This window comes from Pseudorca crassidens, chromosome 3, assembly GCF_039906515.1.
Source record: "Pseudorca crassidens isolate mPseCra1 chromosome 3, mPseCra1.hap1, whole genome shotgun sequence".
Classification (NCBI taxonomy): domain Eukaryota; kingdom Metazoa; phylum Chordata; class Mammalia; order Artiodactyla; family Delphinidae; genus Pseudorca; species Pseudorca crassidens.
In genome coordinates, this window is record NC_090298.1 from 153458412 (window position 1) to 154035127 (window position 576716).

Below are 576716 nucleotides of genomic sequence, written 5' to 3' on the forward strand. Positions count from 1 at the left end.
AAAAAGGAAGGAGGGGGCCACAAGCCAAGGAATGTGGTGGCCTCTAGAAGTTGGGAACAGCCTTCAGTTTATAACTAGCAACAAAATGGGGACTTCATTCCCTCAAATGCAAGAAACTGAATTCTATCAACAACCCTAATGAGCAGGAAATTATTCTTCTCTAAAGCCTCTGCAAAGGAATGCAGCCTGGAGACACTTTGATTTTAGCCCATTGAGATCTGTGTCAGACTTCTGACCTACAGGACTGTGAGATAATACATTTGAGTTGTTTAAGCCACTATGTTGGTGGTTATTTGTAAAAGGTACCCAGAAAACCAATATGCTATCTAAAGTATAATATCCTATTGTGGTACCCAGATCATCTTCCTAATGCCCAAATATAAGAGATTTAATATGACTTGTATTATCATTTAGTTAGTACCACCCTGTGCAATGGAAATTCAAATGCTGCTTGCTAAAATCAAATTAAATTATATCTCACAAATGGAAAATATAAAGACTCTAATGTCCTTTTAGGAAGCTGACATTATTAACTTAAGAACACTGACTGGGACATTGGGTAAAGGAAGAAAATTATTAGCTTTGTTTTAGATCAACAGTGTTAATATGCCATGCTGACCCTTAATCATCTCCCAAGAATTGCTCTTGGCAGGAATTGGAAAATTGATTGTTCTCAATTTTAAAGCTTAGCCTTGGCAGTCTTGAAGTCCATGGGAGTTCAAGGAATATTAAGATCTTTTCAACTAAAAGATACTCCAAAATGATAGGAATCATAACTAATAACAGAATCACTTCTTCCAGGTAATGCAGGCAACATTAATAGCCAAAAATAAAATGGTTAGTTTGGTGCTTCACTTGTATTAAACGATGGATGACCTTATCCTAGGTATCATGTTCCAGTTGTAGTTAATTAACTTTCCCAAAGACACAATAGCAAAGAATAGCAATTCAAGTGAGGCAGGAGATCACAAAAACTGCTATGGAAGGCACCAAACTAAAGAAAACTGGGAGCATTCAGCTCACAAAGCAGGTCAGGAGGAGATCCATGATCTAACTTTATAAATCAATAAAAGTATGGCGTCCTATTTTAAGATGGTGGATGGAATACATGTATCAAATTTTGTTTCCTCCCAAAACCCCAGTGAAAAATACTTAAAAAAAAAAAGACATAAAATAACAAGGACAGGAAGAAGAGGAAAGGAGACAACAGTAACAAAATTTTGGAAGCTGGAAAGCAAAGGGAACTATGGTAAAGGATTTAACCAACCCCCAAAAGCTGAGTTGTAGCCAGTGGTTGTGAGAGCTGAGAACCAAAGTAATTTACTCTGAAAATCCTTAAAAGACTCAGGACCAGATACCTCCAAATCTTGGGTGAAAGGGAAGGAAGAGCATAAAGAGAAATGAGTGAAATCAGATTCCCAGATCCTCTCCCCAACACCTCCAGATTTCTGAACATCTATCCTCTGGAGAGTCTTTTAACACAGATGATTTCTGGAGTGGAGTACAGGAGGTGAGATGGGCAGGTTGAGGATGGAGGTACTACACTGAAGACAGGAGGAATAAGTGAATGTATGAAAGCTGAATGCTAACTTCAGGACTTTGAACTGTGTGGGGGCACTAACAGAATCTAGCAAGGAGTTCAGTATCTTGGGTCAAGGTCTCCACTGGATGAACTGCACACCTTAAGAAAGTCTATTATGTAGGCTGCCTGTGTGGACCCTCGGAGCTGCGCGAGCAGGTCTAGGACAGGCAAGCGGTGCGTCTCCGCCGCACCCAGGGGCCGTGATGCCTACAGAGTAGAGTGAAAGCAGCTGGGCTGAATGTTTCACCGCTGAACTGGTTCCTCAGGTATCCTGGCTCTGGCGATTGCTATGGGAGATTGGATGACTGTTACAGATCGAGGTCTGTCTTCAGAAAGCAAAAATATCTCTCAATATACCTCAGAAACAAAGATGTCTCCATCAAATTTATACTCACAGCAAGTGCTATGTTCTTCAATACCTTTATCAAAAAATGTGCACTTTTTTTTAGTGCCTTCTGCACATAACAGAATATTGAACAAAGTATTTCATATCTTGATCAGGAATTGACTACTTTCCGTTTTCCTTCATTATATGAAGAATCCAAAGGTAAAGAGACAAAGAGAGAATTAAATATACTTGCTGTTTTAAATTGTATGAATGAGCTACTTGTACTCAGCAGAAGAAACTTCCAGCCCAGAAAAATGTGGAAACACAGAATCTGAAACTGGGAAGCGATATGGACCATCTGCAGAACTGCTATGCAAAACTTAAGGAACAACTGGAAACCTCCAGGACAGAAATGATTGGTCTTCAGGAGACAGACAGACAGTTACAATGCAAGAACAGGAATTTGCATCAGCTACTGAAAAAGGAGAAAGATGAGGTGCAGAAATTACAAAATATCATTGTAAGTCAAGCTACTCAATATAATCATGATATGAAGAGAAAAGAGCGTGAATATAATAAACTAAAGGAACGTCTACACCAACTTGTTATGAACAAGAAGGATAAAAAAATAGCTATGGAAGTTTTAAATTAAGTGGGGAGAGCTGATGGAAAAAGAGGCTCCTGGAGGATGGGTAAAACTGAAGCCAGGAATGAAGATGAAATGTAAAAAATTCTCTTGAATATTGTCAGAAACAAATCCTAATGGAAAATGCTGAGCTTAAGAAGGTTTTTCAGCAAATGAAAAAGGAAATAATTTCTCTTCTTTCTCCCCAAAAGCAGAAACCTAGAGAAAGAGCAGATGATAGTACAGGAACTGTTATCCCTGATACTGAAGATGCTGGGGAACTGAATAGAGAGAGTACGTTTCACCTTTCCTGTGCAACTGTGAGAGAGCAGCTTACCAACAGCATCAGAAAACAGTAGAGAATTTTGAAAAGTCACGTAGAAAAAACTTGATAACCAAGTTTCAAAGGTACACCTAGAAGGTTTTAATGATGAAGATGTAATCTCACGACAAGACCACGAACAAGAAACTGAAAAAACTTGAGTTACAAATTCAACAGTGTAAAGAAATTATTAAAACTCGGCAGCAACTTTTACAGCAGCAGCTCGCTACTGCATGTGATGATGACACCACTTCACTGCTACAAGACTGTTACTTGTTGGAAGAAAAGGAACGCCTCAAAGAAGAACGGTCCCTATTTAAAGAGCAAAAGAAGAATTTCGAGAAAGAAAGACTAAGCTTTACAGAAGCAGCTATTCGCCTAGGATTGGAGAGAAAGGCATTTGAAGAAGAAAGAGCCAGTTGGGTAAATCAACAGTTTTTAAATATGACTACCTAGGACCACCAGAGCTCAGAAAATGTGAAACTTTTCAGTGCGTTCTCAGGAAGTTCGGATCGGGACAACCCTACAGTACACTCGAGGCCACGGCAAAAGAAACCTCACGGTGTGCCTACTGGGTCTCCAGTTTGCAAGTCTAAACTTATTAAATCTCTTCCTGCTTCTCCTTCCACTTCCGACTTTTGCCAGACACGTGCCTGTGTATCTGAACATAATTCAATCAATGTACTAAATATAACCCCTGAAGAATCTAAGCCATGTCAAGTTGGAAGAGAATGTACAAATCAGAAGTGGAGCGTGGTATCAAGGTCTGGATCACCGGAAGTTTGCTGTAATGGATGCTCCTCGACCCACGCAAATGCTCACGTAGAGAAGGATGACTTACCTTAGACATGTGAACTGGGATTTTTCTTTTTTATCATTAACATGTTCATCGAATTTCCCATCTGAGTTGAAACAGGGTGTTTTATCATTAACATGTTCATCGAATTTCCCATCTGAGTTGAAACATCTCTAATAATTTAAGATGGTCTGTGTTGTCTGGACTTCCCTGTTCCTCCCCCAAAGAGCTAAAATGTTAAATCTATTTAGAAGGATATAAAAGCTTTGGATATGTATTTTTAGTAACAGAAGCACCTGGTTCTGTGAATAAAGGAATGTATAGACGTTTCGATGGAAACAAAGCACTAGAATGAGTTTCCTCTTATAGGTATTAAAAATACCACTTTTAGGAAACTGATTATTGTAAATATTTAATTTTGTCTCATATATAGTTGGCATTGGAAGTTTAGCCTTTCCTTGAAGGTATACTGCAGATTTTTAACAAAGCAAGTTATATATTTATTATGTTTAGTGTGATCTGAAATACCCTCGTTCATATGTTTTAAATAAAGTGAAATTTATGTAAAAAAAAGAAAAAGCCTATTATGTAAAAGATAAACTTGGCTCTCTAACAGTGGCCCTCTACATTACTAATTATGGACTCTCTAAACCATATTAATCTCAGTAGGAAAAGGATGGTATGAGAGTCCCTGGAGGCTATGAGTACTGCCTGCGGGTCACCCTTCTGTCCCTTCTATCTCCAGCATCTCAAGGGAGCTTAAAGGCAGTGATGTGCTGATGTACTTAGTGCTCTGCTCCCTCTGGCAACACTTCTTTTGTGATAAAACTTTCTGATTCACTCTCCCTGAAACGGCTTAATAGTACAGATCTCAGGCTTCTTCTCCAACTAGCCACCAGACCACTGGCAGTCAAACCTCTGCCCTCCAAGCAGGGGACTGGAAGACCCTTTTCTGAGGAATCTGACCTGCCCAGAAGGAAAAACCTGAAAATAATGACATTGGGAGCTCCCCCAACTAACGGGAAGCACTCACATTGTCCTAGAATAGTTGTTCTCCTTTGGGATGACTTTGCTCCCAGGGAATATCTGGCGATGTCTGGAAACATTTTTGATTGTCAAGACTGGAGGGGTGTGGCTGGTGTCTAGTAAAGAGAGGCCAAGGGTGCTGTTAATCATCCTACGATACACAGGACAATCTTCCTACACAGATACTCAGCAGTTCCAATTAGCCTTTCAGTGTCTCGCTCTCAATCATGATCAGACAGCCAAAGATTACCAGACAGCTTAGCAAAGCCTCTAACAGAGAAGAAAACAGACTAAGCACAATCAATCAAATAAAAGCAGTTTGGAGGAAACATACCTTGCAGCCAAAAAAAAAAAAAAAAAAAAAAACTAGAACAAAACTATCATTAATAAAAAAAGAGATAACACAGTCCATACATCCATGAAACATAACAATGATGTTCTTTTTTAAAAAGGAAACATTGAGAGAATGTAGGTTCTTAGAAACTAAGATGATAAAAGAATAATTTAGCAGAAGTGGGGAACATTTTTTTAAAGTTAACGCAGTCTCCCAGAATGAGAATACTAAAAAGACAAAGAATTAAAAAACAGAGATGAAAATCAGAGGATCAGTTATTGGTTTCCTATTGCTGCTGTAACGTATTACCACAAACTTGGTGGCTTAAACAACACTAACTTATTATCTTTCAGTTCTGGAGGTCAGTAGTCTGAAATGAGTTTCACTAGGCCAAAACCAAGGTGTTGGCAGGGTCATGCTTCTTCCTGAGGTGCTAGAGGCAAATGTGTTTCCATACTGCTTTTTCTGGCTTCTGGAGGCTGCCTACATTCCTTGGCCTGTGACCTCCTCCTTGCATCACTCTTGCTTCCATTATCACATCTACTACTTAATTTCCTGCTTCCTTCTTAACAGGACCCTGTGATTACATTGAACCCACCAGGATAATTCAGGATAATCTCATCTCGTTATTCTTAATCACATTTGCAAAGTTCCTTTTGCCACATAAAGTACCATTCACAGATTCTGGGGATTAGGACATGGGCAAGTTGCGCTGGGGGCATTTTTTGGCCTACCACAATCAGATTATGAGGCGTGATATCCATAAAGTACAATGAAAAAGAAGATGGAGAGGAGGAGATAGTAATGAAATACTGAAGGCTTTAAGTTTAAAGACTGAATGGGGGCTTCCCTGTTGGCGCAGTGGTTGAGAGTCCGCCTGCCGATGCAGGGGACACGGGTTCATGCCCCGGTCCGGGAGGATCCCACATGCCGCGGAGCGGCTGGGCCCGTGAGCCATGGCCGCTGAGCCTGCGCGTCCGGAGCCTGTGCTCCGCAATGGGAGAGGCCACAACAGTGAGAGGCCTGAGTGCCGCAAAAAAAAAAAAAAAAAAAAAGACTGAATGGGCTAAGGGCTAAGCAAAATGAATGAAAATAGACCTACAACAAGGGGCACCACTGTAAAATTTCAGAACAGCAAAGATAAAAAGAAGATTCAATAAGCTTCTAGCGAGGGGGAAAAGAAACATACGAAGGACAAAAAAATCACTGTCTCTGGACTTTCAAATACCAACATTGGAAGTACAAACAATGGAACAATGTCTCCAAAATCCTGGGGGGAAATGTTTCCCCTGTTAACATTTTATGCCCAAGAGGTCAAGTTTCAACATTTTTATCCCTTATAGACCCTTTCTCAGGAAGCCACTGAAGGATGTGCGACCACAACTAGAAAGCACAATAAAGTGACAGAAATGAAATGCAGGAAACAGGAGACTCAACACAGGTGAGACAAAGGAAATTCCAGGACAACAGAGAAGGGAGATCAGAAAATACAGGGCAGCAAGTCCAGACTGGAGCAACATGACTAAAGAGAGTAGGCTGAGACCTATCTCCAAGATGGTGTTTGCAATCCTATCATGTTTGTTTTAAACCTGAGAATGTCAGATGAGTCTGGCCCAGTTTGTTCTGTTTCTGCTCTGCCCTGCATGCTGTGAAGCCTGGAATTGGCTTAACCCCAAAGAATAAGTGCTACCTACCTCTGACAGCTAGATGGTAGGCCACAACAAGCTGAGAAGCAGAAAACACAGAGCAAGCCAAGCCAGTCCCTGTTACCACATTCTTACTGGCCTTCCAGACCTACACAACAGTAGTTGGTCCAATTTTCCCAAGACTCATTGACGCCCTTGCCCACTGTAAACTTGCAGGAAAGCCGAAGTCAGAGACATTCAGTAAATCATCTCCTGGGAGCTGTCACCTTACAGTAGCAATATTATCCTTTTCTTCCCTGGCTGTGTGCTTATTATCCGTTTTTCAGAACTAAATAATATATAGTTGGGGGCTTCCGGGAAGATGGTGGAAGAGTAAGACGCGGAGATCATCTTCCTTCCCACAGATACACCAGAAATACATCTACAACTGGAACAACTCCTACAGAACACCTACTGAACGCTGGCAGAAGACCTCAGACCTCCCAAAAGGCAAGAAACCCCCCACGTACCTGGGTAGGGCAAAAGAAAAAAGAATAAACAGAGACAAAAGGATAGGGACGGGACCTGCACCAGTGGGAGGGAGCCGTGAAGGAGGAAAGGTTACCACACACTAGGAAGCCCCCTCGCCGGCGGAGACTGCGGGTGGCGGAGGGGGGACGCTTCGGAGCCACGGAGGAGAGCACAACAACAGGGATGTGGAGGGCAAAGCGGGGAGATTCCCGCACAGAGGATCAGGGCCGACCGGCACTCACCAGGCCGAGAGGCTTGTCTGCTCACCCGCCGGGTCAGGCGGGGCTGGGAGTTGAGGCTCGGGCTTCGGTCGGAGCGCAGGGAGAGGACTGGGGTTGGCGGCGTGAACACAGCCTGCAGGGGGTTAGTGCGCCACGGCTGGCCAGGAAAAGTCTGGACCTGCCGAAGAGGCAGGAGGCTTTATCTTCCCTCTTTGTTTCCTGGTGCGCGAGGAGAGGGGATTAAGAGCGCTGCTTAAAGGAGCTCCAGAGACGGGCGCGAGCCGCCGTTAACAGCGCGGACCCCAGAGACAGGCATGAGACGCTAAGGCTGCTGCTGCCGCCACCAAGAAGCTTGTGTGCGAGCACAGGTCACTCTCCACACCCCCCTTCCGGGGAGCCTGTGCAGCCCGCCACTGCCAGGGTCCCAGGAGAACGCACGGCGCGCCTCAGGCTGGTGCAACGTCACGCAGGCCTCTGCCGCCGCAGGCCCACCCCGCACTCCTTACCCATCCCTCCCCGCGGCCTGTGTGAGCCAGAGCCCCTGAATCAGCAGCTCCTTTAGTCCCGTCCTGTCTGAGCGAAGAACAGAGGCCCTCTGGCGACCTACATGCAGAGGCGGGGCCAAATCCAAAGCTGAGCCCCTGGGAGCTGTGGGAACAAAGAAGAGAAAGGGAAATCTCTCCCAGCAGCCTCAGGAGCAGCGGATTAAAGCTGCACAATCAACGTGATGTACCCTGCATCTGTGGAATACCTGAATAGACAACGAATCATCCCAAATTAAGGAAGTGGTCTTTGAGAGCAAGATTTATGATTTTTTTTCCCCCTTTTCCTCTTTTTGTGAGTGTGTATGTGTATGCTTCTGTGTGAGATTTTGTATAACTTTGCTTCCACCATTTATCGTAGGGTTCTATCCATCCGGGGTTTTTTTGTTTTTTGTATTTTTTATTTTTAATAATTATTTTTTAATAACTTATTTTACTTTATCTTCTTTCTTTCTTTCCTTCCCTCCCGCCTTTAGACGATGAATCATCCCAAATTGAGGAGGTGCACTTTGAGAGCAAGACTTATGATTTTTTCCCCTTTTCCTCTTCTTGTGAGTGTGTATGTGTATGCTTCTGTGTGAGATTTTGTCTGTATAGCTTTACTTCCACTATTGGTCCTAGGGTTCTATCCGTCCGTTTTTTGTCTTTAATTTTTTTTCTTAATAATTTTTTATTTTCATAACTTTATTATATTTTATCTCACTTTATTATATTTTACTTTTTCTTTTTTTCCTTCCTTCCCTCCTTCCTTCCTTCCTTCGTCCCTCCTTTCTTTCTTTCCTTCTTTCTTTCTTTCCTTCTTCCTACTTCTACTAATTCTTTCTTTCCACTTTTTCTCCCTTTTATTCTGAGCCATGTGGATGAAAGGCTCTTGGTGCTGCAGCCAGGAGTCAGTGCTGTGCCTCTGAGGTGGGAGAGCCAACTTCAGGACACTGGTCCACAAGAGACCTCCCAGCTCCACATAATATCAAACGGCGAAAATCTCCCAGAGATCTCCATCTCAACACCAGCACCCAGCTTCACTAAACGACCAGCAAGCTACAGTGCTGGATACCCAATGCCAAACAACTAGCAAGAAAGGAACACAACCCCACCCATTAGCAGAGAGGCTGCCTAAAATCATAATAAGTCCACAGACACCCCAAGACACACCACCAGACGTGGACCTGCCCACCAGAAGGACAAGATCCAGCCTCATCCACCAGAACACAGGCACTAGTCCCCTCCACCAGGAGGCCTACACAACCCACTGAAGCAACTTTAGCCACTGGGGACAGACACCAAAAACAACGGGAACTACGAACCTGCAGCCTGCAAAAAGGAGACCCCAAACACAGTAAGATAAGCAAAATGAGAAGACAGAAAAACACACAGTAGATGAAGGAGCAAGATAAAAACCCACAGACCTAACAAATGAAGAGGAAATAGGCAGTCTACCTGAAAAAGAATTCAGAATAATGATAGTAAAGAAGGCCCAAAACCTTGGAAATAGAATAGACAAAATGCAAGAAACATTTAACAAGGACCTAGAAGAACTAAAGATGAAACAAACAACGATGAACAACACAGTAAATGAAATTAAAAATACTCTAGAAGGGATCAATAGCAGAATAACTGAGGCAGAAGAACAGATAAGTGACCTGGAAGATAAAATAGTGGAACTAACTACTGAAGAGCACAATAAAGAAAAAAGACTGAAAAGAACTGAGTACAGTCTCAGAGACCTCTGGGACAACATTAAACACACCAACATTCGAATTATAGGGGTTCCAGAAGAAGAAGAGAAAAAGAAAGGGACTGAGAAAATATTTGAAGAGATTATAGTTGAAAACTTCCCTAATATGGGAAAGGAATAGTTAATCAAGTCCAGGAAGCACAGAGAGTCCCATACAGGATAAATCCAAGGAGAAACACGCCAAGACACATATTAATCAAACTGTCAAAAATTAAATACAAAGAAAACATATTAAAAGCAGCAAGGGAAAAACAACAAATAACACACAAGGGAATCCCCATAAGGTTAACAGCTGATCTTTCAGCAGAAACTCTGCAAGCCAGAAGGGACTGGCAGGACATATTTAAAGTGATGAAGGAGAAAAACCTGCAACCAAGATTACTCTACCCAGCAAGGATCTCACTCAGATTTGATGGAGAAATTAAAACCCTTACAGACAAGCAAAAGCTGAGAGAGTTCAGCACCACCAAACCAGCTTTAAACAACTGCTAAAGGAACGTCTCTAGACAGGAAACACAAGAGAAGGAAAATACCTACAATGACAAACCCTAAACAATTAAGAAAATGGGAATAGGAACATACATATCAATAATTACCTTAAATGTAACCGGACTAAATGCCCCAACCAAAAGACACAGATTGGCTGAATGGATACAAAAACAAGACCCATATATATGCTGTCTACAAGAGACCCACTTCAGACCTAGAGACACATACAGACTGAACGTAAGGGGATGGAAAAAGATATCCCATGCAAATGGAAACCAGAAGAAAGCTGGAGTAGCAATTCTCATATCAGACAAAATAGACTTTAAAATAAAGACTATTACAAGAGACAAAGAAAGACACTACATAATGATCAAGGGATTGATCCAAGAAGAAGATATAACAATTGTAAATATTTATGCACCCAACATAGGAACACCTCAATACATAAGGCAAATACTAACAGCCATAAGAGGGGAAATCGACAGTAACACATTCATAGTAGGGGACTTTAACACCCCACTTTCACCAATGGACAGATCATCCAAAATGAAAATAAATAAGTAAACACAAGCTTTAAATGACACATTAAACAAGATGGACTTAATTGATATTTATAGGACATTCCACCCCAAAAACAACAGAATACACACTTTTCTAAAGTGCTCATGGAACATTCTCCAGGATAGATCATATCTTGGGTCACAAACCAAGCCTTGGTAAATTTAAGAAAACTGAAATTGTATCAAGTACCTTTTCCGACCACAACGCTATGAGACTAGATATCAGTTACAGGAAAAGATCTGTAAAAAATACAAACACATGGAGGCTAAACAATACACTACTCAATAACGAAGTGATCACTGAAGAAATCAAAGAGGAAATCAAAAAATACCTAGAAACAAATGTCAATGGAGACCTGACGACCCTAAATCTATGGGATGCAGCAAAAGCAGTTCTAAGAGGGAAGTTTATAGCAATACAATCCTACCTTAAGAAACAGGAAACATCTTGAATAAACAACCTAAACTTGCACCTAAAGCAATTAGAGAAAGAACAAAAACCCCCAAAGTTAGCAGAAGGAAAGAAATCCTAAAAATCAAATCAGAAATAAATGAAAAAGAAATGAAGGAAACAATAGAAAGATCAATAAAACTAACAGCTGGTTCTTTGAGAAGATAAACAAAATTGATAAACCATTAGCCAGATTCATCAAGAAAAAAAGGGAGAACACTCAAATCAATAGAATTAGAAATGAAAAAGGAGAAGTAACAACTGACACTGCAGACATACAAAAGATCATGAGAGATTACTACAAGCAACTCTATGCCAATAAAATGGACAACCTGGAAGAAATGGACAAATTCTTAGAAATGCACAACCTGCCAAGACTGAATCAGGAAGAAATAGAAAATATGAAGAGACCAATCACAACCACTGAAATTGAAACTGTGATTAAAAATCTTCCAACAAACAAAAGCCCAGGAACACATGGCTTCACAGGCGAATTCTATCAAACAGTTAGAGAAGAGCTAACACCTATCCTCTCAAACTCTTCCAAAATGTAGCAGAGGGAGGAACACACCCAAACTCATTCTAGGAGACCACCATCACCCTGATACCAAAACCAGACAAGGATGTCACAAAGAAAGAAAACTACAGGCCAATATCACTGATGAATATAGATGCAAACATCCTCAACAAAATACTAGCAAACAGAATCCAACAGCACATTAAAAGGATCATGCACCATGATCAAGTGGGTTTATTCCAGGAATGCAAGGATTCTTCAATATATGCAAATCAATCAATGTGATACACCGTATTAACAAATTGAAGGAGAAAACCCATATGATCATCTCAATAGATAAAGAGAAAGCTTTCAACAAAATTCAACACCCATTTATGATAAAAACCCTGCAGAAAGTAGGCATAGAGGGAACTTTCCTCAACATAATAAAGGCCATATATGACAAACCCACAGCCAACATTGTCCTCAATGGTGAAACACTGAAAGCATTTCCACTAAGATCAGGAACAAGACAAGGTTGCCCACTCTCAACACTCTTAGTCAACATAGTTTTGGAAGTTTTAGCCACAGCAATCAGAGAAGAAAAGGAATCCAAATCGGAAAAAAAGTAAAGCTGTCACTGTTTGCAGATGACATGATACTATACAAAGAGAATCCTAAAGATGCTACCAGAAAACTACTATAGCTAATCAATGAATTTGGTTAAGTAGCAGGATACAAAATTAATGCACAGAAATCTCTGGCATTCCTGTACACTAATGATGAAAAATCTGAAAGTGAAATCAAGAAAACACTCCCATTTACCACTGCAACTAAAAGAATAAAATATCTAGCAATAAACCTACCTAAGGAGACAAAAGACCTGTATGCAGAAAATTATAAGACACGGATGAAAGAAATTAAAGATGATACAAATAGATGGAGAGATATACCATGTTCTTGGATTGGAAGAATCAACATTGTGAAAATGACTCTACTACCCAAAGCAATCTACAGATTCAATGCAATCCCTATCAAACTACCACTGGCATTTTTCACAGAACTAGAACAAAAAATTTCACAATTTGTAAGAAAACACAAAAGACCCCGAATACCCAAAGCAATCTTGAGAATGAAAAACGGAGCTGGAGGAATCAGGCTCCCTGACTTCAGACTATACTACAAAGCTAGAGTAATCAAGACAGTATGGTACTGGCACAAAAACAGAAAGATAGATTAATGGAACAGGATAGAAAGCCCAGAGATAAACCCACACACATATGGTCACCTGATCTTTGATAAAGGAGGCAGGAATGTACAGTGGAGAATGGACAGCCTCTTCAATAAGTGGTGCTGGGAAAACTGGACAGGTACATGTAAAAGTATGAGATTAGATCACTCCCTAACACCATACAAAAAAATAAGCTCAAATGGATTAAAGACCTAAATGTAAGGCCATAAACTATCAAACTCTTAGAGGAAAACATAGGCAGAACACTCTATGACATAAATCACAGCAAGATCCTTTTTGACCCACCTCCTAGAGAAATGGAAATAAAAACAAAAATAAACAAAAGGGACCTAATGAAACTTCAAAGCTTTTGCACAGCAAAGGAAACCATAAACAAGACCAAAAGACAACCCTCAGAATGGGAGAAAATATTTGCAAATGAAGCAACTGACAAAGGATTAATCTCCAAAATTTATAAGCAGCTCATGCAGCTCAATAACTAAAAAACAAACAACCCAATCCAAAAATGGGCAGAAGACCTAAATAGACATTTCTCCAAAGAAGATATGCAGACTGCCAGGAAACACATGAAAGAATGCTCAACATCATTAATCATTAGAGAAATGCAAATCAAAACTACAATGAGATATCATCTCACACCAGTCAGAATGGCCATCATCAAAAAATCTAGAAACAGTAAATGCTGGAGAGGGTGTGGAGAAAAGGGAACCCTCTTGCACTGTTGGTGGGAATGTAAATTGATACAGCCACTGTGGAGAACAGTATGGAGGTTCCTTAAAAAACTACAAAAAGAACTTCCATATGACCCAGCAATCCCACTACTGGGCATATACCCTGAGAAAACCATAATTCAAAAAGAGTCATGTACCAAAATGTTCATTGCAGCTCTATTTACAATAGCCTGGAGATGGAAACAACCTAAGTGTCCATCATCGGATGAATGGATAAAGAAGATGTGTCACATATATACAATGGAATATTACTCAGCCACAAAAAGAAACGAAATTGAGCTATTTGTAATGAGGTGGATAGACTTAGAGTCTGTCTTACATAGTGAAGTAAGTCTGAAAGAGAAAGACAAATACCGTATGCTAACACATATATATGGAATTTAAGGGGAAAAAAATGTCATGAAGAACTTAGGGGTAAGACAGGAATAAAGACACAGACCTACTAGAGAATGGACTTGAGGATATGGGGAGGGGGAAGGGTAAGCTGTGACAAAGCGAGAGAGAGGCATGGACATATATACACTACCAAACGTAAGGTAGATAGCTAGTGGGAAGCAGCCGCATAGCACAGGGAGATCAGCTCGGTGCTTTGTGACCGCCTGGAGTGGTGGGATATGGAGGATGGGAGGGAGGGAGACGCAAGAGGGAAGAGATATGGGAACATATTTATATGTATAACTGATTCACATTGTTATAAAGCAGAAACTAACACACCATTGTAAAGCAATTATACTCCAATATAGGTGTTAAAAAAATATATATATATAGTTGGAGATGCATACATAAATTATAAAGACAATCAAGACAGTGACTAAGACAAGAGTCACAATACTACCGCACACCCATTAGTATCACTACTATCAGAAAAACAGAAAATATCAAGTGTTGGCAAGGCTATGGAGAAACAGGAACCCTTGCCCTGTTGGTGGGAATGTAAAATGGTGCAGCCACTATGGAAAATAATATGGTGACTCCTCAAAAAATTGAAAAATTGAACGACTGTATGATTCAGCAATTCCAGTTCTGAGTATGCACCTCAAAGAATTGAAAGCAGGGAGTTCAAGCGCTATTTGACACCCATATTCACTGCAGCATTGCTCACAATAGCCAGGAAATGGAAGCAACCCAAGTATCCATGAGTGGATGAACAGATAAACAAAATGTGTACATACAAACATGGAATATTATTTAGCCTGAAAAATGAAAGAAACTCTATCACGTGTTTCAGCGTGGATGAATCTTGAGAATATCACACTAAGTAAAATAAGCCAGTCACAAAAAGACAAATACTGTACAGTTACATTTATATTACGTACCTAGAATAGTCCAATTCATAGAGAAAGTAGAATGGTGGCTGCCCGGGGCTGGGGGAGGAGGGGATGAGTTGTTGTTTAATATGTATAGTTTGTTGTGCAAGATGAAAAGTTCTGGAAATTTCTTGATGAATGTACTTAATACTACTGAACTGTACACTTTATGTGTATTTTATCACAATATAAAAAAAAATTTTTAAGGGAAGATAATGGTTACCTCTGGAGGGAGAACCGGCACTGTGTATAATTTTGTAATTTGGTGTGTCAATTTGGCTAGGCCAGAGGGTACCCAGATATTTGGGCAAACATTGCTCTAGGTATTTCTGTGAGGCCGTTTGGATGCGATTAACATTTAAATCAGTGGACACTGAGTAAAGCCCTCCATAATGTGGGTGGGCCTTATTTAACCAGTTGAAGGCCTGAATAGAACAAAACGACCAGCCTCCCCTGAGCAAGAGAGGGACTGCCTTCACACTTCATGTGCAACATCAGCTCTTCCCGATTCTACCACAGACCTCCTATGGACTCAAACTGCAACACCGGTTCTCCTGAGTCTCCGACCTACAGGCCTACCACGCAGATTTTGAATTTGCCAGCCTTCACCAACACATAAGCCAATTCCTTATAAAAATCTCTCTCTACATATATATATATCATATTGGTTCTGTGTCCCTGGAGAGCCCTAATTAATACAGGTACAATAGGGGAAAGGCATACAGAGAGCTTTTAAGATACCTGCAATGTTCAATTTCTTAACCTGGGTGGTATTACTGTTTATCACTATTCTTTAAACTGTACATACATTTTATGCACCCTCTGCATGTAAGATTTTTTTTCACCATTAAAAATACTTTTTTAAAAAAAAATCTAAGATTGGGATGGAACCCAATCTATTCACCAAAGTTCACATCTAGATCTCTTAACCCTTCAAGATTTTAAATAAATAACCTGGGCCTGCTAAACCTCTCTGTAGCTGAAGATGATTAAATTGGCTTGGCAGAGTTAAGTGGATCATGAATGATGGATCTGAAATGAGTCATTAAAAACTTAAGAATGTTTAGAGGTTGACATTATGAAAGATGACTATCCCTCAGGCTGCTGAGAGACATGTTATCAAACCAGATAGAAAGTGGTGCCATCTCATACGGTCTTAGCTCATATAGCACATATTTTTTTTCCGTCATCCATCGTCGTCCTTTAGTTTCAGTGTGAATTCTAACTACAGAAGAACATTGGTTCTGAATGCAAGAACCCTCATCACTCTTTCAACTATCCAGTGACTTATGTACCAAGCACATAAAGTCTGGGGTAAGACAGTATAAGGAGAAAAAGAGATTATTCCCCACCCTTCAACATACCCAAGTGTTTGTCCTCTCCTGAATAAGTTTAGCATCTCATATTAAGATGTTTTGAAGCCTCTAAGTCAAGTTCACATTTTAAAGGTAACTTTTTTTTTTTTTTTTTTTTTTTTAGGTAAGAAGTGGATTTATTTAGAGAGAAACACATTCCACAGAGTGTAGGCCATCTCAGAAGGCGAGAACGGCCTCAAAGGTAACATTTTTTGAGTTCTGTAACAAAGTACGGAAACATTGGAATTGCCCAGTAACATATAGTATGTTTTTCAAAAATTAGATTGGAGATGGAGACCATGGAAAGCAAACAGTCGTGTGAGCTGAGCAATTTCATGGCCATCTTTTGATATAGATCATCTGCAAATAAATATATGAATTTTAATTTATCCAATTTCCAGATATACAAGTACATGCATATAAATTCACGTATCTTGTCATCTGTGTGGCAAAATACAGAAAAGAAATTTCAGAAGTTGTTAGGCTAAACAGGTTATAAAAATAATTTACATTATTTTCAATTTTTCAAAATTTTATTTCTAAATATAAAAGTATGTTCATTGTAGCAAAGTACTACTAATGATACGGTTTTCAAAGAGATAGGATTTAATTTAGACTCCAACAGTAATTTATTCCAAAGGTTTTGCAATATTGGCAAGTTGGATGTTTCCTTCCTTCCTTCTGAAAGTAGCTAAAATGATTATTTCGTATTAAAACCCATGCAAAATAAGCAAATACTCTGAGGTAGGACAGTGTTAGTTTAAGCCTGTAACATAAAAATTGTCTGATTAGGATGCATTCTTTTCCTCACACATTCAGGTCCATATCTCAAGGAGTACTCCTATTTTGGTAATGAATTTTTTTCTGAATTCATTCCTACTTCACAGACTGATACACATTCAGGACCTGTAGCATATATTTGTCATCTTATAGGTATAATCTGTGGACATACAACAGAGTAGAAAATCCCACAAACTTGAAAGTTTTAGACAATGAGCTCACAAAAAGCATGCTCTAAAGATTCCACACAAATAACCGACTCACTTCGCTGTACAGCAAAGACTGGCACGACACGGCAAATCAACTATACTTCAATTAAAAAAAAAAAAGGCACAAGACTAAAGATTCCATACAATCAAAAGCACATCAGTAAGGGGGCTTCCTTGGTGGCGCAGTGGTTAAAAATCTGCCTGCCAATGCAGGAGTCATGGGTTTGAGCCCTGGTCCGGGAAGATCCCACATGCCGCGGAGCAACTAAGCCATGAGCCACAACTGCTGAAGCCCAAGTGCCTAGAGCCCGTGCTCCACAAGAGAAGCCACTGCAATGGGAAGCCCACGCACCACAACGAAGAGTAGCCCCCGCTCGCCACAACTAGAGAAAGCCCACATGCAGCAACGAAGACCCAACGCAGCCAAAAATAAATAAATATTTAAAAAAAGCACATCAGTAAGAAACTGATTAAAGAAACTGTGATTCATTCACTTGATACAAGGGAATAAATGCAGCCATTAAAGATACCTAGATGCTTCTCTTTGGTGCTCTCCTGGTTCATGGTGGACTGCAGGGCTGCTGATGCACTGCCTTGTGGGCTGCGAGAAGGTCCTCAACCAGGAGCAGTGGCCCACATGGTAACTAGCATCAGGGCCATGGCCCAGGGGTCAGGAATGCTCAACTGGCTCACAGAAGCCTGTGGGGTAAGGGGGGGAGCAGAGGGAACTTGGTGTGATCAGAAGAATGGCTCTTATAGTTGATTTGAATGTTGAAAATAATGGGAGCTAGGTTTCTCATTGTCAGAGAAAGGAACTACAAATACGAGAAGAGGGAAGCTAAAATAAACCCTGTGGAGCAACATTAGAATTGGAGGCATTGATGTGAATCCATGATGTCAGAAATGTCAAGTCAAGAAAGAGAAAGAAAGACTAAGGAACTATTCTAGACTGAAGCTGAAGCAAGATGGTAACAAATGCCATGAGTAATCCTGGATTGGACAGACTTACAATGGACATCACTAGGACAACTGATGAAATGTGAACAGGGTCTATGAATTAGAGGATAATATTGTATCCATGTTAACTTCTTGACTTTGATGGTTACATTATGGGATATGTGGACATGTATTCTTACTTTTAAAAAACATACCTTAAGTTTATATACTAAGTAGGTGATTAGGCATCATGACTCCAACTTACTCTTAAATGGTTCAGGGAGGGACTTCCCTGGTGGCACAGTGGATAAGACTCTGTGCTCCCAAGGCAGGAGGCCCGGGTATGATCCCTGGTCAAGGAACTAGATCCCACATGCACACCGCAACTAAGAGTTCACTTGCTGCAACTAAGGAGCCAGCGAGCTGCAACTAAGGAGCCCACCTGCTGCAACTAAGACTCAGCACAACCGAATAAATTTTTTTAACATAAAATATAATAAAATAAATGGTTCAGGGGAAAATACATGTATCCTGTGTGTATATGTAAAAGAAAGAAAGAGGGCTTCCCTGGTGGCGCAGTGGTTGAGAGTCCGCCTGCCAATGCAGGGGACACGGGTTCGTGCCCCGGTCTGGGAAGATCCCACATCCCACATGCCGTGGAGCGGCTGGGCCCGTGAGCCATGGCCACTGAGCCTGTGCATCCGGAGCCTGTGCTCCGCAATGGAATAGGCCACAACAGTGAGAGGCCCGTGTACCGCAAAAAAAAAAAAAAAAAAAAAAAAAAGAGAAAGAGAAAATGATAGGAAAAATACAGCTAAATGCTGACAATTGGGGAATCTGGAAAAAGGGATTACAGGCATTCTGTATGGTATTATGGCAACTTTTCTGAGACTGAAATTTCAAAATGAATAGAAAAAAAAAGACATTCTTTATAACTATATAAATTCTAAGGCATAGTAAATGAAAAAAACACTAAGTGCAGAAAAATGTATGTTACACTATGTAAATAAAGAAAGTATGGTGAGCGTATGAACACAAATATGTATGTCATGAGACTATATTCTGATACAGGTAGAATGCCTCTGAAAACGTGCCAGAATCTTATCTACACTGGTTTCTTCCACAGATGAAAGGTAAGTGGGTAGAGAAGGATGAGAAAGAAGTTTTTTTACTCTGAAAATTTGAATTCTGTACTATGTGAAATGAAGTAACTTAAAAAGACAAGCCAGAATGCGTCAGTGGTTGCCAAATACAGGTGCCAGGCTGGCTACCTTAGAAGAACCTGGGGAACATTTAAAACTACATTAGCAGGCATCAATTCCAGAAATTCTATTTCAGTGGGTCCAGGAAGCGGTAAAATTTCCCTAGTTAATAATAAAACATAGCATGGTTTGGGAACTGCTGCTTTAATCAAATCACCCAGACCTGATGCTCTCTAAATCCCAAATTCTAAGTAAATTAGGAAATCAGAAACAAATACTTTTTGTCTAATGAGAAAATAAGATCATAATATCTAGGGAAAGAATACTCCACAAGTGAAACTGGAAATTCTGAAACCAGGATTTACACTGAATTCCAAATAGAAGCCAAGTCTCACTAGTTACTCTACCTTTCTGCTCCCTTATTAAGGACCAAAAATATTGTGGAGGCTAAGGCAACCTGAATATCACTTGGTATAGAAAACACATTCAAATACTCTGCATTCTTCAAAAGGAACATTCTATGTAAATCTATTACAAGAGTATATAGTTATTTACTTTCCATTAAAAAAAAGTCAGTGTGGGCTTCCCTGGTGGCACAGTGGATGGGAGTCCGCCTGCCGATGCAGTGGACGTGGGTTCATGCCCCAGTCTGGGAAGATCCCACATGCCGCGGAGCAGCTGGGCCAGTGAGCCATGGCCGCTGAGCCTGCGCGTCCGGAGCCTGTGTTCTGCAACGGGAGAGGCCACAACAGTGAGAGGCCCGCGTATAGCAAAAAAAAAAGAAAAAAAAAAAAAGTCAGTGGACACAACAAGTAAACACAATATCTGTAACATTCGAGATTTCAAGTGGTATGTTCACCAGGGTTCATTTTATTATTGTGTTTTATATCTTAATGTATATTAACTATATTCTCTTATATGCATCAGATGTTACATGATAAGAAGGTAATTGTAAAAAATTAGAGCAACAAAACAACAGTTCAGATATCTGGTCCTTACATTTAAAAAAGAGAAGTAAATACAAGAAAACTAAGCATTACCATGCCAGCAGTACATATTTATTATTATTCATGAATGGTCAAAAGACTTACAAGGCCCATTACTATTAGTATAACCACACATAAGAAATACCACTTAGTGACATGGAGTGAAAAGGACAGTTTCATATATATTAAAAAAATACATACACATACACACATTCTCTCTCTCAAAGGCTCACCATTCACTGCTACAAAAGCAGGAGGCATCAAGCGGCAGGAGTTCCGATATACATAACAAGTTGAAACATCTCAAGCATAAAAACTACACTTAAGTTGCAAAAATAAAGTTTCTTTCTTCAAACATTTTGATCTGAGCTCAAGCAAAGCAAATGATGAACACCAATGATTTTTATACTATTTAACATACTTTAAAACATAAAAGGATCAACAGATACAAAAGTCCTGAAAATGTAGGGGTTATTTATAGGAATGAACAATGCATTTCATCCAAAAAAAAGTCTACAGCAGATGTGTTTCATCCTGGCTCTCAAATATTTGAGAATCATAATTTACTATATTCAAACAGCAAGTTAAGCCAGAACAAAATGATAAACAGAAAACTCATTACTCCAAACAAGGCATTACTGCCCTTGGTTTCCTCAGACAGTTTCACTAGTGCAAGAGCATCATTTACCTGAAAGATCATGAGTCACAATTGAAGAGCACTCATACAAAACTATTTCCTTTTTTCTTTAAAAAGTGCCACATACTTGACTTCTCCTTTAAAAAAAACAACAACAACACACATACACTAATGAAAGACCGTTTGTCTCCATCTCTTGTCAATGAGGAAAGGCCAGAGTGATTCTTTGATTCCAATTCGAAATGGTGTTCGCTGGCCAATGCCTAAGGTCTCCAATTTGGAGCAGTCAAGCTGAGCGTTTCTTGGACGTTGTGCTCCTAAGACAGGACTGTCAGTTATCTTTAAAACAAAAACAAAAAAATCAAAAATAAGAAGCCTCAGGCTGAAGTTTTATATTCGCTACTTCCCTTTGCCCTCTTGCCCTCGGTGCAAGAAATCAGATTTGATCCCTGGAAAAATAAATAAAATGTCCACCACAATCAAGACAATACTTTTTCTATAAACTTCACCAATACTCATGGGCTTCTTTATACATGGTAATTTAGAGAAAATTAACAATAGAAACTGCCAAAATACAAGCAAAGTTCACTTTGATTAGTGCCAGAAAATAAAGTTATCCAAAACTTCCAAACAACAAGAAAAATGTTATCCATAGTACATACTGTAGTGATAGACCTGGACTTCCAAACAGTAAGGTTAGCTTGGTTTTTTTTTCTTGCCCACGCCTCAAGGCTTGCAGGATCTTAGTTCCCCTACCAGGGATTGAACCTGTGCGCCCTGCAGTGGAAGGGCCAAGTCCTAACCACTGGACTGCCAGGGAATTCCCAGCAAGAAGGTTTTAAATGCCATGTACTTACCGGTCTTAAGTGGCTGCTGGGGAGGTTGAAGGTGTCTGCAATTGCACACGCCATTTCATACTTAGTCATCTGTTCATTGCCAGACCAGTGAAAGGTTCCCTTAATTGACGGATCCTGACAAGGACACAAAAAATTCAAAACGGTTTCAAACTTTTTGAGTTGAGTGGAATGGCAAGTTTGACAAGAAAACTAACTTAAACAGGTTCAGGAAATAAAATGCATCGCTCCTTTCTGGAATGCTATACACAAGATATCTAAAATCAAATTCCTATAAATATCCCCAGCTAAACCAGAAAAGCAATTTCTAGAATTTAGCCTTAAGAATTTTTTTAAATAAAAGTATAAGTAGTTCCAATTTTATTTAGTGGGAATCCTAAAATGATTACAGATTTTTATGAAACACAGGCCAATTTAACAAGTATTTCCAACTATCCTAAGAAGCTAAAACCAAAACTTAACAGAACCATTTTTCAAGATGAGCTAATTGGTCATAACATCCTTAAAAATTGTCATGGTACATATTTTTTTTAAAAAATATATAAATTTTGATGTATTAGAAAAAGTCATGCTACTATTAATATTCTAAAATAAATCACTCTCTAATCTTTCTTTCTGTGGATATTCTATTTTTTCAAATGCTTAAAATGAACTACTATTCAAATATCCAAAAACAATTACAAATTATTCTTACACTGGCTGAAATGATAAATCCCTATGTAGCTTCTTCTCTGCCACTACCTAAATCTTAAAATAGACATTATTTAAGACAGTCTTCTTAAAAGACATTAGGAGATTATTTTGTTACCCGAAGAAAAATACCAGTTTTCAGTTATCTTGCAATAAGAGAGTGACAGATGGGGTCTACAGTATTTGAGAAATAAAATCAAACGTTAACAGCAGAATACTTTTATTATTCATAAATACAGCCTACTATCTGAACTACTTTTGTTTGGTGTCCTTGTTAAGTTTTTAAAAAGCATTTAGAGGGCTTCCCTGGTGGCGCAGTGGTTAGGAATCCGCCTGCCAATGCAGGGGACACGGGTTTGAGCCCTGGTCCGGGAAGATCCCACATGCTGCAGACCAACTAAGCCCATGAGCCACAACTTATCGAAACTGCGCTCTAGAGCCTGCGAGCCACAACTACTGAAGCCCGCGTGCCTAGAGCCCATGCTCTGCAACAAGAGAAGCCATTGCAATGAGAAGCCTGCGCACCGCAACAAAGAGTAGCCCCCGCTCACCGCAACTAGAGAAAGCCCGCTCGCAGCAACGAAGACAAAACACAGCCAAAAATAAAAATAAATTAATAATAATAATTTAAAAAAAGCACTTAGATTCTCACCAGCATCCTCTTCTCTGCTAACTGACGACACACAGTGGCCACATCTTTGACGTGTGTGGGGAACCGCTGCTGCCAGTGGTCCATGTTCGCAGACTTGTTGCTGAACTGCACTTTATCAAACATAACAGTCACGGCACTTTCCTCAAGCTTTTCAACTTCTCCATACAGAACAGGAATTCTCAAAACAGCAGCTCCTACAGAGTAATAAAAGCAGGTAATACTTCAAAGCTGACTGGTTCTTAAGTCTTGCTATAAGATCAAAGTGTGCAGATTTAAACGACATCATCGCAGAAAACTTGCAATATACCAAAATGACACAGCTCACCTATTTAACAAATGTGATCCTGAATATTTTTAAGTGTCTCTGTCATGTGGGTTATTTTTTATAATTATATTAATTAAATAATTTCTTCATTATTGTGGCCATTAAAAATAAAACTGATCATGACAACTAAATGCAACAGGTGATCCTTGATTGTGCCTAAAAAATAAATGCGATAAAGGACATTACTGGGACAAAATTCCTACACAGACTGTATTGTATTAATGTTAAATTTTCTAAGTGTGATAACTGCATCGTAATTATGTGAAGAACATCCTTCTTGAAGATACACAGTGAAGTATTTCAGAGTGAAATTCAACTAATTCTCTATGAGTTCAGGAAGAAAAGAGTGTACATATAAAACACGTGGCAAAACATTAACAACTGGTGAATCTATATAAAGGGTATATGAGTGTTCACCATAGTCCTTGAAAACAGACTAAGGAATTATGAAGTATTTCGATTTTATGTTGGTCAATACTGAGGGGTTACAACAGTTTAAATAATTAACGCTTTAACTGAAATTTTAAAAAAACTATTTAAAATTAAATTAACTTATTGTGCAGCTGCAGACGACCTTTGAACAACACAGGTTTGAACTGTGGCATCCATTTATATGTGGATTTTTTTCATGTAGCACATCATGTACAAGACTTGAAGTGGACAGCCTATCCTTACATAGGCATAAGGTGAGTGACCTTTAATATAAAATTAATAACGTGTTAGTTTTCTTACTGTTTTATAACTTTGTTTTCCAAGAGTTACATTACTATACAGCATGCCTCTCTTCTCTCTCATAATTGGAGAAATTCTATATCAGTCTACCACACAGGTAAGTGGTTTTAGAAAAAAATATACCAGTATTTCTAACACTATTATGAATATGACTGTAATACTGTATATGTCATTTAAATTTTACAAAGATTCATTCATTAGTGTATAGGCTAGGCTACCATTAAACAATCATATCGATTACACTAGGCTACCATAAAGCAATCATATTACTGCTTCTTCCTTATCAACGCCTGAATCATACCTGTAAATAATTACAAATTTCTTCTCACACTGTCTTTTCATTTTTGATGTGTAGTGTTAGTAACACGTGTAACACCTATAGTGTTTTGTATCATATAAGACAACAATGGGAGTACCCTGGTGGCGCAGTTGTTAAGAATCCGCCTGCCAGTGCAGGGGACACAGGTTGGATTCCTGGTCCAGGAAGATCCCACATGCCATGGAGCAACTAAACCCACGCACCATAACTACTGAGCCTGCACTCCAGAGCCCGCAAGCCACAACTACTGAGCCCATGTGCCACAACTACTGAAGCCCACACGCCTAGAGCCTGTGCTCCGCAACAAGAGAAGCCACCGCAATAAGCCTGCGCACCGCAACGAAAAGTAGCCCCTGCTCACCGCAACTAGAGACAGCCCGCATGCAGCAACGAAGACCCAACACAGCCAAGAAAGAGAGAGAGAGAGAAGAAAGGAAAGGTTAAAGACGTGACTGTCCTGGGAATTATATTTAAAAAAAATACATATAACACACAAAATATGTGTAAATCGATTGTTTATGTTTTAGTAAGGCTTCAGTCAATAGTAGGCTGTGAGTAAGTCTTTGAGGAGTAAATGGATTTCCCACTATGCAGGGATTGGCAACCCTAATCCCTGCACTGTCCAAGGGTCAGCTATATATTGATAATATATTCAAGGATGATTTCCAAAGGATAATTTATAACACACAAAAAAACCCCCAAATGTGTTAGTATGTATATATACTAGGGGATGCTTCTCAGGGATGTAGTACAGTCTGAGGCAGGAGTTTTAGTGCAGGGGATCATTAAGTCAAATATTATGCAGCTACTGATATGAAAAAGATATTCCAGAGATGGCTCCTTAAGAACTGAAATGCATGTACATGGGGGGGAGAAAAACCAGGTTACAAAACAACGTGCACACAGGTTTAAAAATTCAAAAAAATACTTCCATACATAAGCACAGTTGGTGCTTCTCTCTCTGAGGGAGTATTGAGAGAACTCTTTACAATTTTAAATGTTTTTAAAAACTTTTTCAAGGAGGGTATACTTTTTATAATCAGTACATTTATGTTTGCATATATATACACAAACACACAGGAAAAAAGAAAAACCATACAAATAACAGAATACCGCAATCCAAGAAAAATGATATTGACCCGTTTTTTGAAAGATTACAAAAATTTGTAGTGTATGATTTGTTTTCTTTAACGACATTCCTGTACCCACTGATACTGGAAAAAGTCTGGAAGGATTCATAAATTCTTCAGGATTTCGAGAATTCTTATTTTTCTTTTTTATTAACTGCATTCCCTAGTTTTTCTCCAGTGATTTATGTTCCTCGACTAATTTTTTTTAATTAGAAACATATATATACATCATAAACAAAAAGGAATCCTCAAAAGCAGTCACGTACAGGGCTAAAGAGATGTGTCTTACCTAAATTGTTCTCCAGGACAGCCCTTTCTCCTTCTAATTTTGTTTTGCCATATAGATTTAGGGGACTTGGTATGTCTTCCTCTCTATAAGGTGGGTTTGTTCCATCAAAAACATAATCGGAGCTAATGTAGATTAGAAATGCTCCAACTGCAGCTACAAAAAAAAAAAAAGACAGAAAGAAAAGAATCTATTAAATTACTACATGACATTACTGTTCACTGGAATTTGTAACAGCTTATTCATCATATATATAACAAATCTTTTATAAACCATCTAAAAAGTTTAATCTTTACAAACTCAGCGATCACTCAATATCTTATGCAGATTTTATAAAGACATCATTACCTGCTTCCTTTGCTAAGTTCCCAGAAGCATCCACATTAAGTTGAGAAGCAGCATCCGGCTGATTTTCGACAACATCTGGCCTTCTCTCTGCTGCACAATGTACTATGACATGGGGCTGGGAGTTCAGCATTGATGTGTTTTTAACCCAAAAAGGAATAAAACAAAAGAACTGTAGCCTTCCAACAGTAAATTAATTCATAGAAAATGTTTATTAAATCGACATTCCTTCAACTAAAGAATCATTGTAATTTTTAATGTAGTTTTGTCACACTTCCCTGTTTCAACGTTCAAACTTCCTGAAAGGCAAAGAGCAATTTAGCAATCCCCAGGCAAAATCAGACACAACTCTTGTTGACAACCATGCTTTTAAATCAAAAGAAGCTTCATCCCCCTAATCTGGGTGGGAGAAAAGAGCGATCATTTATGGAATTAACATGATCTAAATACTTAATAAGTCTATGGTAAAGGGAGAGGAATATCAATTGCAAATTAAATTCATAAATTCCAATCTCTTAAACCAGTCATTTAAAGATTAACCATCCATAAAACTTGTATTCCCAGTTGAGCATTTAAGTATGCCACCTATACGCTAAGCACCCTGCGAGAAGCAAGGATTTCACAATCTAATGCAAAAGACAGATATGTAAAGAGACTGTTTCAATATCATATGACCTATATCAGGACAGAGGAATGCAGAGGGTCCCTTGTAGAGAAGGGGCACCTACTTCCCAGAGGAGCTGAGTAAGAGCTAAGATTTGGGAAGATGAGTGACATGCAGGGCTCGTGTACCCACTCACCCAACTTCCTCCTTCTCAGCAATTGCTTGAGGAAGCATGATCTGAGAGCTGTTTTCAAACTTAAGTGTGCATAAGCTGGGATGGTTCTTAAAATGTAGATCCCAGGCCCCACCACACACTTATTGAATGAAAATCTCTGAGAGTGAAACCTAAGAACAAGTTTTCCAAGTGATTCTGATGCAGGTTTTCCTTGGATCATATTTTTAGAAAGAATCTGAACTTCTGATTTGATCAGAGGTGTAACAGAATCTAAATTTTTCTGTTAAGTCTTCTGTGACCATCGCCAACAAGTGGTTTAACCACTCTTGCCTTTGTGATCTCTAAAATGCAAATGAGAATATTTTGCAGTGTTGTAAGGTTTACAGATAATATTAAGAAAGGATTTGCATAGAAAGTAGTACTTAGAAGAATACTTCACAAACATAAGCATTTTACAAAATGCTTCATTTTCTGCCTTTTGTCAACCTATGTCTCAACCTAATCTTTTATAAGGATGACATATTCTTATCCATGCCAAAAAAAAGTGCAGTATATATTACTGTTGCTTAATATGTTAGAGCTTTAAGTACAATAACTTCCTTGAGAACAAGAGCATTTTTCAAGTCATCCAGACAATTATTAATAGTTAACTTACGTGTTAAAATAAACCATACCTGAAAATCATAAATGATGTGATGAACTGCATTAGAATCCAAGAGATTAACCTGCTCAAATTTTGGTCTTGCTCTTCTAAAACCACAGCCAACGGCATGCCAATTATTCTGTTGAAATTCTTTGTAAACAGCTCTGCCAAGAAGCCCAGTGGCACCAGTAATCAGAACCCGCCTGTTGGGGATGTTAACTTCCTCCTAAACGTGAAGGGGGTGGAAAAGGATTGTTTAATTTGAAAATAGTCTCTCAACGAAATCAGCCACCATTTTCATTCACTAAATACTTCAAAAGTCTTAATTGTATGCTTCCTTGCCCAATCTATAAGCCAATTCTTAAGTTAGAACAAAGATTAATCAAAATGCATGGGTAAGTGTGTCACTTAAGAAAAAGTTTTGCCAGGGAGCAACTAAGCTCGTGCGCCACAACTACTGAGCCTGCACTCTAGAACCCGAGAGCCACAACTACTGAAGCCTGTGCACCTAGAGACCGTGCTCCGCAACAAGAGAAGCCACTGCAATGAGAAGCCCGCGCACTGCAACGGAGAGCAGCCCCCGCTCACCGCAGCTAGAGAAAGCCCGCGTGCAGCAACGATGACCCAATGCAGCCAAAAATAAAAAATAAAATAAATTTATTTTAAAAAAGTTTTAATAATCTTACGCAAGAAAAAGAACCTAAGATGATACTGCAAGGAATCACCTAGTCAAATAGATTTAGATTTCCTGTGGTAATAATGGAAAAGCTTATTTTTACGATCAGTGATGTCCAAATTAGTAAAAAACAGCAATTACGTTCTTCCGTTTATAAAAATGCAGTTAGTTCTAAGCTTACTTACTTTATGGCCCGATTAAATACTGGGGCTATGGTCTGCTGATATGTTTCCAAATTGACATTTCTGGTCTTCAGTTTTTAATCTCAAGGTTTTTTTCAAATCTCATTGACTTTATCATACTGTGATAGGTCTAAATTAGAGAATTCACATTTCACAGGAATTTATGTAGAAGAAAAATAAATTTGGTCCTTATAGCACTAACATTCTTTCTAAGTTTAACCAAACTGGTAAATATATTCCTGCATTAACTCTTCTTTTTTTTTGGAAATACTTTCATTTGTATCATTTTTTTAGATTCCACATCATATAACATTCTTTTTTTAAACTTTATTTATTTTTTATACAGCATGTTCTTATTAGTTACCCATTTTATACATGTTAGTGTATATATGTCAATCCCAATCTCCCAATTCATACCACCACCACCATCCATATTCCTGCATTAACTCTTAATTTACCTATTTAGACCAGTTAAAACAAATAAACAAAGATAGAGGAACTCGTCTGTGCTGCTATTGTGAAAGGAAAAATTCCTCACAGACTGAAATTAAAAAGGAACTACTATTTAAGAAACAATTTAAGTTCTATGTTTACATAGAACTTTCCCTTCTTCCCAAGATAGGTAACACCGAATTTCCTCAGACTCTTGAATTAAGTCAACATTTACTATTAAAAAACAACAAAAAGTTTTATTAAATTTTATCAACTTGAGTCCTTTTAAATTTCAGATGTTGTTATAGTCACCTAATTCTGAGCTGTCAAAAATCTTAAATATGCACGCACGCAATAACCTTTTTTGTGCACACAAAAAGACTTTTTTTTCCTAGCCCTCAATTCAGCTAACTTAGAAGACTATACATTTTTTTTAAAAAGGCCACCCAAATCAAGTATTTCTAGCATATGAAAAACCTGAAATGAAAGAGCTGACAGAGACAGTACAAAGGTAGTTCTTAAAGATATTTTTTCCTTAGTTCAACCAATTTCAAGACATTTTAGAAGTTAGAGAAAAATTCATCTATGCTCTCTGTTGCAAAACTTGCCTCTAAGCCAAATGATCTATAAAAACAAGGATTTCAGCCAGCAAAATATTTTCTCTGAATTTCTGGCAAGAAAACAACTCTACAAAGATTCTAATTGTAAAGAGGTTAAAACATGTCAAGTCTAGTAGAGATACGATCAGAAAACAATTTACACAGGATAAAGATCCCTGGGAAAATACTATAACAGACCTATGATCTGGTTTCTTCTAAGTTTCTCACTTCACTCTTAAGAAGGAAAGGAATAGACAAGAGTTCTTAGATCAGTGGTTCACAGGCTTTATACGCTGAGGACAGGAATCGACTGGAAGGCTTTCAGATCAAGTACATTTGGAATGAGGCCTCGTAATTTGCCTTTGTAACAAGTTTCCAGGTGCTGATGCTGGTGATTTGGAAACGGAATTTTGAGAACTCCAGGAAAGTCCAAGACCTTCCTAAAGATAGCTCTTAATCAAAGAAGTCAAAAAACTGCCATCTGCCTTTCTAGCAGCGACATCTTCCCCATTTTCCCCCTTAAAAAGGAAAACTAGAAGAAGTAGTTAAAGAACAAGCATCATGCTTGCAGTAACCACAAAATTCTTAAACAGTAAAATAAGATCTCTAGGTACTTCACTGATTCTGTGAAGCACATTTTTTCCTCATTTATCATCTCTGTTAAATGAATGAAATAAAGATGGTTTGGCAGTGTTTTTTGCTTTTTAGTGCATCTTAAAATAAGAGCCCAGATAATCTTATAATTGAGAGCATCTTAGATTTGATGAAATACAGTATTAAGTTACAAGCACAGCAATGCTCTTTAGGGAATATAATACCACTTAACTTTAAAAAAGGATGGGGGTTGCATGGAAAAAATACAATCTTACATCCTTATACCCTGGGATAATATGTAAGGTCCCTGGAAGAAAATATGAAACTGTCCGTGTTACCTAGTGGTCAGATGTCAATGCTCAAGAATTTTCTACGTTAAAAGAGCAGAGATCGGGCTTCCCTGGTGGCGCAGTGGTTGAGAGTCCGCCTGCCAATGCAGAGGACACGGGTTCGTGCCCCGGTCCGGGAAGATCCCACATGCCGCGGAGCGGCTGGGCCCGTGAGCCATGGCCGCTGGGCTTGCGCATCCCGAGCCTGTGCTCCGCAACGGGAGAGGCCACAACAGTGAGAGGCCCGCGTACCGCAAAAAAAAAAAAAAAAAAAAAAATCAGAGATCTAAAGTACAAGCATTTTCTGAAACAAATGATTCTGCACAATCTTATATTTGAAAACTATCATGTGTTATATAAACCTACATCATACCTTTTGACCACAGGAGGAGTCCTATTAGACAGGCAGGGCAGATATCACTTCCGAAGTGAGGAACCTTGTCTACAGATGTTAAAGGTCTTGCCCAGAGTAAAACGGAAAAGGTTGGAAACAGAACTTGGGCCCTTTTGCTTCTATCATCCAGCAAAATACATACTGAGTTTTGTCTCAATCCTTTGAACTTATACTCGGTTTCATGATGATTAACCACACTCTGTGGCATTGAGAAGTTACTCCATCTCTATTGATCTAACTCCCACACTCTGTGGCATTGAGAAGTTACTCCATCTCTATTGATCTAACTCCTCACTGGTGAAATGAGGCATTTGGAAAAGATGCCTAAGGCTCTTCCAGCTTTACAGTCCTACAATTCCATATTATCCTTACCACAGAAGGATCTGAATAGAGTGAAAGAAGGTTCATTTACTTAAAGTAACTTATCCTCTTTTCATATAGTTCTCTCTAGAGACTCAATGAGCACCTTTTGTCACCAGTATACGAGCCCAACAAGATGTTTTCATTTGGACTGCAAGTTTATTGGTGGTTAGCAAATAAAATACGCATCACTCTGAAATTAAAAGAGGCCAAACAAAACTATCTCTTCTATATTTGACTCTACCTGAAGCTTCTTAAAGCACACTATTTTGATTTTTTTCTTTTTAAAAGAGGAGAAATAGTCCTCTAAAAATTATTTTGGACCATTACTCTGTAAATTACTTTAGTTCTGCAAAACACAGGAATGTCCAAACACTTCAAGGAACTCTGAATAGAGGAACAAAAAGCTGTCTTGTTAACCCAAAGAATTAAGAGTTGAAGATACTCTGTCTGCCTGAAAAGTCTGTTTCGCAATTTTTATTCTTATGGGTCAGGAATATTAAACACCACTTTAAGTTGCCCTGAACATATGTGCCTCTTATCCTATAAACTCTTAGATGTACAGAATTCAGTAACTTCAGGTGACCAGATTTACAGACACCTCCCCCTCCCAAAAAAAAACTTGAAAAAGTAAACGCATATAAATAAACGAAGAGCTGTAGCTCTTATTACGCCATCAAATCAAATAATACCAAATTGTACAGGTAATGGAAGATAAATGGCTCTTTCAAAATGGTCTAAACAGTACTCTGGAACAGAGGTTTCTACTTGAGCACACTTGGATTAACTTCTACTAAAAAATGTCTTAGAAAAAGTCAAGAGTGAAACAAAACAAGTGTCTAAAGAGGGATCTTCTTAAATGTTAGTGGTAAATGTAATTATACTTTGCTATTTTTAGAACCTCTTCAATTTGGCAAAGCTTCACACTGATTTATATGATTCTTACAACATTCCCCTTGAGGCAGATCTATGAGGAGATACTCCTGGACTTTAAAAAACTTTAGATACCTAGGTGACACTTGTCTAACTCCTACTGGCATCCTATTGTACCCCACAGCCAGTATTACTAACAGGAACCACTACAGTCTATTTCTCAGACATAAACTATAAGACACGAGCAAGTTTTAATTCCAGTTTTGAGAGCAGCAAATATGTGCCAAGCTTTTGGTTGTGCAATTTTACTGAAGGAAAATCCATTTTCATTAGTCTACTGAACTCCTACTGTGAAAACTGATTAAGCTGTATATACATACATGTGCGCATATACACTGACATAAACAAACAATATGTAACATTACAGTACTCAGCATTGTTTGGGGTACACAGGAACAAAAGAGAGGTTTAAATTGCCCATTATTCTAACCTTACCCCCCAAATACCAAAACGATTTGAAACACTAAATCTGCTATATTTTGAAGGCGTAAGAATTCTGCATAATCAAAATAGCCATCACCTACGTCCTCTCTTATATCCTTAAGATATGTTGGTCTGGGCATTAACATCTTCCTATCCCCAGTGCTAGATACACTCTGTGGACTGATGAATGCTGGGGGGCCTGGAATTAAACAGGAGAGAATGGAGGCTCTCCAAACACAGTAGTAGCTTTCGTTTATGCAACCTCCGTAGTGGTTCAAATAGATCTGTATTTGAATCCCGGCTGCAATCTTACTGAATGAACTTGGGCCAAGGACTCGCCCTCTAAGCCTCAATTTTCTTATCTGTAAAATGGAACAAAACGAGTATGTCATAAATATGAGAACTAAAGTAAATAATGCATGTAAAGTGTATAACACAGTGACGAGTTCAGTAACTTTTCAACTCCAAACCTGTTATTATTTCTGAAAAGCCACCTGGCCCCTTCTTTCTTAGAGATACGAACAGTTAAGACCAAAGGATACGAACAAAGGATGAAAAAGAAATTTAGAAATAATCAAAACTGAAACAGCTCTGAAAACCCCTCTCCGTTCCCGAGAGGGGAGACAGGAGAGTCGAAACTGAAACCCGACCTACTCTTTTCCCGTCACAGCGGCTGAAAAAAGAAAACACAGAAGGGTGTGCACCGAAGTAAACAAACTCGGCGGCGCCGCCCTCGCCGCCCGGGGCCTCCGACTCCGGCAGGAGGCGTCTGGAAAACCACTCCAGCGCCCGCTGCAAGACTCGTCACCTCCGCGCACTCAGTTCCTACGATACGCACCTCCCCTCCCCGCCCCAAGACCCGGGCCGACTCCCTCACCTCCACCAAACGGCAGTTCCCGGGAACAAAGTGAATAGAAAGCTCCTTCTCCCGCCCCACCATGCCCGCCGTCTTGGCGCCGCCGCCGCAGCGACCGCCACTTCCCCCAGCCCAAGATCGCCGCGGTCCGCAGCTCTAAAGCCCTCGGCCCGCCTCCCCTAAGTCCGGGCCAGCCCCCGCTCACCGCTTCCGGCTTCCGCCGCCAAGACCGCAACCCTTGATTGGCCACGCTCCGCCGACGCCCCAGAAAGGGGACTGGCGCGCTCGGGACGCTCCCAGCCCACGCGCCAACTCTTAAAGGGAAACAAAGGCCCTGGTCTTAAGCAAGGAATGCGAGTTTTGTTTTGGGGCCGGGGGCGGGGGCGGGGGCGGGGGTGGGGGTGGGGGGAAGGACGAGTTGTTTATTTTGTGTGTTTTTCCTTCTAGACTAGGTAAGGATTGAATTGGATCGCCTAGACTTGAGCAGTGCATAAGAATCTACTGCATAAGAATCTATTACATACATAAAGTGGGATAAAATATTTTAAAGTCATGGTGGGAGGGGGGGAGGCGGGGGGGGTGAGGGGGAGGGGAGGAAGCACAATGGACCAGTGTCTCTAGAGCATTAAGAGTGTTTGAGAGATTTAGAAAGACACTGGAATAAAAATAAAAGTGTTGGTATCTGAGTCATTAACACCCCAAGAACCCATTTGTCTTTCCGGGATGCTAAAAAGTAGTACGTGTGAAATTCCAAAGATCTCAAACTAATTTTGACTAGTTAAAAATAAAAAGATGTGGGAGGCTGGGGGATGAATTATTTGGGTACCTCTCCCAAACGCAGATTCTCGGACCTTACCAGTAATTGCAGAATGAGCTGTGGTAGTAAAGCCTGGGACTTCTGGTAGATTTAACGGGAGTCCAGATCAGCCCTTGAGAAGCACCGCCTTACAGGCTGCAGCGTCGGGCTACACGAGCCGAACCTCCGCTACCAAGGAAAATTAAAGGAACCAGGGGAATATAGTAATACTGAACCTTCTACCACCTGGATCGCGCTTTTTTAAAGTAACGAAGACAGCTCTAAGCGTTGAGCACTTAATTGCAACTGATTTCTCTTCCAGTTCAAACCCGAAAAGCCCCCCGCCAGCCGAGATGCTTATGAAATTTACTCGGGGGGTGGGGGGGAACCAGAGCATGGACCACATAGGTTTCGCCAACTTTTCACCGAACGGTCTTCAGCGTTCTTGTCCAGGCATACAGGATACCAAGACCTTAGAAGTCGCCCGCAAACGTGATTACTGTTTGGATCTTTCTAAAACGACATTATTTTCATAAACCTTTTTTTGGTTTAATCTTAGAGCTCAACGCTAAGCAGCCTTTAAAATTTTTTTTCCCCATCTGAGTCCCGTGACTTTCCTTCCTACCCAACCCCCAACAAGAACTCATTTCCTTATTTGCATAAGCATAAAGTTTCTTTAGAACAGTAACAGAAGACAGCCTGAGGCCCCCCACTTTTCAATTTTTGTTTTAATCCAGGCTGTTAATCAATTTAGCATTACTTAGAGTCCTTGAGAGGAATGCCCCAAACACTAAACCATGCATAATCTGCAAACAACAAAGAAAATGTGTGGGTGGGTTTTGGGGGAGCGGTTTCAAGATCCTCTTGATCCTCCTCTCTTTAAGAAGCGGGAATTTTTGTGAAGTTTCTAGTTGCAACGTGTGATGCAGTCTGATCTTTCCAGGAAAAAAAAAAAATGTGTTCAACGCGAAAACGGTTTAAGGTCAGGCATATGCAATTAGCATTTTGGGTCTCAGAGCAGCTTTATCTAGAGTGAGGAACAAATAGACTTTACTTGCCTGCGTTTGAGGATCTGGTTTCATGTTTGCCAGATAAAACGTGGGTATGGTTCCAGGGGCACATGTTCGTGTATGGGTTTTAATCATTCTTTTTAAAAATGGAAGTTTCTTTGTGAATAAAAACGCCACTGTTATACAGACAATATCCAAGTTCCTGTGGTGGCTAAGTCTATAAATTTAACGACAGCAATCTGGAGATAAAAGTTAGGTTAGCAGATTCATTTCATGCCAAGACAAAGAAAGGCTGGAGCACACAACTATAGATAAAAATCGTTATTTATATAGAACCTTCACCTACATCACTGCATTTAATCTGATAAATGAAACTGCTGTTCTGTTTTGGATTTTATTTTTGTCAATTGAGACTTAGTTGAGCTCTCCATACAGCGTCAATAATTAAAGTTGCTTTATTATTCCAAGTCCCAAAGTTACACGTTTTAAAGAAATGAATGACACTTATTTGTTTTTTTACACACCCTTTCAGCTTTTACCAGACATTCATTGGGATTCTTTTAAAGAAACTCTTAACTCCAGAATGCTTCTTTTCTTGAATAGCTAACTCTTACCTGTTCCATGTTCTCCGGCATTTCAGGCATGATTCCAAAATTATCTCAGGAAAAAGATTTAAGATGGGTCTCTGCCTCTGCCTCCTCGGGCTGGGTCTTTGTTCTGCCTGCAGAGAGCGCAGGCACGGGAAAACGTGAGCCACAGCTTCACTCGACCTTTGAAATTAGCATTTTGAGTCCAATCCCAGAATCTCGTGCAGTTTTCCACACTGCAGTAAACTGGCAGCTGATTCCCCGTGGCAATCTTGAAAATACCCAATGAGAAGTTTCATGTTTTATTGCCAGCCAAATGAAGGTCCATTATCAAAACCATTAGGAAAACCAACTTTTTTTTTTTTTAAGAAATAAAGATGTAACAACAAAAACTTCCTGTGAAAACTTGTTGCAGTTTTCTCTTGCAAAAGAAAAGCAAGAGCCAGCAGTTGGAAAGCACACAGACTATGCAACTGATTTCTGTTCTGAAATATTTTATTGAGTTATGCCTTGTTACAATAGAATCCGTTTGGTAAAGTTCGCCAGTGCTTTCCCAACCAGTGCTTTCTAATTAACTATTTCAAAGGACGGTAAAAGGCACTGGTGGTAACAATATGTGGAAATTAAAACGCAACAGGTTATTTCCATGAACAGTGTCCTGCCCTCTGTTTGAGGAAATGGTAGGTGGAGTAGCCTTAAGTTTGGCCGAGCTTTAAGGACTATTAGATCAGTGATTCCCAGACCTGCCAACACCAGAGAACCCATGAAACACAATCAAGTGGAGCCCAGCAATCCGATTTTTAACAATTTCAAGGGTGATGAATATGCTCAGTTAAATTTTGAACCACTCTTCTGGATTAAGGCTCTGTAACAATTTAAGAACAACCAACAAAAACTTGCCATTCAGATAGAGCTTTAAAAAAAGTCACTTAACTCTTTATATTCTACTCAGAGTACACAGCATGTGGTAAACTGTATGAGGCATATAGAGGGTCTGTAAGTGATGAAGAATATACAATTTTTTTAATTGATAAATTAAAATTCATCAAAATTTAAAACTTCTGTTCATCAAAAGACAATATTAAGAAAAATAAAACAGACTGGGAAAAATAATCTTGATACATATATCTGAAAAGGACATATTCAGAATACTTAAAAAACTCCTACAACTCAATAGTTTTTAAAAAATCATTTCTAAAATGGACATGTTTTGAACAGACACTTGACAAAGTAAAGACATCATGGCCAATAATCGCATAAAAAGATGCTCAAAATCAGGGAAATGAACATTAAAATCACACTGAGATACATACCTAACAGAATGGCTAAAATAAAGACTGATAACATTATATGCTAACAAGCATTTTAAGCAATTAGAATGCCATTCATTGTTAGTGGGATTCATTGTTAGTTTCACTTTAGAAAACTGTTCGGCAGTTTATTATAAAGTCAAATATACACCTACCCCATGACCCAAAATTCCACTTCTAGGTGCTTACCCAAGAGAAATGAAAGCATATATTCACAAAGTGTCACACAAGAATATTCACAGCAGATTAATTCAAAATAACTTAGGGAATTCCCTGGCCATCCAGTGGTTAGGACTACACCCTTCCCCTGCAGGGGGCTTCAGTTTCAGTCCCTGGTTGGGGAACTAAGATACTGAATGTGGCCAAAATAAAACAAAACAAAATAACCTAAAACTGGAAACAACCCAAACATCCATGAATAGATGAATGGATAGACAAACTGTGGTAGAACCATACCATGGAATATTACTCAACTATGCGAAGTAATGAACTATATGTATGTAATGAAATAAAATTTTATATTTTAAGGCAAGACAAGAAAAGTTAAACATAAAATTATCTCTGTGTGTCCACTTCGGCCTCCTTCCTCCCTCCCGAATATGCACTGTGCATCTATCTGCGTTACACATTAACCAGAGCTCATCAAAGATGGGAGTGCTTGCTCGACTGTAAAGATCAATATTATTTTTCCTTTCTTCTGATGCTAGCAATGTGACTTTTTAGAAGAATAAAGTTCCCTCCCAGCTCTGTAAGGGGTCTAGTGACTTACTGCTCACTTTGTATGTGCTTACGTGGACTATGTACATTTGGTGAACTTTATGTAAACATTAGTATGTCATTTGATGTACGAGTCTTTGTCTCAAAAATGTATATGACTGTGCTTTCAACTTCTAACTGGAGGAACAGTTCTCAGAGCTTTATGAGAATCTGTCTCCCAGGTTATAATCCTCAGTTTGGCTCAAATAAAATTCCCTTTTATTCCTTAAGTTGACTGTTAAATGAATTTTTGTTGACAAAAGAATCTCAAAATCATTATACTATGTGGGAAACCAGACACAAAACAGTATAGTTTGATTTAGGTGAAATTCTAAAACAGGTGAAACTAACCTATGGTGAAAGAAATTATCTTGCCTTAGGGAAAGGTAGGGATTGACTGTTGCAGCCATAAATGAACTTTCTGAGGTTATGGAGATGATTTATATCCTGATAGGGGTGTGGGTAACATGAGTATATATGTTTATCAGAACTCATCGAACTATATCAATTAAGATCTGTTTATCTCACTGTCTGTATTGCTGTTTGTAGTTTATACCTCAATTTAAAAACAATAATACAGTCATATTTTGGACCATTTGGGTCACAACCTTAGACACAGGCAACAACTTCCAGGATACTAGTTTGAGGTAGTATTAACCATTACATTGGTACCAAGTGATGAAATAAATGGACAGTTTTTAAATTTCTAAACTCATTAGGATTTTAAAAACCAAAATTTTTTCCTTGACATGGTATGCATACATATTTCAAGTTTGAGAAATCCATCTCTAAGTTATCGTGATACCAAAGGACAAGAACAAAGAGTTCTGTTTCTTCCTTTTTACAGCCTCCTGTGTCCCTGTGTAAATTACCTCTGCTTCCCCCATCCCAGTTGTTCCCATTTCTGTGACTCTGATGTCCACACAAATGGCTTTGACCAATACTCTCTCCCAAACCATAGTTTCCACATTCTAGATGCCCAAAAGGCATTTATACCTGATATTCCACTGACATATCAAACTCACAGATACAAGAAACTGAAAGTAAATTTAATATTAATTATTCGTCTTGCCCCCAAACCTGCTCTTCCTCTTAACCTCCCAGGTTTATGTGAAAGACACTATTACATTAATTAATTCAGCTAGACTCAAATATGCATATGGGAATTTATTAGGGGATAAAGATAATAAATTAAAAATGAATCATTAAAAACAATAAGGCTGGGGGACTTCCCAGGTGGCGCAGTGGATAGGACTCTGAGCTCCCAACGCAGGGGGCCCAGGTTTGATCCCTGGTCCAGGAGCTAGATACTACATGCATGCCGCAACTAAGAGTTTGCATGGCGCAACTAAGACCCAATGCAACCAAATAAATAAATATTAATTAAAAAAAAATAAGGCTGGATTCCTACTTCACTTATACTAAAATAAGTTCTTGACAGATTAAAAAAGTTTAACCAAAATATGGAACAAAAGTACTAGAGGAAAATGTGTAGAATAATCTTAGAGTGAGGAAGTCTTTTATAAGCATATCATGAAATTCAGAAACCAAAAGTGAAAATATCAAGAAAATAGACTACATAGATTTTTGTAAATATCTGCATAACAACAACAATAATGATAATTAACATAATCAAAAGAGACTGGGAGAAAATATATGTTATGCATGAGAGACAAAGAGCTAATTGCCATGCTACATAAGGAACTTTTGAAAATCAATAGGGAAAAAGCCAATAAACAGAAATTGAATATTGGACTTCCCTGGTGGCACAGTGGTTAAGAATCCGCCTGCCAACGCAGGGGACACAGGTTTGAGCCCTGGTCTGGGAAGATCCCACATGCCGCAGAGCAGCTAAGCCCGTGTGACACAACTACTGAGCCTGAGCTCTAGAGCCCATGAGCCAGAACTACTTGGAGTCCGCGTGCCTAGAGCCCCTGCTCCGCAACAAGAGAAGCCACCTCAATGAGAAGCCCGCGCACCGCAACAAAGAGTAGCTCCCGCTCGCCACAACTAGAGAAAGCCCGCACGCAGCAACGAAAACCCAATGCAGCCATAAATAAATAAATAAGAAATTGAATACTGACATTAAAAGGCAATTCAGTTGGGAGTTTGGGGTTAGTAGATGCAAACTATTGTATATAGAATAGGTAAACAACAAGGTCCTGCTGTATAGCATAGGGAACTATATTCACTATCCTGTGATAAACCATAATGGAAAAGAATATGAGAAAGAATGTATATATGTTTAACTGAATCACTTTGCTGTAGAGCAGAAAATAACAGAACATTGTAAATCAATTATACTTGAATATATGTTTTTTAAAAAAGAAATTCAAGATGACAAAATTTGAATGGCCAAAACACGTGACAAAATACTCAACCTCACCATTAGTCAACAAAATGAAATTGACACTATTTTAAGTTCTCTAACAGATTGAAAAATCTTTAAAGATATATATATATATATTTTTTTTATTTTTTATTTTTTTTTTGCGGTACACGGGCCTCTCACTGTTGTGGCCTCTCCCGTTGCGGAGCACAGGCTCCGGACGCGCAGGCTCAGCAGCCATGGCTCACGGGCCCAGCCGCTCCGCGGCATGTGGAATCTTCCCAGACCGGGGCAAGAACCCGTGTCCCCTGCATCGGCAGGCGGACTCTCAACCACTGCGCCACCAGGGAAGCCCTAAAGATATTTTTTAATTAATAATTTTTGTCTGTTATGTTAACTGTTGTATTTACTAGTCAAGATAGGCTAGTTTACACTATGTTAACACATTAAATCCAAGATCTCAGTGGCTTCACTTTAAGAAGTGAAGGTCAACCAGCTAGGGCTCTGCTTTACAGTTACCACAGAAAGCCAGGTAAAGGAGGTTCCTCCATTCTGTAACTCCAAGAATATCTAATAAAAGGACATTCCAGGCAGAGGAAACACCAAGTGCACAGAACACGTGCCTAGGCAGCCTGATGGGCTCAAGCATCTGCAAGAAGTCTAGTGTGGCTGAAAAGAATAAAATAGGGAAGTAGGAGGTAGGAGGTGAAGCCGGAGAGGGGAGGGGTGGGCATGTGGGGATGGAGGTCTGTTAGGGCCATTTAGGTCACGTGATAACTTTGGATTTTATTCTTGGCGTCTCTGCACATTGCACTACACCACCACCCACTGAATAACCTTTTTAAGACATAGATCAAATTGTTTTCCTACTTTCTTACAACCTGTCAATAACGTCTGGTCTACATGACCATACATGATCTTTGTCCCACCTTTGACTCCGCTCACACTGTCAGCCTCTCGCCTCAAAAAGACATACAGACAGACACATGTAGACACACAGACACACACACACAATCTTAATTAGGTCTCCATGTTTTCCTTTCTCACAGCATTTTACACCTTTATTTTTTTAGCGTTTTTAATGTGTGATTACCATCATTTACTTCATGTCTGTCTCCTTACACTCAAGTATAAACTTAAGTTTTTCACCTCTGTGTATCAGCTCCAGACTCAGCACCTGGCACAGAATGGATATTTTGTAAATATTTTTTGAATATATGAATCAATGAGTAAATGAATGGATTAAAATCAATATCAAAAGCAGAATTTGGGCTTCCCTGGTGGCGCAGTGGTTGAGAGTCCGCCTGCCGATGCAGGGGACACGGGTTCGTGCCCCGGTCTGGGAAGATCCCACATGCCGTGGAGCGGCTGGGCCCGTGAGCCATGGCCGCTGAGCCTGCGCGTCCGGAGCCTGTGCTCCGCAACGGGAGAGGCCACAACAGTGAGAGGCCCGCGTACCGCAAAAAAAAAAAAAAAAAAAAATGCAGAATTTATTGGTGAACTTATTTCGTTCTTACTAAATTCTCAATTGTGTAAGTACATGAATATAGTACTTTTTTGATTGTTTTTTCCCCCAAAGTAGACTTTATTCTAAACAATCCAAATTAATAAGGTATGTGTTTGTCATTATTCTGTTGCTAAAGATAACTGGTTTGCTCTTCTAAGCACCAGTGATTGAAGAGACAGCACATCTTAACTGTGAAAAGAAATCACTATAGGAAAAGGCAGAATAGTAGAAAAAGTGTAGAAAGAGTCTATTTCTGTTGATGATTGCTAATAGCGAAATTGAAGTATGTATATTTAAAGAACAAATATTCAAAATATTTATTGTTGAAGATGAAAACACTGACCAAAACTAGCCTTTGTTGTGTCAGACTATTTTTATGTTGTACTGGCAAGAAAATTTGCATTCTAGGACGTAACATATTTCTGGGCAACTTAAGATGGCACTCTGTTTAAGGATTTTTTTTTTAAATAGCTTTATTTATATATAATTCACATACCATAAAACTCAATTTAATTGTACAATTTGTACAATTTAATGGTTTTCAGTAGATTCACAGAGCTGTGCAGCCATCACCACCATTCAGTGACCATTGCCAAATTCTCTGAAGTGACCATGGGAATTGTCAGGTTGGTGGAGTGAGGGTACAGAAGTTCAACTGAAGGGTGAGGAGAGAGAATGGAAAATAAAGACATGGATGCCAATACTGTAGAAAATTCTTCCAAATACTTTTCCTGTGAAGGGGTTAAGTAAAGGCATGGAAGCTGGAGAGTGATAGAAGATCCCAGGAGAATTGTAAGTTTGGGTTTTAGGTTTTGTTTTGTTTTAGCAGGTCCAATATTAGATCATGTTGATGTGATAGTGGGCATGATCCATTAACCAGTGGGAGGTGTTATGGGTTGATATGTTGAAGTCCTAAGCTGCAACACCTCAGAATGTGATCTTTTTTGGAAACAGGGCCATTGACCAACTCACATTTATCAGGGCAGGGGTGTATAATTCTCTTAAAGGGAGGTACACTGCGAGTTTCATGGCCCAGCCTAACATCAATGGAGGTGAGAAGTATAATCCTCCCCTTGGAATTACTGTATTTGAAGAATAATACAAGGTGCTGCACCTTGTAAGGAGTAAAGGCAGGGGATACGAGTACATAAGTATTTATGTTGGAAAATTTAATAGAGAAAGGATGAGGAAGTCCCTGTCTGACTGCTTCAATTTTCAGTGAAGTATGTGGTAATGCCATCAGCTGAGGGTGATAAGGAATGAGGGATACATGAGTCAGGACTTTGAGGAGAGGCCTGAGCTAAAATTATATGTCATCACTTTTTAGCTAATGTGGGGAAACTTTTTAAACTTTTTAAAAAAATATTTATTTATTTATTTTTTGCTGCATTGGGTCTTTGTTGTGGCGCACAGGCTCTTCTCTAGTTGTGGCACGCAGGCCTCTCTCTAGTTATGACACACAGGCTTAGTTGCCCCATGGCATGTGCGATCTTAGTTCCCTGACCAAGGATCGAACCTGCATCTCCTGCATTGGAAGGTGGATTCTTAACCACTGGACCACCAGGGAAGTCCCCTTTAAAACTTTTTATTATAAAAATTTTCAAACTTACAGAAAAGTTTAAAGAATAGCTTAATGGATACCATTATACCTTCTACCTAATATTGTTTGGTTATTATATCTTATTAGTTTTATTTTCATCTAAATCAACACTTCTACTTTTTTAAAAGAATTAAATCTTTATTTTTTTTAAGAGCAGTTTTAGGTTCATAGCAAAACTGAAGGGAAGTTACAGAGGTTTTTCAAATACCCACCGCCCTCACACATGCACAGCATCCCCATTATCAACATCCCCCATCAGAGTGGTACATTTGTCACAACTGATGAATCTATGCTGACAAATCATAATCACCCAAATCCCATAATTTACATTATGGATCACTTGTGCTGTTGTACAGTCTATGGGTTTAGACAAATGTATAATGACATGTATCTATCACTGTGGTATCATACAGGGTATTTTCACTGCCCTAAAGATCTTGTGCTCTGCCTATTTATTCCACCCCACCCTTCACCCCCTGGCAACCACTGATCTTTTTACTGCCTCCATAGTTTTGCCCTTTCCAGAATGTTATGTATTTGGAATCATACAGTGCATTGTCTTTGCAGATTGGCTTCTTTCACTTAGAAATATGCATCTAAGATTCCTCCTCTAGGACTTCTCTGGTGGCGCAGTGGTTAAGAATCCACCTGTCAATGCAGGGGACACGGGTTTGAGCCCTAGTCCGTGAAGATTCCACATGCCGTGGAGCAACTGAGCCCGTGCGCCACAACTACTGAGCCCGCATGCCACAACTACTGAAGCCCGCGTGCCTAGAGCCCATGCTCCGCAACAAAGAGAAGCCACTGCAATGAGAAGCCCATGCACCGCAAGCAAGAGTAGCCCCCGCTTGCCGCAACTCGAGAAAGCCTGTGTGCAGCAACAAAGACCCAAGTCAGCCAAAAATTAATTAATTAATTAATTAATTAAAAAAAAAGATTCCTGCTCTATGTCTCCTCATGGTTTGAGAGCTAGTAATTTTTAGTGCTGAATGAGCTTGCATTGTCTGGAGGTCTGGATGTACCACAGTTTATTTATCCATTCACCTACAGAAGGATATCTTGGCTGCTTCCACGTTTGAGCAATTATGAATAAATCTGCTATAAACATATGTGTGCAGGTTTTTGTGCAGACATTCCTACTTTTTTTTTCCGTCACTTTGGCTTTTTGAAGATACCAATGATGATACCAATTATCTGATTATTTTCTTCAGGGAGTCATTTAATATTCCACTAAGCTTTGTGTTTTCTGTAAAGTGAATTTTTTTTCAGATTTGATTAGATTGACGATGCTGTGTATTCCATATTGTAACACATTAGATGACAAAAGATCATCTCAATATTAGTGATTTTATGTTTTCCCATTTGTTAGAGTGGTACTTTTTTTACCCTTTGCAATAGTAAGTAATCTTTGGGGTCCTACTTTGGAATCTGTAAATATCCTGAAACCTAACAACTTTCACCAAATTGCCTCCATTGACGTTCCTCATCTAAATCAATTATCACATCGGATGCAGCAAAGTGGTAAAGATGGTGTTTGAATTCATGAAATTCAGTGAGCTCATGTAGGAAGAGAGTGTGGATAAAGAAGAAACGGTTAATCCCTTACTCACCCCAACAGTTACAAGTATAGTGCAGGATGGTCCAGCAAAGGAGTGAGGAAAGAAACAGGTGAAAGGAAAACCAAGGAAATGGCCTCAGCAGTCTAGAAATGAGAGCTTTCAAGAAAGAGGAAGTTGTGAATTAGAGTAAGATGGAACTAGAGAAGTGTCCATTGGATTTGGCAAGATAGAATTCACTGGAGAAATTAGCAGGAGACTTCACAGAGGACTGGGGACAGAAACCAAACTACAGTGGGTTAGAGTATATGAGAACTAACAAAGGAGAAAGAGCCATACTATGTACCTTTTTCAGAGGTGGCTTTAAGTATCTCTAGCTTAGGCATGTCAATAAACATTTATTGGCTTTCACAAATTTTACATTTATTTCTCTTCCTTTGGTCATTTCTCTCAACGTGAGCTTTTTTTTTTTTAAATGTCCTAATGTCAGTGGATTATTTTTTTAATTTATTTAATTAATTTATTTTATTATTTTTGGCTACGTTGGGTCCCCGTTGCTGCACAGGGTTTTCTCCAGTTGCCTCGAGCTGGGGGCTACTCTTCGTTGCGGTGTGTGGACTTTTCATTGCAGTGGCCTCCCTTGTTTCAGAGCACGGCCTCCAGGCGCGCGGATCCCAGCAGTTGCGGCTCGTGGGCTCCAGAGCGCAGGCTCAGCAGCTGTAGCGCACAGGCCCAGTTGCTCCACAGCATGTGGGATCTTCCCAGACCAGGGCCCGAACCCATGTCCCCTGCATTGGCAGGCAAATTCTTAACAACTGCGCCACCAGGGAAACCCCTCAACGTGAGCTTTGAAGTGTAGCATGGTGGGATAAGATCTTGAAATACTAACCTTCATGGTTTTTACATTTCTTACTGCACTTCCTTAATTTTTCCTACCCAGGTGGCAAGCATCCGTAGAGCCAGGAGGAGAATTAGGATGATTCAAGTGAAAGTACACAGAAACAGCAAATATTTTTTCTGCTGTTGTTATTCTCTTGAATCTAGAGCTAACAGGGACTGTGAAGTGAATGGGGGAGGGAGAGGATCAATCAATTCCAGCTCAGGGAGAATGGATAAACGTGACTGAGCTGGAGATAGAAGGTATTGAAGCCACCCTCTCTGTTGTAACAGTCTCCAGAAAATCTAGTCGACAAAATTTGATTTGTGATTGAGGTTCAGATGACGTCTAACTTAAAGGACTATTGAATGAGCTAGACTTGGAGTCCTAACTAAAACCTTTGTACTGAGAGTAGATGTCTCAATGTCTTTAGACTCTGGGGCCTTATCTTTTACACTGCCTCCACCCTCCTGGGCCCCACCCTGTACAATGTGGTGTTCATGTAGAAGTCATGAATGGCAGCAAGAAGAGAGGATGTGGTAGAAGGGTTTCAGGGAGAGTGGGGAAGGTGGCAGGGCATCCCAAACTGCAGGCAATCCCCTCTTGTCATTAGTGTGGAGCATGGACGGGTATTCACGGTTAAGGGCTATGATGGAGAGATAGGGCCTGAGTGGAACTAGACACACCCCAAGCTTCTCATCACTTGGATTTTTACCTGTCAGCCCAACACACACAGGCCAGGTCCTGCATGTTCCTTGGCAGGCAGCATGGCAAAAACCTTGAGGCAAAAGTTTGGAGGCTTAATAAACAGACCGAAGTTTAGCTCATTCTTCCCAAAGAGACCTCACCCACACCTTCAGTACACTCTAGCCTGACACTCCCTCAGGAATGCAGTCCACTCATATCAGAGCTGAATTCTGAAAGATCTAAAATCTCCCCCTAGATATCCTCTTCTTTTGCAGAAAGCCAGGACTATTACTACTACTACTAACTACTACTACTTAGCAACTTTATGGAAAGCTAACCTCATTGGCCACTCACTCATGTAGCTGGTGTAAACCCTTGCTGGTCATTTATTATCATCGGTGCCTTCATCCCCATAACACTATTAAAGCTGCGCTCCTTTCTCTTCAGGGTAGTTAAATGACTTTGTAATGTTACATTTATAAGGATTGTCTTTCTAGCTATACTGTATGATTGTCTTTCTAGCTATACTGTAAACTCTGAAGATAGGAATTGTCTTGGTTCTTTCTATAGCCTCTAGCACAGTGGTTATTTAAAAAATCTTGATAGTTGCTAAATGACTCTAAAGTTCGGGCAGATCTCACTGATCCTAAAGATCAATTACCATCGGCACAGTCATCATTTCCAGATGTGTGTCTCTAGCTCAGAGCCTTTTCCTGAGGGCGTATGTATGCAAGATTCTACCTGACATCTCCACTTCCTCAAATTCAGTGTGTATCAAACCGAAAGTGTCAACTTGCCTATGCAAATGTGCTTTTTTAACCCAAGTTCTTTATCTCAAGGAATAGTATGGTCTTTCCTCCAACTTCCCAGGCCAGAAAGCCTTGAATTCTTCCTCAGGCCAGGGGCCACATTTTACCCTTACGTGGAGTATTGTCTTTTTTTTTTTTTAAGCAACTAGACAGTGTCTAACTATATATGAGGTATTCATAAATAGTATTGGATGAATAGTCTGACTTCAGGTTTATTCCCATTCAATTAATTTCCTACTCAGCAGTCAGAGTGATGTTCTGAAACACATACCTGTTGCTGCTCTAATACCCTTTAATGGCTCACCATTGTCCACAGGTTAAAGATCAAACTCTTATTGCATGTTTTGCTCTTTATGATTCACACAATCAGATCTACTTACTCTTGCAGTTTAACTGCTCACCACTTTTCTGCTGGTGATACTGAATGTTCAGTTTCTCAAATATGCCAAACTCTCCTACCTTCCCATTTCATGTAATTTACATTTGCACTGAATCCTCATATCCCCAGCCCCCTTCCTCTGACTCACTCCTACTAATTCTTGAGGTTCTACCTTAGCACTCACCTCCTGACCTGACCTGGACAAGGTTAGAGACTCCTGGCTAGATCACTAAGTACTTAGCTAATCAAGCACGTACTTAATCAGGCACTTAGTTAATCAAGGACTACATTGTCTTTTGCTACCAAACAGTTTTGTAGAGAATATTCTTATACTGAATTCTATCCATATCTGTATGGATATCTGAAAGATTAAGTCCTAGAAGAGGAATTTCTGGATCAAAGAGCACATGATTTTTGACTTTAACAGATACTGTCAAGATGATTTTTATGGGGACTTCCTTGGTGGCGCAGTGGTTAAGAATCCACCTGCCAAAGCAGGAGTCATGGGTTTGAGCCCTGGTCCGGGAAGATCCCACATGCCATGAAGCAACTAAGCCTGTGCACCACAACTACTGAGCCTGTGCTCTAGAGCCTGTGTGCCACAACTACTGAAGCCCTTGAGCCTAGAGCCCATGCTCCACAACAAAAGAAGCCACTGCAATGAGAAGCCCACGCACCACAACGAAGAGTAGCCCCTACTCATCACAACTAGAGAAAGCCCACACGAAGCAACAAAGACCCAATGCAGCCAAAAATAAATGAATAAATCAGTTAATTTTAAAAAACAATGATTTTTATGATTAAGTTGTACGATATGCCATTTCCTCCTACCTTCACCTTAGTGTGTCATCAAAGTTTTGATCATTGTTAATCTGATATGGAAAGATTAACATTTCATCTTACTTTGGATACCTTGGATGATGAGTAAGATTATCTTCTCAAAAATAAAGAACATTTGCATTTCTTCTTTTAAGTTACATCTGTATGGATCTGGTTTACTTATTGATTTAAAAAAGCCTCTAATCAGAGGAAATTTGCATTGCATGACTTTGTGTTTGTCATTTTATTATGGAATTTTTCTACATCCAGATTCTTTTACTTTTTAAGAATTCACAGCTATCTTTTCTGGCTTCATAATCTTCTTTAGAAAGTCTCTCCATTTTGAAATTATAAAGACATTCTCCCACATTATCTTGTAATAGTTTTCTAGTTTTTTTAATTAAAAAATTTTTTTATTAGAGTATAGTTGACTTACAATGTTTGTTAGTTTCTGCTGTACAGCAAAACAGAAATAGAGTCACAGATGTAGAAAACAAACTTATGGTTGCCGGGGGTGGGGGGTGGGGGTGGGGGGGGTGCGGGGGGCGTGGGGGTGGGGGCGGGGAAGAACAGCAGGGTGAAGAGGGATAAATTGGGAGACTGGGATTGACAAATCCAGTCATATCAAATATGATATATATCAAATAGATAACTAACTATATATCAAACAGATAACTAACAAGGACCTACTGTATAGCACAGGGAACTCTTCTCAATACACTGTGATGACCTATATGGGAAAAGAATCTAAAAGAGAGTGGATATATGTATATTGTTTTTTTTTTTTTTTTAATTTAAATCTGGAGTTTATTTTTGGTTCGAGAGTGAGGTAAAAGATGCAACTTCTTTCCAACATGCGGAAAGCCAGTTATCTCAAAATCATTTGTTGAATAATCTACATTTTTAGGAAATTCCACCATTGTTATTTTAATTTTCTTTATGAAGTAGAAGTTGCTATCATCTGCTGAGGGGAGGTGGTAAAGTCTGAGGTTTGAGAAAAATCCAAAATGGGAAAGAAAAAGAAACAATTATGTTAGATGACATTAAGAGCCTAGTTAAGGTAGAAAGCAGGACCTTGCCATGGCCACCAACTCTGAAATTAGACGATTTTCTTTAGTAGTGCTTGACGGCCTGGGTACAAAAGCATAAGATACAGACATTTGAATCTGTGAAGTGTTGAATTTAATAGGGAGGTGAGAGGAAAAAGAATGGAAAGATAGAGGGTAGAGTGATGGAACATTGAGTCTAAGATAAGTAGTAAAGGGAATTAAATAGAAGGTAGTCTGGTAACAACTCACTCTAAAACCTTGTGGCTTAAATGGCAACATCTATTTTGTCCACAAATCTGTAATTTGGGTAGGGTTCAGCCCAGGCCATTCATTGCTGCTTCACACCTGGGGCAGCTAACTCCAAGGATGGGAATCAACTGAAGGCGAATGGCTTCCAAGAATGAGTATCCAAGAACACGAGGGAGACACTGTATCATCTTTGATGAATATGGTAGACAAGCTAATGACTCCACCACATATGCCCACATCCTAATCTCTGGAACCTGTTAATAGGTTACTTTACATGGCAAAAGGGACTTTGCAGATGTTACTAAATTAAAGACTTTGAGATTGGGGGATTATACTTGATGATCTATGTGGGTCCAGGGTAATCAAACAAGTCCCTATAAGAAGGAAGCAGGAGGGTCAGAATCAGAAGAGATGTGACAGTAGAAGCAGAGATTTGAGTGATATGCTTTGAAGAGGGAGGAAGGGGCTATGGACCAAGGAATGCAGGTGACCACCAGAATCTGAGAAAGACAAGGAAACTGATTTGTCCCGGGAGCCTCCAGAAAGAATGCAGCCCTGCCAACACCTTGATTTCAGCCCCATAAGATGCATTTTAGACTTCTCACCTCCAGAATTTTTAGATAATAAATTTGTGATGTTTTAAACCACTAATTTTGGGGTCAATTTGTTACAGCAGCAATATGAAACTAATATAGATGACTTAGCTACTGAAGTTACATAGTGCCACTTCCACTATAGTTAATGGGCCTTCCCAATTCATGGGGTGGGGAGGAAACAGACCACTGTCTCGCAATGGAAGCGAATGTCACTTCAAAGAAGAGCGTGTTGGTTAGGAAATATTATTGTGGCCATCTCTGGAAAATATTATCTGCAGTAGGAGGAAAATTGGGATCAACTTGATTAGTTAAGACCTATATGTTGAGAAGCCCAGTCTTCAGGAGCTGAGTACTTGTAAATCTTTATTAGGGCTTAACCGTGAACACTTTCCAATATGTGGCTTTTCAAGATTGGGTGCTTCTCAGAAATTATAGGCACTCTGGAGTAGTGTTAGCCAAAATATGGGAATATATTTTGAAGCTGTTCCAAATATCTATTAAAACTGCTAATAAATGGAATTTAGTACTTTATATAATGAGATAAAGGGGTTGTCTACCATTTCATACTCGAAGGATTGTATAATGCTGGGGATGAGAGGGGTTAGGTGGGGACAAGAAAATAAGGTTTGGGACTTGACATTCTCAATCTGAAACCATCATACATGTGGTACCAAAGATTCCTCCTAACAACTGTCCCATTTTCCTCATAATCTCAAAAGGGAAGAAATCATTAGCATCTACAAAAAAGGGCATATTTTTTTTTCCCTTAAGGGATTTTCTTCTGTTAATAATTTAAAAACAAACACATTCTGAAACCCTCCCCCCAAAACAAAGCTCAAAATTTTCTAAGAATGAAAACTAATTTCCTTTGAACACATCTTAACTAAAAATAATGCATGTAAAAATGAACAGGTCTTACTAGTCTGTCATACAGAGTGAAGTAAGTCAGAAAGAGAAAAACAAATACCTTATGCTAACACATTATATATGGAATCTAAAAAAAAAAAGGTTCTGATGGCAGGACAGGAATAAAGATGCAGACATAGAGAATGGACTTGAGGACATGGGGAGGAGGAAGGGTAAGCTGGGACGAAGTGAGAGAGTAGCACTGACATATATACAGTACCAAATGTAAACAGATAGCTAGTGGGAAGCAGCTGCATAGCACAGGGAGATCAGCTCAATGTTTTGTGACCACCTAGAGTGGTAGGATAGGGACGGTGGGAGGGAGACGCAAGACGAAGGGGATATGGGTATACGTACAGCTGATTCACCTTGTTATTCAGCAGAAACTAACACAACATTGTAAAGCAATTATACTCCAATAAAGATGTTAAAAAAAAAGAACACACACACACACACACACACACACACACACACAAATGAACAGGTCTTAGGTCAATAAAAAATAAATCTAAAAAAAAAAATCCCCAAAGACCCCAAAAAGTTCTTCAGAAATAAAGCCATTTAAAACCAGTAGCCCAAGAGACAAGAATAATCACAATACTAAAACTTTAGTTTCAGAATGAACTACTTTTTAAGAGCTTTACTGAAGTATAACTGACATAATAAACTGTATGTATTTAAAGTGTACAATTTGGTATGTTTGATATACATACCCATAAAGTTGTCACCATAATCAAGATAGTGAATATATCCATCACACACAAAATAATGTCACCTTTCTTATTCCTGATATTGCTAGTTTATGTATTTTTATATTCTCTATCAGTCTAGCTAGATGTTTATCAATTTTATTGGCTTTCCTCAATGAATTATTTTCATTGATTTTTCTCTATTGTTTTTTCGTTTTCCTGTTTACTGATTTCTGCTCTGACCTTTATTATTCCTTTTCCTCTACTTACTTTGGATTTAATTTGCTCTTTTCTTTCTTATTTCTAAGGTAAAAGCTGAGGTCATTGATTTGAAACCTTTCTTTTTTTTGAAATATAGGCCATCAGTGAAGTAATTTTGTGCTAAATCTGCTTTAGCAGCATTTCACGTTTTGATATGTTGTGTCTTCACTTTCATTATGTTCAAAATAGTTTCTAATTTCTCTTTTGATTTATTCTTTGACCAGTGGCTCACTTAAAAGTGTGATAATTGATTTCCAACCATTTATGGGTTTTCCAGAGATTTTTGCTATTGATTTCTAATTCAATTCTATTGTGGACAGAGAACATACTTGGTTTGACTGGAATCCATTTAAATTTATTGAGACTGTTTTCATGGTCCAGTGTATAACCAATCTTGGTAAATTTTGTGTGCTCACTTAAAAAGTATTCTGCTGGTGTTAGGTGATGTCTATAAATGTCAATTTGATAAAGTTGGTTCACAGTATTTTTTAAATCTTCTATGTTCTTTCTCATTTTCTATTTATTTGTTCTACAATTTAATGAGGGAGGCTATTGATATCTCTGACTATAATTACAGATTTTTCTATTTCTCCTTGTAAATCTATCAATTTAAAAAAATATGTATTTATTTTTGCCTGTGTTGGGTCTTTGTTGCTGCGTAAGGGCTTTCTCTAGTTGTGGCGAGCAGGGGCTGCTCTTCTCTGCGGTGCGCGGGCTTCTCATTGCGGTGGCTTCTCTTGCTGCGGAGCATGGGCTCTAGGCGCGCAGGCTCAGTAGTTGTGGCACACAGGCTTAGTTGCTCCGTGGCATGTGGGATCTTCGCAGACCAGGGCTCAAACCCATGTCCCCTGCATTGGCAGGCAGATTCTTAACCACTGTGCAACCAGGGAAGCCCAAATCTATCAATTTTTGATTCATGTATTTTGAGACCATGACTGGGTACATAAATGTTTAGATTTTGGCCTCCTGATGAACTGACTCATTTATCATTATGAAATGAACTTCTTTATATTCCCAGTAATATTCTTTGCTCTGAAATCTATTTTGTCTGATATTAATACAGCTACTCTAGTTTTTGTTTTAAATTGGTTAACATTATCATGGCATATCCTTTTTTTTTTTTTTGTGGTAAGAATATTTAACAGATCTACCCTCTAAGAAAATTTTAAGTGTAAAATACAGTATTTTAATTATAGGCATGATGTTGTAGAGCAGATCTCTAGAACTTACCTTGCATAACTGAGATTTTATGCCTGTTGATTAGCAACTCCCCATTTCCCCCGCCACCCAGGCCCTGGCAACCACCATTGTATTCTCTGCTTCTATGATTCTATTTTAGATACCTCATATAAGTGGAATCATGCAGTTTTTGTCCTTTGGTGATTAATTTAGTTTACTTGGCATAATGTCCTCAAGATTCATCCATTTCTTGCACATGGCAGGATTTCCTTCTTTTTAAAGGATGAATAAGATTCCATTGCAGGTATGTATCACATTCTCCTTATCCATTCCCACATCTTGGCTATTGTGAATAACAACACAATGAATGTGGAAGTGTAAATAACTCTTTGAAATCCCGATTTCAATTATTTAGGATAAATACCCATAAGTGGGATTGCTGGATCATATGGTAGTTCTATTTTTAATTTTTTGAGGAAGCTCCATCCTATTTTCCATAGCGTCACACCATATTAAATTTCCACCAACAGTGTATAAGAGTTCTATTTTTTCTACACCCTTGCCAATACTTTCTTTGCTTCTTTTGTCATGCAGAAAGTTTTTAGTTGCATCTAATCCCACTTGTCCATTTTTGCTTTGCTTGACTGACCTTTTGGTATCATAACCAAGAAATTGTTGCCAAGACCAATGTCATTAAGTCTTTTCCATGTTTTGTTACCGTAGTTTTAGTTTAAGGTCTTACGTTTAAGCCTTTAATCCTTTTTTAGTTGACTTTTGTGTAGTGTAAGATAAGGTTCCAATTTCCTTCTTTCGCATTTGGATATCCAGTTTTCCCAACACTATTTGTTGGAGAGACTATTCTTTCCCCATTTCCAAACGGAATTTGTCTGTATTGCTGTTGAATCAGTGTGTTTGTGGGAGGAAGGAGGGCCCAGGTCTTCCTCTCCCTTCAGCATGGTGTATCTTTTAACACCCTTGTACTTTTCACCTGTTTTTGTCATTATATTTGAAGTGTATTTTTGTTGGCAGCATATAGTCAAGTCTTGCTTTTTAATCTAATTTGATCATTTCTGCATTTTAATTGAGGTATACAGACCATTTACATTTAATGTGACTATTGATATGGTTAAGTTTAAATTCATCATACTGCTATTTGATTTCTTTTTGACCCCTCTGTTCTGTTTTCCTTTTCCTCTTTTTCTGCCTTTTTTTGAATTGAATATTTTTTTATGATTCCGTTTTATCTTCTTTGTTGGTTTATTGGCTACAAGTGTTTTATTTTAGTGATTGTGTTAGTGTTTACAGTACACATTGTTAAGTTACCAGTCTGTCTTCAAGTAACATTATACCACTTTACATATAGTATAAGGAACTTACAATCATATACTTGCATTCTCCCCTCCAGGGCTTTGAGCTATTGCTGTCATACTCTAATTTTAAGTATGTATAAACTACAGACCACATTGCTATTCTTTTTGTTTAAACAGTCAATTATATTTTAAAGACACTAATAAGAAAAAAGTTTTTTATGTCTGAAAGTAAGTTTTCATCTTTGCTTCTGAGAACTATTTTTGTTGAGATAGTTTTAGGTTGAGTTTTTCTTTATCATTGCTTTTCAGCAATTTGTGATGTTTCATATTTACTGTTCCTAGATTTCTAGTTTTCATCACATTTGGAAATGTTTCCACCAGTATTTCTTCAAATGATTTTTCTGTCCCCTCCTTCTATCTTCTGGGAACTCTGATTACATATATATTAGGCTGCTTGAAGTTGTCCCAGAGCACCTTGGTGTTCTGTTCATTTTTAGAATCTTGTTTTGATTAGATGTTACTTTAAAATTTACTTTTTTGAGTGCTTGATATTTTTATAAGCCTATAACTTTTCTTGAGCTTTGTTCTGGGATGTAATAATTAAGTTTCTTAGAGTCTGATCCTTTTGGGTCTTCCTTTTAAGAGTTGTTAGGTGGGACTAGAGCAGTGCTCATTTTAGTACTAATTATTCCCCAGTACTGAACACTTCTGTATACACTACTCAATGCCCTATTAATCATGAGGTTTTCCAGTTTGGCTTGTGGGAACAGGCAGTATTTTCTAGCCTGTGTGAACTTCGAGCACTGTTACTTTTAATTTTGGAGGGTGGCTCTTCCCTAGGCTTCAGGTAGTTTCCTTATATATACGACTAGTCAGTATTCAGGTGATTACTTGAGGGACCCTTTGTGTATCTCCAGAATTCTCTCTCCCTGCAATTTTCTCCTTTCTAGTACTCTGTCCTGCAATCTCTAGCCTCTTTCTCATCTCCCCAGGTCTCAGTTCTGTCTTTTCAACTCAGTTAGTTCGGTGGGCTCTGCCTGGGTTCCCCTTCCCTGCATCATAGTTTGGAAACTCTCTCAAGGCTGTAAACAGCGAGCAACTGTAGGGTTCACCTTGATTTTCCTAAACTCTAAGGGATTGTTGTGTTTCTTATTTCATATCTAGCATCTTGAAAATCATTCTTTTCTATATTTTGTCATTTTGGATAGTTTTAGGGGTGTGTGTGTGTGTGTGTGTAGGGTAGGAGGAGGAGCAATAAATCTGATTGCTGTTACTCCATCTTGGCTAAAAGCAGAAATCTTGAATTCTTTCTTTTTTTTTTTTGCGGTACGCGGGCCTCTCACTGTTGTGGCCTCTCCCGTTGCACAGGATCCAGACGCACAGGCTCAGCGGCCATGGCTCTGCGGCATGTGGAATCTTCCCAGACCAGGGCACGAACCCGTGTCCCCTGCATCGGCAGGAGGACTCTCAACCACTGCGCCACCAAGGAAGCCCTGAATTATTTCATTTTATTAGACAATTTTTCTAATTTCTACATTTCCTCTGAACTTAATTATGTATTAATATCTAATAAAATAATTTATTATGAAAAGTTATTCTTACTGTAATAGTCTCTGTTGGTCCATTAATGGGGAAACATTACAAAAAAGATGGACTATAATATCATACCAACTGTGTTAATCAGATATTTTAGATGGAGAATGACCACTTTCTAAGTAGTATATTACCATTAGTGATTCTGGAGACAAGTTGGGGAGGGGAGGGCACAGACAATAAACACAGCTTAAATAGAAGGATTAACGTAACTTCATATAATACAAGTTGTATAATTGGGTCAATGACTTAATGTGTGATTTTATTTCATATTACTTAAATATAAATCAAACACCCAGTAATCAGGCAGATGCCAAGTAGCATAAGACAAATTCCCTAAAGAGGTTATGAGCAGAGTTTCTAAGAATTAACCGCAGTTTGTTAAAAATGCAGATTTTCAGACCAAATCCCAGATTTTAATTTAGGAGGACTGGGATGGGGTCTAGGAATCCATAAATTATTAACCAACTCAGTGACTTTGGTAAGAGATAAAGAGGTTGCTACAGAATTAAGCACACCTTTATTTCTTACTTGAACTGTATAAATGGATGATGGGCAGGACAGAACGAACATTATTAGGAGAATCAAAATAGAGGCAAGCCCAAGCCAAGGTATTTTAGCCCGTAAGGTTCAGATTAGACAAGGCCTCCAATATCAAACTAAAAAACCTGGGGATTAGAGTCTTGAAACCACCTAAGGTTTCAGAATACAGAAATAATAGTTTGAGAGTCAGCATTTTTAAAAGAATATTGACTTGATGGGATGAGCTGCAAAGCTGGAAAGCCTGTCAGAAGGTTTAGAATGAGGTAATAAGGGTGAGCATCAAGGAAGAAATACTGACAATAGAAACTAAAATGTCAGAGACACTTAGTAAATGTAAAAATTCTGAACTTCCTTTCACATATGTAAGGAGAGGAAGTTAATATTAAATACGAGATTTAAAAATATTCATTACAAACAATAATAACAACAAAAGTAGCAACAATAACAATAAAAATAATAAGAATCAAATAATCTTCAACAGGCTTTTCAGATGTTTACTTGCATGATTCTTGAAACTCCATTAAGAGCTTAGGAGCAGTTTGTATTGCCTGAAAGGAGTATTAAACAGCAGTGTTAGTTTTCTAAATTAAAATGAATTCATCAGTCATTATGAACTAAAAACAGGCACCTTCTATCTTCTCTAAAGCAGATGAAGCAATGTGTGCACTCTTTAGCATAATTTTATTTATATTTCTTCATTCACTATTTCAGCCAATTTCAGTTTATTGTCAAAGATACAGAGATTTGTAGTCAAGAAAGAAGGAAAATCTACTTCTTCAAAATTACAAATTGGACATTTAGGTTAAAAATGCCAAGTGGGGGGCTTCCCCGGTGACACAGTGGTTGGGAGTCCGCCTGCCGATGCAGGGGACACGGGTTCGTGCCCCGGTCCGAGAGGATCCCTCGTGCCGCGGAGCGGCTGGGCTCGTGAGCCGTGGCCGCTGAGCCTGCGCGTCCGGAGCCTGTGCTCCGCAGTGGGAGAGGCCACAACAGTGAGAGGTCCGCGGACCGCAAAAAAAAAAAAATGCCAAGGGTATGATAGAGGGATTAACTCTGGTAGTGGGTGGGTAGGAGCAAAAAAGTCAGACAAGGTTTCAAGGAAGATATAACTTGAGCTGGGCTTGAAGGACAGATGGGATTTGAAGAAATGGAGAATAGAGAGTATGGAAGCAGGAAAGAAAAGGCATTTTATACAAAAAATCTCAGTAAGAATTTCTTTTATATCGGAAACTGTTAACAAATTTTCACAAAGATGGATAACTTGCTCAATGCTGTGAAAGGAAATCCAAAGGAAGATGAGACTTATGGACATTTATTCATTTCTTACCTTCTTTTAGCGGGGTTTTGAGAACAAAATTTTCTTTACTTTCATGAAGAAAAGACTTTGAAGGATCAAAGTGTTTGATACCCAGAACTTTATTCAATTCCTCCTGAAGTTTTGTTTCATGTTGTTTTCTTTTAGCAAGTTGAGCGCGGAGTTTTGACACCTCCTATATAAGAAAAAATACAGTCAATAAATAATTATTGAAGATCACGTTGGTGAAATACATTACCAATGTTACCGACAATTCCAAAGTTGTTCATTTTTCGAAACTTAATGGCAAAAGCCTACTAGATATAGGCTTTCAGACTATAAATTACAAAACGACTTTGAACAGCTGCGACAAAGAAGACAAGTCATTTAAATCTTCTTGTCCCTCTACAGATACAAAGCTATGTTTCTGATAAAAGTTCAACACCAAATTAAATGCTGAGATCCACTACAAGCATGATATCATGAGAAGCTCTGCTGACCTGTTCCCTAGTGATATAAAAAATTATAAAAAGGCAACCAATTAAAGCCTCTGAAAATGGTCTTAAGGTGAAACAGCAAGTGAAGAAATATTTATTCAAGCAGATCCACAAAAAGGTGGTTAAAAAAGGCAGCGGTCTATTGTGTTTGAACCAGTCCTGTTCCCTTTCTCTCCAATCCCTGCTTAGCGAAGCAAAGACTTTACATCAGACCCTTGCAGCCAAGTGCACAGGGCTCCCTCTTTCCCTAGCTCTCAGTCAGAGGCTTTTCCTGCCAGGAGGAGCAGGACATCAGCATCTCTCATCTTGCCCCCCAGCTACCTGTTGCTCTGAACCACAGCAAATGTTGTTGAGAGGTGGAGGGTCTTTTCTTCCAAGGAATGGAGGCCTTATCTCAGGTGCACAGTGCTGAAAATACTGAGACCCTGATCACCCTTTCCCTGGCTCATGTGACAATGGTTTCAAACCAAGAGAGGCAAGGTGAGAGAACCTCAGGGTGCTCCCCATCTCTCTCTCCCCCAAGTCTACTGAGCATCTAGCTACTGGGACAGAGGTGTCATTCAGAGAAAAGCTTGCCATTGTCCGCAAATCCAGCTCTGAAGCCTGGGCTCAGAAATTTTGCCTGGTGGGAGAAGCAGGCTATAAAACACAGAGCTCCTAATTTATTCCCAAAGGATCTGACTTCACTTGCAACAGAGCTTAGAGAAGTTCAAGCTGAAGGGTGCTCTCAAGAACAGTAGAGGGACTTCCCTGATGGCGCAGTGGTTAAGAATCCACCTGCCAATGCAGGGACACGGGTTCAAGCCCTGGTCCGGGAAGATCCCACGTGCCGCAGAGCAACTAAGCCTGTGAGCCACAACTACTGAAGCCCATGTGTCTAGAGCCTGTGCTCTGCAACAAGAGAAGCCACCACAATAAGAAACCCATGAACTGCAACGACGAGTAGGCCCTGTTCGCCGCAACTAGAGAAAGCCCATGCGCAGCAATGAAGACCCAATGCAGCCAAAAAAAAAAAAAAAAAAAATAGAATAGTAGAGTTTGTAGTGCAAGGGAATTGGAAAGTGATTCAAAATGTAGGCTAGGACTTCCCTGGTGGCGCAGTGGTTGAGAGTCTGCCTGCCGATGCAGGGGACACAGGTTCGTGCCCCGGTCCGGGAAGATTCCACATGCCGCAGAGCGGCTGGGCCCATGAGCCATGGCTGCTGAGCCTGTGCGTCCGGAGCCTGTGCTCCGCAACAGGAGAGGCCACAACAGTGACAGGCCCGCGTACCGCAAAAAAAAAAAAAAAAAAAAAAAATGTAGGCTAAATGGTAGGCTGTCTGTTTTGTAGAGGAGAACTGCTGAATGAGACGAGAGGGAGGAGCCCTCCTGGAGTACTGACATAAGACACAATTCCAACAAAGGAGCCAGAATTAGATTGGATTAGTCTGTACAGCAACTTATTATGCCCCAGGGCATTGTTGAAAATAACAGAGGGATAAGCCAGCAGCTATGAGTGTTTGGGGAGAGAGGAAGACAGCCTTACCAAAACCAAAGTCATCTCAGGTGACTGTGGGCACACCCCAAACTGAACCTTCCTCAGTAGCAACATCAGAGGCACAAACTACTGGGGCTGGGGAGGAGGAATACACTTCACTAAATAAGAAATAATAACATACCTGGAAAGGGATAGCAGTACCCAGAGGTGCTACCACATCTTACCTAAAACATCTATTTTCCAACAAAAAATTACAAAGTATGCAAACAGGAAAGCATGACCTATATACTGGGAAAAAGCAGGCAACAAAAACTGTCCAAGAGAGTAATCGGATATTGAATTTATCCAAAAAAGATTTTAAAGCCATTATAAACATGTTCGCAGAAGTAAAGGAACTAAAAAAAGGGAGTATACTCAAATTACTAGAATCAGAAATGAAAGAGGGGACATTACTACTGATATTACTAAAATAAAAAGGATTGTAAGGGAATATTATGAACAATTGTATACCAACAAATCAAATAACTAAAATGAAATGAACAAGTTCCAAGAAATCCACAAACTCCTGAAACTGTCTCAAAAAGAAATAGTCAATCTGATAGACCTCTAATAAGCAAATAGATTAAACTAGCAATCAAAAACCACCCACAAAGAAAAGCCCAGGTCCAGATGACTTTACCACTGAATTCTACTACACATTCAATAAAGAATTAATACGAGTTATTCACAAACTATTCCAAAAAAACGGAAAGGAGGAAACACTTCCCAGCTCATTTTATGAGGTCAGCACTACCCTAATAAAATAAAACCCACCCCACCCCAATATCAATATCAACAGAACTAAATGTGATTTTACAAACCGATTTGAGTTGGCTATTTTCATCTTTCAATTTCACAACATGCTTGATTTTTTGCTTTAGATTCTGATGACCCAATAATTTAGCATACGAATGTCTTAGTTTATTTAGCTGTTCCTGAGCTGCACCATGTTCATTCAACAAAGCCTGTTTCTCTGCTTCAAATGCATCCAGTTGTAGCTGAAAAATACATTTTTTTATAAAGTTAAGATTTAAACCTGCTAAATCTTACTTGACTCATATAAACTATAAGTACAACTAAAGTGAAAGAAAATAAAAAGGCAAAAGATAAAAAAAAATTATGCTGACTTACTCTTAGGGTTCTCCATAAATTGACCTTTTTTTTTTTAAATTGACTCTTTTTAAAACAAGTTGTTTTTCATTTCAAAGATCATTATTAAAACAGAGGGAAAGAAATGAGGAAAGAAGCCCTGCTAGCCAGCCTAATCTGTATCAGCCACATCACCCCATTATAACTAATACTGTCTTCTGACTCTATTTAACTACCAAGATTAGCATTTATCCTTTTATGATCAGCGTATTAGAGAAACACTGAGAAAAATCATAACAAAGTAAGTGTCACAAATTTACATAGCTTAATGATCAAAAGTTCACATCAGCAGAGCCTTCTAAGCTATTAACTTTAAGAAGCATATTAAAAGGTAATTTAAAAATTTTTAGTTTCAGTTTTGGCTGCCTTGGGTCTTCGTTGCTACACACGGGCTTTCTCTAGTTGCGGTGAGCAGGGGCTGCTCTTCTTTGCGGTGGTTTCTCTTGTTGAGAAGCATGGGCTGTAGGTGCGTGGGCTCAGTAGTTGTGGCACACGGGCTTAGTTGTTCCACGGCATGTGGGATCTTCCCGGACCAGGGCTCGAACCCACGTCCCCTGCATTGGCAGGGGGATTGTTAACCACTGCGCCACCAGGGAAGTCCCTATGCATACATTTTTTTAATGTAATCTTTATAGGCTTAAAATTTACCTTTTAGGGACTTCCCTAAAGGGGAAGTAACTAGAGAAAGCGCACACACAGCAACGAAGACCCAAGGCAGCCAAAAAAAAGAAAAAAAAGTATGCATAATAATGCAATAAAATTTATAGGCTTTTTAAAATAGGAAGTTAAATTGTTACTGTAAAGGCACAGCAAAATGATCTTTCAGAAGAACCATGTCACTTTCATGACTGACAGGGAACAACATGAATTCTTAAATACAAGTAAGCTAAGGCCTAATTGACAGACCTGAAAAGGTTTTGTTTTATTATATAATTCTTCATAGAGGAGACGCCACTTATTCATTTCCTCAGTTAATTCTGCCATTGATTTTTCTTTTCCAGCTTTTCTGTAAGGGAAAATTAAATTTTAAACCATAGTATACTAAAAAAAATAACTGAGACACATGGCATTTCGGTTCTAAACCTAAATTACCTTGCTTCTCCCTTTTCCAGTTGTTTCTTAAAGTCTTCGCCTTGTTGCTTGAGTTGGTTCTGCAAATCAGTTATTTTTTTAAGAGAAGAAACTGTGATTTCTTTAACTTCTGCTTCTTTAAGTGTTGATTTGGTCTGCAGATCTAGAAGCATCCTTGGGTTTGAGAGAGAAGAGTCCACTAAACAATTTACAGCCATTTTAGTTTCTTTAACTCAAGCAACTATCAAGAACTGTACTTTTTTAACTGTGTAAATTCTTAATTTGCAATTGAAGATCACACAAAGCAAGCCATGGGACTACAGTTTCCTGCGTCACTTAGTAGCTGGCTTTCAACGACATTAAATTGTCTTAATGGTTCTCAGGTCACAGATGTCACCAGGTTTTATTTTTCCCCAATACCTTGCATATTCTTGATTTGCATTCTCAGTTGCCAATATCTCATGCTGAACATCCTCTGCACTTTTCTCAGCCTTGGCCACTTTTTCGTGAAGTGACATGTTCTCCACCTTAAGATCTTCTATCTCACTTGCTGCTGATGCTTTATAGCTTATAAAAAAGAAAAAAGGTTAAAGGATTTTTCTAATTGCTGTATGCAGGACAAACCTATAGCTGATTAGCTTATATTTTATGCACTTTTAGGCAGGGGTCCCCAACCCCTGGCCCGTGGACCGGCAGCGGTCTGCAGCCTGTTAGGAATAGGGCCGCACAGCAGGAGGTGAGCTGCGGGGCGAGCTAGTGAAGCTTCATCTGCCACTCCCCATCACTGGCATTACTGCCTGAACCACAGCCCCGCCCCTCCCAGTCCCAACCCCATGGAAAAACTGTCTTCCATGAAACCAGTCCCTGGTGCCAAAAAGGTTGGCGACTGCTGCTTTTAGGTAAAACAAATAAAATCTTATCTATTTTTGCATTTGCATAGGTAAGAATTCAGTGTTTTGAAGTCAGTACTTATATGAACTTATATGACACATGCTGTTCATTTAAAGAGTCAAGTGCCTACTATGTGCGGAAACTAGGCCTAGAGATGCAAAGAAATCAACTACCAAACATCGAAATTATCCCCAAACAAAAAGCCCACACATCCTTCCACCTATTGTCACAGACTTTATCATCCTGTGGGTAAGAGAGGGAAAAAAATGCCCCCACAGGTCTTTGCAAAAAAAAAAAAAAAAAAAAAAAGGAAAAATAAATATATATAATTAAATTTGTAGTAAGTGTTTTGAAGGAAAACTACAGAACACCTTAGCTGATTAGCTGATAGAAATGGAAGAGGCCTTTCTGAGGAATTTACAGTTAAGCTGAGACATGATGGATAGGAAGGATTTAGCTAGCCAGTTGGGGACAAGTATTTCAGAGGGAAAAGATGCATATGTGCTCAGAGACAGGTAGAACACAGTCCATAAAGAGCTGGGACTGGAGTCTAATGAACAAGAGAGGCAGGGGCAGAAGCAAGAGGCATGAGGCCAGTCATCACTGGTGGGGCACAGTGAGTGGGATTACCTGAGGGATAAAGGAGAGACTTCAAAGGTCTCTAAGTAAGTGTGTAGATTATTCTAGAGATACGTGGAGAACTGACTGGGGAAGGGGCAGGAATGCTAAACTGGAGGATTAACTAGAAGGCAATTATTTTTCAGCCCAGGTGAGTGGTAAAAGAATCTTGAACCAAGGAGTTGGCAATGGTAAGATATGAGCTCTCTTTTGGAGGCAGAATTGAAAAATTCAAGAAATAGATTGGATGTTGGGAGAAGGGGAGAGAAAATGATCAAGATGACTCTAAGATTTATGGAACGAGAAACTCAGAAGATGGAGATATCACTGACTGGGCTCAACAAGAATGAGAAACTAGAGGGAGAAAGAGGTAGAAAGGAGATCAAGAGCTGTTTTGGTCAGGTTAATGTTAGACGATAGTGAGATATCTACTTGCAGAAGTCAAGGAGGAAGCTGGATACATGGGTAGGAAGCTGAAAGGATAGGTCTGGTTTGAAGAAATAAATTTTAATGTTATTAGCATACTGATGGTGAGTGACATCATAGAATGGTTGAAAACTTCTTAAGGCAGTACTTTTTAAAATAGCAAGAAGGGAAATCGCCTTTCAGGGTTGAGAATAGCACTAAAAATTATATATATATATCTAATCTATATAATTCATATTCATGTTGACATGCATAAATTATAATTAAAATATATATACTCACATACATTATGTGTGTGTATATATATATGTATGTCATAATATATCAGATGTAGGAACAGATCACAGGGGAAAGAAGGTACTAGTCAATGAATGGGTACTAGGCAATTGATTATCCATATGGGAAAACAAAAGTAAATTTTATCCCTTTATCACTACACATACAGAAATCAGTTCTAGGTGGAAAAATGAAAAGTGAAACTTTGGAACTTTTAGAAAAAAAATAGGTGAATATCTTTATGTTCTTGGGATAGAAAGAAGTTTTGGATGTGAACGTGTTCAATAAAAATTTGTAAACTTAAGCACATTAAAATCAAGAATTTCTATTCATCAGAAGAAACCATAGGCACTTCCCTGATGGTCCAGTGGTAAAGAATCCACCTTCCAATGCAGGGGCCTCGGGTTCGATCCCTGGTCAGGGAACTAAGATCCCATATGCCGTGGGGCAACTAAGCCCGAGTGCCACAACTATTGAGGTCGCATGCCTCAACAAGAGAGCCCATGTGCCGCAAACTACAGAGCCCACACACTCTTGAGCCCGCGCGCCACAACTATAGAGCCCATCCACCCTGTAGCCCGGGCACCACAACTAGAGAGAGAAAACCTGCACACTAAACTAGAGAGAAGCCCGAGCGCTGCAACAAAGAGACCGCATGCCGCAATGAAAGATCCCACATGCCCCAATGAAGATCCTGCGTGCTGCACCTAAGACCCGATGCAGCCAAAAAAAAAAAGAAAAAAAATAGATAATCAGCAAGGACCTATGTATACCAAGGAGGTCTATCAACACTCTGTAATAACCTACGTGGGAAGAGAATCCAAAGATGAATAGATATATGTATATGTATAACAGAAAAAGATACTGTACACCTACAACATATACAATATTGTATATAAATGTTACCCCCCAAAAATAAAAATTAATAAAGAAAAGAGGTAGTGAGACACAAGCTTTAAAAAAAAAAAGAAGAAACCATAAAGAAAATGAAAAGACAAGCCACACTTTGCGAGAAGATATTTGCAATCCATATCACTGATAAAAACTACAAATCAACAAATTACAGAAATGAAATGAGAGAGAAATGAAAAAAAGTCACATACAAGCCTGTTACAGAAAAGGAAAGACAAATCATCCATAAGAAAAAGCTCTTTTACATTTATTACACTGGCAAAATTTATGAAGTCTGACAAGTTTTGGAGGGGAGATAGATCATTGAGAACTCACACATCACTAGTGGGAGTGTAGATTTTCACACCCACTTTGTAAAGTGATTGGGCATTAAATTTTAAGGTTGAACATTCACTTAAATATTACTTTAGATAAATTCTTACACGTGTATACTAGGAGACCACAAGAATATTCATTGAGTACTATTAAAAAAATGAAAGAAATGTGAAACAACCCAAAAGCCCAAACTGAGAATAGATAAATAGTGGTAGATTGATAAAATCAAATATTCTGTAACAGTGACCATGAAGGAACACTGGCAACACTGTGATTCAATCCTAGAAACATACCTAACGCAGAGTGAAAGGGCAAGTCCCAGGATATGGCATACACTACATGACATTTTTGGTGAAGTTCAGGAAAAAACAAAATTAGATAATATATTATTCATATGGATATACATGCTATAAAATTATATACAGGAAAAAAAGCAAGGAAATAATCAATGTAGACTCTGAGATGGTGTTATCTGTCGGAGGAAAGCATGAAGGCATGAAGATGGGATAGTGGAAGAACTCATATATATACCAAGTGGTTGAAAATCTTTTATCCTGTAGGTTGTCTTCTATGAGCTCATGTATGTTAATTTTACCTTTATGCTTTATAATTTATGTATACATTGTATATCTTTTCTATTTGTTGAACATACTAAAATAGATATAAGAAGAGCCCTTACCCCCAAATTATATAAAGTATATACAATAAGTAAAAATGTTAACATTAATATACTCTTGGTGTGAGACTGTGTGATGTATCGGTATTTGTTGTATTATCCTTTGCAACTTGTAGTCCCCTCCAAAATAAACTTTAAAAAAAGGGAAAATAACAAGTGAGAAAAATAGGAAGTGAAGAAGTGGATACAGTATATAATCTTCTATCAAGAAGATGGGCTATGAGATGCAAACTATTATATATAGGATGGATCAACAACAAGGTCCTACTGTATAGCACAGGGAACTATATTCAATATCCTGTGATAAGCCATAATGGAAAATAATATGAAAAGGAATGTATATATATATGTATAACTAAATCACTTTGCAATACAGCAGAAATTAACACAACACTGTAAATCAACTATATTTCAATAAAATAAATTAAAAGAAAAAAAAGAAGAAGATGGGGGGAATTCGCTGGTGGTCCAGTGGTTGGTTGGGACTCCACGCTTCCATTGCAGGGGGCACGGGCTCGATCCCTGGTCGGGCGAACTAAGATCTCACAAACTGCGCGGCCAAAGAAAAAAAAAGGCTACGAAGAGGAGTAGAATTTTGGGGTAAGAAGGGTGCTGGGAGTGACAGGTGTTATTGGATAACTGCAGAAGGAAGTGGGGGGTAAAGAGAGACTTCTTAAAAATGTATTTTAAAGATGAAGGCATATTGACATGATTTAATATTGACTGGAAAAATTCTAGAAGAAAGGCTGAAAATTATGAGACAAGGGATAAATGATAGCATGAGGTCACTGAAGGTTAAAGGAATTAGATACTTCATCTGTAATAAGTGGGAGGAAGACGGGATGAGCATAGATGCAGGTGCGTTTACAGGTTTGATGAAGAGGAAATAAAAGCGTTTGTATTCTTCATGAGGAAAATGATGACATCAGGAGAGTCGGACAGAAGTGCCAAAGGTCTGAGAATGCATGAAATTTGAAGTGGGTAGTTGGAAAGGGAAATTACTATATATTCTAAGATACGAGGTAACATTAAATGCCCATTTATGATTGGACACTATGGAATTTAAAGTAATACCAATTGTTTTATTTTTGTGATTATTTTGTGGACAGATGTTCCTACGTAAACACCCCTCCTTGCTCATGTATGTTCGAGAGTGCAGTCTCCCCATACAAATACCTTTCAAATTGAGCGGTAACATCTCTCAGGCTCTGCACTGTACTGTTATACCTTTCCTGCAAAAGCAGTGTGGTCTGAGCATGAGCAGCATTACTTTTCTCCAGTTCAGCTTCTTTCCTAAGAAAAAGGAACAGTTAAAAGATAAAATGCTAACTGCAAATCATTAGTCTCAGAAAGAGACTAGGATTACCTTTGACACTGTGAATCATATATCCCACATCTTCATGTTTATATCAGATACTGGCAGCTTAGACCTAACTTTATGACCTACATCTAATAGCCTGTTCATTTACATACAGCTTCATTTTATCTTTCCTGCTTTTATTTTACTTCTGTTTTCATCCTAATTTACTTACTTATCGTTTCATATCATACGTACTTAGGTAGGTAGTTTAAACACTTTTTTGGAAGAAAGTAGATTAAAAAGACTCTGAAAGAAAATTTTGATAGCAGCCAAATCTAAAGAATGTGAAGGATTACCAGTTAAAAAGCACTAGGGTTGAATAAAATTTAATTCTCTGCATTTAGACATTGAAGGAACACTAGGTACAGTTAAGTTAACTTCATTTTAAGAGTTCTTTTGAAAAAAGAGTTACAGAACTATGTGGATTTATTTTGATTACACCAATTACCACATAATAAATTGTTATCCAAAGATTCAACAACTTATTTAGTAGACTATTTTGCATAGACAGAATGGCTTTTAAGACATCTTTATAAATATATACTATAAAACTATAGAGATTTTAAAAAATATTAATATTACATATTACCACAATGGTGATACAACATTTTTGGTAGGCATATGAGCTTATAAGAGATCTTTTAAAGAACAAATAAAAACTGTAAGTAAGAAGCATTATTCACTTACAGACTAAGTTGGACACTGAGACAAGATAGTTGATCAAATTCATTCTGTAATGAGTATAGGGTTTAAAAAATATATACCACAGCTAAAAGCAATCAACTAGTACTAAAGGGTTTATAATAAAAATGTTCTCTTTCCTGCCCCCTAGAGGAATCGTTGTCAACTTCTAAGTTTTTCTCTTAAGCTTGAAATTTCCAGGCTGGAAAGAACCTTAGAAATGATCTCATAAAACTCCTTTATTTTATATCTAATAAAACAGAAAATAAAAGAAATTAAGATTGTCTTGCTCAGAATCACACAACTAGTTAACAGATCTAGGAATAAAATCCTTATCTCCTGACCTCCGGACTGAGTTTGTTGAGTTAGAATAAATGATTATCTCATCTTTCTTTCCTAAACTGACATCATTCACTCAAGTTTCTTAAAGTACCTGTTCCCTGAGGCTGGTTGCAATATAGAACAATCCCCCTAAGTACACTTTGGTAGTGTTCCCCAAAATGCAAGCATAGAGAAAACTTTCGTGTTTTTTTAATCAGTAACAAAAGAAAACAGAAAAGGGATTAATAACAAAAGTACCTAATAAGAGATAGATACACACTTGTGAAATAAGTGGCAATTCTGTAGCTTTATGTCTAGTCCATGGTTCCTTGCTAGAAAATGTTTTACTGCTGAAATCCCAAGGATTCAAATATTTATTCACAAATTGAACTCAAGAATCAACCCAGATATTTTTGTTTTATTTTGTTTTTATACCTTTTGTATTTATTAGCGCTCTCTCTTTTTTTTAACAACTTAAACTTTTAATTTTTATTTTATTTTATTTATTTTGGTTGTGCCAGGTCTTAGTTGCGGCAGGTGGGCTCCTTTGTTGTAGGTTGTTAGTTGTGTCATGCAGATCCTTAGTTGTGGCACGTGAATTCTTAGTTGCAGCACGCATGTGGGATCTAATCCCCTGACCAGGGATCGAAGCCCTGTCCCCTGCATTGGAAGGTGGGTTCTTAACCACTGCGCCAACAGGGAAGTCCCTCAACCCATTTAAATAAATGTAGTGGAGAAGGACCTATAATGTGATGAAAATAGTATGGAATAAGAGCTTAAAAAAAAAAAAAAAGCATGAGAACTTAGGCTTTCTACTTTTTTTTTTTTTTAAACCCACTAGCTTTGTCTACCTGAAATTGTCCTCCTCCTCTTTCTGGCTTTGGAGACTGAGGTTATTTATTTACTTATTTTTTTATAAATTTATTTTATTTTTGGCTGCATTGGGTCTTCGTTACTGCGCGTGGGCTCTCTCTGGTTGCAGCAAGCGGGGGCTGCTCTTTGCTGTGGTGTACAGGCTTCTCACTGTGGTGGCTTCTCTTGTTGCAGAGCACAGGCTCTATGTGACCAGGCTTCAGTAGTTGTGGCACGTGGGCTCAGTAGTTGTGGTGCACGGGCTTAGTTGCTCCATGGCATGTGGGATCTTCCCAGACCAGGGCTCGAACCCGTGTCCCCTGCACTGGCAGGCGGATTCCTAACCACTGCGCCACCAGGGAAGCCCCAGGCTTTCTACTTTTAATGACAAATTTTTTATTTTTGAATGTTTCCCAGTTCTGGTTGTTTTTTTCCCATTGTGCTTTTTGATTGTTACTTCTGAAGTGTTTGTGCTCCCTCAAAAGAGGTAATTAAAAGTATAACTTACACTATGATGCATATATGGACAAAAAATGGAAATGTTTCTTATTAAAGGGTGGGAATCTTATTATTTTGGATATTTTTCTAGATCTGTTATCATTCTAATGCTAATGTCCAATAATTTTTAGAAAATATAAGAGCAGTATAGGAATACAAAATTTTGGTTATTAAAACTCTCTTTAGTTAAACCTTGGGCCTTAAATAAAGAAAGGGCATGGCTTCTGACTTTGGCTGTCATACTTGTTTATATGCACATCCTGTGCATGTACTTTACCTGTCTGTGTTTATCCCTTATTTGTAAAATAATTCCAACCTCACCACTCACACGATTGGTGTGAGAATCCTGAGAGAATGTACTAGAAAACACTTGTCAACATTTGAAGTCATATATAAAAATGAAGTCCTATTAATACAAACCCTTTCAGTCTTTCTTCCATGAGTTTTAGTTCTTCACCTCTAGATTCTGATTCTTCTTCCAATTGCTTGACCAGGCTTTCAACTTGTTCCTCCTTTTGCTGTAATTTATCTAGCTCATCCAGTGCTTGCTTTAATTCTCCCTCAAAGAGATTCCTCTCTTTAACCATTTCCTCTTGAAAAGAACATAGCTTCTGTTGAAGACTAGAAGATAATTCCTGCATCCAAATAGAAAACCATCAAAATAATTTGAAAGCTTTTGAAAATTTAATAAATAATTAAATTAAATTGAATGATTTGTGAGGTTTTACTGAGGGCAAAAAAGAAGTACAGATGAAGTATGGACACTAAATTCAAGAGCCTCCAGGAAACTTGAAAAATAGAGAGATATCATATTTATTTTATCATGGATTATATCCTACACTTTGTTAACATTATGGTAAATGCTATTTCAGTCTTTTTTCCTACGCAACACAGACACAGACACGTGCGCGCGCGCGCGCGCACACACACACACTTAGAAAACCAAAATCATATTCTACAACTGACTTTTATCATTTTTCTCATGATTTATATAAAAAGAGTACTATGATTTCAATGTTATATAAAATATTTTAATGTTATATAACATGAGTAAATATGAATAAATAAATACAAATAAATCACTTGTGAAAAAATTTTAACATTACAAATAAAATGAAAATTGCCTACTTGTATTCTAACCTTAGTTTTCCCATTCCAGAGATAACCACTAGTTTGGTATTCTATGCCTTATGGTCTTTTTCTATATATTTATATACTTAAAGTGTAAATGATATATACTGTGTATGCAAAGGTCATTTAAAATATCATAAAAATAGTAGTTGAGATCTTTTCAAGTCAATATATACAGATCTACTTAATTCCTTTGTTGTTGCAGATTGACCAATGATACAAAATTTCATGTGCTTGTGAATGCCTGCTTGCCCAACTCTCACCAATGTATCATATTAGTAAATGTTTTAATATGTGCCAATCTTGTAAGTGACAAAAACAAATTATTTCTATTTCTTGGATTACTACTAAGGTAGCGCATCTTCTCGTGTTTACAGACTACCTGAATTTCTTTTTTTTTTTTAATTTTAAAATTTTTTTGGCTGCACCATGCAGCTTGTGTGATCCTAGTTCCCAGACCAGGGATCGAACCTGGGCCCCCTGCAGTGGAAGCATGGAGTCCTAATCACTGGACCGCCAGGGAAGTCCCGAAGCTATCTGAATTTCTACTTCTAAGAATTATTTATTTCCATCCTATGCCTATTTTTTTTTTTTTTTAGTGAATTGTCCTTTTTTCCTCATTGATATGTAAAGTGTTCTTTATGTAATCTGCATTTTAAATAACTGTCAGTTTCCTTTCTTGTCTAATTAGACACTCTTTTACCATAGAACTGTAAATGCCGATGTAGTAATCTAACACAAGAATGTGCTGAAAAATTTTTTTAAACAATTTCCTTATTTTGCTTCAACTGCTCCTTGAATTTTTTCACATTATGAATAACGCTGTGGTGAACAGCAGTTAAATACGTGGCATAGGCACGATTATTTCCTCAGGATAAGATTCTAGAAGTAGAATTGCTGGATCAAAGGACATATACAATTTAAAGGTTTTCTGATATACAGGGAAATGTATTACCTAAAAGAAGCACTAGCGTTTTAAAATATTGTAGTAAACTACCTTTTCTTGTTGCAGAAGTGAATCAATTTGCAACACTTTTTGTTGTAGCTCTTCGTGTTCTTGTTGTTTAAGAACAGACCTCTCTTTTAAGTTTCGTATCTCAGAGTTTAGATTTTCATCCTGTTCTCTGTCCCTATTGATGAGGTCTTCTAGAAAAGGGAAAACATTAACAATGCTGTAATTAGATACTAATATTAACTTTGAGAAACCCAGATTCCCATAATATTCCACTATACTGCTTTGTAGCATGTTACAGAGATCAAGTATTTCCAAAGGGGGGAAAAATAACTCTGAAGTTGGTATGATTACTATATATAAAATAGTATGTATATTATATAATAAAACCCCCAAACCTAGTTCTATGTATCTACCAATTTTAAATGGCCACCCAATGGGGAAGTCAAGAACTGCACAACCATATATATTTCAATCAAGACAAGAAATATATTGAAATAAGCAGACAACAAATATCATAAAAGACAAAAATTCCCAAACATAGAACAAAATTTTTGTTGTTTATATAATTATTTTAGAAAGTTGTTATAACATAGCAGTACTTTTAAAAAATATCATCGGTAGTACTTATCTAAAGAAAGTAGTACTATAAACAGTGGAATACCTTTTTCTTTTTCAAGCAGCTGGCATTTAGCATTCATGTCTTCCACTTGTTTAGACAATAGAGCAACATTTTCCTCCAGAGACTGCTTAAGGCTTAAAACTTCATGATTCTTCTCTTTCAGATTTTCTTCTAACTGGGCAATATCTAGCTTGTATTTTTCCACTTGATCTGATGCACAACTGCATTAAAACAAATTATGTTGAAGAGCACATCTATTTAAGCATAGGGAACATTAAATGAAAAGAGATGAAAATGATGTATTCATCACAGTTCAACAAAATAAAGTCCAATTTAAAACTACGCTTCATATTACCTTATTTCTTCGATGTATTCTAAAAGTTTTTCTGTTTCAGATTTTTCATCAATCTTTTCTTTCTCTATTGAAATACTAAAAAAAATTGCACATATTAATATACACAATAATCACGCATAATGCTTACTCTGTACCAGATACTGTTATCTCAGGTAGGCTGACTCCGGAGTCCAAACTCCTAACCATTCACTTATGTGACCCCTCAAGTTGACAATTTAATATATGCAAATAGGAGGCTCAAGTTTTTTACTTTTAAGTAAGAAAGCTTTCCAAATATATTCTGACAAAAGGGTTATGATGATGAGAGTCATCCTCTGCAACACTCCAAGTGTAACAGAAATCATCTTTTCTGTAGCTTTCCTAGCTTCCCCACCCCCCACACATACAAAATAACATTTTGTGTGCCACAAAGCCTTTGTTCCAGGCTGCCTTATACTCAATTACTTATGTGTTTACCTCCTCCAAACACCACAATTTGAGAAACGGGCGAGCGACCAACAGACACCTTACACAAGGATATATACGAATGCTCAATAAGCACATAAAAAGATGCTCGACATTAATAACAACAAATTAAAATCACAAATGAGGGACTTCCCTGGTGGTGCAGTGGTTAAGAATCCACCTGCCAATGCAGGGGACATGGGTTCGAGCCCTGGTCCGGGAAGATCCCACATGCCACGGAGCAACTAAGCCCATGCGCCACAACTACTGAGCTCACGCGCCACAACTACTGAAGCCCGTGCGCCTAGAGCCTGTGCTCTGCAACAGAGAAGCCACCGCAATGAGAAGCCCGTGCACTGCTATGAAGAGTAGCCCCCGCTCACCGCAACTAGAGGAAAGCCTACACACAGAAACGAAGACCCAATGCAGCTAAGAATAAATAAAATAAATAAATTAAAATAAATAAATAAAATCACAAATGAGATACTACTTCACATCCACTAGAAAGGCCGAAATCAAATAGATGACAACATCAAATGTTGATGAAGATATGGAACAGATGAAACTATCACACATTGTTAGGCGGGAGTGTAAAACAGCAAAACCACTTTGAGTGTTTTAAAAAACGTTATATGTATACAACCCTATGACACAGAAATTCCACTCCTAGATATTTACTCAGAGAAATAAAAGCCTGTGTCTACAAAAAGGCATATATAGTTGACTTATTGATAATAGTCAAAAACTGGAAACCCAAGTATTGATCAATAGGAGAATAATAAACAAATGGAGGTATATTCATATAATGGAATACTACTCAGAAGTGAAAGGAGCAAATTATAATACACCCAACAGTACGGCTGAATCTCAAAAAATTATCTTAAACAACAGAAGCCACATATACACACATATGCATGCATGTGGTAATAAATGTCTCCAAAAAGGGCAAACTAATTTATGATGATAGAAGTCAGAAAGTGGTTGCAGGGGTACGGGGGCAGCCATGGGGGAGGAACAGGGGAGCAGGAAGGAGCATGAAGGAACTTTCCGAGGGGATGGCCACACTGTCTACCTTATTTGGGTGGTGGTTATACAGGTGTATACAATTGTCAAAAGTCACTAAACTGAATACTTACGATCTGTGCATTTTACTGTATACGAATTACAGCTGAGTAATAAAAAGAAGGCTAGGATTGTGCATTCATCACAGCTCCCTATACCAATACTTCTCAGTTTTGGTCTCACTACAACCTCCGTAAGATTATGTTGTTAGAAAGACCATGAGTCTTTCCTCATTACTGATACAGAAGACGTACAAAAGTAATACATTCATACATTTTTCAGCATAAAACGTTTGGGAATGATTAGGGCTCAACTGTCACTTAGGAAGAGAAATAGGGCAAGTAGAGGCAGGCAATGAGGTAAGTATGAAGGGAAGGTTAAAGTCTCAGTAAACAATAACTAGCCGAGAAAGGTAAATCAAAAATTGGTTACACACACACACACACACAAATTGGTTATACAAAGGAATCTCTTTCCTTTTAGTCACTCACATCTTCCCCTCAAGTTGTGCTATTTTCTCCTGAGACTCTTCGAGATTCTTCTGGGTAACCTGCAGCTTCACCTCCATGCCTTCTTGTTTAGCCATCATGCTCTACACAACAGAAATATCTGTTTTAGGAAATGAGAACTTGTTCAGATCCCCCGCTCCAGACACAGCAAACTTACCAAAGGTATCACTCACCCTCATCTTTATTTCTCTTTTGTTTCGAAGTTTCATCAACTCAAGGCTTAGAATTCTCAAATTCTTCTGGTTACTATCATCAGAAAACTAAGTACAACGAACATAAAAAATCGAGAAATATTTTCTATTAAGTCCTGTAAAAAAAATCACTTAAATATTGATTATCTATTATTGGGACTGTTATTTGCCTACAACATACTCTGGTAGAGAAAAGAGCCAGGATTACTGGTTTTACACTACTACTGTTCTTGTCTCTCCTTTTCCTTCATGTGACTTTCTGGTCTACTTTTGAAATCAGCTGCAGTGGTCGTTTATCTGTATATGCTAGAAATTCCACTGTGTGGCTCTAAGACAAGCTTCTTGGAGAGAATTTCGTAAAGTGTGTTTGCTTAACAAAATGCATCTGCATTGTTTGGTCTACTTTGAAATATGCAGACTATAGGGTTCATCGCAGGCCTAATAAATCAGAATCTCCCTGAGTGGGGCCTAGGAATCTGCTCCCTTCCCCGTGCTTAATTCGTATGCATTCTTACTCCCTTTGTAATCAAAGAGCTCCGCACATGACAGGCCCTGAATAAATGACTCTTATTAAGCTGAAGAGTGATTTACAGCTTCCTTCTACTTCTGTAAAAAAGCAAGACGACCATGTTAAGTCCTTTAAGATCATTATTATATTAATATTGATAAATACAATTTATCTATTGAACACATTTAGTCCACACAATTATTCATTTCCCACTATATTTCCAAAAGGATTTGAGATGGAAGCTTGCTATTATGCTATTATTTCTTTCAGAGAAAGATCTTTAAAGATACTTCTAGATGTAAATTCTGCAACATTTATTAGTGGCCTTATTTATTGGGGGTGATTTTGAAGAAGGCGAGATAGTGTCAGACATTAAAACAAAAAGTAAACTTTTTTGTTTATAACCTCTTATGTGCCAGGCACCAAAATAAAAAAGATGCAATAATAATTCCTACTGGAAGCAGCTTAATATTTAAAGTACATTTAGTGAAGGAAAATGACTAAACTAGGCCTAAAATTCCCAAACAGCTATATGAGAAAAAAAACATGTTTATTATTTATTCAATTGTAAATATTATCATGAGGTTCAAATACCTTAGATTTTAGTAGCTCATTAGTCCTGGTTAATTCAATAAGCTGTTTTTCCAGTGAAGCATTACTTGCAGAGAGAGATGTTTTTTCCCTGACGGCAGCATTTAGTTTTGCTTCCATCTTCTCCAACTCAGCTTCCAGATCCTGGATCCGCTTGTCTTGAGCACCACGTTCCTGCACAAGAACACGAATCTGGACAGAAACAAGGTGATAAATGAATAATTCACTGATTACTGCCAACATAATCACTAAATGCTACTGATAATCAAAATATTAAAGTTCTAGACAAACTTCTGATTGTGACATGATGCTCTTAGATATTCTTAGCTGTTTAAGCAATCATATTTATTTTATCACACATCTTGAAAAACTGTAAGCATTTTAAGAACAGAGGATTTGAACTGTCATAAACTTCTAGGTGTAATTAAACTGTTTATTCACTTTTAAGGATTTCTATCTATAAAAAGTCTTCTTTACTCTAGTTCTAATTATAGGAAGTCAAATTATAGCTTGAAATGCTAAATATCTTTTTCATTTCTGGGAAAGCAGAACTGGGCTTCTGAGTAGGATATGGTAGGCATCAGCAAGCCATCATTCCTGCTGCAATTACTAGGTAAAAACCAAAACCTAAATCAAAAACACATACTTGTCAACAAAAAATGTGGAAGCCAGAAGACAATGAAATGTTTAAAAATGTATGCAGAAAATCTGCCAATCAAAAATTCTATTCCCAATGAAATATCCTTTAAAAGTATGAAGGTGACATACAGATGTTTTCAGAGGGGAAAAAAAAAAGGCTGAGAGTATTTGTCAACAGTAGAACTGCATAAGGAATTCTAAAGGAAGTTCTTCAGGCTGAAGGAAAATGATCCCAGGTGTTTGTAAGATATGCACTTTAAGGACATAGATTGACAATAAAGGGATCGGAAAAGATTTACCATGTAAACATTAAACAAAAGAAAGCTGATATGGCTATGTTAATATCATACAAAGTAGACTTTAAGGCAAAAAATATTACTAGGAATAAAGAATTTTACGGGTAAAAGATTATTTCAAGAGGAAGACATAATCTTAAATTTGTTGTGCACAACAAAGTAATATCATAACTTCAAGATATACAAAGCAAAAACTGACAGAATTAAAAAGATAAATAGACTAATCCCCAGAGCTACAAATTTAAAAATACCTTTCTCAGTATCTGATAGAGTAAACAGACAAAAATATCAGTAGAGATAAAGATCTGAAGAAAACTGTTAAACAACTTGAACTAATTGTCATATATAGACCACTATAACCAACAAGTGCATGTACATTCTTTTCTAGTTCACATAAAACATTTACCCAAATAGACTGTTAGCTGGGTATAAAAGTATCAAGAAAGCACAGCTGCATTAAATCACATGAAAAGTATTTTCTACCCTCATTGGCTTTGTATTCATACTAATCTCAGTATTCTAAGCCAATTGCTTTAACTAAAAATATATCAAGCACCACTTATATATACAGCTGTGAACTAGATGCTAGGGACTGAATGAGCTTTAAGATTCCCTACTATAAGATTCTTTATGCCTACATTATTGGTTTAAAACCAATGTTGATAGCACATCATAAAACAGAAAAAAGGATGCTGAGATTATCTACATCACACTTTTTTCAGTTAAAGAAACTTAAGCTCCAAAAAAGGACTGTAAACTCAAAAGACCAAGCAGATAATATAAATAAGAGAGCCAGGCGAGGACTGACTGAGCAAATGTGGGGTCTAAAGAAGGCAACGGATGCGGAAACTGTGCTATCAGATCTTCTAATTTTGCAAGAGAAGTCAGAAATCTGAATTTGTTTTGCATGATATTTTACTTTTAAATATCGATAATTAATTCAAATTAATCAAACGAACAACAAATACTGTGGGGCTTAAATAAAATAGAGCTGTATTTGTCAAAAATTTCTATTCTAAAAGATTAAGTAACTGATACAAATTACCAGTTCTAATCCTGGCACTGTCACTCACTCACCAGCTATCTCATAGACACTCGGAGACACTCAGTTATTATATATCTAAGTATTAACTCCTACATCATAGGCATGCATCCTCAATAAAATGATAGCCAGTATTACTAAAATAAATACAAAAAGGATCAGAGCAACAAGGGCAGAGATTTGCAAAGTTATTTTGACATATTCTGGATCTTAAGCCAACATTTAACTGTAATCAATAGTAAGTTTTAATATGTCAAAAGAATATGTCTAGGGGACTTCCCTGGCGGTCCAGTGGTTAACACTCCACGCTTCCAATGCAGGGGGCACAGGTTTGATCCCTGGTTGGGGAACTAAGATCCCACATGCTGTGTGGTGTGGCCAAAAAATATAAATAAATAAATAAGTAGAAAATTCTTATTAAAAAAAAGAATATGTCTACTAGAAAGAGTTGCTCAGTAATGGAAACACAGAAAAAAGACTGCCAGAAAAGCAAAGCTGGCAGTGATCAGCCTTGCCCTGCTTAGGGAAGTAGGCAGGTTTTTTAGGTCAGCTTTGCTCAGTAGAGATTTCTGCTACGATGGAAATGCACTGTGCAGTATGGTAGCCACTTACCACTAGTGCCTACTGAGCAGGTGAAATGTGACTAGTGGAACTGAAGAACTGAATTCTTAATTTTATTTAAATAGAGATGTGGTAAATGGCTACTATATTGGATAGTACAGGCAGTAGGTCATTTTATCCTTGAGGAAGGCATATACCTATAGTGCAGAGATGCAGTAAGTTAGCACAACTCCATCACAATTCAAATAACCTGCTAGGATTTCATGCTCACCAAGTTTTCTAGCTAGTTACTGTCTGAACACATAGATTACTATATAGGAAGAGTGTATGCTATGAGTAAAGGTTAATATTTGATCCACATATAGTTGTAATAAACTAACATATTGATTTTAGTTATCCGTTTTTCATGAAGTAGATTACCTTGAATCCATCCCTTACTAAGCTAACAAATTGCATACCACATTGACAACCACGCTCTAAAATATGGTATCCAAGCCAAGGATTGGTTACCCTGTAGGTACTGGCCTGGATGGTACATATGCCTCAACTATATGACTCCTCAAATAGCAACAGAATCCTTGTCTCTTAACTATGTGTAACTCTTTTTCCATTATATTGCACTTACTTTTCAGTAAGTTGAAAGTACTGCTTACCTCTTTTACCAACATCTTCAAATCTTTTTCATTCTTTTGAGATTCTTTCTATTTGAAAATCAAAGAACAGAGACAATCAAATTTAAGTGCCACAAATACCATAGCCAAATTTGATTTTTAGGTATCAGAAAAGATTAAGGGTTCCAAACATTTCACTGACTCTATAAAATATTTTGTAGGTGACTTACCTAGCAAATGAAGGAAAAGGTTCTTCAAATCTTAAAATATTTCAGGCTTGAACATTTTTTACCCCAATAGATGAGGCTTTTGCTAACAAGTCCACTGAAAAGAACAGGTCCTCTTTTCTAATGTTAAACAGCAATACATTTTAAATACTTAAGTATGCTATCTCAGAAAAAAAAAAAGACTCTTAAAAAGAGAAATCAGGGCTTCCCTGGTGGCGCAGTGGTTGAGAGTCCGCCTGCTGATGCAGGGGACACAGGTTCGTGCCCCGGTCCAGGAAGATCCCACATGCCGCGGAGCGGCTGGGCCTGTGAGCCATGGCCGCTGAGCCTGCGTGTCCGGAGCCTGTGCCCCGCAACAGGAGCGGCCACAACAGTGAGAGGCCCGCATACCGCACAAAAAAAAAGAAAGAAAGCAACTTAAACTTAGATCCCAAATATGAGAAAAAACTACAAGTGCAAAAACATAAAGAAAAACTGAAATAATACACACTGATTCTAATCTACTCATTGCCTTTACTCTCAATAAGATGTATTTTTACGTATCTTTTTATATCCAATAGGCTTTCTGAGATAACGGCCCAAAACAGAATATCTATCTTTTCCATCTAAAGATGGAAGAAAAGTCATAAACACCTTGAACAAAATGTGTTTCATATATTTCTAAGTTGGGGAAGGGCCACCAGTCTCATGTTTATTAATTTCACACCTGATAGCATTTTCTATCAAGGAAGGCCTATTATGTAGGAGTTTTACACAAACTTGTTTGTAATTTAGTTTTAAATTTCAGAACTGTTTCTCTAAGAAATTCAAGTCAAGAAATTTACATCAATTTCCAAGAAAAGGGTATCTGTATCAGTGCTGCCCATAAAAATATAATGCAAGCTATGTACATATTTTCAAATTTTCTAGTAGCCATATTTAAAAGGTAAAATATTTAATAATACATTTTACTTTAACCAAGATATCAAAAATATTATTTCAACATGTCATTAGTATAAAATTATTAACAAGGTATTTTATATTTTTGGTACTAGGTCTTCAAAATTTGCTGTATATTTTACACTTACAGCACGTCTCAACTCAGATGCTAAATTTTCATTAGAAATAGCTATCTATATTTAGATTTCACAAAATATACAGATGAAAAGGTAGATTCACATACCCAAGTTATTCCAAAAACATTTAAGTTTTATAACAACAGAATCAAGTATCAGTTTTTAACTACCCATTAATTAAAATTAAATAATACTAAAAATTCAATTCTTCACTTTCAAGTGCTCAGTAGCCACACGTGGCTGATCACTTCCATATTGGACAACAGCTCTTTTTTTTATAGAACAAGAGACTTAGGTAATCGCCAAATTAATGAACAAGAATAAGCTTAACTTATAGCTTTGATTTCCCAACTCTGAATCTTTTCACATTAAAATACCAAGTTGTGCAACTCCTTAAGGAAGAACAACTTGCTTTATGAACTAATGGAAACCGTAATAGTAGGCTATTGCACAAGCTATAACATGAAGTTATTAAGAATTTAATCTCCTACCACTCCTTGGCAGTTTCTGAGTACTAGACCTCTTTTAGGCATTAGAATGTTTTTTCCTTTTTGTTTGCCAATATTTACTCTTCCGCCAAAACAAATAAACAAACAAAACCAGAACAACTCAAATTATGGTAACTAACAAATCAAAGCATTGCATAATTTTTAAAGGCTTTCTAAGCATTATAAAATTTACCCAGCTATAGAAATGACTGAGAAGTGGAGACCATTTTGTAACTTTGAACTAAGGGCACATTTAAACACAATATATTTAGTAATGACACAGGCAGGTATGTAAAGCTTGCTGGAGTTCCAATGATAATGTTTTACTAATTTACAGATTTACCAATAACCTTAATTTATACACTTAACCCATTCTACTCAAATACAGTACCTTTCAGAAATATTTTCATATTACAGTTTATAAACCAGCTAGAATATAAGAGCTCCTTACCTTTAATCCCGAAGTCTTAACTTTTCTTGCTGAAGCAGGCAAGGTAGTATCTTTGTCAATATTAAGATTTTGTTGAGATTCTGCTATAAAACAAATTGTACAGATCATGGTTTGTGCTTACATATTTGAACCACAGACAAAACACAATTCCCAAATTTCTTATAGCAATATAAAGTTATTCTTTTCTTGATTGTACATTTTCAAATAATTAGTTGCACAATATTTTTTACACATCTCTTTCCTAATTTTCCTAATATTCTTTGTAATATTCTCCAACAGAGAGTTAAAGTAACCGAAAAGGAAAACTACATATCTATGGCATCTTGCTTAATTTTCCTGGTTATACAACAGTGTAATGATGAAAGTGTTATTCTGAAGTTGACCCTTTTGTAAATCTATCAATTAAGAAAAATTAAATATAGGTGTAGCTTCACATTTTTAGAAATACTACAGCATCTTTAAATTTAAATACTGTTTTCTTAACTTCAAAATTTACAAGATCATATAACCATTATTTTATTTTGGGATCAATTACCTTTTTGTGTTTTAAACCTTTGTGACTTCCGAAAGGATACTGGTCCTTTTAATACTTCTGAAGTTTTAACATCATAAGCACCTGGAGATGGTGCACATCCTAGAGGAAACATAAAATATTAAAATCTCATCTAATGTGACTTATGATCTTAAGTTAAAAGCATGTCTTACAAATATTATATGATATTTATATGTGGAATCTAAAAATTAATACAAATGAATCTATATGCAAAGCAGACACAGACTCACAGACATGGGAAACAAACTTATGGATACCAAAGGGGAGCAAGGGGGGAGGGACAAATTAAGTGTATGGGATTAACACATACAAACTACTACACATAAAACAGATAAGCAACAAGGATCTCCTGTGTAGCACAGGGAATTATATTCAATGTCTTATAATAACCTATAATAGAAAATAATCTGAAAAAAATATAATTGAATCACTTTGCTGTACACCTGAAACTAACACAATATTTTAAATCAATTATACTTCAGTTAAAAAAAAGTCATAGTAAAGTAATATAAATGTAAAAATACTATTAATAAATTGCTTCTTTTTCTAATTAAAAAAAATGATATAAATGAACTTATTTACAAAACAGAAACAGACTCACAGATTTCGAAAACAAAGTTATGGTTACCAAAAGGGAAATATGGGGAGGAGGGATAAATTAGGAGCTTGGGATTAACATATACACACATACATATCTATATAAAATAGATAACCAACAAGACCTACTGTATAGCACATGGAACTCTGCTCAATATTCTGTAATAACCTATATGGGAAAAGAATCTAAAAAAGAATGAATATATGTGTATGTATAACTGAATCACTATGCTGTACACCTGAAACTAACACAACACTGTAAATCAACTATACTCCAATAAAATTTTTTTTAAAAGTTTCCTTTATTTTCAAATGTAAAAATAGCACCCATTTGATATTAGGCTTCTCTGTGAAGAATAATAAATATCATTATCTTCCCAAATGACCTTTACTTCAATTGGGTCAAAGGAACACAGACAACCGAGCAAAACAACAGACAGTTTTGGGATGAAAATTGTGTCAGAACAAGCAATACAGCTTTGTTATTAAGGACTGAATATAAGAAATAAAATATTTGGAATCAACTCTACTCAGAGAGATTCACTGAGGAAACCATCAGCAGATTTTAGAAATGAAGCTACTAAAAATGTCTAGCCCTCAAGATTTAGCTTGGAATAAAAATTTAGTGACGATCTAGCTCTGTCTAGTATCAATACACCAGAAAATTTATAAAGCCATGTTATGCAAAGTACAAACTACTATGCTAGACTATATTTCTATGTTTCAGCAATTTGTACTGTATAACCTCATGTAACTGGAGTCCCAAATCGAAGGCATTTCAGAGGGCTTATGCAAAGCTGACTTGAGATCCGGCTCTTGCTTACTTTAGATCTCAGCCTGGAGGTCGCCTCTTCCAGTTTTCTCCAAATCCTCAAATCAAGCTAGAAACCTCCATTCCACAGCAGCCTACGCATATTGTTACTATCATAGAACTTCTTGCAGTTTTGTAATGGGTTATAATAATGTACTTATCCATCTCCCACCTTAGACAAAACTGCTTGAAGTTAGGGACAGTCTCAATCATGTCCCTTTCCTCAGTATTTAGCTCAGGGTTGAGTTTGGCAGTGCGGCAAAGAAAACAGAAAGTTACTTGGGATGTGGGATTGGGAATAGAGTTTTGTATAGTAATCAGCTAGATCGATGTTCAAATCCAGCTTTGCCTGCCAATCAATAGATAATACCATATGCCAGGTACTTTGCAGTCATAGGGAGAAGATGATAAATAAGAACATTATACTCTCTCCTTTTCCAGTCTAGCTTTAAGACCCCTGGAAAGTTATTTCTATTTGAGACTGATTCTTCATTCACAAAACAGTAGCTACCTCATACTTTGGTTGTTAGGATTTCTGGAGTAATACGAGAAATCACTACAGTCTCACACACACACACACACACACACAGCATCAAATAGATGGTAACTTATTACTCTTGAAACTGTGAGCCTGAAATTTTGTGTAATTGGCAAAAGCAGTTTAATCTATTATAAAGCAAGCAAACAAACAAATCTCCTTAAAAGACACACTGCTGACAGAACTTAGAGTAGGTTCTTTGAATGTCTGGAAAATTATATGGTTCTTGAGTCTTCTAATTAAAAAATATGCTTGTGCTGATCCATTTGCCCCCTTGGCCTTCCTTTGTGAGCAGAGGTCTTTTCCATTTGCATTTTAGCTAATAGAAATTAAGGTGTAATGAGTGACTGTTAAAACTGTACATTATAAAGGATAAATCATGAGCTTTGATATTAAGCTGTCACTTACAGGCTGCTCAGTACAGTTACAAAACCCCTTAGTGTCCTTAGCTGTAAAATGAGGACAATATCAGTACCTGCCTCACCTGGCTGTTGGCAAGAATAAACCAGATCTAGTAGGGAAGACCTTAGCATAGTCCCTGCATCCAGTTAGTAGCCACTAAATGATGAATGCCTTACCAACCACACGGAAGGCTTCATGGTTATTGTGCTTTTGCACCGCAGTGGTTAGGAGCACAGGATGGGTTCGTGGAGGCCTGGTTTCAAGCCCCAGTTCTGACAGTTTGGATTGTGTAACATTTAGCAAATAGTCTCCATCTCTTTATCAATAAAATAATGAACAATAGGGATTTGGGGGAATTAAAATAGAATAATCTATGTAAAGACTTAGTGTGGTGCCTGGGGTACTGTCAAAATTAGCTCCCATTACTTCATCTATAGTGTTTTCACTAAGTGCTACTGCCATAATTTTACACCCATAAACTGCCTTTACCAATCTTCCTTCTTTTACGACTGAATGGGATATCCAAAAGAAATCCACAAGTTCAAACCAAAAGCAATAGTAAATAAATAAATAAATATATATATATATTTTTAACAGTGAGGCCTTCGGACTTGACCAACAAATAGCTATCAATGCTTCCTAATTCCTATTCCCTTCCCTCTGCTTTAGTTTCTCCACAGCACTGTTTATTGGCTGCATTCTCCAATTGAATGTAAGCTTCATGGAGCAGGGATTTTGCTTCGCTCGCTGTTGTAACCTTATCATTCTGAATAGTGCTTGGCATGTAGTAAAACCTTAGCATGTGTTTCAGGAAAATGAATCAATTAAGTGAGCCCCATCCCAGCCCTAAAAATCGCCTTCTATTTGCCTCTGATGAAGGGAATCAAGAGGGGCAAGGGGCGTGAGAGCTTCTTCTGTCCCCCAGATCCTTTCCCCGTACGCACCAGAAGGGTCATTGAATCGTTTCAGGGGCGCCTTAGAAAAGGACATGCTGACGACCCGCCGCACAAAACCGAAGGTTTCTAGGGTGCTCCTCGGCAACTTCCTGCGGCTTGTTAGGCCCTATTCGCTTCAAATTCAAATCTCCCCGCTTATTCCCCTCCCACCCAACTTTAACCAATCGGAAAGCCAAAGCCTTGGACACACCAATCCAGGACGGGAACATCCATAGAGCATGCGTACTCGGTTCTAGCAGCGTCCAATTAGGTGATCTGTTTAGGCTACCATCCAATAGGAGACTATTACTGTCTCCTCTCGCCCCGCGCCCTCCCCACGGGCCCAACCCCTGCTGGCTTTACTCAATTTTAACTAAGCACCAGCAGCATTTGCGCAAGCGCAGTTCACATCAAAGAATTTTCAGTCGCTTTTGACGTCATGTTGGCGGCAGTGTAATGAATCCTGACTTTACTGGTTCCAGCTGTCTCCCGTCGTTCCTTGGAGGTAAACTTTTCCGGATTTCAGTTCGTTAAACCTGGGTTCTGCCAGCGTCCTAAATGGCCTCTGAAAGGGAAAAACGAACACGAGCGGAGACTTCAGGTTACATTCCTGCGCATGTGCAGTGACCCGAGCGGAGAAGCCGGGGCGTGGCTCGAACGCGGATATTCCGTGCGTGCGCTCAGATCGCTCGGTGCCACCGCGGCCGAGAGGCGACTGGAGTATGTCAGCCCCGTTTGAGGAGCGCAGTGGGGTGGTTCCGTGCGCAACACCGTGGGGCCAGTGGTACCAGACCTTGGAGGAGGTGTTCATTGAAGTTCAGGTGCCGCCAGGCACTCGCGCCCAGGATATTCAGTGCGGCCTGCAGAGCCGGCATGTGGCGCTGGCCGTGGGGGGCCGCGAGATACTCAAGGTAGCGGCAGGTTGGGGCTTGTGCTCAGTTTCTTCCCGGCCCCCTCAAATCTCTGAGTGCTAGAGTTCATAGTTTCCTTGGAGACTGGTCTGCGGAGACCCCACCCTCAGGGCCAGTCCTGAGTTGAGGTGGGAATTTGAGTACGCCACTTTTCCGGGCTTTGTTTCTAAGCCAAATGAAGCTGTTTCTTTTGTTCCTCTGCGGGTCTTCAGCTGAGAACTGCTTAACTAGATCGTTGAAGGAACAAATACTTATGGTACCTATACTTTCCTCTAGGCACTGATCTCAGTGCTAGTAGGACAGCGGTGAACGAGCCAGGTAATGTTCCCGCACTCAAGAGAGGTTATGCTCTTGTAGGGAGTCATAATTAAACTAATAAATATTTAGGCAGTTATAGGAAAATAAAGATGAAAATAAAGGATAAAGATGTCAGGACGAGGATTCGAAGGTGATGTCAGGTGATTTATTTTCTCATCTGAAATTAGAAAAATTCTCATTTGTGGAGTGGTTAAGCAGTGTCAAGAGGTTGTGAAGAAAATAATATCCCTTTTATTCTCATCAGTACCCTTTGGATCTGGTACCGATTATTTCCTTGTTAAAATTTATAGTTAAATTCAGTTAAGTTGAAGTTAGATTTCTTTCTCAGATTAGATGCCCAAGATATTTGATGGCAGTGTTGTGTAATGGTCAAGGGATACTACTTGGTAAGATGCCTGGCTTTGTCATTTTTCCAGTTGTGTAACCTTGGGCAAGAGATTATTCATTGTTTAAGCCTTCATCCACAAAGTGGAGTAATTATAGTACCTTTCTCAGGATTGTTTTCAGCATAGCATGGTGAGTGAAGAGCTTGGAGTAAGTAGTGACTGGTATGTAATAAGCTCACACTACGTGTTAGTTATTATTATTTTATAGGAAAGTGTTTTGAGTGCCTCAGAGAAAAGGAAGATTCATGTGAAAGACATTGATTTATGTCAGCTTGGATCTTGATGACCTTTCTGAATAATTGTGCAATTTTGTGGGGTTTACTGAACGGTGATTTAATATTACACTTCAAATTTACTTTAGTAAATTTAGTTAATTTGCAGTAGCTTAGGGAATTTAGCAATAACTCTTAACTCTAGGATTTTAGACAAGTAGGATTTTTTTCCACTGGTATTGACATGAAAAGAATGTGTTTTCTTTTTTTAATGTGACATTTTAATTTCATTTCCTACAACAAATCAAAATGGATTTTAGCAGATGCATTCTCTTTTAAACTTATATTTTGGTTAGTTCTTTCTTAAAACGAGTTTCTGAAAAGTCAGTGACAACTCATCTGACCTCAGATGTACAGTATGTGCTTTAAATTTTTTTTAATGCTACATTGCCCTACAAAGAGATTGAACCACTTTTATTTTTTTATTTATTTTATTTTTCTTAACATCTTTATTCCAGTATAATTGCTTTACAATGGTGTGTTAGTTTCTGCTTTATAACAAAGTGAATCAGCTACACATATACATATATCCCCATATCTCCTCCCTCTTGCGGCCCCGTCCCACCCTCCTTATCCCACCCCTCTAGGTGGTCACAAAGCACTGAGCTGATCTCCCTGTGCTGTACGGCTGCTTCCCACTAGCTGTCTATTTTACATTTGGTAGTTTATATATGTCCATGCCACTCTCTCGCTTCGTCCCAGCTTACCCTTCCCCCTCCCCGTGTCCTCAGGTCCATTCTCTACGTCTGTACCTTTATTCCTGTCCTGCCCCTAGGTTCCTCGGAACCTTTTTTTTTTGTTTTAAGATTCCATATATATGTGTTAGCATACGGTATTTGTTTTTCTTTTTCTGCCTTACTTCACTCTGTATGACAGACTCTAGGTCCGTCCACTTCACTACAAGTAACTCAATTTTGTTTCTTTTTATGGCTGAGTAATATTCCATTGTATATATGTGCCACATCTTCTTTATCCATTCGTCAATGGACACTTAGGTTGCTTCCATATCCTGGCTATTGTATATAGAGCTGCAGTGAACACTGTGGTACATGACTCTTTTTGAATTACAGTTTTCTCAGGGTATATGCCCAGTAGTGGGACTGCTGGGTTGTATGGTAGTTCTGTTTTTAGTTTTTTAAAAGTTTGTTTTAAAAGACATCATTTCTTCTTAATATCCACAGGAGAGCTCTTCTTGTAGTTTATTATAGTTGCTAAAGTTAAAGCATTTCACATATTAACTTCACATTTGGCCAATCAGTGATCAGTAGTATTTCTTCATCCTCTAAAAATTAAGGAGCCCTGATCTTTCTGTAGAGAGCCCTGTGTTCTTTGTCGTAGTATATATTCCGTAGCGTAAACTAGGTTCTTCACTCGCTAGGAGGGAACTTAGGGTTGAGCACCTATCAGTGTGTTGAAATGGTATAAAATTTGATCTCCCTACTCTAAACAATTTAAGTAATTATATGTGGATTAGATGGGAAGTAAGGTAAGTCTTAAATCATGAAAACTTTATGAAAATGAATGGAATTTCTTTATTTTTAGTACTCATATGTTTATTTTTCAGGGCAAACTCTTTGATTCTACAATAGCTGATGAGGGAACATGGACTCTGGGTAAGGGTAATCTATTATATTTCTTAGAATCTTTTTAAAAATTAATTTTGTCTTGGAAATTAGTATGTTTATCCCTGCTGTAGATTTGCAGCTTTGGAAGATATAGTAAAAGAAATGTATTGAAAACAATTGTATGTCAAGATTCCCTAATGATTTTTGAAAATACAAATTAATGATTAACTCTGATTTCTTTGTGATTTTTGTTTGTTTGTTTAGAGGATCGAAAAATGGTCCGTATTGTTCTTACAAAGACAAAGAGAGATGCGGCAAATTGTTGGACTTCTCTTCTAGAATCTGGATATGCAGCTGATCCTTGGGTGCAAGACCAAATGCAAAGAAAACTTACATTAGAGAGATTCCAGAAAGAAGTAAGTCAGAGGAATGTATGAATATGTGTAGTTAAACATCTTAAACTCATAGAATAATTATTATTTGAAATTAAAACTCAAATGTGGTTTTAAAAAATTACTAAAATTCTTCAAAGAAATTTTTTAAGTTAAATGGTTAGAAAAATGACTGGCCTTTCTATATATGGATTTGCATGCCTCAACTAAGAAGTCCTCATGCCACAACTAAGAGCCTGCATGCTGCAACTAAACATGCTGCAACAAAGATGCCAGTGCTGCAACTAAGACCCAGTGCAGCCAAAAAACAAAAAAGTCTTCAGTCTCTTTCCCTACTAATACATACAGATAAAATTCATTACTTTTAACTGCTTTAGAGTGTTCCCTAGTTTGAGTGTATCGTTATTATTTAGCTGTTCCCTCTTTGATGAGATTTAGATTTCTCTGTGTCTATTTCAAACAGTTTGTACTTTCATCTCTGAAAATATTCAAATTTTCCTTTAAGATAGATATATGGGAGAATTATTACTGGATCAAACCACTGTTAAAGTTTTGATGGATAATTTCATCTATATGATAGTGTTTCCCAAACGTATGTCTCTGGCCTGGACTTTTCTCCTGAATGTTGGACTTGCATATCCAGCTGCCTATTTAACATCTTCACTTTTCTGTCTAATAGACATGTCAAACTCAACATGTCCAATGTGAACTCCCTAATATCCCTCCCGCATTTGTCCTACCTATGGCCTTCTCATCTCACGTGATGGAAACTGGTTCAGATCAAAAAAATCTGGGGAATCATCCTCCATTCCTCTCTCTCTCACACCCTCTCCAATTGTCAGGAAACCTTACTGGCATGGCCTTCTAGATATATTCAGGATTTGACCACCAAGTCTACTACCACTCTCACCTGGACCACCTCTAACGTCTTGCCTGACCTTTTAATTGTTCTCTTTACCTCTACCCTTGCCAAGCTACCGTCTTCTGAAAATAGCAGTTAGAGCAGTCCTTTTAAAATGCATGTCAGATTATATGACTTCTCAGAACTCTTTCACTCAAGTAGAAGACAAAGTCTTTTATAAGGCCCTAATTGGTCTGGTCCTCCATGGTGTCTCTGACCTCCTCTCCTACTACTGCCCCCCTCATTCATTCTGCTCTAGCCATACTGGCCTTTTTGCTGTTCATTAAACATGCCTGGCCTTTTGACTGCAATGGTCTTCTCCCAAAGCTTAGCTAATTTCTTTACTGTTTTCAAGTCATTTCTCAATGAAGCATACTTGATCATTCTATTTAAATACTCTAATCTCCTCATTTTCCTTACTTGCCCTACTTTTCTTCTTTCTTTTTTTATCCTATACTATAGCACTTACAAACTTTTAACACACTAGATCATGGGGTTGGCAGACTATGGTCACTGGTCAAATCCAGCCCACTGCCTGTTTTTGAAGCAAAGTTTTACTGGAACACAGCTATGCTTATTTGTTTGTGTATTGTCTTTCATATAGCCACAGCAGAATTAAGTAGTTATGACAGAGACTATATGACCTTCAAAGCCTAAAATATCTACAACCTGGCTCTTTACAGAAAAGCTTGCTGACCCCTGCTCTAGGTAATTTAGGGTTTATTATTTGTCTCCTCCTGTTAGAATGTAATCTCCACCAGAACGTGGATCTTTGTCTATTTTGTTCATTCTTAAATTCCACATGCCTCTCATGGTGTCTTCTGAACAGTAGGAAATCAATAGATGTTTGTTGAATAAATGAAATGCCTCTAAAAATACTGAAGGCTGAGGTAGTACTTACTCCATGAGATTGTCGTGAGGACTGAGTATTTTAAAATATATATAGCTCTTAGAACCCTGCCTGGCATGTAATAAGCTCTCAAAAAATGCTAGTTATTAAAAATCTGTTGATACACTGATGGTAAAGTATATGTTTGCCCATACACTTGTCAACATTGTAATATGCATATTGATCTTCTAAATATTTGTAAATATGAAAGTTGGGAAAGTACCTCATAGTTTTATGTTCCACTTTGGTGATTACAGTGAGGTTTGATATCTTTTCACATGTTTATTGTCCATTTAGATTTCCTTTTTTGTCAATTGCTGGTTTATATCTTTTTACCATTTTCCTTTTGGGTTACTTATATTTTTCCTTATAAGTTTTATAATTGTTTTTTCCATATTTTTCAGAATCCTGGTTTTGACTTCAGTGGAGCAGAAATCTCAGGAAACTACAGTAAAGGTGGACCAGATTTCTCAAATCTTGAGAAATAACTGCCATCTTCTTGCTGCATTTTGTGGATCCTAGCAGATTTGCCAGCTTAATAAAACGAACAGATGATGTGGTGGAAGAAAAATGGGAATGTCTGCAGTTAACAAATTGCAAAATATATTTAAATATGGTTCTAAAAATTGCATTCAAATATGAGTTACATAGGAAACATCTTAAATACTGTAGGAACTATTCTGTTGATATACGGTAACTTTTTTTTTGGACTTGTTTTTGCTCAGCATGAAGTTTTATATGCTGCATTTTACTAATTTCATATTTAACCTGTATTTTTAATACAAAAATCTTTAGGGTATAGATCATGTGAAATTACAGGGTACCATCAGGGAAAATTAAGTTTTTCTTTCAATAAGTGTGATGCAGGAATAATGTTCAATAAACTTTTCTAAATAGGAATTGTGTACCCCTTTGTCTAAGTGTACCAGTTCATACAAGGAAAATGTATTACTGGAAAAAAATTTTCAGAAAGGAGAAAACAATCCACAGATATATTCTAAGTTAATTTTAAGAGTTACTGAAAATTTCTGAATTCCTTGAGAGATGCCTTTAAGTCAAGAAATTGAAAAATAGTTTAAAACCTATCAATAAGAATAGATTAGTGCAAAAGAGAATTGGTGAAGTGAATATGGTTATTGGGTGAATCCTTTGTTAGTGACAAATACAAATTATAGTCAATGGTTATAAGTCAATGACATCATTTTGATCTCCAGTGATCCAGACATATAGGTAAGAATTGTCTTGAAGTTTTACTTCATCCTTTTTATGTCCTTTCTAATTTTAAATATTTTAAAGAGTCTTAAATGTATTGAAAAGTTACAAGTAAAGAACACAGAATTGTTTTCTCCCTGACTCTTCAGGTTTGTGTGTAAGTTGATAACTTGATTCCCCATCACCTCTGAGTACCTAAGTGTGTATTTCCTTCGAAGGACATGCTGCTACATAGCTACAATACAATCATTAAAATCAGGGAAGTAGCATTGACACATTATGACCACCTAATCCTTGGACCTTCATTCCATTCAAGTTTACTTATTATCCCAGTAATGTTCTTTATAGCAAAAGGGTCCAGTCACAATCATGCCTTGCCTTTATTTTATTTTTTTTGCCGTGCCACATGGCTTGTGGGATCTTAGTTCCCTGATCAGGGATTGAACTTGGGCCGCCGTCAGTGAAAATGTGCTAGGTCCTAACCACTGGACTGCTAGGGAATTCCCCATGCCTTGCCTTTAATATCAGGTCTTTAGTCTGCTTCAAACTGGAACAAGTCTTCATTTTAACCTTGACTTTTACAGCCTTGGCTCTTTTGAAGATTACAGGCTAGTTTTGTACACCTCTGTCATTGTGAATCTTGTTTGATATTTCTTCATGATTAGAATCAGGTTATGAATCTTTGACAGGACTGTTGCAGGAGTGTTGCTGTGTTCTTTCTGTATCCTAAGTTATTGGTTTCAATTTGTCCTTTTTCTGATAGTGTTTACTGTTGGCCTGCCATATGTGTGGGTTTCAAATTCTCAGATTCAACCAACCAAGGATAGAAAATAGTAAAAAAAAAAAAAAAAAAGTCCAGAAACTTCCAAAAAGCGAAACTTGAATTTGCCTTGCAACAGGCAACTAGTTACATGGCACTTATGTTGTTTACAACTATTTACATAGTATTAGGTATTATAAGTAATCTAGAGATGATTTAAAGTATTGTGGGATGGATGTGGTAGGTTATATGCAAATACTATGTCATATTATTGAGCATCTGGATTTTGGTGTCCGAGGGGGATGCTGGAACAAATACCCTGTGGATACTGAGGGACAACTGTACTTAGATCACTGATTAAGTGGTGTCTGTCAGTCTTCTCCACTATAAAGCTATTCTTTTCATGTTTATGGTTAGGTATTTTGTGTGATGTAGTTTCGAAAGTACCACCTTGTTTCTCATCAAACTTTAAATTTATCTATATATACTCATGATTTCCACTTTATTCATTGGGTTAAAATCTATTATTCCCATTACTTTGATCCTCAAAATTTTTTCTGGATTCGGCCAGTGGAAGGTCATTGTAGGTGGCTTCTATGCCCTTTTGACATGTCCCCATGATTATTTAAGCAACTTCTTATTCTCTGGCATAAGATATACCAGACTTATTATTGCTTTCCCTACCCTAGCACAAGAATCAGCCATTTTTCCCAGGAGCCCTGGTTCTCTAGTGAAGAATGGTATTTAGAAGCCAGGTTCTATGTGTTAGTGAGTAGTTGCTGTTGGTGTGTGTCTATTATGCATACATTTACATCTAGATTTTTATATTTATGTATATATTGAAAACCATGAGTTCACACATAAACTTTCATTTCTGATCCCATGGGGTTCATTTTTGCTCTCTCCCTTTGTACAGAACTCCTTTCAACAGTGAGATACCTGATCCCTATTATCCTTAATATAGTTGGTTCACTATTCTAGGTCATCTTCCCATGCGAATACCTTTCTCACTGCTCAGGCTCCAAAACCCTATGCCAAGCAGAGATAACCCGCCTCACCTACTTGGATCCTAATGCCCCACTCTGGGCCGCTGCAGCCCAACCACACCCTTCGGCAAGATACCTATGATGTTCATTTTACCCAATAACTTTAGGAGTGAGTTGTTGGGGAAGAGGCGTTTTTCCTTTAATTGGCTTATCTATGTGACATTAAAATTTTTTAATATTTTGAATAAACATACAGTAAAATCAACTTTGTTTGTAGTTCTGTGAATTTTAACTTATGTAAAGATATGTGTAAAACCTCCAAAATCAGGAAATTGACTGGTTCAGTCAGCCCAAAACTCCTTCATGCTTTCTCTTTATAGTTACACCCTACTCCTAGCCTCAAACCCTGGAGCCCACTGATTTAGTCTCTGCCTCAATATTTTTTTTCAAGATCTTCATTTAAATAGAATCATATATAATCTTTTAAAAACACAGCTTTGAGATAATTCACATACCATACATTTTACTCATTTAAAGTGTATAATTCAGTGGTTTTTAGGATAGTCACATTAAGTTCAACCATCACCATCGTCAACTTTAATTTTCATCATCACCTCAGAAAAAAACCCCACCAAATCCATACTTTTTAACTATCACCCCACCCAACCACGCACAGACACCCAACCCCCTGAAGCAACCAATAATTTACGTTCCATCACGTAGATTTCTCTGTTCTGGATATTTCATGTACCTGGAATCATAGTGTGGTCTTTTGTTTCTGGTTTCTTTGACTTAGCATAATGTTTTAGAAGTTCATCCACGTTCTAGTATGTGTCAGTGCTTCATTCTTTTTGGCTGGCTAAATAATGCTCCATTTATGACTACCACATTATTTATCCATTTGCCAGTTGATGGACACCTGGGAAGTTTCCACCTTTTGGCTACTGTGAATAATTCTGCTATAAACATTCAAGTACAAATTTTTGTGTGCATCTGTATTTTAATTTCTTACCTAAGAGTGGAATTTCAAGTTTTATGGAAACTAATTATTTGAGGAACTGCTAGATTGTTTTGCAAAGTGGCTACACCATTTTACATTCCCATCAGCAGTATATGAGAGTTCCAGTTTCTCCACATCTTTGCTAACATGTGTTATGTGACTTTTGGATCCTAGCTATCCTGGTGGATATGGAATTGTATCACATTGTGGTTTTGATTTACATTTCTCTGATTGCTAATTATGTTGAGCATCTTTTCTTGTACTTATTGACCATTTGTGTATCTTCCTTGGAGAAATGTCTATTCAGATCCTTTGCCCATTTTTTAATGGGTTATCTGCCTTTTTATTATTGAGACGTGAGAGTTCTTTATATATTCTGCACAAAAGTCCTTTATCAGATATGTGATTTGCATATATTTTCTCCTTTTATATATGTTTTTTCACTTTCTTGATGGCGACTTTTGAAGCATGAATGTTAATTTTGATGAAGTTTAATTCATCATACTTTTGGTGTCACGTCTAAGAATTTTGTAATCCCAGGTTATGAGGACTTTTTTCCAATGTTTTCTTCTAAAGTTTTATCATTTTATCTTTTACATTTAGATCTGTGACCTATTTTATTTTTTGTAAGAGCTGTGAAATATAGGTTGTTTATTTTTTTGCATATGGATGTCTAGTTTCAAAATCATTTGTTGGAAAGGGTATTCATTCTCCATTAAATTGTTTTTGCACTTTTCTCAAAAATCAATTGCTATTTATATGGGTCTGTTTTTGGTCTCAGTATTCTGTTCCATTGATCTGTGTGTCTTTCCCTTCACCAATACCACACTGCCTTGACAATTGTAGCTTTAAAGCAAGTCTTAAAATTGGGTAGCGTGATACCTTCAACTTATTTCTTCAGAATTGTTTTGACTGTGTTTTCTTTGCCTTTCTGTGTGAAGTTTAGAATCAGCTAGTCTGTATAACAAAAAGTCCTGTTGGAGTTTCCACTGGAATAGCATGTCTTCTGATCCATGAACATGGGGCATCTTCATTTAGCACCTCTTTGATATAGATCATCAGCATTTATGGTTTTCAGCTTATAGAACCTGTACATCTGTTGTTAGATTTATTCCTAAGTGTTCATTTTCTGGAGCTGTTGTAAATGATTTTTTATTTGGTGTTGGTACTTTTCAGTCCTTCTATGTCCTTGCTGATTTTCTAGTAGTTCTATACATTACTGAGTGGAGTGTTTAAGTCTCCAACTGTAATTGAAGGTTTGTTCATTTCTCCTTTCACTGCTGTTTTTACTTCTTGTATTTTTAAGCTCTGATGTTAGGTGCATACATATTTAAGATTGTCATGTCTTGGTGAATTGATTCTTTTATCATTTTTTAATATCCCTCTTTATTCCTGGTAATTTTGATACAATTTCACGAGTCCATTTAATCTATATTGGGAAGTAATGTGCAGAGAGGTTAAGAGCATAGCCTCCAAGTCAGAATTGCCTGGATTTGAATCACACATCCAAGTACAGGTGTATGACCTTGGGCTTATCACTTACCTGTTCTTTGGTTCTGGTTCATTTGTAAATTGGGATAATCTCATTCAATTTATAGGATTAAGGATTACATGAGATGATTCATCTGAAACATCTGACTATAGTACCTGACAGTAAAAACTATCATTGTTAACCACAAATGTTAGATCAGAAATGTCTAGTTTTTAGAAAGTATGTCACATAATTAGAAATACATAGAAGGTTCAGGTCCCTTTTTAAAAACAGCACTTCTGAAAAGAGGGATTATTAAATATATCTAACCTGAGTCAAATACCAAAGGAACCTTTTTTTTTGTGTGGTGCACAGGCTCTGGACGCGCAGGCTCAGTGGCCATGGCTTACAGGCCTAGCCGCTCTGCGGCATGTGGGATCTTCCCGGACTGGGGCACGAACCCGTGTCCCCTGCATTGGCAGGCGGACTCTCAACCACTGCGCCACCGGGGAAGCCCAGCAACCTTCTTTTATAAAAGTTTTTCTTTCACCAGTAATTCCATATACTGTCTACTTTGTATCTTGTTAGTTTAAACATGAACAGTTCAAAGTCATCTATTGTTTCAGTTCCAATAATAATTATTAACAAGTGATCTTAGCAGATTAACTACGACCTGCTGGAATACTGTTTAATTAGATAATAGGGTTGCACAGAACTTCAGGTGGGCTGAATCTGAGGGTGAATTTGTATTATGGATAGCCATAGTAGTGATGAATCTAAATAATAAAAGCGACCAATAGTGTATAAACACTTACTTTTTAATGCATATTAAGCATATTTAATTGTCATCATCTTGTGTCTATCTTTAAAAAACCATTAGAAAGGAAAGTGTCAATTAGGTAATAGCCATACTCTTATACGAAATTTTGTTTCTCCTACCATGCATTTACTTTAGTGCTAAATTTAAATATAGTGAGTGAAGACAGCTTTTTATTGTGGTTCTATTATCACAGTGCCAAAATAGTTAAATTAGAAGAGAAACAAATAGAAAACCACCCAGCAAAGGAATGCATTTCAGTAACTTTATTGAAAGGTATATCCCTTAGTACCAAAACATAATGGTAGTTGGTTAGGTTACCTCTGCCAACTCAGAATTAACACTGATGTATTCAAAATATTGAAATTTATCAGTCTTTTGGGAAAACTGGAAAGTTATCCATAAAACATGGTTTACAAAAGTATAAGATACACTGTGGTTCTTTGGTTTATTTTCCAATGCATATCTCCCCATAACATGATGTCAAACTTGGGTATAGCCATCCTGGATGGATTCGGGCTACACATTACATTAACTGACACTTTAACACAGTAGATCTCCTTAGGTTCACTGAAATCCTGAACACTACCTCAGCAACCTTATAATTATGAAGATGCCTACTTACCTTTCTTAATACTTTCCTGTGGCACAGTAGGGGCAATTAATGAAAGTATATTCTCTCCCTTTTAAGCAAAACTCTAAATTAGAAGCAATGGCAGTTTCATAAAAACAGTTCTTAGTAAAAACTTCTGGAGTGTTAAATCAAAGTTTTCAGAGTGACGTTAATTTGAGTTACTACTACAGTAAAAACTAATTTTCTTGATGGGACTAGACTGAGGCAGTAAATTTTGTATAAAACTTTTTAAATCATGGATATGAACATCACCTGTTTTCTAGAAAAATATTAAAGATAACTTAATATGCTGAAATTAATAGGTCTGTAGTTTTGCTTTATATAAAATGCCCTCAAATTTAAATGTGACTCCCATGTAGCAATAAAGTCCACATCTCTGGATTACATATTACTTGCATTATGGGTGCCAAGAAACCATTTTCACTGCCTAGAATACTGACCCTTATTATGCCTTAAAAGTGCATTTGTGAAGTGGTGGTTTTGATGTAAACCTCATATTTAAATTTAAAGTTTAAATTTAAATTAAGTAGGTTACCGTTTTTAACACCACCTAAATACAATATATTGACCCAATACAGAAAGTTGGATCAGTGTTAGAAATGAAGATTCACAGTTTACCTTCCCAGGCTTGTCATTAGCATTTCACATTTATGCTGTTAGCTTTGATTTGTATGCTTCACAGGTGAATTCAAATGTGAGTAATTCCACTATAGGGTAATGTTAATTAGGCAGTTTTCCCAAATCTGAGAACACCAATGTTAATCTACTTGTGATATTTTGAGGCTTCACAGCTTAAATCCGTTATAACATTATGGAATCCACAGCTCAGGATTGTGGAGAAAGGCTTCAGAAGAGTTATTTGTTGGCTGTAAGAATCCTAATAAACAAAAAAATCAAGTTATCAGAAGTCTGCCAATCCTAATAAACAAAAAAATCAAGTTATCAGAAATCTACCACAAATATTACTACCTGTGAAAATATCTAAGACTAACAATCACGTCTTATGTAGATGTGTTCTATGTTAATATTTAGTTTTGAGTAGGAAGAAAGAAATCACCAACATGAATTAAACTTAGATGGCAAGAATGTATATCATATATTTGTGAGGAAGCTTACATTTTTTATGCATGTAAGTACTTTCCAGTGTTCAACTACTATAGCAATGATACACATACAGTTGAGATGTATAATGATACACTATACAGTCGAGACATCCTGGCAGTTTCTAGACACTCAATGTAGAGACCACCTGCTGCAACTTACTTTTTAAGTACAATACCCAAGTTCATACTGATTTTGCTAATAAGCTAACAGGCTCAAATTAGTTCAATGTATGGTTCAAACTTTTGGTCCTGCTCCCTCACTCAGGCTCGTGTAACTTTAAATGAGCCAAAGCCTAAGTCTACATACAGCAAAATGATGTGAAATTGAAAAAAGAAAATACTGTTTTAGTGCTACTTTTAAAGTTCAGGTTATTAACGATGCTGCTTTTTAAGCTGAAAATTTAATGAAATGGCTAACATGTATATGAAAGGTTAAGAGAATTCCTTACTCTTAGGGTGTTGTACCTTGAATGTAGTAAATGTCCTCAAATACAAGCTGACTAGATCAGAGAAGTCATTTTCCCCTCTGCTAGTCCAACTCCATTTTTTTTAAAATAATGCAGATTTAAATTCTTGAATTGCAGAAGAAAATTATAGCATTAGAAAAGTCTCTCTACATGGAGAAAAACTATGAACCAAATTTACCAATTAAGGGACCATTTCAGGAATTGTTGGGAGGTGGGTTATTCTGTAGTAACTATGCTTCAGTTGCCGTGCAGTACGCCCAGAAACAATCCATTTCAACTTCTGAACATTTGGTTTGGAACACTTGTTTGATGAATATTCAGTTAAACACTTGGATACGAGCTCTTGCCAGAAAGTCAAATCTCTGCCATTGATCTGTGAATAAATTAAAAAAATATATTCTTTAAAATAAAAGTCCTACAGTATTTAATTATAGTAATAATTGCAATCTTATTAACACGTGTGTTTCCTCGTCAAAAAAATTTGAGGATAAGCTACTTAAGTGTCAAATAAACACAGGACATCTCATTTTACTTTAGGAACAAGTGGTTTAGTTGCTTTTACAGCTGTCAACAGGATTTAGGCTATGACCTTGACATACCTTGGAATGTTTCTGAAGACATTCTACTCCTTCTGTTAACTCTACACACCTCTGTGCCTGGATCTCCAAGGCAATGATAGACAATGCCAACACAGATGGCTAAAAGAGATAAATTTTAAAGTAAATGTTGAATATAAAAGTAGGTATATAAATAGGTTTAATCTTTATAAAATATTTACCTTTGCTTTAGAAAATATGATCCTGCAGTAGCATGCCTTAAGTTGAGCTTCTAGTCTTTCAAAATTAAGGCTATTCCTCCTTTAAAAAGAAAATGAAATTAATTTTATATAGATAATTTTACATCAAGTCAAAAGAAATTTTTAGAAAAATAAGTCAATTTTAAAGTGAACTTTATGCACACTTATCATAGAAAGTGAATTATTCGAAGAATTTCCTTTCCTTCAGAAACATTAACTTCTTAAGGATACCATATATGAATTTTAACTGATTTGGGCCAAAAAAAAAGTATCATGCTACAACTCCCAAGGTTTCTTTTCATTTTAATAAATCTATTTTTGAATCTGAAGTTCCTTTTTCCATACATCTGTGTTAGATGCTTACCTACTAGGTTCTATAACTTAACTTGTCTATAAATGGAAAATGTAATTTTAAAAAAAGTTGAAATGTCCATCTTTAGAATTCACAGACTTCAAGAAGCTACTTTTGACTAAAAGTCTTCTCACTTCTGCTGGAGGGTGAAGTGAAACTCAAGGAGCTTAGCTGTCACTTTACTTATTTTGACTGGAATTCTCCCAGGATATTGATTTTATTTAACATCCGGACAACATCATTCTGATTTCCAAATCTGCTTTGTTAAAAACAAACATCACATACCTTTCATATGGCAAGTTCTCTTGAAGGAGTGCATAATAGAGTTGTAGAAACTGAAAGGCAGTTGTAGCTTTGACTTTCCAACACACCTTCTCCAACACAATCTTTTCCATTCTCATCAAGTCTGAAACTGTGAACCTATACTGGCTTATTCGGATCAAGTCAGTTGCCAATGGGACATTCCTTTCCTCTTCTATTGATTTTACAGCCAAATAGAAGCAGCTCAGTCCAACACACCCAAGGTGCTTGGGTTGTACCTAAAAAAGACAGTAAGTCCATGTCTTTACCTTATTTCAGTTAAAAAAACATAAAGGATAATCTAGAACTCAACCTATCACTTCGAAAATGTATCTTTGAGGTATATTTCTCAGCTGTGAAGGACTTAACAAGATCCACTGATACCTCAACTGTAGCCTCTTAATCATATGTACCCACTTGGAACCAATTTTTGAGCAAACAGACTAAGTTTCAGTGTAATGTGTGGCTTCAGCACATAACAATTCGTACTTCTTTTGGTTTGTTTAAATCAGTGCAGAACGATAAGCAATAAGCTACTAGGTCAAAGGCTTATATGAGGACTGAAATACCTTACAGCTTATGCACAAAATTTCTTTCCAGAATGTTGTGTTTTTCCAGGCTGTTTTCTTTGTAGTAACACATGTAAAATGTTTTTAAATACTACAGCACATACTGTTTACTCTGCCTGTAAAGCTCTATTCACTACCAGTATTTTAAATTTATTCATCATTTTCTGAATGTCTACAAAATTTGTCACAGTCAAAATTCTGTCCACTTTAAGTTCCGCTTAACGGAAACTTTATGAAGCCTTTACCAGTATTTGTGCTCTCCTCTTCTTAGAACCCCTTCAGCAATACATTTATGCCTCTTTTGAGGTATAATGTAATTATTTTTCTTATTATTCCTTGTACTATATAATAGTTATCAATGCAAACATTATTGCCACTAAGATTATAATACACTTAAGGGATAGATGTATTTCATCTATGTGACATTTATAGTCAAAGGTAGTGCCTGCACATGGTGTCTAAAGAGTTGTTTAATTAGGCTATTGAAAAAGTTTCTTGAACCATTCAATACACATTGAGTTCCTCCCATATATGATGCATTCTGTTAGGTACTGAGGACTAAAAGATGAGCTGCATTTTAACTGCCACGTTATTTCATTATCTACCGATGACCACTGGCACACAGAGAAGTCAGATGTATTTGTAACAATTAAGCTCTGAAAGTTACACAGATGTCCTGCTTATCCAATACAGGGAAATAACTATATATAAATGCTCCTTCAGAAGATACTCTCTATTATATGCAAACTTAGGCTGGAAATGACAAGCATAAGCATGACTTGGGTAAATTTAAGGCTAAAACAATTAGAACTTTATTCTATATGAATAGAGATCAAGAAATATACTCTATGACCAGACGGTTGACAGCATCAACAAAAAGGGAAAAAAAAAAAGAAATATAGTCTAATTCTTAACCCCCAATCTAGCATTCGGCCTCTAACACATTTCTTAAAATTTAGAAACAACAGTAAATAAATGAAAACACCCAACCTATCAAAAAAGACTTTTAAAAACAACAGCCAACTCTCCTACTGGGAGACTCTGCAATTAATTATTTGATATTAGACTACTTTTCAATGTCAGAAAGTAAGTTGAATAAATGATGCATCACTCTTAATTAAAAGGAAGGATTTCATCAGTGCTGTAGTACACAGAATTACCATAATGTTTTGGCTACTTGCTGAAAACAAAAAAAGTTATGAATACCAGCCCAAAGCTAGCAATACCACCTCCAAAACACATTGAACAAAACCACGAAATACTCAGGGTAATGTAGCTTTAGACGTACCTTCATTTTAGACAGGAATCTGTCCAGTAAATTCACAGCTAGAGAAAATGTCTCCGTGTCAAAGCCAAAGAACTGAGTTAGACTAAGGAGATCTTTTACTTCAAAGTCCCTCAGTCTTGCAGTCATTCTAAGGCCATTATCGTGTGCAGATTCAATTAGTCTCAAGCCGCAGACCTTTGGCTGACATCTCAACTCCTGTTCCAACAGGGCATTCAGCTGGTGTAGCAGTTTCTGAGAGTCAGTTGTTGTCAGTACCTCTATCATCTATATATAGAACAAAGCCCAGAAAGGAGTGAAAGAACAGCCCTTCCTGCCTTGTGTTGTGCCAGGTGCATTATAACACAAGTCTCCCCTCCCTCAATGCTATTAGTGAATCTAAGTCACTGCAAAATGCCATCTGTAATTCTCCACCTCCCCAACCAGTTGGTCACATCCTAAATTGTGAGTTCCTAGAGGGCAGTAGCCATGGCTTTTTAAAGAAAAAAAATGCAAATCTTCATGCCCAAACTTTGAAATTAGATGGTAGCATGTATTCTGCCATTTATTAACAATGTGAACTCTTCAAGTTAGTAAATTTTTCTTAGTCCTCAATTCCTAGTCCGTAAAGTGGGTATAAGGTTATTACCTATTTCACAGACACTTGTGAGGAATGAATGAGATCATCTAGGTACACAGGTACTTAGCACATACAGTAGGTGCCTAATAAACACTGGGCAATATTAATGAGCTTACTTCTAGTCTGTAAAACGAGGCATATCTGCCTCTTTGAATGGCTGTGAAGATTAACCAAGATGATTCAACTAAAGAGTTTAGCATAGTGCTTGGCACTCACTGCTCAGTAACTGTTAACTTTTATTGATGTTAGGAAAGGAAGCTTAAAGGCAGTTATGGGTGCACGCAGTGGGGGCGGAAGGCTAATCCAGCCTGCAAGAGGAATCTGGGAGTTTCATTAATTTAATACAATACTGAACATCTACTATGTGCCTGCTGCGGGCACGGGCTAAGCCCTGGACACACGGACGGTCCCTCCTCGCAACAATCGAAAGACAGGGAGGCAGAAAGAATCCTTAGGGTTGCGCGACGGAAAGGGTGGGCAGATGGAGAACCGCAAACTTCAAGGGTCCAACTCTTTGGCCCCTGGGCTGGGATCGGGCCCATAAGACACTAAGACATCTCAGGAGGTCGCATCTGGCCCCGCCCCTCCATGCTCTTACTAGCCTGAACTTGTTGCTCGGGGAGAGTTAACCGAGGAAAAGGGCTCGAGACCTACCCCTCACCCCGCGCCCCCCAACCTTGTTCCCTACCCGCACTCCGAGGTCAACCCCGAAATCCGAGCTCACCTTGATCGCGATTGCAGCTCCTCTGCGGTAACCACCCTCCCCGGGCCTGCTCTCACCTCACCCCAAGATATTAGAACCGAGAGGCCTATGAGGCGAGTGGGCTCGCGGGCAAGACAGGAGAGACCCGGGGAGGGGGAGCCGTCTTGGGTGGAGGTCTCTACAGCGCCGCCGAGACGACACTGCCCCCCTTGGGGTCTGCTCGGAGCCGAAGGGGCCGCGCCTGGCCTCCTGAGTAATATATTGGAGGGCGGGGTTTTCTCGCTGCGGTGGGAGGGGCACGTGGGAGGCATTTTCGCCGCTGATTGGTGTAAGTCTTATGATAGATGGCTCCTGCTGTCCAAAGAGGGCTGGTCCGTAGAGGGAAGAAGTCCGGCCAATCAGCACACGCTTTTCACTATCCCGGAGTCAAATTCTCCGCCCCTTGAGACCACGCCCCCTACCTCTAACTGTCTCTCATTGGAGGATTTCCCCGAGTGTCTTCAATGAAGAGGAGGGGGAGCTGAACGCTGCGCGCACCAACCCAGGCCCGGTAAGGCCTCTGCTGGCGGGCGGATTGGCCAGAATATCGTTCCAGAATGTACTGGGAGTTTTCGTTCCGTTCGGTTTAGTAGAGTGCTTTTGCTCTCTCTAAAAATACAGTGTCTGATTCCACAAAAAAAAAAAAAAAAAAAGGCCTGGTTTTTCACTGCAGTTGGAGAGGTGGTGGATATTCTATGGTGTGGTTTATTAAATCTCCAGAAGTTTCTCCGTGTGAGCTTTGGAAATCACTTGTTCCTTGCCTTGTTTTGCTTTTTTGTATAATTTATCAAAGGGTGGAGTTGGGCTACGTACATTCTTGGTCTCCTACCAATTTCCTGAATTTGATTTTTGAACAAATTAGAAAAGTTGGTAGTTCTTCATCGGCTTAAAATGAAAGGTGTGTGGTTGACTCAAGAGGAATAAGTAGACAAAAATAATTGTAGTGCTTATGAATCTGAGTTCACAGATCCGTGTGTGAAGCAATATTAGTCTTTTTACTTGCTGTCCATGAACTTAATCTCTGATTGTGAGCCTTTGCCTGGTAAGTGGAAAAATAGTTAGCTTGAAGCCTTCCTGGACTCACTCCTTCCCTCTTTCTTTCCCTATTGTCACAAATGGGAAGGGTCTACATTAAAAGGGCCTGAGGATTGGTGAACAAGGAATTGGTTATCAGTTCTGGTGGACTGTACTTTGATGTCTCTGTTCTCATGGTCTCTTCCTGGTTAGTGGCTACCTGGGCTTTGAAAAAATTAAAATCTGAAAGATTTGCTGGCATGTTTGCTGTTTGCCCTGCCGGGTGCTTCCCTGAGGCAATGACACAGAACCAAGCCCTGAAATGGGAGCAGAGTTGTGGAGAGAAAGGGGAAGGGAAAACCTGAGAGAAAAAGTTAATGCCCTAAAATATTACCTTAGCCACATCACTAGGTCAGTTTGTCAAACCTCTGTGTTTCAAATGGGGAAGATGCCTTGGTCATCCTTGAAAAAGAACTCACGTAATGAATACAAATGGGCAATTAAAAACATTTAAAAAGTTCTTTTTACAATAATGTGTGAGTTTACAAATGTAAATGTTTCTCCTTTAGTAACAAAGGAACAAAATTAGTAACAAAATTAGGAATATAGGTATGTACACATGCACTCTTTCACTACTTGTTGAACACGTAATATGTGTCAGTGGAGGACAGAATATACTGGTTCCTGTCCTTGTGGATTGTGTAGTTTTGTGGACAATATAAACTGACTTATTTTCAAGTCACAGACTACTAACTAGGTACATGACTTTTAGCAAGTTTTTAATCGCATTGAGTTTTCATTTTCTTTTATTAAAAAATAGGAAGTAAAAGTACCTTATTCACAGGGTTATTGAGAGGATTAAATAATGCAAAGTACCTAAAGAGGTAGGCCTTGTGCCCAGAGCACAGTAAGTACTTGATAAATGGTAGCCTTTATTATTAAATTACTAACATTTCTTTTGAAATGTCTTGCTTAACATACATTTAATTCTGTTTTATCTATTGTCAGAGTTAGTCTTCTAGAATGGGAGTATTGGAGTTGTTTACTTAACACTAATGAAAGTATCTAAATTGTGTGTATTAATTTCTTTTTTTTTTAAAGATTTATTTATTTATTTATTTTTGACTGCGTTGGGTCTTAGTTGCGGCATGTGGGATCTGCGTTGGGGCATGCGGGATTTTTCGTTGCGGTGCATGGGCTCTTCGTTGTGGCGCCCGGGCTTCTCTCTAGTTGTGGGGTGTGGGCTTTCTCTCTCTAGTTGAGGCGTGTGAGCTCAGTAGTTGTGGCACACAGGCTTAGTTGCCCCATGGCATGTGGGATCTTAGTTCCCTGACCAGGGATCGAACCCACGTCACCTTCATTGTAAGGTGGATTCTTTACCACTGGACCACCAGGGAAGTCCCATGTGTATTAATTTCTATGCCTTTTTTATACTTAAAATTTTCACATGCATTAGGTAATATATCATTTTTTATGTAATAAAAATGTTTTCTCTTACGTTAGGATCTTATTACTTTTTATTAAAATCTGAAATTACCTGCATGAAAAAAATTGTTTCTATAGCACTGAAGAAACATTGATTCAATACAAATCAGATCAAATGGACATTTTTTACCTTTTCTCCTTCCCCTCACCTTCACTGTCATTTTTATTGCATAATATTAGAATACAATCATTTAAATAATTTTAAAGTCCTAATTAGCAAAATGTGCAAATGTAAGACTGAATTATGTACTGTTGTAAAAGAAAAAAAATGAGCCTTTTGTTAATTGTGATTTATATTTAAAGACTTACAGATTTAGTAATGAGTCTATCAGGAATCTTTCAAAGGACTGACTTCCAGGGTATTTTCTAGGCTCAGTGATATATTCAGCCGCCATCTTCACACCTTCTTCTTAATCAGCAGTTAAGTGCAGCAAGTACTGAAGCTCAGAATAATGGCCTCAAGGCTGGGCAAGAATCCAAGGCAGTTAACAGGAGGATTTAATCATATTCTCTACACTGCAGATTATAAAAGTGCCTTGAGCAGCAAAAATTGTAACAAGCAGGTATAACAGTGGTGGCTTGTCAAATGCTGCCCTGACGAGGGAAATTCCTCGTTGGTTCTGTTTCCATCCTAGAGACTGGAGGAGTCTTTGTACCTCACCCTCTGTTGAGGCTCCCTGACAAATGTCCAGAACTTTTGAATGTGGGCTTGTCCAACTGTGATGAGGGCTGAAAAAGTGAGGATCCAAAGATCTCAGCTCAGTCTCTTCCGCTCTACTTCCTGATCCTTCCTGGAGCTAATTATGGCCCCCTCCACCTCTCCAACTATTCTCTAGTGCATCTGCTCTGTCTTAGAAGAGAACTTGCTTGGCTGTGGCTTTTTGGAGTCTTCATTAGCCCCTGGGATAGCAGAGAAATTGTGTATAGTTTGGGTGGTGATGGGGAGGCAGGGAAAAGGATACATAAGAAAACAGATTAGTAATGTCAGATATATCTTGCCTTTCAGAGATTCTAGCTATCTCTGATAAAGTAACCCTTTCCAATTAATTGAGATGTTACTATATTCAGTGGAAAAATAAACTTTGTCAAGTAACCACTGCTATGCAAAGGCACTGGGAGACATTAGACACAGATCTCCCCACTTGCTAGCATTTAGTCTAATGGCCATAGGCTCTGTTGAGTACAGGGCCCAAAGCCAAGATCAGCCAATAACGATAAGAGTTTGCATTTGTTATGTATTTCCCAAGTGCCAGGCTGTGTGCTGAACTTAAACACACATGATCTTATTTAGTCCTCTAACAACTCTGATATTATTATTATGTTCAGAAATGAGGAATATCTCGTATATCTCCTGTTTAGCAGCTACTTTTTACTGTTTACTAAATATTCTTAACACATAGCTTGAATTTGGATTTTACAGCGTTTAAAGACAAGTTTTTATTTTGGAACCTTTTAAACTCATTACCTAACTTCAGTAATCATCAACATTTTGCCCATGTTGCCTATTTACTTTCTGTTTGTCTCATCATTCAACAAATATTTATTGAGAACTTTCTAGGTGCCAAACCATTGTGTTTTGTAGTCCCAGATTGAAAATGTTACAATTTTGGGCCATAGGCTGTGTTGGCTATTGTGTTTTGTGAAGATAGGGGTTGGTAGGATCAGCTGGGTCATTCTCCAGGTGCATCTCTTTCTAGTCTGAAGCCCACACTGAAGGTGTCTCTGGGGTCTGCTGCTTTGGTAGGAGAAGGAGGAATGGGGAGGGATAATAGTTCCCTTCCTTATTTAGGTCTGTGCCTGTACTGCTAATCTTCCTCACAAAAGTGCATGCAGACACACCCAGACACACACACATACCCCTTTACAAAAGATTTTGACAGAGTTGAATTTTGGGAAATGAAGTACTTTCTAATCTAGCTTTTTTGTCCCTTAGGGATCTCATAGGTCTGAACTTTTGTTCTCTAGGTCAGCCTTCCTTGCCTGAGGTCACCACTTTCCTCATTTCTTTAGCCTTTTAACTCTTTAACTCGTGATCTGAGTTTTGATGCAGCCAAGTGAAGAGGTTGGTGCAAAGGGCATTCCAGACAAAAGCAACAGTATGTGCAAAGGCATGGAGGAAAGAGAGACTACGTTGATTTCTGTAAATGAAATATAGATGACTCTGGCTAAAGCATGGAGGGTGTTGGAGGTGGGGGAGTCTAGCAGTGAGGTGGGGAAAGAAGCAATTGCTTATCCTGAAGGACAAGGTATACCATATATACCATTATTGGAATTTTGGACTTTATAGGCTTTGGGGAACCAACCATGGAATTTAAAGGGACTGTCACAACTGGATTTGTGATTTAGAATGACCATTTGGCATCAGTGTGAAGAGAGGAAAGAGGGGGCCAAGAGTGGAGTCAGAAGAGCAGTTTAAGAGGCCACTGCCTTCACCTAGGAAAACATGAGAAGATTGAACTGAGGAAGTGAGAGTGGGAATGGGAAGGAGATGGATTCAAGGGACCTTAGGAGGTTGAGCTGATGGATTGTGGTGATTGATTAGATTTGATTGGTTAGGTGATCAGGATGAAGGCAGAGTCAAGAATACTGTTCAAATTTCTGGTTCAGGCAAAAAGTTGAATGAAGAGTCTATTTATGTGCTAAGTTCAGGGAATACAGGAAAAAGACCAGGTTTGTAGGGGAAGACGTTGACCTAGAGATGCCTGAGGGAACTCCAGGTGGAGATGTCCAAAGGTATCCAGAGAAACATTTGGTGCTACTGATAACTTTGGGACTCATCAGAATATGGGAGGTGATTGAGTCATGGAAGGAGATCAGTCAGGGACAGTTGAAGGTGGTAAGAGAAGCCTGAGGAGAGAGTCTAGGGAACAGGAGTCTCTGAAGGGATCTAGAAGGAGAAGGCATGTTACTGGAGTTAAGAGAAAGTGTTTCAAGGAGAGAGTGAGCACCAGTGTCTGATGCTGCAAAGAGGATGAAATGAAGTATGAACAACAGAGAAAGAAAATGAAATCAATGAATGTGTGACCCACTCTTGCAAGGGGCTGGACTGTGAGGGATAGAGACCCTGGACAGAGAGTGGAATGGTGTTGAGAGAGATATTTTGCTTTTCAGAGATGAGCTAGACTTGTGCATGTTTAAGTAATGACCAGAAAGAGCCAGCAGAGAAAAAGAAGGATCTGACTGCTAGAACAATCTAAGTTCTCAGATGACACTGGTCAATTTGCATTCCGTCAGCTGTATTGTTATAGAAGCTTCTATATAGTCAAATACTCACAGACTACAATGGAAGGGAACAACACAAAGGGGCAGAAATTATGTGTGTTTAGCAAGCCTAAAATTCTCTAAATAGATGTTAAGAAATATCACTACATGCTTTATAAATGTTTGTTTTCTATTGCTATTTTATATTCAGCATTTCCAGTTTCAGATTATCCAAAGCACTCCTCTTGATTTAAAATATTCTGGCTTGCCAGGTTTAGGAGGTTTATTTCAGTGTTGAAGTAAGAGTAATAAATAAAAACATGCATTTTATGTAACCATATGTAGTTAAAATATGATAGAACAAGGCATCCATCCAAGCCTTAAATATCTAGCTTTTGTTGAAAGTCAGCCATACATAGATTGAGCTCAAATAGAATAAAAACTTTAGGCACATTATGGAGGTTTCTATTTTTAATGGAAATATACATATATTTACATCATACAACCATAAATGTGTGTGAGCATGGAAATATGTGGATGTGATAAGTAATACTGCCAAATAGCATTGATATGGATTTTTTTATAACACATTTCCTGTCAATCCTGGCCTGTGGAAGAATTTTTAATAACTAAAAGCAGTGGTTTGGTTGAGACATGAAGGGACAGACTACAGTCTGGGTCTCATTTTCCCCAGTTACTATCTCCCACTCTCAATATTTTCATATTTTAATTGGGAAAATAATAACAGTACTACATCAGAGGTTTAATTAATTGAACTAATACTCAGAAGTAGCATATGTAAGGACTTATTAAATGTTAGATATTATTATCTGCAGAAATAAGTAAACTTCTGTGAGATAAATAAATTGCAACCCACCATACTGCTGACGTCGATTACTAAGTATATTTAAACGAAGCAATGTTATCAAGGTCTTTGCTCTTTTTTACTTACAATAATAAATTAGTCTTCCAGTTGTTTTCACTTTAAAGTGGGAATTCATCTCCTACTATGCCAGATACAAGACCTCATAAACTGGGAGAGTTGCTAGAACAAATCAACTAACAAACATAAACCAATGTTTTAGGTTTTTCCTTAGTCTTTCTTCTGTGAAGCATTTTCCTTAAGCGGACTCTCCTTTACGTATGAAAGTGTATGATGATTCCCATCAAGATAAAAATCTTCTATTTTTAGTAAACTTCATAGTTTACCAAGGATTTTCACATATATTTTCTCAAACTCCCTAAAGTCCTTGCCAGATTTTCAGGGCATAGATTGTGTGTTAGTTTGCTAGGGCTGCCATCACAAAATACCACAGACTGGCTGCCTTAAACAACAGAAATTTGTTTTCTCACAGTCTGGAGTCTGAAGTCCAAGGTCGATGAGACGGTAGGTTAGGGTTCTCCTAAGACCTTGCCTTGGCTTGCATGGGGCCACCTCCTCGCTGTGTCCTCACGTGGACTTTTCTGTGTATCTGCATCTTCCTGGTGTCTCTTCCTCTTCTTATAAGGACAATAGTCATATTGGCTTAGGGACCTACCTTTGTGGCTTCATTTAACTTTAATTATCCCTTTACAGGCCCTATTTCCAAATATAGTCAGATATGAATTTGGGAGGACACAATTCAGTCCATAACAGATGGTGATCCATATTTTCTTGGGGAGAACAGAAAGGCCAGAGAGGTTAAATGATTTTATTCAGGGTCACTTGGCAGGACTTTTCATCCTCCTATTTTTCCCCATTGAACATCCCACATTCCCTTCTGGAATTACTTCTCCAGAAATGCTTTTTTTTTGCAGTACGCGGGCCTCTCACTGTTGTGGCCTCTCCCGTTGCGGAGCACAGGCTCCGGACGCGCAGGCTCAGCGGCCATGGCTCACGGGCCCAGCCGCTCCGCGGCATGTGGGATCTTCCCGGGCATGTGGGATCTTCCCGGACCGGGGCATGAACCCGTGTCCCCTGCATCGGCAGGCGGACTCTCAACCACTGCGCCATCAGGGAAGCCCCAGAAATGCTTTTTTTTGGTGGCATGTGTTTATGAAAATGATTTTAAGTTCATGGACTAAAGAATGCTATTTTATCCTGAATTTCACAATTTCATTGCTTCATTGTACTTTCCTCTATTCAACTAAACTCTGTCTTAGACTTCACTATTGTTAATTTTTAGATGGTTATTTCACAATAACTTTTGGACTATCTTGAGAAATTAAGGGCAAGCTTATTCAAATACTCCCTAACGCACAAACCCCTTAACAATAATAAGAACCTGAAAAAGGAAAGAGCCTATTATGAAATTGCTTGTGAGGAATGTGATGTTAAGAACCTCTCTTGGGCTGTGAATTAATTATTATTGTGGTTCCAAGTTTTCATTTTTTTAAAACAGGGGAATGAATAGGGACATCTTGTCAGTACCGATACAAATGAAATGTCCTCTGTGGAACACAGAGTCTCAGTTCTTCTGGCCTCTCCCACCCACAGTCCATCATCCCACAAGGCTCAAAAAATTTGTATAATGTTGAGTAACAGAATTTGGTAATATTTGAGGACTCAAAACATCTTTCTAATCAGACATTTTATTACACTTACACATTTACTCTTGATTCATTATATATTGAAAAAAAAAGATGTTTCATACAGACTTATCTCTGATTCATTGTACATTTCAAGCAAAAGGTGTTTTCATAGCCAGTATGACTATAATCCCCTTTCTTCCAAGGAGAGGTCATCATACCAATACTCTACAGAAAGACATCCACACAAAAGGCACACCTGCTACCCTTTTCCTACCTCTAATTTGAGATCATTACTAAAAGGAATTTAATGAATCTATGGACATAAGTGTTTGTTTTTGAATATATAATTCCTTCTCACATGTATGTGCCTTCCATAAGTGACCATATATATCATTTCTTCTCTCAAAGTGATTTTTAAAACTTTTTGAATATTTTTATCAAGATTTTAATTCACATACATTTCACCCAAAGTATACAATTCAATGGATTTTATTATATTCATAGAGTTGTGCAACCATCACCACAATCTATGTTTAGAACATTTCACCCCCAAAGAAACACCATATTCATTAGCAGTCAATTCTTCATTCTCTTCTCTCAATTCCCCAGCTCTAGGCCATCAGTAATTTACATTCTGTCTCTATATATTTGCCTATTCTGGACATTTCATATAAATGGAATCTTAGGATATGTGGTCCTTTGCAATTGGCTTCTTTCACTTAGCATAATGTTTTCTAGGTTCTTCCATGTTGTGGCATGTATCAGCATTTCATTCCTTTTAAATAATATTCCATTGTATGAATATACCAAATTTTGTATATCTTTTATACAGTTTATGGGCATTTGGATTTGTCTTAGTCAGCTCAGGCTGCTATAACAAAATACCATTGACTGGATGGCTTAAACAACGGATATTTATTTCTCATAGTTCTGGAGACTGAGAAATCCGAGATTAAGGTGCTGGCAGACTTGGTTCCTGGTGTGCATATAGCTACCTTCTGGCTGTATCCTCAATGGTGGGGTGGCAGGGGAAGTAGAGAGAGAACTCTCTAATCCCATTAAGTGGGCCCCACTCTCATGGCATCATGCAAACCTGATTACCTCCCAGAGACTCCCACCTCCAAATCCCATCACATTGAGCGTTAGGGCTTCAGCATATGAATTTTAAGGGGACACATGACAGGGTTGTTTCTATTTTTGGCAATTATGAATAATGCTGCATTCATGCACATGGACATATACTTTTTGTATGTTTTTGTATGGACATATACTTTCATTTCTGTTGGGTATTTACCTAGCAGTGGAATTGATGGTCATATGGTAGCTCTATATTTAACATTCTGAGTAACTGCCAAACTATTTTCTAAAGTAGCCGCACCACTATACATTCCCACCAGCAATAGGTAAGGGTTCCAATTTCTCCACATCCTCGTCAACACTTGTTATTATCTGTTGTTTTGATGATTGCCATCCTAGTAAGTATTTCATAGTTTTGATTTGCTTTTACCTATTAACTAACGATGTTGCGCATCTTTTCATTTGCTTATTGGTCATTTTAATATCTTATTTGGAAAAATGTTCAAAGCCTTTGCCCAATTTTTTTTATTGTGGTAGTATATACATAAGATAAAATTTACATTTTAACAATTTTTAAGTGTACAGTTCAGTGGCGTTAAGTACATTTACATTGTTGTGCAACCATCACCACCATCCAGCTCCAGAACTTTTTCGTCTTCCCAAACTGAAACTCTGTACCCAGCAATAACTCCCCGTACCCTCTTCCCCAGCTCCTGGCAACCGCCATACTACTTTTTGGCTATGAATTTGACTATTCTAAGTGTTTCATGTAAATGGAACCATACAGTATTCGTCTTTTTGTGACTGGCTTCTTTCGCTTAGCATAATGTCCTGAAGGATCATTCATGTTGTAGCATGTGTCAGAATTTCTTTCCTTTATAAGAGTAAGTAGTAGTCCTTTGTATGTATATACCATATTTCTTTATCCATTTATATGTCAGTAGATATTTGGGTTGTTTCCATCTTTTGGCTTTTGTGAATAGTGCTGCTATGAACGTTGGTATATAAATATTTCTTTGAGACTCTGCTTTCAAGTCTTTTTGTTTATATTGAAGTGAGATTGTTGGTAATTCAACTTTTTTTTTTCTTTCTTTTTTTTTTTTTTTTTTTGCGGTACGCAGGCCTCTCACTGTTGTGGCCTCTCCCATTGTGGAGCACAGGCTTCGGATGTGCAGGCTCAGCAGCCATGGCTCAGGGTCCCAGCCGCTCCGCGGCATGTGGGATCCTCCCGGACCAGGGCACGAACCCGTGTCTCCTGCATTGGCAGGCGGACTGTCAACCACTGTGCCACCACGGAAGCCCTCGGCTTTTAATTTTTTGAAGAATTGCCATACTATTTTGTATAATGGTTGCACTATTTTACGTTCTTACCAATAGCACACAATAGTTCTAATTTCTCCACATACTTGCCAATACTTGCTATTTTCTTTTTGTCTTTTTTTTTTTATAAGAGCCATTCTTAATGGGTAAGAAGTGGTATTTCTGTGGTCTTGACTTGCATTTCCCTAATGATTAGTGACATTAAGCATCTTTTCATGTTCTTTTTATTCTTTTTTTAATTCAACTGTTGTTTATTAGGTGTCTTCCAAGACCTAGGTCTGGGCATACAGAAACAAAGTACATCCATAATCCTGGACCTCAAGAAGCTCTTCTTAGTAGAGTATAATCTAGTACTTAAGACCTCTTTGGATTTAGGATAGCTCTAGCTGTGTGACCTTGGGAACATTATTAACTTGTCTGAGAATCCATTCCATCTTCTGTGTAAAAGCAATAACACCCATTTCACAGGGATGTTGTGCCTTTTCATGTTGTTATTGACTATTTATATATCTTCTTTGGAGAAATGTCCAGTCCTTTGTCCATCTTTTAATCAGGTTTTTTTTGTTGTCATTGAGTTGTGGGTGTTTTTTATATATTATGGATATTAACCCCTTATCATATATATGATTTGCAAATATTTTCTCCCTTTCTGTGGGTTGCCTTTTCACTCTGATGGTAGTGAGCTTTGATGCACAATAGTTTCTCATGTTGATGCAGTCCAATTTTTTATTTTGTTGCCCACGCTTTTGGTTTCATATCCAAGAAATTATTGCTAAATATAATGTCATGAAACTTTCCCCTTGTATTTTCTCCTAAGAGTTTTATAGTTTTAGCCTACTCGACATAAGCAGAAAAAAAATCTTGCCTTAGATGCAGTATCTCTCTTCTTCCTTTTTCTCTTCATGTTGTAATCCCGCATGGTTTTTATAAATTTATTTATTTATTTATTTATGGCTGCGTTGGGTCCTCACTGCTGCGCATGGGCTCTCTCCAGCTGTGGCAAGCGGGAGCCACTCTTCCCTGTGGTGTGCGGGCCCCTCACTGCAGTGGCCTCTCTTGCTGCGGAGCACAGGCTCTAGGCGTGTGGGCTTCAGTAGTTGTGGCACGTGGGCTTAGTAGTTGTGGCTCGCGGGCTATAGAGCGCAGGCTCAGTAGTTGTGGCTCACAGGCCCAGTTATTCCACAGCATGTGGGATCCTCCCAGAGCAGGGATAGAACCCATGTCCCCTGCATTGGCAGGTGGACTCCCAACCACCGTACCACCAGGGAAGTCCCCCTCACGGTTTTTATATCTACTACAAAATGGCTAGCTACTCTGAAAAGTTAACCTGTACCAATATTAATGTGTTACTCCTATTGGTTATCTATGGGTACATAAAAACCTCTCCAAGCTAAGTGATGTAAAATAATGATGTCATTTACTTACTAACAAATCTACACTCAGCCAGTGTTGGCTAGAGTGGGTTGGAGTCTGGTGGCTGGAATTCTCTGAAGGGTCACTCACTCACTCAGACGTGTGTCCTTAATGCTCTCTGAGACTTCAGCTTTGGCTGTGGTCAGAATGCTTACATGTGACCTTTTCATGTGGCCGCTGGGCTTCCTCACAGCATGGAGACAGGGTTCCAAGGGTGATCACTTAGAGACAGAGACAGAGACAGAGAGAGTTAAGAGCAGGCAGAAGCCATATTGTCTTGTCTGAGCTAGTTTTAGAAGTCGTGCTTCTTTCCTTCTGCTCTTCTATATTGGTCAGGTAGCCTAGCCCAATTCAAGGACAGGGAAAATAGGTTCCACTTCTTGATGGAGAGCTGCCAGGTTCTGGAAGAGGATGTAAAACTGGAAATATGGCTGTGGCTATTTTGAAAAATATAATCTCTGCACCTCTCAGTGGTAATACACAAATTTTAAAAAAGGCAAGGTCAAAAAAAGTGGGAATTTCAGGCAATAAAGCACACCTCTGGCAGAGATATTTAGGCAGCTCTTTCAATAACATTAGGTAGGCAATCACATATTCTTCAGTTCTGAAAGGGAACCATGAACTTTTCTAAGGCTTAAATGAGCCAAGCTTTCCATGGAAAGCCTTGCAAAGTAGAATTTATTTTTGCAAACTCACTAATCTCAGGATTTGAAGGGAATGTTCTAATAAGTTTTTTTTTATCATTCTACTTAAACTTGTACAGAAATATATTGCCATCCGAAATGGTCAGGGTGTTATCAGTGTGGGTTCTTTTATAAAACTCCGAAACCACCTAATTATAAAATTAGTAAAGTTTAGACAGTATGAAAGATGAATGTTGAACAAAGTAATATATCAAGGAAGGTCAAAAAAAGACATTGGCTTTGAAGGCCATTTAGAATTCTATGGAGAAAGAGTCACTGTGTTGCTAGAATATGGTCAGTGCCTTTATTCATGCTGATTTTGAACTTAAAGTCTAAGTGATTTACATTTGTGTAACCAGGTCTGATTATTTCCATGGTCAGTATGTGCCTGTTGAGAAAGTTACTCATGACTGGGGTGGGGGAGAACTACTCCAAATTTTATTGTTTGTCACTTTGCTAAACAGACAGTTCTACAGATAGATATAATTGATATTTTTATGCAAACTTCAGTCTACTTACTGGTACCAAATTTTGACACTCACAGGAATTAAGCATTAAGTGAATATTGAATTGCTACAGTTAGAATTATTCTGATTTGAGAAGGAAGACACCGTTGCTTCATTCTCTTGGTCACATGCTGTTACTGGTGGTGGTGTCCCTCCTTATTTACTCCCTTGAATTGTGGGTTAAAAGTTAAGGAAACCCAAATGCTATCAGTTAACCAGAATATTTGAGTAACTCTCCTTTATCATTCCCTGGACAACAGAGCCTTTGTTTCATATGTAAGCTCAAGATTATTGTGGTAGGTACAGGGAGTTCTTGTTAAACAAGTGCTTATGAAAGTTACCCCACAGTTGCAGTAGTGGATTATAATATGAACATACTCACTAATGAACTAAACACTTATGAAATTAGTCTCATCTCAAAGATTCTTTCACTCATTAGCACTTGTGTCTAGCCCACCCATCAGGTCAACATCTTTGTCAAGCAGAATATATAATGTAAATAGGACACAAATGGATTACAAAATGAAATTGCAAACCTTGTAAAAAGGATGATGACAGGATAGATGATTCAGAAGGGAATGATTTGAATATCAAAGGATAAGGAGAGGCCCTTGGGAAAACTGATGAAGCTCTGGAACATTTTACAAAAAATCTGAAAATTGAATATGAAAGACTGACTTATTACTCTCAGAAGACTTTATCAAAAGAATCATGCCAAAAATAAAACAAAGTCTACCCTTAATACAGTTTTTGTTTGTTGTGTTAGAAGTTAATTGTAATTATAAAATAATTTTTAAATGTGTGATAAAATTATTTCATAATCTTTGGTTTCTCTTCTCATTATGAATATCCTTATAAAAATTTTCTCATTATTTGCTATGAAATGATATTCTCTTTTTAAGTCGATGTAATTTTCTTGTTATTATTTATCCTCAGATAATGAGGACATCCTAAATCAATACTTTTCCTCTTGGTAGTTTCCTAAAAACCTGGATATTAATACATTAATTCTCCCTACAAGACTAGCACCCCACAGACACCTCCTAATCCCAAACACTGGGTTGACATCCCCCTCTTAAAATATTTGAGGATTACAGCAATTGTTGGAATATTAGAGTTTGACATGACATAACATGCACTGCATATAACAGTGCAGCCCTCTGCCTCTAGTTGAAGAAACTAAACTCTTTCCCTTGTTTCCCTATAATTACTCCAGTAACATTGATTCTGTTCTCCCTGGCTTTTGTATTCTATCTCACCTAAACATAAATTCCTCTGCCTGAAATGTCTCCCACCTTCTTAGCTCCTCCCTTCTCAATTGTTATGGCCCTTTAAGATCGTTTTCAAACACAGCTTCTTCAATGAAGATATTCCCAGTTCTCAAAAGAAAAATAGCTTTTTCTCTTTTAAGTTTTTTACATCATTTGTCTTCAGCATTTGGCAATTATCACTTATGTCTTCTTAGCACTAATAGTAACAGCTATTTTCGTATCTATCATGTGACTCAAATCCCTGCCCGACTTCTTCCCATCCCTCACTTCTGTTTATTAGAGATAAAAGCCCTTAACATTTTAACTACTTTTTCTTGCATTTACAACCACACTTTTAAAATGGAGGGCAGAGGTTCTCATCTGGGCGTGATTTTGCCCTCTAGGGGACATTTGCTTACATCTGGAGATGTTTGTGATTGTTACCACTGTGGAAGATCTATGCCTTTTACTGGCTAGAGTCCAGGGGTGCTGCTTTTACTGGCTAGAGTCCAGGGGTGCATCCTATAAAGTACAGGACAGATCCCACAACAAAGAATTATAGGGTCCAAAATGTCAATTCTGTCTAGATGATTGGGTATAATGACCTCTGCTATATTAGTGATAAGACAACTGGGAGATATATTCACAAAATTATTTCAAAAATTATTGTCTATAGAGCTTCTTGGGGAGCCTTCATTTTCTACACCAAGGGATCCTCTAATAGTTTGTCTGCAGAATTAAAAGAAAATAAGTTCAGCTGACAGTGTTTGGGGAGTGAGGTAGGGAAGTCCACTTGTTTTCAGCAAGGTGCCCCACCCCCTCTCCTCAGTGCCTCGTGTTCCAGAGCCCAAGATCTCTCTGCCTCAGTGTCTTTAGAGAATGAACCCAGCAGTGTCCATGGTGGTCTGGGAGAAGCAATTACCTGGCTGTGACGTGGGGATGGGGAACTGGGTGGTTACTGCTCCTTTTACAGAGTTTCAAATGATCACCAGTATTTCACTCTGTCTTCTGAGATACCTGGAGCCTTTAATTCCTGTGGTGCTTCTCTCTCTCCCCTCCCCTCCACTTTCCCTTCTCTTTCTTTTTTTGACTGAGTAGGTTTTCTTTTTTTGGCGGCAGGAATGGTGGGAGGGGGAAGCTCTTTCCTGCAGTCCTGGTTTATGCTTTCTCAGCTCTGGTAAATCAGTTACCGTTGTGCTAATTACTTCTCATCTTTCAAAAACATGTTAACTTCTTCATTGTCTCCACTCCCATTCTCTTTGTATTTTGGAATTACACTGTTTTCATTTCTTTTACTGTTTTTTTCAGTGGGTGTCAGAAAGGAGTGGCAGTTAACACATGTATCCACACTGTCACTTTAAACGAAGTCCAAAATGCTGTCAATCCTTTTGCATGGCTTTGAAGTATCATAATAAAAAACCGACATGAAAGAATGAAGTGATTTTCACTCTAGAGATTCATCGTCTGGTTTTCTGGCATGGGGTGTGTGATGGCCAAACAAAGGCAAATAACCAGAGAGCACACGCATCAGACCTGAGACTGCAGTATCCACTGGAGAAAATTCACAGAGACAGAAGTAGCAGGCAGGTGGGTACTTTTGCCCATTCCTTCTAGGGCAGCACAGAGATCCAGCAAAGGCAGAGATCAGATTGCATGAGAGGGATTTTAGCTGCATGATTAAGGAAGCACTTGCCCCACTTCCAGAGGGTAAGAGGCCAGGATACAGCAGCAGTATGACGTGATGGAACCTTGGCTGCAGCCCTAGCCCCCATCTAGAGAGTGGCAAAACCTCGGAAGGAACTGCCCTTGGTGGGCCCAGGAAGCTGAATTCTGGGGCTACTGGCTAAGGGAAGTCCCTTGTGCTCTATCGACATGGTGGCAGTGGAACCGCCCACTTCAAGGGGTCCTGCAAAATCAGACATGAGGATAATGGCAGGAATCACAGTGGACCGAAGAGTAGATGAATTTTGTTGATTTCTTAAGTACAATACTTGTAAGCTCCCCAGATTTACATGTAACTCTAGAGAAGGAAATAATGATGGAATTGGGTTAAAGAAAAATAAATGTGAGATTTCTTACACACTCGAGTTGGTGAATTAGGTGTCACATATACTATATATGTTTGAAATATTGTCCCACTGACTCACTATGGCCTGACATAAATTAATATGAAACTAGGATGTTTTCAAAGGCTTGTTGGGGGCCTAAAACAGAGTTGATCTTTTTTTACTGAAAAGACTATGGAGACTGTTTATTGCTATGACAGTTTCAGTATGTTGGCCCCTAGACGTTCCGAACTTCAGGGGGACATTATAGTGATGAGGAAGTAGAAATGAAAGAAATTTAAACGGCACAATTGGAAGAGGAGTAAGAGCAAGATGAATCTAGATGATACAGACCAGTATGGGGCAACCACATGTTCTCCCCCTGTATTGGACCAGCCACCAGGCTATTGTCAAAAAAAACAAACTCAGAGGGGCTTCCCTGGTGGCGCAGTGGTTGAGAGTCCGCCTGCCGATGCAGGGGACACGGGTTCGTGCCCCGGTCCGGGAAGATCCTACATGCCGCGGAGCGGCTGGGCCCGTGAGCCATGGCTGCTGAGCCTGCGCGTCCGGAGCCTGTGCTCCGCAACGGGAGAGGCCACAGCAGTGAGAGGCCCACATACCACAACAAACAAACAAACAAAACCAAACTCAGAGTACTGGATAAAACAAAGCAGGAAGATGAATTTATTGTAAGGGTTTCAACCTGAAGCTGGGAAACTCAAGGCTTACGTGAGCAATGAGTTCTGAGTTGCTCACAGACTAAGGGATTTTTATGGGGTAAATGTGGCACTAGTTGTTTGGCTTTTCCAGCTGACTGGTTGCCTAGTGGCCTTCTTCCTTATTTGGATCAGGGTAGCTGGGTCACGGGAACGAGGAAGTCCAGAAATACTGTGAACAGATTTGACATTTGGGGATTAGGTGGCGTCCTCTGCTGATCTCTGAGAAGAGTTGTAAGTTTCCGTTAGGTGAGGTTGTTTTTTTTCCCTTTCTGTGCCTGCATTGACTGTCTCCATTTTGTCCCTGACATAAGTGACTCCATTTTAGTTTGGTTCCAAATTATAATTTTAGAAACTGGCCCAGAGAGGACCCACTTCTCTTGCCTCTGAGGTCTTGTGCTGAACAAGTGCTTCTGTGTTCTGCTGGCTGGTCTCACAGATGAAGGAGGATCAGGGGTGTCTGAATACCACACAGCTTGGTCTGGGAAATGGATCAAATCCAGACTGGTAAGCTCTGGGACCTTGGGTGTAGTGTGAGTGGAAATTCTGAGGGTAGGATGATGTGGGCGTTTGGCCTGGAGGCTAAGAACATCGTCAAAGTAAAATTAACCTCGGCTGAGGCAAATCATGCATTTCAAAGTAAGTAGACTGAAGACGTCTTCTGTGGCTGAAAAATATAGTTGTCTATCTTGTTTTCATTTGAAATAGCTTATTTTGCACAGTTACCTGTGAAGAGATGGTATGAGCAAACAACATTTCACAGTTAACTAGTTTACAGGATCTATCAAAGGAGAGAGTATCTTATCTTACTAACAGCTGAACATGTTCAAAAGCCTAGAATTCAACTGTATAGATACCACAGTACATGCTAGTTCTGAAGTGACTGTGATGTTAGGTAAAAAGAAAAAAGTTCCTTCCATGAATAGGAAATAATAAAGAATTTTATTAATGCAAATTGCATTTGCTTTATAAATATGTGTATATGTGTGTATATGTATATGTGCATGTATACACACACACACACACACACACACACACATATATATATATATATATATATATATTTTTTTTTTTCCTGCATTGTGGCATGTGGGATCTTAGTTCCCTGACCAGGGATCAGACCTGTGCCCCCTGCATTGGAAGCATGGAGTCTTAACCATTGGACCGCCAGGGAAGTCCCTGTATATGTGTATTTTTATAAGTGTAAAATTTACAACAGGCAACCTGTGTGGAGTTTGAGAAGGGCAGTGACATGTGGGGGAGTGGGTGTGGTCATTCTCACATGTCCTCTCTCTTGTACTTTGAAGCTGGTCCCAGAACAATGGCTCAGGGGGCCTCAGTGCCAGGCACTGAGGGGTAAACATGATCTTTCTGGGACTCACTGGCTTCATTTCCAGTGATGCTGCAGAGTGCAGGCTTGGTTTTGTTGAAGTAATTAAATGAGAAGGCCATTAGACTGGGGTGACTTTAATGCCTTGGCACCTTAAGGAAGCAAAGCAAACCAAACCCTAAGTCAAAGTCAATGCACTTGAATCCAAGAAGCTGGAACTTATGAGCAACCAATCACAAACAGCAACTAGGCTTTCCCAAATAAGGCAGTCACTTCAGTTACAGCCAAGGTAATGATTTCCTTGTTTTGCTTCTATGGCTTCTCTGTAAAAACCTCTCCCCCTGCTCCTGTCAGGTGCTCCTAACAGTTTCTGGTTTGGTGCTGCCTGATTTGAATGGACGTGTGCTCAAGTAAATTCTTGAAAAAAAAAAATTTTAACGTGCCTCAGTTTACCTTTTAACGGTTTGCTTTTACTGCAACATGGTGGTAAAGAGCATTGGCAGTGGGGGCAGGGGACAGAGGGAGAGCTGGTCTCTGAGTCTGTTTTGGTCTGAGGCTTAGGAGAAGGAAAGCTTCCATATGGTACAAATTGATTATTAGATTTCTGTCTGGAGATTGGGTCCAAGGCTCTGGCTGGTACTAAAGTGTTCCTTTCCTTTTCTATATCTGGGTAAGAGCAAGGATAATAGCTAAGATAATTCCCTTATTTCTGAGTTTGATGGCCATAACAATATCCAGATATCTCTCAGTACGACTCCAGTTTCTAACACAGCATGAGGTTCTCAGCCCCTCTCAACCTGGCGGCCGTCTACCTTTCGAATTGACTTATTTCGCTCGGTGTTCCCTCATCAGATCTCTTCCTGTCCTTGGAACACATGATACTCTCATGAGCTTATACGTTGTTCCTTTCTTTCCTTTGTTCTGTTTTCTTTATCTAACAGCTTACTTTTTTTTTTTTTTTGCGGTACGCGGGTCTCTCACTGTTGTGGCTTCTCCCGTTGCGGAGCACAGGCTCCGGACGCGCAGGCTCAGCGGCCATGGCTCACGGGCCCAGCCGCTCCGCGGCATGTGGGATCTTCCCGGACCGGGGCACGAACCTGTGTCCCCTGCATCGGCAGGCGGACTCTCAACCAGTGCGCCACCAGGGAACCCTAACAGCTTACTTTTAACGCATCCTTCAAGGCTGTATTGGTTTCCTAAGGCTGCCATAACAAATCACAAACTTGGTGGCTTACAACAACAGAAATGTTTTCTTTCACAGTTCTGGAGGCCAGAAGTCCAAAATCAAGGTGTTGGCAGGATTGGTTCCTTCTGGAGGCTCTGAGGGGGATTCAGTTCCATACCTCTCTCCCAGCTCTGGGGGTGGCTGGCAATCTTTGGCCTTCCTGGCCTTATCACTCCGGTCTCCGCCTCCATCTTCACATGGGCTTCTCCTTATTTTTCCTCTTCTCAAATCTCCCTTTTCTCTCTTTTATATGGACACCAGTCATTGAATCTAAATCCAGGAAGATTGCAAGATCTGTAACTTAATTACATCTGCAAAGACCCTTTTTCCAAATTCTATCACAGTCACAGACACTGGGGACTAGGACTTGGGCATATCTTTGGGGACTATTGTTGAACTCATTACAGCAGCCTAACTCACTTTTCTCACTCAAGTCTTTCCTAATCAGTCCACACCGTTTCCCCCTGCTCTGTGATTCTGTGGCACTATTCTAATTGTGTGCCTGTTTCACGTGGGAGATTAAGAACTACTTAGACTTGGCGTTCCTAGCACAGTGCCTGACATATTGTAAGACCTCAGTGTGCTTGTTGAACTTAAAGCATTGCTCATGTCACTTTGTCATTCTAAGGCGGACTTACAACAGCAATTATGTTATTCAGACCAGAGCAGCTCACAATCCATTGTGAAATCAGTGAGCTCCTACCAAGGCCCGATACCTTCTCTGAACTAGAAAACATTTTACTCACCTGTTTTTTAAAAAAATATATTTATTTAATTTATTTTTGGCTGCGTTGGGTCTTCATTGCTGCACGCAGGATTTTCTCTGGTTGTGGAGAGCAGGGGCTACTCTTCGTTGTGGTGCGTAGGCTTATTGCGGTGGCTTCTCTTGTTGCAGAGCGTGGGCTCTAGTCACATGGGCTTCAGTTTAGTTGCTCCGTGGCATGTGGGATCTTCCCGGACCAGGGCTCGAACCTGTGTCCCCTGCATTGGCAGGCGGATTCTTAACCACTGCACCACCAGGGAAGCCCTGCTCACCTGTTTTGTGTCTTAGATATGGAGCCAAGTGGAGAGGGCAACTGTTCATGTGATGCTTACTCATGTGATGCTTATTCATTCAACAAACACTGAATAGCTGTTCTTAGCCAGGCCCTACCCTCGGCATTTGAGATACAGTGTACATGTAATAAAGCAGTTGGTACCCAGACTGGGACTGGAACATGTGGACACTCAACTTGTATTATGGTAATGGCTTGAGTGCTGAGTGAAGTGCCGGATGCTGTGAAGTTCCTAACATGAGCCCAGAACCTACATGGGTGGGCAGGGAAATTATTTGGGAAGAAGCGACCTGAATTCTGAGACCTGAGGAACACCAAGGAGTTATGATGGCGAAGGCGTAGGGCTGGAGCGTTCTGGGAGAGGCATGTGACAATGGTGGCAATGAGAGGGAAGGTGTAGCATGCTTGAGAAATGGCTGAGAATGGCCAGGCAGTGGTTCTTAAACTTCGGCTGCATCAAAATCACCTGGAAGCTTGTTAAGCACGGGTAGCTGGGCCTTACTCCCAAGAGTTTCTAATTCAGTAGGTCTGGGAAGGCTGGAAAATTTACATTTCTAACAAGCTCCCAGGTAATGCTGCTGCTGCTGGTCTGGGGACCATACTTTGAGAACCATTGGGCTAGAAAGAGCACAATGAGTGAGGTGCAGAATTGGCTAGAAGTGGGCTGGACATGAAGCAGGGGCTAGATTATAAAGGGTCTTAAAAGATGTTTGAATTGGGTCCTAAGGTCCATTGGAAGCTTTTGATGGGGCTTGATGGTGACATACTTTTGACTGCTTCAATCTATGTACGGAGAATCTGTTGGAGACGGACAAAACTAAAGAGGCTGTTGTAGGAATGGAGGAGAGAGGTGGTGGTCACCTCAAGTACAGAGATGGCAGCAGGGATGGAGAGGAGGGATGGATTTCAGAAATAAAGGAGATAGCACAGGAACAGTCTGCAGAGGTGCTCCTTTAAAAATTCTCTCCCTCATCAGCTGTATCCTGTTATGAAATTCTGTCGTGGAAATTGGAGACCAGAGTGTGGTCCCCGGACCAGCAACATCACAACATCTGGGAAATCGTTAGAAACCCATGTTTCCAGAAAGTGTAGGGGCCAATATTCTGTGATTTATAGAGCCCTCAGGGTGATTCTGATGTACACCAAGGTGTGAGAGACACTGCCTAAGCAATTGTGTCCTTAACTGAACAGAATAAGATGAAACGCAAAATAAAACAAAATCCAAACTAAATCAGAACTAAAATGCAAATCTCCCATGGAGTGACCATGCATTAGGAATTTTAAAAAATAAAATAGCACTGTAAATGAGTCAGATTCTTTCCAGTGTGGTAGGTGGCTGACAGCAGGTTTTGACGGGCTGGATAGGGATAAGACTAGCAAGACCTTGGCCGGGAGGTGGGGCACCAAGTTGGAGAGAACTCAAAGAAGGGGTTTGTGTCAGTAGCTTTGTTGCTATGCTTAAGGAAGTTGGCACTTTACTGCCAATCAAGTCTTGTGGCGAGGGAGTGTTTTTAAAAATAGGGGTACCTTTTGGGAGGATTCATAACTCTGGTTCTGAAATACAAAGAGTTTGGCTTTCATTCATTCAACCACGAGATGGCAGCCTCGTGTCACTTTTCGAATAGTCAGCAAAGTCTAAATTTAGGAGGAAAAGACTCCAGCTTAGGAGTTTGGAAAGGATGCCAGCTCATTCATCTGTATCCTGCGCGTGGTTTTGACATTCTGTTTTTTTGGACTTCCTCCATTAATTATGACACTCAAAGTTTTTGTTCACTGAGAGGCAGAGAGCCAAAGCTTTAATTAAACCCTTGGGGGCGCTGCCTCAATAACTACCATGCGCCAGGCACTTTATATGAATTGTTTCATTTAATTCTCATAACATCCCCATGAAATAAATATTATTACCTCTCATTTTACATTGGAGAAGACTAAGGGTCGAGAGGTTTAGTGATGAGCCCAAGACAAAGCAGCCAAAATGTAGAACTGAGTTTGGAACCCAGGTTAGCTTAATTTACCAGTAAAACACCCTTGCTTAATTCTTGAGAAAATGTTGATTGCAGTTAGATTTTTTGAAAATCTCAGTAAATTACAGCTAGATTCAACCCCAAGTTTTATAAGATGGGACTCATGCACAAGGCTTTAAATTAACTGTTCCCCATATTCCAGCATCAGAAGATTCATTGGTTTTATTTGTAGGGATGGCATTTAGCCTTTTCTAGATTTATTATAGAAAAGAAATCGGTTTAATCAGGATTTAGATATAAAAAAATCTCCTATTCCAACTGGACGTTAGAACTCTAACTCTTTTGCTTCAAAGCTTATAGAAATATAGGCATGATTTTCTTATGACGTATCAGTTTCTACTTTGTACTATAAAGTGGTACACAGATAAAATCATCTATTTCCCTGTGAGTTCAGGAAGATAGGAGCCATGCCTGAGCCATTTCTTCATATTCTTGCCTTCTATTGCCTTTATTGAGTTTGTGTATAGTCAGAATGTGTGTAATCAGGGCAGAAACAAAATAAATGCAAAATAATCCATATGAAGAAAATATCAAATATTTATATAAAGATAGGACCAGTATCAGTGCCATGCTGATCCATCTCGGAGCCTGAGGCAAAAGGTTCCAAAAGGTTTTTCGATGCCCCCTTAAATTTTGCACTCAAATGGGTGTCTCACTTGCCTTTCCCTAGTCCCAGCCCTGGAAATACTCCTAAGTGATTATTCAGATGGATTTCCTCAACATTTATCCAATAAAAATTTATTGAGTGACTACTACATGCCAATCACTGTGCTCAGTGTTTTTTTTTTTGCGGTACACAGGCCTCTCACTGTTGTGGCCTCTGCCGTTGCGGGGCACAGGCTCCGGATGCGCAGGCTCAGCGGCCATGGCTCACAGGCCCAGCTGCTCCGCGGCATGTGGGATCTTCCTGGACCGGGGCACGAACCTCTGTCCCCTGCATCAGCAGGCGGACTCTCAACCACTGCACCACCAGGAAAGCCCTGTGCTCAGTTTTTTTAAACAAAATGATGAGTAAAGATGGACCTAATTTTTCTCTCATGGAGCTTTATTTTTCCTATGTAAAGTTGGAAAGCACTCTTATGCAGTAAATGACTATTACTCACTTCTTTGTTATAAATAGGAAAAACAGGTGGCAAACTGAGCCATGTAATGGCACTTTAATGGAGCCCTGTTTCACTGATTAATTTTATAGCTTCTAACTACAGTTTGCAGATTGAGACCAGAAAATATTCTGAAAGAAGTTTAACCTGTTGAAATAAACCATTGTCCTTAACTCCTCTTCTTTCATTAGTTTTCTGACCAGGAAGATTGGCATACTGTCATAATCGGGGACACCATACGTTGTTTTCCAGTGTCATAGTGATTATGAGTGTGGGTTTGGGATGGTCAGATTGAGTCTGTGAGTTATTAAGAACAACTGGTATTATAATGCTGGGGTTTGCATCCTGCCTCTACCACTTTGTAGTTGGGTAACTTTGGAGAATTTAACATCTCTTTGCTGCTGTTGCCTCATTGATTAAAGGAAGGTGATGAGTAAATAAGCTAATCTATGTAAGGTGCTTAGAACAATTCTTGGTACATTGTAAATACCGTATATGTATATTCCTACTAATTATAGTAGCAGTAGTTCTGTCACTGTGATCCTATGTAAATTACGTGCTTATCTAACCTTCAGTTACCTAACCGGCATATGGAAAAAATAATAGTACTTTTATCATGAGGCTCCTGTGATGACCAAGCAAGAGAATAAATGGAAATCACTTAGCTTGGCATCTAAATGCTCAAAAAAGGTATCTCTTTTATGTTTGTCTTCTCAACTAAAGATCCTTTAAAATCCAGTAGGAACTATAGATTATTCATCTTGTATACTTGGTGTTATTCAGAGTGTCTGGGACACAACAGATACCCAATAAATCTTTGATGAGAGCATTTAGAAATGACTAAATATTGGAATCATAAAGCTCTTATGTTCTGAGGTGTGTATGTAGTTGTGAAGTAAATAAAGGTCATTCTGGGTGTGTGTGTGTATGAGAGAGAGAGAGAGAGTGAGAGAGAGAGATTATACCTATCTAGGAAAGTACTATGGTCTGAATGTTTGTGTCTCCCCCAAATTTACATGTTGAAATATAATGACATTAGGATGTGGGGTGTTTGGGGTTAGGTCATGGTGGTTCTGCTCTCATGAATGAAATTAATGCCCCTATAAAAGTGGCTCCAGAGAGCTAGCTTGCCCCTTCCGCCATGTGAGGACACAAGGAGAAGATGTCAGTTTGTCATCTGGAAGAGGGCCCTCACCAGAACCCAGCAATCCTGGTGCCCTCATCTGGGGTTTTCAGCCTCCAGGACTGTGAGAAATACATTTATGTTTTTGATAAGGCACCAGTCTGTGGGATTTGTTATAGCAGCCCGAATGGACTATTGACAGAGTATAAATGAGGAGCTGCATTGAATTCCAGTGAACTTTTTACGTGCATCCTTTGCTAGTGTTTAATAAGGACCACAAAAGAAGTCTTCAAGAAGATAATGCAGGGCTTCCCCGGTGGCGCAGTGGTTGAGAGTCCGCCTGCCGATGCAGGGGACACGGGTTCGTGCCCCGATCCGGGAAGATCCCACATGCCGCGGAGCGGCTGGGCCCGTGAGCCATGGCCGCTGACCCTGCGCGTCCGGAGCCTGTGCTCCGCAACGGGAGAGGCCCTAGTACTGCAAAAAAAAAAAAAAGAAGAAGACAACGCAGATTTTTGCGTGGAAAAAAAGGATATTCCCAGTTCTATGCCTATCAGTTTCCCTGAGAAATCACCCAAGTCAAGTGGAGTTATTCAAGTAGATATCAGAGTAGATTAGTTTGTTGGAAAAATTTAGAGCTGAGAAACACAGAATAGTGGTGATATTTTTTTTCCTTTTCTTCTTGATCCTCTCCTCCTTGATCATGTTCTCAGTTTAGCTCACCCTTTTATTCTCTTTTTAAAGCTTTTTCAAAAGTTAGAGAAAAAACACCAAGTCAATCAATATTTACTTTGAAGATTAAAAGCTGTAGCTGTTTTAGAGTACATCTGTGAAGCTGGTGCCATTGTTATGAGGCTGTCTGGACTCCCACCTCATGTCCAGAAAGGTTTCATCTGCATTCAGTAAGAATTAAATCATATTGAACAATTGACAATAAGAAATAATCAGTTTAGTTCTTGGGAGTTCAGGCTGTAGTGTTTTTATCATCATAATGTCAGGATGGTTGGTCTAGTTAAAAAAAAATCCATTATCTTCTAGAATTTTGCCTGTGCCTGTTAAATAGTTGAATTAAACTATCCACTTAAGAAAAGAACTAGCCAAGAAGGTAAGAGTGTGAGCTCTTGGGTCAGACTGCTTGGCTTTGAATCCCGATTATACTGTTTGTCAACTATGGGACTTTAGTAGTTTTCTTGAACTTTTCGAGTGTCTGTTCCCTCATCTCTAGAATGGAGAGAATAATATCTGTCTCATAGTTGCTGTAGAAATTAAATGAAGTAATGTATGTAAAGTGCTCAGCACAGTGTTGGCTATGACAAGTGCTCCATAAATATTAATTATCACCATTGTTATTCAGCTGATTGAGCATCCGATGGCTGCAGCCACTGGTGAAGTCACTTCCGAAAGGGGGAAAGTCAGAGCATACATTTTTTTCAAGGTTGCTATTTTGCAAACTTTAATATTAATGCACTCAATTCAAGGGATCAGCTTCAGAAAAATTGGATAGCTGGAGAGGAAAATTACCTAATCACCAATGTGATTTAAAAAGGTTGTTTCAAATTACACTGAACTGTTAGGGAATGAGAATATGGATCATGCCCTGTGTTATTTCATGTTCTCAACTGCACCCCACAGACACTTTCTCAGAAAATATCGGGATTAGAAGCTCTTTCATTGTGTATATAAGAGAATGTATAGTGTATAAACTATTTCTTTGTTTTTTTGTTTTTTTTTAATTTTTTGGCCATGCCCCATGGCTTGAGGGATCTTAGTTCCCCAACCAGGGATTGAACCTGTGCCCCCTGCAATAGAAGCGTGGAATCCTAACCACTGGACCACCAGGGAATTCTCTTTGAAACTGGTTATAATACTTGCAAAAATTCCTAGGGTACCAGAAATTTCCAAATAGTTGGACATAAAAGAAACATAAATTTAGGGTAAAATATTTTAATGTAGTCTCTTCCACCACCAAATGAAAAATAACTAGAGGTATTTCTGGCTACTCTATATAATATAAACTCACACGAGTAAAAATATTATTAGCAACTATTATTTGGTAGGTTCTGTGTTTAGGTTTGTCCAAAACATCTCATTTGCATTGTCTTTCTCTGAAGGGGGTCAAGAACTTATTCATTTTTCCGCCCCGTAGATCAAATGTTATTTATTTATTTTATTTTTGTGCAGAATTTCAGGTTAATCCACCAGTGATTTTACTCTAGAGGTATGATTATCTATTGAAAGTTGATCAGTTCTAAATCTGAATTTTGCATGGATGAGGCATAGGTAGGGCTAATTTATCCCCTAAGATATTAGGGCCTGTGGGCTTCTAAAGGGCTGTGTTTGAGACCTGAAAAAAAAAAATTCTTTGAATTGGCTCAGAAATGCCATAAAAGGTTAAAAAGTCATAATGTAATAAATGTTAAATCAGATGTTCACAAAATATAATATATTGTCAATTTTAATAATCTTAAATAAATGTCATAAAAATTCATTCAATTTGAAAACTTTTAAAAAATTAATTTGCTCACCTGGTAGGAATTCCTAAGTATGTGTGATGATTGCTGATAAAAATTAAATGTGTTATCCAGAGCCAAATGATTTAACAAGCAAAATTTGTAAAATGTCTAAGAATGTTTATATAGCAAAAATTACTTTAATGAGGCATTTGTAGTTATATTCTCATAGAATTCATTAACATGATGTGAGGGGAAGTCTGGAAGTGTGAGAGTGAAACGGCCTTGTGATTGTCTCAAAATATTCTGGGCAGGCTTTTAGTTTTAGTTCGCTGTCTCTTTCTACATGACCAATATGGTCGTGGTTAAGCACTCTTACAGGATTGAGGACTAAAAGCTAAGACAGCAAGCTCCATTTGTTCCTGTCCCATCATTAAGTCAACAGAAAATAAGCAAGGTAATTGCTTTTCAGTCAATATTGTCAGCTGGGTACTGTACTGCTGTAATGGCCTGTCAGCTCTGATTCACTTACATAGAAAGATTAAGAGGGGGAAAATGCCCTTTTAATCATCCTGCTGGGAATCGACCTGCTCTTTCTTTGTAACCAAACAAGAAAAAACTGAGGTGTGAGTGCTGATCTCTTGAACAGCAGGCAGGACTTAATTTTCAAAAGAAACATGAAACTCCCCAATGCAATTGCTAATCTTGATTTTAGGGGCCTCGCCTGGGATCAAGATGAAGTCTTGGGTTGGGAAGTGAAGCCTTTAGAACTCACCACACATGCTCTTGCACTCTGGAATGAATTTAATTAATTGATTAATGTTTTAAATAATGAAGAAAGAAAACCAAGAGCACCAAGTCCATATTTTCTATCTCTAACAAAAGACAAGTAGGAACAGGTTCATGTATTCCTAACACTGGATCAGAAATTCACTCTGGGTTCCTGCTTTGCATTCTTATGCTCACTTTTCCAGTGATTATTTGCTGAGCCTTTTCTATTGGCCAGGCACAATGCTAGGCCCTAGGCATATATCAAAGAACAAGTCAGATAAGCAATGTGTTCCCATTTGGCTTATGTGAAACACAGCATCAGGTCATTCTGTTAATGGTGGACACAATTAAGAAGCTACCAGGAGTGTAAGATAGTAAGTCACTGGAATTTACAAAGGATGGTCTGGGGTGTCTTCTGGGAAGAAGTGGCATGTAAGCCAAGAACTGAAGGATGAGAATGAGCCAGCTAATTGAAGAGATGGGGAAGCGCATCACAGGGAGAGGAACAGCAGGTGCAAAGGTTTAGTGGTGGAAAGTGCACCTCTGTCCTTCACGAATGGCGTGGTAAGGAAGGAGCCAGCGAAAAGTAGGGGAGCCCCCCTCCCAATTAGATAATTCTTTATGATTTATTTAACAAATACTGATTAGGAGGCATTTTACTAAGTACTTTTAGGGACATGGTCCTTGCCCTCAAGGAATTTATATAGAAAATGTTATTATTTCCCTGGTAGAGATTCATTCTCTAAGTCAATGAATAAATAAATATACTATAGCTTTGTGTATGCTGGTAATATATATCTCAAATTTAGCTTATGCTAAACAAACAAGCCAGCTGACAGGCAGAAAAAATGGTCTGTAGGGTCAGATTTTTAAAGATGTAGACTTGAGCCGCTCCAAGAAGCTGAGCAGTTAAGACATACTATTATTTTGATCTCATGGCTTTAAAATCTCAGACTTCCTCTGCTGCGTGACCTCCAATGGGGACTCTAACTTTCTGGGCTTCACACACAACATCTGAAAAATGGAGGTTTTGGGTGGAATCTAGCTGTTGGTTCAAGCTGATTCTGGAACTGAATGATGTGACCATGTAACTGTTGCCAAATAATTGCAGAAAGGAAGTACACGTATCCCAAGTGTGCTCTTTCTTCCTGCTGGCATTTTCTTGGAGGAAGTAGGAGGACTAGAAGAGACATAACAACAAATACTATTTGGTAATCTACTACTTTATCCACCTACCATGGTAAGCCCCTTTATTCAGTGTATCTCTTTTAAATCTAAAAAGTACAGATGAGGGCTTCCCTGGTGGCGCAGTGGTTGGGAGTCTATCTGCCGATGCGGGGGGCACGGGTTCGTGCCCCAGTCCGGGAGGATCCCACATGCTGCGGGGCGGCTGGGCCCATGGGCCATGGCCGCTGAGCCTGCGCATCCGGAGCCTGTGCTCCGCGACGGGAGAGGCCGCAGCGGTGAGAGGCCCGCGTACCGCAAAAAAAAAAAAAAAAAAAAAAAAAAAAAAAGTACAGATGAGGAAACAAGTTTAGAGAACCCAAGGTCATATTATCTAGAAAATGGTGGAGCCAGATTTGGAATTCTTATTTGTGCTCTTTCCACTGTATCTAAAGAAAGCCCAATTGTAGGCAAATGGGTAGATGACGAGGGACAGCTTTTCTGGTATCATCTTTTAGGAAGAACTTCCTAAATGAGATGCTTGCTGTAGCCTGGAATGGTTGCTAAAGGGAGCTGTTAGGCTTTTAAAAACAGAATAGCTATTTAGCTAGAAGAGAAATCAGGCAAAGCAAGACAGTAACATTTATTGTGAGTGTATACTTTGTACTAGACTCGATACTATATGCTTTCAATACATCTCATTTAAGTCTTCCAAGAAACCTTTAGCAGGAAATGTGATCACCCCACTGTAGATGAGGGTATCAGTCCTGACCAAGAAAGTAAGGCCAAGAGATTAGGGAACTTTCCCTTGGACAGATAGCTGGTGAGCAGCAGCTATGACGTTCAAACTCCTATTTCTTTGAACATCAAACCTGGGCTATTTCCACTAAGAGAAGCCAAGTTTTAGACAGGAATATAGATGATTTCTAGACGTTTTTCTAGTTCCTAGTATTGTTTTTTTTTTTACCCTTTGGCCATCCTCATCTTATTTCATTTTTTTACTTCTGCATCTATATCTTTCGTGTACACAAAACATCGTTGATGTCTATTTGCCTTCCTTTACTTTCAGCTCAGCTCATTTTAATATATCTTTTTTTCCCCTTTGCTGTCTATGACCAAAGGCTGATTGATGAAAAGTTAACAGTTCTCTAGTTAGCATATTAAATAGACTTTTATCCCTCCTGCTGATGTTGAGGCAACTAATTAACAGTCCCGTTTAGGAGCAAGGAAAGTTGACCTCAGATGGAACAACAGAGCCTTTCAAAGAGAAAAAGGAAAAAGTGGGGTCTCCAAGCTCCCTCAGCTCCAAGCCAATCTGATATAATTGCCTGAGAACAAGGACTCAAGTACTTGGAGTCTTCATAGATAGAGAGCGACAGAAATAATGATTACAGCAAATCAGGACTCATGAATATGCAGCTTATTTCTGCTTAGAGACACTTGAGTTATCGAAATTAAAAATACAAAATTATGGATTGCAAAGAAAGCAGCGGGTTTTTTTTTTTTTTTAATTTTAACAATTGGAAAATATCACTGGAAATGAAGTCTTCCTGCCAACATGAAGCACATAATAATCATGCCAGGGAAATAATGCTTTTCTAAATGCTTGTTTAAAATAGATTTCTCCCCCCCACAAAAAAACTGTGTTTAAAGATAGACTATGGAAGCTTTAACTCATGTGATTTTTCTTTCTGTGGATTTCAGTTTCAAGGTTATTCATTTTGGAACAGAGTCTAATACCATCTCATTCATGAGATGTTCTCTATAGTTAGTATCTACCCTCAAAAGCCCTGAAATAAGGCAACTTGGTTCTGGTGCCTTTTTCTTTCAGAAGTCCCTTCCTTTTTTTCAGCATTCCTCTAGGCTTGACATTTTAGACCCTACCCCATGCTTTAGACCCTTCTTCTATTTCCTGCTAGTTCATCAAAATGACTCATTCTGTGCTCTCTTTATTCAGGATTTTTTGAGGCAATATGGTTAACAAATGTAAGTGAATGTGCTAATGTTTTATAATTTGTAATGTTACTATCATCATTTAAAAATTTTCTTACTATTTATTTTTTTAATTAAGAATGATTTTCTTTTAATTAATTTATTTTTTTGTCTGCACTGCGTGGCTTGTGGGATCTTAGTTCCCTGACCAGGGATCGAACCCATGCCCATGGCAATGAAAGCGTGGGGGTCTTAACCAACGGGCTGCTGGGAAATTCCACTATTATCTTTTTATGAGTTAAATTTGCAATCCAATTTTTAAATGGGCTTGCAACACCAGGTTGCTACCATGTGGTTAAAATTGCCTTGATCACATGGCTTGTACTACTAGATGCAAGAATATGTAACTAAAATAGTTCTTTTAAAATGACTCTGTGTGTGTGTGTGTGTGTGTGTGTGTGTGTGTGTGTGTATTTGAAGAAATAAGTAAACCAAAGCACAGGATTTAGTGATACACAGGACAGTTGGCAAACATATAGCAGGCATTTTTCCATTTCTCTCTTAGTGACTATGGCAGATATTGCTAATTGCTGAGTCATCCTTTCAACTAAATTAGGATAAGACTTCAGAATCCTTCTTAACACAGTACCTGAAATGGGCTCTATCTATTAATAGGAAGTGGCATTTGGGATAAAATCACATATCTTTCTTGATACAGAGGAAGTTAAAAATAACAACAGCAAACCAAGGCTTTGAATCATCAGGCTGGTGAGCTGGTGCTGGGATGTAGGAATGAGGCAGAGATGATTTTTGGTTATAGGGGTGAAGTCCAGGTAGAGGTTGGAGTGTGGTATTAATAGGGCAATTTAAGTGAAGCAAGTTTCAAAACCAAAAGGCAGTGTGAAAGGTCAAGTTATAAGGGGGTGGGGCATGCAGAGAGGCAACAACCAAGAATAAAGTGAAAGGAGTGTCATCTTGGGGGATTGGGCAGGTTTGGGAGGGTAAAAGGGGCAGAAATGGTAGAGATTTCTTGAGGCTTTGCAGTTTTACTTCTGCTCAAAGCATCTGAACCTCAAAGCCTTTTCCAAATGCACACCATCTGCCTACATAAAACAACTTGGCATTTGCCATTTTGAATGTATAGGTTGGCACACCTACCATGCTCTTTGCATTCCTAAGTGGGCTTCTGATATTGAGTAAATAGCCACGTTTTCTAACTAAAAGACAACGGAGGCAAGAACAGGACAACATGCTTCTCCTAGAATCCTTGTTTCTTGAACAGTGCAGTTAACCCTAACCCCATTTTACTTTCTGTGCTTTTCAGCTGAGGTTAAAATGACAAGTCCCAGACTTTCCAGGCTACTTTAGGACCAGTTAATAACTACCTTCACTGCATCCTGCTTTCTCGCTACCTATTGGAGAAACAATTGAATTTCATGCTCAGATTGACCAATGAATAGGATGCTAAGGGCCATATAGTTCTGCCAAAACTGTACACAGGCCTATAAAAGAAACTTGTTGGAGTCATGGGATCAGGGGTATCAAATTTATAGTCTCTTCAGTAAAGTTCTGATTCATTTTCTTGGCTGGGTGTGAGGCTAATGCTTCTGAAATGGAAAAGTTGAGAAGCCTAGATATCTTCCCAGGCAGTTCTGGGTCTTGACCTTCACCTGACACATAGACACAGATGGTTGGGATTGCTAGTTTTGCATTTTCAATATTATCTTCATCCCTCCCTCCAGCCCCTCTCCCACCACTTGCACAGGAAGGAACATAAACCCACATGGAACTGAAAGGGAGAGCTAGATTAGACACTGAAACTAGGACTGAATTGCTTAGCAGGTTAGAAAGGGAAAGCTCTGCCTTTTAATGGTCTCTTCTCTGTGGGCCAATGAATAGAGACTGATTAAGGTGTTAAGTCTTTTTGGTCAAGGTTAATCTAAACTCCTTTACCTGAAATCAGGTTTACTACATAATGACCAACCAAAGTTGAGGGCTGAGACCGTTATCTGGATTATTTAGTCCGTAGGAAGAAACCTAATTTTGCTTCAATTAATCTGATTTTACTGAATAAAACAGTAGAAATTTGGCCTGGGTTATGAAGGTAGTTTGGTCTGAGGAGAATAGACTAAACCCTTTCTTCATTAGAGTGAATGCAAAAATGAAAGTTTAAAGTTCTCAGAGGTAATGTATTCCTTCTTTCATTTCCACTCTTGTGATGATGTTTCTTGCTTTATGGATCGGTTGCCCAAAATGTTGGTTTGGTTTTTTCCATAAGGTGGCTCCAGTAGTGAGCACTCAGTTGCCTTTAACTTCATTCGAAACAATTTTGTTAGATTGTATTGTGAGAGCTGTCATATCAGCATGCATTAAAAAAAAAACATCAAAATTGGTGAATTTTTGTGTAGCCATTTTAATATTGAAGATGGAAGAAAAAAAGCAACATTTTCTGCATATTGTGCTTTATTATTTCAAGAAAGTAAGAAACGCAACTGAAACACAAAAAAAGATTTGTGCAGTGTATGAAGAAGGTACTGTGACTAATCGAATGTGTCAAAAGTCATTTGTGAAATTTCATGCTGGAGACTGCTCAGTGGTCGGGTAGACTAGTTGAAGTCGATAGCGATCAAATTGAGACATTCGTTGAGAACAGTCAATGTTATACCATGTGGGAGGTAGCCGACAAACTCAAAATATCCAAATCAAGAGTTGAAAATCATTTGCACCAGTTTGGTTATGTTAATTGCTTTGATGTTTGGGTTCCACATAAGTGAAAAAACCTTTTTGACTGTATTTCCACATGCAATTCTCTACTTAACCATAATGAAAACATTCCGTTTTTATTTATTTCTTTTTTAAAAAATGTTTATTTATTTGGTTGCACCTGGTCTTAGTTGTGGCAGGTGGGCTCCTTAGTTGCAGCTCCATGTCTCCTTAGTTGCAGCTCGCTGGCTCCTTAGTTTCGGCTCTCAGGCTCTGTATTGCAGCACATTGGTTCCTTGGTTGTGGCATTCGAACTCTTAGTTGTGGCATGCATGTGGGATCTAGTTCCCCGACCAGGGATTGAACCTGGGCCCCCTGCATTGGGAGCGTGGAGTCTTATCCACTGCACCATGAGGGAAGTCCCCAAAACGTTCCGTTTTTAAAACAAATTGTGAGGGGTGATGAAAAATGGATACTGTACAATAATGCGGAATGGAAGAGATCATGGGGCAAGCAAAATGAACCACCACCAACCACGTCAAAGGCCTGTCTTCATCCAAAGAAGGTGATGGTGTGTATATGGTGGGATTGGAAGGGAGTACTATTATGAGGTCCTTCTGGAAAAACAAACGATTAATTCCAACAAGTACTGCTCCCAGTTAGACCAACGGAAAGCAGCACTCGATGAAAAGCATCTGGAATTAGTCAACAGATAATGCATAATCTTCCATCAGGATAACTCAAGACCGCATGTTTCTTTGATGACCAGGCAAAAACTGTTACAGCTTGACTGGGGAGTTCTGATTCATCTGCTGTATTCACCAGACATTGCACCTTCAGATTTCCATTTATTTAGGTCCTTACAAAATTCTCTTAATGGAAAAAAAAATTCAGTTATCTGGAAGACTGTAAAAGGCACCTGGAACAGTTCTTTGCTCAGAAAGATAAAAAGTTTTGGCAAGATGGAATTATGAAGTTGCCTGAGAAATGGCAGAAGGTAGTGGAACAAAACGGTGAATACGTTGTTCAATAAAGTTCTTGGTCAAAATGAAAAATGTGTCTTTTATTTTTACTTAAAAACCGGAGGAACTTTTTGGCCAACCCAATATTAGTTTCCTACAGCTGCTGTAACAAAGTACCCCAAACTGTGGCTTCAGCAATAGAAATGTATTGTCTCACAGATCTCACAGCAAGGTTGTTTGCTTCTGCAGCTGTGAAGGAGAATCTGTTCCATGCGTCTTCCCGTGTCTGGTAGTTTTCTGGCAATCTTTGATGTTCCTTGGCTTGTAGAAGCATCACCATGCTTGCTGCCTTTATCCTCACATAGCATTTTCCCTGTGAGTGTTTGTCTTCAAATTTCCCGTTTTTATAAAAATACCAGTCATATGCTAATTACCTCATTTTAAATTGATCATCTCTGTAAAGACCCTGTCTCTGAATACGGTCACATTCTGAAGTATGGGGTGGGTTATGACTTCAACATATGAATTTTTGGAGGACACAATTAAACCCAAAATACTCTAATATATTGTGTGGATCCCTTATATACACACTGAATATATAATTATAAAACCATAATTATATAATCAACATGCCATTGCCTTCATTAAGCGAGTCTGGTTGGATAAGCTTTTCAAATATATATATTTCCTCTTCCTAACTTGAAATGAGAGAGTCAGAATTTATCAATATCTGCTCAGCATTGTGTTGGAGCTGTGTAGTAATCCTTTTTGCTATTTGGGAAATAGAACTGGATGGACAGCTGGCTTCAGAGTTTGCATGAAGAGTACATAATCCTACTTATGTAACCCATTATGTTTGCAAAATCTGCACTGCAGTTTTTGAGAGGGAATGAGATGTTTGGAAATAAAATCTGCTGTGCAGGAGTGTAAAATTTATCCACTCCTCACATTATTTTTATTGTCTATATTCTTATTTTGCATTCTCAAGAGGTATGTATCCCTGCTTGTGTGTTTCTTTCCTGCACATCTTAGGAATTCAGAAAAGGTGAATTATGTTTCTAGGTCTATTCATTGACTTCTTTGTGATGTGCAAGTTGTTTAATTCCTCAAGGAATTAATTATAATTTCTTAAGTCTAGAGTCAATCAGATTAGACTGAGGTGGGTTGAGGAAAGAGTGAATTAGGAATGAAGAGTTATGCTGCCCTTAAAAGTATGAGGGTTCGTTGTTTAAATTGTAATTCTGCAAACAAAGTCGGTCCTTACATCCATGTACTAGCCATATATATATATATATATATATATATATATATTTTTTTTTTTTTTTTTTGATCAGCCCAGCAACACTTCTACCCTGCTTCTTCTGATTTATGGCACTATTACCCCTTCTTCTGTAGGAACTTTTGTCACTGGCCAGTCATATTACCCTATCAACTGGTGACAATGATTGGACAATGATTGGACAAAGACATGTGAACAAGTCAGCCAATCAGAGACCTTCCCTGTGATTTTAAATACTAAGGCAAGGTTGGGAAAAAAAGTTTTCATTTTTTGTGAGCTTACCAAGCTGGGATGACTTAGTCTTATCTGAAGTCATAGCCTGCTCAACATCTTATGACCAAAGCCTCCATATGATAGAAAAGAATTAGACAACACATAGACACACAGAGAGAAAGAGAGAATGAACATTATCATTTGAATTCTTAGAGAAGGTCAGTTTCATGTGTGAACTTTTAAGGTTCTTGAGTCGATAAAGTTGTCCCATTGCTTAAGTTGGTTTCAATTGGCATTCTGTCAGTTGCAACAGAAATAGTCTTTTTCTAAGACAGTCCATAAAAAGAAAAAGCAATAAAACTTGTGTTAAAAGTTCAGGTCTCGGGGCTTCCCTGGTGGCGCAGTGGTTAAGAATCCGCCTGCCAATGCAGGGGACATGGGTTCGAACCCTGCTCTGGGAAGATCCCACATACCACGGAGCAACTAAGCCTGTGCACCACAACTACTGAGCCTGCGCTCTAGAGCCCACGAGCCACAACTACTGAGCTTGCATGCCACAACTACTGAAGCCCACACACCACAACTACTGAAGCCTGCACACCTAGAGCCTGTGCTCTGCAACAAGAGAAGCCACCGTAATGAGAAGCCCGCGTACCACAACGAAGAGTAGCCCGCACTCGCCGCAGCTAGAGAAAGCCTGTGCAGCAATGAAGACCCAACACAGCCAAAAATAAACAAAATAAACAAATTACAAAAAAATTCAGGTCTTGGGCTTCCCTGGTGGTGCAGTGGTTGAGAGTCCGCCTGCCGATGCAGGGGACGTGGGTTCGTGCCCCGGTCCGGGAAGATCCCACGTGCTGCGGAGCGGCTGGGCCCATGAGCCATGGCCGCTGAGCCTGCGCGTCCGGAGCCTGTGCTCTGCAATGGGAGAGGCCACAACAGTGAGAGGCCCACGTAACGCAATTCAGGTCTCTCTTTTCAGTGCTAAAGAAAACTTTCTGCAGGTAGCAGTATTTGAAAGGTTTTAGGAATAATATGTTTTTCATAATCTTACTTTTTAGAATTGAAGCTAATATTTTTAATGGAGTTACTCTTCCATTATCACTGGGGATTTTACTTCTCACTTCATGTTTGCATTTCCCATAATTTGAGGGGACCTTAAAACTAGTATCTAGGGCCCTCAAGGCCCTCTGAAAGAGAGGAAGGTCTTTAAGCTTATGCTATACACTATATGAAATGCTTCTTGTTTTCCACTTATCCTTTAAGACCCGCTGAAATGCTACCTTCCTGGTGAACTCTTCTCCAGTTTGCTTGCTTAGAAGTGGATCTTACCTGTGTCCCATATCACCCTATGTCTTAACGACACCAATCCCATCCTGCCTTCTCTTATGGATTCCAGTGCTGTGTAATGAATCATCCCAAATTAATGGCTCTTTTATCATAACTCATCATTTTCTTGGTCAAGGATTTGAATAGGACTTAGCTGGGGGATTGTTCTCCATCTGTTGTTGACTAAGGTCAACTTGATAGTATTTAGCTGGTCTGGTCTAGAAGATCCAAGACAGCTTCACTCACCAGTTTGGCACCTTGGAGGGGTTGCCACTGCTGTTGTCTCCTCTATGTCCTTTCAGGTCCTGTTTTCCTTTTTCTTTTGGGTTCATGCTTGAAAAAAATCCCTTGCCTCTTATTTGAGAAGGGTTGCTGGAGGGAGGATGTGTTCAGTCTAGCATTTTTACCTGGAAGTCCCCAAAACCTAGTTTACAAAGTACTTTCACATTCAGTTTCTATTTTGTCTTTACAAGGGCCTTATGGTTCTTATTCCTCTATCTTTCAAGATAGGAAAACTAAAATGGACAAGGTTGAGTGTTTTGGTATTCAGGAATAGAAATGCATTGAAGCCAGTGAAGGTAAATATCACTTTTCCATTTCCTTTAAATATCCTATCAGCCCCCAGGCTTACACTTGTGTTAGAAGGTTGCTCTAGGTACACCATTTGGATTCTCCTGATTTCTGGAACCCAGGTGTTTATTAGAGTTCCCAGATAAAATACAAGATGCCCGGTTAAATTTGAATTTCAGCTATACAACAAATACTTTTTGAGTAAAGTTATTTCAAATATCTCATGGAATACTCATACTAAAAAATTTCATTATTTATCTGATATTCCAATTTAAATAGGGATCCAGCATTTTAATTTGCTAAATCTGACAACCCTAGTTTACTTAGGCCAACATAGGGTCTATTCTTATGAGGACTGGTTGGATTTTGAAAGAAAAATTAAGAAAACATCCTTGGTGCTTGGCTGCCAACTGTTTGTAAACCTGGAATCATTCTTTAGCAAAATCTTAAAGAAAGGGAAGTGTCTTTTTTTTTTAAAATTTTTACCTTATCTTTCTCCCTCATCACATGTCAGGTGGCTTGAGTAATCTTTAAGCTATTTTGCAGCAACATTGTCCTTGCCATACATCATAATAAAAACAATAACTGTCATTGATTGGGCTGTATGCCAGGCATATTGCTGAATACTTTAGGTGTGTTATTTAATTCTCACACTAATAGTAGGTGATATGATATCTGCTTTTACAGGTGAGGAGAGGGCTGAGGCTCATAAAGCTTACCTGACTTGTCTAAGATTAGTTCATAAGTGAGAGAGGAGGCAGTGGCCCAGCTTTTTCCCAAGAGCAGTTTTGTTGAAAAAGAAGGAAGGAAAGTCTGTGAAATTAGTCCTTTGCATCTTACTGTGAATGTGCTGGGAAGTGTTCTTTTCCGAGGGACTTTGGAGTTTTGTTTTGGCCGTGAAAAGAATCCAGGTCTCTGAGTTCCTTATCTCTTGTCTTCATGGCACTGTAGCAATTCTCCTTCCCTCCTAGTTGCTCATCTTTGCAGGCTGTTGGGCAAATTCGAATTCCAAAATAGAAGAGAGCCTGCAAACCCCGAAGACATTGACTTATACTTCATTCTTCCACAAAACGATGCTGGGTGGTTCTATTCTGCTGGACTAAGCCTGGGAGACTCATCACGTTCATTGTTCAAGGCAATTGATTAACCCTTGAGAAAGCAGGCCAGTAACTGAAGTTTGTTTAAACAGCGACTCAGCCGTAGTCCAGAATTAGGTAATAGGTCTTTATTACCTTTACTTTCTTTCCTAGAAAAAGAGTTGACTAAGTTCTAATAGTGGAGTGATTGTAACATTTGGAGGTCCTTATAAAAACTTCAGATGTTGTCACTAAATATTTTTCAGGATCCTCAGTATGACATCCTTCTCATTTCAGTTCTTCCTTATTAAAAGAAAAAGGTGCAGTTTTTATTTTTCTTGACTCGGTCACCAAGATCCTTCTCTTGAGTTGTGTGTGTGCGTGTGTGTGTGTGTGTATGTGTGTGTGTTTCTGTGTTTCTTCCCTCAAAAGACACTAATAGGCCTGTGTGATAATATTTTGCTAGTCACATCTCTTTCCCCAAATCTTAACAGACATTTATTCTGCAATTTGAGATTGTAATTGAAAACAGGGGAATAGAAGAGGCCAGGGAATCTTTAAACAAAGGGACATTAAACTACATCCCAACTAGTTTAATTTCCCATTAAACTACATGGGAAAATTGGGCCTCTTCATAATAGGCATACTATGTCTTTGTGTTGAATAACCACAGCTAATCTGAATACAACTCTGCCTTGGGAGACGTACCGCAAAAAAGGCTAAGGATAGCTCAGGCTCTGGCACTGGTCAGCTGTGTGATTTTGAGCAATTCGCGTAACATCACTGCATTTCAGTTTTCTCATTTCCAAAGGTAATGTTCAGTGTTCCTCAAGCTTCGTTATCTGTATATCCTTCTTCATGGTTTCTTTTTTTTAATTGTTGTTGATGCCTCCTCACATCTATACTCTTATTGAGCTAACATTAAAATAAGGCTCTTTTTTTTTCCCTTTTAACTGAGGTAAATATTGTAGATGAGGAATGAAAGGCAGGTGTGAAAGATAGAGACAATGGCCAGGAGAGAATAAGCTACAGCCTAGAAAGGCCAGGGCAGAGGGAAGTGGGTTGGAGGCTGGAAAGATTTTGCCAGAACAGGTGAGGGCAGACAGAGCTGGGCTTCCTGGAAGTTTTTAGGAAAAGAAGTTTGGGCCCAGTGATGGAGAGAGTAGGAAGATCTAAGACTAAAGAGGGTTCTAAATGAAAAGGTTGCCAGTAGGGGCTTAGGAAAGCGGACTCTTGGGGCCGCAGAGCTGTCTGCTCCACGTTGAAGCACACTGGGCTTCCTCCCTCAGCCTCTTTCCCCAACCCCACCCTGCTGGAACCTCAGGCCACCACCCTATGCTTCCTTCAGGCTCACTGGTGTCTAACCTGTCCCCTACGGCCCCGCCTTAGGGAAGGCAGAGCCGAGGGAAAGTGAAGCGTGGGAGTTGGGACCCTGGAGGGAAGGTTGGAGGGGGATTCAGAGATGGGGGCAGAAGGATGGATGAGGTTAGGAGGGGCCAGAGAAGCTGGAGGTTTTAGAATAGGGAAACAGGAGGGGATGAATAACAGCCATATCAGACTGAGCAGGTTGTGTCTTGAGATACTGTGCTGCATAGTATCTGGTGAGTTATGTGTAAGCTACCTGAAATAATAATTGTTGCATACAATTGCATCTACCTCAGTATGTTGCATGGTGTGGTATGTGTAGAGGTAGTAAAAACATACCTAAAATAACATCCCTAACCATTTGGGAAATATCCAGGTTGATGCGATTATATTGAACAATTGTCTTGTACTAATGTCCTACCTATGCTACCTCGTTTAATCTTACGATACCTACTGTGAGGACGGGTATATTAGTCTATATATTTTATAGATGAAGAAACTGAGGCTCAGAGACATTCAAGGACACGTAACTGGATTGGAAGCCAGATTTTTGGAGTAAGTCTGGGCTTCAAGGGATGCTTCCAGCTCTACTGTTCTATTCCACCTCTCCCTGCCCCCCACTGTTGCCAGTTTCTGAAAGGGAAAAGATTCTTAATGAGAAAGGGCAACTTGTGGGCTCCATGTTCCATGCCACTTATTTTATAAACTCTACAATCAAAAGTCTGCAAATCAAATGACTTACCTATCTTTGTTTTTGGCAGTTTTCTTCATCATAATTATTTCAAATAACCTGATTCTCTTTTCATCATGGTTTTACATTCAAGCGATAAGAGAGCTAATTGGAAGAATTAAAGAATGACTGAAATAGAACTTGACCTTGACCTTGGTGGTGGAAGGTGCTCAAACTTTGGAGTTAGAAGGCATGGATTTCAGTTTTGGTGCTACCACTTGCGGTGGCCATGGTTAAGCTATTTAAATTCTCCAAGTCTCAGTTTCATCCAATGTATAATAATAATATGGATAATAATACCACTTCATACAGTTGTTGAAAAGGGAAGGAAAAGATAAGATGTCTGTGACAGCATTTTGTTAAGCACAAGGCACTTATGGATAGAAAACATTATATTGTGTTGGACATTGATGTAACGATTAGGTCTTTCTCCAAGAGCAAAAGAGAATTTTGGTATTCATTATATTTGCTTGGTTAATGCCTACTATCACACTGCTGGTTTGAATTACAAATCTAGTTTTCTATTTCTCCCTAACAAATGAATGCAAAGATTGCCAAATATTTACTCACTTTGCACTGTGTGGATATATTAGGGGAACCACTGACGGAAACCACCCACCCTAGCCAGGCCCGATAGTAACCACTTGCATAGTTATCTTACAACAGGAGGTCCTGGTAAGGAATGCAGAACTAACAAGCTACCACAAACTGCAATAATTTAGGAAAGGTCAAAAGGATGGAGGAGATGCCAGTCCATATGTCCTGCCAACCTCCCAGAATCCTTCTTGCTGGAATCCATCTTGGCTGAGCGATGTGTGCGCCACCAGGAAGGACCCTGAGTCAGAGTGATTGGCCAGAGACAAGCTGGAAACTAACCCCATCACCATAAAACCTGAGACTGCAAGCCACTTGCTAGAGCAGTTCTCCTGGGCCCTGCTGCTCTCCTCCCAGGTGTCCCCTCCCAGTAAAGTCTCTTGCTTTGTCAGCACGTATGTCTCTTCGGACAATTCGTTTCCAAGTGTTAGGAGCCCACTCTCGGGCCCTGGAAGGGGGTGCTCCTTTCCTGCAACAGATATAGCCCAAGTAAGAGAGTTTAATATAAAAAAAACTTTCACAGGCACTACTTGATCATTAAGAAATTTTGGAATCGGAGTCTTCTAATATCCCACCAATATTCACCTGAATCTGCTGCTACAGAAACTGCCAATTAATTAGCAAATATTTATTGAGACTTTACTCTTGGTAGAGGATTTTTGTGAAATTGAGCATGCAGTTGCCAGAGGCAACTGTACACAACCATGCAGTACAGCCAAGGGGCATCATTCATATGGATTGGGATGCCATGGTACTGCTCAAAGGTATGCAGTGCGGAGGCTGAAATATATATTTTCTGGATTAGCAATGAAAGTACAAAATAATTTCAAATGATGCCCCACAGGGCTTTTGCAAATAGTGATAATTTGTACTTGGAAGTTTATTTCAAGGGAAATTCAAACATTTCAACCCAGAATTATCTGGTAGCCTACTATGAATTCATGAAAGAATTCAAAGGCAATACTTCGTTTCAAATTCATCAGACCTCTCCTTTCCTGAAGCAATAGAGAAATTTACCCTGAAAGGGCTTAGAAGAATGAAACAGGCTAAGGTGATTGTATAAACTCTCTCAAAATTCTAAATCTAACTAAGAGTGTGATTACTTTCTTCCTAAGGCAGGGCAAGAAGTCAAAGGTATTTCTAAAATCTTCAAAACTGAAGCATTAAATTCTGATTTCTTCCAAGTCTGACATCTTTTAACAGTAAAATTATTGACAGGTTGGTTCTTTATTTGCAATTAAGAAAACAAGTACTCATATTGAGTAATAAACAATTTTATTTTTTAAGTTAAGTAGCCATCACTCAAATATTTCAGGTTTAAACCTAATTAGTTAATTATACCTACCATGTTCCGATATAAATATTGAATTATTTTACTGATTGTAAGTTATGTTTTCTCTCTTGTTGAAAAGCTGTAACTTGGAGTTTTAAAGTCAACTTAAGAGGGACAATATTGGATATGAAAAATCTCTCTTCTCTGCCTTATAAAAATAGTTTAAGAATCAAATTATGCAGTGGCAACTTAGCAATTGAATTAAGTTAAAATTATCAAAAGAAAGGTATGGAAACATTACTCTTAATGAGTGATCTGTTTGATCCTGAACTGGAAATGTTCCTAGGAAGTAAGAGTATAGAATGGAGTTTTGTAGAAAGTAATGGACTGAGAATGAAAAAAAAAAAAAAGAATCAAAAACAAAAAAATAAACCCCACACTGGATGATCCTGCTGGCCTCATTTCACTTCTGTGTCTCTGGAAGGTGTGGGTGTAATGGCTGGTTCAATTGGTAATATTTGATCCACAAGGTCATCTACGAGTCATCAGTATAAACCGTTTGAAGAGTATGAGACCTCCAAATGTTTCTTTTATTCTATGCAGAATCAGATTACTATTTTGAAGAATCTTTGCTATGTGATGGGGCAACCAGTCCATTCATTGTAGTAAATTAAGCTCTTGTCTAATGATTTGAGCCATGTAGACAATCATGATTGGATTACTATTAGCAGGTAAGAATTTCTAGGGGTTATGGGTTCACTCTTACTGGAAAAGTACAAATTAAAGCAGTTTCCTCATAAGATATTGTTCATAGAATTGGTTGCCTTTGGACATTTCTGACCTTGTATAATCACTGTGGTCGAATATTAAATACAGTCATTACAGGTAATGAAGCTGTTTTAAAAATTACTTTAAAAACTGAATACTTATACAATCAAATGATTATTATTACATTAAAGTCCGTTCCCTTATCCAATTATCCTATTAGAGAGTGAAACAGCTCTAGAATAGTGCTGGAAAAGACCTTGGTGATCAAGTCATTCTTAGTTGACTGATAAGGAAAGCAAGCTATGTGGAGGCTAAGTTGCTCAAGTTCACCCATAATGATAATTAAAACCCAGTTATCCTCTTATGAAATTGCCTTCAGAAACACACAAGAAAACCACTCATTGTGGTAGAGACAAACATAGTTTTCAACCAAAATGGAATAATACATTTGAATCAACACCTCACTCATGAGACTTGCTTCCAAATTATTTGAGGCTTAAATTATTTTTATTATGGAAAATTTCAAACATATACAGAAGTACAGAGAAAAATATAATGAACCCTAGTGTACCTATTATTCAGTTTCCATATTATAAAACATTTTGTTAGTCTTATATTATTATTTTTTTAAATTTATTTTGTTTATTTTTTATTTTTGCCTGCGTTGGGTCTTCGTTGCTGCGTGTGGGCTTTCTCTAGTTGCTGCAAGTGGGGGCTGCTCTTCGTTGCAGTGCACAGGCTTCTCATTGCGGTGGCTACTCTTGTTGTGGAGCACGGGCTCTGGGCACACGGGCTCCAGTAGTTGTGGCACGTGGGCTCAGTGGTTGTGGCTCGTGGGCTCTAGAGCGCAGGCTCAGTAGTTGTGGTGCATGGGCTTAGTTGCTCTACAGCATGTGGGATCTTCCTGGACCAGGGCTCAAACCTGTGTCCCCTGCACTGGCAGGTGGATTCTTGACCACTGCACCACCAGGGAAGCCCAGTCTTATATTATTTCCCATCCCTACTACTACTACTACTATTGCTACTACTACTACTACTGGTGATGGTGATAGTGTTTTTGCTGGTATATTTCAGCCTTTAAAGAAAATCCCAACTATCCTGTCATCTAACTAGAGTTACTAGTTTATTATGCACATTATACACATATGTCTGACATATAAGGACATTTTTTTTTAAAACACAAATCAATGCCATACCTAACAAAATTAACAATTTCTTAACATTATCTAATACCCAGTCCAAGTTTCCTTGATTATTTCAAAAGTGGTTTTTAGAGTTAGTTTATTTGAATCAGGGTCCAAACAAAGTGTGCACATCACATTTGGTTTTTATATTTTTAACTCTTTTAATTTATAATGGTCTCTCCTTTTCTTGTTAAAAAATGCTACTGTTTATTGAGTAAACCAAGTTAATTATCCTGAAGAATGTGCTGGATTCTGAATGTGGCTGATTGGTTTCTTCTGGTGTTTAACTTTTTTGCTAGCCTCCTTATTTTATTTTTTTTTTTTTTGCGGTAGGCGGGCCTCTCACTGTTGTAGCCTCTCCCGTTGCGGAGCACAGGCTCCGGATGCGCAGGCTCAGCGGCCATGGCTCACGGGCCCAGCCGCTCTGCGGCACGCGGGATCCTCCCGGACTGGGGAACGAACCCGCGCTTCCCGCATCGGCAGGCATACCCCCAACCACTGCGCCACCAGGGAAGCCCTCTTTTTTTTTTTTGAAGCAAGTGCTTTGTACTTTTTTTTGCATCACATGAGGAGGCATAACTTTGGATGTTCCATTTTCAGATGGTGTCAGCCTGATTTCTTCCTTATAAAGTTCCTTATCAAATTTCACCTAGTGGTCTTAGCACCTATGATGATTATTGCCCTGATCCATTATTTTATTAGAGGTTGCAGAATGTTGACTTTCTAATTTTAGTATACTTGCTGCACTTATTGGCTAGAAATGTTCTGTAAAAGACTTTCCTCAGCAACTATTGGCTTTGCTGAAATATAGCTCATACAGGAAAGCTGGCCTAAGTACTCAATTTATTCCCTTTATTTGTCAGTTTTTAAAGTAATGGGTTGGTGATATAGCCAATTCCTGTTATGAAAATGAGGTTTATTTTCCAGTATGTTTTTTCAAATATTTGCTCTATTTTAATCAGATACTATTATTATTATTATTATTAATATTATTATATTACTATTATTATATTATTATTACTATTATTATTCCTTTTTGATACTCAAATTGTCCCATCTTAGGCTACTAGGAGTCTCTTCAAGATTGGCTCTTGAGTCAGGTTGGCCTTTTGATATCTTGTTCTCTGGCACAACGTAAACAATACCTAAAGAAAGAGACAAAATTTGTGCCACAGACATTTAAAGGAATATATTAGTTCTGAGGATCATAAAGGAGGTTAATTGTTTTTGAGTTGACAGTGATGTTGGAATAAGTATTCAAAGTAATTCATCTGAAGGGGACAATAGTCATATGAATTTTTTTGGTGATATTTATTCTTAAAAACCCAACCACTTCACATCGTTTTACAGGCATACCTTAAAGTGTGATCTTCATTTTAAACCAAGTGACATGGAAGTTCAGAATATTATGTCACATGTTGTTCATTAACTATCTTTTTCAAGGGCTGAGGATCCAGGGATGGAAAATAATGCAGGAGAGGCGTACTGACTCAAAAAGTTGGGTTTATCATTTAGGTTCCAAAAAAACCCCCGTTTGGTTTCTGTAATGGGGAGTGGAGCACACTGACGAAGAGATCAGGTGTTGGGTTCAGAGGGATGTGTATTGTGACTCCTCCAGATTCTGGCTCTGACGCCTGTCAAAGTCACCTAACCTTTGCAAGATTTTTTTCTTCATATGTGAAACAGGGTAATACCGCTGATTTCATCATGTAGGAATTAAGATGTGATGAAGTAATTGTAAAGCATTCTGCATAGGACATGCATTGGTGACTGGTGAAAGCAGCATTTGGTAAAGATGTCTGGATTAGGTTGATGGGGGCAGGGAGGACAGTACAGCATGGTGGGGATGGACCATCGGAAGGAACCACCTGCTGACTTTTCAAGTCCAGAATCCATTAGTCTCCATCATATTTTAGGATGCTAGCTTTATAAAATTTCTGAGAAGGGACTTTACAGGACTTCTGTCTAACCCCCCATGTTATACGTAAGAAAACTGAAGCCCAATGAATTTAAGTGACTTGCAGTAACACCACTAGCACTATGAAATGAAAGCACTAAGCCTGGAGCAGCATTGTCCAAAAGAAATACAGTGCAAACCACAGACATGATGTTAAGTCCTAGTAGCCACTTGTATATTCACATATACAGAACGTCTCAATTCACACTAGCAACATTGCAGGTATTCAGTACCCCGTGTGGCTGATGACCACTATATTGGACAGGACATCCAAAGCTAGTTCCTTAATTCTCAAGCTTATGCATTCTCTGGTACAAAACATGACCTTCTTATTATTATTCATATCAGAAATAATTGCCTTACAACATACATGGACCATCAACCATTATTTTTTATCTTGAAGAAAATGTCTCTTGTGGTCATGATGCATTTTAGAGAATTCTAGATAAACCTTTCCCAGAGACCTACCACTTCTAAAAGCTTACCAATGAGTAATTTTTTTTTCCACACACACACACACTGTATTTTATTTTTACAACAGATAAATCAACTGACACCAAGCACTGTAAATGGATGACCACAACAAAAACAACGATTGCAATTACCAAACACAAAACACACCAATGAGTAATTTTAAAGGAGGACTTTTTTTTTAGACACAAGGTGCTAACTGCAATCATAGAGACATACTTTTCTGAGAACATGACTTTTGGCTAAAAGTTCTTTTAATACATTATTAGAGAAAATCAAATTGTTGGCCCATTTCCAGGAGATGCACAAGTTTTTACAGCATGCATTAGCTTCACTCCAGTCTTCATTGTATCTTGCATATTTTAGTTTCCCATTAGCACATTTACTACTTTTTAAAAATACTGTCATTTAAAAATTAAAGTTATACATACACCTGGTTTTAAGAATAAAAAATTAGAATTATTTTAAAGACAGCGATTATATATTTTAACTCTATTTCCTGATTCACCTTCGCCCCAATCCTCCAGAGACAAATACTTCAAACTCTTCCAGTTACTTCTTCACAATTGTAAATAACACGTTTGTTTTCTATCTTGACTTTCCAGTTTTAGGCACTTTTATGGCAACTTTTGTGCTATGAAAGATAAAGATACAGCTCCCTCTCCCCCCTCCCCCCATCGTTCTCCCCCCTTACAAATGTAATCACTCTCCTGACCCCTCTCCCACCCAAAACAGTTATATCATAATTCTGGTTAGAGAGTTCAATGTTTGTTTGGCAATATGATTGTTGTCTGTAAATATTATTCATGCCTTAGTCATGAAGTATACAGTAATTGTTCTTCTTTTCTTACAAAGTCTTTTCTGCTGGAGTTAACAATCTTGTTTTGTTGTTTTATTTGGATTTTCATTTATGTATCCAACCCCAAACTCTCTTACCTGAGAAGTGCAGTTTGAGCTTTTGCCTGCAAGATGAGTACATGAAAATTAGTTGATGGAGGGGTGGAAAGAGGAAAAGCATCTATTAAGAGGGAAGAATATGCGCAGAGGCCCTGTGGCTATAGGACAATATGGTAAAAGCGAAACCATGAGGTGGTCAGGGTGAGTAGAATTTAGAGATTAAGGGAGAGAGATGAAATAAACTGCTGGAGAGGCAGGAAGGGCTAGGCCATGCACAGTGTATAGGCACTATTAATGCTTTGGTCTTGATCTTAATTACAGTTAAAAGAAATCCACTTAAGCATTTCCAGCAGGAAAGTGAGATGGCCAGAATTACACTCTTTACTCCATTCTGTGCATTCCTTCATTTTTTTTTTGCGGTACGAGGGCCTCTCACTGTTGTGGCTTCTTCCGTTGCGGAGCACAGGCTCCGGACACGCAGGCTCAGCGGCCACGGCTCACGGGCCCAGCCGCTCCGCGGCACGTGGGATCTTCCCAGACCGGGGCACGAACCCGTGTCCCCTGCATCGGCAGGCAGACTCTCAACCACTGTGCCACCAGGGAAGCCCCCATTCCTTCATTTTTTTATAATGACATTATACTTTGATTAAGTTAGGATCTTTTCTGTTGTTTGCAATCAATGAAGCTTAACTGATTCCGCAGCTCTCTCGATTTGCATTCTGTTGTCAACACTCAGTTGGACTGGATTTCATTACACTGGGTCCTGTTTTATTCTGTTGCCTGAATATTGCCTAAAGCTACAAATACACCATTCAAAAGATTCTTTTGTATTTGTAGCATATAGTTGTTTTTGGTTCCCTTTAATAGCTGTTGTTGAATTCAAATCCATTCACAGCTGTCATTTTTCAGGTACAGTTCTCAGGTTAAACCTCTTTTTAGTCAAGTCTTTTACTGTGTCAAAAAGAACTTTAATTTGTTTCTGGCATGTTATCTCTTTTAAGTCCTAAGAACTCCAGGCATGACCATTGTCACCGCACGATTCAGCTGCATTTGTTGTCTTGTTTTCATTTGTTAATAAATTTTAATTTATTTATAAAAGGGGCAAAAATTCATGATGCATGAGTATCACATTTTTTCCTTTCCCCTTACCTGAACCTGAAGATTTCGTGCCTGCCCACGGCTACCTCCTCTCCTTTTATCTATTGTGCTGATCAGACCAGTCAGTGAACCAGGGATGGGGAGGGAGTTGTTTCAGAAAGAGCTAAGAGGTATTGCGAAGTGCAAAAATGCCCACCCAAAATGCTAGTACAAAAGAGAATTCAGGAGAGGAACAAGAAAACAGAAGTGTCTGTGATGATAGGAATGTTGGGTAATTAAAACATTTTTTTTTTCCAGAAAATGAAGAATGAAGAATGAGGAGAACAATTTGGGGCAGTTACCATGAAAGTTGGGGGTGGAGAGAAATGTGAGAAGAATTTTAAGATGTGGTGCAGTAGGTTTATTTTAAAAAATAACTTGAAGAATCAGAATCAGAATTACTTTTTTTCTTCTTTGAATGTTGTGAGACTGGGTCATATAGACCCTCACTTATATTTGAGTAGTAGTAGATTTGTAGTAAGATTGGGAAACAGCAGATGGAGCTCCAAGTTATTTTTTTGATAAATCACGCTAGTGGCAGAGTTCTTTGCTAGTATGAAGAAATAGGCTCTGGGCATCGTCTGGAAGGAGAGGGCAGTATCAAAAACTACTTTTTATGCATAAAAACATCATGGGAATATGATTTTTGAGAGGGTATCTTAAGGGATTAAGGAACCAGGGAGATGGGGAGAGGGTCAAGCAACATAATGAAAGGGCCAGGACTCCAGTGCAAAATATGGCCATTGCAAAATTTCCAGTGGTGAAGATGGCTGGGAGAAATTCAAGAACAGTGATGTGTAATGTTAGATTTATAACTGTTTGCTCTGCCATGACGGAACCCTCCATTGTTATGTCCAACACGACCCTGTGGGAGACATACTTAGGGAGATATTCAGTTAACATTGGACAGAGAAAAAAATAGCTATAGGAAGCTAGAATGAGTAAGAATAAGGCTTCTGTAGGATCTCGAAATAAGAATAAGTAGTAATATGAGAATATAATTTCCTATAATCTGTAGAAGCATTGGGAAGAGCATTATGGATTGGGGGCAGGAGTAATGGAAGCATGACCCTATAAATTGGAAGCAGACACGTAGATTACGAGAATACCATAGCTTTTCTCCCATCATCGACAATGGTTGTTTCTTTGGATGGTTTTCATTTTTTTTTGACTGATGTGAAAATCCTCCACAGTCAGCTACTGAAGAAAGAATTTGCAAAAGCATCCTTTCTGTCCAGAACGAAGTGATAATTGAGTTCAAACAACAACAATAAAAAACTTTGTTGCTCTTCTAACAGCAAAGTTGGCAAATCACAAGACATTTAATTTTATGGGGCTAGATGGGCTCCTGGGAAACCCAAGACTAAATACCTTGAACAATTTGTTAAGGGTTCTGCACTCTAAATGGCCTCTAGATCAGCACAGCTGCGGGCAATTTGCAGGAGACTGGCAATGTGGTGTGTGGACCCAGTGGCAGGGAATGCTAATCTGAGACTATCCCCTCCAACAGCTTTTGCCATTCATCATTTTCACATCCAGATGGCTCCCATTGTCTTTCTAGTCCTCTTTTTGTGCAAAGTGGCTGCTCTTAAATCATGGTATATTAGTCTTGGAAGCAATTTTATTATTCATCTAGTAGTCCAATTACAACTCTTTGTAGAGGAGGAATTGGAAACCCAAAGAGGGGAAATATCACGGTTAGATCTACCCAGTTACTTCATGTCACAGCTGAGACAAGAACATTTATCTCTTGGATCTCAGCCCGGTGCTCATTCCAGTTCACCAGGATCTCATAACTTTGGTGAAAACATGTAGCACAGGATTTGGAGTCAGATGATCTCAAGTCCAGATCTCATCTCTGTTATATAATGTGACCTGGGAATGTTAACCCTGTTTTCTCATGTGTAAGATGAGGATGATAATGGAACCTCCATCACAGGCCGTCATGACAACAAATGGATACTGATATTTAAAGTGCTTATTATGGTGTCTGGTCCATAGTAAATGCTCAGTTAGCTTTTATCATTATGGCTCCAAGTCTTTTCACATTAAAGCATGAAGAATTGGGTCTTTTTAGGAAAGAAGGCGGAAGAGTTTTTTGTTCATGAGCTTCTGGCCAGGCATACGTATTAATAATATAGTTCAGTTCAGTGATCAAGGCTTGCCAACATGATGGTTGAAAATGTCTTTCAATAGGGAACATTTTGCTAGACAGTACGGAGAATGAAAATTTTAAGTTCTTAAATACTGTGCCCCCTGTTGGTATCTGGCAACCATTGGTAATTCATTGATAATGATCATTAGTCGACCTTGTCAGCAACTTGGGGTACCAAATATAAAGAGACTCTCTGAATTCATGGTATTCTGCATATTTAAGGAACTGTTTGATTTTTCAAGATTATAAAAATGGCTTCAAAATAAAACAACACAATCTCTGAGTTAAAAACTTGAAATCTTGTAAGGTGATCAGCATCTGGAAAAAATATACACTTGGAAAAAATTAGCAAGAAAACAATACTGTTTGACGTACTGACATTTATTTACTCTCTATTGAACAGTCTTTCCCATGAGTCATAACATCTTTACCATTAGCTACAGAAGTTCAATTTCCATGACATCAAAAGCCTCCACAGACTAATTGCAGAGGAATTACATGAGGGCGAAAGTTTTAAGATTCAAATTCCTTTGGTTCTACCCTAGAGGTTTTGGTTCAGAAGGTCTAAGGCAGGGCTCAGGAATCTGCATACCTAAAATCTCTCTAGATGATTCTTGGGCACCTAAAAATTGAAAACCACTGGCCTAAGGGAAGTACTACTTTGGGATTCTGTTGCTTCAAACAAAAATATTCCATGTATTAAGAAAACCTAACATACTCAAATCTTAGAATTAAAATGACTAGGTAGGACCCGGCGGTCCAGTGGTTAAGACTCCTCACTTTCACTGCCGAGGGTACAGGTTCACTCCCTGGTTGGGGAACTAAGATCCCACAAGCGGTGCGGTGCAGTCAAAAGTAAAATAAATAAATAAATAAATAAAATAAAAATGACTAGGTAATGCTTATATGCATCTCTCAAGGATTTCTTGCTCTATAAAACGATTTATGTTTTGTTTTTATAATAGTGAGTTTTTGCACATGTGATTTTCTTTGTACAAATTTGATTAATGCTAACCTCCCCTCCCCAAAACAACAATAAACATCCAAACAAGCAACAAATGTCAATAATCAGCTCAAATCTGACCTTACCTATGAAGTCTTCTTCTGAGTTTAGATGGTCCTTGATATCTAAGTCACTCACCATCCTGCTTTGTAATACAAGGCATTTTCACATGTATATAGCTTGTCTCCTTAATTATATTTTGAATACTTTCAAGACAAGGACTGTGAGTACATTTGCTTGTGATCCTTGCATTGTTCCCTTCTTTCCTTCTTGCTTGCCGTTATTCATTTATTCATCAAAATTTATCAGATGTCTGCTGTAAGTCAGGTTCTGTAATAAGTTCCAGGGTGGAGGGAAATCCAATGACACTAAGATGAGGGTATGGACTATATCAGGTGTTGGCAAACTACAGTTCACTGGCCAAATCTAGCCAGCTCCTTTTTTTTGTAAGTAAAGTTTTATTGGAATACAGCCATACCCATTCATTTAGGTATTGTCTGTAATAGCTGCTTTTTTGCTACAGTGGCAGAACTGAGTAGTTGCTGTAGAGACTATATGGTCTGAAAAGCCTAAAATGTTTACTGTAGTCAGCTCTTCATATCCATGGGTTCTGCATTCATGAATTCAACCAACTACAGATTGAAAGTATTTTTTTAAAAAATTCCAGAAATTTCCAAAAAGCAAAACTTGAATTTGCTGCATACTGGCAACTATTTACATAGCATTTACATTGTATTAGGTATTATAAGTAATCTAGAGATGATTTAAAGTATTTGGGAGGATGTGTGTAGGTTATTTACAAATACTACACCATTTTATGTAAGGGACTTGAGCATAAGCAGATTTTGGTATTGCAGAGGTTCCTGGAATCAATCCCCCATGGATACCAAGGGACAACTGTATTTGTCCCTTTACAGAAAGTTTGCTGACTCCTGGATTATATGATTGCTAAGGTCCTGCCCAGTTCACAGCACTCCACTGATGAATGCTATGAGCTGGAAGTGCAGGGTCCTGTCAGGGGCTGATGGGTATCTCAGGAGGCAATATTTAATCTGAGACCTGGAGGATTTGTAAGAGTTAAGTAAGGCAGGCCAAGAATGGGGGAAGGGCATTCCAAGTTTTATGAGTTTTATGAGATTTTATTTCCCCCCAAAATGTTGTGGCCCAATAGATGGGGAAAATAAAAACATATAAAGACTACCAATATTTATTGTTATTATATAGGAAATATGATGAAATGATTATGTTCTGAATCAGTGGTCTTATGACTTTTTTTCAGCTAACTAAGCATGTGGAATTAGATGCCATTTAACCTTTTAGAGCAGGGATCAGCACACTTTTATCTTAATGGGAAAATAGTAAATATTTTAAGCTTTGCCAGCCATACAATCTCTGCCACAACTATTCATTTCTGTTACTGTAGCATGGAAGCAGCTATAAGCAATATGTAAATGAATGAGCATTGGCTATGTTTCAATAAAACTTTATTTATGAATAGTGAAATTTGAATTTCATATTATTTTCATGTGTTGTGAAATATATATTATTCTTCTTTGATTTTTTTTCAATGAATTAAAAATGTAAAAACCATTCTTAGCTCGTGGGCCATACCAAAACAGGTGGTGGGATGAATTTACCTGGTGGGTCATAATTTGCAGACCCCTGTTTTGGTATGACATTCTTTGCTGCTAAAATGGGAGGATATTTTCTCTACCAACCACCTAGGGTGGTGATGAGTGAGAGGCATTTGTTCTTTGAAGTTCTTTGCATAGGGCAACATGTTCAGATGTGTCATTGTATATTCACAAAAATTATCGAATTATCCACAGTTGCAGGATGCACAATTTTCCTGAGAGTTGATGAGAAATTTATCTTTTTCATGAATAATTTTTTCTGAATGAAGGGAAAATTTGAATATATTTTGCATATGTAATAGTACAAGTATGATTCTTTTATTCCTAATATTCCTAGAACACTGGTTGTAAGTTATTTTTCTAAGCAGAGAAGGGTTTGAGCTAATTACAACAACTCAGATATCTTATTGTACTTTATTTTTCCTCTTCTCATTGAACTTAACGTTTTTTGTTTTATGTAGATGGTTTGTTGGAGAGACTGGACTTGAGAAGGTACAATCAGGAACCAGCTTCATTATTTTCCAAGCACTGCCTTCAACTAGACTCTTTGGATCACCTTCCCCAATTGAGAGGATTTCTTCGCCAAATCTCAGACACTTTCAGGTATTTGAACAGTCTCATTATCAGATATTATGAATTTGTGTGCAACCCAAATCGAAACGTTAATCACTCATCTAAGTCAGGGTTTCTGTCTAAGCAACCTCTTCCCTGCAGGCCTGACCGCTGAATCCCTAGTCTACCACTGGGAAAGGGCAACATAGTTCATTCTTTGGTTGTGCTTGCTCCACCTGGTCCTTCCATTCACTCTGCTGCTTATGGCTCTTCTAGAGTTGAGCACAGAGCGTGTACGAGTGTATGTGGATGTGTGTGTGTGTGTGTGCAAACGTGCACGCACGCGCTGAACTTACAGAGAAAGGGCCAAGTGTTACTTCTCTGATGCTGGTCAATTTGATTTCTGGTGCTTTGTTTCATGACAAGGGTAACCTGCTGGCTCTTCCTACCATGGGGCACTTGTAAGGACTCTTTGGGCACCCCATGAGGAACAAGTGCTGCCCTCTTAGGATACTGACATTCCCTTGACTTCTGCCCACTGGCAGTGCGCTCCTGGTGTTCCCTTTATCGTGAAGCAGGAGTTCTCTCAAGATGGCTCTGGCTCACCAACCATTCTGTGTGCCCACCTGCCCTTCCCACCCCAACACTCTGGATTTATTTCCCCCCAATCTCCCTGAAGGATTCTCCTGCTGACCCTTCGCGGAGCTTGAGGAGAGAGAGGGCGTATGTTTCAGAGCACTCTGTTTTCACAAACACCCTTCAAAATATACTCTCTCTTCCTTATTGAATCTCTGGGCTTCTTTTATCCTGGGTGGGGTTACGTGATGACCTAAGGACTGCTACTGGACTGGATAGCAATTCCTTCAGAGGTGTGCAATGTATGGGCATTAATTGACCGTGATTGTCATTAGGGTTCCAGGAGACAAGAAACGTCCCATGTAAATTGCTGTTTCATTTATATATGCCTATTTGTCTCCCCTGTTGTATTTCCCCTTACTGTATTCATAAGCTACTTGAGGGCAAGATTTCTTTGCATTTTCCCCAGTTTTAATACTCATTCAATGGATCATTGAATTCCCTCCTAATTACTAAGTAAATGGGGATTGAAGTCAGTGGGCTGATTCATTCATTCAGTATTGAATGCCTACCATATGCCAAGTTCTGTAATAAGTGCTGGGGATATAGTAGACCAAAAAGACATAATCCATGACTTCAAGACTTTATTTTAGTGGAGGGGATATATATTAAACAATCACAGGAATATACAATTAATTTCAAATTTTGATGTGTGCTGTGAAATAGTGCAGAGTCCTGTCAGGGAGTATAAATGGGAACTTAATTTAAATTGGGGTGATGGGTATCTCAGGATGTGGTATTAATTTGAGAACTGGAGGATTTGTAAGAATTAAGGCAGGCCAGGAATGGGGGAAAAGCATTCCAAGCAAGAGAAATAGTGTGTGTATAGACCCTACTGCAGGGAAAAGCTTGGCGTTTTAGAGGACGCTTTGAAGGATGTAAAAAAAGGTAAGTGTAGCAGATTGTGAATTGGGGGGAAAGAGTGGGGTAAGGTGAGGATAGAGAAGTAGTCCGGAGTTTGACCATACAAGGAACACAGGCCATGCGAAAGGATTTGGATTTTATCTTAAGAGCAGTGGGAAGCTTTTGAAGAGTTTAAAGCATCCCATTTGCATGCCTAGGTGGTTCATATTGAGTAACTTTTTGGCATAAGGGATATAGTTAATAAATACAGGAAAGGTGCCTTATCAACAGAGGTCAATGCCTGTTTTAGCCTTATACATGTCCTGCAAATCCTACTGCATTCAATGAAGACATTCTTCAAAAAACACATCGTGTTCCCTGCTAGTCTGAGACTGCATTTGATCATACAGATGGAGTTGTGTTCAAAGGACATTCCATTGCTCTGCGGAAACATTTTGGAGCAATCCTGCAGATTTCAGATAACCTAATGGTGAGAATTCTGTTCTTTCAGTGGGAAACCATAGCAACATACCACTTAGAAGGCACACTATATAATCTATCTGTTCTTCAGTTAGTATTTTGCAGTCCAGAAATAGTCATCATTGCCTAATGTGAGTATGCAAAAGGTCACGCAAATATAAGCCCCAATGACAGTGCAGTTCTCCCTCTAACCACAGGGTGGTGGTGGGGAACTGCACCTTCTCTGGGAGACGCACTATCAGGCACATGGGGGGCCAGGAAGGAGAAAGGAATTTGGGCTAATAGCTCTGTGTTTCAGCACAAATTGTAAGTTGATCCTCAATCTCTAAGTACAAAGAACGGGGCTATGATCGATAGATCTGGATCTTTATCCAAAACCTCATATACAGACAGACCCAGTACCCCTGGGTGCAATTCTTGTTAAACTGCAGGATTTATGGTTCAGAGATTTTATGTCCCAGCACCTTTTGTGATTTCAAACACACTCCCTATCTTGCCTTAGGTGCAAAATAATAATCTATAAATTCTCCAATAAATACATAAAGAATTGAGAAACTTAGAGAGCCAAAGCTGCCAGCTTGGTATCCATCAATGTGTAATGGTTAAAAGGGTCTTTGCTAAAAAACAGGTAGAAATGGTAAGATCTTTAGGGATGGGGATTCAAGATAGTTGGTCACAGTATTACTTCAGTTAGTATTTGGTCAGTGAAAAATGGTGAAACGCTATGGAAAGAAAAGAGAAAAGCAAAAGGAAAAGAATCTCCTGGGGTCTTCTACACTGCTGGTAAGACGTATGGATATGTTTTGTTTTGATGAGAATCACGTCTTAAGGTGCCATTTTCTTCTCCTATCTTCCTCCTATCTAGGATATTTCCCCCCTTTTCTTTCTCCCTGTGATCTCATTGGGTCTTGCATTGTTTTTTTGTTTTTTTTTTTGCGGTACGCGGGCCTCTCACTGCTGTGGCCTCTCCCGTTGCGGAACACAGGCTCCGGATGCGCAGGCTCAGCGGCCACGGCTCATGGGCCCAGCCGCTTCGCGGCATGTGGGATCCTCCCGGACCGGGGCACGAACCCGCGTCCCCTGCATCGGCAGGCGTACTCTCAACCACTGCGACACCAGGGAAACCCTGTCTTTTTAATTTTTAGTGCTTTGTGCTGGCACCATTTTGTGAACTGGCTCCCCAAGCAGCCCATCTGTAAGGGCTCCAGTGGGCTGTGTGCTCTATCCATCACCCTCTCCTTAATGCAAGCATTACAAAGATTGGTTGCTAAGAATATTTACTTCCCACCCTTGTTGACTCACATCCCCAGTGTGTCAAGGGCCCACCAAGAAGACCTTTAAAAGACATCGCACAATTACATGGGAATGATACCATGACAGAGGCCTAGGGGAACACAGTAATGCTACCCCAATGTAAAATGGGCATTTGCTTTAGGTCTGTACCTAAAGTATGGAGAGGGCGAAAAGAGAAGTCAGAGCTCCTGGAAATGATGCCCAGAGGTATTTAGTTTGATTCATTCATTCATCTCTCCCTTCATTCTTTCATTATTCAACAAATATTCCTTGAGTACCTACATGTCAGGTATTGTGCTAAGTATTGGGGATATAGCATAGACCTGAATAGACATAGTTCCTCCCTGAAGATAGTTCATGGTCTTGTTGGGCTGCATCCCGCGGGCCTGCAAGCCTTGTAATTGCTCAGCTGAGAGACTAAGGAAAGAGCCCAGAGACAGTGACAGAGACATCAGTTGTTTACTGTATAGGGAATCTTACAAGTCTGAAGCAAAGTCCTGGAGTGACAACCCACTGTATACAGCAGCTGGTGGACAGGACATGGCAACAGTCTTCGCTACTGGGGATGGGGGAAGGGGGGTGAGAAGGAGGCTACTAGTTATAGGGGGAATTGATGTCAGTTTGGCTTATCAGTTACCAGGGAAACCAGAAGCTGGGGCAGGGGGCAAGCATGTAGGGAGTTACTGATTAAGCCCTATAATAAAGAGGATTGGATAGTCATGTGAGTAGGTGTAGGTTAAGCAGGGAATGTACAGAATGTACAGAGAGCAAGAGGAATAGCTATCTTGAGTGGCCTGTCCATGCAGTCTGCTATGGTAAGTAAATAAATGGGCAATTACTATACAGTGTGATAAGGACAATGTGCCTTAGCCCTGTGGATTTTATGTGAGTGAGAAATAAACTTTCTGAGATTTTATGGTTGTTTGTCACTATGGCATAGCTTATCATAACTAACAGACTGTATCTGCATAAGAGGAATTATACCTGCCTAAATCCTCTCTCAAGTCTTCTTTTCATGTTCTAGGAAGATATTCAGAGGCCAGGATTCATTCCTCAAATTGATCTCTATTTAGCCACATTATTGTAGAAATTGGCCTTTCCTTGCCTCTGTCTCATCAAAAAAGAAAGCTCAGGTGGATATTCCTGCTGCTTACCTTATGTTTAATGGAATCCTCCTGTGATTTGGCTAAACTTGGCATCTGAAGAAATTTCATACCATCCATTCTCAGCAACCAAGAAGCAAGTTCTGTTTCTTCTCTGCTTCAGTGCTCCTGCCTGATGCTAAGACAGCTGAGTAATTTTTCCCTACTTATTGCTCTTCCAAAGCACAAAAGCTGTCTTCACTTTAACATTAATGAGTTATTCAGCTGATATAACTATTTCTAGCAAGTAAATTACCTACAGCTGCCTATCAACAAGGCTAGGGCAAGGTGATTACAAAAGAGAGGGATTTTATTTAAAATGAAATTGAGCTAGTTTCTTAAACCATACAGTCTGTCCCCTTTGGCCATCAACCAGAAGGGGACAGTATAAGAGCATGGTTTGCTCACGGCTCACTGCACCAGGTCTTTGAATAATCTGCATTTGAGAATGTTTTTTGTTAGAAATCACACCAAGTGCTTTGTGAAATTATTTTTGCATATATTTCCAGGGCTGAGAAATTCCAGAGCATTAAAAAAAAACCCTCCAACATATACGAGAGATGTTTAATGGCCTTGGTTTAAACTCCAGGAGACCGAGGTGGAATTTTTCTAGCAAAGGTCGGTTAAAAGGTTGACTGGAGGAAGAACAGGCAAATGAATTTAAGCCCAAAGTGTCCTTGTTCAGCTTCTACTCTTGGTGGAGTGGTTATAGGAGGGTTGAAAACTTCTCTTTGTAGAATTTGGCTTTCTCGTATTCTCCCTCTGACTGAAGGCAGCTAACACTCAGCAGTCCTTTAAAAAGGGTTCCTAAATCAGCACTAATTTTGCATATTCAAGAGCACCAACCACTAGTTATTTCGGAATAGGAATGTTGAATCTGACAGGTGTGGAAGGAAGAATAGTGGATTCTGAGTTTGCCAATGAGAGGCTGAGTGTCATCTCATCTCTCCACACTTCAGTTATCTTCCCTCTTAAATGAGGGGCCCCGGATAAAAAAATCTCTGGAGTTTGTTCTATGTTTGAACATCTATGATTCTACAGTCAAGCAGGATTATTCTACTACTACTGTCACTATTACAGCTATTATAGATGTCACTGATTGAATGATTAATATATACCGGGCATTGTGTTAACATTTCACATTCATTATCTTTAATTTTGAAGCAATGCTATGAGGTAGATATTATCAAGTTTGTTAAATAGGTGCGAAAGTTGAGGACCAGAGAAGTTACAGGAATTGTTGAAGGTCCCAAAGCTAGCAAGTGGTGAAGACATGAACCAAAATCCAAATATTTTGACTCCCAAGTTCCTACTCATAACCACTGCCACGTATTTCTTTCTTTCTTTCTTTCTTTTTTTTAATTTCCAGCACTTGGGTCCTTACATTATTAGTTTTTAACATTCATAGGCGTGGTGCCAGGCTACAATGATTGAACTCTCTTTGGCCCCTAGCCTTTGCTTCTCTGTTCTTTCCATTTTCCATGTCTTACAATGCCCTCTTCCTGGCTATCCAAATATTACTCACCCTTCAAGTTCTAGTTTATGCCTGCTCTCTTGCCTGACCACTCTCTCCCATACTAATCTGATTTTCTTCTGGGATTTTATTGCATTTATAATCCATTCCGTGTAATTCAGACTCAACTCGATATTGTCTCTTATTTTGCTCTGTTTTAAATAAGTTAGTCTTGTCAACATTAACTACAGTGCAAGGCTCTTGAGGATGAAGAACACACCTTAGTCTTTTTAATCTTCTGCTGTAAAGCACACGGGAAGGGTTGCATAACAAGTTGAGGATCAATACTTTCTTCTTGTTTGCTAGAGACAGACCTTAGGCAAAAATGATCCCCTTTGCTTCTAAAAATTATGATGTTCTCTGAGAAAAATTGTTTTCTAATCTTGCTTTAAAAAAACCTTATGAAACTGCAAACCTTCCTGGCCAATATAGTCAAGTATTTCACAAGTTTAAAAATCAGAATTTATTATTGTTATCATTATCATTAACATTATACAAATAGTTAACATGTATAGGTTACTTGCTACATTCCTTGCATTGATCTGATGTTTTACATGGAAATTTTATACTTACAACAGCACTATGAGGTGGGTAAGTATTCCCCACTTCACAGAGTACAACAGGTTTAGAGAGATTGAGTAATTCATATAAGGTCTCACAGAGCTGGTAAGTGGTAGATCGGCTACAACCTTTTTTAAAAAAAATTTTTGGTGTGGCTTTCCTAGATCTAGGCTACTTGTACCGTGTAGTAAATTAGACTATTTCTACAAAGGATGGTGCATGGCTGTTTTTTATCCACCTGTTCCACTCTGTTTAGAAAGCTGCCTAGGATTTCGTTCATCTGATTATTTAAAAATTCCTATATTAGATTTTGCCTCTCTATCCTGGTGTTCAGTGGTAATTCACGTTTCCAAATTATGGTGGGCTGAATTATGGTCCCCCAAAGATGTTTACCTCCCAGTCCCCAGAACCCATGAATGTCACCAATATTGCAAAGAAATTTTGGACATGTGATTAATTTAAGGGTCTTGAGATGGGAAGATTATCTTGGATTATCCTGTGGGCCCTAAAGGTAATCACCATGGTCTTTATAAGAGGGAGGCAAGAAGATCAGAGGTGGAAGAAGGCTATGTCACAATGGAGCAGATATTGAAGCGATGACACCAGGAGCCAAGGAATGTTGCAGCCTTTAGAATCTGGAAGAGACAAGGAGCACATTCTCCCCTGGAGCCTCTAGAAGAAACAAGTTTCCCAACACCTTGATATTTGTCTCTTAAAACTCATTTTGACTTCTGACCTCCAAACTGTAAGAGAATACATTTTTGTTGTTTTAAGTGTGTGGTAATTTGTTATGACAGCCATAGGGGACGAATACACTAATACAGAGTTCTATAAATGTGCCCATTTGCAGAGGCTGAGAGTCAAGACTGAGTCCAATTGCTCATACTAAACCCTTACTCTCCCCTTTGAGCCAGAAGAGATGAATCCATCTGAAAGTTTTGAATTAATAAGGGCCAGCCCTAAATGCTGTCTAGTGTCTGAGCAGTAGTAACTAGAGAGTACAAGAAAAATGTGCAACCAAACTCACACTCCACTAGGGTTTTTCTTTATTCTGCAAAGGAGGGAAAGACTGATGGAGCATGATTTCATAAGGTACCATGGAATGGGATGGGGGGGACTTAATGTTTAGGTGGTTTTATTGAGGCTGGCTTTTGTTTGTTTATTGTTTTCTTAATAGAATTCTTCCTGCTTGGATTTAAATGTCTGTTTTCAAGATACTAGCACTACTGCACCAATAGAACCACTACCAACAACAATTAAACACTAGAAGATGCTGCCGTTTACAGCCTTAAACTGCCTGCTTTTTATTTTGTTTATAAGCAACGGAATGTAAATGTTGCTGACTCTGCTTTTAGGTACCAATATCATGCATTCCTTTAAACCAGGTGATAAACGTCCACCTGGGAGGCACCCTTGGTTTTGTAGGGAAATGAGTCATACTGAACTCCTTGAATTTGCCTGTGACAAGCAGAATCCACAGGTACTAGGAGTTTTGTTGAGAAGTTAGCAGAGTAAACTGTTGACGAAATGTTTTCTGAGGACATGCCAGTGAGGTCATCCATCAAGACTGCCCCATTCCATTTTGTTACATAGAGCTTAGCTGCTAAATCAGAATCCAAGAATTGTGAACAAGTTCATGAAAGCATCTGGAAACCATTTAACACAATTATTAACAACAACGTTTTTTTTTTTTTTTTTTTCCGGTACGCGGGCCTCTCACTGTTGTGGCCTCTCCCGTTGCGGAGCACAGGCTCCGGACGCGCAGGCTCAGCGGCCATGGCTCACGGTCCCAGCCGCTCCGCAGCATGTGGGGTCTTCCTGGACCGGGGCATGAACCCGTGTCCCCTGCAATGGCAGGCGGACTCTCAACCATTGCGCCACCGGGGAAGCCCAACAACAAAGTTTTGACTTCAGGAACTCTGTTACCTGGTGTGTGACCTTGAACAATTCACTTAACTTCTCTGAATCACACTTCCTTCATCTATGAAATGGGGATAATTATGGTTTCTCATGTACATAAAAATGTTACCAAAGAATCTAGCATAAAGGGTCTAGTCAAGACCTTTTTGGTTATAAGTAGCAGAAACACAATTCAGGTTTGTTAAGCAAAAGGAATATGTTTTACGTGACTAAAAATCAAGGCTAGACCTGGATTTGGCGCTGCTAGATTCCATAATTCAAAAATGTGATTATAAAGAGAGACTCATTTGTGAGATTGGTTCTTTCCTAGAAACATCTCTCTCTAAGAGCACTGGCTGAACGTTCCTGGGGAGCTCCTGCCTTGGCTTCTCTGTGCACCCTTGAACCCTAATTACTGTAATCTGAGGGATGGACGTGCTCTAATTGGCTAGGCCTGGGTCTCATGCTGGTTCAAATGTCTTTTGTTTGCAAGAGACAGAGAGTTCATTTCAAACTATTAGAAACAATAAAGGAAATCTAATGGCTCATACAGATTTGATTTCAGGTGGGGTTCAATCCACAAACAATGTCAGGGATCAGATTTCTCCCCATCTCTTCACTCTGTATCCTATATTGTTGACTTCATTATCGGGCTCTATACATGGCCCTGGCAAGTGGAGGTTCTCTCTTCACAGGATCAAACTGATTTTATTTCTCACACCGTGTGATTCAAGTTGAGAGTACTCTTTCAATGCTCCAACACAGTTTCTGACATTCATCCCCTCTCTTTTTTTAAAAAAATTTATTTTATTTATTTATTATTTTTGGCTGCGTTGGGTCTTTGTTGCTGCGTGCGGGCTTTCTCTAGTTGCGGCAAGCGGCGGCCACTCTTCGTTGTAGTGTATGGGCTTCTCATTGCAGTGGCTTCTCTTGCTGCGGAGCACTGGCTCTAGGCACGCGGGCTTCAGTAGTTACGGCTTGCAGGCTCTAGAGCGCACGCTCAGTAGTTGTGGCGCACGGGCTTAGTTGCTCCGCGGCATGTGGGATCTTCCCGGACCAGGGATCGAACCTGTGTCCCCTGCATTGAAAGGCAAATTCTTAACCACTGTGCCACCAGGGAAGCCCCATCCCCTCTCTTAATGGCTGGCACTGGGTCACATGCCGCCTCCTATGGCCTGGAGGATGGAATGTGTCAATTGCATTAAGCCAAAAGTAGCTTACTTATTCAGCTAGGACATGACTAAGAATGGGGAGATGCATATTCCATAAAGAATATCAGGGTAGTGTAGGTGAGAAAAGGGAGTTAAATGCTGGGAAGAAGTGTATCATGGTGGCACAAACTCAGTCCAGACTACTTGTAATGACTTTCTCACTTGAAAGACAGGTCCTGTTACTTGACAGAAGGTAAAGGGATGTGTATAGGATAGGCAAAAGCAACAGGTATCCATGACATTCATATTAATATATGTTAGTTATTTTGTTAGGATATTACCATCCCATTAATGTTGTATAAACTGGGGTCCTGAAAGATGAAGTGACATCCATAAAGTAGCAGAGGTAATAAGTAGCTGAGCTGATACCAATATATTCAGAAATATATTCTTTGTGAAAAGCAGTTATGCGAAGTAGTTACAAGGGCCTACTATTCAGTCCAAGTGCTACATCATGTCAAGGAAAAAAATGCCCAAGCATAGACCTAAGGGGGCAGAGAAATGAAAGTACTGAGTATGAGAAAAAAAGACTTTCAGAATTCCCGATTATATTTTAAAACAGAGATCCCCTGATAACCATTTTTCTATTGTTCTACTTGAGGATCTATGGTCTAGAACTTGAGAAAACATATCATTGACTCAACAGCTCTCCTGAGGCATGAGGCTTTTAGCCACTTCTAGTTTCCCACTTAGCTAGGTAGGCTAGTGAGACAAGTGGCTTCTTTTTATCAACTTTTCAGGGTGGGATTAGGAGTTCAATCACTGGGTGAATAGACCAGACCATATGGGAACAGCAGGTGGACACAAGGCAGTTATTAGAGCAACCAGCAAGAGGAAGAAGAGCTGGGCAGATGGGACCTGGTATTTACAGAGCATGATGGCAGGTGGGAGGTCTTAGGCCTGGATGGTGTTTGAAAAGATGGCTATCAGTTTGAAAGGATGATACAGCAGGCAGATGGTACCTGTTTGGAGATTTGGATTTTTTTTGCCTTGATATCCTTTATACCTGGTATAGTCTTACTGTGGTAAAGTCTTGCCACATAGTAAAGCCTTGATGTTTCTTAAAAAAATGAACATTTAGAGATGTAGAATGGCAGCTGGCCTCAGGGAGATTTGGTAGAGGGTGAAGAGGGAACACATCCATAGATAGGGTTTCCCAGATGCAGGACTTTCAGGGCTAGAACTGGGATGGTCTTGGGAACACCCAGATGATTGGTCACCCTAAACCACATGGCCCAAAACTAAAGGTTGAATTCTGGGAGACTAGTAGCAGTGGAAGGCATCCTTTCTCAACTTCCTAGGTGTCATATCTGGCTCAGTACAAGGTCACCTCTTGACGCAGAGCACCTCTAGTTCGTGGCTCCTCTAGGGTGAGAGATGAGGATTCTCTTTTTTTCTTTCTAACATCTTTATTGGAGTATAATTGCTTTACAACGGTGTGTTAGTTTCTGCTTTATAACAAAGTGAATCAGCTATACATATACATATATCCACACATCTCCTCCCCCTTGCATCTCCCTCCCACCCTCCCTATCCCACCCCTCTAGGTGGTCATAAACCACCGAGCTGATCTCCCTGTGCTATGCAGCTGCTTCCCGCTAGCTATTATACATTTGGTAGTGTACATATGCCCATGCCACTATCACTTCGTCCCAGCTTACTCTTCCCCCTCCCTGTGTCCTCAAGTCCATTCTCTACGTCTGCGTCTTTATTCCAATCCTGGCCCTAGGTTCTTGAAAACCATTTTTTTTTTGATTCCATATTTATGTGTTACCATACAGTATTTGTTTTTCTCTTTCTGACTTACTTCACTCTGTATGACAGACTCTAGGTCCATCTGCCTCACTACAAATAACTCAATTTTGTTTCCTTTTATGGCTGAATAATATTCCATCGTATATATGTGCCGCATCTTCTTTACCCATTCATCTGTTGTGGACAATTACGTTCCTTCCATGTCCTGGCTATTGTAAATAGAGCTGCAATGAACATTTTGGTACATGACTCTTTTGAATTATGGTTTCCTCAGGGTATATGCCCAGTAGTGGGATTGCTGGGTTGTATGGTAGTTCTATTTGTAGTTTTTTAAGGAAACTCCAACTGTTTTCCATAGTGGCTGTATCAATTTACATTCCCACCAGCAGTGCAAGAGTGTTCCCTTTTCTCCACACCCTCTCCAGCATTTATTGTTTCTAGATCTTTTGATGATGGCCATTCTGACCGGTGTGAGATGATATCTCATTGTAGTTTTGATTTGCATTTCTCTAACGATTAATGATGTTGAGCATTCTTTCATGTGTTTGTTGGCAATCTGTATATCTTCTTTGGAGAAATGTCTATTTAGGTCTTCTGCCCATTTTTGGATTGGGTTGTTTGTTTTTTTGTGATTGAGTTACATGAGCTGCTTGTAAATTTTGGAGATTAATCCTTTGTCAGTTGCTTCATTTGCAAATATTTTCTCCCATTCTGAGGGTTGTCTTGTTTATGGATCCTTTGCTGTACAAAAGGTTTGAAGTTTCATTAGGTCCCATTTGTTTATTTTTGTTTTTATTTCCATTTCTGTAGGAGGTGGGTCAAAAAGGATCTTGCTGTGATTTATGTCATAGAGTGTTCTGCCTATGTGTTCCTCTAAGAGTTTGATAGTTTCTGGTCTTATATTTAGCTCTTTAATCCATTTTGAGCTATTTCTGTGTATGGTGTTAGGGAGTGTTCTAATCCCATACTTTTACATGTACCTGTCCAGTTTTCCCAGCACCACTTATTGAAGAGGCTGTCTTTTCTCCACTGTATATTCTTGCCTCCTTTATCAAAGATAAGGTGACCATATGTGCATGGGTTTATCTCTGGGCTTTCTATCCTGTTCCATTGATCTATATTTCTGTTTTTGTGCCAGTACCATACTGTCTTGATTACTGTAGTTTTCTAGTATAGTCTGAAGTCAGGGAGCCTGATTCCTCCAGCTCCATTTTTTGTTCTCCAGATTGCTTTGGCTATTCGGGGTGTTTTGTGTTTCCATACAACCTGTGAAATTTTTTGTTCCAGTTCTGTGAAAAATGCCAGTGATAGTTTGATAGGGATTGCATTGAATCTGTAGATTGCTTTGGGTAGTAGAGTCATTTTCACAATGTTGATTCTTCCAATCCAAGAACATGGTATATCACTCCATCTATTTGTATCATCTTTAATTTCTTTCATCAGTGTCTTATAATTTTCTGCATACAGGTCTTTTGTCTCCTTAAGTAGGTTTATTCCTAGATATTTTATTCTTTTTGTTGCCATGGTAAATGGGAGTGTTTTCTTAATTTCACTTTCAGATTTTTCATCATTAGTGTACAGGAATGCCAGACATTTCTGTGCATTAATTTTGTATCCTGCTACTTAACCAAATTCATTGATTAGCTCTAGTAGTTTTCTGGTAGCATCTTTAGGACTCTCTATGTATAGTATCATGTCATTTGCAAACACTGACAGCTTTACTTCTTCTTTTCTCATTTGGATTCCTTTTATTTCCTTTTCTTCTCTGATTGCTGTGGCTAAAACTTCCAAAACTATGTTGAGTAAGAGGGGTGAGAGTGGGCAACCTTGTCTTGTTTCTGATCTTAGTGGAAATGCTTTCAGTGTTTCACCATTGAGGACGATGGTGGCTGTGGGTTTGTCATATATGGCCTTTATTATGTTGAGGAAAGTTCCCTCTATGCCTACTTTCTGCAGTGTTTTTATCATAATGGGTGCTGAATTTTGTCAAGTTCTTTCTCTGCATCTATTGAGATGATCATATGGTTTTTCTCCTTCAATTTGTTAATATGGTGTATCACGTTGATTGATTTGCGTATTTTGAAGAATCCTTGCATTCCTGGAATAAACCCCACTTGATCATGTTGTATGATCCTTTTAATGTGCTGTTGGATTCTGTTTGCTAGTATTTTGTTGAGGATTTTTGCATCTATGTTCATCAGTGATACTGGCCTGTAGTTTTCTTTCTTTCTTTCTTTTTTTTTTTTTTACGGTACTCGGGCCTCTCACTGTTGTGGCCTCTCCCATTGCGGAGCACAGGCTCCGGACGTGCAGGCTCAGTGGCCACGGCTCACGGGCCCAGCCGCTCCACAGCATGTGGGATCTTCCCGGACCGGGGCAAAAACCAGTGTCCCCTGCATCGGCAGGCGGACTCAACCACTGTGCCACCAAGGAAGCCCCTTTTTTCTTTTTTTAAAAAATATTTTTAATTTTTTTTAGTTTTCTTTCTTTGTGACATCTTTGTCTGGTTTTGCTATCAGGGTGATGGTGGCCTCCTAGAATGAGTTTGGGAGTGTTCCTCCCTCTGCTATATTTTGGAAGAGTTTGAGAAGGATAGGTGTTAGCTCTTCTCTAAATGTTTGATGGAATTCCCCTGTGAAGCCATTTGGTCCTGGGCTTTTGTTTTTTGGAAGATTTTTAATCACAGTCTCAATTTCAGTGCTTGTGATTGGTCTGTTTATATTTTCTATTTCTTCCTGGTTCAGTCTCGGAAGGTTGTGCATTTCTACGAATTTGTCCATTTCTTCCAGGTTGTCCATTTTATTGGCATATAGTTGCTTGTAGTAATCTCTCATGATCCTTTGTATTTCTGCAGTGTCAGTTGTTACTTTTCCTTTTTAATTTCTAGTTCTATTGATTTGCATCTTCTCTCTTTTTTTCTTGATGAATCTGGCTAATGGTTTATCAATTTTGTTTACCTTCTCAAAGAACCAGCTTTTAGTTTTATTGATTGTTGCTATTGTTTCCTTCATTTCTTTTTCATGTATTTCTGATATGATCTTTATGATTTCTTTCCTTCTGCTAACTTTGGGTTTTTTGTTCTTCTTTCTCTAAGTGCTTTAGGTGTAAGATTAGATTGTTTATTTGAGGTGTTTCTTGTTTCTTAAGGTAGGCTTGTATAGCTATAAAGTTCCCTCTTAGAACTGCTTTTGCTGCATCCCATAGGTTTTGCGTTGTTGTGTTTTCATTGTCATTTGTTTCTAGGTATTTTTTGATTTCCTCTTTGATTTGTTCAGTGATCTCTTGGTTATTAAGTAGTGTGTTGTTTACCTTCCATGTGTTTGTAGTTCTTACACATATTTTTCTGTAATTGATATCTAGTCTCATAGTGTTGTGGTTGGAAAAGATACTTGAAACGATTTCAATTTTCTTAAATTTACCAAGGCTTGATTTGTGACCCAAGATATGATGTGTCCTGGAGAATGTTCCATGAGCACTTGAGAAGAATGTGTGTTCTGTTGTTTTGGGATGGAATGTCCTATAAATATCAATTAAGTCCATCATGTTTAATGTATCATTTAAAGCTTGTGTTTCCTTTTTTATTTTTATTTTGGATGATCTGTCCATTGGTGAAAGTAGAGTCCCTACTAGTAAAGAAAAGATAGTGAAGTCCCCTACTATGTTTGTGTTACTGTTGATTTCCCCTTTTATGGCTGTTAGTATTTGCCCTATGTATTGAGGTGCTCCTATGTTGGGTGCATAAATATTTACAATTGTTATATCTTTTTCTTGGATTGATCCCTTGATCATTATGTAGTGTCCTTCTTTGTCTCCTGTAATAGTCCCTCTTTTAAAGTCTATTTTGTCTGATATGAGAATTGCTACTCCAGCTTTCTTTTGATTTCCGTTTGCATGGAATATCTTTTTCATCCCCTCACTTTCAGTCTGTATGTGTCCCTAGGTCTGAAGTGGGTCTCTTGTAGACAGCATATATATGGGTCTTGTTTTTGTATCCATTCAGCCAGTCTATGTCTTTTGGTTGGAGCATTTAATCCATTTACATTTAAGTTAATTATTGATATGTATGTTCCTATTACCATTTTATTAATTGTTTCGGGTTTATTATTGTAGGTCTTTTCCTTCTCTTGTGTTTCCTGCCTAGAGAAGTTTCTTTGGCATTTGTTGTAACGTGGGTTTCATGGTGCTGAATTCTCTTCGTTTTTGCATATCTGTAAAGCTTTTAATTTCTCCATCAAATCTGAATGAGATCCTTGCTGGGTAGAGTAATCTTGGTTTTAGCTTTTTCTCTTTCATCACTTTAAATATGTCCTCCCACTCCCTTCTGGCTTGCAGAGTTTCTGCTGAAAGATCAGCTGTTAACCTTATGGGGATTCCCCTATGTGTTACTTGTTGTTTTTCTCTTGCTGCTTTTAATATTTAGTTTTTGATAGTTTGATTAATATGAGTCTTGGCATGTTTCTCCTTGGATTTATCCTGTATGGGACTCTGTGCTTCCTGGACTTGATTAACTACTTCCTTTCCTATACTAGGGAAGTTTTCAACTATAATCTCTTCAAATATTTTCTCAGTCCCTTTCTTTTTCTCTTCTTCTTCTGGGACCCCTATAATTTGAATGTTGGTGTGTTTAATATTGTCCCAGAGGTCTCTGAGACTGTCGTCAATTCTTTTCATTCTTTTTTTCTTTATTCTGCTCTGCAGTATTTATTTCCACTATTTCATTTTCCAGGTCACTTATCCGTTCTTCTGCCTCAGTTATTCTGCTATTGATCCCTTCTAAAGAATTTTTAATTTCATTTATTGTGTTGTTCATCTCTGTTTGTTTGCTCTTTAGTTCTTCTAGGTCCTTGTTAAACGTTTCTTGTATTTTCTCCATTCTATTTCCAAGATTTGGATCATGTTTACTATCATTATTCTGAATTCTTTTACAGGTAGACTGCCTATCTCCTCCTCATTTGTTAGGTCTGGTGGCTTTTTGCCTTGCTTCATCTTCTGTGTGTTTCTCTGTCTTCTTATTTTGCTTAACTTAATGTTTTTAGGGTCTCCTTTTCCTAGGCAGCAGGTTCGTAGTTTATGTTGTTTTTGGTGTCTGTCTCCAGTGGCTAAGGTTGGTTCAGTGTGTTGTGTAGGCTTCCTGGTGGAGGGGACTAGTGCCTGTGTTCTGGTGGATGAGGCTGGATCTTGTCTTTCTGGTAGGCAGGTCCACGTCTGGTGGTGTGTTTGGGGTGTCTGTGGCCTTATTATTATTTTATTAGGCAGTCTCTGTGCTAATGGATGGGGTTGTGTTCCTGTCTTCCTAATTGTTTGGCATAGAGTGTCCTTCACTGCAGCTTGCTGGTCGTTGAGTGGAGCTGGGTGTTGGTGTTGAGATGGAGATCTCTGGGAGATTTTCACCGTTTGTTATTGCGTGGAGCTTTGAGGTCTCTTGTGGACCAGTGTCCTGAACTTGGCTCTCCCACCTCAGTGGCACAGCTTTGATGCCTGGATGGAGCACCAAGAGCCTGTCCTCCACATGGCTCAGAAAAAAAGTGAGAAAAGAAAGAAAGAAAGAAAGAAAAAGATAAAATAATATAAAATAAAATATAGTTATTAAAATAAAAAATAATTAAGAAAAAAATTGTTTGTAAGTTAAAAAAAAAAAAAAACTAAAACGTGCACAGACAGAACCCTAGAACAAATGGCAACAGCAAAGCTATACAGAGAAAATCAGACACAGAAGCATACACATTCACACTCACAAAATGAGAAAAAGGGTATAAAATATATATATCGTTGCTCCCAAAGTCCACCTCCTGAATTTAGGATGATTCATTGTCTATTCAGGTATTCTACAGATGCAGGGTACATCAAGTTGATTGTGGAGATTTAATCTGCTGCTCCTGAGGCTGCTGGGAGAAATTTCCCTTTCTCTTTGTTTGCACATCTCCAGGGGTTCAGCTTTGGATTTGGACCCACCTCTGCCTGTAGGTCGCCTGAGGGCATCTGTTCTTCGCTCAGACAGGACGGGGTTAAAGGAGCATCTGATTCGGGGGTTCTGGCTCACTCAGGCCGGGGGGAGTGAGGGGTAAGGATTCAGGGCGAGCCTGCAGCTGCCAAGGCCAGCATAACGTTGCACCAGCCTGAGGCGCGCCGTGCCTTCTCCCGGGGAAGTTGTCCCTGGATCACGGGACCCTGACTGTGGTGGGCTGCACAGGTTCCCAGGAGGGGAGGTGTGGATAGTGACCTGTGCTTGCACACAGGCTCCCTTGTGGCTGCAGCAGCAGCCTTAGCATCTTATGCCTGTCTCTGGGGTCTGCGCTGATAGCCGCGGCTCACGCCCATCTCTGGAGCTCCTTTAAGCAGAGCTCCTAATCCCCTCTCCTCGCGCACCAGGAAACAAAGAGGCAAGAGAAAGTCTCTTGCCTCTTCCGCAGCTCCAGACATTTTCCCGGACTCCCTCCCAGCTAGCTGTGGCGCACTAGCCCCTTCAGGCTATGTTCATGCAGCCAACCCCAGTCCTCTCCCTGGGATCCGACCGAAGCCCGAGCCTCGGCTCCCAGCCCTCACCCATCCCTGCGGTGAGCAGAGGAGCCTCTTGGGCTGGTGAGTGCTGGTCGGCATCGATCCTCTGTGCAGGAACTCTCCGCTTTGCTCTCCGCACCCCTGTTGCTGCACTCTCCCCCATGGCTCCAAAGATTCCTCCCTCCACCACCCGCAGTCTCTGACCATGAAGGGGCTTCCTAGTGTGTGGAAACCTTTCCTCCTTCACAGCTCCCTCCCACTGGTGCAGTTCCCATCCCTATTCTTGTGTCTGTTTTTTCTTTCTTCTTTTGCCCTACCCAGGTACGTGGGGAGTTTCTTGCCTTTTGGGAGGTCTGAGGTCTTCTGCCAGCGTCCAGTAGGTGTTCTGTAGGAGTTGTTCCACATGTAGATGTATTTGTGATGTATTTGTGGGGAGGAAGGTGATCTCCATGTCTTACTCTTCCGCCATCTTGAAGCTCCTCTGTAAAAGTTGTAATTTCTCCATCGAATCTGACTGGGATCCTTGTTGCATAGAGTAATCTTGGTTGTAGGTTTTTCCCTTTCATCACTGTAAGTATGTCCTGCCACTCCTTTTTTGTTTGCAGAGTTTCTGCTGAAAGATCAGCTGTTAACCTTATGGGGATTCCCTTGTATATTATTTGTCTTTTTTCCCTTACTGTTTTTAATATTTTTTTCTTTGCACTTTATTTTTGATAGTTTGATTAATATGTGTCTTGGCATGTTTCTCCTTGGATTTATCCTGTATGGGACTCTCTGTGCTTCCTGGACTTAATTAACTATTTCCTTTCCCATATTAGGGAAATTTTCAACTATAATCTCTTCAAATACTTTCTCAGACCCTTTGTTTTTCTCTTCTTCTTCTGGGACCTCTATAATTCAAATGTTGGTGTGTTTAATGTTTTCCCAGAGGACTCTGAGACTGTCCTGAATTCCTTTCATTCTTTTTTCTTTATTCTGCTCTGCAGTAGTTATTTCCACTTTTTTATCTTCCAGGTCACTTATCCGTTCTTCTGCCTCAGTTATTCTGCTATTGATTTCTCGTCGAGAATTATTAATTTCATTTATTGTGCTGTTCATCATTGTGTGTTTGCCCTTTAGTTCTTGAGGTCCTTGTTAAATGTTTTTTGTATTTTCTCCATTCTATTTCCAAGATTTTGGATCATCTTTACTATCATTACTCTGAATTCTTTGTCAGGTAGAACTGCCCATTTCCTCTTCATTTTTTTTGGTCTGGTGGGTTTTTACCTTGCTCCTTCATCTGCTTTGTGTTTTTCTGTTTTCTCATTTTGCTTAACTTACTATGTTTGGGGTCTCCTTTTCGCAGGTTGCAGGTTTGTAGTTCCTGTTGTTTTTGGTGTCTGCCCCCAGTGGCTAAGGTTGGTTCAGTGGGTTGTGTAGACTTCCTGGTGGAGGGGACTAGTGCCTGCGTTCTGGTGGATGAGGCTGGATCTTGTCTTTCTGGTGGGCAGGACCTCATCCAGTGGTGTGTTTTCGGGTGTCTGTGACCTTATTATGATTTTAGGCAGCCTCTCTGCTAATGGGTGAGGTTGTGTACCTGTCTTGCTAGTTGTTTGGCACAGGGTGTCCAGCACTGTAGCTTGCTGGTCGTTGAGTGGAGCTGGGTCTTAGTGTTGAGTTGGAGATATCTGGGAGAGCTTTCACCGTTTGATATTATGTGGAGCCAGGAGGTCTCTGGTGGCCCAATGTCCCGAACTTGGCTCTCCCACCTCAGAGGCACAGGCCTGACACCTGGTCGGAGCACCAAGACCCTGTCAGTTACACGGCTTAGAAGAAAAGGGAGAAAAAAATAAGGAAAGAAAGAAAAAATAAAATAATGTTACTAAAATGAAAAATAATTATTAAAAATTTTTTAAAAAGTAATTAAAAAAAGGAAGAGAGCAACCAAACCAAAAAACAAATCTACCAGTGATAACAAGTGCTAAAAACTCTACCAAAAAAAAAACAACAAAAAAAACAGGTAGACAGAACCCTAGCACAAATGGTAAAAGAGAAGCTATACAGATAAAATCACACAAAGAAGCAAGCTTATACACACTCACAAAAAGAGAAAAAGGAAAAATATATATATATCATTGCTCCCAAAGTCCACCTCCTCTATTTGGGATGATTCGTTGTGTATTCAGGTATTCTACGGATACAGCGTACATCGAGTTGATTGTGGAGATTTAATCTGCTGCTCCTGAGGCTGCTGGGAGAGATTTCCCTTTCTCTTCACACAGCTCCTGGGTTTCAGCTTTGGATTTGGCCCTGCCTCTGCGTGTAGGTCGCCGGAGGGCGTCTGTTCTTCGCTCAGACAGGACGGGGTTAAAGGAGCAGCTGATTGGGGGCTCTGGCTCACTCAGGCCGGTGGGGAGGGAGGGGCACAGAGTGCGGGGCGAGCCTGAGGTGCGCCGTGCCTTCTCCCGGGGGAGTTGTCCCTGGATCACGGGACCCTGGCAGTGGCAGGCTGCACAGGTTTCTGGGAGGGGAGGTGTGGATAGTGACCTGTGCTCGCACATAGGCTTCTTGGTGGCAGCAGCAGCAGCCTTAGCGTCTCATGCCCGTCTCTGGAGTCGGCGCTGATAGCCGTGGCTCGCGCCCATCTCTGGAGCTCCTTTAAGCGGCGCTCTTAATTCCCTCTGCTCACGCACCAGGAAACAAAGAGGCAAGAGAAAGTCTCTTGCCTCTTCGGCAGCTCCAGACCTTTCCCCGGATTCCCTCCCAGCTAGCTGTGGCGCTCTAGCCCCTTCAGGCTGTGTTCACGCTGCCAACCCCAGTCCTCTCCCTGGGATCTGACCGAAGCCCGAGCCTCAGCTCCCAGCCCCGCCGGCTCCGGCAGGTGAGCAGATGAGCCTCTCAGGCTGGGGAGTGCTGGTTGGCATCGATCCTCTGTGCGTGAATCTCGCCGCTTTGCCCTCCGCACCCCTGTGGCTGTGCTCTTCTCCGCGGCTCCGAAGCTTTCCCCCTCCGCCACCCGCAGTCTCTGCCCGTGAAGGGGCTTCCTAGTGTGTGGAAACCTTTCCTCCTTCACAGCTCCCTCCCACTGGTGCAGGTCCCATCCGTATTCTTTTGTCTGTGTTTATTTTTTTTTCTTTTGCCCTACCCAGCTACGTGGGGAGTTTCTTGCCTTTTGGGAAGTCTGAGGTCGTCTGCCAGTGTTCAGGAGGTGTTCTGTAGGAGTTGTTCCACGTGTAGATATATTTCTGATGTATTTGTGAGGAGGAAGGTGATCTCCACGTCTTATTCCTCCGCCATCTTGAAGGTCTCTCCCGAGGTTTCTCTTAAGCCTCAGGGAAAAGGCAAAGACTGTCTGTGTGGGGAAGAAGATACAGAGGAGGTGGGTGTAGGGCACTGACGGAAGCAGCAAATATCTTTTAAGTAGCATGAAACCAGCTTGTTTCACCACGTAGCACATGATAATTTTGTAGGACTTTTCATTTTCATTTCCAAGACTTCTATCAAGTCAGTGAGATAGGTCTTTTATCTCCATTTTTATTGACAAGGAAATAGATAATCACTTACTTACTCCAAGTTTCAAAGCAAGTCAGTACTGAGTAACAGAAGCCAGGGCTTGAAACTAGGTCTACAGAATCAAGGCCAGTACCCTTTTTTCTTGCATATATAAGGGGAGGCAATGTTCAGGAGAGGCGGAAGTGACCCAAGAACAAAGCATCCATACCAAATTAACAAATTTCTCCACTCTAACTGGCGCTACACTTGGTTCCTACCTTTTGTAAGTGAATGAAATGGTGGATGGAACATGCCTAATTCTTTGCAGAGGACAGGAGACCCTAGGTTCATTGCACAATGAAAATGGTACATTTCTAAAGGAAAATTCAAAGAACCACCATTTAGACAGCAAGAAGCAATTGAAGAGAATTTAAAAAGCTAAGCATCAGCATGAGAGACATTCATCAGTCTTGCTTCAACTATGCTGACAAGAAGTGCTGGATCCTGGAAGTATCAGTATCAGATATACCTTTTATGGGCTCACATGGTACATCTTGGTCTCTCCGGAATTCAACAGCAACACAATGAGAAACTGCATCAGCTGGACATAGGAAACGTATCTGCTTAACTCTTGAGTGGCTTGAGTTTAAAATAGGAATACCATTTTTATGTCATATTCCTTGAATTTGTCAGATTCTTTTAAAGTATCTGAATTTGTTCAAGGTGTAAAATTACTGAGATAAATTGAAAAACGTTCTATTGATATTTCTTACCCTTGAATATATGCAGAAAGCAAATATCAACATGGAATCTCTAAGAAATATCCAATTAAAAAGAACAGCGTTATTTGCAATTTTTGAAGCCTGAACACCTTGCTGGGATGGTGATCCTGGTTTAGAAAGTTCTAAAAAAGTTAGGTACGATGTTTTTTCTTTTTAAAATTTAATTTATTATTTATTTATTTACTTTTGGCTGCATTGTTTTTTATTTTTTTTTATTTTTTAACATCTTTATTGGAGTATAATTGCTTTACAATGGTGTGTTAGTTTCTGCTTTATAACAAAGTGAATCAGTTATACATATACATATGTTCCCATATCTCTTCCCTCTTGCGTCTCCCTCCCTCCAACCCTCCCTATCCCACCCCTCTAGTTAGTCAAACCAACGAGCTGATCTCCCTGTGCTATGCGGCTGCTTCCCACTAGCTATCTATTTTACGTTTGGTAGTGTATATATGTCCATGCCACTCTCTCATTTCGTCCCAGCTTACCCTTCCCCCTCCCCATATCCTCAAGTCCATTCTTTAGTAGGTCTGTGTCTTTATTACTGTCTTGCTCCTAGGTTCTTCATGACCTTTTTTTTTTCCCCCCCTTAGAGTCCACATATATGTGTTAGCATACAGTATTTCTTTTTCTCTTTCTGATTTACTTCACTCTGTATGACACACTCTAGGTCCATCGACCTCACTACAAATAACTCAATTTTGTTTCTTTTATGGCTGAGTAATATTCCATTGTATATATGTGCCACATCTTCTTTACCCATTCATCTGATGATGGACACTTAGGTTTTTTCCATCTCCGGCCTATTGTAAATAGAGCTGCAATGAACATTTTGGTACATGACTCTTTCTGAATTATGGTTTTCTTAGGGTATATGCCCAGTAGTGGGATTGTTGGGTCCTATGGTAGTTCTATATTTAGTTTTTTAAGAAACCTCCATACTGTTCTCCATAGTGGCTGTATCAATTTACATTCCCACCAACAGTGCAAGAGGGTTCCCTTTTCTCCACACCCTCTCCAGCATTTTTTGTTTCTAGATATTTTGATGATGCCCATTCTGACCAGTGTGAGATGATATCTAATTGTAGTGGTGATTTGCATTTCTCTAATGATTAATGATGTTGCAGATTCTTTCATATATTTGTTGGCAATCTGTATATCTTCTTTGGAGAAATGTCTATTTAGGTCTATTTAGGTCTATTTATTGGATTGGGTTGTTTGTTTTTCTGACATTGAACTGCATGAGCTGCTTGTAAATTTTGTATCCATTCAGCCAATCTGTGTCTTTTGGTGGGAGCATTTAGTCCATTTACATTTAAGGTAATTATCGATATGTGTGTTCCCATTCCCATTTTCTTAATTGTTTTGGGTTTGTTATTGTAGGTCTTTTCCTTCTTTTGTGTTTCTTGCCTAGAGAAGTTCCTTTAGCAGTTGTTGTAGAGCTGGTTTGGTGGTGCTGAACTCTCTCAGCTTTTGCTTGTCTCTAAAGGTTTTAATTTCTCCATCAAATCTGAATGAGATCCTTGCTGGGTAGAGTAATCTTGGTTGCAGGTTTTTCTCCTTCAACACTTTCAATATGTCCTGCCACTCCCTTCTGGCTTGCAGAGTTTCTGCTGAAAGATCAGCTGTTAACCTTATGGGGATTCCCTTGTGTGTTATTTGTTGTTTTTCCCTTGCTGCTTTTAATATGTTTTCTTTGTATTTAATTTTTGACAGTTTGATTAATATGTGTCTTGGCGTATTTCTCCTTGGATTTATCCTGTATGGGACTCTCTGTGCTTCCTGGACTTGATTAACTATTTCCTTTCCCATATTAGGGAAGTTTTCAACTATAATCTCTTCAAATATTTTCTCAGTCCCTTTCTTTTTCTCTTCTTCTTCTGGAACCCCTATAATTCGAATGTTGGTACGTTTAATGTTGTCCCAGAGGTCTCTGAGACTGTCCTCAGTTCTTTTCATTCTTTTTTCTTTATTCTGCTCTGCAGTAGTTATTTCCACTATTTTATCTTCCAGGTCACTTATCCGTTCTTCTGCCTCAGTTATTCTGCTATTGATCCCATCTAGAGTACTTTTAATTTCATTTATTGTGTTGTTCATCGTTGCTTGTTTCATCTTTAGTTCTTCTAGGTCCTTGTTAACTGATTCTTGCATTTTGTCCATTCTATTGTCCATTCTATCTCCAAGATTTCGGATCAACCTTACTATCATTATTCTGAATTCTTTTACAGGTAGACTGCCTATTTCCTCTTCATTTGTTAGGTCTGATGGGTTTTTATCTTGCTCCTTCATCTGCGGTGTGTTTTTCTGTCTTTTCATTTTGCTTATCTTACTGTGTTTGGGGTCTCCTTTTTTGCAGGCTGAAGGTTCGTAGTTCCTGTTGTTTTTTGTGTCTGTCCCCAGTGGCTAAGGTTGGTTCAGTGGGTTGTGTAGGCTTCCTGGTGGAGGGTACTAGTGCCTGTGTTCTGGTGGATGAGGCTAGATCTTGTCTTTCTGGTGTGCAGGTCCACGTCTGGTGGTGTGTTTTGGGGTGTCTGTAGACTTATTATGATTTTGGGCCGCCTCTCTGCTAATGGGTGGGGTTGTGTTCCTGTCTTGCTAGTTGTTTGGCATAGGATGTCCAGCACTGTAGCTTGCTGGTCGTTGAGTGAAGCTGGGTGCTGGCGTTGAGATGGAGATCTCTCGGAGATTTTTGCTGTTTGATATTATGTGCAGCTGGGAGGTCTCTTGTGGATCAGTGTCCTGAAGTTGGCTCTCCCACCTCAGAGGCACAGCACTGACTCCTGGCTGCAGCCCCAAGAGCCTTTCATCCACAGGGCTCCTTAATTTGGGATGATTGGTTGTCTATTCAGGTATTCCACAGATGCAGGGTATATCAAGTTGATTGTGGAGCTTTAATCCGCTGCTTCTGAGGCTGCTGGGAGAGATTTCCCTTTCTCTTCTTTGTTCTCACAGCTCCCAGGGGCTCAGCTTTGGATTTAGCCCCGCCTGTGCGTGTAGGTCGCCGGAGGGCGTCTGTTCTTTGCTCAGACAGGACGGGGTTAAAGGAGCCGCTGATTCGGAGGCTCTGGCTCACTCAGGCCCGGGGGTAGGGAGGGGCACGGAGTGTGGGGTGGGCCTGCGGCTGCAGAGGCCGGCCAGACGTTGCAGCCTGAGGCGCGCCTGTGCGTTCTCCCGGGGGAGTTGTCCCTGGATCCCGGGACCCCGGCAGTGGCGGGCTGCACAGGCTCCCCGGAAGGGCGCGTGGCCAGTGACCTGTGTTCGCACACAGGCCTCCCGGTGGCGGCAGCAGCGGCCCTAGCCGCTCTGGGCGGCCCTAGCCACGTCCGTCTCTGGGCTCCGCACCCCTAGCCGCGGCTCGCGCCCGTCCCTGGAGCTCTCTCAAGCAGCGTTCTTAATCCCCTCTCCTCGTGCACCAGGAAACAAAGAGGGACGTAAAAGTCTCTTGCCTCTTCGGCAGTTCCAGACTTCTCCCCGGACTCTCTCCCGGCCAGCCGCGGTGCACCAACGCCCCGCAGGCTGTGTTCACGCCGCCAACCTCAGTCCTCTCCCGGCGCTCCGACAAAAGCCGGAGCCTCAGCTCCCAGTCCCGCCCGCCCCGGCGGGCGAGCAGACAAGCCTCTCGGCTGGCAAGTTCCGGTCGGCCCGATCCTCTGCGCTGGAATCTGTCCGCTTTGCCCTCCGCACCCCTGTTGCTGTGCTCTCCTCCGCGGCTCCCAAGCTCCCCCACTCCGCCTCCCGAAGTCTCCACCCGCGAAGGGGCTTCCTAGTGTGTGGACACTTTTCCTCCTTCACAGCTCTCTCCCGCTGGTGCAGGACCCGTCCCTATCCTTTTGTCTCTGTTTAGTTTTTTCTTTTGCCCTACCCAGGTACGTGGGGGGTTTCTTGCCTTTTGGGAGGTCTGAGGTCTTCTGCCAGCGTTCAGTAGATGCTCTGTAGGAGTTGTTCCACGCGTAGATGTATTTCTGGTGTATCTGTGGGGAGGAACGTGATCTCCGCGTCTTACTCTTCCGCCATCTTCCCGGAAGTCCCTGCATTGGTTTTTTGTGTTTTTTTTTGTGTGTGTGGTACGCGGGCCTCTCACTGATGTAGCCTCTCCCGTTGCGGAGCACAGGCTCCGGACGCACAGGCCTAGCGGCCATGGCTCACGGGCCTATCCGCTCCGTGGCACGTGGGATCTTCCCGGACCGGGGCATGAACTCGTGTCTCCTGCATTGGCAGGCGGACCCTCAACCACTGCGCCACCAGGGAAGCCCTGCATTGGGTTTTTGTTGCTGCGTGCGGGCTTTTAGTTGTGGCGAGCAGGGACTACTCTTCGTTGGGGTGTGTGGGCTTCTCATTGTGGTGGCTTCTCTTGTTGCGGAGCACAGGCTCTTGGCGTGCGGGCTTCAGTAGTTGTAGCACGCGGGCTCAGTAGTTGTGGCTTGCAGGCTCTAGAGCACAGGCTCGGTAGTTGTGGCGCACTCCGCGGCATGTGGGATCTTCCCGGACCAGGGCTCGAACCTGTGTCCTCTGCATTGGCAGGCGGATTCTTAACCACTGCGCCACCAGGGAAACCCACGACATAGTTAAACTGATGTCAATTACATACTGTATGATTCCAACTATATGACATTCTGGAAAAGGCAAACCTAAGGAATTCCCTGGCAGTCCAGTGGTTAGGACTCTGCGCTTTCACTGCCAGGGGTGCCGGTTCAATCCCTGGTCCGGAAACTAAGATAAGATCCTGCAAGCTGTGCAGCATGGCCCCCCAGCAAAAAAAAAAAAAAAAAAAAAAAAAAAAATCAGTGGCTGCCAGGGATTAAGGGGGAGGGAGAGATAAATAGGCAGAGCACAGAGGATATTTAGGGCAGTGAAACTACTTTGTGTGGTACCATAATGATGGATACATGCCATTTTACCTTTGTCCAAATCGAAATCCATGGAATATACAACACCAAGAGTGAACCCTAAGGTAAACGATGGGCTTTGGGTGATTATCATGTGTCAGTGTAGGTTCATCATCAGTTGTAACAAATGTACCATTCTGCTTGGGATGTTGATAATGTGGAGGCTATGCATGTAGAGGGGCAGGAGGGATATGGGAAATCTCTGTACCTTCTCCTGAATTTTGCAATGAACCTGAATGAATTCGTGACCAGTCATGTTTTCCTCTAAACCTCTATCCATTTCCCCTCCTCCTGTGTTATTTTAAAGAAATTCCCAGGTATTATATTAATGAAGTTTTTTTGCTTTAATTTAAATCAGCAGAATTGCATATGCTTGCTTTATATAACTTAAATGTATATAGTATATGACATACATTGTATAATATATGTTGTATGTTCTCAAATATCATACCTCTCTATCTATTGTCTCCACTGTGGGAATTGTAATAAATTCAAAATTTTCATTAATATTTATTTACTTTTTAACAGATAGTACATGCACACAGTTCACAATTCTAAAGATTTGAAAAGGTATCCATAAAAAGTTAAGATTTCTCCTTCTCTCTCCTCTTCTCCCTCTCTCCTCCCTCCAGCCACTGTGTCTGGTTTATGTATTTGTTCATAGATATTCTGTGTATGTATAAAAGTGTGTGTGTGTGTGTGTGTGTGTGTGTGTGTGTGTGAGAGAGAGAGAGAGAGAGAGAGAGAATATTTTATTTACTCTGACTTTGTTTTTTTCACATAACAATATACCTTGGACACCTTTCCTTAACAAGATTTATGAAGTGTAGAGCTGCCTAATTATTTTTAAAGGCTGCATAGCATTTCATTTTGTGATGCTACCATAATTTGTTTAACCACTTCTATTGCTGCACATATAAGTTATTTCCACTCTTTTGCTGTAATATATCTTACATAAATTCCAACTCTCTGGTACATTTTTAAAAACTGAATGCCTTGGAACCAATGTTATAAGTACATTCTGACTTTCTTTTCCTACCCGTTCTTTGTTCTGGTCTCTTTGCCCTAATTTCCCACCCACAGCCTCCTCACCACGTTTTTGGCATGTGATTGAAAGTCAAGGGCCATGCCTTGCTCTTAAGGCAGTGACACAGTGATGATCAGGAGGCTTAACTTTCCTTGGCTCAGCTGAAATCAGCTAAGCCTGGCAGCCCAGCCCATTGTAGGATAGTAAAGCTGGATACTTTAAATTCAACCCTGTCATTTAATGGTAAACTGAGGCCTAGGAAAATTAATTATTTTACCCAGTTCCTCAGGATTCTTAACTTCTTACTCAGAGGAGAGAGTCACAAAAAGACTGAAAAAAGTCTAAAGATATTTCTTCTTAAAGGGAGATATAAACTTGTCTTAGAGTGTGGCTTCTGTACTTAAGGAGTAAATGAGGAAAATGTTCTGCTGACATCACTGGGAGAAAAGGAGGCTGTGGTATGTATCACTTGCCCTTATTCATATAGCGCATCTAGCAAGACAGGGGGGATAAACCGTTTTTCACTGAGTTCCCCTTAAGGTTCATATTCATAACATCTTTTTCCCACTCTAAGCCTCTCCTTGGATGCTCATGATACCTTATTTTACATGAATAATAGTAACAGCAACAACAACAGCAATAACAGCAGCAGCTCATACTTGCACGCTTTAAACGTGTTCATTTAATCCTTACAGGCGTCCTATGAGGGAGGTACTATTACAAGTGGAGAAACTCAGGGCAAAGAACAAAAATAACTTGCCTAAGATCACAGCTAGTAAATAGCCAAGCTGAGATATGGGTTTGGTCAGGCTCCAGAATCTGTGTTCTTAAGCCTGATGCTATACTTCCCTTTGAATAACAATGTTTGGGAGAAGGGGAGTGGGAGTGACCTGGACCAGTTCACAGATATTCAGATTTTTTGCCCTAGTAGTGGGGCCAGGAGTTGGATGGACCTGGAGTTCTATGTGCTTGAGCCAGGTCTGGATGGGATGGTACTACTCACGGACTTCCAAGGACACACCAAGAAAGATCATAAAGCAGACAACCAGGCAGGACGCTAGTCAAGTCAGGCACACACTTCAGCCAGAGGATTAACACAGGGTAGCTGTACAGTCTGAGGGAGGCAACAGAACAGAAGCTAGAGCTGTTGGGAAAGAGTAGACAGGTTCAGCATGGAGGAAAATAGACTTCCCTCAGAGTTTCCTGAAATGTGGGAGCCCAACATCAGAGACTTTTTTAAAAATTAAAAACAATTTATTTATTTATTTATTTATTGGGGCCGCACCACGTGGCATGTGGGATCTTAGTTCTCTGACCAGGGATCAAACCCGTGCCCCCTGCATGGGAAGCGTGGAGTCTGAACCACTGGACTGCCAGGGAAGTCCCCAGGGACATTTAAAAAGAGCTTGTAGCCTCCTTTGTGGGGGAGGAGATTTCATAGGGGTGTTGCTTCACTAACACAATTCTGTACAATAATTACATGGGAAGGTGGTTAAATATTCAGATTCCTGGGCCTCACGCCCTGAGGTTCTGAGGTAGAAGGTCTGAAACTGGCCCCTGGAATCCTGTCTCCAGCAAACACCTCAGGCAGTTCTGAAGCAGGAGTTCCATGGCCTTCACTGTTGAGAGACTGTAGATAAGTATGGAGAGGCAAATTGTTTCCTTCCTCTTGACCTCAAATCCCATTTACTTAAATGATGGAAAAGAATGATGTTTGGAAATTTCACAGTAGAGACTAATCTGTATTATAGAAAAAGAAGAAAATAGCCACAGGGATCTGGGCAGGGGAGGCGTTGCCATGTTATTTGTCTGTTGGCTGGGTCCACGTCAGAGAAAGCTGCAGCAGGGATTCTTCACTTGGTTGTATCTTTAATTAATTAATTAATTAAAAAATTTATTGGAGTGTAGTTGATTTACAATGTTGTGTTAATTTCAGGTGTACAGCAAAGTGAATTAGTTATATATCTACATATATCCAGTCTTTTTTTGGATTCTTTTCCCATATAGGCCATTACAGAGTATTGAGTAGAGTTCTCTATGCTGTTCAGCAGGTTCTTATTAGTTATCTATTTTTTTAAATGAATTCATTTTATTTTTTATTTATTTATTTTTGTCTGCGTTGGGTCTTCATTGCTGCGTGTAGGCTTTCTCTAGTTGTGGCGAGTGGGGGCTACTCTTCGTTGCAGTGTGTGGGTTTCTCATTGTGGTGGCTTCTCTTGCTGTGGAGCATGGGCTCTAGGACCGTGGGCTTCAGTAGTTGTGGCACGCGGGCTTCAGTAGTTGTGGCTCACGGGCTCTAGAGCACAGGCTCAGTAATTGTGGCACATGGGCTTAGTTGCTCTGCAGCATGTGGGATCTTCCCGGACCAGGGATCGAACCCATGTCCCCTGCACTGGCAGACAGATTCTTAACCACTGTGTCACCAGGGAAGTCCCAGTTGTCTATTTTATATATAGTAGTGTGTATAACTGGGAGATTGGGATTGACATATACACACTTGGTTGTATCTTTCATGTGCCTGGGAGTGTCCTGTTTTCTGTCCCCAAGAAATCTGAAGATCAAAGGAACAAGCTAGATTGAGAACTTTATTCATATTTTCAGCACTTAATTATATAAAATAATAATTAGACATTCATTAGCCACGTATGTGTGCCAGACACTGTTCTAAGATTTTGGAGGTACAAGTGAACAAGTCCTTGACCTCGTGGGGCTCACAGTCTGGGGAGTAATTGAAAGAGATGGGATTGCACAGTGGCTAAAAATGCAGTCTCTGGGGTTGAAACCTCACAACTCAGACTGGGACTTAAACCCACTGTCTTTTAATTAAGATGACACACCTGGTCTCAGGACCTACTGAAGTTCAGGTTCTTTATGTCTCAGCGCAGAAAGAATTTAATGAGACACAAGGTGATAGGTAAGAAGTGGATTTATTTAGAGAGATACACATTCCATAGACAGAATGCAGTCCATCTCAGAAGGTGAGAGCAGCCCTGGGAGAAACACACTTCTCTGTGAGAGGCCCCAAAATATGGGGTGGTTAATTTTTTTTTAATATCTTTATTGGAGTATAATTGCTTTACAATGGTGTGTTAGCTTCTGATGTATAACAAAGTGAATCAGCTATACCTATACACATATCCCCATATTTAGGGTGGTTAGTTTTTATGGGCTATGTAATTTCATAGGCTAATGAGTTGGAGGATTATTCCGACTATCTTGGAGAAGAGGCGGGGATTTCTAGGAATTGGGCCAGGAATTGACCTTTTATGGTAGGCCTCAGAACTGTCACAGTGCCTGTGGGTGGGTCATTTAGCTAATGAATTACCATGAGCATATAATGAGTCTCAAGTTCTACTGGAAGGTGAGTCTTCTGCCATCTTGGGCCTAATTGGTTCTAACCAGTTTTTGTCGTCTCCTCCAGGGCTCTGTCATTCTTTAGAGATTGTGCCCTGGCCCCTTGCCTCCTGTTTCAGGGTCAGACTGCCTGGTGCAAACCCTGGCTTCACCACTTACTTACCGTGTGACCACTCTATGCCTCAGTTTCCTCATGTATGAAAAGTGGCTGATAATGACACCTCTCATAGAGTCCTAAGGGTTAAATGTGGGAATGAATGCAAAAATTTTACTGTAGGCCTGGTGTATGAGTTAATACACAGCATTGTTTTTCCAAGGTTAGTCTTCTTTTGGAGTCTTTGGTTTATAGCTCTTGGTAGTCAACTTCCTGGATTGTCTTCATTCCCTCTCTACCTAAGTGGAGCTGCAGGTCAAGGAGAGCTTCCTACATCCCCAGTAATCTTCACTCAGAAAGAACCTCCTCTGAGCTTCAAACTTGGCTACTTGTTGCAACTGAAACTTATAAATTATGTAATCTGGTTTGTGCCCAGCCTAAAGTTTTGAATTATTTGAGTCAGTGTGGGAAAATGTTGAGGGAAAGGAAAAAGAAGTGATATTCACTCCATGTGATTTTTAAAAAGTATTCTGTATGAATATTCAAGACCTTCACCAGCACCAGTCGCAGCAGAGAAAGGCTGGCCTAACATTTGCTCCCTCAAGTGTAGTCTGTTTTTCTCCAGACAATTTTATGTAAAATATCTACATTATGAAAAAGAAAATTAGAGTGAGATACTAGGAAGGGATAGATGGAGCCACTGTGTGCTTTGATAATTCTGCATCTGAGTAATTAAGAATACCCTCAAATGCTTCCAGATTCTACTGAGCTGTTTCTCAGAAAACTGCAGAATAATTCATTCCTATTACTCACCATTTTAAGGACAAACCTCCCGTCATGGATGCGCTTTTGCAAAGGAGAACTACATAATGTCTAGACTAATTGAGAATGTTTACATATCAAATGCAAAGTTTGGGGAGGATTTGGAAATAAATTCAATGGGAATCAAGACTGGAGTCCATTTGGCTTTCAGATTGGAACATGCTGCCTTTTAGATTGGAACGTTATTTCTTGGTCTGATCAGAGCACAGTCTAGGCCCTAAGGATTGGTTAAAAACTTTTCTTTCAAAAGTCTTCCCAGGTTCCATTTATCTCAAAAGAGAAGAAACAGGCTGATCTGCATTCAACAACTGACTGCCCCAGAGCCTCTGCAGTGTGAAGATTTGAAATCGACTCTCTCCCTGGAGGATGTTTCTTGTATGAAGGAGGGGAAAAAAAGTCAGCTAAGCCAAGCCATCTTTCAAGATCTTCTCTCAGAAGCAAGGTACAAACTGTGCTCTTTAGACAATACATTTCCAATGTTCTAAGCTGTGACCTTCCCTACTTCAAATGAATACCAATGAAAATCAATTCCTCCCTGAGTGAGAAACAGAATTTACTGGGGTTAGGAGGTAGGTGAGAAGGGAATTTAGTATATGAAGGTAATAGTAGTTTTTCCAGGGGTTACTGGATCTGCTAAGCAAGTTTTCTCTAAGGGGAAAAGAACTTTAAGGAAAGTGGGACGTTTACTTCAATCTTGGAATGCAAGAAAATTGAGACTTTTGTCACAAAACGGACATTCAGAGACCTTTGAACATAAATGTACTCCTTCCTCAACAGGCAGAGCACACTCCAGTCTGATCATGTTTATCATGACTTTGACAATCATGATGTTGGGAAAAGCCTAAGTACTGGGTTGGGCAGACCTGGGTTCAAATCCTGCCTCTGTCGCTGTTAGCTCTGTGTTCTAACCTCTGTAACCTCACTTTCTTTATCTATAAAATGGAGATAAGAGAGCTCCTTAAGATGGCGGAGTAGAAGGACGTGTGCTTACTCCCTCTTGTGAGAGGACAGGAATCACAACTAACTTCTGAACAATCATCGACAGGAAGACAAAAAAATATCCCACGTCCAAAGACAAAGGAGAAGCCACATTGAGACTATATGAGGGGCACAATCACAATAAAATCAAATCCCATAACTGCTGGGTGGGTGACTCACAAACTGAAGAACACATAAACCACAAAAGTCCACCCACTGGAGTGATGGTTCTGAGCCCCACGTCAGGCTTCCAAATCTGGGGGTCCAGCAACGGGAGGAGGAATTCTTAGAGAATCAGACTTTGAAGCCTAGCGGGATTTGATTGCAGGACTCTGACAGGACTGGGGGAAACAGAGACTCCACTCTTGGAGGACACACACAAAGTATTATGTGCATCAGGACCCAGGGGAAGGAGCAGTGACCCCAGGGAAGACGGAACCAGACCTACCTGCTGGTGTTGGGGGGTCTCCTGCAGAGGCGGGGGGTGGCTGTGTCTCATCATGAGGACAAGGACACTGGCAGCAGAAGTTCTGGAATGTACTCCTTGGCGTGAGCCCTCCCAGAATCTGCCATTAGCCCCACCAAAGAGCCGGGTAGGCTCCAGTGTTGGGTCACCTCAGGCCAAACAACCAACAGGGAGGGGACCCAGCCCCACCCATCAGCAGGCAAGTGGATTAAAGTTTTACTGAGCTCTGCCCACCAGAGCAACAGCCAGCTCTACCCACCACCAGTCCCTCCCATCAGGAAACTTGCACAAGCCTCTTAGATAGCCTCATCCACCAGAGGGCAGACAGCAGAAGCAAGAAGAACTACAATCCTGCAGCCTGTGGAACAAAAACCATATTCACAGAAAGATAGACAGGATGAAAAGGCAGAGGGCTATGTACCAGATGAAGGAACAAAATAAAACCCCAGAAAAACAACTACATGAAGTGGAGGTAGGCAACCTTCCAGAAAAAGAATTCAGAATAATGATAGTGAAGATGATCCAGGACCTCGGAAAAAGAATGGAGGCAAAATTCGAGAAGATGCAAGAAATGATTAACAAAGACCTAGAAGAATTAAAGAACAAACAAACAGAGATGAGCAATACAATAATTGAAATGAAAAATACACTAGAAGGAATGAAAAGCAGAAGAACAGATACGTGACCTGGAAGACAGAATGGTGGAATTCACTGCTGCAGAACAGAATAAAGAAAAAAGAATGAAAAGAAATGAAGACAGCCTAAGAGACCTCTGGGACAACATTAAATGCAACAACATTTGCATTATAGGGGTCCCAGGAGAAGAGAGAGAGAAAGGACCAGAGGAGATATTTGAAGAGATTATAGTCGAAAGCTTCCCTAACATGGGAAAGGAAATAGCCACCCAAGTCCAGGAAGCACAGAGAGTCCCATATAGGACAAAACCAAGGAGAAACATGCCGAGACACATAGTAATCAAACTGGCAAAAATTAAAGACAAAGAAAAATTATTGAAAGCAGCAAGGGAAAAGCGACAAATAACATACAAGGGAACTCCCATAAGGTTAACAGCTGATTTCTCAGCAGAAACTCTACAAGCCAGAAGGGAGTGGCATGCTATACTTAAAATGATGAAAGGGAAAAACGTACAACCAAAATTACTCTACCTGGCAAGGATCTCATTCAGATTCGATGGAGAAATCAAAAGCTTTACAGACAAGCAAAAGCTAAGACAATTCAGCACCACCAAACCAGCTCTACAACAAATGCTAAAGGAACTTCTCTAAGTGGAAAACACAAGAGAAGAAAAGGACCTACAAAAACAAATCCAAAACGACTAAGAAAATGGTAATAGGAACATACATATCGATAATTACCTTAAACATGAGTGAATTAAATGTTCCAACCAAAAGACACAGGCTTGCTGAATGGATACAAAAACAAGACCCATATATATGCTGTCTACAAAAGACCCACTTCTGACCTAGGGACACATACAGACTGAAAGTGAGGGGATGGAAAAAGATATTCCATGCAAGTGGAAATCAAAAGAAAGCTGGAGTAGCAATACTCATATCAGATAAAATAGACTTAAAAATAAAGAATGTTACAAGAGACAAGGAAGGACACTACATAATGATCAAGGGATCAGTCCAACAAGAAGATAAACAATTAAAATTATATATGCACCCAACATAGGAGCACCTCAATACATATGGCAACTGCTAACAGCTATAAAAGAGGAAATCGACAGTAACACAGTAATAGTGGGGGACTTTAACACCTCACTTACCCCAAGGGACAGATCGTCCAAACAGAAAACTAATAAGGGAACACAAGCTTTAGATGACACAGTAGACCAGATAGATTTAATTGATATTTATAGGACATTCCATCCAAAAACAGCAGACTATAGTTTCTTCTCAAGTGCACATGGAACATTCTCTAGGATAGATCACATCCTGGGTCACAAATCAAGCCTCAGTAAATTTAAGAAAACTGAAATCATATCAAGCATCTTTTCTGACCACAACACTATGAGATTAGAAATCAATTACAGGGAAAAAAATGTAAAAAACACAAACACATGGAGGCTAAACAATACATTACTAAATAATGAAGTGATCACTGAAGAAATTAAAGAGGAAATCAAAAAATACCTAGAACCAAATGACAATGAAAACACGACAATCTAAAACCTATGGGATGCAGCAAAAGCAGTTCTAAGAGGGAAGTTTATAGCTCTACAAGCCTACCTCAAGAAACAAGAAAAATCTCAAAAAATCTAACCTTACACCTAAAGGAACTAGAGAAAGAAGAACAAACAAAACCTAAAGTTAGCAGAAGGAAAGAAATCATAAAGATCAGATCAGAAATAAATGAAATAGAAACAAAGAAAATAATAGCAAAGATCAGTAAAACTAAAAGCTGGTTCTTTGAGAAGATAAAAAAAAATTGATAAACATTAGCCAAACTCATCAAGAAAAAGAGGAAGAGGACTCAAATCAATAAAATTAGAAATGAAAAAGAAGTTACAACAGACACCACAGAAAAACAAATCATCCTAAGAGACTACTACAGGCAACTCTATGCCAATAAAATGGACAACCTGGAAGAAATGGACAAATTCTTAGAAAGGTATAACCTTCCAAGACTGAACCAGGAAGAAACAGAAAATATGAACAGACCAATCACAAGTAATGAAACTGAAACTGTGATCAAAAATCTGCCAACAAACAAAAGTCCAGAATCAGATGGCTTCACAGGTGAATTCTATCAAACATTTAGAGAAGAGCTAACACCCATCCTTCTCAAACTCTTCCAGAAAATTGCAGAGGAAGGAACACCCCCAAACTCATTCTATGAGGCCACCATCACCCTGATTCCAAAACCAGACAAAAGTACTCCAAAAAAAGAAAATTAGAGACCAATATCACTGATGAATATAGACACAAAAATCCTCAACAAAATACTAGGAAACAGAATCCAACAACACACACCATACTCCAAGGACCATACTCCATGATCAAGTGGGATTTATTCCAGGGATGCAAGGATTCTTCAATATATGCAAATCAATCAATGTGATACACCATAGTAACAAATTGAAGAAGAAAAACCATATGATCATCTCAATAGATGCAGAAAATGCTTTTGACAAAATTCAACACATATTTATGATAAAAACTCTCCAGAAAGTGGCCATAGAGAGCACCTACCTCAATATAATGAAGGTCATATATGACAAACCCACAGCAAACATCATTCTCAATGGTGAAAAACTGAAAGCATTTCCTCTAAGATCAGGAACAAGACAAGGGTGTCCATTCTCACCACTATTATTCAACACAGTTTTGGAAGTTCATCCATGGCAATCAGAGAAGAAAAAGGAATAAAAGGAATCCAAGTCGGAAAAGAAGTAAAACTGTCACTGTTTGCAGATGACATGATGCTATACAAAGAGAATCCTAAAGATGCCACCAGAAAACTACTAGAGCTAATCAATGAATTTAATAAAGTTGCAGGATACAAAAATAATGCACATAAATCTCTTGCATTCCTATACACTAATGATGAAAAATCTGAAAGAGAAATTAAGGAAACACTCCCATTTACCATTGCAACAAAAATAAGAAAATACCCAGGGATAAACCTACCTAGGGAGACAAAAGACCTATATGCACAAAACTATATAACACTGATGAAAGAAATTAAAAATGATACCAACAGATGGAGAGATATACCATATTATTGGACTGGAAGAATCAATATTGTAAAAATGACTATACTACCAAAGCAATCTACAGATTCAATGCAATCCCTATCAAATTACCAATGGCATTTTTTACGGAACTAGAACAAAAAAATCTTAAAATTTGTATGGAGACACAAAAGACCCCAAATAGCCAAAGCAGTCTTGAGGGAAAAAAAACGGAGCTGGGGGAATCAGGCTCCCTGATATCAGACTATACTACAAAGCTACAGTAATCAAGACAATATGGTACTGGCACAGAAACAGAGACATAGATCAATGGAACAAGATAGAAAGCTCAGAGATAAACCCATGCACCTATGGTCAACTAATCTATGACAAAGGAGGCAAGGATATACAATGGAGAAAAGACAGTGTCTTCAATAAGTGGTGCTGGGATAACTGGACAGCTACATGTAAAAGAATGAAATTAGAACACTTCCTAACACCTTACACAAAAATAAACTCAAAATCGATTAGAGACCTAAATGTAAGACCAGACACTATTAAACTCTTAGAGGAAAACATAGGAAGAACACTCTTTGACATAATTCACAGCAAGATCTTTTTTGATCCACCTCCTAGAGTAATGGAAATAAAAACAAAAATAAAAAGGACGTAATGAAACTTAAAAGCTTTTGCACAGCAAAGGAAACCATAAACAAGATGAAAAGACAACCCTGCAAATGGGAGAAAATGTTTGCAAACGAATCAACTGACAAAGGATTAATCTCCGAAGTATATAAACAGCTCATGCAGCTCAATATTAAAGAAACAAACAACCCAATCCAAAAATGGGCAGAAGACCTAAATAGACATTTCTCCAAAGAAGATGTACAGATGGCCAAGAAGCACATGAAAAGCTGCTCAACATCCCTAATTATTAGAGAAATGCAAATCAAAACTACAACGAGGTATCATCTTACACCAGTTAGAATGGGCATCATCAGAAAATGTGCAAACAACAAATGCTGGAGAGGGTGTGGAGAAAAGGGAACCCTCTTGCACTTTTGGTGGGTATGTAAATTGATACAGTCACTATGGAGAACAGTATGAGGTTCCTTAAAAATCTAAAAATAGAGTTACCATATGACCCAGCATTCCTACTACTGGGCATATACCCAGAGAAAACCATAATTCAAAAGGACACATGCAGAGAGATCGGGATTGACATGTATACACTGATGTGTATAAAATGGATGACTAATAAGGACCTGCTGTATAAAAAATAAATAAAATTAAATAATAAAAAAAAAAGAAATGGAGATAATACTTGCAGACGTGTTCCAATGATTAAATGTGATTACTACGTAATGCAGTGAATGCAGTACTGACCCTCACTGGGTGTCCAACGCATGGTTCTCTCTTCTCTCCTCCCCTTCCCCCCTCCCCCTCCTCATTCTCCTCCTCCTCCTCCTTCTCTCTCTCTACACACACACACACACACACACACACACACACACACACACACACACACACGCTCACTCTGAATTTCCTCTGTGGATTGCTCTCTCCTCCCTTCTCTGTCTCTCATTTGCTCATTCTGTAAGGCTCAGCTCTCATTGCCTTCCTCTTGGCCCTCTTTCTACATATATGTCTCCCTTTTTACTTTTTCTAGTGCTCATAGTTTTGTCCATGATCCTCAGGAGTTTATTATTTGATTAATATGGCAAAACCATAATTTTAAAATACTCCACAGCACTGCAAACTTTGAAGGATACATAATAAGTTTACAATAAATTTTACTGGTTGATATTATTATTTTTTCCTTCAGGTACAAAGTCCCCTGATTTCTTCTTTTCTCTAAGTTGATCTGGAGGCATCATTCTTAATATTTATTGAGTAAACATACAATTTACATATATTAACTCAGTCCTTCATAAGCGCTCCATGAGACAGGTATTGTTATCCTCATTTTGCCAAGGAGCAAACAGAGGGTCGGAGATTTTCAATAACTTGTTCAAATTATACACCAGGGGGTGGATTGTTAGGATTTGAATTTAGGTCTTTCTGATTCTAAAGCTTAAACTCTCTCTGCCATATTATGTGATTTTTCCATTAAGTTTGTGATGAAAATGTCTTTAGGGTTCTCAGTCATGGCTTTTGAGCATGATTTTCTCTGAATACTCTTCATTACTAAATTAGTTCATCCCTTGGAACAGACCCAGCCTCTCCTTGGTGGCCCTTCCCATATGATTCTGGGTCCCTGTGAGCAGTGGAAGGAGGTCCTTGGATTCCTTTCTTCTGTTCAGAGATTTCAGATGATACTCAGTCTCCTGTCCATACCCCTCTTCTCGCTGTGAACATCATTAGACAGCTAGCAGCTTTCTTAGAGAGGCAAGAGAGAGCATTATAGATAGAGAGTAATTTTTTTTTAAAGTAAAGAACTCTGCTCAATAGTTACATATGCAGTTGTGGCATCTGCAAAAAGAACCAAAGAAAACACCCATATACAAATAATTTGCTTCTTAAATATAAGTTTTCCCCTGCTACAAAACTTTAATAAATAGGTTGGGAAATGATATGCACACATCTGTCTGGATAATCTAAATGGCAAATTTTCCCCTTAAAATCAGTGAAAGGAACAGTGCTATTGCAAATAAATTCACTTTCCCCCCACAAATGAGAAGTATTTTCTGTACTACAATGCTTTCCAATTATGTTGGGTAGCTTCATATTGAATAACAACAGAAGATCCCAAATTAAGGGCTTGTGGCCAGTATCGAAGCTGAATAATTTTGGTAATAGATCTTTTCCATGCTTAAATGGATATGTAAACATCATATTAGAGGTTTTGCAGGATAGATATGACACTGTTTTCCTTAGACCCTATAATTTCTGCTTTGGACAATGATCGGTGATTTCCCATTATATTCCTAACTTTCCTATTTATTTGTATTAAAAAAAAAGCCTTAGTACTAGAATTGTGTTTTCTCTTCCCTTTTGGAGGGTAACAAATCCAGTAGGTTGGGCAAATTATTTAAGTGCTTACTGTTGTTCTCTTTGCTGTAGATTGCCATAAATTGCTGTAAACTTTTAGAGAAGATGATTCCAAATCCGCAGGCTGTTTTGCTGCATTTCTTAGAGGGCTCAAGGAATATGTATTTTTGGAATGAAGAAAGGAGACACACAGAAGAGAAACATGTGAGCAAGGCACTCTATGGTCACGTTTTATCCTTGAATGCAATTAATTACACATAATTAAAGTGGATTCCCAAAGTTTGGTGCAATTTAAGTATGGGGATCAATTTTATTTCATGTCTTTCTCAATTTAGTTCCTAATTTTGATATTATCTTTCAGTTGACTCAAGTGTCTCCTCAAATAGGATTTTTTGTTTGTGTGTTTTTTGGAGATTTTGTGCACCTGAGCATGTCTTTATACATTTAAGATGAGTGATCTGGATACCAAATTATTGGGTCACTGAATTTTCTCTTCAGAATACAATTTAATGTTAAATCTTAGGCCAACCTAGCTTTTATTTATTGTAGGCAACCTGTTTCTGCTTCTTGACTGAATACTTTTAGGATGTTTTCTTTATTCTTGTAAACCAAAATATTTGTTGTGATGTGCCTGGATCTCAGTGTCTGTCTATTGATTTCTCCTGGAACATGGTGAATGCGTTCATACTGCATACTCAGGCCAGATTTATTTTTCCAACAAGGGAAAATTTTCTTTGATTATGCCTTTAATTATTAATATTTTAACATCAAAAATCTTCCCCTGTGGTTTTTTACAGGTACTGAGTTTACCCAGAAAAGATAGTAAGCTTGTTCTTAGTGACCCAAGGAAATTTATTATCCTTATCAGAGACAATGTTATGTTTGAAAAGAGTACTTTTAAAGTATATACAGATTATAGAAATACCTTTTCCTGAGCAGGGAGAAAGAGACTGTTTTTTTTGGGAGGAGGCTGGTTTTTTTGTGTGTGTTTTTTCGTCCATATTTTCCATTCTTTTTGACATACATGGTAAACAGTACCTAAGGGTATTTTTCTCTTAATTTTGGAATCCAGGATAGATCTCTTGTTTTAGAAAACCCAAGTGGTATAACTTTAATGCTAGAAGGAAATCTAGGTCCCTAGTAGCAAGGAGACTATAGGTGTGTGGGTGGAGGTGTTGGTAAATAAGCTGGAAGAATCATCATAGAGTCATGACTTAACTGCATGATATAAGCTTTTCCCTTTTATAACAAGCTTATAGCACTGTAGCAATATATATTAATAATTACTTTTGTCGCAATTGCTCTGTTTTGTTGCTTCAGAGTATGTATAATTCTTAGCTTGACTCACCATTCTCTCCGCTCTCTATCATTTTCTCTCTCATCAGACTCATCTTTTTGTCCTTTACTTAATCAGGAGCATTTAATCACAATGTAAGGCAGTATAGAGTTAAATGTAAAACTGAGAGGAGTGGAAAAGGAGACATGAAAGTAAACCCAAAATGTTAGGTGAGACTGTTAGAAAAGGTAACATGTGATTTAGCCCTTTAAGAGTGTATAGTATTGAACCGGCCTAAAGGGAATACTTCCGAGTGATATTTAGGTAAATATGATGGGAAAGATAGCTGGTTAAGAAGTGGTTTCACCCATCTGGGTAATTTTTAGGTTAAGATATTTTGTGCATGGCTTTGTTTATAGGCTGAACTCCACACAGTGGGTTTTATCTAGGGAGACTTCAGACTTTTTTGAGTAGGGGTGATGTTGTCACAGACATGGCTGTCAGCCAGTTCACACCTCTTAAGTGTGAATCAGAAAAAAGAGAGGGAATAAGCCTAGTACTATAGAGCTGATGGTGTTGGTAGTAGGGGCAGTGGGAGGCCTCAGATTTATTAGTGTTCAGAAGCAGCTTAAGGTCTGTGAGTCAGGAAATCAAGGTACAAATGGGAAAACTGGGATATTAGGGATCAGGATGAAGACCCAGGAACAAGGTTGCTAAATAAAGTGGACGGAAGGGACCAAAACTTGATGGTCAGTATTATCAATAGTATACCATAGCAATGAACTGACTCCAAGACATCTGATAGAATCAAGATCAATGCACCAGGAGTAATATTCAGGAAGCCCCTCCAACCTGCCCCTTATTTTGGGCGAAGACTGCTTCTTCACTGGAGAAGGTCTTACTTGGATCCTTTTTGATCCCAAAGGAAACGCAAATTGCAGGATACTAAGAGACAGGCACTGGTCAGAGGATTTCATTCTCTATTTAATTCCGCTATGAAGTTGGGATTCTTCAACTTTCTGAGCAACTGATGTAGCTTCAAGAGAATGGACATCGACAAATAAATGGAGATGGATTTCTAGCAATGCTACCAATTTCGTGAAATTTTGACAAAGGCATCTTCTTGGAAAGAGAGACGGAGATGGAGGAGTGAATTTCTCCTTTTTTTAAAAAAATTAATTAATTAATTTATTTTTAGCTGCATTGGGTCTTCATTGCTGCACACGGGCTTTCTCTAGTTGTGGTGAGTGGGGGCTACTCTTCGCTGTGGTGCGAGGGCTTCTCATTGTGGTGGCTTCTCTTGTTGCAGAGCACGGCTCTAGGCTGGCGGGCTTCAGTAGTTGTGGTGCGTGGGCTTCAGTAGTTGTGGCATGCAAGCTCAGTAGTTGTGGCTCGTGGGCTCTAGAGCGCAGGCTCAGTAGTTGTGGTGCACAGGCTTAGTTGCTCCGTGGCATGTGGGATCTTCCCAGACCAAGGCTTGAACCTGTGTCCACGACATTGGCAGGCGGATTCTTAAGCACTGTGCTACCAGGGAAGCCCGCGAATTTCTCCTTTATTATTTCCTTATAGCAGAAGTATGGACCTTGGTGACAACCACTCATGACATTCTTTTTCCTTATTTGGATCACTATTGTTTGTTTGTTTTTAACATCTTTATTGGAGTATAATTGCTTTACAGTGTTGTGTTAGTTTCTGCTGTATGACAAAGTAAATCAGCTATATGCATATGTATAACCCCATATCCCCTCCCTCTTGCATCTCCCTCCCACCCTCCTTGTCCCATCCCTCTAGGTGATGGCAAAGCACCGAACTGATCTCCCTGTGCCATGCAGCTGCTTCCCACTAGCTATCTATTTTATATTTGGTAGTGTATATATGTCAATGCTACTTACTTTACTCTGTATGACAGACTCTAGGTCCATCCACTTCACTACAAATAACTCAATTTTGTTTCTTTTAATGGCTGAGTAATATTCCATTGTATTTATGTGCCACATCTTCTTTATCCATTCATCTGTAGATGGACACTTAGGTTGCTTCCATGTCCTGGTTATTGTAAATAGTGCTGCAATGAACATTGTGGTACATGACTTTTTGAATTATGGTTTTCCCATGGTATATGCCCAGTAGTGAGATTGCTGTGTCATATGGTAGTTCTATTTTTAGTTTTTTAAGGAACCTCCATACTTATTTCCATAGTGGCTGTACCAATTTACATTCCCACCAACAGTGCGAGAAGGTTCCCTTTTCTCCACACCCTCTTGAGCATTTATTGTTTGTAGATTTTTTAAAATTTAATTTTATTTATTTATTTTTTATACAGCAGGTTCTTACTGGTTATCGTTTATACATATTAGTGTATATATGTCAATCTCAATCTCCCAATTCATCCCACCAACACCCGCCCCCCTTGCTTTACCCCCTTGGTGTCCATAAGTTGGTTCTCTACATCTGTGTCTCTATTTCTGCCTTGCTATCCGGTTCATCTGCACCATTTTTCGAGATTCCACATATATGCATTAATAGAAGACATTTGTTTTTCTCTTTCTGACTTACTTCACTCTGTATGACAGTCTCTAGGTCCATTCACATCTGTACAAATGACCCAATTTCATTCCTTTTCATGGCTGAGTAATATTCCATTGTATATAGGTACCACATCTTTATCCATTTGTCTGTTGATGAGCATTTATGTTGCTTCCAAGGCCTGGCTATTGTAAGTAGCGCTACAGTGAACATCGGGGTGCATGTGTCTTTTATTTTTATATTTTTATGTGTTTAATTCCATATCTGTACACACACACACGCACAGATTGTCATGATAGATTTTTTTAAAACATCCTTTACATGCAATCGTACCTATTTCTTTTTAAATGTCTTTATTGGAGTATACTTCCTTTACAATGGTGTGTTAGTTTCTTCTGTATAAAAAAATGAATCAGCTATACATAAACGTATATCCCCATATCTCCTCCCTCTTGCGTCTCCCTCCCACCCTCCCTATCCCACCCCTCTAGGTGGACACGAAGCACCGAGCTGATCTCCCTGTGCTATGCAGCTGCTTCCCACTAGATATCTATCTTACATTTCGTAGTGTATATATGTCCATGCCACTCTCTCACTTCGTCCCAGCTTATCCGTCCCACTCCCCGTATCCTCAAGTCCATTCTCTATGTCTGCGTCTTTATTCCTGTCCTGCCCCAAGGTTCTTCAGAACCATTTTTTTAAAATTCTATATATATGTGTTAGCATATGGTATTTGTTTTTCTCTTTCTGACTTACTTCACTCTGTATGACAGTCTCCAGGTTCATCCACCTCACTACAAATAACTCAATTTTGTTTCTTTTTATGGCTGAGTAATATTCCATTGTATATACATGTGCCACATCTTCTTTAGCCATTCATCTGTCAATGGACACTTAGGTTGCACCATGTCCTGTCTACTGCAAATAGAGTTGCAATGAACATTGTGGTACATGACTCTTTTTGAATTATGGTTTTCTCAGTGTATATGCCCAGTAGTAGGAATGCTGGGTAGTATAGTAGTTCTATTTTTAATTTTGTTAGGGAACCTCCATACTGTTCTCCATAATGGCTGTAATTTACATTCCCACCAACAGTGCAAGAGGGTTCCCTTTTCTCTACACCCTCTTCAGCATTTGTCTTTTGTAGATTTTCTGATGATGCCCATTCTAACTGGTGTGCGGTGGTAACTCATTGTAGTTTTGATTGGCATTTCTCTAATAATTAGTGATGTTGAGCAGCTTTTCATGTGCTTCTTGGCCATCTGTATGTCTTCTTTGGAGAAATGTCTATTTAGGTCTTCTGCCCATTTTTGAATTGGGTTGTTTGTTTCTTTAATATTGAGCTGCATGAGCTGTTTATGTATTTTGGAGATTAATCCTTTGTCAGTTGATTCGTTTGCAAACATTTTCTCCCATTTGCAGGGTTGTCTTTTCATTTTGTTTATAGTTTCCTTTGCTGTGCAAAAGCTTTTAAGTTTCATTAGGTCCCAATTGATTATTTTTGTTTTTATTTCCATTATTCTAGGAGGTGGATTCAAAAAGATCTTGCTGTGAATTATGTCAAAGAGTGTTCTTCCTATGTTTTCCTCTAAGAGTTTAATAGTGTCCGGTCTTACATTTAGGTCTCTAATCGATTTTGAGTTTATTTTTGTGTAAGGTGTTAGGAAGTGTTCTAATTTCATTCTTTTACATGTAGCTGTCCAGTTATCCCAGCACCACTTATTGAAGACACTGTCTTTTCTCCATTGTATATCCTTGCCTCCTTTATCATAGATTAGTTGACCATAGGTGCGTGGGTTTACCTCGGAGCTTTCTATCTTGTTTCATTGATCTATGTCTCTGTTTCTGTGCCAGTACCATATTGTCTTGATTACTGTAGCTTTGCAGTATAGTCTGAAATCAGGGAGCCTGATTCCTCCAGCTCCGTTTTTTTCCCCTCAAGACTGCTTTGGCTATTTGGGGTCTTTTGTGTCTCCATACAAATTTTAAGATTTTTTGTTCTAGTTCCGTAAAAAATGCCATTGGTAATTTGATAGGAATTGCATTGAATCTGTAGATTGCTTTGGTAGTATAGTCATTTTTACAATATTGATTCTTCCAGTCCAATAATATGATATATCTCTCCATCTGTTGGTATCATTTTTAATTTCTTTCATTAGTGTTTTATAGTTTTCTTCATACAGGTCTTTTGTCTCCCTAGGTAGGTTTATTCCTGGGTATTTTATTCTTTCTGTTGCAATGGTAAATGGGAGTGTTTCCTTAATTTCTCTTTCAGATTTTTCATCATTCGTGTATAGGAATGCAAGAGATTTATGTGCATCAATTTTGTATCCTGCAACTTTACTAAATGCATTATTTAGCTCTAGTAGTTTTCTGGTGGCATCTTTAGGATTCTCTATGTATAGTATCATGTAATCTGCAAACAGTGACAGTTTTACTTCTTCTTTTCCAATTTGTATTCTTTTTATTTCTTTTTCTTCTCTGATTGCCGTGGCTAGGACTTCCAAAACTATGTTGAATAATAGTCGTGAGAGTGGACATCCTTGTCTTTTTCCTGATCTTAGAGGAAATGCTTTCAGTTTCTCACCATTGAGAATGATGTTTTCTGCGGGTTTGTCATATATGACCTTTATTATGTTGAGGTTTGTTCCCTCTGTGTCCACCTTCTGTAGAGTTTTTATCATAAATGGTTATTGAATTTTTTCAAAAGCATTTTCTGCATCTATTGAGATGATCATATGGTTTTTCTTCCTCAATTTGTTAATATGGTGTATCACATTGATTAATTTGCGTATATTGACGAATCGTTGCATCCCTGGGATAAATCCCACTTGATCATGGTGTATGATCCTTTTAATGTGCTGTGGGATTCTGTTTGCTAGTATTTTGTTGAGGATTTTTGCATCTATGTTCATCAGTGATATTGGCCTGTAGTTTTCTTTCTTTGTGGCACCTGTGTCTGGTTTTGGTATTTGGGTGATGGTGGCCTCGTAGAATTAGTTTGGGAATGTTCTTCCTCTGGTATATTTTGGAAGAGTTTGAGGGGTATAGGTGTTAGCTCTTCTTTAAAAGTTTGCTAGAATGCCCTTCTGACACCCTCTAGTCCTGGGCTTTTGTTTATTGGAAGATTTTTAATCACAGTCTCAATTTCAGTGCTTGTGATTGGTCTGTTATATTTTTCTATTTCTTCCTGGTTCAGTTTTGGAAGGTTGTGCTTTTCTGAGAATTTGTCCATTTCTTCCAGGTTGTGCATTTCATTGGCATATATTTGCTTGTAATAATCTCTCATGACCCTTTGTATTTCTGCAGTGTCAGTTGTTACTTCTCCTTTTTCATTTCTAATTCTATTGAGTTGAGAGTTCTCCATTTTTTTCCTGATGAGTCAGGCTAATGGTTTATTAATTTTTTTTATCTTCTCAAAGAACCAGCTTTTAGTTTTATTTATCTTTGCTATTGTTTTCTTTGTTTCTATTTCATTTATTTCTGCTCTGATCTTTATGATTTCTTTCCTTCTGCTAACTTTGTTTTTTTTTGTTCTTATTTCTCTAATTGCTTTAGGTGTAAGGTTAGGTTTGTTTATTTGAGATGTTTCTTGTTTCTTAAGGTAGGATTGCATTGCTATAAACTTCCCTCTTAGAAGTGCTTTTGCTGGATCACATAGGTTTTGGGTAGTTATGTTTTCATTATCATTTTTTCTAGATATCTTCTGATTTCCTCTTTGATTTGTTCAGTGATCTCATGGTTATTAAGTAGTGTATTGTTTACCCTCCTTGTGTTTGTTTTTTTTACAGATATTTTCCTGTAATTGATATCTAGTCTCATAGCATTGTGGTCGTAAAAGATACTTGATAAGATTTCAATTTTCTTAAATTTACGAAGGCTTGATTTGTGAGCCAAGATATGGTTTATCCTGGAGAATGTTCCATGAGCACTTGAGAAGAAAGTGTATTCTGTTGTTTTTGGATGGAATGTCCTATAAATATCAATTAAGTCCATCTTGTTTAATGTGTAATTTATAGCTTGTGTTTCCTTATTTATTTTTATTTTGGATGATCTGTTCATTGGTGAAAGTGGGGTGTTAAAGTCTCCTACTATAATTGTGTTACTGTGGATTTCCCCTTTTATGGCTATTAGCATATGCCTTATGTATTGAGGTGCTTGATGTTGGGTGCATAAATATTCGAAATTGTTATATCTTCTTCTTGGATTGATCTCTTGATCATTATGTAGCGTGTTTCTTTGTCTCTTGTAATAGTCTTTATTTTAAAGTCTATTTTGTCTGATATGAGAATTGCTACTCCAGCTTTCTTTTGATTTCCCTTTGCATGGAATATCTTTTTTCATTCCCTCACTTTCAGTCTGTATGTGTCCCTAGGTCTGAAGTGGGTTTCTTGTAGACAGCATATGTATGGGTCTTGTTTTTGTATCCATTCAGCTAGTCTATCTTTTGGTTGGAGCATTTAATTCATTTACATTTAAGGTACTTATCAATATGTATGTTCCTATTACCATTTTCTTAATTGTTTTGGGTTTGTTATTGTAGGTCTTTTCCTTCTGTTGTGTTTCGTGCCTAGAAAAGTTCCTTTAGCATTTGTTGAAAAGCTGGTTTCTTGGTGCTGAATTCTCTTAGCTTTTGTCTATCAGTAAAGGTTTTAATTTCTCTGTAGAATCTGAATGAGATCCTTGCTGGGTAGAGTAATCTTGGTTGTTGTTTTTTCCCTGTCATCACTTTAAATATGTCTTGCCACTCCCTTCTGGCTTGCAGAGTTTCTGCTGAAAGATCAGCTGCTAACCTTATGGGAATTCCCTTATTTGTTATTTTTCCCTGCTGCTTTTAATATTTTTTTGTTTTTATTAAATTTTGATAGTTTGATTAATATGTGTGTTGGTGTGTTTCTCCTTGGATTTATCCTGTATGGGACTCTGTGTGATTCCTGGAGTTTTTAACTATTTCCTTTCCCATGTTAGGGAAGTTTTCATCTGTAATCCCTTCAAATATTTTCTCAGTCTCTTTCTTTTTGTCTTTTTCTTCTGGGACCCCCATAATTCGAATGTTGGTGTGCTGAATGTTGTCCTAGAGGTCTCTGAGACTGTCCTCAATTCTTTTCATTATTTTTCTTTATCTGCTCTGCAGCAGTTATTTCCACTATTTTATCTTCCAGGTCACTTATCCGTTCCTCTGCCTCACTTATTCTGCTATTGATTCCTTCCAGAGAATTTTTAATTTCATTCATTTTGTTGTTCATCATTGTTTGCTCTTTAGTTCTTTTAGATCTTTTTTAAACATTTTTTGTATATTCTTCATTCTATTTCCAAGATTTTGGATCATCTTTACTATCATTACTGTGAATTCTGTTTTAGGTAGACTGCCTATTTCCCCTCATTTGTTTGGTCTGGTGGGTTTTTAACCTCGCTCCTTCATCTGCTCTGTGTTTCTCTGTCTTCTCATTTTGCTTAACTTACTGTGTTTGGGATCTCTTTTTTGCAGGCTGCAGGTTTGTAGTTCCCGTTGTTTTTGGCGTCTGTGCCCAATGGCTAAGGTTGGTTCATTGGGTGTGTAGGCTTCCTCGTCGAGGGGAGTAGTTCTTCCGTTCTGGTGGATAGGCTGGATCTTTTCTTTCTGGGTGGCAAGACCGCCTCCGGTGGTGTGTTTTGGTGTTTCTGTGACCCGTTTTTGATTTTAGACAGCCTCTCTGCTAATGGGTGGGGTTGTGTTCTGGTCTTGCTAGTTGTTTGGCATAGGGTGTCCAGCACTATAGCTTGCTGGTCGTTGAGTTGAGCTCGGTCTTAGTGTTGAGATGGAGATCTCTGGGAGAACTTTCGCCATTTGATATTACTTGGAGCCAGGAGGTCTCTGGTGGACCAATGTCCTGAACTTGGCTCTCCCACCTCAGAGGCACAGGACTGACACCCAGCCGAGCATGAGGATTCTGTCAGCCACATGACTTAGAAGGAAAGGAAAGGAAAGGGGAGGGGAGGGGAGGGGAGGGAAGGGAAGGAAGAAAATAACAAGAAATAAAGTTATTAAAAGAAATAAATGAAAAAATTATTAAAAGTTAAAAAAATTAAAAATAACAAAACAAGAAAAAAGAAAGAAGAGAGCAACCAAATGAAATAACAAATCCACCAATGACAACAAGTACTAAAAACTATACAAAAAACCCCCCCCAAAAATGGACAGACAGAACCCTAAGACAAATGGTAAAAGCAAAGCTATAGAGACTAAATCACACAAAGAAGCATACACACACACACTCACAAAAAGAGAAAAAGAAAAAAATATATATCTTTATATATAAAAAAAGGGAGAGAGCAACCAATAAACAAATATACCAATGGTAATAAACTCTAAATACTAAACTAAGATAAACATGAAAGCAGAAACCAGTCAGCATAGCATAGCATAGCATACAGGTAATAGCGTACAGGAAACCGCAAGCCCACAGTTGCTCCCAAATTCCACCACCTCAATTTTGGGATGACCCATTGTCTATTCAGCTATTCCACAGATGCAGGGTACATCAAGTTGATTGTGGAGATTTAATCCGCTGCTCCTGAGGCTGCTGGGAGAAATTTCCCTTTCTCTTCTTTGTTCACACAGCTCCGGGGTTCAGCTTTGAATTGGCCCTGCTCTGCGTGTAGGTCGCCTGAGGGCTTCTGTTCACGCCCAGACAGGACGAGGTTAAAGGATCTGCTGATTCGGGGGCTCTGGCTCACTCAGGCCGTGGCGAAGGAGGGGTACGGAATGCAGGGCGAGCCTGTGACAACAGAGGCCAGCGTGACGTTGCACCAGCCTGAGGCGTGCCGTGCATTCTCTCGGGGGAGTTGTCCCTGGTTCACAGGACCCTGGCTGTGGCGGGCTGTACAGGCTCTTGGGAGGGGAGGTGTGGATAGTGACTTGTCATTGCATACAGCATTCTTGGTGGCTGCAGAAGCAGCCTTAGCGTTTCATGCCCATCTCTGGTGTCCGTGCCGACAGCTGAGGCTCGTGCCCTTCTCTGGTGCTCGTTTAGGTGGTGCTCTGAATCCCGTCTCATTGCGCACTCTGAAATAATGGTCTCTTGCCTCTTAGGCAGTTCCAGACTTTTTCCAGGACTCCCTCCTGGCTAGCTGTGGCACACTAGGCCCCTTCAGGCTGTGTTCACGTAGCCAACCCCAGTCCTCTCCCTGGGATCAGACCTCCGAAGGCCGGGCCTCAGCTCCCAGCCCCCACCCGTCCCGGCAGGTGAGCAGACAAACCTCTTAGGGTGGTGAGTGCTGGTCGGCACCAATCCTCTGTGTGAGAATCTCTCCACTTTGCCCTCTGCACCCCTGTTGCTATGCTCTCCTCCGTGGCACTGAAGCTTCCCCCCTCCCCACCAGCCCCCGTCTCTGTCAGTGAAGGGGCTTCCTAGTGTGTGGAAACTTTTCCTCCTTCATGGCTCCCTCCCCGTGGTGTAGGTCCTGTCCTTATTCTCTTGTCTCTGTTTTTTCTTTTTTCTTTTGTCCTACCCACGTACGTGGGAAGTTTCTTGCCTTTTGGGAAGTCTGAGGTCTTCTGCCAGCTTTCAGCAGGTGCTCTGTAGGAGTTGTTCCACATCTAGATGTATTTCTGATATATTTGTGGGGAGGAAGGTGATCTCCACATCTTACTCCCCGCCATCTTGGAAGTCTCCCTGTTGGAAGATGTTTTATCACAGTTTCAATTTCAGTGCCTGTGATTGGTCTGGTTATATTTTCTATTTCTTCCTGGTTTAGTCTCTGAAGGTTGTGCTTTTCTAAGAATTTGTCCATTTCTTCCAAGTTTTCCTTTTTTTGGCATATGGTTGCTTGTAGTTAGCTCTCATGGTCCTTTGTATTTCTGCAGTGTCAGTTGTTACTTCTCCTTTTTCATTTCTAATTCTGTTGATTTGAGTCTTCTCCCTTTTTTTCTTGATGAGTCTGGCTAATGGTTTATCAATTTTGTTTATCTTCTCAAAGAACCAGCTTTCAGTTTTATTGATCTTTGCTATTGTTTCTTTCCTTTTTTTTCATTTATTTCTTATCTGATCTTTATGATTTCTTTCCTTCTGCTAACTTTGGGTTTTTTTTGACTCTTCTTTCTCTGATTTCTTTAGGTGTAAGGTTAGGTTGTTTATTTGCAATGTTTCTTGTTTCTTGAGGTAAGATTGTATAGCTATAAAGTTCCCTCTTAGAACTGTTTTTGCTGCATCCCACGGTTTTGGGTCGTTATGTTTTCATTGTCATGTGTTTCTAGGTATTTTTTGATTTCCTCTTTGATTTGTTCAGTGATCTCTTGGTTATTTAGTAGTGTATTGTTTAACCTCCATGTGTTTGTATTTTTTACAGTTTTTTTCATGTAATTGATATCTAGTCTCATAGCATTGTGATTGGAAAAGATACTTGATATGATTTCAATTTTCTTAAATTTACCAAGGCTTGATATGTGACCCAAGATATGGTCTATCCTGGACAATGTTCCATGAGCACTTGAGAAGAAAGTGTATTCTGTTGTTTTTGGATGGAATGTCCTATAAATATCAATAAGTCCATCTTGTTTAATGTGTAATTTAAAGCTTGTGTTTCCTTATTTATTTTCATTTTGGATGATCTGTCCATTGGTGAAAGTGGGGTGTTAAAGTCCCCTACTATGATTGTGTTACTGTCAATTTCCCATTTATGGCTGCTAGCATTTGCCTTATGTATTGAGGTGCTTGATGTTGGGTGCATAAATATAAATGTTATATCCTCTTCTTGGTTTGATCCCTTGATCATTATGTAGTGTCCTTCTTTGTCTCTTGTAATAGTCTTTATTTTAAAGTCTATTTTGTCTGATATGAGAATTGCTACTCCAGCTTTCTTTTGATTTCCATTTGCATGGAATATCTTTTTCCATCCGCTCACTTTCAGTCTGTATGTGTCCCTGGGTCTGAAGTGGGTCTCTTGTAGACAGCATATATATGGGTCTTGTTTTTATATCCATTCAGCTAGTCTGTGTCTTTTGGTTGGAGAATTTAATCTATTTATATTTAAGGTAATGATTGACATGTATGTTCCTGTTACCATTTTCTTAATTGTTTTGGGTTTGTTATTGTAGGTCTTTTCCTTCTCTTGTGTTTCCTCTCTAGAGAAGTTCCTTTAGCATTTGTTGTAAAGCTAGTTTGGTGGTGCTTAATTCTCTTAGCTTTTGCTTGTCTGTAAAGGTTTTAATTTTTCTGTTGAATCTGAATGAGATCCTTGCTGGGTAGAGTAATCTTGGTTATAGGTTTTTCCTTTTCATCACTTTAAATATGTCCTGCCACTCCATTCTGGCTTGTAGAGTTTCTGCTGAAAAATCAGCTGTTCACCTCATGGGGATTCCCTTGTATATTATTTGTTGCTTTTCCCTTTCTGCTTTTAATATTTTTTCTTTGAATTTAGTTTTTGATAGTTTGATTAATATGTGTCTCAGCATGTTTCACTTTGGTTTTATCCTGTATGGTACTCTCTGTGCTTCTGGGACCTGTTTGACTATTTCCTTTCCCATGTTAGGGAAGTTTTCAACTGTCATCTCTTCAAATATTTTCTCTTTCTCTTTTCTCTCTTTCTCTAAAGTCCCTTTCTTTTTCTCTTCTTCTTCTGAGACCCCTATAATTCAAATGTTGGTGTGTTTATTGTTGTCCCAGAGGTCTCTGAGACTGTCCTCAATTCTTTTCATTCTTTTTTCTTTATTCTGCTCTGCAGTGGTTATTTCTACTATTTTATCTTCCAGGTTACTTATCCTTGTTTTTGCCTCAGTTATTCTGTTATTGACTCCTTCTAGAGTGTTTTTAATTTCAGTAATTGTGCTGTTTATTACTGTTTGCTCTTTAGTTTTTCTAGATCCTTGTTAAATGTTTCTTGTATTTTTTCCATTCTGTTTCTGAAATTTTGGATCATCTTTACTATCATTACTCTGACATGGTAGGTTGCCTATTTCGTCTTCATTTATTTGGTCTTGTAGGTTTGTACGTTGCTCCTTTGTATGTAATAAATATTTTTGTCATTTAATTTTTTTTTGGTTTTTGATGTGTGGTGATGTGTTCCTGTCTTACTGGTTGTTTGGCCTGAGATGTCGAACACTGGAGTTTTCAGGCATTTGGATTGAGCTGTGTCTTGGTGCTGAGAGGAGGACCTCCAGGAGGCCTCACTCCAATTGATATTCCCTGGGGTCTGAGGTTCTCTATTAATCCAGCAATTTGGACTGAGAGCTCCCACCACAGGAGCTGGGCCTGACCTCTGGCCTAGGAACCAAGATCCTGCAAGCTTTGTGGTGTGGTAAAGAAAAAAACAAAAGAAAAGGAAGAAAGAAAGAAAAAAAGGAGCAGTACAATATCAAAGAATAAAAAAAAAAATTAGAAAGATAAAAAACATATTAGGAAAAATAAAACTATAATTGAAACTACTACAATAAGGTAAAATAAAACCACAACAGAAAAAAGAAAAAAAAAGAAGGGGGGGCAGACAAGTCAAAAGGAGAGAGCACTAACAAAGTATAAAGAATAAAATAAAATTAGAAAAATAAAAGATTTATTAGTAAAAATATAAAAGAATCAACAACAATGAATCAACAAGGTAAAACAGAACCCCCATCTAAAAGAGGAAAAATGAAAAGAAAAAAAAAAAAGCCTTGGCTATGGGAGTAGGGTTTAGGTGGGGCGGTTGGGGGGGATGGAGAGGTGGACCTTAGGCAGGGAAGGGGTTTATGGTGGATGGGACCTAGGTGTGTGGGGGGGTGAGTTTTCAGTGTGTGGCAGGGCCTAGGCTTAGGACCGAAAAGGCCCTGCAGGTGGGCCCTAGGCGGGGTGATGTTAAAGCGTGGGGCGGGGCCTCTGCGTAGGACCTGCATGGAAGAGGAGAGGCAGCACATCGGAAGGAGGGCCTCTGGAGTGTGGAGTTCTGGAGTTTAGAGGTAGGGCCCTGGGTGAGGGTGTGTGGGTGGGGTTTAGGCCCAGTGCGTTGGAGGGGGTCTCCGAGTGTAGAGGTGGGGCCCTGGGTGGGAGTGTAGAAGTGGGGCCCTGGGTGGGGGTGTAGGGGCGGGGATTGGGCTTTGTATGGCAGGAGGGAGGCTCCGAGGGCAGAGGATTAGGCCCAGGAGCCCAGCAGGCTTCCCGGTGCCTAAGTGGAACAGGGAAAGCACTGACCCCGTTCCCTTCCGTTCCTTCATGCCCCTCCCTGACCATCTCCCCCAGGGTCTCCCCCGTCGCCGCTTGACTTGTAATCATGGGTGGGTCGCACTGGGTGGAGGAACTCCTTCCCTCCCCCAGCCACCCCTCAGGGGTGCCAATCCCAGAGGTCCGGCCTTTACTTTTGCTCCCCCTTCCCTCCCTCCCACTCCCTCAGGACCTGCACGGCTGGAGGGGGCCTCCATGGGCAGAGGATCAGGCCTGGGATCTCAGCAGGTTCCTGGGGGTCCAAGTGGGCAGGGGAAACCTGGCCACACTCTCTTTTGATCCTCTGCCCTCCCAGTGTTTCCCCAATTTCCCCCTTCCAGCGTGGGATCCCTTCCCCTCCCCCAGCCGCCCCTGAGGGGTGCCAGTCCTATTCTGCCTCCACTTCTCCTCCCCCCACGCTCCATGCCCTACCTGGCTGCTGAGGGTTCCTCCCACCCCCTTAGGTGTCTCTGTCCCCCACCGGTGCCTGGTAGGTGCCCTAGTTGTGAGGAGACATGAATTCTGTGTCCTCCTAGTACGCCATCTTGACTCCACCCCCCCACTATTGTTTTATAAAATCTTGAAAAAAGCAAATACATAGTTTCTAAAGAAAGAGTCCTTGAGCAGTAGACTTAAAGACATTATACATTCTCTTTTTTCAATGCAGATATACAACTTTTCTCTTAGAACTGCACATAGGCATTGACTTGTGGACATTGACTAAGGGCTTCCGGTTAAATACAGAGGATTGAACATATGCATTTATTTTCACACCCTCCTAAGTCCCCCAAAATGAATAAAAATATGTGCTTATTTAAAAGAGTGAAACAGAAGAGGACAACACAGGACATTTTGGGAAGGGAATTTAGATGGAATAGTAGACACTGAATTAGCCAACCTGAGAAAGCTGAAACTAAAGCCTGCAGTGGATGAAGCCAATGAGAGAAGAGGAAAATTATGTCCTGGCATCTAGAAAGGTGTAGGTATTAGAGATACCAGGTAGTTTTAAAAAGGGAACATGGCAAGAAGTGAAAAATGGGGATTCATTTAAACTTCTGTGTCATGAGCATTTAGACCCCTAGATGACCTCTCTTAGCCCTCTTAGCCTAGAAGCTGCTCCTTGTCTATCCTGGTAGAAAATGGGATGTTCACACTGGAGAGGTTTGTACAGCTGGGGATCACAGTGAGATGTTGAATGTCTGCAGCTTGAATGGTGAGCTCCCCTACCCCTATTCTCCTGAAATGCTTTCAGAATACTGACAGCCAGGCTTATACCCCCAACAGGAGGAACGCACACATGCTGACAGTTGGGTATTCCTCAACCAAATGGCCCACTTTCTACCCCACCATCTGATTGTGACTTGAAAGCCACGTGGATGCATTACTTTGCTAAAATTAAGAAAGCATTAAGTGAAAAAGAATAACTCACAGCCTGTTGAACCATCTGCTTCTAACAAGAAGAAGAAAAAAATGCTTGTCATGAGGCCAGAGTGAGGGCTCATAAGCCCATATAGGGAATTTTCCTAAGGGTATCCTATAACAGATGGGAATCCCTTGGTCACAAATATGTATATAAAGAGAGTCATTACAGAGATTGACTATTGTATCTCCAAGTATGGTCTGATTAGAGTTATGCTGGGGAAATAGGGTTAATTGCAGAGATAACTTACTTGAGATTTTTCAAAACAAGTGTCATAAGAGATAAAGTCTGTGGTTGTCAGAGTTATTTCTCACTGCTTCTTTGTTACTATATCCATTCTTTCCCCAAGTTGCAATGGTGCTTGTAAAAGACACATCCACCTGGCATATGTTTGTTCTTTTGTTCAGTCATTCATTGGAGAAGTATTTTCCATCCTCTTATATTTCATTGGGCACTATTCCAGTAGTGGGAAAACAAAACAGAGTCCATGATTATGAGATGTAATTTACATTCAAGTGGGAGAAATTGACATAAACAAATAAAAACTAAATTCTTTCTTCCCTTCCTTTTACAAGAGTTGACTTCATCCTCTCCAGGGGCCAAAAGCAGAGAAATGAGAGATTTACATTCTAACATTTTTTTTTTAGATTGGGAAATTGGATTGGAAGTCAAAATGGGAAATACAAATTGGAACTTTCTATAGAAAAATTAGCCCTTGAGGTGATAATGGAATGGTAAGTGTTAGAGGAAACTGGGAAATTGAAAGATCAAGATACGCAAATGGGCCAATGAAGTATACTGTGTTAATCTACGAGCAAACCACTCTGGAAAAAAAGCGCATAAATATAATAAATACAGGTACAAGTATTCTCTGAAGTCTTATTCAATTTCTGGGAGATTTCCTCACCGTCTTCTTTTATCTATTCCATTGAGTTACATACACACACACACCCCTGTATATAAACACACACGTATGTATATGTACTATGTACATATAAGTGTGTATATATTTATTTTTCCCAGTAGCTCTTTTTTTGTTCTTTCTTTTCTTTCTCCCTCTTCTTCTCCCGTCCCACTTCTTTTCCTCCTCTTTCTTCTTTTAATAGTACCATGTTCTTATTTCATATATATTATAGCTTGCCTTATCTTTTGAGTAAAGCAAGGATAGTTTGTTTAAAGTTTTATTCTCCTTGCAAAGACTGCGTTCTCCAAGTTGCTTTTATTTCTTTCAAACCCTACCTTACATGTTTGAGTCTTTTTTTCTGATGTTAGTGATCCTTCAAGACTGGGGCAATACACAGCTGACAGGAAGCTCCTGAGCGCATGTGTGGGGCTTCTGGACTGTGGGCTCCATTATAGTTTGATCTCAGTGGGCCCTTTCATTGAGGCAACTCCTGATGGAGAATCCCTCTTTTTCCATCTATAATATTTTCCATCTATTATCTTCACCCTTAATTATCTATGCCTTTTGTTCTCCATCTAGAGAGTAAACCTATCTTATTTCCTGTAGAGGATAAGCCCCTTTTATCCTGTTGGGGCAGAGATAATGCACAGACTGACTGTATGGAACAGGGAAGGGATAGGGGTGTAACTGAATTTCAGAATTCTCCAAGTACTTCTTTAACCATCTTTCCAACTGTCCTCTTGTTTTTAATTTCACTTCCACATCCATTCCCAGAGGACCTAATGTTGCCAATTCTAGAGCCTTTGTAGATTCTGCAAAGCATATTGAGTTTCTTCCTGGCTTCTTCCACTGGTGGTTTAGGACTGAGCTTTCTTTAGATTCTTTCCCACTCATCCAGCTTTCAAAACTGTGCTGCAGTTGTTCCTTTTTTCTTTGTCCTTGTGGTTTGTGCCCTTTAAAAAGTTTTTTTCTGATCTTTTAGTGTAGTTTCGGGAGCGAGTTAAATAAATGGAAATTTACCTGAAGGTCTCCCTTGTTTTCTTAAGTATTTAAAAAATTACAACAGTAATTCAAAAATACATGAATTTAAATTCAAACAATCCAGCAATAAATTAACGAAGATGTGGCTATCTTCCCCCCACCCCCACCTTTGGATTCCACGTTCACTTCCCCTGAGCTAAACAATATTAACTATCATGATTATTTTTCCAGTTCTTCTTCTGTGCATTTACATGCACTTACTTACATATTTCAAAAGATAATTGAGATTGTATCAAACACATGATTTTATGTTGTTTTGTTTGCTTTTTTTTAGACTTGGTGATCTTTCCACATAAATACATGTATTATAGTTCTTTCCTGTTCTTTGAACAGCTGCAAAGTAATCTAAAATAGTGGTGCCATATTTTATTTAACTTCTTCTCTATTTAGGAATATTTAGTTTTTTTTTCAGTTTTTCTGTATTATTATAACAAGGCTATAGTGAACATATTGGAACAAACTTTTTTTGCACATGTACAAGTATTTCTTTAAGAAAATGTTTAGTGGCTCCTAGCCTAGCTCTGTGTTTTCCAAACTTAACTCAGTTGCATTCCATTTCTTGATTTTTGCTATATATGCATAACACATGTACTATTATATACTTAATTTCCCCTTAAATTAACTAATTTTTATTTTATTTGCAATGGAAGCTTTATAGTATTATTTCTATTTATTTATATAAATAGGAAAAGAGTGCCATTTGCCATAAATAGATGGTAAATATAAAAGTAAATGCAGATTTAATAGAAACAATTTTATTGAATTTGAAGTGGATGTGGTTGCTTTCTCTCTTTGTTAAAAAGGATATTAACAAAGTGTTATAGAGCTGTTAAAGTCATATTAGTACCAAACCCAAAACTCCTTCAAGTCTTCTGAAAATGAAGATTAAAATAGAATATATTTTTCACTGTGTAATTCAATATTACTTAATTCCATGTTCAGGTACCACCTAAAATCATTTCATATACCATCAGTGGGTAAACTCTCTTTCTAGTCCAATACATATACTACTAACAGTATTATCTTCCTTTGATGCTTCACCATGTCACCTCGCTGCTCAAAGATTCTTTAGATCTTCACTACCTAGAGAATAAAATAAATATTCTAAGACTTAAGGTCCATCACTTGATCTTAATCAGACCCAGTATGGGCTATTCCCATGTCTTTATTGCTTTTTGAGTTTCTATAGGATTGCTATATACACACATTTGCTTTGTATGACATTCCACAGTTTTATATCTTTTCTTGCATTCTTGTTATTGTTTTCTCTAATACAACATTATTTCTTTGGGTAAGACCTGTGTCTTTCATCTTACACTTTCTTATGCCTTTTACCATGCCTAGCACAGTGCCTTGTACATGGTAGATGCTCCATCAAAGTAAGGTAATTATTTATTTATAGGCTTTATTTGTTACCACAAATGAAGCGTTCATTACATAAGAGCTTAGTAGAGATGATTCAATTATCAAGGCATCTAAATTCTCATGATAATGGAATGAGATTTTTCTTTATAATACTGCAACATTAGAAGACACAATAGAAGAAGGACTTTCTAATGATGACACTTTTCTACTGAGTTTGAGTTCATGTTCATCATATTTGTTTCCTTAATTTGAAAGCCTAAGCTCCCATAACTTTTTATGGACTAGCTTATTTCCATGTTTCTGAGTCACTTCTGGAACACATTTTATCTTAATAAGAATAACCCATCAAGCAAGAAAGACAGCAGGCTTCTCATTATCATTTTCTGTATATAGGAGTTTATCTTTTGGCTGCCAAACCTGATTTCCACACTGTCCGACTTTAGAAAATGGATTGTTTTTAATGGGTAAGTTTGAGTGACAAAGGCAGAGAGCAAGCCAGTGGCCTGTCCTCTCAGTTGATAGGATTAGATCTGAATGAATAAAGGCATATGATGGGCTGCAGACTTTAGGGGAAAGTCTGCAGTGCACATTGGCACTTCTGAGCAGCATTAACATTCTCTGCCCGCTGTACTAACTCTTTAAAATGCCATTTGCATTGACGATGGTATAATTGACATTGCTCCCAGAGGAGCTCAGAGGATTGTGGGGAGGTGGAATCAAAGAAAACTCATCCCTTCTGAAGGTTCTCCTCTGGCTACAATATGCAGAGAGAAAAGGACTCTTGTAACTGAGTGATGTCATATTAATAAAAAACAAACAGGCACAAAAATCTATCCATCATCACATTTTTCCCAGTAGCCTTTTTTTTTTCTGTCTGTTGTTGTTGTTGTTTTTTTTTTTTTTTGCAGTACGCGGGCCTCTCACCGCTGTGGCCTCGCCCGTTGTGGAGCACAGGCTCCAGACACATAGGCCCAGCAGCCATGGCTCACGGGCCCAGCCGCTCCACGGCACGTGGGATCCTCCCGGACCGGGGCACGAACCCGCGTCCCCTGCATCGGCAGGCGGACTCTCAACCACTGCGCCACCAGGGAAGCCCCCCCAGTAGCCTTTTTATCTCATCATGCATAGTCTTTCTAATTGCATTCGTAGCATTTATTTGGATGCATGATATTATTATTATTAATTATTATTTTTGCACTAAATATTTAAGATTCTTTATGACCTATTTGCTCTCATTAATCTCTCTTTAAAAAGTTAAACTTGTGTAGTTCCATCAATAGCTTAATGCCTAGTCAGACGGCTATGAATGTTTATGAGAGAGGAGGCTTGGGCAGGGGACTCAGTATTCAGCCTTTGCTATAACTGCACGGGGTTGAAATAAACATGAATGAATGAACAAGGCCATTTTGGGGTCAAAGAACAACTTCAGTGTGTTGAAACCATAATGTAGAAGGACACATGCACAGATATGAATAAGGGCTTAAATGAAACTGTTAGATTTTCAACAAGGTCAGTTGTGATATATTTTCTCCCTAGATTTGTGCTGGATCAGTGTATATTAGCAAAATTTTGATAAATGTTTTGTGAACAATGGGTTAAGTAGAGGAAATAAGTGACTTCTAACTAGCATTTTATAACAGTTATAGTAAAAATAACTGATTTCTTATAGCATTTTATATAAGTTAAATCAGACAAAAGAACATACACAACCAAAGTAGAACACAATCTCTAGTCCTAATACTGGCTTTTCACACAGCAGTGGATCAAGGGATAGTTTTTTTTGTTTTATTTTGGAAAAATGCCAGTAAAAATCTGTTTTTCTCCCTTTAATATTTGTTCCAAATGGAAAATATAATGATATTTGTAATGTAAGAAACAACGTAAGAAGATTCAAAAAACAATGAAATGACTGGAAAGCATTTAAATGAAGTTGTCAGGTTAAAGTTGAGAGTTCAGAGTTTAAAAGAATCCTCAAGGTACCTTATAAAACATAACCCAAAGGCACTGGATTATTCTGAAGGGCCTTCTAAGTCATCTAGGAAAGATCAAAGTATGTTTGGTGCTATTTTGAGGTTGTTCACTTAATTGTATTATAATCTTTGAACAGTTAATCTGTGTATATTATATGTGTCAGTGCATGTTTGGTTGCAAAGGAAAGAGAGCTATTCAAATTTGCTTGAGGACTTACTGTAAATAAGAGAGGGGAATCACAGAGAAGTCAGTTTAAGGCAGTATAGCTAGACCTCCAGGTGAGTAGAAGAGATAGACACTCAACTCAGGCTAGCCAAAGCAAAAGAGGGATTGTGTCACAAACCTAAAAAGCATGAGTGAATCAGTATTTTTGTATCCAGGTGCACAGACAAGGTCAGGAGTTTGTCTCTGTCCCTAAACAGAGCTTTCCTCTCATTTGGCTTCATTCTTAGGTAGGCTCCTTCCTTCTGGTGATAAAGTTGCAACTTTGGCTTACATCCTCAGATCTTAGCAACCCTAGTGAAGAGATATTCCCTCTCCTAAGAGTTCTTACAAAAATTCTGGGTCTGGCCCTCACCGTTTCAAACTGGGTCATGAGCTGGTGGCTAAACCCGTAATTACGACCCTGTTAGTTGGAAGCCTTGCTCATGTCTATTGATCACTGGAGTTGGGGTGGGAAGAGTAGAGCCAACCCCACTAGCACAAGCTGAGAGTAAAGGAAGAGTGCTTCCCTGAGGGAACAATGAGGTTTATTAACAGGAGAAATGCAGGAGGTGCTGTTGGTGCTCCTCCCAGATCCATTTACCAAGTTGGGGCATCCATCCCTGAGCTGCTATGACTGTTGGCTGCTAACAGCTCAGAGCTTCCCTCTTCTCCAGTTAATTGCCTTCACCAAAGGAAACAGCTCATCCGGAAAGTAAATCACCCCTTTCTTCAGCAGCTTGCATCTCGTGACTGTTTGATTCAAGGGCACAAAGGGCTGCCTCTTTTCTCAAGGAGGGAATAAGTTCATAATGCACGTCATGTTTCAAAGTTCTAGCGGAGAGCACAACCTTGATTAGCTTTCCCCGCTTCTCATCATTCTTCCCTCACTCCCTTTTTCCTGAGACTACAGCCTCTGCTTCTGGGGAACCTAAACTAAGATTTAGGGTTGGACGTTGGACAGGGAAAATAATTAATGTCCATCTAGACAAGAACTGAGATCTTTTTCTCCATCTCTCAAGGGTTCCTTCAGTCCTTTCCTTTCTCTGAATATCTGTCTCATTCTCTCAGAAGACAGCTTCCTTAAATTGTGCAGCCTCTGGCTCTCAGTTTTCTTGCTGATTCTTCTCCCTTTTTCTGACCTCCCAATACTGGAATGTTAAGTTCTCAGTCCTCTGTTTTTAATCTATCCTGATTTCCTAAAGAATCCACCCAGTTACATGGTTTCAAATAACTATCACTGATAATTTCCAAATTTACATCTCCAATTCCATCTCTCCCAGAGTCCCAAACTCATATGTCCAATTGCTTCCTTGACATTTGCATTTAGATATCCAATAAGTATCTTACACTTGATAGAAATCTTGATCCCACCCTCCAAACCCATCTCTCTCTCTGAGTCTTCCCCATGATTAGAAGAAGAGATACTGGCTGATCAAATATTCTGTTAGAGTGATCCTATCACAGCAAATATAGTGGCCAATCTGCCTGCTCATCTTCTGTGAGATTCAAACTGCCACTTACAAAGCCATATTGGTACCTCATGAACAAACAGGGCCTCCTGGTTCTCATGCAGATACAGCTTACCAACCAGGTGAAGGTGGAAAATTTAAGTAGATCCTCCTTGATTTTCTCATTTCATGAGATGGGAAGTAGAAATAGGCAAGAAGAAGGAAGAACATGAGACAGGACCATGAAGAAGCAGCAGTCTCCATGTGGTGCAGCGAGCCTGCAGCATGGCCATTTTAAGCTGGATGATTCTTTGTTGTGGGAGGCTGTCCTGTGTGTTGTAGGGTGCTTAGCAGCGTCCCTGGCCTTGACCCACCAGATGCAAGTGATATCTGCCCTCCAACCCCCATCCAAAGTCGTGGAAATGAAAAATGTCTCCAGATGTTGCCAAATCTCCCTTGGCAGCCAAAATGTTGCCAAATCTTCCCTGGCAGCCAAAATCACCCCTAGTTGAGAACTTCCGTATAAGAAAGTAAATGTATGCATGTCAGACTGTCACCAAACTCCCCAACCATTTATAGCTTTTCTTCCTATGGAGAGAATCCAGTAACGGGTGAAGAGAAGTGTGGAAGCTTTTTTTATCCAGCTCTTCCTAGAGAAAGCTGAAGTTTTGACGAAAGCTTCTATTTTATGGAACAAGTTGAGACGAGGAGGAAAGGGTATAAGAAGATGTTTCTATGAGGCTTTACTGTATACTATCTTTTCACAGCATGTTGAGGTTTAGTTTATCCATTTCCATTCAAATACGTGTTCAGTTAGGCTCATCTTTCCAAATTGACTTGTTCAAAGATTTAGATCTAAAACCCTATGCTATTCTTTCAAAGTATCAGATAAATAGGGCAAACCAATTGTCAGTTTATAATACAGTTTGTAGTGTTTCAAGACACAAAGGAATTTTTTTCCTCACTTGATTCTTACTTTGATTGTAGAAGACACCTCTGTTAAGAGATGCATGATAAATGTGGAATTTAGGAGTAGGAGCCAACTCTACTCGGTATTTTGCTTGATTTGCATTTTAGTCTGATAGGTGTTTACCTTTGTCTTGATGGAAAATCAAACCAAACCAAACTAAACCTAACATACCTCCATGCCCAATTTTCACAATATTGTCAATTCTATTCTTTAATACATAGTCTTTAATCCATGGATTTTTAAACTCTTAAATTTAAATTTTATTGATTTATTTCATTCCATTATATTTTCATAGCATTATACTGCTTTTTTCTTCTTAGTCTACTTTGCATTTGATTTTCTGCTCTTATTTTACACAGGTTATATATTCTGGCATCCTATTGAGGAGTGCTGTAGCATTTATAATGTTTTTCCTTTGTTTCTACTAGTAGATCCCTTTCAGCGTCATGGTCTTCTTATGATTCTTCAGTGCGATTTTTCTTCTGAATGTTCTGCATATATCATCATTCTTTGAGGACACATCCCTCTCTGTCTATCTCTCTATCCCCCAGTCAGGAGACACTTATCCAGATTCAATGTTTACCAGCAGAGGGTTGTGTACATTTCTCATGCTTCTTCCCTGCTTGTTAAATTCTTGTGTCAAATCAACCATAAGAAAGTAGCTCTCTTTCCGATGCTTTATAGATTTAAATACAGGGATTTTGTTTTTAATATTTTAATTTTACTGGAGTATAGTTGATTTACAATGTTGTGTTAGTTTCAGGTGTACAGCAAAGTGATTCAGTTATATATATACATATATTCATTCTTTTTTAGATTCTTTTCTCATAAAAGTTATCACAGAATATTGGGTAGAGTTCCCTGTACTCTACAGTAGGTCCTTGTTGGTTATCTATCTTATATATAGTAGTGTGTGTGTGTTCATCCCAAGCTCCAAGATACAGGGATTCTTAAACCCTACTGCCTGGACCCTGAACATTTCGAACTGATTCCATATACATACTTCAGTAGGTACTTCTTTCAAGATCTTCCTTTCTTAGCTTTTCTTTGACCACATTCTTTTCTTGCAGAGACTACACCTTCTATGGGAGATATATCTCTGCCTTTCTTCTTTATATGTCTCCTATTTATATTTTTGAGAGTTGTTCTCCCCAAATGACAAACTGATTCTGGGTCGCATAAGCCAGAGGGATTTGATATTTTGGAAGAAATTAGAGACTTGTACAATTATTGGGATACTAGATGGGCATCACTGCTGCATTTGGGCATGAAATTTAAATGTCTTTCACCTTTGTGCCACTTGGTCAAACTTTAATATAGGGGCTGGGAGCATCCAGTGGGCTGAGATCTATCAGGTCATGTGCCTGGGTGGAAAGTGGGACAGTCTGACTCCTTCTGCAGTACAGGGCCACAGGGCACTGCCTCACACCAAAATGCACACGTTGTAGGTTGAATTGTGTCCCCTCAAAAGATATGTTCAAGTCCTAACCCTTAGAATTTGTGAAGGTGACCTTATTTGGAAATAGGGTCTGGTGTAATCCAGTTAACACGAGGTGTACTGGATTAGGGTGGGCCCCTAATCCAAGGACTGGTGTCCTTATGAGACGAGGGAAATTTGGACACAGCTACACAGGGAAAACACCATGTGACAATAGAGGCAGAGATTGGAGTGATGTAGCTGCAAGCTAAGTCACATCAAGTGTTGTGGGCAACCACTAGAAGCTAGGAAGAAGTAGGGAAGGATCCTCCCCTAGAGCCTTCAGGGAGAGCATGGACTTCCCTAGGCCTTGATTTCAGACTTCCAGACTCCAGAACTGTAAGTGAATAAATTTCTGTTGTTCTAAGCCATGTGGTTTGTTTTAATATGTTATTGGAGTCCTAGGAAATGAATACAACACACAATAGGTGGAATTCTTCTGAAATTTTTAAGGGGGCAGGTGGATGCTGGCCAATAGCAGAAACCCAGTGGTCCAGTAAGGAGAGGGTAGAAACAGGCAGTGTCCTGTCCATCTCTTTTAGTAGCTGAATGCCCACCCTCTTTTCTTATTGTCCAGATCCTGGGTCTCTCAGGCATCAGACCAGAGTGGAAAAGGAATAAATCTCTTCCTCTCTGTTATCTGGGTTGCTCTGTCTGATGAACTAAAGCATTTTTTTTTTTCTTTGTCCAATTTCATAAGCCATAGCATTGTGGGAATCCTCCCAGATTTTGGAAATAACATATTTGTTCATCTTTAAGCTTTTTCAAAAAATCGTTATTATGTGTGAATATTTATGAGAATTTTTTTTTGTGAGACATCAGGAGGATCTACAATCAGAGACACCCTGTTAAACTTCTCCATTACTCTATCTCTTAAATTATAAGCTTAATTGAAAAAGGTTAGAGAATAGGGGCAAAATTGGCACCAAGCAAGGCGTCATGTCATACTATGTTATCTAAAATTTTGTCAGCTTTTTGTTCCCTTTTTCCTATAAGATGGGGCAACTAGCCTATTTCTAGAGATGTCTAGATTATCTAGAGCTCTCTTATGTGAGTACTGCAGTCTTAATTAAGAAATGAAAGAACTGAAAAATTCCTTCTCTAATATCTTGGTTTGTTAGTCTTTGAATTATGTAATACGTAAATAGCATTAAGCCAATTTGAAGAACTTTAAAAGCAAAATTATGCATTAAAATACTAAGTCACCAGAGCCAGTTAAGAGTCAAAAGCAGGTAGCTGCTTTTGAATAATAATTTGAATGATTTAATGGAGATAAACTCTTAAACAATTGTTAAGAGAATAAAGACATAATCTTGGACTTTGAAATACTTCTGAGAACATTTTGAACAACAATTTGTTAGCTTGAAGTTTATTTCAAATGTCTATCCCAGGAATGTAATTGAAACAAAAACAAAAACTGTCTAGTCTAATTTTGAACTTTATCCTCTATCTTAAAGTTTGAACAAGTTAAAAAAATAAGCATTTTAGGGCCAGAAAGTTTTTCAAAAATCAGAAATCTTCCTCTGTTTTACTTATGTTGAAGATATGTTTTTTTTGATTAAAAAGCAGAGAAAGCTACCCTTTTCTTTAGCAAATTTCAAGGCATCTGTTCTCATAGATAGGGTATTTACAGATGAAGACTATCGAAGGTAATTTAAAAAGCAGTGAGACTTGATGAGGGGAAATAGGTATTTTATTTTTGTACTGATACTGCTGTCACTCAACTCTGCAGAGAAAAACAGAGAAAAAAGGAACAACAAAAGGACAAAGTCATTTACTTTTAAATGCTCAAAAGGTGCAGGTGGTGTCTGTGCAATGGTTTGCAAATGAAAGGATTTTTCTTCTTCCTACTCATTTTTATTAGACCTCCCTGAACAAGGGGAAAAAAGTAATTTAGATAGAAAAATCAGAGTCAATGAAAATTGTTATGTGTGGGAGCTTGTAAAATTAATTTTAGTTGCTAGGCCTTTTGATATCAGGGTGTGTCCTATGCCCTGTGCCCTCTTTTATGTGGCTCAGGGCAGATGTATTTTGAAAATGTCACCTCTATTGACCTTAGTTGTATACCTCTCAGAAAAAAAAAAAATCACTGAAGTTATATTTTGAATGCTGCCCATGCTGAATAATTGCGACAGAATGTTAGTTTGAAATGTAAATGGTGTCTTGACTATTCTTTTCAGGTAGGAGAGAAACAAGGTGGTAAAGAAAAGCAAAGATGCTTCTCACTCTGAATTTCGTATGACATTGTGACATTGTGATGTTATGTAAGAGGGTCTAGAGAAAACAAGAATCAAAACAAGAACTTTTAAAAGGAGGAGAAAAATATCTATAGATGTCACAGTGCCAGACAGTGAAATGATAATAACTAATGTTTACTGAGTGCTTATAGGATGCCAGCATAGCACTAAATGCATCACATGCTTTAGCTCGTATTTTCTGCCAATAGCTCTAATATTATCATCCCATTTTTATAGCTGAGAAAACTGAGGCACGGAGAATTTAAGAAACGTGGCTGAATTCTCACCACTAGTAAATGGTGGAACTGAGACTTGATCCCATAGTTTGCCTCCCTGGATCTTGCTCTTAACTTCTCTACTCTCATGCCTCCCTCCCTTGTAATACCTCTTCCATCTCATCCTATTTATGTGGGTACAGGGTGTAGATTTCAGTGACAAGTGGGATGACTATTTATAAATTGCCAGGTGTGTGATAGCATTTGCAGAAAAATGATAAAGGATTATGGTGGCCTTGATTGATTTTGTTGGCTCAGTGTCTCCTCTCTCTTATGTTGGTATCAGCATCCTGATTTTGCTTAGGAAAACTATCTCTCCCTCATCATACAGTATTTATTTGGGTGTCCTGCCTTCCCTTGGCTAAAGGGTAGACTAGGGGTGCAAGCTAGTGGCATCAGATCATCTGTCCCTGGATTTTGAATCTTAAGGGAAATGAGAAAGACCAAAAATAGTTGCAGTTCTTCCATTTTGATGAGGGTGTCAGGAGGAGACTGACCAGAGTTCTTGTAGTACATTATGATTCCTGAAGGTGCTCTAGCTGGGCCCTCTTAGAAGTATGTCGTGTTTGCTTTCCTTCACTTCCGTGAGCCGTCCCAGATCTCTCAAATAAGTTCCTTTCTGCCTTAAGATAACCAAATTCTATTTATTTTGCTTGCAGCCAAAGAACCTTAATGGATCCACTGACAACTGTCTCTCTTTTGTGAGACTGAATAGTGGTATTGCAGGAGGGCCTCCATCAGCTCAGATTGGAACACCAGGTCAGGGGTTCACGGCTTGAAAGAAAGGTGTGTGCAGTTTGGGGCCTGTTGCTCTCTTGCTCTGAGTTGATAAGGACTTTGTTCTTCCTTGCAAACAGCCATTTGCCATTTTGTGCCAGAAAAGTTAATTTTTTCTTTTTTTTTTTGGTAGAAATCAATTCTGGTTTCACTCGGAAGCTCCTGTTGTCCAGTAGAAAGGACTGTAGGGTGAAGAGTTGAGTTCTGGTCATAGCTTACTGTTATAAAAACTCTGTGAAGTTAAATTCTTCTTATGGCATTTAATTTAGCTTTTAAATGAGGAAGAAAATAGTCTTGGTTGACAGATGTGAAATAACTTAAAAATGGTTAAAGTTGTTATTACATCCTAGGGGAGAGTGGGCAGACCCATGTCACTTCCTTGCTTCGGCCTCTCCTCTGCCAGCCTCTTCATAACCTCCAACACTCGCAGTGTCTTGAACTGACCAGACTGTTTCAAGTATCTTATGTGATTTCACTTCCTCAGAATGCCTCTCTCTAACATGTCCATCTAGCACACTTCTATTAATCCTCCAACAGGTCACTCCAGCATCTTCTCTGTTACATAGCCTTCCCTTACTCTTCCAAGCCTGGCTAATCACTTCATCTCATCATGCTAATCTGTGTGATCTTATCTGATTAGAAGATGTATTACACAGTATTTCAGTTATTTAACGTACAGGTTCATTTCTACCATTTCTATGAACTTCCATAGGGCAGCCCCTTGCATTTTTGCATCTCTAATATATTTTGTCATACTGAAAATGCTTAATAAATATTGAGCACACCTTGACAAAATTCCCAAGAAAGCTTACCATTTAAAGGAACTCTGTTACAGATTCTCCGTAAATTTAAAACTTCTCCGAAAATGCTAAACTCATTTCACAATGATATGCTTTTTAAATCATTTTTTTCACATTAATACACTTTTGGATCATTCAACTAAGTCTATTCAGGCTGCTATAACAAAAATACCATAGACTGGATGGTTTATGAACAACAGAAAATTATTTCTCACAGTTCTGGAGGCTGGAAGTCCCAGATGAGGGTGGAAGGTTGGTTGGGTTCTGGTGAGGACCTGCCTCTGGGTTGCAGACTGCCCTTTTCTCCTTGTATCCTCATGTGACAGAGAGCAGAGTGGAAGTAAGCTCTCTCGACTCCTTTAGCACACTAATCCCATTCGTGAATTCGTGAGGGTTCCTTTCATGATTTCATCTAATCCTCACCACCTCCCAAAGGCCCAACTTCCTAATACCACCACAATGGGGGCTAGGGCTCAACATAACGACTTTTGGGGAAACACACATTCAGTCCACGACACGAAGTTTTTTAAAGTTGCAGCTCAATTATGAGAAGCTGCCTGCTACCTGCACAGCTTGTGTCTTGAGGACTTGATGACTGTCACTTTTCCTGTGGGTCTTTCTGTATCTCCTACCTCTAAATCCCTAGAAATTTCCTTAGACATGTGTTTGAAATAGAAAATGCCATACCGAGTTAGAACAGCAAGGGAGAAAAAGAAATTCTCAGCATATTTTCTACTAAGCATCCAAAAAACGGACTAGGAGATTGCTGGGGGCTATGCATCCATTAAGAGGTGTGATTGACAATGGAAACTGTATTATAAAGCTACTGGGATTTCTCAGTTCATAACAAACTAGTTTTATTTCATTTGTGGGGAGGACAGTCATCTCCCACAGTCCTCCTTATGGTCTAACTTGTCTTGATTTTAGGATACACAGAAGTATCTCGAGTAGCAGAACTGAAAGCAGTAATGAGAGAGTGCTCTTTAGAAAAGCTTTACATTTGCATGTGGTTAGAGACCTATGAGTATGTATCCGCTCTTGGGACAGATTTTCCCTTTTTTTTTTTTATAGCATCTTTATTAGAGTATAATTGCTTTACAATGGTGTGTCAGTTTCTACTTTATAACAAAGTGAATCAGTTATACATATACATATGTCCCCATATCTCTTCCCTCTTGCATCTCCCTCCCTCCCACCCTCCCTATCCCACCCCTCTAGGTGGTCACAAAGCACCGAGCTGATCTCTCTGTGCTATGCGGCTGCTTCCCACTAGCTATCTATTTTACGTTTGGTAGTGTATATATGTACATGCCACTCTCTCACTTTGTCCCAGCTTACCCTTCCCCCTCCCCGTATCCTCACATCCATTCTCTAGTAGGTCTGCATCTTTATTCCCGTCTTGCCCCTAGGTTCTTCTGACCATTTTCTTTTTTTTTTTTTTTAGATTCCATATATATGTGTTAGCATACGGTATTTGTTTTTCTCTTTCTGACTTACTTCACTCTGTATGACAGTCTCTAGATCCATCCACCTCACTACAAATAACTGAATTTCATTCCTTTTTATGGCTGAGTAATATTCCATAGTATATATGTGCCACACCTTCTTTATCCATTCATCTGTTGATGGACACTTAGGTTGCTTCCATGTCCTGGCTTTTGTTAATAGAGATGCAATGAACATTTTGGTACATGACTCTTTTTGAATTATGGTTTTCTCAGGGTCTATGCCCAGTAGTGGGATTGCTGGGTCATATGGTAGTTCTATTTTTAGTTTTTTAAGGAACCTCCATACTGTTCTCCGTAGTGGCTGTATCAATATACATTCCCACCAACAGTGCAAGAGGGTTCCCTTTTCTCCACACCCTCTCCAGTATTTATTGTTTGTAGATATTTTGATGATGGCCATTCTGACTGGTGTGAGATGATATCTCATTGTAGTTTTGATTTGCATTTCTCTAATGATTAATGATGTTGAGCATTCTTTCATGTGTTTGTTGGCAATCCGTATATGTTCTTTGGAGAAATGTCTATTTAGGTCTTCTGCCCATTTTTGGATTGGATTCTTTGTTTTTTTGATACTGAGCTGCATGAGATGCTTGTATGTTTTGGAGATTAATCCTTTGTCAGTTGCTTCATTTGCAAATATTTTCTCCCATTCTGAGGGTTGTCTTTTGGTCTTGTTTATGGTTTCCTTTGCTGTGCAAAAGATTTGAAGTTTCATTAGGTCTCATTTGTTTATTTTTGTTTTATTTCCATTTCTGTAGGAGGTGGGTCAAAAAGGATCTTGCTGTGATTTATGTCATAGAGTGTTCTGCCTATGTTTTCCTCTAAGAGTTTGATGGTGTCTGGCCTTACATTTAGGTCTTTAATCCATTTTGAGTTTATTTTTGTCTATGGTGTTAGGGAGTGTTCTAGTTTCATTCTTTTAGATGTAACTGTCCAGTTTTCCCAGCACCACATATTGAAGTGACTGTCTTCTCTCCATTGTATATTATTGCCTCCTTTATCAAAGATAAGGTGACCATATGTGCGTGGGTTTATCTCTGGGATTTCTATCCTGTTCCATTGATCTATATTTCTGTTTTTGTGCCAGTACCATACTGTCTTGATTACTGTAGCTTTGTAGTATAGTCTGAAGTCAGGGAGCCTGATTCCTCCAGCTCTGTTTTTCTTTCTCAAGATTGCTTTGGCTATTCGGGGTCTTTTGTGTTTTCATACAAATTGTGAAATTTTTGGTTCTAGTTCTGTGAAAAATGCCACTGGAAGTTTGATAGGGATTGCATTGAATCTGTAGATTGTTTTGGGTAGTAGAGTCATTTTCACAATGTTGATTCTTCCAATCCAAGAACATGGTATATCACTCCATATATTTGTGTCGTCTTTAATTTCTTTCATCAGTGTCTTATAATTTTCTGTATACAGGTCTTTTGTCTCCTTAGGTAGGTTTATTCCTAGGTATTTTATTCTTTTGGTTGCAGTGGTAAATGGGAGTGTTTCCTTAATTTCTCTTTCAGATTATTCATCAGTAGTGTATAGGAATGCAAGAGATTTCTGTGCAGTAATTTTGTATCCTGCTACTGTACCAAATTCATTGATTAGCTCTAGTAGTTTTCTGGTAGCATCTTTAGGATTCTTTATGTATAGTATCATGTCATCTGCAAACAGTGACAGCTTTACTTCTTCTTTTCCAATTTGGATTCCTTTCATTTCTTTTTCTTCTCTGATTGCTGTGGCTAAAACTTCTAAATCTATGTTGAATAATAGTGGTGAGAATGGGCAACCTTGTCTTGTTCCTGATCTTAGTGGAAATGGTTTCAGTTTTTCACCATTGAGGGTGATTTTGGCTGTGGGTTTGTCATATACGGCCTTTATTATGTTGAGGAAACTTCCCTCTATGCCTACTTTCTGGAGGGTTTTTATCATAAATGGGTGTTGAATTTTTTTAAAAGCTTTCTCTGCATCTATTGAGATGATCATATGGTTTTTCTCCTTCAATTTGTTAATATGGTGTATCACGTTGATTGATTTGCGTATATTGAAGAATCCTGCATTCCTGGGACAAACCCCCCTTGATCAGTGTATGATTCTTTTGATGTGCTGTTGGATTCTGTTTGCTAGGAATTTGTTGAGGATTTTTGCATCAGTGATATTGGCCTGTAGTTTTCTTTCTTTGTGACATCTTTGTCTGGTTTTGGTATCAGGGTGATGGTGGCCTCGTTGAATGAGTTTGGGAGTGTTCCTCCCTCTGCTATATTGTGGAAGAGTTTGAGAAAGATAGGTGTTAGCTCTTCTCTTATGTTTGATAGAATTCACCTGTGACGCCATCTGGTCCTGGGCTTTTGTTTGTTGGAAGATTTTTAATCACAGTTTCAATTTCAGTGCTGTGATTGGTCTGTTCATATTTTCTATTTCTTCCTGGTTCAGTCTCGGAAGGTTGTGCATTTCTAAGAATTTGTCCATTTCGTCCAGATTGTCCATTTTATTGGCATAGAGTAGCTTGTAGTAGTCTCTCATGATCCTCTGTATTTCTGCAGTGGCATTTGTTACTTTTTCATTTCTAATTCTATTGATTTGAGTCTTCTCCCTTTTTTTCTTGATAAGTCTGGTTAATGGTTTATCAATTTTGTTTATCTTCTCAAGGAACCAACTTTTAGTTTTATTGATATTTGCTATCATTTCCTTCATTTCTTTTTCATTTATTTCTGATCTGATCTTTATGATTTCTTTTCTTCTGCTAACTTTGGGGTTTTTTTGTTCTTCTTTCTCTAATTGCTTTAGGTGTAAGTTTAGGTTGTTTACTTGAGATGTTTCTTGTTTCTTAAGGTAGGCTTGTATAACTATAAACGTCCTGCTTAGAACTGCTTTTGCTGCATCCCATAGGTTTTGGGTCGTTGTGTTTTCATTGTCATTTGTTTCTAGGTATTTTTTGATTTCTTGTTTGATTTCTTCAGTGATCTCTTGGTTATTTTGTAGTGTATTGTTTAGCCTCCATGTGTTTGTATTTCTTACAGATTTTTTCCTATAATTGATATCTAGTCTCATAGCGTTGTGGTTAGAAAAGACACTTGATATGATTTCAGTTTTCTTAAATTTACCAAGGCTTGATTTGTGACCCAAGATATTATCTATCCTGGAGAATGTTCCATGAGCACTTGGGAAGAATGTGTATTCTGTTGTTTTTTGGATGGAATGTCCTATAAATGTCAATTAAGTCCATCTTGTTTAATGTGTCATTTTAAGCTTGTGTTTCCTTATTTATTTTCATTTTGGATGATCTGTCTATTGGTGAAAGTGGGGTGTTAAAGTCCCCTACTATGATTGTGTTACTGTGGATTTCCCCTTTTATGGCTGTTAGCATTTGCCGTATGTATTGAGGTGCTCCTATGTTGGGTGCATAAATATTTACAATTGTTATATCTTCTTCTTGGATCGATCCCTGGATCATTTTGTAGTGTCCTTTGTCTCTTGTAATAGTCTTTTTTTTTTTTTTTTTTTTCAGTTCGCGGGCCTCTCACCGCTGTCGCCTCCCCCACTACGTAGGACAGGCTCTGGATGCGCAGGCCCAGCGGCCGCAGCCCACAGGCCCAGCCGCTCCACGGCACACGGGATCTTCCCGGACTGGGGCACAAACCCACATCCCCTGCTTTGGCAGGTGGACTCCCAACCACTGTGTCACTGGGGAAGCCGTAGTCTTTGTTTTAAAGTCTATTTTGTCTGATATGAGAATTGCTACTCCAGCTTTCTTTTGATTTCCCTTTGCGTGGAATATCTTTTTCCATCCCCTCACTTTCATTCTGTATGTGTCCCTAGGTCTGAAGTGGGTCTCCTGTAGACAGCATATATACGGGTCTTGGTTTTGTATCCGTTCAGCCAGTCTATGTCTTTTGGTTCGAGCATTTAATCTATTTACATTTAAGGTAATTATCGATATGTATGTTCCTATTACCAGTTTCTTAATTGTTTTGGGTTTATTATTGTAGGTCTTTTCCTTCTCTTGTATTTCCTGCTTAGAGTAGTTCCTTTAGCATTTGTTGTAAAGCTGGTTTGGTGGTGCTGAATTCTCTTAGTTTTTTCTTGTCTGTAAAGCTTTTAATTTCTCCGTGAAATCTGAAGGAGATCCTTGCTGGGTCGAGTAATCTTGCTTGTAGTTTTTTCTCTTTCATCACTTTAAATATGTCCTGCCAGTCTCTTGTGGCTTGCAGAGTTTCTGCTGAAAGATCAGCTGTTAACCTTTTGGGGATTCCCTTATGTGTTACCTGTTGTTTTTCCCTTGCTGTGTTTAATATTTAATTTTTGATCGTTTGATTAACATGTGTCTTGGCATGTTTCTCCTTGGATTTATCGTGTATGGGACTGTCTGTGCTTCCTGGACTTGATTAACTACTTCCTTTCCAATATTAGGGATGTTTTCAACTATAATCTCTTCAAATATTTTCTCAGTCCCTTTCATTTTCTCTTCTTTTTCTGGGACCCCTATAATTCGAATGTTCGTGCATTTAATGTTGTCCCAGAGGTGTCTGAGACTGTCCTCAATTCTTTTCATTCTTTTTTCTTTATTCTGCTCTGCAGTATTTATTTCCACTTTTTTATCTTCCAGGTAACTTATCCGTTCTTCTGCCTCAGTTATTCTGCTATTGATCCCTTCTAGGGAATTTTTAATTTCATTTATTGTGTTGTTCATCTCTGTTTGTTTTCTCTTTAGTTCTTCTAGGTCCTTGTTAAACGTTTCTTATATTTTCTCCATTCTATTTCCAAGATTTTGGGTCATCTTTACTATCATTACTCTGAATTCTTTTTCAGGTAGACTGCCTATTTCCTCTTCATTTGTTAGGTCTGGTGGTTTTTTTCCTTGCTCCTTCATCTGCTGTGTGTTTCTCTGTCTTCTCATCTTGCTTAACTTACTGTGTTTGGGGTCTCCTTTTCGCAGGCTGGAGGTTCATAGTTTCTGTTGTTTTTGGTGTCTGTCCCCAGTGGCTAAGGTTGGTTCAGTGGGTTGTGTAGGCTTCCTGGTGGAGGGGACTAGTGCCTGTGTTCTGGTGGATGAGGCTGGATCTTGTATTTCTGGTAGGCAGGTCCACGTCTGGTGGTGTGTTTTGGTGTTCTGTGGCCTTATTATGATTTTAGGCAGCCTCTGTGCTAATGGATGGGGTTGTGTTCCTGTCTTGGTAGTTGTTTGGCATAGGGTGTCCAGCGCTGTAGCTTGCTGGCTGTTGAGTGGAGCTGGGTCTTGGCGTTGAGATGGAGATCTCTAGGAGGTTTTTGCCATTTGATGTTACATGGAGCTGGGAGGTTTCTTGTGGACCAGTGTCCTGAACTTGGCTCTTCCACCTCAGAGGCATAGCCCTGATTCCTGGCTGGAGAACCAAGAGCCCGTTATCCACATAGCTCAGAATAAAAGGGAGAAAAAAAAGAAAGAAACAAAGAAGAAGATAAAGTAAAATAAGATAAAGTAAAATAAAATAAAATAAAGTTATTAAAATTAAAAAATATTACTAAGAAAAATAAAAGCTTTTTAAGTAAAAAACAGAAACAAAAATGGACAGACAGAACCCCAGGACAAATGGTAAAAGCAAAGCTATAGAGACAAAATCTCACACAGAAGCATACACATACACACTCACAAAAAGAGAAAAAGGGAAGAAATATATATATCATTGCTCCCAACGTCCACCTCCTCTATTTGGGATGATTGGTTGTCTATTCAGGTATTCCACAGATGCAGGGTGCATCAAGTTGATTGTGGAGCTTTAATCCGCTGCTCCTGAGGCTGCTGGGAGAGATTTCCCTTTCTCTTCTTTGTTCGCACAGCTCCCGGGGGTTCAGCTTTGGATTTGGACCCACCTCTGCATGTAGGTCGCCTGAGGGCGTCTGTTCTTTGCTCAGACAGGACAGGGTTAAAGGAGCCGCTGATTCGGGGGCTCTGGCTCACTCAGGCCTGGGGGAGGGAGGGGCACGGAGTGCGGGGCGAGCCTGCGGCGGCAAAGGCCGCGCCGTGCGTTCTCCTGGGGAAGTTGTCCCTGGATCACGGGACCCTGGCGTTGGCGGGCTGCACAGGCTCCCGGGAGGGGAGGTGTGACCTGTGCTCGCACACAGGCTTCTCGGTGGCGGCAGCAGCAGCGTTAGCGTCTCATGCCCATCTTTGTGGTCCGCGCTGATAGCCGCGGCTTGCGCCCGTCTCTGGAGCTTCTTTAAGCTGGATTTGAATCCCCTCTCCTCACGCACCAGAAAACAAAGAAGCCAGAGAAAGTCTCTTGTCTCTTCGGCAGCTCCAGACTTTTTCCCGGACTCCCTCCCGGATAGCCTGGTGCACTAGCCCCTATAGGCTGTGTTCACGCCGCCAACCCCAGTCCTCTCCCTGCGCTCCGACCGAAGCCGGAGCCTCAGTTCCCAGCCCCGCTCACCCCGGCGGGTGAGCAGACAAGCCTCTCTGGCTGGTGAGTGCCGGTCGGCACTGATCCTCTGTGTGGGAATCTCTCCGCTTTGCCCTCCGCACCCCTGTGGCTGCGCTCTCCTCCACGGCCTGGAAGCTCCCCGCTCCGCCACCCGCAGTCTCCGCCCGGGAAGGGGCTTCCTAGTGTGTGGAAACCTTTCCTCCTTCACAGCTGCTTCCCACTGGTGCAGGTCCTGTCCCTATTCTTTTGTCTCTATTTTTTCTTTTCTCTTTTGCCCCACCCAGGTAAGTGGGGGGGTTTCTTGCCTTTTGGGAGGTCTGAGGTCTTCTGCCAGCGTTCAGTAGGTGTTCTGTAGGAGTTGTTGCACATGTAGATGGATTTCTGATGTATTTGTGGGGAGGAAGGTGATCTCTGCATCTTACTTTCCCACCATCTTGAAGCTGCACCCCCAGATTTTCCCTTTCATCCACTCTATCGTGCTTCATACACAGGTATTTTCCAAAGGGTGGTTTAGGGAACATTACTTTCTTTAAGTATTCATTGGTGTTAAAGGGAGGAGGACAAATTTTTTTGAAGCTCAATAGATTTGGGAAGCACTGGATTAAACCGGTGGAACTAGTTTCCTCACTGTCATACGTGTTAATCATAGAGCAAGATGAGGCATTCAGCCCAAACATACTCAACCCCGGACCCTCACAGAGAATTTTGCTTGTGGTATATGTTGAGGCAAACAGTGCTGTGATAAATGGCCTGATTCTTTCTGTTAAAAGAACAATTAAGGCTCATGGTTGTTGAATATTTTGTGGCATAGCTAGCGTTTATTCATGTGTTGTTTTTAGCCCCCGGAGAGCCTTAGAATTAATTTGTTGTTTTCTGTTCTTTTGCGATGAATTGGTTTTATTCACTTTCTTGCTTGATCACCTTTTTCTAGGTACTTAGGATACTCTGCTTTTATGTCTTCTCTGTTGTTATTTTTTTAATGGCTGATAGTAATGCCAAAGCATTTCCCCCTACAGAACAAACAAAATAAAACAAACAAAATCTAAATGCCAATAGTTCTTCCTTAATGTCTGCCACAGGAAATTAGCCAAATTCAGTGGGACGAGTTCCACAGTTATAACTCAGGCTTGGTGAGTTGTGATTCTGCTGCTGCTCTAAATTTGCTGACTGGACAGACCTCATTGTCTATAAAATGAACTTGAGGCTAATTGGCCTCTGAGCAAGTTCATTTTTCATGAATTCAAGACATTAATTAATTCAACCTGTATTTACTAAGCATCTTTTATTGGTCCTTGGGGCATAGTGAATAAAATGAATGTGACTGTTTCCTGGAGGTTTCTATCTGATGGAATAGAGAGAAGGAAAGAGACAACTATAATGCAGGTGGATAGGTGATAGTGATGAGTGAAGTTTAGAGGAAATACACAGAAAATCCATCTATTTATTTGAGAGATTAGTTATTCACAAAAAAAGCAAGTGAGAGAGGAAAGATATTCCAAGCATGGAAGAAAATGTCTGAATACAGTTTTTATTGAGCATTTGCATCCCACTGTTCTAGGCACTGGAGATAAAACCGTTCCAGTTTATATGGAAACATACATTTCAGTCAATGAACTCTTAAAAAAGAGGTTTAGGGACATGTTTCTATGGCAGCACAGAGGAGGAAAAGATTTTGTGGCTGGAATATTATGAGGTTGACTGACATGTGGTGGCTAAGAATCATTTAGTTGTCAGTTGCTACCTTAACAATCATTTCGTTGTCAGTTGCTACCTTAAAGTGTCCCTAAAATAGGTTGAGACATATTTACAAGGCAGGAGTTCTCTGGGACACAAGCGTTTTCCCAACATTGCTGTGACAATCACTACCTACAGCTCAATCCTGTGTAAGAAACCTGTTAGCTACTATGCTGTCTCAGAGATTCAGTGCCCCCTTGTTCATTGGCTCACTGAGTAATTCAAAGACTTGGGAATAGTTTTTCGTTGCACTCTTTCTGTGGTTCAAATTGAACCCATTTGCTCTTTATATGTTTAACAGTGATCCTTTTTCCCCTGAGCATGCTACTTCTGCAGCCACGCTGTCTCCTGGTCCTCGAATGTGCCAAACCTTTTGCATTTCCTGGCCTTTCTTACATATTTAATAATAATTACTATAACTTTGAGTGTATGTGATGTGCCAGTGAATTGTGTTTTAGAAGTTATTGTAAATCTAGACAATAATTCTACAAGTGTGGAACTGAAACTCACAGAGGTGAAGCAACTTGCTGAGACTCACACAGCAGTTTGTGAAGGAACAGGCATGGACCAAGGTCTGTCTGACTTGGAAACTTCGTTCTACTGTATCATGTAGCATTTCATTGATTGTGAGCCAAAGGGACTGGAAGTGAGTTTTAGAGGGTAACCAGTGGCTGGGGGGATCAGGTTGGCATAATAACTCTAAATAACTAAGGATAATGTCTAGAGACCAGAACAATCCGCTGAGGCAAAGAGAAACATACTGTGCCCTGAAACTACAGAGATTAAATATGGAGCCTAGGGTGCTTGGGTGAATGAGAACCAGTGGATTAGGGATCTGAATAGAGGTTCTGTTCAGAGAGATCCAGGCAAGGTGGGACTCTCTGGCTCGTGATCTAGGCAAGGCACCCGAGGCAGAGGCATCCACAAGAATGTGTGCCTTGGGCCTGTCTGACATACATTTTGCCTCGCAGACCACCCTTCCCGCCCCCAATGCAGAGTCAGACCTAACTTCGGGAGAGAGGCTGTGAGTCTATACATCATTGCATGTTTGTTATCACGTGTGTGCTTAGAGTCTGTTGTTCATCTGACTTCTCTCTCTCTCTCTTTTTTTTTTTTTTTCCAGTGAGCTCCATTGGAAATTCCTGGATTCATTTACTTCATTTCTCTTTTACTTTCCATTTGATATATATACATAGTGCCCACTTTTCTTTTCAATCTTAAATTGACTAACTATCTTTTTCTGCCAGAGAAATGGCAAGCCCAATTTTAAACGTCCCACATTTTTTAATAAGACATATGAATACTGTGCTTAGTTTTGCTTCTATTTTACAGAAGGTCTTCTTAGAATACTTACAAGTATATATACATACACACATTTTAGAATTTTTCTTAGTGTTTATATGTATATATACACACACACTAAGAAGTAATATATATACATATACACTAAGAAGTATGTATTCTCTATATATAACCTACTAGCATCCTATATAAAAACCAAATATATAAATATATATTATATATTTTTATTTTTATGTATAAATTGTCTTTTACATAGGCTGTTAGTTTTCTTAATTCGTCCTCATGCAGTTCTTCCATATGAACAAGTTTGATTTATTGTCAATTTATTTTTCTATATTTTTGTTATTTGAGATAAATAGCTTTCCAATGAGATTGCACTTTATCTGAAAATAAAAATCAGTGCTATTTGATTTGTTTTGGTTTTGTTTTGTTCTCTCATAGGTAATTTGGTTGCCCTTGGGATGTGGCCTTCAGGTTTGCTTTCTGCCATGCAATGTTCAGAACATTGCTGCCTGGTTTCCCAGACTTTCCTACCTTATCTTGTTCCTAACCTCCCGCTGATCTGGGTACAGTGAAGGCTTCTAAATCCCTGTGTTTTCTATGACTCTCAAACTGATCATCTGAAATGGACTCTTAACTTTCCCCCACAAGCAGAGATATTCTAAGATGATGCTCTATAGTGGAAAACAACCTTAAAGTAAGAAAAAACAACAATAACAACAAATACCATCTCAAATTAGAAATCATAAAATAAATTTAGAATCTAGAAAATTTTGCATCTGCAGTGTTATTTTTGTGCAAGGACAGTTATATGTCTTAGTTAAAATTTTTTTCAATTAAAAATGGAAATTGAATGATGTTCTGATTTTCCTATAGCTCTTCAGCACTCTTTTAGAGATGAAAAACAGCTGCAGAATATTATTTTTTCACAAGTTTGAAAGATGCTTTATATTTTGGAAGGTCTGTATAAATCTTTCAGGTTAGTTTTCCTTTATCAGCTTTGTTCTCTGTAGAGAAAGTTTATATTTAGGCATTATGACCTATTGTTATCATCTTTATTACCATTATCATCATCATTATCCTTGTTCATTTTGTACTTTTAACCAAAGCCAGCCATAGTTTGTCAAAGATTACAATCCCTAAATTTTATATTTAATTTCTCTTCAGAAGAAAAGTTCCATTTTTTAACTTCATTTGAATTTATAGGAAGCCCCCAATAAATTTAGGTCCCCACAGAGATCATCTCTCAAAGATTATTTCCCCTCATTTTACTAGAAACACCAGGATAATAAATTTTGTGCCATAATCTCAAATGGCTGATGTTGGCATAAGGACCTGGCATGGTAAATAATCTCTTTCTTTCTCCCCTATTATTTCCACAGCACATAGCAGACATCACTAAGCAAACACAAAATATTCTCCTCCCCCCAGACATTACTAATCTATCAGGAAACTTTCCCTTCATGCAGGAGAAACCAGACGTGCTTTTAAATTTCTTGACATGGAGCTACAGGCATCCACTACCAACTGATCCTAGTTGGAGCATGATCTGATTATAAGATTGTCTTACCTTCTACCAGCCTTCAGGCAGCAACTGTCTCTCCCCCTTTATTGATATCTTTATCTCCTCTGGTCATTGTTGTCTTTGAGATGGTGAGAACAAAAGAGTTTAGGTTTGTTTGTTTTTGTTTTAAAGAATAATAAAAATATAAGGCAATGGATGACCACAATGATTATGTAATATAGTAAAAAGAGCAAAAAAAAATTCAGAGTCACAGAATATGGTCCAGGCTTTCACACTATCTTTTGGGTTACTTTGGGTGGATGACTTTGTTTTGTTGGACTTAAGTTTTCTTATTTTAAAATGAGGGATAGAATACCTTCTCCATACACATGATAGAATTTTGTGAATATCAAGCTAAAAAGAAATAATGAATGAAAAAACCCTCTACTAAGAAAAACACTGAGTGCTATACCTGAAATTATCCTTTGGTTGAAGACATTAATCCAAGCCTGCCACAATCCATTTCCAAGGTGGTTTCTTTAACATTAAATCTCCATTACCCTACCACCTGAGTACAAGAAATTGGGCTCGAGATGAACACCTGATCCTAAGTCACCAATTCAAAAGCTGGCCTGTGTTCTATGTCAGCAGTCCCCAACCCTTTTGGGCCCAGGTACCAGTTTTGTGGAAGACAATTTTCCCACGGACTGTGGGGTGGGGGGGCGTCGGGGGCGTTCAGGATGGTTCAGGTGGTAATGCCAGCGATGGGGAGCAGCAGATGAAGCTTCACTGGCCCGTCGCTCACCTCCTGCTGTGCAGCCCTGTTCCTATCCACGGCCTGGGGTTTGGGGACCCCTGTTCTATGTGATAGTCTTCTGTGGTGAGGAGTGGAATGGAAAAGTTTTGCCTCATGTGGCCACAGACAAGTAACTGAACCAATCAGATCTTTTCTTGCACAGTTTGGATTTAAGACTCGTTTTTAACTTACTTAAGCAGTTAGTATGGGAGCAGAGGCCAAAATAGAGGAGGAGAAGTGGTCTTGATATTTCTGAAAAGAGAGATTCAAAGAATGAGAGAGAGTCTCCTACTGGCCTTGGAAAAGCAGACTGTCACATTGTGGAGAGGGCCACATAACAGGGTCTGAGGATAGCATCCAGGAGGCCCTATAGCAGCCCCAGGCCAAATCAGCAAGAAATCAGGGAAGATTCACTCAGGCCCACTCAGTCTTCCTTGTGTCTCATGGTTGCCTTACCCATGGCTACCCTATATCATAAGAAAATTCTAAACATAGGAAAAGGTGGCTTGGAAAGAGACATACGTATAATGGCTTCCTGAGGTAACTAGCCTAGATCTACATAAACATGTATATAAGAACATTTGCAACTTCAGATTACAATGGAGCTGAGAGAGTTGTGCTGTCTACATGAGGTCTATGTTTTTGTTTGTTTTTTTTTTCTTTCTCATCTCCCTGCATGGAAAATCATAATAGAAACCATCTAAACTTACAATGTTTAGTCTGTAGTTTTCAGATTACAACATTTGTCAAACTTTAGGAGGCTCTGAGGTCTCTGTGCCTTCCCCCTTCCTTAGCTCCTTGTATTCTATGAGCACCCCCAGTATTCCTTCCTAGGCTTTAGCTACTGCTAGATGTGTTCCTCCCACTTGCAAGTCAAAGAGTTCTGCCTCTTTGAAATTTGTATTATTATATTTTCTGGGAAAGGTATTAATATTCATGTTTCAGGGAAAGAGAGACATAGTTCAATTATTGCCCAAGGTCTTGTGTTATTATAGCTCAGATTGTCTTACTCCAAACTCATATTCTTTCAGTCCCATTAAACTTCCTCCTTCCTATATGAAAACTGCTTCCAATTTCTTTCTCTCTTTCTTCTATCCTTTTTCCCTCTCTCCCCTTCCTTTCCAAGGTTTCTTGAGTGAAGAGTGAATGAAAGATTTCTGTGGAAATTTCCCAGCTTGTGTGACAAAATGGCATTTACTGCAAGAACAAGGTCCCTCAGGAAGCTCTCCGTCTCTCTGTATTTATCAGCTACTAACTGAATATTATGGAGCCTCTAAAATGTGGCCACTTGGAGAGATAGTACATAAACCTAAATAAAAATAAATAAAATATGTCAGTGCATGGTTAACTTGCTTGATTACAAAATAAAAACGTTTCAAAGTAATTGCAAAGATAATCTTGGATGTCGATTGGGCAAGTCTGGCAATCTGTGCACAAGGACTTAGAGATGGCTGTGACTAGAGTCATCAGGGAAATAGCCTTATGAATTGCCTGTATCTTTCCTATCATCTGTACCTCATATATTTGTCTCCCAAAGGACCAGAGACATCATACATTAATGCAACGTTTATTGGGCACTTAACTGGTACTAGGAACTATACTAGATGCTGTTCATAAGAAGATGAGTAAGATGTACGTTTCTAAGGACAGGTGAGTTGCTTTGCCAAAACTTCAGTACTTCTCATTTCTTTCCAGAAAACTTTACATTCCTGCTTTTCTGAACACCATTAATATGTTTTCCATTTGCCTTGGCCTATGACCTATGTCTTAGGAAAAAGTCCTAAGAGAAGGTGATACCCAAGGAATAGGAGTCCTCTGAGAGATAGTGCTTCCTCCTCACCAACGGGCAGTGGATATGCCAGAGCTTTATTTAAGATTATTTTAGGGGGAGCAAGCAGGTTGTTGGAAGAAGAGGTAGTTAGAGAGTTGTCATAAAATAAAGTCTCCATAGCAAGCACACTAATTTTATTTAGATTCTGTATTTGAATTGGTTTGGGGGGAAGAGGGAGAGAAAAAGATAGACAATATTGGGAAAAAATGAAGATTTCCCCAAGCCAATCCTTGGTGTTGCCATTGTGGATAGAACTGTAGTGATCTACTGTTCCTACAGCTGAGTGTCTTACTGAGAGAGCCACCTTGCAAACTTAAGGAAAAGCAGTTTCTATGGCAACACTCAAAGCATTTGAAGAAAGACTAGATAATCCTTTCTTATAACCGAGGAAGCAGAGATGGAAATTTATTAAAAGGTATAGTTCAAATATATTCAAATACATATTCAGGATAAGTATGTTCCATCTGTGTCCTGTCATACATCTGACTTAAATCCCAGAGTGTTAAATACTGATGTATCTCAATGGCTTAATTAGTTTTCCAAGACACATTTAGCCTACTAGGATCATTAACATCATGGTTAAGGACATACTGTGAAGCCTAGATTCATATCCTGGCTTGGACACTTACTATATTCTCAATTTTAATTTATTGACCTATCTGCTGTTCAGGTTCTCATCTTTACAATGGAAACAAATATAATATCTACTCATCGTGTTTTTGTAAGCCTTAAATAAATGAATATGTATAGGCACCTTAGAACAGTGTCTGGTAAATAACCGTTCAATAAATATTAACTATTATAATTAGCAAGTTTTTCAGCAACTAAGTAGCTTTCTCTATTTACAGATAGATTTGGAATTCATAGTGCATTTAAATAAATACAAGTAAATTCAACTAACATTTCTTGGCCATCTATTTTATACAAGGTGTCACACTCGAAGTTGTGGGTAATGAAAAATGAATACTGTATCACTTCTGCCCTTAAGTAGTTTATTATCCACTGAGAGAAGTGGAAGGAGACAGACAGACAGCCATTTACAGCCCAGATTCCAAAGGCAGAAGGGCTTAATAAAGGGTCATATTCTTAGCCTCTCTCCTCTTCTTCAGATACTCTAGCCTCGCTGGGATACATACCAAGCTTATTCCTGCCCCAAGGACCTTTGTATTTGCTGTTCCTGTGCTGGATTGTTCTGTCTTAGTACCTAGAAGGGCTGATTCCTTGTGGTCATTCAGGTCTTAGCCCCTATATCACCTCCTCAGAGAGCCATTCCCTGAATACTTTTACAAAAGTTGGTTCCTCCTGGTCATTTTCTATCAGAGCACCCTGTTTAAAAAAAATTTTTTTAATTAAATTTTTTTTATTCCTAGCATTTTAACAATTTATAATTATTGGTTTTAATTAACTTGTTTGCCTGTGTCACTGACTGCACTGAAGCTCCATGAGAGAAGGGACTATTTCTGTTTGATTTGCAGGTTTATCTCCAGTACCTTTCATAGTGTTTGGTGTCTAGTAGGTACTTATTTAATGAATGAATGAATACAGTGAATGGGAATGTAGAGGAGAAATTAATAATTTTACTAGGCACTCCACACAGTTTTTAAGAGAAATGTTGAAAATGTAGGAGAGGCATTGTAGAGCTCAAGAGCACTAGGAGTGAAGACATGGAGAATTTCATGCCTTTTTCTGCTTTTGATGGAGAATCTGTGTATCCTCAGAAGCTGTCTCCTTACTTTGCTCCTGTTATTGTGTAACTTTTCCTTTCACAGCCTTGTCTTTCCAATCTTGTTACCATCCACTTAAAGAAACGTACCAGAATACAGTGCTATCTTGTTGCTCTGAAGCAGGAGATTTTGCTAAAACATTCACACCCACGCTCAAATTATGCATTCACCAGGGACTGCATAGATAGTGCAATCATGTTTACGCAGCTGAGAGCAAGAAAAGGTCAGGTGACTGGTGGAGATCACTTAACTAAGAGCTATGGGCCTGTATTAACTGTGATGACCAGAGACTACTTTCACTGCTGAATGAGAGTTGTAAGATAATTAGGAAAAGTGCGTGCCAGAATACCAGTGCATATTTCTCCTAAATTAATACAGCCTCATCAAATAGGTTACATTAAAAACAGATACTTTATGATACAAGATCATTGATTGGCTGAATTAATAAGAATCAACAGCCAGAGTCAGGGCCTGCATTCACCTTGGCAGCAGCTGGGGATTTGGGGAAGGTAACTGAGCAAGAATTATCTGCGGGGAGTAAATCCATGCTTACAAAATAGCTTCTGAGATGAAGCCTGGCTGTGCACTAATGCAGCTTCTGTGATCTTCACACAGCTCTTTCCCAAAGGATCTCCCTTGGGAGGACCCACCAGGGTCTTGTTCCAGAGCAAGGTAGGGAACCTGCCGTGGAGAGATGGATGGTTCAAAGCCACGAGATTCACTGGTGGAGATGAATCAATCAAATACAAAACTTTTCTAATTTTGCTAGCAAAAAGGACTCAGAAACTAAAGCACAGGGACACAGTGATAATGTGCAAAAAGGTAGAGACTTAGAAGTAACATTGTCCAGACTAAGCAACACAGCATTCCTGATAAGGTGGTTTATCTAGCCCCATGTGAGATGAAAAGTCCTGCATTCCAATTATGGAGATTTTTGGAACCCTTACTTCCTAGATCAGAGAGAAACTTTTGCTGTGGTCTGAGTGATATTCTAGGAAATCTCCAGTTATTTCAACTGGCAGATTTAGTGAACAAAAACATGAGACGTCCAGTTAAATTTGAATTTCAGATAAACATGCAGTATTTAGGACATACTTGTTCCTAAAAAAATGTCTTCTGAATCCAAATTTAACTGGGTATTCTGTATTTTATCTGGCAACCATACATTGTTTTAATTCATTTTATTTTTAAGTGGAATATCTTCTGGATTTACAGGGAGGGAGGAGACCAAAATATGTTTAAAAAATTAGCATACATATACTGAGCATTTTCTGAGTTAACTGGTGGGGATATAAAAATGAATAAGATTCATTTCCTGCCCTCATAGGGTTCAGTGTACACTAGGAGAGACAGACTTCAAAGCATATCATCTGATAATTGTTTAATACGTGCTGTACTAGTGATATATCCAAGATAAAGTAAGGTCACAAAGGAAGGAGTGACACCAAAATAGTTGAGCATTATTGTCCCAACTAAGGGGTAGTATCATCACACATTAATAATATGTTTCACGCTCTTCTCCCACTATCATTTTATCTTCATACAGTTTAGTTCTTAAAAAATACAGAAGAATGGATTACCTTCTTGGGAATCAACTTTTAGGTAGTAATAATAACAACAAGATATTTTCAATGCCCTTTTATAGAACCTTTAGAAAGCAATCTTAAAATTTGTAGAATTTGGTTGTTTGGCAGAAATGATGAAATAATGACAGCCAGTTAGATAATTGTAACACTGATGCAACACCGAGGCTGTCTTAAAGTATATGGATCACCAGTGTGCTGATTGAGACAAAATGGGTAGCTCTGACATGAGCCAGTTTTGAAGCTGCTTCATACTATTTAAGGAAAAGAATATGCAAAAAAGTGTATCAACGTGTTTCCTGTATTTTTAGTATTTACTGGTTTGATTCTTGACTTTTAAAGAATTTTTTGGAGATTTGATCTTGCACCAACAGTGTCCCCTTGAGACCAAATTTTCTTGTGCCATTGAAGCTAAAGATATGCATATTTTTGAACTTTGTCATGCAGGGTTGACTAACTGTTGTTGATTATATTTAGAATTGGCAAGGGTTCAGAGAAAGTACTTCCACATATTGGCAGTGCCTACTTTATACTAAATGCTCAATAAATATTTGTTGACTGAATATTGGTTGAATGAATACCTCTTAAGCAGCAATTTTATTTTTAGGAATATAAATGAAGAAAATAATAAGGAGGTGACAATGATTTAGCAATAAGGATAAGTGCAGAGTTTTTATAATAGTTAAAAAAGAGGGAAAAAACTAAATAAGCAGTGGCAGGTCACTGAATAACACAATTATGGCTCCATTATTTAATGAACTATTAGCCAGCTATTAAAAATTATGCAGATGTACGTTTATTGAAATATACAAACACTCACAATGTATTATTAAAGGAAAAAACATTTCATCAGCAGCAAGTACTCTCTTATCCCATGTAGAGTGTGTGTGTGTGTATTTGTGTGTGTGTGTGTGTGTTTATGGAAATGGAAAAAAGCCTAGAAGAGTGTATATCAAATATTGACTACGGATAACAGGATTCTTAGTGATACTTTTCTACACCCATTTCTTTTTCCTTTTTCCTGGGACTGTGGTAACATGTGAGATCTTTTGATATTGTCCTACAGTTTGGAGTCTCTATTTTTTCAATCTTTTTCTTTCTGTTCTTTAGATTGCGTACTTTCTATTGCTCTATCTTTAATTTCCCTGGCTCTTTCCTCTTTCATATCCATTCTGCTATTGAGCCCCTGCAATGAATTTTTAAAACTTAAGTTATTGTATTTTTAAGTTCTAAAATTATCATTTTTTTTTTTTTATAGTTTTAATTTTGCTTCTGAGAACTTTTATCTTTCTCTTAATTTCAGTAGTGTTTACCTTTGCCTCATGGAAGATTGTTATAATAGCTACTTTAAAAGTCTTTAATGGGCTTCCCTGGTGGCGCAGTGGTTGAGAGTCTGCCTGCCGATGCAGGGGATGCGGGTTCGTGCCCCGATCTGGGAGGATCCCGTGTGCCGCGGAGCGGCTGGGCCCGTGAGCCATGGCCGCTGAGCCTGCGCGTCCGGAGCCTGCGCTCCGCAGCGGGAGAGGCCATAGCAGTGAGAGGCCCGCGTACCACCAAAAAAAAAAAAAAAAAAAAAAAAAGTCTTTCATAATTCCAACATCTGGTCACCTCAGGCTTGTTATCTGTTGGCTGTCTATTCTCTTGAGTATTGGTCAGATAATTTTGGTTCTTTGTATGTCGAATAATCTAATCTTGGATGGTATCCTGGATGATTTGAATATTGTGTTGATAGACTTTGGGTCCTATTAAATCTTCCTCAGAGTGTTATTTTTTTGTTCAAGCAGGCAATTAAACCTCATTACATTCAGATCACAAGTTCTGAACTCCTGATGGTGGTGTTTCCAAGGTCAGATTGGATTTTAAGCCTTTGCTGTGCCCTTTGGATCAGCCTGGCACATGTGCCTCTTGGGGTTAGTCTTGGACTTGGGCAAAGGTTTATATGGTAGTTCACTTCTTGAAGCCTTTGCTCTTTTCTTTGGGTCTGTTCTGTTTGTGCACGCCTTGAAGACAAGTCCAGAAATTATGTGACTTCATACACAAAATTAGAGGAATCTCCTTAGCTGTCTCCCCTGAGATTTCCCCCATACTCCCTGGATCCCAGGGTTCTCTTTTCCCTGCACCTCTGATCAGAAAGATTTAAATATTTTCATCAGACTTTTAGCTTTCTCTACTGTTAGGAAGTTCCTCGTGCCTGGTGCCTCCCACTTTGCAGACAATTATTTAAATTCTGATTTTAGTCCTCAATCCACCAGCTATTTTTTTTTCTTTTCAGAGTCCTCAGGTGGTGCATTTTGCATTCTATTCAGAATCTTTAGTTGTAAATCAGTAGGAGAGAGAACCTTTATCAGCTTCTCTGTCTTAGCTGCAGCAGAAGTCCCTTGATATTTTATTTTCCTGTAAATCTTTATTTTCTAAATCTTCTACCATGAACATATGCTATTTGTAAGCGTAAATTTTTTTTAATTTAAAAGGAATAATTTTTGTGAAGAATACCATGATTTTTTGGGAAGCATTGTAATGATATAATTCTTTTTCAATGATCAGATAATTAAATATGAAAATGACTGATAATAACCAATGTGGGTGCAGGTATGGGACAATAGGCAATCTGTTATAATGACAGCGGTATACACATTAGTACAGTCATTTTCATAGTCATATACTGTCTTGATAAATGTAAAATGTACATTTCCTTTTATCTAGAAGTTAAAACTTCAGGAATACATCAAGCAAGCAAATACAGTAAATGTTCTTTCTAGCATCATTATATGTGTGAAAATTGGAAAGAACTTAAACTCTCATCAATATGGCAATAGTTTAATGGATTACAATATCCCCATACAATTAACTTCTATGTACCTACTAAAACGTCTGTATTTACTTACTGAAAAAGGTATCTACAGTTAATGTTTGAGTGAACAAATGGGTTACAGAAGATTATGCATATAAAAAAATCCCATTTATGTTTATATATGTGTTAATAAACAATGTACAGAATCACTGTACAGGAATACACATCGAACTGGTAAGAGTAATTTTCTTTGGAGATTGGAAAATTAGGGGAACATGAATGCTATTTCATTGTCTCTGTTGCTTGAGATTTTGGAAATTAATAAATGTTAATGTGATATTTTTAAATCGAAAAAAATATATATATTTTTTTATTTTTTATTTTTATTTTTTGCAGTATATGGGCCTCTCACTGTGGCCTCTCCCGTTGCGGAGCACAGGCTCAGCGGCCATGGCTTACAGGCCCAGCCACTCCGCGGCACGTGGGATCTTCCCGGACCGGGGCACGAACCCGTGTCCCCTGCATCGGCAGGCGGACTCTCAACCACTGCGCCACCAGGGAAGCCCGAAAAAAATATTTTTAAATGCTTCTGGAAAGAGCTTTCAGTCTCTTTGAGAAGTTTAAATTTTTGTTTTCTCCATAATTGACAATTAAGTAATCTTTGCTAAACCTGGGGCAGGTGGTGTGATGACAGATGTGTGACTTAGCTTCAGGCTGCTGCCCTGAGAGTTGCATAAGTTGCTCTGAGTGATAATGGAGAGAACCTTCTGGACAACCAGTTAGGAAGAGATGGTATTACCAGTAAGGAAAGCACCATGTGACATGAAGTAGACCACAGTGACACTGATTTTGAGACAGTGAATGCATAGATACATATGCAAAAGCTTGCCTTACCGAATATTTGAAGGTTCAGTTATAGAGCAAGAAATGCTAGAGTGACTGGTCATGGGTACCCATAGAAATTAGGAGTAGAGTTTATGTGCAACTGATTCCTACTTGTTAGGTTGATAACCTCAGCAGCTGTTTCTTACCAAGTACCAGATTTTTGAATCAAGACTTTTGCAGAGTCATGAAATGATGGGGTTGGTAGATCAAAGTTTAAGGGTAAAGGGAACCTTTGGGAGAGTATCTCTGAATTCTGGTATACTAAGTGTCCAAACAACTCCCATTCATCACCTGCTTCTCAAAGGATCTGCAAAATTATTTCATGCATGTGAAACTCATTTCTAAACTATATGTTTCTGGAGGGAGTGACTCCTTACTATGCTTTATTTTTCTTGAGCACATATACTACTTACTATTTTTCTATGACATTTTAATTTTATTTTGTTATTTATCATCTCTTTCCTCTACTACAAAATTGGCTCTAAGACTGACTTTTCATCTCCTGTTCTGTGCTATAGGCCCACTATTGAAATGGTGCCTGAGCCAGATTGGGGACGTAATAAATATTACTAATTAAAGAATAACACATGAGGGCTAGACATGGGGTTTCTACTTTTTCTCTCTCTTTCCTCATATTCTCTTCCTACCTCAATTTCTCCTATTTCAGTGCATAGCACAGTGTTAGGACTTTGACATCAACAAAATGGGGGATTTGGAAATCAAGACAGGATTTGAAAGTGCCTTTTCTATCCATCTTTGAAACATTCTGGACCTGAAGACTCTCCACTGTTGGCAATATGAGTGGGTTTCAAAATAGGAATTAATTCCACAATTTTAATTTTCCTACTTGAAACCTTAAAGCCAATTCTTCCCAAACAGGGGCCACAACTAATACATTTATACTTGCACCTAATCCCTTATATTACTATTTTCACAACTTCTCAAGTGAGCATTTTATTTCACATGTTAATATATATGAAATATGAATGTCTCTTACTATCATTGGCATCTTAGCAATATGTCATATTTTAATTTGTAATGTTTAATGTATCATACAATTTATGGATCTGAGGTTTTATGAAATATGGTATTTGGGTTTAATCATACTTTTTATATTAGTATTTTAGGGAATTAAATGGAAATTAGTGTTGTAGAAAGAGGACTTGAGTTGTAAACAGAAAAACTGAATTTGGTTTTGCTAATTATGTGTGTGACAATGAGCAGGGACATTGCCCTTCTGGGCCTCTCTCTGATCTGTAAAATGTCAGTGGAAGATAGCATTGGTCTACTATGTTAGTGAGGGATTATTTGGTGGATAGAAACAGAAACTATAAGGTGAAAGAAGTGGCTGTAATGAATCATGAGTTAGCATTGAAATCAAGGGCAGAAAGTAGAGTTTGTTTTCATGAAATATTAATACCTGGAACTGGAAAATGGTCAAGATCTGAGGAGTTTACTTTCTTCTTTCTTTTTTTCCTCTTTTCCCTTATCTCTTTCATTCCACATACATTCTCTTCATAAATTGCTTTTTCTTTTTTTTTTTCTTCCAATACTATGGACTCCTTTCCCTGAGTTGGTATGTACATGATCAAAAATGGCTTCTCTAGCTTCTAGTTTAATTCCAGAGGCTAATTAGCATGGTTGAGGTTCAAGTCTAATCTGATTCTCCCATGTCGGTTCAGGGAAATCTATGCCTGTGAACAGGTAGGGAAGAATCATTTATTACAAACACCGCTGAGAGGTCCACTCCAGTATTTGGAGGGAGTTAATTCTCAGAGAAGAGGGACAAAAGGACAAAAGTTAGGCAGGTTCTAGCATAGCTAGATAATCTCTATGGTCTCTTCCTGCTCTAAGACTTGAACCATGATGTGGAAAGAAAATGAATTTTTAATGTAATCCAAAGCTTTTCTGCTAAAGGTGGTCTTGGTGATGGATTTCAGGGTGGTAAATAGCCATTCCTTTATACTGTCTCAGTAATGAAAATCTTACTACTAACTCCTGAATCTTTTTCTTATTTTATAAAAGGACCTATATAGATATGGCTGTTTCCCAAATCTGGCATGAAGCTAGTGAGGAGAGAACTTTAAAAGGCATTAATATCATAACTTTCCATTTTTTCAATTGAAATAATTAGCCTAAGGGTAATTATTTGTTGTTGTGAGGTTTTTTTTTTTTTTACCTCTTTATTGGAGTATGATTACTTTACAGTGGTTTGTTAGTTTCTGCTGTATAACAAAGTGAATAAGCTATACGTATACATATATCCCCATATCCCCTCCTTCTTGCGTCTCCCTCCCACCCTCCCTATCCCACCCCTCTAGGTGGTCACAAAGCACTGAGCTGATCTCCCTGTGCTATGCAACTGCTTCCCACTAGCTATCTATTTTACATTTGGTAGTGTATATATGTCCATGCCACTCTCTCACTTCGTCCCAGCTTACCCTTCCTCTTCCCCATGTCCTCAAGTCCATTCTCTATGGCTGGCTCTTTATTCCAGTCCTGCCCCTATGTTCTTCAGAACCAGTTTTATTTTATTTTTTTTAGATTCCATATATATGTGTTAGCATATGGCTTCTGTTTTTCTCTTTCTGACCCACTTCACTCTGTATGACAAACTCTAGGTTCATCCACCCCACTACAAATAACTCAATTTCGCTTCTTTTTATGGCTCAGTAGTATTCCATCATATATATGTGCCACATCTTCTTTATCCATTCATCTGTCGATGGACACTTAGGTTGCTTCCATGTCCTGGCTATTGTAAATATAGCTGCAATGAACATTGTGGTACATGACTGTTTTGAATTATGGTTTTCTCAGGGTATATGCCCAGTAGCGGGATTACTGGGTCATATGGTAGTTCCAATTCTAGTTTTTTAAGGAACCTCCACACCGTTCTCCACAGTGGCTGTATCAATCTACATTCCCACCAACAGTGCAAGAGGGTTCACTTTTCTCCACACCCTCTCCAGCATTTATTGTTTGTAGGTTTTTTTGATGATGGCCATTCCAACTAGCATGAGGTGATAACTCATCATAGCCCTGACCTGCACTTCTCCAATGACTAGCAATGCTGAGCATCACCTCATGTGCTAGTTGGCAATCTGTATATCTTCTCTGGTGAAATGTCTATTTAGGTACTCTGCCCATTTTTGATTACGTTGTTTCTTTTTGTTTGATATTGAGCTGCATGACCTGCCTGTAAACTTCGGAGATTAATCTTTGGTCAGTTGCTTCATTTGAAAATATTTTCTCCCATTCTGAGGGCTGTCTTTTCGTCTTGTTTATGTTTTCCTTTGCTGTACAAAAGCTTTGAAGGTCCCATGTGTTTATTTTTGTTTTTATTTCCATTTCTCTAGGAGGTGGGTAAGAAAGGATTTTGCTGTGATTTATGTCATACAGTGTTCTGCCTATGTTTTCCTCTAAGAGTTTGATGGTGTCTGGCCTTACATTTGGGTCTTGAATCCATTTTGAGTTTATTTTTCTGTATTGTGTTAGGGAGTATTCTAATTCATTATTTTACATGTAGCTGTCCAGTTTTCTCAGCACCACCCATTGAAGAGGCTGTCCTTTCTCCATTGTATATTCTTTCCTCCTTTATCAAAAATAAAGTGACCATATGTGTGTGGGTTTATCTCTGGGATTTCTATCCTGTTCCATTGCTCTATATTTCTGTTTTTGTGGCAGTACCATACTGTCTTGATTACTGTAGCTTTGTAGTATAGTCAGAAGTCCAGGAGCCTGATTCCTCCAGCTCTGTTTTACTTTCTCAGGATGGCTTTGGCCACTCGGGGTCTTTTGTGTTTCCATACAAATTGTGATATTTTTTGTTCTAGTTCTGTGAAAAGTGCCATGGGTAGTTTCATAGGGATTGCATTGAATCTGTAGATTGTTTTCGGTAGTAGAGTCATTTTCACAGTGTTGATTCTTCCAATCCAAGAACATGGTATATCTCTCCATCTGTTTGTATCATCTTTAATTTCTTTCATCAGTGTCTTATAGTTTTCTGCATACATGTCTTTTGTCTCCTTAGGTAGGTTTATTCCCAGGTATTTTGTTCTTTTGGTTGCCATGGTAAATGGGAGTGTTTCCCCAATTTCTCTTTCAGATTTTCCATCATTAGTGTATAGGAATGCCAGAGATTTCTGTGCATTAATTTTTTATCCTGCTACTTTACCAAATTCATTTATTAGCTCTAGTAGTTTTATGGTAGCATCCTTAGGGTTCTCTATGCACGGTATCATGTCATCTGCAAACGGTGACAGCTTTACTTCTTCTTTTCCGATTTGGATTCCATTTATTTCTTTTTCTTCTCTGATTGCTGTGGCTAAAACTTCCAAAACTCTGTTGAATAATAGTGGTGAGAGTGGGCATCATTGTCTTGTTCCTGTCTTAGTGGAAATGCTTTTAGTTTTTTACCATTGAGGACGATGTTGGCTGTGGGTTTGTCATATATGGCCTTTATTATGTTGAGGAAAGTTCCCTCTATGCCTACTTTCTGGAGGGTTTTTATCATAAATGGGTGTTGAATTTGGTCAAATGCTTTTTCTGCATCTACTGAGATGATCATATGGGTTTTTTTTCTTCAGGTTGTTAATATGGTGTATCACGTTGATTGATTTGCATATATTGAAGAATCCTTGCATTCCTGGGATAAACCCCACTTAACCATGGTGTATGATCCTTTTAATGTGCTGTTGGATTCTATTTGCTAGTATTTTGTTGAGTATTTTTGCATCTATGTTCATCAGTGATATTGGCCTGTAGTTTTCTTTCTTTGTGACATCTTTGTCTGGTTTTGGTATCAGGGTGATGGTGGCCTTGTAGAATGAGTTTGGGAGTGTTCCTCCCTCTGCTATATTTTGGAAGAGTTTGAGAAGGATAGGTGTTAGCTCTTCTCTAAATGTTTGATAGAATACACCTGTAACGCCATCTGGTCCTGGGCTTTTGTTTGTTGGAAGATTTTTAATCACAGTTTCAATTTCATTGCTTGTGATTGGTCTGTTCATATTTTCTATTTCTTCCTAATTCAGTCTCGGAAGGTTGTGTGTTTATAAGAATTTGTCCATTTCTTCCAGATTGTCCATTTTATTGGCATAGAGTTGCTTGTAGTAATCTCTCACTGTATTTCTGCAGTGTCAGTTATTACTTCTCCTTTTTCATTTCTAATTCTATTGATTTGAGTCTTCTCCCTTTTTTTCTTGATGAGTCTGGCTAATGGTTTATCAATTTTGTTTATCTTCTCAAGGAACAAGCTTTTAGTTTTATTTATCTTTTCTATCATTTCCTTCATTTCTTGTTCATTTATTTCTGATCTGATCTTTCTGATTTCTTTCATTCTGCTAACTTTGGGGTTTTTTTGTTCTTATTTCTCTAATTGCTTTAGGTGTAAGGTTAGGTTGTTTATTTGAGATGTTTCTTGTTTCTTAAAGTAGGATTATAATGGTATAAGCTTCCCTCTTAGAACTGCTTTTGCTGCATCCCATAGGTTTTGGGTCTTTGTGTTTTCATTGTCATTTGTTTCTAGGTATTTTTTCATTTCCTCTTAGATTTCTTCAGTGATCTCTTTATTATTCAGTAGCGTAGTGTTTAACCTCCATGTGTTTGTATTTTTTACAGATTTTTTCCTATAATTGATATCTAGTCTCATAGCATTGTGGTTAGAAAAGACACTTGATATGATTTCAGTTTTCTTAAATTTACCAAGGCTTGATTTGTGACCCAAGATATGATCTATCCTGGAGAATGTTCCTTGAGCACTTGAGAAGAAAGTGTATTCTGTTGTTTTTGGATGGAATGTCCTATAAATGCCAATTAAGTCAATCTTGTGTAATGTATCATTTAAAGCTTGTGTTTCCTTACTTATTTTCATTTTGTATGATCTGTCCATTGGTGAAAGTGAGGTGTTAAAGTACCCTACTATGATTGTGTTACTGTCGATTTCCCTTTTTATGGCTGTTAGTATTTGCCTTATGTATTGAGGTGCTCCTATGTTGGGTGCATAAATATTTACAATTGTTATATCTTCTTCTTGGATCGATCCCTTGATCATTATGTAGTGTCCTTCTTTTTCTCTTGTAATAGTCTTTGTTTTAAAGTCTATTTTGTCTGATATGAGAATTGCTACTCCAGCTTTCTTTTTTTTTTTTTTTTTTTTTTTTTGTGGTACGCGGGCCTCTCACTGTTGTGGCCTCTCCCGTTGCGGAGCACAGGCTCCGGACGTGCAGGCTCAGCGGCCATGGCTCACGGGCCCAGCCGCTCCGCAGCATGTGGGATCTTCCCAGAGCGGGGCACGAACCCGTGTTCCCTGCATCGGCAGGCGGACTCTCAACCACTGTGCCACCAGGGAAGCCCTCCAGCTTTCTTTTGATATCCATTTGCATGGAATATCTTTTTCCATCCCCTCACTTTCAGTCTGTATGTGTCCCTAGGCCTGAAATGGGTCTCTTGTAGACAGCATATATATGGTCTTGGTTTTGTATCCATTCAGCCAGTGTATGTCTTGGTTGGAGCATTTAATCCATTTACATTTAAGGTAATTATTGATACGTATGTTCCTATTACCATTTTCTTAATTGTTTTGGGTTTGTTATTGTAGGTGTTTTCCTTCTCTTGTGTTTTCTGCCTAGAGAAGTTCCTTTAGCATTTGTTGTAAAGCTGGTTTGGTGGTGCTGAATTCTCTTAGCTTTTGCTTGTCTGTGAAGGTTTTAACTTCTCTCTCGAACCTGAATGAGATTCTTGCTGGGTAGAGTAATCTTGGTTGTAGGTTTTTCCCTTTCATCACTTTAAATATGTCCTGCCACTCCTTCTGGCTGCAGAGTTTCTGCTGAAAGATCAGCTGTTAACTTATGGGGTTTCCCTTGTGAGTTATTTGTTGTTTTTCCCTTGCTGCTTTTAATATTTTTTTCTTTGTATTTAATTTTTGATAGTTTGGTTAATATGTGTCTTGGCGTGTTTCTCTTTGGATTTATCCTGTATGGGACTCTCTGTGCTTCCTGGACTTGAGTAACTATTTCCTTTCCCATATTATGGAAGTTTCAACTATAATCTCTTCAAATATTTTCTCAGTCCCTTTCTTTTTCTTTTTTTCCTCTTGGACCCCTATAATTCGAATGTTGGTGCATTTAATGTTGCCCCAGAGGTCTCTGTGACTGTCCTCAATTCTTTTCATTCTTTTTTCTTTATTCTGCTCTGCAGTATTTATTTCCACTATTTTATCTTCCAGGTAACTTTTCCGTTCTTCTGCCTCAGTTATTCTGCAATTGATCCCTTCTGGAGAATTTTTAATTTCATTTATTGTGTTGTTCATCTCTGTTTGTTTGCTCTTTAGTTCTTCTAGGTCCTTGTTAAATGTTTCTTATATTTTCTCCATTGTATTTCCAAGATTTTGGATCATCTTTACTATCATTATTCTGAATTCTTTTTCAGGTAGACTGCCTATGTCCTCTTCATTTGTTTGGTCTAGTGGGTTTTAACTTGCCCCTTCATCTGCTGTGTGTTTTTCTGTCTTTTTATATGCCTAAGTTACTGTGTCTCCTGTCTCCTTTTCACAGTCCGTAGGTTCGTAGTTCCCGTTGTTTTTGGTGTCTGTCCCCAGTGGCTAAGATTGGTTCAGTGGGTTGTGTAGGCTTCCTGGTGGAGGGGACTGTTTGTGTTCTGGTGGATGAGGCTGGATCTTGTCTTTCTGGTGGGCAGGACCGCATCCGCTTGTTTGTTTTGGGGTGTCTGTGGCCTTATTATGATTTTAGGCAGCCTCTCTGTTTATGGGTGGGGTTGTGTTCCTGTCTTGCCAGTTATTTGGCATAGGTGTCTAGCACTGTAGCTTGCTGGTCGTTGAGTGGAGCTGGGTCTTAGTGTTGAGTTGGAGATCTCTGGGAGAGCTTTTGCCTTTTGATATTACATGGAGCTGGGGGGTCTCTGGTGGACCAGTGTCCTGACATCAGCTCTCCCACCTCAGAGGCACAGGCCTGACACTTGGCCCGGGCACAAGACCCCGTAAGCCACATGCATCAGATGAAAAGGGAGAAAGAAAGAAAGAAAGAAAGAAAATATATAAATAAATAAAATAAATTTATTAAAATAAAAAAATTATTAAAAATTAAAAAAAGGTGTAATAAAAGAAAAATAAAAGGACAGACAGAACCCTGGGAGAAATTGTAAAAGCTATACAGGCAAAATCATACAAAGAAGCATGCAAAGAAGTATACACATACACTCTCACAAGAAGAGAAAAAGGAAATAAATATATATATATATATATATACATATAAAAGAAGAGAGCAACCAAATCAATAAACAAACCTACCAATGATAATAAACTCTAAATAGTAAACTAAGGTAAACATAAAACCAGAAACAAATTAGAGCAGGGATTTGCAAACTCCAAATCTACAGTTGCTCCTAAAGTCCATCGCCTAAATTTTGGGATTTTTGATGTCTATTCAGGTATTCCACAGATGCAGGGTACATCAAGTTGATTGTGGAAATTTAATCTGCTGCTCCTGAGTCTGCTGGGAGCAATTTCCCTTTCTCTTCTTTGTTCACACAGCTCCTGGGGTTCAGCTTTGGATTTGGCCCTGCTTCTGCGCATAGGTCGCCTGAGGGCGTCTGTTCTTTACTCAGACAGGACGGGGTTAAAGGAGCAGCTGATTAGGGGGCTCTGGTTTACTCGGGGGGGTGAGGGAGGGGTATGAATTGCGGGGCGAGCCTGTGGCGGCAGAGGCCAGCGTGACGTTGCAACAGCCTGAGGTGCGCCCTGTGTTCTTCCTGTGAAGTTGTCCCGGGATCACGGGACCCTGGCAGTGGCGGGCTGTACGGGCTCCCGGGAGGGGAGGTGTGGATAGTGACCTGTGCTCGCACACAGGCTTCTTGGTGGCGGCAGCAGCAGCCTTAGCATCTCATGCCCGTCTCTGCGGTCCGCGCTGATGGCCACGGCTCGTGCCCGTCTCTGGAGCTCATTTTATTTGGGCAGTGCTCTGAATCCCCTCTCCTCGTGCACCCCGAAGCAATGGTCTCTTGCCTCTTAGGCAGTTCCAGACTTTTTCCCGGACTCCCTCCTGGCTAGCCGTGGCGCACTAACCCCTTCAGGCTGTGTTCACGCTGCCAACCCCAGTCCTCTCCCTGGGATCCGACAGAAGCCCGAGCCTCAGCTCCCAGCCCCGCCCACCCCGGCGGGTGAGCAAACAAGCCTCTCGGGCTGGTGAGTTCCCGTCGGCACCCATTCTCTGTGCGAGAATCTCTCCGCTTTGCCCTCTGCACCCCTGTTGCTGTGCTCTCCTCCGTTGCTCCGAAGCTTCCCCCCTGTCACCCCCCGCCCCGTCTCTGCCCACGAAGGGGCTTCCTAGTGTGTGGAAACCTTTCCTCCCTCACAGTTCGTTCCCAGAGGTGCAGGTCCCATCCCTATTCTTTTGTCTCTCTTTTTTATTTTGCCCTACCCAGGTACATGGGAGTTTCTTGCCTTTTGGGAAGTCTGAGGTCTTCTGCCAGCGTTCAGCAGGTGCTCTGTAGGAGTTGTTCCACATGTAGATGTATTTCTGATGTATTTGTGGGGAGGACGGTGATCTCCACATCTTACTGCTCCGCCATCTTGAGGGTCTCGGAGGCATTTTTTTAATCTTCAAAAAGATAGCAATGCTTGAATCAGGCATCCTTCTGTAGAGTTTGTGTTTATTCTGTTGCTTCCATTGAGTGAAACAATGTAATCTTACTGTTTTTTCTTGCATTTGGGACACTGTGTGTGTGTGTGTGTGTGTGTGTGTGTGTGTGAGAGAGAGAGAGAGAGAGAGAGTGAGAGAGAGAAAGGAGGAGGGAGAAGAAGATGAGGAAGAAGAGGAGAGGCTACAGTAAAGGCCCTTGGGGACAACCATGCTCCAGGCTCATTCATCTAGGATGTTAAATTTCTCATGTTTGGGGCAAGTGGGAAAACCAAGGTCACTAACAGTTGAGGTGACCTGGGACAGTTGTTCACTGTGGGCAAATGACCTAAGAGATCTTAGTTTCCATGCAATGAAAAGTAATAGTACTTGCATATATACTTTGTACTAGACCCTTTTTATATAGTAGCTTCAATACTTGTAACAGTTTGGGAAACTATTATTATTCCCAAATCACTGAAAAGAAATAGTGGGTAACTTCAACTAGGTTACACAGCTAGTGTATGGTGGATCTGTGATTTGAATGTGGACATGTCTGCTTCCAGAGCCTGGAGTCTTTCATCATATCATCGTGTTTACTCTTCAGGACTGAGATTCAGTGCACAAGCTCTAGTCCTAGCATTTGTGAAATTGCTCTGAGATCTTAGGCAAGCTCCTTAACATTTCTGTGCTTCATTTTCATCAGGCATAATGTCTGTCAAATAGAAATTTATTAAAAAGTATTTAATGAATATAATTGGATACTCATCTAAGTCCAGGGTTATTGTGGGTGATTTGTTTATAGAGCATGGGGAGTAAGAGTTTGGGCTTGCTTAGTCCATCTACGTGACTGGGCTTAATTTCTTTAAAACTTGGTTTTCTTAATGATAGAACAAAGGATGAAAGAAATGTACAAAGTATTATGTATAAAATAAGCTCTGAAGATAGATTGTACAACACAGGGAATATAGCCAATATTTTATAATAACTCTAATGGAGTTTAATCTTTAAAAATTACTTATCACTATATTGTACACCTGTAACATATAATATTGTACATCAACTACACTTCAATTAAAGAAAAAGAAAAAAGAAAACTAAGTCATTGGATCATTATGAAAATTAAAAACATGGAAAATATTTACCAAGAATCTAGGCACATATCAATTGCTCTACAAATTTTAACTGTTCACTCTTACGAAGGAGATTTTATATGGCCAAGGACTTGGAAACTTTGGATTCAGAGTCCAGAGTTCTCACCATTACATCCTGGAACTGCCTAAGATTTGGAAACTTTTCTGGTGTTGAAAAACAGAAGTTTGAATCCTTGCTCTGGTGGTGCTGTAACCCCATTTCAGGGTCTCTGGGACACACACAACTCACATTTCTCTGTGGCAACATCTGATTCCAGACTTGTAAACAGCCTAAGGGCAAAAAAGATGAGAATTCTGGGCATCATTAGGAGGCATGTAGAAACTTTCCAGGATATAACACGTAAGTTTAATTTTCCAGTTTTCCTTACCTAGACACAGTTCTATAACCATGAATGTCTATGACTTCCTTTCACTGACACTCAGAAATCTGAGTTTAGTTGAGGCAAGAAGAAAGAAATGGAGAGAAATTAGCAACAAATTTACTCTTATGATCGGATTTTGAAAGATTCAGTGTCTGTGTATGTATTTGTATAATCCGCAGCTACTGATACCTTTTAATGTAGAAAAATGACTAATATCCCTTCTACATGCCACAGTTTGTAAAGAAGCGGGCACTTTGTCACCTTTCTTTAATAGATTACCATAAAGTATGTGGTGGAAGATTAGTCCACTCTGTTAGGTAATTATATAAACTACTTTAGAATTCAATTTAGATTTGGGAGTTTCATTCTGTGGAATGATGGGGATATCTTTTGGTAGTTTGCTTTTTTTTTTAATAAACTGATATTCCTTACCATTACCCATTGGTAGATATCAATCTTCAAGGTCCAAGTAATGCCCTTTCATAGAATTGAATTTTGCTTTCCTTTGTCTAGATAAAATTTCCCTTCAAAAACTGGCATATATTTAGTGGGATATTCAAAAATTGTTGGTAATTTATGGATAGTCCTGCTGGGCAAGAATTAACCTTTTTCTTTATTATAAGACCATAAAGATATTCAAAAATTGTTGGTAATTTATGGATAGTCCTGCTGGGCAAGAATTAACCTTTTTCTTTATTATAAGACCGTAAGTCCAGTGGAGTGAAACCATAGAAGAACTAGAATGAAAGATCTTATCAGACTCTGCTGCAGCAGTAAAGAAAATGACACCAAGACAAGCATCCTGAAGAATTTAAAGACAGTGTAATATATTTTAAATCTTGTCTGTTTAATATCAATATAGCACATCATAAGACTCTTACCTTTCATTTCACCTATGGACAGTAGATAAATATTCTGGACTGAAATATTTAAAAGTGAAAGGTTGTGTGGTTTCAATTTCATGAGAAAACATTATATTTCAGATCTACTTTTCGAGGACTCAGCAGCATTTTTGAAGAATTCCTCTTCAGTCTGAGAGCTGAAGGTGGAGCCCTTGTGCTGTGTCCAAAAGACATTCTTAGCATTAACTCTTCTAAACTTGTTTATGCAGTTCTAGAAAAGACACAGGCTAGCAAAGAAATTGTGACTGTTTTTTAACTTTTGGATTGCCACCTTGGATAGCTTGTGGAGGAGGCTGATTTATAGGATTTCATGGGACATGGTAAAACCAGCCAAAAGCCCTATTGAGGTTTGGAGTTTGGGATTTTTGGAGTGACTTGTGGTTTTGATAATTTCTGGAGGATGGGAGAAAACTGTCATTACTCATTCACATCTTCGTGGATGTTCTCCTAGGAACATCCCTGAAGGGCCTCAGTTTTACCCTTTGTAAAAGGAAAGGGATCTATTAGCTGTTTCTTTCACTCCTTTCTCCTTAGAACATTCTGCGACTCTGAGGTGTTTTTAAAGTGTTCTCCATCCAGATCACCTTGAGGAAGTGTAACTTCTTTAGGTGTGAGGGCAAGGAAAGGAGCGAAAAAATAATACCTGTCAAATCCCTACTCTGTGCCCAGAACTTCACAAATGTTGTCTCATTTTCTTTTTAACGACAACCCTCACAGGGTTCACAGTAGATATTACTAGCACTCCTTACAGATAGAGATGCTCAAGCTCAGTAACAGTAAGTAATTTATGCAAAGACACATATTGATGAAGTGCAGAGTGAGATTTGGACCCAGCTCAGTTAAACTTCAATTTTGGGGGTATTTCCACTGAAATCAAAACTTTGTTTACATCTGCAACGGAAACTATGGAAAGTAGCCTTTTTTTCCTTGAAATGAATACAGATAATTTAAATTAAAAATATGTAGCATGAGCTTAAGTTACACAGAAATATTATTTTTCACCTATCAGTAAGGCAAAAGTAATTAGCACATTGTTTCCACAAAGATGTTACAGAAGAGACACGTCAATGCTCTGACCAGACTTTTCCTATATTTCACATACTTGAAAAACCTTTCCTTTTTTATATTATTAGTTGTAATTGTCTTTGCCTAGTTTGTCTTTTTATCAACTTTCTCTTTAGATATTGTGTCATAGTTTTACATATCTTCCCCAATTTGAGATTCTAAAAGAATTTGCAAATGGTTCCTTCTAACACTTTTATGTTTTGTAAATTCCTTCATCTTTTTGGGAGTTTATCTAAGTATAAGGGGGATCCAGTTTTCCAAACAGCTAAATAGTTGTCCTTATTGCCTAAGCTATCTTTTCCTTACTGATTTAAGATGCTCTTTAATAATACTAAATCTTTGTATGCATTTGGGTTCATTTTTGCACTTCTGTTCTAAGCCACTGATTATCTCTTCATGTGCTGCTACCACAGTGCTTTAGTTATTGTGGCTTCATAATGTTTTCATGCTTCCTCGGGCCAGTCCCTTTCAATACTCTGATTTTTTTCCTCAGATTTTTTTTCCTGGATATTCTTGCTTTTTTATTGCTCCATATAAATTTTGGAGTTAAGATTACCCTACATTCATAGATAAATTTAAGGAGAAATAACATTTCTATGATGTGTAATCTTCCTATCTAGGAATATGGTATGCTTTTATTTGTTCACCTTTTAGAGTCTGTCAAGAGCATTTAAAACTTTTCTTTATTTAAATCTTGTGAATTTCTTGTATGTTTATTCTTAGATATTTTGTATTTTAATTGCTATTGATTTTACAGCGTTTATTCCAGTATTCTTTCTAGGTGGTTATTGTTTGCAAATGTGAAAGCCATCAATTTTTGTATATTAATTTTATTCCAGCCTACTTATTTGTATTTTCTTTTTTGGTAACAGCTTTTAGGTTGAAATCTTGGATTTTTCTGGTATGTAGTCATATCATCTTCAAACTTTAAACAACTGTACGTTTTGTTTGCATCTACTAAAAGAGCCAGAACGATGTTCAATAATTGAAGTGAGAAGGAACATCCGTTTTTTTATGTAAATAATTTTCTAATGTTTAACCACCTCTCGTGTTTCTGGATCCATCCCAATTGGTTATTATTTTAAATTATTTTACTATATTGCTGGGTTCATTTTGCTAACAATTTTTTTTTTAATCTTCACAATGAAACTGGTTTATAATTTTCTTTTCATTATACTCTTATTGGGTTTCATATCAAAATGGTTATTGCTTCATAAAATGAACTGTGAAGTTTTTCATCTTCTTCTGTGGTCTGAATCCTTGAAGGTTTGGGAAAATGAGTCCCTAAAACATGGATGTTTCATTAATTACCTTTTAAATTTGTTGTATGGTAATTAGTCTGTTAAAGTTTCTTACTGATTCAAGACTCGATTTTCATAATAGATGTTCCAAGAGAACAGTCCATTTTTTTGAGTTGTTGGTTTATCAGTATGAGGCTGTATAGAATACTCTCTGACCATTATTTTGATGATAGAATATCACCAGTCTTCATCCCCAGTGAATTAATTGATGTGGCCAATGATTATCAATGGCTGTTATATCACAAAAGCAGAGAATCGGATCCCGATGGAAGTACACAATGTCACCTATAAAATAAGTTGTTTTGTCAAATAATGGAACCTGAATCTTATGGAGTTTCTGGATCTGACTGCCAGTTTTCAGCAAATGAAGAGAACAAAGAAACATACTAAATGACACTGCAGATGTAATCAACAAAATCCAGGCTGTGGGTAAACCATAGGACAAAAGTCAGTTTCCTCAACAAAAAACTTACAAGGAAAAGATAAGGGAAACATACATTAAAAGAAACAGAAAAGACCTATCAACCAATAACAATGTAGAGACTGTTTCGATTCTGGTTCAAACAAACTAAAATATTATAAGATGACTGGGAAATGTAAAAACAGAAATATAAATACTGAAAGCACGATGATGATATAGTGGCTGTCTTTAAAAACAGCTACTACCTTTTAGTGATACATACTGAATATTTACAGATGAAATCATCTGATGTCTGAGATTTGCTTTGAAATCATCTAGGCTGTGGGGAGTGATAGGGGATAGAGATGAAACAAAATTAGCCAGGAATTAGCAATTACTGAAGCTGGCTAATGGATACCAGATTCATTAGTGTATTTTTTCTACTTCTGTACACATTTGAAATTTCCCAAAACCCCCAGATATCTTTGTATTTCTAGTTATGTTCCCCTTTTCATGACTAATATTGGTTATTTAGTTTTTCTTCATTTTTTCTTGATAAGGCTTTGCAGAAGTTTGTCTGTTTTATTAATCTTTCCAAAGAACCAGCTGTTGTTCTTCAGTCTACATCTGAAAAACAGATGTAGACTGTTGTTTTTTGTTGTTTCATCAGTCTACATCTTTAAAATTTGTTTTACTTTCTAATAATTTCTGATATTTTTTTCTGATTAATCGTATTCTTTTCCTTTCTTCGGCTTTATTCTAACCATACATCTAGATGCTGCTCGAGAGAGAGGAGTGAGGTTTGACTTGTTTTCTGGGAGCATTTCTGTCCACAGCACTGGACTTGATTATTCTTTCTCCCCAAAACCTGTGAGGATTAAACTCACCATGCCACACATTGCTGTTTACCGCAGTCACCTCTAGAAAATATAATCTTCCTGAGCATTTATTATCAATCCCATTTTCTTTTTCATCTGTGTACTGTCCTGTATGTGACCAGCCCCTCATTCCTGGCTCCCAGAGCCTCCCTTGTGTCTTCTGGGACCTGCAGTGCTGATCAGTAAGCTGTCCTGTTTTTCCTCTTCTTCTTGCATGTTCTCTTCTTATTGTAACTGAAACATAGGTGTCTTCTCTGGGTTCAACTCTCTTTAAAAGGCTGTATTTTTTTTCTTCCCTCATGCTCCATGTACCTCAAGAGCAGATGTTAGAGTAGGCATCCTGCTTGTGCTTTATTGGTACTTCTAGACCAGGACTCTCTCCTTGAACAAAACCTGCTCCTTCTGGAAATACATAATCCCTTTCCTCACAGTGTCCCTATCACATTACATGGTCTTCCCTGTAACTTCGATGCCTATCGTCATTCTTGGCAAATCCAGTTGCCACCCTTCAATATCTGGCTTCTTCATTCCTGGAACTTAGTATTAATGATCTTTTCCTTTACTATACCAGCCTTTTAGTTCCATAGACACACTCGGAACCACTTAAAAAGTGGCACCTCATCTGTAACCTCAATGTCAACATACGACCTTGAATACAACCCTCTATCTCAGTGTACTTCAGTGTACTTTCTCAAGTACAACTGTTTCTCAAGTACTTTCTCCAGTTTCTCAAGTACTTTTTCCTAGTGTAACAGTTTGTTGACTGCATCATCACTTTAAACTATTATCACCATAAATTTAACCTTATTCTATAGTTTATTATATTTAGCATAGTTTACTTCTAAATTGTCCTTAATTTCGGTTTTTCTACTATTTTATTATGAACATTCAGAGATTTTGAAATAATTTTAGGGCGAACATCAATATACCCACCACCTGGATTCTACCATTACCCTTTTATTCTACTGTTTACCATGTATCTGTTCATGTACCCATTGCTCTGTCTATGCATTGTCATTATATTCTTTTGGATACATTTCAAAGTAAATTGCAGTGTTCAGTATATTTCCCCCCACATGCTTCCTCATGCGTATTTATCTTTAACTAGAGTTCAGTATTCATTTATAAATTATTTTGTTGGATTTAAAAATTATATATAGGGCTTCCCTGGTGGCGCAGTGGTTGAGAGTCCACCTGCCGATGCAGGGGACACGGGTTCGTGCCCCGATCCGGGAAGATCCCACATGCCGCGGGGCGGTTAGGCCTGTGAGCCATGGCCGCTGAGCCTGCGCGTCCGGAGCCTGTGCTCCACAACGGGAGAGGCCACAACAGTGAGAGGCCAGCATACCGCAAAAAAAAAAAAAAAAATTATATATAAATAAATGGAATCACTATGTTGTGTACCAGAAACTAACATAGTGTTGTAGGTCAATTATATTTCGAAAACAAACAAACAAACTCATAGGAAAAGAGATCAGTTTTATGGCTCCTAGAGGGGAGAGTGAGGGGAGGGGCAATTGGATAAAGGCAATCAAAAGGTACAAACTTCCAGTTATAGGGTAAATAAGTACTGGGGATGTAACGGACAATGTGATAAATATCATTAACACTGCTGGACGTTATATATGAAAGCTGTTAGAGTAAATTCTAGGAGTTCTCATCACAAGGAAAAAATATTTTTTCTATTCTATATGAGGCGATGGATGTTCACTAAACTTATTATGGTCATCATTTCATGATGTATGTAGGTCAGATTACCATGCTGTACACCTTAAACGTACACAGTGCTGTGTGCCAATTGCATCTCAATAAGAATGGAAGAAAAAAAATTTTAATTAAAAAAAAGTATGTGCAACGAAATGTAAACTACACACTTGCTGAATTTTGACAAATGCGTATTGCTGTGTCGTCCAAACCCTTATTAGGATGCAGAATGTTACCAAGGTCCCAGAAATTTCCCTCATGTCCTGTCCCACTCAGTCTCTGCCCCACATCTCCAGAGGCAATTGCTGTCCTGATTTTTTTCATCGTAGATTTGTTTTGCGTCTTCTAGAATTTCATATGAATCAAATCAAATAGGTGTTCCTATGTGTAAGATTTCTTTCACACTGCATAAAGTTTTTGAGCTTCATCCATGTTTTTGCATGTTTCAGTAATTTATTCATTTTTTATTGCTGAATAGTATCCTATTGAATGAATGTGTCACAGTTTATCCAGTCTCCTGTTGATGGACACAGACTATTTCCACTTTTTACTATTAACTTCTCATGTATTAATTGGCCATTTGTATATCTTCTTTTGTGAAGTTACTGATCAAAACTTCTGCTCAGTTTTTAGGTTATTTATTTCTTTATTCTTGAGATGGAGGTATTCTTTGTATAATCTGGATAACGTCCTTTATCAGATATGCTTTGCACATAATTCTGCCTTGTTTACTCACTTTTTAAATGCCATCTTTTGATGAACTTAAGTTTAAAATTTTGATGAATTATAATTTATCAAATTTTAATGCTTCTTACTTTCTATGACTTGACCAAGAAACATTTGCCTACCCAAAGTCATGAAGATATTCTCCTATGTTTTCTCTAAAAGTTTTATGGTTTTAGCTTTTACTTTAGGTCTGTGATACACCTTGAATTAATTTTTGTGTGTGGTATTAGGTAGGGGTCATGGTTTATTTTTTCCCATATGGATAGTCAGTTGTTCCATCACCGTTTATTGAAAAGATTTTCAGTTCTCCATTAGTTTGCTTTGGTGCCTCTGTTAAGTATCAAATAACTGTGTAAGTTATGCCAGTGTATATATATATATATATAACATATATATTACATACATCTATATATACACTCATATATGTAATTTTCATTTTAAACATTTCTTCAGCAATGTTTTGTATTTTTTTAGTCTGCACATTTTGATGTTACTCTGCTAAAATTATTTTTAATTATTTTCTTTTTTTAAATTTATTTTTATTTTTTTTAACATCTTTATTGGCGTATAATTCCTTTACAATGCTTTGTTAGTTTCTGCTTTATAACAAAGTGAATCAGTTATACATATACATATGTTCCCGTATCTCTTCCCTCTTGTGTCTCCCTCCCTCCCACCCTCCCTATCCCACCCCTCTAGGTGGTCACAAAGCACCAAGCTCATCTCCCTGTGCTATGCGGCTGCTTCCCACTAGCTATCTATTCTACGTTTGGTAGTGTATATATGTCCATGCCACTCTCTCACTTTGTCACAGCTTACCCTTCCCCCTCCTCATATCCTCAAGTCCATTCTCTAGTAGGTCTGTGTCTTTATTCCTGTCTTACCCCTAGGTTCTTCATGACATTATTTTTTCTTAAATTCCATATATATTTGTTACCATACGGTATTTGTCTTTCTCTTTCTGACTTACTTCACTCTGTAGGACAGACTCTAGGTCCATCCACCTCAATACATAGAACTCAATTTCGTTTCTTTTTATGGCTTAGTAATAGTCCATAGTATATATGTGCCACATCTTCTTTATCCATTCATCTGTTGATGGACACTTAGGTTTCTTCCATGTCCTGGCTATTGTAAATAGAGCTGCAATGAACATTTTGGTACATGACTCTTTTTGAATTATGGTTTTCTCAGGGTATATGCCCAGTAGTGGGATTGCTGGGTCATATGGTAGTTCAATTTGTAGTTTTTAAAGAAACCTCTATACTGTTCTCTGTAGTCCTGTACCAATTCACATTCCCACCAGCAGTGCAAGAGGGTTCCCTTTTCTCCACACCCTCTCCAGCATTTATTGTTTCTAGATTTTTTGATGATGGCCATTCTGACTGGTGTGAGATGATATCTCATTGTAGTTTTGATTTGCATTTCTCTAATGATTAATGATGTTGAGCATTCTTTCATGTGTTTGTTGGCAGTCTGTAGATCTTCTTTGGGGAAATATCTATTTAGGTCTACTGCCCATTTTTGGATTGGGTTGTTTGTGTTTTTGATACTGAGCTGCATGAGCTGCTTGTAAATTTTGGAGATTAATCCTTTGTCAGTTGATTCATTTGCAAATATTTTCTCCCATTCTGAGGGTTGTCTTTTGGTCTTGTTTATGGTTTCGTTTGCTGTGCAAAAGCTTTGAAGTTTCATTAGGTCCCATTTGTTTATTTTTGTTTTTATTTCCATTTCTCTAGGAGGTGGGTCAAAAAGGATCTTGCTGTGATTTATGTCATAGAGTGTTCTGCCTATGTTTTTCCCTAAGAGTTTGATAGTGTCTGGTCTTATGTTTAGGCCTTTAATCCATTTTGAGTTTATTTTTTTGTATGAAGTTAGGGAGTATTCTAATTTCATACTTTTACATGTAGCTGTCCAATTTTCTCAGCACCACTTATTGAAGAGGCTGTCTTTTCTCCACTGTATATTCTTGCCTCCTTTATCAAAGATAATGTGACCATAGGTGCGTGGGTTTATCTCTGGGATTTCTATCCTGTTCCATTGATCTATATTTCTGATTTTGTGTCAGTACCATACTGTCTTGATTACTGTAGCTTTGTAGTATAGTCTGAAGTCAGGGAGCCTGATTCCTCCAGCTCCGTTTTTCGTTCTCGAGATTGCTTTGGCTATTTGGGGTCTTTTGTGTTTCCATACAAATTGTGAAATTTTTTGTTCTAGTTCTGTGAAAAATGCCACTGGAAGTTTGATTGGGATTGCATTGAATCTGTAGATTGTTTTGGGTAGTAGAGTCATTTTCACAATGTTGATTCTTCCAATCCAAGATACATGGTATATCTCTCCATCTATTTGTATTGTCTTTAATTTCTTTCATCAGTGTCTTATAATTTTCTGTATACAGGTCTTTTGTCTCCTTAGGTAGGTTTATTCCTAGATATTTTATTCTTTTTGTTGCCATGGTAAATGGGAGTGTTTTCTTAATTTCTCTTTCAGATTCTTCATCATTAGTGTATTGGAATGCCAGAGATTTCTGTGCATTAATTTTGTATCCTGCTACTGTACCAAATTCATTGATTAGCTCTAGTAGTTTTCTGGTAGCATCTTTAGGATTCTCTATGTATAGTATCATGTCATCTGCAAACAGTGACAGCTTTACTTCTTCTTTTCCAATTTGGATTCCTTTTATTTCTTTTTCATCTCTGATTGCTGTGGCTAAAACTTCCAAAACTATGTTGACTAAGAGTGGTGAGAGTGGGCAACCTTGTCTTGTTTCTGATCTTAGTGGAAATGCTTTCAGTGTTTCACCATTGAGGACGATGGTGGCTGTGGGTTTGTCATACATGGCCTTTATTATGTTGAGGAAATTTCCCTCTATGCCTACTTTCTGCAGGGTTTTTTTCATAAATGGTGTTGAATTTTGTCAGAAGCTTTTTCTGCATCTATTGAGATGATCATATGGTTTTTCTCCTTCAATTTGTTAACATGGTGTATCACATTGATTGATTTGTGTATATTGAAGAATCATTGCATTCCCGGGATAAACCCCACTTGATCATGGTGTATGATCCTTTTAATGTGCTGTTGGATTCTGTTTGCTAGTATTTTGATGAGGATTTTTGCCTCTATGTTCATCAGTGATATTGGCCTGTAGTTTTCTTTCTTTGTGACATCTTTGTCTGGTGTTGGTATCAGGGTGATGGTGGCCTTGTAGAATGAGTTTGGGAGTGTTCCTCCCTCTGCTATATTTTGGAAGAGTTTGAGAAGGTTAGGTGTTAGTGCTTCTCTAAATGTTTGATAGAATACGCCTGTGAAGCCATCTGGTCCTGGGCTTTTATATTTTGAAAGATTTGTAATCACAGTTTCAATACCTGTGCTTGTGATTGGTCTGTTTGTATTTTCTATTTCTTCCTGGTTCAGTCTCGGCAGGTTGTGCATTTTTAAGAATTTTCCGTTTCTTCCAGGTTGTCCATTTTATTGGCATATCGTTGCTTGTAGTAATCTCTCATGATCTTTTGTATTTCTGCAGTGACAGTTGTTACTTCTCCTTTTTCATTTCTAATTCTATTGATTTGAGTATTCTCCCTTTTTTTCTTGTTGAGTCTGGCTAATGGTTTATCAATTTTTTTTTTCTTCTCAAAGAACCAGCTTTTAGTTTTATTGATCTTTGCTATCATTTCCTTCATTTGTTTTCATTTATTTCTGATCTGATCTTTCTGATTTCTTTCCTTCTGCTAACATTGGGTGTTTTCTTCTTCTTTCTCTAATTGCTTTAGATGTAAGGTTAGGTTGTTCTTTTGAGATGTTTCTTGTTTCTTAAGGTAGGATTGTATTGCTATAAACTTCCCTCTCAGAACTGCTTTTGCTGCATCCCATAGGTTTTGGGTCATCGTGTTTTCATTGTCTTTTGTTTCTAGGTATTTTTTGATTTCCTCTTTGATTTCTTCAGTGTTCTCTTCGGTATTAAGTAGTGTATTGTTTAGCCTGCATGTGTTTGTATTTTTTACAGATTTTTTCCTGTCATTGATATCTAGTCTCACAGCATTGTGGTCAGAAAAGATACTAGATACACTTTCAGTTTTCTTAAATTTACCAAGGCTTGATTTGTGATCCAAGTTATGATCTATCCTGAAGAACATTCCATGAGCACTTGAGAAGAAAGTGTATTCTGTTGTTTTTGGGTGGAATGTCCTATAAATATCAATTAAGTCCATCTTTTTTAATGTATCATTTAAAGCTTGTGTTTCCTTTTTTATTTTCATTTTGGATGGTCTGTCCATTGGTGAAAGTGGGGTGTTAAAATACCCTACTATGATTGTGTTACTGTCGATTTCCCCTTTTACGGCTGTTAGTATTTGCCTTATGTATTGAGGTGCCCCTATGTTGGGTGCATAAATAGTTACAATTTTTATATCTTCTTCTTGAATTGATCCCTCGATCACTATGTAGTTTCCTTCTTTGTCTCTTGTAATAGTCTTTATTTTAAAGTCTATTTTGTCTGATATGAGAATTGCTACTCCAGCTTTCTTTTGGTTTCCATTTGCATGGAATATCTTTTTCCATCCCATCACTTTCAGTCTGTATGTGTCCCTAGGTCTGAAGTGGGTCTCTTGTAGACAGCATATTTATGGGTCTTGTTTTTGTATCCAATGAGCCAGTCTATGTCTTTTGGTTGGAGCATTTAATCCTTTTACGTTTAAGGTAATTGTCGATATGTATTTTTCTATTCCCATTTTCTTAATTGTTTTGGGTTTGTTATTGTAGTTCTTTTCCTACTCTTGTGTTTCCTGCCTAGCGAAGTTCCTTTAGCATTTGTTGTAAAGCTGGTTTGGTGGTTCTGAATTCTCTCAGCTTTTGCTTGTTTGTAAAGGTTTTAATTTCTCCATCAAATCTGAATGAGATCCTTGCTGCGTAGAGTCATCTTGTTTGTAGGTTTTTCTCCTTCATCAATTTAAATATGGCCTGCCACTCTTCTGGCTTGTAGAGTTTCTGCTGAAAGATCAGCTGTTATTCTTACGGGGATTCCCTTATGTGTTATTTGTAGTTTTTACCTTGCTGCTTTTTTTTGTGTGTGTGGTTCACAGGCCTCTTCTTTTGTGGCCTCTACCGTTGCAGAGCACAGGCTCCGGATGCGCAGGCTCAGCGGCCATGGCTCACGGGCCTAGCCACTCTGCGGCATGTGGGATCTTCCCATAATGGGACACGAACCCATGTCCCCTGCATCGGCAGGCGGACTCTCAACCACTGCACCACCAGGGAAGCCCTACCTTGATGCTTTTAATATGTTTTCTTTGTACTTAATTTTTGATAGCTTGATTAACATGTGTCTTGGCGTGTTTCTCCTTGGATTTATCCTGTATGGGACTCTCTTTGCTTCCTGGACTTGAGTAACTATTTCCTTTCCCATATTAGGGAAGTTTTCAACTATAATCTCTTCAAATATTTTCTCAGTCCCTTTCTTTTTCTCTTCTTCTTCTGGGACCCCTATAATTCGAATGTTGGTGCGTTTAATGTTGTCCCAGAGGTGTCTGAGACTGTCCTCAGTTTTTTTCATTCTTTTTTCTTTATTCTGCTCTGCAGTAGTTATTTCCACTATTTTATCTTGTAGGTCACTTATCCGTTCTTCTGCCTCAGTTATTCTACTATTGATCCCTTCTAGAGAATTTTTAATTTCATTTATTGTGTTGTTCATCATTGTTCCTTTGCTCTTTAGTTCTTCTAGGTCCTTGTTAAACGTTTCTTGTATTTATTCTGTTTCGAAGATTTTGGATCATCTTTACTATCATTATTCTGAATTCTTTTTCAGGTAGACTGCCTATTTCCTCTTCATTTGTTAGGTCTGGTGGTTGTTTCCTTGCTTCTTCATCTGTTGTGTGTTTTTCTGTCTTCTCATTTTGCTTAACTTACTGTGTTTGGGGTCTCCTTTTTGCAGGCTGCAGGTTCGTAGTTCCTGTTGTTTTTGGTGTCTGTCCCCAGTGGCTAAGGTTGGTTCAGTGGGTTGTGTAGGCTTCCTGGTGGAGAGGACTAGTGCCTGTGTTCTGGTGGATGAGGCTGGATCTTGTCTTTCTGGTGGGCAGGTCCACGTCTTGTGGTGTGTTTGGGTTGTCTGTGGCCTTATTATGATTTTAGGCAGCCTCTGTGCTAATGGATGAGGTTGTGTTCCTGTCTTGCTAGTTGTTGGCATAGGATGTCCAGCACTGTAGCTTGCTGGTCATTGAGTGAAGCTGGGTCTTGGCGTTGAGATGGAGATCTCTGGGAGATTTTCACCGTTTGATATTACGTGGAGCTGGGAGGTCTCTTGTGGACCAGTGTCCTGAAGTTGGCTCTCCCACCTCAGAGGCACAGCACTGACTCCTGGCTGGAGCACCAAGAGCCTTTTATCCACAGGGCTCAGAATAAACGGGAGAAAAAATAGAAAGAAAGAAAGAAGTGGATAAAATAAAATAAAGTAAAATAAAATAAGATAAAGTTATTAAAATAAAAAATAATTATTCAGAAAAAAACTTGAAAAAGAAAAAAAACCCAAAAACAAAGAACGGATGGACAGAACCCTAGGACAAATGGTAAAAGCAAAGCTGTACAGGCAAAATCACACACAGAAACATACACATACACACTCAAAAAAGAAAAATGGGAAAAAAATATATATCTTTGCTCCCAACATCCACCTCCTGAATTTGGGATGGTTCGTTGTCTATTCATGTATTCCACAGACGCAGGGTACATCAAGTTGATGGTGGAGCTTTTATCCGCTGCTCCTGAGGCTGCTGGGAGAAATTTCCCTTTCTCTTCTTTGTTTCCACAGCTCCTGGGGTTCAGCTTTGGATCTAGACCCGCCTTTGCGTGTAGGTCACCTGAGGGCGTCTGTTCTTTGCTCAGACAGGACAGGGTTAAAGGAGCCGCTGATTCGGGAGCTCTGGCTCACTCAGGCCAGGGGGAGGGAGGGGTACGGAAGCGGGGCGAGCCTGCGGCGGCAGAGGCCGGCGTGACGTTGCAGCAACCTGATGCGTGCGTGCTTTCTCCCAGGGGAGTTGTCTCTGGATCACGGGACCCTGACAGTGGCGGGCTGCACAGGCTCCCAGGAGGGTAGCTGTGGACAGTGACCTGTGCTTGCACACAGGTTTTTTTGTGGCTGCAGCAGCAGCCTTAGCATCTCATGCCTGTCTCTGGGTTCCGCTCTGATAGCTGCTGCTCATGCGCGTCTCTGGAGCTCCATTAAGTGACACTCTTAATCCTCTCTCCTCGTGCACCAGGAAATAAAGAGGCAAGAGAAAGTCTCTTTTCTCTTCGACAGCTCCGGACTTTTTCCCGACTCCCTTCCGGCTAGCTGTGGCACATTAGCCCCTTTAGGGTGTGTTCACGCTGCCAACCCCAGTCCTCTCCCTGGGATCCGACCGAAACTGGAGCCTCAGCTTCCAGCCCCTGCCTGCCCTGGCGGGTGAGCAGACAAGCCTCTAAGGCTGGTGAGTGCTGGTCGGCACCGATCCTCTGTGCGAGAATCTCTCCACTTTGCCCTCTGCACCCCTGTGGCTGCGCTCTCCTCCGTGGCTTCGAAGCTCCCCACCCCCTCTGCCACCTGCAGTCTCTGCCCACAAAGGGGCTTCCTAGTGTGTGGAAACCTTTCCTCCTTCACAGCTCCCTCCCGCTGGTGCAGGTACCGTCCCTATTCTTTTGTCTCTGTTTTTTTATTTTTTCTTTTGCGCTACACCAGGTACGTGGGGAGTTTCTTGCCTTTTGGGAGGTCTGAGGTCTTCTGCCAGCGTTCAGTAGGTGTTCTATACAAGCAGTTCCACATGTAGATGTATTTCTGATGTATTTGTGGGGAGGAAGTTGATCTCCGCGTCTTACTCTTCCACCATCTTTAAGCTCTCCCTCTCTTATTTTCTAATTCCAAATTTTTTTTTGATGGTATTGTAAATGTAATTAAAAAAATCATTTTTTAAATTGTTGAATGCCATGTATGTAAAAATGCAAGTTTTTTGTATATTATTCTTATACCCTGCAAAATTTTCAAATTTACTCTTTAGTAGCTATTTTATAGATTTTAAAAAATTTTTCAAGTAAGCAATTATGTCAGCTGCAAATAGAGACAGTTTTGCTTCTTCCTTTCTAATCAGTATGCCTTTTAATTCTTTTATTGGGTGGGCCAAAAAGTGCCTTTGGTTTTTTTAAGTGAAAATAAAAGACACATTTTTCATTTCCACCAAGAACTTTATTGAACAACGTATTCATCCTTTTGTTCCACTACCTTCTGCCATTTTTCAGGGAACTCCATAATTCCATCTTCCCAAAACTTTTTATGTTTTTGAGCAAAGAACTGTTCCATGTGCCTTTTATAATCTTCCAGGGAACTGACATTTTTTGCACTAAATGAATTTTGTAAAGAGCGAAATAAATGGAAATCCGAAGGTGCAATGTGTGGTGAATACAGCGGATGAATCAGAACTTACCAGCCAAGCTATAACATTTTTTGCCAGGTCATCAAGGAAACATGCGGTCTTGCGTTATCCTGATGGAAGAGTATGTGTTTTCTGTCGACTAATTCTGGACGCTTTTTGTCGATTGCTGCTTTCAGTTGGTCTAATTGGGAGCAGTACTTGTTGGAATTAATCATTTGGTTTTACGGCAGGAGCTCATAATGGAGGAGTCCCTTCCAATCCCATCATATACACAACATCACCTTCTTTGGTTGAAGACTGGCCTTTGGTGTGGTTGGTGGTGGTTCATTTCACTTGCCTCAGGATCTCTTCTGTTCCACATTGTTGTACAGTATCCACTTTTCATCGCCCGTTACAATTTGTTTTAAAAACGGAACATTTTCATTACATTTCAGTAGAGAATCTTATGCGGATGTATGTCAAGAAGGTTTTTTTCGCTTAACTTATATGGAACCCAAACATCAAAGCGATTCACATAACCAAGGTGGTGCTTTATTTTCAATGCTTGATTTGTATATTTTGAGTATGTCAGCTCTCTGCAGTGTGATATAACATTCATTGTTCTCATTTATTGTTTTGATTCGATCACTGTCAACTTCAGCTGGCCTACCTGACTGTGGAGCATCGTCCAGTGACAAATCCCCAGCATGAAACTTCGCAAACCACTTTTGACACATTCGATCAGTCACAGCACCTTCTCCATAAACTGCACAAATCTTTTTGTTTTATTTGGTTTTGACCTTTCTTGAAATAATAAGGCGTAAGATACTGAAAATGTTCCTTTTTTTCTTCCATCTTCAATATTAAAATGGCTACACAAAAATTCACCAATTTTGATGTCTTTTTTTTAATGCACGCTGATATGACTGCTGTCACAGTACAGTCTAACAAAATTGTTTCGAATGAAGTTAAAAACAACTAAGTGTTGCTAGAGCCATCTTACGGAACAAACAACGAACATTTTGGCGCACCCAATACTTGCCTTATTGCAATAGATGGATCCCCATTCAATAGGTGTAGTGAGGATTGGCATTTTTGTCTTATTATTGTTTAGTGAGAAAATGCCCAATATTTCACCATACAGTGTAATGTCAGTTATTGGTTTTTCATAGATTCCCTATATCAGATGAAGTGAGTTCTATTCTGTTCCTAGTTGACTGAGAGTTTTAATCATGAATGGGTGTTACATTGTGTCAAATGTTTATTCTTCATCTATTGAGATTACCATATGGATTTTTGTTTTTAGTCTGAACATGGTAAGTTATGTATATTGATTTTCAAATGTTAAACCAGCCTTGCATACCTCAGATAACCCTGCTTGCTAATGGTGTGTTATTCTTTTTATGTATTGCTTAAAACATTTGACTTAAAAAAAATGATGCTTGTGTACATATTTTTGAGAGATGTTGATTTGTGCTTTTCTTTTTTGTCATATCTTTATCAGGTTTTCTATTAAGATTATGTCAGCTTCATAAAATAAGAATTGTTTTCCCCCTTTTAATTTTATGATAGAGTTATCATGAGATTTGTGTTATTCTTCCCCTAAATGTGCAACAGACTGCATCAGTGACAGACTGATCTAGGCCCATCTATCTGGGCCTAGAGTTTGGGATGGTGTTTAATAATGAATTTGATTACTTAATAGGGGTATTCATATTTTCTGTTTTGTTTCAGTCATGGTAAGTTGTCATTTTCAGAAAATTTGTTCCTTTCATCTCAGTTATTAAATTTGTTAGCATAAAATTATTCATACTATTCTTTTATTATCTAATTAATTCCAGTTTTAATGTTCATTTTTACCCATAACTTAAAAAAAACTCTAACAGGACAGATATTTTTGTGGTACTTTTAAATTTATTTTTTGTTTAAATAAACTTTTAATTTTAGAATAGTTTTAGATTTACAGAAAAGTTGCAAAGTTGTTACAGAGAGTTCCCGAATACCCTTCACTGAGTTTTTCCTATTATTTACATCTTATATTACTGTGGTTCATTTGTTACCACTAAGAAACCAACATTAGTTCATTACTATTAACTAATCTCCATACTTTATTCAAATTTTAATAGTTTTTTAATACTGTCCTTTTTCTGTTCCAGAATCATCCAGGAGACATTACATGTCTCCTTAACCTTCTTTTGTCTATGCTAGTTTCTCAGACTTTCTGTTCTTGTGTTTTGTTTGTTTGTTTTTGTCTTGTGATGACCTTATCAAGCTTTTTTATAGAATGTCTCTCATTTTGGGTTTGTTTCAAGTTCTTCCTCATGATTAGTAGTATATGGTTGTGGAAGATCACAGAAGTGAAATGCCAGTCTCATTATATCATATCAAGAGAGGATACTGTCAGCATAACTTATCACTAGTGATGTTAACCTTGATCATGTGGTGGAGGTGGTGCTTGTCTGGATCGCCACTGTAAAGCTACGTTTTTCATCCTTCCATACTCTTACCCTTTGGAAACAAGTCACTAAGCACAGCTCACACTCAGGGATGGAGAGTTAAGTCCCACCTCCTTGAGGGGCAATATCTACTCAAATTATTTGGAATTCTTCTGTAGAGGATATCTATCTCTTTTATGGGAGTTTTTTTTTTCCTTTACTATACCATAAAAATTTTTAATTTCTACTTGTATTATATTGACATCAAGTAGTGTGGCCAAATTGTCCCCACTTCACCCCCCCCCACCCCCACCTTCCCTTTCTCTCCAATCCAGATTAGAAGTTCAGTTATACTGGTGAGCAAAACTAATCAGTTTTGTTGATTGATATAAACATTGTGGTATTTAGGAGAACTTGTTGCCATTTTGCTTCCTTCTTCACATGAGGCTACTGGTCACTAAAATAATAATTTATCAGCAACATCAACAGTTTAAACCCCAGTATGGAAGTTATAAGGTTGCATAGCAGACAATATCATAATGCCTTTTACTCATAAAACATTCTCAACTGGGGATGAGTGTTCATGATGTTTGAAACATTTATTGAATTTGCAGTGTCATGACCATACTGTTTTTGGTATGGGTGGAAGCGAGTAATTCTACTTTTGAATCATAGTATAACAATGAAGGCTTTTAAAGAGAAGGAATGAGAATAGTAGGTACTATTTTGGCTCTGAACAAAAATACCCAGTGAACTCTGCCTGCTGCCATCACGAGGCACCTGGTGAGAAACACCTGCAGCTCCTCTTTTCTACCATTAAAGAACTTGATGTCAGGAAGTTAAACTCTTCCAATGACACATTCAGAAAAGAAAGGGTACAAAGCCTTATATACTTAGGAAGTTTGTGTAGCTTTTGAGAAAATGGCTTATATCAAATGTCCTTCTCCTCAGGATGATAAATGGTATAGGCATTTTTAATGACATTAATTGTGAAGTATCTTTTGTATGAATTCCCTACCACTCTTTAGAAATAAATGGTAAAATAAATGGTATAAATATTTTGGTTGATACTCTTTCAAAGTAGTTTCCAGGCCTATACACAAGTATATGTATACTTATACAGTGCTCTAATCATACTAAATATATTATTTTAGGACAAATATGAGCATTTCTTCATATTATTAAAAACTTTCACATCATTTTAATGTCTACAGCATTCCAGTGAATGGAGACACTGTAATTTAATGAATCTCAGATTATGAAACTGTCACAAACAGTGCTAATGAACACATCTGGATAGTCATCTTTGACATATTACTTATTATTTCCTTAGAGCAAAGTTTCTCAAACTTGGCACTATTGACATTTCGGGAAGGAAACTTTTTGTTGTTGTTGTAGGGGACTGTCCTGTCCACTTTAGGATGGTGGGCAGCATCCCTGGCCTCTATCCACTAGATGCCAGTAGCACCTCCACTCCTCGCTGTGACAGCCAAATCAGTCTGCAGACATTGCCAAATGTCCCCTAGGAGCCAAAATTTCTCCGCCATTGAAAACCACTGACTCAGAGTAAGTTCTTTGAAGAAGAATTTTCACATAAATGATATGCACAATTTAAAGTTAAAAAAAATCTGTGTGGGTTTTATTTTCAATTTGAAGAAAGTAATAGGATATAGAGTGATAACTTAAAAATTTGTGAAAAAAATTTTTCCTAAACCTCTCCTACCAAAATTCTTAGAGTTAACTGTGCCCAGGGCTTAATACAGCAGGGTCCTATTCCACCTTAGCTACAGAAAAATCACTCTATGTAGCAAGAGAGTGACAGAGGGAATTCCCTGGCGGTCTAGTGGTTAGGGCTCCATGCTCTCACTGATGAGGGCCCAGATTCAATCCCTGGTCAGGGAACTAAGATCCCACCAAAAAAAAAAAAAAAGAGAGAGAGAGATAGAAATCATGGATATAGGAGAGAAGGCCCAACTCTCAAACTGCTTCTCATCTTTTTGACTCCACAGTATTTTGTGATCTCAGATTCTATAACCATGTTTACACATTTTTGTTTTTGTTTTTTTGCGGTACGCGGGCCTCTCACCGCTGCGGCCTCTCCCGTAGCGGAGCACAGGCTCCGGACGCGCAGGCCCAGCGGCCATGGCTCACGGACCCAACCGCTCCGCGGCATGTGGGATCCTCCCGGACCGGGGCACGAACCCGTGTCCCCTGCATCGGCAGGCGGACTCTCAACTACTGCGCCACCAGGGAAGCCCCGAGGCATGTTTTAAATGTTCCACCCTAGTCTCTCTTTCAAGATTGGTTGGAGTAGGGAGCAGGACGAAGTATTTTCCTATGTCACTGAGAGTACCTGGGAAGGTATTTCCCTCTGTTTTGAAAATGGAAAATAAAATACTACCTTTCTCTTTTGAAAAAAACTAAGCTAGGTATTAGGGGACAACAATGTCCAAATTAAATCTTCTCCTTGTGCCTTTCTTCAATTCTCCCTTGAATGGAATACGGATATCTAAAAGATAATGGAGATGTATGGTAAGATTGGTGGCACGTAAAATGGTGTCAGGGTTCAGAAGGTGTTGGGAAGGAGTGGGTTGTGTGTTTGTGTGTGTGCACACACACAGACACTCGTGTTTGAATGGGAGAACCAACATTCATGGGTTCCAGGTGTCTGACAGGTTCTTTACATGGAACATTGACATCATCCATATTCACCCTCATACAGCCAAGACATGGGAGAAGAGAATTTCTTGCCCTTCTCATGGTAAAAATTTTCAACATAAAGGAAAGATAAGGTGGAAAGTTAAGGTCCTGTTGTATCCCACATTGGCCCTTCTCTCACTGCACAGGCTATCAGTATTTTGTGTATCTTGTACTTCCAGAAATTTCTATGTCTACAAGGAAAAAAAATACATATACAGCCTTTTCACAAATAAGATCATAATGTGCAAATAGAAATCATATTAAAGATTTGTTATCAAATTGCTTTTCCTCACTCTGCAATAAAATTGGGATATTTTCCATATCAGTATATATAGATTTACCTCATTCTTTCTAGAGGCCTCATGGCATTCCATTGCATGGATTTACTATCATAAATTTAGCTACTTTCTTATTCAACACTGTAATATTGTTTTTTGGCTGCGTTGGGTCCTTGCTGCTGCGCAGGGGCTTTATCTAGTTGCTCTGCTACGGTGTGTGGCTTCTTATTACGGTGGCCTCTCCTGCTGCAGAGCATAGCCTCCAGGCATGCAGGCTTCAGCAGTTGTGGCATGCGGGCTCAGTAGTTGTGGCTCACGGGCTCTAGAGCGCAGGCTCAGCAGCTGTGGTGCACGGGCTTTGTTGCTCCGTGGTATGTGGGAACTTCCCAGACCAGAGCTCGAACTTGTGTCCCGTGCATTGGCAGGCGGATTCTTAACCACTGCGCCAACAGGGAAGCCCCAACACTGTAATATTTTTTGCATGTATCTTTGAATACTTTTCGAGGGATACATTTATAGAAATGGAATTACTGGCTCAAAAGGTATGCATATTTAAAATTTAAATCCATCATGAGTGCATCAATTTATCTGCCCACAAGTGAGACATTAAAAAAAATTCATATTGTTTAATTTTTTTTTTCTTTTTTTTTTTTTTTTTGCGGTACGCGGGCCTCTCACTGCTGTGGTCTCTCCTGTTGCGGAGCACAGGCTCCGGACGCGCAGGCTCCGGACGCGCAGGCTCGGCGGCCATGGCTCACAGGCCCAGCTGCTCCGCGGCATGTGGGATCCTCCCGGACCGGGGCACGAACCCGTGTCGTTCGGCACGGACTCTCATCGGCAGGCGGACTCTCAACCACTGCGCCACCAGGGAAGCGCCCATATTGTTTAAATTTTATGGGCAAAAAAGGCACTTAATTTTTTCTTTCAAATATTGAGTGATATTGTGCATCTCAAAGCGGTCATTTGTAAACGTGACTGAGGTTAGGGCTCTTTCTACAATATGTTTGTTGCATCCTAAACTGTTTCTATACTTAGGGTCGCCAGAGAAGCCAGAGTGGAGACTGCAGGGAGTACGGGTTTGAATGAACTTTGGCTGCTCCATCAAGCATGCTGATCACTGAGGAAACAACAGAAGACTCACCCAAGTGACTCATCCCCCAAATCCAACAGAGGTAATAGGATAACTTACATTGCACAGCCTTTTGGCTATTTAGTTGGATGTATGAGATCAACAGTGCACACTTTCTCTGCTGGATGTTGCTTTGGGAAAGAGACTTATTGGTTAGATGTCACATTGCAATGCAGTCAGGGGCTTTGGGACCTGATTCCCAATACTCAGAAGCATAGAGAAAAATTATTTAGCATCTTGGCCTCAGGCAACAATATCTACTTCATGGAGTTGCGTCAGGCATCAAATTCTATGGGGATGTACTACTGTCCACTGCATTAACTATCCTTCATGTTGTTTCATTATTTTCTGAGGCTGTACTTTGTATTGGATGGTGGAAAGCTTGAGGCTAGAGATAACCAAGGTGGCAATTTTAAGAGGCACATGAAATAAAAACGTGAGAGGTCGTGCACGTGGATGTAGTTTTACCCGGATTGGATTCATGTGCTATAATTAGTTTTAAATTTATTACTATCTTTTTCATGAAATTCAGATAGTCTGACTAGTTTATATTCTCTAAACATTTCTTGTTTTACTCTTTCATCAGATTCCACTCTTAAAATTCACTGCATGGTCTCCACAGACAAGAAGTGAAGGTTCTGCATTGCTACAGCCTCTCAGTTAAAAGACAGGGAATCCACATTTTCCCTCATTTTACTCTTAAGCCGCCAGTATGTTTTATAGTCTCCCACACACTTTTCTTCTCTCAAAGACATTTTCAAGTTTAATAATATATTTTTTAAAAGTCAGATAATTTTCAGGTAATAAAATTCTGGAATCCTGCAGACTTTAAAAGAAATACAAAGAATTTAAAAAAACCCTCACGTACCGAGCCATTTACCACGTCTATCTAAAAATTACAGCTACCCATTAGTAAGTTGCATTATAGAATTGCTAATATTACCTACTTTTTAAAAACATTAAAATAAACTTCTTTGGAAGTGATGTTATTTACCAAAAACAACAAGGCAGAATAAGGCATATATCTAAGTTGGTTTAAAATTGAAGTATATTTTATGTAAAATGGGACATTTTAAAGAATAATCTGAACAGGGAAGTCTTTTCCTACATAAATTTTTTATAACGTCGTACTGTGTAATATGGGAGTTTTTCCTGTTAATTTGTGGTTTTGAGAAGTATAGCTCTTAGTTAAAAAGTACCCATTTGAAGGTTTCTTAGCTTTCATTATGAGGGTACAGTGACCAAAAAAAATCACGTGTCTCATAGTATTCTATGTACTGCATGTAGTCTGGTCAAATGGAATCATCTACTTCAAAAGTTATTGTGAAAGAAAACTGAAAAAGAATAAATTGTGTGTAATTGTGTTAAAGAGTAAGCTTTTACTGATCAGCTAGAAAATAACAAACACATATTCGCTGTCTGTGCCTGGGTAATCAGTGGGGGGTTAGTAATATTATTTTGTACAAGAAAGAATATTTTTTAAGTGTGTTAAGTTGTTCTTTACTGAAGGGCATGAGAACATTGCATAATCTTTAACTCCTGCCAGAGAGGCTTTGTCACTGGGTAGAATCAGTTTTATAGTCTATTCATGTATTCAACCAGCATTTATTGAAACTCTCTTCTTTTTATTCACTCTGCTAGGTACAGAGTTTGGGGTGAACCACGTTGGAGGTAAAAAAATCTCAGGGAAGCACACTGCCTTAAGTATTGACAAGCTTGAGGATGGGAGAGTATAGAGAGACTATCATGTAAATAATAAATGATAATACAAAGAAGAATGAGAAGTAGTCATCAAAGGTAAAAATGACATAATAATAAGTGCTAATATTAGCATAGTGTTTACTAATTACCCATCATTAACTAAGGAGTTGACTCTGCACAGTGGGTCTTAGGTCATTTCCCCAGCATCCATTCCCCTCTCTGTCTCCATCTCATACTTACTGTGCAGTTTATAGGCAGATAAATATTTTCCAGGGTTTGTAATCCCCTCTCCTATGCTACAGTGATTGGTCCATTTGAGCAGGTCTGAGCCAATTAGTAATTCCTCTGATCCAGGCAATGGTTCCAGAATGGGCTTGTTATTCACACTGGACAGTGGGACCTGAGAGGTTTTCTAAGAATGTCTGGAAAAGTTCTCCATTACTGTTCTGGGAGAGCTTTTCAAAGTGATCATTTTCTTCACTCCTTTGTTTTGGATGAGGAAGCCTATAATCCAATGATAGCCTCTCATAAGCATGAGGGAGAACCAGCCTTAAACTGAATCTGACACCTTAGAAGACAGAACAGAGGGAGAGAAATTAGATCCTGGATCCATGGCTGAACCACTGAATCAATCCAAGGCTGAAGCCTACCTTTCCTCTGGACTTTGAGAAAAGTGAGCCAATAAAACACTTTTGTTTTTTTATGCTAGTCTGAGTTGGGCTTTCTCTTACCTTCAGAGAGTCTAAATTATACCAAGGAGGTTTCTTTTTCAGTCTTCATAACAAACCTATGAAATAGATGATATTATTGTCATCATTTTATGGATGAGAAAGCTGAGGCCTGGAAAGTTCAATAGCTTGTGCTGAACCACGAAAGCAGTAAGTGGTAAAGCCAGGAGTTTACCTGTGGAGTTTAATGCTAAGCACCGCGTCCTATTGCTTGCCATGCTTGGGGTTGCAAAGAGCATGTCAGTTAAGTTGTAGGAAAATTATCCCAGTGCTGGAAGCACTGGCTTTGGGCCTGTAGGTGGAACTTAAATCGGCACGAGATGGAGCTGAAGCAGCAGATTTGGAGTAGAGGGGATCAAGTGGCAGTGGCTGGGGGTCTAGTCCACGTGTGGCCTCTCAGTGGGGGAGGGGCAGCACCAACAGGAAAGCCTGGAGGTCCCCCAGAGGCTAGAAGACAAAGAGGGAGATCAGAAAAGGGTGGCATGGTCAGACAGAGGAAGTTCAAAGGAGAGAGGAGTCCTTGAATGGAAATGGTGACTCAGCAGAGGAAGCAGAAATACTGAGATTGATAATGACCTACTTGTAGTCCCTGAGATTTGGGGATGATGGGACTAGGGGTGGATTAGTGGGGGGGAGGAAAGATGACATCACCAGGATCTGTGTACACTTGAGAGTTCAGTATTATCATTATCTGGGCAACGCCAAGTTTCAGTTTAGGAGAGAAGGTAGAGGAAGTCTTACTAGAAGGGTTTGAGTGAGAATGTGTGTCCAAGGGTTTAAAAGAGCACAGTGAAGGGGTACTAGGGGAATGGAGGGGAGAGGGGGAGGGTAAATGAAATGGAGAGAACACAAGCATGAGAGGGCTAGCGGGCTAGCTAGGGAAGCAGGTGTATTTTTTTTTTTAACATCTTTATTGGAGTATAATTGCTTTACAATGGTGTGTTAGTTTATTTTGTATAACAAAGTGAATCAGCTATATGTATACATATATCCCCATATCTCTTCCCTCTTGCGTCTCCCTCCCTCCCACCCTCCCTATCCCACCCCTCTAGGTGGTCACAAAGCACCTAGCTGATCTCCCTGTGCTATGCGGTTGCTTCCCACTAGCTATCTATTTTACGTTTGGTAGTGTATATATGTCCATGCCACTCTCTCACTGTGTCACAGCTTACCCTTCCCCCTCCCCATATCCTCAAGTCCACGCTCTAGTAGGTCTGTGTCTCTATTCCCATCTTACCCCTAGGTTCTTCATGACATTTTTTTTTTTTTAGATCCCATACATATGTGTTAGCATACGGTATTTGTTTTTCTCTTTCTGACTTACTTCACTCTGTATGACAGACTCTAGGTCTATCCACCTCACTACAAATAACTCAATTTCTTTTCTTTCAATGGCTGAGTAATATTCCATTGTATATATGTGCCACATGTAAAAGAATGAAATTAGAACACTCCCTAGCTCCATACACAAAAATAAACTCCAAATGGATTAAAGACCTAAATGTAAGGCCAGACACTATCAAACTCTTAGAGGAAAACATAGGGAGAACACTCTATGACATAAATCACAGCAAGATCCTTTTTGACCCACCTCCTAGAGAAATGGAAATAAAAACAAAAATAAACAAATGGGACCTAATGAAACTTCAAAGCTTTTGCACAACAAAGGAGACCATAAACAAGACCAAAAGACAACCCTCAGAATGGGAGAAAATATTTGCAAATGAAGCAACTGACAAAGGATTAATCTCCAAAATCTACAAGCAGCTCAATAATAAAAAAACAAACAACCCAATCCAAAAATGGGCAAAAGAGCTAAACAGACATTTCTCCAAAGAAGACATACAGATTGCCAACAAACACATGAAAGAATGCTCAACATCATTAATCATTAGAGAAATGCAAATCAAAACTACAATGAGATATCATCTCACACCAGTCAGAATGGCCATCATCAAAAAATCTACAAACAGTAAATGCTGGAGAAGGTGTGGAGAAAAGGGAATCCTCTTGCACTGTTGGTGGGAATGTAAATTGATACAGCCACTATGGAGAACAGTATGGAGGTTCCTTAAAAAACTACAAATACAACTACCATATGACCCAGCAATCCCACTGCAGGTGTGTTTTGGTCAATGTATCAAAACGAACAAGGTGTGGAAATGTGGGAAGGAAAGAGGCGGCTTCCCAGGTTGCATTTACATTGTGGATTCCTTTGCAATTCTGACTCCCAGTGCTTTACGTCCTGCTGGCAGAAGGGAACCGAGGTGGCTATGGCAACCTGACAAGCCCCTAACAGTATTAATATTCACAAACATCTGAAGGCTGCAGTCTTTTAAAAACAACAATAATAGCAGTGGCAGCAGCAACAACCACCATAGTAATTTGTAACTCTTCCCTCTGGAGAAGCACAGAGCTGCATGTATTGTATTTTAAATAATCAGTCACAAATTAACTAATTGCTGCAAACCTTAAACCTGTTTTTCCCTCCAGCTTGTCTTTATCTGCAGATGTCAAAACAAGTAAAATAGATGGACCAGATTTCCTTCAGATGTTTGCCGATAATAATTGTTCTCTTAAAAAATTAAAAATTATATAAGTCTGAGAGCAAAATTCCTTCCTGTGTTGTGACTTTAAAATGTCTTGTTTTTGCCTTTAAATTTCTGTTCAAGATTTTTAAACTCTGCCTTGCTCCTTTTCTGAATCATCAAATCCAGTGGTTCACCTGGAGAACTGGTTAAAATTCACCTTGGAAGAGCAATTAAAAATGCACATTGTTGGTCCCTACCTTAGAGAAGTAGATTTATTAGGGCTGGAGGAGGGGGTTGCCAACGCCCAAGTGTTAGTTTATGGAGGTTTATATCAGGGGTACTCATGCTAGGAGTTCTGTGCTTTTACTCCCACCTTTCCCTTTCTTTTTGGCTCTGAATGAAGGCTCATTGGTGAGTTGCTGAGCCCTGTCGTGGGTGGAGAAAGAGGAGTGCTATGAGACTGACAGCAGAGCAAGAGCGTGTAGGCAGTGAGGCTCCCAGAAACCTCTGATCTTGCACAGGGTGCTGAATAGGAAAGGCACAAGGCAGGATAAAGGTATGATTCTGCACATTTATGTTGTCTGTTGAGGGCACTGAGCAGAGAAAGTAGAGACTTTGATCTCTTTCATTTCTGCCTTTCCTTCTGGAAAGTTGATAGGGTGGGGTCGTGTAAGGGCAGAGATTAGAAAAGGATTTTCTTGTTCATGCTGTCCCTTCTGTGTCCCTTCTGTGTACTGTAGACATAGGGACTCGGTGAAATTGTGGAGAGTTAAGGCACACCCTAGCTTCTGTGTGTACTGCTGTGCGTTCCACAAAACCTGTTACCCATCCAGTGTTTTGGCATGAGAGGATTTCTAGTTTCAGAATTATCATTGAACAGGATCAGTGGATGGAAGTAGATAGTTTAACTGTTGCCTTGTGTTGGAGGAGGACATTGAGAGGACGTGACTACCACTTGACCTGTGAGCGGGTTTTATAGTGTCTGACCTTACATTTAGGTATTTAATCCATTTTGAGTTTATTTTTGTGTATGGTGTTAGGGAGTGTTCTAATTTCATTCTTTTACATGTACCTGTCCAGTTTTCTCAGAACCACTTATTGAAGAGGCTGTCTTTTCTCCACTGTACATTCTTGCCTCCTTTATCAAAGATAAGGTGACCATATGTGAATGGGTTTATCTCTGGGCTTTCTATCCTGTTCCTTTGATCTACCTTTCTGTTTTTGTGCCAGTACCATACTGTCTTGATTACTGTAGCTTTGTAGTATAGTCTGAAGTCAGGAAGCCTGATTCCTCCAGCTCTGTTTTTCGTTCTCAAGATTGCTTTGGCTATTCGGGGTCTTTTGTGTTTCCATACAAATTGTGAAATTTTTTGCTCTAGTTCTATGAAAAATGCCAGTGATAGTTTGATAGGGATTGCATTGAATCTGTAGATTGCTTTGGGTAGTAGAGTCATTTTCATAGTGTTGATTCTTTCAATCCAAGAACATGGTATATCTCTCCATCTATTTGTATCGTCTTTAATTTCTTTCATCAGTGTCTTATAATTTTCTGCATACAGGTCTTTTGTCTCCTTAGGTAGGTTTATTCCTAGATATTTTATTCTTTTTGTTGCCATGGTAAATGGGAGTGTTTTCTTATTTTCACTTTCAGATTTTTCATCACTAGTGTATAAGAATGCCAGTGATTTCTGTGCATTAATTTTGTATCCTGCTACTGTACCAAATTCATTGATTAGCTCTAGTAGTTTTCTGGTAGCATCTTTAGGATTCTCTATGTATACCATCATGTCATCTGCAAACAGTGACAGCTTTACTTCTTCTTTTCCGATTTGGATTCCTTTTATTTCTTTTTATACTCTGATTGCTGTGGCTAAAACTTCCAAAACTATGTTGAATAAGAGTGGTAAGAGTGGGCAACCTTGTCTTGTTCCTGATCTTAGTGGAAATGCTTTCAGTGTTTCACCATTGAGGACGATGTTGGCTGTGGGTTTGTCATATATGGCCTTTATTATGTTGAGGAAAGTTCCTTCTATGCCTACTTTCTGCAGTGTTTTTTATAATAAATGGGTGTTGAAGTTTGTCGAAAGCTTTCTCTGCATCTATTGAGATGATCATATAGTTTTTCTCCTTCAATATGTTAATATGGTGTATCACGTTAATTGATTTGCGTGTATTGAAGAATCCTTGCATTCCTGGAATAAACCCCACTTGATCGTGGTGTATGATCCTTTTAATGTGCTGTTGGATTCTGTTTGCTAGTATTTTGTTGAGGATTTTTGCATCTATGTTCATCAGAGGTATTGGCCTGTAGTTTTCTATTTTTTCTGACATCTTTTTCTGGATTTGGTATCAGGGTGATGGTGGCTTCGTAGAATGAGTTTGGGAGTGTTCCTCCCTCTGCTGTATTTTGGAAGAGTTTGAGAAGGATAGGTGTTAGTACTTCTCTAAATGTTTGATAGAATTCGCCTGTGAAGCCATCTGGTCCTGGGCTTTTGTTTGTTGGAAGATTTTTAATCACAGTTTCAATTTCAGTGCTTGTGATTGGTCTGTTCATATTTTCTATTTCTTTCTGGTTCCGTCTCAGAAGGTTGTGCATTTCTAAGAATGTGTCCATTTCTTCCAGGTTGTCCATTTTATTGGCATAGAGTTGCTTGTAGTAATCTCTCATGATCTTTTGTATTTCTGCAGTGTCAGTTGTTACTTCTCCTTTTTCATTTCTAGTTCTGTTGATTTGAGTCTTCTCCCTTTTTTTCTTGATGAGTCTGGCTAATGGTTTATCAATTTTGTTTATCTTCTCCAAGAACCAGCTTTTAGTTTTATTGATATTTGCTATCATTTCCTTCATTTCTTTTTCATTTATTTCTGATCTGATCTCTATGATTTCTTTACTTCTGCTAACTTTGGGGATTTTTTGTTCTTCTTTCTCTAATTGCTTTAGGTGCAAGGTTAGGTTGTTTATTCGAGATGTTTCCTGTTTCTTAAGGTAGGATTGTATTGGTATAAACTTCCCTCTTAGAACTGCTTTTGCTGCATCCCATAGGTTTTGGGTCGTTGTGTCTCCATTGCCATTTGTTTCTAGGTATTTTTTGATTTCCTCTTTGATTTCTTCAGTGATCAGTTCGTTATTAAGTATTGTATTGTTTAACCTCCATGTGTTTGTATTTTTTACAGATCTCTTCTTGTAATTGATATCTAGTCTCATAGCGTTGTGGTCAGAAAAGATACTTGATACAATTTCAGTTTTCTTAAATTTACCAAGGCTTGATTTGTGACCCAAGGTATGGTCTATCCTGGAGAATGTTCCATGAGCACTTGAGAAAAATGTGTATTCTGTTGTTTTTGGATGGAATGTCCTGTAAATATCAATTAAGTCCATCTTGTTTAATGTATCATTTAAAGCTTGTGTTTCCTTATTTATTTTCATTTTGGATGGTCTGTCCATTGGTGAAAGTGGGCTGTTAAAGTTCCCTATATGAATGTGTTACTGTCGATTTCCCCTTTTATGGCTGTTAGTATTTGCCTTATGTATTGAGGTGCTCCTATGTTGGGTGCATAAATATTTACAATTGTTATATCTTCTTCTTGGATCGATCCCTTGATCACTATGTAGTGTCCTTCTTTGTCTCTTCTAATAGTCTTTATTTTAAAGTCTATTTTGTCTGATATGAGAATTGCTACTCCAGCTTTCTTTTGGTTTCCATTTTCATGGAATATCTTTTTTCATCCCCTCACTTTCAGTCTGTATGTGTCTCTAGGTCTGAAGTGGGTCTCTTGTAGACAGCATATATATGGGTCTTGTTTTTATATCCATTCAGCCAGTCTGTGTCTTCTGGTGGGAACATTTAATCCATTTACATTTAAGGTAATTATTGATATGTATGTTCCTATTCCCATTTTCTTAATTGTTTTGGGTTCGTTATTGTAGGTGTTTTCCTTCTCTTGTGTATCTTGCCTAGATAAGATCCTTTAGCATTTGCTGTAAAGCTGGTTTGGTGGTGCTTAACTCTCTCAGCTTTTGCTTGTCTGTAAAGGTTTTAATTTCTCCATCAAATCTGAATGAGATCCTTGCTGGGTAGAGTCATCTTGTTTGTAGGTTTTTCTCCTTCATCACTTTAAATATGTCCTGCCAGTCCCTTCTGGCTTGCAGAGTTTCTGCTGAAAGATCAGCTGTTAACCTTATGGGGATTCCCTTGTGTGTTATTTGTTGTTTTTCCCTTGCTGCTTTTAATATGTTTTCTTTGTATTTAATTTTTGACAGTGTGATTAATATGTGTTTTGGCCTGTTTCTCCTTGGATTTATCCTGTATGGGACTCTCTGTGCTTCCTGGACTTGAGTAACTATTTCCTTTCCCATATTTGGAAAGTTTTCAACTATAATCTCTTCAAATATTTTCTCAGTCCCTTTCTTTTTCTCTTCTTCTTCTGGAACCCCTATAATTCTAATGTTGGTGGGTTTAATGTTGTTCCAGAGGTCTCTGAGACTGTCCTCAGTTCTTTTCATTCTATTCTGCTCTGCAGTAGTTATTTCCACTATTTTATCTTCCAAGTCACTTATCCATTCTTCTGCCTCAGTTATTCTGCTATTGATCCCTTCTAGAGAATTTTTAATTTCATTTATTGTGTTCTTCATCATTGCTTGTTTCATCTTTAGTTCTTCTAGGTCATTTTTAAATGTTTCTTGCATTTTCTCTATTCTATTTCCAAGATTTTGGGTCACCTTTACTATCATTATTCTGAATTCTTTTTCAGGTAGCCTGCCTATTTCCTCTTCATTTGTTAGGTCTGTGGGTTTTTATCTTGCTCCTTCATCTGCTGTGATTTTCTGTCTTCTCATTTTGCTTATCTTACTGTGTTTGGTGTCTCCTTTTGCAGGCTGCAGTTCCGTAGTTCCTGTTGTTTGTGGTGTTTGTCCCCAGTGGCTAAAGTTGGTTCAGTGGGTTGTGTAGGCTTTCTGGTGCCTGTGTTCTTGTGGATGAGGCTGGATCTTGTCTTTCTGGTGGGCAGTTCCACGTCTTGTGGTGTGTTTTGAGGTGTCTGTGGACTTATTATGATTTTAGGCAGCCTCTGTGCTAATGGGTGGGGTTGTGTTCCTGTCTTGGTAGTTGTTTGGCATAGGGTGTCCAGCACTGTAGCTTGCTGGTCATTGAGTGAAGCTGGGTGTTGGTGTTGAGATGGAGATCTATGGGAGATTTTCGTCGTTTGATATTACGTGGAGCTGGGAGGTCTCTTGTGGACCAGTGTCCTGAAGTTGGCTCTCCCACCTCAGAGGCACAGCACTGACTCCCGGCTGCAGCACCAAGAGCCTTTCATCCACACAGCTCAGAATAAATGGGAGAAAAAGTAGAAAGAAAGAGGATAAATTAAAATAAAGTAAGGTAAAATAATACAATATAATAATATATAATAATATATAATAATACAATATATAATAATACAATATTAAAATAAAAAAATAATTATTAAGAAAAAAAATTTTTAAGTTAAAAACAAAACAAAAAATTGGATGGTTAGAACCCTAGAACAAATGGTGGAAGCAAAGATATACAGACAAAATCTCACACAGAAGCATACACATACACATTCACAATAAGAGGAAAAGGGGGAAAAAGTCATAAATCTTGCTCTCAAAGTCGACCTCCTCAATTTGGGATGATTTGTTGTCTATTCAGGTATTCCACAGATGCAGGGTACATCAAGTTGATTGTGGAGCTTTAATCCGCTGCTCTTGAGACTGCATGGAAAAATTTCCCTTTCTCTTCTTTCTTCGCACAGCTCCCGGGGCTCAGTTTAGGATTTGGCCCCGTCTTTGCGTGTAGGTCGCCGGAGGGCATCTGTTCTTCGCTCAGACAGGACGGGGTTAAAGGAACTGCTGATTCGGGGGCTCTGGCTCACTCAGGCCGTGGGGGCTCTGGCTCATTCCGGCCGTGGGGAGGCAGGGGCACGGAGTGCGGGGCAAGCCTGCGGCTGCAGAGGCCAGTGGGACGTTGCACCAGCCTGGGGCGCGCCGTGTGTTCTCCCGGGGAAATTGTCCCTGGATCCGGGACCCTGGCAGTGGCGGGCTGCACAGGCTCCCGGGAGGGGAGGTGTGGAGAGTGACCTGTGCTCGCACACAGGCTTCTTGGTGGCGGCAGCAGCAGCAGCCCTACCATCTCATGCCCGGCTCTAGGGTCTCGCGCCCATCTGTGGAGCTTCTTTAAGCGGCGCTCTTAATCCCCTCTCCTCGCGCACCAGGAAACAAAGAGGGAAGAAAAAGTCTCTTGCCTCTTCGGCAGGTCCAGACTTTTCCCCGGACTGCCTCCCGGCCAGCCGTGGTTCACTAACCCCCTAAAGGCTGTGTTCACGCCGCCAACCCCAGTCCTCTGCTTCCTTAAACTTTTTTTGATGTGTGTGTTTGTTTGTTTGTGTTTTCCATGACATTGACTTTTGAAGAGTCCAAGAACGACATCTTGTGGAACTGTCCACATTCAGGAGATTTTGAAAGTGTTTTAAAGGACACTGTATTGAGCCCTTTTATTTCACAGCCTTTGGTAGGCAGTCACTTTGTTAATTCTCTGGTTGTTAACTCCAGGTGAGAATAGATTTTTAAGGTATGAGGCATTTGCCCATGGCATGATACTGAGAATTTGTCTTGTGAACATTTATCCTAGGAAAATCAATATTAAATCCTTTTTTTGTTCTGATCCTGTAGGAAAGCTCACATTTCATCCAGCTTTAGACTTCACTGTAGAAATGGACTCTCTTGACTAGCATGCCAACTTTGCCTGAATTGTATTTTTATATGATAGGCTTTATTCCTTAAGCTAATGTAACTACAATTAATTTCTGGGGCAAAAATAGTTATGTTTGTCTTAAGACTTCTCTCTTCTTTACAAAGAAAATTAACCAAATAGAAAAATATTTAAAAGGACTAGAGTTTCATTTGCTTATTTCCTTACATTTTCGGTCCTGACTGGGGAAATAAAAACTGGATTGGGAAATGTCTGACTGCATGAACATGCCTTCTTTCTGGCTAGTTTGTCCAGTAAGGGTGACCAACTGTGTGGCATGAATGAATGCACTGCAGAAACATTTCTTCATGTGGTAGGGTCTCTGGGATTATACCCCTCCCCATTTAAAACATGTGTTTACAAATATACTTTGGAGTTATTAAAAAAATACCTATCATAAAGCTCACAACCCTCAAAACATGAATAAGAACTTCTCTATTAGTTTATTTGTTCATTTTTACTTTATCTTTTTTTACAGTTATAAACTTTACAGTTTATGTAAATGAATCCTTGGAGCAAATTAGTAGATACTTAAGATTTAATGTTTAAAACCTGGTCTCCCTATTTCTTCAAGCTATTTAGGGTAAAATTTACCCTAGTTTTATTATATTCTAGACTGTGATGAGCCAGAAATCAGAGAAAGCTTTTTTGCTTATCAGTATGAAGTTATTTAATAAGTCAGTGATCTTCATGGGCACACCCACATGGAATAACCTTGAAAACTGAAAACTGTCAAATCTTTCTTGGGATACAAATATTTATAAGAAAGCTTTAAACTAAAAGGTAGTCATATAGTAATAGGAATAACCCTTTTCTATTGTAGGATGAGTCAAATTTTCTAAATGGCAATGGGTCATAATATACTAGAGCTAGAATGGATATCGTATATCTTAATAATAGACTAACAATTACTGAGTGCTTTCCTATGTAACAGAAACTACAGTTTGCATGCCTTATTTCATGTCATTCTTTCAGCAGCTCTTGCCCTATGTTCTATTATTTCCCCAGTTTAACGAGGAATCTAAAAATCAGAGAGGCTAAGGAACTTGATCAAGGTCATGTATCTCATTTGCTTAATATTCTCATCTTGGAAGTATGGGTTGATTAGGTATTTTTCAAGGTCATGTGTAAGTAGCAATTTACTAGAAATTATTTTTGAACTTTGAATTTAGAAAGCTAAACATTCCTTGTTGCATAACCTTGTTGTATAAATGGTTGGTTTTCAGATTTTTCATGATTTAATCTGCCTGCTGAGAAATCTTTTTTCCTATTGCAAAGGCTCATAATATGTGCAGACTTCAGAGCCTAGCTTGACTTTCCTATAGGATGCTTATTGACTGAGCCATAGAAAACTCTGTGTAATTAAAGAAAAATTAAGTGATGTGTGAATAAGTCTTATGTCAGTTGCTGAGGTAGGGGTTAATGCTTTTGAGTATTTTTCAGCTCTCTGTACAGGTCATATCCATGTCTGATGTGGCAGCAGGCAAGAAAAAGGATAAAGAGAGAATATACAGGCAGAACAAATAATTTGTCAAGCAGCTTCCTCTAAGCATAGAAAAGTAATTAATTAAATTATATCAAGTGTCCTGCATTTAATATGAGAACTTCATTAAAGGTAATAAGGCACTGATTAACTTCGCCTCTGAAGGGAATGTTCTATAGGCAAAATGCAGGATGCCTCCTGGCCTTAGTTCATGTTGCCTTTGGAGCCTGTATATGGGTACTAATCTATTCTCCTTGATGTAAAAATCCCAAAGTCTTCGAGGGTTGTGAGAACTAGCATCCATGGATATGCTCAAGTTTCAAGAAGCTTCCCCAAATAATAATATCACAAAAGGATTTTTGGTAAGAGAATAATAATAATAATGATTAATATTAATAGTAATAGCTTTCTCTGTTTCACCTTGGGCTATTACTGCAACCCTATGATAACCACATTGGTTATAAAGCAGATTGTGATTCTTATTTGACAGATGAAGAACATGAACATTAGAGAAGTAATTTGGCCAAGTATCTCTCATACCAGGTGCAGAAATGGGATTGAACTCCAAGTCTGCCTAAACCTCTAGTCCTGTTCTCTGAATGATTATGCTCTATCGTGACTTAAATAAAAGATAAATGGTATATTTACTTAAATATTTTACCTTTTAAAACAAAAGTTTGTTCTAATTTTCTAAGTCATAATTAAGCTGTCATGTATACAGGAAATTACAAGTTGAAGAGAAATTATAGGTGCAAACAAATGAGAATTCAAAATACATATTTTGCATTAGTAAGGATCTCAGCAGGAAAAGAGACACTTGTGTGGGATAATTTGAGAAAAGTTTAATAAAGGGATTATTGTAAGAGCATAGGTTAGTGTCTAATACTGCTCAGGCTGCCATAGCAAAATACTATAGACTGGGTGGTTTACACAACCGAAATGTATTTTCTCACAGTTCTGCAGGCTGGAAGTCTGAGGTTGTTAGGGGAACCACTGACTGAAACCTCCCACCCTGGCCAGGCACCACAGTAACCATTTTCATGAGTTACATTGTGACACGAGGCCCTGGTAAGTAACGCGGAACTAAAAAGCCACCACCAACCTGAAGAATTTGGGAAAGGTCCAGAGGAGAGAGGAGACACCAGTCCATATGTCCTACCAACATCCCAGAATCCTTCTCGCTGGAATCCATCTTGGCTGAGTGATGCGTGCACCACCAGGAAGGACCCTGAGTTAGAATGATTGGCCAGAGACAACCCAGAAACTAATCCCATCACCATAAAACCGGAGACTGCGAGCCACGTGGCAGAGCAGTCCTCCTGGGTTCCCTCACCTCCTGCTGTTCAGCCGGGTGCCCCTTCCCAATAAAGTCTCTTGCTTTGTCAGCACATGTGTTTCTTCGGACAGTTCATTTCCAACTGTTAGACAAGAGCTCACTCTCAGTCCCTGGAAGGGGTCCTCTTTCCTGCAGCAAGGTCAGGTTGCCAGCATGGTTGGGTTGTGATGAGAGCTTTCTTCCTGGCTTGCAGAGGGCTGCCTTCTCATCGTGTCCTCTCATGACTTTCGTGGGGATACAATTCAGTCTATAGTAGTTAGGGAAACCACACTGCATACTACAGTGCCCTGTGGCTACAAACATTAGGGAGTTACCATTCTTGGGCCTGAAGTAACTGAAGAGGGTTTGGCCACTACTATGGGCAGAGAGAGAATTCATGTGGTGACGGCTACCTGGCAGGAGCTGTAACCATAGTTGGGGAATGCAGCCAGCCAGCAGCAACCCGTCAGAAAGATGGGAGGGCTTCACTCTTCTGCCTGCCTCTGATTTTACCCTTGTGCTTCTCAGCGGAGGAACCTAACTGGAAGCCAGAGGTAAAAGAATTTTCATTGCTGAAGTCCATACATGTGTAGGGGAAAAAAGATGATTTTTTCTCTACCCTTCTGAGTTAGACCTCTGTAATAAAAGACAGATTAACAAGAGAAAAACAAACAGAAGTTTATTAACACATATACCTCATGTATACATGAGAGATACCTAGGGAAAAATGAATAACTCTCTGAGGTGGCTTAGATTTCAGACAAATACCATCCTTTAAAATTTTTTTTTAATTAAAAAATTTATTTATTTTTTATTTTATTTTTTTAAACATCTTTATTGGATTATAATTGCTTTAAAATGGTGTGCGTGTTTCTGCTTTATAACAAAGTGAATCAGCTATACATATACATATATCCCCATATCTCTTCCCTCTTGTGTCTCCCTCCCTCCCACCCTCCCTGTCCCACCTCTCTAGGGGGTCACAAAGCACCAAGCTGATCTCCCTGTGCTATGCGGTTGCTTCCAACTAGCTATCGGTTTTACATTTTGTACTGTATATATATCGATGCCACTCTCTCACTTTGTCTCAGCTTACCTTTCCCCCTCCCCGTAACCTCAAGTCCATTCTCTAGTAGGTTTGCATCTTTATTCCCATCCTGCCCCTAGGTTCTTCATGACCAGTTTTTTTTTTTTTTAGATTCCATATATATGTGTTAGCATACGGTATTTGTTTTTCTCTTTCTGACTTACTTCACTCTGTAGGACAGACTCTAGGTCCATCCACCTCACTACAAATAACTCAATTTCATATCTTTTTATGGCTGAGTAATATTCCATTGTATATATGTGCCACATCTCCTTTGTCCATTCATCTGTCGATGGACACTTATGTTGCTTCCATGTCCTGGCTATTGTAAATAGAGCTGCAGTGAACACTATGGTACATGACTCTTTTTGAATTATGTCTTCTCAGGGTTTATGCCCAGTAGTGGGATTGCTGGGTCATATGGTAGTTCTATTTTTAGTTTTTGAAGGAACCTCCATAATGTTCTCCAAGGTGGCTGTATCAATTTACATTCCCACCAACAGTGCAAGAGGGTTCTCTTTTCTCCACACCCTCTCCAGCATTTATTGTTTGTAGATTTTTTGATGATAGCCATTCTGACTGGTGTGAGATGATATCTCATTGTAGTTTTGATTTGCATTTCTCTAATGATTAATGATGTTGAACATTCTTTCATGTGTTTGTTGGCAATCTGTATATGTTCTTTGGAGAAATGTCTGTTTAGGTCTTTTACCCATTTTTGGATTGGGTTGTTTGCTTTTTGATATTGAGCTGCATGAGCTGCTTGTAAATTTTGGAGATTAATCCTTTGTTTGCTGATTTGTTTGCAAATATTTTCTCCCATTCTGAGGGTTGTCTTTACGTATTGTTTATGGTTTCCTTTGCTGTGCAAAAGCTTTGAAGTTTCATTAGGTCCCATGTATTTATTTTTGTTTTTATTTCAATTTCTGTAGGAGGTGGGTCATAAAGGATCTTGCTGTGATTTATATCATAGAGTGTTCTGCCTTTGTTTTCCTCTAAGAGTTTTATAGTGTCTGGCCTTACATTTAGGCCTTTAATCCATTTTGAGTTTATTTTTGAGCATGGTGTTAGGGAGTGTTCTAATTTCATTCTTTTAGATGTAGCTGTCCAGTTTTCCGAGCACCACTTATTGAAGAGGTTGTCTTTTCTTAGCTGTATATTCTTGCCTCCTTAATAAAAAATTAGGTGACCATATGTGCGTGGGTTTATCTCTGGGCTTTCTATCCTGTTCCATTGATCTATATTTCTGTTTTTGTGTCAGTACCATACTGTCTTGATTACTGTAGCTTTGTAGTGTAGTCTGAAGTCAGGGAGCCTGATTCCTCCTGCTATGATTTTCTTTCTCAATATTGCTTTGGCTATTCAGGGTCATTGGTGTTTCCATACAAGTTGTGAAATTTTTGGTTCTAGTTCTGTGAGAAGTGTTATTGGTAGTTTGACAGGGATTGCATTGAATCTGTAGATTGCTTTGGGTAGTATAGTCATTTTCACAATGTCGATTCTTCCAATCCAGGAACATGGTATATCTCTCCATCTATTTGTATCATCTTTAATTTCTTTCATCAGTGTCTTACAGTTTTCTGCATACAGGTCTTTTGTCTCCTTAGGTAGGTTTATTTCTAGGTATTTTATTCTTTTTGGTGCAATGGTAAATGGGAGTGTTTCCTTAATTTCTCTTTCTGATTTTTCATCATTAGTTTATGGGAATGCAAGAGATTTCTGTGGATTAATTTTGTATCCTGCTACTTTACCAAATTCATTGATTAGCTCTAGTAGTTTTCTGGTAGCATCTTTAGGTTTCTCTATGTATAGAGAGAAACCTTTCTTTTCTGATTTGGACTCCTTTTATTCCTTTTTCTTCTCTGATTGCTGTAGCTAAAACTTCCAAAACAATGTTGAATAATAGTGGTGAGAGTGGGCATCCTTGTCTTGTTTCTGGTCTTAGTGGAAATGGTTTGTTTTTCACCATTGAGGATGATGTTGGCTGTGGATTTGTCATATATGGCCTTTATTATGTTGAGGAAAGGTCCCTCTATGCCTACTTTCTGGAGGGTTTTTATCATAAATGGTGTTGAATTTTGTCGGAAGCTTTTTCTGAATCTATTGAGATGATCATATGGTTTTTATTCTTCAGTTTGTTAATATGGTGTATCACATTGATTGATTTGTGTATATTGAAGAATCCTTGCATTTCTGGGATAAACCCCACTTGATCATGGTGTATGATCCTTTTAATGTGCTGTTGGATTCTGTTTGCTAGTATTTTGATGAGGATTTTTGCATCTCTGTTCATCAGTGATGTTGGCCTGTAGTTTTCTTTCTTTGTGACCTCTTTGTCTGGTTTCGGTATCAGGGTGATGGTGGCCTCATAGGATGAGTTTGGGAGTGTTCCTGCCTCTGCTATATTTTGTAAGACTTTGAGAAGGATAGGTGTTAGCTCTTCTCTAAATGTTTGATAGAATTCGCCTGTGAAGCCATCTGATCCTGGGCTTTGTTTTTTGGAAGATTTTAATCACAGTTTCAATTACAGTGCTTGTGACTGGTCTGTTTATATTTTCTATTTCTTCCTGGTTCAGTCTCAGAAGGTTGTGCATTTCTAAGAATGTGTCCATTTCTTCCAGGTTGTCCATTTTCTTGGCATATAGTCGCTTGTAGTAATCTCTCATGATCCTTTGCATTTCTGCAGTGTCAGTTGTTACTTCTCCTTTTTCATTTCTAATTCTATTGAGTTGAGAGTTCTCCCTTTTTTTCTTGACGAGTCTGACTAATGGTTTATCAATTTTGTTTAGCTTCTCAAAGAACCAGCTTTTAGTTTTATTGATCTTTGTCATCGTTTCCTTCATTTCTGTTTCATTTATTTCTGATCTGATCTTTATGATTTCTTTCCTTCTGCTAACTTTGGGTTTTTTTTTTGTTGTTGTTCTTTCTCTAATTGCTTTATTTCTTGATCCCTAACTTCTGACCCTGTGTGCCTGGACTCAGGGACTAATTCTCTACCAGGCATCTAATAACCCAATTATGTCCCCATCCAAAATATCTATATTTAAACCATGACCTTCATTATCTTATCCTAAAGATACCCAAAGACTTTTCAACTCAAATCACATTCAAATTAATTCAGATTCCTGTGACACTAATGACACAACTTGTCTGAGGCCCTCCTTCCCAAAATCGGTATTTCAACACCAAAAGAAAATAAACTGGAAAAGAATGGAAAAAAACAAGAAAAAAGACTCAATCTTCCTTGGTTGATAAAACTCCTGGGTAGAGGATTTATGACAATTGAGTTCCCTTTGGAGGATCTATCTTTAGCCAGATAAAGGGAGTTCAGAGTAGGCCTCTCCCTGCATTTGCTATTTTTCAAGTGCCTATAAGCTCAAAATAATCAATACACCAAAGCGGCATATTTCATATCTTGGGGTAGCATGTCCTGAACCCCTACAGCCATATTTTGGGGTGCCACATTTTGCTGCCCTTCCCATGTCTTCTCAAGGCACAGAGCAGGGTGGAAAAGGAAGGAGTGTGAACCTGAAAGGACAAAGGGAAGATATCAAAATGTATCTACTGTCAACTTTATCTTATAACTGACCACCTTGTCTAAAATGGACCGTCTGATTCATCTCTCTCCCCTCACATTACTCTCTACCACATCATTGGTTATCTCCTCCATATCACTTACTCCAATGGGGGTACATATCTCCCCTATTCATTTGTATATTTTGTATTTGTATGACTCCTTTCACTAATAAGTTTCTAAGAGCAGGGACTTTTATTGTTGTGATCGCTGCTCTGGCTGTCATCTTCTTTTCCTTTAGGTACCTGGAGAGATTGTACTTCCCTGCCCCCATTATGATTGGTTGGTACTGAAACCATATAACTCAGATTGGAACTTGAACCCATGTGCTGGGACTCAGACCTGGCCTAAAGCCAGACTGGGACTTGAACCCAAGGTCTTTTAATTGAGATCACACATGTGGTCTTAGGACTTAATGAAACTCAGGTTCTTGATGTCTCGTCACAGAGAGAATTCAGTGAGAGACAAAGTGATAGGTAAAAAGTGGATTTATTTAAAGAGAAACACACTCCACAGACAGAGTGTGGGCCATCTTGCAAGAGGCACCAGGCTACAGGAGTTATCAGTTTTTATAGGGGTGGGTAATTTCATAGGCTAATGAGTGGGAGGAGTATTCCAGCTACTTTGGGGAAGGGGTGGGGATTTCCAGAATTGGGCCATGGCCCACTTTTTGACCTTTTATGGTTGGCCTTGGAACTGCCATGGTTCCTGTGGGTGTGTCATTTAGTGTGCTGATGTATTACAATGAGCGTACAATGAGGCTTAAGGTCCACTGGGAGTCGAATCTTCTGCCATCTTGGATCTAGTTAGTTCTAATCAGTTTTTGTCATGTCTTATGGCTGTGTCATTCTTTTAAATGTTGTGCCCTGTCCCTTTCCCTCCTGTTTCAGTATGGCTATGGCTTGTTTTTATCAATAACTTCTGAGTGAAGTGAGAGTCATTTCTAGGCAGAAACAGTTAATCACTGGTGCAACACACCCTAGAGCTATGTTTTCCCATTGTCAAAATGACCAGCAACATTTGAGATGGTTGCTCCTCTATCAGCTGCCAGCCAGAGTGAGACAACCTGCAGTGGCAGCAATGTGGTGTGAAATAGACCTTGGCTTTTATAAGTCAGTCAGTGAGATTTGGGGATTGTTTGTTAGCAGAAAATAGCATAGCCCTATTCTGACAGATCCTTAATTGTGGAAAGAATGAACAAGCTTGTCTCTTAATTTGAGCAGATTTGTAGAGCCTGTGATTATCCAAGTAGCTAATTTACATAGTTTTGAAACTTTAGCTTGTCAATATGTCCTTGTCATGACCTTAAAATTCACAAGTTTAATGTTATATTCTATCTCACAGTAGAAGGATTTCTAAATATAACTCTCATCAATGCCAACACTCTTTTGCATATTGGAATGACACTCTAGCCCTTGAAATTGTAACTTTGAGTGAGAACGATGCATGAAAGACAGATCAGAATCAGGCAGTCAGTCTCTCCTGGGAGGACAGGAATTAATTTGAGTTTTGAATTTATCCTTTTGATGTTCTATTATTCCCAACAATAGTAAGTAATTTTGAGATGGACAATTGAAGCTGCCTAGGCCTGTTCTATTCTCTCATGTCTAGTCCACTCTTGTTATTCAAATGTGACTCTCATTTATTACTTGTATTTCTAGACAAATAGGTCTGTAGACATATACTTTGTTTTGTACTGAATGTTAAACAGAGAAAAAAGGTTCTCAGCATGGCAATTTTACAAAAAGCATGAAAAATTTGAAGTTGAGTACATAAAAAGCCAAGACTATGCTTTAATTGTCTATTTTACTTTATCTTGCTTTGGGTGAGAATATTTTTTATATTACAGGTTTAAAGTTAAATCAAACTGACAGAAAATTTTAACCAACTATAACTTTTACCCAATATTTTTTTGGGGAGGTGATTCTTTTGGGGACATAAGAAACATAAAACCTTCATCTGTCAGTTTCAGTAAAAAAAATTACAAGCCCATTGTTTATCCCAGAGTAGGGAAAAGGATCAGACATGAATATGGACTGATGATTTCTCTATTTTGTTCTATGTGTTCAAAGACCACTGTTTAAGCAGCCAGCTCAAGAATCATATATGTGAGTAGTCAGTGGTTTTCAGAATTTGCTTAAGGGTATATGAAAAATAAAAAGACTTTTCTAAGTGAAGTTATTACTGAAGATTAATCGATATATGCCTCCAAAAAGGATTAAGAGTAATTAGAATTATGCTGATTTCTGGGAATAAGATAACTAAATGAAATTGGGGTGGAAGAGTTGTCAGTTGTATAGTGAGAAATTTAGGTGCTGCATAAAAGATGGACTCATGGTCTGGTAAAAAGAAAGACTTTATATTTGTTTTGTTTGGTGGACTTAGGGGAAAAGGATTTGGGAAGAAGATGTTCTTGAGGGCTTCATACATAGGAAACGCAGTCAAGTAGATTCCTGTGAATTAACTTTCATTACATGCAAACCTGACCAATTGGATTCCATCTATTCGTATTCCTGCACCCTAGCTGTTTACTTTTCTACCTCAGCCCCAGCCATCTTTGCAGAATGCTGTTAGGGAGATGGAGCCAGTTGTTGGATTAAAACAGATGATTGGGCCAGGGACTAGGAATTATAAATGGGGCCAGGTGCTAGGAACTATAAATGGGATGAATATGAAGGGAATCTGTCACTTCATAGGTAGCTCTGAATAAGGGGTGAGTAGATAGGAAGGGAGGTTAATACAAATTTTTCATATTGAATGGCATCAGTAAAATCCTCACTTTTGGGAATTCTAAATGCTGGTCAAAGAAAGATGATTTAGGCCTTTTAGTTCAAGGTTGTTGTATCTTTCAAGACTGAACAACTACTTGCAGTTATTATTAAAGCCTACTGAATATTCTGTAGCTGGGAAGACCAAAGCCAGCATGACTATGCCATTACAAGTAAATTCACCTTCTACTTTATGATATTATGAATATTTGTGGTAAGCTTTTGTCATTCTAGGTAACAGATCAGTGTTTCTTTTGGTAATCTGGAGCATCTAATTGGCTGGACTTATGCAGGTTCTTTATCAATATGTATTACATACATTTAATGAAGGACTCTAAGTTGTCTCTTTTTCAGAAAATGAAATATATACAAATCTACTTTCTGATATGTACAAAGCAGCCTGATGTTGACCATCTGCATTTATGGTATAACTATTGCTGATCAAAGTCTTCTTAAAGCCTTGAAAGACATTCAGGCACTGAGAAAGATTAAATTATGCAACATATATGTGGATAACTAGATATAGATAGATACAGAGAGACAATGTGTGTTTGTGTGTGTGTTTGTATTCAGAAATTGTTGAATTAAAGGATCTTCTGCCTCAATATTTAACTAACCAGACAATTCAATTAACCATAGTTTTTCAATGCATGAGCTTTGTATTTAATGTAAAATGTTTAGATTAGCTGATAAAATATTCAATTAAAATACAAAATGAAATTCAAGACCATATCACAAAAGCGTTTATCTAACCAGTTACTTATTATAAAATCTGTGTTTAAAAGTCATTGTTAAAATGTACTTTTCTGAACAATTTTAATTCTTATATAAAAGGCAGCTAACGTAGGCATTTGTTTAATATACAGAAAACAGTCTTGAAATTATTACCAAGAAGGTACATAATCATGAGTCTTTGAGTGTGTTAGTGGTATAGATTGAATATTTGTTACTCCAGAATTCATATGTTGAAACCCTGACCCCGATGTGGTGGTATTTGGATGGTCCTTTGGAAGGTAATTAGGTTTAGAAGACTTCATGAGGGTGGGGCCCCCATCATGATATTAGTGTACATATAAGAAGAGGAAGAGACCAAAATTCTCTCTCTCTTTACCCTATGAGGACATAGAAAGAAGGTGGCCATTTGCAAGCCTGGAAGAGGCCCCTCACTAGGAACTGAATAGCCTGGCATCTTGGTCTTGTACTTTTCAGAACTGTGAGAAATAAATTTGTGTTGTTTAAGCCACCCAAGATATGGTATTTTGTTATGGCAGCCTGAGCCGACAAATGTAGTTATCTCATCACTCTGGTGTTAGTAACCCATGCATCAGAGTTCTGCATTGACTGGAATGTAAAGGCAGGTGCTTTTTCTGTTCTAAAGCTCTTTGAAAATGTAAAGTGATATGGATTTCATGGCATGTATTTTGTCAAAGCTTACTTTGGAAGTGTAGGTGGAACTTGTGATGGTTGGGTGTGGTTGGCTTCTTGTGACTTTGTTAGGTACTGTGTGGAGAACATATGGGGTAAGTTCTTGGTGAGTTATATTTGAAATAGAATCTGGAGTAAAGCTCGATTTTTTTTTTAATTGAATATTGTTAGAGTGTTACTTTGGGAGAACACTTTTTTTTTTAATATTTTTATTACTTTTAAAAATCAGTTTACTGTTTTTATTATTATTTTTAAATAGCTACAGGTTTGAATAATCAACAACTTTTTTTTCAGTTTTTATTTATGTATTTATGTATGTATTTATTTATTTATTTATGGCTGTGTTGGGTCTTCGTTGCTGCATGCAGGCTTTCTCTAGTTGTGGTGAGCGGGGGCTACTCTTTGTTGCAGTGCACGGGCTTCTCATTGCAGTGGCTTCTCTTGCTGCGGAGCATGCGCTTCTAGGTACGCGGGCTTCAGTAGTTGCAGCATGCGGGCTCAGTAGTTATGGCTTGCGGGCTCTAGAGCACAGGCTTAGTAGTTGTGGTGCACGGCCTAGCTGCTCTGTGGCATGTGGGATCTTCCTCGACCAGTCATCGAACCTGTGTCCCCTGCATTGGCAGGCGGATTCTTAAGCACTGCGCTACCAGGGAAGTCTCCTAAAACTAGTTTTAGTCAGGGAAATGAAACTGTCTGATACATTTGGTTTGGGGGGTAGCTCTTTGCATTTGGATAGGTCTGGCTCATATTAACTCTAAAAGAGAAAAACTTCATTATGAGGGGATTTGAGTTAAATGGAGATAGAAAGGAATTGTATGATTCAGAAATGCTTATTCCATATGATAATTATTTGGAAAAAAACAGACACATGTTTTCTGTATACACATTAAAAATTATTTCAACTGAATTAGGATTGGGTTGAGTAGATCAGTTCTACAATATGGGTTCAATGAGGATCAAACAGAAGAGTTGAGCTCATGTTAACAACTGAGAGAAATTAGCACTTAGGAAATGGTTTTGTTTGATTTGAAAATGAGTATCAGCTAGATTCTTTGTTCCCTTGGCCTTTTCCCTTTCATCTATGACAGACTGATGCATCCATCGATGAACCTGAGGTAAAAGAATTATGTGTCTATAATAAGTTGTAACCATTTGACATCTGTAAGTAAGGGGGATCTATTCTTTCTGGTTCTTTTAGGAAGATGCCAAAAATTCCTACTGAAGGGTTTGCTCATTATCATTGGCCCCTCCCCCAAGAAGGTGAAGCAGTAGTGATATTTATTTTTTATAATGTAGTTCACAGAACTAAAAATAGGAATGAGATTAACTGTTTTTTTTTCTTTTTACGCCTTTTTACTCAGTATTTTCTTTTATGGTAGATCTATGGTGTGCTACCTAAATTCTCAGCCTGCCTTCCCCATTCTCCCCAGCACCCTCTACCTTTAGCATCTAGGCACCCAGTTGCTCAGCTTCATTTTAGAAGTTGAATTAAGATTTATAGTACACATGTTTAACTTGTCATAATCTACCTATTGACAGCTCACAGCTGAGTGCCTACCAAGGCATGCCCTTCAACAAAGGAGAGTATTCTTGCCCAAGATTATGCCCCACCTCAGGAACGCCCCACATCCAAAGACTGACCAATGTGGGGAATAAGGGCTTGGTTCTCTTGCTTCTATTTGGCAAATCTCAGCTTCAGAGGTCCCCATGGGAGCAGCTGAAATGTCTGTTTCAACTACATCACAGTTGAAGTTCTCCTACTCAGTCCTATATACTTCTTTTCATTCCTATAGGATTTTATCTTGAAAGCATTTCCTGATAAACTACTTGAATGTAAATTCAATATCAGAGTCTGTTACCTAGTGAGCCTGACTTAAGACAGTTGGAATCAGCAGAATCTAAATGACAAGCAGATTCTAAAATGAGATTTTGGTGCTGATTACCAGTTGGCTGGCAATAAGGATTACATCACCAATGGTAGGCAGAGTGTATATAGTCTGTGGTATCAGTGCAAGTATTCAAATATCCTTTGGTGGTGAATCAAGATTAGATGCTGATAGAAGGAAATATACTACAAGATTCAATATCGCAGACATTTGAAAGGTTTAGGGAAAGTAGTAATCGTAAGGTCTGTGGAATTGATTATCTCTTGCTCGGTGCTATGAGTACTTTGAAGAGAGTGAAAGACTGCATGTGATTGATCACTGACTTAAGTGTGAAAGTCAAAAGACCTCAGTAGTAAGATACAAAGAAATTCTCGTCTCTCAAAGTCAGAGAAATGAGAACACTGAATATCAGGATCAAAATGGGGCTTCCTAAGAGAACTGCAATATTCTCAAGGCCAGGAGTTCTGCTATGCAAGGTAAAGATCCTGGCTGGGAAAGAGCAGGTTGCTGAGTCTTGGGATGGGGACATTTAAGTTAAATTTCCTGAGAAAATGGAAACTTCATATCTTTCTGAATCCTCTGGACCTGCAGAAGTGGCTCACTACATCCTATTAAATGCTAGTACAATCTCTTTGCTTGAAGATGATGCTGAAATTAATATACTCAACACAGCTTTCTTTTGATTAGTCTTATCTAATCAAAAAGTTGTGGAAAGTATATTTTTTCCATCCATTTAATTTTAGCCTATTTGCGTTTATATATTTAGAGTTCATTTCTTATAAGCAGCATGTAATTGTGTCTTGTTTTTTTATTTTCCAGTCTTTGCCTTATTGGCATGTCTGCATCATTCACATTTCTTTAATGGAAACATCATAAAGTCCTTTAATTTTAATTTCATTTTATTTTAAAAATTAATTAATTAATTAATTTTCTCTGCGTTGGGTCTTTGTTGCTGCTTGCAGGCTTTCTCTAGTTGCGGCGAGCAGGGGCTATTCTTCTTTGCAGTGCACAGGTTTCTCATTGTGGTGGCTTCTGTTGTTTTGGAGCACAGGCTCTAGGCGCATGAGCTTCAGTAGTTGTGGCATGCAGGCTTCAGTAGTTGTGGCTCATGGGCTCTAGAGAGCAGGCTCAGTAGTTGTGGTGCACAGGCTTAGTTGCTCTGCGGCATGTGGGATCTTCCCGGCCCAGGGCTCGAACCTGTGTCCCCTGCATTGGCAGGAGGATTCTTAACCACTGCACCACCAGGGAAGCCCTAATTTTTAAAATTATTTCATCTTCCGTTCATCATTTAAGTCATAAAGAGGAAAATAATTCTAATAGTTTTAGGTGTACAACATAGTAGTTTGATATTTTTATAGATTATACTTCACATAAAGTTATTATAAAATATTGGCTGTATTCCCTGTGCTGTATAGCACATCCTTGTAGCTTATTTATTTTATACCTGCTAGTTTGTACCTCTTAATCCTCTTTACCTTTATTGCCCCTCCCACCCTCCCTTTTCCCACTGGTAACAATTAGATTGTTCTCTGTATCTGTGAGTCAGTTTCCTTTTAAAATATTCGTTCATTTGTTTTATATTTTAGATTCCACATATGGTTTTAGGTCTTACATTTAGTTCTTTAATTTATTTTGAGTTTATTTTTGTATGTGGTGTGAGAAAATGCTCCAATTTTATTGTTTTACATGTAACTTTCCAGTTTTCTGAAAACCAGTTATTGAAGAGACTATTTTCCCCATTGTAGACTCTTGTCTCTTTTGTCATAGATTAATTGGCCATAGGTGTGTGGGTTTATTTCTGGGTTTTCTATTTTGTTCCATTGATCTATGCATCTGTTTTGTTCTACTACCATGCAGTTTTGATTACTTTGTAGCTTTGTAGTGTAGTCTGAAGTAGTCTGAAGTCAGAGAGGGTGATGCTTCTAGCTTTGTTCTATTTTTTTCTCAAGATTGCTTTGACTATTTGGGGTTCCTTACACATTTTAGGATTATTTATTCTAGTTCTGTGCAAACTGTCATGGATATTTTGATAGGAATTGCATTAAATATGTAGACTGCTTTGGGTAGTATGGACATTTTAACAATATCAAGTCTTTCAATCCATGAACATGAGATATCTTTCCATTTATTTGTATTGTCTTCAGTTTCCTTCATCAATGTCATATAGTTTTCAGAGTATAAGTCTTTCACCTCCTTGGTTAAATTTATTGCTAGGTATCTTATTTTCTTGATTTCTCTTTCTGATAGTTCATAATTAGTGTATAGTAAAGCAACATATTTCTGTATACTAATCTTGTATCTTGCAACTTTACCAAAATCACTTATTAGTTCTAATAGCTTTTGGTGGAGTCTTTGGGGTTATCTATCTATCTGGTATGTCATCTGCAAATAGTTCTACTTCTTCCTTCCAATTTGAATGGATTTTATTTCTTTTTCTGGTCTCATTGCTGTGGCTGGGACTTTGAATACTATGTTAAATGGAGATGGTGAGAGTGAGCATCCTTGTTTGTTCCTGATCTTAGAGGAAAAGCGTTCAGCTTTTCATTATTTAGTATGGTGTTAGCTGTGGGTTTGTCATAAATGGCCTTTATTATGCTGAGGTATGTTTCTTTATACCAACTTTGTTAAGAGTTTTTATCATGAATAGATGTTGAATTTTGTCAAATGCAATTTCTGCATCTACTGAGATGATCATGTATCTTTTATTCTTTGTTTTGTTAATGTGGTATATCACATTGATTGATTGGCATCAATTGAACCATCATTACATTCCTGGAATAAATTCCACTTCATCATGGTATGTGATCCTTTTTATGTATTGTTGAATTTAGTTTGCTAAATTTTTGTTGAGGATTTTTGCATATATTTTCATCAGGAGATTGGCCTGTAATTTCCTTCTTCCTTCCTTCCTTCCTTCCTTCCTTCCTTCCTTCCTTCCTTCCTTCCTTCCTTTCTTTCTTCCTTTCTCTTTCTTTCTTTCTTTTCTTCCTTCCTTCTTTCCTTCCTTCCTCCTTTCTTTCTTGTGTCTTCATCTGGTTTCATTAATGGGGTAAAGCTGGCCTTGTAGAGTGAATTTGGGAGTCTTCTGTCCTCTTAAATTTTTTTGGAAAATAGTTTGAGAAGCATAGGTATTAATTCTTCTTTAAATGTTTGGTAGAGCTCCCTTGTGAAGCTTTCAGATCCTAGACTTTGTTTGTTGTGAGTTTTTGAGTACTTGTTCAATTTCAGTACTAGTAGTCAGTCTGTTCAGACTATTTCTTCCTAATTAAATCTTTGAAGATTGTATGTTACTGGGAATTTATTCATTTCTTCTAGGTTGCCTAATTTGTTTGTGTATAACTGTTTGTAGTATTTTCTTATGATTATATTTTGATAGTAACTTCTTCTCTTTCATTTATAACTTTGTTTATTTGGACCCTCTATCTTTTTTCTTGATGAGCCTGGCTGAAGGTTTATCAATTTTGTTTATTTTTCAAAAATATAAGTCTTAGTTTTATTGATTGTTTTGGTCTCTATTTTGTTTATTTCTGCTCTGATCTTTATTATTTCCTGGCTTCTACTGACTTTGAGCTTTGTGTTTTCTTTTTTTCATTTCTTTAGATGAAAAATGTTTGTTTGAGATTTTTCTTGTTTCTAGAGGTAGGACTATATTGGTATAATCTTCTTGAGGTAGGACTATATTGCTGTAATCTTCCCAGAACTGCTTTTGCTCTGTCCCATAGATTTTGGAAAGTTTTGTTTTTATTTTTATTTGTCTCAAGATATTTTCTGATTTCCTCTTTGATTTCTTTGTTGACTCATTGTTTTTTTTAGTACTAAGCTGTCTGGTCTTCACATGTTTGTCTTTCATTTTTCTTCCAGTAACTGATTTCAAGTTTCATACCATTGTGGTTGGAAAAGATACTTGATATAATTTCAATCTTCTTAAATTTACCAAGACTTGTTTTGTGGCCTAGCATGTGATCTAGGCTGGAGAAAATTCCATGTACATTGGGAAAGAATGTTTTTAAATGGAATGTCCCGTAGATATCTACAGGATATCCACAATGGATGTTCCAGTATATCACCTGTTCCAGTATATCATTTAAGACCACTGTTGCCTTATTGATTTTCTATCTGAATGATCTATCCATCGGTATAAGTGGAGTGTTAGAGTCCCCTACTATTTTTGTATTACTGTCAGTTTCTCACTCTATGTCTGTTAATGTTTGCTTTACATATTTAGGTGCTCCTAAACTAGGTGCATATATATTTACCAATGTTACATCCTCTTCTTGGATTGACCCCTTTATTTATATTATGTCATTCTTTGTCTTTTATTATAGAGTGTTTTAAAGTTTATTTTATCTGATATAACTATTTCTACCCCAGCTTTCCTTTTGTTTCCATTTTTATGGAATATATTTTTCTATCTAGACATTTACACTTAATGTGATTATTGATATGGGTAGGTTTAAGTTTATCCTCTTGCTAATATTTATTGATAGAAGTCTTCATTATTAGATGAAGCTTCTAGGTCTGTATCTGAACCAAATAGGAATAATAGATATCATATCTATTAGTAATGATTCAAAATACTTTTAATCACAGAAGTAGTGTATGCTTGATGGCAATTTTAAATAGCTTTAAAATAATTAGTAAGTAGAGTGTAAAAACTAACTCTTCCCTACTCACATTTTCCTAATCCCATCTCTTTTCCCAGAGAAAATCCTGTCATCTGTTTGATATATATCTTCCCACATATTTTTCTTTGCATTTGGAATCATGTATGTACACACATGTGCACAAATGCACCGTAATGACATCAATAATATTTACATAAATAATATCATGCTGTGAAACTTGTTCTGGAATTTGCTTTTTAAAAATCTGTTTTCAATTAACAGTATATCTGGGATGACTTTCCAAATCAGCATTTAGAAATTGTTTCATGATTAAAATGGTTGTATTGCATCCATGGCATAGTGTAATCATAAATAATGTATGCATTTTCCTATTGACGAAATTTTTGTTCATTTTTAATAGCAAAACAGTACACAATAATATTTTTGCACATGTATCTTTGTGGGTTTTTTTTCTTTTTTCTTTTTTTCTTTTTGGGGAAGAGTATTTTCAAAAGTTGGATTTGGAAATGTTAAATTGTGAGATTGCCATCATTCATCCAGATAGAAATGTCCAATAGGCAGTTGTATGTAAGAATCTACAGTAAAGGTGAAATATTAAGGCTGGAGATAAAAGCTAGGGATGAACAGGTATCTTTGAACATGTCAGAATTCTGCAGCATGGATTCATAAAAGTAGAATTACTGAGTGAAAAGATGTGCACATAAATAGATATCAAATTACCCTCTAAAAAGGCTGAGCCAATTTAAACTTCTATCGTGTGAGAGTATTTATCTCCATACCATTGGTAACAATGGATATTTATTATTTATTTTTACTTTTTACAAACTAATGTGTGAAAATGATCTCTCATTGTTATTTTATTTGTATTTTTCTAATTACCAGTGAAATTTTCTTGAAGATGAAGAGTCTTCTTTCATATAGCAACAAGCCTCTATGCTCTGGTCCTCCTAATTTTTTTTTTTTTTTTTTTTTTTTTTTTGCGGTATGAGGGCCTCTCACTGCTGTGGCCTCTCCCGTTGCGGAGCACAGGCTCTGGACGCGCAGGCTCAGCGGCCATGGCTCACGGGCCCAGCCGCTCCGCGGCATGTGGGATCTTCCCGGACCGGGGCACGAACCCGCGTCCCCTGCATCGGCAGGCGGACTCTCAACCACCACGCCACCAGGGAAACCCAAGAATAGTGATTCTTTAGTCACTTACATCTTTGAATTATTTGACTCAGTAACTTACTGAAAATCTAAAAGATATGCTCAAGTGCTTTCTCCATTTTCATCTTCTAGACATTTGCTTACTGAGACTTTGGTTAGCAATTATAGTACGGTGCATTTAAAGCAAGGTGTTTCTTTCTGCTAGAAGATTTTGAGAATTGGATATAATAGTAGGAATAACTAATAACCATGATCATTTATTGAGTCCCTATTAAATTGCAAGCCCTTAGCAAGCATTATTACATTTAGTTTGCCAAAGTCTCACCATTAGTAGTTATTTAACTCCAGAGCTAGGATGATTCTGTGATTTCTTTATAATCTCTTATTCTAGTCTATTTGTTTCTAATTCACATCCCATAGACATTTCCTGATGGTCAAATCTCAGGACAGAGAGTAGGGCGTGCATAGCTCTTGTCAAGAAAATGTGACTAAATCATAGTCCCCCAACCCTATATCTACCAGCTTTTCTCTACCAGTGTTCTATGAGAAAACTAAGGCATGTAGAAAATGATTGAGCTCAATTCTCCCAAGGATAGTATGCTAGTACCATTCTAGGTGCATAGGAAATAAGTTACTTCACTATATATGGTGAGTGTCTTGGGCCATCAGGACTCAATGCTCTCATGGAATACTGGTTAAGAAAGACTGACAGAATATCGTCCTCCATTAGTCTCTGTCCCTTGAGCAATGTTCATTGTTTAAACTTTAAAAACAGACACACAGGAAGAATGGCTCAGTGCCCATGAGATAACACTTCTGTGGACTGTTTGATACCTAGTTGTCACTCAAGAAATTAGTCCATTTAGGAATAAACTTGCTCTTCTGCAAATTACCTGAGTGTTGATAATTTAAGTTAGAAAATATGTTAAGAAAGCTGTATTTTACATTCAAACACCTCCCTACCCCCCAGTCAGAATGTAGGATTTCTAAGAAATTCCACTGGATCATAATCATGGCATATTCTTCTGGAATTTTTGTTAGAGAGTTAACAGCCACAGTTTGTTTATTTCTTTTCCTAGTAGATTAAGTTTGAATGATTAAGCTTGGAATTATCTTCAAGACTATATAGGTTCTGATACTGATTTTGCTGTATATGCTTATATAGCGTACTCTAGTATCAGGAGGGGTAGGTAAACTTTTTCAGAAAACTGGATAATAAATATTTTTGGCTTTACAGGCCGTGCAGTTTCTGTCACAACTATTTAACTCTGCCTGTGCAGCATAAAAGTAGTCATAGGTGGTATGTAAATGACTGGATATACTGTGTTCTTATAAGACTTTATTTTCAGAAACAGATGGTAGATTGGTTGTCCTCTGGGCAATAATCTGCTCACTCCTGCCTCAGTAGAAGAAGCATTAAGATCTGGATGATTCTCAGTGTAATGCAGTTTTCTACAGCTTTAATTTTTCCATAACACGTAAACTGAGTTGCAGGATCCAGGCAATTACTAAGATCAAACACCCAGATTTAACTATGAAAATGTCCCCTTATTTGTCTTATTGAATGTACCCTCTCAGGCTCTATCATAAATAGTTTATATATGCAGTTTCTTTAAACTGTCTCTTAGCCCTCTAGAGAGGCCAGAGAGATTAAGGAAATTGCCCCAGAGTTCACAGCTGGTTAGTGACAAAGCCCAGACTTCTAACATCTATTGACCTTAAAGCTCTTTACACTGGAACATTATTTTTCCTAGGTATCCAGAAAGATTGAAATAAATGCAGATACCTTAATGTCTTCTCAGTGATGGCTAACGTCATGACTTGAGGAAGCAATAATAACATCAACGTTAATATCTAAAAAGATACATGAAAATATCAGGCTGTAATCTGATATAGTGAAAAAAATAAGTAAATCATTTCATGAATATATGGACTGGATATCATCTAGAAGAGCAATCAGTGAACAGAAGAGGTTTGCACCTCTTTACTTGTGATAAGAGTAGACAGGAGGTCTTTATGAGAGATGCCCCACGGACACTCACCCCATGCTCCTGGCTGTTTATAGCATTGATGATGCAGCTTTGAGCCCTGTACCCTTAACACGTAGAACAGCACATCAGGAGGGCTTTTTTCTTTTTTTTTATTCCATATGTAGCATTATTTTAAAAGTTTAGTCTCTGCTCACAGCCCCGTTCCTGTCTTAAACTGAATGTGACTTAGAATTTCTTTATTAAAATTTCCACTGCCTTCCAGTTCAATTTTGAAAAACAGGATGATTCCATCTTTACAAAAATAGGAATCAAACTCTAGTGTTAAAGATCTTTGTAATCCCTCAGTGTTGTTAAATAAGGTCAATTTGTTACAAATACCATGATACTCCTCCCCACACCCTGTAACTCAGGCTCCATGAGAATTCTGGGTAAGCAAGGTAAATACAGAGATCAACCTGACTCCTGGAACCTTGGGAGACTTATTTTGAACTTGATGGTAACAATAGATCAGGCTGGTTTTACGCATAACTCAAAGAAGAAAGGTCTTATACAGAGTTTGTAGATGAGCTTCTGTCCATTATGACCGTGCTTTCCAGTCTCCTTATTTTCCTCATCCTTACTCCAGTTTCTGTAACAACATACATTCCACACACAACTTATGTTTGCTTTTTAACCTTTGCTCTTGTTGACAGTCTGTTGCCTACAACACTGCCAATTAAATTTTAGTGTCCAAGCATTCCAGACTCCTCAGTGCCTAATATAATAATATTGTGGTTCTAACTCCAGTATAAATAAATATCAATAAATAAAAACATCCATATTTTCTTTGAATGTATGTAGGGTATAGGAGAAACATGCTTTCTTCAGCCTAATTTAGTCCTTAGAAAGAAGAAGAAAAGTCTTATTGGTCTTCTTCAGATAAGAAATTATTGCAGATGTGGGAAAAGAATTTTGAAGTACTTTATCTGGGAAAACAGTGATTTCAAAAATCTCACATTTTATCAGTTTCTTTGTGAGGAAAGAGTGAAAGATGCAAAGTATGAAGATTTAAGTTTTATGACTTTTAGAACCATCACTCAGATTTTTTTAATGATAACATTAGGACTCAGAGATATCAACATTCATGGTTTTACCCATGTATCATCTGCTTTACATGTTATTAAAGTGGAGTGACATGAATCTTAGTACTCAGTGACCTGTGTATGATCTTGATCTTCTTATTATGTCATACACTGTGATTTAGGTTTTCAGTTAGTCTTTAAAATGTTTTGCCTCACTTGTCTCCTTTATTCAGTTCAGTTCCCTAATCTCTTCCAAGTCATGATTTGAAATTGACAGAGGACTGGTTGAACCATCCCCTACTGTAAGGGATATCAAGGAAAGATAGATTCCAAAGTTGTTTTAGATTCCTATGTGTAATTTCAATTCATATTATTTGCAAGTGGTGTGAATTATATACTTCTAGTCACTTAATATTTTTTTATACAACAGGTTCTTATTAGTTATCTATTTTATACATATTGGTGTATATATGTCAATCCCAATCTCCCAATTCATCCCACCCACCCACTCCCGCTTTCCTCCCTTGGTGTCCATAGTCATTTAATTTTTAAATCTATCTATCATTTACTTTAGTAGCTTTGTTGAAGTGAAATTCACATACTCTAAAATTCACCTGTTTTAAGTGTAAAATTTAATGATCTTAGTAAATTTATAGAGTTGTGCAATTATCATTATAATTCCATTTTAGAACATTTCTATCAACTCAAAAAATCCTGCATGCCTATTTGTGGTCAATTTCTGCTACATAGCATCAGACGACCACTGATCTGCTATTTTTTTCTTCAGTTGCCCTGCTTGGAACACTTCACTTAAATGAACTTACACAATATATAATTTTTAAATTTTTGTATAATGTTTTTGAGCAAATTTTAGCATGGATCAGTAGTTAGTTCCTTTTTAATGCTGAATAGTATTTTACTGAGTGGATATACTACAGTTTCTTCATTCATTCTCTAATTGGTAGGCATTTGAATTGTTTCTGGTTTTTGAATAAAACTGCTGTGAGCATTTGTGTATAAATCTTTGTGTGGATATGTTTTTGTTTCTCTTAGGTGGGAATAAGATTGTTGTGTCATATGTTAAGTTTACTGTTTAACTTTTAAAAAAAACTGTGAAACTCTTTTCCAAAGTGGCTGTACCATTTTACATCCTAACCAGCAATGCATGAGAGTTCCAGTTTCTCCACATATTTGTCAACACTTGTGATTATCTGGTTTGGAAGTACAGTCATTATAGTCGGTATAAAGTGGTATCTCATTGCGGTTTTACTTTGCATTTCTCCAATGACTAAAAATATTGGGCACATTTTCATGTGAATTTTAGCTATTTGTATGTGTTCTTTAATAAAATATCTGTTCAAACCTTTTGTCTATTTTTTAATTGGTTGTTTGCATTTCCATTTCTGAGTTGTAAGAGTGTTTTATTGAGATTCAACTGTCCCAGCATTATCCTTTCTTAATTCTTGATACCTTTATTGAAAATCAATTGCCTGTAAGTGTAAGAGTTTATTTCTGACTCTCTTTTCTGTGCCACTGATCTGTATGTCTGTCCTTATGCCAGTGGTACACAGTCCAGATTGCTGTAGTTTGATTGAATGTTTTGAACTTAGAGTAAGTCTTCCCACTTTCTTTCTTTTTTTCAAACTGTTTTGGCTCTTCTAGATCCTTTTTAGGGTCAACTTGTTAATTTCTGCACAAAAGCCTGCTGGAATGTTGATAGAGATTGCATTGAATCTAAAGATCAATTTTGGGAAAATTCCCATCTTATACTATTGAATCTTTAATCCATTAATATAGAATGTATCTCTGTTTATTTAGATCTTTAATTTTTCTTGGCAAAGCTTTGTATTTTTCAGTATCCTAGTCTTGTACTTCTTTTGTTAAAGACATTCCTAAGTATTTTATTCTTTTTTGATGCTATTGTGAAAAGAATTTCTTTCTTAATTTCCTTTTTCTGATTGCTCATTGTTAATGTGTAAAATGCAATGTTATTAAATATTAATCTTGTATTCTATGAACTTGCTGACATGTTTATTTGTTCTAACTGTGTTTTTGTGAATTTCATAGGATTTTCTACAAGATTTTATTGTCTGTTGATGAAGAAATTTTTACACTTTTACTTCTCTCTTCCTTCTTCCTTTCTATTATTATTGTATTATAACAGTTATTATTATTATTGTTGTTATTATTATTTTGGTTTATTGCACTGGCTAGAACCTCCAGTACAGTGCTGAATAGAAGTGGTGACAGCAGGTCAGACAGTGACAGTCTCGCCTTGCTCTCAAAGTTAGGGGGAAGGCAAAATCTAGTTTGATGTTAACCATAGATTTTCTTAAATGCTCTTTATTAAGCTGAAGAAGGTTCTCTTCTTTTCCTACTTGGTGGAGAGTTTAAATCATGAATATGTTGAATTTTGGTCAGATGCCTTTTCTGCATTTATTGACATGGTCATGTGATTTTTGTTCTTTAGTCCAGTAAACATTAGATTGATTGATCTTAGCTGGTAAACCAACTTTATATTTCTGGGATAAATCCCACTTGGTCATGGTGTTTAATCATTATTATATATTACTGGATTGGGCTTGCTAATATTTTGTTGAGGAATATTTACATCTATGTTCATGTAGGATGTTGTTCTGCAATTTATTTTCTTGTTGTGTCTAATACCGGCCTCATGGAATTTTATGGGAGAGTAAATGAAAGAATATTGTTTATCGTTTTTCTAGAGTCAAATTTAGTAATTGATTATTGTACTTTTCAACTCCAGAATTTTCATTAAAAATGCTTTCTATTGAAATTGTCTGTCATTATAATAATTTCCTTTAATTATTTAAATATAGTTCTTTTAGTACCTTGGACATATTTATACTTGTCTTGTAGTCTTTGCCAAGTCCAACATCTGGGAACCCTCAGAAACATGTCTAATTGCCTATTTTTCTCTTCCCCCAGTAGGAATCAAATTTCCCTATTTCTTTTCATATATCATTTTTTGTTGTGGTTGAAACTGGGCATTTTTAATATAATTCTGGATTCTGATTTTTACCCTTCTGAGTTTTTTTTGTTGTTGCTATTTTGTTTGTTTTGTAAGTAAGTTGCCTGCACTAATTCTCTGGAGTCTATCTCCCCCTTCATGTGTAGCCACAGATGTCTCTGTTCAGTGTGTTTGTTATTGTTGTTTTTCCTTAATTTTTATATTTATTTTAAAATCTGGCTAACTTGGGGTCACCCTTGAGTCAGCATGACTTGATGTTCAGCCAGTGTTTGGTCAAAGGCTATGTTTGCAGGGGTGGAAAAAATTTTACTCTGTTCGTCTTCAATTCTTGGCTGGGGTTCTGTAATAAAAGATTAACAAGTGAAAATAAAAACATGTTTATTTATATGTATATATATAACTCAAGGAAGAGTAACTCAGAGATCTGGCTTAGAATTCAGGCTTATATAATACCTCCAACAAAGAAACAATAAATTTGTAAAGAAATGATAGGACAAAGGAAAGCAATTATAGGCTTCAAGAGCAACAAACTATGGGGAAGTAAATATATGGGAAACTAATGGTACAATAGTTAAAGGCTACTGGGGTAATAGGGTCTGAAGTTTTCTCCAATGATTAACTTTTGTCTTTCCTGGTAGAGAGGGGAGGAAAGACACCTTTGAAAATTTGTGTCCTGCTTTTAGCAAAGAGGGAGAAGGCAGGGATCTTTTCTTGTATCTGCTTCTCAAATGCCTTCAGCTCAGAATAATCCTTGTGCCAAAGTAGCTTATTTGGGGGTTACATATTCTGATTTCCTTCACGTTCAAACATCTCAAGTTGGTAACGTTTCCACCCTTTGCCAATGGATGTATGTGTGGTTTGGGGAGTGCCTGCAAAGTTCCATCAGTTTACAGTTTCCCTGACTTTTATTTACTGCTCAGCCCTCTTTCACCTCTGCACATGTGCATGGCCTCATATTCATATAGGGGAGTGTGATTGCTCTCCTGTCTGACTGATGCCAAAAGCTTGGCCTCTGTGTACCAGTGCCAAATAGAATCTCAGAGACAGAGTTTTGGGTGAAGTAGAAAAGAAATTTGATGACGAAAGCTCAGCCTCGGTGCACCAGTACCGAATTGAATCTTGGAGACAGAGTTTTGAGTGAAGTAGAAAAGAATAGCTTTTTTGCTTTTCCAGGCAAAGAGGGACACAGCAGGCTCCTGTCCTGAAAAACTTTGTGTCTCAATACGGGAGGATTTGATGAGGAGTTTTATAGCAATGATTCAAGGGTGGGGTTGCTGATAAGATAAGGGTGTGTGCAGGGCCTGTATTCCTCTAACCTGGTCTCTGGTAATCCTCTTGATGAGCTTTGGTTCCTTTAATGTAGCCTCAGGTAGTCTTTCTTTGGTATGAAGAATATTGACATCTTAAAGAGCTTAAAGACATTGTTATGTGTGTCCCTTGAGGTGGAACCAGGACCCTGCCCCAAGGCTGCACTACTGTTTCATCTTCTGCACTACTGTTGCAGCCCCTCCTTTGTCTTTTCATCCTGTCCCTTCCCAGGTAAGCAACTGCCAGATCTGCCCTTTAGAACTTAGGGAAGGTCTTGGAGGCTAGAGTCTGTTTCCTACAATAAACAGAGGACAGAAAGGCTTCTGTGCCCAGGAACCCCACAGGGTCCTGCTTGGTTTTCATGACCTTGTCCTTATGTGTAGCTTCTCAGACTACCAGGGATATATAGTTGCTTATCGAAGCCAAATAGGTATGTCTCATTCTGTGGACCTCCCTGTTCAATTTCTAGCTAGTCTGCCAGTTTATTACTAGACCCAACCAGGATCATCTCCTCAGGCCAGCTGTGACTTTGGTCTTCCCCATTCTGTTAACATATAGGTGGCTACGCTTTTTGATAGTTCCCAGGAGCATGGGCTTTTTCTGACTTTTTCCTCCAAATCAATATCCCTCTCAGGCAACAATATCCCTCCAAATCAATATCACTTTTAATCAATATCTAAATCAATATCCCTGGTTTTCAGAGCTTGCCGCCACCCTAGTAGATCTTTGAAGCTGATGGTGCTGGGTAAGGGGTTGGAAGCAATTCCAGGCTAAAACCCCATGGACTCCCATAGTTATGACCCAAGATTTAGGATTTTTTTTCTTGAATAAACATATCTCAATTTGTTGTATGCCTTCAGTCCATTTCCAATGAAATTGTACCTTTGGCCCATTTCAAAATTCTGAAATGTTAGTTTTGGATAATTTTGTTCAGTTTTGTCAATGCTTTTTGAGGAGAGGATCTGTTGAGCTTCTTACTCCAGAATTCCAAGAGTCCTGCTCAAGTCACTTTTTAGCAGTTCTCTGAGCCATAAAGATAAGGTTACAGAGGTTGTATATTTAAGACTAAAAAATGTTTTCTATTATTAAACACAATGGATTTGTTGATTTTCTAGGCATTGGCCCATACCGCCTACTAATAATCACTTCTCTGCTTAGAATTTGCTTGTAGTTACTCAAAACAGTTGTATGGTATGATGACATTTTATTGAACTTTTTCCTTATCAACTGCTAATTTAGTAACCTTATATTACATTGGTTAGTGAACATTTTCATTGAATTCTAGTCTTTAGTTCTCCCTCTGACGTACGTCTACCTGATTCTTTACTTTGTAGATAGTCATGCGCTGTCCTTGTGGGATGTGAAGATTATTAAGTTAAAATTCTCTGAGGCTCTCTCATTTCTGCTGTTTCATTCATCTCCATGATTAATGGCTTTCTCCAGTCTCCCATCTCAAGGACATCTTTTCAACCAGTTTCAGACCCCATTCTAGACCATCTGTGTTCAGTACTGCCTCTTACATCTTTATTTTTTCTTATTTATAGTCTTCTCCTCTTGTTGTCGAACCCAAGTTTGTGTGTTCAATGCACAGTGAGGCCAAACAAACTGAAACATTGGAGTTTGGAGTGGAGAAAGGTTTATTGCAGGACCAAGCGAGGAGAACAGGGTGTCTCATGCTCAAAAGACCCGAACTTCCAAGTGGTTTTCAGGGAACAGCTTTTATAGGAAAAATTTGGGGTAAGGTCTGCAGGGTGTGTGACCTTCCTCTGATTGGTTGGTGGTGAGGTAAAAGGATGGTGTTCCAGGTATCTCAGTCATCAGCCTCTGGTTCCAAGCAGTAGTGCTAGTGCTCCGCCTGGAGTTACCATCCTCCACCTGTGGAGGGGCCCTAGTTCCTGTAAAAGAACTCAGAGATGTGTATCAGATTGTTATGTATATTCCTTGGGGAGGAACCAGGACCAGGCCCCATCTCTGCAGTATTGTTTCTTTCTGCATTCCCTCACTTCCCTAATTAGTGACTGTTTGAATCTGCCCTTTGGAATTTCAGGGAAGGTCTAGGAGACTGAAACCTTTTTTCTACAAACAAGAAATAGGGGACACAGAAAGGCTTTCATGTCTGGGAGGGTCCCACAGGGTCCTGCTAAGTGTCAGTCCCCCCCCCCTTTTTTTTTGTGGTACGCGGGCCTCTCACTGTTGTGGCCTCTCCCGTTGCGGAGCACAGGCTCCAGACACACAGGCTCAGTGGCCATGGCTCACGGGCCCAGCGGCTCCGTGGCATGTGGGATCCTCCCGGACTGGGGCACGAACCTGTGTCCCCTGCGTCGGCAGGCGGACTCTCAACCACTGCACCACCAGGGAAGCCCTCAGTCCCCCCTTTTCTTTGCTACTCCTCAGTCTTGAGGGGAACAGGTGTTGGCAAAGAAAGGGAATAATGTTTGGAGAGACAAGTTAGTCATAAACTTGGCAGAGGACTCGGTTTTAGGGGGACTCGGTTTTACTCTTTGTAGTTGAGAGACCTAACACTGCCTTAAAAATAACTTTACAACCTTTAAAAGCTCTTGCTTAACTGGAATAGTAGAATACAGTTCAGGCCTGGAAGATATGGACTTGGTTCTGATTCTCCTCATCTATAAAATGAAGGAGTTGGACTAGTTCAATTCTAGGATTACCTATGTCTCTATAGGTTTGTGATTCTGGGGATTTGAATTCCTATATTAACTACAAAATATGCCTATTTAATAGATTTGGTCTTACATATTAAGACCCAATTAACATAGATGTGCAACTAATCAGAAGGATAGGTGTGTATTAATTGTTCATTTAATAAAATTGTCCTGGGAGGTGAGGTGAAATTGAGGATTGAAATAAATCCTCTTTCTTTTTCATGGCATGTTCTCAAGCACAAACTGTCGTTTAGAGGTGATTAGAGCCCACTAGCTTTTTCTTTCACAGATGAGGTGAGCATTGAGAAGTTAATGGACTGGCAGTCAAGGTCACAGAGGAGGTTAGTATGAGAACCAGAAATGGGATTTCAAACTCTAGCCTTCTGTTCCTTGCTCATCCACAAGCCTTTGCTGCTGCCTTCTCCTAGTTCTGCTTTGAGAAACACATCTTGAGTTGTGCTAATTATTCAGTGTGTATTAAATATCAATGTAAATATTGAGGCTGAAAAAATTTGCCACTTATTTATTGCAGCTACACACTCTGAGCAACATGCTTGGTTTGTAAATGTCACTGTAATACTTCACCGGATAACAATACTTTGATACTTAAATATAATTGCTATTTTGTAAGTTTGTGCCAAATTTTATTTCAAATATTTCAAAGTAAATATAGTCATTTTATTTACTCCCTGTTAGAGGAGTAAATTTATATTTTTTCATATCTCTCCAACTGTCTGCTTCTTTTTGACTGAGATTTAGAATTAATCTCGGTTCCCTTGCCTCACCCCAATAATAAGAACTACCCTTTACTGGATGTCTGCTATCTGGCAGGTCCCACGCTAGGTGCTTTACAAAGAGGACATCTAATTCTTGAAATAATTCTGCAAGCTAGGACTTGCTTTGCAGGGGGGGAAACAGGCTTAGAGAGATGCGTGACTTAGGGGCTCACTGCTTGTAGGTGGTATAAACAGCTTTCAAAGACAGAACTCTGGCTCCAAAGCTTGCATCCTTTTTCTTACCCATATAAATCCTCTCTGCCTACCTCCCTGTCTATTGACTCTTTTGAGGGATATTTGTGGATGTTGGCTATTTTATTTAATTTATATTTTGGTCTGTCCTGCATCTGTTTTTGGGGGAACTGTCTTTTTTTTTCCCATACCCTGCTCTCCTGAAAGGGTTAATTATTTGGCCCTGGGTTCCCTGCCCAAAGCATGAGCATGTAACCCAAACAGGGATGGCTCAATCAAGAGGCTGACACAGACACCCAGGGGTGCTCTTTTTGCTGAATTTACAGGCTCAGAGAACAGCATACCTTATCGCTGCTCTTATACAGTGAGGGATATCTGGGAGAACAGAGATTAGGGAGGGAGCAAGAGACATGACAGCATAGTTTGAACCCCTCAGCCATCTGTGTCTGAGGCCTATCCGCTCCCCTGTAACTTCCAGGTTAAGTGTAACAGTATATTCCTGCTGTTGCCTAAATCAGCTTCTGTTGGGTTTCTGATACTTGTAACCAAACAATCATAATTGAGAATTCCTAACTCATACTTGCTGTCACGGGACTTGAATAGTGCTGTGAGGCTTGTCAGCGATAACCTTATCCCATATAATACTGACTGTTTGGTGGTTGCATGGCTGTTACAGGTGACCAGCCCAAGCTTCTCACCCTGGAGCTGCCAGCAAAGGCATCCATTTGAAGTTCATGCTTACTGGGTAGAGATGCCCAGTCATCCTCCACAGTTGGGAAAGGAAGTCTCGGGGGAAAAGATGCAAATGACTTAAAAATGATAAGCTCTTCTTAAGGTTACATTTAATTTGATGTGCTGAAGTTTCTGTTCTCAGTGCTGAATATTCATGTTTAGTGAGGAGTCCCACAGGCTTCACAAGAGGGTCATTTTCTACAATTTCAAAGTGGAGAGAGATGTGCTTTTTGCTGATAATATACCGTAGGAGTGATGAAGGTGAGCTGCAGAATCTTTTTTTAACCATTTACGTTCTGAAAAGTCATTTTTACAAAAAGCTCACAATTCAGATTAAGAGCACTGTGAGGGCTTTTGCTTAATTACTGGTAAACTTGTTTCTACATGAGGATACGTGAAGGGCAAAAAGGCATATGTAACCCATCTTTTAATAAACCCTGATGAAACTCAGTATGAGGTGCATGCATTATTTCAAAGTTATTAACTTCTTGACTCAGTTTAAATTGCCATAAATTACATCTGCACCAACGATTTAGCCAACCTCTTCCCCCAGTAGTGCAAAATGTCATGGAATGATAACAGGGCTACAAGTAAATTGAAGCCAGAATGAAATCTTACTTTATGCAGGTTAATAGGATTCCTTATCACTACTCACAAAGAATGCAAAGACTTGTATCTTTTTATTTGCCAGCATTTTTAGTCATGCTGTAGAGAGATTTTTTAATAAATACTATTCTGAGGAGTTTGCCTTGAAGAAGTAGAGTAACAGGAGAAAGTGAAATGTGGTTAGATTAGAAAAATAGAAGAAGACCTCTTACCCAAAGCAAGTAGGAACAATGGGTGGTGGGTTAATTGAAAAAGTCATTTAATGAGGGAATCATAAAAAAAAATGAAACATACACAGTTAAATATTTTGTTTTAATGTAAAACATTTAAATATATATTCATTTGCCAATCTCACTGATATAATCTGAGGCCTTTGTTTGAGGGGAGCTTCACTGATTGGAGTTCTCTATCTTTTTTCTCAACTAAGCTATACCCGTGAGGTTGCTGTTCACTTATATCCTGTTTCAGGTTCCATTTCTTTAAAAAGAGTCAGAATTTTAAAATATTGTGAAGCTGTCTACTTCCAGACTCCATCTAGATTTTTTTTTTATCACCACCCCCATCTCATTCACACAACTTAATAACAATTTTTGATAGTGGTCCTATTTAGAACATCTTTTAAAAACATTTACCTTGGTTGTCATGGAAAAACACCTTTCATTCTTTTGAATTCATATTTCCGTGGTTTACACAACAGTTTGTTAAGTGCTTTAATTACCTTGACAAGTTCAACTGGTCTCAACAGGGTAGGAACAAAGAAACACAGTTCACTCTTGGTAAAAGTACAACCCAACTGGTGGGCCCATAATTGGATAGAATGCTAGAAAAATGCCTATAAGTTTATCATGCCATGGATATTAGTTTGGTGAGTCTATCAGAGGGAATGAAACAGGTCTTTTAATCTAGTGATTTGTTTAAATGAAGGTTAATTAGAGACTTTCTACAGTAAAATGTTGTCAGAGTAGGAACTGTACTGAACTTTGCACTTAACAGATCTTTTATTTTTTAAAGATTACTGAGCTTTACCTCAATGAGCAAGGAAAACAAACAAACAAAAAAACTTGTACCATTAAAAGTACCTCGCTTTGTGTGTGTGTGGGGGGGTGGGTTTCAGAGTGAATAAGTCAATTAGATGTGCTGTCTGGTTTCCAAAGAAGCCACCGAGTGGGATGGAAAGGTAATAGGTGGGTCCCTGCTTCTGCTGAAGCAAGTGCAGGTAAAAGCTATAAAAAACTGGGACTGCTGGGATACACAGTTGTTTGAATTCTGCTTTGAGACCTGACTCAATCCCAAAGATAATCTTCAGTGAACTTACTATCTCACAGATGTCATTGCCTTTATACCCTGTGGCCTTGTGGGGATGAGTGTCATAGTGATAGACTGGAAAGTGCATGTTGCCTTTGACCATATGCTGTAAACTTGTATCCAGCATTCTCTCAATCAGAACCCCACAACATTTGTTTGTAATCAGATTCCATCCCTATATACCAGCAAGGGAACCTGAAAAATGACAGGATTGCAATCATAAATATTTGGTGGCTTAGAGTAAGCTGTAGGTCTTCCATCATAAGTGTCAGCTTTTCCCCGCTAAACTATGTTGCCATTAGAATTTATAAAAACCAGTTTTCAATGCATTACTGATTAATGCAGGGGACAATATGGTCATATTTTTTCATGAAAAATACTGCCTGGGTATAGTTGGGTCTACAGAATTATTAAATATGTCATCTACTGAATATCTAAAGGCCATAACCTTCTTGGAGCATAAAGTAGAAAGCAAGAGCAGAAGGAATTATGTTCACATTTTGGTAGATGCTAAACAGTACCTAATTCCTACCTTTCATGCCATATGTGGACAGTCACCAGGGCTCACTACACTGGATGTTACAAGCTTCTGTAAGTACTCATACTGCAAACAGAAACTCAAAAGCATTTCCATTTATCCTGCTTTCTGAATGTTGTTTTAATAGGAAGACTAATCATAAATAATGAAATCGAAGCCATATAATCCTCAGGGACTGAGCTCCTCGTGATGGGACTGAGCTCTTCCTGATGGGAAAGGTGGATTCCAGATAAGCAGGCCTGGTTCTGATGTGTGATCAGTTCTGAGAATCCTGTAGTCTCCATGTATTCCCCAACCATAAACAGGACATAAAGAGTGAAGAAAGGGGGTCTGAACCCAAAAGTGCTTCTAGAATTAGTGAAAGGCTTTTGACTTATGCTATTAACTTTGCGTTTATAGTATTAGATGACATTATGGAGACAGAAGTGTTTTCTGTTAATATAGATAAGAAAATTAGTTTTTGGGTTTTTTTTTGGTATAGCTTTTTTCAAAGACTTCCTGACTCATTTCCCTCCTCACTTTCTTTTAGGTTTGAGCTCTGACTCACCCATGAAATTTCTAGTTAGGAAAAAAGTGAAGAAAAGCTAGATTTGGTTCAGTAGGTAGAAAACTATGATTAGAAACATTTATGTATTTATATTATTGTATTTGACATGTGGAATTATATATCAGCTAGTTCTAGTGTGCATAATTCTATTTCCAGTTATTTCTGCTGTAGTTCCTTATGACACAGGTATTTAAAAGTGCTAAAATATTCTTTTCTGATATCTTTGGGGATTAATAAAAATGAAGTGGTTGATGTCACAAAACCTTCTGCACTGTGCATTTGGTCTTTAGCATTAGAATGTGGTTGTGAGCACGTACATAAAACAAGATATAGTCTTATTTAGGTAAATAGAAGTGGTAATATAACCACTGAAAAACTATTATAAATCTTCTCACGATGCCTTCAGTGAAAAATAAAAATTGTGTCTTAAATACTTGAAGAAGTATTAATGATTCATGCAGGTTAGAGAACCTGAAAAGCTCAACTTGTCCTTCCAGACACCATCTCTCCTGATTGTCAGCTGCTTGCATTTCATTCAGGTATTTCCTGTGCTTGGTTTTCCAATGACATGTACTTCATGCAGATTTGTGTATTTATTAATGACTCAGAAAGTGATGTACTGAAATGTGACGATATTACATATTACATCATGAGATATCTTTTCAGAGCTAAGTGTTTTATATTCTCATTTAGCCATGGTGAATGATTGGTAACTATATGATGAGTAAAGTTTAGGTTTGATTTATAAGAGCCTTCAACATTTGGAAGTTAAACAATTTAATTTTCTACTGCCTAAAAGAGGAATTGGTCTGCTTTTAGGGTGACTCTGGGTCACTAATTTGGAAAGAAAAGTGATTTAACACTTACATCAGAAGCAGAAGAATGACTGATTCCCAACAACTAATGGAAATAAAGTAATTGTAGGCCTTGCCCCAGCCATCATTTTTGTATCAAATGTGAAAAGTTACTGGTTCCATATGTAAATATCAGAGATTCTCAAATATAGCAGAGATGTTTTTGCATTTAGAGGTGCTATTCTTAAGCTATTGAATATTGAGAGGATGCTGCATATACTTATGGTGTATGGGAAAATCAGCTTAAAGTATAAGATTGTGTAGTTTCATTATTCTGTTTTTTGTTGTTAGCTCATCAGAATGAGAAATGCAAGCCTCAGTTGCTCTCAAGGGCTTAATGGCCTATCTTGCTCAACTTTTCCTACATCATTGATTTATTTTGGATGTTGATCAAGGCTGACCCTGGATGCTTCAGCATTCCAGGGACTTTGGGCTGATGTTGGGTAGCAGGAAAAGCTAATCACGTTTTGGATCCCATCCAGGTGTGCACAATTTTAGTGTATTACATATTTCTACAGGCTTTTAAATTATCATTTCAATATCAAATTTACCATAATCCAGGGATTCCTAAGTCAAATTCGACTGGAAAGTTGAAAGAGACATATCGTCATTGACTAAGTCAGGCCACAATCAATCACCTCATCCTATAGCTAGGAACAACTGTAGTCAAAAGGAAATGATACATTATTGAGTTTTGTAATTATTAGTCATTATGGATAACATTAAAAATAAAAAGACTGGGCTTCCCTGGTGGCGCAGTGGTTGGGAGTCCGCCTGCCGATGCAGGGGACATGGGTTCGTGCTCTGGTCCGGGAGGATCCCACATGCTGCGGAGCGGCTGGGCCTGTGAGCCGTGGCCACTGGGCCTGAGTGTCCGGAGCCTGTGCTCGCAGCGGGAGAGGTCACAACAGTGAGAGGCCCGTGTACTGCAAAATAAATAAATAAATAAAATAAAAAGAGTAATATACGTAAGTGAAAGAAACTTTCAAACTTTGCTCCCTCCTTCATTCATTATTAGGGAGCATTTGAAGTCAACATAGTTTTGATTACATATCTGAATATTGCTGTTTTCTACTTTTTCTTTCCAGCTGATTAGAACATCTCTGTAAAACTAAGTTCATTCAAAACTTGGACCCAATTAAAATCCTCTGTCAGTGGAAAACAGAATAATGGCTCATCTTTTCTTCTTGTCAAGTGAAACATAGAATAATGTTTTAAGATTTTTGAGGTCTGGTATTGGGGTACTGTTTGAGGCTACCACATGTATGAGCCTGTATGCATTTAGATCCACTTATCCTGTCTTCCCTTCTGTTACTATGGAAAAACTATCTGTTTTCCTACTTAAGGCCAACACTTCTCCTGGTCTACAGGGTCCCATTTTCTTTTGCTTTTTCAAAAACATCAGTCTAGCAATTCTCCTCTCTTCTGTAAATCAATTTTGTCACTAAAATTTTTATCAGCCTAGTGGTATGATGGAGTATTATCCACTAAAAAACCTTTCGAGTATACTTCCTCCTCTAGCTCCCATCCCATTCTGTAGCCCCTCTATAACAAAACTTCTAGAAAACCTGTCTCTATCACCTGTGACCGATTTCTCTCCTCCCATTCTCTCTGTGCATTTCTTCCCTCATTCCCTCAAAGTTGTGCTTGTCAAAGTCCTCAGTGACTTTCCTTTTGCTCTTCTAATGACCAATCCCTAGTTTGTATGTTATTTGACCTTTCAGATCATTTGACACAGGTGCTCGCTCCCTAATTTTCAATTTAGCTTTGGGGGCATTCTTTCTTGATTCTTCTTCTACCTTACTGGGCACTTTTTCTCAGTCTGTAGTTCTTTCTCATCTCCCTAACTTATTTGGGACACCTCAGGGCTACATCCTTAGAGTGTCCCTTTTCTTTATCCACACTCCCTCACTTTGTGATTTCATCAGATCTCATGGCTTTAATACCTTCTAAATATTAACAACTCCAAAATTTCAGTATCTAACCTTGACCCCCTCCCTGAACACCAGACTCATAGACTCAAATGCCTACTTGTTGTTTCCACTTCAATGTACTGTAAACTTATTAAACTTAGTATTGTATGTCTCAAACTGCACTTTGATTTCTCCCCAGTATTACTCTTCTGAGTCTTCCCTATTTTAATAAATGGAAACTCCTTCTTTCCAGTTGGTCAGACAAAAATAACAAACAAACAAAAACCCAAAATAAAACCAAAAACCCCAGCAAAAACAAATAAAAAATGAGCAAACCAAGAACAAAAACAAAACCCATAGAGTAATCCTTCATTCCTCTGTTTTTTCCAAGCCCCACTCCTAATCTTTCAGGGTATCCTGTTGGCTCTACTGTCAAAATACATACAGAATTGATCAATTTCTTACCGCTTTTATTATGATCACCTCCCAAATTCTCTGCACACATCACAGCCTTATTCATCTAACTTGTCTCCCTGCTTCCATACTTGCTCTTCCTATGGTCTATACTCAACATTTCAGGCAAAATATTTTTTCTAAAACGTAAGTTAGATTATGCCCTTCTCCTCAAAATCATCAACTGGCCTTCCATTTCATTCAGAATAAATTCCACGTCTTTTTATGGTCAAATAGGCTTTCAAGATCAGCTCCTCCGCTACTTCAATAACCTCATTTCCTACATCTCTCTCTGTGGCTCAACTTCCCTGTCTGGCCTCTTTGTTGTTCCTTAAGCATTCCATTTAAGCTCCTGCTTCAGGGCCTTCCCTGATCTCTCTCTTCATGGAACACTCTTCCCCCAGACAGCCCATGACTCATTCCCTTCCTTTCTTCAGATCTTGTTCAAGTGCCACCTTATAAATGGGACTTTCTTGGTTACCGGATATAAAATAACACCACCTGCCCAAAATTGGTACTACCATGATTTATTTTTCTATAGTACTTACTAGTTGTCAGACTATGTATTTATTTGCTAAGTTGTCTGTTGCCTACTTCTCCCACATGGAAAATACATGTTTCATGAGGGCAGTGTTAGTGAATACATGACTAAACATCCATGTAACACAAACCAGTGCTTCCTAAACCTGAAGGCTTATCACAGTCATCCAGATAACCTGTTAAAAATGAAAATTTCAAGCTTTTTTTACACAGTCATTGTAGCATACAAATGGCTGGTTGAACAGAGCTTGCTGCATAGCAGATGCTCAATGAGTATTTGTTGAATGACTGAAGGACTGAATGTGTGAATGACCTTAGAGATTCACTATTCAGGGGTGAAATGTGTGATTTTATTTCCCCTTTTACTAATGCATTTCTTACTATGTGCAACACTTGGTGCAAGGCACCAAACCAAATTGAAAGGTAGATTGCCTTTCATTTTTTTTCTAGTTAATTAAAGGGATTAGTCTCATGGCTAATAAAATGAAGACTATCTATTTACCACAATCCCACAGAGAAGTCTTCCTCAACATTCAACCACTTAAGTTCTACCTCCACTCTTTTTACATATTATTTTTGTCTAAATTAACATTATGTATAATAAAGAGAAGGTAAATATAAAAATAAGTTCTGAGGTGTCTGATATAACAAAGTTATTCTCATAGAGCTCTCTGTTTATTTAGTTTTCTAGAGATAATTTTACCCCTGCAACTTTTTTTTTAAATTGGAATATAATTGCTTTACAATGTTGTGTTAGGTTCTGCTGTACAATGAAGTGAATCAGCTATATGTATATCTACATCCCCTCCGTCTTGGACCTCCACCCCCATCCCACCCATCTAGGTCGTCACAGAGCACCAAGCTGAGCTTGCTGTGCTTTATAGCATGTTCCCACTAGCTATTTTACTAATGGTAGTGTATATATGTCAATCCTAATCTCCCAATTCGTCCCACCCATCCCTTCCCCCCGTGTGCACATGTACATTCTCTACGTCTACGTCTCTTTTCCCACCCTGCAAATAGGTTCATCTGTACCATTTTTCTAGATTCCACATATATGCTTAATATACGATATTTGTTTTTCTCTTTCTGGCTTACTTCATTCTGTATTACAGACTCTAGGTCCATCCACATCTCTACAAATGACCAAATTTCATTACTTTTTACGGCCGAGTAATATTCCATTGTATATATGCACCACATCTTCTTTATCCATTCATCTGTCGTTGGACACTTAGGTTGCTTCCATGTTCCGGCTACTGTAAATAGCGCTGCAATGAAATTGGGGTACATGTGTCCCTTGAATTATGGTTTTCTCAGGGTATATGCCCAGTAGTGAGATTGCTGGGTAATATGGTAGTTCTATTTTTAGTTTTTTAAGGAACCTCCATACTGTTCTCCATAGTGGCTGTATCAATTTACATTCCCACCAACAGTGCAAGAGGGTTCCCTTTTCTCCACACCCTCTCCAGCATTTATTGTTTGTAGATTTTTTGATGATGGCCATTCTGACTTGTGTGAGGTGATACCTCATTGTAGTTTTGATTTGCATTTCTCTAATAATTAGTGATGTTGAATATCTTTTCATGTGCCTCTTTGCCATCTGTATATCTTCTTTGGTGAAATATCTATTTAGGTCTTCCGCCCACTTTAAATTTGGTCGCTTGTTTTTTTGATATTGAACTCCATGAGCTGTTTGTATATTTTGGAGATTAATCCTTTGTCTGTCGCTTCATTTGCAAATATTTTCTCCCATTCTGAGGGTTGTCTTTTCTTCTTGTTTATGGTTTCCTTTGCTGTGCAAAAGCTTTTGAGTTTCATTAGGTCCCATTTGTTTATTTTTGTTTTTATTTTCATTACTCTAGGAGGTGGGTCAAAAAAGATCTTGCTGTGGTTTATGTCAAACAGTGTTTTTCCTAAGTTTTCCGCTAAGAGTTTTATAGTGTCTGGTCTTATATTTAAGTCTATAATCCATTCTGAGTTTATTTTTGTGTATGGTGTTAAGTAGTGTTCTAATTTCATTCTTTTACATGTAGCTGTCCAGTTTTCCCAGCACCACTTATTGAATTATTTTCTCCATTGTATGTTCTTGCCTCCTTTGTCATAAATTAGGTGACCATATGTGCATGGGTTTTTCTCTGGGCTTTCTATCCTGTACCATTGATCTATATATCTGTTTTTGTGCCAGTACCATATTGTCTTGATTACTGTAGCTTTGTAGTATAGTTTGAAGTCAGGGAGTCTGATTCTTTCTTCCACCTCCGTTTTTCTTTCTCAAGATTGCTTTGGCTATTTGGGGACTTTTGTGTTTCCATACAAATTGTAAAATTGTTTGTTCTAATTCTGTGAAGAATGCCGTTGGTAATTTGATAGGGATTGCATTGAATCTGTAGATTGTTTTGGGTAGTATAGTCATTTTCACAATGTTGATTTTTCCAATCCAAGAACATGGTATATCTCTCCATCTGTTTATGTTGTCTTTGGTTTCTTTCATCAGTGTTTTGTAGTTTTCTGAGTACAGGCCTTTTGCTTCCTTAGATAGGTTTATTCCAAGATATTTTATTCTTTTTGCTGCAATGGTAAATGGAAGTGTTTCCTTAATTTCTCTTTCAGAGTTTTCATCATTAGTGTGTAGGAATGCGAGTGATTTCTGTGCATTAATTTTGTATCCTGCAACTTTACCAAATTCATTGATTAGCTCTAGTAGTTTTCTGGTGGCATCTTTAGGATTCTCTATTTATAGTATCACGTCATCTGCAAACAGTGACAGCTTTACTTCTTCTTTTCCAATTTGTATTCCTTTTATTCCTTTTTCTTCTCTGATTGCCGTAGATAGGACTTCCAAAACTATGTTGAATAATAGTGGTGAGAGTGGACATCCTTGTCTTGTTCCTGATCTTAGAGAAACGCTTTCAGTGGTTCACCATTGAGAATGGTGTTTGCTGTGGGTTTTCATATATGGCCTTTATTACGTTGAGGTAGGTTCCCTCTGTGCCCACTTTTTGGATAGTTTTTATCATAAGGGGGCGTTGAATTTTGTCAAAAGCTATTTCTGCATCTATTGAGATGATCAAATGTTTTTATTCTTCAATATGTTAATATGGTGTATCACATTGATGGTTTTGCATATATTGAAGAATCCTTGCATCCCTGGGATAAATCCCACTTGATTATGGTGTAGGATCCTTTTAATGTGCTATTGGATTCTGTTTGCTAGTATTTTGTTCAGGATTTTTGCATCTATATTCATCAGTGATATTGGTTTGTAATTTTCTTTTTTTGTTGTTACTTTGTCTGTTTTTGGTGTCAGGGTGATGGTGGCCTCACAAAATGAGTTTGGGAGTGTTCCTTCCTCTGAAATTTTTTGGAAGAGTTTGAGAAGGATGGGTGTTAGCTCTTTTCAAAATGTTTGATAGAATTCACCTGTGAAGCCATCTGGTCCTGGGCTTTTGTTTGTTGGAAGTTTTTAAATTACAATTTAAATTTCATTACTTGTGATTGGTCTGTTCATATTTTCTATTTCTTCCTGGTTCAATCTTAGAAGGTTATATACCTTTCTAAGAATTTGTCCATTTCTTCCAGGTTTTCCATTTTGTTGGCATACAGTTGCTTGTAGTGGTCTCTTAGGATGCTTTGTATTTCTGTGGTTCTAATTTTATTCATTTGAGTCTTCTCCCTCTTTTTCTTGATGAGTCTGGCTAATGGTTTATTAATTTCATTTATCTTCTCAAAGAAGCAGCTTTTAGTTTTATTGACCTTTGCTATTGTTTTCTTTGTTTCTATTTCATTTATTTCTGCTCTGATATTTATGATTACTTTCCTCCTTCTAACTTTGGGTTTTGTTTGTTCTTTCTCTGGTTCCTTTAGGTGTAAGGTTAGATTGTTTATTTGAGACTTTTCTTGTTTCTTGAGGTAGACTTGTATTGCTATAAACTTCCCTCTTAGAACTGCTTTTGCTGCATTCCATAGGTTTTGGATTGTCGTGTTTTCATTGTAATTTGTCTCTAGGTATGTTTTGATTTCCTCTTTGATTTCTTCAGTGATCTCTTGGTTATTTAGTAACATATTGTTTAGCCTCCACGTGTTCGTGTTTTTTACATTTTTTTCCTGTAATTGATTTCTAATCTCATAGTGTTGTGGTCAGAAAAGATGCTTGATATGTTTCCAATTTTCTTAAATTTATGGAGGCTTGATTTGTGACCCAATATGGGATCTGTCCTGGAGAGTATTCTGGGTGCACTTGAGAAGAAAGTGTGATCTGCTGTTTTTGGATGGAATGTCCTGTAAATATCTATTAAATCTATCTGGTCTATTGTGTCATTTAAAGCTTGTGTTTCCTTATGAATTTTATGTTTGGATGATCTGTACATTGGTGTAAGTGAGGTGTAAAAGTCCCCCACTATTATTGTGTTACTGTCGATTTCCTCTCTTATAGCTGTTAGCAGTTGCCTTATGTATTGAGGTGCTCCTATGCTGGGTGCATATATATTTATAATTGTTATATCTTCTTCTTGGATTGATCTGTTAATCATTATGTAGTTTCCTTCCTTGTCTCTTGTAACATTCTTTATTTTAAAGTCTATTTTATCTGATATGAGTGTTGCTACTCCAGCTTTCTTTTGATTTCCATTTGCATGGAATATCTTTATCCATTCCCTCACTTTCAGTCTGTATGTGGGTCTCTTGTAGACACCATATATATGGGTCTCGCAGTCCATCTCTCTCCCGCTCTCCTCCCCCTTGGCAACCACAAATGAACCTATCTACAAGACAGAAACAGACTCATAGAGATTTCCTTCATTTTTAACTCATTGTGTTTTGTTGTTGTTGTTCTAGGGTTCCAAACAGGATACCACGTTAGTTGTCATTCATGTCTCCTCAGGCTGTTAGAGTTTCTCAGATTTTCCTTGTTTTTAATGTACTTAACAATTTCAAGGAGTACTGGTCAGGTACTTTGTAGAAATCCCTCAATTGAGATTTGTCTGGTGTCTGATTAGCCTGGAGCATTGTGTTCTTGGGAGGAAGACCACAGAGGTAAAGTTTGATTCTCATCACATATCAAGGGAACACACTATCAATACGAGTTATCACTGTTGATATTTACCTTGATCTCCTGGCAGTCAATGTTTGCCAGATTTCTCCACTGTAAAGTTATTCTTTTTACCTATTTTTATACTCTAATCTTTGGCAAAAAGCCACTATGAGCAACCTGTACTTAAGGAGTGGGGATTTGTGCTCCATCTCCTTGAGGGGGCAGTATCTACAAACCTATTTGGAATTCTTCTGAACGGGTTTGTCTATTTTCCCTTATTTACATACTCAGTCCTTTATTGATATCAGTATGGATTGATGAAGATGCATTTTATACTTTGCATTGTACTCCAATATTACTTTATTTTTTTGCTCAAATTGTTCCAGCTTTGATCAGTGGGAGCTCTTTCGGCTGGTCCTGTTCCTATTGACATACTCCTATCATTGTGTGTATGTGTGTGTGTATGTATGAGTGTTTTAACACTTGCTTTCTGGCACTACAAAGTGCTCCAGGCTCATCTTGTGTATATCCTGCCGTATTCCTAGGATCAGCCATTTCTCCAAAGAGCCCTGGTTCCTGTCATTGGAGAATGGTGTAGGAAACCAAGATCTGGGTGCTAGATACCCTGGCCTCTAGGCCCTCTCAGCTGATAGACCAAGGAAATATATGTGTGTGTATACACATATCTATAAATATTTATATGTTGTAACCATCTGTGTCTCTATTAAGCTAAACAGGAGTTCATATGGTATTTCTGACTGAGCCATTACCATGTGGATTATTCTAGTCTTCTTCCCTTGATTATCTTTAACTTCCCATTCCAACAGTGAGAAACCTGGCTCCTACCATCCATAATTTGTTTACTTAATTTTTCAATTACAGTATAATTTGAGAATTGTTACCTCATACCCATGTAGGAAGCTTTCGATACTTTATCAACTGGAGTAGCATGCTTATGTACGGTTCCCTTTGCTGTTAGCATTACAAGTTCCACTCATTTCTAAAGTTACTTAAGTCAGCATCTTCTCCCCAATCCTCTTCAGTGAAGTTGTTTCATATATTTGCAATATTTTTGGATTCTTTTGTTACATATTGTATTTCATCCTGTGATCCCTGACCTCCTAAATGATTTTTTAAAGTTTGCATACATTAAGGTTCACACCTTTTTCTACTGTCTCTACAGTTTTGACTTTTCTAGAATGTCATATAGTTGGAATCATATCCTATGCATACTGGCTTCTTTCACTTAGAAAGATGCATTTAAGATCTATCCATATCTTTTTATGTCTTGGTAGTTCATTCCTTATTATTGCTCAAATTGTATGGGTGAGATAACAAGTACAGTTTGCTGATTCATTCACCTGTGAAGGACATCTTGATTGCTTCCAGATTGGCAGTTAATGAACAACGTTGCTATATACATTTATGTGCTGGTTTTGCTGTGAGGACATAAGTTTTCAAATCAGTAGCTTAAATACCTAGAAATGTGATTGCTGGATTGTATTGTTTGGCTATGTGTAACTTTATGAGAAATTTGTAAGCTGTCTTACAAAGTGGCTAACCGTTTTGCATTCGCATCAGCAATGAATGAGAGTTCCTATTGGCTGTAACTGATTTTGTCAGATTTTTGCATTTTGGCCATTCCAATGGGTGTGTAGTGGTACCTCGTTGTTTTAATTTGTGTTTTCTTAATGATAGATGATGTTGAGCATTTTTTCATATGCTTATGTACTTACATATCTTCTTTGGTGAGATGTATGTTCAGATCATTTGCTTTTAAAAAATTTGGGTTGTTTCTTTTCTTATTGGTGATTTTAATAATTCCTTGTATAGTTTGGATACAAGTCCTTTATGTGTCTTTTCCCCCAACACTTTAAATATTTCTTTTCACTCTCTTCTTGCTTTTATGATTTCTGTTGAGACGTCTGCTGTCATTCCTATTCTTGTTACCTCTAGAGGTGAGATATTTTTTCTCCTGTGGCTTCTTTTAAGATATTTCTCTCTGTCTCTGCTTTTCTGTAGCTTGAATATGAAATACCTAACTGTGGATTTTATATGTTTTGGTCACTTTTGTTTTTGTTTTTTGGATTATTTGTTTTGTTTTGTTTTTATTTTTGTATTGATCCTGCTTCCTATTCTCTGAGCCTCCTGGATATGTGGTTTGGTGTCTGTCATTAATTTTAGAAAATTTTTGGTTATTATTATTTCAAAAATATCTTCTTCTCTGTTGTCTTTCTTCTCCTTCTGGTATTCCAGTTATGTGTATGTTACATCTTTTGTAATTGTCCCTCAGTTCTTGTATGTTCTATTGTTTTTTTCTTCTTTTTTCTCTCTTTGCACTATATATCAACCTATATTCAAGGTCACTAATTCTTTTCTTGGCTATGCTGAGTCTTTTGATGCGCCCATTAAAAGCATTCTTCATGGGCTTCCCTGGTGGCGCAGTGGTTGAGAGTCCACCTGCCAAAGCAGGGGACATGGGTTTGTGCCCTGGTCCGGGAGGATCCCACATGCTGTGGAGTGGCTAGGCCCATGAGCCATGGCCGCTGAGCCTGTGAGTCCGGAGCCTGTGCTCCGCAATGGGAGAGGCCACAGCAGTGAGAGGCCCGTGTACTGAAAAAAAAAAAAAAAAAAAAAGCATTCTTCATTTCCACTATTGTGTTTTTGATTTCTAGCATTTCGTTTTGATTCTTCCTTAGAGTTTTCATCTCTCTGCTTACATTACCCATCTTTTCTTACATGTACTCTATTTTTCCATTAAGCTGTTAATGTATTAATCATAGTTATTATAAATTCTCTGTCTGATAATTCCACCTGCTGTGTCATACTTGAGTCTGGCTTAGATGATTGCTTTGTCTCTTCACTCTTTTTTCTAGCTTTAGGCATGCTTGTAATATTTTGTGATACCTATGGTATCAGGCAATAGAACTGAAGGTAAATGGGCCTTTGGTGAGGGGATTTATAGTAACCTGCCTAGAACTTGGGCTATATTTAATGATTGCTATAGTTATAGGTGTAAGAGATTTCAAATTCCTCTGGGTCTTTGCTTTTGTCTTCTCTCTTGACTTTGAACTTTCCTGACTTTGAACAGCATTCCCAGTTTATCTCCTTGAAGCCTTGAGCCCTGTTGACTATAATATTTTTCCCCTTAGGTGAAACAGTAAGGTTAAAGGGAGCTGGAGTGGGAGCAACACCCTTTCCCCAACTAGGATAAGAGTCTGGAAAAGTAATTTTCTTTCGAGAGAAGGCCTTTGTTATGAAGAAGACTTGGGGTGTATTTCATTTTGATTAATATCCCTCTTTCCTGAAAGAGCCAAGAGAGGATCTTTCTTAGATCTTTGCTGTGAACACCTGGTGGGATTCCTGGAGGTGAAGCCTTAAGACTGCAGCCTCAGGAGTTTCTTTCTCTCATACTAGACCACTCACTCTCCAGCAATGTCCAAATTACCATTAGTAGTGGATTGAACTGTGCCCCCTCCAAAAAGATATGCTCAAGTCCTTGAGGAATCCATCTCCTGGTCAAAAACCTGCATGTGATTTTTCAGGCCCAAACACAGAAATTACAAAGGCTTTAGCTGCCATGCCTCACAAGGAAAATCTGACCTCCCCACACCAGACTTGGGGGTGCACAGTCAATGAACTGAAGTCTCTTTAGGAAGCTGCAGTCAAGGACCATCCTTTTACAGATATCTGCACTCCTAGCCTAGGAGCCTGCATTCAAAAGCCTTTGTATTGGGGCTTTCCTCAGGAACACCTGCCAAAACCTCCTTACTCATGGGAGGGTATCTTGAAGACACTTTTTGCCTACTCTGACAGTACTCAGTACTTTTCCATTACTAGCCTTTCCCCTCAGTCGCCCTCTGGCCCCCAGGTCCAAAAAACTGCAGGGGCTTTTGGTTGGGGGCTCTCTCAGCAGTGAGAAAACTCACTATGTCTGTGCTGATCAATTTGGTTCTCCACAAGAACCATCCCATGGGGAAAACAGAACAGAGGGGAAGTCACTGCTTTCTCTAGTTTAGGCTCTTGCTTATACTATGGGGCAGTAAGTGATTAAAAACTTGACTGTTACTTTCATCTGGCTTGTTGTTTTATTTTGCTACTCCAAAACTTGGCAACTTATCTCTCTCTAGCTCACCTAAGTTCTTGCTAACATCTGTAGTTGCGAATGAGACCACGTTTGGAAATAGGGTCTTCACAGATATAATCAAGTTAGGATGAGATCATACTGGATTAGAGTAGACTATAAATCCAATGGCTGCTGTCTTTTTTAAAAAATTAATTAATTAATGTTTTTAACATCTTTTTGGAGTATAATTGCTTTACAATGGTGTGTTAGTTTCTCTTTTATAAGAAAGTGAATCAGCTATACATATACATATATCCCCATATCTCCTCCCTCTTGTGTCTCCCTCCCACCCTGCCTATCCCACCCCGCTAGGTGGTCACAAAGCACTGAGCTGATCTCCCTGTGCTATGTGGCTGGTTCCCACTAGTTATCTGTTTTACATTTGGTAGTGTATATATGTCAATGCCACTCTCTCACTTTGCCCCAGCTTACCATTCCCCCTCCCTGTGTCCTCAACTCCGTTCTCTACGTCTGTGTCTTTATTCCTGTCCTGCCCCTAGGTTCTTCAGAACCATTTTTTTTTTTTAGATTCCATATATATGTGTTACCATATAGTATTTGTTTTTCACTTTCTGACTTAGTTCACTCTGTACAACAGACTCTAGGTCCATCCACCTCACTACAAACAACTCAATTTTGTTTATTTTTATGGCTGAGTAATATTCCATTGTATATATGTGCCACATCTTCCTTATCCATTCAACTGTCAATGGACACTTAGGTTGCTTCCCTGTCCTGGCTATTGTAAATAGAGCTGCAATGAACATTGTGGTACATGACTCTTTTTGAATTATGGTTTTCTCAGGGTATATGCCCAGTAGTGGGATTGCTGGGTCGTGTGGTAGTTCTATGTTTAGTTTTTTAAGGAACCTCCATACTGTTCTCCATAGTGGCTGTATCAATTTACATTCCCACCAACCGTGCAAGAGGGTTCCCTTTTCTCAACACCTTCCCCAACATTTATTGTTTGTAGATTTTTTGATGATGGCCATTCTGACTGGTGTGAGGTGATATCTCATTATAGTTTTAATTTGCATTTCTCTTATTTATTAGTGATGTTGAGCATTCTTTCATGTGTTTGTTGGCAATCTGTACATGTTCTTTGGAGAAATGTCTATTTAGATCTTCTGCCAATTTTTGGATTGGGTTGTTTGTTTTTTTGTTATTGAGCTGCATGACCTGCTTGTAAATTTTGGAGATTAATCCTTTGTCAGTTACTTCATCTAAAAATATTTTCTCCCATTCTGAGGTCTGTCTTTTCGTCTTGTTTATTGTTTCCTTTGTTGTGCAAAAGCTTTTAAGCTTAATTAGGTCCCATTTGTTTATTTTTGTTTTTATTTCCATTTCTGTAGGAGGTGGGTCAAAAAGGATTTTGCTGTGATTTATATCATAGAGCATTCTGCTTATGTTTTCCTCTAAGAGTTTGATAGTGTCTGGCCTTACATTTAGGCCTTTAATCCATTTTGAGTTTATTTTTGTCTATGGTGTTAAATAGTGTTCTAATTTCATTCTTTTACATGTAGTTGTCCAGTTTTCCCAGCACCATTTATTGAAGAGGTCTTTTATCCATTGTATATTCTTGCCTCTTTTATCAAAAATAAGGTAACCACATGTGCATGGGTTTATCTCTGGGATTTCTATCCTGTTCCATTGCTCTATGTTTCTGTTTTTGTGTCACTACCATACTGTCTTGAAAACTGTAGCTTTGTGGTTTAGTCTGAAGTCTGGGAGCCTGATTCCTCCAGCTCCATTTTTCTTTCTCAAGGATACTTTGGCTATTTGGGGTCTTTTGTGTTTCCATACAACTTGTGAAATTTTTTGTTCTAGTTCTGTAAAAAATGCCAGTGGTAGTTTGATAGGGATTGCATTGAATCTGTAGATTGCTTTGGGTAGTATAGTCATTTTCACAATGTTGATTCTTCCAATCCAAGAACATGGTATATCTCTCCATCTGTTTGTATCATCTTTAATTTCTTTCATCAGTGTCTTATAGTTTTCTGCATGCAGGCCTTTTGTCTCCTTAGGTAGGTTTATTCCTAGGTATTTTATTCTTTTTGTTGCAGTGGTAAATGGGAGCGTTTCCTCAATTTCTCTTTCAGATTTTTCATCATTAGTGTATAGGGATGCAAGAGATTTCTGTGCATTAATTTTGTATCCTGCTACTTTACCAAATTCATTGATTAGCTCTAGTAGTTTTATGGTAGCATCTTTAGGATTCTCTATGTATAGTATCATGTCATCTGCAAACAGTGAAATCTTTACTTCTTCTTTTCTGACTTGGATTCCTTTTATTCCTTTTTCTTCTCTGATTGCTGTGGCTAAAACTTCCAAAACTATGTTGAATAATAGTGGTGAGAGTGGGCAACCTTGTCTTGTTCCTGATCTTAGTGGAAATGCTTTCAGTATTTCACCATTGAGAACGATATTGGCTGTGGGTTTGTCATATATGGCCTTTAATATTTTGAGGAAAGTTTCCTCTATGCCTACTTTTCTGCAGGGTTTTTATCATAAATTGGTGTTGAATTTTGTTGAAAGTTTTCTCTTTATCTATTGAGATGATCATATGGTTTTTATTCTTCAGTTTGTTAATATGGTGTATCACATTGATTGATTTGATTATATTGAAGAATCCTTGCATTCCTGGGATAAACCCCACTTGATCATGGTGTATGATCCTTTTAATATGCTGTTGGATTCTGTTTGCTAGTATTTTGTTGAGGATTTTTGCATCTCTGTTCATCAGTGATATTGACATGTAGTTTTCTGTTTTGTGTGACACCTTTGTCTGGTTTTGGTATCAGGGTGATGGTGGCCTCGTAGGATGAGTTTGGGAGTGTTCCTCCCTCTGCTATATTTTGGAAGAGTTTTAGAAGGATAGGTGTTAGCTCTTCTCTAACTGTGTGATAGAATTCGCCTGTGAAGCCACCTGGCCCTAGACTTTTGTTTGTTGGAAGATTTTTAATCACAGTCTCAACTTCAGTGCTTGTGATTGTTCTGTTTATATTTTCTGTTTCTTCCTGGTTCAGTCTCAGAAGGTTGCACTTTTCTAAGAATTTGTCCATTTCTTCCAGGTTGTCCATTTTATTGGTATATAGCTGCTTGTAGTATTCTCTCATGATCCTTCCTATTTCTGCAGTGCCAATTGTTACTTTTCCTTTTTCATTTCTAATTCTATTGAGTTGAGAGTTCTCCCTTTTTTCTTTGATGAGTCTGGCTAATGGTTTATCAATTTTGTATATCTTCTCAGAGAACCAGCTTTTAGTTTTATTGATCTTTGCTATTGTTTCCTTCATTTCTTTTTATTTATTTGTGATCTGATCTTTATGATTTCTTTACTTCTGCTAACTTTGGGGGTTTTTCTGTTCTTCTTTCTCTGATTTCTTTAAGTGTAAGGTTAGGTTTTTTATTTGAGATGTTTCTTGTTTCTTGAGGTAGGATTGTATTGGTATAAACTTCCCTTTGAGAACTGTTCTTGCTGCATCCCACGGGTTTTGAGTCATCGTGTTTTCATTGTCATTTGTTTCTAGGTATTGTTTGATTTCTTCTTTGATTTCCTCAGTGATCTCTTGGTTATTAAGTAGTGTATTGTTTAGCCTCCATGCGTTTGTATTTTTTACAGATTTTTCCCTGTAATTTATATCCAGTATGATAGCATTGTGTTCAGAAAAGTTACTTGATATGATTTCCATTTTCTTAAATTTACCACGGCTTGATTTTTGACCCAAGATATGATCTAACCTGGAGAATGTTCCCTGAGCACTTGAGAAAAATGTGTATTCTGTTGTTTTTGGATTGAATGTCCTATAAATATCAATTAATTCCATCTTTTTTAATGTATCATTTAAAACTTGTGTTTCCTTATTTATTTTCATTTTGGATGATCTGTCCGTTGGTGAAAGTGGGGTGTTCAAGTCCCCTAGTATGATTGTGTTACTGTCGATTTTTCCTTTTATGGCTGTTAGCATTTGCCTTATGTATTGAGGTTCTCCTATGTTGGGTGCATAAATATTTACAATTGTTATATCTTTTTCTTGGTTTGATCTCTTAATCATTATGTAGTGTCCTTCTTTGTCTGTTGTAATAGTCTTTATTTTAAAGCCTGTTGTTTCTGATGTGAGAATTGCTATTCCAGCTTTCTTTTCATTTACATTTGCATGGAGTATCTTTTTCCATCCCTTCACTTTCAGTCTGTATGTGTCCCTAGGTCTGAAGTCAGTCTCTTGTAGACAGCATATGTATGGGTCTTGTTTTTTTATCCATTCAGCCAGTCTATGTCTTTTGGTTGGAACATTTAATCCATTTACATTTAAGGTAGTTATTGATATGCATGTTCCTCTTACCATTTTCTTAATACTTTTGGGTTTGTTATTGTAGGTGTTTTCCTTCTGTTGTGTTTCTTGCCTAGAAAAATTCCTTTAGCATTTGTTGTAAAGCTGGTTTGGTGGTTCTGAATTCTCTTCGCTTTTGCTCGTCTGTAAAGGTTTTAATTTCTATGTCGAACCTGAATGAGATCCTTGCTGGATAGAGTAATCTTGGTTGTAGGTTTTTCCCTTTCATCACTTTAAATGTGTCCTGCCAGTCCCTTCTGGCTTGCAGAGTTTCTGCTGAACGATCAGCTGTTAACCTTATGGGGATTCCCTTGTATGTTGTTTTTCCCTTACTGCTTTTAATATTTTTTCTTTGTATTTAATTTTTGATAGTTTGATAGTGTCTTGGTGTGTTTCTCCTTGGGTTTATCCTGTATGATGCTCTGTTTGTTTCCTGGTCTTGATTAATTCTTTCCTTTCCCATATTAGGGAAGTTTTCAACTATAATCTCGTCAAATATTTTCGGCTGCTGTCTTTTTAGAAGAAAGGAGGGGAGGATATGACACACAGCTACACCCAGAAGGAAGACAGCTGGCAAACTGAAACTAATTTAGTGATATCGCTGCAAGCCAAAAAAAGAAAAAAAGAAAGAAAGAAAGAAAGAAAAGCCAAACATTGTCAGCAACCACTAGAAAGTTGCAAGAGAAGGAAAAAAAATCTTACCCAGAATTGTCTGAGGAAGTATGGCGCAGCTGATACCTCGAATTGGCATCTTAGATTTCTAGCCTCCAGAAATGTGATAGAATAAGTTTCTTTTGTTTTATGCCACCAGTTTGTGATAATTTTTTTATAGCCTCCCTAGGAATCTAGTACTAGCAAGTGGGATGCTTCTGTAACAAATATCTAAAAATACGGAGGCGGCTTTGGATTGGATAATGCGAGAGGGTGGAAGAATTTTGAAGCACCTGGTAGAAAAATCCTAGCTTGCCTTGAAGAAACTATTAATGGAAATATGGATGTTAAAAGTGTTTCTACTGAGTTCTCATATGGAAATAAGGAAAATGTTCTCGAAGCTGGAGGAAAAGTAGTCTTTGTTATAAAGTAGCAGGAAACTTGGCTGAATTGTGTTCTACTATTGGGTGGAAGATAGAACTTGTAAGCAATGAACTAGGATATTTTAGCTGAGGAGATTTCTACTCAAAGTATTGAAGGCATGGCCTGTTCACCTTGCTGATTATAGTAATATGTGCGAGGAAAATGTTAAGTTGAGGAGGGAATTGTTAAGTGAAAAGAAACCAGAACTTGATGATTTAGAGAAATCTCAGCCTATTTATATTGCAAGAGATGCTAAAACATGTTCTAGAGAGAGTGCCAGGGGTGTAGCTGGGCAACCTTCTGCTGGTGAGATTAGGCATTTGATTCATGGATCATATAATGTTGATTGCAACCATCTCAGCAGAAGCCAGGAATAGAGGTTTAGTTATCTAGGCAGGACCTGTGGAGGATTCTCATGTCTATGATGTGGATCTTCTTGAAATACTCAGAAGACCCACAAAGGTTTTGAGAATGTTATGCCACCTAAACCACTGCCAGTTTGGATTGAAGGGACAAAGATGGGATAAAATGAAGGAAGACTATCAGGCTTCTGGGATTCTACAGGCAGGGAATGAGCCAATCAAGCTATTCATTTGCAAACATGTGCTGTCCTTCAAGAAAAGGAAGGAATGACTCAAATGACAGAGCTATCAGCTGAGAGGGAAGGGATACCAGTGCAGGGGCAGCAGAGGAGGGGGCCTTGCAATGGGCAGTGAGCAGAGGGAACAAAGCATAGAGCCACAGAGGATTGTTTTCAGGCCTTGGAACTTGATGGAATTTGCCCTGCTGGGTTTTAGACTTGGGACCAATGACCTTTTATTCTTTCTAACTTCTCTATTTTGGAATAGGAGTGCCTACCTTATGCCCGTCCCACTATTGTATTTTGGAAGCAAATAACTTATTTTTAGTTTCACATGGCCACAGATGGAGAGGAATTTTGCCCCAGGAGGGATTATACACAGAGTCTCAACCCTACCTAATTTAGATGATTTAGATGAAATTTGAGACTTTTTGAGTTGATGATATTTAGATGAGATTTTGGACTTAGATGTAAGGCTGAAATGGATTAAGACTTCCAGGGATGTTGGGATGGGTTAAATGTATTTTCCACATGGGAAAGATATGAATTTTGGGGGCCAGAGGGTAATCTGTGGTGGGTTGAATTGTTTCCCTCCAAAAAGATAGGTTTGAGTCCTAACCCCAGTACCTGTGAAAGTGATCTTATTTGGAAATAGGGTCTTTGCAGATGTAATCAAGTTCAGCTGAGGTTGTACTCGATTAGGATGGGCCTTAAATCCGATAACTGGTGTCCTTATAAGAGAAAGGAGAGGGAGATTTCTGATTATAGTAAAATGTGAGAGAATTAAGATAAATTGAGGCAGGAATTGCTAAGTAAAAGGAACCAGAACTTGATGATTTGGAAAAAAATCTCAGCTTATCTATATTACATAGAGAGGCAACACATAGAGGGAAGACATAGAGACATGCAGAGAAAAAGCAGCCATGTTACGACAGAGGGAGAAATTGTATGATGCAGCTGCAAGCAAAGGAATGTCAGAATTTGCTGTCAACCACCAGAAAGAAGGATGGAGCAGGAAAAGATTCTTCCCTGGAGCTTTCAAAGCGAGGATAGCCCTATCCACATCGTGATTTTAGACATTTAGCCTCCAGAACTGTAAGAGAATAAATTTCTGTTGTTTTAAACTACCAAGTTTGTGGTAATTTGTTACAGCAGCCCTAGGAAATCATACATGATTTAAATTTATAGCACAGAGCCAATCGTTGGCTTTGTCTCTGCAGATTAGTTTACCTCTTGAGATTTCAGGCTGGTGGTTTACTCTGCAAAGTCAGTTCTTTGAATAGTCCAAGAAAAGTCATTTATTTTCAGTTTGTCCATATGTCCATTTTTTTTTTTTTAATAAGGATGGGAATGATGACTGCCAAACTCTTTACGTGTCACAGCTGAACCTGAAGGTGTCCCTATTAAGTTACTTTTGATCTATGCTCCTCTTTTTACCTCGTTTAACATTCCTTTCTACCTTTTGACAAATATTGTTGGAAGTTGTGAGTTAGTTTACTGTGAGACCTCTATCATGGAATAGTCTCTTACCCTTTCCACTTTTCACCATATTATATTTATTCTTCAAGGCTTAGGTCAGAATGTCAGCTACTCCATAAAATCTCAGGTTTACCCTCTCTGTTTAGTTAGAACAAATCTTTCCATCATCTTTGTTTGTGAAGCACTTTGAACGTTCCTTGATTATAGTGCTCATCAAATTATATTATAGATATGTCTTCATTCAAAAATGAATATTCTTAGCATCTTTTTCCTATTTTATATTCTTATCTCAATTATAACTGGACAATTATTTTTTAATTTGTTGTTTAATATTTGTTTTTACTTTAGAATATTTTCATAAGTGAAAGAGATGTGTTTTTATTGCTCAACACTTTATTCACTTATTGGACAAATATTTTTGAGTGCTTACTAAGTGCCAGGCATTAGACAAGGAACTGGGGGTATTAGTAATAAGAAAAATGTGTTCCCAGCCCTCTTACATCGAGCACTGGAGGAAAATACACACACATACACACATATAATGATTATATAAATAGTAATAGAAACCGTGAAAGAAAGAAATGGGATGTTGGAATTAAGACTCATTGTATGTGTTAGGGGCTAGTCAGGATAGACTCTTCTTCAGAGATGACATTTAGATTAAGATCTAAATATGACAAGGGAACAAGATATCAGAGGAGAGTAGAATTGTGTCCAGCTTCCTAGACTGAGAAATCCTATGTGTGGCACTAAGGTAGAAAAGAATTTGAATTTTTTTATACTGTGAATTCTTGAGTCAACAACTCTACCCCTTATCTTTGTGTTTATACATATAACAGCACATTGTAGGAGAGGCTGCCTCGAGGGAAGGAAGAGGGGTTGATTGTTAGTTGCCTAGTAGCTGTCAAACACTGGACTCACATGTTACTTAATTTAATTCTACAACAGTCTTGAAAGGCATAATCATTTCTAAAGTAGAAGAGGAAACAGAGTCTCAGGAGAGCCAGGTGTCTAATCTGAGGCCATAGAACTAGTAAGTGGGAGAAGCAGGATATGAACCCAGCAGTATGTATTACCAAATTTCTTATCCTATTCACCATATTATGTTGCTTCCTAACAACAAATGACTGTTGAGTAATGAATAAATTAAGGCTGGAAAACCTGCTGAATATGGGCATTTAAATCACCATTATACTATAGCAGATGTAGAATTTTACCTTAAAGATCGTTGATTGGATATTTTAAGTTATTTAAATGTTATGAGAATGTATTATTCTATCTTGGTTTTGTAATACTCTGTTTATTGCTATGACAACCATTTGTAATGAATGAGTGTTTGTCAAGCTTAGGCTGGTCAGAAGCTCAGGTTTTCAATCTGGATATTTATATCCTAGAAGCAGGAGTGAGACTGTCAAACAGTGGACGACCATTAAGCAGTGGGGTTTATAACCTAAACCAATAGAGGAATGTATAGCATTCAATGAACAAAACAAAACGTGTTTGGGGAAAAGTTTGGAGACATTTTATACTCCATGGATTCTAAAATGTAAGACCCTTTGTACCTATAGCCTCTGCAGCTGAGAACCTTCTGTTCAACAGCATGGAAAATTATGTTTCATATTAAGTGATGGCAGAAGCATCTGTTTCTGTCATTTTGACTGCACATCAACTTCATTTCACATATGCAGATGATGTAAGCTGTTAAAAAAAGAGCGATGTAATTGACTTTGCATTAAGGATTGTAAAATTTTTTATTCTCCTAGACCTTGATTTAACCTGTGGGTAAGCTTTGAGTGCAATTCATGGCCAGAGACTTGGGAATACTTGATCACTTTAGGGAAGGCCAAAGCTAGGTTACAGGTGTATAGAAAGGTGGCAACTATAGTTTTGATGTCAAATGGGGGAGATGATTAATTTAGTGGACAGAGCCATGAGATTGGATCAGAAAATCTGGTTCCAAGTATTAGTACACCCTGAACAGTTGTGTGACCCTGGGCAAGCTGCTTTTATTCCTCACAGAGTGAGAGGTGTGAAGGGCTTAACCACCTAGTGCAGGGCATCCCAGTTAGTGAAAAGTTGCCTACTGATGACATGTGTGATGATTTTAAGTAGTATAATGGCAAGGCATTTAATTACTTTGAATCTCATAAGTAAAAAAGGTTTTCTCTTTTTTAGTTTTCTCTTGATTGTTTTGATTTACTCAGGAGGAGAAACTCTCAGTATGGTGCTGGTGAGTTCTTATCACTTCTCCAATACCTTGTAATCTTTTTTAATAGAGGAAGGTCCACATTCAGAGTCTTTGACTAGAATAATAGCTAACTGAAATGCCATAAATACTATTTTGTTTTCAATATATCCATTTTCTGATTACCTTCTATGTGTCAAATGCTACTGCTAATTAGTTATTTTCATTTTCTAATTTAAATGAAAAAAAATTTCATTTAAAATATAGCCATTTAAGTAACAAAGACATTCAATTTAAATAAAACAATGTCAATAAACAGTTTTAAAGGTGGTTTATAAGCACGGTAATTATCATTCATTCATTCAACAAGTATTGAGTATCCACTAGTGCCAGTCTGTGTTCTAGACATTGGAGGATATAGTGATAGGATAGATACTTTCTCCTTTAGCAACTACACAACTTAGAAGGAAAAACAAATAATAAAAAAATGAATGAGTATAAAAAATATATTATAATAAATTCTATGAAAACAAGTAAGTGGGCTAGGGGATAGAGAATGAAAGTTTGTGTGTGTGTGCTATTTTAGATAAAAGACAGGAAGGAACTTTTTAAAGAGGACTGAGATAAATTGATATAGCAATATTTGCTAAGGTCTTAGAGGAGGTGATTATAGGTAGAAGAAGCAACAGCTATAAAGACCTAGGGCAGAATAAGCTTGGTGGGCTGGAGAGACAGCAAGAAAGCCGTGTGGCTAGACAGGAGTGAACATAGCAGAAAATGTAGAGAGATGAAACAAAGAAAGAGGAAGAGTGATATCATGCAAGGCCTTGTTGGCCATGGTAAGCAGTTTACATTTTATTCTGAGTGTGATTGGGAAGTCATTGGCAATGGTTAAAGATGATAAGAAAGGCTTTATTCAAGAGGAGACTTCTGCAAGGGGGATTTTGCAGTGGGGGAGAGAGACGGGGCTCCACTCCCGATACAATATGGACAAGTATGGATGTGTAGCCAAGGAGCTGGGCACGGGGGTCAGTAGGTAGAAAATTCCTAAGAGGAAACATCAGAGGTAAAGGGTGTTCTGGCCAAACTGCCTTGACAGGATTCTTGCTGAAGGCTGGCCAGAGCGGTAAGATATCAAGGGTCATCAGAACCAAAGGTGGGGGGTGAGGTTTCTTGCTAAAACTGGACTTAGCAGGCCAAGGACAGAGCCTAAGTTTGGGGCCTAGTGGAGAAGAGGGGAGGGAGGAGCTGACTCAAGTTTGGTCAGGGAGAGAGTTCTTGTTAGCTTTATAATTCAGAAATGCCCCTTTGGAAGTTTTATGGAGAACTGGATGTGGTGGGACACCTGCTGACGCGAGGAGGTGAACAGGAAGTGATTGCAGTTTTCTAGGTGAGAGGTGGTGGTGGCTTGGACTCCGGGCTGCTAAGCACAGTTTTGCAGCATGAGGATCAAGTAGGGGCTGAAATACAGCTAGAGCTCTGCTCTCCAAGCTTTGCGCCCTGGCAAGGGTTGTTTTCACCTAGAGGAAGGAGAGCCTTTTCCAATCATTGCAAAGTTCATCTGTTGCCAAGCCATGTGATCGCATATTTTTTTCTAAATCTCACAGATACCCCATTTTCTCATCCAATGATATTCCTGCCCCAAGTGAGTACCTTTAAAAATTTTGTACAATGACAATTTTAGGCCAGTAGCATCATTGCTTCTACTAGGGTTGTGATGATGGAGATGGTGAGAAGAGAATGAAATCAGGATAAGTGTCAGAAGTTTAATGGATAGGATTTGCTAATAGGTAATATGTGTAGGTTGGGGAAAAGAGAGAAGTCAAGTAAGTCTCCAATGCGTTTGACCTTGTTGATGGAAGGAGAGGTATTGCCACTTACAGAGATGGGGAAGTGTAAGGGAAGAGAAAATTTGGAGATTTTAAAGAGAGCAAGTTTTGTTAAAGGGTTTTTTTTTTTTTTTTTTTTTTTTTGGCGGTACGTGGGCCTCTCACTGTTGTGGCCTCTCCCGTTACGGAGCACAGGCTCCAGACGCGCAGGCTCAGCAGCCATGGCTCACGGGCCTAGCCGCTTCGCGGCATGTGGGATCTTCCTGGACCGGGGCACGAACCCGTGTCCCCTGCATCGGCAGGCGGACTCTCAACCACTGTACCACCAGCGAAGCCCTGTTAAAGGGTTTTATCTTGGACATGTTAAAAGTGAGATGCCTATTAGACATCCAAGTGGTGATGTTTAATAAGCAGTGTATATGAAAGGTGTAAATGAAAGGTTACAAATGGATATAGGTTTGAGCATATATGTGTAGATGATATTAAAGTTAAATGTGTGTCTAGTGAATTAATGTATGTTGAAAAGAGAAATGGGCTGAGGATAGAGCCTTGGTAGGTAAGAGGTAGGAGAAGGTGAGGTAAGAGAAAGACTCAGAGTAGTGTGGCATTCTAGAAGGCAGGCTAAGCATGTATTTCAAGAAGGACTTTTCTCTCTCAAGAGAGATATAGGTGAGGGAGATTGAGGTACAAACTTAGAGCTGCAAAATAAATGAGTCACTGGTGTGAAATGTACAGTGTGGGGAATATAGTCAATAATTATGTGATACCTTTGCATGGTGACATGGTAACTAGACTTATCATGATGATCATTTTGAAATGTACAAAAATATCGAGTCACTATGTTGTGTAACAGGAACTAACATAATGTTGCAGGTCATTTATACTTTAAAAACAAGTACACAAACAAAATGCATAATAGAAAAAGAGATCAGATTTGTGGTTACAAGAGGCGAGGGTCCGGGGAGGGGGAATTGTATAAAAGTGGTCAAAAGATACAAACTTTCAGTTATAAGGTAAATAAGTACTAGGGATGTAATGTGCAACATGATAAATAAAATTCACATTGCTGTGTGTTATATATGAAAATTGTTGAGAGTAAATACTGAGTTCTCATCACAAGGAAATTTTTTTTTACTTCTTTTGTTTTGTATCTATAGGAGATGATGGATGTTCACTAAGCTTATTGCGGTACCCATTTCATGACGTATGTAAGTCAAATCATTATGCTGTACACCTGAAACTTATACAGTGCTGTATGTCAGTTATAGCTCAATAAAACTGGAAGAAAAAAACCCCAAACAAACAAAAAAGAAGGATAGAGTGATCTGTAATTTTAAATGCTGCTAATAGATTCAGTCAAATGAGAACTAAGAATTGATCACTGGATTGGCAGAATGGAGATAATTTGTTACGTTAACACACATCGTTTACTAGTGTGCAAAAAGCAAAGTATCTGATTAGAATGGGCTGAGGAAAAAATTAAAGTGAAAAAAAAAAGAATGGAATAACATTTTTGAGCAGGCTTGCCATAAAGGGCATCAGAAAAATGGAGTGGTTGGTGGAAGGCAGTGAGGGGTCTGGGTGATGGTGATATCACTATTTATATGCTGATGGGAATAATTCAGTGGGTGAATCATGAAGATGGGCAGGAAATGAGTTTTGAGGGATTTTCCCCCCTATTTTACTATTCCTATATTTGTAGATAGAGATCTTGCAATCCAGGAGGTTAAATGAGTTATCCAGAATCACACTGCAAGCTAGTAGGCTAAGCTTGCAGATTTCTAGTTCAGAACTACCCTTGCCACCCACATTGCTTGAGTGTGTCTAATCTCTGGGCTAGGGTACTTGGGAAGGTATATAAAATTAAACTTATCTATTTTCGTATTTTCTTTAAGAATTTCAAAGATGAGAAAAATTTCAGAAAGCAAGTAATAAATCATACCAAAATGTTGAATAGCTGAATTTTTGGTGTAGACATTAATTTTAGCAGCCATACAAGGAAAGCATAGTGATGACTGAGTCATTGGTGGAAAGTATTTCGGGTAAAAAGAAAAACGTAAAAGGTAGACATTCAAGAATGATTCTAGTATCTTTACAAGGCAGTCAAGTATGCAAATTTGATTAGAACCAGGACAAGGGATGGGTAGCAACTGAAAATGAAGTTGGTAGAGAAGATGATTTCCACCTGTTATTCAAGGATGCCAAGGACCTGGGAGAAGTTTTAGCTAATTGTGGTAGAAAATGGGGAGCTACTGAAGATTTCTGAGGGGAGGACTTGGATGACATCACACTAATTTTATTTGTGGAAAGGGATGGGAGAATCCCTAAAAATCTGAAGGTTTTTAAGTCAGAGCTGGTTATGGAGGTGCTAGCAGTAGGAATTAGTGAAGGAGAAAAAGGTCATAGGAGATGTTCAGTTCAGTTTGAATTATGGTCAAATATACAACAAGAAATGGACAAGAGACATTTGGAATCACAGGCTTGGCACTCAGATAAACAGGAGGAATTAAAGTTAGAATTTTATGAGGCTATCACATAAAGTTGTGTTGAATCTATGATTATATAGTACAAGAGTTCTTTGGGGTATTGAAAGAATGGGAACTCAAGACAGAGTTGAGAATATTCACACTCTAATTTCTTTAAGCTTACATTTCGCCTACTATGAACTGTGGTTAATATTACCCACCCCACCTACCAGTCTCAATAATGAGATTGAGAAAAGGTGCAATTATGTATCCGTAAAAGTGGCTTTAATATGCTTAGTTGAGACTGGCTGTTGGATCTTCCTGCACATATAAGTTCCCAACTTTCAATTCCAAACTTGAGTTTGAAAATGTAAAACTACTGTTAAAGAAGAACATTTTTTAAAAAAAATTCAAATTGAGAGAAAGCAAGTTGTATAACTGTTGTTTTAAAGAAATAGCTGGTAGCATATGTCAGGACAATTTGCAGCTATTATCACCTCTTTAAGGTACTGAGAAAATTGAATTGCTGACTAATGTAGTTGTGGGTGAAGGTCACCTTTCAAGAATCAGTGACTGCAGTATGATCCTACTTTAAAAATCCATTTTGCAAAGTTTCATTTGGGAAAGAGCTTTCCTCTGACAACATGTTACATTTTATTTTAAGACACATCAAGTTTGACTATGTAAATACATGTATATGTATATGTGCGTATTTATATACCTACATATACATGGTATATATTTGTATAACTGGAAGGAATGCCCATCCTTTTTACCCACTTCTGTTCCCCTTCTGCCTACTGAAACCAGTTGTGTGGAAGTGGGTGCAGGGGGAGTTTGGACAATGGTAAAATGTGAAACAAAAAAATGATAACTTCAAATTTTTTTTTCAAGTCATTTGTACCTAGGAGTGGTTATGTGAGGCAGATGTTTATGTGGCATATACATGCTGTTCTCTGCTAGTTTCTTAGGCAGAAGTATAGCCTGAGTTGGTATGAACAAGACAGTGCATATAGGGGAACTCAGACCACTTGCCCTGTATTGAAATGTAAAAGGCTATCTGCGGGGCTTCCCTGGTGGCTCAGTGGTTGAGAGTCCACCTCCCGATGCAGGGGACACAGGTTCGTGCCCCGGTCTGGGAAGATCCCACATGCTGCGGAGCGGCTGGGCCCGTGAGACATGGCCGCTGGGCCTGCGCGTCCGGAGCCTGTGCTGCGTCTAGAGCCTGTGTTGCACAACAGTGAGAGGCCCGAGTACCGCAAAAAAAAAAAAAAAAAAAAAAAAAGGCTATCTGCACTGTGGGCAGCGGAAACTTTTGCAGAGAAATTTACATTTGGGAAAGTATTGTTTTTCCATGAAGTGTATTTGCATGTATGTGTGTAGATATACTGTGTTCTGATAGTTGAAAGTGTGAAGGGGCATATCTTTACCTTATATTGGTGGTGGACCCTTCAAAATGAATAGGGCCTGGCATGTAGTAGGGACACAGTAAATATTGTATGTTTGGTGTCTTAGTCGATTTGGACTGAGATAACAAATACCATAGCTTGGGTGGCTTATCAGAAATATATTCCTCACAGTTCTGGAGGCTGGACGTCTAAGATCAGCATGCCACCATAGTACATGGCATCCTCACAATGGCAGAGAGTAGAGAGAAAGCAAGCTCCCTTGAGTTTTTTTATACGGGCACTAATCTCATTCGTGAAGACTCCACCCTCATTACTTAATTCCCTCCCAAAGGCCAAACCTAGTACCATCACATTGGGGGATAGGATTTCAACATGTGATTTTTTAAAAATTGAAATATAGTTGATTTACAATGTTGTGCTAATTTCTGCTGTACAACAAAGTGACTCAGTTATACACATATGTACATTCTTTTAAAATATTCTTTTCCATTATGGCTTATCGTAGGAGATTTGATATAGTTCCCTGTGCTATACAGTAAGACCTTGTCATTTATCCATTCTAAATGTAATAGTTTGCGTCTACCAACTCCAAACTCCCAGTCCATCCCTCTCTCCCCTGCCCTCCCCCTTGGCAACCACAACACATTCAGCCCATAACATTTGGAGAGCTGACTAATGAAAGAACCCAATGTATTAAAAGCCACTGAGATCAACTAGATTTGGAGTGTCAAAACTCTTCCACTGTGCAGTGTTTTGCTGGAGCTCTTTACCCCCTTTTTATAGAAGGAATACTCTTCAGAAAATGTACTAGAATGTGTAACTGTGTTACTGTGAGCCATGGATAGGGGAAGGCAATGGACCCTATGACAAGACTGAGCATTTCTTCAAAATAAGGGTGCAGATTTGCATCTTTGAGGATGGAAAGATGAGGAAGGACTTACAGAGAAACAAAGATAGAGACTGTGGATCATCCTTTAAGAGGATCCCTGTAAATATTCAATAGCTAACTTTTTATTTAAAATTCTTTCCCTTAGACTCTGCAAAAAATTGTATTGAGTATCCATGTCTAAATTTCTTTTTCTTTACAGTGGCTTACTTTAGTTGTCTCTGGAGCTTCAGGAAAAAACACACACACTTGTGTTAGTTGTTGGGAATGTATCTGTGGTGGTGATGGGGATGTAGGGAGAGCCCAAGGACCATCTAACATGATTAGTTCTACTATCATTTTCTGGCTTTTATGTTTTTGAAGTAAAATGCACCTCAGCAGTTAGGAAGAGAAAATCATAAACAAAGTTGTGCAGCAACATGTCAGACAAACTGACTTTCCTAGAACCCTTTGCATGTTAGGATTTTGGCTTTGACATTAATATTTTGGAGACATAAGGACATTTAATGGCCAATAAAAAGAGAAACCCATGGGATTATTTGGCTGATATAATAATTTTATGTACCAAAATTAATGACTGGTCTATAGGGTGCCCAGATATTTGGTCAAACATTATACTGGATGTTGCTGTGAGGATGTTTTGGGGTGAGATTAACATTTAAATCAGTAGACTGAGTAAAGAAGATTGCACTCCATAATGTGAGTGGGCCTCATCTAATCAGTTGAAGGCCTAAATAGAACAAAAAGGCTGACTTTTCCCTGTGCAATAGAGAATTCTTCCTGCCTGGAAGGAAGAATTTTGAACTTGGGCATTGGCTCCCCTGGTTCTTGGACCTTCAGACTTGGACTGGAACTAAACTATCAGCTCTCCTGGGTCTCCAGCTTGCCAGTTCATCCTACAGATCTTGGAACTTGCCAGCCTCTATCATCTCGTGAGCCAATTCCTCAAAATAAATCTCCCTTTGTCTCTATCCTATCAGTTCTGTTTCTCTGGAGAACCTTAACTGATAGGGCTGCCATCATTAGTTGATCTTTTAATATACTTGCTTTCTTCATTAGTGAGTTTTCTAAAAATGCTGTATTTACTGTTTCTCTACAAAGTACATTCCAAGTAGTTTGCTAGCTGCTGAACATTCAGTAGGTGACACTACAGACATTGCCTCTGCTTCTGTTGACGCTCACAGACTAATTAGGAAGCTCACAGCAGAGGCACACCTTGGAGGTACTGTAGGATCAGATGCAGACCACTGCAGTAAAGCGAGTTTTGCAGTAAAACAAGTCACACAAATTTTTTGGTTTTCCAATGCAAATAAAAGCTATGTTTACACTATACTGTAGTCTATTAAGTGTGCAATACCATTGTCTAATAAAACAATGTACATACCTTAATTTAAAAAATACTTTATTGCTTCAAAATGCTAACCATCATCTGTGCCTAGATGTTGATAGCTGCTGACTGATCTGGGTGGTAGTTGCTAAGGCTGGGGTGGCTGTGGCAGTTTCTTAAAATAAGACAAAGAAGTTTGCCGCATCGATTGACACTTCCTTTCATGAAGTAGAACTTCTTTCAAAATTGGAGTCAGCCCTCTCAAACCCTGCCACTGTTTTTTTTTTTGTTGTTGTTGTTGTTTTTTTTTTGCGATACGCGGGCCTCTCACTGTTGTGGCCTCTCCCGTTGCGGAGCACAGGCTCCGGACGCGCAGGCTCAGCGGCCATGGCTCACGGGCCCAGCCGCTCCGCGGCACGTGGGATCTTCCCGGACCGGGGCACGAACCCGTGTCCCCTGCATCGGCAGGCGGACTCTCAACCACTGTGCCACCAGGGAAGCCCTGCTGCCACAGTTTTATCAGCTAAGTTTATGTAATGTTCTAAATCCTCTGTTGTCATTTCAACAATCTTCAGAGTATCTTCACCAGGAGTAGATTCCATCTAAAGAAACCACTGTCTTTGTTCATCTGTAAGAAGCAACTCTTCATCTGTTTAAGTTTTATCATGAGATTGCAGCAATTCAGTCACATCTTCAGGCTCCACTTCTAATTCTAGTTCTCTTGCTGTTTCCACTACACCTGTAGTTACTTTCTCCACTGTCTTGAACCCCTCAAAATCATCCATGGGGGTTGAAATCAACTTCTTCCAAACTCCTGCTAATGTTGATACTTTGACCTCTTCCCATCAATCATGAATGTTCTTAATGGCATCGAGAATGTTGAATCCTTTCTAGAAGATTTTCAATTTACTTTGCCCACATCCATTTGAGGAATCACTATCTATGACAGCTATAGCCTTTTGAAATGCATTTCTTTTTTTTTTTTAAGATTTTTTTTGATGTGGACCATTTTAAAAGTCTTTACTGAATTTGTTACAGTATTGCTTCTGTTTTATGTTTTGGTTTTTTGGCATGTGCAGTGAGGCATGTGGGATCTTAGCTCCCTGACCCGGGATCGAACCCACACCCCCTGCACTGGAAGGCGAAGTCTCAACCACTGGACTGCCAGGGAAGTCCCATGAAATGCATTTCTTAACATTGAAATTTTGTTCTTTGAAATTACTCCTTGATCCACAGGCTGCAGAGTGGATGTTATGTTAGCAGGCATGAAAACATTAATCTTGTACATCTCCATCAGAGCTCTTGGGTGACCAGGTGCATTGTCAATGAGCAGTAATAATTTGAAAGGAATCTTTTTTTCTGAGTAACAGGTCTCAACAGTGGCTGAAAATATTCAGTAAACCATGTTGTAAACAGGTGTGCAGTCATCCAGGCTTTGTTGTTCCATTTATAGGCAGGATAGATTTAGCATAATTCTTAAGGGCCCTAGGATTTTTGGAATGGTAAGTGAGCATCGGTTTCAACTTAAAGTCACCAGCTGCATTAACCCCGAACAAGAGAGTCAGCCTGCCCTTTCAACCTTTGAAGCCAGGCATTGACTTGTCCGCTCTAGCTATGAAAGTCCCAGGTGGCATCTTCTTCTACTATAAGGCTGTTTCATGTACATGGAAAATCTGTTGTTTAACGTAGCCACCTTCGTTAATGAGCTTAGCTAGATCTTCTGCATAACTTGCTGTGGTTTCTACCATCAGCACTTGCTGTTTCACCTTGTACTTTTATGTTGTGGAGATGGTTTCTTTGCTTAAAGCTCATGAACCAACCTCTGCTAGCTTCAGACTTTTCTTCTGCAGCTTCCTACCTCCTCTCAGACTTCATAGAATTGAAGAGAGTTAGGGCCTTGCTTTGGATTAGACTTTGGCTTTGGGGAATGTTGTGGTTGGTTTGATCTTCTCTCCAGACCACTAAAACTTTCTCCATATTGGCAGCAAATCTGTTTCACTTTTTAAAAACCATCTGTGTGTTCACTGGAGTAGCACCTTTAATTTCCTTCAAGATCATTTCCTTTGCATTCACAACTTAGCTAGCTGTTTGGCACAAGAGGACCAGCTTTCAGCCTGTCTCAGCTTTTGACATGCCTTCCTCAATAAGCTTAATCATTTCTAGTTTTTGATTTAAAGTGAGAGATGTATGGATCTTCCTTTCACTTGAACACTTACAGGCCATTGTAGGGTTATTAATTAGCCTTATTTCAATATTGTTGTGTGTCAGGGAATAGGGAGGCCTGAGGAGAGGGAGAGATGGGGTAACGGCTGGTTGGTGGAGCTGTCAGAACACACACAACGTTTATCTATTAAGTTCATGGTCTTATATGGGTGAGGTTCGTGGCAATCCAAAACAATGTTGATGTTACAATAGTAACATCAAAGATCACTAATCACAGACCACCATAACAAATATAATAATAATAATGTAATATAATATGGTATAATATAATATTAACAAAAAAGTTTGAAACAGAGGGAGAATTACCAAAATGTGACACAGACGTGAAGTGGGCAAATGCTGTTGGAAAAATGACGCTAATAGACTTGCTTAACACAGAGTTGCCACAAACCTTCAATTTGTAAAAAATGCAATATCTGCAAAGCTCAAAAAAGCAAAGTACAATAAAACGAGCTATGCCTGTACACAAAAATTGTATAAAGAATCTTATATTTACAGTACGGGAAAAGGAGACAGAAACTAAGCTCATACTTATCCTGGTCCAGGACATGGAGAGGGCTTCCCAGAGGCAGTGGCATTTAAATTAGGTCTTAAGAGATGAGTAGAAGTTACTCTGTAAAGGTGTTTGAGGTTAAGGTGGAAAAAGAGTGTTTGCAAAGGCCCTGCACTCAGGTGGGTCTTTGCATATTTAAGGCACTGGTATATCTGGAGTTTAAGAAAGGACAGGAAAAGTGTTAATTAAAAGGGACCAGGTTGTGCTGCCTTTAGGTTGCATTAAGAATTTGAGATTAGGGCTTCCCTGGTGACGCAGTGGTTGAGAGTCCGCCTGCCGATGCAGGAGACACAGGTTCGTGCCCCGGTCCGGGAAGATCCCACAGGCCGCAGAGTGGCTGGGCCAGTGAGCCATGGCCGCTGAGCCTACGCGTCCAGAGCCTGTGCTCCGCAACTGGAGAGGCCACAACAGTGAGAGGCCCACGTACCGCAAAAAAAAGAAAGAAAAAAAGAATTTGAGATTAGATTCTAGGAGCAAAGGTAAACCATGTAAAGCCTTTACTCAGGAATGTGACACTATCAAACTCCATTCCTTGAAAGAAAAAAGAAATCACTGTGGCAGCAGTATGGAAAACGGATGGTGGGAGGAGGACAAAGATGACTGTCAAAAGGAAGACCATTTCAGGTGACAGATACAGTTGTCCAGACAAGGTAGAACAGTTACTTAAACTTGGATGTTGTCAGGGGAAATAGAAGGAAGTAGATACTAGCATCATCTACTAAGTCAAGGAAAACTGAAGTGAAGAAGGTTTTGCGGGATGATCAAGGGTTCTGCATTAGAGGGGATACAGTTAGGTGGCTGGGATATTCACATTGAAATGTTAGGTAGGCAGGTGGAGCTTAGAAGATAAAAATTTGGAGTCATCAGGGTTTATAAATTAATTGAAGTCATGTGACTGGACAAGTTTTCTAAGGACAGAAGGACTATAAAAGGGAGAGAAAAGAGGACCCAGGATTGAACCCAAGGGACTCCCAACATTGTCAGTTTAAGAATACTGGAGCACGTTTTAAACAGGTGCACTCACTCTGTCCAAAGCAGGAGCTTTTCTGGATTTGTAACTTGGAATAATTAGCAATGTTTGATTAGAACCCTTACACAAAGTGACCACCGATGACCTTCCCCTCTCTCTGTGCCCTTCACCTTGAGGTTCCTTCTCTTCCTCAGTTTTGCAACCTCATCTTATCACCCACTTTTCTGCCCCTAGATCAGGATAAACACTTCTTCCTTACTCTCCAGGCAGGTGTTAGATTATCTGACTTTAGTCAACCTCTCCCTGCTCCGCAATTTAGCACACATCTTCAATGTTTGCTGCATTTTATCTAGGCCGGATAAGTCCCTGAGGCACCTTTAGAAACAAGTGGGAGGTGTTCAAAGCTCGTAACTAGGATGCAGTTTCATCTGCTGATTTTTGGTCCTGGAGTTGAGTCAGGATCCCGAAGGAGAGAAATGCTAACCCTTTCAGGACCCGCAAGTCAATGCAATCTATGAAATATCCATGAACATAACTTTAAAGGTAGTTCAGTGCATTCTCCCACACTGTAAAAGTACATTTTCAAGGGAAACAGAATTAAGACTGTTTCTTACCACAATCAGAGTCCTATTATCAAGGTGAAAGCCGAATTTAAAATACAGGGATTTTTAGATATAGTAACCCTGAGAAATTTTTTATTTTAAACCTTTCTGTTCCTCACCCTTCTGGCCCTGAAGATAACCTTCAGAATGTAAATTGATGGACTTCCCTGGTTGCGCAGTGGTTAAGAATCCGCCTGCCAAGGCAGGGGACATGGGTTCCATCCTTGGTCTGGGAAGATCCCACATGCTGTGGAGCAACTAAGCTTGTGCGCCACAACTATTGAGCCTGTGCTCTAGAGCCCACGAACCACAACTACTGAGCCTGCGCTGTAGAGCCCTCGAGGCACAGCTCCTGAAGCCCACGTGCCTAGAGCCTGTTCTCTGCAACAAGAGAAGCCACCACAATGGGAAGCCCGTGTATCGCAACGAAGAGTAGCCCCTGCTCACTGCAACTAGAGGAAGCCCGCGCGCAGCAACGAAGACCCAACCCAGCCAAAAATAAAACAAATAAATTAATTAATTAAAAAAAAAGAATGTAGATTGATGCAGCAAGGTTTGGAGCCCAGAACCAAAAATTCTGATGCAATATCTCAAAAAATGTTGCAGATTCTTTTTTCTATACCAACTGCTAAGAACTTGAGATGTAATATCAGTTAGGTTTTGTTAGACATTTACTCAGTACTTGTCTTGAGATTTTAAATCTCCTCTACCAGTTAAAAAACACTGCATAGCCTGTTTTACAAATGGCTCTTTTTTTCCTGGCATTTGACTAAAGGTTTCAGAGGGCAATATATCTTACGCACTTCAGCTACATAAAACAGAGTAAAAAGCTGCATAGTTCTACATCCTAGAAGGAATAATGGACTTGTAGGAATTTTTAGGTTCAATTCTATTTACAAGTAATTATTTAAGACCTAATATGTGCCAAGATCTGAATTAAGGATGAAAAGATAAGACAAAATCACTACCCTCAAGGGGCTCACTGTCCAGTGAAGGTGGGTAGGACAGATATGGAAAAATAATCACCCTATATATTATAAAAGCTGTATAATATACAAGCTCAGATGTAGGAATGGCCCTACTTTATTTATTACATGATTATTTTTTACATAATGAATTCTTTCTCAACAATGGCTACCAAATTGACTGCATATTTTCTTGTGTAGGTACCATCTTTTTTTTTTTTAATTAAATTTTATTTATTTATCTTGGCCATGCCATGCGGCAGGTGGGATCTTAGTTCCCTGGCCAGGGGTTGAACCCATGCCCCCTGCGGTGGAAGTGCAGAGTCTTAACCACTGGACCGCCAGGGAAGACCCTGTAGGTGCCATCTCAAGTGCTTTACACACTTTATCTCAGTTAATCCACACAACAACTCGTAAGGTAGGTACCCATTTTATAGATGAGGAAACAGGCTGAGGGGAGTTAAATAATTTGTCCCAAATCTCACAGCCAATAAGTGGAGAAGGAGGAGTTCAACCTCTACTCTGTCTGATTTTACACTCCCTGCCTTAACTACTTTGCAAAAGTAGTTTTCCCCAGAAAGATGAATGTCTATATGGGACCTGGTAGATGTAAATTCCAGAAGGACAATCGCAGAAATCTCAGGGAACTGGATATAATGCATTTTCTGGGGGATTCTTAGGAATTTTTCTTTTTTACTTCAGGCACTAGAGATTTCACATCAATAGGCTTACTATGAGCACAACTAATCACCCTAAAGTGACAAAGTTAAGGAAAGATTTAAGATTTAAAAGAGGTATTATTTCATTGTATTCTATTGATAGCTACCCACCCCATGTAGGAATATAAACTTCTATATACACAGTCATAAAAACAAATAGAAAACATTTGGCAGATTTTCTATTGCTAGATGTTCTAAGTGTTGCTATATAAATCAGTTTTGTTTTTCCCTCTTCTGGAAGGTACTGTTGAAAATAGCATTGGGCTTTTCTTGGTGCTGGTTAATTTTAAATGGAATATTGAAAAGTAACATACACCAGAATCACACATTTCTGGGTGGTTGATTCAATTTACTCAAATCTAATGGAAAAGATGTGTTCGTTTCCATTTTTTTTTTAATATCAACAGACTCAGAGCAAAGGAAAATATAGCTAAAATGATAAAAATAACCCTTCTTTTACTGTCAGTGAATTTTTAGAAGCTGAGACATAATACATACTGTATTGCTGTTTTTGAAACCACATATTTATTTAAATAGATATTATCTACTGTTTTAGTATTAACTCCAATATGAATTTTAAATATATATAAATATTAATATTTTAATATTAGAGATTGTTAAATCTGGTGGGAGTCAAAAGTTCATTACTTTTATTATCCCTTAAAACTCCAACTTCTACCAATTAAAACCATTATTACATAATTCATAATATTAAGCATTTTTAGTAACCTTGCTTTAAGATAGATGAACGAAATTCTTATTTTATTCATAGATGATCTCATTATCATTTTCCTTAAATGAAAACTTGGTTTTGACATGACAAATAGAATGAAATTCTCATTATTAGAGTATTACTTTCTTATTTATTTCCACTTGTGTAATTCTCATATAGTTGGTGTAAAATTCAGAGTTAAATTTTGTATCAAATTGCATTAGAGGTGTCAATAATTTCCTCTTTGCCTCCACAACTACCTTCAAGGATCCTGCCCAGCACCTATAGCTCCAGAATGAGAGCTCCTTGGAGCTATGTAGTCTTCATTTTCAACACCTCCACTACTATTCCTACTTCAGACAACTCATCTAGGGGACCCACGATGGATCTCTGACCTCTGCTGGCCCATCTGATCTGAACTAGAGAACTGAGATTTTTGTGGGCAGCAGAGCTAGAAGTCCCTGTGCATTCTGGTGTTAAGTTCTCTATTTCTGGATGGCCTAGATGAGGCCATATGTAAACCTTGGAATAAATCATGTAAATTACAAGCTGATTTATAATGAAAAAGACATACAAATGCACAAAGACATATCTTATATAAAAGACATATCCTATCTTCTACCCGGTAGACCCTGCCCCAACACTCCCATACACATATGTAGTTGCCTGACAACCTTCAGGTTTTCTGGAGACCCTGCTGTAATTCTTACAGGGAGATTGCTTGAGAATGAAATAAAACCAATTTTTACTTGAACTATACTGATAAGTGCCTTGTAGTCAAGTGGGCCCTGTGTAAGACAGACACAAAATGATTCTTTATCTTTAGTCTTGAATGAGAGAGGATGCTATATCAACCAAAGAGTGTTTGCTATGTACTTAAAGCTAGTAAACTCTATGTAGTAGATATATGTTTTTTTTCTCCTTTCCAGCACCCAGTTACTTTCTCATAATTGCCATTCTTTTGATAATCACACTATGATTTTCCCTTGGGCAAGTATATCTTCTCAGTTCTTTTTTTTAAAAAAAATATATTGAAGTATAGTTGACTTACAGTGTTGTAGGTTAGTTAGTTTCTGGTGAACAGCAAAGTGATTCATATATATATATATATATATATATATATATATAATATTCTTTTCTGTTATGGTTTATTACAGGATATTGAATGTAGTTCCCTGTGCTACACAGAACTTGTTGTTTATTTTATATATAGTAGTTTGTATCTATTAATCCAAAACTCCTAATTTATCCCTCCCCCTACCCCCTTTCCCCTTTGGTAACCATAAGTTTGTTTTCTATGTCTGCAAGTCTGTTTCTGTTTTGTAAATGAGTTCATTTGTATTATTTTTTTAGATTCCACAAATAAGTGATATCATATGATGTTTGTCTTTCTCTATCTGACTTACTTCACTTTAGTATGAAAATCTCTAGGTGCATCCATGTTGCTGCAGATGGCACTATTTCATTCTTTTTTATGACTAAATAGTATTCCATTGTACCACATCCGTCCACATTTATCCATTCATCTGTCAGGACACAGGAGGTGTCCACCAGGAAGTGTGCTGTGTGGTGTCACCTGTCACCCATTGTGTGGGCTCACAAAGTACACTGTTGTTGGCACTGCCCTTGGACCTGCCTCAACTGTGGGAATGCTGGCAATCAGCCCAGGTGTCCCTCAGGTGCTGTGCTCAGAAAGCCACCAGTGCAGGTCCCCTGAAGTCAAGCACTGGGACCTGCTGTAGTCATGTGTAGTCATGTACCTGGACCCGCAGTGGTAGTTATGATATCAGCCCAGACCCTGGCCCTGCCTCTGCGAGCCTGTGCCCACAAAGCCTGCAGCTACTGATGCCAGACCCTCCCCAGATATGGGAGCAACAGTAATTGGCTTGGATGTCCCTCAGATGCAGAGCTTACGTAGCCACAGGTGGCAGCAGTGTAAATCCGTGGATCTCAGAGCTGCTGTGCTCAGATTTCAGCCCTGTTTCCTAAGTCGCTCAGCCCCTGAGATTGGCTCAAATTTCAGCCCCGCCTTCACGTACAGGCAACCCCTGGCGCTTGCACACTCCCAGAGCTCATAGAGGCAGAGCCGTGCCCTCTGTGAGCATGTGAAGAATGAGGCTGCTATGGTGGGGCACTGCTCCTCCCTTCGCATGTGTTAACAACAGGGCTTCTATGGTGGACCCAGGTTCTGTCCTGCACATACCCCTGGTTGTGGGTTGGCCCACACTCCCTCCCCTTCAGGCTATCTCCACTCAGCCAACCACAGTCCTCTCCCCATGTCTGTCCGCTGAAGTCCAATTTTCAGTACCCAGCCCACACGTGCTGTAGCGGATGCATTTCTTGGTCTTGGGAGTGCAGTGAGGTGGCCAGGACAGGCTGTGCTGGTCTCTGTCTGTTCTGCCTGCCACAGTCCAGCTGCTGCACTCTTCTCGGAGCCTCTGAAGCTCCTTTTCTGTCCTGTCTGATCTCCCAGCTGGTGAAGGGGGTTCCCAGGGTAAGGGAACCTTTCCTCTTTCACAGCTCTCTCCCAGGGGGCAAAGGTCCCATCATGATTCCTTTTTTTCCCTTTCGTCCTACCTGGTTATATGGTGATCTTGCAGTTTTGGTTGTCTGAGGTCTTCTGCCAGCATTCAGTAGGTGTTCTGTGAGACTTGTTCCACATGTAGATGTATTTTTGATGTATTTGTGGGAGGAGGAGAGCTCCATGTCCCTCTATTCTGCCATATTGATCTCTCCCTCTCTTCTCAGTTCTTAACTCATTTAATTTGTATAGAATCAATCCCTATGTCCAGACTGGTTCAGAGATGAGCACATTAGTCAAGTTGGGTACATGGCACTGAATTCCAGAAACGTGCAAGAGTGTATAACTGGGAAGGAGAATGCATGGGCAATGTAAGCCTGGAGGTGCTGAGAGCCACCACATGGAAAGAACCCATCAAATGATGAAGCTAACACAGAGAAATACTGTACAAACTATAGAAGGAGTGATCCTTGACATCATTGTTTGAACCCCTGGGTCCAGCTGTGCCAGAAGGAAGAATCATCATCGACCTCCTCAGTTTTTGAAGACAATAGCACTCCCCTTCCTTTTTTTTCCCTAAGGCGGTATGAGTTGTCACTGTCACATGCAACTCATAATGTTGACCAAAATATTTTGTGAAAATTACCTGGGAAATAGGAGGAAATAGCAGGTAAACCTGCTCATAAGTAATTTGCTATAATAAGATAAAGAAGTTTAACAGGCATGTAGTTATTAGAAAACAATATAAAATATATTGTTAAATGTCAGACTATGAAATAATCTAAAAGTTGTCTCATGAGATGCTGGTTGTAAAGACAGTTTAGAATCTCTATTCAATATGTAAAATCTGTACTCTATTCAATCTTGAATTATCTATTTAATATTTCAGAGTGCTGCCTCATTTTCACAGTCAATAGATATGAAAACAAAGTACTTGGAATGTGGCAAGTAAGCACCTATATTTTGCATCAGAGATCACAAGAAAATCTGAATAAAAATCATGAGAAAAGCATTTGCATTTTACATTAGATGAAATAAATATACTAAGTAATCATAAGAAAAATTAGCAAGCAAACACTTCCACCAACAGCAATAAAGAAAGCAAAAACTAAACCGAATAAAAATTAGAGAGAAGGAAGATGTTTTTAAAATTGGTTATGTTAAGGTTTTTCTTGATTCCTAATTGCCACTTGAAACTCTCTTATTTATTTTATCGTCTACCATCTCCAACCTGGAAACTAAATAAATTTCAATTCTCACACATGTCACTTTACTTTATCCATTTTTATGTACACAGGTAGGCTCGTGTAGCAGACGTGTGAAAGAGAACCAAAACAAGCCTCACTGAGCCCAGGGATTTCTAAGAGGTCCATGAATGGGCTTCAGGGGAAACTGTGATTCTCCAGAAATTGTAAAAATTTGTGTGAATGTGCATTTTTTTCCCCCAAGGGAATCTTTAACTTTAATCAGTTTCTCAAAAAGATCTATGACCTAGAAAATGTTATAATTTTCTGTCATTTTAGGGCACTTTATAAGAAATTATTTATCTTCACTACATATTAATATATGCTATCATATTAAGGCATTATTGGCATTTTGAAGTAAACTGTGAACAACACTAAAGTCCTAAATAAATCTTAGAATTAAATACATTTTTCCTAAATAAAATTTGTCCATGCAGTCCTCAGTCTACCAGTCATGTAATAATTCTTTCAGAATATTTAACTTAAAAATGTATAGTAGTTATCATCTGTATCAAAATTGTATTTTGGTCAATTCACATTTATTAACTATCTCTGCTCCTTTGTGAATGTTAGCTTTACTCTGTTTGATGGCCTTCCTCCATTTTCAAGGAACAAGTCTTTACGTAGCTCCTGTCCTTTACATTTTTTTAGTTTTTTCACTAGTAAAGGTCTATCTCTTTTTTAAATTTCCAGTTTGAAAAATCCCAGGGAAAATATTTTGTTGGTCTCACATACCTACTCCTATTTCCCTGTGGCTGGGGGGAGTGGATACTATGGTTAGCAGACCCTATGAAACATGTTTAGAATGAATGAGTGGGTATGAAAAGCATACCCCACCCCCCTCCTAAGAGCCTATTATTCCCAGGAGGTAAAATTATTTCCAGGATGATGGGAACATAAAATAATAAATATTGGCTAGAGACATGTATCCCAGGAAATAATGTGAAATATGGCATGCATATATGAAATAGCATGGAAATTTGCAAGTTCCACTAGAGCAATGACATTCACTCTGGGATGTAAGAAGTATAGATTATAGAAGTAGGCAAGGGCCAGATTAGGAGGACTGTGTATGCTGTGATAAGGGATTGATTTTATCCCACAGGCTAGTGTGTTATAAATATTGTGATGGCATCATAGGATGGAGGGGGATTTGTTAAAAAGCAGATTCACAAACTCAACACTAGAGGTAAAGACTCCGAATCACTGGGGGCTTGAGGTCCTGCATTTTTGAAAAAGCATCCCAGGTGAATCTTAAGCCAACTACACTCTGAGAGTCACTGCCAAGGAGAATAGAAAACTAGTGAAGAAGAAAAATGGCACAACTAAAACATCTGTTAATGTGGCTACGTACCCCAGACTAATTAGGTTTCGTGCTGTATGGCCTTGTGTGTGTTTGGGGCATGAGACAGGTGCGTCTCCTGTGTGTACATCTCAGAGTGATTTTGGTCTAGCTAAACACTTCAAGGAGAACACCATGCTCAATGGCATAGAGTTTCAAAAATGAAGATGATAGTGAAATATCCCTACTTTAAGCCACTCAAAGGAAGCTTTAAAACCCTAGAAAATGTTGTATCCCTGTAGGATGGAAGGTCTCTCTTTCGAAGAAGTTGCAGAGATTCTAAATGGAACATTAACGAAGGGGACTATAACCTTCTTTCTTTAATTCGGAAAATTCAAGTGTTAGGTATGTATCCAGTTTGCCTAGGTGTTCTGATCCCCTTCATTAGTCAATTTTGTTTCTCAGAATCTATTAAATTAGAAAAGGGGTTTTGCTTCCGTGGTTTTTGCCTACCAATGTAGAGAAGATGGATAGGGCCAGGACAGAGAATTGCATCAGGGTCTTTGGAAATTAGCTTCATTATTCTGTGGTGGATTTGGGACAGTTTCTTAACAAACTGTCCTCTCTTCCAATCGAGTCAGCAGTTCTCCTAACCTTTTCAGGCATTCGTCTCTGCCAACTACAATCTTGCAGGAGGATAATATTTTCCATGAGAGTAACACACACACACGCACACACGCAAAATGCATCCTTAGTTTGTCACCAGAATAAGTGTATATGGTTTCATGGTTAAATAAACTAAAGCTTGACCTATGAAGGAAAGGTTAGATGTGTGGCTTCTTTAGTGTGGAAAAGGATAGCCAGTTGGGTGTTTTTAATTTAATTTTAATTAATGGTGTTTTAATTTTTTCAAGATCTGATTTAAAGACTCATACAGCTCTCCAAGGCTATTTGGAAGAATATCTGTCCCCAGGTTCTTCTGCCCATTTTTTGCATTTCAGAGGCAACTATTTTCAACAGCCTCTTATGAAAAGTACCTCCACATTTCTGAACAATGGTTTATGGTACTTCTCTTTGATTTTTACATTTTAGCCAAAATCTATTTACTTCTCACTTTGGTAGAGAAAAATTTACCTCTCTTTCATCACCCCTCCTAGCACAGGCAAGCATAAAAACATAACTGCCCATTCAGTGAACATAGTTAAATAATTATTGGGGGTAGATGAATATTCACCTTTTGTATTTACTATGATCATGTAAGTCATAGGCTCAGTGGAGCCATGTGGTATATTCCAAACACTATTCCTTTGTTGCATAACTTCCTTTTTTCCCCTTTAATTGCTAATTGTCCTTTTTAAAATTAAAATGTATATATACACACATATATGTAAAATGTATATATACATATGTATAAATATATTATATACACATATGTATAAATAAATAAATATATATTTAACCATTTCTTCTACATTTATCTAAATCTCCTTTCAATCAGTTCAAATGCCTCAGGTATTCTATTTTTTTCGTCTTGACAGTATATCCCTCAGAACCTCTCTGACCTGCTTCAATCTGTTCAGCTAAACAGCTGTCAGCCGGAGATTTCTCTTCATTATCATCTTTGACAAGGGGATTCCCTTTATCTCTCACTTGTTTCCTGGATCCTATGACTTTCTTGTTTTGGGGGAGTATCTCCTCTAGTAATTTTTTTGAGAAATGGTATGTAGGATATTTTTGGAGATCTTGAATGTCTGAAAATGTCTTCAGTCTACCTATGGATGATAATTCAGTTGGGAATAAAATTCTAGGTTGGAAATAACTTTCTCTTAGAATTTTGAAGGTGTTGTCTTTTTGCTTTATGGTACTGATTTTAAGAAATCTGAAGTCCATCTTAAACATGAAGTTAATAAGTAACCTGTTTTTGTCCCCTCTCTGGATGCTTTTAGTATCTTTTCTTTTTCCCTAGTATTCTGAAATTTCAAAGAAGTGTGCCTTGATTTTTTTCCTATAGTTTTTTTCCTGAACAACTGATTGGCTCTTTCAATTTGAGGTTCAAATTTTTCAGTTCTGGAAATTTTTCTTGAATCATTTTGTTCATATATTGCTCTGTTCCATTTCTTTATTCTTCTTTCTCAATTTTCATTTCTTGAATATTGGATCTCATGAATTTATTTTCTAATTTTAAAAAATGTTTTTTCCTCAAATTTCTGCCTTTGGGAGATTTCATCAATATTACTGTCCAACTTTTTATTGGGCCTTTCATCACTTGTGTTACCATATTTTTGATTTCTAAGAGTTCTTTCTTGATCTTTGATTGCTCTTTTTAAAAATAGCATTCTATTCTTTTTTCACGAATGCAATATCTTTTTATCTCTCTGAAGATATTAATTATAGTTTTTTAAAGTGTTTAGTTCTCTGCAAAGTTTTGTTTCCTTCAACTAGCCCTTTTTCAGTTTATGTGTTTTGCTGTATATATTTTATATTTGAAATTTTCCTCAGATGTTTGGCTAAATGTAGGCTTCATTATAGGGTAATATACCTGGGCCATTTAATTGGGGGAATATGTCATATTGGTGAGTTTAGATCTTGTTTCTTTGGCTGGTTGTGTTACCCAGTGAAGAATCCTGTTTCCTGTCTCGATGATATAATGGCTTCCAGTATTTTGAAAGCTGAGCTGGAGAGGTGGCTCTACATTTTAGTGTTTCCATGAAAACTTTTAGTTTTCCTTATTCCTGCCTTTTATTATGACCTATCCAGAAGCTCAACTTTACCCTTCCATAAAATGAACTTCCATTTTCTTTGTTAGACTGGGGAGGAATCTGAAGTTTAATAGCTTTCTAAAAAGATTTTATACCTATTCTCTAATTTTTAGAGAAGTTCTATTTGCAAGTTCTATTTTTACATTCACTTCTAGAAGTAATGTGCACAAACAACATATGTGTCTTTTGAGGGATTTTGTGGTAGAAATCAGGTTGCATCACAGCTTTCTTACTCTTGGCTTAGGTCTCAGTTTTCTTGTGTATACTATTCATCCTTCTGCTCTCCAGTTTCTAGAATTGTATTACCATCCCTTTATTTTTAATCCTTCTGTGTTTATATTTTAGAAATTTTCTTTACTTTCTTTTTTATTTAATGGAAGAGGGGAAAGAAGAGGTAAATGCATGTTTTCAATTTATGGTCTTTATAGTCTTTATAGTTTTCTGATACATTGTATTAATCAAAGTGTCACAAAATGAGTACTGCATTTGGAATAAGAACAAGTAGGTTCAAATTCTAGGTCTAGTACTGTTTAAGGGTATGACTTTAGACAGGTAACTCCTCTCAGTCTCAGTCTTCATTGGTAAGATGGGCATAATGATCTAATTTATTAGTTGGAAGAATTTGGTTGCAAGGAACAGAAACTTTGAGTAACTCAAGGAAACGGCATTAAATGAAAGTCTACCTAGAGTTCAGCAATCAAAGGGAAGGTTGAAGGATGACTTGAAACAAAGCCTCTTCTGAAGGCTAGAAAGGAAGAACTACAGGAATTTCTGGTAATAGGGACAGTCTAGTTAAGGTTACACTATCAGGGCGAATAACGTCAACGATCTTTTCTTCTTCCATTTTTGCCCTAAATAGTAAAATTTCTGTCAGAACACTTTGACAGGGTTCAGGTTATATGTTCAACTGCTTGGTGTACTAGGACAGTGCAGAATAATCCAGTCAATTTGGGTTCTAGTGGCAGACAGACACCTGGATTTATAATCTCACCCAGACTACAAACAATGGGAGACAGATAACTCCCCAAAAGGAAATAGGGTATGGTTAGGAAGGTGGAAATGAAGCAGGGTATCCCCCAAATAATAAATATCTACTCTGCTTATCTCCTAAGGTGTGAGGATTTAATGGGACAATGTATGTGAATGTAATCTCTAAAGTGTTAAATGACATTAAAATTTTCTCATATTATAGCCCTGAGACAGCGAATTATAGTGCCTTTCAGTCATCAGAAAAGGTTAGGCTGAGGCAGCTGCAGGGAGTGGAAGAAGATAAGAATTTAGGTTAGAGATACAGGCAAATACCAGGCTATCTATATATACCTAGCCAGACTATTCTGTGTCAAATTAACTTGCCATAAAAAGGTATCATCCCTAGAAACCTTCCTGTTCATTTGTTTACATTTTTCTCACCTATTTACCCCAACTGGATTGCAAGTTCTATTAGACCAAGGACCTTGTCTGTCTTGTTCATTTCTCTCTTCTTTGTGTCAAGGACAATGCCTGGAACATTGTAAGTGTTCAGTTAATATTTTTTGAATAAATGTTGAATACTTTAATTATGACCTGATTTGGGCCCAGTGGAAAAAAAATGTCTCCCTAGGAAGGGCAGACACGGGATTTACCCCATCCTCTTTCTACCCAGCAGGGCCCAGTGATTTGTACTGACTTCATATTCACCTTGCCTTATTCCTTGTTGAATGACTGCACTGGCACTTCATTTAGACATTTACTGATTTATGTACATGTTGAGGTTCAAAGAATGCACAGAAAAATGTTTTGACTAGTCCATCCCTTTGGATTCTTGAATCTTGTGCTTATTATGTTTAGATACTTCTTATATTTTTTCCTTGGAAATATATTAATACTCTCACTATGTAAGCAGTATGTTTAGGTATTATATCTCACTCAGTGTTTCCAAGATGTTTTTTTTTTTTTTTGAGGTGTTTACTTTTATTTTGGAGAATAATATGTAACATCCTATTGAACAGTGAATGGAACACTGAGTTAATCATCTAATGGACTTAACAAGTCAATATAACTTATACAATTTTTGATTGATTCAGTTGATAGATATTTTAACCTGTTTTGTAAAGTTCTTTACCTGGTGGCATTTTAGGAGCTATAACTTACTAAGAACAGGATTTTCAGTATAGTGCCTTTTAGAAGAATTAAGGACAAATCATTATTTGGGTTGCAGGGTCACAATCTCAAATGACAACAGAGGCCACTTGGTATAAGGAATTGGTGCTAAGCTGCTTGTCTCTTACGGCCATGCATGACACCTGCCTTATAGTGTGACTGTCTCAGTCTGCTTGGGCTGCTATAACAGAATATCATAGACTGGGTGGCTAAAACAACAATTTTAGATTTGAGAAACAATAATTGTTTCTCAAAAATAAATTTGAGAAACAATTTATTTCTCACAGTTCTGGCGCCTAGAAATCCAAGATCAGGGTGCTAACATGGTCAGTTTCTTGGTGAGGGTCCTCTTCCTGTTTATGTCTTCACATGGCCTTCCTGGGTGTGTGCCCTAAGAGAGAGCTCTCAGGTCTCATCCTCTTTGTATTGATATAAAGGCATTAATTCCATCATGAGGGTCCCACCTTCACAACCTAATCTAACTCTAATTACCTTATTACCATATTCCTAATTACCAAAGACTCCATATCCAAATACCATCATGTTGGGGTTATGGTTTCAACATATGAATTTTGGGGGCACGCAGACATTCAGTCGGTTGCAATGACCTTTGTTTTATTTTATATTTAAGCTATTCAATAGGCCATCATATTAATTAAAACTTCAACATACACCTAATCAAAATTAATTTCTTCCTCAAAGAAAATAGCTTACTCACATTTCTGCCAACTGCCTAAGCACTTTGTTCTACTGCCCTTTATAACAGTATCTGGGCTAAACAACAAGTTCTGAAGATTTTGCTCATGGGTTCCCAGAGTTTGACGCATGATTTAGGCTGAGTACACTTAAGAGGATTGCATGAAAATCATTGCTGCTTTTTCCTTCTTGGGAAAAAAAAATAGATCTGAAAATCGGGTTCATTTATCCTTATATCAGAAGATTCAGGTTCTTGCCTCAACTCTCTGGCTGAATAGTTGTGTGTTCTTGAGAAACTCTTCTTTTAAAATTTAACCGCAAAATTGGGATAATGCCATCCTGCTCTTCCCCACAAGACAATGAGAGTCAAACAAAATGATATAATGGAAAAACTCTATTGAAATATATAATCTCCTTTATAAAGGCAATGAGTTATTATTTTAAAAAAGTGCAGCCGGTTACATAAAGGTACATGTAAAACATATCATTGCCTCTAAGAGTTTAAGATCTAAGACAATATATAGGCAGGAAGATAAGAGCTCCCTGCAAATGCTATTGTAACTGGGAAAAATTGTGAAATCTGGACATAAAAAAAGTGTCAAGATTCTGGAAATGTGCCCATTTACAGCACAGTTGTTGACATCAAGTAGAATAATGATTTCATTTAAGTTCTGATAACTGCTATTACCTGTCTTTTTTTTAATTGAGGATATTATTTCCTGCTCTTTCTGTTTTTTCATACTAGGCAGATAGCAAAATTTGAAAGTAGTGTGAATTCGTAAATGAAATGAAGCCATCAGAAAGGGATCTGCTCTTTCAAAGCCTCTCTTGGAGTTTTTCTGATGTGACCTGATCTTAATGTTTAGACCTTAGTCCCAACAAGCCACCTTTGGTTTACCGGCCTCAGCAGCGTAGCCCTCATTCTGCAATTCAGTCACTTATCCTGTTGCTTCATGCTGCCATTACATCCATCTTGTTTGGCAGCTTCATTATTCTTACGCTTGAGTTTTTTGGCTCCTTTGCATACAAAAATATCTGGATGGAACTATTGCTACTTTGGTGGAGTTGTTTGGCCAGCTTTTCCTCAAACCTAGTGAAATATTAAAGAAACAAGTAAAAGGGGGTCTTTGGTTTAAGGATTTCTTTTCAGCGACCTCTGGTGCCCAGTTCAGTTCAGAGTGTTAGCCATGATGGATAGCTTGTGAGTGTGTTTATTGCTGTCTTTTTAGCAGGATAGTGCACATTTATCTCTGCGCTTACAGGGGCGGTGTCTGTCCAGGTACCCAATATTTGATCTCCTTTAAGATGGCCTAACTATTTTGCAGGGAGGAATGGCCCATCCTCTCATAACTTTCTAGATATATAGGACTGCTGTCAGTTTGATGATAATAATGCTGCTGGCGTGTGTGTGTGTGTGTGTGTGTGTGTGTGTGTGTGTGTGTGTGTGTTTGTGTGACCTTTGCAGGAGTACCCCTTAACAGAGGAACAAATATGAGGCACCTGTAAACCTCCCTTCCCTAATATGTGCATCTAGCTTCAGATCCTCCATAGAGCTGAGATTGGCAGTGGTTCTTCAGCAGGATTGGGTAATACTCAGTATAACTCCTGATCATTTTAAGTGTTGAGTTTCCTTTCAAAGCATAGCTTTGGCCATCTGTATGTCTTCTTTGGAAAAATGTCTATTTGGGTCCTTTGCCCATTTTAAAATCAGATTGTTTTTTTGATATTGAGTTGTATGAATTTTTAAGATATATTTTGGATATTAACCCCTTATGGGACATATGATTTACAAATATCTTTCTCCATCCAGTAGGTTGCCTTTTCATTTTGTTGATGGTTTCCTTCACTGTGCAAGAGCTTTTTAGTTTGATATAGTCCCATTTGTTTATTTTTGCTTTTGTTCCCTTCGCCTTTTGAAACAGATGCAAAAGAAGCAAAAATTGTTAATACTGATGTCAAAGAGAGTACTCCCTATGTTTCTTTACAGGAATTTTATAGTTTAAGGTCTTACATTTAAGTCTTTAATTTATTTTGAGTTTATTTTTATACGTGGTATAAGAAAGTGGTCTAGTTTCATTCTTTTGCATGTAGCTGTCCAGTTTTCCCAACACCATTTATTGAAGAGGCTGTCTTTTCCCTTTTGTATATTCTTGCCTCCTTTGTCATAGATTAATATCACTAATCATCAGGGAAATGAAAATCCAAACTACAATGAGATATCGCCTCACACCTGTCAGAAGGGGTGTTGTCTGAAAGACAAGTAATAAGTGTTGTTGAGGATGTAGATAAAAGGGAACACTTGTACACCATTGATTGGAATATAAATTGGTGCAGCCACTGTGGAAAAGAGTATGGAGGTTCCTCAGAAAATTAAAACTAGAACTACCATATGATCTAGCAATTCCACTACTGGGTATTTATCTGAAAACAATGAAAGCACTAATTTGAGAAGATATATGCACCCCAAGGTTCGTTGCAGCATTATTTACAATCGTAAAGGTATGGAAGCAACCTGAGTGTCTGTCTGTAGATGAATGGATAAAGAAATGTGGCATGTATATATAATGGAATATTACTCAGACATAAAAAAAAATCTTGCCATTTATGACAACATGGATGGGCCTAGAGGGTATTATGCTAAATGAAATAAGTCAGACAGAGAAAGACAAAAACCATATGATTTTACTTATTTGTGGACTCTAAAAAAATAAAACAAATGAACAAATATAACATAACAGAAACAGATTCATAGATACAGGAAGCAAACTAGTGCTTGCCAGAGAGGAGGGAGGTGGAAAGGATGGGCTAAATAGGGGAAGGGGATTAAGAATTACAAACTTTCGCTTAAAAAATAAATCCTGAGAATGTAATGTACAGCATGGAGTCAATAATATTGTAATAACTTTGTACGGTGACAGATGGTAACTAGACTCACCATGGTGAGCCTTTCATAATGTATAAAAATATTGAATCACTATGTTGTATACCTGAAACTAATATAATACTGTAAGTCAATTATAGTTATATACATACATATATGTATATACACGTCTATGTATATAAGAGAAAAGCATAGCTTTGGAATCTTGGGTTCAAAACTGAGTGCCTCTTGCAGCTGTGACATGTTACACATGTTACTTAACCTCTCTGAGCCTTAGCTTCTGCACCTATAAGGTGGGGACTTAAACTTCTCATAGATTTGCTGTAAGATTTAAATATAATATGTAAAAAGCCCAATATAGTACCTGACTTTAGAAGGTGTTCAGTAAATAATAGAGATCTATCTCTTTGTCAATCATTTTTTTCCCACCTCGAGTTCATTTGTTGTGATGGCATGAGATACATCTTCATATTCTTCATTGGTCAATATTTTACTTTAGAGGATTTTGTAACTTCAGTTTCTTGAGAAGCTTTACATTTTATGCATCTTAGCCATGCATCTTGGAGAATGTCAAAATTGCTCTGATTAGTAAATAAATAAAAAGCTAAACGAAACCAGCCAAACTCCTAGTTCTTTTAATAAATCTCTTTCAGTAAGATTTTGTAGATTTTAAGAGTTACCTGAGGATAAAATATTAATTTGTTTTAAATTCAGCACACTGCAATGAAGTATGCTGATACTGTTAAACTCAACTTTCCTCTGACTTGGGGGTGAAACATACTGAGGCCACAGACCACACCAACACATATGCTGAAGGGCTTTGCAAACACTACAAATTAGGATAAACTTTTATATAACCAAGTAGAGCAATGCTAGATATTTAATGTGCATTAGAACATCATCAGTGAGTGATATTAAGTTCAGAGTTTGTTTTGATTTGAATTGTTTAAGGCACTCAGCACAGTGAAATAATTTATCTTCTGTGGCTTTCTGGGGATGGGCTCCATGATTTGAAAATTATTTTACAAAAGGAGAGAAAAAGAAGGATTTGGTAGTAAGATAGTTGTATTTCAGAGGTCCATTTTACATACTATTGAAAATTGCATAGGCAACAGTGAAAAAGAGTTTTAAACTATTAAAATGCTGGCATTAGTAGAGTTTCTGTGATATCCCTTCTTTTTTTGCTCACAGTGTTGAGCAGATAATGAATGCGATCTTATCAGTATTCCTATAAAATACTTTTGTTATCTTTCCATCACTGAATGCAGGAGTGAAAAGCTCACATGGCTTCCAGGCTCTGGCGGGAAACAAAACAAGTGAGATGCACTGGGCAGGGTCCGTGGCCCACTGGATCCCACGTGGCTCTAAGAGGGCCACGTGATCACCTCACCTCTGAGATTACCACCACATCTGAGTTTTCAAGAAAGAACAAAAATATGGAATTTTTTGTAAAGATGATTATGTAATCTATAGGAAATTTAAAAATGCCCTTTTGGGGAGCAAATTTGAGCTGCTTGGGCACATAGTTTGTCTGACCCTTTACTTATGCATAAAACGCCATACCTAATCTGGGTTTAACTTTCTGTCTCATTGCTCTCCTCACTCCTACCCCTACCACCCACTGCCCTCACCTCTCCCGCACACGGAGCACTTGCACTCCAGTTATGTCAAATTGTTTTTCTTTCGCAGAGCACTTCAATTATTTTCTTACCTCCTGCTTTTCCGTTGGCATGCATGCTCTCTCCTTGACTCCCTGCTTCCACACACCAGCTTCACGAAATTTCTATATCCTCCTCCAAGTATCACCAGGTGACAAGTCTTCTGAGCTTTCTGTGAGCATCTGATCCCAGGACTGAAGTGAGTTCATTGCTCACCAATCTGAACTTCCACATTACATTGTATTATAATTACTTGTTTGCGTGTCAGTCTCACTACTACTCCGTCCGCCACCTCTGTACACTCAGCTGTTGTAGGGAACCCAGTGACCATAGACAAACCTGGTTGGGTTTGGTAACCAGGGAGGCTTCTGATTTGTCACCAGGACACAATTGCCACTATTTCTCCTTGGGAGAAGGTCACCTCATGGGGACGCGAGCTGGGTTCACCGGCTGCCCACCTGGACTGCTGGGCAGAGTGGACATTTGGAGTTTCTGAGTCAGGCTAGATGGGACACATTATCCATAGTTCTTTGTTTTTCCTCAGGCTGGTTTCATAATCTTAGTTCAATCCAAGCCTGGATCATCTTCTCTGCCTCACTCCAGTCTCCCAGGTTTGGCACTCACATAGAGAAGCTTGATCAGGGAGGCAGGGGAGGGGGAGACCTTTCACATTATAACTTTGATTAATAACTTGAGCTGCAGAGCTTTTATTTTCCACGTTCTCATTCTGCACTCACCTTGCTGCTCATCATGGTTGCTCCAGCAGTCAGATTTTAAAGGTTTCCCATTCTAACCACAATGGGAGATCTCACAGGGACAGGAACTGTATCTCATTAACCTTTGTATCCTCAGTGCCTAACAAACAGAAGGAGCTGAAATACTTGTCAAATGAACAGTCTTGAGAGAAGAATGGATAAAAAGAGGGTATCGGATCTTGTTTTTTATTTATAGCTAACATTTTGTGACCCACGCTGCCAAATGTACCATGGGCTCCTTGACCACTCTCACATTTACTAAACAAATAAAGAGAAGGCTAACAGGACACCCCAACTGCACTTTCTCCACATTTTAGGCAGATGGAGCAAACAGTACTTGCTGTGGTTTTATTTCATTTTTGCTCAATCCTCATTGAACTTGGAGCTTACCCAGTGTTTACTCAGCTCAGTCAGGGATCTCGTCGTGATCAATGGTTGCTCTCACCACAGTTTTCTTGCCTCATACTTAAAGATTATAGGTTATAAAAGAAGATTTAATTTTGAGGCCAGAAATTCATTTTGAGTAAGTGTGAAACTGGCTGAACATACTGTGATTTTTTTTCTAGCTTTGTCTAAAGATACTTAAAAATAAGATAATATATCAAAATAAGCTAATAAAAATAGCCATCATTTATTGAACATTTAATATATGCCATACTCTGTACCAACACTTTAAAAAATGGTATATTTAGTCTGCAACTTCTCTGTGAGTTATAGATGAGACCCTAATGCTCAAAGATGCTAAGTAAATCATCCCAGGTGTGATTTACTAGTAAATGTTCATCTGGCTTTAAAGCCCAAACTCTTTCTATGATACCAAAGTCTGAGAGTGCAGTTATACTTCATTGTCCTCAGAATTCAAAATCCTCACTGAGTCATTCTAATAGTTCCAGAGTTCTCTAAATTAGGAGTGGTTTGAGGATTACTGCATCCTCAGAGATAAAGGGATGAATGCAAGGCCTGCTCCCAGGAAATACACTCTCTGAAAGTCATTCATTTTACACTTTAATGTCTGTTTTGGTCTCTGTTATTTTATATCTACCTTATGGCCAAATAAAAAGTAAACCTTTTCCTTATTCCATCTGCTAATTCTGCTTTTCTTGGTGATCATTATACTAAAATCAGCAATCAATTGATTTCAGTTTATAACCAGCACCTTACATGCACTTGGAATCTAGGAAAAGATTGGTGTTGGGAAGTTTTGGAGAGATTGCTGATAGAATGTTTACTTCAATATTGAGTACAGAGAGAGGTAGTACTGAGCTTGCTTAAGAACATGGGATTTGATAACAAACAGAAATACAAAGCACCTTCCCAGACATAAGGACTTAGGTATATGTGTGAAAAACAGATGAATGAATATAAAGTGTATCTTCTGCATTGGGTATTTTGCATGGATATTTAATTTTTTTTAACTGTTTACATTTTTAAATCTATACTTTTAATATAGGATATTAAATAGTATAGGATGTTTACTTAAGGTTATTTTTCAATTAAGACATCATAGCTTCTATTTGTTTCTAGCTAAGTATGAACACCTCTTTGCATATTTTGTGTATATTTTAGAATGAATGAGTATTCAAAATTAAGAGATTGCTTTAATGCTTGAAGTTACTAGGATATCTATGCACAGCCCAATTTCAATTTGTTGAATGTTAAACAAGGCAAAATTAAAACCTACCTGATATGTTTCATATTTAGATATTATATAAATTTTTAATGGAATATGTGGATTTATTTTGGACTTTAGCATTACTGGAGGTGAATTAAAGAAACTATTCTACAAATTGGCAAAAAGAAAAACATAAAACAAAACAAAAAAAAGAAACAAACATGGGATCTGAAATTCCTATTAGGAATGTTTACAAGTTGAAGTAGTGAAACTCCTGCCTAACAGTGACTTGAATAAGTAGAGGTTTATCTTCTCTTTCATGATGAGAAATCTGGAGATAGAGGCTCTTGGAATTGGTTTAGTGGTTCAGTATTAACAGAGTTGGCATCTCTGTAATCCTCTAGGCCTTTTCCATGTGGTGACAAGATGGCTGCCACAGCTGTAGGCGTCAAATCTGCATTCAAGGCAGGAAGAAAGGGAGAAAAGTCATGTCATTCATGACTGTCTCTTTTGATTAAGAAAACAAAAGTTTTCCCAGAAATCTCCTGAAACAACTTCTGCTTATATATACTTGGATAGAACATTATCTCATGGCCATCTCTTACTACAAGGAAAACTGAAAAACTGAATATTTCACTTTTCTAGCCATAGTAGTAGAAGGTAGTATGAGAGAAGGGAGAGAGAAATGGCTCTTGGATATGCCAACTACTTGTATTTGCCATTGAATCATATGGTTGTTGTAGCATTAAATTAAATGTTTGGAAAACACTTAGCAGAGAGTCTGACTTAGAGTAAGAAGATATAGCAATTTTTATCATTCTCAGTAACGTGTTTTATCATTATCAATAAGTGGCCATTAGCTTGGCAATCTTACATCTCTTTGTTTATTTCCTACGCTCTCATCACATGCTATAAACCCACTAGAAATAAAGTATCTTACCTTTATTTTAGAACTTTAAAACCTATAACTTTCTCACATTAAATTTCCACACCTATGCCTTTATGTGGGTTGATGGATTTACGATAAAAACAAATCATTTCTGTTTTCTGATTCTGTATTCTCTATTCCCACAGAAATATGGAGGAAAAATAGTTATTTGAAGACAATCAAATTGCTCAAAACTTTCTGTGCCCAACAACTTCATTTGATTTGTGATAAAAGAAAAAACCAAGATTCTGAGAGGCTGAGCAAAAAGCAAATGACCTCGCCTCTTCAATGGCCCAGATTTCCTTTCTGTAAAGAAAAATCGATGATTTCCAATCCCTCAGTGCAAAGACATATGATAAGCATATCATACTAATGTTGATACAGTACTGTCCTTAGGAAAGGTATGGAAAACTTGTCAAGGAGTGGAGGGTCCCTTTAAAATGACCTGAACTTTGACTGATAACGACAAGAAATAGATTGGTTCTAGTTGTTATTTAGCTGATCTTTATTTAAAACTCAAAAAGAAAAAAAAATGTAGCAGCAAGGAATTGCATATACTCCAAGTTTTTTTGTTTTTTTGATTTATTTCCTCAAAGACCTTTAGGATATTTTTTCCTCTGATTAAGCCTAATCTCTTTTAGAAGTGTCCCTTCAAGTTTTAAGACTTCCTTTAGGTAGAAGGCATATTGGAAAACTGCAAAAATTTGACCTGGAAGTTGAATAGTAATTTTAGATAACTGGTATACTGCACTGGAAATGCAAGTAATGGTAATAACAGAGAGACATTTCAGTACGTAATGAAGCATTTAATTTCAATTTATTGAGGGAAAGAGACAAATGGAGAAAATTACTGTGTTTAGCAAATCAACAGATTCAGGCAAAAAGGTGGATTTATATGTTTTCAGAAAGATTTTCAGACTGTAACAAGGTGTATCAATAATCTATTGCCATAATAATACTGTGTAATAACTCAGCTCAAAACAAAGATGTTTAAAACACACATTTATTATTTCTCATAAGTCTGTGGGTTGGCTGCTGGTTTTACTGATAGAGGCTGGGTTGATCTGAGGGGGGCTGGCTCATGCATCTCTGGTCAGCTGGCAGGTAAGCAGAGGGCTGTCTTAACTAGGATGACTTTAGCTTGGACAGTTTGGGTTTAGTCCATATGTTTCTCTTATCTTTTCATCAGACTAGCCTAGGAATGTTCATCTGGTAGTGGTAAGGGTCCAAGAGTAAGCCAGCCCCTCAGTCACACCAGAGAACAGCAGAAACGTACATGTCCTCAAGTCTCTGCTTGCAGCATGTGGGCTAGTATCCCATTGGCTAAAATAAGTTAGTTGGCCACAGCGGGAGACAGAGTGGGAGAGGACCACACAGTTAAGGGCCACAGTGTAGGGAGGCATTATTTGGGACCATTAATATAACCAATCTACCATACTAGGCTTGGTTTTGTTTTGTTTGAAGAGTGTAACAAGAACAATCTCTGTTCTCTGAGTACTTCAGGTAACTTTGGTTGTATTGTTACTAATTGGCTGCAGAATTATCAAACTAGCTTATGTGTAAACTGGTTTGCTTGTGTCTTGGGATGGTAATTATGATATTTTCAGACCTGCTACCAATTTTCTTTTTATTGTTTTGAGAACTTTTATGAATATTGCAATTAATTGACCACATCTCCACAATATAAGCCTTTATGTTACTTCCCAACAGATCAAGACTCCTATTTCTCTCAGCTAGCGCTTATTATCCTTGATTAAAGGAAAGCTCTATCCATGAGATAAAAAAATTCTTTCAAGTATTTCTAGAACTAAATTAGGCTAGACAAGAGGAGAAAAAGTTTCAACTAATTGGGATAAATTCCATATTGCTGTAATGTGCCACTATGATACTCGCCAAATAGTCCTAGATTTAGGATGATGTGTATATTGCTTTGAGCCATTGGAAAACTTTGCCCTGTAAGCACTCAGAGATGTGACTTTGTCATAATTGCTTAAATATCTGTTTGTAGTTACAAAAAGTCACCGTCACTATTAGAAAAAGTCACCTTATTGCCTTAAACTTTCTTTAACTTTGAAAAATTGTCTTATATAGGCAGATGCTGACTGGCAAACACAGAATCTCTCATTTTGCAGCTGAAGAAATGGGTGGGGTGTTTTCCTAAGGCAGCTTGAGTTTCCAAGGCATACGTCGAAAATTACATATGCCTCTGACCCACACTTAATTATTACTAACTTATTCTAACCTTGCCACTATAAAGTGGAAAAGCCCAGAGCAAAATTTCAACATAAAAAATTCAACATAAATGCATAAGGGAATAAAAGTGAAGAACCACAGCAACTGTTTTCTAAGATGTAAAGAAAATGCAAATGAGCACTGTTTGTGAGCTTATGAAAGAAGATAAAGCAGCCATCTGTTAAAATAACTCAAAAGCAAAAATTTGGTTAGTTATTGACTGGTCTTAATAAGCTTTAATGTTGTTAGTTCACCTGCAAAGAATTTCAATCTGACGTCGACTCTTCATTGTTTTTCAATCTGCATTCCACGATCAGTGTCAGATCACCATAGCCCGTGCACAGCAGCAGATGGACCAGATGCTGAACATTAAATTAGCAAAATAACAAGGCAAAATTCTCCTTGCAAGCTTTGATTCCCTCCTGCCTTCCTCCTACACATAAAAATTGGAGACAAAAAAGAGAGTGAGAAGGATTGGGGCACACTGCAGTTATATGGCACTGGGTCCTTGCTAATGTATTTAACCTTGTTTTGTTTATGTATTGACTTCTGTTCTAGCATGGTATGTGGTCAATAGCTGGCAGTAGATGTCTCTATCACTTCTCTAAAGGTTATTTATACTTTCTCAAGACAAGATCACTTGACAAATAACTCAATTCATAACTCAGTTGCTGCTGCTTCTATTTAAAAGAGATTTTTCTGGATTCTCTCTTTTCTATTCTACCTTCTCCACAATATACATATCTGTCTCTTTTCAAAATGGCTGTTGACCTAGTTACAGACACGGTCAGGAAAGAAAGTTGTTAGTCTTTTTTTAAAAAATTAATTAATTAATTAACTTTCGGTTGTGCGTTGGGTCTTCGTTGCTGTGTGCGGGCTTTCTCTAGTTGCGATGAACGGGAGCTACTCTTCATTGTGGTGTGCTGGCTTCTCATTGTGGTGGCTTCTCTTGTTGTGCAGCACGGGCTCTAGGCGTGCGGGCTTCAGTAGCTGTAGCATGCAGGCTCAGTAGTTGTGGCGCACGGGCTTAGTGGCTCCGCGGCATGTGGGATCTTCCCAGACCAGGGCTCGAACCCGTGTCCCCTGCATTGGCAGGCAGATTATAACCATGCACCACCAGGGAAGCCCAGAAAGTTGTTAGTCTTTTATGAGTGGCAAATAGCTTATGTGTGCAGATACTGAGAAGTCAAGTCTTTCATTCCAACTCAGCCATCCTACCCTCAGAAGCTGATCAACCTAATCCTTATACTAAATGGTTGAAGTTCAGCTACTTTCCCATTGTTAATGAGTATACTCTGTTGAAAATAACAAAACAGGGGCAGAAATATACATTTTACGATTCCCAGAGCAGTTATAGCTTGTCCTAAAGAAAACAAGTCTTCTACATGTTCCTAGATCACTTAGCAGCAGGTGGACCCCGAGTTAGTTAAAATTCTATCTTGACTTGACAAATCTCACAAAAATTACAGCAGTCAAAAGCCAACTTTTCCCAAGAAAGATTGTTGTGCATTTATAGGCACTGCATTATTTATTATTTATGGCAAATTATAAGAAAAGTTGTAGTTGCATGGGTGATTGCAGTTGAAGTAAATTTTATTGCTGCATTTTGAAACATAAACAAAAACAATTAAATATTTAAAATAATAATAACACCATTGAATATATGTTTTTACTGTTACAGTAAGTGCAGAACAGATCATTTATAGTATTGTTACTGAGAATACATGTTACTATTTTAACTAAAATTTGATTAGTATCTTAAAAATGGAATACACATTGCTACTGTAAAGTGGACATGGAGATAAGACTGAGTTTATAGCACTCTTTAAAAAAATGCTAGGATTGTTTCCCGTGCTACTGATGGCAACATGACAGGTGGAAACTCTAGAAGATAAAACTTTCTAAAGTATAAAATATGAGACTATTTAAGAGGGCAATAAAGTATCTAATCTTTCTGAGCAGCCTAGATGAAGCCATAGCCTGAAGACACCTGTATTTGGAGCACTGCTTGTGTTACATTAAGATGTGCTAGGTTCCCCACACAGGGGCTCTGTGGGTTGTGGGAGGTCCCTCCAGTGCTGGAGAGCAAGAAGGATCTGCTTAACTGTTGGCTTGTAAGAAAAGGGCATGGGTTCAGTTTCATGATTATAATGGATAAATTTTTGCTATGGAAATAAAAATATGAAAATATGAATGTAATTGGCAGGAGTGTTATCATGCTTTTCTAAACAAAATTCTGAAAGCAATATTGAATGAATTTCTTTGAAGTCAGTGACATTCACAAAGACAACTTTATGAACTCCAAGTATTCTCTGATGATGTCTTCATTCTCTAGAACAGAGGGCAGCAAACTATAGCCCACAGGTCAAATCTGGCTCATTGCCTGTTTTTGTTTTGTTTTGTTTTATTACAGCAATTTTAGGTTCACAGAAAAATTGAACAGAAAGTAGAGAGTTCCCAGCAGAAAGTGTGCTCTCACCCCACCCACAGTTTCCCCTATTATTAACATCTTGCATTAGTGTGGTACATTTGTTAAAATTGAGTAACCGATATTGATACATTTGTATTAACTAAAGTCCAAAGTTTACATTAGGGTTCACTCTTCGCATTGTACATTCTGTGAGTTTTGCCAAATGCATAATGTCGTGTATCCACCATTACCTATCATAGGGAAGAGTTAGTTCCACTGCCCTAAAAATCCCCTGTGAGTATTCTAATCAACAAAACACATAAATTTTCAACTCTTCTGAGTAAATTCCAAGGAGCATCATTGCTGGAACGTGTGGCAAGACTATGTTTACTTTTGTAAGAAACCACTAAACTGTCTTCCAAAGTGGCTACCATTTTGCATTCCCACCAACAATGAATGAGAGTTCTTATTGCTTCACATCCTTGCCAGAAGTTGGTGTTGCCAGTGTGTTGGATTTTGGCCATTCTAATAGGTGTTGGTAGTTACCTGTTTTCATTAATAAAATTGTATTGGAATATAGACGTGCTTGTTCCTTTACCTGTGGTCTGTGGCTGCTTTCATGCTACATTGGCAGAGTTCAGTAGTTGTGACAGACACCATATGGCTCACAAAGCCTAAACTATTAACTATCTGGCTTTTTATGGAAAAAGTTTGTGGAGACTTGCTTTAGAATTTGTTTTTTCAGTGCATTCCTTGGTGACTGTTTTAGAATTTATACAGGTCCATCCTACAAAGAACTTGGCAAAAATGAGACTTTTGTGTTCCTCTCTTTGTTGGACAAAACACCTTTTGGGGGACATTATATAAACAGAGGTTGCCCCAGACCAATATAAACTGTATAACTACAAATAGAATAATCTTGAAACCATAGATGACCTTCATAGGATGCATATATATGAAAGTGTATGTATATATGTGTACATATGTGTAAGTATTTACTAATTAAGAATAGTTTTCGTGATTGAAAAATCCCACTTGTGGTCAGGTTTGCTTCTCCTTCCCAACCTTCTTATTATACTTGGCAATAAAACAGAATGCACTACTTATACACACCATGACGTGGATTATCTTGAAAGATGCCAGATAGAAAAGAATGCATGGTTTTCATATGTGCTTAGTATCAATATTAATATAATTATCACAAAAGATAGAAATTGGTTGCTTGCAAAAGAATGTGCTTGGAATGAATTTGAAGATGTAAGTTATCATGGCATGGAGAGAAAGACTAGTTTCTACTCATGGATTCAATGTGAGCTATCTATTGGTCACAGTGTCCCCTGGAGCAGTGTTTTCCAAATCTGGTCGCTACAGATTTCCAAACCTGACTCCATTCTGCCTGATTTATAATCTGAATTATGGGTCACCCAAGGTGACTCTGATAGAGTTGTCAGAGACTCCACAAAATATGACCCTTATTTTTTTAACTCTACCAAGTATCTAAGAAATGATTTACAAATTGAGAACCAGTGTTCTTCATGCAAGTGATGCTTGGGGAAGTTAGTCTATTTTGATTGGTAATTTGTCCAACATCATTAAATGAAATTTCTTTTGATGATGTGTGCATGCCTAATCTCCTTCAGAAATATTTTATCATTTGAAATAGGAAGGTGGAACTCCAAATCACCCTAAACACGATTTTGCTAATGAAGTAGCCAAAATTCTGATTCACCTCTCATCCCATGTCACTCAGCCACCTGTCTTAGTTTTCTGATTACATGGTGCAGGCTGGGCACAGAGATAATGCCTTTACAAACTGTTACTGCCACGAAAATTGTCAACAACTGCGTCAGGTTGAACAGCTGAGTCAGTATAGCCATCTTTGTTTAGCAAAGCACTGCACCCTGTATGCTCACAGTGCTTTTTTTATCTTTCAAGTTGAAACATCCAACTCATCCTAAAGCATTCATTCTGTAATTTCTGATCAGAAACCTATGAAAGTTAGGTGATGTGCTGAGAAGAGAACAGCAGATCTGCCCTCTGGGGTTGTCGAATCTATCTAGTGTTAAATTAATTAAACAACGAGGCCCTTAGACTGCGGAGGCGCTAATGCTGTGGCCTACGTGAGCAAACCAAAATCTAAGCCTGCAAATGCTTTAGGGTTCCAAAATCAATACACTAAGGACAACCAATCACAAACAGCCAACTAGGCTTTAAGCTATAGCCAAGTTATGCTTTCCTTTCTCGGCTTCTGCACTTTCTCTAGACACGTCTCCCCCTGTTCTTCTCGGCAGAGCCCTCTGAAACACTGAAGGTTTGCCACTGCCTGGTTCCAATTGATTTTTGCTCAAATAAACTTAAAATTTTTAATATGTCTCAGTTTATCTCAACATGATATATAGTAAAAAAAAAAAAGTCATACATTTTCTCTCTTGGCTTCTTCCTCTTTAAAATCTTTTGATGTCACATTATTACGGATTAATTACGAGCATGTGAGTAAAAGCACGCTAAAGGGAGAGAGACACATCCAACTCACCTTTTCACCTCCCTCGTCTGGTTTGGCATATCTTGCCTGGAGTATTATGGGAGATTCCCTACTGCTCTTCCACTCTGCAGTCTAGCCTCCCTCCAGTTCACTGTGGATTTTTGTTGTGTTATTCTTCCTAAACAGTATGTGTTATCTACTTTTGAAGCTTCCTAGTTTCGGACAGGGCAGTGTTTACAATCATTTACTTAGCATTTAAAGCCCCTTACAACTGGGTCCATTATGAACCTCCTTCAGTCAATCTGAATGTATGGCTGCTCCTCTGTGCAAAGTAATTTTTACTCTGTACGTGCTATTTCATCTGCCTGGAATGCATTTCTTACCCACCATTTCTACTGGCCTGGAATGCATTTTATTTATTTTATTTTATTTTTTTACCCGTCATTTTCATTATAGACTTTCTATTTCTTTTTTTAAAGCGCAGCTGAAATGTTAACATCATCTGGATTTTGCTAACCTCTCTGACCCAGTGGTAATACTTTTTCCTTTGTGCGCCTATAACATCCTGTTATTTCAGAAACCATCTTTGACACTTATGCTTCCTCTTAGTGTAGATATTTATATACTTGATTTTATATGTTAAGGTATGTATTTCGTTCAAATTTTAATGTTTTTGATATTGGGTTTATCTTAAAAACTCTATGTATATTTATTGATTTTCTTTTTTCCTATAAAATTATTATTTTGATTTAACTCCAATTGATGGTGTCTTATGTTCAGTGAAATAGACACTATGCCTTGTGTCCGTTTGCTATAACGTGGGTTTCTTGGGCGACAAGGACCATGTGTTACGCAATTTTCTATTTTCCACAGCTCCTTGCACATAATAGGTAATCAATAAATGCTTTTTAAAGGAATGAAATACACAAAATGATATAAAAATGAAAGATAACAATATACTGTTCCTTGGCTGTGTGTGAAATGAGATTCTGCACTTTGAAGCTTCTCTGGGTGTTCAAGTCATAAATCCTTCTCCAATATTTATATCATTTATACCTATTGTACACCTGTCATGATATACTGGGAGAGACAAAATGTACTTTGCCTCTCATGACGTTTTAAGCATGATCTGTTTATTTTTTCTCCAGTCCAGCTACTGTAATAATTTTTATGCCACACTGCTTAAGTAGGCAATAATACCTTTTGCTTTGCTTTATTTTGTTTCAGTAATCTTGCTCAGCCAGCAGGGAGGCCTATTAGTAGCTTTCTTGGAATCTATTTACAATAAATCCTTTCTATTTACTGTGTATAGTTCTTTGCCAAAAGTCATCCAAGCAGTTTTGATGCTTCTTCCTGGCCCTAAGTTGGAAGAAACATCAATTCAAATTGCTTCAAATAGATTTCCAATTATTTCTGTGCTTAGAGCATTGAGAGATTTACCCTGAAAATTTACTATCCTTCTGTTTTGTACTTTAAGTTTTTTCTTCCATTTTTTAAAAAAGGCACTGAAATGTATCAGAAATTATCTTCACTTGATCTTTGAACCAAAGCATCTCTTCATTATTCTTCTTTCCCTCCTTGGATTGTTATTCTGAGTTTTTTAAGGATAAAGACAAAATAAAAAATAAGAAGCCTAACCCATGCAATGACTTTCATTTTTTATTATGTGTTCCTAATCCCTGTCTGAATAACAAAAATAATTATAGCAGCTAACATTTTATGTTTACCTTTTGCTATGTACTGTGGGAAGCATTTTATGTCAATTATCTTAGTTAATTTTTAAAAAAATTTTTTCGAGAAGAGGGCTTTTTTTTAATTTTTATTTTTAAAAGAGAGACTTTTTTTTTTTTTTTTGCTGCATTGGGTCTTCATTGGTGCGCACGGGCTTTCTGTAGTTGTGGCTACTCTTCGTTGTGGTGTGTGGGCTGCTCATTGCCATGGCTTCTCTTGTTGCGGAGCACGAGCTCTAAGTGCACAGGTTTCAGTAGTTGTGGCATGCAGGCTCAGTATTTGTGGCTCGTGGGCTCAGTAGTTGTGGCTTGTGGGCTCTAGAGTGCAGGCTCAGTAGTTGTGGCACACGGGCTTAGTTGCTCCACAGCATGTGGGCTCTGGGACAGGGCTTGAACCCATGTCCCCTGCATTGGCAGGCAGATTCTTAACCACTGCGCCACCAGGGGAGTACCTATCTTAATTTTTACAGTAAACTTAGGAGGAAGAATTGTTATTATTCCTGTCAAATGTAAGGCAGATGATAAAATTTCTTTTCTCAAAATCCTCTAATAGCTTTTTTATTCTCTTTAGGGTCCTTGCTATGAACTAACAGGTCTGTTCCCCAGCTCTGACCCCCTTTACTTCTTGACTTCCTCTTCTGACACTCTACCCTTCATCTCTCTGCTTTTGCTCTCTTTTGCTACCTTTTCTTGTCAGGCATAGTCTTGCCTCAGGGCCTTTGCACTTGCCACTCATGAAATGCTGTTTCTTTCCATGGATATCCACACTTGTTCCCTCACTTTCTTCAGGATATCATCAAGGTCATCTTCTTGGTGACATCTTACCTGTCCCACTCTAAAATATCTATCAAACACCTATGTAATACTCCTCCAGTTTTGCCTCTTTCATTTCAAAGTGTGAAGGCAGAGATTGTAGCCTCTTTTGTGAACTTCTGTGTTTTCAAACCCTAGAGCAGTGTCTGACACGTAACAGGAACACAGTAAATATGTGTTGAATGTATAAATATGAATTAGAGACATTAGATAATTTAAATTATTTTAACTAGTAATTAGTGGAGCTAAGGTTCCACATAGATCGTTTTATTTTTTCACATTCAGCTTTTGAATATACTTCAGGAATTTGTTGTATAAAAAGTGGAAGGTTGTCTGTAGCTTCTCCATAAGTAATTCTTCTACGTTATATTGTTTGACAAAATAGACCAAGACTCTCTGTTCAGAGTTGACTTAGATTCCTAAATGTCTTTCGGAAGCATTTTTAGATACATCATGCACACAAGTTGTCTTCTTTGAATTTATTTTTTAACTGAAATGTGTCCATAAACTTCTCATCTCTGAACTGCCAAATTATACCACAGTCTGTTGATCAAGATTGATTCTGAGCATGTGGGACACATTTTAAACAAGAAAGAATCTTGTTTGTCATTTGTAATGTGATAGCTAATGCACTGGGAACAGATTGCATGGACATTAAACTTCTGTCCACACATCTATGTTCAACAACTCAAACAATAAATATTTGCCTTGATGATTGCTTTCGCTGGAGAGATGCAAACTGCCATGGCTTCACATTTTTTTGTATTCCTGTTCTTTTCTAAAGAAACTTTGACTTGAATATAAACACTGGCAAGGAAAATGTATCATTTTTAATACACATTTTGAGAGACTAGTTTGGTGATATGCTTCCGGAACAAAAGCTAGAGTATAATCAGTCTACTAATAGGAGCAGAAAGTCAGTTCTTAAAATGACTCTACAGCCACTTTGTTAATGTTGAGGATGATTTGAGCTGACTGATTATATTGCTGCTTTCTTCTTATAATAAGAGATCTCAGTGCATGAAGTGGTTGTATATGTAATTTAGGTTTCCATGATTTCCAGCAACCTAATGATACACAGAAAGTTGAAATAAAATTCCCACTTTTTCCCAGACAAAATAGGCACATTTTCACTCTTTGAACATCTGTCTTTTAAAGACAGAAGGGTATTGTGGTTGATGGAAAGATGATAGTTTAATGCCTCTTTGGTGATTTGCTTTTCTAATAAATTACTTCAAAGTTGTCCTGCTAGTGCTCTGGGGACCCAGCAACATTATTGTATATAGTTTCAGGATAGAAAGAGGGTAGGAAAGGCAGCTTAGCCTAGAGGCAGCTTAAGCTATAGTACTTCAGACAATACTATACTATACTAAACTATACTCTACTATACTATACCATACTATACTTTAAACTTATACTTCCAGACAAGTATTTTAGTGGTTTATATTTGAATCACAGCTCTGTAATTCAACAACGCTTTATAAAATCCCACTTCCTCTCTCATTTCTTAATATACCATAGTATCCCTGAATGTTTCATTCTCTCGCTTTATTTCCTGTCTTACCAAGCCCCAAACCATGTGTCCGTTGTTCTTGGAAGCATCCTCATTCCTCCAATCAGATATCACTATACCTGTTCTCCAAAGTCAGGATGATAATATCCTGGGGACTGGGTTTTCAAGAGAGCAGAGAAGAAGGAAGAGAAAGAGAATGAGCAAATTCTTTATAACTGGAGGTGATGTAAGAAGGCTAGGATCAGTCAAATGTTAAATTTCTTTTGTCTCCATCAGAATATTTTTACCTAAGATCAGGTCTATTAATGTGAAGGGCTCCACAATGGTCAGGTAAAAGTAGCATGCCTGTAACCTACAGTGTGTTCATGAGTGATTCAGAGATATGAAAATAGACATTTGGGAAGGTATAATTTTGACTTTAACACAGGAGAACTAAGATATTACAACAGTAATTAATTCTTTAGTCATTCTGAATATAACATTTTAAGTTTGCCTTTGGTTTGGACTTTATAATGAAAACATAATTGGGATCATGGACGTTTCCCTTTCTTCCTTTTGGAGAATGTCTAGCCCCCTTTCTATCATTATCTCCAAGCTCCTATAAGACAGTACATGTGGAGTTTTTGATCACGCGGGCTTCCTTCCTAACTTGATGAGCTGAAACGGGATGACGTTTTAGTTTTCCTTCTAACTAGTCTTGAGCTAGTTATAGTGGATTAACTTCCTCTTTCTTAGTCTTTAAGGCTTGCCTGATTCATCTTGGTTCTCACTATACATTTACAGATACATAGTGAACTCCTACTATGTTCCAACTATTGTGTTAGGTACAGGTTATATCCATGATGTGTCCCTGCCACAATTTTGCTTTCAGACTTAGAACTAGTGTTCAGCAGAATGAACCCTTAACTCATGTCTACCCTGCTAAAATATGCTTGTCTAAATCTTTATCATCAAAATTCTCCTGAGAGTAGGGAAAATGGTAATCAAAGGGCTAATCTTCTTCCTTCCGTTTCCCCATCCTATAATATCTTCATTTGAGCGAAAGGTTTCTGTCATGTTCTTTGCTCCCAGGGCGGGTATCAAGTTTCACCTCTGTATTTGTTTTTCTTTTGGAAGTGGGTATTGCTTTCTTGATTGCATATACAAGACTCCTGCCCAGTTTGTTCCTAATTTGGGGCAGAGAGCATGACTGTATATTTAAGTGGGGTGGTGAAGGACAAAATCGTAACTGACTTGCACAATGAGATCAATCTGTTTCTAGTAGTCAGTCTTAGTTTGGGTCCCCCCAGGAGCAGATCTTGAGACTATAGAAGGACTTAAGTGCAAGTAGTTAGCTCGGCAGGTGTAGGAAACATGAGTAGGGGAGTGGGGAAGAGACACAAGGAAGGTGGGGTAGCCAGTGTGCGAAGAACTATCAATGCAGCCACTGCTATTTGTAACTAGATCTTAACACCTCTGGGAAGTTCTGAAAAAATGGTGTAAAACACACACCTTGCCTGTGGGGTGAGCAAGCTGGGCATTTACCAAGCAACTCCATTCAGCCCTTGGTTTAGACTGCTCCTTGGGGTAGAGGTGTTAGTTCCCTCCACCGCAGGTCTGCTGGGTGCAAGGTGTGGCAGCCTTCCGAGTCTTCAAAGGCTCCTGGGCAAAGAGATGCAGATTCTGGCCGTTGGTATTTGTACAGGAGCAAACTGAAGTAACAAGATCAGAGGGATGTGGGCAGGGAACCAGCAACATCTGCTCTAGACTGATAGTCCACAATTGTTATTTTCATGATTTCCAGTTATTTGGCACACGTAAAATGCTTAGCACTTATTTCTCAGCCCATTTAAAGTACTCAAAAGTTTACTTTCTTCTTATTCTTTTGGGTAAATAAAATTTCTGCATCATGAAATAACTTGACATGACTAATCTTCATACCTGAACACTTAATTTATCAATGACAGGATTAGTGCAAAACTAGTCTTATCAAGTAATACTTAAGGGTGTTGTATATTTGATCAAAACTATTTTGGTAAGTTCTATTATAGCCCTGCTATTTGTGATTGGAATTTCTTCGTACATTTTTAATGCTTAGAATAGACACATGTTAACCTGCCTGTAGAATTTTAAAATGCTAGAGCTAAAAATAAACATACAGATTATATAATCAGGGCTCTTGCCACCTGGTAGCTATTCAGCAGATGAGGAAACTAAGGGTCAGCGAGAACCACTTGCCTAAAGCTCTGAAAATAGTCTTTTCTTTCTATAACCCTGCATAAAACTGGAGAGAACTCTAGATACAGGGTAAAATGTTTTGTCTTCCTGGGACTGAGGATTAGATTATAAACTTCTAGAACTAATGTGGAAGTCTCTGCATTTAGAGTTGTTGGCTATGTCTTGGAACTTAAACCACTTGTTCCTGGGGTTTCTTTTCTCCTTGAGGTGGAGATACAACAGTGATAGGGTTTCCTTATCTTTGTGGATCATACATATGGCTCAGATGGGGTACTTATTATTTTTTTAAACATAGGCTTGACTTTCATCATCTGCATACTCCTTGCACCCAGTCTGTTGGCCTCATTTTATGTTTAACACTGTGCTTTGATGCTTGACTTCTTATTAATTTTACTTCCAGAAAATTCCCTGGACTGGCTTCTATTATAAAGGCTTTTTATTAAAACTGAGAAGAGTAAAGTGTATAAGCAAGTGGGAATACTTTAAATTCTCTCCATCTTGATTCCTACTAGATATTTAAGATTTATAATAAAGCAAAATACATTGAATGCCCAGACATTTAAATATGGACTTTCTTTTGCTTTTACTCATTGTTGCATGCTTCTCAGTATTGAGGCTACAGAAACTGTGAAATTTTTCTTGGGAATTCTTAAAGGGCTATCAAAATTATTAAATAAAACAAATTCCCTTAGGTGATAATGAATTTTTAACTAACTGTTCTTTTGTAAAGATGATTCTAAATTAAAAGGTATTGTCAAATAGAGTAATCCAAAAATTAAAAGGTGATCAAAAAGAATCTCAACTACATGGAAACTAAGAAATTCACTCCCAGGTTATTCTCAAATCCAAGAGAAGACAGTGAATATTGCAAATTCTTTAGAAAGCAATTTAATGAGACACATCACATACAAACCTACAGGCTATAGTACAAGTTGTAATCAGAGTCCTAATGCTTACCTTAGGAGAGAAAGCAAAAAATAAAAGAATTAAGAAGTTAGGAAAAAGAAAAATAAAGCAAGAAGAGGGACTTCCCTTGTGGCACAGTGGTTGAGAATCCGCCTGCAAGTGCAGGGGACACGGGTTCGATCCCTGCTCCAGGTAGAGCCCATATGCCGCGGAGCAAGTAAGCCCGTGCACCACAACTATTGAGCCCGTGCTCTAGAGCGCTTGAGCCACAACTACTGAGCCCGCACACCACAACTACTGAAGCTCATGCACCCTAGAGCCCACGTGCCACAACTACGGAGCCCACGTGCTGCAACTACTGAAGCCCGTGAGCCTAGAGCCCGTACTCCACAACAAGAGAAGCCACTGCAATGAGAAGCCTGTGCACTGCAGCGAAGAATATCTCCCGCTCACTGCAACGAGAGAAAGCCTGCATGCAGCAACGAAGACCCAACACAGCTAAAAATAAATAAAACTTAAAAGAAAAAGCAAGAAGAGACAAATAGAAATAAAAGATGTTATTTATAAAAAAGAAGGCAAAAATTTTAAAAATTCTAGAGAAGATAAATAAATACTAATCTGGTTCTTTGAAAATGACAGTAACATCATTACCCCTTAAAGTCTATTAAGGAAAATAATAGAGAGTAAAACTATTGAAAATGACCAAAGAGTAGCACATATTTATTTGTTGAATCATGAATTTATAGAGTGGGAACTATGTGCAGGGCATTGTACTGATAAACACCTTATTACATTTAATCTTCACAAAGACCCTTTTGTGATGGGCACTACTTTTATCCTCATTTTACCTGTGAAGAATCTGAGGTTTAGCAAGATTAGAGAAAGTAATGTGTGCAAGATTACACAGCTGGAAATCAAACCCAGGATAACAAATCCAGCACCTTCATTCCTAACCATTGGTTGGAGATGGCAGTTCTTATTTATTTATCTTTAGTTACAGTTCTAATGGAAAACCCAAGTGTGGGTTCTATAAATCACCCTTCTAAGAATTCTAGTGTGAAGTTTAAAGTACTTTTTAGTTAAAGAAAATTTCCAGGAAAAGTCCTATGGAATAGCATCAAACTTTTAAAAGTTTGTTGTTGCAAATGCATGGAAGTATCTTTTGAATAATCACCTACTACAAATGTGGGAAATTTAGTATCAGTTGTGGATAGTGAATCTGAACTCTTTCAGCCCCAAGGTTCTGTCCTTCCTCTGGTTAACATGACGAACTTTGTAGGAGGGACTACATTCTCTCACCTGTAGAGTCTGACCATGGCGATTACAGTAACATGAGTTCTTCAAAACTGGATTTCTTCCGCCCTCTACTGAAAAGTCTTTTTAGGACTAAGAAAAAACTAAGATTTAATGAGAACAGAAATCCCATGGCCATGGTTGAGACTTTAAAGTAGAAAGACTATTTACTAAAACTACATTATTTTTCTCTTTACACTTAAAATGCTCATTGCTTTAAACATGCACAGTTTCTGAATCTGTTCAACTGTCTGCTTATTTTCTTGTTAATGCAAACCATGAATATGTTATCTGAATCTAATTTAACAATTTGAACTTCCGTTAACACCACAAATAAAATTGATTCACTCTCTCAGCACAACGTATAAATCCTTTCAGGGTAAGGTGTGGTGCTTTAAGTTATACAGGTACAAATTTTTAATATTTAAATAAAAATATTCTCCTCGGTTCCAGCATTTCATACACTCTTTGATAAAAGAAAGGATGTTATGTTATGGAAATAAAGTCAAATAATTTTGGAAGGAACATAGGGTCTGTTCCTTGGTTGGGTGCCAGTGATAATCTGGCCTCAGTGAAGGGAAATGTCCAAATATTTCCCTTGGAGGGTAGTAAACCATTTAGAGCAAAATAGTAAAATGCATTAATCAGTTATTAATAGGGTAGCAAATAGCATGGGTGTTAAATCAAGCATCTGATTAAGTAATAAATATTGAGTTAGCAAAAAATATTTAAGGAATCCTTTTAGAGAGAGACCTTCACTGTAATGTAAGCTACTTATGTCAAATCCTTGTCTTGATTTTCCTTATGCACTTGAAGTGCTTGGCAAGCACTGGCACATAGTATGTTCTCAAATACTTGGTTGAAGGAAAAAAAGCTTATTTTACTTATACTAGTGAAATATGTTAATGCAGAGCAAACATTTTAGATAAAAGGCAGAAAGGATTTTCTCTCTTTGGGATCTGTTGAGAACCAAAGCATGCAATCAAATTAGTTGGGTATTTCTCAGGATGCTGAATGGCTCTGCAGAAAGGCACAGATGTAATCGTGGGTTAGAAATTCTTTGCAACAGTAATGAAGCCAATAAACTTGGAAGATTAAAAGAGATTGACTTCTAAGGAATTACAGTGGACTTTGTTAATTAAATTGTATGTCTAATCTTTTTTAAGTCTAGTGGCAAAAAGCTTCTTTTTATGAGACTGAGCTGGAAAATTCTCATTTAGACCACCATAACATATTAGATTATGAAATTATTTCTTTCAGGCTTGTGAGAATTTTAAATCTAGGTTCCTTTCAGTGGAATATAGGTTTTTAACGGGCAAGTAAACATTCTTCTTAATTTTCCAGCAATGTGCAAAAATCAAATCACTGGGGCATTAGTCATTAGAGATTCATTTCAGTTATAACCCTAAAGTTGTCCCATGGAAGAAGAATGGGTGGATAGGAGAACTAAAATCGTAGAATTGTAAATGTCACATTGCATGTGATTATAATTTAGTATATTTTTAGCTGAGTTCTCCATAATCAGAGCTCATCAGACTATTGACTATATTCAAGAGCTAAGTAATTAAAAGGAAGAAGTCAACATCACAAGTTAAATTTACCTAATCTCCATGATTATTCTGGCCCATGTTGTTAACTTTTGTGACTTCCTGGGATGTAACTTTTGGACCCTATAATCATGTACTTATGACTTGCTAGAGCTTTGCAAATACATGTATTTTCTAACAAACTTCAGATATAGATAAAACCAATCTCAAATGATAGTATTGGAGTATTTTGTCCTTGAAGGGAAAATCTTAGCCAAAAAATGTAATAATTCAACATTTAACTTAATTTGACTTTGAAAATGGTATTTCAATAAATGATTAAGGCTTTAAAGAAGAATGCATTGTTTCTCCACACTTAAAATTTAAAACACAATGGAAAGAAGGATTGGAATAAACTACCAATTGACAAAATTTTTAAATTCAGTAAACTGTGCATAGACTTGTATTATAGTTGTTGACATCGACTGTAACCTTTTCAGAGGGACCAATGGATAGGTCTTAACTTTAACTATAAAGGCAGTTTGGAGAAATAATCCAGAGAAATTGTTCTTTCGAGCCCCTTCATGCAAAATGCAAGAATCCTTGCTCTGATCCACCTACCTATTTAATAGTTTGCTTAGTAAAGGATTATACCAGAGTCATCACGAGCTAGGTCTTAAGGCCAATTAAGGCTTGGTGAAAGGAAGATGTAACCAATTGATGTCCACATAGCTTAGAGTCTATTTGATCTAGGTCAGGTGAAAATCTAGGCTCAATGACCATTTTTTCTTTAACTTATTATTTAAATGTCTTTTTTTTTTTTAATTAGGAAAGTAGTATATGCTCACTGTTTCCAGTGAAAAAGGAAGCAAAGATACATGAAGAGAGAGGTTATTCCTCTTTCCCTACTCCTTTCCTACCTTAAAAAATGTTATTGGCACAACTTTATGCTTTCCCATACAAAAGTATGAGTATATATCAAAAAAGTGTATGCTTTATAGTTGTTTGTTTTTATAAAAATGCATCACGTTAAATATATTACTGTAAATTTTAATTTTCTCATTTAACAATATGAATAGACTTCTCAAGACAAGTGATATAGATCTAACCATGTATCAGAAACACATGGATAACTTAAGACACAGATTACTGGGCCCCATCCTCACAGATTCCAATTCAGCAGGCCTGGTGTGGGACCAGAGAACATGCTTTTCTATCAAGTTCCTGGGTGATGCTGAGGCTGCTGGTCCAAGGGCCACACTTGGAGAGTCATTGGCCTAATCTATTCTTTTTGATAGCTATGGACTGTTGCATGGAGTAGATGTACTGTGATTTATCCAACCATTTCCCTTGTTGGTGTCCCTTTATTTTTTCTTTTATTCTGCTACTATAAAATAGTGTTGCAATAGACATCTTTGTTCATAGAACACAGGGTTTTTATTTCTAATGGATAGATTTCCAAATCAAGATTAATAGGTCAATCCAAGAGGTCATTGCAATTCACAAATTATTTCCTATCAGAGGTTATATCTCCCTGTTTTTTCATCAGTGCTTTTTTCTCACTATATTATTATTTCTATATGAGATTAATGAAAAAATGACATCTTGTTGCTTTTACTTGCATTCCTTTAAACCCTAGAGAGGTTAAGATAATTTTTGTGTATTTATTGACCATTAGAATTTCTTCTTCTGTCTTTGCCTTTTCATCCATTTTTCCTTCAGTTACTTCCCTTTTTCTTAATTATTTCTGGAGATCTTTTAATACAAGGACTATTAACCCTTTATCTAACATAGGCATTGAAAATATTTTCCTCAGTTTCTCATTTCTCTTTAATTCTGCTTATGGTATATTTGCCATGAAAGGTGTTTAATTTTTATATAATGAAATATTACATAAGGCTTTTAGGTCTCCTATCTTGCCTAGGGATAATCTTGTATAATGCAAGGTTACACAAATACTCTTCTTAAATTTCTTGTAACGTTTTAACCATTATGTATTTTGCATTTAAAAACTTATTTCATCTGGAATTAATTTTAAAATAGCATGTGAAATTGGGGTACAAGTGGCAGGCCTTTCCCCACTTCAGGGACAGGGCATTTTTCTCCTCTGTGTAATTTCTTCCAGGCCTCTGGGTCAGTAGGACCACATGCAGCAAATGGACAGGGGCAGTCTTTCTGGAAGAGAAGCCCAGGCTTCTGCTTGCTGATTTCCTTCAAGAAACAAAGAAACCTGAGTCATCATTGGAGACCCCAAACATAGGTAAGCCCTTTCCCTTGGGTCTGATCCCTTGGCTTAGATCACAAAAGAGAATAGTTTACAGCTGATTCTTGGTCCCTAAAGACACCTTTGAAGTGTTATATGTCCTGCTCACCAGCCTCCCATCCCAATATGGTATTATTTAGAAAGGGTATTTAGAGTGAATCAGGAATCTCTGTTCAAGCTGCTCTCTTCTCAGAACACAAACATTACACAGTTAATACATGTTTATATTCATTGGGGGAAAATTAGTAAATAGAGATGAGCCAAAAGAAGGCAGGAAAAATCACCCATATTTCAACCATCCTGATATTCCTAGTCTTTTGATATATATCTTTTCAGATTATATAAATAAATAAATAACAGACAAACACATAAATTTTAAAATAGTACTTTCAATGCTTTTTTTTAATCTTCCCTATTTTTTGACATTTAGGTTGTTGCCAGTTCTTTGTTGTCATATATACAATGAGAGAAACATCACTTTAGTCACATTTTTGTGATGATTTATTATTGTTCCTTTAGTATAAATTTCTAGAATGGTGTATATTCATATTTAAGATGTATATTCATATTTAAAATGTTTCCAATTTGCTCTTCAGGAAAATTCTGAAGTTTACACTCCCACCAGCCATGTACGAGAATGCCCATCAGTCCATATAACTCTACAGAAAAAAGTTTGTATGACCAAATGCAAACCGAGTTTCTCTTTAAAAACCATTTGTTCCTTCTATGGTAGATAGGTAGTTTATTTTTATTGTTTGGTCGCTCAGGATTGATTTTTCCTTTTATGTATAAAAAAGCATCACAATTTCCCGCTCTTGTATGTTTCACATTTGGGTAAACTACTTCCCCCTGCTCCAGGTCTGGGCTCGTATGAACACATCAATATACATATCCTCATCCTCTAAGACTGAGTAAGTAGTCCAAGCCAGGTTTGTATCAATTTTGGGATTTTACTACAATGAGAGAAAAGAAGTTCTCTCTCTGTTATTCTCCAGGATTTTGAAAACAACAAAGAAAATTATAGCAGAGAAATGGAGGGAGAAGGGGGAAATGGTGAAGAGAGAAAGAGGGGGACAGGAGGAGCAAGACAGAGTTAGCTGTGCCTGAAGCAAGAGCTTCTGCTGTACTTTACATCAACATGAGCCAATCACTTCCATTGGTGAGTCTACCTTTCCTCTTACTCCTTTTTAAAGGCACTGATCCAGCAATTTCTTTTCTATAATGTATATAATGTATATACAATATAGTCAGTATAATGACTATAATGTATAGTCATTATTCAGTCATCTAGAACGTATTCTTAATCTTTAAAGGTAAAATAATTATTTTTCAGTCATCACAAATAATTTGGAACCAAATAAACATGTTTTTTCATTTTCTTAACATTTACTATTACAAAATGTTTACTATTACAAAAAGGTTCACACAAGGTAGGTTGTTTGTCTCCTTGATAAAGTAGAGAACAGAGATAAGAGAAGACTTTTTTCTCATTCCTTCCTCACCTTTCAGCTTTGGCTATTATATTAGCAATCTAATGGTGACAAGTGACTTTGGTTCCCTGGTCACCTCATTAATCACATTAATGATGTCAGACACCAAAAGGAAGGTAGAGAAATCGCTTGCCTTATCATCTAATGTCTTTCCATTAGGGACCCAGTCAAGGAGTTTTAAAGACATTGACATTGACAGCAAATAGGCAGTTGATATTAAATCAGCTGAAAGCAATAATAAAGCATTCAGATTCCAAACAAGCTGGCAGTAACCTAATGGGACTAGGTTAATCATTTCATTTATCAATGTTTAAATTATTTTCCAGGAAAGCTCTTTAGGAGGTTGGAGGATAATATTGTTTTTGAAAAGATAATCATAAACTCTGGTATTTATTTGCACAACTCATTCCTAGGCTTGATGGAGCTCCCAAATTTATTACTGGACCTAGTATGAAAAAAGAGTCATGTCTTTTGTAGGAATGGCCAAGGGTTACATCTCGGAATAAGAATAAAAGGTTAATACTGAAGAGAAGTTGAAAACCATGCTGAAACATAGACCACCTTCCCAGAGAGATTCCAACAGGAATTTAAACTTCGGGTCAGTGTAGCATTTGGCTGATAAGGTATAGACTTGGTTTAATTTGATTAGAAATAGATGAGTACAAAAATGCTAAAACATACCTCAGTATAGCATTAAATTAAGTGCTGGGAGCCAGTTCTCAAAAAATATATACAACCCCCACTGAAAAAAAGGTAAAAATATACTACATATGCCTTTGGTTTTATTCATGCCACGTGAATAGCAATAATGCACTAAAGACAGTGGAGGTACTTTAACATCTTTTTCATTATAGTAATCAGCATTTGATTAAATTGTCTTTTGCATCCTGTTCTAAGAAAATGTTCATGATATGTTCCAAGTATGAGGCACATACCAGTACTGAAGAAATAACATCTTTCTTTAATTTTTCTTCCTTGGAAAACCACTATACTCTGCATTCAGTAATTCCTTAACAAATATTATAGACATTCTTGTAGAAGATAGGAATCTAACAATAAACATGATATACAAGTTTCCTATCCCCAATCCAATCTATATTGTTATAGTGACAAAAAGACAATAAGCAAGTAATCTAGATAATTTCAGATAGGAGTAAGAACCATCAAAAACATAAACCTTTACCTGGGGTATAAAGTTACCTTAGATTGATCAGTTAAAAACATTTCAAAAGCTAACATTTGAGCTGAAACCCAAGTAAGAAGGAGTTACCTCTGTGATGACTGGGTGAAGGAAGAAAATTTCTTGTAGAGGAAAGTGAGCGAAGTCAGAAGGGACTTAAGTTTTGAGGCTATGGTAATAGTATAAGAGACTCGAGAGATAGGCAAGTCCAGTTCATGTAGAATCTTCCAAAAGAGGATAAGGAGACTATACTTGATTCTTAGCATAATTTATCTACTTCATGATAGTCCTCTCCTTTCTTTAAAATAGAAATAGCAAAACAAAGGGCCTATGTTGTTCCTAGAAGGGTTGCGTCAGGTTGTATTTTCAACTGAGAGAATTAGGAACACCCACATGTTTGGTACATCACTGGTCCTAGCTACCATGGCTGCATCTTGTTACAACCTATATCACATCACAGAGTAATATGCCATTATATTATATATATATTATATATATATATTATAGGATAGTATCGATGACACAACTTAATCATCAGTCAACAGCCATCAGTTGTTTACATTGATTGGCAATATTTATCTCTTTCAGATTTTTAACCATTTATCCAAAGTTGCTTAAGACTGGCAAATAAAGGCTAACTCATGGAACGTTGGGAGAACTTTCTGCTCCATTAAAATTTTGAGAAAGAAATTTTTGGATTCTGGAAATTTCTAGAAAATTCCTCAGAATTATTTTCATTTCCATACTTCACTTCAGGGTTCTTTCCTAACTTTCTCAGATGGATTGAGAAATAAAAGAGGGAATCCTGAGACCTTTTCTCAGAAGTCTGCAGAAAGCCACTTCAAGCCCTCTTTCTTTCTGAATGCCATGTTTTCCAGCATCTAGTCCCAGCATAGAGCTTGTGTACAGATAGTATCAGTAAATGACAAATTCTAATATCTTGGACACCCCTTAAAAAGGATAGGTTGCCCCTGGCAAAACCAACCAATCAGCATACTTTGTAATGCTTCCTTAGCTGCTTAGTATGGGGAAGTCAAGTCATTGTTAACATGTTCTTTTGAAGTGATGATTTATGTGGTGTATTGTCAGGGTTTGAATGCTCAAAGGTAATGAGTTTTGTTTCTTTTGTTGCCTTTGCTTGAAGTAATGCAAAAACTAGTTGGTGTTGGCTGCACGGCTTGAGCTGCTCACCCAGTAGAGAAAAATTAAATGTTTAAAGTATTGGGTTGGTCAGTAGTGCTTTTAAAATATGTGTAAGTGATTGGCTCTGCCTCTATCCAAGGGAATAACATTTGACTTTAAATGAAAAGTCCAGTGGTTGTATTGGCTAAGGCTATAGCACCCCATGGAAATCCTTACTAGTGCCTTTGACAGAGATTTTCATGCCATTCAGTGTGGTCTGTTCCCCTATTATCCAGACTAGAAAGATGACCTATCCTGCATTTGGGAGCCATACAGGGTTTCTAAATCCTCTTCAAGTGGTATGCAGAGAGCAGGAGGATTAGGATGGTGCTACATGCTAAAACACTTGCTTCCCTGAGTGGGTGGGGCTTAGAGGTAGTAGGTGCTGACAGAGGCAGTATTTGTACTTGAATATGCATTACTGTCCATGAACCATGACCCAGTAATGCTGGCATGTAGGAGGGGAACCTAAGGGATTAAGTGCAGGGAATTATACCTTGATAATTCTCTTTGGAGGGAAACCTAATATATGGGATTCCTTGCTGTCTTTGCCCAAGAAGGGATGCCAGGCTTATAGGAAAGCTAGTTTTACTAGTAGAAGTAGGTAGTTTCCCAGTAGCCTAACCTGGTAGCTTGGGCAAACCAAGTTATGCCCTCAACATTCCTAGGCTCTTTAAGTAATATCTATGTAATTATATCTGTAGTTAGAGGGAGAGAGATAGAAAGGCAACAGCCCATCTCTCTTTAGTCCTCCAATTTGAACACACTCCTTCTAGGTATGTGGCTGGTAATGAAAGCAGTAATTCCCCAGTTGGAATAGCTGAGATTTTGTTCCAGGGAAAATGAAGAAGTAGAGTTGTGTCTAGATGAGTAATGGCAATATGTGTTCTTAATTTTTTTGGTATATATTTCTTTTGCAGTTTTCCTAAAATGAGCATGAATTATGATTCAAATGAGACAAGCGTTATATTTAAAATTATGTTCAGCATTTTCCAGCAACAAATTTCAGCACTTGTTTCTTACGCTACTCCCTTTCCCAAAGGATTGAGCCCAGGCGGAATGCAAGAATTTTAGTACCTTATCTACTCATTTCAAAAGCAGCAGCTATTATAAGAACTTTCTACTCCCTTAAACACCTAATCCCCTGTGACACATTCCATTTATCCTTCTTTTGTGGAGACTACAACTTTAGCTGCCCCATGTGGTGAGATGCGCTGATTTTATTTCATTGCCCTGGATTGCTGCTTTCAAATTGCTGGAAAAATGAACTTATGCTATGCCGATCAGTTTGTCGTATTCCTCCTTTCCCAAGTTACTGTTCTAAAGTACCATCCAGTGTCTGAGATAATTCTTTATCTACTCAATATAGTTCTTGTCTTTTACCTTGTACCTGCCAACCACTTTATATTGGTAATTTGTGCAGGTCTATGCTAAGAGCTTCTTTGAAGAGAAAGTAAATTATGACTGCTTTGAACTCCTTCTAATCAAAACCTGCTGTTTGAAATTCTGACTGTGATTTTGCTTCTGCTAAACCATGGACAGTTTTGGCATAGTTATTTTTATTCTTTCCAGCTAATGAAAATCTGAGAATAAAGAAATGATCTTTTGGTTTTACATTTCTAAAGGTGCATTTGTTTAACTGGCAAAATTATCACAGAGTTTTGGAAAGTCAGATTTGGAAGGGACCTCAAAGACCATCTGGTCCAACCTTCTTATTTGTTAGGTTGAGAAAAACCAGCATCAGACCTCAAACATACAGTAACCAAACTGAAACTAGAATCCATATCTCAGGTCTCCAAGCTCAGTACCTTTTTCCCCCCACTATATCTGATCTGTTATAATTTACTCTCAGTGGAAAATGTAATTTCTTTTCCTAATTTCCAAAAAAGAGAAATGTAAGGAATGCAATCTTGATTCATCAGAGGGGCTTTAGTTGCAAAGGACAGAAACTAACTCTGGCCAATTTAGAAATTTTCTGAAAGGTCATAAGAGGCTCACTTAATTCCTTAGCACAGGTTTTCAGAGTGGGGAGTGATTAGGGTAACTGAGGGAGAAGCAGCATGTTCACTGACAAAGATGGCTTCAGTGTTCTTCTCACCATCACTAAACATAGACAGTTTTCTTTCTGACTATAGGCCCCTGAGATTCCTTTCCTTAGAGTATTTACTTTAGAAACCTTGCAACTATAAAATCTCTCTCAGCCCCTTAGAGATATAAATCTTTTCCCAGTCTCCTGCCGGTTTTACAACCCAAGAATGTCTTCCTTAAGAACCTAGGAGCCATTCCTTTGAATAGTAACCATCAAAAAAGATAGAGCCTCTATCTCACAGTCTCTGTGGAACAGTCAGAGCCTTACTTCAATAAATGTCAATTATTAAATACAGATGGTCTTCAAGATTTGTTCAGTGCCTGAGTGATGTCCGGAAGCCAGCCACTTTCTATCCTTTTGTTCTACTATCCTTGACCTTTTTTTTTTCATCCTGAAACAACTAATGGCTGTGGAATGGCTGCCAAAGGTCCATGTATCACTTCTGTTCAAAAGTAGGAAGCAGGAGAGAAGTAGGGCAGCTTGAGAACTACTTCTTTCCTTTTATCTGGGAAGGATAGATTGTTGCTCCAGAAGCCCCCAGCATATCTCCCCTTATGCTTTATTCACTAGACATAGTTCACATGCTGCTAATTAGTGGCAAAGGCAATGGAATTAGAAAAAAAAAAGAGATTTATCCCCTAACAATGGATGAGAAAAATAAATATTCATCCCCCCCGCCACCCTCAGGGTTGGAAGAGAAGCCTACTTTCCTCAAGTACATTGCTAGCGATCTGATACCCAGACAAGAGCATGTCACTATTAGCCAGGGAGAATGGTGAAAAGGCAGTTATGTAGGGAGTCAACAGTGTGTGCTACAACCAACCTTGGGAGGCTCTGAGTGTGTAGAGTTATGTGGGGTTAGATCTGGGTGAAGAGCAGAAGTCTGGAGCAAGGACTCCCAAGAGGAACAGACAGAGATAGAAATTGCAGTAGATACAAGAAGCCCTGTAAGATGAGTGATAAAGAGGACTGTAGAGATTTCAAAAAAGCCCTAGAAGACTCAAAAATATTACTGGTCTAAAGGGTAATTGAAATAAGTTTCTGGCGGGAAGTTTGCCAGCATATGTTAAATGCATTAAATTTTCATACAGTTTTTGACTGTTGAGAAACTCTACTTTTAAGAGTTTACACTAGGGAAACAACCAGCTCTGCACGCAAAGATTTACATATTAGCATGTTTATCATAGCGTCATTTATAGTTATGTGGGCCTGGAAACAGGTAAAATGTACCATGGTAGGGACTTATGCAAATAAATCAAAAGTTCATATTTTTGAAGAATATTTAATGATTTGAAGTATAGTAAATGCTTCTGAGGAAAAAAGCAGTTTTCCAAAAAGGTTATGTGTGGGTGGGGGGAAAACGCAACATAATCAGGATCATCAGTCTTACATGGTAGACTTGCTGCAGATTTTTTATGTTATTCTTTATATTTGGGGATCGTTTCCAAAATTTATACAGTACCTATGAAATAAATTCTGTGAAAGACAGCCCTTAGTTTTGCCTAGGGTAGAACTGGAACCTGATGTTTATTTCAGATGCAGAATCTGTGGTCGGCCAGCCACGCTTGTTTCACTTCCCACGCAGAATTTAAGTTCCATGTAAAAACAGCTCACTTATAGCTCACAGTCTGTGGGTGAGGGAGCTGAAGCCAGAGAGGCCAAGTAACATGTTCACAGTGCTGAGAAGCGGCATCATCGCTTCTCACCGGGAAGAGTATTGCTAAGCTAGGCCTCCTTGTTCATTCTGTCCCACCTACTGTTAGTTCCCCATCCAGCAGTGAGTTTGAACTTAAAAATCTAAGTCAGGTGATGACACACACACTTACTCAAACTTCCTAGAGGCTTCTGATCACACTCAGTAACACCCATATCCCGTGAGCCTCTCTCTTGCTGTCTTGCCTACCTCATCCTCTGCATGGCTAATTTAGTCGTTACAATGGTTATCTCTTGTCCCTTAGACCCACCAAGACTGACCCTCTTGAGAACATTTGTGCTGGCTGCTCTCTCTTCTGGGAATACTCTTCTGTTAGGTCTTTAAATGGCTTACTTCCTCATCTTCATTCATTTCTGTCATTCAGATGCTTTCTCCTTGAAGAAGCCTTCCCTAATCACTACATCTTATAGTCCCCCCTCTCTCCATCACCCCCCATTTTTTATTTTGGATCTATGTAACTCTTCTTTATAAAAGGAAATACTCTATTCTGTTTGTTTGCCATTTATTTGTCTGTCTTCCCTACTGGAATGTAAGCCCCGTAAGGGTAGAGATTTTGTCTTGCTTCCTGCTGTACGCCTAGTGCCTAGAAAAATGACTGGCACATAGTATGAGCTCAATAAAATCTGTTGAATAAATGTATCAATAACAGCCCATGCTGTCTCACCTCAAATCACATGCTATTTTTATTATACCTTAATCAGAGTATTTGTATGGTTATAGATCATTTTAGACATGTATCAATTAATTAGTGATTAGAACATGTTTTTCATAATTCTTTCATAATTCTTCATAAAAACTAGAACATCAAACTGTATTTCTTTTTTTCTTTTTTTTTTTTTTGCGGTATGCGGGCCTCTCACTGTTGTGGCCTCTCCCGTTGCAGAGCATAGGCTCCGGATGCGCAGGCTCAGCGGCCATGGCTCACGGGCCTAGCCACTCCGCGGCATGTGGGATCTTCCCGGACCGGGGCACGAACCCGTGTCGCCTGCATCGGCAGGCGGACTCTCAACCACTGCGCCACCAGGGAAGCCCCCAAACTGTATTTCTTAAGCAGCTGTACCTCTGGAAAGAAGAAAGTAAAGATTCATGTATGTTAATATTCTAATTATTTTCAGAGTTTACTTCAAGAGGAGGGAACATTATACTGACCAGAAATTCAGTTTAACTTGTCTATGAAGATTTATCACAATTAAGTTTTTCCTACTGCTTAAGCCCTGCTATTAATTAAAACAGGTGATTATGTTATAAACTATTTATAATGTGTTATAGCTATTAATAAGCTGTAAGTATTTAAAGCATCATTAGTATGAAAGTGCTTAGAGATAGAAAAGTTTACTGTGTCATTACAGTAAATTATGCAGTCCTTTAAAGGACTGCATAATTTCAGTGATGTGTTAGTGATTCCTGGGTATAATGTCAAGTGACTGAAATGTTGGTAGGTGGGCAATGAGAAATGAGTTTGAAGCTGATGAGTTATTATCGCTTCATCTTTTGCCCTTTTTTTGGTCTTAATATTCAAAATTCAGTTTGAGTTACCTCCTTAGATAACTGATAAATTTTACCTCCTTTCTCAGTGGTATATATTCCATTTTCATTATTCTTAAGTTTCAATTCCTAGACTTAATAATTAAAAAATGATAGCTACCATCTAGAGAGCATTTATAATGTGCCAGATATGGTGCCAAGTTCTTTGCACACTCTCACATACAATCCTCTTAGCAAGCTTTTTTTTCCTTTGTTTTTCTTTAGACTTTTAATTTTGAAATATTAGTTTGACTCATTAGAAGTTGTAAAATAATATAGTGAGTTCTTGTGTATCCATCACCCCCTGTCCCTCAGTATAATTGCTTACATAACCATAGTACATTGTCAAAACCAGGAAATTGACATTAATAAACTATTAACTTGAATCCAGACTATATTCAGATTACATCGGTTTTACATGCATTTTTTGGTATACAGTTTTATGAAATTTTACCATATGCATCTATTCATGTAACCATTATCACAATCAAGATACAGAGTTCCATCATTGCAAAGAAATTTCCTCAAGTTATCCCATAATAGTCACACATCCCAACTAAACAATCTGATAACCACTGATCTCTTTTCAATTGCTATAACTTTATTACTTTAAGCATATTATATAATTAGAACTGTCAGCAACCTGTTAAAGCAGGTACTATTATTTTCTTCATTTTAACCTAAGACACAAAGATGCCAAGAGTCTGGGAGGATGCCGTGTTAAAAATCAGCTGGCCAGTAAGAAATGGGCTGGGATTCTAACACAGGCTTATCTGACTCCAAAGCCTATGCTCTTATCTATGCTGCTCATTTTTCTTCACCTACTTTGTAACTGATAAATGCCTAGGTCCTAATGATATTAAAATTATTATTTACAGGAGTTATAGACAAGTTTCCCTTTGAAAATTTTTGTTATTTTTCCAAGTGAAATAGTCTTTAATGAGTTAGTTTAGATATCTCTATTTGAGTAGATAGAACATTATAGAATGTATGGCAGTAAACGGATCTTTCAATGGAATGGAGCTTATCTTGGAGGACATCTACTCTAACACATTACCTGGCCCTTTCTTAATGTTATATGCAAAGGAAATTTTGACCATTTTGATGTTACTTATACCTTCCAGTTGAAAGATTTGCCAAATTGGAGGATTCACAGGGGACCATAAAGGAAAGTAAATCAAAGATGGTTACAAATGCAGCAGCGTTAGGTGAGTCACTAAATACAAATTTTGAAAAATGGAATAGACAAATATCTATACTAGGTAGTTTAAATCAGATTGAAAACTGGTGTATTGTGTATTAAATATGACCTACAGGTGTTTTTATTTAGTCTGTGTAGTGTTTGAAAAACATCATTTTGAAATAATTACAAATATCTAAAAATGGAAAGTTTTAATACAAACTCTGAGTTTCTGGCTTCTTTTGGAAAATTAAGTAATCTGGGACATTGATGCTGCATTACAGCTGAAGCTAAGTCATTACTTTCTCCTCTATGTTAGATATATTCTTTTCAGTGTGCTTTAGTCCTGCATTTGAGTTTGTGACATCTGGTCAGGAGACCGAGTGAGGTGATCTCTTGAGATTTCTTCTGGTTCTACAGTTTTAAAATTCCTTTTTTAAAATTAATTAATTAAGTAAGTAATTTTGGCTGTATTGAGTCTTCATTGCTGTGCATCAGCTTTCTCTCTAGTTGTGGCGAACGGGGGCTACTCTTCGTTGTGGTACATGGGCTTCTCATTGTGGTGGCTTCTCTTGTTGTGGAGCATGGGCTCTAGGTGCACGGGCTTCAGTAGTTGTGGCACATGGGCTTAGTTGCTCCGCAGCATGTGGGATCTTCCCGGACCAGGGCTCGAACCCGTGTCCCCTGCATTGGCAGGCAGATTCTTAACCACTGTGCTACCAGGGAAGTCCCAACAATTTTAAAATTCTTGAATTAGAATTTTAATTACTCTCCCTAGAAAAGCATTTTGTATACTTTGCTCTGTAGAACAATGCTTCTACAAGATGATAGCAGATGACAAGGACTTGAGGATCAAATAAAATTGGAAATGCTGAGTACTTTATTCCACTTTGGAAATTCATAATCATATTTACATGTTAATAAAGACTCTGAGAAATTGACAATTATAAGGCCTGTTTAGCCTTGTCTAACTCAGTATTTCCTATATTTATTTGACTAGATAAATACCTTGTGTGTATATATATAAATGCATGTCTTATGTATGTATATAGGTAAGTGTATATGTTTTTGTATACACACCATCACTTGTTAGAACAACTGTTTTTATTAAAAAGTTCTTTTGGCAACTGCTTATTAAGATTAGAAATGTTTGAGGGCTTCCCTGGTGGCTCAGTGGCTAAGAATCCGCCTGCCAGTGCAGGGGACATGGGTTCAAGCCCTGGTCCGGGAAGATCCCACGTGCTGCGGAGCAACTAAGCCCGTGCGCTACAACTACTGAGCCTGCACTCTGGAGCCCGTGAGCCACAACTACTGAGCCTGGGTGCCCCAACTACTGAAACCTGCACACCTAGAGCCCGTGCTCCTCAACAAGAGAAGCCACTGCAATGAAAAGCCCGTGCACCACAACGAAGAGTAGCCCCCCACTCACTGCAACTAGAGAAAGCCTGCGCACAGCAACAGACACCCAATGCAGCCCAAAATAAATAAATAAAATAAATAAATTTATTAAAAAATGATTAGAAATGTTTGAGCCTTCAGTTAACATCCAAAATAATTGAGTTTTTGGAAATAAAAGTCTTAAATTTTCATTCCACTTCTCTGAAATCAGCATGGCATACCCATTAATGCTGACTGAAACAAACACTCAGTTGAAAATGGGAAAAAGGTTAAAAATAAAATCCAAGATCTTTGAAGACTTGTGAAATTGGAGACATCAATGGAATACTCTATGGTTAGCATATTTCAAATGAGAGAGGAAATAGCATCCTTTTGCAGAAAAAAACTGCCAGATTGTGGTTTCAGTTTTCGCTTTATTTACTGTTAGCAGGTTCTGAATTCAGTAGATTATTAGTGGTGATTTGCAAACTGGCCCCCATACATGGAGGGCAAGGAGAGACCAGAGAAAGAGGCAGACCACTCCAGATTGGTAGGTGGCAGTTTCACTGAGCAAGGGGACTTACATACAAAGCTTGTCTTGGGCAGCTGCAAAATGAGACCTTCTCACGCACCCACCAGAATCTTAAGTTTATGTAGAAGCCCTAACGGGATTCATTCATGTATATCCTCCAGATGGTCTCAACAACACATTACTCTCATAAGGCTGTGTCCTTGAAAACAGTTCCTACTTGGGAAGAGTGGGCAAAACATACATTCCAAGGACACAGGAGGGGGTGAGGAGCCTCCAGTTCCCTGAGTCCAGATCAAGGGTCAACTGGAGGTCACATCCTCTTGATGATTTCCTTCAAAAATCAGCCAGGCTGATGTTTGAAGATGCATGCATGATTGTCCAAGGAGGAGCATTTATCACTTCACTGCATCCTTCATTCTTTTAGCAAATATATATCTACAATGTTCCACAGGCTAGGTGTAAATTAGTGAGTAAAACAAAGCCCAGCCCTCACAGAGCTCACAATGTTATGGGGGAAATGAGAAATAAGCTAGTAAACAAGGCAATCAACATCTAATTACCTGTTGCCCCAAGTACTGTGAAGAAAGCAAAGACTAGGCTGCTGAGTAGGGAATAAGGGTGAGGGGAGAAGATGTTTCTCTTCCAGTTGAGTGACTCTGGAAGGACTCTTTGAGAAGATGTCATTTATGCTGAGTCCAGAATATGAAAAGGAACAAAAAAGGATAAGCAGAAAGAATAAAATTCCAAGTGAAAGGGACAGCACGTGCAAAAATCCCAAAGTGGGAAAGACCTCAGCATATTTGACCAGCTCCTGACATGGCCCTGTGACTTGGTGACAGTGAGTACATGACAGTGAGTACATGGTCAGTGATGATGTGGGGTAGGTGGGAGAAGTAGGCAGAGCTCAGCCTGCAGGGATTCACCTTTGACCATGAAAAGGGGTTTGGGTTTAATTTGAAGTTCATCTGGAAGCTAGTGAAAGGTTTTAATCAGGTAAATGACACGATCATGTTTATGTTTTTCTAATATTGCTATGGCTACTATTTTTTTTTTTTTTTTTTTTTTTGCGGTACGCGGGCCTTTCACTGCTGTGGCCTCTCCCGTTGCGGAGCACAGGCTCCGGACGCGCAGGCCCAGCGGCCATGGCTCATGGGCCCAGCTGCTCCGTGGCATGTGGGATCCTCCCGGACCGGGGCACGAACCCATGTCCCCTGCATCGGCAGGCGGACTCTCAACCACTGCGCCACCAGGGAAGCCCTATGGCTGCTATTAATTTGGGTAGGGGATGAATTTAGACGCAGGGAGATTAGACAGGGGGTAAGGTAGTTATGCAGAAGAGGATTGATGGTGATTTTGACAGTGCTAGTGGTAGCAGAGTTGGAGACTACTGTATGGATTCCGTTCATATTTTAGATATGATAGCAATAGGATTTGCTGACAAATTCTATGTGAGATGTAAAAGAGTAGGATGACTCTTATGTTTCTGACTTAAGCAGCTGGGTAGCTTGAACAGTTTAATGTCATAGGGAAACCTAAAGGGTGGACAGCTTTGGAGGGAGAAGGTAGCAATCCATAATCAAATTTTAGAGCATTCTGCGGAATAGCCTAGTGGAAGAGTCAACATGGAGTGGGTATGAACCTGGAAGTCAGAGGAGAGGTAGAAGCTATGGTTTATATTTTGGGGCACCTCTACATTTGTTTCAATGTTTGATGAACTAACAAACAGAATCTGATCACATATAGGAACCATTTCCTGCGAAGTTTTGGTTTCCTGGAGGCAAGTCCATTTGTACATCTAATTTTACTTATATGTCAGATTTTAAAAACTGTATTTTCCTCATTCATGTCTAGTAGTATTTCCAAAATCTAAAATTTAGGGAGTCTGATTCTTGACATTTCATGGGTATAGTCCCAGAAGCAGGGAGAAGAGCCAGTTAATGGTACTCACAACTGGGCAGTTCGCCAACCACTCTTGGTTGAAGTCAAGTTACCCTGAATAACTAAAGGCTGATATCGCCTATCGAAGAGGTTCACCCTTGGATGTAACTCTGGGACCCCATTTTTTCTTATTTTCCTTTTTCAATCCATTGATGGGCAGGTGGTGATGACTCAGTAATATTAAAATGTAAGCTTCATCTTTCACTTCTCTTGCTTATTTAGAATAATGACCCTTGGATTAATCTACATGATAGAGAAGAGACTCATTTTGATAGAGGAACTCACGGGAGGTAAAAATGAAAAGTGTGGTTTGAGGAAGAGAGTCCTGGTCTAAGACACACCGTGATCCAGATGCCAGAACTGCTATTAACTGTTTATGATTTGGGGATATATTTATTTTCTCCCTTTGGTGTGTGGGGCTTAAACAAACATTTGAGGAAAATCTAAACTGAAGTGAGTTTTAAAATAAGTAGAATTACCTGAAGTTCCAGTTTATATGGCTTTGTTTCCAGTGCTGTAAATATCATTGAGCTACTGTTTTTCTGGTTGGTGTATGGTTACAAGATCCCAAAGATCAAATGCTTTTTTGTATATTTATGGCATTGTTAGATGTAAGATAAAAACTATTCATTTGATGTATATGTTCTGTTTCTGTTGAAAAAATTAGAAAGAGGTGTTTTTTCTCTTTGCTTCATCAACCTACAAGTAAGCAGTTGTCTTTATTTCTGAGATTCTATTGACAGCTCTGTGCCTTCTTTCCATTTAATTTTATTTGCCATTATGTCCCACTAAGTAATTAACTCTGCATTTTAGAAAATTTAGAGGGTAAAGAGAGCTATTTCAGAACATTGTTGAATAGTTTTCTTATTTATAATAGTTCAAGCTGTGTTAAGCTTTATCACAGGCTTTTAAAATGTGAGACCCACTTGCATGTTTGTGTCTGGATGGAAATTAACATCTGAGAGAAAAACAAAATTATCTCTAAGGGATTGAGAAATCAAGGCAATGGAAAATACAAAACAAAGCAAAAAAGCAACACCAAAAGCTACTGTCTTGACAATTTATTTATATCAAAATAACATGAATATTGACATAAACTTTCAAAGGAGAAATTGTTTTGCAGTTACACATTAGGTTTAATATATGGAAAATCAAGCTCCTCATGGGTCTCTTCTAACAGTAACTTCTCTCCCCAGGCAATCCCAAGTATGGCCAGGGCCTCAGGTAACAAATATATGTGACTATTCCCTTCTGTGAGCTATTGGCTTCCTTTTCCAAACGTTTACTGAGCAGCTCCACTTGAATGTCTCAAATGCATGTCCAAAGTGAAATAATCTTCCCTTATCTATATTTGCTCATTCTCTAATATTTATCTAAAATGTATCCAAATATAACTCTATATATCTCTCTCTGTCTCTCTCTGTCTCTCTCTGTCTCTGTCTCTCTCTGTCTCTCTCTCTGTCTCTCTCTCTCTGTCTCTGTCTCTCTCTCTCTCTCTCTCTCTCTATATATATATATATAGTTTGTTTGTTTGTTTTTTAACATGTTCTATGGTCCAGAAGTGGAAGGGGCAGTATCTGCATGGATACTCCCTCTCCCGTAGTCATCATCAAATCCTGCCAATTTAAATCAATTCATCTATTTTTTAACTCTGTGTCTAGTGCAAGCTACCATTTTTGCTCCAGTGTGCTATACATGGCCTCAGGGTACTTCTTATACCTACTCTGCACTTTTCTAAACTAATCTCTGCAAGATAGGCATAGTAGTCTTTTCAAAACACACAAAGTTTTCTTGCCACAGATACTCCTTTCTTAAAACCTTTCAATGGATTTTTATTGATCTTATTTATCTATTGAATAAATTCAACATATAACATTGTGTAAATTTAAGGCATACAATGTGCTACTTTGATACATGTATATATATTGTAATGTGATTGCCATTGTGGTATTTCTAGCATTATATAATTATAGTGTAATAATTGTCTATATTTATTACACTGTGCATTAGGTCTCCATGGCTTATTTACTACTGGTTACAAATTTGTACCCTTGAACAACATCAATCTTATTTTAAGGACTACAGGTTATAATATGGCCTTTAAGGCCCAGAATGACCCACCCCCTGCTTGCCTTTTCAGACTTACCTCCTGCTAGTTTTCCCATCTTATGTCTACATTTCAACTCTATTTCCTTTTTTTTAATTAATTGAAAGTATTTCTTAGTACATTCTCATTTATCTTTCATTCGTCATCTCAACCTCACTTTTTCTATGAAGCTTATTACCAATCTCCCAGATAAGACCAAATCATCATTTATATCCATTTCTTCTTCCAGAACTTCTTGAAACATGCTCCATATATTTGTTTTGGGTTGGCCAAAAAGTTCGTTCAGTTTTAAGTAAAAATAAAAGATACATTTTTCATTTTCACCAAGAACTTTATTGAGCAATGTATTCATTAACCGAACGAACTTTTTGGCCAAGCCAATATAATATTTTAGTTAATATCCTTTAACTACACGAGTCTACAAGTTTCAAAATGGGAGAGATTTTAAGCTTTTATTTTCAACTTTGTATCTTTTACATTTAGAACAGTGCCTAGCACATAGCAGACACATAGTAGATAAGTATTGGCACTCTAACAGCATGTCATGGACCCATATTGGGATCTGTAGTAGATTCTGTCAGTTGTGTCACCTCAGCATACCCTAGGACAACTGCACATAGATCCCTTATATGCCCAGAGCCTTCTGTGCTTGTTTGCCCAAGGACTTTCTCTGGCTGCAGGAGTATGGCAACCAAGGGGAAGGCCAGAAGTGCTAGAGAGTTAATATCCTGGAGTGACTTTCAACCCAGTGAGGAATGGGAATCTTAGTGTGTGTTCCACAGAGACTCTCAGAGGGTCTTTAGCAGGATTGATATCCAGTTGTCTACAGTAGTAACTTGCTTATTTGTGAACCCTGTATTAACTTTTCCTCCCTTCCCTCTCTCGTTTTTCTGTTCCTTCAAAGTGCTTCCTGGTATCACCTTCTAAATAAACTATTTGCACCCATATCATTGTTTATGGAGACACTCAAGCTAAGACAGGGCCAGCGCATTGCAAAACTCCAGAGGCGCTGTTCATGTTGTATCCTGTCCTTCAGTGGGTGCCATTTACATTACGGTATCTAAACAACAACTGTGGAAGAAATATTTAAGGAATAGACTTTGATAATAACTAAATCTTAGTTTAAATCTTTCAGCTAGTGTTTATTGGATGCTTTCTGTGTTCTAGGAGTAGAAGAGAGGGAAAGATGGAAGAAAATTAAATGGTATGTCTTTGACTTCATTGAATTTATTGTTTATTGAATACAAAACAGTTTGGAATACAATATGAGACTTTCTATATCCAAGTGCTGATTTTGCCTAAAAGATTTTGATCTGTTCCTAATCACAACATTTGTGACACCAAATGTTGTGGGTTTTTTTTCCCCACACCAACCAATTCTCCAACTTTCCAGACACCAGCTGAGTGTCTTACAATTCAATTCAATTCTGACACTAACTACCTGGTGTTAACACAGACCCCAGAGGTTAAAGGCTCAGTGCTACAAGACTACCTCTTATTTCACATGTCCGTTGCAAGTCCTGGGCCTCCCATCCTTCTGACCAACTGACTATGAGTTGAGGGTCCCCATGAACCCCTCCTCATGTTCAGTAATTTGCTAGAATGGATCACAGAACTCAGGAAGACACTCCATTTATTATCACTGGTTTACTATATTAAAAGGATCAGTCATGTTTTGTTTCAAGGAAAATTATACTCAGAGACTGAGATTGTTTTTGCCAATAGTTTATTTAACACAGGTTTACTGTGGAAATTGTAATAATTTCACAAGCCAACAGCATACAGGATAATGTCTCTTAATAAGCCAGTAAAGATGTAACATACTCCAAACCAATGACAGATTAATCACAGTATTGTTCCAGACAAGGGGAGATGAAAGAAATAAAGTTCAGATTTAGTTGAGGTGAACCGTTTCTACAAATTGCTTCTTGGGAGAGTGGGCTTAACCAACCGTGAGCTGACATCCAGCTGCCAGTGAAACAAAGGTCCCCTGTTGCTAGAGCACGTTGCTAGGGAACAATGGCCTTGATGCTGGTGGGCACGATGATTCTCATCTTGCAGCTACCGCACTGCCAGTAAAAGAGTCGCCTTTACTCCAGCGGGAGCTGTGCCCCACGGTTTTCGGAGAGCTAATTTAGACCATCAAAGGTTAGCCTTGCCTAGATGAACGATCTCGGTTAGTGCTCATAAACTTTTGGTATTTACAGTCTAAATGTTCCTCCCCATAGTTGCTTCTCCCTATGTTCTTACTAATAAGGCCCCAGCAGGGCCCCTCAGGAGCTGAGCTTCTGAGTGCTTACTGGAAACCACAGATGTGGATAATGACATCCTGACACACAATTTTACTTTTATATCAAGACAAACACTTCATTCTTAAAAACAACTTTACTCTTAAAAACAACTTCGTTTTTGTCATAAACAAGTGGATTTGAAATCCTATCAAAACAATCCACATCAATCCACATGAACAGGTGTACAGAGTGAGGTCTGGAAGGGTCCTGAGTACAGGAGCTTCTTCCCTGTAGAATTGGGGTGCACCACCACTGTCCCGGCACTGGATGCATTCCCCAACCAAGAAGCTCTCTGAAACCTGTAGTTTAAGGAGTTTACAGAAGTCTCTTGACACAGGCATGATTGATTAAATCGTTGGCCATTGGTGATTAGCTCAAATTCTAGCCTTTCTCCCTATCCCAGAGATGGGGAAGGTATGGAAAGTTCCAACCTTCTAATCATGATTGGTCTTCCTGGTGATCAGCCCCCATCCTGAAAGTATCTAGGGGCCCTCAGCACCAGTCATGTCACTAGCACACAAAAGACACATCACTCTGGAGATCCTAAGGCTTCTAGGAGATTTGTGCCAGGAATCTGGGACAAAGACCAAGTGTATATCCCCTGTTGTACCACAGAGATGAATACCTGTGACTTGAGAGACTCAGACCAGAGGTTGGTAGAGTTTGTCTCTTTGAAGCATTGTCTGATGGAACCTATGAGTAAAGGTGAGGGAGGATTTTGATCAGGTAGGATGTGGAACACCTTAATTCCATTTCATCTTAAGTGACATAAGTAGGAGTATATAATGCAACTTAAAAAAAAAAAATCGGGCTTCCCTGGTGGCGCAGTGGTTGAGAGTCCGCCTGGCGATGCAGGGGACACGGGTTCGTGACCCAGTCCGGGAAGATCCCACATGCCGCGGAGCGGCTGGGCCCGTGAGCCATGGCTGCTGGGCCTGCGCGTCCGGAGCCTGTGCTCCGCAACGGCAGAGGCCACAACAGTGAGAGGCTCGCGTACCACAAAAAAGAAACCCCCCCCCCCGCAAAAAAAAAAATCGAGGTAACATTGGTTTATAACATTGTATAAGTTTCATAGCCTGCCCATGCACATGAATTTTGTTCTTACCAAAGCAGTGGAGATGCTTCATCAAACTAACTTCACTTCTTGTTATGTGCTCATTCTATCAACACTCTCCAGCTTTCAGATTACTGTTGAGTAAGGCAGGACCAAAAGGAAAAGGAACTATGAGTTACCCCATAGTTCTCTTTTCTTCTGAGTCATTATTTTCAGCATAAGTGGTTGCCTAATACAGGAAAGTAACAGTAAAAAATGAATACAATTGGGTTTTCTGGTCATTTGTGTTTCCTAGAATGCTATTGCTTTTTTCTCCATTGAAGCAAACCTGATTCACGTGGAAAGTGTGGTTTTCAGGGGCCTCAATTACTCAGTTTTAGTAAAAATTCTTAGTGTTTGCTTTGAATCTTCATAACTCTACAGACTGGAATGTTGTATTCATGGGACCTCCAGAATGTGATATACAAATTTTATATGTGAATGGAGTGACCAGGAATGGTGCATATTGTATGTATTTTCTCTGCGCACATGTATATTCTATTGTCTCATTGGGCTTTATTTACAAAACACAAATTCAAAGAGAAAATTATTAGCACTTTGAAACAGAGACTGAAGAGCATTAAACCCAGTGTGAGGCCCTTATAAGTGCAGGGCCCTGTACACCTTCACAGCTCACATGCCTGTAAAGCTGGCCCTGCAAGGGCACGGGAAATACTCTGTTTCAATCTCAGTCACTTGCTTACCACTGGAGTTGTGAGTCATAATCAAAGTAACAGACTCAGAGTGGAAAAGGAAATGATTCTTTAAGAGAAGGGGAGAATGGACTGTGGAAAGACAAATGCAGCAGATGTTCACCATGGGAATAGAAGACAAGGGGGAATTGTCTGTGCTATTTTCTGCATCCATAAAATACCAAAGGGTTGTCCAGCCCAAGGGTAAGTGGAAAGTTTTTTCTCCAGAGTACCTTTTTATTTCTTGCTTTGCTTTATGTGAAATTTATCTCTGCTAGGAACACAGAATCTAATCTGTTTACATCTATTTTTAGAACCTATGCTATCCAGTACTTGTGAATAATATTAAGTTGGTAATCCCAGGATTGTCTGTAAATGGAGATTACCATGGCTATAACGTGAGACTCCAAAGGAAATTGTCTTCAGAATGTTCCTGATGGCACTTGGTGGGATGGAAAGTTGATTCCATGTGCATTAATTGTTTTATCACATGATTCTGTGAATGTGTCCCTTTTATCTGTCCAAGCCCAGGATGAGAGGAAATGGTCTACTTATTTGTATTCCTAATAATAATATAAAGAATAATATCTGAAACATAATTCATGCTTACCAAATATTTGCTGACTATTGAATGAGTGCCATTATTACATGGTTGCTATTCTTTAGTTATTATTCACAGGGCTTGTATTTTCCAGAGTTAAGAGACTGTGATATGATATTCATTTGGACATGCTTCTTTTTTTTTTTAACATCTTTATTGGAGTAAAATTGCTTTACAGTGGTGTGTTAGTTTCTGCTTTATAACAAAGTGAATCAGCTGTACATATACATATATCCCCATATCTCCTCCCTCTTGAGTCTCCCTCGCACCCTCCCTATCCCACCCCTCTAGGTGGTCACAAAGCACCGAGCTGATCTCCCTGTGCGCTGCTTCCCACTAGCTATCTGTTTGGCAGTGTATATATGTCCATGCCACTCTCTCACTTCGTCCCAGTTTACCCTTCCCCCTCCCCGTGTCCTGTCTTATAACTTGGTAGGATCCCTGTGTTTATTATGCTATTAATTCCCCTTGCTTTTCCAAGAGTTGTTATTGGTAAAATCACAGGGAAAACCTTTAAAGAATCTGTCTAAAGAAGGGGCAGGGAAAGGAAGGGAAGAAGTCTTAAAACTGTATCTCAGTCCATGGCAAACTGTGTAGGAAAGTAACCCAAATATAGAAATCAGGGTGGCTCTGGAGGGAGATGGTGGCTCAGTCCTTGGAGTTCTTATGAGATAAAGTTAGGGAAGTGCCTTGAAGCATATACCAGCACAAAATGAATCTTCATTGGACATGCTTCTTTTTTAATGGTATCATGTTGTTCTGAGTAATTTGCCCAGGTCTCCGCTGTACAGGGCTCAACTTGCAGCAGTGCCTCAGAGGACTTTCCTGATTTTGGGGAGGTTGTTTTGGGAAAGTCAAAATATTCCATGGTGCACTTACTGCATTGAGTGAAAAAAGGAGTTAGAAAAAAGATTGGCCATGCTGACTTCCTTATACTTCCTCACCCCAGTGTCTTTGCCTTTTTCTTCCCTCTGCCTGGAATTCTCTTTCCCCAAATATGCAAATGGCTTACAACTCACCTCACTGAGATCTTTACTCAAATGTTATCATCTTGGTGAGCCTTTCCCTGACTATTCTATTTAAAATTAAAACTTGCTCCCCACCATGGCGATTCTATGCACCTTCACTGTTTATTATTCTCCAAAGCACTTATCATCATCTGACACAGAATATATATTACTTATTAATTTTTATGTGTCTGTCTCTGGACACTAGAAAGTAAGCCCAGGAGAGCAAGGGCTTGTTCTATATTATTTACTGCTGTATCCTCAGCATCTAGAATAGTTAATAGCACATATTACATCTAAGGAATATTTGTTAATGATATTGCCACTGAATTGGAGAAGTTCATGGCCCACTGTAAAGTGTGTGACAGCCCATAAAGGGCCATGGACCACACTTTGAGAATAACTGCCTGATAAGACACCAGTTTATTAGTATATTGAGAAATATTTTTCTGAGGCCCCTTGGATTTGTATCTTTTCCCTCTTTCTTTTAGATTTTGCAAAATCCTCTGTCACTAAAGGTTATCTGATCAGTCATGCTCATGTGGAAGTGTCAGCACATGTGTTGGTCTTGTCAGGTGCACAGTCATTTTTATAATTTAATTAGGACTGAATGGGTAAGCATCTGCTGAAAATAAAAGCAGATTAAAAGACTGAGTTGTGACTGAATAGAGTATTCCTAATCACTTAAAAAGATCATACTCTTCCTTTATAATTCAACTTCAGCGTCAACTTAGTAAGTTTAATTTACTTTCTGATTTGTTCTGGTTTTTCCTTTCAGCATATCTTCACATGTCCCAAATGGGGTAGGCTGAAATCAGTTTAGCCCTACAGAGCTGGGCTTAGAATAATGACATTGCTGCAAAAGGCACCAATGGGTTAGCTAAGGACAGTTCATGAAGTGGAACAACTCAGGTGGGAGGGGCAATTTCTACCAATAACTAGCAGGTATGGAGCATTTACTCTATACTAAATACCTTGATAAGTGCATGTGTAGACATGCATGTGTAGACATGTATTTTGTCAATTAATCCACACAACAATCCTATGATATTACTGTTATTCTCATGTTACTAATGAGAAATGGAGGCACATGGGGGTCAAATTGTTTACAGTTAAAACAGCCGGTGATTACTGAATCTGACATTCAGTTGTGTCTGCTTGGACTCAAAGCTCATGCTCTCACCACTGTCTGCTGGACTGCCTTAGGTAATTTAAACTTTCAAGCAACATAAAGAAGTAGAATTCATTGATTGGTTAATTAATTCTCCAGTGGGTGGTTGAAGCTGCCTATATTTACATTTATTGAGTGTTTTGTACTTTTCAAAATATTTCCATATTCTCTCTTGTGTCTTCATCTCTGTTTCTGTCTCTCTGTCTCTGTCTTTCTTTCTCTGCATCTCTCTCATCTCTCTCTCCTCTACTTTTTCCTTTTTTTTTTTTTTTTTTAAACTAGGAGCTACTTGTTTGTTTGGATTTGATGATTGAAAAGACCAGTGTATAATTGCTGTCTGAGATGGAGCTGGAATGAATGGATACTTTTCAGGTCTGTCTCTTTTCTCTCCACAGTAAATTGGTTGAAATGAGACAGCATTACTTTATTAATAAAAATTTGGTGATAATTGGGACAGGAGCTAGGCTATGTTAAAATGAAAAATACCTTTTGATATGCAAATGCTTTCTTTCTTAGGAAAATTAATCACATACATTTGATTTCAGGGGAATATTTAAATGACTTTGGGCAATAGTCCTCAAGGACCTTAAAGCCCTTCACATACTTAGTTAAAAAAGCAGAACATAGGCCCTCACTGAGCATTTGGTTCGACTACTTCGTTTTGCAGATTTGAAAACTGAAGCACCAAAAGCTGACTTCTACAAGATCACAGTTTAAAAATTGGCTGAGTGAGATTTGAATCCAGATTTCCTGGTTTCTTCTCTAGGGATCATTCCTCCAAATCACAAGGATATAAAATACACAAACAATACTTGCAAATCCATATATTGTTCAACAAAAGAGCATGACAGCTGAATTGAATGATTGCATCAAATTCTAAAAACTAAGGTAGCGTTTCTCTTATGATTTCCATAATCCAGAACTTCCCCTAATTTGCGTGGTACTTTATCCTTGTTTTGTTTGAAAATGTGGGTGTTTAGTTTACTGCCTCTACTCCTCCTCCTGCTGTGGCTATTACGACTACTACCATTACAAGTTATCTTTATTGAGTGCCTACTCTGTGCTAGGCACTGCACTGTGATGAATACTTTATAGGTTTATCAGTCAGGTCAGTCAGGAAAACAGACATTATTCTAAGTATTTTGTGAAGAGAGGAATTTAATACAGGTGATTAGTTGATTACAAAATTATTGGATGGGTTTGAAGAGTGAAGGTCAGGAAAAGTCACTGACTTTCTGTTGGCTCTAGATTTTTAGAGGATCAAGAGGTTGCTGCTTTTGCCATGTTAGGAAAAGACAACTTGTAGCATGAAGATAGGTAATGCTGAGGTGTGGGCGGGGATGGGGGTGGGAAATATCCAGAGGCCCCTGTGAAGCATTATGTATGCCAGAGGTCACATGGTTACCTGCTACTACCAAAGGAAGAGTAATGTACTGTAGCTGTCTGTCTTCCAAAACTCACCCGAATTGTAGAAACTGAACTATATCTAGAATCACATTGGCAAAGGAGTCTGAGAAATATAGTTCCTAAGATTCTAGCCTCTGTTATAAAGGGAGAAGGCTAGAAGAGGGTGAAAAGTCTGCTAAATCTCTACATTTAACTCATAGCAGAATAGTTGTTGTCTCCCTTTATTCTTTAAGGATTATACATGAGGAAACCTGAGACTTGGAAATTTTAAGGAACTTGTGTAAGTAGCCCCTGGATTACATAATAGGCTGACTGACACATGTTTAGTATAGCAGAGATAACCCCTGAAAGATAAAAAGTAATGAAATAATGTGTTATTTGACATTTTAAAAAGAGGCATTGAGGCAGTAATCCAGGGACTTATATATATAATTTTATATATAATTACATATTTTTATAATTTCAGATATATAAATATATGTATATTGATATTTTCTTTCCTTTTTATTTTTGAAATATAAAACTGGTGAGGATGTGGTAAGAAGAACATCGAGCTTAAAGTCACACAGTTAATCAGTGGGAGAAGCAGGATTTAAGGTCTCTGGAAGTCTGACTCCAGAGCCTGCTTCTTTGCAACAAAACCAACTATGTTGGGCTTCCCTGGTGGCGCAGCGGTTGAGAGTCCGCCTGCCGATGCAGGGGACATGGGTTCGTGCCCCGGTCCGGGAGGATCCCACATTCCACGGAGCGGAGAGGCCCGCGTACCGCAAAAAACAAAAACAACTATGTTGAGTCACTGAGGGGAGCTCCACTTCGTATGATTATTCGTTAATTGGCATATACTTTAATAACTTCTCCTTTGCTCGTCCTGGATCTGAAAGATATATTTTACTTACTGTCACCCTATTTTAGAAGGAAAAGAATAAAGGTTGTATTATATTTTAGACCTATTGCTTTAAGCTAGAAAGCAAACAGTCAGGTCTTGTGCTCTATGAGGAAATAAAGATCCCAAAGTAAATAGTCTTGACTTTTAGGGTGAAGAGGAACCAAGAAAACAGATGAGGATGAGGGAGTGCAGGTTTCTTTGTTATATAAACCTGGCAGCCACCCAGCTCTGAAGAGAGGAAACTGAGAGGGCTGCACCTTATGATGGGAAGAGGTGGCAAGCACTGAGTGAGCAGGCAGTACCCTGGGGTTTTAATCCCAACTACCCTTGTCCCTTCTGGGAGTTAACTCAGACTGTAAGTATAATAAACAAATGTGAAAAACAGAATTTCATTTAGGTGGTTGCTGAGATTTCTTTCTGCTCTGAAATTCAGACTTTGCAGTCTGTGAAGCATTATCATAGTATAAAGTTTACTCTTGCTTGCCAGGAACTGCTGACATTTTCCTTACACCTTTGAGATTTTGAAAGTTTAATAAGTTTGAAATTCATGGTCACATGATGCAATTTTGAGGTAACTTATTTAAGCACAGATTTTTCACATTTCTAAGTATATTTTAGTCAGGCAAATTTGTCATTTTTAAACATTTCTCTATCTGTTGCTTATATTTTTAGTCCCAGGAGACAACTCTCAAGTTATTTAAAGGAAAAGATTTTTGCAGATAATTGCTAAATTTGCAAGTTTATTAGATGCATCTCAGCCTCAGACCGAAGAAAACTAATTAGGATCTACGTTGGAAAAATAGCTATGTCTGCTCAATATCTGATTATTTTGAAGTTCAAAGCTTCAAAGTACTTTTATTTAAACTGAACTGCTTTTGTGTTTTTCTCCATTTTAGTTTAAAAATTGATAGGCTGGAAAACTTAACTCTTTTAACCAACTCCCACTGAAGTGATTAATTTGAGGTATAGATTATTCTCATCCAAATTGAATTAATATAGTAGAAGAAATAGATCACTTTTTTTGTTGATTACTTTTAATTGCTTCCAGTTTAATAAGCAAACATTACTTTAATGAAGTTTCTGCGTTTATTATGGTAGGAGGCTGTTCACTCCAGTTCCAGTATTAACTTGTCACCTTAGGGCATAGCTGCTTTATATTAGTACCTTTTCTTGTCTTTTAGGAATGGACTAGAAGTTTACTGTTATCGATTGTGTCAATTCTTATCCTGGGTAGAGGATGCATGGGGTACTGCATAGAGAACTATTTGAGTCTCTGTATATGCTCAATGAGTAAGTGGATTGTGATAGAAGAACCTTTGTCTATCCCAAGAGAAGGGAGAGAATGAGAGTGTACTGGGGAAGCAATGGCTATGAGAAGTAACAGGTAGCAGTCATTCGCTGTTACTGGTGTTATACACTGGGAGAAGCATGGCCCTGGAGATAGAGGGAATTCGGCTCTAGAATCCTGAATCAGCAGCTGCCCGTATTTTGTAGGACAAGACACCTCATCTCTCTGCATCTCAGCCTCCTCATGTAAGAAATAAAGGTTTGACCCTGGTGATTTTGCCAGCTCTGAGAGTCCATGATCCTCTTTTGTTCAGTTGATTTGACAATTGACCACTGTCCATTCAGTCTTTGGCAGTTCATTTCAAGCCCAACTTTTTGAAAGTTTTGGTTAAAGTTTTGGAAAATAACTTTAACTTTTAACTTTTGGTTAAAGTTTTGGAAAATAAGAACAAGCCTTCCTAGGAATCGAGAGTCATTCAGGGAGACAGTCTTATTCTTTAATAATACCAATTCTGTCCACTTCAGGTTTGTCCTGCAACTTTTTACTTGAGTCCTTTATTTTTTTCAGAAGTCCTGCTTCTTGGAATTTGCTAAGAAGTTGCTCTATTCTTGTAATATTCTTACATATTGAGAAAAATGTCCATCTTTCCCGTGTATAAGTTTTTAAGGTACTTAACCACGTAATACTTGGAGGTACATATTCATAGGATGTTATTTTTCTTTTTAGAAATTCATAAATGTAAAAATATTCAATTTGATTCATACATTCTTTAAATTCTTTTTATTTCTTATGATGTTTATATTTAATAAACTTTTACATTTTATAGTAGTTTTAGACTTACACAAAAGTTGTGAAGATAGTACAGAGAGTTCCCATAATACCTCATACTTGGTTTCCCCTATTATTAATATATACATTAGTATGATACATTTAGCCCAACTGATGGACCAGCATTGATACATTCTTACCAACTAAAGTCCAGATTTTACTCAGATTTCTTTAGTTTTTGTCGTTTAATGTCTTTTTCCTGTTCCAGGATCCCATCCAAGATACCACGTTACATTTACACGTCATGGTTCCTTAGGCTCCTCTTGTTTGTGACAGCTTCTTAGACTTCCCTTGTATTTGATGACCTTGATAGTTTGAGGAGTACTGTTCATGTATTTTGCAGAATATTCTCCAGGTCAGATTGAGATTTCTATATTTTCCCTCTGTTTATTTATTCAATCAGTTATTTAGATTAGTATGGATTTATGAGTATTTTATACTTTGGGTTATAATCTAATACAACTTTATTATTTGCTGCTCAAATTGTTCCAGCTTTGGCCTTTGGGAGTTCTTGCGGTTGGTTTCTGTACCAGTTTGACATACCCTTACCAATTTTGGCTTTTTTTTTTTTTTTAGCGATACGTGGGCCTCTCACCGTTGTGGCCTCTCCCGTTGCAGAGCACAGGCTCCGGACGCACAGGCTCAGCGGCCATGGCTCACGGGCCCAGCCGCTCCGCGGCATGTGGGATCTTCCCGGACCGGGGCACAAACCCGCGTCCCCTGCATCGGCAGGCAGACTCTCAACCACTGTGCCACCAGGGAAGCCCTTGGCTTATTTTTAAAATTACTCTGTACAAGATATTCCATGCTCATCTTGAATAACTACTTCCCAAGTCCTAGAATCAGACATTTCTCCAGGTAGTTTTGGATTCTTTTATTGAGCATGGTATTAGAAATAAAAATTCGGGCTTTAGGTGTGTTAGCATGTTGTTTGTTTCTCTTAGGCCTCACAGCTGACAGAACAAGGAAGTATATGTAAGTATATAAACCTGTGCATATACACATATCTGTAAGTATTCCTATACATTTCCATCTATATTTATGTTACGCTAAACATGAGTTTATACTGATGTCTCCCATTCTAATCCATTACCACAAGGGTCATTCTAGTCTTGTCCCCTTGCTTGTCTATAATTTCCTCTCAAATAGTGAAAAACCTGCTCCCACCACCCACCATCCATTTACTTCATTGTTCAATTCCAGTATACATATATAGTTGTTTAGAATTGTTAATCTAAGCCCCTGTGGCAAAAAATGTTATCAACCAGAGTACTGCTTATGTAAAAAAAATTTTTTTGCCTTTTCTTTTGCCGTAGCCTGCACTTTATATTTGAATACTTTTTTTAAAATTGAGGTATTATAATTATAATTGACGTATAACATAAGTTGCAGGTATAAAGCATAATGATTTGATACTTGTATATATGGCAGAATGATCACCACAGTAAGTCTAGTTAACATCCATCACCATCACCATACATAGTTACAATTGGTTTTCTTGTGATCAAGATTTTTAAGATCTACTCTCAGCAACTTTCAAATATGCAACATAGTATTATTAACTATAATCCTCATGATGTACATTACATCTCCATGACATTTATTTTGACTCCCTTTGCCCACTTACCTATCTCCTACCCCCCACTTCTGGCAAGTATCTATGAACTAGTTTTTGTTTGTTCATTTGTTGTTTTTTAAAATTTCACATATAATAAGATCACATGGTATTTGTCTTTCTCTATCTGACTCATTTAACTTAGTGCAATGCTCTTAAGTTCCATCCATGTTGTTGCAAATGGTAGCTTTCATTTTTTCCTGGCTGAATTGTATTCCATTGTGTGTGTGTGTAGTATAATATATGTATATACATGTACACATGTGTATATATACATATATGTATATATACACATACATATATATGTGTATATATATATATATAATAATCATGTCATCTTTATCTGTTCATTCATTGATGGACACTTAGGTTATTTTCATATCTTGGCTATTGTAAAAAACGCTGCAGTAAACATGAGGGTGCATATATTTGTTTGAATTAGTGCTTTTGTTTTCTTCAGTTAAATACGCAGGAGTGGAATTTCTGGATCATATGGTAGTTCTATTTTTAATTTTTTCAAGAACCCCCATACTGTTTTCCATAATGGCTGCACCAATTTACATTCCTTCCAATGGTGTACAAGGGCTCCTTTTTCTCTACATCCTTACCAACAGATGCTATTTCTTGTCTTTTTGATAATGGTCATTTTATCAGGTGTGAGGTAGTATCTCATTGTGGTTTTGTTTTGCACTTCCCTGTTGATTAATGATGTTGAACAACTTTTCATGTACCTGTTGGCTATTTGTATATCTTCTTTGGAAATATGTCTATTCAAGTCCTCTGCCCATTTTAAAATCAGAATTTTTTTTTTGCTATTGAGTTGTATGAGTTCCTTATATATTTTGGATATTAACCCCTTATCAAATATATGGTTTGCATACATGTGCTCCATTCCATAGGTTGCCTTTTCATTTTGTTGGTTGTTTCTTTTGCTGTGCAGAAGCTGTTTAATTTGATATAATCCCACTTGGTGATTTTGCTTTTGTTGCTTGTGCTTTTAGTTTCACATCCAAAAATATCATTGCCAAGACCTATGGCAAGGAGCATTTTGCTATATTTTCTACCAGGAATTTTACCAGTTCAGACCTTACATTTAAGTCTTTAATGCATTGCATTTTTGTGAATGGTGTAATGTAGGGGTCCAGTTTCATTCTCTTGCATGTGACTATCCATTTTTTTCCAACATCATTTATGGAAGAGACTATTCTTTCCCCATCGAGTATTCTTGCCTCCCTTGTCAAAAATTATATGAGCACATGTGCAAGGGTTTCAATCTGCACCCTTGATGCTATTCCATTGGTCTATGTGTCTATTTTTATTCCAGTATCATACTGTTTTGATTACTATAGCTTTATAATATAGTTTGAAATCAGGAAGTATCGTGCCTCTAGCTTTGTTTTTTCTCAAGATTACTTTGGCTGTACAGGGTCATTTGTGGTTACATGCAATTTTAGAGTTGTTTTTTCCATATCTGTGAAAAATGCTATTGGAAACTTGTTAGGGATTGCACTGAATCTGTAGATTGCTTTGGGTAGTATGGACATTTTAACAATGTTAGTTAGTTCTAACCTATGAAAACAGGATCTCTCTCCATTTATTTGTGGCTTCTTTAATTTCTTCATGAATGTATTATAGTTTTCAGTGTCTAGATCTTTCACTTCCTTGGTTAAATTTATTTCTAAGTTTTCATTGTTTTTGACTTTGTTGTAAATGGGATTGTTTTCTTTATCTTTTTTTCAGATAGTTCATTGTTAGTATATACCAATGCAATTGATTTTTGTATGTTGATTTTCTATCCTGAAACTTTACTGAATTTGTTTATCAGGTCTAACAGTTTTTTTGGTAGTTTCTTTAGCATTTTCTATATACAAGATCATGTCGTTAGCAAACTAAGACAATTTATTTCTTCCTCTCCAGTTTGGATGCCTTTTGCCTTTTATTCTTTTTCTTGCCTAATTGCTCTGGCTAGGACTTTCTGTACTATGTTGAATAGGAGTAGTGAGAGTAGGCACCCTTATCTTGCTCCTGATATTAGAGCAAAAGCTTTCAACCTTTCCCTGTTGAGTATGATGTTAGCTGTGGGCTTATCATATAATGACCTTTTTTATGTTGAGGTACATTCCTTCTATACCTAATTTGCTGAGAGTTTTTATCATGAAATGATGAATTTTGTCAGATGCTTTCTCTGCATCTATTGAGATCATATGATGTTAATCTTTCATTTTATTAATGTGGTGTATCACATTTATTGATTTTTGTATGTTGAGCCACCCTTTCATCTCAGGGATAAATCCCACTTGATCATGGCGTAAAATTCTTTTATTTATTTTATTTTAATAAATTTATTAATTAATTTATTTTTGGCTGCATTGGGTCTTCGTGGCTGCACGCGGGCTTTTCTCTAGTTGCGGAGAGCGGGGGCTACTCTTTGTTGCGGTGTGCGGGCTTCTCATTGAAGTGGCTTCTCTTCTTGTGGAACATGGGCTCTAGGTGCGTGGGCTTCGGTAGTTGTGGCACGTGGGCTCAGTAGTTGTGGCTCGCGGGCTCTAGAGCACAAGCTCAGTAGTTGTGGTGTGTGGACTTAGTTGCTCTGCGTCATGTGGGATCTTCCTGGGCCAGGGCTCGAAACTGTGTTCCCTGCATTGGCAGGCAGATTCTTAACCAATGTGCCACCATGGAAGTCCTAAAATTCTTTTAATGTGATGTTGAATTTGGTTACCTAGTATTTTTTGGAGAATTTTTGCATCTATATTCATTAGGGATATTGGCCTGTAGTTTTCTTTTCTTGTAGTATGCATATCTGTCTTTTTTTTTTTTGCGGTACGTGGGCCTCTCACTGTCATGGCCTCTCCTGTTGTGGAGCACAGGCTCTGGACATGCAGGCCCAGCGGCCATGGCCCACGGGCCCAGCCACTCCGCGGCATGTGGGATCCTCCCAGACCGGGGTACAAACCCGTGTCCCCTGCATCGGCAGGCGGACCCTCAACCACTGTGCCACCAGGGAAGCCCCATATCTGTCTTTGGTATAAAGTAATGCTAGCCTAAAAAACTGAGATTGGAAATGTTGCCTCCTCTTCAATTTTTTGGAAGAGTTTGAGAATGATTGGCATTCATTCTTATTTAAATGTTTGGTAGAACTTATCGGGGAAACCATCTGGTCCTGGGATATTCCTTGTTGGGAGGTTTTTGATTACTGCTTCAATCTCTTTACTGGTTACTGACCTGTCAGATTTTCTATTTCTTCATGGTTCAGGGTTAGTAGGTTGTTTGTTACTAAAAATTTAATTAATTTCTTCTAGGTTGTCCAATTTGTTGGCATATAATCATTCATAGTAGTCTCTTATGATCCTTTGTGTTTTATCAGTTGTACTGTTGCCTTTTTCATTTATAATTTTACTTGTTTGAGTACTCATTTTTTTCTTGGTGAGACTAGCTAAAGGTTTGTCAAATTTTTTATTTTTTCAAAGAATCAGCTCTTCGTTTCATTGATCATTTCTTAGTTTCATTGATCATTTCTGTGTTTTTCATTCTCTATTTCATTTATTTTTGTTATGATCTTTTTTTATGTCCTTCTAACTTTGAGCTTAGTTTTTTCTTCTTTATCTAGTTTCTTAAGGTGTAAAGTTAGGTTGTTTGAGATCTTTCTTTTTGCTTAATGTAGGCATTTATTGCTATAAACGTCCCTTTTAGCACAGCTTTTGCTGCATCCCATAAGTTTTAGTATATTTTTTCATTTTTATCCATTTCAAGGTATATTTTGATTTCCCTTTTGATTTCTTGTGACCCATTGGTTGTTTAGTGGCATCTTGTTTAATTTCCACATTTTAATAAATTTTCCCATTTTTCCCCTGTTATTGATTTCTAGTTTCATTTCATTGTGGTCAGAAAATATATTTGGTATAATTTCAGTCTTTTTAAATTTTGTGATATTTGTTTTGTTACCTAACATATGACCTATCCTGGATAATATGCCATGTGTGTTTGAGAAAACTGTATTTTGCTGCTGTTGGATGGAATGTCTGTATATATTTGTTGGGTCTGTTTTGTCTAAAGTATAGTTCAAATTTAATGTTTCCTTATTGATTTTCTGTCTGGATTAATGTATCCATTTTTGAAGTGGGATGTTGAAGTAACCTACTATTATTATTATATTATTGTCTATTACTCCTTCAGATCTGTTAATATTTGCTTAATATATTTAAGTGCTCTGATGTTGGATGCATATATACTTACAATTGTTATATTATCTTAATGAATTGACCCTTTATCATTATATAATGACCTTCTTTGTCTCTTGTTACTATTTTTTACTTGAAGTCTATTAATTTTGTCTGCTATAAGTATAGCTACCCCGCTCTCTTTTGGTATCCATTTGTGTGGGATAACATTTTCCATCCCTTCACTTTGAGCTTATGTGTGTCCTTGAAGCTGAAGTAAGTCTCTTGTGGGCAGCATATGGTTGGGTCTTATTTTGTCTCCATTCAGCCATTTACATTTAAAGTAATTATTGATATGTAAGTACTTACTGTTGCCATCTCATTAATTGTTTTCTTGCTGTTTTGTAATTCCTTTATTCCTTTGTTCCTCTCTTGCTGTCTTCCTTTGTAAATTAATTATTTTCCATGGCAGTATATTTTAATGTCTTTCTCTATCTTGCATGTATTTACTAGATGTTTTTGCTTTGTGGTTACCCTGAGGCTTACCTCAAATATCTTATAGTTATAACGGTCTGTTTTAAGCTGATAACAGCTAAACTTCAATTGCATATGAAAAGTCTACTGTTTCATTTCCCCCTCCACATTTTATATTTTTGATGTTACACTTTACATCTTTTTATATTGTGTATCCATTAATAAGTTATTGTAACTATAGCTATTTTTATTACTTTTGTTCTTAAACCTTTATATTAGCGTTAAGTGGTTAATATACCACCATATTACAGTATTAGTGTATTCTGAATTTGATTATATATTGCCTTCACTAGTGTGCTATTTATTTTCATAAGTTTTCATGTTACTAGTTGGTATCCTTTCATTTCATCTTCAAGAATTGCTTTCAGTGTTTCTTGTGAGGTAGGTCTTAGGAAATTCTTTATCTCATCTTCATTTCTGAAGGATAACTTCGCTGGGTATTCTTGGGATGGCAGTTTTTTTTCTTTCACCACTTTGAATATATCTTCCCATTCTTTCTTGGTCTGTAATGTCTCTGCTGAGAAATCTGCTAATAACCTTATGGAGGTTTCCTTGTATGAAATAAATTTGATTTTTCTTGCTGCTTTTTAAACTCTCTTTTTGACTTTGATTTTAGGCAATTTTCTTATGCTGTGTCTTGGAGAAGATTATTTTGAATTGAAGTTTTAACATGACCTATATGCTCCATGAACTTGAATATCCAAATCTCTCCTCAGGTTTGGGAAGCTTTCAGCCATTATTTCTTTCTTATCCTTTTCTCTCTTCTCATTTCCCCCTCCCTGCCTGAGATAAAAATGCAATAGTATTTTGGTAAGTCTGTAACTTTTTATATTTTAAATGTACCTCATAGGATGTCACTTCCTGTATCACATTATGATTATTTTTGTTTACATATCTGTATTATTTCCTGCTGGGCTATAAGCTGTTCCTGAGCTGGAAATAAATTGTCATCTCTCTAGTGCCTGATGTGATGTTTGTGTTATACGTAGTGCTAATTAAATGTTTGAATCAATGAATCTTTGAGTTTTATGCGAGCAGAGCAATGCTGTCATAGTGAACTAGGCTTACAGAGCTGGGTTGCCTTCAAACAGAAAGTTAAACTGCCTTTTGGGTGTTTACATGCAACATTTAACCTGATACATAGTGGTGTGATGTCCAGGGTAGGGTCTCTGGAATCAGAATGTCTAGCAATGAATCTTGGCTCTACCACTTACAAGTTGTGACCTTGGGAAGGTTATTTAACTTCTTTATCCCTCAGTTTCCTTATCTGTAAAATGTGGGTAATAATAAAATCAAGCTCATAGCGTTCCTGTGGGTTGAATGAGGACATACTTGTAAAAGGACATGGACTATATATAACTGCTTTAAAAAGGTCAGCATTATTACCATTGAATAATTTTAATATAATTTTATTCTTAATTGGCATATTTAAAATATTCCTTCCCCTTTTCCTTTCCTTCTACTAGAATATTTTTAACTTTAGTTCTCAGCCTTAATTTCTATAGATTTGATTATTTTTCTCCTAATATTTGTGTGTGTATGTCTTTTCCCTCAGCAGTGAGCAGAATCATTGTTTCTCAGAGAGCACATTCTTAGCTTGGATCTTGGCTTGAGAAGTAATTATTTTGTCATTACCTCCCATTGCTCTGAATTTGCCATCTGTTGGCAACATCACTGAAATGATCCAAGTCTTCTGTAATCTGGCAGTAGTTAATTAATTAATTATTATTATTATTTTTTTGCTTTAATGCCAGCTTAAGTTCTGTCTCTCAGATGGGGAATTTGGCTAATATTAGAAGTAAGCCTGACTATTTGGCGTTTATATAGAACATCTATAGTTTGCAATTTGGAAAGACAGCTATTTTACTTTTTAAAATCCTATTAAATATGAGAGGAAAGAATAACTTGAAAAGAAAAGAATGGCAGAAAGTTGTTTTAATTTTGGTTTATGCTATTATTTGTATTAACTCAGAACTATGCAAAGAATGGCCCATCTTTGTAATTTCTACATTGGGTATGGCAGTGGTCTTTGAACACTGAGATGTTTTAAAGATAATCTGTGCCTTAGAAACTTTATCATGCAGACCATCTAGTTTCAGATTCTAAGCCAATTTCCCCATAGGTCTTCCAATTGCTCGATGTTCTTTTACAACTGTCATTCTCAAGAGCTATTCATCAGGCTGAGTTTGCATCCCCGGAATCACTGTTCCTTGGGGTCTTCCATGTCACATGAGGAATGTCTTTACCACTGCCACATCCGTCTTTCTTTTGCACATTTGTATTTATCTTTCATGTGGATCTATTCCAAACCTCCCGTAAATCTTAGTAGAGTGCCTCTTAGCCTCTGAATTCTCTTTATCGTCATGGAAGCATATTCTTGAAAGGATTCCAGGAGGGCAGTTATAATGAGTGATCCTCTCATTTTTCTCATTCTTTCTTTCAGACCTGCCAGAGAAATTGCTTATTTCACAGAAGGATGGTGCTGGCTGAAAGACGCTTTCTTGAAATGGAGGGATTACTGCCTTCCACAGGTTCCCCTGAAGATGTATTTTATTTGCATTTTAATTCTTAGAGCTAAAAGGCACGAGCATGAACTATTGAGGATATTAACTCTGAAACTTTGTCTGCATTGTTTCTGTTTGCATGCTGTATAGTGTGTTACATAGGAATCTATCAACAAAAATATATACTCCTGGCTATAAATTAGGTTTGACTATTCATTTGATAAAAGCTACACCTATCCTTTTGATAATAAATAAATAAATACACAATAGATTGATAATGTCTAGTGTTGGTGAAAGTATGGGGAAGCAGTTACAGTCATTCTTACATATAGTGGTGACTGCTGCAACATTTTGGGAAGGTAATCTGGACAGCATGTAGCAATATTTTAAAATCCTTTTTTTCTTTTAGGAATTCATTTAATGACAACCTATTGAGCACAGACTATGGAGCAGCAACCATTCTAGTTACTGGGGATATGGCAGTGGCAAAATGAAGTCCTTAACCTCATGGATCATGCTTTTATTTGGAGTGGGAATGGAGACAGAAAATAAACAAACAACTAAGTACAAAGTATGTCAGATGGGGACTAATGCTCTGGACAAAATAAAGTAGGGTAAGGGGGAATAAGAATACCTACTTCTTTTGGGGAGGCGTGTCATTTATTTTATATAAAGTGGTCATGAAAGGCCCCACTGAGAAAGTGACAGTTGAGTAGTAATTTGAAGGAAGTGAGAGAAATAAGGACATCTGGAGACCTGAGCAACAGAGTTCCTAGTAGGGGCAACAGTGAATATAAGAAATTCTAAGGTGGAGGCTTCTTATTGGATCAATGGACTAGTGCTGAGGCCAGTGTGTCTTTTGTAAACATTGATAATGGCATTTTATTATTCAAATTTCTGAAATGTTTATGTTTTCAAATCTATCAGCCTCTTTCTTTACAGTTTTGAACTTTGAAAATATGTTTAGAATGACCTTCCATGTGCTCACAATTATGAAAAAAAATACGGTTGGCCCTCTGTATCTGCAGGTTCTGTATCCATGGATTCGACCAACTGTGGATTAAGAATGTATTGTAAAAAAATTCCAGAAAGTTCCAAAAGCGAAACTTGAGTTTGTACCATGCCTGCAGCTATTTACATAGCATTTACATTTTATTTACAACTATTTACATAGCATTTACATTGCAATAGGTATTATAAGTAATTTAGAGATGATTTAAAGTATATGGGAGTTGTGCGTAGGTTATGTATGAAAATGCTATGCCATTTTATATGCGGGGCTTGAGCACCGTCCAATTTTGGTATCTGTAGGGGATCCTGGAACCAATCCCCCATACATACTGAAGGATGACTGTAGTTTTTTCTTTTAAACTCTACTGATAAGTGTGTTCACACTTAGAACTTTTTGAAACTAGATGTTAACTATGAAAATGATCATGCAGTGATTGTACATCACTACAGTATGTATCCTAAAATCATCTATGTTTATGTTGACAGATTCTTTGCTTGATTGACCAAACTTTAGTTAGGCTCCTGAACCTTCTCCTGGACTCACCTGTATACTTCCTTGTAAAATCCAGTTTTAGCAAGAACCCTGCCAAGTCAGTTTAGCAAGAGACCCCCATCCTCAATATCTGATCACCCTCTATATCTGATCAGGTTCTTCATCCTTCACCACCCCCAGATGATGCCTAATTACCCTGGCCTATCTTCAGCAAAGAACCCTGTTAGGTCAGTTTAGGTGAAATTCTCCTTATCCCTGGTGTTCCCCTTAACAATTTTCCATCCACTACCCTCCCTCCCCTTCCACTCCTGGGCTGTATATTCCCACTTGCCCTGTATTTGCAATTAATCCAGGTTTGGTACTGAGTCACTTTTACCTTATTGCGATAGTCCTGAGTAAAACTTGTTTTTGCTGCTTTAACTACTGCCCAGCTCTGGTTTTTATTCGAGAATGTTTAGTCTGCAGTGGAGCGTCTGAGTCAGTCTAGAGTTTTGTAGGTTTCTTAATATTAGGAAGATCATTAGCTATTATAAAGTTAGAAATCTTTGTGTGAGTAGGTGACTATGTTTTTCTTTTTGTATTAGTATGAATAAGCATTTAATATGGTTATAATAGCATATAACTCAATGTCTTTTTTTGAGAAAATACTAATCATGAATTATTATGATGGATCAGTGTTGGATGATATTATTTTCTGTGGTTACCTTAAATATATAGTTAAAAATGCCTGTCAATGCAAAAGATCAAATTTGACTATACTCTACCCAGTGATGAATGGCAAATATGCTGAAAACTTAGGTTAACCCAGAATTATTTACTTTCTTCAAGATTCCAGTTATTAAAACTTGCAAATACAACACTAGATTAAACTTTCATTTTTTGTTTCTGGCTTGGTCTAGGTACATATGGAGTCCTCCTTTTGGAATGTAAGTCTTATGTATGACTTGCTTTGAGGAAGAGATGCCCGTTAGTATTAAAATTTGTATATGAACAGTTAAATGTTATACTATTGATGGGTTATATATCTTTTATTGTTACTAATTATATTGCCCTTAGAACCTTTGAAAAATCTGTTGATAACTTCCATTTCTAACAGGAATCATGTTATTCATAGGGCCTCAGCTAAAGGGATACTAATATATATATTAGAGGTGCATTCAGTGTTGGAATTGTGTGACCTCTTATACCATAATCATTAAAACCCAGGACTTCTTCATATACTGCCTTAAACGGGATTCTGGGATCCTTCTATGTATACTGGTCTAATTTCCTCAATGACATTAGAAGTTCCTTGAGGAGATTACACGTGGGAAAATAGCACAACAAGTTTTTAAGTGAAGTAGGGAGGTAAACATTACAATTTTGACCCATAATTTCAGAGTAAAATATGATCATTATCAGCTAGCAGTCATGTTTTTCCATTTCTGGTCAAATTAGGTGTCCACTGTTTCTCTAACATTTGCAGAAAATTGGTTCAATAGTCTGTACATGAATTATTCCCCTTTCTGGTATGAATAAACATGCAATGGAAAATATTAATTAAAGCAAGTCTGGTTATTCAAACAATGCATTATTTAGGAAAGATCTCTAATATTTAATGCTAATTTTCTTTCTTGTATGTCAACAATCTCCATGATTTTTTGTTGTTTAAATTTATAAGTGATTAATCAAAAGCACAAATAGATATAGGAATCTTAAGATCTAATATCCTCATTCATAACAACTCTTTAGTAGTGGTCCCTAAAAGATATCAAATACTTATTGTTTTACAAAGCCTGGTGGTAACATTCTCTGTGTTGCCTAAGGGTAGCAGTTCTTCAACTGAATGTTTTTACTATGACATTTTTTATTTCTTGTTGTGATGTACATTAAGGTTAATATAACTTGTGTTCTTAAAGCGATTCCTTCAAAAGGAAATGTCGTGAGCTAGAAGTTCATCTTCAAACCCAATGGCAAGGACAGCTCTTTAAAGTGATTTTAATGAATTATCAATTTTATTCTGATACACTACAGTGCCTATAAATACCTACATATTTTCTGGGAATGCATGCATGAAACTATACACACGTTGTCCTTTGTTAGAATGCAAAGCATTGATGTCTGTCTTTAAAAACTGTTTTCAATTTCATTTGGAGATGGCCAAGTTTTAATTAAATAAAAATGTCAGGAATAATGAATAAAGATGGAAAAATGAGATAAAAATTCATCAACCTGGCAGACCTTGCTGATTTGGCATTAAAGAAGTTGTATTTAAGATCTAATTTTAACAACATTCTTCAATAATGTGACACAGTAAAGGAATATTCTTCACGGACTACTTTACTTCTAATTTGCTAAATAATGCATTTCTAATTGCTAAAATAATAGTCAGTGAAGGGACTTCCCTGGTGACGCAGTGGTTAAGAATCCGCCTGCCAATGCAGGGGACACAGGTTCTAGCCTTGGTCCGGGAAGATCCCACATGCCGCAGAGCAACTAAGCCCGTGCACCACAACTACTGAGCTCTAAAGCCCACGAGCCACAACTACTGAAGCCCACGTGCCACAACTACTGAAGACCGTGTGCCACAACTACTGAAGCCTGCGTACCTGGAACCCATGCCCCGCAACAAGAGAAGCCTCTGCAATGAGAAGCCCTCACACCGCAACGAAGAGTAGCCCCCGCTTACCGCAACTAGAGAAAGCCCGCGAGCAGCAACAAAGACCCAACGGAGCCAAAAAAAAAAAAAAGGTCATTAAATTGTTAAATTGCATTATATTACTGAAGTACAACATATATTTAAAATATAGCTTTTTAACTGAATACTTAAAATTTTTGACTCACAGTAATTGTGGTGGTTTTAAAATGTGTCCCCCAAACCTTTGGCACGCCTGTCTATAAAATGTGGAGCCTAATTTCCCTCCTCTTGACTATGGGCTGTACTTGGTGACTTTCCTCTAATGAATCAAATGTGGTGGAAGTCATGGTGTGTCACTTTCAAAGGTGGTTGTAAAATATACTGAAGCTTCTGTCTTTCTTTTGAATCACTTGGAAAGTGGAAGTTGCCTGTCTTGTGAGGACACTCAAGCAGCCCTAAGGAGAGATCCTTGTAATGAGGAACTGAGTCCTTCTGCCAAGAAACAGTACTGACTTGCCAGCTACTTGAATGAACCACCTTGGGAGGAAATCCTCCAGCCCATTCAAACCTTCAGAAAATTGAGCCGTGGCCAACATCATGGCTGCAACCTCCTGTGACACTCCAAGCCAGGATCACTGGGCTAAGTAGTTCTTACATTTCAATCCATAGAAACTGGGAGGTGATGCATATTTTTTGCTCTTTTAAGCCACTAAGTTTTAAGGTAATTTGTTAGCCTTAACCCTTTAATACTTTGAAATCAGCCTGATAGAGTTTTTGGTTTAACTAGAGTGTCTATAAAGCTGTATTTCAGGATGCTTTTCTTCCAGTAGTTTTAAATTATGCTCTGGACATTTATTTTTAGTAGTAACTTTAGAAACCTTTTGAGTCTCTGTACAATAGGTAATTAAAGGCAAGCAAAAGTAGATACTTTAAGATTAAAAAAAAAAAACAAACCTTTTGGTCATATTTATTCTTGAAACAATGATTTTTAAAAGTCTTAAATGTTAACCTAGATGTAAACTAGATGTTAAACAGGCTTTTATTAACCTGTAAGATTTGGAAAAGATTACTTGAAACTTCATTTCATATATAACAGTATGACCACCTCTCCAGGATTTGCATGGTTCCCAAAGGGCTTACTTTCTTAAAATCACTGCTGCCTTTCAAATTCTCCATTAATTAATTAATTAATTCATGCATTCATTCCTTCAACCAACAGATATTTATTAAGCACCTACTACACGCCAGATACTATTTAAGGTCCTTGAGATGAGTGATGAATAAAGTCATCATCTTCTGATGAATAAGGTCAGTTTGGGGATGGTCTGTCCATTCTGCCTCTGTCTCTGTTTCACACCACGTGAACCAAGAAGCAGCCTTCTTAGCCTTCCCCCTCACTTTTCACCAAACCATTTATTTAAGGAATTTGTGTCCAGGTTTTCCTGAATTTTTGAGTGGATGGAGAGTTTTACCCTGAAGAAACACATAGAACTTAAAATTCACAGTAAGACATGCCTGTTTTCGGAAGTCCTGTAGCTATTTCCAGAAGTTGAGTTTCAGGCTCCCTGGTTGTGTTTCCTCACCCTCTTTATGCCTCCTTCTCTCTTCTTTGATCTCACACCTTCCCCACTTTTGATTCTCTGTGTATACAATAGGTAATTAAAGGCAACCAAAAGAGGATACTTTATCTCTTTTTCTCCAGTGCGGAGAATTTTAAATATTTCTTCTGTTGTGCTTGTTTTTGCCAACCTATCACCACTTTCACTTTTCCCGAACTCGCTTTTGTTTCATTGCATTTCCTACACAAAGTTGGTTCCCTCCACAAAAAGAAATGTGGTGCTATCTGTTAAAGAAATAATTTTCACACTGCTCCAAGTATTTTTTCCCTGAAGTGGAACATTGATGAATAACATCCAACGAACGGTCGAACTAGTGGTAAAAGTAGTTCAAAGATTATTTGCTGTGCAGCCACATATATACTCTGTAAATCTTTATTTACCAGTGAATTAGGGACACAATGATAATCACGTAGTCCAAGAAGGCTATTATTTCCAGAGAGATAAAAAAACATTTTTTCAATCTTTAATTTAAACCCCAAATTGGCTTTTTTCAACCTGTGTTCTGTTGTTTGACACAGCAGTTCCATCCAGACCATAGTTAATCTTAACATTAGGATCATTATTCCATTAAAAGTCTAGGCTATAAATCATACTTTTTTATGTGAGAAAAATACCAGGAAGAATAGTGAGATTGAGAAATGTATGTTTTGGGAAAAGTCATTATAAAATCTTTGCTTATTTTTCTTCTTGCTTTGGATATGCACAGATTCTTTACCTTTTAGAGGGTTTAATTATGGAATATCTTTGAAAGCTATAAAAACACAATGTTTTAACTTTCAAGTTAGGAGTATAGAACACAGGTTTATCATACTACTATTGTTATCCCTAAACAAACAAAAAACTTGTAAAGATGTAGATTTTATAATGGATTTGGTTTCCCTATCAAGTGAAGCATATATATGTATATATTTGTATATGTGTGTATATATATATAGTATTGTGTTGGATTGTATGGTATGGTATGATATGGCATGGTATGGTATGGTCTGGTATGGTATTGCATTGTATTAGTATAGCATTGCTTACCACTTCTGACAATATTCTGCTATTGATGTTGGCAGAGACAAAATCCGAGAACAATTTAATTTTTTTTTCTAAATCTGAAAACCTTGAAAAAGATTCGCCTTTGACAAAATACAAGGTCTAGTAATTAAGCTATTTCTTTCCCTTCCCTTCTCTTCCCTTCCCATCCCCTTTCTCTGTTTCTTCTTCTCTTTTCTCTTTTCATATTATAGGCTGGAGAACTTGAAAATACATCAAGCCAGATGAATTACTATGTGGGACCATAGCATGTGCCCAGGCAGATGTAGAGACTATTATCTATTTCCTCCCTCAAACAGGGATCCATCAGTTGTCTTCTCTTAGAAGTACTTAGAGAATGTAAGTCTGGTTTAAAAATTGCTTTATGTTTTATCAATCTAAATTTTCTCTATAAAGATTGAGGTTTGTTTTGTATCTTTTTTCTAAGCTGCTCAAAGAAAACATAAATATGAGTAGAGAAATATAAACATATAAAATACAATTAACTTTTAAGTTTGATGTTAAGCATGACATTTATGCTATTCAGGAAACATTTTTATTTATCTATCAAATATATATGTTGCATTAGCTGCTCTCTAAGATTTCTTGTAGTTTTTAAGCTGTAAGAGTTTGTGATACTAAGTATCACTTTACTTTGTGTTAAAGTGTGGCATTATTGAATGTAAAATTATCACTGAGCATAACTGGTGCAGTCCATGGCTAACTCAACACCCCCTGGTAATAAAACTTACCCTTCAATTCTCCAAAGAAACAAAATTTCAAAACCAGTTTAGTGGACATTTGTTGATATCTTCTTTTATAACCCTCTCCTCAATCCCTTTTGAAAACACTTGCCAGTTTCTCTTGTGGGCATCTAGTGGTGAAGCCAAAAACCTAGGTAAACTAAGCCAGTCAGATCAGTTCATTTCATTGATTGTATGCTTTGGTTCTGGGGTTGCCATCCCATTCTCATGTCACCTTAGTTCTAATAGAAGTGAAATTCAGGGTTTTGCTGAGAATTCAGGAGTAAAGATATTCTCTTTTCCTGCTACATGTGGATAAGGAAGCATGTATTAGCAGCCATCTTGAGATCATAAAATACGCTGGTTTTAGGACTATGTAAACATCTTGGCATGCAGAGTGAGATATGGCACGCACACACACATACATACACACATTCACATGCACACACAACTTTTGTGATACCGTTGAGCCTAAACTTTCTGGGTATTTCTTTTATTGGTGACCAAAGCCAATGTTTAGCTTTTTAAGTGTGCTAGCTAAAGTAAGTTCAGGGGATTAATCACAATTATATGGGGGGAAAGCAACTACATGATGGAACAAAATTAGGAGAGGTCCTTAAATCACTGTGAAGGATCCTCAGCTGGTTAAATAAATGGTGATATAATGTGAAAAGTATGAGCTTTGGAGGAAGGTAAACTTTAGTTTAAATCCTGACTCATTTACTTAGCATTTACTTAGCATTAGCTAACATTTATTGACCATTTACTGTGTACTGAGTGCTTCTTTTTATCTCATGTAATCCTTTTAATGATTCTTTTACAGGTACTATTTTTAATCTCCATTTTACAAATGAGAAAACTGAGGATTAGAGAAGCTAAGGACATAGTTGTTATGTGGCATAGTTCGGTTTCAAACCCAGGTGTGCACTATCCAGAATCTTCATTTTTTTACTTATCCACAGGTGTATTTTATTTGGCCTATGTATTATATTTTTAAATTGTTTGAGCCAGCATTTAAAAATTGAAGGACTTCATGTAAAAATCCAGACTTGCATCTTCCCTTGAAAAATGTGTCCATATCCTAGGGGAACTATCAACTAGAGAGTTACTCTGTCTCCTCCATTTAGTCAAGACATGACCTCTACAGTTTGCCATAATATCTATCCTTCTATATTGTTGTCCTGACTGCAAAGCTGGGACAATAAGCAGTGACCATTTCTTTCACATTGTTGCCTTTCTTATAATAGAGAAAATGTACCTTCAAAAATGAAGGATGGATCTAGAGGGTGGGGATTTTCAAGGAAAAGGAGACAGTGTTCTCTTTTTCTTCTTTCAGATTTATTGAGATATAATTGATATATAACATTGTCTAAGTTTAAGATGTACGTGTTGATTTGATACACTTACATCCTACAAAAGGATTAACACCATAGCATTAGCTAACACCTCCATCGTGTCACATAATTACCCTTTCTTTTTTTGTGGTGAGAACATTTAAAATTATAGTCAATAATACTGTATTGTATACTTGAAAGTTGCTGTACTCTTAATTCTAGAGGCAAAGAAAATTTTTCTTGTTTAATATGCAAGTGCCACACCTAATTTATTCATTTGTCTTAACTGCTTGGCTCCTGTGAACATTTGAGTTTGTGAAACTTGCACTAAACAATACTTTTTTTTTTTTTCTGTGTAATTTGGGAGTCTCTTCTTCAAGCCTTCTTTTCCTCATTTTAAGAATGGAGATTTTATGACAGGATTAAATGAGATAACCTATTTAAACATCTTAGCTTAATACCGGTTCTGGTGGTTGCTCAGAAAAAGAAGCCTTAGCTTCTCTAATCATTCTTTTTCAGGTATGAATGTGGCCTACATTACTGTAATACAGTTGTTAACACAGTATTTTTTTTTTAACATCTTTATTGGAGTATAGTTGCTTTACAATGGTGTGTTAGTTTCTGCTTTATAACAAAGTGAATCAGTTATACATATACACACATTCCCATATCTCCTCCCTCTTGCATCTCCCTCCCTCCCACCCTCCCTATCCCACCCCTCTAGGTGGTCACAAAGCACCGAGCTGATCTCTCTGTGCTATGCGGCTGCTTCCCACTAGCTATCTATTTTACGTTTGGTAGTGTATATATGTCCATGCCACTCTCTCACTTTGTCACAGCTTACCCTTCCCCCTCCCCATATCCTCAAATCCATTCTCTAGTAGAAAAACAAATACCATATGCTAACACATATATATGGAATCTAAGAAAAAAAAAAAAAAGGTCATGAAGAACCTAGGGGCAAGACGGGAATAAAAACACAGTATTTTATTTTTTTTACCTTAATGGCTTTGCTGTCTATATCATTTGCAAACTATTATCTACTTGGTCTTTTGCCTCGTGGACCTGTGGATAGTGCCTTTTGAATTTGAGGGCTGTAAAGGGAAAATGAATTAGTGCCATGTGGATGAGATTTCAGTGGGCTGAAACTTCGCATGGTATGAGAGAAATCAAGTAGCGGTGTCTGTTTCCTCAAACTGCCATCCAAGAGAGAAGGTTTATGACAGAAAGAGGCCAAATTGCACATCTAGAATAAAATAGGTACTGACTGTCAAGAAAAAGAGGCACTTTAATTAGTGATGGTACTGTCAAATTTCCCAGAAGCTGTCACCATGGGAGTGACCCCTCCAGAGGAATGTTAGGTCAAATGAGGGAAGAAAAATATATCCTTCTCAGTGCCTTGCCCTTTTGGAGCCATTCAGTATGCCAGGTAAAATAAGAGTTTCATGATAGGAAAGTCAATCCCAATATCTATCTGCCTTTAACTTTGGAGAAAAATAAATATTATTTATAGTCATCAACATATCCTGGAATTTAGCCCATCATTGAAAGGATTGAATTTTAAACATTTAAAGCAATAAAAAGTAATACTGTTTAATTTAACCCTTTTACTGTACAGTGACTTCTCTGAATTTTTCCAGCTGGTTAACTAGATACTGGAAACCAAGTCTTTTAACTTTCAGGGTAGTGGTCTTTTCACTGTACTATGCCTGTGATTGTGGTTCTTTTGTGAGCTGATGCTTAAAGGACACTGTTAACATTCAAAAAAAATATAGTGAGAGTGGATGCCTATCCATGATCCTCTCAGCCCCCTTAACTTATTGAGGTCTGCTTCCTTTTGGGGAGCAGGTAATTGCTCTCTCCACCCACATGGATTAGAGGGAGCTGCTATATTTGTACAATATGACCCTTGCTCTTTAACCACAACCAATTTGTTGAATGGTAGGTCTATAAATCAAAGCAGTCAAATCAATCCTTTCCATGAAAATTTGGAATTGGGACTTTGAAAAAATAAGATTGACCTCTTTTTGATTGGCTGAATTTGTAACATATAAATTCAGTAGCCTGTGGCTACTCTATTAACTAAAAAACAGAAAGCTAGTTGAAATGAAGAAGACATTAAATTAATTGCAGAGGGAAGCAGCAATGAGAGGGGGAGAAGGAGGACTCCTTGCGTTCCCCATTTCCAGTCTTGTGCTCCATGAGATATCACTGTAATCTCCTAATGGAGTCCCTCTTCCATTTAAAGTAGTTCAAGGGGGTTCTCTCTAAATATCTTTCATTTTTTTATAATCAGAGTCCAAAATTCTCATTTGATATTTTGTATCTTTATATTTGGGGTTTTCTTTTTTTTTTCTTGCGGTACGCGGACCTCTCACTGTTGTGGCCTCTCCCGTTGCAGAGCACAGGTTCCCGGCGCGCAGGCTTCGGACGTGCACGCGCAGGCTCAGCACGCACACGCGCAGGCTCCGCGGCCGTGGCTCACGGGCCCAGCCGCTCCGCGGCATGTGGGATTTTCCCGGACCGGGGCACGACCCCGTGCCCGGTGCATCGGCAGGCGGATTCTCAACCACTGCGCCACTAGGGAAGCCCTGATATTTGGGGTTTTCTTGATGGCAAGTTGCATCTTGTTTCTTCTTATCAGTGGACGGTGTATAATAGTATATACCACTTACAAAGCACTTTCTGTGTGCCAGGCACCATCGTAGGCACATTATAAACATTATCCCTAAGCCTTAGCCTACAAATAAGGAAATAATATGGACATTTTAGAAGTGCCATTTAGAATGATTAAGTAACTTGCCCAAGATTCCTCATCTCATAAGTGACAGAGCAAACTTTATACCTATTTCTTTATTTATTCCTTGAAAAACATCTCATTAAATGCCTACTATCTTCCAAGTATTCCAAAGGCACCGAATATGCATAAATGAGCCAGACAGGGTCTCAGCTCTCATGGTTCTACATTTTAATGGAAGATGCAGGCAATAAACAGACAAGTAAGTATAAATATAAAGCAGTGGTAAAGGATATAGTGAATACAATATGAGATGGGGTAAAAATGAGAGAATGGGGACTATTTTACGTTAAAATTGTCAGAAAAGTACCCTTTGAAAAAAGGACCTAAATGGAGAAAAGAGTTAAGCCAAGAAAAGACCTGCCGGAAATGCTTTCCAGGTAGAAGCAACAGCAGGTGCAAAAAAACTCTTGCTAATAGATAAATTAATCAATGGAATGTTAGAAATCCTAGAAATATATCCATATATCCAAATATTTCATGCTTATATATGAAAACATTATATTACAGAAGTGCTGTACTGATGATTTGAAAAAAGGTGGGCTTAGCAATAAAAAAGTTAATGGGCACACGTTTGTTTATGTGGAAAGATATGAAATTGAATCCCACTTCACTTCTACAGACCCACACACAAACATCAATTCTTGGTGACATTTATTATAAAAGATGTAATTACATATTTTTAGAGAAACATATTCTTTTTTTTTTTTTTTTTGCGGTACGCGGGCCTCTCACTGTCGTGGCCCCTCCCGTTGCGGAGCACAGGCTCCGGACGCGCAGGCCCAGCGGCCATGGCTCACGGGTCCAGCCGCTCCGCGGCATGTGGGATCTTGCCGGACCAAGGCACGAACCCGCGTCCCCGCATCGGCAGGCGGACTCGCAACCACTGCGCCACCAGGGAAGCCCGAGAAACATATTCTTTATTATATTCTTAAACACGACACAAACCGTCAAATTATACAGGAGAAAATTACTAACTTTACATTAAAGGTAAGACCTTACATTTATCAAAAGACTAAATCATGAAAGTGCAAACTAAAAACAATGATGTATTTGTAATACTTATGACTCTCATAGGATTAATATCCAGACTGTCTTGTACACGATGTTCTAATGATGAATACATAGGTGATGATGATGATGACACAAAAACATCTTAAATAGTTCTTTCCATATAGTTATTAGATTTTCACACAAAGACACGCACACATACACAACAGATAGGTTTATTAAGTGTACAACATGATGATTATTTACTACATTAAGTAGAAATGGATCATCATAAAGGTCTTCATCTTTGTCGCCTTCACGTTTAGTAGGCTAAGGAGGAAGAGAAGGAAGGGTTGGTTTTGCTAAGGAGTCGCAGAGGCAGAAGAGGTGGGGGAGGTGAAGGGAGAAAAGAGGGGCAGGCACACTCGGCAAACTTTATGGAAATACACTGTAATTTCTGTCTGACTTTCTAATTTCTCTGAAGTTTTTTATATGGTGCCAATCCTTTGCTGGAATTAAACTCTCCAGCTTTATATACTTTGCCTTCCTTTTGCTTTAAGTTGTCATATATTGACTTCACTTTTTCTCCAATCCTATTAGGGTCTACAGGTATCCTTTCTTATAACAATCCTGCACCCACATAGAAGCTGCATTGTTAATAAGAGATTAAAAGGTATTTTGCAAAATACAAGGTTTTCGTGCCTGCTGGTATAGCTGCAGGGATGGCTTCATGAATTTGCTTTTCTTTTTTTACAATGGTCCTTACACAGGATTCACTTATCTTGAAATGGCGGCAACAGCTGCAGACCTTAATTTACGGTACATAGCAAGCAATTCAGACTCTCCCTGTAATGTCATGACCTTTCTCTGCTTCTTCGGAGCACTTCCAGCACCCATAGTGGCACTTTGTATGGGTCTCATGGTGTTATTCAAGGTTTAAGGTATTTCACTAAATACGATGGAAAACACGCGAGAACTGCGAGAGCTCATGTTCCCGCGAGATGAGATTTTACGGGCGAGACGCACGGGCTCAGGTGGGGATGATTGGCGTCTCTGGCGTTTGAAGCTGATGCTCGCAGCGCTCGAGCTCCCCGAAGTAGCAACAGGAGGTGGCTGTGAAATTATCCCAGGACTACGGTATGTACTACCGTTAATTTTATGCAGTTATGGCTTAATTCTTCATCTTTACATTTGTTTACATTTCTCTTGTCTGTAAATGGCACCATGTACAGTTTGTATGCATAAGTTTTGGTAAATTTTAACTTTTTATGATAGATTTCTGTATATTTTCTAGTGGTAAATGATAAAATAGACTAGTATCTACATATAATTTATGAATTTATGACGTACCTAACTTTTTCTTAATTTTTTCGATATTTCTAGACTACTAGGTTCATCTGCGAGTTTTTTCAAATTGTTGCAAATCTCCAAAAATTTTCCAGTATGTTTATTTTAAAAAAATTCCTGTATAAGTGGACCCCTGTTGTTCAAGGGTCAACTGTATAATCACGTGGGAAACATTAGTATTATCTAGTAGTAAAGCAGATGCATGTACCTTAAGAACAGCAATTGTATAAGGTATTGTACGCTCACACCTTGGATAAACTCTTACACATTTCTAAGTGATAAGATATGTGTATTTATCACAGCTCTTTTTCTTAATAGAGGAAACAGTCCAACTTCCATCATTAAAAACAGTAGATAAGCAAATTTGGTTTGTGCATATAGTGGTTTACTATTTAGTAATGAAACGTAGATGGATTTTAAAAACAATGCGGCTCAATCAATAAGTAAAAGTGGTGGAAAGATCTACCTAAACCTTAAAAACATGCATGAGCAAGCTTTTCAACTAGGGACATCTGTTTGTAGGGCAAGTCTAAGGAAAACCAAATGATGATTAAAAGAAATTTAGTACAGCTGTTACCTCTCAGCGGCGTATGGAGGGGCTCTGTTCAGGGAGGAACATCCAGAGATCTTCAAAATACCCATAAGGGTCTCTTCCTTAAGCTAGGTTCTGGGTGCTAGGTGTTGTTTTTATCATTATTTAAACCATACATCTAACAAACTTTAAGCATTATAGGTGCTATTTTCTATGCACAAAATAGTTCATAATTGAAAAATAAATAAAACATAAATACACTATAACACTATACTTCCACAATGCAAACAGAAAGCAATCATTTTCCCATGCTAGTACAATTCAAATTGATTCTCTTTATTTCTTCCTTTAAGCATCCCTAAAATTCTTCCACAGGAAACCAGTTTATTCCTCATTTATCATTTTATACCCTGTTTCTCGCCTTTAAAATTTGGTGAAAGAAATACCAATTTCATGTTTGGATATGGGTAATCAAATGTGCAGTTGAGTAAGTAAAATGTAAATTGTTATTGTCAAATACTGTTTTGCACTTCTTTATGTACCAAAGACAACTTGTTTTCTTATTAGATGCTTTGAAAGCCCTTCAGATAGCAATCTGTAAAGAAGAGTTTGAGCTTTTAATTTATTTTTTTCTATAGAGATGAACTAGAAAAAAATTCTTACTATAAGTGCATGAAATTGAAGGCTGGAAGAAGAGATGTGTAGTAAAGGAAGACAATAGAAATTTATGTGCATAGTATTCTATTTTTTTCCCTAAATATTGTTCTCTGTTCTTCATGGCTGGCTTCTTACTCTTTGATAATACTGCCCAAGCATTTTGATCGATTAAGTAAGAAACAACTTCTGATCCACCTATACAAAGGTAGTAACCTTCAACTAATGCCACTTTTAATTTCCCAGTAATTGTAATTTATAGTTGATATAGGAAGAAGACCAAAGATAAGGACCATTTAGGGAAAAGGCTTATTTTTCTGTCTCTCTGAAAGGTGCCACATGTAATATAAAGAGTAGTAAAGATTGAAGCTAGTTGCGCTCTAGGAACAAAGTTCCTTCTACTGAGTATCTTTTTTTCCCTTATTTCTTACTGTGGCTCAGGTCAGAGTATCTAATTCTTTCCAATATTAAATCCTCTACTTAAAAATATAATAAAGGGCTTCCCTGGTGGCGCAGTGGTTGAGAGTCCGCCTGCGGATTCAGGGGACACGGGTTCGTGCCCCGGTCCAGGATGATCCCATGTGCCGCGGAGTGGCTGGGCCCGTGAGCCATGGCCGCTGAGCCTGCGCGTCCGGAGCCTGTGCTCTGCAACGGGAGAGGCCACAACAGTGAGAGGCCCGTGTACCACTATATATATAAAATAAAATTGTACTTTAAAAACAGTGGTATATTGGTTCAAATCTTTAAATTTCCTTCAGTGCATCAGACAGCTAGAATTAAATCATTAAAAATACCTGTATGCCAAGACATGGACATGAACTGCAGAAGCTCTGAGTTATAAATCAAACTTTTGGAACTATGTAGCACTTTTTCTGTAGAGTTAACCTGTATTTTTGTTTGAGGAATTGGGGGGGATTATCTTCTCCCCATTTGCTTTAGAAGCACAGCACTCAGGGATGTAGAGGGACTTTGGGGCCTTGTGCATTATCACATTTGGTCTTCGCTCTTCATATCAATTATGGTTCTTTAGTCGAAAGCAAATAAAACAAACTCTGATAAGCCTAAGCAAAGTAGATATTTGTTAAAAGGATATAGAGTAGTTCAGAGAATTGTTGAACAATTGTGTAAAGATTGTAAACTTTATAAATGACTACAGTTGCTCTGAAAATTCAGGGAGCAGAAATGGATGGTCCTTATAGGGTACTTCTTTTGGATGAATGAACTTGAACTTTTTAATCTGTGGGTTTTTCTGCTTAAAATTCAAGTTCCAGGAAGAGAGCATCTGGCATCCTGCTCACCCTTGGCCAGGAGTTGAGAGGATCTTGATCTATTTTCCCACTAAATTTATATTCAAAGAAAAATCAGGGTCCTGTGACACACACACACACACACACGCACGCACGCACGCACACACAAAGGAATTGATGCTGGTATAGCAGTAAACTACAAACAAAACAAAACAAATTATGAAAACATATTGCCACAGCATTAATAGTAGGGATACATTGCCTAGCAGAGCTCTTTTGCTTCTCTCCTACTTTTAAGATGACATACATCATTTCAGTGGACAACCCATTTACAATATTAGAAATGGGGGATGTTAGTAACTTTCCAACTAAAATAGGCTGCAAAGGAGGCAAAAGTAGAAGAATTATGATCAGTCTGGAAAGCATTAGTGAATATAGCAATCTGGACTAGAGGGATTCTTAGAATTAAATGACTAAGTCTGCAGTTTGTTCTTCAGTAAATGGATGTTTATGCCAAGGGAATGGTGGTTTCACTGTATTTTATTACGCTCTACTATTCTCTCAAATTAATAAAAAGTTCCTTTGCCTTTGTTGACCAGAAAACACACATAATTTGGTGGGCTCAGGTAAAGAATATGCCCTGGGATCCAATGAGGTGACATTAATAGCAGGTTAGGGAACTGAGTTACCCATGTTGTATAAACAAAAGGCTTCCTTAGATTTCTTATCTGGTAGCAGAGAACTATGTGACCGAGTTTACAATAACAATAAGGTGTTACCTCTGTCTGGGATTTGGGCTCATAAACCTTCCCCCTGGAGAAATTGGGAATGCATATTGCCCATTTATAGTATAGTGGCTCTACTTTATGATACCATTATCTTCTAAAATATGAGCACTCCTATTCATTAAATTACTCCTTAATGTTTATTGTCTAATCAAACTGGATGAAATTAAAGTCAAATTGATTTTCATTTTAATTTGTGGGAGGCGTTATCAAGATTTTTATGGGAGAGTTTCTTAAAGAAACAATGAGTTGCTCTTGAGTTTGAGGTTTAAATTTGCAGAGTCTCAAGAACCAATGGATACTCACTTGTGCTGAACATTGTAAATTGTTTAATATTTATCTTCTCTTTCTTCATGAGTAACATTTCCATGAATTGTGGAGATAGGGAAGGGAAGCAATGTGCCTTGCTCAAGAAACAAAAAACAAAACCAAAGTCCTGCAATGCCCAGTCTTCCTGGCAGATAAAAATGACTGATGTGTAAGCAGGAGTCATTTATTTGGTAGAGACTCCAGGAAAAAATTTGTAAAGGGAGCAACTTGGTGACAAGATGCACGCTGTCTGTCCTTCCCCCTTTTCCCATCTTCCACCCTTCTCTGGGAACATTATGGTTGCAGTGGCATATTCTCTGTTTCCATTGAGGCAACCTTGAGAATGAAAGGCACATGCTAAAGACGATGTGACAGTAAGACGGAAGAGGCTTAGGACAATGAGAATATTGTCCATCTTTCATATCAGCCCTGGTTGTCCTACTTCTTCTGGGCTTCCATATTGAGAAAATAAAACTGTATCTTGCTCAAACAACTGTTATTTGAGGCCTGTTTTAGCAGCTGAATACAATTCCAAATTCATGTGATGCTTTTAATAGTTTTATGTTCTTGGTCTGCTTTCCAAACTAAACCATTTTAAGCTCATGGGAAGATTGTGGGAAGGCCAAACTAGAGAGAGCAAAAATGAGAAGTAAGAAGGTGTAGAAGTAAACGAGGCAAAGAAATGCAGAGCAAGGGCAGAAATTATAAAAAACAATTAAGAATTTTAAAAGTACCCCCAGGGAGCTTCTACGTTGATTAATACTGTAACCATATGAGTAACTCTGGTAGCACATGTTAAATATACAATACAGTACCGTTAGCTATAGGTACTATGCTCTATATAGTAGATCTCCGGAACTTATTTTGCGTGGCTGAAACTTTGTAACCTTTGAGCATCACCTCCTCATTTCCCTTCCTCTCAGCCCCTGACAACCACCATTATATTGTCTGCTTCTATGAGTTTGACTATTTTAGATTCCACGTGTAAGTAATATCATGTAGTATTTGTCTTCGTGTCTAACTTCTTTCACTTAGCACAATGTGCTCCAGGGCTACCCATGTAGATCTTATGTTACGTGTTCTTACCAGACACAGAAAAGAAAAATAGCAATATTAATAGTAACAAAGGGAGTGAGAAGCAAGTTTGGGAGGTGATGGATATGTCTGTGGCCTTGATGGTGGTGATGCTTCCATGCATGTATTCTTATCTCCAAACTCATAGATTTGTATACATTAAATATGTAGAGATTTTTACATGTTAATCATACCTTAATAAAATCGTTAAAAAAACGAAGCAGATAGGCTTCACTTCTTCATATCTAGGTTGACTCTAGTGTGGAGAACTCATCTCTTTCCGTCATGTGTGGGTTTTTAAATAGCAGATGTTTGTTCTTAAATCCTTCTTAGAACAGGAATGGTACCAATAAATGTATAAATTAATATCTAAAAAGTAACTAAATGAACATATATAAACTGTCTTGTAAAAGGCATATCTTGTTTCTGCCAGGCCAGTATCTAGTTTCCTGTCTTTTAGTAGCTGCAGCCTGATTTTGAGGAGTACCTGCCCCTACCACAGTCTAAGATTTGGATGAGACTGACCTCTATCTTGGCACCATGGTTAGGCAAACAACCCAGGCGTGGACATATTTCACCCCCTTCCACGATGACTGGTACAGGAATCATCAATGTGACATGAGTCAGACCAGTAGAATGTAATCTAGTAAAGGCTGGGGCAGAGGAGCTTCTGTTTTGCTACCTGTGCAGAACGAGGAATCTTGGAGCAGCCTGTGACATCTCAGGAGAGAGCCTGCCTGAAGATGATGCCAACACAGGAAAGCAGACTTGAGAGACAGAGAGGAACAGATTTCTGACTACATCACTTTCAATAAGTTCTCCAAGTGATTTTGTGCAGGTCGTCCAAGGCTCAACTTTGGAAAACATTGTTTTATGCTTCAGCCTTACTAAAAAGGCTACCTAGAGAAATACCCTAAACAAATCAGAGACCTATTTTCCTAACATCCCTGTTACTTGCTTATTTCTTGTGTATGTTAAACTCATATTTCCATTGCTTGAGATTTATTGTGCTTGTTAATTTCAGGTGTACAGCATAGTGATTCAGTATATTTGCAGATTATACTCCATTATAAGTTATTACAAGATAATTCCCTGTGCTATACAGTATATCCTTGTTGCTTATCTGTTTTATACCTAGTGGTTTGTATCTGTTAATCTCATGCCCCTAATTTGTTCCTCCCTGCTTCCCTTTTCCCTTTGGTAACCACAGGTTTGTTTTCTATGTCTGTGAGTCTGTTTCTGTTTTGCATATACATTTATTTGCATTATTTTTTAGATTCCACGTGTAAGTGATATCATACAGTATTTGTCTTTCTCTGTCTGACTCTCCGGTTTCTTTATCACATCGGTCTCGGTGTTGACAACTTTATTTATCTTCTCCTTCTACCTATGGGAAAAGGGCCAAAGCTGATGAGACTGGGAGCTGGAGCTAGTGACTGGGTGAAAAAGACTGAGGATTCATCTTTTCTCAGAATCTGTTACCCTGGTTACTGCACTTTAACCTAGGCATTTGTTCCTAGAAAACAGAAAAAGATTTTGCCACATTCATAGAAGCCCCAAATTCCAAAACACCATCCAGTAATCCCCCAAAGTACTATAATCTATGTTGAACTAACACACAGAAACAATCTCTTTTTCCCTAGATGAACATTCTGTGGCAATATTTTCTCAGAAACTGTACCTTGGTGGGCCATTCTGCTCTGCTACTTTAGCTATTAAGCCTACAGTATGGCTTTGTTAGCACCAAAATATGTTTTCATATTATAATCATTGCTGTAATAAATGGGATAACAGAGAGTATCTATTGAGTAAGGCTTCAGTGGACCCACAGGAGTTGTATATTATATAAAAAACAAAAATGAATTCAAGACTGTAAAACATAAAACTTCCTTTCCCAGCAGCAGTATGCCAACCTGTAAAATATAGTCATAGGTGTTTTCCACAATCAGAAGTCTAATGCCAATCCCTGTCGTTATTCCGGCTTCCTAAACGGAAGTATTTCTTCTGTAAACAACCTAAAGTTTGATTCCAAAGATAACCTTTTCTCCTAGAGGGAAATATCACAATCCTATGCTTTCTGAAGAACAGTGTAAATCTTGTATCTTATTTTGTGCTCCCATTTTAAGTGCATATATGATTTCTGTTAAGGTACTCTGTCTGACTTTTTAAGAACATATATTTTGTTAATTTAATAGCATTCTGGGTGAGCAGGCTAGTAAAATATTGGGGACCAGAAATTTAAAAAACGTAAGATCACAAAAGTTAAGAAATTGAATTGCCACTTGTTTTCAATTTACTTACCTGAGAAAATAGTATTTGCTATTATCTAGTACAAAATAATATTGCAGACTAAATTTAATATTTCTACATGAAATTATTTAAAGATGTTAGAATATATTCTCTTAGGAAAAACAACGTGGTAAGTTATGTGAATGGGTAAATCCACATGCAGATATTTTTCTCCTTTCTGCCTTGTGTTTCTTTTAGTTCAAGGAAAATGCCCAGAGTACAAGGTAACTCCCAAACTACGCCTAAGTCTTCACTTGCCTTCTGTTTATTCAATCAGTCATTCGGTTATATAGCAAGTATTTGAAGGACCTCCCTCCTTCCCCTCCTCCCTCCCTCCCTCCATTCTTTCCTTATTTCCTTGAATATTTAAGTTCTATTCTCTTAGCAAATATCAATTATATACTATAGTGTTATCAACTATAGTCACCATGTTTTACATAAGATCCTCAGACTTCATTTTATAGCTGAAAATCTGTACCCGTTTACTAACCTCCACCTATTTCCTCCACTTTCCGGTCCTTGGCAGCCAGTTTACGCTGTTTCTGTGAGTTTGGCTTTTTTATGTGCCACATGCAGGTGAGGTCATACAGTATTTGTCTTTCTCTTTCTGACATTTCATTTAGCGTAATGTTCTCAAATTTCATCCAGGTTGTTGCAAACAGCAGGATTTCCTGCTTTCTCGTGGCAGAATAGTATTTCATTGTGTACCTCTTTATCTGTTCATCCATTGACAGATACTTAGGTTAATTCCATATCTTGGCCATTGTGAATAATGCTGTAATGAACATGGGAGTGCAGATATCTCTTTTATATCCTGTTTTCATTTTCTTTGGATAAATTCCCAGAAGTGAAATTGCTGGATTGTGTGGTAGTTCTATTTTTAATTTTTTGAGGAACCTCCATATTATTGTCCATAGTGGCTGCACCAATTACATTCCCATCAAGAGTGCACGAGGGTTCCCTTTTCTCCACATCCTTGCCAATACTTGTTATTTCTTGTCTTTTTTAAAAAAATTTATTTATCGTATTTATTTTATTTTCTTGGCTGTGTTGGGTCTTGCTGCGCACGGGCTTTCTCTAGTTGCAGTGAGTGGGGGCTGCTCTTCGTTGCGGTGCGCGGGCTTCTCATTGTGGTGGCTTCTGTTGTTGCAGAGCACGGGCTCTTGGTGCACGGGCTTCAGTTGTTGTGGCATGCGGGCTCAGTAGTTGTGGCTCACGGTCTCTAGAGTGCAGACTCAGTAGTTGTGGTGCACGGGCTTAGTTGCTCCACAGCATATGGGATCTTCCTGGAGCAGGTCTCGAACCCGTGTCCCCTGCATTGGCAGGTGGATTCTTAATCACTGTGCTGCCAGGGAAGCCCTATTTCTTGTCTTTTTGATAATAGCCGTTCTAAAGGGTGTGAGATGTTATCATATTTTGGTTTTAATTTGCATTTCTTTGATGATGACTGATGTTGAGCACCTTTTCCTGTACCTGCTGGACATTTGTATGTCTTCTTTGGAAATATGTTTATTCAGATCTTCTGCCCATTTTTAATCATTTTGTTGTTGTTGTAGAGTTGTATGAATTCTTTATATACTTTGGATTTATTTATTCCTTACCATATGATTTGCAAATATTTTCTCCCGTTCCATAGGTTGCCTTTTCATTCTGTTGATGGTTTCCTTTGTTGTGCAGAAGCTTTTTTAGTTTGATGTAGTCTCACTTGGTGATTTTTGCTTTTGTTGCCTTTGGTTTTGTTGTCAAATCCCAGAAGTCATCACTAAGACCAATGTCAAGGCTTTTACCCCATGTATTTTCTTCCAGGAAGTTTATGGTTTCAGGTCTTATGTTCATGTTTGTAATGCATTTTGAGTTGATTTTTGTGCATCATGCAAGATAGGGGTCCAGTTTCATTCTGTTGCATTGAGGATCTATTTTAGAATGCATCAGAATCTCCTCAAGTGATTATAAATGAAAATTATCAGGCCTCCTTCTCTGAACATCTCTCTCAGTAGATTAAGGATTTGGTATAAAAAAATTTCAATTTTACCAGGTTTTGCAAGTACTTCTGATTCAGTCCTATAAGCCACACTAAGGAAAATATTGCCTTCCTGTATGCTATGTGTCCTAATGTCAGATGTGGTTGAAATGATCATACTATTTAAATCAGGGCTGGGTGCAGCAAGCAAGGAACCCAAGGTACAAAATTTAGGGAGGCATCCTTGCCATAACCCTGAGCTTGACCTACAGATTCAGGTAACCCAGCACTTTTTGTGAATTGTTGAATCCCCATCCCCACGCTGTGTCCAAGTGGAGGCTTGCATTTCATCATGACTTTGGCTCTCTGCCTTGTCAGAGAGAGCTAGTAAAGTTCAGCTGATTGTCACGTAGATGGGCATTATGTAACTCCCTGTAATACCATATTTACTTTCAGATCATCAGTGAGTTAATTGAACAAATGGCAGAGATCCTGCCAAAATCTGAGGCCTTGTCCTCTGCCCTTGCAAGTAGTTTAAGTGTAATTTCATTTAAATAGTCCAAAAGCTTTTAAATAAATACAACTTGGCAAATAAATGATATTTGGGGAAGGTAAGAACAGAAGCTGTATGAAAGGGCCAAATTAAGTGAATAAATATTTCTCATAGAAGTAAGTCATATTGATTTGTGCTTTTCAAAGGTATTACTGTCCATACTTTCATTTACCTGTCAAGATGTTTATATTTATCTAACACATATTCTTTAGGGTATGTTGATCCTAGATGTAAGCAAAACATGACAGTGATGTGGCCTGTAAGCAGAGGGGCTCTGGATGTGACCAAGTGGAATAATGCTGTATTCCTCCTACAGATGACATTGCAGTTATTAATTGCTGAGTGCATTAGAATATACGTGAACCTCATACATCAGGGGTGTTTGTTTTACTCTTGAAGTTTTTCAGTTCAAAAAAGGTCAAAGATCTATTTCCTGACCAAAGAGAGTCAGCCATCTTCAGGTTTGCTCTGTACTATGTACTAAATTTAAATCTTCCTGTTATAATAAGCTAGTTGGGAACAGACCTACACTCTTAAATCTCTGATGCCGAGACTTTTCTTAAGTCTGTTTCTGAGGATGTTGTCGGCCTCTCAGCATTTCAGTTGTTGCTAATCTTATTCAGCATCCCACATAGTTAGAGTTGCTACACATTCTAACTGTTCAGTCATCTCTTCCCTCCTTTATGAAACATGCTAACAGACTATGAAATGGAGGTGGGCTCCCTGTGCTCTTGCTTTGAGTCTAAAGGAAGTTAAATATAAAAACCCAGGAAGTGTCTGAATACACCTCCCTTTCAATGTGATCTTCAGTTAGTATATTTCCCTTGAGGTTGGCAGAGAAATGTGAATACAATTTTTGTTTAAAACTATCCAATTTCAACTTAAAATTTAACGTCTTAAAATGTTCCTCTACTGATCCAGTGGGTGCCCTAGATTATAGAGGAATGAAGAGAGAGAGAGAGAGAGGAAGAAAAAACTTGGCTGAATCATTTGCTGTCTTGTGATATTTCATGTCGTATGCTGCTCATCTTACTAGAAACCAATATATGTTAATTCAGATATTCAGATCTAAGAAGAGGGCATGACATGGGACAAACTAAGCTAGGTTGAAGACACCTACAGATATGTTGAGCTTTGGAAAACATCTGGATTTTGGAATGTTGGTCCAAACCTGTTTGCTTTCAGAGGGTCTCTCATAGGTGTGAAGAAAAAAACTTACATTGTGATTTCTATTATTTTCTAATTTAGCAAAAGAGTAGAATTCATATCCCTAGTTTAACTCAAACCTGGGAATTTGCCTCTAATGCGTAGCCCAGTTTGTGAGCTTGACCTTTTCTAGAGTTTTTGGAAATACAGGTGAGTAGAGAAGCTTGAGCTTATGAACTCCTGATTGTCAACAGTGTCTTCTTTCTTTTCCTCACATTTGAGAATTTTCTGTAATCAGCTGTGACACTGGCTCCATAAAGCTTCTGTAAAAGTGCAGATAATTTTCCAATAAGGCACTGAACATTAAAACACCTGTCAGTACTTTATATTTGTAGTAGGGACCTAGTTTTAATGGAATATTGATAAGAGTCTCAACATTTGAGAACTTCCAAGAAAGGAGGGAAAACGGCATGCTGTCCAGGGGGGTCCTGGGTAAACTTAGGCACAGGCAGAATTAGGGCATCGAGCTCAGAGACAGGAGGACTGCCTCAGATATCACTTATTTTAGTTTTTCTTGGGGCTGCCCACACAAAATTTTCGGTTAGTGACTCATCGAATTTCACCTCTCCTAAATGGATGCTATTTTCGCTATCTTAAGAGGTTCAACAAGCCTTTTCCACCAGAGAATATATTTCTGATAAGCAGAAGTCCTTAAGCAATTTTGTACCATGGACCTCTTACGGAACATGGTAAAGCCTATGGACCTCTTTTTTGAATTATTAAAGGTAAAAAATAGAACACCTACGATTAAAAGAAACCTATTATGTTTAAATACAATCCTCAAAACAGAATAAAAACAAACTTGTGACATAGTAACATATATACTTCTTCAACACAATAATAGGATTTATTATTACCTAATTATTACCATAATTTTGAAGTAGTGGTGAACATTAATATATTGAACTATTTGCAACAACTGCAGTGTAATACAAAAATATCTTGATTTTTCCTGATAGAACCATAGATTCTGCTAACAGTACTGGAATTTGTTGTCTGCATTCATGATCGAAGGAAAAGCTAAATCAGGTACAGGTTAGTGAGAAACAAAGGATATAATTTTTTTTAACATCTTTATTGGAGTATAATTGCTCTACATTGTTGCATTAGTTTCTGCTGTATAACAAAGTGAATCAGTTATACATATACATATGTCCCCATATCTCTTCCCTCTTGGCGTCTCCCTCCCTCCCACCCTCCCTATCCCACCCCTCTAGGTGGTCATAAAGCACCGAGCTGATCTCCCTGTGCTATATGGCTGCTTCCCACTAGCTATATGTTTTACACTTGGCAGTGTATATATGTCCATGCCACTGTCTCACTTCACCCAGTTTACCCTTCCCCCTCCCCGTGGACTGCCTGACTTTAATCCATGGTCTCCTTGGTGGCCTGTTGTTCTCCAGGTTAGACATTCTTGTTACATAGGTTAAGAAAAGATATATCAGATGACTTCTTATGTGTCAAATAGTTTTGATGCATTTCTCATGACATAAGTTATAACACTGAAAAATTATCCTTGAAATGATATTTCTGTAGGGAAATTGGGACTAGATTTTGTCCTTTTTGCTTTTTTTATTATGAAACAAAGTGTTCCCTTGGCATGCCCATCTCAATTAAATGCATTTAATAAAATCCCTGTGGTATTGGTATACTCTGACATTGCTGGGGAAGGGTGTCTATTTATAAAAATAATGTTGTTAGACTAAAGAACTAAATAAGAGGATCTGATGAATCAGAAATAACAAATTTCTGTGGGAATACGGATTTTTTTTAAGAGTAGATGAATCAATAGCATTTTACCTTAAGATGTTATTAATCTCTCTCAGTCAAGACCAGAACAGCAAGCCATTGCAAATTGATCACAGGACAAAAATTGGCACCAAGCTCCTTAGCTTCCACTTGAGCATGCTACATGGCTCATTTCATGAGTAATGAAAATAATGATGATAATGACATCTGTGAGAATACCGTCCAAAATGTAGGAGAGAAAGAAACCAAATGGGGAAAAAACATACTTGTTTCTAATACTGTGTTTAAAGTTCTTGGAATTTGAATTTCCATAGTTAAATAAAGCTATCTTCAATAGCAAACCAAGCATAACATTCCTAATATCCAAGTCATGTTTTGTTTCTGTTTTCTGAAAATTTACATTTCCAGGGAACACAATGAGAAGAAACCAAAGGAAGTCATAATTCCAGACCAGGGTTATGACTCAAATGTTGACAGAGGTCAGGCAGGAAACATACAAGCCTATAACAGACCAGGTACAAAATAGAGGAAGGGCTCATAAGATGACCATAGGTCACAGGAAGTGGGGTTAAGTGAAAAGAAAATTGTGTAGCCAATGAGATTTTCATCTCGAACTATGAGAAAGATGGTCATGCCTGGATTCATAAATTTTTGGGTCTTCCATAGGTACAAACCAATGCCCTTGATTCTTCCCTTTTTCAGTTATGGATTCTTGGAAAGAGGTTTCGGGAGCCAGACACACTGGCCATGGTTTGAAAGAATGGATGGAGAAAGGAAAATGTACTTTCTTAAAAAAAGCAAAATTCAGTATTTCCATCCCAGTTCTAATGGTATGCTCCACTGTACTCTGGCAACATTTAATTAATTGATCTTTTGTTTTGGTACATTCTTACCACTGTTACTTCTACCTTGACTCATTATGTAACAATAGAGTTTCATGCAATAATTTATTCATTGGTTTATCCCAAAAGATTATGTATATATAGATACGGCTACAAAATAAAGCAAAGATAATAGTTTATTTAGCCTCAAGTCTGGAGTTTCTCTGATTTGAACTGGGTTTGGCTGATTTGGCTATGCTTGGTTGATGTCAGCTGGGCTCACTGTGTCTCTGCACTCAGAGCAGGTCAGCTGGGTAGCTCTGCTCATCTTGGCTGGCCTCACTCACATGTTTGAGGATCAGCTGCCTATTACCTAATCTAGGATGGCCTTGTCTGGGATGACTTGAGCAACTCAAGCTTTGTTCCTCATATTCCCTCTTCCAACAGGCAAGCCTGAGCTTGTTCTTCCCATGTTATTGGCAGAGAGCAAGGCATAAGCATTTTTTTAAAGATTATTATTGAGTTGCTGTGCTAATATTCCATTGACCAAAGTTAGTACCAAAGTCAGATTCAGGAGTAAGGGAATAAATTCAAATCAAAACCACAATGAGATACCGTTTCACACTCATTAGTTTCGTTGTAATCAGAAAGGAAGAAAATAACAAGTGTTGGCAAGGAAGTGAGCATAGCTGGCAGGAATGTAAAATGGTGTATCCCCTGGGGAAAATGGTATGGTCATTCCTCAAAAGATTAAATGTAAAATTCCACATCTGGGTCTGTATCCAAAAGAATTGAAGAAAGGACCCCAAACAGATATTTTCATACCCATGTTCATAACAACACTATTCACAGTAGCTCAAAAGTGGAAGCAAGCCAAGTGTCCACTGGTAAATGAGTGGATACACAAAATGTGGTATACACACACACATAATGGAATATTATTCTATCTTAAAAGGAAGGAAATTTTGACTATGCTATAAAATGGATGAACTTTTATGATATTAATCTAAGTGAAATAAGTCATAAAAGGACAAATATTATAAGATTCCACATATATGAGGTTCCTAGAATCATCAAAATTGTGTAGACAAAATAGAATGATAGTTGCCAGGGGCTGGAGATAGGAATGGGGAATTAGTGTTTAATGGGTACAGAATTTCAGTTTGCGAAGATGAAGAAGTTCTGGAGGTGGATGGTGGTGATAATTGCACAATGTGAATGTACTTAATGTCTTTGAACTGTACACTTAAAAATGGTTATGATGGTAGATTTTATGCTATGTATATTTTACCACAATAAAAAAAATATGTAAAAAGAGAGAATAGATTCAATCTCATTAGTAATTACTACTGCAAAGACATGTAGCAAAATAGGCATGGATGCACAGAAAAGCAAATAATTGGGGACATTCAACCAATCAGTCTACTGCCGAGGGGATTTTAAAGGCAGTAACATTTTTTTTCAAAGCCCAGTGAATCATTGTAAAACTTAATTTTCTTCAGATGACTTTGACCTTTGTAACAGATTTAAAACATTGTGGTGAGGTGTTATATCCATCTTAGCAGAGCACTTTGTATGTAACAGGGACTTGAATTTTGGAACTGAGTTCAAGAATATCAGTGACAGGACACCCAGTCTCCTTACCACACAAAATACTAGTTACAGTGACAAACTCGAGCTGTAGGAAAGGAGTCAAACCCCATTTATTATGCTTTGCTATGCTGCATATAATCAACTAAGCAATCAAAATCTTCTGTATCAAATGGATAACATTAAGATATGTAAAAAAATTAAGTGCCAAACACTTTATTCAACTTCACTTACCTTTCAGCAGTTATATAAAGATAGAAATCTAGAGTTGCTGCCATAGCATTGTTATATGTCATCCTGATTTAAACTTAGAGTATTTCAGTATTAATTAAAATTCTGTGCTATTATTCATTATTTCCTTCATAATCTATGCTATTTCCAATTTTCTGGTAATGGAAATGCATATGGTACCCATCAGCAAGTCATCTATCTGCCCAGTATTTGCACATTAGCATCATTAAGTATTTCCAATTTATTGAAATTCCTGTGCATGTTCTTTTTGAAATATTGGCTAATGACTCCATTCATAAGGGACATTTGGGTGAGTTCTAGTTTCACTTAGAGAAAACTAAACATCACATAGTGTATATTTTTAAAACCACAGTACAAATAATAGTAATAATAGTAGTAGTAGTAGTTACAGTAACAGTAATCCTTTTGAGTGCTTTATGTGTTTATTATTAATTTAGGAGGGATAAAAATCATGAAAGTAGGGCTTCCCTGGTGGCGCAGTGGTTGGGAGTCCGCCTGCCGATGCAGGGAGCACGGGTTCGTGCCCCGGTCCGGGAGGATCCCGCATGCCGCGGAGCGGATGGGCCCGTGGGCCGTGGCCGCTGGGCCTGCGCGTCCGGAGCCTGTGCTCCGCAGCGGGGGAGGCCGCAGCAGTGAGAGGCCCGCGTACAGCAAAAAAAAAAAAAAAATCATGAAAGTAAAGTAAGATCAGAGTCATTCCTTATAATGTGAAACACATGTTGAATTACTTTAAAATTTAATATTTTATTCTTATAACTTCTCAAGGCAGATACAATGGATACTATGCCCATCTCACAGATGACAAAATGAAACTTACAATTTAAGTGACATTTTCAAGGTTACCTTGTTTAGTGATGGAGTCAGAACAAGATTCTAAAATCACTTCCCTCTAGAACTGTGATGTTCATTACAGCAACCACCTGCCACATTTGGCTGTTGAGCACTTGGCATGTGAAAACTCTGAATTGAGATGTGCTTTGAGAGTAAAATAAACACTGGATTTCAAAGACAGTACTAGAGAAGGAACGTAAAATAGCTCAGTAATAATTTTATATTGACAGCACATTGGAGTGGTGAGACTTGGGATATATTGGGTTAAATAAAACATATTAAAGTAATTTCACTTTTTAAAAATTCTTTTAATATGGCCACTAGAGAACTTAAACATTTTATATGTGGCTCTCATTCTATTTCTCAAGGACAGTGCTGTCGTAGAACTTTTTTTCTACTGATTTGGTCTAAGCATCTGAGTATGGGGTATGAATTATGTGTCTAAGTTCATATTGTGTGAGTCACAGTTTAAGAATCAGGTTTGATATGAGTATTTCTATGTTGGTATAAACATCATTACTGGGTATTGTTCAATGAGTTCATAAATGTCATAATGAAAAAGTTAAATGTATTGCCTAGAACTTATAAGTTCTAATAAATAGGGTTCCTTGCTTTTTATCACAGATTTGTTAAGTTCCTTGAGGTTATGCATTTTAACATCTTCATTTTTGGTCATCATCTTTAATATGCAATGTCTAAGTGTTTAGTAGTAGTCAGAAAGCTTATCTGAGAGGAAAGAGCGTTCTGATTTCTCACCAATTGGGTTTTCTCCAATGCTTAGCTCAAAGCAGTAGAGAAAAATAAAGTTCTAGAATAGCACTGTCCACGAGAAATGTGAAAGCCACATATAAAATTTTAAATTTTCTAGTAAACACATTAAAAGAGTAAAGTGAAATTAATTTTATAATATATTTTATTTGATGCAGTATATCCAAAGGATATATTCAATCTTTTCAGAGTAGCAGTCTTTTAAGCAAAGCTGTCCATGTCTCCTCACTTCTTGTAACCCACCTATGCCTTTCTACTGTTCTCAGGCTCATTAAAATTCTTACCATGGTAGAGTTCTTGCCATGATTTATCCATCCTATGTGCTCACTCGCTCTCAGTCTCTTGCTCCACTCTGTTCCCACGACCAGGCCTAAGCTGTCTTCGTTCCTGTCCTCCAACACTCTAGCATCCTCTCACTTAGCCCAGGGACCTACCTGTGTGATGCTTCCTCCCTCTGGAATGCTGTTCTCTTTTTGCCTAGTTAATTCCTGTTAATCCTCCAGCTCTCAGAACAATCCTGTCATTTTCTTGTGGACTATTTCCTTGACTTCCAAATGTAGATCAGTCATTTTTCATTATATGCGCTCATAACATTTTGTTTCTTTACTTTGGATGAATTATTTGAATTTAGAATGATACATCCATTAACATGCCTATTTCATTCAGATCTCTATGCCCTGGTGGACTCTGAGATCCTTGAGGGCAGGCTCCATGTCTGTTTATTTTCAGTATTGTATCCCCAAGGCATAGTCCTTAACACATAGTAGGTACTCAATAAATATTAGTTTAATGAAGGAACAAGCAAATGCATATATCAGTAAATGAACTAATAGACAGTCTTTGGTGTATGCATAATGCTCCCTTTATTATACAACTCTTGGTATATAATTTAAAAGAGTCCCTTGACATTTTACTAGCTATTTTATCTTCCCTATTTGCTTTTCAAAGTATTTCAGTTTCCAGCTAAAAATAAGATTCTCTATTATAGTGTATCTTTGAATATTTGAACATTGTCAGTAATATTGCTTAACATTAACCATCATTAGTTACTTGGTTCACACAACATCCTTAAGAAGGAAATACTGATATTTCTACTTTGGGGAAGAAAAGTTAAATTATAGGAAAGGTAGATAACTGCTCAAACTTAAGGGGACAATAATAAATATGGAAATGGTGTGTGTATGTATGTGTGTGGAGAAAGAGAGATTGAGAGAGAATGATCAACCAGGGCTAGATTTTGAAATACTGCCATTTTTGGTGTCAGTTTTCACATGTGTGGGATTTTTATACTTTTTAAATGCTACTGTTGCCTTAAAAAATATAGACAATATAATCTTAACTTTCAATTATAGCAGAATGTTTTTACCCTTATGAAAAGAGGAAAATCATAGGAAAACTTTAATTTTAACTACAGATTACCAAGGAAAACACTCAGAGACGCTATCCTGGGGTCACAGTAGCATATATGTTGATCATCTATTCTATCTAAAATTCTGAAGAATGAGAACTGATGTCCAAATGATGACTTAATGACCCAGAGGGATCCAGAGAGATCCTTTATTAAAGAAACATTAAATTATGTCTGGTAAGCATTATGAAATAATGTAGACCTTTCCCTTTCAGAAGATTTTTTATCAGAAAGTTAAAAATGTTTGAAATTGTTTATGGTTTTCTAGTTGGTAATAAAATGTACTACACTAGAGTAATAATTTTCAAAGTGTGGTACCTGACCAGGAAATGGGCATCACTCTGGAACTTGTTAGAAATGCTAATTCTCGAGCCCCAATTCAAATCCACAGAATCAGAAATTCTCAAACCAGGAATTTGTGTTTTAATTTCTCTATATGATTCTGATGCACTTTAATATTTGAGAACAACTGAACTAGACTATTACATTTAAGGAAAATACTTAGTGGCAAAACATTATTGAGCCATGCCATAACAAAGGGAAAATTATAAATATTAGAAAACTTCTCTAAAAAACAAAAGTATGTGAAATTTTTCATTTCAAAAGTCTCTCTAAAATTTCTGTTTCAAGTTCCAAGTCCTCAAACATTTTTATAAGAGTAGGGGTTTTTAACTATAGGAAATATTTGGAACATATATGATTAGGGATAACAAATAGGCAAATTTGTTGGCAAATAAATTCTCTGAAAAAAGCCAACATTTGTAGTATTTTCTGATTTCCATGGTGTATATTTTCCCAGCATGGCCAATTTCTAGCCTCTAATATAGTGTCACTGAAAATAGAGTTGGGGAGAAATGCTCAGAATAGGCCTTCTATTTCTCTGAACAGAGGGGGAGACTCTTTAGAAAGGTTTATCTTTTCTAGTCCTCTCATTTTTGGAACATTTCTTTTTACTGCATATTCTTTTCTGCCTTGTTAAAAAGAAGACACACAGGTTCTTAGATTCTTGACATTAAGAATTCTTATGTAAGAATAATTTTTAAAAAAAATTTTTTTTAATTTAATTATAACTTGATTATAATATCCTTTTTCACAAGTAATGTGCTGAATTCTCAACAATTTATGCATAGAGGTGTCCTTTACAATGGGAAACATTTGGAACATATGCAGTCTAGGTCAGATTTTATAGAGATATGCCAATTATTCTATTTTACTTAGGGACTCTTTGGTAACTGAAGCCAATCTTCAATAATTTCGTCCTCTAGCAAAACCAAAAACCTTGAGTAATTAAGAATCAACATTTCAATTTTTCAAAACATTATTGAACATAATTACAATTGAAAATGGTGCCAGTGAGTAAAAACAAACATTGAAAGTGAGGACATCTTTTTTCAGAGCTGGTAAGAAACAAATCTGGTGTGTTGTTATTGGTGGTGAGGACTCCGTAAACAAATCTGGCTGGTTATTATTTCTAGTGTAGGCTGCTGTCCTGGATTTCAAAATATTTCAATTCCTCTTTGGGTCTTTCTGCTCTTTTTAAATTCCGTACTCCTGCCAGATTAATCTTAGTAAAAGTCTGTTTTGTGTCTGCTGCTCCTGTGCTCAGAAAGTTTTAATATCTCCCACTGCCTACAATATAAAGCCCAACACTTTAGCTTGTTACTCATACTCTTTGACTATTTGGTCCCTTCCTAACTTTCCATCTTAATTTTCTAATACCGCTTTACATGAACTCATGTACTTTGCCAACTCTGCAGTATCATGTTTTTCCTGATGCCTGCAATATGTTCTCTCGGTCCATGATATTCCTTCTCTTTGTCATGACTGGAAATACTATGTATACTTTATGACCCAGGGCAAATCTCGTATTCTTTCCGAAATTTTGTCATCCTTCCCACTACTGTAGGTGAACAGTGGGGTACAGTAGTTGGAGTCACTGCCTGGGTTTGAACATTTAACAGCTATGTTATCTTGAGCACATCACCCAAAACTCTCAGCATGTCTTTTTCTGTAAAGTGAGTTTAATAATAATTATCTTATAGAGTTGCATTTTAAGGATTAAATGAGAGAAGACCTGTAAAGCGTTTAGCAAAGTGCCTGGAAAGAAATACTACCTTTGACTTATTTTCTCTTTTGAACTCAAAAGCTATGTCTAACCACTTGTTTGGTCCTTATGTGCTTTCTTGTAGTATAGATTTTGTGTATACTATTGTACTGCCAATATATTTTAAGAATCTTGGCCATGGGGACCGACCTTTTGACATCTCTATAGGACCTAACACATGACTTGCATATAATAGATGCTGAGTAAATAGCTGATGAATCGATAAATGGAAGAGGGCAAGAAAAACTCATTTGGGTACTGGGAAAAGAGGGTCCTGGTCTCAGCTCTGCTTACATACTGTTTATTAACTAACTAATTTTTTTGAGCTTCTGAGTCTTCATTCCAGAGGTAGAACTACTAGATAATCTCCATGGCGTTTTTCAACACCAGTGTGTAATTATCTGGGATATGGTTTAAGCCTACTCATGTAAATATAGACCATTTTTAATAATTATTTATTAATGTCTCTATTGAAAAAAATGTTTTGTTTTGTTTTTAAGTCCCCAGCAGTGAGATCATCATCAGTTCATGGCACATAGTTATCCTTCATCTGTGGGAAAATCATTTTAGAAATTGTATAACCTGACTCTCCCTTCAGCTTATACACTCTGTGGATTAAAGATTTAAATGTAAAAAATAAAATTGTAAAACCAACAGAAGAAAACATAAGGGACCTTTGTGACATTGGGTGGAATATATTTTTTGATTCACAAAGGAAAAATCCTAAAGGGAAAAATGATGGATTTAACTATATCACTACTTTATATCTTACTTTTTCCCCCAGGCTATGCAAAAGTATTTAGAGTTAACATGCCCCAAACTGCCCTGAATTCTTCTATCGGAATTGTTAATACAAACGAAACAACAACAAAACAAAAACAAGCTTTCCTTGGTATTTCTTTCATCCTCACCTTCAATATCCAGTCATTCAGAAGGTTCTGTCGGGCTTCCCTGGTGGCGCAGTGGTTGAGAGTCCGCTTGCCGATGCAGGGGACATGGGTTCGTGCCCCGGTCCGGGAGGATCCCACGTGCCGCGGAGCGGGCTTGCTGAGCCTGTGCGTCCGGAGCCTGTGCCCTGCAATGGGAAAAGCCACAACAGTGAGAGGCCCGCGTACCGCAAAAAAAAAAAAATAATAATCTGTTGTTTTTGTCATCAGAAATTTCTCTTGTGCCTTTCCATTTCTAACCATCTCTGCTGATAATACTAGTCAAGGTTACCATCATCTCTCTCTTTTTTTTTTTTTGTGGTACGCGGGCCTCTCACTGTTGTAGCCTCTCCTATTGCGGAGCACAGGCTCCGGATGCGCAGGCTCAGTGGCCATGGCTCACGGGCCTAGCCGCTCTGCGGCATGTGGGATCTTCCCGGACCGGGGCACGGACCCGTGTCCCCTGCATGGGCAGGCGGCCTCTCCCCATCATCTCTCTTTTGTATTATAATCTCAGTATTTTCTCCGAACTATTTTTGAGTTAGGCTCACCCCTTATCAACTTATTTATTTACGTAGCTCAAGCTAGTTTGAAATGTGTTTTGCTACTTGCAATCAGAATATTTCTTATAATAAAAGAATCAGACTTTTGAAAATAGCATCATTCTTAAGAGCTGAAATGAATTTTAGAATGGATTTCTTATCCAACCCACTCATTTCATAGAAAATTTCTTATTAGCTCTGATTTCTTTGTGAGTCACTAAAAAGTCACATAACATGTAGGTTCCTTCACTAAGGGCTTTATTTTTCTCTCTCAGCAACAATGTCTGGGTTTTTTTTTTCCCCACCCTTTCTTTCTCAGCAAGGACCAGCATTATTTCAATGTACAACTTTCTATAATATCAGTCCAGTTTTTATAATTCTTAATAGTTTTAGTGGACTGTGGGCCAAAAGTAGTAAAGTACTTACTTACCATATGCTCTGCAGTAAATGAGCTAGTGATTTCATTTCCTCATTATATCAAATTAATTGGATTATCAAGTGCAGCATAATTTTTTCTGACCCATATTTTTAAAGAATTATTTTTTTCATTAAATGTTAACATCAGAAAGCAAACTAAAGAGTGTAGACCAATACTAGTTGAACTGCTTTCAAAATATGGAATATCTGCACATTTGGAAATGTTTAGGAAATTTAACTTCCAGTTTCCATTTCAATGTCTATGGCAACAAATAATAATTCACCGTATATTACTCCAAAGCATCATCAAGAATAAAACAGCAAAACATGGAGTATTTCTATAGAATTGCCATCTACATGGAAATATAGGGAATGATATTTTAAATGTGTACTGCTGTTGGAAAGTACTATTTCTACCTCATCTGGTTTACATTATTTTTAGTTAGTTTATTTAGTCATAGAGAAGCTTCTTTGATTTTCCTTTATGAAAGCATCTGGGAAACCCTCCCAGTAAAAATTCTGAGAGAATTTTTTTTTTTTAGATTTTTTAGAAAAATTCCTGAAATTATTTAGATTTGCCTCTTTAATGTGGTACTTAAATTTTTCCATATTTTTTTGCATTTTGTTTTCAATTAATCATATATTCTTTACGTCAGACATCATGGTCGACAACAATTATAAACACACTGGACCTATAGTCAGAAATCCCAGGTGAAGTCCCAATTCTGTCATTGTCTATATGAACTTGGGTGAGTAGCAACCTCCCTTGGGTCTGTTTTCCAGAGAGCTACTTCACTGTATTATTATGCAGGTTAAATGAAATGTAGTGAAATACCCTTTACAAGCCATAGAGAAGTATAGAGATGTAAGTTGTGTTTATTTTTCTTCTGCAAATGCCTCAACACAGTGCAGAAAATAGAAAAAGAGATTAGATATTTATTAAAGGAACACAGGATTTTTTGAAGATTGATGAAAATTAGAAAGAAGTGACTGTGTTCTAAAGAATTCATTGAGTTCCTAAAGTACTAAGACATTATTTAAATCAATTAATTTCCCCTATCAGGTGGTCATAGAGCATGGACATGAAGAACAGAATGTGGTTAAGTTTGGGGTATTATCTTCAGAGAATTCCAACATCTGTACCCAAACTCTGTCTAGGTTGTTGTGAAGACTTTATTGAAATATTGGGTAATTCTCACTTCTTTCTCTTCTTACAGGAATATGATTTTAATCTGACATACTGTGGTCTAAACTGAGCATGACACAATATATACAATGTCCCAAGTTTTATGCAAATTAAAAAAATTAGCTATCTGTTCTGAGAAAGCAGATTAATTAAAAGACAGTAATTTTCCCAGGACATTTACTCAAAGGCACAAGTCATATCCATTTAAGTACTTATTTATCTTCCTGATTTAAGGAACTCAGCCAAAATAATTTCCATCCGGAGCTCAAAAGGACATTTGCTAACTGAATTTAGAGCTCTATGATAAGAAAGTAGCTAAGTAACAGATAAACAAAAAAGGAAGCTAAGATTATTTTTCTTTTATGGTGAATAATAGTAATGTTAACCATTGGAAATAATTGGAAATGATTCCAACTTCAGAAACCAACTCATTTTAGAACCTAGATAGGGCACACAGAAATAATATACTTTGCAAATTCGGCTTCCTATACCTTCCCATAATGCATTTATAATCTATATATCCCATTTGTTAGGTAATGTTGCAAGTTTCGTTTGAGACTTTATATAGAATAAACCATATTATCCAAGGGAGACAAGTGAAAAGAAATCATCACATTACTTTTATGTAGAACCAAATTTATTAAAAAAAAAACACACACACACATACAGTAGGAGTATAGCATATATTTCCTAATACAGAGATGAAATACTTTCTTATTTAAATCTAAACAGATTCAAATTTTGTAAAACAATCAAAATTACTTATTGTCATATTATGGAAAATCTAAACAGTGCTTGCAAAATATCACCTTCTCTAAAGTATGACTCAGTATTGCTTGAGAGATTCGTCAGTCAAAACATGATTTGATTCTGTGCTGGTTTGTGCTCAATGTGATTTCAGAACCTGAAAGTAAATAATTAGAATGTGCCTTATCTCACTAAGCCAGTGGGAGAGGTTCATTATGAATCCAGCAACAGACTTATGGTCCTGTGGTCATGCATCAAAAAGAAGAGCTGAGATTGTGTTCAGACCTTCAGAAAGTTTAGTCATCCATCTTTGTAGTTTCAGCACCGTGAACAGTACACTTTCCTACAGTGGTGAGGGGGAAGGGACTGAAAATTCAGTTAGAGCTATAGTAACCTTAAAGGAACTCTTTTTCTATATTATCAAACTAATTTACTGGAGAGTGAGTGAAAATGTACAAAAATCTATTAGACTAGTAATTAGATATTCGAGATTGCTTTAGGATCTTGATGTAGATTTAGTTTGTAGGCAACTTTTTTACTTAGTAGTCAAAGGATTTGCCCTATACGTTGTCCAACTCTTTTCCACTCTTCCAATTTCCAACAACTTCTGCTAATTTTCTGTTTGTTGGAATGTATAATGTTGAGCAAAAGAAAGATAAAAACAGTCTCCTTTACTGACAGCCATGGGAAAAAAATCTTCTTCTACGTGTATAATTATTGATATAAATGAGTGTTCAGCCATGTATTTATTTTCATCTCTATTTATCATGTGTCCAGAGATAACATTTCTATTGAAACCGTATTTGTGAGATCAATGAAGGTTAGTGTCAATTCTTATTAAGCTGGCCATTCATTCAGTCATTCAGCAAATATCTATTGGGCCTAAATTCTGAACTAAACCCTCTTCTATGTACTGAAGTTAAAAGAAGTAAATAAAACTGATGCAATCTCTTCCACTCATGGGCAAGTCTAGTGAAGAGCAGGCATTACAAAAAAAACTATAGCATACAAATTATACATCTTAAATTGAGATAAATATGATGCAAAAAAAGATACCATTAAAGTACATAGTAGCTGGGGATAAACGCTTTGTCAGGTTTGATATTGGTCAGGGAAGACTCACATGAAAAGATGCCTTGATTTCTTGCCAGAATGTCAAAAATAACCTCTAAAATGGATTTCACACACTCACTCTATTTCCCATCCAAACTGTGTCCCACACTGTAGTCAGAGTTATCTTTGCCATGTGTTAGCATGACCATGCTTGTCTCCTCATTGACTCTCTTCAGTGGTTTCATGGCTTCCCATTAGTCTTAAGAATAAAATCTTAAGATTAAAATCCTTGCTAGGAATGATCAGGAACTGTAATGACTATCTCTCTTTATATTTGGAATCCCATTTCTTCTATACCCCCTGTATTTCTCAGGCATACTTTCTCCATACTGGGGGCAAAGGTCCCCATGAAGCTCATGTTTATGCCATTCTAATGGTTTTCAATCTCAGTTCCCCAAATTACATGGACTAGGGGAGAGAAATCTTCCAAAAGAAAGAGATGAACAATGGATAAAATAACACATATTCTCTCTAGTCATATAATTAGAATAAAATTATTCTGCATATAGTATAATTTTCCAGCTGTCAACTAATGTTCTTTTTATTTAAACAAGTATATAAAGCAATTTGCTACAGTAAATTCCCACATAATGAAATAATTTAAAAGTCTCTTGGAGATATTTGGATACAGGTCGAAAGTTTGTGAGGTAAATTATTTTATGCTCTCTGTATTCTGGTTCTAGAAAATGACTGGATTTAAATGTTGATATTTTGAGTTCATTTAGTAATATTAAATATAGTTAACATTATTGATTTCCTACCATTTTCCAGGCACTTTGTTAGTTTGTGGTACCTCTCATAACTTTCTTGCTCCTGTTGTTGTTATTCCTTAATTTTTGATGGGAACCTATGGAGAATTTCATGCTTACTGAGGTAACACAAAAGCACTGCTTTTTAAAGCATGTGAGTTTTTGTTTATTGACAATGGAGTATTGCAACATAAAAGGTGGATTGGGCAAACTCTATCATAAAGCTGCTTTTCTTCTTGTATAGCTTCTGTCTAGTTCTTTTATTAGTGTCCAGGAGGCTCAAAATCCTAGGCCAAAATCATATCTCTAATATCAAGATTATGACATGTGTAACAGATTGGGCATAGGAAAGTGTAAATCATTTGAAGGCTATAGATTTAGCTACCCACTTGGAACAATAAATTATGTGTATGTACTGGGCCATTGGTGTATAACTGGACAAAGTATGAAGTTCATTTCAAGCTGGAAGGGTTATGAATCAAATGATATTAATGGTATAGCATGGATAGGTACCCTGGGGTAGATATCTTGGGATTATTGAGTAGGTAGTATGTTCTCTATTAGACAAGGTAGGTATGTCCCCTAAGAAATTCTCATTGAGAAGTTGAGAATTTATTCAGTTATTCACCTCTAAATCATATATGGCTAATGTTAAATTGACAATTATGCTAATTTTTGTTTTGTTTTATTATGTTTTGTTTAAGTGCATAAATTTGTAATTTCCAACAGAACTATGTCACTTTTCATGTCTTTATTATCTTTTATTTTTATACTTATTTCTTTAGGTGAGATCCTGAGATACTTAAATTGGTCATCCAACAATTGAAGTTCTATAATAGTAAAACTGTGGAAATCCTGTGTAATTATTACTCTGTTCTTTGTGACAGAGTTTTTACTTTACATCAACATTAACAAAATACCCTGATTTAGAATCAGCATGAAGTAATGCAAAAGCTTTCCCCTGTCTTTCAGTATCTTAGTGGTTTAAATTGATGTCTTAATGAAAGTCAGACTTTCTAAAAGAAGAGACACTTTCAATAGAGAAAATCCCCCAAATTCTCTTCTTTCAATCAAGTTTCATCCTGTGACACTTACCTAGGTTAGCTTGGAACATGTCACTATTATCTACATTTGTAGAGTGTCAAGCTGTTAATGTCCTAAATATTTTGACAAGCACCATCTAGTTTAACTTTCGTAATTACCCCCTGAGATAAGTACAATCATTATTTTTAGGTGAGGTATGTGAATCTGGATTCTACAATAGAACAGTTTGTTAAAATGAAGCTGGGACTCAAAATTTCTTCTGTTTGACCAGACTTCACACTCTTAGTACTGCATTAGAAGTCAAAGAACAACTCATTTTAGGTGGCCCCAGGCTGCTTCTAGATATTACTTTATGGCACTGGCTTTTTATTAAAATTTTGTTTTGGTTGTTCAGTTTCTTTTGCCAAATTGCCAAGTACACAAAATGCCCCATAATGTACTGTATAGTAACTTGGCTTGTCCATTTAAGTATAGATAAAATTCTCAGAGCCTGTCCTAGATACACCTCCAGAATGTCAGTGTGGATTTAGAATTATACTGGAAAGAATGACTGAAGAGTTTTTCTTCCGTAGCCTTTATGAATGTATTCCTGGGATGAAGAACTTAATCAGGTGTCTGAAAAATGGAAAGATTTCAAAGTTTTTGTCAGTTTTCATATTCATTGACTTTTGTGGAGTTTGTAATGAGATCTGAGTATGTTTTTTTGTGACTTTAAGATGCTTCTTTTTGATTTATATCAGGGTTTCTCAACCTCAGTACTACTGACATTTTGGATAGACAATTCTTTATTATGGGAGACTGGCCTCTGCATTGTAGGATGTTTCAAAGCATCCCTGACCTCTGTCCATTAGAGGTCAACATCAGCACCCTGTTGTGGCAAACAGAAATGTCTCTAGGCATTTCCAAATGTTCTGTGAGAGAGGGCAAGATTGTCCCTATTTGATAACCACTGCTCTATAGGTATACACTTCGCAGAGATGCAAAACGTCCTTATTTTATGGAATGTAAACAAATGCCAGTGCTTTTTAAAGTAATGTGTATCCTGATTTCATTGTTGTTAAAGGGGAACTCCTAATTGATCACTATTGTGTGCTTTTTACTTACTGTTAGATACATTGATTGCATTACTCTCAAGCCAATTATTATCATTTAAAATCCTCAGAAAGGTCTTTGCTGTGTAAGTGTTCAAAGATCCCATATGAGGTGAAATGGCAGATCTTTTTATCTGAGTACTCAATAAAGGAAGTATTTCAGAGGAAGTAGCAGCTATATAAGCTATTTTTTCCTATTAAATCTACCCTTTCCTACAATCTCAGACTCTTGAGTTGAGGCAGAGTTGCCAGCTTGTAGTAGCCTCATTTTTCAAAGAAATTTTATTTCCTTGTCTTACCACTGGGCCTTGGTTGAAGCTATTAGGCCACTCCTCTAATTTCCAAACATCAGATCTCAAAGATAAGGATTTCAGGTATGACTCCTTTCCCTCCTTCAGGTTCTAGCCTCCTTAGGCATACTAGTCTATTCGTTCTGAGAAACCAACCTGGAATATGAAGGAATGAAGATTTGCTAAGGTACTCAACAATGTAACAACTGACTCCCACTTCTTTATAGTGGCATAACTAACTAAGTCATTAAAATGACCTTTTGCAGAACCAGAATTCTCTTCAAGGTGACTTTTCCATCCATTTCCATATTTTAAAGTAGATGTCAGCTTCTCTTTCCAAAAGACAAGTGATCTCTTAAGCTAAATGGTAAGGAGTTTTAGTTACCAGTTTTTATACCACACAGTGATGCAGTGTCCTTGCAAAAAGCAATCTGCTTTTTCGATCAGTTGCAAAATTCAGTGGCCACAAACAGGGAAGGGGGCAGGAAAGAAAACCCCACAGGCATAGTTGTCCTTGTTTGAGGATGTCATTAAGAAGCCTATTCTGGTTCATGGCCAGATACTTCCTGGCTGCCTTTGTGGAAAGCCAATCCACTCGTTTATCTTTGGTGATGCAAAGAGCTATTTTTGTTGTTGAGTGCAGTTGCCTCCACTTAGGAGTACTTAAAATGAGCACACATTCTTTCTGCAAAATTATTCCATTTTCATTTTATTAAATGATTTATTGGATGGCTCCCAAAATGATTACCTAGAAATGTCAGGTAAAGGTTAATTCAATACCATGGAGCAGGGTAGTATAAGACTTGTGTGGCATGAGGTTGATAATACCATTTGTTTTAGGAAAGAAAATGGAATGATTTAGTATAACACCATGGGTACCTGACATTATTTTTCAATTTATCTGTGGTAAATAAATACATTTTGAACGTCTTTTCCATTTCATAAAAAGTGGGAATGTTTTTGAAAGACTGGCCTCACATTGCTATTTGAAAATAAGTGCTAGAATAACTTAGGATTATCTCCAAATGAAGTTATGATATGGAAGAAAAGTTAGATATGGGGAGGCAGGTGAAGTAAATTTTTGCAGACATATTATTACATAGTATTTTTGAGCATATAGAAGCTCTCAGTCAGAAAATGGCTTGATTCCTGGCTGCAGTACCAGTTTATTGAATATATGATGTTGGGGAAATTACTCAACTTCTTAAGCTTTAGTTTCCTCATTTATAACGTGAATAATGCAGAACACAGTTCTTTGCACACAAGGAACTATTCCTTTATTCTGCCTATTCCCTTATTCAAGAACTATTTATGAAGCACCAAATGTGTGCTAGGAATGTTTTTTTCCCCAACTTTATTGAGATATAATTTCATACAACATTGTGTAAGTTTAAGGTGTACAGTGTAATGATTTGCTACTCATATATTGCAAAATGTATATATTGCAAAACCCAACTAACAGTAGGGTCAGTTAGCATCTTCATCACCTCACATAATTACAGTTTCATTTTTGTGTTGAGAATGTTTAGATCTACTTGCTCAGCACATTTCAAGTATATAATAGAGTATTACTAACTATAATCACCATTCTGCATATTAAATTCCAAAATATATTCATCTTAGAACTGGAAATTTGTATCTTTTGACTAACATCTTTCATTTCTCCCACTCCCTAGTCCCTGGCAACCATCATTCTACGCTGTTTTTGTGACTTTATCTTTTTTAGATTCTACATATAAGTGATATCATACAGTGTTTGTCTTTCTCTGTCTGACTTATTTCACTTAGCATAATGCCCTCAAGGTCCATCCAAGTTGTCCCAAAGCCATGATCTCCTTCTTTCTTATGGCAGAATTGTATTCCATTATATATATACATTTATATATATATGTAAATATATATATGTACATGTATATAGGTATGTGTATATATATATACACTACCCCTTCTTTATCCATTCATCCATAGATGGACGCTTAGGTTGTTTCCATATCTTGGCTGTGTAGTAATGCTACAGTGAGCATAGGAGTGCAGATATGTCTTCAAGAGAGTGATTTCATATTCTTTGGATATATACCCAGAAGTGAAATGCCTGGATCATGTGGTAATTCTCTTTTAAATTTTGAAGAACCTTCATACTGGTTTTCTTAGTGGCTGTGCCAATTTACATTCCCACCAGTAGTGCATGAATGTTCCCTTTCTCCCCATCTAATACTTGTTATTACTTGTCTTTTTGATAATAGCCATTCTCACAGAAGTAACACCCTTGATTAAATTTATTCATAAGTATTTTATTATTTTTGATGCTATTGTGAATAGGATTGTTTCCTTTATTTTTCAGATATTTTGTTGTTAATGCATAGAAACACAACTCATTTCTCTGTGTTGAATTTCTGTCTTCCAACTCTACTCATTTATTTAACAGGTTTTGGTGGAGTCCTTAGGATTTTATATACTATATGATACATCATCGGCAACCAAACATTTTACTTCTTCCTTTCTGATCTGGAGACCTTTTATTTCTTTCTCTTGCTTGATCACTCTGGTGAAGACTTTAGTATTATACAGAATAAGAGTGGTGAGAGTGGGCATCCTTGTCTTTTTCGTCATCTGAGAGTAAAAATTTTCAACTAAAAGCTTTTGAGTGTCATGTCAGCTATAAGTTTGTCATATGTGCCCTTTATTATGTTGAGGTACATTTCTTTTATACCCACTTTGCTGAGAGTTTTTATCATGAAACCTTGTTGAATTTTGTCAAGTGCTTTTTCTGCATCTATTGAAATGACCATATGATTTTTGTTTTTGTTTCTGTTAATGTGATATATCACATTTTTTGATCTGCATATGTTGAACCATCCTTGCATCCCTGGAATCAATCCCACTTGATCATGGTGTGTGATCTATTTAATGCTATGTTGAATTCAGTTTGCTCATATTTTGCTGAGAATGTTTGCATCTATATTAATCAGGGATATTGACCTGTAGTTTTTTTTCCTTCTGGTAGCATCCTTATCTGGCTTTGGTATCAAGTAATGCTAGCCTAATAAAATGAGATTGGAAATGTTGCCATCTCTTTAATTTTTTGGAAGAGTTTGAGAAGAATGAGCATTAATTCTTATTTAAATGTTTGGTAAAATTTATTGGGGAAAGCATCCTGGAATTTTCTTTGTTGGGAGATTTTTTTTTTTTTTTTTTGCGGTACGCAGGCCTCTCACTGTTGTGGCCTCTCCCGTTGCGGAGCACAGGCTCTGGACACACAGGCTCAGCGGCCATGGCTCATGGGCCCAGCCACTCCGTAGCACGTGGGATCTTCCCGGACCGGGGCACGAACCCGTGTTCCCTGCATCGGCAGGCGGACTCTCAACCACTGCGCCACCAGGGAAGCCCTGTTGGGAGATTTTTGATTACTGATTTAATCCTTACTCATTATTTGCTGTTCATATTTTCTGTTTATTCATGATTCAGTTATGGTAGGTTGTACAATTCTAGGAATTTATTCATTTCTTCTAGGTTGCCAAATATGTTGGTGTATAATTGTTTATAGTAAGTCTCTTATGATTCTTTATATTTCTGTGGTATCAGTTGTAATGTCCCTTCTTTCATTTCTGATTTTATTTGGGTCTTTTCATTCTTTTTTCTTGGTGAATCTAGCTAAAGGTTTGTCAGTTTTATCTTTTCAAAAAGCCAGCCGTTACTTTCACTGATCTTTTCTGTTGTCTTTTTAGTCTCTACTTCATTTCTTTTTGCTCTGATCTTTGTTATTTCTTTCTTCTACTAACTTTGGATTTCATTTGTTCTTTTTCTAGTTCCTTGACGTATAAAGTTATTTTGTTTACTTGAAACCTGTCTTGCTTCTTTTGTAGGCGTTTATTACTAAAACTTCTCTCTCAGCACTGCTTTTGCAGCATCCCATATATTTTGGTATGTTTTGTTTTCATTTTCATTTGTTTCAATATTTCTTTATTTCCCTTTTGATTTTATTCTTTGATTCATTGGTTGTTAAGTGTGTTGTTTAATTTCCACATGTTTGTGAATTTTCCAACTTTCCTCTTGTTATTGATTTTTAGTTTTATATTATTATGTTTGGAAAACATACTTAGTATGATTTCGGTCTTCTTAAATTGGCCAAGACTTGTTACCTATCACATAACGTATCCTGAAGAATATGTTCCACGTGTGCTTGAGAAGAATGTGTACTCTGCTGCTGTTTGATGCATGTTCTGTACGTGCCTGTTAGGTCCGTTTGGTCTAAAGTATAATTCAAGTCCAAGGTTTCCTTTTGATTTTTTGTTCCTGCTCACCTTTGAAAGTGGGTACTGAAGTCCTCTATTATTGTATTGTTGTCTGTGTCTCCCTTCAGATCTGTTAGTATTTGCTTAATATATTTAGATGTTTGGATGTTGGGTACATATATTATTTATGATTGTTATATCTTCTTGATGAATTGACTTCTTTGTCATTATATAGTGACCTTCTTTGTCTCTAGTTATAATTTTTGGTTTAAAATCTACTTTGTCTGAAACATGTATAGCCATCCCTACTCTCTTTTGGTTTCCACTTTCATGGAATATCTTTCTCTATACCTTCACTTTGAGCCTAAGTGTGTCCTTAAAGCTGAAGTGAGCGTTTTGTAGGCAGCATATAGTTGGGTCTTGTTTTTTAAATCAACCAGCCACTCTGTGTGTTTTGTTTGCAGAACTTATTCCATTTACATTAAGAATAATTATTGATAGATAAAGACTGACTAATGCCATCTTATTAATTGTTTTCTGGCATTTTCATAGTTCCATTCTTCCTTTCTCTCTCCAGCTGCTTTCCTTTGTGAATTGATAATTTTTAATAGTGATATACTTTAATTCCCTTCTATTCTTCTTTTGTGAATCTACTGTAGGATTTTGTTGTGTGATCATCATGAGGCTTACATTAAACTTCTTATAAATATCTACTTTATGTTGATAACAAGTTAACTATTTTTGCATACAAAACTCTACTTTTTTAATCCTCCTTTCCATTTATGTCTTTGATGCCATAATTCACCTCTTTTTTTTTTTTTTTTTTTTTGCGGTACGCGGGCCTCTCACTGCTGTGGCCTCTCCCGTTGTGGAGCACAGGCTCCGGACGCGCAGGCCCAGCGGCCATGGCTCACGGGCCCAGCCTCTCCGCGGCATGTGGGATCCTCCCGGACCGGGGCACGAACCCGCGTCCCCTGCATCGGCAGGCGGACTCTCAACCACTGCGCCACCAGGGAAGCCCTCACCTCTTTTTATATTGTATGTTCAGTAACAAATTATTGTAGCCATAGTTACTTTGAATACTATTGTCCTTTAACCTTTATGCTAGAATTAAGCTGTTAACACATCACAATATCACAGTATAATAGTATTCTGAATTTGACTACATTTTACATTTACCTTTACTGATGTGTTTTATATTTTCATATGTTGTCATGTTACTAGTTAGCATCCTTTCATTTCAGCTTGAAGAATTCCTTTCAGTATTTCTCATAAGGCAGGTCTAGTGGTGATGAACTCCCTTCAGTTTTTATTTGTCTGAGAAAGTCTTCATCTCTTCTTCATTTCTGAAGGACAACTTTGCTGGGTAAAGTATTCTTGTTTGGCAGTTTTTTCTTTTAGCACTTTGAATATATTATCCCACTCTCTCCTGGCTTAAATGGTTTTTGCTGAGAAATCCACTGATAGCCTAATGGGGGTTCCCTTGTAAATTGCAACTTCTTTTCTCTTACTACTTTTAAGAAACTCTCCTTGTCTTTGATATTTGACAGTTTTATTATAACATGTCTTAGAGAAGATCTCTTGTCCTATCTTGTAATTCACAGATCATTTTTTCTGCTTGATCTAGTCTGCTGTTGATTCTGTCTGTTGCATTTTTTATTTTATTCCTTGTGTTCTTCAGCTCCAGAATTGTTGTTTGGTTCTTTTTTATGATTTCTGTCTCTTTGTTAAATTTTTTATTTTGTTCTTATATTGTTTTACTGATTTTGTTGAATTGTCTTTCTGTGTTTTCTTGTAGCTTAGTGATCTTCCTTCAAACAGTTATTTTCAATATCTTATCTCCATATCTTTGAGGTTGGTTACTGGATGATTATTTTGATCTTTTGTTGGTCATATTTTCTTGATTTTTTTCATGTTCCTTGTAGTCTTCTGTTGCTGTCTTATTTACATTTTAGTCACGTCCTCCTCCTGTCTTTACTAAACTGCCCTTGGGAAATAAATATCTTCCATCAGCCCTACTAAGGAAATATGAGGCTTTCTCAGACCTTCTGTGGATATAACTGCTCCATGCTTCTTTTTCCCTCCTGTAGCAGAATATGTAAGAGTGCATGGTTTCTCTCCACCCCAAAAAGCACCAGGCCAAATGCTGACAGCCTTCCTGTTGCTTTCTCAAGGGCCAAACTCAAGCTCAAATTTATGGTCTGTCTCTAGCTCACAGATTCAGGTCAGCTTTCTGCATGTGCTCATTAGCCATCTTCCAAACCTGGCTCTGCCATCATCTGGAGCAGGCACAGAGAGCTAGCTGCAGGGTGGGGATATGTGTTGGCAAGGCACCCAGAGCACCGAGGATACCCATGGGTTAATTGGGGGTATCTGTAGGTGAGGCATCCCCAGTGTCTCATGGACAGGCTTCTTGGTGTAGTATATGATGTAGTTGGTAGGATCTATGTCTCTTTAAAGCCATCTGAGAGTCCTGTCTGCAGCTCTCTCCTTTTTCCCTCTCCTACTCACGCAGCTCATGACCTAGTAGCTGGGATGGGGCGAGAGAGAAATGGGATTATGGCAACATCTCATATAGCTGGGAAAGCTGGATACTCACCTACATGTGCTCAGTTTTCCTTGTGGGAGCAATCCTGGGCCTAGCAGGTCTCATTTGGCACACTGAGCTGTGGCACACTGAGCTGTGCCACCCTGGGGGAGGCATGGCATGGGTAAAGGGAAACTTTTCCTCCAGTCTTCTTCAATGCATCTAAACTCATTTTTTTTTTCTCCAACAGTGTGCTGGAACTTCTTTTTCGGAAACTTGGACTTCTGCAAGGACTCTCTTATCTGCATGATTGTCCAAGACAGTGTTCTCCAGGGCCTCCTGGACCATGGCTGAGAGTGGCTGGAGCCAGTTCACACACCCTGCAGTGTCCACAGTCAGGACCAAGGTCTGTATGCCTATTATCTAATGTATGGGTGAGCGAGACTCTTCCTGGGTTCTTTGGTGTATGGTGCTAGATCCCACAGCTCCCCCAAAGGCACTTTTGTCTGTGGATGGATGCCAAATTGTTGTTGTTGATGGGGGTGGGGTACAACGAGGGATGTCTTATTCAGCTATGTTGCTGATGTCACTTGCCCAGGAACGGTTTTAAGTTCTGGGAATAAAGGGGTGAGCCAAGGCACACTCATTCTGCCTTCATGGAACCTATAAGTTGGGGAGTTTGTGAGCTTAGTTGAGAAGACAGCTATGAATTAAATAACTACACAAATATGTGTAACATTTTAACTGTGACAAGTGATATGAAATAAAGCAATATAGTATTATAGCTCTGAGGTATTTTCTGAGTCTGAAAGAACAGGAAAACTTCCTTGAGAAGTGACATCAGAGTTAGATCTCAAAGATGAGTAGAAGTTAGCTAAGGGAAGATGGGGAGAGAGAGAGGAGAGGTTTCATCACGTGGAGAGTAAGATGTGCAAAGGCCCTGTGTCAGCAGGGAGCAGGAGGCTTCTGAGGAACGGAGTATAGGCCAGTTTGGCTGGAGCCCAGGGAACAAGAGGGATGAGTGATGTGTGATGAGGCTGGAGACGCTAGCAGGCGTCAGAACATGTAGGGCCTTTTAGACCATGTTATAGAGTCTGATTTTTTTTTTAATTGAGATTTTTGAGAAACTGCAGAAGGGTTTTAAGAAGGATAAGGTGTTGGTGGTGTTGACATGAGTATGTTTGCATTTTGAATTGTGGTCACAGCATGAAGATAGGGGAGGTAGGTGTGGATGCTCAAAGACCAAAGTGAGGAGGCTACTGCTGTCCACCAGGTGAGGGCTGATGGCACCTCGGATTAGAGAGAAAGGGGAGTGGAGAGGGCAAGAAGTTCATGACTTTTCAAAGCTAAACTCAGTATACATTCGCCATGATGATTGTCGTTGTTATTGCTATGGTTCTTTCGCCATATGATCAGACTACTGACATTCTTCCTTTTGAGTTGGAGCCAATAGCTTTTCCTTGATTAGGAAAACTTGATGATGGTTGGAAGCCCTGTTTTCTAGATGTTTATTCTTTGATGACCATCACATTTAAGGGAAGGTTTTCACGCAGTCCATTGAACCCATCTGATAGGCTCTGAGAGATCCAACAGCAGATCTCAGGTTGTTTCTAGCGTCTCCAGATTCTAAGTTTTCCAAAGAACAGTGGACCCCTGCCAGGGAGGACCCTGGGTCAGCCTGTTGGCCTTCCTAACCTTGACATGATTTAGTTCCCGGTTCCCTATCATTTTTGGTGAAGAAGTGTGGATCTTAAATTTCTCATTTTCTCTTGTGTTACTTGAAGGGTAAAACATTTTATACTCTCAATTTAGCTGTGAACCCAAAACTGCTCTAAAAAGCAAAGTCTAGTATTTAAAAAAATGTATTCCACATAATTGCAATCTGATGGGTGGCAATAACTGAGTCTCTACTCTGGAATACCTGGCTCCTTTTAATTCTCATTTTTAGTTCTAACAGTTAGTATGTGAACTTGAACTCATCTCCCCCTGCCGCCCACACTTGTACTCAAGTTTTGGACTAAAAAGTTGAAGATACAAGTACCTAGACACTCATAAAGATATTTTGAGGTTAAAACATTGTATGCATTTCCATAAACATTCAAGTACCAACTATTTATTTATTCAACAAATATGTATTAAGCACATACTAAGTGCTTAGAAATGTTTAGGGATGAAAACACAAAATAGAGCTGTTCTTGTGGAACTTGCATTCTGATTATAGATGGGATAGGGGTGGGGTTTAGACTGCAATACCTCTCTGAAATTCATACAAGCAGGGCCATGTCCTGGGCCTTACATTAAGAGGATCACACTTTGGCCCTACCCAGCACATCCCTCCATACTGGCCATGGTGTCCGAATGGCCAAGGGAAGCTGCTGACTTGCCTCTCTTTTGAGATCATAAACCAGGTAACTGGCACCTTGGATTCCCTGCACAAACCACCCTGAGCTGACTTGTAGAGAGTGCACAAGCCTGTTCCATGAATCCCTTCTAGTATGACACTGTTGTGCTCCCTTCTGTCTCGGGAGTGGCCAGGGCCTTGTTACTTGTCTGGGAGGAGGAACTGTAGATGAGACATGGCTGAATGGTGTGTTTTGTCTGTTAATATGAGGCTTTTTTTCTGAGTGGGACAATGTGAAACGGTGGGAAGGGAAAGGGGTTGGGCCATGAGCCAGGGTTTGCCCCCTTCTCCCAGGCTGCATATTCTGACATAGTACATCAAGCAGTCTGAGCATTCTAAATTTGAACTGGGCCTTTCATTATTAAACCTTTTTATCAAAGGTAGGAAGATAGAATATATTTTATTTAGCAGGTTTTTTTAGCTTGGTTTATAACTTTTAAATGTTTAAACATATGTCAGTGGGTGTTGAAAATCTTAGGGGTGGGCTTGTTGAACAGACGGCTAATCAATAGGTAAGCAAATACTTGAAGACAATATTTTAGACAGTGATAAATGTGTGAAGTAAGAGGGAGTTGAGAGTGAATTCAGGAGTAGCTGCTCCTTTAGATTGGATGTTGACAGTAGGTCTCTTCAAACATGGGGCAGAGAACTGAGTTGAATAAGAAGGTGCTCATTAGAAAAACCTTGGAGTAGTACATTCTGTCAAAGGAAAAGGCCGATGCAAAGGCTCTAAAGAAGAGAGGTACTTGGTGCACCCAAGGAATAGAAAGGCCAGTGTGGTTCACATATAGTAGGTCCAGGTTCCTAGCATGAGTTGGCATTGAAGAGGTCTGCAGGGGCCAGAACCCTATATAAGGCCTTGAAGATCATAGTTTGGAATATGGATTAATGTCCAGTGCAGTGAAAGCAGTGGAACAATTTATACAAGGGAGTGGCATGATCTGATTTAAATTTTACAATAACTCTGGCCACTCAGTGATGAACTTGTAGGAACAGGAATGGAAGCAGGAAAGCCATATAAAAGGCTATTGCAGTGGTCCAGTTTAATACTGATGGTGGCTTGGATAATGTTTCAGACCATGGTAGGCATTCAGTGTGAAAATAATTTGGCAGAACATGTACTTAGAACTGTTATTTTAAGTTCTATGAAACTTCTAGCAGCTAACACTTGTTCAGTACATTTTGTGACAATTCCTTTTGTGATCACTAAGCAAACTCACTTTTTTCAATAGTCCTCCTCTTTAATATGGAACCACCTATGATCCTAAGAGCATTGGAAAATCAAAACAAATTATTTTAAACATTGACAATGGAACATAGGGAACTGCAGTAGAGGCTTAGGCTGGGTTTTGTGATGGTTCACGTGTTAACAGCTGATAACGGAAAATGATTAGTAAGGAACAGGAAAGGGTATGAGGAAATAGCGCAGTTAAATTTATTCTAATTTCATTGTCAGACAGCATGAAAGCTGAAATACTTGGCTTACTAATAAAACTGTGGTATAACATGCAAGGCCTTTGCATAAGGAATGACTAAGCAATGTTTTCAGCTTTGCTATTGAATTATTAAAACACAGAGTGGAATTTACAAGGCCAGAAAATTTGCTTTATCCAACAAGTAATTCTTGAAAGCTTGCTGTGTGCAGACACTGAACCAGGGAATCTTGAGTAAGCTTTAGGATTTGACTACTAGAAGACCACAGTTTGGTAAAGTCTTTGCATTTTAAATCTTAACCTGTTTTTTCCATATTTAGAAAACTTATAGTTGAAAAAAATTACCCACTCTATCTTATTTAATATTTTTTTCAGATTGCAAACTTTGAGAAAAGGGAGCCTGTGAATTTTACTAGGCTTTTCTTTAACACAGCCCCATTCCATGGATGTCTTTCATAGTTGGTGAAAATGTTCCTAGCCCTGGATTCTTTGTCTTTAGAATAAATTACTCCCTAGGTTATTTTAATGTTCTGGTAATGCAATTAACCTGCCTCTTGCTTCTCTTTGTCCAAAGTAGCCAGTTACCATTAAATTAGATCTTGATTCTGTGATTGGATGGCAAAGCACTTAGATATAAAGGAATGATGTCTGCCATAGTAGGTGTCATTTTAAAATAACAAAGTATATATATACTTTTTGCACAGTGTCAGTTTCACTGTGCTTATGTATCCTGTTAGAAACTGAGAATCTGCTTGCTTTGAAATCATTTTTTACTCGACTTTTATAGACTTCCACAAAAGTTGCATTTGCAAATTGCTTTTACAAATGCAACTTCCCGAAGCCCACAGTGTCACTAATAATATTAATGATAACTAAGCCTTATTCAGTATTTATTAGTAGGCCAGTGAAGGGATTTATATACATTATTTTATATAATTTTCACAATAACCTATAACATAAGCATAACAAAGGTTTTGTAAAAATATCTTCCTTTTACAAAACTGGCATTGTTTGTTCACTCCCATTTTGAATAATCTCCACGTGAATGTAAACTCTAGGAAGCCAGGGGTTACATCTGCCTGTTTCTCTATTATACGCCAGTAGTTTGCATGACACCTGATCCACAACCAATGATTAATAAATATTTAACTGCCTTCTTTTTTTTTCTTAACATCTTTATTGGAGTATAAATGCTTTACAATGGTGTGTTAGTTTCTGCTTTATAACAAAGTGAATCAGCTATCCATATACATATATCCCCGTATCTCCTCCCTCTTGCATCAGTGGCAGCCAGAGGTTAAGTGGCTTGCCCAAGGTGTTAAAGCTAGTGTCATCCTATCTTACTCCAAAGAGTGTGTTCTTAGTGTGCTTGATACAGTTTCAAGGAAGAGTTCATTGGCCTGCTGGGTTGGATATTAGGAATTCCTTATATCATTTAGATTTATCTCACTATGGTACAGCTCAAGGTCTGCTACACTTGGTATTAACGCATTTGGGAAAATTTTATTCTCAGATAAATAGCCTCAGGCTCCTATTATACACTAATGGCATACTTTGAACTTTTTTTTTTTTTTTTAATTCATTCATTCATTTATTTTGGCTGTGTTGGGTCTTTGTTGCTGTGCGCGGGCTTTCTCTAGTTGCGGCAAGCAGTGACTACTCTTTGTTGTGGTGCACGGGCTCTAGGTGCGCAGGCTTCAGTAGTTGTGGCACGCAGGCTCAGTAGTTGTGGCTCACGGGCTCTAGAGCATAGGCTCAGTAGTCGTGGCGTACGGGCTTAGGTGCTCCGCAGCATGTGGGATCTTCCCGGACCAGGGCTTGAACTCATGTCCCCTGCATTGGCAGGCGGATTCTTAACCACTGCGCCACCAGGGAAGTCCAGAAGCTTGTCCTTCTTACCATAGTGATGTTTTCCCATCATGTTCCAATTCAGTTCTAAAGGAAGTAACTGAACAATGAGTGTAAAGTTCCTCTTTCTCATATTACCCATATAAAGTTATTAAGTTTTTCTTAGGTTCTAATTAAAGTCCTCCTGTCCCAACCTCAGTGAGTTTAGAAATAGCAAATTCTCCTTTCCAGGCAAATTATTAATCCTGACATCATTGTTTAAACAGCAAGTTTTGGGTTGATTTCACATTTCCTGCTGAATTGAATTCCAACTTCTCTGATGGGCTTCCTTTTCTCACACATTTCCAAACCTTGAAATCCAATTATATCTTCTGGTCTCACTCCCAGAAAATTCTACTGATACTCTATAATGCAGGGAGACTGGAGGGCTGGCTCAACATTTAACATACTCTGGGATCCTCTAGATCTGTACCTTTGTGTGAACTGGTATTACCACCACCATGCCTTTCTTCCTGCATCTTTGTTTATATGAAGCTTGCTCTCTCCCTTGGGCAGAACAGAGGCAAACTCTCCTTTTGCAACTTGAGCCTTCCTTATGGCTGTCTCCTGTGGACCAGACTGTGAGGTACAATACACCCTCTCAAGGTCTGGGCCTTTCATGACAGGGACTGAGGCTCCATCTCTTTGAGGGCCCAAAGCAATGCCCACTTCATAGCGTGAACAGAAGGGTACACGGCAGAGTGTTCTGTTTTCTTCCTCATTCTCACCCCCACCCTTTGTTCTTTCTTTGAAACCACTTTCTACTCCAAAGGGTCAGGATCCTGAGTATCAGTTGAGGAGGATTTAGACTTTTTTGGATTGGAGCATCTACATAAAAACAAAATTTCTTTTGCTGATATTAAACATCCCTTTACTCTGCCCTAGTGAAGAACTTCCTCCAAGGAAAGGGTCAGGGGGAAGGAGAAAAATGAGTTCTTCAAATGTAATTCTGTGGTTATTGTTACAATGTGTGAGAGGGTATAGATATAATCCATTACCCAAAAGAAAATGGTACATACTAATTCTTGATTTTTCCATTAAATAATTTGTCAGTACATCTTGACTAGGCACCATGGAGTTCACTTCTTTGTCTGATAGTCTCCCTTTTTTCAGTGTGTTAGTCCTTTTGTTTTCTTCCACCTCCCTGAGGGTCTTAGTTCCATATTGGGGAGGTACTTCCAGGTCTTCCCCCCGTGTGTCGCAGGAGTAGGTTCTTAATAGTCTCTAGGGTGAAACACAAAGACAAACACATCGTTCTTTGGATAATAAAGAATTTTTCACAAAATAATTTTGATGAAAGATCTAGAATGTAAGATCCATAAAAATACATGTGCTCTGTGGGCTGGACCTTATTAGCTCATTATGGGATTATCAGTACTTAGTAAGTGTTCAGGACTGACTTGTTAAATGTATGAATCAATAAATGTGTTAGAGTTCTAAGACATCTTTGCCCCTCTTCTCTGTTTATAGTACTGAATGAGGGGTGAGAGTGGAGGAGGTTGCAAAACAAGGAAGTCTGGGACAGGGAGAGAAATCCCCATCTTGCTGCAAATAAAAATGAGAGGAACTGAATTTTTAATGCTTCTTTAGTGTTGCCAAACCTACCTCTGTTAGGGACCTCTCTTATTTTTCCTTCAAATAGAGCATGCGGAATTTAACCTGTCACAGTGTCATTTTGAAAGGCTTTGCTTCTTGAGGACAAGGAACTCAAGCCTTGCCCCGTCTGTTTTGTTTATGGTAAATTTAATAGCAAGATACAAGCAGTACCACAGAGACTTAACCTACCGGCAGTTTGAACCTCCTGATCACCATCCTTGGTTAATTTTTTATTCAGAGAACTCTCAGTAAAATTTTCCTGTCTTGTGATGAGGTCCATGAAACATTTTTTCTTTGGGCTTCTTGAAATCATAGCTGAAAGCTCAGCCGATGTAAAACATTTCCATTATCTGATTTGAATTTTTCAGTACCCCACCTGACTTTGCTCTAAACCCCATAGCTCAGATGCTTTAGTGACGAAGTATATTGTATTGTGCATATGTCCCAGGACAGAAAGGGGAACTTTCAAATTGTTCTGAGAACATGTGGAGGGAAACAGAAGTTTGGCCTTCACCAGTAGAAGCTAAGATCAACCAATCCATGTAGCTTCCCATGTATATTCAAAGAGCTTTTGCAAATTTTCCTAATACATGTACCTGTTTCTTTTTGTTGAAGCTATTACATAGTTGAGTTGCAGCTAAAATATTCCTTCCAAGAAATAATGTCTGATCTCATTTTTTTTCCTCCTCTGTATCTTATTGTTTTCCCCCTTCTGTGATTTATGCCTTGAACTTGAGAAAATTTCTGTCTATGTTTTATCTTCCCTACTATGTTCCAAGCTACTTAAGAACAGGGAATACTTCTGTTACAGTTTTTAAATGTCTCCAGTACATAGATATATATTGAGGGCCATTAATTTTTTTTTCTGGGCCTAATTTGGGTGACTCAGCACACCAGTGAATGCAGGCCTAGGAGGTGAAAAATTTGCCTTGAGGAGGAGAGTCATAGGTAAGCCTATACATTTACCAGGGTTGGAGATCTGATCCTTTTGGTCCAGGTACTCTGGACTCAAAGAACGACCTTGCGTAAACTCAGGACTCCCCCGTCCCAAAGCTAATGGGGAGTGTACAATATTCCTTAGTCTGCTCTTTGTCTGAAAGCACAAAGTCTGGTGTGTGTGTGTATGTGTATGTGAGTGTGTTGTGTTAAAGGACTTGAAACAGCCATATCTAGGCACGAGTGGGACTCAGAGCTGGCCGTAACCACTAGCCATTAGCTGTCCTTCCCAAACAGGCTATTAATGGTTCTAGAACTCTGCTCGGTACCTGCATTTCAAACTAAAGGCACACTCTTGTGATAGGCCAGAAGGACTTCCATCATTTGGCCCTTATTTTTCACTTTACCTGTGCCTTGGACCAGTTTCGCTTCTACATATAACACCCCAGAAATATTGGCTTGCTTTCTGTTCCCTGGCACGTCGAGGTATTTCCCGCTCTGAATCTTCAGACGGGCCTGTGATTTTTTCCGGTACTGCTACTCATTTCCTCTTCCCCATCCTGTTCGTGCTTTACCTGGCTCACTCCTCTGTCTTTTAGATCTCAGTTCAAATGCGATTTCTTAGAGAGGATGTCCTTGCCACCCACATCTAAATCATACAAATTTTATTCCACCTGTTATTCCTATTTATAGTTTTTCCTTTATTTTACACTTTCACAATGTAAAACCGTGCCAATTTGTTTTAGATAAAATTCCTCACTAAGGTCAAGAACTGAGATTAGCTGCTATATTGACAAAGTCCTGCATGATACTTGGTATGTTGTAAATGTCGCTAAATAGTTTTTTAAGTGTGTGAACTACCAAGGAAGACTAAGGAAAGATTGGAGCCTAAACTATACAGGCCAGAGGAAGGGGTTGTTTGTTCTTGGTATAAAATTTAAATGATGCATCTAAAAGAAATTTATGCAGAGAGTTTTCTCCTGTGTGTAAACATCGATGTATGTTTTTTACAGAGATCGGGTGGAGTAATTTAAAAATGATAAATGTGTCCAGATTTTCTCTGTGCTGCTTATTCACTCTGGTGTGCTATCCCTGCCACTGTCACTTCCTTTTTTACTCCCTTTTCACATTCCCCCTCTTTTAATTTGGTACATTCCGTTTATCTTCTAGATCACAGTTTAAACTTGCATATACTCAGGGAGACATTCCCTACCCCTAAATTAGGCTAAATCCTTTGCTATATACTCTTAAAGCGCTCTAAAAAGCCCTTGACTGGCTCCTGAGAGATAACATTTAAGCCCTTGGAATATCCTGCCTGATAAGAGTATCTTTGTACACCTGAGGCCTTGGGCCACAGCAGATACTTTATGCTAACAGTGAGATTCACAGGGTGGCCTTGAGCAGTGTTGTGTCAGCTTGACCTCTAAAGGGGCAGGAGAGGTCACTGAGCGACCAGTGTCAGTGTTTCCTACCTATGTGATTGACCTCCAATAATAGACCCTGGACAGCAGGCTTAGGTGAGCTCCTTGGTTGGCAATATTTAATGCCTGTTGCCACACATCATTGCTAGAGAATTAAGTGCTGTTTTTATGACTCCACTGGGAGAGGACCACCGGGAGCTTGTGCCTAATTTCTGCTGAATTCTGCTGTATGAGCCTTTTTCCTTTGCAGATATCAATCTGTATCCTTTTGCTGTAATAAACCATACCATGAACATAACAGCTTTTCTGAATTCTGTGAGTACTTCTAGGGAATCATTGAAACTGAGGGTGGTATGGGGACCCCAAACATAGTCAATTACTTGTCTAACATGCCAGACATCTATTAGGGGCAAGATTTACAGTGATGAATGAAGTAGACATGAGTCCTTTCTTCATGGGTGTATCAGCTGATGTTGGAGAACCCAAATTACAAACAAATAAGTGGACAAATAGATAAATACAAATAAAAAGTAAGTCCTATGAACAAACGAGCAGAATAAAATAATAGTGTGGTAGGAGAGTCTGTGCTTTTTTGCCACATACAAACTCTGTAAGAGGGACTGTGTGTGCATTTAAGTTACCATTTATCTTCAAAGTGTAACAGGTTCCTGGCAGAGAATAGACACTCAATAAATGCTTGTAAACTTAAATCAAATACCTACTCCCTTTCCCACAGCTGTCCTTTTCCTTGCTGAAATTTTCCTGAGCAAAGTAAATTAAATTTAGAATGGTAAAATGTACAGAGCATAGCTAGATTACATATTAAGCACGGTGTGTGTGTGTGTGTGTGTGTGTGTAGGTGTTGTGTGTGTGTTTGTGTGTGTGTTTCCTCTTATAGAGAGACGCCTAAGCAGACTTTTGAGAATGAAAATCTCTAGTTTGCTGATTTGGGTTTTGAAAATTTTGTTGTTACTTCTGACTAATCATAAGTAAATAACTTTATATGGGAAAATCCATTTACTGATTTAAGAATAAATTCAATATGAAGATAACTGCAAGTGTTTCATTGCATGAGTATTATGTAGTGTTAAACATGCAAAATACTTATTGAGCTTTGAAGACTACATAAGGCAACATCAGATTTTCCTTTGAATCCTAATATCTAACATGCACTGTATGTTGAGTAATTTCTACATCTTAAACTCTGTGTTAAGAGATTAAGAGATTTTATGAAATCATCATCTTTCTAACAGGTTGAAACATACCACTTCTTTATTCCTCTAAGATGTTTTTTTCAGCACTGGGTTCTGGATATTCTCATCTGTGTTTATTGTGCATATTTCAGAGCTGAGGCAAGTGTAAACACTGATCATGTTTGTTTATCGATCCTTTCTCAAGGAACTAGGCTATACTGCATTCCTTCAGATATCTTTCTGTGATAGTGGGCCACGTTAGAAGTTACCAAATAAATGGTGCCATGTGGAAATGTAAATACTGTAACAGTAGTGATAGAATGTATTGTTTGGCAGTTGAAATATTATGATGGAACATTCTCCCTGGTTGTGTCGCTTGACCAAAGATGAATTTCTCCTTCCTTTTAGAAGTGCTAACACTAAATGCAAGGATATGTGGTGGAGGTGGCAGTGGTGGTCAAGTATGTCTGTGTGTGTGTGTCAAAGGACATTAGTGATGGATTAACCAGAGATACGTGAGAGTTTTTTTTTTTTTGCGGTACGCGGGCCTCTCACTGTTGTGGCCTCTCCCGTTGCGGAGCACAGGCTCCGGACGCGCAGGCTCAGTGGCCATGGCTCACGGGCCCAGCCGCTCCGCGGCATGTGGGATCTTTCCGGACCGGGGCACGAACCCGTGTCCCCTGCGTCAGCAGGCGGACTGTCAACCACTACGCCACCAGGGAAGCCCCTTTTTGTGTGATATTTTAATTACTGATATCTTTACAAGTAAACCTTTGAAGGAAGAGAAATGTAAAGTAAAATTGAAGTATCAGGGGCTAAGTTGAGCCATTGGGTAATGGCTTGTTTCTAGAGGATCACATTAATCAGCCAATTCAGGAAAAGAAAAAAATCCATCAACAATTTGTAGAAATGGTAAGGTGGCTTTTTGAAATGACTGTTCACGTCCAATAGATATTTAGAAGGCCATACCAGTAGCCTTCTGTCAAGTCAGCACGGTTACGTATGGTGAGTATAATAGTTTTGAGATTATTATCAAATTAACTGATTTAGCAGTTTCAGGAGTGAATTCTGAACTTTCTGACTATGTTTCTGCAATGAGGAACAAGTTTCTGCAGGCATCCCAGCCTAGGGCATTAGAGAAGCTGGGGCAGGAAGTGAGAGGGTCCCAGTCCAGTTTGGAGGTGAAGGGCCGTGACTGTATCGATGACTGGATTAAGAGATTAGGCAGAGAGGATTTGAAACAATGCCCAGCATGTCCAGTTCTGATCTTACAGTAATTTTATAGAAAAGAACAGTTTTCCTTCCTCTGTGGCTTGGTGTCAGTTTACCATGAGCAGAGTATCTGCTGACCTTTGACACCAAAGTAGAAATATAAGTTTTCTATTACAAACTGGTATACAGTAAGTCCCCTACATATGAATGAGTTCCATTTCAGGAGTGCATTTGTTAAGTCCAATTTGTTTGTTAAGTCCAACAAAGTTAGGCTAGGTACCCAACTAACACAATCGGCTACATAGTACTGTACTGTAATAGGTTTATAATACTTTTCACATAAATAATCCATTAAAAAAACAAACACAAAAATAAAACACTTTAAATCTTACAGTACAGTACCTTGAAAAGTACAGTAGTACAGTACAGCAGCTGGCATACAGGGGCTGGCATCAAGTGAACAGGCAAGAAGAGTTACGTCATGGAGGAGGGAGAGGAGGTGGGAGATGGTAGAGCTGAAGGATCATCAGCAATAGGAGACAGAGGGCAAGCTGCAATGTCACTTACGCCTGACACTGATGGAATGCATGTTCGTATCTTTGAAAGTTCGCAACTTGACGGTTCGTATGTAGGGGACTTAACTGTGTTGCTTTGTTTCTAGAATTTATTCAGTAAGCTTCTGAATACTATGAAAAAGACATTCTGGGGGGAGATAAAACTTAAATGGTTAAAAACATTTTCTTATGTATTTAAGCCAGGAAATACAGAGAATACCATAGTATAGAATTTATTATAGGTGGTGGGGAAAGCTTTAAAATAGAAAAAAACCAAACCAAAACACACATAAATGGATAATTCCTGCTCTTTATACACCAGAATTCTTTTCATTGCAGGACCCAGAAACCCAGAAAAGACTAGTTTAAATAAGGAAGGGAAATATATTGTGTCATATATCTGGGAAATCGAGGATGTAGGATTGATCTACTCGCATTTTAGTCCAACTGCTTAACTAATGTCATTAGTATTTTTCTTTTCCTTCCTCCATCTCTCAGTTTTGATACCTTCTATGTTGGTCACATGCTGTGCTTTTCAAATGGTCTTTCTTTATGTAGCCAGGGAAAATGATGGCCAGCAGCTCTAGCTTCACGTTGGCCTTAATGCTTTTATTTCACATAACATTTATTTTATTTCTTAATAAAACAAAATGTTTACTATTAAAGGTGGACAGATAAGTCCAGCTACAATTTAGTATCTACCAATAAAAATATAGATCATAAGAACTCTTCTTCCACGCTATCCTAAACTTACACCTACGACTTTGAGCATAATGATTGACAGACTTGTGTCACATGAACACTCTGACTTCACAGTTTCATGAAAATCACATGGACTAAAGGAGGGATGTTGAGATAAAACAATATATATGCACTACAGGTGCTGAGCTTTAAGAATTTTAGGCTGTATTAGGAGAGAAAATGTATGCCTAGTGAGTATGCTTTGTTCGATTAATGGAAAATTAAGTTCATCTATATGGGAATGAAGTTATATATTGAACTAACCAAGGCTGCGAGGGTCACATTAGGGATGCTTCCTAGAATATCATAAGAATATTAAATATTAAAGTATAAAAAGAAGCTACTCTAATGCCTTTATTTTACAACAAAGAACAACTGAGATTCAGAGAAAAGAAGTAACTGTTTCAAGGGTATATATAAAATATTGCTGGCATGCATGTTGAGGAGGGGTGGGAAAGTGTAAAGGGAGGAGCCAGTAAACAGATTTGTGGAAGTGAGTGAGATTAACTTTGCATTTCATGAGGCTCATAAAATGGAGAAGGACTAATTAATAAAATACATACTTGATGCTTAAAATTTACAAAACTTCAGTATCAAATTTTTGAATTTTTAAAAAATTTAGTTCAAACAATGTTTTTCTCATTGTACAAGCAGTAAAGACATGCTGCAGAAAGTTATAAATGATATAAATATAAAATATATAAGTATATCATAATTATCCCAGTTGTAGTTAATGAATTATATATATAGTATATAGTAAATAAAATATGTACAGAGACTGAGATATATGCACTATATAAAAATATATTTTCCCACTGAATAGTTTTTTCCCAGTTATTTTACTATTGTGAACAGTGTTTCAAGCACACTTCTGTAAGTAAACCTCTGTGTAAGTTCTTAACTATTGCTTAAGAAAATATTATGAAAGAATTTCTAAGATAGAGTCTAATTATTTAAGAATCTTGTTTTTATTTTTAAGTAAAATTGGAAGTAAAGTATCTTTATAGCCTTTTTTTTTTTTTTTTTGCAGAAAAGCAAAGAAAAAGAAAAGCCAGTTCATTTAATTCCTTACTCTTTTAAAAGCAAGACATATCTTTAGCAGCAGTGGTCCTGTAACATTTATGTCTTGTTCAAGGGTAATCAACTGAAATGGATATCTCTGAAATTAATATCCCATCGAGAGCACATTTCATAGCAGGTCTTAAGGATTTCTGTGCAGCTAATGACCTTTAACATTTGTCAAAATTTATTTATGATTTTGAAAAGTAGAAACAGTTGTATGTTCAACCAGTGAAATAGGAAATCTAGTATTTAATAGATATTGAATAAGACACTGAAATCTTCTATAACATGGATTTTTCAGATTGCTATGCAGTAATCAAAATACTGCTCATAGTTACTTCAGTTAATATTTTAAATAATTGTATTTAAGCAATTGCTGGATGTTGGAATGTTTTAAAAATTCAGTGCCTGGCACATTGCTTTATAAATAATAGGTTTTTAATACTTATTTAAATGAATGAGTGAATGAATGAATGTAGTCTTTCCCAATTTTACATTAACAAGTTATGTAAATTGTATATAATTGTTATTCAAAAGTCATAGGTTGAGGGAGTAAATTCAAATATAATAGGTTTAAAACTATAAATATTGATTATTCTGATAGCAGATAATAAAAGAGGCAATTGACCTATGGTATATCCAAATTTGCTGCTTCTTAGCAGCAAATGTATATGTATACGTATACATATATATGTATACATACATTTTTTGACACATAAAATAACCAAATGAAAGGTGTAGGATCATGCCTACTGAAAAAAGCCATTGGTAACTCATTTTATATTGTCTTTCTGAGTCCTGTTTGAGATAGTCAATTAGATGCAATGTCAGCAGAGCCTCTTGCTTGGGAATCCGAGAAGTTTTAAAATAATTTTCTTAGGAGCATGAAACTGTCAACCATAGAAGGCCATAAAAGTCTGAGAAGGCCATATGGAAAGTGACCTGACCTGTGAGAGTAATCTAATACCAACTCTTACTGTTTGGAAAACAGGCACAATTGTTTTAAGGAGAATGAAAGACCCCTGGAGACGCATGTAAATTTATTTTTTTCATTTGAGTCTATTTTCAGGCCTAATAACTTGTATTTAGAACTGTTTTTAAATGCCAATTAGCTTTATTAAATTGGCATGTGGAGTCTGAAATGAGAAACAGTTAAAAATGCCAGTGAGCTTTACCCAGAGAGCTCAAGTTTCAGGACCATGGACAACTCATATCCCCCCTCAACCAGCCTGTTCATAAGTGTCTTCTCTTGTTGGCAAAAGAGGGCGCACAAGGTTGTGTTGCTGGAGTGGTATCAGTGCTCTAAGTGAAGAGAAATGCTTCATGGTTTGTGCTTTGTCCACGTTGGATTGACACAGCCTCTGCATATATATATATATATATATATATATATACACACACACACACACACACACACACACACACACACACACACCCTTTGGGCAGAACACATTTGAATATTTTGAGACTTTTTAATATGTTTATATTCCACAATGAAAGACATCATTTATTCAACAAATGTTTGTTAAATATCCACTGTATGAAAGGCATGGAGGTAAGCAGAGATGAATGAAATAGATGTGGCTTCTTTCATTTCGACTTGGTCACTGAGTACTGTGTTATTCAGATAGTGACTGTTTCTTCTTTCTCTCAAGATACAATATTTCTTAAAGGCAGAGTGTCTGCTCTATAATATTCAGTCCTTTATAATAGTTGAAGTGTTAGAATGCTCTGTGTTTTAAAATAGGCTATAAGTATATGAAAGTAATATTGTAGAGTCAAAAGCTCAAGATTTAGAGCCAGACTTGAGTACGAATTAACTAATGCTATTTGGTAATTATGCACTATGTTTGGGAATAACACTTATCCTCTTTGAACCTTAATTTCCTCACCTGTAAAATGAAGATAATGATGCTTATTTTGCAGTGTTGTAAGAAATAGATAACATACCTATGTCTTCTCAATATATGATAATTCCTTGAACTAATTTTATTAATTTGAATGAATAATGTCATATAGATATTTTTACTTTCAGGGGAGATCTTCTTCTGGGACTTTCAAAATTTTAAGTGTATTTGAGAGATAATATTTCTTTACAGATTTTATAAAAATTAAAACATAAAATAAATACTTTGTAATAATAATAAGGAAAATTACCCATGCTTTTGCAATCTAGTTTAAGGTAACTGATGTTGACAGTTTTGTAAACACTTTTTCATACTTTTTCTAGTATTAAAATAAGGCTGTACGTAATTATAGAGGGATTTTGTTCATCTTTTAAATTAGGATTATTCTCTAATTTCCTTTTTCACTTAACAATGTAACTTGGAAAGTTTTCATATTTATATACATAATTTTTTCCATAGCTGCATTATGTACTACAATTATGGAACTTATTCATATATTCCTCTCTTAGAGAATAAAGGGTTTTCCTTTGCTATTTCAAATGCTGCTGCTATACATCATAATAAGATCATATTAAATACTTTCCCATTTTGTCAAAATGAAATTAAGTCACTAAAGCTGGGAGGAGTGTGAGAAAGTGTCTTTAATGTGCTAATGCTGATGGCCATGATATTAACAACACCCTCATTTTCAGCAATGACCATTAGAGTTAATGATGTTTCTGAATTACAGTGAGTTTTTGGTAGACGAATGCATGCACGAGTAGATAGCGTAATCAGTACCTAGAGTTTATTAATCAAATTCATAGACACTGTTTTAAAAACTAATGACGAGTCAGGCTTTTAATTCTTAAGGATATCATTAAGTATGGTTGTTTGGAGTGAGTGTTGATGAATGCTCTTTATTAACTGAGTTTATTTAAGGATACATATGCGCAAGTACATATAATTACTGTCATACTAAGTGATATATAAGTGCCAATTGATATTTTTTTGTATTATGTATGCTCTAATATTTTTATTTATCTTGTTTTGCCCTTTAATTTCATAATGTATTATTGAAATTTTTAAGATTTAGCAATAAAGATTTTGTTCGACACCTGTGGCAGACATCTATTTGACAGTCCTGTGGATGTAAAGATGAGACTGGGATAACAAGAGGCTGGATTCAGAGAGCCTCACTCTGACTCTTAGTCTCTACAAGTTACTCATCCTTTATGACTTTACAGACCAGGAAGGAACTTTAGGAATTTTTTAACAGCTTTATTGACGTACGATTGACATATGATAAACTATACATATTTAAAGAGCACAGTTTGAGGGCTTCCCTGGTGGCGCAGTGGTTGAGAGTCCGCCTGCTGATGCAGGGGACACGGGTTCGTGCCCCGGACTGGGAAGATCCCACATGCCGTGGAGCAGCTGGGCCCGTGAGCCATGGCCGCTAAGCCTGCGCGTCCGGAGCCTGTGCTCTGCAACAGGAGAGGCCACAATAGTGAGAGGCCCGCGTACTGGGGAAAAAAAAAAAAAAAAGAGACCACAGTTTGAGAATGTTCTATATATATATGAAAATATCACTGCAGCAATGATAATGAAAGTTTATTTGTGCATCTCTGTACTCTCTCCCTTACCCACTCCCTAACCCTCTTATCTCAGGTAACCACTAATCCGCTTTCCTTGACTATAGATTAGTTTGCATTATCTATAATTTTATATAAATGAAATAATACAGTATATAATCATTTCATCTGTTTTTTTTTAAAAAATCTACATGATTATTTTGAGTTTCTTTATCCTTTTCCATGTATCAGGAATTAATTCCTTTATTTTGCTAGATAGTATTCCATTGTATGCCTGTATCCCAGTTTGTTTATCCTTTCATCTTGTGATGGACAATGGCTTGTTTCCAGCTTTTGGCTGTTACAAATAAATCTGCTGTGATCATCTGCATACTTATCTTTGCGTGAATATGTTTTCAATTCTCTTGGATTGGATTGGAATATCTGGATTATATGGTGGACACGTTTCACTTTTCCAGAAACTATCAAATTATCTTGACTAGGTTGACCCATTTTACATTCCCTCCAGTTTTGTATGAGAGTTCCAGTTTCTCCACATCCTTGCCAACATTTGATGCTGTCTTTTTAATTTCAGCCAATTTAATAAGTGTATAGTGATATTTTCTGTTGATCAATAATTAAGACCTGATGGATTCACCACTGAGTTTAAGTTCGATTTAAAGATTCTAATGGCATTTAAAGTAGTCCAAGACATAGATAAAGATGAATTGTTTCCCAATTTATTTTGTGAAAACTAAAATTGCTTTAATAACTATAAATACATAAACATCTCATATAAAGAAGAAACTAGAGACCACTTTCATTCTAAATGTTGAGAAGGGTTCTTGGTAAAATATTAGCAAATGGTTCAGAAATGTGTCAAAGAATAATAGACTGTTAAAAGTAGTTTATTTAAGGAATGCATGTTTATTTTAATATCTAGAAATAATTATTGTACATTGTACTAACACATTAAGGTAGACAGTTTATATCAGTATGTATGAAATGTATCTGACAAAATTCAATGTCATTTCTTCACATGCAACTCCTATATATAAGTCATTTATCCAAAAAATATACTAATAAAATATGATATAGATCTTTCTTCCAAAGACTGAAGTATGTAGACATTTGCAATTAGATCATGGTAGTTGTTGAGAACAATATATAGTGGGTTTGAGGTGTTTTAATGAATTGAATAATTTTTCACATTTCTCAAATATTTGAAATTCTAAAAAGGTAAAATTTGTAGAATTTTAATTTAACATTAAATTAATACTGTTAAAAATAAAGCTGTTTGAATTTAATTAGAACAAGATAGGCATGTTTATTATCAACGTTATTATTCATTGACTTAAAAGTTCGTAAAAGTTAGTAACTCTTGCATAAACATTGGAAAAACTAGAATAAAATTCTGTCTTTTTTCTGATGTGTTGTATTTCTATAAAATGCAAGAAACCAAGAAAAAATATAAAAACTTACAGATTTCAACAAAAATTGGGTACTATGAATGGGGAGAAGAAATATCATAAACAAACCCATTTTTTCCTACTGCAGCAATACTTAGAATAATATAGGTAAATCTGCACTGGAAATAAACAACTGCAGCAAAAGTACGCTGAAAAGTACTTAGTAATAAATTCAGGAAAAAAATGACATAAGATTTATGTGTGAAAATAATTTTGAAAGTCATAAAACAAAATCTTAGTGAATGGATAAGAAAGTCATTCTTTTTTTAAATTTAATTTTTATTTTATATTGGGATATAGTTGATTTGCAATGTTGTGTTAGTTTCAGTTATACAGCAAAGTAATCCAATTATACATATACATACATACCTTCTTTTTCAGATTCTTTTCCCACATAGGTTATTACAGAATATTGAGTAGAGTTCCCTGTGCTATACAGTTGGTCCTTGTTGATTATCTGTTTTACTTTTAGTAGTGTGTATATGTTAATCCCAAACTCTTAATTTATCTCCCACCCACCTTTCCCCTTTAGTAACCATAAGTTTGTCTTCTAAGTCTGTGAATCTGTTTCTGTTTTGTAAATAAGTTCATTTGTATCATCTTTTTAGATTCCCCATATAAGCGATATCATCTGATATTTGTCTGTCTTACTTCACTTAGTATTATAATCTCTAGGTCCATCCATGTTGCTGCAAGTGGCATTATTTCATTAAAATCATATTCTTAACCAGGAAGGCTTCTTATGAAAAGATGAATTGTCCTCAGATTTACATAAATTAAATCCAATTCCTATTAGAGTACCACATGGATTTTTACTGGTATAAGATAATCTTAAAATTTATATGGAACCATAAATGCTGGCAAATACCCAAAGAACAATGAGAGGATAATATAAAGTCACTGAAACCAATTCAGTGTGGTAGTAGTATGTGGAAAAGGCAAATAAATTAGTGGACAAGAATATATCCCAGAATATTTGAGAAAGGAGACATATGATATACATACGATAAACTACCGTATGATATAAATGATAGCTTAACTCACTATGGGAATAGGATAGTGATGATATTGTCAAAACAGCTCTAGAATAAAATGATATTGGACCCTCCATCTCCAACTACATTTAAAAGTGTAGTCTATATGGATTAAAACTTTAAATTTAAACAATTGGACAATAAAAATGTTGCAGGATATATAGGAGACTATATCTATAATCTCACGGTGGAAAAATCTTCTGAATCAAGGGTAAAAATGCAAAACTAAAGAAAAGCAACAGGAAAAAAGGTAAAAAACAATTAAATTATAAAACAAAAATATTTTTGGTATTATAAATACATATAAATATATTGTAGATAAATTATGTAACAATAAAATACAAAATTAAAAACCAAACAAGAACAACTTCTTAAAATCTTAGTAATGGAATGGATATGGGAAGAGGATAGTCTCATACTTTGCTGTTGAAATGTAAAAAGCTACAGCTTTTGTTCTTGGTAATATTTATTTAAATTCGAACATATATAATTTTGACCCAACTCTGTTGATTTTAGAAATCAGTCTCATTGATTGATGCATATAAATGTATCTTTATGTAAGGACATATGTACAAGGATACAGCAACATTATTCAGAGTGGCAAAGAGTGAAAAAAATAAATATCCATTAATAGGGTTATGGCTGAAAAAATGTTTGAGTTGTTTAATGCAATATCATACATGATTGACAAAAAGAAACTAAAGCTTTATTGTCTGAATAGAAAAAAAAATCCCTCAAATTATTGTTTCATGAGGAAAAAAAGGTACAGAAATGTGTATTATATGATCTTATTTTAATAGCATAATGACCAACACTTCTCCCTCCCCCATATTTCATGCATACATTTGTATTCATATTTCAGAAACCTGAGTCATTCTTTTTAGAAACATATGTTCAGAGTCTACTATATACCACACATTATTCTAAGGGCTGGGCTGAAGGTAAACTGTACAGGAAAGTCTCTGCTCTTTTAAAGTGTGTATTCAGGGGAGAGAATGACAAAAAAAAAAAAGAAGATTCAAAGAATAAGGCAGGGATTAGATGATAAGTGCCTTGTTAGGTAAAGAGTTTGGACTTTATTCTCAATGCAATGTGAAGTCAGTATGGGGTTTTGTTCAGCTTAGTGACACGCAATGATACTCTGTTTCAGAAGATTACTCTGGCTACTACTTGCAAATGGTCTGGAGAAGGGGCAAGAATAAAGACAGTGATCTATTTCAGAGACTGCTGCAGTTTGCTGGGCAAGAGATGGTGGTGGTTTGGACTAGCATGGTAACAGTGAAGGTGGAGAGAAGTAGGCACTTTGGAGTTATATTTTACAGGTAGAACAAACAGCTTGCTGGAGGATTGCATGGAGAGAATGAGGGAAGGCAAAGAATCTGGGACAATTTGTAGATTTTAAAATCTGTGCCATAGAGTAGATGGTAGCCCTTTTTTACCCCAATGGAAAAAACAAATTGTTAGAGGAGTTTATTTGACTTTTGGAGGTAATAGTTGACTTTTGGAAGCATGAAGTTTAAAATGTTCATTAGATGCCTATTCAAGTGGAAAGATCAAACTAGCAGTTGAATGAATGGATATGGAGTACAGTGGAGAGCACCAAGCTAGAGAAATAAATTTTAGAGACAATAGTAGCACATAATTGGTATTCAGAGATTTAAGACTGGATGAGAGGACCCAAAGGGAGAGTGTAAATAAAGAAAATGACACATGCCTGAGCTCTCGCTGTTGATACCACATCAAAGTTTGTTAAAACTTTAAGCTTTTATGGTGTTGAATGTGGATGATTCACTATAAAAAGGGGAGTTCAGTTAAAGTGCGTTAAGGGAGGCATATTAATTATTGATAAATTCCATGTAGATGATTACTTGGTCTTCTGAATAATTAAGGACATGGTTCAGGGCATGCAATTCCTTTTAAGGCTAAGACTAATCCTGTCATCCTATGGTATTGTTCTTGGTGTTTATCCATAATGAATGTAATAATTACCTCGTGGTGATAAAAGACCTGCATAAATTTAAAATACTGATACTTCCTAGCATGGAGAAGTTTTAGAGATTGAATTTTTTTCAGGCCATATGACAATTTAGAGAAATTTGGAAAATTGGAAAAATATTTGGAATTTTAGTGAGAAGATTCTCAAAGATAGAAGACATGTTACTTTCAATGGGGAATTGCCCAGAATGAGAAATGAAACATGATTTTTTTCCCCCAGAATAGCTGGACTGATTTTCTTTAGCAGCATGAAAAATACATGGATTTCTTTGCCTCTGGATTGACAGCTCTCTTAGCCTAACTGTTGTGTCAGAGTTAAAGTTGTTGTGCAAACCACACAGAAATTCTTCCCATGGGATCCAGAAAAGGGTTTATTTCGAGATTTAGGGATTTCCAAGCATGGCTGTAATTGGAAAAGCCGTGGCTCTGGCTCTTGGGAGAAAAGCAAACATAGGAGACAGGTTTTGAAGATCAGGTGGAAATTTAATTGAGATATAAAATGTTCATCTGAGCAACCTTTGTGAGGAAAGTGTTTTTGAGAACCTGACCTTTCAAAGTGTGGCTATCCTTTTCCCCAAAGTTGTTGCTTTTCTTTTAAATATATTTATTAATAAGTAAGAACTTGAGTGGTAAGATGACTACATGATAATTTATTCTTTACTAATTCAGAAATTCAGAGCCAGTGGTAATTTGAATTTAGCTCAATTTAGGAAATGGTATCTTCCTGAAGGTTACTTGTGGAGATAAGGCTTAATCTTAGAGAACAGTTTTGTTCAGAATCTTAAAGCCCTAAATTGGCACATAGTTATCTACTGAAAATTAATAGAATAAATTCCAAGTTATTATTATTTCTTCACCAAGGAAGTGATAAGACATCTATTAGGTAGTCCTTTTCTATTCTACTTAATAGTAAGCACTACAAATAATAAAACTATTTTTAAGAATTCTACATATGGACATTTTAAAATCAGAACTTTAAAAATCTACTTGAGAGACAATAAAATTTCATCATACTATTAATAGAAATAAATTTTTTTAATGGAACAAATTTAGGAACCTTATTCAAAAAAGTATCTCTAGCGATCATGGCATTTGGAAGAGTTATCTCTTCTTGTTTATTTCTTGAATAAATGTTTAGCTGTAAGTCTCTGCTGAAACTTATGGGCAACAAGACTCTTTCCTCCTTAAAGTATTTCAAGATCTTACTTTCATTTTAAATTCTGACATTTCTGTAACATTCAATCCTTTTGCAATGATGATGCACATTGGATTCTATGTTTCATGTAGCTGTGTAAAAGACCTGATAAGAATCTTAAATGTGGCTAAATTTTGACAGGCCTAGTATATTTCATACCACTCTTCTCCTTGATATTTAACTAAGTTGTGAAGAGTAAGATAAACTGTGTTCCTGATTTGCTAGAAAATACTTAACTGAGAATACAACTGATATATGGAGACTTAATTTTGCTTAATTTTAATTCAACATATACTTTATATATTTTGCCTATGAATTTCCAGGATTTTGAAATAAAACTTAAAGTAATGTTTTTGATAATGTATTTTATAATTTGAGAAAAAAGGTACCATCCTATGCCCTGCCCCCCCCCCCAAAAAAATAAATGAGGGAGGTTGATATTTTGGCTAAAAAATTTTATTTCTGAAGTTCTTGAAGACATATATAGAGAAAAGTAGCCATGAATCTTGGATGTTTAGTCTAAGGTTCAGGTAATTTTGAAATCTTAGGATTCAGAATCAATACTTCTAAACCTAGTTCTGATATAAACTGTAAAGCATTCTCCCTCACCTATGCAGACATTGCTAATCAAGCATGACACTGTGCACCACCTCTAGAACTCCCACAGTCCTTTTGAATGCAGTCCTCCAGGAAGCTACTTTAATATTAGACGTGATACACGAGATTAAATCTGTTTGCCTATTCCTAAGGCACACACATAGAATTTTTTAAACTCATAGAAGTACAAAAATAAAGGTAATGGTTAAAAATGAAACCTCAGTGAAAAGGATTATGAAAGAAGATTTGAAGATAAATTATAGGCTTGATACAATATGACTAACAACTTCCTTAGGTGTCACTGAGAGGCTATGATATAGTTTGCCTACTTCTATTCTACATTTTTCAGGGTAGAAGAGATTTTACACATTATCTAATGTAATTCTCATTAATTCAAAAGAGGAGAAAACTGGCACAGAGATGTTAAATGAGTCAGACAGTGTCATAAAGCCAGTTAACAACAAATTTGATTCCAGTACCCAAGTATACACAGTCAACTGCAGTAATTCCATTCTGCCCATCTTCCTGAAGCCTGGACTACATATCCCTCTTCATTCCTGCCCTCCCTCCCGCTTGAGCACACAACCTAGAAGAATTTGAGAATGAACTAGACATCTAAATAGAACCATAGTGGGAGTGTTGCCCAGACTTTACCAATTCACATACAACTGCATGATTTTTGTCTTATCTGTGCTCTATCCTTCCTCAGACTTAGACTTAAACATAGTTCACAGATGCATTTTGTTTGTTTTAGCGTAATATTTTAGAAACATTTTCAAAACTATAAAAAATCAAAAGATTGGACAGCTTTGAACCTAAATTCTCAAAGGCAGTGGTAAGATAGGACTGGGGAATAGCTGACACCTTTGGTGAGATATGGGGTCTTCACTTTGCCAAAGTCCAAATGCTTCCCTCTTGTCTCTGACACTAGCATTGAACATTATTTACCATTCATCATCATATTTGTATAGTATATAAATTTTTACCTTCACTGTATCTCTGTCAAAAGATTGATGACGCCAGGCAGCCGGAGAGACCAGACTCTGCTTCCAGTCTGCAGAGAAGGGGTTAATGCCTTTTACCAGCCTGCCACCTTTGCCAGGGCTGTAACTGCGCACGCTGTGGAGAGAGGAATTGAGAAAGGGAGGCGGGGGCCTTTGTGGTTTTGGCCAGAGCACAGAGTGGGCTGGGCGGTTCTCATCCCCACCAGGCTTCCCAGCCCTGTGGGCATCTTCTAATTGTCTGGGGAGCTTTTACCACACACCACTGCCCACTGGGACAATTGAAATTTGAATGTGGAGGCCAGATTAAATAATAGTTCTGTGTCAGTGTTCAACTTCTCGATTTTGATAACTGCCCTATCCATAGGTAAGAGAAAATTCTTGTTCTTAGGGAGTAATATTTAGGGCTAAAGGGATACCATATCTCTAACTTATTTTCAAAGGGTTCAGAAATACACACACACACATACACATACAAATACACATATAGAGAGAAAGAGAACAATAAAACAAGTGAGGTAAAATGTAAGTAATTGGTAAATGTGGGCAAAGAGTATGTGGGTATACTTTGGATCTTTCTTCCAACTTTTCTGTAAATTTGAAATAAAATGCTAAAAAAAAAAAAAAAAAAGATTGATGACAAAAATGTAGACCAAGATGGCCATGTGCTTTTTCTCCAACTGGGTTCACTTTACTCCTTGACTTTACCTGTATGGACCCTGAAAGACATTTGTGTTTACAATGCTCAGACAGACTATAATACACCCACGTGACTACAGTATGTATTAAAAATTTAGATTTAAAAGTATAAGACTACATGATCTTTCCTAAATTATCAATGTTGAAGTAAATAAATAACAAATTAGTTAGCCATTTCCATTACTCATATTATTGTTGTCAGGTACATAATTATTTTCTGTATAGCATTTGTACACCTAAGAAATGACTAAAAAAATACCTCTTCTTTTGAAGTTCAGTATTTATTATAAATTTGGCAATCTTTGTAACACTGCTAAATGTCACAAGATTTAGAAACACATGGCAAAGTAGTTTCTGAGCAGCAGATGAATTCTATAGCCCAAAGATTAGAATTGCAATTAAGCTTGTGACGATTGGTGATGCAGTTTTTTCCAGCAATATAGGAAATCCTTGGCTAAATCATTTTTCCCTTCTCAGAATGACCTGGCAGGCTGTACTGTGGACATCAGACACCTCTTTCCTCAACTGATTCCATTCATTATGAACATTTTCATATGAATTCTAGACAAACTTGGCAAGTGATGGATTGATATCCCAGCTATGGCTTATTAAAACTGTAGGGAAGCACTCTGTTCTTTCTATTTCCTGACTTCTATGTAACTTTGGTGTTGATTTACACAGCATCTCATTTATTTCCAAGGAAATAATCTGATTAATTGATTCTTTTATGTTTTAAGAGCCAAAGATTTTACCTTTACATCCAAATATGAAGAAATCTAATTACAAAAATGGTCAGTGTCTCTCTTCATCCCTTTTTCATAAATGATAGCATAGCTTATTTCCTTATCTAATCATCCAGCCTTCACTGTGGCACATTTGGGCTATTGTCTAAATTTTTCTCTGACAAAGATTTCTGATATGAACTTCATTAAAGAAATAACAATGCTATAATTCCATCAAAAAAGAGAATCCCAGAAATGTTTTGGAAGTATGCGGATGTTACCAATGAATGTATGAATGAGCCCTCCCCCTCTCCCATTTGGAGCAAAGATGAAAAGATGGCACACATCTTCCTATTTTTTCTTCCTGCTGCTTTTTTTTCTTTTTTCCTACTCAGTGAGTGAGGGAAAAAAAAAAAAAAAAAAGCCACAGGAACAATCACATTTTTCAGCTATCTTTTTAGATTCTATTGTCAGCTGTCCTTGGTGGGTTAGAGATCATTCTTTTTAAGAGGCACCCTCCAAAAGCTCATCTCCTGTTTCCTGTGCAGGATGAAATACCGAGCAGAATTCTGTAAAGGACGACTATTGGTTGTGGGACTTTATTATTGCCACTGCCTCCCTTTCTATGTGCTACTTTTACTCTTTTCTCCTCCTTTTGTCCTTTACTCCACAGTCTTTTGTTGTTTGCAACCTAGCTATCTTCTTTAGTCCTTACAGAATTATCACATAATTATGGGTTTTAATCTCAGCCCCTCTGGTTATAGCTCTATGACCTATTGTAAATTGTTTATTTTCTTTGAGTTCCTGCTTTCTCTTTTGAAAATAGGATGGCTAATAGTTATTTTTTATGCTATTATTCACTTTAGCCTAATGCCTGGCATATAATAATTATTCAATTATAATACATAATTATAAAAGTCTTTTATGGATTTCCTGGAATTAAGAGATAGGGGGATTGCTAAATACTGAAGAAATACTTTCACTCCTGTGAGAATTGTACCTAAAAGGGAAGTGTACTTTGTTCAGTTTCATTCCTGAAAAGGATTTTGGTCAGTTGATATATAGTTCTCTAAATTTCTGCTCAGTCCAAATCCACCTTTAATCAGAAATTTGGTGAGCATGGTATTTTCAGAACTAGAAGAAAATAAAATGGGATGACCTAAGGACATGAAATAAATGCCCTAGGGACAGGTAGTACTCTTCTCTGACTTCCTTTATTTCTAAATCTCTTGTACTTCGAGGCTTTTTTTTTTTCCCCCAAAACATGAATTTTACAGGAAACACAGAAAGAGATTAAAAATGAGAATAAGTGAGAGACTGGATAACAAGAACTAAATTGTCAAAAAATAAAAATAAAGAGCCAAATTGTCACAGTGATCAATTATGAACTCTACTTAACCTTTTATTTTGTTGGTTTGTATGGTCTCAGTATTTTTGAGCCAACACGTAAAAATCAGTATATTTTACATAAATATTTGCATTTTTGGTTCGTCTTCAAAATCAGATCTGTTTTGCCTTCTGAGACTGATATGTGTTGATTTCTAAATTTTAACATAAAGGCTGGCACTGTTATACGTTATAGGTGTTCAGTAGATAGTTAAACACATTAAGGAGTGATTATACTAAACAAAGAATATGGCGTGATTGTGATTGAGTGAGTCATGCCCATGGGCCTTTAGGTTGCCAACAGAGGATACAGGAGAGAAAGCCGTGGAATGATCTGTTTTTTTCCATCTTGAAATAGCTTTGCAAAATGATTCATATATACTAATCTTTAGGAAATGCCTGTTAGACATCCTGGACAATTTTTTCCCCAAAACATTACATGGGAACACAATAAGCTCCTGCCGTCTATCATCTTTAACTTCTCTTGCTCTTCTCGAATTGCATTCTTGTAATTTCAAGTGGCAATCAGCTAGTCAAATCCAGTGATATCCTCTTAACTCTTATGCCCTTTGACTTTTTGCAGTATTTGATACCTTTTGTCCTCCTATTTTTTCGATTCTCCTCACTGGAATTTTGCTAATGTTTATTGAGAATTTACTTTGTCCTGGGCACTATTCTAGCCTTGAATAACTTATTTAACCTTTGTGAAAACCTCATGAAAGTATTTATTATTACCAATTTAAAGATGGGCAAATTTGCCCGTGATCACTCAGCTAGAACATGGGAGAAAAAGAATTTGATTCCAGACACTGAGCTCAGAGCACACCTTCTCATCACTGTTAAGATGATGACAACATAATGACCAGGGTCTTCTCAGACCACTTCTCTGTGTCCCTTTGTCAGTTTGGCTGGCTGGTTCTGTTTTACTATCTGCCCCTTTCCTTAGTAATGATAACAACCACAAAACAAAACAGTGATTGCCCTCGTTCTATTTTATCCTTTCAAATTAGTGTTCTTTGATCACATCCCATGAATTGTGGAACAAAGGGTAATTCTCACTGATTGTTTTTTTTTTTAGCAATTGAGATTATTTACTTCTTGCTTCAAAAGAAGTTTAGGAGAGTGTTTTTAAATATCTGAGGGTCTGGATATAGTTTTTACTTTTGATTTCTGTTGCTTTTTAAAGTTGTAGTTGATTTACAACGTTGTTAGTTTCAGGTGTATAGCAAAGTGATTCAGTTATATATATATATATATATATTCTTTTTCAGATTCTTTTCCACTATAGGTTATTACAAGATATTGAGTATAGTTCCCTGTGCTGTACAGTAGGTCCTTTTTGTTTATGTATTTTATATATAGTATCTATTAATCCCAAACTTTTTTTTTTTTTTTTGCGGTATGCTGCCAGCGTCACTGTTGTGGCCTCTCCCGTTGCGGAGCACAGGCTCCAGACACACAGGCTCAGTGGCCATGGCTCACGGGCCCAGCCGCTCCACGGCATGTGAGATCTTCCCGGACCGGGGCACGAACCCGTGTCCCCTGCATCAGCAGGCGGACTCTCAACCACTGCGCCACCAGGGAAGCCCCTCCAAACCCTTAATTTATCCTTCCCCCTACGCTTTCCCTTTGGTAACCCTAAATTTGTTTTCAGTGTCTGCGAGTCTGTTTTGTAAATAAGTATCTATTGCTTTTTAAAATTAGATTATAGTCATTGAATGTCATTTGTATGCTTTTCATTTTAAAAAAAAATAATTTTTTCCTTGTGGCCAAACGTATGATCAAAATTTGATTACTATTTCATGGATATTTGAAAAGGAAATGCACTATTTTTTTTTTCCAGAGTACAGAGTTCAATTCTTATTACTTTTCTTTTATTCATCTCTCTTATGTCACTTTTGATTATTTTATTCACATAAAGAATGAGAACTGCGTTAAAACACCTTGCTGCTTATACCTGTTTGTCTCTGCATACCCAGATGTTTTGACCCTAAGTGTTGTGTTACTATAGTAGTTTGCCCATAGGTAAACCACAGTTACATCTTCACTGTATATTGTACTCTTCACCCTTATAAGGATGTGCTCTACTTAATGTGTAATATTAACTGTTATTTCAACTTTTAAAACAATATAGTAACTCCTGCATATTTAACCATGCATCATGTATTATTTAATCCCAGCAGGAAGCCTCAAATGCCTGACACATAGCTGGTACTCTAATATCTGTTGTGTAAAGAAGTGAATACAAATTAGTTTACTGGGTTACATATATGGTTCCTCAGTCTGTTGTTTCACCCAAAGACAGGCACAAGGGCAAAATTATAGAAAAATTCTCTGAAGTTAATTTATAGAAAACATCTCTAACATAGCCCACAGTTTGTCACTAGAAGATTATCTAAACTTTTCAAAAATCAATATTTTGGGTCAGTATTTCTTCTGTTTTCACAAATAATTTTTGTTTGAAGTATAGTTTATTTTATCTTCCCGAATTCAACAGGCTTAAGGTGTTAAAAAAAATTGGTCTTGCTTTATAATGTGTTAAAAAGTGTCCATTATAGCAGTATTGTCTCAAGTGGGAGGTAAGATCATTATTTATATTGAACTTTACTTCTTTAGATTTCCAGTTTTTTACTATTTAAAACAAAGTTTCAATCAGTATTGCTCTTATATGCAATGTTATTTGTCTAAAGCACTCATATAGTAAGAGTCCATCAAATATGCCTCTTTCCATAAACCTGGGAATATTCTTTATTGATCAGCTTGATCAAGGTATATTGGTATCTCTGGATATTGCTATCAAATGATGAGGTAAGACTTTTAGAAAAGACTCCTTTTACCTCATTTCAAAAGAAAATGAAAAATCTCTTGGGATGTTGTCCCTTTCAGATTTTTGATATCTTTTTTAAATTTTTTATTTTATTTATTTATTTTTTTATACAGCAGGTTCTTATTGGTTATCTATTTTATACATATTAGTGTATATATGTCAACCCAATTTCCCAGTTCATCCCACGACCACCACCACCCCCTTTCCCCCCTTGATGTTGATACATTTGTTCTCTACATCTGTGTCTCTATTTATGCCTTGCAAACCAGTTCATCTTTACCATTTTTCTAGATTCCACATATATGCATTAATATATAATATTTGTTTTTCTCTTTCTGACTTACTTCACTCTGTATGACAGTCTCTAGGTCCATCCACGTCTCTACAAATGACCCAGTTTCGTTCCTTTTTATGGCTGGGTGATATTCCATTGTATATATGTACCACATCTTTATCCATTCGTCTGTTACTGGGCATTTAGGTTGCTTCCATGACCTGACTATTGTAAATAGTGCTGCAGTGCACATTGGGATGCATGTGTCTTTTTGAATTATGGTTTTCTCTGGGTATATGCACAGTAGTGGGATTGCTGGGTCATATGGTAATTCTATTTTTAGTTTTTTAAGGAACCTCCATACTGTTCTCCATAGTGGCTCTATCAATTTACATTCCCACCAACAGTGCAAGAGGGTTCCCTTTTCTCCACACCCTCTCCAGCATTTGTTGTTTGTAGATTTTCTGATGATGCCCATTCTAACTGGTGTGAGGCAATACCTCATTGTAGTTTTGATTTCCATTTCTCTAATAATTAGTGATGGTGAGCAGGTTTTCATGTGCCTCTTGGCCATCTGTATGTCTTCTTTGGAGAAATGTCTATTTAGGTCTTCTGCCCAATTTTTGATTGGGTTGTTTTTTTTTTGTGTGTGGTACGCGGGCCTCTCACTGTTGTGGCCTCTCCCGTTGTGGAGCACAGGCTCCGGACGCGCAGGCTCAGCAGCCATAGCTCACGGGCCCACCTGCTCCGCGGCATGTGGGATCTTCCCAGATTGGGGCATGAACATGTGTCCCCTGCATCAGCAGGTGGACTCTCAACCACTGTGCCACCAGGGAAGCGCAGGTTTTTTTTTTTTTTTTTAATATTGAGCTGCATGAGCTGTTTATATATTTTGGAGATTAATCCTTTGTCCATTGATTCATTTGCAAATACTTTCTCCCATTCTGAGGGTTGTCTTTTTGTCTTGTTTATAGTTTCCTTTGCTGTGCAAAAGCTTTGAAGTTTCATTAGGTCCCATTTGTTTATTTTTGTTTTTATTTCCATTACTCTAGGAGGTGGGTCAAAAAACATCTTGCTGTGATTTATGTCAAAGAGTGTTCTTCCTGTGTTTTCCTTTGGTAGTTTTATAGTGTCTGGTCTTACATTTAGGTCTTTAATCCATTTTGAGTTTATTTTTGTGTATAAACTGTTAGGTGTTAGGGAGTGTTCTAATTTCATTGTTTTACATGTAGCTGTCCAGTTTTCTCAGCACCACTTAATGAAGAGACTGTCTTTTCTCCATTGTATATCCTTGCCTCCTTTGTCATAGATTAGTTGACCATAGGTGCATGGGTTTATCTCTGGGCTTTCTATCCTGTTCCATTGATCTATATTTCTGTTCTTGTGCGAGTACCATATTGTCTTGATTACTATAGCTTTGTAGTATAGTCTGAAGTCAGGGAGTCTGATTCCTCCAGCTTTGTCTTTTTCCCTCAAGACCGCTTTGGCTATTCGGAGTCTTTTTCATCTCTGTACAAATTTTAAGATTTTTTGTTCTAGTTCTGTAAAAAATGCCATTGGTAATTTGAGATTTTTGATATCTTGATATGTGTTTTTTCCCTTATGCATTTTTTTGAAATCAAATATTAATTAATGGATATAAATAGCATTGATTTAAAATGTAATTATAAGTATTACAATTTTCTGATAAATTTGAATATATGTTAAAATAAAACAGAAATCTCCCTCAAGTACTTACAATGGAACAGTTGACCACCACACATATAATTACTTTTATACCTATAGTTATTTTTAGTTTAAAATTATTCCAGTTAATCCAGGGATTGACATACCTACTTTACCACCCAAGAAGATCAGAATGATTATATTAGACTCACTGAGGTTGTGAATGGAACTTAGTAGTGATCGATTTAGTGGATGTGAGATATATGTGGGTCTTCATGGTCCTTCTACTCTAAACACCTGTCAGAGATAGTCTTTCCTTCTTATTTCAAGGACTTTCTAAATCTTACAAGGTTCAAAGAGTTAAATGAGTTCCAGTTTATTTCTAGTCATTTCCCATCAAACTGATATGTGTTCAAATTGCTCACATAGTTGCAATTATTTTTCTTGTGGTAGGAACTTTTAAGATCTACTGTTTTATCAACTTTCTAACATACAATACAGTATTGTTAATTATAGTCACCATGCTGTATCTTACATACCCCAGCCCCCTGCCTTTGGTAACCACCAATCTGTTCCCTGTTTCTATGAGTTTGCTTTTTTTTAGATTTCACATATAAGAGATCATACAGTATGTCTTTCTCTAATTTACTTCGCTTCAGATTGTTTTTAAGTGTCATTATACAACCTTACTTACAAAATTTTTTTATAACTAGGGCCTGGTTTGGTTTGCCTAAACAGGAGGCTTCTGGTCAGTGTGGTTCCCTATGGCCCCATTTTTTGGTGTGTACATTCATTAATGATTAAGAGCCTCAATGTTAGATGTTAGAGAGACATCTCCACACTCTCCTCCTTAATGCCGTTCTAGTGTCACAGCATCTAACTTTTATATTTGTAGAAGCATATTATATCTCTAAAATTCCTGCAGACGTAGTTAACACTTTTTTTGGATAAAGTGTGCTCAATGTGGGCTCAAGGTTGTGATCCAGTGCTGACAATCCGTATTTTTTTCACAAGGACCAAATTCATTTGAGAAAAGAGGATAATCACATTTAGGCCAAATATAATCGTTCAAATGCAGTTTTAATGAAAAGGAGCTGTGGCCCAGTCTCCCCTGACTCAGGCAGTGGAACTATGGGATGAGTTTAAAGATTTACAAAATCTTTTCTATTTGCCTCGCTCTGTCTTTCTCTGTCTCTCTCTGTGTGCACATATGTACATTAATATATGTGTGCATATCTATTTATTTATCGCTATATAAATATGCATATATTTATATGTATGTATGTATATATACTTATCTATCTATATATCTAGATATATAAACTTATTTAACATCAAACGTATATAATAGATATATATAGAGAGAGAGATAAATAAAAATTCTGATACCTTCATGGAATGACAGTTTTGTTAAGTAACCCAGGAAGTGAAGCCTGAGTTTGGAGTATTGTAGAGTTAAACAATGCATTTTGCCACTAGTGATTTTTATTATTGGATTCTTATATCTCTTGTATATGTTCTTTTCCTTCCCTATAAAATGAACAGGCACATGAAGGAAAGAATCATGCTTAGAGCAAATGCTCAATAAATATGGCTGCTCTTATTATTCCCTGTCTTGTGATATTCTGGAAGGTACCTAGAACATGGAACACAGATTTAAACTCCTCTTCTTCCTTTCAGTATTCTGTTTCTTTGAGCCAGTTTCACCTCAGAATACTCTGGCTTCTGTCACTTTGCGTGACAGTTGAACCAAAGACGATTTACTCTTTGTAAAATAAAGGTAAATTGTCATGTTTTCTCTTTTCCCCTTTTAATTTCACCCCAAATTTATAGCTGAGAGTGTAATAGTGTTTCTAAGGTGATGTTCTCAGTGTGTACTGAGCAAAACTGAATATGCAAACATTCACATTTGTTCTGGTCAGCCCTTCTGTTGGATTTGGAGTGATCATTTTTGCATACAGAAACATCAGACTTGGCATTGCTTGATCTCTTACCATAGCTCATTGGTAATTACCTGCTAGTGTTCTGTTGCATACACAGTTAAGAAAGGAATGAAATAAAACTAGCTTGGAAGAACTAATCATCAGGAGTCCCTCTAACATTTGATTCAAAGCTGTTCAGCCCATACCCATAGGAGGAAAAGATTCCAGGTTTGATTTTAGCACCTTGAAGTGACACTAACATACTGACAACCACACAGGGCAGACACTCACTATTTTAGCTTTTCCTTGTAGATTTTGTAATGTTAAGCTTAGATATGTAATGTCTGTAAAGTTGTTGGATAAAAGGAAGCTTTTGCAAAAGTATTTGAGCCAATGTTTTAGAAATGCACTGAAATTTTAGATACTCCCATATAATTTATAACATGGTATAAAAATGGATTCTAGTTTTAAACAATTTGTTATGACTAAAATCTGAATACCGGATGATATATTAAACTTACAGCCATGGATGCCTAGTTAACGTGCCATTCTAACAGAACAAAGAGAAATCTACACAGCACTGTTCTCACTAAATTTGAGCCATTAAAGACTGAAAGATTGACAAGAAGTGTGCAGCTCACCTTGTTTGCTTGTTATAATGTAAGCCAGAGCTGTTTGTTCGGTGATATGCTCAGCTGGTTAAGCTGGAGCCATCTTTAGATCTGTATTACACAAAACCTAGAAAGAGCTAAGGTATAATTCTCAAAACCAAGTATACAAAACCTACATTTTAAGCTGCATAAGGGAATTCAGCTTTACAGTATTGACTTCTAATAGACCCCTTGGCACTCAGATTATTATATTGAGATCTTAAAAGCAACATGGCACCTCATTTTTAAACAGGCCACTAGCTTGTTCCATACACTGGACATAGAAAGGTTCTTTATTTATTTCGGGAAGATATTTAAAATCAGTCTGTCCTCTCTCTATGATAAGTCCTCCTTTAAATTCAATTAACAAGACCTAAATAGCCCATAAATGACTGACATGAGAATTATTAACCACATTTTAATTGCTAAAGGCATCATAGATTTTGGATGGGAACATTTTCAAAGCTGTTATCCAGTGCTTGATGCTCACATCATATTTTTGGGGGGTTAAGTTAACAATTTTATTCTCTGTAGGAGGAAATTTTCTGAGGTTCACTTACAATGGATCAAGAAACATCTGCAATATGGTGCAGCTAGATAAGTAAACCTGTAATTTAGGACTGAAAATATCGATTTCATTTTTCTCCTCTTGCACTTTCTGCTTTCCTTTTTAATAGTTTCTTACTCATTATTTTTAATTTAGGCAAGGTTACAGACACTGAAGGGTGGAGTAAACTGCTATCTTCAGAGACAGCATTCCAGGGTGAACTTATTTCCTCTCCGCTGCAATTATTTACGTTTAAACAATATTTTGTCCTCCAGAAAGATTTCAAATTCATGCAAAGATAATTAGGAGTTATATGCATTCTGTTTTCTCTGTAAACTTTATCATACAGAGTTTTATACTAAACCATTTTTAATTGCTTTGGGCTATAGCACAGCTTTTAAATGTAGTCAAACCACCCAGAGCCAATATTTTAAAGATCTTTTAGCTTGAACTAGCAAAACATAAATGAGAAACATTACTGGGTATGATTAGGAGTACATCTGATTAAAAGAAGGAAAACAGAGAGGGAAGGAAGAAAATAAACGTAATAAAGAGAGAAGAATTCAGTGGTTGAATAAAGCCATATATACAAAAATAAAACACGATTTGGCTGGAAATCAGGGGACTTAAAATAACAACCTTACACTAGTGAATTTTCCTGTCTTGGTCTCAGTTTCCTCAGGTGTAAAAGCCCAGATTAGGCAATTTTGTTGGTTACTTCTAGCTTCATTTCTGTGATAACAAAAGGTAACTAGTGCTGGAAGAGGTAGGTGCCCTGGAGGGTCGTTTTTGTTCTTAGAGAAAAAGAAAGCTGTTGAGCAAAGACATTTTTTAGAGCCAAAGAAATATAGACCGTTAACCATTCCACTTTTGTATGTAATTTTGATATAGAATACAAAAGAAGAGTTTTTATATGTACTAAATTCTAAGATAGTGGATCTCAAAGTGGAATCCATCTCTTTAAATGTCTCCTGCCACTCCCTTCTGGCTTGCAGAGTTTCTGCTGAAAATCAGGTGTTAACCTTATGGAGATTCCCTTGTATGTTATTTGTTGTTTTTCCCTTGCTGCTTTTATTATGTTTTCTTTGTATTTAATTTTTGATAATTTGATTAGTACGTCTTGGCATGTTTTTCCTTGAATTTATCCTGTATGGGACTCTCTGTGCTTCCTGGACCTGATTGACTATTTCCTCTCCCATGTTAGGGAAGTTTCCAACTATAATTTCTTCAAATATTTTATCAGACCCTTTCTTTTCTCTTCTTCTTCTGGGACCCCTATAATTCAAATGTGGGTGCATTTAATGTTGTCCCAGACGTCTCTGAGACGGTCCTCAATTCTTTTCTTTCTTTTTTCTTTATTCTGCTGTCAGTTATTTTCACCATTTTATCTTCCAGCTCACTTATCCATTCTTCTGCCTCAGTTATTCTGCTATTGATTCCTTCTAGAGTATTTTTAATTTCAGTTATTGTGTTGTTCATCACTATTTGTTTGCTCTTTAGTTCTTCTAGATCCTTGTTGAATGTTTCTTCTGTTTTCTCTATTCTGTTTCCAAGATTTTGGATCATCTTCACTATCATTACCATGAATTCTTTTTCAAGTAGGTTGCCTATTTCATCTTCATTTATTTGGCCTTGTAGGTTTTTACCTTGCTCCTTCGTCTGTAACAAATTTTTTTGTCATTTCGTATTATTTTTTTATGGGTGGGGCTGTATTCCTCTTTTACTGGTTGTTTGGCCTGAGGCGTCCCGCACTGGAGTTTGCAGGCAGTTGGAAAGAGCCTGGTCTTGGTGCTCAGATGAGGACCTCAGGGACGCCTCACTCCGATTAATATTCCCTGGGGTCTGAGGTTCTCTGTTAGTCCAGAGGTTTGGACTCGGACATCCCACCACAGGAGCTTAGGCCTGACCTCAGGCCTGGGAACCAAGATCCCACAAGCCAAGTGGCATGGCAAAAAAAAAAAAAAAAAAAAAGGAGCAATATAATTACAAAGAATAAAAAGCAAAATAAAATTAGAAAGATAAAAAATATATTAGGAAAAATAAAATAAAATTGAAACAACTGCAACCAGATAAAATAAAACCACAAGGGAAGAAAAAAACCCTTGGCTATAGGGGATGGAGTTTAGGCAGGTGTGGAACTTAGGCAAGGGCGGGGTTTAGGGAGCGGCGGGACCTAGGCGGGTTGGGGGTGACCTCTGAGCATGGGATGGGGCCTAGGTGTGATGACGTTCAAGTGTGAGGCGTTCAAGAGGCCCCCTGTGGGCGGGGCCTCTTCTTAGGACCTTTGTGTAGAAGGGGAGAGGCAGCACATCGAAAGGAGGGTCTCTGGAGTATGTAGTTCTGGAGTTTGGAGGTAAGGCCCTGGGTGAGGGTGTGTGGGTGGGGTTTAGGCCTAGCGCAGTTGGAGGGGGTCTCTGAGGGGGCCTCTGAGTGTAGAGTTAGGGCCTTGGGTGGGGGTGTAGCGGCGAGGCTTGGGTTCTGCATGGCAGGAGGGAGGCTCTGAGGTCAGAGGATTAGGCCCTGGAGCCCAACGGTTTCCCTGTTGCCTAAATGGACAGGGAAAGTCCCGGCCACATTCCCTTCCGTTCCATCGCGCCCCCCCCCCCCGGTCTCCCACAGGGTCTCCCCTGTCCCCTCTGGACCCCTAGCCATGGGTGGGTCCCGCTGGATGTAGGAATTCCACCATTCCCCCAGCCACCCCTCAGAGGTGCCAGTCCTGTAGGTCTGGACTTTACTTTTGCTCCCCCTTCCTTCCCTCCCATTCCCTCAGGACCCAGGTGGCTGGAGGGTGCCTCGGTGGACAGAGGACCAAGCCCAGGATCTCATCAGGCTCCCAGGGGCCCAAGTGGGCAGGAGAAACCTGGCCACACTCCCTTTTGATCCTCTGCCCTCCCAACTGTCCCCCAATTTACCCCTTTGGGCGTGGGATCCCTTCCCCTCCCTGCCAGCTGCCCCTCAGGGGCATCAGTCCCATCCCACCTCCACTCCTCCTCCCCCTTCACTCCTCCCATGCCCCATGTCCTACCCAGTTGCTGGGGTTCCTCCCGTCCCCTTAGGTGTCCATGGTCACCCACCGATGCCTGGTAGGGGCCCTAGTTGTGCGGAGATGCGAATTCTGCGTCCTTCTAGTCTGCCATCTTGACTCCACCCTCCCAACTATGTCCTTAACTGATTTTCTACCTGCTGCATGTGTCCATTCCTGATAGAAGGGTGTTGAAGTCTCCAGCTATGAAAGTGGATTCGTCTGTATATCCTTACAGTTCAACTAGTTTTTGCATCATGTAGTTTGGTGCTCTGTTGTTAGGTTTATCTGCATTAAGGATGTTTATGTCTTCTTGGAGAGTTAATCCCTTTATAATTATACAATGCCCTTCTTTATCCCTGATAATTTTCCTTGCTTTGAAGTCTTTTCCATCTGGAATTAATATAGGCAGACCTTGGAGATATTGTGGGTTCAGTGCCAGTCTACCACAATAAAGTGAGTCACATGAATTATTTTGGTTTCCCAGTGCATATAAAAGTTATGTTTATACTCTACTGTACTCTGTTATGTGGGCAATAGCATTATGACTTTAAAAAGTACATATCTTACTTTAAAAATACTTTATTGCTAAAAAAAAATTGCTAACCATTATCTGACAATGCAGTGTTGCCACAATACTTCAATTTGTAAAAGCACGCAATATCCATGAGGTGCGATAAGGCAAAGGGCAATAAAATAATGTATACCTGTATAGCTACTCCTAGTATCTTTTAATTAGTGTTGGGATTTTATATTTTTCTCCATCTATTTACTTTTAATATTTATGTACCTTTATATTTATAGTCTTGTGGGTTTCTTGTAGACAATATACAGTTGGTCTTATTTTTTGACCAACTGATAATCTGTCTTTTAATTAGTGCATTTAGACCATTGATGTTCAAAGTGACTATTGGTATAGTTGGATTAACATCTACCATATTTGTTACTATTGTCTATTTGTTGCCCTTGTTTGTTCTTATTTTTGTCTTTCACTCTTTTCCTGCCTTTTGTGGTTTTAATTGAACATTTTATGTGATTCCATTTTCGCTCTTTCCTTAGCATACCAGTTATACTTCTTTTTTCCTTTGTTTTCCTTAAAGTTTGCCATATACATTTACAACTAGTCTAAATCCACTTTCAAATAACACTGTACCATTTCACAGGTATATAATAACAAAATCATCCTAATTTCTCCCTCCTGTCCCTTATATCATTGCTGTCATTGTTTCTTTCCTCTGGCTTCTTTAGGGACTTTATCTTTGATTTTCTGTAACTTGATAATGGTATGTCTATGTGTCATTTGTTTGTTTGTTTGTTTTCAGGGGTAGCATTTACATGCTTGATGTTCTCTGAGCTCCTGGATCAGTGGTTTGGTGTCTGACACTAGTTTGGGGAATTTCTCAGTCATTATTGCTTCAAATATTTCTTCTGTTTCTCTCTCTTTCTTCTTCTGGTATTCTCTTTACATAAATGTTACACCTTTTGTAGTTGTCCCACAGTATTTGAATATTCTGTTCTGTTTTTATCAGTATTCTCTTTGCTTTTCAGTTTTCAAGGTTTCTAATGACATATCCTCAAACTCAGAGATTCTTTCCTCAGCTGTGTCCAGTCTATGAATAAACCCATCAAAGGCATTCTTTATTCATGTTATGATGTTTTTGATCTCTAGCATTTCTTTTTGGTTCTTTCTTAAGACTTCCACCTCTCTGCTTACATTGCACATCTGTTCTTGCATGCTGTCTACTTTATCCATTAGAGACCTGAGCATATTAAGCATGGTTGTTTTAAATTCCTGGTCTAATAATTCCAACATCCCTGCCGTATCTGCTTGCTATCTCCTCAAATTGTGGATTTTGCCTTTTAGTATACCTTGCAATTTTTTCTTGCTAGCTGGACATAATGTACCAGGTAAAAGGAACTGCTGTATATAGGCCTTCAGTAATGTGGCAGTAAGGTGCCAGGGCAGGAAAAGAAATTGGTAATGCGATGATTAGGTCTCAGTCTTTTAGTGAGCCAGTGCCTCTGGACTGTGATGACAAGTGTTTCTCGTTTTTCTTTGTTTTGTTTTTTTTTTGATCCCCTCTTAGGTGGGAAAGGATGGCTAGAGTGGCCTGGAATTTGATATTTCCTTTCTTTCACTGTGGAAAGCTTGAGGGGGCTGGAGTTGGGCTTTCCCTTCCCCAGGTCAGTGAGGTCTTGTTAAGAAGAAGAGTGCTCTACATATCTCAAAATTATTCCTTTTCCCCTCCCCATGCCTGAAACACAACTAGATGTTTTTTTCTGATATTTACTAAGAACCTCTTTGAGTTCCCTGTGGTAACTCTCACAATATTCCAGGGCCCCTTTATGCCTGGGTTCCCCTGGAGTTCTAACTCTCAGAGAGTTGTCCACACTGAGCCTCCAGCAGTTCATCAATTACAGTTCAAGTTTCCCTGCCCCAGTTCTACTTTCTGCTCTTGAGTCTCTGTTCCACTAGGCTACTACTCTTTATATTTGCCTGTCTGTCTCTCCATCCTTGGGGCCAGCAGTTCGTTCTGTGTCCTCCCCTCTCTTTGAGATCCAAGAAGAGTTGTAGATGTCTTAGTTTGTTGAGCTTTTTACTTGTTGTTAAGATGAGTAGTGACTTCCAAGCTCCTTATATGTGGAATCAGAAGTGTTTTTTTTTAAACCATGAGTAGCTCAGTAAAGAATATAACAACTGCTAGTACAATTTGCTGCCACTGAATTGATTTGTACTAAGGCACCAGCAATTTTACCTGTTATTGCTTTTTGTATAGTTATGGCAAATTTCAAACACTAAAATAGCAAATAATGTGTTAGTATTACTATAAAAAGTTTTGACCCTGTGTATCCCTGAAGGAATCTCAGTATTCCCTAGGGGTCCTTGGGAAAAGGACCTTTCCCTTGGGAAAGGGAAAAACTTAAAACCAAGATTACTACCCAGCAATGATCTCATTTGGATTTGAAGGAGAAATTAAAACCTTTACAGACAAGCAAAAGCTAAGAGAATTCAGCACCGCCAAACCAGCTTGACAAAAAATGCTAAAGGAACTTCTCTAGGCAGGAAACACAAGAGAAGGAAGAGACCTACAATAACAAACCCAAAACAATTAAAAAAATGGGAATAGGAACATACATATTGATAACTACCTTAAATGTAAAGGGATTAAATGCTCCAACCAAAAGACATAGACTGGCTGAATGGATACAAAAGCAAGACCCATATATATGCTGTCTACAAGAGACCCACTTCAGACCTAGGGACACATACAGACTGAAAGTGAGGGGATGGAAAAAGATATTCCATGCAAATGGATATCAAAAGAAAGCTGGAGCAGCAATTCTCATATCAGACAAAATAGACTTTAAAATAAAGACTATCACAAGAGACAAAGAAGGACACTACATAATGATCAAGGGATCAATCCAAGAAGAAGTTATAACAATTGTAAATATTTATGCATGCAACATAGGAGCACGTCAATGCATAAGGCAAATGGTAACAGCCATACAAGACGAAATAGACAGTGACACAATAATAGTGGGGGATTTTAACACCCACTTACACCAATAGATCATCCAGACAAAAAATAAGGAAACACAAGCTTTAAATGACACAATAGACCAGATAGAGTTAACTGATATTTTTAAGACATTCCACCTGAAAGTGGAAGAATACACTTTCTTGTCAAGTGCACATGGAACATTCTCCAGAATAGATCACATTTTGGGTCACAAATCAAGCCTTGGAAAATTTAAGAAAATTGAAATTGTATCAAGCATCCTTTCTGATCGTAATGCTATGAGATTAGAAGTCACTTACAGGAAGAAAAGTAAAAAAACACAAACACAGAGGCTAAACAGTGCACTGCTAAATAATCAAGATATCTCTGAAGAAAGAAAAGAGGAAATAAAAAAATATCTAGAAACAAATGACAATGAAAATATGATGATCCAAAACCTATGGGACACAGCTAAAGCAGTTGTAAGAGGGAAGTTAATAGCAATTCAAGCTCACCTCAAGAAACAAGAAAAATCTCAAACAGTCTAACCTTACACCTAAAGCAACTAGAAAAAGAACAAAGAAAACCCAAAATTAGTAGAAGGAAAGAAATCATAAAGATCAGAGAAGAAATAAGTGTAATAAAAACAAAGAAAACAATAGCAAAAGATCAATAAAATTAAAACCTGGTTCTTTGAGAAGATAAACAAAACTGATAAACATTTAGTGAGACTCATCAAGAAAAAAAGGGAGAGGATGCAACTCAATAAAATTAGAAATGAAAAGGGAGATTATAATCAACACCGCAGAAATACAAAAGATCATAAGAAACTACTACAAGCAACTCTATGCCAATAAAATGGACAATCTGAAAGAAACTGACAAATTCTTGGAAAAGTACAACCTTCTAAGATTGAACCAAGGAGAATTAGAAAATATAAACAGACCAATCACAAGTAATGAAATTGAAACTGTAATTAAAAATCTTCCAACAAACAAAAGTCAAAGACCAGATGGCTTCACAGGCGAATTCTATCAAACATTTAGAGAAGAATCAACACCTATCCTTCTCAAACTCTTCCAAAAAATTGCAGAGGGAGGAACACTCCCAAACTCGTTCTATGAAGCCACCATCACCCTGATACCAAAATCAGACAATGATATCACACAAAAATAGAAAACTACAGGCCAATATCACTGATGAACATAGATGCAAAAATCGTCAACAAAATATAAGCAGACAGAATCCAACAACACATTAAAAGTATCATACACTGTGATCAAGTGGGATTTTTCCCAGGGATGCAAGGGTTCTTCAGTATACACAAAACAATCAATGTGATACACAGTATTAACAAATTAAAGTATAAAAACCATATGATCCTCTCAATATATGCAGAAAAACCTTTTGACAAAACTCAACACCCATTTATGATAAAAACTCTCCAGAAAGTGGTCATAGAGGGAACCTACCTCAACATAATAAAAGCCCTATATGACAAACCTACAGCAAACATCATTCTCGGTGGTGAAAAACTGAAAACATTTCCACTAAGATTAGGAACAAGGCAAGGATGTCCACTCTCATCACTATTATTCAACATAATATTGGAAGTCCTAGCCACAGCAATCAGAGAAGAAAAAGAAAGAAAAGGAATACAAATTGGAAAAGAAGAAGTAAAACTGTCACTGTTTGCCAGCGACATGACGACATGCATAGAAAATCCTAAAGATGCCACCAGAAAACTACTAGAACTAATCAGTGAATTTGGTAAGGTTGCAGGATACAAAATTAATGCACAGAAGTCTCTTGCATTCCTATACAATAACAACGAAATATCAGAAAGAGAAATTAGGAAAAAATCCCATTTACCATCGCAACAAAGAGAATAAAATACCTAGGAATAAATCTACCTAAGGCGGCAAAAGACCTGTACTCAGAAAAGTATAAAACACTGATGAAAGAAATCAAAGATAACATAAACAGATGGGGATATATACCGTGCTTCTGGATTGGAAGAATCAATACTGTGAAAATGACTATACTACCCAAAGCAATTTACAGGTTCAGTGCAATCCCTATCCACTTAGCAATGGCATTTTTTGCTGAATTAGAAGAAGAAATTTACAATTTGTATGGAAACACAAAAGAGTCCGAATAGCCAAAGCAATCTTGAGAAAGAAAAGCAGAACTGGAGGAATCAGGCTTCCTGACTTCAAACTATACTAGAAAACTACAGTAATCAAGACAGTATGGTACTGGCACAAAAACAGAAATATAGATCAATGGAACAAGATAGAAAGCCCAGAGATAAACCCACACACATATGGTCACCTTATCTTTGATAAAGGAGGCAAGAATATACAATGGAGAAAAGACACCTTCTTCAATAAGTAGCACTGGGAAAAATGGACAGCTACATGTAAAAGAATGAAATTAGAGCACACCCTAACACCATACACAAAAATGAACTCAAAATGGATTAAAAACCTAAATGTAAGGCCAGACACTGTAAAACTTTTAGAGGAAAACATAGGCAGAACACTCGATGACATACATCACAGCAAGATACTTTTTGATTCACCTTCTAGAGTAAGGGAAATAAAAACAAAAATAAACAAATGGGACCTAATGAAACTTCAAAGCTTTTGCACAGCAAAGGAAACCATAAACAAGATGAAAAGGCAACCCTCAGAATGGGAGAAAACATTTGCAAATGAAGCAATTGACAAAGGATTTATCTCCAAAATATACAACGGAGTTGGCTCAATTTCACAAAAACAAACAACCCCATCCAAAGATGGGCAGAAGACCTAAATAGACGTTTGTCCAAAGAAGACATACAGATGGCCAACAAATGCATGAAAAGATGCTCAACATCACTAATCATTAATGAGATGCAAATCAAGACCACAGTGAGGTATCACCTCACACAGGTCAGAATGGCCATCATCAAAAAATCGACGAACAATAAATGCTGGAGGGAGTGTGGAGAAAAGGGAACCCTCTTGCACTGTTGGTGGGAATGTAAATTGATACAGCCACTATGGAGAACAGTAGGGAGGTTCTTTAAAAAACTGAAAATATAACTATCATATGACCCAGCAATCCCACTAATGGGCCTGTACCCTGAGAAAACCATAATTCAGAGACATGTACCACAGTGTTCATTGCGGCACTATTTACAATAGCCAGGACATGGAAGCAACCTAAATGTCCATCAACAGATGACTGGATAGAGAAGATGTGGCACATATATACAATGCAATATTACTCGGCCATAGAAAGGAATGACATTGAGTTATTTGTAGTGAGGTGGATGGACCTAGAATGTGTCATACAGAGTGAAGTAAGTCAGAAGGAGAAAAACAAATACCATATGCCAACGCATATATATGCAATTTAAAAAAGGAGTACTGATGTACCTAGTAGTGGGGCAGGAATAAAGACGCAGATGTAGAGAACAGACTTGAGGGCACAGGGGGGATGGGGAAGCTGGGATGAAGTGAGAGAGTAGAATTGATGTATACACTACCAAATGTAAAATGGATGGCTAGTGGTAAGCTGCTGCATAGCACAGGGAGATCAGCTTGGTGCTTTGTGACGACATAGAGGGATGGGATAGGGAGGGTGGGAGAGAGGCTCAAGAGGGAGGGAATATGGGTATATATGTATACATATAGTTGATTCACTTTGTTGTACAGCAGAAACTAACACAACATTGTAAAGCATTTATACTCCAATAAATATGTGGGAAAAAAAAAGGACATAGTTGAACTTAACGACACCAGCAATGAACTGGATATAATTGACATCTGTAGACTACTTTGTCAAACAACAGCAGAGTGCACATTCTACTCAAACTCATATGGACTGTTCATCAAGTTAGATGAAATTCTGGGCCATAAGACACACGTTAATAAATTTAAAAGAATAGAAATCAGAGAGTATCTGCTCTCAAACTGTAATGGAACAAATTTTTAGTCACTGACTGAAAGATAACCGGAAATTTCTAAAATACATGGAGAGTAAACAACACAGTTCTGAATAACACATGGGTCTCAAAGAGGAAATTTCAAGGAAAAAAGATTTTGAACTAAATGAAAATGAAAACAAACCTTACCAAATTTGTGAGATGCAGTAAAAACAGCACTGAGAGAGAAATTTATGACATTGAACACATATATTATAAAAGAAGAAAAATCTAGAATCAATAGTCTAATTTTCTTCCTTAGGAAACTAGAAGTGGAAAAACAAATTAGATGTAAAGTAAGCAGCAAGCAAGAAAGAAGTGTTTCTACAGAAATGAATGAAATTGAAAACAGAAAACCAATAGAGAAAATAAATGAAGCCAAAAGCTTGTTCTTCACAAAGACCCATAACATGATAAACCTCTAGCCAGGCTAACTAAGAAAAAAGAGAGCAGACACAAATTACTAAAACAGACATGAAAGGAGGAACATCATTATAGCACTTATGAACATTAAAAGGATAATTAAAGGAATACTATGAACAACTCTTTGCTCACATTTTGATAGACAGCTGAAATGAACCAATTCTTAGAAAAACACAATTTGCCAAAACTCACACAAGACAAAATAGACAAACTTAATAAGCCTATCTCTATTAAATAAATTAAATCAATAATTAATAACCTTCCAAAATAACACTGGGCTCGGATGGGTTTACTGGTGAATTCTGCTAGACATTCAAGAAAAAAATTATACCAATTCTCTACAATATCGTTCAGAGAATGGAAGCAGGTGGTATACTTCTTAAATCATTCTGTGAGACCCGTTTTAACCTAATACCAAAATCAGGCAAAGACGTTATAAGAAAAGAAAATTCCAGACCAGTATCTCTCGTGAACGTAAATGCAAAACTATGGAAATAGTAAAAAAAGATCGGTGATTTCCAGGGCCTGACTGTGGGAGGAGGGATGTTCGGAGGGACACAGAGGATATTTAGGGCAGTGAAAATACTCTGTATCATACTATAAGGATGGATACATGTCATTACACATAGGTCCATACTCACAGAATGTATTAACACCAAGAGTAAATCCTGGGGTAAACTGTGGACTTTGACTGATTATGATGTATCAGTGTAGTTCATCAATGGTAATAAAAGTGCCACTCTGGTGGAAGATGCTGATAGTGGTGGCGGTGCGTAGGGAGCCCTGTGCACGTGTCAGGGAGTATATGGGAAGTCTTATCACCTTCCTCTTATTTATGCTGTGAACCTAAAACTGCTTTAAAAAATAAAATCTTAAAAAAACAAAGTTCAGTTTACATCCGTAAGGAACCAAAAAAAAGATAATTTTAATAAATCTCAGCCTTTGAGTACACATCTTTTTAACATTCTGTGTGACAAAATCAGATGTGCACATAAAGCACTTCCGCTGTCTTCCGAAGTACTTGTTTGAGTTGCAGGCAGAACTAGCTGTTTTTCACATGAGGTACCATTTTTCAAACTCTCTTATCTCTGAGAGGCTGAGTTTCCTACACATACTTTAACCATCACAACAAATCACAACAGATTGAATTCAGAGGAAAATAGAACTCTGGTGTCTTCTATCAAGCCAGACATTGATAAGTTTTGCAAAAATGGGAACTAATGATACAGTTCCCACTAAGTTATTTTAAAATTACTTTTTATAAAAATATGCTCTTCATGTGAACATGTTATATAGGTTATTTAAATGAATTAAACAAATATTTTTAAATTTCTCAGTTTTTGTTTTGAAATCTGCTAAATATAAATAGATAAAATCCACATAAGCAAAGGCCTTTAGTGGTCTTCAGTAATTTTTAAGGATGTAGAGGGATTGTGAGCTAATGTAAGAATAGCTCTTCTATGTCGTCTCCTGAAAATTAATAGCAGCACATCTGATTGCATTTTTTTTCCTGAAGATGCCTTTTCTGCAGTAAAAGTTTACCAGTTTCTCAGGACAAAATATGAGAAAGAACCATCTTTTGGAAGAGCCATGCCTTAACTTCTGTCAGAGTCCTGGAGCTTCCCAGAAGCCAGTATTTTAGGTTTGAGGACAAGGGAAAATGCTAGAAATATGCCACTGACCTTGGAACACATTTTTGAAACACCCAGAATCTCTAATTCTTCCTTTGGTTTTATTTTTTCATCCTGCTTTAAAATCATGAAAACACCTGGAGGATTTTTAATAGGCTTGTGTATAGTGAAAATGATTAAGGTGGCATATTGGGAGGTAGAGATTATTTCCTTTGGTCCTTCATCAATTCAAAAAAGTTCAAGGAGGCCTTCACAGGAAGTATAGGAGCCAGTGGGTAAGTTTGCTAAGGCATCAATTCATCTTAGCTCCTGAAATAACATTGAAACAATAATAAAAGGTAAAATCAACCAGTGGAAATAGGTGTAATGGATTGTGTAAATGAAGCATAACATGCATTATTAGAGGTGACTACATGTGAACTGCACTTAGGCCAGACCTTATTGCTAATTTCCCAAGTTATACCGGGGAGTTGAATGAAAGGCAGTAGATTATCAGACTGCTCTGAGCTGGGCAGGACTCTGTGAGTGAATAGTGATTTATTGGTTTATATGCCATTCCATACCTCCTGAGAGGAAATTCTGGTTGGGAGTACATCACAAATTGTAAACTTGTCCTCTCCGCAGCCAGATCTTCCTTTCTTCCTCTTCTGTTTTTGCAGAGTACTTTATGATATGCTAAACTGAACCGCACTGGGTGTTCCCTTGATGGAGCTTGAACAATCCCTCACGGATGTTTCCAGTGTAACTGTGGAAGTAGATAAAAAGTCAATTTGTAATATGCATGGGGTGCTTCTGAATGTCAGGCTCTGAACTAGGCTCTGTGGCGGAGAACGCAAGAAGCCAGAAGAAACTAGTTTCTCCCCGGTAGGGGCTTGCAGCCCACTAGGACATCATTGATGCAGCAAAGCGTGAGAAAGTCTAGAATTTATAAATTCTTCCAAAGCAGACTACACGACTATCAGAGGAGAAGTCACAGAGTAGTAATTGGTAGCCTGAGTATAACACAAAGACTGCAATGACATGTTTTTAAAAAGCCTTTAAAAATACTATAAAGTATTTTAAATATATTGCTCACACAGTGATGTGGTAGTCCTCTCTGTTATCACTGTGCACATTTAAATGTTAATATTTGGCTTTACTTCCTTCAAAATCTTGTCCCTCTCTGAGCATGTGTTCTTGGTTCTTTTGTAAAAATAGGGTCCTACAGTATGTGATGACACTCTACAATCTCTCAACCCCATACATGGTCCTCTTCATTTCTTTCCCATCTCTGTGAATGCAACACCTTCTACTAGTAGATTCTAGTTATATAAGCAGGACATGGAGTCATTTAAAAAATCTTTTTCCTCTGTCCTCATATCTAGTCCACCCCAATCCTGGTGATTTTATTACTAAAATATCTCTCAGGTCTAGAGAGTTATTTTCAGCTATACTACAACTGTGGCTGTCAATGGTCACCTTACCACCACGTTTCACTCGCGCTGCTACAATGACCTTCCAACTGCTCTAATTCCCATCCACACTTTGCCCTCCAAACTATTCTCTATCACTCTAGTGATCTTTGTGAACTGCACATTTGATCCTTAAACCATGCAGTGGCTTCCCTTTACACTTCAGATGAAGATAAATCTATCATAGATTTAAGACCCTGCAACATCTTACTTTTTTAGCAACATCTTGCATCAGTCACACTGTGCCTCAAGGCGGCTGTGTGTAGTTGTGTATGTTGCGTACTGTACAGCTCCAGGAAGCATTTGACACATTTTAGTCTGTGTGAAGAAGGCCCCTAGCTTTTGCAGTATCATGGTCCATACATCCATGTGAGGTAGCATTGCTCCCTCCACTCCTTTGGCTCTCCAACTCTACTGGCCCTCTTTTGTGTTCTGCAATGTATCCTCTCTTTTTTTTTTATCATAAGGCGTTTTTCTCCTGTTCTTACTTCCTCTTAGAATGTTCTTCTATCCCCTCTTTACCAAGTTAACCTCAAGCCATGCTTCAAATCTCTGCTTAGTCTTTGGACCTTCATTTGAGTCATGTATCCTTATTATACTTAGTAATAGGTCCATGTAAGCTGTCCTTTATATCATGTAATTATTTGACTAATATTTGTCACTTTCACCAGCCTGTGAAATGTGGGCAGTGTGTGCCATTTGTTCATCATCATATGACAAATAAGTGACACATAAAAGGAGCCTCTTAAATGTTATCAGTGGGTGAATTTATGATGTTTGTACCTCTCTTTTCCACATATCGATTTATTATATATGCTCTTGTACAGAATGCCTTTGCTAGTTGCATATTAGTTCACAATACACATATTCCATAGCTAGCTAATCTCATTTGTTGGACATATTCATTGTTTCCAGTATTCACATTCCTTCATTTTATCTTATTAGTCATCAGTTGGATTGGGAGAGAGGGCTTGTGCAGAGATAAGAATGTTTTTTAGATGGAAAGAAAAGCATGTTAAATGATATAGTTAGGAGGTAACAAGAGTTAGTAGGGAGGTGGGCTTGGCAGAGTCAGAAACAGCTTTGACATGTAATCAAAAGTAAGTTTCTTATGAAGAGGAAATGAGAAAAATTACTATTAGTTGAAAGCCTTGAAGTTTGGAGTGAAGTGTTTGGCTCCTGCCATATTGCTAAGTTTGACTAAATTGCTTGGTTTGGGATGAGTATAATGAGTGCAGAAGCTCCTTATTTAATAAAAAGAGACAATATTTTTTACCTCTTTTCCCTTTTTCCACACTAATTATGTAATATCATCTTGCTTTTTCACCTCTAATTTCCCATTTTGGCCAATTTAGGGCTACCAAGACATACTGAGAACGTCAAAGAAGCAACTGTAGCATACTTAGTCAATATACAAATAAGGTTTGGGATCCTATCAGCCAAACATCAAATGCCAACACTATCATTGGTGAGTGAGAGTATTGATGTGGTGAAGATCAGAGTTGTATCAGTTGGTCAAAGAGAATTCAGAGTATCAGGATTTAATGACCATCTACAAACATTGGATTGATGAAAATAGAGGAAGGAAGACTCCTTGGTGTTCGATGGCAAAATATCAGACGGAGACTCATGCCTCCATGAAGTGAAAGTTAATAGTGAAAGCTACAGAGGACAGCTTAGGATAGGGAAGTAGTTCTCTTGCCACCAGTTGTTTCAGTCTTTTGAACTTACCTGTGTTATTATAGGAAAGAGTGCTCTGGATAGCAGTGGTAATTAAAAGAATATTCTTTTGAGGGGTGTCTGAATAAATTTGGCTACATGTTGAAAAAACTCAACTACAACTGCTTTAATCAATAAAGAAATTCCTTGCCGTCATAACTAGAAAGTCTGCGGTAAGGTAGTTTGCAGGGGATGTCTGTTCAGTGGCTCAATGATATCATCCAGGACCCTTTCCTTTCCATCTCTCTGTTCTACAATCCCATTTCAAAATGGTGGCAGCAGTTCCACCACATCTAGACAGGATAAGAAGATACAGTATATCTTTCTATGCAGTCAGTAAAAAAAGAGGAGGTATTTCAGAGTCCCATCCAACAGATTCCTACGCATGTATGAAGAGCATTATATGACCAGTCTGTTCTTGAGCCAATTATTGGAAAAGGGATGAGCTTATCATTATTAGCTTAGAGGAATGATTAGGGGTAGAGATGACATGGGGTAGTCAAACACAGTAAGCAATATAGCAAGCAGCATATGTTATTGAAGTAATAAAAAGTTGTTAAAGTATTTGAATTCTGATTAATGAAGATGATTTATGGTAGGGTTGATAAGAATTTGTATATCTAGATTTCTTTATTGAAAGAGATGTGGCTTGAATTTTATGAATTTTCATAACATAGGTATTTTGGCAGTGTTATTTGTATAATTATTTCCAATTTTTTTTCCTCATAATGTGTTTCTTCAAATATAATCTATTAAATCACTGAGGAAAGATTCTCGTTCATTCATTTATTTATTCATTATAGGTTCTGGAGATAGAATACTGTAAAAGACAGAGAAAATTCTGTCTTCATGGAGTTTATACTTACTGACAAGAGGTGGAAAATTAAAAAGCAAAAAAATATGTAAAAAATATAATTCCCAATATTAATAGTTGTCTTTCAAAACTGAAAAATCTCCGTATCACACAAGACACTCAAGTAACTACTTCTTCTGACAGGCATTTTAGTAAAAGTACATATCAATTGTAATTAAATCAAATTACCACCTTGATCAGCATTTGGTCGTGAAGAACCTGTGGCCCACCAGCACTTCATAGTACATGGATTGAGAACCACTAGCTGGATGACCTTGGGCCAATTATTTAACCTTTCTCTATGGTCCAGTTGCCTTGTCTTTAAGGTAGAGTCATATTCCCTATTTTAAGGCATTTCTGGATGATTAAATGAGATGATGTCTGTAAAAAGTTTAGAACAGTGCCTGGCACATGTAAGTGGAGTGTGTGTATAAAATAAATAAAATTAAATTAATAAAATAAATGCATCTTATGAAACAGGAGGTAATTTGTGCTTCTGCCTAATTCCTTTCCATCGTATTAGGTGGTTAGAAATGGCTTTAGTGTATTTAGTTCAATATTCTCATATTAAATGAGAGGAAATGAAGCTGAGAGAATGGGCAGTATTTCAGCCAGAATTAGGCCTGAGGTCTTTCTCATGCCTCTCCAGTGCTCTTTCCAGTATTTTATTCTGTCATGATTTCCATGCACACATTTGTAAGTATATACATCCTCGGGAATTCAGAAACCTGCCTCTGTCTGAGGGTTACTTCTTCAGGACCTGTAAGCTCCTCTTTCCTGGAGTTGTAGTCACTACTTCACTTTTACCCTGGGGTCTGGATAAGGCGTTCGTTTGGTAAGAAGTGGGTGTTTTCAAAGCCAAGATACTGTGGTTAACTCAATGGGCAGTTCACGTAGTGGTGCTTTTGGTTAAAGTCCTAATTAGCCTTCTGTAGCTAATGAGTTTGGGGGTTATAAATCTACTCATTATTATGAATGATAGGGCCAGTGCTTAAAATTTGCCAGTGTTGCACTAAGACATAATTATTTATGAAGAGGCCTTGCCCCAGAAATGGAAATCATAATAATTAGATTTAACCTTTCTGTGGCTTATGTATTTTTTTTCCCCCAGGGAAACAGATGTTTAGAGGGTACTAATTACTAGTAGTGGAAAGTTTCCTACCCAGACAAATCAGAAAGTCAGGAGGCTAACTCCACCACTTAGCTGTGAGCCTTCAGAAAAGAAGCAATACCAGAGGCTTTCTGTCTGTTAATGGCAGATTTGTGCTACATAATGTCACCAGCTGAGAATCCTCAGAGCTTTGTTTCTTCAGAAAACAATGGATGTTTTTTTAAGGTGCTTTTCTTTTTTGTTTTTAATTGAAGTATAGTTGATTTACAGTGTTGTGTTAATTTCTGCTGTACAGCAAAGTGATTCAGTTATACATATATATACTTTTTTTTTTTTTTTTTTTTGCGGTACGCGGGCCTCTCACTGTTATGGCCTCTCCCATTGCGGAGCACAGGCTCTGGCCGTGCAGGCTCAGAGGCCATGGCTCACGGGCCCAGCCACTCTGCGGCATGTGGGATCTTCCTGGACCGGGGCACGAACCCGTGTCCCCTGCATCGGCAGGCAGACTCTCAACCACTGCGCCACCAGGGAAGCCCAATACATTCTTCTTATATGCTTTTCCATTATGGTTTATCAGAGGATATTGAATATAGTTCCCTGTGCTATACAGCAGGACCTTGTTGTTTATCCATTCTGTATGTAATAGTTTCCATCTGCTAACCCCAAGCTTCTAGTCCGTCCCTCCCCTATTCCTCTGCCCCCTCCCCCTTGGCAGCCACAAGTCTGATCTCTATGTCTGTTGAGTCTGTTTATGTTTTATAGATTGGTTCATTTGTGTCATATTTTAGATTCTACATATAAGTGATATGGTATTTGTCTATCTCTTTTTGACTTACTTCACTTAGTATGATACTTTCTAGTTGCATCCATGTTGCTGCAAGTAGCATTATTTTGTCCTTTTTTATGTACTCCATTGTATAAATGTACCACATCTTCTTTATGCATTCATCTGTTGATGGACATTTAGGTTGTTTCCATGTCTTGGCTTTTGTGAATAGTGCTGCTATAAAGATAGGGGTGCATATATCTTTTTGAATTACAGTTTTGTATGGACATATGCCCAGGAGTAGGATTGCTGGATCATGTGGCAACTCTAATTTTAGTTTTTTGAGGGACCTCTTTGCTTTTTTCCAAAGTGGCTGCACCAACTTACATTCCCACCAACAGTACAGGAGGGTTCCCTTTTCTTCACATAAGGTGCTTTTCATAAATGGTAAAATCGATATAACAAACACATTTCCAAGAGATTATTAATTTGGTTGAAACTGGACCATGAATAATGTTATATCAGGAAAAGAATGTGGAAATTACCCCTTTTGGTCAAGATCCTGAGCTTTATGGTCAAGTATGGGCTGGCCCAAGAGTTCTACAGCTAGTGGCACATCACCAACTGACACATGGGTATTCAATTCCTCAGAGTTATATCCAGTTTTCTTGAATCAAGTAGTATAACATGCATTCATTAAACTTAATGAAAATTTAATTAAAAATCCTGTTTCTAAGATTAAAAGATATTGCTGGGGGTCTTTGTGGCTAAAGATGTTGTTTTTGGATTTTAATATAATAATACAATTAAATTAGAACTGCGATGATCTTTAGAGACTGTCTAAATTAATTTGGTCTAGTGCTAGACCCAACTCTTCATTTTAGATGAGGACACCAAGGTAGTGTGATAGGTTACGTGAGGTGAAATGCTAGATGCTTGTTAGTGGCAGAGCTGAAACTAGGACATAGATCTCCTGGCTTCTAGTTCAGTATGCTTCCAGCTACACCTTAAAGCCATCAGGTTGTCTTCAGCTAGTCAAAATATTCATCCTGCTGCTAATCTCCCACAAACCCTTGCCTCACATCTCCCATCTTCCCTGTAACACGGCTTTCTCCCCATCTAGCCCAGCTGAGGAAGGATGCACTGGCAATTTTATAGAAACATTTTCAAGTATTAATATTGCCCCTAAAAAAAGAGGTGTGCAATACATAGGTCTTTGTGCTTCTTAGTCACACTGCATGCTTTTATCGTTGGTACCCTAGCATGATGGGTGTGAATATGGCTTCTGAAGTCTGACTGCTTAGGTTCAAATCTCACTGCCCTCATTTGTAATCTATGTGACCTTGAGTAAGCAACTCTGCTTCAGTGTTCTCATGTAAAAAAACCCTGAGGTTATTAATGGTAAAAACCTCACATATTTTTGTTATCATTAAGTAAACTGATATTCAGAAAGCATTTAAGAAAGTGCCTGGTACACAATATGCACTTAGTAAAAGGTAGCTACTATTTTTTATAGTATTAGGCAGAAACAAATCAATGTGTAAAATAATATGGATTAAAAATGCATTAAACTTCCAAGTACAATGCATAAATAAGCCCTTATATTCATTAGTCATCACGACAACCCAAAATTGGACATTAGCCCAATTTTATACACAATAGCACCAAGATCCAGAATGATTATATCACTTGGTCAAAGCTCCACAACTGGTTACTGACGGCGGCTTCCATAACTCAGATTGTTGGTATGTTTGAAGCTCAAGCTTTTGCCTTTCTATTGATCCAGATTCCAGAGGCCAGTAATGGTCCACTAGGTTTTCTGTGAATTTTTTTTAAAGCTTTTTTTCTCTAAAAAAAAATCATAATTGATTGACAAGTAGTGCTAGCTGAGTAGGGTTTCCAGAGGTAAGGCTCAAAAAGGCTAAGGTTGTATTGCGTCAGGTTATAATACAATCCATAAGGTTGTATTATAAGGCTTCGGAGGATTCTCAGCTTCGGAGGATTCTCAGCACTGGAACACACCTGGCCAAAGGGATGGCAGGAGATAGGTCTGAATTAAAAGGGCAACCACTTCCACCTCCTGACTCAGGCCATTCTTTAAGGTCCACACTGACAGGGTTGCTCTCCAATAACGATCACCCACAGAATGACACCATCTGGCAAATGTCAGAGGAGAGGGGACAGGAGGAACAGCTGCTGGACTTCAGCTGCAGTCATCTGCCTATGTTGCCAGTGACTTGAAAATGATTGGGCAGGGAGGGTTGATGCTTCCAGCTGAGTGAATATGCTGTCATGCCCAGTTCCATCTTTTTTTAGATTTTAATAGAGATACTCACTCCTTCAAAGATTCCTGGCATCCTCATGTATTCTTTTGTATGTGGAAGTTAGATTGATGTCTGTAATTCCAGATGTTTTGAAATTGAACACATGGTTTCTTCAGCTCAACCTCTTTACTCCCCAAAATCAGAAGTTTCCCTGTTTCAACAAATAATACTCTAATCTACCAAGGTGGGCAAACCAGAAATATGTATGTTATCTTTGATACCTTGTCTTCTACCCTTTATGACTCAGACTAAGTTGGGTCCTTTTTTTGTGCTCTCATAATACTGTGTGAATTTTGGTTCATAGAATTTATTGAAGTTTGTGATCATTGATTTATATTGTGACTATTTCATGAATATATATATGTGTGTGTGTGTGTGTATATATATATATATATATATATATATATATATATATATATATATATATAACTTCACTGGCCTGAAAGCTCCATGAGAGTAGGAATCATGTCTATGTTTACTCATCAGTGCTTACATACTTGTTTATGCTATAACTCAGTGTTTATTACATAGTAAGGGCTCTAAAATTAATTGCTTAACAAGTCTTGAACAAATCTTCACTTTCCTTGCTTCATTATTTTCAATGCCTTGTCTTTAGAAAAGGATTTGCTAATAATGGCAACAATAAAATGGGAATCAGCCAACCCTGGAAATGGTAAGATCGCCATCACTGGTTTTCACCATCATCTGGATGGTCTTCTGTCATCTTGAATTTAGAGGAGTTTGGATTAGGTGATCTTTAGGTCCACCCCCAACACCGTGGCTTATTATTCCATTGTGCTCACTAAGGCCTTATAGATTGGTATAGTGATACCCTCTTTGCATTGGGGTGTCAAGAAACTTGGATTTCAGTGCAGATCTCAGTGACCTTGAACAACTCACTTCTATTATCTGCAACCCTGTTTCCTCATCTTAAAGTGGAGTGCATTAGTAAGGATGGGTTAAATTATTCAGAAGTAACAAGTAACCATAGTAACTCAAAATTTAATACAGTAAAGTTACCTTTTCACTTATTTTGCATGTCCCATGGGGTTGGACAGAGAGGTCTGCTCCACAGTCACTTGGGCAAGGAGATGGAGGCTTCTCTCTCTTGCAGTTGAGCCATTGTGAACATGCGTCTTCCCCACTTGCCATCTCACCTCATCAATAGAAGAGAGAGAGTTGGGAATTGTGTATGAGCTTGTTACTGCCTCATCCTAGAAGTGATATCTTTCATTGGCAAGGATCAGTCCTTGGTCCCCTCTAACTGTAAGAAAGCTGAGAAATAGAGGAGAACAGATGAAATATTTGGAGTGTGTGATTTTGTCTTTCACATGAGGGGATTTTGATTTTTTGTTTTATTTGCTTAACCAGTGGAAGCATTTCTTTTAATGAAATATATAAATATGTAAAGCAAATAAGAGTGAAACTGTACTAATGGAAGCAGTGCTGGAGAGGCCTGGGTCTCTGCCTGCTTGCCCTGTGCTTTATAAAAACCATTTCATGTAATTATACCCAAAGCACTTCCATTGACCTGCAATGGCTTTGTTGTGCATAGTGTGAAAACTTCCTGGCTGGCTGGCCTCTAAGGTCACCTTTACCTTTTAAAATTCTATTTGTAAATGATGAATTCTTCAAATTTGTTATGCAACTGTATATACATGTTAAAAGCCTGTAGACGATTCTTAAGGATTTTAAACATCTTATTATTTTAATTGAAAACATGGATGTCCTACTACTAAAAAAGATGTCCTCCCATAGTCCCTAACAAAATTATTTTTTATTTGCCTCTAGGTCTTGTCTATATTCCTTATATATATATTACATAGTTGCATTTATGTGGAATTTTTGTATTTTTTTATTTCACATTTTTTCATACATTTATTTCAATTCTATTTGGCCTTTGTAATAATTATTTTTATAAATAGAATATTATTAACTAAAGCAATCCTAAATGCAGTAATGTAAGTCGTTAACTCAGTATATTGAAATGTGTTAGTCCTCAGAAAAATGGCAGTAATAATTAATAACAGGTTGAATTTTTAAGAGGAATTTAGAAGTTAGAAGAGAATTGTCCAAAGGAAATTAGATGAGTAGTACTCACTGTATGAATCAAATGTATTATCTGAGCTAAAATCAGAATTATGTTAATATTGCTGAAAGTATACTATGTATTGTGCATTGTCTAAGCATTGTCCATTAGTTTCTCACTTAATCCTCACAACAACCCCTATGAGCAATAGGTAAAATTTTTTTGTAAGTCATTTTACAGAGGAGAAAACTGTAGCTCAGTTTGTTTAGCAGTCTGTCCTGAGTTAACTGACTAGATAGTGCTTTATCCTGGAGTCCAATCCAGGTCTGTCTCCCAAGCCTAGACCCTTGCCTCCCATTAAATGAGATGTTTAAAGCAATGCTGTATACCTGAAACTAATATATTGTAAATCAACTATACTTCAATAAAACTTTAAAAAAAAGAAGTGAAAAAAAGGCAGTTGTCTATGGTGAGGGCAAATTGGTGAAGAGGTATTGCAATTCTATTGCCGTGGCCTTCCCCAGTCCTACTCATTGTTTTCCTTTTTAAATTATCAGCGTTTAAAATTACATTGAAATTTAGCTTGAAGATTTAAAATATAAATAAAACGTCAAGGAAGACTTTTAATGCAAACCTACTTTAATATAGTTCCATGGTTCATTTTACCATAGGATTAATGAGAATATACAAGTAACAAATTACTCTTTGGGTTAATATTAATTCTGTCTCTTGACCCAGTGAAAAATATCTATTAGATTATATAAATCAAACCCAGTAAGAAAATGACGTATTTAAACTGCCTTCAAACCAGCGTACATAATAGTAATGACTCTAATAGTGTTGCAAAAGAGAGAAAGGTTACAAACAAATGTTGATTATTAATTATTCAAATATTAGCAAAGTCCATTCTGAAGGATCTTGACCTCTATGTAGTACTAACAAATGCATGTAGGAGCAAAGACCAAATATCCATAAAACCAAATATCCATTTTCTTTTTAATGATATTTTTATCTTCATGCCAGTTCACTTAAGAAAGAACATTTTATTTTAAAAGATACAGCACAATATTGGTCTCGTTAGTAACATGTATCTCCTAAAGTAGAGATTACAAATTATGTCCCCAAGTCAAGATGTGGACCACAGACATGTTTTGTCTGGCCCAAGTGGTGTTAGTAATTACTTGTCAACATTTTAAATTTGGGCTTGTGGTAGGCAGAATAATGGCTCCACAAAGACGTCCATGTCTTATTCCTTAGACTGTGTATATTTCCTTACACAGCATAAGAGGCTTTGCAGATATAATTAAGATTATGGACCAGACCTTAAAATAAAGAGTTTAGCCTGGATTGCCCAGGTGAGCCCTATCTAATCACAATAACCCTTAAAAACAAAGAACTTCCTCCAGATGAAAGGCAGAGAGATGTGACAGTAGGGAATACCTGAGATAGTCAAAGCTTTAGAAAAAACCCTCAACTCATTGCTACAGGAGGGAGGCCACACGGAAAGCACGAGAAAGGATGTGGGCAGCCTCTAGCAGCAAAGACCAGCAAAGAAATAGGAACTTCACTTCTACAACCACAAGGAATTGAATTTGGCCAAATTTGCATGAGCTTGGAAGCCAATTTATCATTAGAAGCTCTGGAAAGTAACTTAAATTTGCTGACACCTTGATTGTAGCCTTGAGAAACTCTAAGCAGTGGACCCAGTTGAGTTATGCTATAACTGCATTTCTGACCTCCAGAACTGTGGGATAATAAAAGAGTGTTTTAAGTCCCTAAATTTGTGGAAATTTTTTATGGCAGTGAAAGGAAACTAATACTGAGATATTTCACATAGAAATTCATGTGTCTAAGTATATTTTTTGGCCACACTGGATTAGAGTTGAGTAGTAGAGGCCCCATTTGGTTGAAACCTGGGACTCTTATTTATACAAGTTATCACCTGGCCCGCTTTACTCATTTGCCCTTTTGACACTTGTGTTTTAAACACTGATCTGTAGGGACTTCCCTGGCAGTCCAGTGGTTAAGACTCCACACTCCCATTGCAGGAGGCATGGGTTTCATCCCTGGTTAGGGAACTAAGATCCCTCATGGTCTAGCCAAAAAAAAAAAAAAAAAAAAAAAAAAAATTGGGAATCAAACACCGATCTGAAAGTTAAAAGGGACACAACTGGATAGGCATGGGTAGCTTGGGGATTTTTCTATCCCTCTTCCAATGACCTTGACTTCAGCAGTCCGAAATTTTGCCTAATATGCTGTTTCACATTAGACACCACTCTGTCCCTCACTTCCATCTCTCTTTGTTTCTTTCTTCATTTTTAATAGAGCTTAGTGGATCCAACAAAGTTGATTGCAGTAGAAACATCATCCTTCGTTTTCACAAATGTTTTTCAGGAACAAATGTCAGCACATAATTGTTTTATCAAGTTTTACTCGTAGCCTCAGCTGCTGTTGAATTTCCTTCCTCCATTTATTGAACCACATTGGACAGATGTTTTTACTGCAGAATCCAAGTAAAGGCACTGCTCCAATATTTTAAATTTAATTACAGTTGCTACATATAAGGACAGGGCACTAGATTATTTAGAAAGAGTAAATAAATCTTGTTCTTGGTGTAGAATTATTTTGCCCTTGAAAGAAACAAGTCTAAACCATGAAACAAACATCTGCTTGAGCAATAGTTAAAGGAATTCCAAGCCCTCCATATTTGTATGCTTCTTGGTCCCATGATTAGAAATTTCAATAAAGCTTGATCATCACTTACATATTCTCATAATATCCCATTATCTCTCTTTTATCACATTCTATAACTGAAATTTAATGTTTATTTATTTAGTAGTTTATTTAATCTCCTCTTTTTTTTTAATTTATTTATTTTTGGCTGCATTGGGTCTTCATCATTGTGCACGGGCTTTCTCTAGTTGCGGTGAGTGGGGGCTACTCTTCTTTGTGGTGTGCGGGCTTCTCACTGGGTGGCTTCTCTTGTTGCGGAGCACAGGCTCTAGGTGCGTGGGCTTCAGTAGTTGTGGTGCACAGGCTCAGTAGTTGTGGCTCGTGGGCTTAGTTGCTCTGCAGCAAGTGAGATCTTCCTGGGCCAGGGCTTGAACCCGTGTCCCCTGCATTGGCAGGTGGATTCTTAACGCTGCACCACCAGGGAAGTCCTAGTCTCTCTTTTCTACTATACATATAAGCTTTCTGATGGCAAAGTCTCTATATATATTTTTTTTTTTTTTTGCGGTACGCTGGCCTCTCACTGTTGTGGCCTCTTCTGTTGCAGAGCGCAGGCTCCGGACGCGCAGGCTCAGTGGTCATGGCTCACGGGCCCAGCCGCTCTGCGGCATGTGGAATTTTCCCAGACCGGGGCACGAACCCGTGTCCCCTGCATCGGCAGGTGGACTCTCAACCACTGCGCCACCAGGGAAGCCCCCAAAGTCTCTATGTCTTGATTCCATTTTATATTATTTTAACCTTTCATTAATTCTTTGTTGAATGAAAGATATATTCGTTAGTTATCATTTGTATGGGTGGAATTGGGTGGGCAGTATCTAATTCTGAATCCTAACATTACAAAGCATTAGAGACAAAACATTTAAGTGTAGCATGATTCAGAAACCATTTGTTCAAGTTGAAAGAATTTAACTTCCCACATCTATCCACATTAGGGTAATGCCTTGCCAGAGAACTGAGTCTGTTCCATATCCTGTTAAATAGTAGCCTGATGGTGTCACGTATAGGATGCCAGGAAAGTAAAGGAATAAAAGTAATTAATGATGGCCTACAAGCTGTCTTGTTGTGGGTGCCAAGTATCCAGTAGTCTCTAAACATTGCTCCTCAGAATCTTCAAGTAGTCAGTTTGACTGGTAGTTTAGACTCATTTGACGATCTTTCTTGCTGCTGTTTGCAAAAACTTTGGACCTTTTTCCAGCCTCACTGTGTCTCTGCCATCTTAATTTCTATATGCCTTGAATCTCTGTTGATCTCATATTTTATCTACCAATCTGTTTCATTGGGTTGCAGTTTTGTTTCTTATCTTCCACACAATCTGATGTTGCTCATGACCACATATGTCATTTCATTTTCACCTCAGAGTAGAGCAGCCTACAGCTTGAGACAGATGCTTTTCCTCTAACAAGAGTTCTCAAAGTTAATCCTAGAAGAAGTCAATTTCTAGGGCTTGAAGAACTGCTAATATCCCTCTTTTTCAGGATGGAAAGAACAGTTGAAAAAATGTCACCTAAGAGCTTTTCTCTTAAAATTAATATTCACATATTGATACTGATACATTAATTTTCCAATTTAAAAAATAATGCATATTTATTATAAAATTTAAATAATTGAGATTATAGAAAATTGCTTCTTTTCCTCTACTCCTTACTTAATTCTACTCCCCAGATATAACCATTTTTGATGTTTGGCACATTTCAAGCGTGTTTTTCTTATGCAGGCTCTGAATTTGATCTGATCCAGGGTAGAGCTCAAGTTCTACCATTGCCTTACTGAGTGAAGATAAGCAAGTCACTTAATCTTTCTGAGCTTTAGTTTCTTCATTTTTAATTTTAAAATAGAATTTCTAATGGTACCTACTTAATAGGCTTAATATAAGGATTTAGTGAGGTAATGCACATAAAATGCTGAGGTAATGCACATAAAAAGTTTGGTATTCTTCACAGCAACTGGTATTAATGGGGTATTGCTATTCACTTTCTTTACGACATTTTACTAAAAATATGTTAATGGATATCTTTCCATGTCAATACATAAACATCAAAGTCCTCTTTATAAGTGACCTCAGAATATTCTAATAGATGGATGTACCATGATTTTCCTAATGATGAAAAATTCTCTTAATCTATGTTTCTATTCAAGTTGTTTGATTATTTCTTATAAATGTAAGATTGAGGTCATTAAGAAATCTCCCTAGACCAACCCTCAGTACTTAGCTATTGCCACTCAGAGGCTCTGATGTCCATTACCCACCTGACTGAATTAACTGTGATTCCAATTTAGATGATATCTTATTGAACACTAGTACCAAATTAGGGATTTAAAATGCCTATCAATAAACCCCTTTGGTTACTAACAATTATGAAGTCTGAAGGGAAGACAGTTAACTGGCTAAATTAAACATTGCGTGTTATTTGAAAACATCATTTGATATTACTCCCCAAGAAAAAAGTAAACAGTTTATATCATCTGCCTTCTCTAAATGTCAGAGTTACCATAAAATTTTATGGTAAATTCACATCCACTTTCTAGAGTAATTGCTGATTAGTAGGTATCCATCCAGTTGAATAGGTTATGTTAATACATGTCATTTTATACATACTTGAGCTATAAATTTTATTTATTTATTTTTTTTGCGGTACGCGGGCCTCTCACCGTTGTGGTCTTTCCCGTTGCGGAGCACAGGCTCCGGATGCACAGGCTCAGCAGCCATGGCTCACAGGCCCAGCTGCTCCGCGGCATGTGGGATCTTCCCGGACCGGGGCACGAACCCGCGTCCCCTGCATCGGCAGGCGGACTCTCAACCACTGCGCCACTAGGGAAGCCTCTAAATTTTATTTTTTATAAAAATCATTTGAAAGTATGAACTGATATTAGCAGGTTTCTGGTTAGATTTAGACCTAGGTAGTGACATAGTAACAGATCTGAAGACTAGAACGTTTCTGGAATCTGTATAGGATGAAACTTCCCTGAGAAGTCTCTTTGCCTAAGGTCAATAAGTAAATACATTTATAAGCAAGAAATTGTACAAATAAATTTATAGGTGAGCAATGATGGGATAAGAGAGAATGGAATTTTGAGTGAAGAAAGCTGTTATTTGCCAAAATAGCAGAATAGCTGCATTTTTGTCACCAGTGGTAGTGTCTTGCCTTTCTTTCTCCTATTGCCTACCTACTCTATTCGTGAAATTATAGGGACCTTAGTTCATTTTTATTATACAGATTTTAAGAGGCAACTTAAACTTCTCTGATAAAGATTAGAGAATGAGTAATTTTCATCTTGAGAATATATTATAGATCTCAGCTTCTAAGTTTATCCTAATTTTAAAGTTTAAAGTCAATTTTTGGATAGAGCAGCAGTTCTAATTAGAGAAATAACAAAGAAAGTATTTTAAAGCTTCAACCAGAAATCCCTGTTCTGGATAAAACGTCAATTTGGATGAAAGAAAATTGTCTTTAATGGTCAATGAAATCCTAAGAGTCAGGGTATTGAGGGAAATATTACAGATTCTCAATGGTTCATTGGCTCTAGAGTCACTTGCCACTGATACTTGGATTGCTGGTTTGTAGCCAAATAGAGATAGCCTCACTTTCTTGTTGTTTTTTTCCTAAGAAGGCATCTGGAATACTTTCACGGAAAATGTCTCCTAGTATCAAAAATATTACTAACCGACTTTCCGATATCAAAAAGATTACGATAGAATGTAAAGGAATTGTAGAAAAAACCCAACTTTGGCTAACTTAAAGTCTTTAAACGTCCTCATTTTAGAATTTCTTTGTCCAATCACTGCAAGCCAAGTTGTTCCTAGTCTAGGTTTTCCTAGGGCTCTGTATCCTTTCTGGTTCTTTTTGGCTTTTTGTCTTGGTTCAGGCTATGTTTTTCTCCCAGAGACTTAAATTTCTAATGAAGAAAAGTCATGGACTTATCATTTCATTCATTCAGTACGTATGTCCTGAATGCCTACCACATACTAGGCACTCTTCTGGGTGTCTGGGAATAAAACAGATAAAGATCCTTATCTTCATGAAGCTTACATTCTTATAACGGAAGAGCGGTAATAAATAATAAACACAATAAATAAGTAAATTACATGGCATGTTGGAAGGTGGTAAGCGTCATGGAGACAAAAGGAAAAAGTAGAGCAAGAACTGGGAATTGAGAGTGTGGGAGGCAGGCTGTGACTTCAAATGTGGTGGCTGGGATGGTCCTCCTTGAAAAGGCGACATATGAGCAAAGATGTGAAAAAGGTGTGAGGTTAGCTGTGTAAATATTGGGGAAGAGCATTCCAGGCAGAGGAAACAGCTGATATGAAGATTTTCAGGTGAGAATGTGCCTGCAACATTCAAGGAACAGCACGGAGGCTACCATAGCTGGCAGAGAGTGAAAGAGGAGGAGAGAGAAGGATGTGAAGTCAGAGGTGAGGTGAGGCTGCTGTGGCTTTGGAGAGGCTGTAGGCGAGCAGATCACAGAAGGCCTTGAAGTTCCCTTTAAGGAGTTTTGCTTGGACTCTGAGTGAGGAGGCACCTTGGCAAGATTTTGAGCAGAGGAATGCCAGGATCTGCCCCCCGTTTCAAAGGGGTCACTCTGGCTGCTGTGCTGAGAATACCTTCTACCTTCTTTTATATCCAGTCTTACGCTGCATTTTAGGATCTAATTTTTTGCATATATCTATAATCTATTTTACCTCTGGACACTTCACAATATATGGTTAAAAATGTGTTGACTTCTTTATATTTTAAAATAGTGAAGTCAGTCGGAACAATGATAAGTATAATTTCTTATCCCCAAATCCAAATATAAATTGAATAATTTAAGAAAACTTTCTGACTACTTATTACCACTCTTTATTTCAGATGCCTCAGGCAAGTTTTGCAGATTCTACCCTGTTTTTACTGTTCATAATCAACTCCTACTAAGATTTTAGGAGTTAATTAATTCTTAACAGTTTTCTGCAACTTACTCTGAGTACTAGTTTTAACTGATAGATTTTTTTTAAATGCTAGGTGTTTTTTATTAAGAGAATTCATGCAGTAGAATTTTGTGTGACCCCATCTGCTCTTAATTCAGGTCAAAGTTTTATATAAATCCAATCGCCTGGTTTGAAACCCTGCTGCAAAAAAATATTGATTAAGCAAAGGTAAATAGGTCTATTCACAGGTTCCTTGCTTTGAACAGTAGGTTAATTTTTTTCACTCTTTTTCCCCTCTAGTTTTTAATTTTCAGAAGAATTCATACAGAAACAGACCCATTGAAAATATAAGATTGTCTAAAATAGGATTATGATAACTTACAAATGCAGATACGACTTTCTTCAAAGCACTACTTAATACAATCTCACTTTTTATTGCTGGAAACATTATCCTTTTGAGTTATAAAAAATCACTTAAGGTTCAAATTAATGCAAACTTAATTTGATTGCACAGTCTCCCTAGAAAACTGATTTTTGTCCTGAAGCAGTAAACTATATGGCATGGTATAAGTGCTGTGGAATGTTGATGGTATGTGGAATACCCTATGAGTACCTCATGGGCAGTATATATGCCCATGAATACCATTTTTAATACCAACCAATTTGTGTTCAAAGTATCCAATAATATTCTCAGAGTTTTCACAGTATAATAGCTTAATCAGCAACTCTGAACTCCAGTAAACTTACTAACAAGGAATACTAAGGATACTAATGTTGTAGTCTTCAGATGTTTTAAGTATAAGATATGGTCTAATATCTAGAAGAAATAGTTTTAAGAAACTTCTGAGTCACGAGAAATAAAATACAAGTTCAAATGAGCAATGTGATAAGAAGACACATGAACAGCAGTTTCTCAGTTATTTCATTCCAGGTTTCCCCTGCTTTGTGGAATAAAGCTGGCAAAGAAGAAACTAGAGAAAATGACTGTTGTTTCATAATTAGTTTTCATGAGAAAATTTGATGTCTCCTGATAGGTAAATTTCTCAACACACAATGTATTTATTTAACAAATATTTACCATGTTCCTGTCATATTCTAGACATTGTATTAAGTACTGAGGAAATGGTGGTGAATGAGATGTTTGTTCCCCACCTTCGAGGAGGGAGGAAAAGAGAGATTAAAAATAAAGAGACAGATGAGTTAAATAATTGCACATTCTAGTAAGAGCCATGAAGGAAACAAATAAAGGACTTAGGTGGTGATTAAGGAGAAGCTATTTTTGGTAGGGTGGTGAGGGAAAACTTGTCTTTGTCTGGCATCAAACTAAACCCTACAGGAGGAAAACAAACTGGTTACGTGAAGGGGAATGGGCTAAGATATAAGAAGAGGGAAAGGGAAAAGCATGCCAGGCAGAAGAATTAGAGACAGCCTATGCAAAACCCAAAGGAAAAATGAGATTGGTCTATTGCAGGATCAGGGGCTCCTAGAAAAAACTGATCAAGGAGTAGAGCCAGCCAGGGTGAAGATGGAGAGAAGCCCGTGATAAATCATAAAGGGTTTTGCAGAGTGTGGTAAACAGTGTGCACTGGGAATCCAATGGAGGGTTTAATCATAATCATGACAATCTTATTCATATTTTTTAAGTTTATTCTGACTGTTGGAGAGAGAGAATGGATTTTGGTTTGGGTGAAAAAGGAATGGAAGCTGTCTACTGGAATAGTCCAGGCAAGAGCTGACATGGACTTTGACTAGAAAGTAGCGGTAATGATGGGGAGAAGTGAATGTATTCAAGACATTTTAGAGGTGGACTGTTATGACTATTAGGGATTGGATGTTGAGGGTGGGTAGAAAGAAAGGAGGAATCGGGAATTTCTGGTTTTAGCACCTGGATGAATTGTGACACTAGAAGAATAACTTTGAGGGGGCAAATCAAGTCACCCTGATTTTGGACATGTTGAGGTTGAAATGGCTGTAAGACATCTAAGTGAAAATAGGCATATAGATCCACACTTCAGAATAAAAGTATGGGCTAGATTTGAAAGTGTTAGTTTAAAAGAAATAATTGGCTGCCTCAATGGAGGACTTAGTTTGGGCTGCCTTAACAAAATGCCACGGACTGTGGGGCTTAAAAAAGAAACATTTATTTATCAGAGTTCTGGAGGCTGGCAAGATCAAGATCAAGGTGCTGGCTGACTTGGTTCCTGGTAAGAGCTCTATTGCAGATAGCTGCTTTCTCGCTGTTTTCTTACACAGTGGGGAGATCTCTCTCTCTCTCTCTCTCTCTCATTCACACACACCTCTCATCTCTTTTATAAGGGCACTTATCCCACCATGAGGGCTCCACCCTCCAGACCTTATTTCCTCCCAAATGCCCCACATCCAAACATCATTACATTAGGGATTAGGGCTTCAAAAGTGAATTTGGGGGAGCGCAAACATTCAGTTTAGAGCAAGGGTTAAGTTGGCATTTACGTACAGAGATTTGCCTCCTTGGAGTGTTGTCTAGCTCCTTCCTGTGACCTTGCAGTTCCAGCTTTACCCTCTAACCTCTCTTCTCTAGGGATCATAGGATTGCTTCCTCCACTGCCCCAAATTCACCTTTGGAGCCGTGACTGACTCAGACCCATACTCTTTGCTTTTACTATACTATTTAATGCTCTGCTTTCTTGAGCCTTCTTTCTTGAGGTAGTGGTGGTATTGAAATATCACATCATTTTCCTATGATATAATAAAAAATGTGGAAAGGTCTTTAAAGACTTATTTTATCATAATAACACCCTCACCCCCACCAGCACCCACACCTGTTAATAGATAAGAAAATAAGCAAAGAGAGAGTAAAGCAGTTTCCTCAAGTTCTAATATCTGGTAAGGGTCAAGCAGAGTCTTAAATTCAAGTCAGCTGACACCAGCATCTATATGTTTTTTAAACCTTCAGAATTTTTCTTATTTAGTTTTTGTCTCTGAAATAGGTTTTCACAGATTAATTTAAAATAATGGTTATGTGATATTGAAACAAGTAATCTAAAACATTTGATTTTCTAAGCTCTGCTGTAAGTTAAATTCCTCTTTCCTTTGTATAAGTAAAGGATGCTTTGAGAACTTAAATAAAATCATAATATTTTAGACCTAGAACTCCTTTAGAGATCAATCCTAATTGAGGCCCAGAGAAATTATGTATCTTCTCCAAGGTCATGCAGCTTGCTGGAATAGCCCATGCTGGAAACTTTTCTAAAGTTTAGAGCTTTCCTCTCCAACCTTCTAAAGTAATAAGCAGTAACTTTTATCAAGCTACTCCATGCATAAATTACTGATGATTCATTGTCAGATGTTTAGTCCTATTTTATCAACCTTTTCAGAATATTAATTTTCTTTTCTGTTAGTGACTTGACACAAAGAAGATTTTCAGTTTATATGGCATAAAATGCTCTTTATGCTGGAACATTTGTCAAAATAATTTTGGACTTATTTACTGAACACTTATTCTGTGGACAGTTTGGACAAGAAAATCATTAAACACAAGCTCCTTCCCAAAGGGTTCTTCATAATGGTGAGAGAACATATAGAGAAGAAGAATATGAAAGGTTTTAATTAGTTATTAAATTTGTTCTTACAGATTATAAGCAGTAGTAGAGTATATCAGAGATGAGTTAGATTAACATGAACTAATTAAGACATGAGAGAAAAGTCAGAACTGAAATAGGTTAAGAATTATACTTTTCGGTAAAAGAGGATGATGCCTGTAAATTTAGGTTTGCAGGTATAATTTACATTAATTTTATTCATCTTTAAATGATTGGTTCAGTGCGATGTATGTCCACCTATCACATTTCAGTGATTCCCTGTTGTTCAAATGTTATCAGACTACCTATCTAGTTAATGCAGCTCAGCTTACTCATCAGAATTTACTTGGAATAAAAATAGCTAATTTAAATGTTATCACATCTAAAATGAAAAATTGGAAGTTTTAAATATTGTGTGTAATTATGCAACTCTCTCACTAATCTTTAAATGTTATCGATCCCTGTTTAATCTAAACCTGGTCTGATTTTGAAGCTAGATTCCTCTGGGGCTCTCTGTCCCTTTTCAGAAGTCAGCCTATATATCTATTTTTATACTTGTAAAACAACTGTGGGGTATAATGGAAAGTATGCTGGTTGGAAACACATGGCTTCTCATGCAGATTAAATCACTGACTTCCTGTGTGATGGTGAGCAAGTCTCCCAGCATTTTATATCATTTTATAAAATGAGGGGTTATACTCAATATTCCGTAAGAGCATTTCCATGTCTGCAGATTCATGAATATGATAATACCTTTTTCCAACTACACAACTTTTTGGTTTCAATTGCTTAATTACAAGGGCAAAAACAAAAATGTATTTATGAGGCTCTTATTCTTTCTCTTGTAGGAATTTGACTAGTCGTTATAAGATACGATTCCCTAGCAAAAGCTTGGCAATTATACTAGTTTGAAACAACTTTTAGGAAATGGGCCTATCCATTTCCACAAACCATAACATTCAAAAACAACAGAATGTTTTGTGAATGTCATTTTCCTGGTTTTAATAATGTACTATGATTTGATATTAACATCGGGGGAAACTGAGTGAAGGCTATATAGTAGCCCTCTTGATAGAAGAAAATTTCACATATCGATGTATGGAAAAGTCATTCTGACTTATACATGATTTACCTTAAACTTTATGCTAACTATCAAAAGAACAGCCTGTTTCGTGGCTTCTTAAACATGCATTGTACATCTGCTTTAACCATTAAAGAAAAAAATGTATTCAAAATTCTAAATGGTTCAGCTGTGGTTCAGGCGCGCAGAATGGAGCTGGGTGGCTACTGTACACATGCTTTCAGACATGTTCCTGCGTCACTGAGAACTTGAATTTTCTGAACTCTGTTAGACTCAAGGACATCACCAGCTGTTTTCAAAACATTATCTGCTAGCTGCCACTAGCTGCAAACCTATGGTCTCAAGGTCTCCCCTTGAAATGATGCAACCATTTCAGACCCCAACTAATCCTTGCTTAACAAGCACCCCTACTTCTTGCCGGCTCCAGTTAAAATTCTTGACAAACAACTTATGTAATTTTTCAGTTTTTGCCTTTTTAAGCCTCCCCCATTTTGTACTCTGGCAGAACACAGTTCAAGTGCTTCTGAATCTGTATCTCCCAGGCTGTAGTCCTCAGTTGGGCTCAAATAAAACTCTTTTCTATTCCTATTATAGATTGTTTACTTATTATTTTCAATAATACTCTGTACTGTATTTGCAACTTGTACTGAGTCTAAAATTATTGCCCAAAGGTGTTTTTTTTTAAAACATCTTTATTGGAGTATAGTTGCTTTACAATGGGGTGTTAGTTTCTGCTTTATAACAAAGTGAATCAGTTATACATATACATATGTCCCGATATCTCTTCCCTCTTGCATCTCCCTCCCTCCCACCCTCCCTATCCCACCCCTGAAGGTGGTCACAAAGCACCGAGTGGATCTCCCTGTGCTATGTGGCTGCTTCCCACTAGCTATCTATTTTACGTTTGGTAGTGTGTATATGTCCATGCCACTCTTTCACTTTGTCCCAGCTTACCCTTCCCTCTCCACGTACGCTAAAGTCCATTCTCTAGTAGGTCTGTGTCTTTATTCTCGTCTTGCCCCTAGGTTCTTCATGACATTTTTTTTTAGATTCCATATATATGTGTTAGCATACGGTATTTTTTTTCTCTTTCTGACATACTTCACTCTGTATGACAGACTCTGGGTCCATCCACCTCACTACAAATAACTCAATTTCATTTCTTTTTATGGCTGAGTAATATTCCATTGTATATATGTGCCACACCTTCTTTATCCATTCATCTGTTGATGGACACTTAGGTTGCTTCCATGTCCTGGCTATTGTAACTAGAGCTGCAATGAACATTTTGGTGCATGACTCTTTGAATTATGGTTTTCTCAGGGGATATGCCCAGTAGTGGGATTGCTGAGTCGTATGGTCATTCTATTTTTAGTTTTTAAGGAACCTCCATACTGTTCTCCATAGTGTATCAATTTACATTCCCACCAACAGTGCAGGAGGGTTCCCTTTTCTCCACACCCTTTCCAGCATTTATTTTTTTTATTTTTTATTTTATTTTTTGCAGTACACGAGCCTCTCACTATTGTGGCCTCTCTCTCACTGTTGTGGCCTCTCCCGTTGCAGAGCACAGGCTCTGGACGCGCAGGCTCAGCGGCCATGGCTCACGGGCCCAGCCGCTCCGCAGCATGTGGGATCTTCCCGGACTGGGGCACAAACCCATGTCCCCTCCATCAGCAGGCGGACTGTCAACCACTGCGCCATCAGGGAAGCCCTCCAGCATTTATGGTTTGTAGATTTTTTGAGGATGGCCGTTCTGACCGGTGTGAGATGATATCTCATTGTAGTTTTGATTTGCATTTCTCTAATGATTAATGATGTTGAGCATTCTTTCATGTGTTTGTTGGCAGTCTGTATATCTTCTTTGGAGAAATGTCTATTTAGGTCTTCTGCCCATTTTTGGATTGGGTTGTTTTTTTTTTTTTTTATATTGAGCTGCATGAGCTGCTTGTAAATTTTGGAGATTAATCCTTTGTCATTTGCTTCATTTGCAAATATTTTCTCCCATTCTGAGGGTTGTGTTTTCATCTTGTCTATGGTTTCCTTTACTGTGCAAAAGTTTTTAAGTTTCATTAGGTCCCACTTGTTTATTTTTGTTTTTATTTCCATTTCTCTAGGAGGTAGGTCAAAAGGATCTTGCTGTGACTTATGTCATAGAGTGTTCTATGTTTTCCTCTAAGAGTTTGATAGTGTCTGGCCTTACATTTAGGTCTTTAATCCATTTTGAGTTTATTTTTGCGTATGGTGTTAGGGAGTGTTCTAATTTCAGTCTTTTACATGTACCTGTCCGGTTTTCCCAGCACCACTTATTGAAGAGGTTGTCTTTTTTCCATCGTATATTCTTGCCTCCTTTATCAAAGATAAGGTGACCATATGTGCGTGTGTTTATCTCTGGGCTTTCTATCTTGTTCCATAGATCTATATTTCTTTTTTTGTGCCAGTACCATACTGTCTTGATTACTGTATATTTGTAGTATAGTCTAAAGTCAGGGAGCCTGATTCCTCCAGCTCCATTTTTTGTTCTCAAGATTGCTTTGGCTATTCGGGGTCTTTTGTGTTTCCATAGAAATTGTGAAATTTTTTGTTCTAGTTCTGTGAAAAATGCCTCTGGTAGTTTGATAGGGATTGCATTGAATCTGTAGAGTGATTTGGGTAGTAGAGTCATTTTCACAATGTTGATTCTTCCAATCCAAGAACATGGCATATCTCTCCATCTATTGGTATCATCTTGAATTTCTTTCATCAGTGTCATAACTTTCTGCATACAGCTCTTTCGTCTCCTTAGGTAGGTTTATTCTTAGATATTTTATTATTTTTCTTGCAATGGTAAATGGGAGTGTTTTCTTAATTTCACTTTCAGATTTTTCATCGTTAGTGTATAGGAATGCAAGAGATTTCTGTGCATTAATTTAGTATCCTGCTACTTTACCAAATTCATTGATTAGCTCTAGTAGTTTTCTGGTAGCATCTTTAGGATTCTCTGTGTATAATATCATGTCATCTACAAACAGTGACAGCTTTACTTCTTCTTTTCCAATTTGGATTCCTTTTATTTCTTTTTCTTCTCTGATTGCTGTGGCTAAAACTTCCAAAACTATGTTTAGTAAGAGTGGTGAGAGTGGGCAACCTTGTCTTGTTCCTCGTCTTAGTGGAAATGGTTTCAGTTTTTCACCATTGAGGACGATGTTGGCTGTGGGTTTGTCATATATGGCCTTTATTATTTTGAGGAAGGTTCCCTCTGTGCCTACTTTCTGGAGGGTTTTATCATAAATGGGTGTTGAATTTTGTCAGAAGCTTTCTCTGAATCTATTGAGACGATCATATGGTTTTTCTCCTTCAGTTTGTTAATATGGTGTATCATATTGATTGATTTGCATATATTGAAGAATCCTTGCATTTCTGGGATAAACTCCACTTGATCATGGTGTATGATCCTTTTAATGTGCTCTTGGATTCTGTTTGCTAGTATTTTGTTGAGGATTTTTGCATCTCTATTCATCAGTGTTATTGGCCTGTAGTTTTCTTTCTTTGTGACATCTTTGTCTGGTTTTGCTATGAGGGTGATGGTGGCCTCGTAGAATGAGTTTGGGTGTGTTCCTCCCTTTGCTGTATTTTGGAAGAGTTTGAGAAGGGTAGGTGTTAGCTCTTCTCTAAATGATTGATAGAATTCCCCTGTGAAGCCATCTGGTCCTGGGCTTTTGTTTGTTGGAAGATTTTTAATCACAGTTTCAATTTCATTGCTTGTGATTGGTTTGTTCCTATTTTCTATTTCTTCCTGGTTCAGTCTCGCAAGGTTGTACATTTCTAAGAATGTGTCCATTTCTTCCAGGTTGTCCATTTTATTGGCATAAAGTTGCTTGTAGTAATCTGTCACGATCCTTTGTATTTCTGCAGTGTTAGTTGTTACTTCTCCTTTTTCATTTCTAATTGTATTGATTTGAGTCTTCTCCCTTTTTTTCTTGATGAGTCTGGCTAATGGTTTATCAATTTTGTTTATCTTCTCAAAGAACCAGCTTTTAGTTTTATTGATCTCTGCTATCATTTCCTTCATTTCTTTTCATTTATTTCTGATCTGATCTTTATGATTTCTTTACTTCTGCTAACTTTGGGATTTTTTTGTTTTTCTTTCTCTAATTGCTTTAGGTGTAAGCTTAGGTTGTTTATTTGAGATGTTTTTTGTTTCTTAAAGTAGGATTTTATTGCTATAAACTTCCCTTTGAGAACTGTTCTTGCTGCATCCCATGGGTTTTGAGTCATCGTGTTTTCATTGTCATTTGTTTCTAGGTATTTTTTGATTTCCTCTTTGATTTCTTCAGTGATCTCTTAGTTATTAAGTAGTGTATTGTTTAGCCTCCATGTGTTTTTATTTTTTACAATTTTTTTCCTGTAATTGATATGTAGTCTCATAGTGTTGTGGTAGGAAAAGATACTTGATACGATTTCAATTTTGTTAAATTTACCAAGGCTTGATTTGTGACCCAAGATATGATCTATCCTGGATAATGTTCCATGAGCACTTGAGAAGAATGTGTGTTCTGTTGTTTTTGGATGGAATGTCCTATAAATATCAATTAAGTCCATCTTGTTTAATGTATCATTTAAAACTTACGTTTCCATATTTATTTTCATTTTGAATGATTTCTCCATTGGTGAAAGTGGGGTGTTAAAGTCCTCTGCTATGATTGTATTACTGTTGATTTTGCCTTTTATGGCTGTTAGTATTTGCCTTATGTGTTGAGGTGCTGCTATGTTGGGTGCATAAATATTTACAATTGTTATATCTTCTTCTTGGATTGATCCCTTGATCACTATGTAGTGTCCTTCTTTGTCTCTTGTAATAGTCTTTGTTTTAAAGTCTATTTTGTCTGATATGAGAATTGCTATTCTAGCTTTCTTTTGATTTCCATTTGCATGGAATATCTTTTTCCATCCCTTCACTTTCAGTCTGTATGTGTCCCTAGGTCTGAAGTGGGTCTCATGTAGACAGTATATATACTGGTCTTGTTTTTGTATCCATTCAGCCAGTCTCTGTCTTTTGGTTGGAGCATTTAATACCTTTACATTTAAGATAATTATCGATATGTATGTTCCTATTACCATTTTCTTAATTGTTTTGGACTTGTTTTAGGTTTTCCAAAGTTTTTTTTTTTTTTTTTAAGAATCATGAATGACAGAGGAATTTAATTTTAAAATTACCTTCAGTAAACTTGACTAGAATTAATTTTAATCTCACTACTTTCTATATGCTTTTAGTTATTTCATCCCCATCACTTTTATAGAGTAAGGAAACATTAAAACTGAGTTACTAGGATATGAATCTGAGATGTGCTTTCCTTTTCCTTCTGCTCCCAAGTACTTATTGGACATCTACTATGTGGTTGTATGTAGTAAGATGAGGAAAGACTCTGGAATCAGGTGGTTTAGGATTAAACTCTGGTTTGACTGTAATTCAGTTCCCCCTTTTGGAAAAGTTGGTATGATAATAATACACATCTCACAGGGCTGTTGTGCAAATCAAATGAGGCACTACATGTAAAATCCCCTAGGAAAGTGTTTGGCATTTAGCCAGCTCTTTTTACAGTGAGCCAGGCAATACCATGCATATAAAGGAAGGACTTTTCTCAGTCTAGGGAACCAGACTAGACCACACTCTGCATTTAAGTGCTAATCCTTATGCTGCTTTCTGAGGATGAGCATAAAGAGGGAAAAGAAAGATGAAACTAATGCAGTGAGAGTGATCAGTGAAAGTATTATGGGGGAGATTGGATTAAGCAAATGTTATGTAATCTTGACAACAAAACAGATCTCAGTTACTTAAATCTTGCCTATTATCCTTATCCTAATCTACAGAGATAATATCATTTGTAAATTGCCTAAAGTATTTTGATTGTTAAAGTCCTTCTATAGAAAAAGCGCTATCATTGTATTCACAAACTATAGCTAACTCCCAAGTGTTTGAATGGGTGTTTCTGCTAGAAACTCCACACTTAGCTGTGGGAAATTAAAATGACTGATAATTAAATTTATAATAAACCTTGAAGACAGAGATCCACAGTTTGAGCAGTGAGAGAATTTTTCTAACAGCAGAATATTTATTTCTGGTGAAGGAAAGTTGATTCGTCATACTCTACTTATGTGGTTCTTATGTCATTCTTTGAACTTGTAAAGTTGAACTGGAAATTTATAAAAATTTACTTTCAATTCACTCTTTTGCCTTAGATAATTTTTAGGTGGCTGTAGATATATAAAGGAGAAATTAATTTTTCTTTTCAATGGATTTGGATAGCTCTGTTTACAGGAATTCTTTTTAGACTTTTATCTTCATTATGTGGCCCTTATAAAACATAAATTTACTTAAATCAGTGATTATTTTTTGACGGAAATGTTCAATTTCATGTAAGTAAATAGGTAGTAATTGTGGTATTAAAAGTACCTGGGTTTGATCTAAGTGTCCCTGTTGTTTTTTGGCTTTCCTATGTAAACTGCTGTAAGTAAAAATAAAGCTATGCTTGGGCATGGAAAGAGAGATGAAGTAATTCACCCTGTGTAGCTGTGAGTTTGATTAATAACAGTGCACAGTCACAAATGAGACTATCAGTTTCATGTGCTCGCTGTCAGAACAATAAACTCCAGGTTATTATTGCTTGTAATTCAAGCAAGATTTCATTTTCAGAGGACATGAATGGATATTTTACAATGGCATTAAAGTAGTTTTTGGTGGTATGAATTTGTTTTTATTGTGCTATGGGACTTCCACTGATATACTTTCTCAGATTACTATACTGAAAATTTTCTTTAGATGCAGCTTAATAGCTATATTTTTATTGAGCCCTTTTTATTTTCCAGACACTGTAATAGTATTTCATATTCTTGCTTGGGGTCATACAACTACAGTAGGCCCTCCATATCTGCAGTTCCGTATCTGTGGATTCAGCCAACCACAGACCAACAATATTTCTTAAAAATCCAAAAAGTTCCCTAAAGCAACTATTTACATAACATTTACATCCTATTTACAACTGTTTACATAGCATTTACATTGTGTTAAGTATGATAAGTAATCTACAGATGACTTAAAGTATATGGGAAGATGAATGTAGGTTATATATGGGACTTTAGTGTCTGCTCATTTTGGTATTTGGTGGCTGGGGTGCTGGAACTAATCCTCCATGGATACTGAGAGATAACTATAGTAACTGTGGAACTAGAAAATTTGTATTAATACCTAAACTGTAATCCCATGCTATTATTCTGATACTTCAAAGGCAAATAATTAAAGAGTTATATTTTCTGTAAGACCAAAACTAAATCTTTTCAGAGGCATAGTTTATAAGTATTCATATTTTAAGCTACCTTTGAAAATAAATTATGATAAATATATAGTTTTGATCACATTTTATTAAGGAATATGTCAATGTATGTAATTGCACATTATTTAGTTTTTAAAGGATATTTATTTTAAAACTAATAATATGTATTTAGTAGAACGTTCACTATGAAAAAAAGATGAGAAATAGAGGAAAAATAAATAGGAGAGTGGCATTCTCTTAAAATTTTGACATATTTTCTCCATTCCTTTTTTTCTCCCTTCCTCCTTTCTTTCCTTCCAGTTTTAAAAAGTGCACTAAGTTCTTATTTTGTGCCCATGCCTGTACTAAGAGTTGGAGGTTCCAGAAGTAAACAAGACAGAAGTCACCCTTTTCCTCATGGATGGAATAGATGTATGAATACATTTTTAAAATAGTCTGCCACTTAAGTTTCTAGGACATATTTGGGTTTTAGTTTTCTCTTTTATTATTATAGTTTTATATTAAGCAATTCTTTTCATGTGCTGAATAATTGTGTGTCAGGTTGACTGGGCCACAGCGCCCAGATATTTGGTCAAACATTGCAGTTGTTTTTGTGAAGATGTGTTTGGATGAGATTAGCATTGAAATCGGTGGACTTTTAGTGAAGCAAATTGCTCTAATAATGTGGATGGGCCTCATGCAATCAGTTGAAGAGGAGTCAGTCCTCCTCTTCCAATCAGTCCCCCGAGGAAGACGGATTCTGCCAACAGATGGCCTTCAGACTCGAATTGCAACATCAGCTCTTCCCTGGGTCTCTAGCCTGCTGGCTCACCCTGCAGATTGTGGACATGCCAGCATCCATAATTGCATGAGATCTCTATTTCTATATCTGTATCTATATCTACATCCTGCTGGTTCTGTTTCTCTGGAGAACCCTGATGAATACACTTTGTAATTCATTTTTCTTGATTTTGTGTGAGAAAGTACTATCTCACTCTAATATTTAGTAAGTTATCCACTAATAGTTTCTATTTTTCATATTAGGGCTAATTTATTTTTTTTTACATTCATCTATGTTATTGCATTTAAATAATTAATGTAAAATTCATTTGTATGTGTGTGCATACATGCATGTGTATGTAAGAGAGAAAGGGTTTCAACTTCATTTTCTTCCAAATAATTGATTATATCAGGACTACTTATTTTTGAATGCTTAAACACACACACACACACGATCACTTGTAACATTTCTAAGCACACGAAAAAGTACAGTAAAGAAAGTTAAAAAGAAATCTCAGTAGCTAAAAACAACTTTCATAACTGTTAGTGAACATTTTAGTAGTTGTTTCTCCTTTGTGCATATTGATCTACCAAAATAGAAGGAAAAGAAGGATGGAAGGGGTAAAACAAAACAAAGAGAACTATAAGGAAAAAAGAAGAAACGATTTTAAATATAATTTAATTATACAGGCCATATTTTTAAATTAAAATTTCATTTTAATTAAATTTTCTTAAAAAAGAATCTGAAGAAAAACAGAATTAGTTCCTGTATCAGTCAGGTGTCTCCAGAGAAGCAGAACCAGTGGTAGATAGATAGGTGAGAGAGAAAAAGAGAAACAGATGGGGAGGGGTTTCAAGGAACAGGTTTACACAGTTTTGGGTGCTGGCAAGTCTGGTATCTGTAGGGCAGGTGGGGAGGCTGGAAACTCAGTCAGGAATTGATGTTCCAGGCTTGAGGCAGAATTTCTTTTGTTTTGGGAAATCTCAGTCTTTGCTCATAAGGCCTTCAGTTGATTGGATGAAGGGTCATTGAAGGTAAGCTCCAGATCATTGATGGTATTTTCCTTAAAGTCAGTTGTTTATAGATGTGAACTACATCTATAAAATATTTTCACAGCAACACTGAGATCAGTGTTGTTTAAATAACGAGGTACTATAGTCTATTTAAGTTGACACAGTTGACACTTCAATGTGTTCCTAAAAGATCACACTAAACTTAAGAAAAAGATTATAAAAAGTTATAGGTTGAAATTCTTAGGTATTTGTACTATGTATTTTTATTTAGATATTTTCTGTTCCCTTTCATAAAAGATATTTTATTGTCCCAATTTCATTTTCCTCATTTCTGCCTAGTCTACTTTCCCTCGATTCATCTTAGTTATATTATTATTATCTTGCTAGGGTTTATATCTATAAATATATATGTTAATGTTTGTAACCATAATTCCCACAGCTTTAAAAACTTGATTCTGTATTCAAATTGACTTATTTTTTTTCAGTTCCTCTATTCCTTAATTATTTATTTTAACCTATGTCTTCGTTGGATTTCATACTCAAGTGAGTTTTTTTGGCTTGTTTTATTTTCTAAGATAGCCTCTGTTTCCTAGTTTCTCGCATACTCATGCATATTTGTCTGGGAATAATATTCTTTCCCTCATCATATCTTATACATTGTGATAGTTTCCTGTGGCTGCTATAACAAATTACCACAAAGTTGATGACAAAATAACAGAGATTTATTCTCTCACAGGTCTGGAGACTAGAAACCTGAAGTCTAGCAAGGCAGCAATCCCACCGGGGGTTTAGGGAAGAATCTGTTCCTTGCCTCTTTCAGCTTCTGATGGCTGCCTTAGCCTTCTTTGTTTTGTGATTATATCATTCTGCTGCCTGACTCTTGTCGTGGCCTCTGTATGTCTGTGTGAAAGCTCCCTCTGTCTCTGTTTTACAAGGACACTTAAGGATGGCATTATAGAACCCACCTGGATAATCCTGGGTAACCTCATCTCGAAATCTTAATTTAGTCAAATCTTGCAAACACCTTTTTTCTAAACAAGGTAACATTTACAAATTCCAGGGTTTAGAACTTGATATCTTTGGGTGACCATTATTCAACCTACTACACACATTAACCCACTTTATTTTGGCATTGAGTATTGCCATAGAGTAGTCTGAGGTAAATCAGTTTTTCACTAGTATATTATTCAGTTTTCTTGCTTAGATGCATATGAGATTCATTCCTTATTTTTGATGTTCAGTAATGTCTCAATATATCACTGGAATACTGTATCAATATATGGGATGCTCTTTTAATCTGCATCTCATTGTCTTTTCTTTATTTCAAGGAGAGTTTTACTTCATCCCGAATATTTTTTTTCTTTTGCATTTTGGGACTCTTCTTTGGATATGATTTGTGTATTCTCCACATTTATCATTTGCTCTGTGCATTTTCGTGCATACATCTTGTGGTGGCTTGTTTCTGGTTACTGTTTATTCCTTAAGAAGGCTGGCTCCTTCCTAAGAATAAAGTGAGGAGGGGTGTGTGCAAACTGGAACAGTCCATGGCTCTAACATGGTTCTGTTGCCTTATACCATTTATCACCATATCTGTTAACCCTATTATATTTCCCCTAATATTTTGTTGTTGAAGCAAAATCTTTGAAAGATCCCCGATCTATCTGTTGTAGTCCTAGACAACACTTTCTATATCTCCTTAACTGTACTTTTCTTCTTCTAGGAGGCTTGGTTATAGAGCGGAGCTTCCTAAGGTTGTAAAATTCCTTTATCCACCATTGAGATTTTTTTTTTTTTTTTTTTTTTTTTGTGGTATGCGGGCCTCTCACTGCTGTGGCCTCTCCTGTTGTGGAGGACAGGCTCCGGACGTGCAGGCCCAGTGACCATGGCTCACGGGCCCAGCTGCTCCGTGGCACGTGGGATCCTCCCAGACCGGGGCAGGAACCCGTGTCCCCTGCATCAGCAGGCGGACTCTCAACCACTGCGTCACCAGGGAAGCCCCACCATTGAGATTTTAAAAAATCATATTGTCTGCATGAGTTTTACATAGTATTTTTCTTTAGATCAACTTACTTCTGTAATTTAATTAATCTCAGGAAGAGATCTTATACCACTATGGTGAATTAAACTCTAGGATCATTTGCCATAAGGAGTAACAGTAAATTAATACAGTGAAAACACATTGCTTCTAAAGGCCTGCCTACCCTTTGTGAGATGAGTGTAACACATTTTAATGATAAAGAAATACTGTTATCAAACAAAGACAATCTTTGAGCCTACTCGGAAAAATTGAAAAGAATTGAGGGAGGAATAACTATGACTCAACTGGAGCAGTTGCATTGTTTAGCCATTTTATTATATTTTCATGTAAAATTTGAAGACAGGTTTCCTCTACTAAAAAGATTTAAATTCACTATTCTAGATTATACCTACAACTTTGAAAGATGGAAAAATACTGAAGCAAAAGTATGCTAAATTCCTCAGTTTTCCCAAAGATAGTCACTGAATGCTATCTCTTTCTGGCAGTATTTTAAAAATAAAAGTATGTAGAGATATATTTTTTTAAAACCTAAAAGAAACCATCAAATTTCAGAATATATATAAATATAAATACATATATATACATATGCATTTAACTTACTAAAAGTCAAAGATTTTTATTTGAATAAAAAAAGCCATCTGCAATATATTTCATTGTTATATATTATTACTTACAGCAGATATACCTAAAACCAAAATTATGTGAAGTTTAAAAAATAAAAAAATTGTCAAAGTATAATGGGCAAAAACAAATAAAGCAAAGGCATTAAATCCAGCAGTTATGCTTCTATGTGTTTATTCAACTGATTTGAAAACCTGCCCACACAAAAACATACATTCAGGGAACACTGGGGCGAACTGGAAAAACTTCCAATGGAGAAGATGAAACAATTTGAGACAGAAAATAAAGAAGTATTGCATTATACCCAAAGTATAAATTAAACATCTATGAATCCATACTGATATAATTAATTGATTGAAAAAAATAAATTGGACAGAATACACAAATCCCCTGTGAAGAACTGTTTCAAATAACCTATATGAGAATGCACTCTTAAGGAGTATAACCTCCAACTTTTTACATGTGAGCTATGTATAGTGACTTCCTTCCAAAGGGTATAGTATGGAGATGGCAGAATAAAGAGTCACTTTACAGTGCAGAAACCTGGCAAACAGTGTCTCAACCAGGTGACCAAGGTTAACACCCTTGGTGTAACAGGTGTAAATCATCTTATAGTATCTATTCTTAATATGATATGGTGAAAATGGCACTTTACCTCTGTAATCTTCTCTAAATTCCATAACTCTACTCCAGTCATGAGAAATATATCAGATAAATCCCAGCTGTAGAACGTTCTACAAACTACCTGATCAAAATTATTGAAAACTGTCAAGGTCATCAAAAGGTAAGAAAACTCTTAGCCAAGAGGAGATGAAGAGACATGATGACTTAATCTAATATGGTACCTTAGATGGAATCCTAGAACAGGAAAAGGATATTATGTAGAAACTTAGGAAATATGAATAAAGTATCCAGTTCTTTTTCATCTTTCTACTTGCTGACTACTATATGTATTAGCTTTTTCGCAAGTTGGCTTCCCTCTGTGTTACAAGATAGCCAACAGCAGAATCGGTATAACATACATTCTTGTTTACAAACATCAAGAGAAAGAAAGAGAAGCATCTTATTCAAGCATGGAATATAAGATTATCCTTTCTGTGGAGTTGGGCAAACCATTAGGAATATGCACATAAATGCTCTCTCAGGCTTTTGACAAAGGATGAAAATAAAAGCAAGGCTTTAGAAAACTTGAAATATGAATTAATAGGCTATATGTGGTATATAAATACAAATTTTTTTGTGTTACAGAGAGTACAGGAATTTTTTAATAAATGTTGACTATTGTTGGGGAGGGGGAAATTTCCCTCTCTACCCTTCTTGAGTTCTTATGGCTGGACTAATAATAACATTGACACAGGACAGATTAACAGGAGAAAAAGAAGCAAATTCATGCTGGTGGAGGTCTTAATAGAAATGGGATCTAAGAAGTGGCCAAAGCAGGCAGCTTTTATACTTTTTAGAAAAAGAAACAATAAATTGGAGAGAAATTGACAGGACAAAGAAACTTAAGTTTGGGTGGTTAATTAGTAAGGAATTTAAGCCAAATTTGGGCTTGGGTAGTAAATTAGTGAAGAAGTAACAAAGTTAGTTTATACAGGCTTCTTGGCCCTGAATTCCCTGTTTCTGGTGATAAGGATGTCTTTCCACCTCTTGTTACAGGAAGGGTACCTTTCACACTGGAGATTTACTTCCTGCTTTCAGGGCGATAGAGAGGAGGGTCAGAGTGTCCTCTTGCATCGGCCATTTCTTAAATAGCTATAATTCAAAATAATCAATACTCTGCTGAGGTATTTTTGGGTAGACTGCCCTGGGTCCTAACACTATTTACATTCTAGGTCACCAGAATAAGTTCAATGAATTTTCCAAAGTAGAAGCCATACAGTTTACATTTACCATTATCAATACCATATGCTAAATATGAATTTTTAAATAGAAAGCACTAAGACATTTGAAATTAAAAAAAAGAATCTAAACACTCAACATAAGGTAGACATAAAGCTCAAATTATATACCATTTAGTAAACAATGTCAAAGAAATCATTATAAAAATTGTATGTCATGCTACAAAAATCAGGTGAATGTACATTCTTAATGCTGTTTATTGTTAAATAAGAAAAAGAAAAGAATTTAATTTTAGAAATTAACAAAACTATAGTAAAATAAACAGAAGATGTTAGTAAATCTAGAAGGAGGAACTTGTAGAAAACAGAAAAGCAATAAATAAATTCCAAATAAAAGGTAAATTCCAAATATACACAATTCAACATTAGAAATATGACTAGCAATCCAGAGAAAATCGGAAATTCATGAGAATAGTATATATGTTATATGTATTAAATATTTCAAAAGCTCTGAAATGGACTATTTTCTAGGAAAATTTAAATATAAAAAATAATTCAAGAATAGACTCATGATTATGAAAGGAATTATGAAAAAATTTCACAAAAATTATGTTTTCTACAAAGTCATTAATGGCCTTCACTTTGCTGAATCCATTGGTGAGAGCTTCTAGAATAGCACTATCCAATAGAAATATAAAGTGAGTTACACATGTAATTTAAAACTTTATAATGTGTTAAAAAAAAGTAGAGAAATGAAAT

General features: G+C 38.0%; 4 protein-coding genes, 2 long non-coding RNA genes and 1 pseudogene across 14 annotated transcripts; 4 read left to right on the plus strand and 3 right to left on the minus strand.

Annotated features, from left to right (window-relative positions):
- Positions 1 to 1806: 1806 nt before the first annotated feature.
- Positions 1807 to 3769, plus strand: LOC137220894 (afadin- and alpha-actinin-binding protein pseudogene; annotated as a pseudogene).
- Positions 3770 to 20272: 16503 nt separating this feature from the next.
- MAT2B (methionine adenosyltransferase 2 non-catalytic beta subunit) lies at positions 20273 to 36181 on the minus strand. 3 transcript variants are annotated; one of them, XM_067732916.1, is made up of 8 exons: positions 36012 to 36167; positions 35446 to 35636; positions 27845 to 28039; positions 26395 to 26509; positions 26050 to 26202; positions 23255 to 23448; positions 21916 to 22029; positions 20273 to 21397 (listed from the first exon to the last, which is right to left on the minus strand). In XM_067732916.1, the coding sequence occupies exons 2-8, from the start codon at positions 35530 to 35532 to the stop codon at positions 21227 to 21229; spliced, it is 1029 nt and encodes a 342-aa protein (XP_067589017.1). In that variant the 5' UTR covers positions 35533 to 35636; positions 36012 to 36167; the 3' UTR covers positions 20273 to 21226. The 3 variants fall into 3 exon arrangements, with proteins under 3 accessions (XP_067589017.1, XP_067589019.1, XP_067589018.1); XM_067732918.1 differs by lacking the exon at positions 35446 to 35636 and having other exon boundaries at positions 36012 to 36181; XM_067732917.1 differs by lacking the exons at positions 35446 to 35636; positions 36012 to 36167 and adding an exon at positions 33613 to 33772.
- Positions 36182 to 42440: 6259 nt separating this feature from the next.
- On the minus strand, positions 42441 to 86079 carry HMMR (hyaluronan mediated motility receptor). 4 transcript variants are annotated; one of them, XM_067732921.1, is made up of 18 exons: positions 85922 to 86079; positions 82612 to 82710; positions 82077 to 82156; positions 79898 to 79945; positions 76710 to 76898; positions 75590 to 75676; positions 75399 to 75499; positions 73402 to 73476; positions 73089 to 73267; positions 72470 to 72618; positions 70762 to 70976; positions 67806 to 67922; positions 62936 to 63082; positions 62537 to 62689; positions 62351 to 62450; positions 61117 to 61293; positions 58316 to 58478; positions 42441 to 42541 (listed from the first exon to the last, which is right to left on the minus strand). In XM_067732921.1, the coding sequence occupies exons 1-18, from the start codon at positions 85965 to 85967 to the stop codon at positions 42456 to 42458; spliced, it is 2211 nt and encodes a 736-aa protein (XP_067589022.1). In that variant the 5' UTR covers positions 85968 to 86079; the 3' UTR covers positions 42441 to 42455. The 4 variants fall into 4 exon arrangements, with proteins under 4 accessions (XP_067589022.1, XP_067589021.1, XP_067589024.1 ...); XM_067732920.1 differs by having other exon boundaries at positions 82077 to 82159; XM_067732923.1 differs by lacking the exon at positions 42441 to 42541 and adding an exon at positions 56643 to 57536.
- Positions 86080 to 86538: 459 nt separating this feature from the next.
- Positions 86539 to 92446, plus strand: NUDCD2 (NudC domain containing 2). Its single transcript, XM_067732924.1, has 4 exons — positions 86539 to 86823; positions 89364 to 89412; positions 89629 to 89780; positions 91951 to 92446. The coding sequence occupies exons 1-4, from the start codon at positions 86635 to 86637 to the stop codon at positions 92032 to 92034; spliced, it is 474 nt and encodes a 157-aa protein (XP_067589025.1). The 5' UTR covers positions 86539 to 86634; the 3' UTR covers positions 92035 to 92446.
- Positions 92447 to 98043: 5597 nt separating this feature from the next.
- CCNG1 (cyclin G1) lies at positions 98044 to 104873 on the minus strand. The gene is given in 9 exon segments (XM_067732925.1): positions 98044 to 99283; positions 99285 to 99303; positions 100175 to 100195; positions 100245 to 100369; positions 100596 to 100694; positions 100775 to 100853; positions 101430 to 101683; positions 103302 to 103565; positions 104642 to 104873. Coding segments are annotated over 8 exon segments (909 nt in total). The 5' UTR covers positions 104642 to 104873; the 3' UTR covers positions 98044 to 99235.
- Positions 104874 to 105116: 243 nt separating this feature from the next.
- On the plus strand, positions 105117 to 414800 carry LOC137220895 (uncharacterized). Of its 3 annotated transcripts, XR_010941832.1 has the most exons (8): positions 105117 to 105170; positions 159816 to 159957; positions 285138 to 285274; positions 353533 to 353587; positions 356529 to 356579; positions 405925 to 406059; positions 407058 to 407221; positions 414601 to 414800. It is a non-coding gene; the product is annotated as an uncharacterized lncRNA (long non-coding RNA). The 3 variants fall into 3 exon arrangements; XR_010941833.1 differs by lacking the exon at positions 353533 to 353587; XR_010941834.1 differs by lacking the exons at positions 353533 to 353587; positions 356529 to 356579.
- A 19439-nt stretch (positions 414801 to 434239) lies between these two features.
- Positions 434240 to 446692, plus strand: LOC137222144 (uncharacterized). Of its 2 annotated transcripts, XR_010942346.1 has the most exons (4): positions 434583 to 434614; positions 440562 to 440661; positions 442389 to 442476; positions 442859 to 446692. It is a non-coding gene; the product is annotated as an uncharacterized lncRNA (long non-coding RNA). The 2 variants fall into 2 exon arrangements; XR_010942345.1 differs by having other exon boundaries at positions 434240 to 440661.
- Positions 446693 to 576716: the final 130024 nt, after the last annotated feature.

What these genes read in the sequence shown, in the direction of transcription:
- HMMR (XM_067732920.1), bottom strand. Translation starts at nt 85,967, where the DNA reads ATGTCCTTTTCTAAGGCGCCCCTGAAACGATTCAATGACCCTTCTG. An exon ending in GCAAATCAAGAATATGCAAG is followed by an intron (nt 62,690 to 62,935) that starts GTATTGGGGAAA and finishes CTCAAACCCAAG; the next exon opens with GATGCTTCTAGATCTGCAGA. An exon ending in AAAATAGCCAACTCAAATCG is followed by an intron (nt 58,479 to 61,116) that starts GTTTGTAAAATC and finishes TTTCTTATATAG; the next exon opens with GAGGTGTCAAAACTCCGCGC.
- NUDCD2 (XM_067732924.1), top strand. Translation starts at nt 86,635, where the DNA reads ATGTCAGCCCCGTTTGAGGAGCGCAGTGGGGTGGTTCCGTGCGCAACA. An exon ending in GGGGCCGCGAGATACTCAAG is followed by an intron (nt 86,824 to 89,363) that starts GTAGCGGCAGGT and finishes TTTATTTTTCAG; the next exon opens with GGCAAACTCTTTGATTCTAC. An exon ending in TAGAGAGATTCCAGAAAGAA is followed by an intron (nt 89,781 to 91,950) that starts GTAAGTCAGAGG and finishes CATATTTTTCAG; the next exon opens with AATCCTGGTTTTGACTTCAG.
- MAT2B (XM_067732916.1), bottom strand. Translation starts at nt 35,532, where the DNA reads ATGATTAAAACCCATACACGAACATGTGCCCCTGGAACCATACCCACG. An exon ending in ACATCATTTATGATTTTCAG is followed by an intron (nt 26,510 to 27,844) that starts GTATGGTTTATT and finishes CTGAACTCCCAG; the next exon opens with CCCCATGTCATAGTACATTG. An exon ending in TGTCCTGGAGAACAATTTAG is followed by an intron (nt 23,449 to 26,049) that starts GTAAGACACATC and finishes ATTACTCTGTAG; the next exon opens with GAGCTGCTGTTTTGAGAATT.